The 480524-nt window shown below is 59.6% G+C and overlaps 157 protein-coding genes and 7 non-coding genes across 164 annotated transcripts; 85 read left to right on the top strand and 79 right to left on the bottom strand.

Annotated features, from left to right (window-relative positions):
- Window positions 1-3294: 3294 nt before the first annotated feature.
- Window positions 3295-4309, bottom strand: BXZ73DRAFT_46974 (uncharacterized protein; the record flags this gene model as incomplete). Its single annotated transcript, XM_048019789.1, has 3 exons — window positions 3295-3887; window positions 3937-4036; window positions 4088-4309. Coding segments are annotated over 3 exons (915 nt in total), but the record flags the coding sequence as incomplete, so codon positions are not given.
- Window positions 4310-6335: 2026 nt separating this feature from the next.
- On the top strand, window positions 6336-9918 carry BXZ73DRAFT_101513 (uncharacterized protein; the record flags this gene model as incomplete). The annotated part of the gene is made up of 10 exons (XM_048014935.1): window positions 6336-6396; window positions 6450-6743; window positions 6944-7098; window positions 7160-7363; window positions 8047-8835; window positions 8978-9069; window positions 9240-9465; window positions 9541-9605; window positions 9664-9727; window positions 9784-9918. The coding sequence occupies 10 exons, from the start codon at window positions 6336-6338 to the stop codon at window positions 9916-9918; spliced, it is 2085 nt and encodes a 694-aa protein (XP_047877951.1).
- Window positions 9919-9969: 51 nt separating this feature from the next.
- Window positions 9970-11276, bottom strand: BXZ73DRAFT_101512 (uncharacterized protein; the record flags this gene model as incomplete). The annotated part of the gene is made up of 6 exons (XM_048014934.1): window positions 9970-9984; window positions 10312-10449; window positions 10914-10993; window positions 11053-11134; window positions 11167-11207; window positions 11267-11276. The coding sequence occupies 6 exons, from the start codon at window positions 11274-11276 to the stop codon at window positions 9970-9972; spliced, it is 366 nt and encodes a 121-aa protein (XP_047877950.1).
- Window positions 11277-15663: 4387 nt separating this feature from the next.
- BXZ73DRAFT_46882 (uncharacterized protein) lies at window positions 15664-17673 on the top strand (the record flags this gene model as incomplete). The annotated part of the gene is made up of 2 exons (XM_048019771.1): window positions 15664-15854; window positions 15897-17673. Coding segments are annotated over 2 exons (1968 nt in total), but the record flags the coding sequence as incomplete, so codon positions are not given.
- A 91-nt stretch (window positions 17674-17764) lies between these two features.
- BXZ73DRAFT_46932 (uncharacterized protein) lies at window positions 17765-19422 on the bottom strand (the record flags this gene model as incomplete). Its single annotated transcript, XM_048019784.1, has 2 exons — window positions 17765-18325; window positions 19195-19422. 2 exons carry the CDS (start codon window positions 19420-19422, stop codon window positions 17765-17767), a joined length of 789 nt encoding a protein of 262 aa, XP_047877948.1.
- Window positions 19423-20342: 920 nt separating this feature from the next.
- BXZ73DRAFT_34582 (uncharacterized protein) lies at window positions 20343-20681 on the top strand (the record flags this gene model as incomplete). The annotated part of the gene is made up of 1 exon (XM_048017853.1): window positions 20343-20681. A coding segment is annotated over one exon (339 nt), but the record flags the coding sequence as incomplete, so codon positions are not given.
- A 791-nt stretch (window positions 20682-21472) lies between these two features.
- Window positions 21473-22054, top strand: BXZ73DRAFT_35407 (uncharacterized protein; the record flags this gene model as incomplete). The annotated part of the gene is made up of 1 exon (XM_048017867.1): window positions 21473-22054. A coding segment is annotated over one exon (582 nt), but the record flags the coding sequence as incomplete, so codon positions are not given.
- Window positions 22055-25949: 3895 nt separating this feature from the next.
- BXZ73DRAFT_90052 (uncharacterized protein) lies at window positions 25950-28707 on the bottom strand (the record flags this gene model as incomplete). Its single annotated transcript, XM_048025490.1, has 6 exons — window positions 25950-26034; window positions 26228-26362; window positions 26391-26553; window positions 26704-26884; window positions 26918-27506; window positions 27557-28707. 6 exons carry the CDS (start codon window positions 28705-28707, stop codon window positions 25950-25952), a joined length of 2304 nt encoding a protein of 767 aa, XP_047877945.1.
- Window positions 28708-37362: 8655 nt separating this feature from the next.
- BXZ73DRAFT_101509 (uncharacterized protein) lies at window positions 37363-38143 on the bottom strand (the record flags this gene model as incomplete). The annotated part of the gene is made up of 2 exons (XM_048014933.1): window positions 37363-37387; window positions 37851-38143. The coding sequence occupies 2 exons, from the start codon at window positions 38141-38143 to the stop codon at window positions 37363-37365; spliced, it is 318 nt and encodes a 105-aa protein (XP_047877944.1).
- A 1838-nt stretch (window positions 38144-39981) lies between these two features.
- BXZ73DRAFT_101508 (pectin lyase fold/virulence factor) lies at window positions 39982-42274 on the top strand (the record flags this gene model as incomplete). The annotated part of the gene is made up of 20 exons (XM_048014932.1): window positions 39982-39996; window positions 40044-40257; window positions 40311-40326; window positions 40384-40400; window positions 40469-40539; window positions 40587-40679; window positions 40730-40813; window positions 40863-40890; window positions 40999-41101; window positions 41151-41234; window positions 41289-41307; window positions 41357-41418; window positions 41466-41508; window positions 41562-41578; window positions 41633-41648; window positions 41705-41790; window positions 41847-41885; window positions 41944-42005; window positions 42061-42140; window positions 42197-42274. 20 exons carry the CDS (start codon window positions 39982-39984, stop codon window positions 42272-42274), a joined length of 1227 nt encoding a protein of 408 aa, XP_047877943.1.
- A 223-nt stretch (window positions 42275-42497) lies between these two features.
- Window positions 42498-42603, bottom strand: BXZ73DRAFT_t103. Its single transcript has one exon. It is a non-coding gene; the product is annotated as a tRNA-Ala (tRNA).
- A 562-nt stretch (window positions 42604-43165) lies between these two features.
- On the top strand, window positions 43166-43677 carry BXZ73DRAFT_101507 (uncharacterized protein; the record flags this gene model as incomplete). The annotated part of the gene is made up of 2 exons (XM_048014931.1): window positions 43166-43390; window positions 43450-43677. The coding sequence occupies 2 exons, from the start codon at window positions 43166-43168 to the stop codon at window positions 43675-43677; spliced, it is 453 nt and encodes a 150-aa protein (XP_047877942.1).
- Window positions 43678-43866: 189 nt separating this feature from the next.
- BXZ73DRAFT_46880 (alpha/beta-hydrolase) lies at window positions 43867-45014 on the bottom strand (the record flags this gene model as incomplete). The annotated part of the gene is made up of 5 exons (XM_048019770.1): window positions 43867-44212; window positions 44272-44524; window positions 44580-44604; window positions 44652-44674; window positions 44723-45014. 5 exons carry the CDS (start codon window positions 45012-45014, stop codon window positions 43867-43869), a joined length of 939 nt encoding a protein of 312 aa, XP_047877941.1.
- A 1876-nt stretch (window positions 45015-46890) lies between these two features.
- BXZ73DRAFT_46885 (uncharacterized protein) lies at window positions 46891-47898 on the top strand (the record flags this gene model as incomplete). The annotated part of the gene is made up of 4 exons (XM_048019773.1): window positions 46891-47381; window positions 47441-47536; window positions 47592-47658; window positions 47710-47898. 4 exons carry the CDS (start codon window positions 46891-46893, stop codon window positions 47896-47898), a joined length of 843 nt encoding a protein of 280 aa, XP_047877940.1.
- Window positions 47899-48675: 777 nt separating this feature from the next.
- BXZ73DRAFT_90049 (uncharacterized protein) lies at window positions 48676-50606 on the top strand (the record flags this gene model as incomplete). The annotated part of the gene is made up of 8 exons (XM_048025489.1): window positions 48676-48858; window positions 48968-49170; window positions 49227-49604; window positions 49656-49785; window positions 49843-49927; window positions 49981-50177; window positions 50230-50490; window positions 50511-50606. The coding sequence occupies 8 exons, from the start codon at window positions 48676-48678 to the stop codon at window positions 50604-50606; spliced, it is 1533 nt and encodes a 510-aa protein (XP_047877939.1).
- A 1132-nt stretch (window positions 50607-51738) lies between these two features.
- BXZ73DRAFT_101504 (uncharacterized protein) lies at window positions 51739-52111 on the bottom strand (the record flags this gene model as incomplete). Its single annotated transcript, XM_048014930.1, has 2 exons — window positions 51739-51804; window positions 51866-52111. The coding sequence occupies 2 exons, from the start codon at window positions 52109-52111 to the stop codon at window positions 51739-51741; spliced, it is 312 nt and encodes a 103-aa protein (XP_047877938.1).
- Window positions 52112-53219: 1108 nt separating this feature from the next.
- Window positions 53220-55344, top strand: BXZ73DRAFT_101503 (uncharacterized protein; the record flags this gene model as incomplete). The annotated part of the gene is made up of 4 exons (XM_048014929.1): window positions 53220-53299; window positions 53357-53366; window positions 53420-53606; window positions 53663-55344. 4 exons carry the CDS (start codon window positions 53220-53222, stop codon window positions 55342-55344), a joined length of 1959 nt encoding a protein of 652 aa, XP_047877937.1.
- An 803-nt stretch (window positions 55345-56147) lies between these two features.
- BXZ73DRAFT_101502 (uncharacterized protein) lies at window positions 56148-57308 on the bottom strand (the record flags this gene model as incomplete). The annotated part of the gene is made up of 1 exon (XM_048014928.1): window positions 56148-57308. One exon carries the CDS (start codon window positions 57306-57308, stop codon window positions 56148-56150), a length of 1161 nt encoding a protein of 386 aa, XP_047877936.1.
- A 591-nt stretch (window positions 57309-57899) lies between these two features.
- BXZ73DRAFT_101501 (uncharacterized protein) lies at window positions 57900-59881 on the bottom strand (the record flags this gene model as incomplete). Its single annotated transcript, XM_048014927.1, has 11 exons — window positions 57900-58053; window positions 58105-58129; window positions 58183-58276; window positions 58333-58493; window positions 58554-58915; window positions 58974-59119; window positions 59175-59257; window positions 59314-59340; window positions 59395-59503; window positions 59566-59637; window positions 59687-59881. 11 exons carry the CDS (start codon window positions 59879-59881, stop codon window positions 57900-57902), a joined length of 1428 nt encoding a protein of 475 aa, XP_047877935.1.
- A 2210-nt stretch (window positions 59882-62091) lies between these two features.
- On the top strand, window positions 62092-62772 carry BXZ73DRAFT_46905 (uncharacterized protein; the record flags this gene model as incomplete). The annotated part of the gene is made up of 1 exon (XM_048019777.1): window positions 62092-62772. One exon carries the CDS (start codon window positions 62092-62094, stop codon window positions 62770-62772), a length of 681 nt encoding a protein of 226 aa, XP_047877934.1.
- Window positions 62773-64026: 1254 nt separating this feature from the next.
- BXZ73DRAFT_90048 (mitochondrial carrier) lies at window positions 64027-65190 on the bottom strand (the record flags this gene model as incomplete). The annotated part of the gene is made up of 5 exons (XM_048025488.1): window positions 64027-64224; window positions 64279-64413; window positions 64434-64827; window positions 64880-65059; window positions 65114-65190. The coding sequence occupies 5 exons, from the start codon at window positions 65188-65190 to the stop codon at window positions 64027-64029; spliced, it is 984 nt and encodes a 327-aa protein (XP_047877933.1).
- A 2723-nt stretch (window positions 65191-67913) lies between these two features.
- Window positions 67914-71687, bottom strand: BXZ73DRAFT_101498 (uncharacterized protein; the record flags this gene model as incomplete). Its single annotated transcript, XM_048014926.1, has 10 exons — window positions 67914-68076; window positions 68126-68852; window positions 68954-69202; window positions 69255-69697; window positions 69906-70000; window positions 70051-70133; window positions 70201-70318; window positions 70394-70453; window positions 70510-70765; window positions 71644-71687. 10 exons carry the CDS (start codon window positions 71685-71687, stop codon window positions 67914-67916), a joined length of 2238 nt encoding a protein of 745 aa, XP_047877932.1.
- Window positions 71688-72495: 808 nt separating this feature from the next.
- BXZ73DRAFT_101497 (heme peroxidase) lies at window positions 72496-76954 on the top strand (the record flags this gene model as incomplete). Its single annotated transcript, XM_048014925.1, has 22 exons — window positions 72496-72522; window positions 72582-72779; window positions 72829-72891; window positions 72950-73321; window positions 73374-73658; window positions 73716-73837; window positions 73895-73991; window positions 74048-74128; window positions 74188-74611; window positions 74688-74755; window positions 74836-74926; window positions 74987-75016; window positions 75083-75198; window positions 75263-75498; window positions 75561-75765; window positions 75816-75901; window positions 75954-76080; window positions 76140-76284; window positions 76341-76472; window positions 76529-76632; window positions 76690-76803; window positions 76865-76954. The coding sequence occupies 22 exons, from the start codon at window positions 72496-72498 to the stop codon at window positions 76952-76954; spliced, it is 3213 nt and encodes a 1070-aa protein (XP_047877931.1).
- Window positions 76955-77988: 1034 nt separating this feature from the next.
- Window positions 77989-78677, top strand: BXZ73DRAFT_77617 (uncharacterized protein; the record flags this gene model as incomplete). Its single annotated transcript, XM_048022701.1, has 2 exons — window positions 77989-78574; window positions 78604-78677. The coding sequence occupies 2 exons, from the start codon at window positions 77989-77991 to the stop codon at window positions 78675-78677; spliced, it is 660 nt and encodes a 219-aa protein (XP_047877930.1).
- A 2888-nt stretch (window positions 78678-81565) lies between these two features.
- Window positions 81566-82174, bottom strand: BXZ73DRAFT_47029 (uncharacterized protein; the record flags this gene model as incomplete). Its single annotated transcript, XM_048019794.1, has 1 exon — window positions 81566-82174. One exon carries the CDS (start codon window positions 82172-82174, stop codon window positions 81566-81568), a length of 609 nt encoding a protein of 202 aa, XP_047877929.1.
- A 998-nt stretch (window positions 82175-83172) lies between these two features.
- Window positions 83173-86469, top strand: BXZ73DRAFT_90044 (uncharacterized protein; the record flags this gene model as incomplete). Its single annotated transcript, XM_048025486.1, has 14 exons — window positions 83173-83177; window positions 83532-83776; window positions 83827-83888; window positions 84003-84202; window positions 84253-84318; window positions 84370-84568; window positions 84622-84730; window positions 84857-84948; window positions 84996-85104; window positions 85156-85386; window positions 85435-85640; window positions 85696-85827; window positions 85886-86308; window positions 86344-86469. The coding sequence occupies 14 exons, from the start codon at window positions 83173-83175 to the stop codon at window positions 86467-86469; spliced, it is 2205 nt and encodes a 734-aa protein (XP_047877928.1).
- Window positions 86470-87116: 647 nt separating this feature from the next.
- Window positions 87117-90642, top strand: BXZ73DRAFT_90043 (uncharacterized protein; the record flags this gene model as incomplete). The annotated part of the gene is made up of 17 exons (XM_048025485.1): window positions 87117-87232; window positions 87316-87340; window positions 87437-87488; window positions 87538-87577; window positions 87633-87871; window positions 87920-87974; window positions 88036-88236; window positions 88288-88353; window positions 88410-88599; window positions 88653-88761; window positions 88876-88967; window positions 89017-89119; window positions 89176-89403; window positions 89455-89660; window positions 89715-89846; window positions 89898-90388; window positions 90531-90642. 17 exons carry the CDS (start codon window positions 87117-87119, stop codon window positions 90640-90642), a joined length of 2457 nt encoding a protein of 818 aa, XP_047877927.1.
- Window positions 90643-90987: 345 nt separating this feature from the next.
- Window positions 90988-92843, top strand: BXZ73DRAFT_46871 (Choline/ethanolaminephosphotransferase; the record flags this gene model as incomplete). The annotated part of the gene is made up of 10 exons (XM_048019769.1): window positions 90988-91052; window positions 91172-91253; window positions 91317-91435; window positions 91506-91553; window positions 91616-91694; window positions 91762-91879; window positions 91934-92017; window positions 92070-92214; window positions 92267-92581; window positions 92636-92843. The coding sequence occupies 10 exons, from the start codon at window positions 90988-90990 to the stop codon at window positions 92841-92843; spliced, it is 1263 nt and encodes a 420-aa protein (XP_047877926.1).
- Window positions 92844-93208: 365 nt separating this feature from the next.
- Window positions 93209-94213, top strand: BXZ73DRAFT_101492 (ankyrin; the record flags this gene model as incomplete). Its single annotated transcript, XM_048014924.1, has 6 exons — window positions 93209-93233; window positions 93302-93395; window positions 93452-93465; window positions 93675-93780; window positions 93965-94086; window positions 94161-94213. The coding sequence occupies 6 exons, from the start codon at window positions 93209-93211 to the stop codon at window positions 94211-94213; spliced, it is 414 nt and encodes a 137-aa protein (XP_047877925.1).
- A 172-nt stretch (window positions 94214-94385) lies between these two features.
- Window positions 94386-96545, bottom strand: BXZ73DRAFT_46929 (histidyl-tRNA synthetase; the record flags this gene model as incomplete). Its single annotated transcript, XM_048019783.1, has 6 exons — window positions 94386-94658; window positions 94714-95336; window positions 95395-95587; window positions 95666-95773; window positions 95833-96180; window positions 96318-96545. 6 exons carry the CDS (start codon window positions 96543-96545, stop codon window positions 94386-94388), a joined length of 1773 nt encoding a protein of 590 aa, XP_047877924.1.
- Window positions 96546-97177: 632 nt separating this feature from the next.
- BXZ73DRAFT_90040 (uncharacterized protein) lies at window positions 97178-98243 on the top strand (the record flags this gene model as incomplete). Its single annotated transcript, XM_048025484.1, has 2 exons — window positions 97178-97575; window positions 97655-98243. The coding sequence occupies 2 exons, from the start codon at window positions 97178-97180 to the stop codon at window positions 98241-98243; spliced, it is 987 nt and encodes a 328-aa protein (XP_047877923.1).
- A 376-nt stretch (window positions 98244-98619) lies between these two features.
- BXZ73DRAFT_90039 (RNA-binding domain-containing protein) lies at window positions 98620-100013 on the bottom strand (the record flags this gene model as incomplete). The annotated part of the gene is made up of 6 exons (XM_048025483.1): window positions 98620-98837; window positions 98892-98958; window positions 99026-99175; window positions 99236-99338; window positions 99398-99581; window positions 100004-100013. 6 exons carry the CDS (start codon window positions 100011-100013, stop codon window positions 98620-98622), a joined length of 732 nt encoding a protein of 243 aa, XP_047877922.1.
- A 501-nt stretch (window positions 100014-100514) lies between these two features.
- BXZ73DRAFT_101488 (COX5A-domain-containing protein) lies at window positions 100515-100974 on the top strand (the record flags this gene model as incomplete). Its single annotated transcript, XM_048014923.1, has 2 exons — window positions 100515-100884; window positions 100940-100974. 2 exons carry the CDS (start codon window positions 100515-100517, stop codon window positions 100972-100974), a joined length of 405 nt encoding a protein of 134 aa, XP_047877921.1.
- Window positions 100975-101772: 798 nt separating this feature from the next.
- BXZ73DRAFT_101487 (ARM repeat-containing protein) lies at window positions 101773-104412 on the bottom strand (the record flags this gene model as incomplete). The annotated part of the gene is made up of 13 exons (XM_048014922.1): window positions 101773-101793; window positions 101844-101853; window positions 101907-102004; window positions 102058-102124; window positions 102185-102359; window positions 102410-102533; window positions 102584-102653; window positions 102711-102757; window positions 102810-102972; window positions 103025-103105; window positions 103159-103352; window positions 103416-104018; window positions 104071-104412. 13 exons carry the CDS (start codon window positions 104410-104412, stop codon window positions 101773-101775), a joined length of 1995 nt encoding a protein of 664 aa, XP_047877920.1.
- A 1247-nt stretch (window positions 104413-105659) lies between these two features.
- On the bottom strand, window positions 105660-107934 carry BXZ73DRAFT_47059 (snf 1; the record flags this gene model as incomplete). The annotated part of the gene is made up of 7 exons (XM_048019802.1): window positions 105660-105929; window positions 105986-106522; window positions 106581-106630; window positions 106679-107080; window positions 107135-107577; window positions 107640-107781; window positions 107838-107934. 7 exons carry the CDS (start codon window positions 107932-107934, stop codon window positions 105660-105662), a joined length of 1941 nt encoding a protein of 646 aa, XP_047877919.1.
- Window positions 107935-108711: 777 nt separating this feature from the next.
- Window positions 108712-109740, bottom strand: BXZ73DRAFT_101485 (uncharacterized protein; the record flags this gene model as incomplete). The annotated part of the gene is made up of 1 exon (XM_048014921.1): window positions 108712-109740. One exon carries the CDS (start codon window positions 109738-109740, stop codon window positions 108712-108714), a length of 1029 nt encoding a protein of 342 aa, XP_047877918.1.
- Window positions 109741-111089: 1349 nt separating this feature from the next.
- On the bottom strand, window positions 111090-111913 carry BXZ73DRAFT_46978 (uncharacterized protein; the record flags this gene model as incomplete). Its single annotated transcript, XM_048019790.1, has 4 exons — window positions 111090-111374; window positions 111443-111506; window positions 111564-111715; window positions 111770-111913. The coding sequence occupies 4 exons, from the start codon at window positions 111911-111913 to the stop codon at window positions 111090-111092; spliced, it is 645 nt and encodes a 214-aa protein (XP_047877917.1).
- A 244-nt stretch (window positions 111914-112157) lies between these two features.
- BXZ73DRAFT_90034 (signal recognition particle SRP9/SRP14 subunit) lies at window positions 112158-112808 on the top strand (the record flags this gene model as incomplete). The annotated part of the gene is made up of 4 exons (XM_048025482.1): window positions 112158-112181; window positions 112228-112300; window positions 112362-112471; window positions 112524-112808. 4 exons carry the CDS (start codon window positions 112158-112160, stop codon window positions 112806-112808), a joined length of 492 nt encoding a protein of 163 aa, XP_047877916.1.
- Window positions 112809-113067: 259 nt separating this feature from the next.
- Window positions 113068-116611, top strand: BXZ73DRAFT_46960 (uncharacterized protein; the record flags this gene model as incomplete). Its single annotated transcript, XM_048019788.1, has 6 exons — window positions 113068-113641; window positions 113704-114309; window positions 114358-114628; window positions 114680-114897; window positions 114959-115476; window positions 115541-116611. The coding sequence occupies 6 exons, from the start codon at window positions 113068-113070 to the stop codon at window positions 116609-116611; spliced, it is 3258 nt and encodes a 1085-aa protein (XP_047877915.1).
- A 1090-nt stretch (window positions 116612-117701) lies between these two features.
- On the top strand, window positions 117702-118529 carry BXZ73DRAFT_46894 (uncharacterized protein; the record flags this gene model as incomplete). Its single annotated transcript, XM_048019776.1, has 1 exon — window positions 117702-118529. One exon carries the CDS (start codon window positions 117702-117704, stop codon window positions 118527-118529), a length of 828 nt encoding a protein of 275 aa, XP_047877914.1.
- Window positions 118530-119097: 568 nt separating this feature from the next.
- Window positions 119098-120995, bottom strand: BXZ73DRAFT_90031 (uroporphyrin-III C-methyltransferase; the record flags this gene model as incomplete). Its single annotated transcript, XM_048025481.1, has 4 exons — window positions 119098-119706; window positions 119771-120184; window positions 120247-120423; window positions 120474-120995. 4 exons carry the CDS (start codon window positions 120993-120995, stop codon window positions 119098-119100), a joined length of 1722 nt encoding a protein of 573 aa, XP_047877913.1.
- Window positions 120996-121269: 274 nt separating this feature from the next.
- On the top strand, window positions 121270-126936 carry BXZ73DRAFT_77604 (RecF/RecN/SMC protein; the record flags this gene model as incomplete). Its single annotated transcript, XM_048022700.1, has 19 exons — window positions 121270-121591; window positions 121737-122362; window positions 122411-122602; window positions 122649-122828; window positions 122881-123384; window positions 123447-123575; window positions 123627-123771; window positions 123894-124036; window positions 124155-124313; window positions 124372-125054; window positions 125104-125608; window positions 125665-125774; window positions 125821-125977; window positions 126019-126028; window positions 126086-126297; window positions 126347-126481; window positions 126582-126703; window positions 126758-126822; window positions 126872-126936. The coding sequence occupies 19 exons, from the start codon at window positions 121270-121272 to the stop codon at window positions 126934-126936; spliced, it is 4464 nt and encodes a 1487-aa protein (XP_047877912.1).
- Window positions 126937-127051: 115 nt separating this feature from the next.
- Window positions 127052-128701, bottom strand: BXZ73DRAFT_90029 (kinase-like protein; the record flags this gene model as incomplete). Its single annotated transcript, XM_048025480.1, has 9 exons — window positions 127052-127234; window positions 127282-127335; window positions 127391-127590; window positions 127623-127709; window positions 127752-128017; window positions 128048-128160; window positions 128207-128380; window positions 128437-128487; window positions 128693-128701. The coding sequence occupies 9 exons, from the start codon at window positions 128699-128701 to the stop codon at window positions 127052-127054; spliced, it is 1137 nt and encodes a 378-aa protein (XP_047877911.1).
- Window positions 128702-129739: 1038 nt separating this feature from the next.
- BXZ73DRAFT_44 (uncharacterized protein) lies at window positions 129740-130285 on the top strand (the record flags this gene model as incomplete). The annotated part of the gene is made up of 1 exon (XM_048019253.1): window positions 129740-130285. A coding segment is annotated over one exon (546 nt), but the record flags the coding sequence as incomplete, so codon positions are not given.
- Window positions 130286-131024: 739 nt separating this feature from the next.
- On the top strand, window positions 131025-133298 carry BXZ73DRAFT_90028 (Nramp-domain-containing protein; the record flags this gene model as incomplete). The annotated part of the gene is made up of 11 exons (XM_048025479.1): window positions 131025-131227; window positions 131281-131377; window positions 131433-131469; window positions 131530-131816; window positions 131872-132013; window positions 132044-132359; window positions 132404-132436; window positions 132500-132606; window positions 132667-132779; window positions 132892-133086; window positions 133167-133298. 11 exons carry the CDS (start codon window positions 131025-131027, stop codon window positions 133296-133298), a joined length of 1662 nt encoding a protein of 553 aa, XP_047877909.1.
- A 276-nt stretch (window positions 133299-133574) lies between these two features.
- Window positions 133575-137086, bottom strand: BXZ73DRAFT_77601 (Utp14-domain-containing protein; the record flags this gene model as incomplete). The annotated part of the gene is made up of 10 exons (XM_048022699.1): window positions 133575-133613; window positions 133681-133960; window positions 134000-134703; window positions 134751-134828; window positions 134937-135108; window positions 135209-135573; window positions 135625-135702; window positions 135754-135986; window positions 136039-136639; window positions 136706-137086. 10 exons carry the CDS (start codon window positions 137084-137086, stop codon window positions 133575-133577), a joined length of 2931 nt encoding a protein of 976 aa, XP_047877908.1.
- A 342-nt stretch (window positions 137087-137428) lies between these two features.
- On the top strand, window positions 137429-138224 carry BXZ73DRAFT_77600 (uncharacterized protein; the record flags this gene model as incomplete). The annotated part of the gene is made up of 3 exons (XM_048022698.1): window positions 137429-137488; window positions 137611-138134; window positions 138200-138224. 3 exons carry the CDS (start codon window positions 137429-137431, stop codon window positions 138222-138224), a joined length of 609 nt encoding a protein of 202 aa, XP_047877907.1.
- Window positions 138225-138877: 653 nt separating this feature from the next.
- On the bottom strand, window positions 138878-139428 carry BXZ73DRAFT_101473 (ubiquitin-carboxy extension protein fusion; the record flags this gene model as incomplete). Its single annotated transcript, XM_048014920.1, has 4 exons — window positions 138878-138896; window positions 138953-139105; window positions 139162-139272; window positions 139325-139428. 4 exons carry the CDS (start codon window positions 139426-139428, stop codon window positions 138878-138880), a joined length of 387 nt encoding a protein of 128 aa, XP_047877906.1.
- Window positions 139429-140683: 1255 nt separating this feature from the next.
- On the top strand, window positions 140684-142948 carry BXZ73DRAFT_46912 (uncharacterized protein; the record flags this gene model as incomplete). The annotated part of the gene is made up of 9 exons (XM_048019779.1): window positions 140684-140737; window positions 140789-140844; window positions 140891-141046; window positions 141105-141407; window positions 141466-141508; window positions 141552-141644; window positions 141763-141824; window positions 141885-141985; window positions 142227-142948. 9 exons carry the CDS (start codon window positions 140684-140686, stop codon window positions 142946-142948), a joined length of 1590 nt encoding a protein of 529 aa, XP_047877905.1.
- A 287-nt stretch (window positions 142949-143235) lies between these two features.
- Window positions 143236-144142, bottom strand: BXZ73DRAFT_101471 (Mu homology domain-containing protein; the record flags this gene model as incomplete). Its single annotated transcript, XM_048014919.1, has 4 exons — window positions 143236-143530; window positions 143592-143703; window positions 143753-144072; window positions 144126-144142. 4 exons carry the CDS (start codon window positions 144140-144142, stop codon window positions 143236-143238), a joined length of 744 nt encoding a protein of 247 aa, XP_047877904.1.
- Window positions 144143-145381: 1239 nt separating this feature from the next.
- On the top strand, window positions 145382-146350 carry BXZ73DRAFT_101470 (uncharacterized protein; the record flags this gene model as incomplete). The annotated part of the gene is made up of 1 exon (XM_048014918.1): window positions 145382-146350. One exon carries the CDS (start codon window positions 145382-145384, stop codon window positions 146348-146350), a length of 969 nt encoding a protein of 322 aa, XP_047877903.1.
- Window positions 146351-146832: 482 nt separating this feature from the next.
- Window positions 146833-148589, bottom strand: BXZ73DRAFT_101469 (uncharacterized protein; the record flags this gene model as incomplete). The annotated part of the gene is made up of 5 exons (XM_048014917.1): window positions 146833-147127; window positions 147189-147300; window positions 147350-147672; window positions 147725-148140; window positions 148212-148589. 5 exons carry the CDS (start codon window positions 148587-148589, stop codon window positions 146833-146835), a joined length of 1524 nt encoding a protein of 507 aa, XP_047877902.1.
- Window positions 148590-149192: 603 nt separating this feature from the next.
- BXZ73DRAFT_t102 lies at window positions 149193-149282 on the bottom strand. The gene has a single exon. It is a non-coding gene; the product is annotated as a tRNA-Asp (tRNA).
- A 113-nt stretch (window positions 149283-149395) lies between these two features.
- BXZ73DRAFT_101468 (Aldo/keto reductase) lies at window positions 149396-151623 on the bottom strand (the record flags this gene model as incomplete). Its single annotated transcript, XM_048014916.1, has 14 exons — window positions 149396-149452; window positions 149508-149701; window positions 149936-150077; window positions 150166-150238; window positions 150309-150344; window positions 150401-150455; window positions 150536-150590; window positions 150778-150830; window positions 150901-150986; window positions 151044-151151; window positions 151202-151249; window positions 151311-151348; window positions 151418-151458; window positions 151536-151623. The coding sequence occupies 14 exons, from the start codon at window positions 151621-151623 to the stop codon at window positions 149396-149398; spliced, it is 1074 nt and encodes a 357-aa protein (XP_047877901.1).
- A 599-nt stretch (window positions 151624-152222) lies between these two features.
- Window positions 152223-153239, top strand: BXZ73DRAFT_90023 (uncharacterized protein; the record flags this gene model as incomplete). The annotated part of the gene is made up of 5 exons (XM_048025478.1): window positions 152223-152238; window positions 152471-152654; window positions 152732-152840; window positions 152906-153070; window positions 153189-153239. 5 exons carry the CDS (start codon window positions 152223-152225, stop codon window positions 153237-153239), a joined length of 525 nt encoding a protein of 174 aa, XP_047877900.1.
- Window positions 153240-155128: 1889 nt separating this feature from the next.
- BXZ73DRAFT_90022 (uncharacterized protein) lies at window positions 155129-156413 on the top strand (the record flags this gene model as incomplete). Its single annotated transcript, XM_048025477.1, has 7 exons — window positions 155129-155149; window positions 155191-155292; window positions 155396-155617; window positions 155670-155853; window positions 155902-156055; window positions 156129-156294; window positions 156363-156413. The coding sequence occupies 7 exons, from the start codon at window positions 155129-155131 to the stop codon at window positions 156411-156413; spliced, it is 900 nt and encodes a 299-aa protein (XP_047877899.1).
- Window positions 156414-157938: 1525 nt separating this feature from the next.
- On the bottom strand, window positions 157939-167331 carry BXZ73DRAFT_77595 (uncharacterized protein; the record flags this gene model as incomplete). The annotated part of the gene is made up of 23 exons (XM_048022697.1): window positions 157939-158411; window positions 158484-158649; window positions 158706-158939; window positions 158976-159399; window positions 159444-159599; window positions 159682-160310; window positions 160345-160429; window positions 160521-160760; window positions 160905-161062; window positions 161145-161500; window positions 161565-161673; window positions 161716-162083; window positions 162334-162599; window positions 162654-163246; window positions 163300-163460; window positions 163552-163858; window positions 163911-164104; window positions 164126-164232; window positions 164590-165053; window positions 165087-165338; window positions 165613-166468; window positions 166680-167122; window positions 167260-167331. 23 exons carry the CDS (start codon window positions 167329-167331, stop codon window positions 157939-157941), a joined length of 7113 nt encoding a protein of 2370 aa, XP_047877898.1.
- A 920-nt stretch (window positions 167332-168251) lies between these two features.
- Window positions 168252-169442, top strand: BXZ73DRAFT_90045 (uncharacterized protein; the record flags this gene model as incomplete). The annotated part of the gene is made up of 3 exons (XM_048025487.1): window positions 168252-168533; window positions 168558-168617; window positions 168654-169442. The coding sequence occupies 3 exons, from the start codon at window positions 168252-168254 to the stop codon at window positions 169440-169442; spliced, it is 1131 nt and encodes a 376-aa protein (XP_047877897.1).
- Window positions 169443-172193: 2751 nt separating this feature from the next.
- On the bottom strand, window positions 172194-172616 carry BXZ73DRAFT_101464 (uncharacterized protein; the record flags this gene model as incomplete). Its single annotated transcript, XM_048014915.1, has 2 exons — window positions 172194-172535; window positions 172602-172616. 2 exons carry the CDS (start codon window positions 172614-172616, stop codon window positions 172194-172196), a joined length of 357 nt encoding a protein of 118 aa, XP_047877896.1.
- Window positions 172617-180674: 8058 nt separating this feature from the next.
- Window positions 180675-181895, bottom strand: BXZ73DRAFT_101463 (uncharacterized protein; the record flags this gene model as incomplete). Its single annotated transcript, XM_048014914.1, has 2 exons — window positions 180675-181809; window positions 181858-181895. The coding sequence occupies 2 exons, from the start codon at window positions 181893-181895 to the stop codon at window positions 180675-180677; spliced, it is 1173 nt and encodes a 390-aa protein (XP_047877895.1).
- A 2330-nt stretch (window positions 181896-184225) lies between these two features.
- BXZ73DRAFT_46943 (ARM repeat-containing protein) lies at window positions 184226-186858 on the bottom strand (the record flags this gene model as incomplete). Its single annotated transcript, XM_048019785.1, has 10 exons — window positions 184226-184525; window positions 184651-185213; window positions 185278-185494; window positions 185562-185716; window positions 185769-185951; window positions 186005-186117; window positions 186175-186287; window positions 186344-186431; window positions 186486-186661; window positions 186721-186858. The coding sequence occupies 10 exons, from the start codon at window positions 186856-186858 to the stop codon at window positions 184226-184228; spliced, it is 2046 nt and encodes a 681-aa protein (XP_047877894.1).
- A 443-nt stretch (window positions 186859-187301) lies between these two features.
- BXZ73DRAFT_90020 (uncharacterized protein) lies at window positions 187302-189485 on the top strand (the record flags this gene model as incomplete). The annotated part of the gene is made up of 10 exons (XM_048025476.1): window positions 187302-187382; window positions 187574-187711; window positions 187764-187816; window positions 187869-187927; window positions 187979-188415; window positions 188479-188656; window positions 188728-188847; window positions 188908-189081; window positions 189143-189377; window positions 189428-189485. 10 exons carry the CDS (start codon window positions 187302-187304, stop codon window positions 189483-189485), a joined length of 1533 nt encoding a protein of 510 aa, XP_047877893.1.
- A 199-nt stretch (window positions 189486-189684) lies between these two features.
- BXZ73DRAFT_101460 (uncharacterized protein) lies at window positions 189685-190492 on the bottom strand (the record flags this gene model as incomplete). The annotated part of the gene is made up of 3 exons (XM_048014913.1): window positions 189685-190011; window positions 190044-190386; window positions 190413-190492. The coding sequence occupies 3 exons, from the start codon at window positions 190490-190492 to the stop codon at window positions 189685-189687; spliced, it is 750 nt and encodes a 249-aa protein (XP_047877892.1).
- Window positions 190493-191039: 547 nt separating this feature from the next.
- On the bottom strand, window positions 191040-195699 carry BXZ73DRAFT_101459 (uncharacterized protein; the record flags this gene model as incomplete). Its single annotated transcript, XM_048014912.1, has 5 exons — window positions 191040-192963; window positions 193014-194382; window positions 194485-195076; window positions 195402-195532; window positions 195588-195699. The coding sequence occupies 5 exons, from the start codon at window positions 195697-195699 to the stop codon at window positions 191040-191042; spliced, it is 4128 nt and encodes a 1375-aa protein (XP_047877891.1).
- Window positions 195700-196003: 304 nt separating this feature from the next.
- BXZ73DRAFT_101458 (NAD(P)-binding protein) lies at window positions 196004-197391 on the top strand (the record flags this gene model as incomplete). Its single annotated transcript, XM_048014911.1, has 6 exons — window positions 196004-196372; window positions 196429-196492; window positions 196554-196754; window positions 196817-196958; window positions 197013-197148; window positions 197209-197391. 6 exons carry the CDS (start codon window positions 196004-196006, stop codon window positions 197389-197391), a joined length of 1095 nt encoding a protein of 364 aa, XP_047877890.1.
- Window positions 197392-198112: 721 nt separating this feature from the next.
- On the bottom strand, window positions 198113-199068 carry BXZ73DRAFT_90016 (uncharacterized protein; the record flags this gene model as incomplete). Its single annotated transcript, XM_048025475.1, has 5 exons — window positions 198113-198437; window positions 198506-198598; window positions 198651-198686; window positions 198742-198864; window positions 198926-199068. 5 exons carry the CDS (start codon window positions 199066-199068, stop codon window positions 198113-198115), a joined length of 720 nt encoding a protein of 239 aa, XP_047877889.1.
- A 2453-nt stretch (window positions 199069-201521) lies between these two features.
- BXZ73DRAFT_47076 (exonuclease V) lies at window positions 201522-204289 on the bottom strand (the record flags this gene model as incomplete). Its single annotated transcript, XM_048019808.1, has 9 exons — window positions 201522-201645; window positions 201705-202829; window positions 202875-203035; window positions 203085-203138; window positions 203193-203244; window positions 203295-203380; window positions 203430-203580; window positions 203652-203737; window positions 203789-204289. The coding sequence occupies 9 exons, from the start codon at window positions 204287-204289 to the stop codon at window positions 201522-201524; spliced, it is 2340 nt and encodes a 779-aa protein (XP_047877888.1).
- A 1260-nt stretch (window positions 204290-205549) lies between these two features.
- On the bottom strand, window positions 205550-206887 carry BXZ73DRAFT_101456 (uncharacterized protein; the record flags this gene model as incomplete). The annotated part of the gene is made up of 5 exons (XM_048014910.1): window positions 205550-205738; window positions 205771-205910; window positions 205986-206321; window positions 206408-206741; window positions 206849-206887. 5 exons carry the CDS (start codon window positions 206885-206887, stop codon window positions 205550-205552), a joined length of 1038 nt encoding a protein of 345 aa, XP_047877887.1.
- Window positions 206888-208105: 1218 nt separating this feature from the next.
- On the bottom strand, window positions 208106-212963 carry BXZ73DRAFT_90014 (P-loop containing nucleoside triphosphate hydrolase protein; the record flags this gene model as incomplete). Its single annotated transcript, XM_048025474.1, has 17 exons — window positions 208106-208232; window positions 208295-208434; window positions 208502-208912; window positions 208974-209213; window positions 209262-209294; window positions 209346-209468; window positions 209591-209806; window positions 209869-210096; window positions 210148-210304; window positions 210359-210540; window positions 210592-210863; window positions 210921-210941; window positions 210997-212101; window positions 212149-212451; window positions 212505-212663; window positions 212723-212762; window positions 212815-212963. 17 exons carry the CDS (start codon window positions 212961-212963, stop codon window positions 208106-208108), a joined length of 3906 nt encoding a protein of 1301 aa, XP_047877886.1.
- Window positions 212964-213132: 169 nt separating this feature from the next.
- On the top strand, window positions 213133-216884 carry BXZ73DRAFT_90013 (P-loop containing nucleoside triphosphate hydrolase protein; the record flags this gene model as incomplete). Its single annotated transcript, XM_048025473.1, has 11 exons — window positions 213133-213336; window positions 213374-213573; window positions 213650-213831; window positions 213909-213967; window positions 213996-214303; window positions 214412-214542; window positions 214579-214730; window positions 214783-215149; window positions 215201-216356; window positions 216408-216810; window positions 216867-216884. 11 exons carry the CDS (start codon window positions 213133-213135, stop codon window positions 216882-216884), a joined length of 3180 nt encoding a protein of 1059 aa, XP_047877885.1.
- A 642-nt stretch (window positions 216885-217526) lies between these two features.
- BXZ73DRAFT_101451 (NTF2-like protein) lies at window positions 217527-218128 on the bottom strand (the record flags this gene model as incomplete). The annotated part of the gene is made up of 3 exons (XM_048014909.1): window positions 217527-217624; window positions 217818-218041; window positions 218106-218128. 3 exons carry the CDS (start codon window positions 218126-218128, stop codon window positions 217527-217529), a joined length of 345 nt encoding a protein of 114 aa, XP_047877884.1.
- A 586-nt stretch (window positions 218129-218714) lies between these two features.
- On the bottom strand, window positions 218715-220171 carry BXZ73DRAFT_47047 (Clavaminate synthase-like protein; the record flags this gene model as incomplete). Its single annotated transcript, XM_048019797.1, has 7 exons — window positions 218715-218807; window positions 218868-219081; window positions 219145-219233; window positions 219300-219371; window positions 219425-219776; window positions 219843-219965; window positions 220026-220171. The coding sequence occupies 7 exons, from the start codon at window positions 220169-220171 to the stop codon at window positions 218715-218717; spliced, it is 1089 nt and encodes a 362-aa protein (XP_047877883.1).
- A 1065-nt stretch (window positions 220172-221236) lies between these two features.
- BXZ73DRAFT_90010 (Ap3d1 protein) lies at window positions 221237-226052 on the top strand (the record flags this gene model as incomplete). The annotated part of the gene is made up of 15 exons (XM_048025472.1): window positions 221237-221376; window positions 221889-222033; window positions 222086-222247; window positions 222298-222532; window positions 222582-222721; window positions 222774-222987; window positions 223041-223186; window positions 223241-223573; window positions 223615-223712; window positions 223775-224015; window positions 224114-224593; window positions 224772-224925; window positions 225336-225438; window positions 225491-225668; window positions 225996-226052. The coding sequence occupies 15 exons, from the start codon at window positions 221237-221239 to the stop codon at window positions 226050-226052; spliced, it is 2826 nt and encodes a 941-aa protein (XP_047877882.1).
- A 446-nt stretch (window positions 226053-226498) lies between these two features.
- BXZ73DRAFT_47050 (Pkinase-domain-containing protein) lies at window positions 226499-228545 on the bottom strand (the record flags this gene model as incomplete). Its single annotated transcript, XM_048019799.1, has 10 exons — window positions 226499-226650; window positions 226730-227163; window positions 227238-227389; window positions 227442-227546; window positions 227604-227845; window positions 227896-228004; window positions 228058-228088; window positions 228141-228317; window positions 228365-228395; window positions 228455-228545. 10 exons carry the CDS (start codon window positions 228543-228545, stop codon window positions 226499-226501), a joined length of 1524 nt encoding a protein of 507 aa, XP_047877881.1.
- Window positions 228546-228919: 374 nt separating this feature from the next.
- On the top strand, window positions 228920-232144 carry BXZ73DRAFT_46887 (uncharacterized protein; the record flags this gene model as incomplete). The annotated part of the gene is made up of 8 exons (XM_048019774.1): window positions 228920-229483; window positions 229534-230241; window positions 230294-230994; window positions 231056-231268; window positions 231409-231538; window positions 231592-231641; window positions 231712-231804; window positions 231907-232144. 8 exons carry the CDS (start codon window positions 228920-228922, stop codon window positions 232142-232144), a joined length of 2697 nt encoding a protein of 898 aa, XP_047877880.1.
- Window positions 232145-232233: 89 nt separating this feature from the next.
- Window positions 232234-234191, bottom strand: BXZ73DRAFT_101446 (CDF manganese transporter; the record flags this gene model as incomplete). Its single annotated transcript, XM_048014908.1, has 14 exons — window positions 232234-232254; window positions 232320-232472; window positions 232542-232550; window positions 232616-232777; window positions 232828-232853; window positions 232912-232950; window positions 233008-233115; window positions 233171-233292; window positions 233342-233348; window positions 233403-233579; window positions 233638-233695; window positions 233751-233828; window positions 233890-234075; window positions 234126-234191. 14 exons carry the CDS (start codon window positions 234189-234191, stop codon window positions 232234-232236), a joined length of 1212 nt encoding a protein of 403 aa, XP_047877879.1.
- Window positions 234192-236680: 2489 nt separating this feature from the next.
- On the bottom strand, window positions 236681-238654 carry BXZ73DRAFT_101445 (CDF-like metal transporter; the record flags this gene model as incomplete). The annotated part of the gene is made up of 13 exons (XM_048014907.1): window positions 236681-236704; window positions 236761-236922; window positions 236985-237146; window positions 237204-237229; window positions 237288-237326; window positions 237383-237490; window positions 237540-237658; window positions 237711-237717; window positions 237772-237948; window positions 238001-238058; window positions 238120-238197; window positions 238259-238453; window positions 238505-238654. The coding sequence occupies 13 exons, from the start codon at window positions 238652-238654 to the stop codon at window positions 236681-236683; spliced, it is 1305 nt and encodes a 434-aa protein (XP_047877878.1).
- A 479-nt stretch (window positions 238655-239133) lies between these two features.
- BXZ73DRAFT_101444 (uncharacterized protein) lies at window positions 239134-239461 on the top strand (the record flags this gene model as incomplete). Its single annotated transcript, XM_048014906.1, has 2 exons — window positions 239134-239192; window positions 239254-239461. The coding sequence occupies 2 exons, from the start codon at window positions 239134-239136 to the stop codon at window positions 239459-239461; spliced, it is 267 nt and encodes an 88-aa protein (XP_047877877.1).
- A 1541-nt stretch (window positions 239462-241002) lies between these two features.
- On the top strand, window positions 241003-241616 carry BXZ73DRAFT_101442 (uncharacterized protein; the record flags this gene model as incomplete). Its single annotated transcript, XM_048014905.1, has 3 exons — window positions 241003-241107; window positions 241170-241227; window positions 241282-241616. The coding sequence occupies 3 exons, from the start codon at window positions 241003-241005 to the stop codon at window positions 241614-241616; spliced, it is 498 nt and encodes a 165-aa protein (XP_047877876.1).
- Window positions 241617-241856: 240 nt separating this feature from the next.
- BXZ73DRAFT_101441 (NAD-P-binding protein) lies at window positions 241857-243371 on the bottom strand (the record flags this gene model as incomplete). Its single annotated transcript, XM_048014904.1, has 6 exons — window positions 241857-242032; window positions 242129-242250; window positions 242465-242862; window positions 242926-243079; window positions 243109-243179; window positions 243249-243371. The coding sequence occupies 6 exons, from the start codon at window positions 243369-243371 to the stop codon at window positions 241857-241859; spliced, it is 1044 nt and encodes a 347-aa protein (XP_047877875.1).
- Window positions 243372-243854: 483 nt separating this feature from the next.
- Window positions 243855-245162, bottom strand: BXZ73DRAFT_101440 (phosphatases II; the record flags this gene model as incomplete). Its single annotated transcript, XM_048014903.1, has 1 exon — window positions 243855-245162. The coding sequence occupies one exon, from the start codon at window positions 245160-245162 to the stop codon at window positions 243855-243857; it is 1308 nt and encodes a 435-aa protein (XP_047877874.1).
- A 201-nt stretch (window positions 245163-245363) lies between these two features.
- On the top strand, window positions 245364-245920 carry BXZ73DRAFT_101439 (galactose-binding like protein; the record flags this gene model as incomplete). The annotated part of the gene is made up of 3 exons (XM_048014902.1): window positions 245364-245410; window positions 245466-245547; window positions 245600-245920. 3 exons carry the CDS (start codon window positions 245364-245366, stop codon window positions 245918-245920), a joined length of 450 nt encoding a protein of 149 aa, XP_047877873.1.
- Window positions 245921-246107: 187 nt separating this feature from the next.
- On the bottom strand, window positions 246108-248527 carry BXZ73DRAFT_90005 (uncharacterized protein; the record flags this gene model as incomplete). Its single annotated transcript, XM_048025471.1, has 9 exons — window positions 246108-246315; window positions 246370-246849; window positions 246885-247121; window positions 247172-247228; window positions 247345-247372; window positions 247426-247502; window positions 247559-247605; window positions 247658-247989; window positions 248128-248527. The coding sequence occupies 9 exons, from the start codon at window positions 248525-248527 to the stop codon at window positions 246108-246110; spliced, it is 1866 nt and encodes a 621-aa protein (XP_047877872.1).
- Window positions 248528-250607: 2080 nt separating this feature from the next.
- On the top strand, window positions 250608-252185 carry BXZ73DRAFT_46906 (uncharacterized protein; the record flags this gene model as incomplete). The annotated part of the gene is given in 4 exon segments (XM_048019778.1): window positions 250608-251296; window positions 251457-251565; window positions 251577-251978; window positions 252033-252185. The coding sequence occupies 4 exon segments, from the start codon at window positions 250608-250610 to the stop codon at window positions 252183-252185; spliced, it is 1353 nt and encodes a 450-aa protein (XP_047877871.1).
- Window positions 252186-252437: 252 nt separating this feature from the next.
- On the bottom strand, window positions 252438-257115 carry BXZ73DRAFT_90003 (S-adenosyl-L-methionine-dependent methyltransferase; the record flags this gene model as incomplete). The annotated part of the gene is made up of 18 exons (XM_048025470.1): window positions 252438-252569; window positions 252636-252728; window positions 252795-252957; window positions 253155-253373; window positions 253431-253703; window positions 253759-253992; window positions 254052-254228; window positions 254284-254684; window positions 254740-255115; window positions 255171-255239; window positions 255281-255403; window positions 255457-255569; window positions 255617-256051; window positions 256129-256375; window positions 256426-256783; window positions 256845-256863; window positions 256894-256914; window positions 256975-257115. The coding sequence occupies 18 exons, from the start codon at window positions 257113-257115 to the stop codon at window positions 252438-252440; spliced, it is 3594 nt and encodes a 1197-aa protein (XP_047877870.1).
- A 610-nt stretch (window positions 257116-257725) lies between these two features.
- BXZ73DRAFT_46916 (uncharacterized protein) lies at window positions 257726-258175 on the top strand (the record flags this gene model as incomplete). The annotated part of the gene is made up of 1 exon (XM_048019780.1): window positions 257726-258175. The coding sequence occupies one exon, from the start codon at window positions 257726-257728 to the stop codon at window positions 258173-258175; it is 450 nt and encodes a 149-aa protein (XP_047877869.1).
- An 845-nt stretch (window positions 258176-259020) lies between these two features.
- On the bottom strand, window positions 259021-261116 carry BXZ73DRAFT_47062 (cytochrome P450; the record flags this gene model as incomplete). Its single annotated transcript, XM_048019803.1, has 11 exons — window positions 259021-259204; window positions 259270-259513; window positions 259573-259747; window positions 259808-259918; window positions 259973-260099; window positions 260149-260245; window positions 260300-260383; window positions 260464-260629; window positions 260691-260810; window positions 260869-260979; window positions 261039-261116. 11 exons carry the CDS (start codon window positions 261114-261116, stop codon window positions 259021-259023), a joined length of 1497 nt encoding a protein of 498 aa, XP_047877868.1.
- A 503-nt stretch (window positions 261117-261619) lies between these two features.
- Window positions 261620-263098, top strand: BXZ73DRAFT_101433 (uncharacterized protein; the record flags this gene model as incomplete). The annotated part of the gene is made up of 3 exons (XM_048014901.1): window positions 261620-261855; window positions 261912-262070; window positions 262771-263098. The coding sequence occupies 3 exons, from the start codon at window positions 261620-261622 to the stop codon at window positions 263096-263098; spliced, it is 723 nt and encodes a 240-aa protein (XP_047877867.1).
- A 963-nt stretch (window positions 263099-264061) lies between these two features.
- Window positions 264062-265688, bottom strand: BXZ73DRAFT_47040 (uncharacterized protein; the record flags this gene model as incomplete). The annotated part of the gene is made up of 7 exons (XM_048019796.1): window positions 264062-264105; window positions 264192-264889; window positions 264952-265121; window positions 265188-265235; window positions 265290-265367; window positions 265427-265491; window positions 265547-265688. The coding sequence occupies 7 exons, from the start codon at window positions 265686-265688 to the stop codon at window positions 264062-264064; spliced, it is 1245 nt and encodes a 414-aa protein (XP_047877866.1).
- A 3011-nt stretch (window positions 265689-268699) lies between these two features.
- Window positions 268700-268781, bottom strand: BXZ73DRAFT_t101. Its single transcript has one exon. It is a non-coding gene; the product is annotated as a tRNA-Ser (tRNA).
- A 758-nt stretch (window positions 268782-269539) lies between these two features.
- BXZ73DRAFT_89999 (uncharacterized protein) lies at window positions 269540-270668 on the top strand (the record flags this gene model as incomplete). Its single annotated transcript, XM_048025469.1, has 6 exons — window positions 269540-269812; window positions 269833-269976; window positions 270051-270138; window positions 270174-270361; window positions 270388-270526; window positions 270592-270668. 6 exons carry the CDS (start codon window positions 269540-269542, stop codon window positions 270666-270668), a joined length of 909 nt encoding a protein of 302 aa, XP_047877865.1.
- Window positions 270669-271527: 859 nt separating this feature from the next.
- On the top strand, window positions 271528-274001 carry BXZ73DRAFT_46866 (RabGAP/TBC; the record flags this gene model as incomplete). Its single annotated transcript, XM_048019768.1, has 4 exons — window positions 271528-272684; window positions 272784-273269; window positions 273322-273746; window positions 273799-274001. 4 exons carry the CDS (start codon window positions 271528-271530, stop codon window positions 273999-274001), a joined length of 2271 nt encoding a protein of 756 aa, XP_047877864.1.
- A 2626-nt stretch (window positions 274002-276627) lies between these two features.
- BXZ73DRAFT_77573 (uncharacterized protein) lies at window positions 276628-278681 on the top strand (the record flags this gene model as incomplete). The annotated part of the gene is made up of 9 exons (XM_048022696.1): window positions 276628-276750; window positions 276873-276981; window positions 277095-277131; window positions 277175-277471; window positions 277515-277684; window positions 277737-277823; window positions 277877-277960; window positions 278015-278254; window positions 278383-278681. 9 exons carry the CDS (start codon window positions 276628-276630, stop codon window positions 278679-278681), a joined length of 1446 nt encoding a protein of 481 aa, XP_047877863.1.
- A 1275-nt stretch (window positions 278682-279956) lies between these two features.
- Window positions 279957-280772, top strand: BXZ73DRAFT_101428 (uncharacterized protein; the record flags this gene model as incomplete). Its single annotated transcript, XM_048014900.1, has 5 exons — window positions 279957-280067; window positions 280206-280214; window positions 280270-280378; window positions 280437-280483; window positions 280611-280772. 5 exons carry the CDS (start codon window positions 279957-279959, stop codon window positions 280770-280772), a joined length of 438 nt encoding a protein of 145 aa, XP_047877862.1.
- A 1960-nt stretch (window positions 280773-282732) lies between these two features.
- Window positions 282733-283131, top strand: BXZ73DRAFT_101427 (uncharacterized protein; the record flags this gene model as incomplete). The annotated part of the gene is made up of 5 exons (XM_048014899.1): window positions 282733-282768; window positions 282821-282932; window positions 282996-283003; window positions 283038-283055; window positions 283111-283131. The coding sequence occupies 5 exons, from the start codon at window positions 282733-282735 to the stop codon at window positions 283129-283131; spliced, it is 195 nt and encodes a 64-aa protein (XP_047877861.1).
- Window positions 283132-284027: 896 nt separating this feature from the next.
- Window positions 284028-286425, bottom strand: BXZ73DRAFT_47052 (alpha/beta-hydrolase; the record flags this gene model as incomplete). Its single annotated transcript, XM_048019800.1, has 15 exons — window positions 284028-284092; window positions 284156-284233; window positions 284288-284404; window positions 284467-284812; window positions 284867-285025; window positions 285079-285202; window positions 285267-285361; window positions 285413-285430; window positions 285483-285596; window positions 285652-285679; window positions 285740-285788; window positions 285849-285880; window positions 285930-285949; window positions 286005-286064; window positions 286120-286425. 15 exons carry the CDS (start codon window positions 286423-286425, stop codon window positions 284028-284030), a joined length of 1611 nt encoding a protein of 536 aa, XP_047877860.1.
- Window positions 286426-287695: 1270 nt separating this feature from the next.
- On the top strand, window positions 287696-288493 carry BXZ73DRAFT_89996 (uncharacterized protein; the record flags this gene model as incomplete). Its single annotated transcript, XM_048025468.1, has 3 exons — window positions 287696-287735; window positions 287796-288055; window positions 288110-288493. 3 exons carry the CDS (start codon window positions 287696-287698, stop codon window positions 288491-288493), a joined length of 684 nt encoding a protein of 227 aa, XP_047877859.1.
- Window positions 288494-289243: 750 nt separating this feature from the next.
- BXZ73DRAFT_101424 (uncharacterized protein) lies at window positions 289244-289465 on the bottom strand (the record flags this gene model as incomplete). The annotated part of the gene is made up of 2 exons (XM_048014898.1): window positions 289244-289310; window positions 289365-289465. The coding sequence occupies 2 exons, from the start codon at window positions 289463-289465 to the stop codon at window positions 289244-289246; spliced, it is 168 nt and encodes a 55-aa protein (XP_047877858.1).
- An 840-nt stretch (window positions 289466-290305) lies between these two features.
- Window positions 290306-292285, top strand: BXZ73DRAFT_89995 (uncharacterized protein; the record flags this gene model as incomplete). The annotated part of the gene is made up of 15 exons (XM_048025467.1): window positions 290306-290435; window positions 290456-290510; window positions 290559-290670; window positions 290736-290740; window positions 290791-290815; window positions 290868-290896; window positions 290953-291062; window positions 291109-291135; window positions 291194-291301; window positions 291352-291379; window positions 291429-291489; window positions 291547-291588; window positions 291713-291861; window positions 291897-292056; window positions 292130-292285. The coding sequence occupies 15 exons, from the start codon at window positions 290306-290308 to the stop codon at window positions 292283-292285; spliced, it is 1197 nt and encodes a 398-aa protein (XP_047877857.1).
- A 259-nt stretch (window positions 292286-292544) lies between these two features.
- Window positions 292545-293950, bottom strand: BXZ73DRAFT_77568 (uncharacterized protein; the record flags this gene model as incomplete). Its single annotated transcript, XM_048022695.1, has 4 exons — window positions 292545-292738; window positions 293088-293319; window positions 293395-293497; window positions 293817-293950. 4 exons carry the CDS (start codon window positions 293948-293950, stop codon window positions 292545-292547), a joined length of 663 nt encoding a protein of 220 aa, XP_047877856.1.
- Window positions 293951-294788: 838 nt separating this feature from the next.
- BXZ73DRAFT_89994 (high nitrogen upregulated cytochrome P450 monooxygenase 2) lies at window positions 294789-296990 on the top strand (the record flags this gene model as incomplete). The annotated part of the gene is made up of 10 exons (XM_048025466.1): window positions 294789-294848; window positions 294905-295235; window positions 295312-295377; window positions 295444-295663; window positions 295726-295749; window positions 295805-295882; window positions 295939-296101; window positions 296158-296399; window positions 296452-296541; window positions 296621-296990. The coding sequence occupies 10 exons, from the start codon at window positions 294789-294791 to the stop codon at window positions 296988-296990; spliced, it is 1644 nt and encodes a 547-aa protein (XP_047877855.1).
- Window positions 296991-297357: 367 nt separating this feature from the next.
- Window positions 297358-299862, top strand: BXZ73DRAFT_89993 (RSC complex protein; the record flags this gene model as incomplete). The annotated part of the gene is made up of 10 exons (XM_048025465.1): window positions 297358-297614; window positions 297724-297846; window positions 297876-297954; window positions 298026-298176; window positions 298251-298330; window positions 298415-298465; window positions 298507-298542; window positions 298595-298661; window positions 298700-298767; window positions 299161-299862. The coding sequence occupies 10 exons, from the start codon at window positions 297358-297360 to the stop codon at window positions 299860-299862; spliced, it is 1614 nt and encodes a 537-aa protein (XP_047877854.1).
- Window positions 299863-300065: 203 nt separating this feature from the next.
- Window positions 300066-302064, bottom strand: BXZ73DRAFT_89992 (zf-DHHC-domain-containing protein; the record flags this gene model as incomplete). The annotated part of the gene is made up of 10 exons (XM_048025464.1): window positions 300066-300262; window positions 300295-300597; window positions 300855-300884; window positions 300911-300983; window positions 301038-301137; window positions 301186-301271; window positions 301326-301488; window positions 301594-301715; window positions 301788-301863; window positions 301919-302064. 10 exons carry the CDS (start codon window positions 302062-302064, stop codon window positions 300066-300068), a joined length of 1296 nt encoding a protein of 431 aa, XP_047877853.1.
- Window positions 302065-305659: 3595 nt separating this feature from the next.
- BXZ73DRAFT_46979 (uncharacterized protein) lies at window positions 305660-308171 on the top strand (the record flags this gene model as incomplete). The annotated part of the gene is made up of 5 exons (XM_048019791.1): window positions 305660-305909; window positions 306018-306298; window positions 306438-306935; window positions 307035-307320; window positions 307480-308171. The coding sequence occupies 5 exons, from the start codon at window positions 305660-305662 to the stop codon at window positions 308169-308171; spliced, it is 2007 nt and encodes a 668-aa protein (XP_047877852.1).
- A 2933-nt stretch (window positions 308172-311104) lies between these two features.
- Window positions 311105-312795, top strand: BXZ73DRAFT_101417 (uncharacterized protein; the record flags this gene model as incomplete). Its single annotated transcript, XM_048014897.1, has 14 exons — window positions 311105-311124; window positions 311174-311212; window positions 311281-311291; window positions 311347-311469; window positions 311521-311578; window positions 311639-311718; window positions 311771-311830; window positions 311885-311912; window positions 311965-312004; window positions 312055-312180; window positions 312235-312355; window positions 312411-312535; window positions 312593-312664; window positions 312748-312795. 14 exons carry the CDS (start codon window positions 311105-311107, stop codon window positions 312793-312795), a joined length of 951 nt encoding a protein of 316 aa, XP_047877851.1.
- Window positions 312796-316053: 3258 nt separating this feature from the next.
- On the top strand, window positions 316054-317089 carry BXZ73DRAFT_77562 (uncharacterized protein; the record flags this gene model as incomplete). Its single annotated transcript, XM_048022694.1, has 2 exons — window positions 316054-316579; window positions 316629-317089. The coding sequence occupies 2 exons, from the start codon at window positions 316054-316056 to the stop codon at window positions 317087-317089; spliced, it is 987 nt and encodes a 328-aa protein (XP_047877850.1).
- A 772-nt stretch (window positions 317090-317861) lies between these two features.
- On the top strand, window positions 317862-319948 carry BXZ73DRAFT_101415 (uncharacterized protein; the record flags this gene model as incomplete). The annotated part of the gene is made up of 12 exons (XM_048014896.1): window positions 317862-318083; window positions 318137-318176; window positions 318244-318311; window positions 318368-318440; window positions 318490-318560; window positions 318618-318635; window positions 318692-318739; window positions 318800-319293; window positions 319348-319383; window positions 319443-319614; window positions 319674-319757; window positions 319832-319948. 12 exons carry the CDS (start codon window positions 317862-317864, stop codon window positions 319946-319948), a joined length of 1443 nt encoding a protein of 480 aa, XP_047877849.1.
- A 376-nt stretch (window positions 319949-320324) lies between these two features.
- BXZ73DRAFT_47065 (nucleotide-diphospho-sugar transferase) lies at window positions 320325-322178 on the bottom strand (the record flags this gene model as incomplete). Its single annotated transcript, XM_048019804.1, has 2 exons — window positions 320325-321208; window positions 321584-322178. The coding sequence occupies 2 exons, from the start codon at window positions 322176-322178 to the stop codon at window positions 320325-320327; spliced, it is 1479 nt and encodes a 492-aa protein (XP_047877848.1).
- A 1959-nt stretch (window positions 322179-324137) lies between these two features.
- Window positions 324138-325866, top strand: BXZ73DRAFT_46923 (exo-beta-1,3-glucanase; the record flags this gene model as incomplete). Its single annotated transcript, XM_048019781.1, has 8 exons — window positions 324138-324302; window positions 324382-324545; window positions 324613-324780; window positions 324849-324995; window positions 325044-325118; window positions 325176-325244; window positions 325301-325382; window positions 325450-325866. 8 exons carry the CDS (start codon window positions 324138-324140, stop codon window positions 325864-325866), a joined length of 1287 nt encoding a protein of 428 aa, XP_047877847.1.
- A 799-nt stretch (window positions 325867-326665) lies between these two features.
- BXZ73DRAFT_101412 (uncharacterized protein) lies at window positions 326666-327956 on the bottom strand (the record flags this gene model as incomplete). Its single annotated transcript, XM_048014895.1, has 4 exons — window positions 326666-327090; window positions 327185-327362; window positions 327433-327608; window positions 327674-327956. The coding sequence occupies 4 exons, from the start codon at window positions 327954-327956 to the stop codon at window positions 326666-326668; spliced, it is 1062 nt and encodes a 353-aa protein (XP_047877846.1).
- Window positions 327957-329313: 1357 nt separating this feature from the next.
- On the bottom strand, window positions 329314-330755 carry BXZ73DRAFT_101411 (uncharacterized protein; the record flags this gene model as incomplete). The annotated part of the gene is made up of 3 exons (XM_048014894.1): window positions 329314-329874; window positions 330192-330382; window positions 330650-330755. The coding sequence occupies 3 exons, from the start codon at window positions 330753-330755 to the stop codon at window positions 329314-329316; spliced, it is 858 nt and encodes a 285-aa protein (XP_047877845.1).
- Window positions 330756-330924: 169 nt separating this feature from the next.
- BXZ73DRAFT_89985 (Lumazine-binding protein) lies at window positions 330925-331838 on the top strand (the record flags this gene model as incomplete). Its single annotated transcript, XM_048025463.1, has 3 exons — window positions 330925-331222; window positions 331279-331358; window positions 331431-331838. The coding sequence occupies 3 exons, from the start codon at window positions 330925-330927 to the stop codon at window positions 331836-331838; spliced, it is 786 nt and encodes a 261-aa protein (XP_047877844.1).
- Window positions 331839-332532: 694 nt separating this feature from the next.
- On the top strand, window positions 332533-334885 carry BXZ73DRAFT_101409 (uncharacterized protein; the record flags this gene model as incomplete). Its single annotated transcript, XM_048014893.1, has 7 exons — window positions 332533-332601; window positions 332649-332786; window positions 332836-333037; window positions 333097-333741; window positions 333795-333943; window positions 333995-334064; window positions 334116-334885. The coding sequence occupies 7 exons, from the start codon at window positions 332533-332535 to the stop codon at window positions 334883-334885; spliced, it is 2043 nt and encodes a 680-aa protein (XP_047877843.1).
- Window positions 334886-336083: 1198 nt separating this feature from the next.
- Window positions 336084-337076, bottom strand: BXZ73DRAFT_77557 (uncharacterized protein; the record flags this gene model as incomplete). The annotated part of the gene is made up of 1 exon (XM_048022693.1): window positions 336084-337076. The coding sequence occupies one exon, from the start codon at window positions 337074-337076 to the stop codon at window positions 336084-336086; it is 993 nt and encodes a 330-aa protein (XP_047877842.1).
- A 1576-nt stretch (window positions 337077-338652) lies between these two features.
- Window positions 338653-343257, bottom strand: BXZ73DRAFT_89984 (uncharacterized protein; the record flags this gene model as incomplete). The annotated part of the gene is made up of 13 exons (XM_048025462.1): window positions 338653-338949; window positions 339018-339196; window positions 339254-339371; window positions 339431-339538; window positions 339588-339785; window positions 339846-340089; window positions 340144-340443; window positions 340498-340582; window positions 340632-341141; window positions 341163-341280; window positions 341305-341948; window positions 342001-342258; window positions 343038-343257. The coding sequence occupies 13 exons, from the start codon at window positions 343255-343257 to the stop codon at window positions 338653-338655; spliced, it is 3279 nt and encodes a 1092-aa protein (XP_047877841.1).
- A 1399-nt stretch (window positions 343258-344656) lies between these two features.
- On the bottom strand, window positions 344657-346550 carry BXZ73DRAFT_89982 (Gcd10p-domain-containing protein; the record flags this gene model as incomplete). Its single annotated transcript, XM_048025461.1, has 11 exons — window positions 344657-344816; window positions 344870-344943; window positions 344997-345083; window positions 345134-345236; window positions 345290-345422; window positions 345475-345615; window positions 345662-345870; window positions 345928-346019; window positions 346074-346177; window positions 346228-346355; window positions 346414-346550. 11 exons carry the CDS (start codon window positions 346548-346550, stop codon window positions 344657-344659), a joined length of 1368 nt encoding a protein of 455 aa, XP_047877840.1.
- A 114-nt stretch (window positions 346551-346664) lies between these two features.
- BXZ73DRAFT_101405 (ARM repeat-containing protein) lies at window positions 346665-348794 on the top strand (the record flags this gene model as incomplete). The annotated part of the gene is made up of 1 exon (XM_048014892.1): window positions 346665-348794. The coding sequence occupies one exon, from the start codon at window positions 346665-346667 to the stop codon at window positions 348792-348794; it is 2130 nt and encodes a 709-aa protein (XP_047877839.1).
- Window positions 348795-349228: 434 nt separating this feature from the next.
- On the top strand, window positions 349229-351057 carry BXZ73DRAFT_101404 (uncharacterized protein; the record flags this gene model as incomplete). Its single annotated transcript, XM_048014891.1, has 2 exons — window positions 349229-350371; window positions 350458-351057. The coding sequence occupies 2 exons, from the start codon at window positions 349229-349231 to the stop codon at window positions 351055-351057; spliced, it is 1743 nt and encodes a 580-aa protein (XP_047877838.1).
- Window positions 351058-351497: 440 nt separating this feature from the next.
- On the bottom strand, window positions 351498-356030 carry BXZ73DRAFT_89980 (P-loop containing nucleoside triphosphate hydrolase protein; the record flags this gene model as incomplete). Its single annotated transcript, XM_048025460.1, has 14 exons — window positions 351498-352355; window positions 352409-352622; window positions 352673-352794; window positions 352843-352971; window positions 353027-353422; window positions 353477-353839; window positions 353896-354426; window positions 354478-354870; window positions 354924-355027; window positions 355079-355241; window positions 355291-355613; window positions 355679-355847; window positions 355906-355977; window positions 356028-356030. 14 exons carry the CDS (start codon window positions 356028-356030, stop codon window positions 351498-351500), a joined length of 3840 nt encoding a protein of 1279 aa, XP_047877837.1.
- Window positions 356031-356497: 467 nt separating this feature from the next.
- On the top strand, window positions 356498-356577 carry BXZ73DRAFT_t104. Its single transcript has one exon. It is a non-coding gene; the product is annotated as a tRNA-Trp (tRNA).
- Window positions 356578-356824: 247 nt separating this feature from the next.
- BXZ73DRAFT_46856 (Metalloenzyme, LuxS/M16 peptidase-like protein) lies at window positions 356825-358596 on the bottom strand (the record flags this gene model as incomplete). Its single annotated transcript, XM_048019767.1, has 4 exons — window positions 356825-357025; window positions 357101-357426; window positions 357487-358255; window positions 358309-358596. The coding sequence occupies 4 exons, from the start codon at window positions 358594-358596 to the stop codon at window positions 356825-356827; spliced, it is 1584 nt and encodes a 527-aa protein (XP_047877836.1).
- Window positions 358597-358707: 111 nt separating this feature from the next.
- On the bottom strand, window positions 358708-358786 carry BXZ73DRAFT_t100. The gene has a single exon. It is a non-coding gene; the product is annotated as a tRNA-Cys (tRNA).
- Window positions 358787-359382: 596 nt separating this feature from the next.
- Window positions 359383-363642, top strand: BXZ73DRAFT_89978 (tRNA synthetases class I-domain-containing protein; the record flags this gene model as incomplete). The annotated part of the gene is made up of 19 exons (XM_048025459.1): window positions 359383-359455; window positions 359511-359684; window positions 359742-359964; window positions 360017-360178; window positions 360228-360309; window positions 360501-360620; window positions 360672-360786; window positions 360836-360924; window positions 360978-361199; window positions 361258-361443; window positions 361496-361654; window positions 361711-361881; window positions 361938-362444; window positions 362500-362655; window positions 362705-362908; window positions 362967-363078; window positions 363131-363309; window positions 363366-363515; window positions 363574-363642. 19 exons carry the CDS (start codon window positions 359383-359385, stop codon window positions 363640-363642), a joined length of 3153 nt encoding a protein of 1050 aa, XP_047877835.1.
- A 234-nt stretch (window positions 363643-363876) lies between these two features.
- On the bottom strand, window positions 363877-365675 carry BXZ73DRAFT_89977 (Ferroporti-1; the record flags this gene model as incomplete). Its single annotated transcript, XM_048025458.1, has 5 exons — window positions 363877-364056; window positions 364119-364365; window positions 364425-364836; window positions 364894-365459; window positions 365515-365675. The coding sequence occupies 5 exons, from the start codon at window positions 365673-365675 to the stop codon at window positions 363877-363879; spliced, it is 1566 nt and encodes a 521-aa protein (XP_047877834.1).
- Window positions 365676-365880: 205 nt separating this feature from the next.
- On the bottom strand, window positions 365881-370020 carry BXZ73DRAFT_46884 (PhoX domain-containing protein; the record flags this gene model as incomplete). The annotated part of the gene is given in 9 exon segments (XM_048019772.1): window positions 365881-365919; window positions 365972-366087; window positions 366140-366353; window positions 366371-366898; window positions 366949-368544; window positions 368595-368725; window positions 368781-369007; window positions 369064-369086; window positions 369133-370020. 9 exon segments carry the CDS (start codon window positions 370018-370020, stop codon window positions 365881-365883), a joined length of 3762 nt encoding a protein of 1253 aa, XP_047877833.1.
- A 475-nt stretch (window positions 370021-370495) lies between these two features.
- BXZ73DRAFT_47067 (mitochondrial carrier) lies at window positions 370496-371956 on the top strand (the record flags this gene model as incomplete). Its single annotated transcript, XM_048019805.1, has 10 exons — window positions 370496-370573; window positions 370633-370797; window positions 370847-370858; window positions 370909-370933; window positions 371007-371117; window positions 371171-371214; window positions 371267-371527; window positions 371577-371736; window positions 371793-371829; window positions 371887-371956. The coding sequence occupies 10 exons, from the start codon at window positions 370496-370498 to the stop codon at window positions 371954-371956; spliced, it is 963 nt and encodes a 320-aa protein (XP_047877832.1).
- Window positions 371957-372092: 136 nt separating this feature from the next.
- BXZ73DRAFT_t99 lies at window positions 372093-372172 on the bottom strand. The gene has a single exon. It is a non-coding gene; the product is annotated as a tRNA-Trp (tRNA).
- Window positions 372173-372666: 494 nt separating this feature from the next.
- On the top strand, window positions 372667-373765 carry BXZ73DRAFT_46993 (alpha/beta hydrolase fold protein; the record flags this gene model as incomplete). Its single annotated transcript, XM_048019793.1, has 4 exons — window positions 372667-373022; window positions 373100-373277; window positions 373352-373644; window positions 373702-373765. The coding sequence occupies 4 exons, from the start codon at window positions 372667-372669 to the stop codon at window positions 373763-373765; spliced, it is 891 nt and encodes a 296-aa protein (XP_047877831.1).
- A 651-nt stretch (window positions 373766-374416) lies between these two features.
- Window positions 374417-375397, top strand: BXZ73DRAFT_77546 (uncharacterized protein; the record flags this gene model as incomplete). Its single annotated transcript, XM_048022692.1, has 3 exons — window positions 374417-374758; window positions 374804-375190; window positions 375272-375397. The coding sequence occupies 3 exons, from the start codon at window positions 374417-374419 to the stop codon at window positions 375395-375397; spliced, it is 855 nt and encodes a 284-aa protein (XP_047877830.1).
- Window positions 375398-376016: 619 nt separating this feature from the next.
- Window positions 376017-377258, bottom strand: BXZ73DRAFT_77545 (uncharacterized protein; the record flags this gene model as incomplete). Its single annotated transcript, XM_048022691.1, has 4 exons — window positions 376017-376108; window positions 376440-376482; window positions 376687-376797; window positions 376875-377258. 4 exons carry the CDS (start codon window positions 377256-377258, stop codon window positions 376017-376019), a joined length of 630 nt encoding a protein of 209 aa, XP_047877829.1.
- Window positions 377259-377872: 614 nt separating this feature from the next.
- On the top strand, window positions 377873-379445 carry BXZ73DRAFT_47049 (nucleotide-binding domain-containing protein; the record flags this gene model as incomplete). The annotated part of the gene is made up of 7 exons (XM_048019798.1): window positions 377873-378055; window positions 378156-378220; window positions 378274-378313; window positions 378375-378449; window positions 378523-378844; window positions 378935-379307; window positions 379361-379445. The coding sequence occupies 7 exons, from the start codon at window positions 377873-377875 to the stop codon at window positions 379443-379445; spliced, it is 1143 nt and encodes a 380-aa protein (XP_047877828.1).
- Window positions 379446-386472: 7027 nt separating this feature from the next.
- On the top strand, window positions 386473-387959 carry BXZ73DRAFT_46957 (cellobiohydrolaseI; the record flags this gene model as incomplete). The annotated part of the gene is made up of 3 exons (XM_048019787.1): window positions 386473-386764; window positions 386811-387136; window positions 387207-387959. The coding sequence occupies 3 exons, from the start codon at window positions 386473-386475 to the stop codon at window positions 387957-387959; spliced, it is 1371 nt and encodes a 456-aa protein (XP_047877827.1).
- A 231-nt stretch (window positions 387960-388190) lies between these two features.
- On the bottom strand, window positions 388191-389705 carry BXZ73DRAFT_89970 (NAD(P)-binding protein; the record flags this gene model as incomplete). The annotated part of the gene is made up of 10 exons (XM_048025457.1): window positions 388191-388313; window positions 388376-388465; window positions 388527-388582; window positions 388633-388708; window positions 388764-388960; window positions 389020-389093; window positions 389155-389190; window positions 389251-389417; window positions 389492-389526; window positions 389582-389705. The coding sequence occupies 10 exons, from the start codon at window positions 389703-389705 to the stop codon at window positions 388191-388193; spliced, it is 978 nt and encodes a 325-aa protein (XP_047877826.1).
- A 201-nt stretch (window positions 389706-389906) lies between these two features.
- On the top strand, window positions 389907-389986 carry BXZ73DRAFT_t105. Its single transcript has one exon. It is a non-coding gene; the product is annotated as a tRNA-Trp (tRNA).
- Window positions 389987-390158: 172 nt separating this feature from the next.
- On the bottom strand, window positions 390159-393458 carry BXZ73DRAFT_89969 (coatomer subunit gamma; the record flags this gene model as incomplete). Its single annotated transcript, XM_048025456.1, has 9 exons — window positions 390159-390397; window positions 390495-390906; window positions 390957-391195; window positions 391248-391382; window positions 391438-392214; window positions 392262-392395; window positions 392450-392913; window positions 392981-393139; window positions 393228-393458. 9 exons carry the CDS (start codon window positions 393456-393458, stop codon window positions 390159-390161), a joined length of 2790 nt encoding a protein of 929 aa, XP_047877825.1.
- A 1363-nt stretch (window positions 393459-394821) lies between these two features.
- Window positions 394822-395949, bottom strand: BXZ73DRAFT_46988 (casein kinase I; the record flags this gene model as incomplete). Its single annotated transcript, XM_048019792.1, has 3 exons — window positions 394822-395466; window positions 395540-395814; window positions 395865-395949. 3 exons carry the CDS (start codon window positions 395947-395949, stop codon window positions 394822-394824), a joined length of 1005 nt encoding a protein of 334 aa, XP_047877824.1.
- Window positions 395950-399055: 3106 nt separating this feature from the next.
- On the top strand, window positions 399056-402323 carry BXZ73DRAFT_47068 (chitin synthase; the record flags this gene model as incomplete). Its single annotated transcript, XM_048019806.1, has 14 exons — window positions 399056-399648; window positions 399701-399842; window positions 399892-399962; window positions 400017-400124; window positions 400178-400224; window positions 400278-400340; window positions 400389-400501; window positions 400558-400744; window positions 400800-400872; window positions 400932-401187; window positions 401245-401522; window positions 401577-401737; window positions 401792-402200; window positions 402254-402323. The coding sequence occupies 14 exons, from the start codon at window positions 399056-399058 to the stop codon at window positions 402321-402323; spliced, it is 2571 nt and encodes an 856-aa protein (XP_047877823.1).
- Window positions 402324-403605: 1282 nt separating this feature from the next.
- On the top strand, window positions 403606-406375 carry BXZ73DRAFT_47038 (pantothenate kinase; the record flags this gene model as incomplete). Its single annotated transcript, XM_048019795.1, has 6 exons — window positions 403606-403713; window positions 403842-403907; window positions 404449-405364; window positions 405423-405645; window positions 406125-406186; window positions 406278-406375. The coding sequence occupies 6 exons, from the start codon at window positions 403606-403608 to the stop codon at window positions 406373-406375; spliced, it is 1473 nt and encodes a 490-aa protein (XP_047877822.1).
- A 1734-nt stretch (window positions 406376-408109) lies between these two features.
- Window positions 408110-410175, top strand: BXZ73DRAFT_47056 (homeobox-domain-containing protein; the record flags this gene model as incomplete). The annotated part of the gene is made up of 4 exons (XM_048019801.1): window positions 408110-408243; window positions 408327-408815; window positions 408972-409497; window positions 409576-410175. 4 exons carry the CDS (start codon window positions 408110-408112, stop codon window positions 410173-410175), a joined length of 1749 nt encoding a protein of 582 aa, XP_047877821.1.
- A 2174-nt stretch (window positions 410176-412349) lies between these two features.
- Window positions 412350-413035, top strand: BXZ73DRAFT_77536 (uncharacterized protein; the record flags this gene model as incomplete). The annotated part of the gene is made up of 3 exons (XM_048022690.1): window positions 412350-412386; window positions 412441-412569; window positions 412773-413035. The coding sequence occupies 3 exons, from the start codon at window positions 412350-412352 to the stop codon at window positions 413033-413035; spliced, it is 429 nt and encodes a 142-aa protein (XP_047877820.1).
- Window positions 413036-415218: 2183 nt separating this feature from the next.
- On the top strand, window positions 415219-420608 carry BXZ73DRAFT_89965 (patatin-domain-containing protein; the record flags this gene model as incomplete). The annotated part of the gene is made up of 21 exons (XM_048025455.1): window positions 415219-415282; window positions 415338-415435; window positions 415485-415718; window positions 415774-416470; window positions 416525-417385; window positions 417439-417579; window positions 417687-417917; window positions 417969-418257; window positions 418313-418333; window positions 418389-418908; window positions 418955-418996; window positions 419071-419256; window positions 419346-419380; window positions 419404-419548; window positions 419602-419724; window positions 419778-419864; window positions 419992-420052; window positions 420113-420242; window positions 420297-420330; window positions 420356-420370; window positions 420429-420608. The coding sequence occupies 21 exons, from the start codon at window positions 415219-415221 to the stop codon at window positions 420606-420608; spliced, it is 4194 nt and encodes a 1397-aa protein (XP_047877819.1).
- Window positions 420609-421936: 1328 nt separating this feature from the next.
- On the top strand, window positions 421937-424785 carry BXZ73DRAFT_46926 (Sec1-like protein; the record flags this gene model as incomplete). Its single annotated transcript, XM_048019782.1, has 13 exons — window positions 421937-422065; window positions 422114-422194; window positions 422246-422357; window positions 422410-422618; window positions 422674-422778; window positions 422829-423015; window positions 423071-423303; window positions 423415-423505; window positions 423561-423635; window positions 423690-423856; window positions 423920-424424; window positions 424490-424591; window positions 424682-424785. 13 exons carry the CDS (start codon window positions 421937-421939, stop codon window positions 424783-424785), a joined length of 2100 nt encoding a protein of 699 aa, XP_047877818.1.
- Window positions 424786-425272: 487 nt separating this feature from the next.
- BXZ73DRAFT_101388 (uncharacterized protein) lies at window positions 425273-426563 on the top strand (the record flags this gene model as incomplete). The annotated part of the gene is made up of 6 exons (XM_048014890.1): window positions 425273-425872; window positions 425923-426075; window positions 426124-426183; window positions 426234-426396; window positions 426433-426485; window positions 426543-426563. The coding sequence occupies 6 exons, from the start codon at window positions 425273-425275 to the stop codon at window positions 426561-426563; spliced, it is 1050 nt and encodes a 349-aa protein (XP_047877817.1).
- A 335-nt stretch (window positions 426564-426898) lies between these two features.
- On the bottom strand, window positions 426899-427400 carry BXZ73DRAFT_89963 (uncharacterized protein; the record flags this gene model as incomplete). Its single annotated transcript, XM_048025454.1, has 2 exons — window positions 426899-427308; window positions 427364-427400. The coding sequence occupies 2 exons, from the start codon at window positions 427398-427400 to the stop codon at window positions 426899-426901; spliced, it is 447 nt and encodes a 148-aa protein (XP_047877816.1).
- Window positions 427401-428401: 1001 nt separating this feature from the next.
- On the top strand, window positions 428402-428756 carry BXZ73DRAFT_101386 (uncharacterized protein; the record flags this gene model as incomplete). The annotated part of the gene is made up of 3 exons (XM_048014889.1): window positions 428402-428462; window positions 428533-428644; window positions 428705-428756. The coding sequence occupies 3 exons, from the start codon at window positions 428402-428404 to the stop codon at window positions 428754-428756; spliced, it is 225 nt and encodes a 74-aa protein (XP_047877815.1).
- A 1263-nt stretch (window positions 428757-430019) lies between these two features.
- Window positions 430020-432591, top strand: BXZ73DRAFT_89962 (RNI-like protein; the record flags this gene model as incomplete). The annotated part of the gene is made up of 3 exons (XM_048025453.1): window positions 430020-430895; window positions 430952-431610; window positions 431673-432591. The coding sequence occupies 3 exons, from the start codon at window positions 430020-430022 to the stop codon at window positions 432589-432591; spliced, it is 2454 nt and encodes an 817-aa protein (XP_047877814.1).
- Window positions 432592-433285: 694 nt separating this feature from the next.
- BXZ73DRAFT_101384 (Sas10/Utp3/C1D family-domain-containing protein) lies at window positions 433286-434569 on the bottom strand (the record flags this gene model as incomplete). The annotated part of the gene is made up of 5 exons (XM_048014888.1): window positions 433286-433461; window positions 433521-434099; window positions 434168-434222; window positions 434272-434327; window positions 434383-434569. 5 exons carry the CDS (start codon window positions 434567-434569, stop codon window positions 433286-433288), a joined length of 1053 nt encoding a protein of 350 aa, XP_047877813.1.
- Window positions 434570-434596: 27 nt separating this feature from the next.
- Window positions 434597-435289, top strand: BXZ73DRAFT_101383 (splicing factor 3B subunit 10-domain-containing protein; the record flags this gene model as incomplete). Its single annotated transcript, XM_048014887.1, has 7 exons — window positions 434597-434641; window positions 434701-434757; window positions 434817-434859; window positions 434914-434937; window positions 434990-435011; window positions 435066-435189; window positions 435245-435289. 7 exons carry the CDS (start codon window positions 434597-434599, stop codon window positions 435287-435289), a joined length of 360 nt encoding a protein of 119 aa, XP_047877812.1.
- A 1206-nt stretch (window positions 435290-436495) lies between these two features.
- On the top strand, window positions 436496-438458 carry BXZ73DRAFT_89961 (S-adenosyl-L-methionine-dependent methyltransferase; the record flags this gene model as incomplete). The annotated part of the gene is made up of 4 exons (XM_048025452.1): window positions 436496-436566; window positions 436636-436908; window positions 436961-438061; window positions 438119-438458. 4 exons carry the CDS (start codon window positions 436496-436498, stop codon window positions 438456-438458), a joined length of 1785 nt encoding a protein of 594 aa, XP_047877811.1.
- A 746-nt stretch (window positions 438459-439204) lies between these two features.
- On the bottom strand, window positions 439205-440684 carry BXZ73DRAFT_46891 (magnesium transporter NIPA-domain-containing protein; the record flags this gene model as incomplete). The annotated part of the gene is made up of 7 exons (XM_048019775.1): window positions 439205-439625; window positions 439693-439984; window positions 440040-440200; window positions 440251-440326; window positions 440386-440400; window positions 440452-440545; window positions 440601-440684. The coding sequence occupies 7 exons, from the start codon at window positions 440682-440684 to the stop codon at window positions 439205-439207; spliced, it is 1143 nt and encodes a 380-aa protein (XP_047877810.1).
- Window positions 440685-442528: 1844 nt separating this feature from the next.
- On the top strand, window positions 442529-444743 carry BXZ73DRAFT_89959 (laccase; the record flags this gene model as incomplete). Its single annotated transcript, XM_048025451.1, has 11 exons — window positions 442529-442717; window positions 442770-442838; window positions 442902-443022; window positions 443123-443236; window positions 443304-443367; window positions 443436-443531; window positions 443585-443741; window positions 443804-444004; window positions 444061-444117; window positions 444175-444381; window positions 444447-444743. 11 exons carry the CDS (start codon window positions 442529-442531, stop codon window positions 444741-444743), a joined length of 1572 nt encoding a protein of 523 aa, XP_047877809.1.
- Window positions 444744-445750: 1007 nt separating this feature from the next.
- On the bottom strand, window positions 445751-447071 carry BXZ73DRAFT_77527 (uncharacterized protein; the record flags this gene model as incomplete). The annotated part of the gene is made up of 7 exons (XM_048022689.1): window positions 445751-445815; window positions 445888-445949; window positions 446216-446345; window positions 446533-446627; window positions 446766-446952; window positions 446981-447000; window positions 447034-447071. 7 exons carry the CDS (start codon window positions 447069-447071, stop codon window positions 445751-445753), a joined length of 597 nt encoding a protein of 198 aa, XP_047877808.1.
- Window positions 447072-450424: 3353 nt separating this feature from the next.
- Window positions 450425-452650, top strand: BXZ73DRAFT_89958 (laccase; the record flags this gene model as incomplete). The annotated part of the gene is made up of 13 exons (XM_048025450.1): window positions 450425-450557; window positions 450584-450612; window positions 450666-450734; window positions 450797-450917; window positions 451018-451131; window positions 451195-451264; window positions 451333-451434; window positions 451484-451640; window positions 451706-451906; window positions 451965-452021; window positions 452087-452296; window positions 452356-452494; window positions 452559-452650. 13 exons carry the CDS (start codon window positions 450425-450427, stop codon window positions 452648-452650), a joined length of 1494 nt encoding a protein of 497 aa, XP_047877807.1.
- Window positions 452651-453248: 598 nt separating this feature from the next.
- On the top strand, window positions 453249-454951 carry BXZ73DRAFT_101377 (WLM-domain-containing protein; the record flags this gene model as incomplete). The annotated part of the gene is made up of 6 exons (XM_048014886.1): window positions 453249-453423; window positions 453486-453491; window positions 453543-453640; window positions 453697-453999; window positions 454090-454872; window positions 454943-454951. The coding sequence occupies 6 exons, from the start codon at window positions 453249-453251 to the stop codon at window positions 454949-454951; spliced, it is 1374 nt and encodes a 457-aa protein (XP_047877806.1).
- A 167-nt stretch (window positions 454952-455118) lies between these two features.
- On the bottom strand, window positions 455119-456684 carry BXZ73DRAFT_89957 (uncharacterized protein; the record flags this gene model as incomplete). The annotated part of the gene is made up of 9 exons (XM_048025449.1): window positions 455119-455139; window positions 455321-455374; window positions 455458-455610; window positions 455670-455806; window positions 455865-456036; window positions 456094-456223; window positions 456356-456414; window positions 456476-456541; window positions 456607-456684. The coding sequence occupies 9 exons, from the start codon at window positions 456682-456684 to the stop codon at window positions 455119-455121; spliced, it is 870 nt and encodes a 289-aa protein (XP_047877805.1).
- Window positions 456685-456814: 130 nt separating this feature from the next.
- Window positions 456815-458266, top strand: BXZ73DRAFT_77525 (eukaryotic mitochondrial regulator protein-domain-containing protein; the record flags this gene model as incomplete). Its single annotated transcript, XM_048022688.1, has 5 exons — window positions 456815-457039; window positions 457100-457291; window positions 457494-457545; window positions 457717-457916; window positions 457988-458266. 5 exons carry the CDS (start codon window positions 456815-456817, stop codon window positions 458264-458266), a joined length of 948 nt encoding a protein of 315 aa, XP_047877804.1.
- A 1835-nt stretch (window positions 458267-460101) lies between these two features.
- On the top strand, window positions 460102-462221 carry BXZ73DRAFT_46947 (FAD/NAD-P-binding domain-containing protein; the record flags this gene model as incomplete). Its single annotated transcript, XM_048019786.1, has 10 exons — window positions 460102-460147; window positions 460202-460287; window positions 460349-460466; window positions 460539-460621; window positions 460698-460989; window positions 461113-461162; window positions 461216-461328; window positions 461382-461511; window positions 461577-461842; window positions 461954-462221. Coding segments are annotated over 10 exons (1452 nt in total), but the record flags the coding sequence as incomplete, so codon positions are not given.
- Window positions 462222-462371: 150 nt separating this feature from the next.
- On the bottom strand, window positions 462372-464877 carry BXZ73DRAFT_89956 (MFS general substrate transporter; the record flags this gene model as incomplete). Its single annotated transcript, XM_048025448.1, has 13 exons — window positions 462372-462407; window positions 462479-462514; window positions 462579-462706; window positions 462983-463378; window positions 463431-463582; window positions 463640-463743; window positions 463785-463876; window positions 463936-464015; window positions 464067-464137; window positions 464193-464270; window positions 464325-464489; window positions 464564-464641; window positions 464668-464877. The coding sequence occupies 13 exons, from the start codon at window positions 464875-464877 to the stop codon at window positions 462372-462374; spliced, it is 1626 nt and encodes a 541-aa protein (XP_047877802.1).
- Window positions 464878-465269: 392 nt separating this feature from the next.
- BXZ73DRAFT_47075 (chaperonin Cpn60/TCP-1 family) lies at window positions 465270-467223 on the bottom strand (the record flags this gene model as incomplete). The annotated part of the gene is made up of 6 exons (XM_048019807.1): window positions 465270-465350; window positions 465407-465751; window positions 465812-466607; window positions 466659-466711; window positions 466763-467149; window positions 467203-467223. 6 exons carry the CDS (start codon window positions 467221-467223, stop codon window positions 465270-465272), a joined length of 1683 nt encoding a protein of 560 aa, XP_047877801.1.
- Window positions 467224-467474: 251 nt separating this feature from the next.
- On the top strand, window positions 467475-472007 carry BXZ73DRAFT_101372 (SNF2 family N-terminal domain-containing protein; the record flags this gene model as incomplete). Its single annotated transcript, XM_048014885.1, has 23 exons — window positions 467475-467778; window positions 467830-468195; window positions 468248-468304; window positions 468355-468433; window positions 468577-468777; window positions 468830-468919; window positions 468967-469038; window positions 469089-469229; window positions 469283-469347; window positions 469408-469806; window positions 469863-469874; window positions 469930-470071; window positions 470124-470171; window positions 470221-470362; window positions 470414-470559; window positions 470612-470872; window positions 470935-471025; window positions 471077-471221; window positions 471273-471502; window positions 471561-471587; window positions 471640-471676; window positions 471737-471795; window positions 471855-472007. The coding sequence occupies 23 exons, from the start codon at window positions 467475-467477 to the stop codon at window positions 472005-472007; spliced, it is 3267 nt and encodes a 1088-aa protein (XP_047877800.1).
- Window positions 472008-472144: 137 nt separating this feature from the next.
- BXZ73DRAFT_89954 (MFS general substrate transporter) lies at window positions 472145-474342 on the bottom strand (the record flags this gene model as incomplete). Its single annotated transcript, XM_048025447.1, has 12 exons — window positions 472145-472252; window positions 472315-472382; window positions 472451-472500; window positions 472568-472625; window positions 472696-472888; window positions 472993-473089; window positions 473176-473543; window positions 473597-473681; window positions 473734-473811; window positions 473866-473914; window positions 473966-473994; window positions 474131-474342. 12 exons carry the CDS (start codon window positions 474340-474342, stop codon window positions 472145-472147), a joined length of 1395 nt encoding a protein of 464 aa, XP_047877799.1.
- A 1748-nt stretch (window positions 474343-476090) lies between these two features.
- BXZ73DRAFT_89953 (uncharacterized protein) lies at window positions 476091-476987 on the bottom strand (the record flags this gene model as incomplete). Its single annotated transcript, XM_048025446.1, has 4 exons — window positions 476091-476387; window positions 476445-476594; window positions 476674-476753; window positions 476837-476987. 4 exons carry the CDS (start codon window positions 476985-476987, stop codon window positions 476091-476093), a joined length of 678 nt encoding a protein of 225 aa, XP_047877798.1.
- A 207-nt stretch (window positions 476988-477194) lies between these two features.
- BXZ73DRAFT_101370 (uncharacterized protein) lies at window positions 477195-478349 on the top strand (the record flags this gene model as incomplete). The annotated part of the gene is made up of 3 exons (XM_048014884.1): window positions 477195-477283; window positions 477660-477949; window positions 478180-478349. 3 exons carry the CDS (start codon window positions 477195-477197, stop codon window positions 478347-478349), a joined length of 549 nt encoding a protein of 182 aa, XP_047877797.1.
- A 761-nt stretch (window positions 478350-479110) lies between these two features.
- BXZ73DRAFT_101369 (uncharacterized protein) lies at window positions 479111-480043 on the bottom strand (the record flags this gene model as incomplete). The annotated part of the gene is made up of 1 exon (XM_048014883.1): window positions 479111-480043. One exon carries the CDS (start codon window positions 480041-480043, stop codon window positions 479111-479113), a length of 933 nt encoding a protein of 310 aa, XP_047877796.1.
- Window positions 480044-480524: the final 481 nt, after the last annotated feature.

Raw genomic sequence — 480524 nt, 5'->3', positions numbered from 1 at the left:
GCATAATCTGTGGAAGTGTAGTTGACCAGAGCCTCGGAAATGTTCGAAAAAGTATTAACAATGTCATGAATACCCAAATGACCAAGAGCGAAGGAGTTCCAATAAATAGAAGAGCGTTCATAAGGAAAGGGGGTATCAGTTATGCTGAACGACTGAAGCTGCGTGCTGTCAACAAGGTGAGAAAGAAAATCTACGTGTTCATAAAAGCATGAGGGGAGGACAGCAAAGAGGGCATCAATATTGTCAGGAGATAGGATCAGACCTGCAACAGCAAGGTCCACTGCGTCCTTGTTGTCAAAGTACGCCTTGTAGGGACTAGACGGCTTGCGAGTGGGGTACTAGAAAGAGCCTTTAGAACTTCCACATATATTAGCACTGACTGCACTCACCCAGCTCTCATCCTGCGGAGGCTTTGTCATGCTGTCCAGCATAGACTTCAGCACCCCTAGGGCCTTCGGTTCGACAAACTGCATGCTAGTCAGAATTCACAGGTTCTTCTATCACCGAGGTGCTCACCCAAAAGCGCCTTGGAGGCTTTGAGTCACCAGCAGAAGTAGACGTAGACCTATGCTCTGGCTCTTCATTGGGACTTTGGCTAGTGCCGCCTGATGGCCCTGAGCTGGTATTCGCACACGATGCCTAGTAGCACTGTCAAAGACTGCAAATACATTATAGGAAAGAGAACCTGCCTCTGTATCGCCGTCCATATTGACGTCCTCTTGAAAGCTGTCATCATTCTAGAACAACCTGAGCACACAGCACGTTTATCTGGGTAAAAGCACTTACCTCCATCTCATCATCAGCCATGTCAATCACCTCCTCACTCCCATCAGTAGAGTCTCCGTAAACTCCTTCGTAGTGATCTAGGTACAGGTTGCCAGACTCTTTCTTCAGGGCGATATAGACGAGTGACCCATAGGCTGGGCCTGCATTCCGAACCGTAGCGTCCCGACGAGCTCTAACTCTGTTATAAGCACTATAGCTCCTAGGGCAAACACATAAACTTACTTTTGTACCAAATCGTACGTGACTTGAGAGTTAGAGCCATCGGCCATAGGACGAACAGTGACGCCGTTGTTACGCCCGTTTCTGAACACCTGAAGGAGGCGCCATCCAAGCTCCGTGAGGTTGAACCGGTCATCAATAAAGGCGCTCTGGATCCCAGCACGAATCTCATCCCCAGTGGCATCCACCACCAGAGAGATCTTGCGAATCAAGCCAGCATCATCCATTTCGCCCAGTCTGGATATGGTGTTAGAGCAAGAAAAGGAACCATGATTATTCACTTACTGCTGGCTTGTCGGCCTCTTGCGTGTGCCGTTGTCCACCTCTCTGGTCTCTGGAATGAGATTGATAGTGAACGTGGCCGTCTTTTTGGGCTTCTTATCTTGGCGCTTTGATGTCGGTGCTGACGTTGAGGCCGAGGGGGATGTCTGACGACGCCTCTTTTTGGGTGGAGCATCTCCCAGCTGAGTAGAAGCTTGGTAGGCCTTGAGAGGTGTGTTAAAAACATCTTTGCCAGCTAATTGGTGGGACTCACCTTCCCCGTAGGATCGAATGGAGCAGAAACTCCACTAGGAAGAAATCCATTCCGAGCTCTCTCCTCTCGGAGCTTAGCCTGCTCCTTGAACGACGGAAAACTGAATGGGATGGCAGGCTCTTCTCGACCCTTGCCTTTGGACGATGACGGTGCACTTTCAGGCCCTGGTTGGGAAGGAGCAGGGGCAGCACCAGAGGCAGGAGGTGGAGCAGGGTTATTCAAAGGAGTGTGAGAGGCAGCCTGTGTAGGACTTTAGTAGATGGCCTACACAATAATAACATATGCTCACCTGCTGACCAGACGGAACTTCCAAAGGTCTAAGATGGGCGCCTCCAGGGCACCGGCAGAAAACACACGGGTGGTGAAGATGAGAGCAAGGGAATGTGATTGGTGTTGTAGGATCAGCACCGTATGTGGGATCCTCGCTATCCTGGTAAAGCCAGCACTTCAAAGGACAACCGCCAGGGTTGACGCCACGACATTCAGCTAGAACATAGGCCGACATAGACTACGTGAACTTATCAGCACCTAGGTTAAGGCTGTGATCAACGAACTTACTGAGCGTGAGGAAAGAACCGCAGGCGTAGCGCCAACTGTGCTGGTATGTTGGTGGGGAGAAAAAAGACGATGAGAAGCCCCCAAGGCGCCTGCTGCATATAAAAACAATGCCACGGATTAAACCGGAGGCAGTCAGCCAATGCGCCAACAAGGAGAAAATATTTCCCACCCGAGAGCCTCCGCTCTGAGACAGTGGGCACAATTCATCACATGCATCCGGAAAAAGTCGGAGGGCTTCAAAAATCCACCCTACAAGATGGGCATTAGTATGAGCGCACTTCCATACATAGCAGTGGCGGCATATACCTGTATCACTTCCCATAGTAAGAAGGTGGCCAGAATATGCACTGTAGAGAGGTGCTGAGACGACCGTCTCGCAAGTGCCTAGCATGCAAAGGGAGGGACGACCGTCCCCCTCCACAGCCAAAAGCACATTGGAAAGAAGTGGCTGAGACACCGTCTCGCCAAAACCAACGACACAGAGGGAGGGACGACCGTCCCCCTCATGTGTGCTGGGTGGATGATAAAAAGTCGAAGGGAGCTCATCTTTGCCTGAGAACCCCCAGGGCCACTCATATCCCACCAAGGTGCACTTTGAGAGTATCTTTGGTTTGAAGACCCTAGTAGAAGAGGAGAGAGGAAAGGCTTGGTTGTCGTCGTGATGAGAGGAGCTGACAGCAAAGGGTTAGCCGCCCACATCACCAATAGTCACTGTCTCCCACGCTTCTACAGGGCGCTTAATGCCCACTCCAACTGCACCAATCACACAAGCGTCGCCGCGCTTCGCGCAGCACCCTTTCACGCACCAATAAAGGAGTACTCGCAAACAGAATAGCTGCATGCACACACGCTGCGGGCGCAACATGGTGAACGTGTCTAAGGGTAGGTTGGAATCTGCGCCGGGTCCACTCGTGTATGCTCGAGGTCGCGCTTGCACACCTCGCAGTCCCCACACCACGTCTCCTGAACTGCGGGTCCTCCGGAATGCCGCCGCCGCACCCCCACACGCATCCATGAGCAGTCGCAGTGGAGGCATGGCGGCGCGCATCGAGGTGACGTGCCGAACACGAGCGTGCCATGCACAACTCTGAACCTGATCACATTGCAGGTACCAAAGTGTTGGATGTTGGGGGCAAGCGCGGTGTCGCAGCACAAAGGCAGGATGTGGTTTAATAAGGCACTAGTAGCCAAGTTATCTACCTGCCCTTCCACTCTTCACGCTTGGCCTTCTCCTTCAACGCCTGCCTGCGAACTGACTCCCTCTGAGACTCTAACGTCGCAGGGGTGGGGAAGCGAGCCATCTGCCGCTTCCAATTATCGCCCGGTGCTCCATCCACCCTCGTGCGCTCCCCCTCGCCCAACATCTGGTTAACACGCCGCCCCTTCGCCTGCACCCACCTCACCAGTCCACCTGACATGTACTGAGTGACAGAGTACCTTATCTCCCCCTCTTGCACCGCGATGTTACCATGCCTGAGAGCTGCAGATGAAAGGAACACTGTACAGCCAGGGGGGAATCTGATGTAGATGCGGAGGGTGGGGAAGTAAAGGTGTCCCCCAAGGTCAGGGTTATAGTGGCCCCACGCCGTAACCGCACACGGACAGCCTGGATAGTTCAGGCTGTCCAGATGGGGAAGCGTGACTGTCTGTGGGCCCATGTTGGCCGTCATGCTGCTGTAGACTGTGCGGCCAGGAAAGTTGAATTTGACGTGAGGTCGTCGCTGGCGAAGACGTGCCATGGTGTGGCGAGCTCGAAGCCAGATCCTGGGATATGCATAACAGAGCAACGCTACATTGTCATTGTCAGACATTGTGCACTACACGTCCTAAGTACTCACTGCTTTGCCACCCTGCCACATTGCCCAATATTCTGTTCCCCAAGAGGCGTTCCTCTAGATCTTCTGCTCGCTTGGTCTTCTTTACCCATCGAGCTGGTTCCTGTCATCTAGTCAGCAATGTTGCTTCCTCAAAGGCTGTATCAGCACTCACCATTGAACCCATCCCCATAGAAACCCCAGTATCCACCGCCACATACGCTCCTCGTCTCGTGTCAGGGACGTCCTCCTCGTACTCCTCGGCCAAGAGCTGAAAGTCCCCGCCCAGCTCCCCTAGGTCCTTGTGCCAGCCATCAGCATCTGCGGGTCCTGGGCAGAGTGTTACAATGGCCCTCTCGTGCCGATCAAGTATGCGGTGTGTTCGCCTAGCCAGGAGTCAGCCCCGCTGAGCGTGTGTCAAACATCAAGAACTTACACGCCGTCCCATTTGATCTCCGTGAAGTTCTTCTTGGCGTACTCGAGGTTGCACACCTCCTCCACATCAACAGGCCTGTTCTTTGTCTCGTACGCGTACTTGTTGACGCCGTACTGGTGCATCGACACATCTGGGAGGACGGTCTCATCTGCCCCCAAGTGCCGCCGGGTGTACGCCATCTTCTCTGGGATGTCGGGGAGAAGATTCCCCTGGGAGGTGCGCTGTTCCGCCTTTTCAGCCGCTTGAAGACGCCGCTTCTTCTTGAGCTTCTCCGCACGCTTGGTGTTGCGGGTGCGTCGTGCCTCCTCGCTGAGCCTGCTTTGCCCCACATCAGGCGCAGATGGAGAGAGGTGCTTCTGCGCTCGTGATGGGCGGTGGATGGCCTGCGGCCGGTCATTGACCAGCATGTCGCGAGGCACCTTCGGGACATCACTCCGTCCCCCAACATCTGTGGAACGCGGTCAGAGCTTCATACAGCGGCTTCTTGGAGTAGGGGGTGCTGAGACAACCGTCTCGCAAGGGCTCTACATGCGCAGGGAGGGACGACCGTCCCCCTCCGCAGTAGGTGGTATGGGATAGTGGGGGCGCAGGGTGAAGGTGGTGACGACTCACCATGTGCATCCACCTGGGGATCTAGTCGAGCTCGCTTGGCTGGGGGCGGGGGCGGGGGGAGGGCGACATGGACGCCTTCATCCTCAGAGGACTCATAGGCATCGTCGTCGTCATCCAGCTCCTCCCCATCTGACGGGACAAAGATATCGTTGTGTTGATATTGTTGCTCTGCACAAGGCGGGGGTCGTCAGGGTCAGCTGGGCCGTTTCTGGGGGGCTGGGCTCACCATCCTCAGAATCGTGCGTGGACAACTCGTCGACCTCGGAGGGTACGCGTCTCCCCGACGCCATTCGGCGGAGAATGCGCCAGTTATTGAAGTCTGCGCGGTGGGCTGCACTGTCGAAGTCGTAGTCGGACACTTGGATATCCTGGGCATCGATCCCGGTGCCCTCTGGTACGCTCCCCTCCTCCTCCCATTGGGCGGTGGGGTGGTACACGCCGAATGCTGCGTATGTGCAGCCCGATCTTGTTCGGCGCTCCTGACGCCACCACAGGGGACATGTTAGCAGGCAGGCCATTTAATGGGCGTGCTCTGCGCGACGTCCCAGTGCCCCCACCGCAGCCCTGCTGCTTCCGTTTGCACCCCGCGCGCATACCTTGGTCTCAAGCATCGAGTCCGTAGGCAGTGCGGCAGGGAAGCTAGGCAGCGACCTCGCATCACGGGCCGGGTCGGGACGTTGGGGGGGCGCCGCGCAGAAAGGTAGGCGACGCACCATTTCCGGGCCCCGCGAGGCCTCTTGTTCCAGGTGAGATGCTTGAGATCAGCGCGGACGACTGAGGAGAAGGAGACGGGAGGGTGTACGCTGTGAGGTGGCGCGCACAGCGCGCGGAAGACGCGCGCTACCCCGCATCCGACCCGAGTTCGGGCGCTCCGTCTCATTCATGCAAACGCGTCTACCTCCAACCTCACAGCTGCTCCGCACCCTCCGTCTCCACCCCCTCCCTCCCCACGACGCGTTGTCCACGAGGCCGCGGCCGTGGTAGATTACTCTACTCACCATGGGTTTCGATCCCCTCCGCCCGCCTCTTATCCTCGCCGTCCTCCTCGCTACCATGGCCGCCCGTCCTCCCGGACCTCCTCTACCTCCACCTGTAACCTCCGCGTCCCATGTTGCACACCTCGATCTCCGCCCCCCTCCGCAACCGCATTGTCCACCTCCGCCCGCGCCGCATCCTTCCTCCTCGCCCACCTCCTCGCCCGGCCTGTGCTCCCGAAACCTACGGCATGCGGAGGACGTCGGCCTGGACGTCCTCCCCCCGGAGATGAGGATATCGGGGCTGCTGTGAGTTATGGCGACCTCTTTTTAGTTCGGTGAGTACGTACGCTCGCCTGCCTCCCCCCCCCTCCACTCTTTTGCATTGTGCGGGGACGTCCATGTCGCCTGCCTCCGCCTCCGCAGCCCTCCTCCTCCGCATCCTCCGCGTCCGCCTCGCTCGTCCGCCTCACCCACCTCCACATGTGTTGCTCATGCGCCGGCTGCTCTCCCAGGTCTCCCTGGCGTCGCCCACGCCGTGCGCACCGCCCTCCACGTCCGTGCCCGCGTCGGGCGCGAGCTCGCTCGTCGTGTCCCGGCACACGTCGGCTCTGCCTCAGCCTCCCCCACGCTCCTCACCTCCCTGCACGCCCTCTCGTCCGCCTCCACCTCGCCATCCTCCGCACCGCCCTCCTTTCGCGCCCACGCCGTTCTCAACCGCCCAAGCCCGACGGCGTTCCCACGTATCCCGGTAAGCACTCCTTCCGTTCCCTTCATCGCGCCCGCTCCTCCTCCCGCTCACACGCCCCGTGCGTGCTCGCGATGCAGTACCCGCCCTAAGGCGCACGCTCAATGTTGCAACCTCCGCGCATCCACTTCCCTCACCACCCTCGTCCTCGCGTGCGCCATCGACTACGGGGCCCGCGCTGCCGCTCTCCTCGTACAGGGCCTCCCCCACGGCTGGCGCTTCGTTCTCGTCGACCGCAACTCGCACATCAACCATATTTAGTCCTCCCCCGGTACGCCGTCCGCCCTGGCCATGAGCACAAGGCCTTCATCCCCTACAACAATGTCTTCATCCCTTCGCGCACCGGCTCCACCCCCGACTCCCTCGCTCCTCCCGCATACACGGACCCCGCACGCACGGTGCTGCTACGCGCATCCGTGATGTCGCTCCAGCGACGCACACCCTCAAGGCCTCACCCTTGACTGTGCGTTCCCGGAGCACGGCGTTTCCGAGGCCGACCGGACCCTCCGCATCGACTACCTCATCTACGCCCTCAGCTCGCACCTCCCCTCGCCCATCAACCTCTGGAACCCCGCCGCGGAGAATTTGGAGAAGGCGGAGGTGCTCGACGTCGCGCGCGGCACGAAGCAGGGCGGGGTCGCATTCCTCAAGCAGTCCCAACGCCGCGTCTCGCGCGCGCCGGTTGGTCGTCGGTGGGGGTGGCCTCGATATCCGTGAGTACTTTTCCTTTCACCCCGCGCACTGTCCCCGCATCTTCCCCTGCCCTCCGCTGCAGCCTTCCCGTCGGTGGACCGTCATGAACGCGCCGCCGTGTGGTTGCTCGATCGCGCGCAGTCTCTGTGTCCTGGCGCCCGCGGCTAGTGGCTTGCCCGGGCCCTGGGCGTTGGCTGCGCATTCGTGCGTACCATGGCACTTGAGACACGGTCGAGGCTGCCGCGATGGCGTTCTGTGTGCTGCAGTGGCTATCGTAGAGGCTGGCTGGAGTCCTGGGCCACTGCTATTTTGTGGGCGCGCGGATGTCATCATGGGATGGGTCATTGTCGTCGGATCTGGCTGGCCCATTCAATGTCTGCGATCTGAGACCTTTATCCCGCATTTCCTGGTGTGCTAATCGCGCCTGATCCCCTCTAGAATTTGCCTCGGACATTGCGGAGATCTATCCGGCTACGAGTGCACCTTGCTGCACTCTCGTCATCGTCTCCTGCCGAGGTTTGACGAGGCGATGCACAGCGAGAGTAAGTGTGATCGTTTCTCATGTACCACGGTTTTGCCAACGAATGAACAATCATCTCTAACCTCTCAGGACTGAACGTTTGCACCATCCTCGGTGACCACCTTGTCCCGCCTCACTCGCCGACATCAAGCACAGCAACGGCGGGCGCGTCGTCCGCACACAGAACGCACGCGAAGTACAGGCCGAGCCGGCGGTAAATGCTCTCGCCGGTATGCTTGACTCCATGCCCGAGCTCATCCCCGCGCGATTGCAGCTGCTCTGCACCGGCCAGACCCCCACCACGCCTCTCCTCCGGACGCCTTCCCAAAATGTGTCGCCGCCGATGGCCCAGACAGGGGCCTCGCACGCGTCCGGCGCACGCGTCCGGCGCACGCTCCAGCTCTCGGAGCCCGTCCACCAGTTTGAACCCCCGACCGCTGTCCCCGACCTCTCCACGACCTCCCTCGCGACGGCCCTCACTACCTCTGCCGGACCCTCGTCGATGGAGCCCTCCCCCGCTGATGTTACCTCAACCGACGCGTCCGAGCCTGCGACCGCTGACAACGCATCGGAGTCCTCGTCACAGGCGGAGGACGCGCAGCTCGAGGACGTCGAGGACGCGGGGACCCGCGTCGCGGCGGCGCACATCTTTGCGATCGGGGACGCGGGGGACGCATGCGGCGCGGTGAACGCGGGGCACAATGCGTCTTTCCAGGGCAAGGTCGCGGCGCGGAACGTCGTCCGGCTGATCATGCGTGCTGAGCGCGAGGAGAGGGCCGAGGCGGATGTTGCGTCGAGGGAAGATGTCGTGTCAGTCGGGCAGGACTGGGAGGTTGAGATGGAGGAGGCCGAAGCGAACGAGGAGAAGACGGAGGAGGAGGACCTCGCGCTGGAGAAGTACACCCCGAGCGCGCCTGCGATTAAGGTGTCCCTCGGTCTGGTGAGTATCTTCTCCTCTCCATTCGCGTTCTTCGTTCGGCACGCAACTCTTCCTCTTCCGGTTCCAACCTCTTACTACTCTTCCCGCGCCCTTCACTTGCGTGCGCCGTGCTGACTATGGGCCGTTCCTCAGACGGAGTCAGTCTACCAAGGTCTACCAGTACCGGGGCGTGATCGGCACACGCGATCAGGAACAGGCCGACCTCGACATCCACACGATGTGGGGCTACTTCGGGTATGAGGTCGAGTGTGGCGACTCGACGCGGATCGCCCGGACGAGGATGTCCCGAGCGCGGTGCCGCGACCGGTGTATACGACGAAGGAGGTCAAGGCGTGAGTTCGTAGTTGCACTTTCCGGGTCGGCAGATGTAGACGTGTTCGGTTAGGGCTTTGGTCCTTTTGTAGCTCGCCCGCGAGTCGCGACCCACGCACCGCGTGCGAGTGGCAGTCGTTCGTGAACAACCAGGCCAAGCTCCAGTCGGCATTCAAGGCTGCCTTCCTCAAGATGTCCCTTATTGGCCACAATGAGCGCGACCTGATCAACTGCTCCGAGGCCATCCAGCTGCCCCCGGCCGCCAAGTCTACTGAGCACTTGGACGCCGGCCTGACTCACGCCAACGTCCAACAGGCGGTGAGTTTCCGCCCTTCCTCTCCATGGTTCAAGCAGCTGGGAACGCGTGCTGATCTTCGCAGTGCCTTTCGACAGTGTGCGACCGTGGCCTTCCCCATGCTCCCGACTGACCCCGGTCCGGCTATTTCTGTCACCCCGGTGTAAGCCTCAGCCAACCGTCGCTCTCGCGCTGCTCAGACACTGACGTGCTATTCCAAGCCCGCTCTCCGCGCACGTCGACATGAACACGGCCATTCAGGCCGCGATCTTCGAGGAGCGCCAGGTGAACACGGCGCGATCGGGGGCGGAGTGGGCGCGCGTGCGCTCATCAAGCGGCAGATCGCGCACCACTCGCTGCGCCTTGGTGCTGAACAACATCCCGTTTACGATCCCGTTCGACGTCCGCGTGGGGATCTTCAGGAGGTTCGTGATCAACGACATGGACAGCAGGGGCCTCACGCAGTGGAGACATAATGGAGTATATTTATCGTCATTAGTTGATGTCTCTAAATGAGTCTAATGAGCTTAATCCCCCGACGGCTAGCGGTCGTTAGCAGGATTAGTGTCGAATAAAAAGGCATAATGATAGCTTTTTAGACATCAGTAGAAACCGATAAATGAACTTGTTCACGCGTTCTGCGCGCACTCGGCACATTGGGGCCCACACAGAGGGGGAGAGTGCACTAATTGACATTGGAAAAGACGTCTACTAAGCAGGAGGAACGTGACAACACAGCAGGCATCTACTATCTCTCGAGATTATGGCACAATGCCACCCCGCGAATGCGCGGGAATGACACGGCTGAAGGCGGCTCGACGGAGGGAGGAGCGACGAACGACGGAGTTACAAGGAAGTGGCAGGCGCACCTTGAGGGACGAGGTGGCCAGTGTGGAGGGAGAGGACACACGTCCAGCGCGGACGATGCCGGCGAGCGCGCCACTATCATCTTGCGAGGCCATGGACAGCCGCCGGGTGGAGCCTTCAGTGCCACCGAAGGTCATGTTCTGTAGACGTGCGTGATCGTCAGCCTGCGAGCTTCGCAGCGAGCGCGAGGGGCGAGTGTGGCCGCCTCTGGGCGGACGATGCCAGCGAGGCGGCATGGAGATGCAGTTCCCGAGGTGCACGGAGAGCCAAAGCGAGAGCCTTGCTCAATCTCCGACGACGCCAGAGCCCGACCATCGCGGCATGACCGCAGCCGATCTCGCTGTTGCCAGCTCATGCACTGCTCCCGTTGCCCCCGCGGTCTTGGTCGCCACGCGGGCCTAGGAAGACGGATGCTTCTAGAGACCTGCCTGGCGTCCATGTTGGGGCACGGACGATGACGGACGATCGGATTCCAGGAGAATCACGGCTAAACCGTGCGCTGCATAAGCTCAGAGCCTGAGCAAATACCTGAGTGACGACTAGAAGACGTGTGACGTCAGACCCCTCTGCTTTCTCGCGCGAGTGTGGGACGACCGTGACTCACGAGTGACTCATTTTCGCCCGAGTACAGCATGACATGGATGCCTTGCGCGCTCGCGAACGTCGCGAGGTCGGCCAGGAACGCTATCGGTCTGCGCAGTGAAGTGAGTGAAGACGGCGCCCCCTGTACGTCTGGACGGCACTCACTGAGAACACAGCATTGAAGAACGCGGAGCCGGCGCCGAGAAGGAACTCCGGGCTGAGCCCGTCATCAACCCGGTAGACCTGCACGTCCGCCACGCGTCAGTGCCACACACCCCGTCGATGGCCTTGGGCACGTACTTCGATTGTTCTACATCTGCAAAGCCCACAAATAAGTCAGCGCGCGCGCATACCAAGCACAGATCTATCGCTCACCCCACAGCATCGAGAAGTTGAGTGCATAGTCAACAACGTCACACCCGTAACACTGCGGCCGGCTCCACAATGGGTCCACGCGCTGTGCCCCTGCCTTCACGTTCGCCCAAACGTCCTTCGGGTGGGTCTCCAGCACAGACTTGAGGAACTTGCGCCGTGAGGTGGGGCGTTTGGATTGTGGTCGATGGGCGTGGGGAAGGGTCCGTCGGTCTGGGGGGGTATGTGAGGTTGATGTTGAGTCCGCGCAGCTAGAACTGTTCGGCGAAGAACTCTTACGCGCCGGGGTCATCCGCACGTGGGGACGGCAGTGGCGGCTTGTCGCGTGGGGAGTGGTGGGTGACGATGATTGGCGGCGGATTCTCTGTCTGGGTGGGCAGCGTCTCTGCAGGGGATTGCGTCTGCTGCTGCTTCGCGTCAGGCGCGGCGAGGTGCGCTCAGTCGGACGGCGGGGGTGTGGAGAGCGTGGACGCCGTGCTCACCCAGTGGTCGACGCGATCCGCGTCCTTCGGGTCCTTCGTGGGTGGGAAGAGCGAGTTTGGCGCGGTGTGTAAGTCCTAGTAGCCACCCCCGCCCTCGGTTGACTAGTTGACTCGTCACCGATCCCGCCGATGCGTGCCGCAAGGCTCGTGACTTTGACGAATGTCGCGTGCACAGGGCTCCAGTCGCCGATACGCCCATCATCGCTCGTGCGCGCGACCGCGTCACCCACGCTTCGGGCCTGCGATACGTTTCCTGCGCTCGGAATCATGCCTCGGGCGGCCACACAGATCTGGAGAGCCTCACTCACCCGCCATCCTCATACTCCGCTGAGGAGTGCAGAACGACGATCACGACTCGTCGGTCGGGCTCTTTTTCCTGCTTGCTCATCGACTTCGTCAGTTCGTCCGGGGCCTTGAATGCGGTGGGCGTGGCATCGTGAGTTTGAGGCCGACCGTGTAGCGCGGCCTGGCGATGCTCAGTTGATATGAAGTCGTTGGTGTACCTGCGGCGCCGCACAACGGGCAAGAGAGAGCTCTGGGGCTCGTTGTCCTCTTCAAGACGTGGATGATCCGGGGCGTGGCTGGTGAGGAGGGCGAGATGAGGGTGAAGTCAAAGGCTGCATGAGATCAGGACGGCCAAGCGGAGCCAGAGGGGAGACAAGGTGGTGGAAGGTCGACGGTGTGCTAGGCCCAAAATTCCGACCTCCCGAGTTGGGATCATCATGGGTATGCAAAACCCGCGCGGGTCACGGGTGGGGGTCGCGCGGGTGAGGGTACGGGTAGTGGTCAGAGCACCCGCGGCACACCCGCAGGTAACCGTGGCCGGCCCGCGGGACCTGCGGCCACGGCCGTGCAAGCGCCCTATGGGAGAATCTCGCGTCGCCTTCGCTCACGCTGCCCTCCGCCTCCTCCACCGTGTCCCTCATCCCGTGGATCTGCCTCGCGTCGCCCACCACCACCTCCGCGTCGTCCACAGGGCCCAGCGACGCATGTCTCCCGCTCCTCCCGTCTCGCCGGCATCCCACAGCTCGCCTCGCCCGTCGTCCGTCCCCGCGGCATCATTGCGCTCGCGCACGCAGCCGTTCTATCGGGTCGCGGTGAGCTCCCGCGACCCCAATTTCTGGTGGGTTTTCCAGGTTTCCTTACCCCTCTGCTTCTCATTCTCTCTGCTCCTCGCATTTCCCCTCCCCCGAGCTGCACAAGCAACCCCGGCTGGCACCCTCCTGCCTCCACCTGGCCCTTAACCTCCGCATCCATGTTGCACAACTCGACCTCCGCCCCCTCCGTCTCCGCGTTGCCCGCCTCCGCCCGCGTCGCGGCCTTGTCGCCCACCTCCGCCTCGGCCACTTTCGCGCGTCGCCCACCTCCTCACCGCCCACCGCCTCGCCCGCGCCCTACGGCATGCGGAGGACGCTGGAGATGAGGATATCGGGGCCGCCACGAATCATGGTCCACGTCGCCCGCATCCGCCTCCGCAGCCCTCCTCCTCCTCCGCGTCCTCCGCGTCCGCCTTGCTCGTTCGCCCTGCCCACCTCCACGTGTATCGCCCATGCGTCGGCCGCTCTCCCAGGTCTCCCTCCGCTCGCCCACGCCCGGCACACCGCCCTCCACGTCCGCGTCGGCGCGGGTCGGGCCACGGCCTCCCACTGTCCGCGTCGACGTCCGCAATCGGGCTCGCTCTCCGCACCCACCTTGACCTGCTCCTCGGACACCCTCACCGCATCCGTGCCCCACCATGTCGCTCGCCTCAGGCAGCTCTCCCTGCATGTCCCGCACGCCCCTGCGCACTCGACGTTCGCCCCCGGCTCCGCCCCGCAGACCCCCATCATGCCATGCGCAGCGGAGACCCGCACGCCTCCTCACCTTCCTCCCCCGCGCTCCTCACGTCCCTGCGTGCGCGCCCGTCGCCCCCATCTACACCGCCCTCCACCTTGTCATCCTCCGCGCCGCCCTCCTTCGCGTCTATGCCGTTCTCGACCCCCCGAGCCCGACGGTGTTCCCGCATACCCTGGCAAGTACTCCTTCCGTTCCCTTTGTTGCGCTCCCTCCTCCCACTCAAACTCCCGTGCGCGCTAGCGATGCAGACCCCGCTCTATGGCGTGCGCTCAAGCTGTGCGTGTGTGCCTCCCTCGCCACCCTCAGGCTCTCCGTCCCGGCTCCCGCCATGTACTACGCCGCCGACACGCCAAGGTCGTCTGCAAGCCTGCGACGCACCCCACGCTCCCGACGCTCGCCATCGTATGCGACTTTCTCCCCTGGATGCGCACCATCACCCCGACGCCGCACGCGCTATTGGCGGCGCCGTACGTGGCTGTCAGCGACGTCCTCTACGCGCTCTACCGCGTGCTGCGCCTCGTGTGTCCGACCCGGGAAGGCAGGGACGAAGGACAAAAAGTGCATTGTACAGTTCCCGGTGAGTCCCCTCTCTTCCCTCTTCCTGTCTCGCCTGACGAGTGTCGCCTCCCACCCACTTGAAACCATCCAGCTCCCCCCTGGCAGTCACCAATTCCTGAAGTTCACAAACCGTGCAGTGCGCATTGTGGACGAACGGTGGAATATGGCGGATAGTCAGACAGTGGGCGATAGCTACTAGTCCCATGTATTTTTACCCCTTCCATTGTGTACTGGAATTCCAACCAAATTCTGGGACAGCAGGGAACCCAAAATATCAGACTGAAGGGGGCGTAAGAGATTCGGAGACATGGTAGCTGGAGCCACAAGCGCCACAAGGGCGAGCAAGCGCGAGAACGCCCAGGGTTTCCAGTCATCCACCACCTCATCATTCCCTATACCACCACTCTCGTCCTCGTCCTCGTCCTCCACCCTCCTGCTGCACTTGACACTGCCTAAGCAACCCCCCTTACAAGTATCCACCGCAGAAGAGTTGGCCTGAAGTAGTTTCCTGAAACAGGTGAGCCCCAAAGTTTTCCTGTTTGCTTAATGCCCCAATGCCCTGCGTTGTTGCTCAAAGCACACCACTACCTGCACGACACCCTGCCCCTCGCTGTCTACGGTGCCCATGCAAGGCGCCAAGATCAGTAAGAGGTGCGTGTCGCGCAGTAGAGGATTGCTGGCCCAGCACAAGCGGTCCCCACATCCCACCCTTGCTATGCTGCCATCTGCTGCCCTGCCACGTTGCCAACATGTGTTGATGCACAGCTAGACGGGATAAGCCTTGAGGAGCAACCCAGTCCCCAGTACCACCCAAACCCATCCCTGCGGCACGTCTGAAGCCCATTAGTAGAGACTGGTGAGTGCACCTGAACCACCTCTTGTGTACGAGCCACGGGGTTTATAATAGCTCCCAGAGCCCCCTCCCCCATCCTCCCACACAACACGCTGGAGGCGGACGGTCGTCCGTCCCTCTGCTGTTACTTTGCGAGACGGTGTCTCAGCACCCATTTTCACTACAATCCGTCCACGCAGGTGGGTGCCGTTTGTGCCAGCCCACGGCAGCAACTGATCGCCCCTAGTAAATAGGAGGATTAGCTTTACTTGATACCATCCACGCCAAGCCCACTCCTTCAAGCCCTTGTGGGTAAGTTTTGCGGTAACTGCTTTCGATCAAAGCCCAGCTCATCTGCCCTCTCTTGTGCAGCAATTTCCTCCCTCTTCCCTACCACCTACCACACGCTTGAGGCGGACGGTCGTCCGGCCCTTGTTGCTGTTGTGTTCATTGCGAGACGGTGTCTCAGCATCCCCCACCCACCCTTCCCTGTCTAGCATCCCCTGCTGCCTCAAAATGCTCCGTCTGGCCCTTGCAATAGTTTCTCGTAAGACCCTCCCACCTCCTGAAGGCAACCACCCCCTCCATGTGACAGAGAGGCTACCAAGTGCGTCCATTATGCAAAATTTTGGGCGATACAAGGACTAATCCATATCACAGAGCCAAAGCCCAGTGAAATCCATGCCTTTGATGGCGTCCTTGCCACCCCTGGCTTTGGTGGTGACCTCGCATTCACTACACCCAATGCGGACCACATCCCAGTCTTTGCGGTGGCCTTAAGTGAGATCATTGCAGGTTCCGACGGCCTTTGGGGTCTCCACGAATACTCTCGCCGTCCACAGCTCTACAACGCCGAAACCAGATGGCTGGCCTTCATCCCTACGTCTGCGACGGCAGCAGTCCAGCTTGTAGGCCATCGAACCAGGCCACTCCATGGATTTCTACGTGAAGAGGCCGACTACGAGGTGTTATGGCAACACTTTGAACCCTCAGACTGGTCACTCGTATCCGCGCGGTGGGCACAAACTGGCCTTCTCAAAGACGGCCTCGTTTATAAACTCTATGCTGCCTTCACGGTGGTCTGGACAGACTTCATGGTCACCAAAATTCCGTGCGACACCCCCTACTGGGACCAACTGCGCTGCACCGTCATCCGTGCTATAGACCGCCTCCGCCTTCATCCAGGGCAGCAGCCCGTTGTCCTGGCAGTAGCGGCCCACGTCCAACGCCTCTGCCTAGAGATACTTGGGAGGGTTGTTCAGGAGATCTGGGGCTGTGGTCGGGAGGGGTTCCCAACGGAGGACTTCAGAGATCAAGTCCTTCCTGTGGTTGGAGCCTACACCAATGACGCCACAGAGGCAGGGAACCTGCACACCATTGGCATCCCTGTCTGGCTGCAGCAAGAGGTCACTAGCAAGCTTAGAGTCTGGGAGGTTGTCCTGCCGACCGCGCTCCCCTTCTTTTGGTCAACAACTCCAGGCTTTCCCCGCTTGGTGCTAGCCACACCTGACCTCTCTGGCGCTCTGAACACCAATTTGCAGTGGAAGGCGGCTATGGAGGAGCAGGCCCGCCAACAGCTCCTATCACTACGACTCACAGATATGGAAGGGGCACCCTCCTCTTGCTCGACCACGGCAGACCTTTCCACCCGCGAGAACGCTCTAGCTCTCCCTCACACCCTGCAGCAGTCAGGGCCTCGACCCTTCAATCGGAAGGCCTTCACAAAGCCCCCGGCAGCTGATAAGAGCACGTGGAAGCCACCCCCAACTCGCAAGTTCTACTGCAGTCTCACAGTCCAAATGTCCCCCAGCTGGATGGCTGTTTTAGATGCCCACCAGATGGTTGGCCAGCCGTCAGTCGCCTCCACTTGGTTCTTTCCCCCACCTACACTAGTGGACACCCTAGCTGGAGAAGGGGTCAGCCCTTCGACTGAGAAGCAGGCCCATATGCTGCTACAGTACCTCGTTGTCCGCGACTTCTGCAGGTCACGGATCTTCAACTGCGACAAGAGCATCAGTCGTCCCTTGGCCAAGGAAGAGTGGCGAGATGTGTTGCATGGGTCGTACGACACGGTGCTCAGCAAGGAGGAGCCTCAGGTGCCCTTGGAGAAGACGTCGAAGAAGCAGAGGCGGGCGATGAAGAGGGTTCACACACGGGAGGAGGCTGTTCGTACCTTTGCAATTCTTGGTGGCCAGCCCTCTTTCAAGCAGGACGCTAGGCCAGTCTTCCAAGGGCGCCGCGTAACCCTTGACATGCTGAAGACACATCGTGGCATCCGTTTTGAGATCCTATGGGAGATTTACGAGACCAATTGGCGGTGCGAGCTGCTCGCCTTGGACTCCTATCTTCTGAAGTCCTCAGAGTGGCCGACGGTTGAACAGTGGACTCGAGAGGCGGTGATATCCCGAGTATGGGGCTCTGATAGCACCTCAGGTCTCAACCTGCTGCCCTCCTCTCGTGCAGAGGGCATGTGGTCGATGTGGGAGGACACGGAACATGATGTGGATGGGCTGATCACCTTCATAACGGTGGTGTCACGGTGGCCCAAATGCCCATCAACGCTGGTAGGCCCTACCGCCTCTACTCTAAAAAGGCGCAAGACGTTCTTCGAGGTTCGAAAGGCTGCGATCAAGTTTTATGTGGAAAGCTTTGTGGATGCTTTTGGCCGCCTCCCCACTCCTCCTGTTCTCTCAGTGCGCTAGTTACAGTGAGTGTCTTCTGTTTACAAATAAACCTTGCCACTGATAGACCTATGTGAGCAGAGTAATCACAAAGTTCTGCACGTTGTCATACCTATATCGAGCCCACCCTTGCCATAAACACTGTTAGTGCCTCAATATATACCTCAATCCCCCAGTTGCTGTCGTCCCTTTCCATGTCCACATCATGGAGTACCCTCCTAGCCTCCTCTATCTCCTCGTCGGTATTGAGCATGATGCCTGCACTCTTTTGTGCATCTGGGTTTGTGGCACTAGGCTCTTGGCGAGGAGCAGTAGGATCCCCTCTGATGTCGTCGGCTGGAGGAATGGGAGCGCTGTCGTCAACGCCATACATACTGTCGATATTCTCTGCTGGGTCACCGGGGTCACCTGTCCAGTAACCGCGCTGGATGGCCTCTTCTTTGCTGAGCTCATACAGAGCATGGGGCGACATGTTGTGCTCAGTGCGGAGTTTGTGGCTATTCCAGGCTTGGCGAGAGCGATCAAGTGAGTCTTGGATGCGCTTATGGAATACGAGGAACAAGCAGACACGATGGGAGTTGTTGTTCATATCCAGGAGTTGCTGCGCTTCCAGGTGCATGAAGATTTGTCGGAAGGTCTCTAGGCTGTCCTTGCGCACATCTCGCCAGAGACGCTCGATCCGAACATTGTGCAGAGATCTAATGGTGCGTTAGCTTTGATAGGATAAGTAAGCTTGTTGCCACGTACCGTCCACGTAGGAATGCATGATGAGCTGGGCCCCAATGTGCTATCATCTTCCGCTCAACATCGTTGTTCTCAGTGCCAAAGTCTCCTCGAACACGGCTGGGCCATCCATACTTGGAGACACTGTGCATGAAAATAGAGGAGACTGTGGCTGCACGCTTGTTGGAAGCACAGACCAGATAGATGATGAGTCGGGAGTGGCCATCGATGCTGCCGTGTACATAGAAGCCCCATGGCTTCAGCTTCTCATTTCCATCCATGTGATGTAGAGCATTGGCTCCACGGACACTGTAAACCCGTCGCTTGATAAGTCCTGCCCAGCTGTAAAGGATGCTTGAGCAAGTGAAGGTAGGGGATTGGGTGAGATACTCACCGGACTAGAACTCCGAGTGGATCAACACGTCTGACACTTTCTCTGACACGTTCCATAGGAATTTTGATGCCTCTGGCCTGGAGATGGCCAAAGATGATGTTCCCACCCACAAAGGGATGTGTGATGGAGATTTCAGCCACCAGTTCATCCAAGTCTTCGTCACTAATGACTGTGTGCTGAGGACGTCGCGTGGTGATACCAGCATCGGCGAAGTGGTTGTAGAGAGTTCGACGGGAGACACCAAGGACTTTTGCTACTGATGCCCATGATGCACCAAGCCCGTGTAGCTCTTGAGCACGCTGGAGGTTGAGAATGTATCGGGGACGTCCCTGGTAACCAGTTGGCTCTTCACGTGGCACAAAAGAGCTGGGAGGAGGAGGAGGAGCAGAGACAAAGTCTTCAAGAGCCTTCAATAGCCACAAAACAAGAGCTGAAAGGCTCTCTTTCTCTTCTGATGTGGTGAGAGGATCATCTAAGGACTGGAGAATGGTGTGAACCATCTGGAGCTGCCTAATAAAGCCTAGGGCTGCCACCCGGTCTGCATTTGGAATAGAGCTAATGAGAAAACGAGCTTCTGTGATGACCCGATTGGCTTCAATAAAAAACTGGGTAACAGAGTCACCAGAGAGATGAGGGGATCGAGAGGTGGACATGATGGCAGAGCAGAGATAAGAGGGTGGCTGCTTATTGGCAGCTGTGCAGGATATGTTAAGTGGGTTATTTGGTAATAATACTGGCAGTTGGTGCTTAACTGTGGGTTATCTGTCCACCAGAACATAGCTTATTGCTATCAGGGCCGTAGCCGCTGGAGCAGAGCGCAAAAACGTGTTACACTTGACTGATTGTACATTACAGTATGCAAAAATATGCTACGTCTACAGATGGTGATGTTACAATGTGCAAAAAACCTGTTACAACATGGTGCACAAAGCTACAGTGTGCAAAAAACCTGTTACGATGTGGTGTATACAGCTGCAGTGTGCAAAAAACATATTCCAGAGTTACATATCAAAGTTACGATGTGCAAAAACTTGCTACGGCATGATGAACATGCTCCGAAGCTACGCATGTGTGCACAGAGCTACGACATTGTGTCTCCAAGCTACGACATTTGAGCTGTATTGGTCCCAAGTTACGTCCAATGTTTTTTGCACACTATATGTGCCATACGCGTCGCCCAGGAAGATGTCGACGAGATGCTGGCAGACGTCGCCGCCGGCCTGCTCGACGTGTTCGACCGCACCCCCCCTCCTCCGCCGCAGAGACCGCCGCGCTCGCCTCAGACGTGATGGGGGTCATCGAGCGCGAGTACGCCGCCCGAGCCTCCCCGCGCCGCTACTCCCCCGCGTCCAAAAGCTGGTGGACCAAGAGCCTCACAGCTGCACGCCGTGAACTCTCCCGTATCACGGCCGAAAACACACCACCTTGGCAGAAGCGCCACGCCGCCCGCCGCCTCTCTGCGCGCACCCGGCTCTCCCCGGAGTTCCTCGCGCGTCACCAGTTCAACCCCGCAGCCGCCGCAGACCGTATCGCCACCGCCCGACGTGAGTACTACTGCTTGCTCAACCGCGAGCGCAACGCGCACTTCGAAGAGCGCCTCTTCGAGGTCTCCACCTGCTCACAACGCGTGTGGGACCTCCTGAGCTGGGTCAAGCCCCGCCGCATGACCTCCTCCGCGGGGATGTGTCGCGCTGACGACTCGGTCATCACCATGGACACCGATCTCGCCGAGGAGTTCGACCGCACTTTCCACAAGGCCGCCGACCGCCCCTGCGACCTCTCCATCGTGGACGAGCTCCCGTCCGACCCCGCCCGGGACTGGCCGCCGTTCTCTGCCCTGGAGCTCACGGACGCCCTCGCCACCTGCAGCCCCAAGTCCGCACCGGGCCCTGACCACCTCACGTGGAAGATGCTCAAGGCGCTCATCCGGTCTGACGAACTCCCGCCCGGACCGCCGGGCCCCCCGGACTCTCCGAGCCCCTCCCCCTCCCCCGCCCCTCCAACCCCCCTCCCCACTCCCCCCCACCCACCCCCTCCGTAGTCGACAACGGCCGCCCCGCCACCACCGGTGCCCTACTCCTCGAAGGGTTCCGCACGCTCTTCAACGCGTGCTTCCGCTTCGGCGTCTGGCCCGAGGAGTTCCGCCGCGCAACCACCGTTGTCATCCCCAAACCGTCCAAGCCTGACTACACCAAGGTCAAGGCATACCGCCCTATCGTCCTCCTCTCCACGATCGCCAAATGGATGGAGAAGGTGATTAACGCGCGCGTACAGTTCGCGGCCCACAAGCACGGGATCCTCCACCCGTGCCAGTTCGGGTCCAACTCACAGCGCTCCACGACCGATGCGGTGGCCTACGCGGTCAACTACATACACCAAGCCTGGCAGAAGAAGATGGTGGTCACGATGGTCGGATGCGACATCGGCCAGTTCTTCCCGTCCGTCAACCCCGACCTACTCGTCGCCGTCTGCGCCCGCCGCGGCTTCGGCGCCCCCTTCACGGCGTGGCTCCGCGCGTACCTCGGCCCCCGCAGGTCGTCGTTCCGGTTCAACGACCTCACTACGGAATCATTCGACTGCCCGCGCGTCGGCGTCGGCCAGGGCAGCGCGCTCTCCCCGACCTTCTCCGCGCTCGCCCTCACCCCGGTGCTGCTCGCGCTCGACCGCGCGTGCCGCTTCCCCTCCCCACTGGGGGGCGCACGCCCGTACCACCACTTCTACGTCGACGACGGCAACCTCATGGTCGCGTCCCCGGATATCTCCACCAACCTCGAGTTGATCGGCCCGCTCTACGAAACGCTCACCACCTCCCTCGGACGCGCTGGGTACCTCCTCGAGCACGAAAAAACGGAGGGCATACACTTCATCCCCCCACACAGCGCACACCGCCCCCATGCCACACGCGCCATCCCCCTGCCCGGACTCCTCACGGCTCTCAAGCCCCCCACGGCAATCCGCCACCTCGGATTCCTGCTCGACAGCAAACTCGACTGGCGCGCCCACATCCGCCACTACGCGCACCGCGCACGCACCACCTGCGCGGCTTCCCACATGCTCGGCTCCTCGGCGCGCGGCGTCAACCCTTCGCAGCGCCGCCTTCTGTACGTCTCGTGCATCCGCCCGGTGCTCACGTATGGGTGCCAGGTGTACGCCCGCCCCAAGGGGTTCAAGGACAACTTCAAGGTCCTCGCCACAGCCCAGCATCACGCCCTCCGGTGGATCACGGGCTCCTTCTCCACGACCCCCACCGGCGCGCTCCACGCACTCGCGGGCGTCGTCCCGGTTCGCCTCTTCTGCCGCAAGATGCAGGCGTCGTACCGGCTGCGCATCGACACGCTCATGGCGTCACACCCGGTCCGCCTCCTCTTCCCGGGCCGCTACCCCCTCCTCCCACTTCCCTCCCGCTCCCCGCATACCCACCCACGCGCGCGCCTGCGCATGACATGTACCACTCGGCCGTCGGGGCCGCCTCGCTCCTCCCCCACCACCCTGACGCCCTCACGCGCCCCCTGTCGGACACCCAGTTCGACGTCCTCAACGTGGAGGCCACCCCCGGCGCCCGCATCCTCGACGAGTTTGCGGACCGCATCCACTTCAACCTGGAGCACCCAAAGAAGATCGACGCCGACGCCCAGGCCGCGTTCCTCGCGAACGTCGTCCTCCCGCGCATCGCCGCTGCGCACGCCGACCCCAACACCGCGGTCGTATTCACTGACGGATCAGCCACGCACGATGGCTCTCACACCGCCGCGGGGTACATGCTGTACTTCCCGGACGAGGCCACCCTCTGCGCGTCGCACGCTGCGCCCTCCGGCCGCGGCTTCTCCACCGACGCCGAGATCCGCGCGATCACCGCGTCCCTCGTGTTCTTCTCCCCACTTACGCTCAAGCGCGCCGATGCCACCCACCTCCACGTCTTCTCGGACTCGCTGGCCGCACTCCAGTCGCTCCTTAAACCCAAATCCGGCTCCGGCGACCTCCTCCTCGCTGCGTCCCTCATCCGCCTCTGGCTCTCCTCCTCCCCTGACGCGCACCTCCACCTGTCGTACGTCCCCTCGCATGAAGGCGTCCAGGCAACGAGGCCGTCGACAAACTCGTTGGCGACGTCGCTCCCGACCCCCACCCGCGCATGCACTTCTCCTACGCGAAGCGCGCAATCGCGGTCGAAACGTGCAACATGTGGCGTGAGCTCGCCTTCGAGCACACTCCTGGCCAGCCGCCTCGCCCCATCCCCGAGTGGTGGGGACGCAACTACATCCACCACCCGGCGCTGCACGTCTTCGACCCTGCGTCGTCGGCGTCCCTCATCCGGCGCTTCGGAGACGCGTCCATCCGGTCGTACTCCAAGCTCTGCCGCGTCCTCACTGGGCACGCGTTCACGGGCGATTACCGGGCGCGCTACCGTCCGAAGGCCGCCCAGCCTACGGACTGCACGTGCGGACACTACCCGCGCGGCTCCCCACTGCACGACCGCCAACACGTACTCTTCGAGTGCGCGTACTACTGGCGCGGGTCCTCCCAGACCCCCATGGTACCGGCGCTCCTCACGCGACCCGACGACCCCCTCCCCGCCATCCGCGCGTTCCTAGCGCTCAACCACACCGCGTTCGAGCCGTCGGACTGCCCCCCGGACACCTCGGGCTGGGACCTCACAGACCACGACGAGCGCTACGACGACATCATCGCCGGCGAGGACGCCCCTTTACCTCCCTCACCGCGCTCGACCTCGTCGCGCCCATTACCACCAAGGTCCGCCTCACCGTCTCCGACGTCCTCCAGGCCGGGATCGCAAAGCGCTACAAAACCCACGCGAGGCGCGCGCGCGCGCGAGGCCACCGCTACCGCCATAACGCGCGCCACTTCGAGGCGCTGTGGAACACCCTCGCGCCCGACGTACGTCCCCCCACGTTCGGACGCGGACGAAACGCTCCCCGACCTCCCCCCCTTCCTCCCCCACTCGCACCTACCGGTTGCGGGCCCGGCTTGACCCGGTCGCGGCACAGTCCACGCGCGTCGCCTGCCCCTTCCGTTTACATACCCTTGCCTGGCTTGACCCGGTCGTACCAACGCGCGTCGCCTGCGGGGTCCCATCTCGGTTCATCACGCCCCATGTCTCACACCTCCTCCACGTCGAGTGAGAGCTCGTCGCGCTCCGGCGCTCCGTCCTACGGAACCGACAAGCCCACTTACCCCATCCCATATGCGCTCGCGGCGATTCCGCCGTGGCACGACTCGGTCGTCTGAACGATTCGCGGCGCCTGCGGCCGCTGGACTTTCTGCAACTGCCTACGGGCGCAGGCCCGTTACATAGCACATGTACTCAAACGAATGCGGGATACGTTCTTAGCTGTGTAGTTACACGCGCATATGTGACACATAGGGATAGAATGAGAATAATAATAATAATAATAAGGGACCGATCGATGTGGTGCCGGCACTGCCGACGAGTTGGGTTCTTGCCGAGGACGCAGGCAGGCGAGCGAGCGGGCAAATAAGTTATAATTGATAGTGATTGTGCGGGAGGCGGGGATGGGGGGTTGTGGGTGACGGAGCCGCGGACGGATTCTAGTGGGAGGAGACGGCGAAGCGGGAGACGACGGTGCGGCGGGCGGGGCCGCGTACGTATACAGATATATCTATGTGCGAACGGGCGGCGCGGAGAGCGGTGGAGTCCAGTAGGCGACCGCGGATACCAGACACCGAACGACCGAAGACGTCTAAGAAGAGAGATCTAGAGAGGAACTCGGGCACGGCGAGGAATCCTGAGAGATGGGAGAGAAGCGTCCGTAGCCGGGGCGGGGAAGCGAGGCGGGGGTTGTATCCAAATGCGTAGCCGCGGTAGAGATAGAAGACGGGAGCGATGCTCCGTAGCGCGACGGAGAGACGGGCGAGAACGACAGCGGCGACGTCGAGGGGAGGGGAGGGAGGGGTCCCAAGGCCAAGCTGTTCTGCAGCCCGGTAGGCCTCGCCCGAGTCTGGCTGGCGCAGCCACCGCCCGCTGCAGCGGCCACCATTTAAACCACCTGCGCACGTTCCGCGCACGAGGCGCCCCGTGGCGGAAAATAGACGTCGCCGACGATAAGCCTCGCCGCGTGGGGTGGTGGCTGGTGGTGGAGACCGTCGTTCTGGGGTAGTGCGGGGGCGCAGCGAAAGGAACCAACTTTCATCTTGGAGCGATTGTAAGGTTTGCTCGCAGTCGACGGCGCTGCGGACGTGGGGTCGGGTCAGCGTGTGAATCCGAACACCGCGTCGCGCAGAACGGATGCGCACCTTGGCGATCCGGTTGGAGAATGCGATACAAGTTACGCCACGATCGAGTGCCTGCGAGAAACGGAGTGGACGAGATCGGGGTGACGGCGGATGCGGGGAGACGGGCGGCAGGCAAGATGGCTTGCGCATATATGATCGATGAGATTCCAACGAGACCGAGAACGAGAACGAGGCAGTGCGCGAACGGGGAGGGGATGGAGATGGGGGGGTCTCGCTGTGGTGGAGATACATGGGGATGCGAAGGGGAACGAGGACCGACGTGACAGTGCGTAAGACAAGCGAGACGAGCGAGACCAAAGCTGGGTGGGGGAGTTTTGGGCCGAAAACAAGAGGCGGATCGAGTCGAGTGCGAGGAGAGAGGGCTGTGCGTGCAGAGACAGTCCGCGACCAATAATAAACAACCAACCGGGAACCTATCAAACGAGCGACGTGGGTGGATGCGAAGATATGCAAACAGGGGGCGTGCCGAGTGTGCGGCCGCGAGCGCGATTGCCGTACAAGTACATGGCCGACAACGGGGAGGTATGATGGGGTCATGGGGAGACACCGAGCGTGGATGATGCAGGGATGGGGGCGAATGCGGGATGGTGAGACATTGCGTGTGGGGAACAAGGACGTGCAGGATCGGGGGAGAATTGAGGCGCTGGGCCACTATCGTGTATGCGCGTCCCGGCGCCGAGCCCAAAAAGTAACGGCAAATGAAGCAAAGTCGTAAGGGATCGGGGACCGCGGCCCATGGTCGGCCGCTCGTTTTGGAGACGAAGGGGAAGGACGGCATGGCAAAAGGGAGCAGACGAGACGCAAGGACGGGACGGCAGATAATGATATATAGATCGGCGCGGGGGCTATCACGCGACACAGGAGAGGGGGCAGAGAGTGAGAAAAGAGTTGCATACTAGAAAGCCTGATGTTACATGTCGACGCCGTCGAGCACCATGCGCTCGACGCGGACAGCGACATTTTCGGCGTCTAGCGACACACCAGGGTCGAGCGCACTCCCAACGCCGTTGATCGCCTATCGCGCGGCAAGGAGGGAGGCAGACCGCCAGCTCAGCAACAACTCATCCCATACGTGCTAGAAAGCGTCGCGTCAGACGGAAAAGATAAGAGCGGCGACGACGACACAACTCACCTCCGACCATACCAGCATCCTGCATGCCCCCAAAACTAAAACCCGGGAACCCATACCCGAACCCCGCCTTGGGCGTGTTTTCGCCGGACTTGAGCATCGGGACCTCGCTCGGCGTCGGCATCGGCATCGGCGTCGACGCCAACGATTGCGGAGGAGGCGAACTCTGGGCGAAGCACCACTGGCGGAGAGCGCTGCGTAGCTGGGGTCGCTCGTGTCCACGCGCGCGTTGGCGGAAGCGCCCCGGGGAGGCCCAGGCCAAGCTCGCGCACGGCGGTGTTGATCGACTCGACGGCTGCTTGCGCCTCCGTACTAGGGCTTATCGGTCGCGGGCTGCTCGTTCTCGGAACGGAGAAGCCGAGTGCCAGGGCGGGGGGGCTGCTTCCTGTCGGGGCTGCCCTCGCGCGAGTTCTTCGGCGATGAGCGGGGTGAATGCCTCGGGCTCGCCGTTCCGGAAGACGCCGGGCTTGACTCCTTCGACCGTGGTGGGCTCAGCAGCTGTGGCCGCGCGTAGCCGAACGAAGTCGAGGGCTACCATACTCGAAACCATACGACGTCCGCGCTTGTGAGAGCGCGTCTGGCGATGGTCCCGGGATAGTTACAGCGGCGACAACAGGGGCGGAGACTTCCTGGGGGGTGAAGGTGTGCGTTGCCTTACAGGTTCGGGGGCGACCTCCACCTTGGGTGTCGGTGCCTTGAACAGTGTCAGTTGGATGCTCATCGACGAAGAAGATAAAAGTTCCGCTCACCTCTTCCTTCTTCTCCTTCGGTTCCTCCTCCTTCGGCCCGTCTGCACTGATCCCAACTTCCATAGGCAAGCTCGCACTGCGCATCCGGACCGTACCGGGCGGAGTCGTCGGCGGAGTGACCATCGACGTCCCTGCCGAAGCCGGCGACACGTAGTTGCTAAAGCTCAGCTTGCGCGCCAGATACGCCGCCGTCGGCGCGCCCAACCCCTTCTCACTCATCCTCTCCCGCTCCTTCTGATCACGCTCGGCAGTCGACGGTGTGAGAACGGGGTACGGGGACGACGTGCTCCGGACAAGTTGAGGGGGTGCCGGCGCGAGCTGCCTCGTGGGAGGCGCGTACGGGGAACCCACGACCCCGGTAGTCGGCGTGGCCCGGAGCGTGCTCGGAGCACTGAACGTGCGCTGCTGCGAGTTCGCCAAGCTGGGGGACGGGAGCGGGGAGACAGCGGCGCGGCGGAAGCCGACACGGTAGTTCGCGTTGTCGTTGTTGTCCCACCATTCACCGCCGCACCCGGGGTTGTAGCGGACGACCAGGAACAGAGTCCGCTCGGAAAGCTTCGCCTCGTAGTCCTCCAGCCGGATCGTAAAGCTGCGGGATGATCAGCCGGGAGGCCCAACAAGGAGAGGATCTGCGCTCACCTGAAGCGGTCCCAAGTCGGTCCGGCCGGCTCCTTCTCCTCGTCCTTCGGCTGACCCGTAGCGAGGTTCCCGGCGACGTCGCCCATCGTGCGTGCACGAGGGAAGGGTGGCGGGAGGCCCGGCAGGCTGACGACGTGCTTGCACATCACCTCGCTCGTCGTTTGCCAGTCGTCGAGCGTGAAGCGGACGGCGACGGTCTTCTCGAAGGACACGTTCCGCGCCAGGATCGTCCCCCGAAGGGTGGGAGGGCGTGTCTTGGGAAGGGAGAGCGTCTCGAGGAAGACGTTGGCGTACGGCGAGGGGTTCGACTTCGGGATCGGGTTGGTGCGGTTGAGCGCCGGGTCGATCTCGTGGACAAGGGCTGCGGAGCTGGTGGAGGAGAGGGAGGAGGGGAGAATCGGGAAGGGGAAGGAGGACGAGTTCTCGAGTTCGGTCTCGGTCTCGGTCTCCTCGCCAGGAGGCTTCGACAGGGACGCGGGCTTGCCGGTCCTGTTGTAAACGCGGACAGTCTCCAGACCCTCGTCCTTCTCGGCGAAGTGAACGTTCTTGTTCATGCTAGGCGTCGAGGGAGCGGACTGGGCACGTATGTGCTTGATGGGCAGGTCGGAGATGTTTGGCGAGGAGGCGGAAGACTTGAGGGAGGACTTGAGGGGCTTCCCATTGGAGAGAATGATGGGGGTGGAGGGCGTGCGGGGGAGAGAGGCGGTGGACGACCTCGACGACTCCCTGGAGAGCGAAGTGGCGAAGAGGAGGGGACCGGATGACGGGGAGGTGGGGGAAGAGGTGGGGAAGGGGACAGCAGCCGGGGGCTCGAGTGGGGGGATTTCGATCCTGGGCGGGGGCTGAATGGAGGGGGAGAACTTGCCGGCGTTCATGGAGAGGCGGAGGGAGTTGAGGGGGGAGTATGGGTTGGCGTACGGGGAGAAGGGGCGTTCATCGTCGTGGACGTTGTCGTCGTCGTTGTCGTCGTTGATGCGGAAGACGGCCTTCTTGTTGAGGCGGGGGAGCTGCCCGAGGCCAGCGAAGGCACCGGGACCGCGTTCGTCAGAGAAGTTGCCGGAGGAGCGCGAGCGACGGTGGAAGGGGCGTGGCAAGGACGCGGTCGCGGTCGCGGAGGAGGAGGGGTCGGAGGAGGGACCTGCGTAGGGCATGGCGGCTGGGGGGGAGCGCGGTGGGCGAAGCGGGGGTTATAACGATCGCGCACGCGGGACGCAGTCCCAGAGAGGGGCGAGGCGCAAGGGCGGGCGAGGGAGAGCGGGAGCGGCCGTGTGCGCAGATTTCAAGTCCTCCGACCCGGCGTTTGTCACTATATCTCCTCCATATTCGGGCATGATGTCACGCGTCTCGAACCTCCTCCGCCCCTCCCTCCGCGATGTCACTCCCCGTACGTGGGTGCGGACCCGGCCAAGCTGCCCGCCGCGTCCGCCCCTCCGACGCTCCCTGCCCCGTCCTCCCCGCCGCGCGTTGGGCAGGGCCGGCGGAGGCGCTAGAGGCACAAGATTTGGGCTCGCCTCGGTCTGGGTGCACTCCCCACTCCACTTGGCCCAGGTCCGACCTCCTATCGGGCGCCCTTGGCCGTATGCGGATGAGCAGCCCGAGAGGTCGGCGGCGCGAGCGCCTCGACGCCTCCCAACTTTGGCCCAGTTCTCGTCCATTTCCCGGCTTTCGTGCGCGCCGCCACGCCCTCTGCATTTCGCGCGCACACCGCCGGCCCACACGCGTCCACGCCGACAGGCAGATCAGTCGTCCCTGATGGACTCCCTCCCGTAACTTGAGCCTCCTTCGTGCACGGCTTTCGCCCGCGAGTCCTCCGCCAGCGGCCAAGCTTCCACTTCGACCCACCGAATGTCCGGGCGCAAACGGGGACTCGCGTGAACCCTGTCTCGCGTTCTCGTCCACTCCCCACGCGTGGCGCGGGCGCGGAGGCGCAGGCGCAGGCTCGGACACGATTGGAGGACGCGCGCGCGGCGGTCGGCACACGATGGGATCTCTCCATTTGGCCGTCCCGATCGCGCTGACTAGCCGGGCGCCTGTCCCAGATTGCCTGACAGATCGCTGCTCGAGGCGCCATCGCGCGCCTGTCACGGCTTGGCTGTTTCCCCCGGCCCGTTCCCTCCAGTCGCCGTGCGCGGACGTCGGCGTCGGCGGCCCCACCGACGAGGTGGACATCGAACCCCAGGCGATCGCGCACCGCGGTGGATCCACCGCGCGAATCGACCGCCGGAGTCCACTCGTCCCACGCCCCGCCAATCTCGTCTGCATCACAGTTGCGCTCTCACCAGCCTCGCCATCCCGGCCCCACCACTCGCCAATCGTGCCCACGAACCTTGCCATTCAAATATTCAGGTCCACTACCCAGAGCCGCGCCCAAACGTTGAACGGTTGAACTGAACCTCGTCCACCTCTCGACGACCCTCGCAATCTTCATCCACTCAGGCGGTCCAAACCGCCTTGGCTAGGCCCGGACAGGACGGACACGCTCCCGCCGAGAACGCGCCAGGCTGGGGACCCCTTTCCAGCAATCGCGCCTAATCGCGCCTCGCCAGCCTCGGCGTTGGCATGCACGCTCATTGCGCTTTCGACACGTCCCCGCGCTATACCGTATCCTGCATTCTGCAACGTCCAGTCCGGTCTCGTGACGTCCCCGAGCGACAACCCCCGTTTTCCTGATCTCATTCGGCACGTTGGGGGACCGTGCAGCTGACGACGGCTGGACTCGACAGAACAGGGCCCAGCCCGCTCGGTGTGATCGCCACGCGAATCTCAAGTTCCCGAGGCCACCGCGTAAGTGCACACGTCCTCCGGGCACACATCGGCTGCGCCCCAAGCGACCCGCGGTGGGCGTCGGTGTAGCGGGGCACGCGCGCGTCGCTCGCGCTCCAACAGCAATAACGGCAGCGGAAGCATTCGAAGTGCAGGTGCACCCCATTGTGCCACCCTCGCCCATCTCCAAACGCGCACCCGCTCGCACGCAGCTCGTCGCGGCAGTCCCACGCCCCCTTCCCCCCCCTCCTTCTCCAGAGACCGCCGCGGCTTCGCGCGCGCTCCCAGATCGGTGGGGCGGAGGCACGCTTGGTGCGGGGGACCCTGGTCTGTGTAACCCCGCTCGCAGGCGTCCGCAAGTGGGGCACACGCTACCAAACCCCGTCCGCGCTCGCCGTCCGACATCGCCCGCGGCGGTCGTGCGCGTGCCCGGAACCGTCGAGGTTTCTGAGCACGAGATGGACGAGGGGACCCGTCTCCGTCCGGACGTGCGCGTGAGCTCCGCTTGCGGAGGAGGCCTGGCCTTGGGTGGCCACCAGCACCCACTGGTGACTCGCGAGCATGCACGCATCGCCCGGTAAGCATCCTGCCTCGCCTTGATACCATGCATCCAACTATGCAGATGTGGCTCAGGATCGTGCATCTGGATTATGCACCCGCACAAGCGCAGGCCGTCCAGGAGACCTCCCCGCCTTTCACGGTGATCCCAGCGAACGGACCCCCCATCATTTACGTGTAACGAACGGGCTCGACTCGCGATCTTGAGGAAACAGGGTCCCTCGCAATATGAACGTGAGCACGGCCGCCAAAGCGAGCCGCAGGGGGGTTCGTGGCCGCGGCTGTCGTCGGGGGACACGCTTCGCGCGCGCGAGCAGAACGCGAAGCACTGGTGGAAGCCGCGATGGACGACGACGTCCCTTCCCGACAACGCCACACGCACGTAAACCGCGCGCGACAAAGAACAGCAGGCCGAGCCCGCGGCTCGATGCGCTCTCACAGGGCAGACTATGACGCACTGTCGACGACGCCGGATGACGATGCTCGTAGGCCGCTGGGCTTCGTAGACAGAGCTGGACGCTTTCGCTTTCGCGAAGCGTGCACGATCGCTCTCGTTGCTTGCGGTGGGTGCATTGTCGCTAGGGCGGGGTCAAGCGGGGTCAAGAGACCCGTCCGCAGAGCGCCTCGCGAGCTTCTGAGCAGCCTGCGCGCCACGAACGGCAACCGAGGGTCCTGCACGACGGGCATCCGATGTGACCACCCCCTCCCCTTTCACCCTTCGCTCAGGCCGTTTCGTGACGTTCGTCCAAAGCGCACACGACGTGCACCGCGGGCAAATGTCCATTGTCGACTCCCGCGAGGCCGTCACCTGCCTCTCGCCGCTCGCGCGACAAAGGGCCTCGCCGCCCGACGCGCTCCCAAAGGGACCAGCGAGAGGTCACCCGCCATCAAACGCTCGCCCGCCGACCCGCGCGCGCGGGAAGATGTCGCGCGAAGCGGGCACGGCCAACCTCGATCTCGCACTCCGATCTCACGGGCGCTTGAATGGAGTGTGGCCGAGCTTCCGTTTCGGGACGTTGGGGGAACGGTGTTGGCCTGCAGACGCCCGTCGCCGTACGGAACTTCAGCGCAGCCTCGCCAGGCACGCTGGCTTTCATCTGTGCACGGCCTCCCGCGCGCGTCGTGCCGTGTCGTGCGGTGCGGTGCCGTCGCGACCGGTCGGAGCTCGAGGGGTACAGGGCGACCTCTCACACTCGCTCGCTTTGACGAACGGCCGTCCGTGGGCGTCACGCGCGGGTCACCTGCTCGCTGCTCGATCGTTCTGGTCGCCCGCGCTCGCCGCGCATGGCGTCCGCGGTCCCAGCGCGAGCGTGCGTCGGGCGGTGCACGTACTAGCACGGATGAATGGACGAATGGACGAACGGACGGGGATGGCAACAGTGCGCGCGCGAGATCGTGCCACACTGCGCTCGCGGGCGTGCACGTTCTCTTCAGGGTTCGCGCGTTCCCCCGCAGCGTTTGCGCGTGCATCAGAAGGCGCGAGGGACCCGTTCCCCGCCGCTAACGGCTCCCGTGCTTCCCCAGACTGCCCGTGCCGTTGGACGATCCGCGGCACTGTAGTGCTCGTGCCAGTTCGATCTGCGGGCTTTCGCCCGCCTCGCACCGCGCACGCTGCATGTGTATGCCCAATGCCCAAGCCGTGACTGCCGGAGGTGTCTGCCCGAAGCACGCATGCTTGTTTTCTCGGGTTCGTGCATCCCACGCGCCTCCGCTCCTTTGTCCCCCCGACTCGCACGCGGTGGCATTGTCGGCACGCGCGCGGGCTAGACCCGCCGACGGGTCGGAGACGGAAGGAGGGGGGCGCACGTCGACGGAGCGCCGGCAGCAGTGGACGTACGGCCGCCGCCCCGCACGCCGAGCAGAACCTGCCGCAGTCTGGCCTGGCCGGCCTCCGCGCGCGCGTGCCATTCGGGGGCGCGTCGTGCGATCAGGCCACCCCAAAGCCCCGAACCGCGGCACCTGACGCGGTCGTGCAAGACGCAAGGGTTCCCCAGACGCACCGCGGGCGACGAGCGGGGATATGCAGCAGCCATGGGGGCCTCTCGAGCCTGCGTCCACTATCGCCGCTCCCCTCCGTCCGCGGGCGAGCGGCAGGAACGTGTGCCGCGCGTCCAGGGCTTCGATGGCTTCTGGCCTCGGGATGGCGTCCACTCTGGCCATCAGGGATTTCCGTGGCGAGGTGATCGTAGAAGACGCCTTGTTATCGTGCAATGTTCGGTGGGGGCCAGGGAAGGGCTGCACCGCCGGCAGAAGGCCTCGCTGCCGCAGTGGATTCGACCTGAAGTCGGAAGGCGCGCGCTCTCGCTCGAGCCAGCGGTCCGCGTCCAGCGCAGTGGCGGCGGCGGGCGGCGGCGCTCGCGTCTGGTCGACGGTCTGGCTACAGCTTTTTGTTCCTCGCGCGGTCGACGCTCGCGAGCGTGCCGCCGCTCTGCTAGGCCCGAGCGCACGGCGAGGGCCCGGATCTGTCGTCGGACGTCTGAGAGCCCGCTCCGACACCCGCTTCCCCGTCTGACGCGATCCGCCTCTCACGAAGGGCGAGCGCAGGGCCAATGGCCGGGGGCCGAGGACCCACGCACGTACGTACGCGCGAGGCGATGATACGCCGTTATCGCGCGAGACGGGTCGCGGGTGGAGGCTGAGGGTGCGGACGACGGGGCCGGAGACGGAACGGAAGGCGAATGACGGAAGGCGGATAACGGAGACGGGACGGAGGACGCAACGGCTCGGAGATGAAGAGAAAAGGCACGCGCGCACGCGCGCGGGAGCACTCGCTATCGACGAGGCTCGTCGCCGTCCGAAAACGGAAATCCACATGTTGTGTGTTGCACAAGTCGCCGGACGCGCCAACAAGCACCCCCGGGCCCGGGCCTGCCACCCGACGGCACGTGGGGGAGCGCAGGCGGACGATCGTCGACGCAGAGCTCGGAGCGAGGCGGCTCGTAGCGCACCTGCCCGTTCGAGCGCAGAGGCGGGCCCACCACCGCGCGCGACGTCGATCAGCCCGGGGCCGGATACCGTCATGGACGGGTCGGGACCCCGAGGGCTTCACAACAGACAGACGATCATCGCCGGAGATCCCGCCGGCCCGGCGTCCCCATCGGCCAGCATCTGGCGGCGGGACGGATCGGCGGCGTCGTCGACAACCCAAATATTCAATCGCGCGCGCAGGATCGGGCCCACGGGACGGGTCCCGAGTCGACGCCGTTGGCTCGCGCACTCGGGAGCTCGGCGCGGTGGGCCGCGGGCCGGGCGCTGCGGGCGCCCGCGTGCCGATCGTTGCTTTTGGCTATAAAGCAGGCGGGCGCGACGTTCCCCCCTCTTCTCGTCCTCTCGCCCGTCCGCCGTACGCCGCGGTGCGCCCGTGCCTCCCCGTCCCTCGCGCCGGGGGCGCCAGGGGCCGTGTTTGTCGCGCTTTACGTCTCTTGCGGCGTGCGGCGCGTCGCGAAGCTGCTGTCGATCCTCGGGCGCTAGGAGAGGGTGCAGTGTTGGCGGGGCTAATATGTGAGTTCTCGTTGTTCGACGATCTCTTTGTTGGGCTAATGTGCGCTCGCTCCGCAGCGTCTCTCGTCTCTTGTGTACAGTTCATAGGCGCTTGAAGATAGATACCGCTGTCAGCCACACTTCCTGGCATCGCCCGAATATGAATCCATCACGCATCCCCGGTGCGGCATGCCGTTCTCTTTCCATACACGCGGTCGATACCACGGCAACCGTACGTGAAGGACCCAATCCTCGGGGACCGGCTGTTGCGAAGCTCGCCGAGATTTCTGCGTGGACGTTCGGTCTGTCTTCAGTCCTCGAGGATGTTCCCCAGACCTCGGGGCTGCGCTAAAGTGCGGGGTACGTCGATCGTTTCTTCTTTTGCAGCCCTTGCATTTTCGGAAAAGGAAGTTGACGAGGACTACGGACGAGGGAGCGCCATGGGCAGAGGACACAAGTGGAGTAGGAATTCATAGACGCATTCCATATTGCTCGTGGTTACATGCGCCGTCTCGGTACGTCCTTTGCATCCTCGCCACCGTATCACCGCGCCCATCCCAACAGTCCCGGCTACCCTCCTCGATGCATCAAAACGTAGCACGGCCCTCAACGGCGTCCGCACCGGGCACCGATGCTTCTCCCAAGCCCGAGCGCTGAGCGCCGCGAAAACTTGCCAACAAATTGGCGCCCAGGCCGCAGATCCTCCCAATATGTCGCTGTCCAACACACAATCTGCCCGGTTACCTCACCCAAAGCCTCTTCGTCTCTTTCCAAGCTCTCGTAAGCCTTCGGAGACCGGGCGCGGGCTCCACGGTTCGCTGATGCGCGAGCCACGATGCGTGCATTCCGCCGGCGGGGAACGCGCGCTCGCCCGCCTCGATGCCCGCCACGCAGGCGTCCGCTCCATTTTTCGCCCGTGCGCGACAGGTGCGACCGTGGCTGGCGGGACGCCTGGGCGGCGGCAACGGCAGGCGAAGATGCGCAAAGCCTCGCGGCGAGGTTCGGTGCGTATTCCTGTTATCACTTACGTTGCGCACGCCCGGACGGCCCTGCACAGCAGCTAGCAGATATGTGTACTCGGGACGAGAGCCGGGGTCGCGACGTCGGCATTCCGACGTCCGCGCGCGTCCGCCGCGTCTGCGTCCGCGCCCCAAACCGGGGGCGGGCCCGGAGGCGGTGGGCACCCGGGTCCTTCGCACGCACACATACGCGGACGAATGTACGTCCGTGTGCGCCGAGGCGAGCTCGCTGCCTTCCCCAGCAGCTCGACGGTTCCGCCGGCGACGAGCATCGGTTCGCCCCCGCCTCCACATGCCGGCGCGGATCGCCCAGAAGGACGCGGGCCGCCCCTCCGCGCCCGACCCCCGCCCTGGCCGTCCTCACCCGTGGCCGGCCAGCTGCTCTCGCCTTCCGACTTCCAAGCCGCCGCTTTGGACTGAGCGGCGAGGACGATTTCCCCGAGCTCGGGAGGTCCCTGCGACCGCGCCTGGGCTCTACACCGGGGTCGACACCGCCCCCCTCCCCTCCCTTCTGCTTGCTTTTTTTGTTCCAGACGAGGGTTGGTCCCCAGGATCTGTCCACCGCCGGGCGGGATCTCCGCGCCCTCGCATTCTTCCGCGAAGACTTGGGTAGCACCTACGGCTCGAGCCCAGGTCATTGTCACAACAGGCACGCTCGCTCCGCAACGGCTCGCGTTCCCGACAAAATTTACTTCAGCCGGAAGCGTCGCGATAAGGTGCGAAAGGCTGCGCGCGCCGCACGTCGCGTTCTCGCCGACCGCCGTATCTCGCGCGCGCGCGCGCGCAGCACGCTTCCCCTTCCCTTCGCCCTTCGACGCGGCGTTTGCGCGTGCGCGCCGGCGTTCGAGGCGATCGTGCAGTCCCAGGTGATTCGCTAGGCTCCTTCCCGCCGGGTCGCGTTTGCCGATGGCGGGTCCGCGACGGCGTCCTCGCCGTGCGACTGAATGGCGCGGCGCAGACAAGCAACGCTCGCCTGTGCCCCTTCGCGCGGGGAGGGGCGCGCTCGCGCCGACGGGGTCGGCAAATCTATCAGTGTCATTCGCAGGCGGCGGTGGCGGTAAAAACGGCGAAGACGAGCATTTTGCCTGTGAACGGAGCCGAGTGTCCGTCCGCTGGGTGGGGGCTCGGGCTGTTGCGGTGCCACTCTCTCTCTGCTTTGTGTTCGCGCGGCAGGCCCCCGCCGGTGCGCGATGTGCACCGTTCCTGGACGGTAGACAAGGCAGGGCCCGGCTCCCTTCTCTGTGCTCTGTTCGCGGCATCAGAGATCCATCCGCCGCGTCCCGACGACGAGCAACGCTGCGTCCACGCTCGCGCGGGCGTGGGTGCGCCGCCATCGATCGAGGCGGGCCTCCCGATTCGGCGCGCGACCGGTTCGAGATGTTGACGGCCGTCGCGCACTGCAGGGCAGCGATAGGCCTGCCGCTATCTGTATTGCGCGCCTGCGCCGCTTCGGCGTTCTCATGCGATTGCGGCGAAGGCCGTCGCGCCGTCGGTGCGGAGACTTTGGGGAGAGCGTAAGGAAGGAGGGAAGTGGGGACGTTGAGCGGCTGCGACGCGCCGCGGTCCCTGACTAGAGAACGTGCGTGGTTGCGCGAAGGGCTGGGATCTGTACGGAGGCTGAGTCTGTGGTGCGGGACGCTCCACTGCTCGATTGTGGTATGGTTATATAAGGACGAGGGGGGCGGTAGGGTGGGATAGCGTGTTGGGAGAGGATCTCGAACGGTGAGGCGGATGGTACATGGTTGGATGCATTTGCTATCGGCGAAGGGGTGGGAGCGTAGAAGGGAACGCGTGAAGGAAGCCCCCGCGGATCGTCCTGCGATAAAAGTCCCGTACAGGGTGTAGATGGCGTGGTAGTGGTACAGCCTGGAAACGGCGGTCCGTACAAGTAGCGATAACGAAGAAGAGAAGTAATGACCGTCCGATACTGACCTGACGAAGCTAAGCCGGGATTAATTCCTAGCATGTCGTGATTGAGCAGACACATCACTTGCCTTTCACATCGCTCAGACTGTGATACGATGGCGAAGTGGCAACGGCGGTGTCGTCCTGTTTTCCAGCATGACTTCCGGTCTGCGGAGGTCCCAGATAACGCGTCGATCGACGGCCTTCAAAGGAAGGGCATCGCACGCGCACGACTGGCCCGGAGATGTCTGGTCGCAGCGAGGTAACTCGGCCTGTAACGATTCGGGCAAGAATGGATTCGTAGTGTCTTCGGGGGACCGGGGACCTGGTCGGGGAGAGGGTGTGCACAGCAGATAAGGACCCGACGGCGATGAGGTACAGTCTAGGGTACCTAGGGAGAGGAGATGATGTGGGGAGTTGCGGGATATCCTTTTCCAGGGCTCGGGTGTTTGGTCGAATTGTCAACCGAGTGGGATGGTCCGTGTCCGAGGCTCCGTCTCCGCTATCGTTGTAGACCGCACTCGACCGGGAGGGCGAAACGCCGTGTATTGCAGTGCTCGCATGCGTACTCTGGACGTTTGGGGGTGTGTGAGATGAGAGATGAGGGGGTCGTCGGAAACATGTCGTGGGTGCTCAGAGCGGCTTTCCTCGCGGTTGACAAGTTGGTTGGCAGCATGAGGAACATGGCGGCGCCGCAGAGCCTGAGGAATCCCGAGAGGATGCCAGTCGAGGCAAGGAAACCAATAGCGGCGACGATCACGATGTGGTGCTCGTTTGAGAACTGGAAGAGTTCGAGCCGTGAGGAGAAGTGGGAGGTGCTGAAAGAGTGGATTGCAACTAAGATGACGAAGAAGAGTCGCATGAAATCGCGGGGAAAGTGGTGGTGGAATCGCCTCCGATGGTAGTGAAGTCGAGGGCTCCCTCAAAGAACGCCTTCGAGTGTCCATTGTCGCTATTCAGCTGCATCCCCAGCATATGTGTTGTGTTTGTGTATACGAATTGTGATTAGCATTAGATGAAGTGGATATCTGGATGCTCACAAGCAGCGTTGGTCGAGGATCACAACAAAGAAGCTTCGACCCTGATGAGCGTGACTACTCACCCATCGTCAAAACGAGTACTATTTTTCATTGACCGAGCTGAGACAGCCACTGCGGCTTGGAGTAAGTCAGCTGGGAGCCATCTTACAAAACATAATAGGCAATTGAAATTCGTACATGTCGCACAACGAACTGATCCCATGTAATCTGTATTGACGCAAGTCGGAAGCAGAACTCGGACGCAGCTTCCGTGATACCAGGAAGACCGAACTTCGTTCAGTGATTCGAATCGACTTCTGCATCGGTTCCTGCGCTGGTGGAGCAGCTTCTCAGCCACAAGGGTGTCCACAGATTATTCGCCGAGACTGAAAATGCACCAGACAGCTCGAATTTGTCGGTGACCAGGCAAATCGACGATGATTCGAGGCGGATAACAGTCCGGATCTACAAGATCGCATTCGTGCTGAAGAGGAACTGAGGTCGTGGTCAGCCACAAAGAGAATATGATAAGTCGGAGACTCTCATTGCGCAGGTTTGATGTCAGCCGGAGTTTTCAGTCTTGAGACATCTCACTCTCCGGTTCCATATTATCCCCTACGTCTCCGTTGCTTCGTCTTGGCCCGAGAATGGAGAGCTCGTCAGCGATGGTACGTCGCTAGACGGGCTCTCGAGTCTCCCTCTTGAGAGCCGTTCGCGTTCGGACGTCGCTCATCGCTGCTGGTTGGTGAGGGCAAAGAGCGCAACCCCGGCCATCAAAATTCGGAGAGTGTCTGCTTACACGTGTTGTTGAGCCACTTGATAATTGAAGACTAAACTGTATCCGAATTTTACCACCGATCAGTCGCTTCTCCACTCGAGGTGTAGCGACTGATCGTCGCTCACCAGGGTTGAGCTGCGATTGTCGAGGTAGTCGTAGCAACGGTTGTCTGTGTAATATAAACACATCGAAGCTTACCCGTCAAAAAGTCGGCATTGGGGACTAGTACTGACTGCGATAGGCCGCGATATTTACGGGTTGAGAAGCGTGTGCTCAAATGGGTAGGGTGATGCGGTGATGCCAACGGTCTTCGAAGGAGAGCTGTAGAAAGAGAATGCCTCTCTCGGAGCTGGTCCCATCAACTTGCATGAAGTGCGCGGGATTTGTTGGCAAAGACGCAGACAAGAGACGCGTGCCATGCAAGGCCAAGTTGGTGACAGGTTCGGTTAACACGGAGGAGTTGGCGAGATGGGGAAACTGGCATGAGATGTCTGTCACGCTCGCGCACACAGGGTACGATGGTGGCGGCGGCGGGACGTGGCGGGCCGCTCTGCGGCGCGAACGTTGCCGGCCGCAAAAACCTCGCTGTTCGCGCCGCGGCTGCTCGAGTCGCAGCGTCGCGTTCACCGCTCGCCTCTGCTCCCTGTTCTGCACTAACCCGGTCAGGTGCTCTCTCTGCATCAGCCGCGCTTGAACTGTCTCGATATTCCGACGACGACGGCCCAGCTCCTCCCTGGACGCAGCGCCCACGCGCCCACCTGACCGCCCCGCTCATTTATCCAAGCGGGCCCTAGCTCTCATTATGATGCACCGCGTTGACCACCTGGTCTTGCGGCGCTGGTAGAGCAGTATAAAGCGTCCGGTGAGTAACAGGTCTCTCTTATGACCCCCCGTACTTCCGTTATGGCTGGCTCCCGCGTTGGTTGATCCTCCTGTTGCTCACCACCTATGTGGTTGCCTGGCAGACGTTTACGGTGCAACACACGGACGGAGCGGATGATGTTCCTGCTCTGACTGCGGCGCTGGCGACGGGCAAATACTCGGCAAACACGACCATCCTCTTCAAGAAGGGCACGACCTACAACCTGTTCACGAGCATCAAATTCCCCTCCTTCACGAATGTCGAAGTCGCCATCGAAGGGAACCTCACGTACCCTGATGACATTGCTGCCATTCAAGGTCTGTCGATTGCCTCCAAATCTCCACACGTTCGCTCATTTGCGGGTTGGTAGCGTTGTGTCGTCGTCTGTATGTCATTGTTCTTGTGGAGGAGTCTCAATGTTGACGAGGTTGTGCGTACGCTAGGGTTTCCCCGGGTCATGGTGAGTGCCCTCCCGTTCCTATTCAGCATGTTCGCGGTGCTCAGCACTTTCCAGGGTGACTTTCTCAGGTGGAACGAACGTTACATTGCGTGGAACTACGGATCCAGAATGGGGTTGGGTCGACGGTCATGGCCAACAGGTATGTGCCCTCCTGACTGCATTTCGGTATTGCTGAGCACCTCGAAGTGGTGGGACGCGATGGAGCAAACCAACCGTCCCCATGGTTGGGCTTTCAGCAAAATCTCGCACGGCGCAATTCATAATATGAAGTTATGGAAGGTAAGCTCCCTCGGTCATTATCAGCACATATCATCAAGCAGATATGACAGCCTATCGCGTGGAACTTTGCTACGAGTGGGGCGTCGAACATCCATGTCTATAACAACATCATCCTGGCGAAGTCGGACACCGATGTGAGGCCCTCTTTGCCTTGTTTTGACCTGAACTTACATTACACGGCAGTCATTCCCATTCAACACGTACGTGCTGCGTCTGAACCAAGGCTTGCATTTTGACGCCCCATGCCATCCAAACTCATAGGGACGGTTCGTAACACATGTTCGAGTCAGCTTCATGGACTCACATATTTGATCTCCAGGATTTTCCGCCGGTGGTTCCGACCTGCTTCTCGAAGGCAATCATATCGTCAACGGAGATGACTGCCTCACCGTCGGCAGCGGAGCAAAGAATATCCATTGGAGGTGAGATATTGCAGAGTTCATGGTGAATCTCCGCTCACGTGGATGCCAGGAATAACTACTGCGAAGGAGGCCACGGGTTGTCCATCGGCTCCCTCGGAAAGGGTGGCTCTGTTGCGGATGTTCAGAACGTCCTGTAAGTGCGCACTGTTCTCTCCCAAATCGTACTCTGCTCACATACACATAATAGCATCGAGAACGTTGTGATGGTAGGGACTCGACGTTCTTGAAACCGACGATGAGCTCATGGGCCTCCAGGTCAACTCGCTATACGCGGCAAGATTCAAGAGTTGGACCGGCGGTAATGGCCTTGCCCGAAAGTACGCGACCTTCATCTTTCAACCGAGTTGATCTAACGTCGTCCCAGCATCACATGGAAGAACATCTTGTTCAAGAACGTCATGTTCCCGGTACGCGCAACCCTATATCTGCTTACATCGTTACTGACTGCCCTCCCACGTAGATCTATGTGACCCAAAAGTAGATGGATATTTTCTTTTGACGCGTCGTTTGATACTGATCATCTCGGTCCAGTTATTGGGACCAGGGAGTAGGTTAAGTCCTTTACATATACAGAACTCTGTCTAACAACTCGAATCCGATCAGCTTGGCGCCCCGCCAAACACCAGCAGCCCCAACAATACGCGAATTCAGGACTTTGTGTTCAAAGGCTTCTCCGGGACGATCAACGAGTGCGTTCCTTACATGACGACTTACCATCCCTTCCCTGATGCACCTCAATCTGTAGCACCCCGGGATACGTCGAAGGCTCCTGCATCTCGGACCCGTGCTGGCACGTCGCCTGCTGCCATGTGGTCAATCTGTCCCTGACGAATCATTTCCAGGTACGCCGTCGAAGGGGCGACAGGCAAGGAGGTCATCATCCTTGACCTCTACCCAGACACTGGTGCGTCCGTTTTCCGCAAACCCGTCGAGATGCGCTCGCTCATGTGTGTGCTTAGCCACGAACGTCTTCGCGTCCGACATCTCGGCAAAGACGCTCAGCGGCGACCCCGTCATGGCCATGTGTAACTCGACCACGGTATGCTGCTCCTTCACTCCTATGAGAGGCCGATGCTCATCGTGGGTGTTGCTCAGATCACTTCCAATGTGGGGTTCAAATGCTGGGATGGCCTGTTCGAGCCGACGCGTGGAGGACATGCATTTCTTACGTAGGGCAGCGGTCTCGATGTGCTCTGTGGAGGAGGTGGGAACATGATTGAATGCGATGTGACGATTCACGAGATTCCGAGGGCCAGCAACAGTGCTTTCTTTCACACTTGCGCTCAGCGCTCGTCCGCACCGCAACGAAAAGACCTCCACTGAGCCTGCTTTCAAAGTGATATTGATATGCTCCGTGTGGGTAGTGTGGTGTGAACGGTGCAGACAAACAAAAATATGGACGCTCAGGGGATTGAACCCTGGACCTCACGCAAACAACTGCTCAAGGACGAAATGTCCCCAACTACTGCGAAGCGTGCGCGCTACCACTGTGCCAAGGGCCCATATATGTGCCCATCATATAATATTATCAGCATCAACAAATTCAAGTGCAACTTATGGTGAGCAAACAGAAGTCTTATGCAACAGGGATGGGCAGATGTTAGATATGAAGGTAAAGAGGGGAGGCAGACAGTAGGAGAGCGCATGCTATTGCGATCTCACCTCGATACGTTCAACGACTGTAAGAATTTACGCGGATATTAGCTGAGATGCTGTTGCAATATGTCGAGAATATTGTTTCCATGGGACCAACGGTGCCGCGTGTGGTCGACTTGTTAGATCACAACGAGTAGATGCGGGGAGGCGTGGGCGATAAAGGTACGTCGACGCACGATACGCACGGGTTTGCTCGGAGACAAAGGGTTTTAGGACGCATAAGCCGCACATTGCACACGCTGCCCACATGCCCAACCCACCACGGACGCACAAAAGCTGCCTGCAAGCAGGCGGATGCCTGAAGGAACAACCAGGCTGCATCCAAATCGCCTCTCGTGTCATCCTCCTCCGTTGCTTCGTCCTCGCCCAGCGACCACACCCTGCCAGCCCCGCCCTCCAGCGCCGGCCATGGGCAAGCTCCACCTCTACCTCGCCAGCTACGACGACACGCGCACGTCTACTCCTCACCTCCGCATCCACTGGGCCCTCCTCCTCGCCCCGGCCCCACAAAGGGAGGACGCGCGGTCGCTGGCACGGCCGAGCACGCGATACCACGCCACGCGCCGCAACGGCCTGTGGGCGTTCGAACGGCGGGCGGTCGAGTGCGCGCGCACGCCCGTGATGGTCGGCCGCGTGCGCGTCGGGACGGTCGACGTGCGGGACGCGCGGGCGGCGGACCCGTGCTGTGCCAGGTGCCGGTGCGCGCGGGGGAGGAGGACGACGGGTGGGACTGCCGGTCGTGGGTGGCGGACGCGTTGAGGGCGTTGGTGCGGGAGAGGCTGGTGCGGGCGAAGAGGCCGCTGGAGACGGAGGAGCTGTTCGGCTTTGCGCGGCGGTTCTCGGAGGACGTCGTGCGGAAGGAGTGCAATGCGGGGCACGGGATACCGGTGACCGCCGATTACGCGGGGACGGAGCGGTGAGTTTGTCCCTTTGTTCGTAATGAGTAACCACTGACCAAGTGGATGGTAAGCTCGCTGAACCTGTTCAGGAGAAGAAGAAGCAGCACATACTCTGTTACAACAACATATCGGCGGTACAGCATATAGTCCGTCTACATCTGCGAGTTGTAAGCCAAAAACTCGTCGGGAGTGCGATGAGCGCCTTACATACTAGCGCTTCGCTTCCAGAGTCTGCGCCCATCCTTTGACCCTTCTCCAGCATTTGCGTACTTCTTCAGGGAACCCATTCTCAACGTTTGCCATTATGAGGAAATCGTGGCTGCAGTACTCCGGGATCCCTGGCGCCGCATAGGCCGTGACTTTGGCGTTGGCGTTCTTCAGCTGTGATTCTAGTGCCACGATGGAGGTTTTGAACTGCTCGGTCTCGCCGTAGTATATCAAGGTTGGTGGCCAGTGTCGGGGTGCCGGGTTTAGTGAAGGTGAAAAGTAAGGCGAAGATAGGTGGTCGGCAGTCATCGAGCCAAGCAGACGCGGCATTTGAGGGCGTTGTGCGTCTCTGATGGATTGACATGCACGTTATTCAATTAACACACTTCACAAACTTGGACCACTCACGCAGAGAGATCGCACCACGGGCTGTGTAGGAATAATCCCGAGGGAAAAGGTAGAGTCTGTGTCTCGCACAGGTAGCGTTGCAGAGCGAGCACCAGATGCGCTCCCGCAGAATCGCCAACGAACACAATGCGACTTGCGGGAACGTTCATGTCTTTGAGCAAATATCGGTACGCCGACACCGCCTCGAGCAATTGAGTCGGGAAGGGACGGCTTTCATCATCTTCTGATAATCCGATGAGGGAATACTCAACAGCTACAGAGAGCGGAAATAAGACTTGCGGACACAACAGACAGTATTGATCACTCACATAGGACCGATGCACATATTCCGTGCTAAGAAAATATGAGCACGCGATACGGTTCACGACCGCAAGATTCACCTGAATCAGCCCTCGGGGTATGCCTAGCGGGGCATAGGTTACAACAGTGACGCAGAAAGCAAAGCAAAGACGTACGAGAGAACCCCGACTCGGTCTCCTTCGCCTCCCCAGCATGTATCCTCCACCATGAAACTGCAGCCCCACGACTCCCGACTTCACTCGTTCTTCAACCGTCAGGTCCTGCTTGTTCTGTAGTTGCCACCATACTGCATCCACGGGTGCAAGCACCACACCGACGCTATTGGCCCAGCTCTTGAGCTCTTGACCGATTTCGTCGGCAGGTACCGCAGGAATCGACCTCTCCTGCGTATCAAAAGTCGTTGGTTTCTTTTCCTGGCCGATGAGCCGTCGTATGGCTTTCATTGGCGTACAGTCGTGAAGGAGGAGAAAGTGGGTAGTGGGGATGATTGGCCGCGTCGGGATTTGTGAACGGCCTCGAGGACTCACCATGGTACTTCTTCCGACCGCATGGGCGGTGCAAGCGGAATCACCCACTGACGATCACGTTGTGAACAAGAATAGAGCATGTTACGGCTACGAAAGGGGTACACAGAGGCAGGTGCAGAGGGAAACGAGGCGGTGACGTGTCGGGGAAGAGGTGGTGGCAAGGGAGAGGAATGTACGAATCACCGGCTCTGCTCCTCCAGCCTGGACGGGCCCGAGCAGCGCGACCGAGGCCGAGCACTAAGACATCCGGTCGTTCTCCGCCCTGCTTTGGCACAGACCTGCCATTGAGCTCTGCCGCAAGGACAGAGGGTGGGTCGGTCTGCAATTTGACGTGAGGTGCGTGCGGAATAGCCGACACGAACCGCGCGTTATATGTAAACTCTCAGAGCACGTGCCGTAGATCATCAGCGCCAAAACGGCACCAAAAATCATCCACAGCTTGATCAACATCTCAAACAGCACACAGTCTGAGCTCCAACGATTTGAAGCTGCCGTTACTTACCTTCCTACGCATCAACTCGGTCCATCGAAACCCGCGGCTTTTCAGTTAGATTGTCGTCTTACCACCGTAAGCACTGAAAGTCTGAAAGAAGAAGTAAAGCGGCGCGCAGCTTCCATGCCAACAATTGAACTACTCTGGGTAGGAAGCAAACTTTGAGGCGGTGGTTGACACGCGATTTTCCTTGCATCGGACGATGCGAAATACTACTTTATGGCTCGATGGTTCTGCTGGAAGAATTCACATAGCTCGATGAGTAGCAAATAACTACAAAGAACGTACCGCCTCCGCAGGCCACTGAATGACGTCATGACCTACCATTCCATCGTCCGAAAGGAAGGAATCCTTCTCCCAAGTATACACCCGGTAGAGCTCATGGTACGCACATAAAGGCCATGATAAACACTGGAATGCCCTCTCGCCCTTCCCCTTTTCCCACCTTTCTACCCAGCGTTCTATGCCCAGCTCAAGTCGTACGACGCTATCACCCGCATGCTGAGCACAGCGCAGTAAACTCTCCCCGCCTCCACAGTGATCCGCACAGCTCTCAATCGCTATTTGGAGTGTCCGATGCCGTATGTCTTCTATGTTCCCTTGCTGCGCGCCTCGGTCACCAAGGGGCCCCGCAGCACCTTAAACTTGGAACACCAGGCGCTGCACCCGCCCATCACGCAAACATAGCAGACTGCGCTCGAGGGCCACGAGGGATACATAACGCGCGGCGGGCGCAAAGAAAAGCGGTCAAGCTACATCCATCCCTCGTTCCTTCCTGCGCTCACTCCCCGATCCGAGCCCCAAGCCACCACCAACCTGGCCCCCTCCGCGACTCCGCGACTGAACTATGGAGTCTACCCAGGCCATTCATAAGCATTCCAACTCGAAGCGCATGTCACTCTTCGGCCGCCGCGCCCTCGGAGGGCAGGACCCCTCCCCGCCCGCCTCGCCCTCGCGCTTCACGCTGTTTCGCCGGCCCGCCGACACCCCCACCCTTCCACCCCCGCCACCACAGTCTCGGGCTCGCAAGCGGCAGACGACGACCTGTACTCGCGCCCGAAAGCCGAATACCCGCCCTCGCCGCCAGGCTCCGAGCCAACGCCGGGCTCGGACGTCGCTTCCGACTCGGACTCGACGTTCCAGTCAGGACGGCGCAGCAACGACTCCGGCTCCGAGCCCCAGCGCGACAGCCTCTCCGCTTCCGCCGACGGCCGGGCGCGCGCACTCGCGCTGCTCGAGGGCCGCCAGATGGACGACCCGCGCGCGATCTCCCCCTCTCCTGGGACGCCCACGCCCACGATGGACTGCACGCCGCCCGCCCCGAGCGAGCGCGGGAACTCACGACGGGCGTCGACGGTCCCATCGGCGTTCGCGAGCGCGGTCGCGGGCAAGATCGCGCTTGGGCCGCGGCGCAACTCCGCGCCCGCGCGGCGGCAGAGCGCGCAGCTGCAGCTGCAACGGCGGCGCGAGAGCGTGCTCGAGGGGGTTCCGGAGGACGCGGCTGCCCAACCAGAACAAGGACACGGACGGGAAGTGGACGAGCACGGGCTGCCCACGTACGCGAGCGCGGCGTTCCCCAGCGGGACGGCGTCGTACCGGTTCGCGCAGGCCGGGCCGTTCGCGATGACGCTCTCGTCGCCCTCACAGGCACGGGGGGCGGGGGAGGAGGCGGCGGCGGGGCTCGGGAGGTACTGTATCAGCGTGGGGGTGAACGTGTGGGCGCCGCGGTGTTGCGTAGTGACGGTGAGGAGGGGGCTGACGGAGGACGGGCCGCAGGTCGCGTCGATCGAGTGAGTCTTGTGTTTGGAGGAGCGCGCGCGGGGGTGCTCATCGAGACCATCGTCTGCAGGTTCGGATCTGCGTCGGTGTCGATGGGTTCGTCGTTGACGATGGGCGAGACCGGGAGGCCGTTGAAAGACGTCGTCTCGAAGAATCTGGTCAACGGGTGAGACGCGCGAGGACCACATGGTCGCTGCGTGCGAAGCTGACGAATGAACCAGAGCTCGTGTGTACCGCGTCGGGGACGGATCTACCATTGAATGGAAACAGAGCAAGCGCCAATGGAAGGTGAGCTCGGCGTTGGAGAGGAGACAGTGCGCTGCTCACGGTGGCTCCTAGGCCATGATGAAGGGAAATGAGCTGGCCATCTTCTACCTCGACGCGCCGCGGTCGATGTCGCTCCAGCCGTTGGGCCACAAGTATTTCGACCACCTCGTAGTCGGGACCCTGGTGCTGATGCGCGAGCAAGACGACGCGGTGTACTCCCGCCCAGACTACGGCGCCATGCAGATGCACGCGATGTACTGAGCGAGTTCGTCTGGAAGATACTCGGGGGGTAGCCATAGATGCGTGCTTTTTGCTTGTACAGAGAAGGTACTGCAAACGAAGTGTAAAGCACAAGTTGAGCACAAGAGCCAAGAACTAAGAAGGAACGGACCCACACAGCACCCTCAATTCCCGGCACGTTCGTTCTTCAAAATGCTGGAGTCCGGCCGGGTTTGAAGGCGAGTTCTTGTTTCATATCGACGCCTCCCAGCGTCTGTCGCCGGGCGGAGTTCCGGAATTAGCACCGGTACGTCGCTGGCGCCTCGGAATGAATCCACGATGTTGGGCGGAGGGCTCTGGTCATCACCTGGGCTTCGTCTGCATGCGCCCGTGCGCGAGGATGCGGCCCGCACGTTCTGTGACGGACGCGAACAGGACGAAGCGAGCGCCTGGAACACTGGGCGCATTCGTGTGAGCCCGCTTAATAGAGAAGCGGCTGCGGAGGCGGCTTCTGAGTACGGGGGGACGGATTCGGTAGGTGCAGTGGTTGGCGGTGCGGAGGACGGTGTCGGGCTCGTAGAATGGCAGCGCTCGCTGTGGGCGGCGTGGAGGAGACTCAAGAGCGGCCGTGACAGGTCTGGGGATACGCGGGGAGATCAGGCCGGGTGGGTCAGGTGCTTTGTCAGCAGCCAGCACGGTTCGAGCCCGCTTTCTGGCCCGCGTCTTACATATACTCTCTCCGTCTCCCCCATTCGTTGCCCTTCTTCGCATTTGGCCCTCTCCTCCCCGGCCGTCGCTTGCCCTCCCCCCGACGCCACCATGCGCCCCGCCTCCCTCTTTGCCGCCGTCCTCCCCCTCCTTGGCCTCGTCCTCGCAGAGGAAGGCTCAATCTCTGGCCCCACGACCTCCTCTGCCGCCGCCGGTTACTCTTGCGATCCCTCGAAATGCCAGCTGCCCAACTGCCACTGTGCAAGCACTGATCCTCCGGGTGGTCTCGCTGTTGTATGTCTTCACTGCTCAGGTCTTCGCCCCCACCCACTGTGCCCAAGACGTCTTTTTTTCCGCCCGTCCTGTTTGAATCTCCGAGCTGACCCGGTCTCTCGCCATGCAGGAAGACACGCCCATGTTCATCGTCTTCACCGCCGACGATGCCATCCAGAGCTACACCCTTGACTCTGTGAACCAGTTCCTGGCCCAGCGCAAAAACCCGAACGGCTGTCAGCCCAAGATGACGTACTACAACTCCATCGACTACACCAACTTCACACTCGTCACGGACTGGTACGTCGCCGGCAACGAGATTGCGGACCACACGTGAGTGTTGTCATATCCTGCCAAATCGCCTCGTGTAAACCCCGTCATATCCGCAGAATGACGCACGTCGGCACGCCCCCCGAGAACGAGGTCGCGGGTAATCTCATTGCCCTCAACCAGCTCGCCGGCATCCCGCTCTCGTCCATCATCGGTTTCCGCGCGCCCTTCCTCAACTACTCGGTTGACACCCTCAAGCTCCTCGCCAGCATGGGCTTCACCTATGACTCCTCATCTAGCGCGTCTATCCCCGTCACTGAATCAGACACTGATGCCTACTGGCCGTACACGCTGGACTATGGCATGGCCAATGACTGTCTCGCCGTCGATGGCCTCTGCAAGGGCCAACCCCAGCTCCCCGGTTTCTGGGAGCTCCCGATGTACGCCACCTTCGACAACCGTGGTATCAACGGTCCCCATCTGATGGACCCCTGGCTGTGAGCATTCACCACAGGCTGTGTGACATCGCGTTCTCATTCACCATACAGTGACGCTGCCAACGGCGAGACTGCAGTCAACGACACTGCGACGCTCGAGTACCTCAAGAACACCTTCATGGCCCACTACAACGCCAAGCGCCAACCCTTCGGTCTCTACACTCACCCCATCCACGTCTCGGTGGGTCGCTGGCTAGATATTAGTTAGTTTGCCACGCTAACCTATGACGACCATCAGCTGAGCGTCCCGGGCTCCACCGCTTCGACGAAGACGATCGCGATGATCAACCAGTTCCTTGACTGGGCACAGCAGCAGCCAAACAGTCAGTCGGATTGTGTTATACTTGTTCAAACCTTCCGTTGATCCTTTGTACAGCTTGGATTGTCTCCTCTGAGCAGCTCCTCGCGTGGGTCCGCAACCCGACCAAGCTCTCGGACCTCAACAACTTCGCGCCTCTCAAGTGCTCCACTCCCGCGATCGACGACTCGGTCAAGATCTGCAACGGTATGCCTTCGCACGAGGCTGGCCTGATCCAACTGTGCCCCTTCTCGGACTTCCCCTTCTACACTTGCGTATGTCGTCCAGCACTCGACATTCTGCGATCGTGAGCTGACTTTGATACAGTATGGCTGCCCTGCGGACCACCCCACGCCTTCGGACCCGAGCCCCGCACAATCGACGGTGTCCTCCGCTCCCCGCGTCCGCATCGCGTCCAACTGCTCGACGCCGTTCTGGGACCCGGTCAAGGGCGAGTGCCTCTGCACGTCGGACTCGTGCGCCTTCACCGACACCTCGCGCCCGATCGGCCCCAACGGCGCAAACCTCACCGGCGACAGGATCAACTCGTCTGACGGCTCCAGTGCGAGCCAGAGCTCGGACCCCTTCGTGCCGTTCAACGGCGCGAGCCGCGGCCCGCACTTCCCGCTGGCGTGCTTTCCGCGCTCCTCGTTGGGGTCGTCGGTGCCTTCGTTGGCGCCTTTGCCGCCGTCGCGCGTGTCTGAGAGAGACTTCGAGACGAACTGTGACGCCACGTCCCTCTCGTGCGCGGACCGACCGACTGCCGCCTTCACGAGAGCACGAACTCTGCCCCCTTGCCATGGACTGCCTACGCATCGACACTATATATCCCTATCTCACCGCACCACACTGCGCATTCGCACCCACTCGCATCTAACTTACCAGCTAGTTCCCCTCCCGTCTTCGGACGCACCGTACGCTTGATTTATCTACGGACTTGCACGCGCACGCACGAACCCCCTCACCCCACCAGCAGTCTGTCTTTCCCTGGCAACTAGCGTAACGGACTGTCTAATCATTTCTTTGCATGGTATCCGCCGTCTGATCACCGGCTCGTTTCGACCGGTCGTGGTCTTCGACTAGGTTTGTCCGGTCACGTAGAGGTTGCCTCTAACGGCCGCTTTTGACGATGATCAGTATCGTTATCATGGAGAAGTCTTGCTTGTTCTCGTGTTGTCCGTACATGGGACTCATGCTAAGTACCGCTGCAGATCGCTTTGGGAGCCTTGAAGGACTCCACAGACGCAGGACATGGCTCGAGAGCAAGTTCGGTTTTACGCAATGAAGCTCCGCCTCTGTATCCCTGAGGGCCTCCAGAGTTCATACCTCCTTCTGGTACTGCCACTCCGACGATCACACGAGAGGAAATGGAATCTTCCGCGCGATGGTGAAGCCCAAAGGACGAGGTGATCGCCGAGTTCAGCGGGCGAGCTTGAGGCGCGGCGCGAAGACCCGTAGTGCGAGGCCAGGGGGGCGGACACAAGGTCATCGACATCCTCTGCCGGAACCCGGGACGCGCTCCGGGAAAATACGAAGAGGTGCGTGAAAGCGGGTGTGCGGTAGGGCCAGTGAAGCGTTGACCACGGTGGCTATCGGCGACGTGAGTCGGCGCGGTCATCGCGCTCTCGAGATGTTCGGTGAACATTGCCGTGTGCGAACAGCAGAAACGACTGCCTGCAAATATGGAATGTAAACCACGGCGTCGCTGAAGGCGTCGTGGCATCGCATTCCACCAAACACGAATTGGGGATTCGATCATGTATAGTACTACATGATACGAGTTCTACAACGTGGGCGTTCTTAAAATCCACATTTTTGTCTGCTCCATGGCCCATCCTACATCTCTTGAACAACATGACGGGGGGTTCTGAAAGTATATGCCAGTGCGCCCGGCCAATGGCCCTATTCCTATCATTTCAACCGTCAGCAGAAATTTGTGCGCGGATACAACCCAGACATTCACCTTGCTCGGGAAGTTGCAGTCGGAGGTCTGGCTGCCGCGGATCCTGCAGCACGACCTGAAGTTGCTGAGGTGCTGCGAAATGGAGCTGGCGGCGCAGTCGTCGCCGAATTGGAACGATCCGTCGAGAGACGCGCAGCAAAACTGAGTGTTGACGGCGTTCTGGCCTCCATTGCTGTCGATGCACTTGCAAGCCTGGGCGGGAATGGCGGCGGCGGCCGCGAGAACGACGAGATTGAGGAGTTTCATGGTGGAGTGCGTGCGATTGGTTGGGTGAGAGTGGTGGACGGTTGGAAGAGCCACTGCGTGGTTGTGGGATGAGGTTCGACGAGCACTATGGATGGCCTTTTGTACTTTGTGTCAGGCGCTGCATGGGAGATATCGTGGTATGTACTCACCGCGTTTGCGCTGCGGGCATCGCGACCGTGTTGGTTGTATGCGTCCGCCGTTAGCACGCCCTGCGATGCTCTCTCCGGCCTGCACACGGGAAGGGTTAACATTTAGCATGCCTTCTTATCCGAATTCGTAGCCGCGTCGAGTTCGCCGCTCCACGAGCGCGACCGGTATTCGTCCGATGGTGGCGGGACCGCACGCGACGATCCACGGCCTAGAGGTGGACGGTGTGGGTCAGGCGGCGAGGCGTGTAAGTGAACGACATCAAGAGCGATCTAGGCAAGCTTGGGCGGCACGGTAGCTTGAGACTGGGGACGGACCTCGAGCGCACGAGAGCTGGCTGCTCGAGCTGAGAATTGAGCTGCCCGGCTAGTAATGCCCGCCAATGTATTTGTAGATGTGTACATTTGGGATTTGACGCCCATTCTGGCGGTCGCACTGCGCGCAAGTCGTAATGACTAATTTATAGGCCAGAAAAAGCGCCAATGAGATGTAAGTGTTAGGACATTCATTCGAAGGGCACAGGGAAATGTGGTATTGAAGAAGAACGGCCGTTTACCTCCTGATCAAGACGAGATCTCAAATTTAGTATTTAAGGAATGAGACCGCATGTAAGATCTTATTGCGCGCGCGGAGCGCCTACGGACCGCTCCGGCTACTAGATTATCTGAATCGCGCCCAAGCCAAGGGCAGCACGCGCGAGCAGCCACTCGCGCGTGCATCATCGCGGTCTTTGTATTCACCTCGTGGTACTGTAAAGTAGTTTATCTACGTATATATACGCCACAGAGGCTGGGGAAGCACCTCAGCTTCAGGTTGGTGCGTTCTCCACCACGCCCGGAAGAGTCCCACGCTCAGCGCCTTTTCACTCTGTTCTACCGCTCACTTCAGGCATGCTCATCCAACCCCGTTTTTGTTTATTTTTCTAACACGCCGCTCTACGTAATCTACCGTTAGTAGCAATATGAGCAACAAAGGAGACTTCGACCAGCTTGTCCAGCGTCATCAAACCCTTCAAGATGATACTGATCTATCGAGACTCAAGTAAGAGTTTTAACGTGATCTGCTGCAATTGTGTATTCATGACTCGACGATCTGCAGCACCAATGATGTTTGTGTCATCACAATGAGAGCACAGATGAGTAACTGACAATTGACCCGCAGCTTCTCGTTCTCGCAGACATGTGGACCAACTATGTCCGCAGAATCTACTTCGCCGTGAACTCTCGTTCGGGAATAGAGAAACTTCCCGCAGAGTTGATACTCAAAATCTATGAGCAAGCCATCCTACCGTCCAATTTCTCAATGCGCTCTCTCTTCGCCACTCTCCACCAGGACACCGAGGAGACAGGTCGGGCCGCGAGGGGCAGCACTAGGACCCTTCTCAGCATATCTCATGTCTGTCAGTTCCGACTCAGTCATGGCGCTTGCTTGCGACGACCACTCCTCACCTATGGTCATACATCCACGCTAGTGCCTGGAGATATGCACCGGAAGACTTTTTCCCGACTTGTCTTCAACGCGCCGGGACATCTCCCCTTTATATCTCCATATTTCTGGGTGATCCGTTCACGAAGGCGATTGTTGATCCCGACATTCAATCTCGCCTTGTCAGCCTTCGGATCATGCTCTCTCCCGATCCTATGGGCAGCCACGTTATCCAAGCCCCCCAGTTGTGGGATGATTTCGCCGAGATCTTCCCCCTCAAAGCACCCCGTCTTCAATCTCTCGGGGTTGCCTTCCTTGCGCACTGCGTGGTAAAACCCTGGGGCCACAGAAATCGCTCCATTCCCGCCGAGGCATCGGAAACGTTCCTCCCCACCGCTTTTCCGTCGCAATTACGGGCACTCGCTGTCTCACCGGGAATCAAGATTCCGTCCGGCCCTTTCCCAAAACTCACCCATCTCTCGCTGTCATTCCGGGACGTTCCTCCACCTTACGAGGACCACCATCTTGAGGAGCTTCGGGCGCTTCTTGCTTCATCTTTGCACCTAGAATTCATCTTCCTTCGTTACAACTCGGCGCAAAATGACTGCGTTTGCGCCAGCGATACGAACGTGGAAAGTGATCCTGTCTCTCTACCATCGTTGAGAGCTATCACGATCGTCCGCTGCGACTTCAACAGCGCTCGTCGCCTCGTCGACAGCATCGCACTTCCACCGAATGCGCACGTGCACCTCATCCTCAATCTCAACCGGAAACTCGACCCCAATTCAGAATGGCACGCACCTCAACGCCCTTTATTCTCCACCTGCACCCACCTGTCCCTCCGCCTCTTCCACGAGCGCTTTTCCATCCTTCTCGACGGCCCACCCCTCCATTCAGAGTCGATGCGCCCCGCCGGGCGCCTCCACATACGGAACCTCTCCCTCCAGAGCCGTCCCCGCGACCTGCGCGGCCTGCCCCTCGCGTCCATAACATCGCTCAGGGTCGCCCCGACGCGCGACGCCGCGACGCGCGGCTGCATGATGCTGGACACCCTGCTCCTCTTCCTCGCGCGCATGCCGGCGCTCGACGAGCTCGCCCTCTCCTTCTCGGACGGCGCGCCGCTGGAAGGGCGACACGCCTGCCCGTTCCAGACGTTCCTCTTGCCGCTCTTCGAGGCGCTCGACCCGCGCACGCCGGGGCCGGGCGTGGACGCGCTCTGTCCCGCGCTCCGCACCGTCGCCGTCGACCTCGGGGACTGTCCGACGGGGCCGGCGGACGTCGCGGCGCGGTGGGCGGCGCTGTTCGAGGCGGACTTCGTGCGGGCGCGCGCGGAACGCAGCGTGCGCCCGATCGAAGCGCTCTTCGCCGAGTGTCGCGGGCCCCGCGAGCTCGGAGGCGCGAGTGAAATACGGCAGTGGAGGTGGACGTACGAGCGTCCGGAGAGCGTCCCCTCCGTGTGCGCTGTCTCTTCTCAGCGCCCCGACCCTCTCTCCGGCGAGGAGCAGAGCCGCGAGTTGTCTGGTTGGGTTGAATTGGGCCCTTGGCCGCCTGCGCAAGAATTTGGGGCGAGTGAGTGGGTGCAGGAGGACATCGATAGGGTTGAAGCGTATCTCGACGCGCCGCAGTATGTTCAGCACTGGAAGGGCGTCAGTACCAAGTAGCTCGGGGATACAAGTTGGTTTAAAGTACTTAATCCGCATAGGCGGCGGTGGTAAGCATGCGGGTTTCGAGTGACGCTATCGACGAAAGTGTGTCGCCAAAACTGACAGCCGTGAGTGAGGCGCAGAAAGGGCTTGAGATATTCTGTTATGTGTTCCTGTTTTGTAAGCATAAATTTCGTTGATAAAATCGGTGTTTGTTTGTCTCCTGTTTAACGCCCTGGAGGGCCGAAAAATCGGTGTTGGGACCAGAATGCGGCATACGAGGGGGAAGGATGGCCATGTAGGCGGTGGCGGGGTGTGGTAAGTAATACTAATAGGGAGTGTCAGTCGCGCCGCTTACATAACTTTCCCGCGGTTTCAACGGGCTTATAGACCAGCTGAGATGAGTGGCGGTCGTCGTCCACGACCTCCACGCGGTGCTGAGCCCACAGGTCGCGAGCGCGTGAACTGCAGCAGGGAGCGCGTTTCCCGTCTAGCGTTTCTAATATCCTGTGGGGCTCAAAACCATGGTTTGGACTCAATTCACATGGACGTGCACAACGACACAGGCACCTCGTAAACCTACAAGGGTTCGAGCGCACGCACAAAGCCTCGTTACAACGGGACTACAAAGTCGTAACAGGAATCGGAGAGAGGCTGAATTTAATGCTACAAGGAAGGGATGTGACACACACCACATGGACTGTAACGTTCAGCGGGATGGAAAACACCTCAATCACTGCCCCACCGCGGAACAAGTCAGAATGCATGCGTACTCTAGGCCCACTGAAGCACTCACGTCTCTATGTCTGGAAAATACTTCTTCACGAGACGAACGTGCCCGGGTTAAGCTCTTTTATGCGCGCGTATTCGTCTGGCTCGTGCTCCTTCATGTCCACGATGATCGCCTTGAGCTCGCGCATTCTTTTCTTCTGCTCCCTCTCCCCTGGGTTCACCGCCCTGTGGTCGTAGCCCAGCCACGGCCAAACGGCCGCGTCCACCGTGTCCCCGAGTTCTCCAACCGTCTCAGCCTGATCCTCGGGCGATATCCACTCGCCCTCCGTGGAAAGACACCCGGCGATGTTCGCCCGCGCGCCCGCGAACTCGAGGAGCACCCTGTCCTCAACCTCCCGGCACGCCTCCACCTCCCCGCTGTCCAGCACGTCCTCGAACTGCGGCGGCACGGCGGTGCGGCCTGCCTTGAGGGGCGCGAGCAGCCCCCAGAGACCGTACGCGTAGTCCGCGAGCCAGCCGCGGGGCGGCGCAGGCGGATCCCCCACTGCAACGTCCGCGGAGCCGGGGGGCACGAGCCGCTGCCACAGCGCGCGCGCGAACCACGCGTGCGCGTACGTGTCCTCGCAGCACTTCAAGTGAAGCCTGCGCAGCGCGCACGCCGCCACGAGGGCGCGGGGGAGCGGGATGGAGGTGCCGCGGCAGGAGCGCAGGCGCGTCGGGTGGCGGAACGCCAGCGAACCGGTGTCGCCGGGCGCGGCGACGTAGACGGTGTCGTGCGCGTGAGACCACGAGTGCCGGTATCCCTCGCTGTGGGTAGAGCATTTGTTCCAGACCTCGAGGGGGGTGTAGGTGCTCCAGCAGCACTCGAACTTGATAGAGCCGATAGGGGGCGAGGCGGCCAGTTCGGGCGCGGGGGGTGCGTCGGCGAGGGCAGCAGCGGGGGGAAGAGCGACGTGGATGACAACGTACTCGCGGGGGTCGCCCTCGTTGGCGTCCACGAAATGGTCGAGCTGAGTGACGACGCAAGACTCGAACAGCGACTCTGCGGGAGAATGCACATCGTCTACCGAGATACTGTGGTCGATGAACCTGTTCATGAGTTCATGGAGCCGCCAACGGAGATGGAGACGAGGGGGGTGTATGTCGTTCTTGCGACCGTCGAAGAGGGCAGGCAAGGTGGGGATGGGTTCAGACTCTGGCGTAGAGAGCCAGACCCAGCCGAGCATTTGACGCAGAACATCGGACAACATTACGAAAAGGCGTCGAGTCGGGGGATGACGATGAAAAGGGGAGGGAGTGATGGGAAAGGGGGTGAGTTGTGAGCAAGGTGAGGGCTGGGAGCAAGGCGAAGCGCAAATGGAGAGAGCTCAGAGGAGAGGGCTTGCTCCCAGTCTCCTAGAGGCATTGGGCGAGAGCGGGCATCTATGACGTAGACAATATTTTGCCCGCCAAAATGCACCATCCAAATGCGGTGATGGGAGCGAGTTGCGTACATAGAGTGTGCGTTCGAAGCTGGACCTGTGTGGCCTTGAGCCGAAGTTTCAAGAAACCGTGGGAGGCCTGGGACAGCGACATTGAAGCTCCCAATGCGCAGCCAAGCGACAAGGCCACGGTGTTCGTAAGCTGTGTTCAGTTTCGGCATAACCTCAGCAGCTCGGTTACCCGCGGCTGTCGGGCATGATGTGTGAGGCACGACAGCCAGGAAAAGCCAAGTAAACGAATAACGTGATAGCATATGCATGTAGACTCGCCTAGAAATAATCGTACATGTACTCACATGGGTGTTGATCATAGCAAGCTCCAGTACATGAGAAGTAGATCGGGCGAAAAACAGCGGAGTCTCAGTCGACCCATATCGGATCATGCGCGTACTTGGCCTTCGGGAGATACTTCCCCCCCTTCAACCCCTCGGCTTCCATCCGCATCTTGACGCTACGGTGGACGTGGAACGGCGAGTGGTGCTTTGGGACAAGACGACCGCGGCCCAGATTCATCCTAACGCGGAACCGTCAGCCGTCGTACGAAAGCGCATCGAAAGGCACGTACGTCGTCGTGCGCTCCTCCTTGTACTCTGGAGCGGGACCCTGCACGCGCTGCTTCATGGGCGCGAACTCGAGGACCCACCACGACGGGCTGCGACGAGCTCGTCGAACGCCTCCATCACGGCGTCGCGGGCGTCGTACTCTTCCTCAGTTGCGACGGGCGCTGGGCCCAACGCCTCCGCCGCGAGGTGGGCTCCTTTGGCGGGCGCGACCGGGGGGGACGCGAAGCGACGCGCGGGTGGAGGTGGGCGGGGTCCATGCCGATGCGCCTGAGCAGCTCGCCGTGGAAGCGGATGCCGGTGTCCATCTTGAAGCATTCGCGGATCATCCAGCGGAGCGGGATGCGGGAAAGGCTGTGTGGCACGTCGCTCGTCACGTTCCCGCCGCCCACGTCTGATCGAGGAATCCGTGTCAGGGACGGGCTCGGGGTGGTGATCGGGGCGCTCTACATACCGCAGTGGTTTCCCGCGAACCAAACCTCGTATACATCCGTTTCTCCTACGGCCTCGGGATGATCGGGATCGGTGGCGTTGAAATCGCGCTCATGCTGCCGTTGCGACTTGCGGACAGAGGCTTGCTTGCTGCCAGCACGACGGTATGCTGACTGTGTGGCCCATGTCGTGTCTGACTTGGGCATGTCCCCTGGCTGGGTGCCGTGCTTCTTATCGCGCGGTTTTGGATGGATGTATAAGGCGGGTTTGAAGCGAGCTCGGCGCTCATCTAACGAGAGAGCTTGCCGAAAGACGCGGATCGCCTTGTTTGAACTCGTGAATGGAAGGGTGTGGGGAATCACACCGACAGAGGAGACAGTGTCCCTGCAAAGCAAGCACCATGTCAGCTACGGGTGCAAACGGGTGATCACGAGCTACTAACCATACGCCAATAAAGTCGATGTCGACATCGATGGAGAATGCCTTCTTGAAAGCCGTGGACTGCGCCCAACCTTGTTCGTCTTCACGGGAGTACATCTTGTAGGCGAACGGTACTTGCTGATGATTGCACGCTGGGAGGAGACCAACCTGGTACGCTCCCACGATCAGGCGCGCAAAGGATCGTCGTGTAATGGAGACGTACTTTGTGGAGCATCCCAGCAAGAGCGCGTGCGGTGTATGCGCCTCGTGAGAATCCAAAGAGACAGATCTTGTCCCCCTCTTGATCTGTGTTTGGATGCACATCAATTTCATACGTTAATATGCACGACGGACACACGCACAATTCTGCATCAGGAATTCGTAGCCAGCTGCGATGAAGAGGATGAGCACGACTCGACTTCTAGCAGAGATCGCCCACCCACCCATGACGTGCGCGCCCAAGTTCCAGGCTACCATCTCGTCGAGAACCTTCTGTACTGTGGCTTTCACCTGCGACACCTCGCTAGTGGTGAGGTATGTTCCGATTCCGGGCTTGGGAAAGACAGATGGATTAGAGTCAATGATGTGGATGGATGTTGCACAGAAGAGCATACCTGGTAGTAAACCATTTGCTCATGGCGGTCGTCCTTCTTGAGAAGGCTGAAGAAGGTGATGATGTTCGAGTTCTAAGCGAACGGTCAGTCGAAACATCGGCGGCGATGCAGCTGCACGCACATAAGATCCGAAACTGTCACCGGTGCCGTCAAAGCATAGGACGAGGGTGCGGGCGGGGTGATAAGGAGGGACGATGTCGCGGTCGCCGGTTTCTCCAGACGAGGAGTGCGCAGTCGATGGCGAACGGGTGGGCGCGGACGACTGGCGAGAAACTTGAGGGACTTGGATGGGCGGCGGGACGTTGTCGGCAGACATGTCGGTGCGGGGTGGTGGTGATGAAAGAGGGATGGGACGGCAGAGAGAGGGTTGAGAGCTTATAGCAGGATGGATGCAGGTGACGGGCGCTCAAGGGAAGGGGGTGAGAGCAAGGAGTGTGCCGAAGAGCAGAGAGTAGCCGGAGAAGCGGGGAAGCTCGGTCGCGCACTGGCAGAGAGCCAAGGATGTGGTGGATTGCGGGCATGCTGTCTCAGCTGGCAGCTATATGGAAGCCAGGCCACCACGTTGAGAAGCCCCGAGTCCGGGCGAACGCCGCCCGGGTGCAGACGCCGTGAACGATGAGCACAGGACACGCCAAGGGTAGGAGAACACAGACGCACGTCGAACGGCGCAGGCTACGCCCGAGAGCGGCCCTTGACGGAGGGTGTTGAGAAACGAGCGATTACCGCCATTCCGGGGGATGGAGCGCCGGAGTCGCGCCCGTCGAAGCGAAACATACTCGCCTGCCTCCGCCTCGGACACACAAGGCGCACAAGGGCGACAAATTGAGATCGTGGACGGAAACTCAGCCCGTGCCTGAGAGCGCGCATCGCTCAGTGCGACGAAGGCGGCGTGTTATGTTATGTGGCGGCAGGTTCCGGCTGTCCGAGCACATGAAGCTGCTTGTTACTCAAGTGCTTCCCGACGCTTCGGGGGATGATGATGATTGGCCAATCTGGAGGCGCCGCTCTACGTGTCGCGCGCCTCATCTGCCAGTGGGTGACAGAGAGAATGAGATCTGGAGGCGGCCACACAAGGGATTTGCAGCACTGCGCACGAGGAGCGAGTTTGAAATTTGAGCTTGGAGAGACAGAACGTGGACGCGACTCCGACCTCGCTCTCAGTTTGCCCGACCGGCCTCGGAGTTGGGCGGAACTCGAAATCTTATCCCAGATAATCTCAAGTCATCAGAACTGGCGTATAGACGCCCTCCGCTTCGCCCGACCTAGGCCGATCTTCGTTGACGTGGGTGATTTCGATGTCGGTTCGATGAATGAACGGCGACTTCCATCCCTCCCCTCTTGAGACGACTTGCCTGCGCCGCCTACCCACCGCATGCTCGAAGTACTTCCAAGAACAACCTTCTTCTGACCGGCTTGCGGTGCATCTGCCACTGTCTCCTTGTGGCATACATGACTCCGTGTTTCGAGGCACATTTCCCAGACCCTCAACTCGCGGTCGTCTGCCTCTGTCGCGCCACTGGCGCCGTCGTTGCGGCACCTCGCGCACCTGTGGACTTCCTGCGCTTTCTAGCGAACATATGGTGCGTAGAGTTCGATCTCTAGTAGGCTCTTATTTCGAGAACTGCCCTAACGCTGTGCGTCGCTGATACAGGAATCCTCAATCACCTCAACTTCGCCAGACACAGGCAGTCCCTCAACCACGGCGAAGTGCATCGCAACGGGATCTCTCAACATGGACCATGCCAATGCTATTCTTCTCCGCCGACGCCGTCCTCGTCGCACGCCAGCGCCGCAGCGCTAGTGGAGCCAGCAGGACAGATATCAACCTCATTGACCTCGATGCGTCGGGTTCGTCACGCGATTCGCAATACAAGACGCCTTCGCTCCAACGACATCCTCGATGCCGAAGTAAGGCCTGATGGAGTGGAGAATTCACCCCATTCTATATCGACTCCCAATGCTAACGTGGGGAGGGTAACAGTGACACATCCGCTTCTAGAGATGAAGTGATGTCCATCGATAACGTCCGGAGCGCTGTTCGTACGAGCATCTCAGTTCCTCGTGTGCGGAACAGCAGAGTCATGTGCGTGTATCTTGTTCTCCAAACAATATCCTCGGCACTATCATCTCACTACCTGTTTTCAGCCCCGAGACCCTGCCACTTGCCGGTCGTGAAACACATATGTATGAGTACCACTGGAGGTGTATAAAGCGACCCTCAACACCCTCCCGGTCGATCCATGGGAAGCAGGCCGCCGAGCGAAAGCTACGCATAACTTCACAACTCTGAGCTTTTATCCACCAACATTTCAGGTGCGGATGACTCCCTTCTCTTGAACATCATCCCATCTAAGTTCACTTCCAGTGTCATCGAACGTGCAGAGCGTACTCCCAGAGTCATTTCTGCGGCCTTCTACGTACTAGTACGTCTCAATCTCGATATTCTGCTCATTATGCGCACAGGATGATCCTACTGACGAGAATTGCCGCACCCATGCCATTTGTCTATTAGCTTCGTGTCATCCGATGACACTCCTGCACATACTTTTGCAATCCTTGTCCACTGTCTTTTTCATCTATGGGAGAACATCAAGCGCGCTTACCATGAACCGCACCATCGATGACCAGCTCGGCGATGACTTCACGAAATTCGTACCTCGATACTCTCCTCAGAATGCATGGATGCTAGGTCCGAACTGTACGGGTTGCTTGATTGGAACCAAGTATCCGGTCAACACTTCCAAAGTCTTCAATGGCACGTGGCACGACGTTTCGGCGGGATTGGACCCGCAGCCTAAGACGATCACGTTGGAATTCACTGGGACGGCGATCTACGTGTTCAATATGGTTGACAAGCTCGCACAACCACAGTACGAAGGGGGCCCGTTTTTGACCCAGAACAACATCTCGTTTGAACTCGACGACGCCCCCGAATACACCCTCTTTCGCGCTCCCGGCGACCTCTGCAGCGAATTTATCTGCTACAACGTGCTCACCTACTCGCAGACCGGGCTCGCCAACGTCAATCACTCGCTCCTTATCACTTGCATGGTCGGTAATTGTCAGTTCGACTATGCGCTCTACACATTTTCCGACGACCGTCCGGAGGTGTCCTTCAACTCAAGCACATCGGACAACCCGAGCGTTCCCAGCCCCCCTAGCGCCTATACTCTCTCAGGAGCCTCTTCCGTGCCGGTGCGTCCATAGCATCCACGGCTTCGGTAGGAGTCCGCAGCTCACAGCGGCGTTGTTCTTACAGCTGCTCGCACCGCCCTCATCATCGACATCCCAACCATCACCTCCTCAGAGCTCACCTCGGCCGCGAACACATCCTCTCGACCCGCGTCGTCTCCTACCCCTCCAGCGTCCGACGCCGGGACCGCCACCCCACCCTCGCCCAACCGTCCCATCGCAGCCATCGCAGGAGGCGCGACCGGGGGCGCGATCATCGTCCTCCTCTCCGCCTTCCTCGCCTGGCTCATTCGAAGGCGCCACCGACGCCTCGCCGCGACGCGGCCGGTGCCCTTCGACCGCGCGGAGGTCGAGCGCAGAGACCTCGACGGCGACTCCGCGAGCGTCGCCCGCCGCCAGCAGCCGGCGCACAAGCGCGACGCCGCCGCGCGCCGCTCGCTCAGCGCGTTCCCGTCGACCGCCGCCGCCGCCGCCGGGCGTCCCCGACCCCACTACATCGACCTCGCCGGCGGGCCGCCCTTCGGCGACGGCGCACCGGCAGCCGAGCCGACGGCGCGCCACGACGCGTGCTTCTCCTGCGTCGCGGACGCGACGGAGGTCGCGTCCCACGCGGCTCCCACTCCCTTCGTGCCGCTCAAGCCGTGACCGTGGCAGAGGAGCTCGAAGGTCCGTTCGGCGACCCCTGGCGCGCTCTACGAGCAGCTCGTGGCGCTGCAGAAGCGCGTCGGGCGCGCGCAGGCGGGATTGGAGGAGAAGGGGGAGGGGGAGGAGTCTGTCACTGGCCTGGCGTCTTAGGATCTATATCGTGCGTTCTCGATTCTTGAAGCAGAACGACATTCTTAGAGTAGCAATCAACGGCTATGCGAATAATCGGCGGATGAAGGGATTGGGACTTGGGAGTCGACCGTCCATCGGCGGCATCACGTATCTTGATTATTTTAGTGAGCCTCGCAGTGCGAAGAACGGGATTCCGTGAAGACGAGGATGGATTGGGACCAGATTATCTATATACGCATACTAGAAATATATCCATGAGAGTGTAGTGTACATTGATATGTGCGATAGTGTACGGTGAATGGGTGAGTGTGGATTATACCCGGACAAAGCGTTATCGATAGCGGTGCAAAAGAGCGCATTTAATGCGAGAGAACGTCATAAATCGACGAAGGGCTGCAAGTAGAGGGAGCAGGGGGGGATAGGAGGGGCAGCGATTTTGTGAGGAGATGTGATGAGGGGGCTGGGAAAAGGAGGCGGAGAAGCGAATAGAGACTACGCCATTCGTAGCACGGCCTCATAGATGAAAAACATAACGGCAGCGTTCGGGATGACACGCATAAGGTGGGCACTGAGCCCACCGTATAATGAGGCGACGCCCTCCTCTCGTATGACAAGCCGCAGCGTCTGGACGAGGCCGGTGTACTTCACCCTACCGTTCACCAGGGGCTGTCGTAGTCGTGTGCGGATGACCTAGCGAGGAGCAGGATGAGGGGTAGCACGCAGCAAGACGAACACCCGACGCACCTCATGCGGATATGTGATCAGGGTCGCGACACACTTCGCCGACCCTGCGCTCCCAATCATACCCAGCCACTCCTGCACCCCACCCCTGCCCTGCGTTCCAATCGTTAACCGTTTCAAGCGCTCGTAGAGAGTCCACTGGATCGCCGTCTCCGCACGCCCAGGTAGCTCGCGCTGAGGCCCTTGTAGAAGCCGCGGAAGCCCTCTTCGCGCAAGATCTTCTTCGCCATGCCCATCGACGCGCCGAACAGGCTACGACTTGCCGGAGCTGACGTGGCGGCGGTCGCGGACGCGACGGGGTGGGTGTCCAGCTGCAAGCGGGTTTTGACGACCCATACGGGACTCGTCGCGGTGCCGGTCGCGAGCCCCGCGATTGCCGCAGCGGCGAGGTGGACGTACGAGTTTTCGACGCCATTATTGAACCTATCCGCGATGATATGCTTGCCGTTGCCGTAGGTGAAGAAGCAGATGGAGCGCGCTGGCACGACGCTGACGAGGGAGGGTCCGAGGCCCTTGAACAGCGCGCGCGGGGACTCCACGTGGTAAATGTCGCTGCAAACCAAAGTGTCAGATAAATCGCGAAGAAGAGCGCGACAGGACGGACCGGACGATGTCCATTGTCTCGACAAAGTGCCAGAGGACGTTGCGACGGATGGCGACCGCGCCCGCGCCGTTGGCCTCGAGGGTGACGGAAGCGACCCTGCCGCGGAAAAGATCAGACTGGAGGCGGGTCTTAACGACATCGAATGGACTTGTGACGATCGCGCCGCACATGCCCCCCAAGCTGCGCGCGAGGCGGGTCAGACACATCTACGAGGGCCCGACGTCATACACTCACCCGCCCCCGACGAGGTAGTGGAAGGAGTTGGGGGGCAACCAGCTGCTTTTAATGACGGGGGACGCGGAAGTAGCCATCACGTAGGGGAGGGGCGGAGGAGGAGGAGGAGACTGGGGGGGCGGGAATTAATGGAGGACGAGGGCAAGCCGACTCAGAGCACGCATCGCGTCGCGTCGTTTGGCGCTGAAAGCGCTGAATTTTGGGAGAGATAAGATTAGATTAGCCGCAGCCTCGAGCCCGGCCCGGCCGGCTTATGGCAAGGCTTGCACTTTGAGTCGACTCCCTTCCCCTCTTCTACCTCTCCCCCGCTGTCATCTGTGATCAGTTTACAGTCTTCCGAGTTCGACAGGATAACGTCGCCGTAAGTTCATCACAGTTGGGACTCCCGCCGAAACAGGCTATCATCAATGAACTTAACAAGGTCTACGCGACACGCCGCGTCCTACACAACATCTGTCTGTTCTATCTTCGCCTCGCGGACTCCGGAGGTAGGGGAAGGCATGGTGTGGTACGGAGGTACAAGGTCGGTGTCCTTCTTTGGACGGAAGTGCAGCTCTCGAGAACACCGACCATTTTTTCGTCATGACATGTGTTCGACTGTGCTATCTACTGGCACTTTCTCAGATGAAAACCCGGAACCCATTTCGTCTCCAGGCAGGAACACGGCGACCGTGAGTGACGTGCATAGATGTTCGGACAGAATGAAACTCATCTTACTCGTAGTAATAATCAAGCCGGAGCAGTACGACATTAGAAAAGAGCCAAGTTTCGAATATTTCCTCAACGGCAGGAACTGCGAGAACGACACCGCTACCAACCACCACAGCGAGTCCAACTGCAATTCCGGTAGCATCTCTACCTCTCAAACGCTTACCACAGTGACGTAGGTACTGTAGAAATCCCACCCGAATTCATGACCAACTTGCTATAGACAACGATCTCCGGGAGGGAGTGTTCTGATACTCTCAAATCCGGGGCTTTTCCACCGGGACTTTGACGACTTCAACGGTAACCACTCTTCAATGATCGTTGCTTTGGCACCAACATTATTTTCCCATCCCAAGGTAAGTCTTCGACAGCCTCCTCTGCCACGCTGGGTGTAAGCAGGGCGACGACTATGCTTCCCATTGGGAGGACGATTCGGGCACCAGTCTTAGCATGTCCCTCGTCACGGTTTGCATTTTTCTCGCACTGCGACTGCGCCCTCTTCGTCGGACTCCCAAAGCCGGCGCCAGGTGGAGAGGAAATGTCTTTACGATGGTGGGGGCAAAGGCTGGCAAAGGGCGCTCAGTGCCCAACCTGCTGCCGGGCCCCGGCAGCCTACACGACGTCGACAGCGAGGAAGAGTTCCGCACACTGTCTATGGATAGTCATTCTATGGACGACGCAAGCCGACGCACTCGGCAACCCTCGGCTTCATTTTCCCACTCTCGCCTTCGGCACACTCTGTGCCCTCGCGCTTCCCAACCCTCCACCTGCGCCGTCTGATACCGACCGCGCTCTCAGCGTTCTCTCAGGAGCCTGTGGTTCTGTTCGCTCAGAAGGTGGATCGAGTCACTATCCCCGCAGAGAACTGTGACACCCCCATTCCTCGCGTCGTAACTCTTCCCGTGTCTTCATACTTCTCGGGCTTTACGCGATTGAGATGGCGTGGACGTTTATGTCATACGCTTCTGTATAGGGTCTTGTTCTCTGTACGGACGTGTATGTATTTCAGGTATATCGGTATGCGTTCGCTTCGACAATGCGGAACGTTCCTTCCCTTCTCGCAGGACCCCGAGCTCCCTCGCGCACATTACTATCCAACTACACAGCTGTGGGCAACCGCGGCGCCAACCGCTGGTACATACGTACACTCGTGCGGCAACTCCCTCCGGCGGGTGGTACCCCCGACCTCGGGGAGACACCGCCCGCCGCCGCCTCTTCGGGCCCATCCCATCGCCGCACAGGCACGCTCAAGCTCACGTCTCAAGCTCTCACGGCCTCACGCGGGGCAACGATGCAGATCGGCAGGCACCAATTGACTGCAAATCCCAGGCCGTTCAAACCAAGTTGAAACCCCGTCCGTGTCGGCGCTGGGGGCGCTGACATACATGACAAGGTGCTAACTCTCGATGCGCGCGCGCGCGAAATTGCAAATCAAGCCCTGCAGGACACAATGCCATGGGACTAACAAGCCCGCGCTGTGCCTGGGCTGCTCGGGCGCGACCACGGCGGCGTGTCAGGCCTTCGCGAATCGTGCTTGGACTTCTTGGAATGGCCGGGCGCCCGTACCACACAACGCCGTGCTTGGCAAGGCCTTTCCGTTCTGTAAGTACACCGTGACGGAGCGCGCGCGCGTTTTATTGGACGGCAGTCGATGGAACAGCTGGTGCGAAGAAGGTGCGCTTTCGTGTCGACAGCGTGGCGGCCTGGGCGGATGATGTCGAGGAGGTCGGAGCGCCAGCGCCCGAGAACATCGGCCGTGGTGTGCATGGGCGAAACGACGCGGCTTCCCCGTTCGAGCGGACCTGGGATAGGCTCCATCGGCATCCACCGAAGGTCGCGGTCAGCCGGGGTCCCAGCATGCAGTCTTGTGCGCAGAATGCGCGCTCGGGGTGGGCCCGGTGGGTGAATCATTATGATCATTACTGCTATCGGTTTACGGTCAAGAAAGAGTCGTAGTCTAGAACGAATACACAATAAGAATACATCCATCCGAAACGTGAGTCATTAAAGCGATAGCAAGAAAGCTGGAGGCGCGGACAAATGCCGCGCTCCAGTATAATGAGAACGATCAGGTGCTAATGGCGCGACCTGCTCAGTCGACGAAAACCATCTTCACGTCGCCGAAGCTGGCCTTGGGCTTGTAAGGGCCGCCCTTGAGGTTGGCGGCCTCCATGCGATGCTTGACGCTCCTATGAACGTAGGCGTACGGCCGTTCCAGGTCCAGCGGGACTGCACGTCCGCGACCCATGTTGAACCTACATGCCGCTCGTCAGCATTTATGAGTAGGAGGAGCCGAAGACTCACGTCCGGAACTTCTTCCATGTCGCGTTCTTGCGCTGCATGCGCTGCTGCAGCGGCATGATCTCCAGCACCCACCAGAACCACTTGAGCGCGAGCTGGTCGTAGAGCTGGCACATCGCGTCCCGGCGCTCCTCCTCAACTTCGTTCACAACGAGGTCGGTGTCCGCGTCGTCCATGGCTTGCCGCCGTGGAAGCCGCTCGGGGGCCACCGGTGTGTGTTGACGAGCGTGCGCTGCGTCGAGACCGAGACGTGCGCATGTGCCCCGACTCTGACTTCTCCGTGCCGTGACCGTCGCTGGGGGGGCAGGGGTTCGTTTGGCAGTGGTGCAGCGCGTGGTGCGGGGGCGTGTGCGGATGCGATGCGAGACCTGGTGCGACGTCGGGTACGGCGATGGCCCGTGGGCGTTTGCGCGCATCGCGAGCAGCACCCTCTGCTCGAGCTCCTCCACGTGTTCGCGCGGCCTCTCGGGCGGGGTCGCCGGTTCCAGTGCTATACCCGGAGCGGGAATCAATGGGGGCAGCTGGGGTGCGTGCGCAAGGCCAGGGCCGAACTCAAGTGGCATTGTCGCGGTGGGCCACAAGGCGGCAGGATCGAGGCCGATGTCCTTGAGGAGCTCGGCATGGAAGCGGATGCCGGTGTGCGTGCGGAAGCACTCGCGCACCATCCAACGCAGCGGGATGCGCGCGAGCGAGTGGCGCTCGGTGTCAGAGACGGATCCTCCGCCGACGTCTGGAATGGGGGCCCGAAGTGATCAGCACAGGGTCGTCGAGAAGCTAAGAAACGTGGAAAGAAACATGCGAGGGGAATCATGCGAGGAAGGGAAGACCTACCGGCGTGGCATCCCGCGAACCACACCTCCTTCACGTCTGTTTCCCCGGCGAGGAGCGCCGTGCGGTCGAACGTCTCTTCCTCCTCCGTCATCCGCTTCCTCGTCGGCTTGCGCGCGAACGTGCTCACGGCTCTCGCGCTCCCGACCACAACTTGCTGCCCGTCTGTGCTGCGGCCTCCGCCCCTCTCGACACGTCCGCACCGCCTCGCCGCCTTCGCAGCAGCCCCAGCAGCGTCTTCGACGATGGCCGCTACTTCCGCGACCTCCGATGTCCGACGGAGGCTCCTTCTCGATCGACACACCGCTTCTCCTTGTCGCTCTCGACCTCGGCGACGACGGAGGCGCGAACGCCGTCCGGGGACTCCGTTTCAACAGCTTCGCCTTGGCGACGACGGGCGAGCCCGCCTTCTCCTCCTTGTCCCCCTTTCCGAACCCGGTCACGATCTTCAGCGCGTCCGCGATCCGCTTGGGCGACATCGCGCGTCCCTTCTTCCCGCCCTCGCTCGTCGTCCGCGCGTGCGACTGCTTGCGGAGCGCGACGCTCCCGCGCGCGACCGGCCGCGGCATCTCGCCCGGGTGCGTGCCCAGGCGGGCCTCCCACTCCGTCGGGCGGTTCCAGTGGTTCGCCTTGAACTTCGCGCGGCGCTCGTCGAGCGAGAGCGCGTGGCGGAAGGTGCGGATCGCCGTGTTCGACGTCGTGAACGGCAGCCGGTGCGGGATGAGGCCCACGGACGAGACGGTGTCCCTGCCGACATGAGCCCGGTTAGCCCGCGAAGAACGAAACGCTCGTGGAGCGTCACGCCAAAAAAAGCCCGAGGCGCGTCCGCGCCAGGATGGTGCGGACCCCCGGCGGCAGTCTGTCCGATTCGCACCACGGCGAGACCACAGTGGGCCGGACGAAACACTCGGGCGGCGGGGCGGTGGACAACGGGCGAGCGGAAGGACGGACTCACCAAACCCCGATGAACTCGATGGAGACGTCGACGGAGAACGCCTTCTTGAACGCGGTGCTCTGCTGCCAGCCGACCTCGTCCGTGCGCGAGTACATCTGTACGCGAACGGGATTTGCTGGCGGTTGTGGGCCGGGAGGAGGCCGACCTTGTGCAGCATGCCTGCGAGGGCGCGAGCGGTGTACGCGCCGCGGGAGAAACCGAACAGGCAGATCTTGTCGCCGGCTTCGTCTGCGCGTGGACATTGGACGGAGTACGCAAGAGAAAGAGACATGAACGCACAGTTTTGCATCAGAACTCGTAGCCTCCATGACGTGCGACTCGAGGTTCCACGCAATAGCCTCGTCAAGGGTCTTGGCAACAGAGGCCCCGATGGATGTGACCATCTGTAGGTTGGTGTAGGTCCCAATGCCAGTCTGCGGCACGAGGCAGGCACAGGTTACGATCGCGATCGTACAGAGAGGGGATGAATTTATGCACCTGGTAGTAACCATTTGCTCCCGCCGATCATCTCGTTTCAGGAGGCTGAAGAACTTGACAACGTTGGAGTTCTGAGAAACCAAAAGCATGAGTACGGCCGAAGTACACGCATACAAGTGGTACTCACATCGGAATCAAACTGATCCCCTGTTCCATCGAAACAGAGCACGAGCGTTCGAGGAGCAAGGGGATGGTACGGGGGTATGATGTCGTTGTCGCCGCACTCGCTGGAAGAGGAGTGGATGCTAGAGGGAGTACCTGGACGGATATGTGGAGATGGCGTGCGCCGGGACTCCGACGACGCTCGAGGAGACGCCGGGGTGTAGTGGAGGTTGGCGGGGTAGGGCGGGTTTCGCAACGGGGAGGCATGTTGGATCGTAGGGCTGCGAAGGTGCGCAGGAGCCTTGTCGGGTCGTGAAGAGTCGTGAACGCGTGGCAGATGGGGACAAGGACGCGGGGTATCAATATAAGCAGCCTGGAGAGAAGCGCACGCATAAGGGCAAGCGTCATCACGATATGTGAGAAGCTGTGATGCGCCCGAGCCGGAGGAAGCCAAGCGATGCCGGAGCTGTGATCCGTGCTCCAAGCTTGGAGTTGACTGAGTGGACGAGAACGTGCAATGCAGAGGTACAGCGACGAAGAAAGTGGTTGGATGGTGGATAAAGAACCGGAAAAGAGCCGACGAGTGAGGACATCTTATACCGATAGAGGGAAATCCGCATGAAGGGAGCAGAAGCCAAGCCACAGGCTGAGAATACACAAGGAGGACTTGTAGCACGTGTACCGGCGTGTTCGTCCTCCGGGACCACCAACTCCGAGCATAGACGGAAGAGACGAGTCAGATGCACACCACAAGACTCCGCCGAACATCGACTTCTTCATAGGATTAGCACTGCACGTTTGCCACTGCATTCTCGGCACGTTTGAGGGGCACGAGGCTACGAAACCGCCCATCGCTTAGAATAGACATTGAGGTGGAGCAGGGGTGGCCACAGCCGAACGTCGAACAGTAGTTTGAGTGAGACGTTGCCACGAGGGCGATGACGATGGACAGGAGGGTGATCCCAGAGATGGAGCTCTGTCAACAAAGACCAGTTCTTATTTGCACAGGGCAGGGAATTGCACAGTGTTGAAACATGGGCGTGCTTGAGCCAAAGGGTTAAAGCTTAAGATGTGGTCCTATGAGAGAGGTAAGTAATAACGGTGAGGGTCCCAAGTGCCGCAAGTTCGGAGTTCGAAGCCAATCATGTGCTCCATTCACTTTGAGCTCTGCTTGTTCGAGTCGCCGTGGACAGTCGCGGGCATCTTGGCCTGTTGTTCCGTCTGATGCTCGGAGTATACGCAGTCCTTGGAGTCACTACTCATGCAAAGGAGGAGAGATCGAATCGGGTGATGGATGTCCGAATGTGGTCGGACCTGGGAGACGCGGGCGGCGGGATTGGTTCCATGCTTTGATCACATCCCTCGTGCGTCCTGGATCGCGCAGTCTCTCGCTCATGCTCTCTGACCATCCGTCAGTGTGGCAGCCCGCAGGTGGGAATGGATGCGAGCCAAACCGGTGCCAGACCCTGTGCAGCGGTGTGCTGGCATCAATTAGCGTGCGCTACGAAGCCTCGAGGACGCCGGAGCCGGTCCTCGCCCTCGGCGGCATATGAAGACGACGTGGGTGAAGGCAAAGGCGACCCCAAACACCCCGCTCTTCGCCAGGCTGTCTGCGATGCGCCTCCGACTCCGCCGACCTGCGTTCTCGGCCGGGGCCTTCCCAGCGTCCTTCACGGCCGGCTCGTATGCCACCCGCCCGCCCGGGCGCACGCCGAGGACCCGAGAAGCACGCGAGGCCGACAAGCACGCTGGCTGGGCGAGCGGGGGCGGCGATAGCGCCAGGGGTGCGCCTTGCTCAGATCTCGCCTCTGATCTGAATTAACTTTGCTGGGGCGCCGGCCAGGACGCACGCGGAGCTTGCAATCCCCGGCGCACTTCACTCCATCTCGCTCGAGATTCGGCCAGGCCACCGTCCGCTCGCCGCTATATCAGCCACTTGTCTTCCTCCGCCGCCCCACACCTCCCTCCCAGACACACCCACACTCACCTTCTCGAGCACTCTGCACACAACATGGCCCTCGACTTGCAGGACGTCGTGGTGCGCGCTTCCCGCCATCTTCACAGCCCTGCACGCGATCTTGACTGCTTTGCCCACAGACTCTTGCCGATGTCCAGTTTCTTTCCGACCGCCCTCTCCCCGTTGCCCTCGATGGCCGTTACGACGACCAAGTCCGACCTGTCACTGGTGCCACCGCTCCCCAGGATCCTCACTCCGACCTTTACCGCGTCACACACAACATCAGCGATTCGCTCAAGCAAGCCGCCCCGCTTCTCAAAGAGGCGCTCAAACCCGAGGTCGGTGCACGCGCTCGTCTGTGGTCATCTTCTGACCTTGTCCTCACAGACGTACGCCGCGTTCATTGATGGTGCTCTCAACGGGGACAGCCTCGATGACCGCAAGAATCTCGTAAGCGCTCTTCGGTCCTGTGCAGAGTCAGCGATCTGACGTGCATCAACATGTGCAGTTTTGCAATATGCTCTCAATCCTCTGCCACCTACCCCAGGGCACCGATGTTTCCAAGAAATTGAACGATGTGGTCATCACCCAGCTATACACCACAATTCCTCACCCGCCCGTCACATACGTAGGCACAGATTACCCTGCGGGAGCCGAGCAGCCCCCTGCACGTCCCGCTGCGGCCAGTGGTATAGCAGCTACCCCACGGTTGCCATACACATTCCGCAGCGCAGACGGTACCGGCAACAGTCCCGATCTGCCCAACCTCGGCAAGGCGGGTACGCCTTATGCCCGCTCTGTGCAAAACAAGTACCCCGTTCCTCCAGCCTCGCTTCCCTCTCCTGAGGATGTATTTGATTCGTTGCTCAAGGCTCGCAAGGTAGGCTGGTCATTGCAAGCGTCCCGTCTGTCGACTGAACATTGGCATATAGTTCACTCCCCACCCCGGAGGAAACTCTTCCATGACGTTTGCGTTCGCTTCCCTGGTCACGCACCAACTTTTCAGGACCCATCCTAGTGATATGACAAAGAACAACACGACGTCGTACCTTGACCTGTCCGTCCTCTACGGTATCAACCAGACCGAACAGGACAGCGTTCGCGACAAAGCGCAGGGCAAGGGACTGCTGTATCCCGATGCGTTCGCGGAGACCCGATTGGTCTTCATCCCTCCTGCTGCCACGGCGCTTCTCGTTCTCTTCAGCCGTAACCATAACGTGGGCACATCTGCCTTGTTGGACGCGCGGATTTCCCGTTGACGCACTTGCTTTTAGTACATTGCGGACATGCTCCTCCAGCTCAACGAGTGTGGACGCTGGACAAACCCGCCTCCCGAAGATGCGGGCAAGCGTGCTATCCAAGATGAAGAAATCTTCCAGACGGCGCGTCTTGTCAAGTAAGCACTAGAAAAGACGGCTGTTGCACTTCGAACGCTAATGCATCCTATCACAAGCTGCGGGAACTTCATGGCGATGATCTTCGGCGACTATGTGGCCGGATTCCTCGGTCTCGGACGGGACGGTTGTAGTTGGAGCATGAACCCGTTCGACGTGAGCTTATTTCAACTCGAGGATCGCTACGCGCACTAAGCATGACGCAATTGCAGCCAATCACCGACTCGAACGGCTTGCCTGTTGGCCGTGGAGAAGGAAACCAGTGCTCCGTCGAGTTCAACGTCTTGTATCGCGTATGTCCTTCCAAATTTGAATTGACATCCTGGGCTGACCTGTGTCTTCCGCGCCACAGTGGCATCCGACCATCGCGGAGAAAGACATCAAGTGGACGGAAGACATCTTCACCAATGCCTTCAAAGGCTCCGGCAAGCAGATCGCAGATCTCACGCTCGAGGACTTCATATCCGGTGTTTTCACCACGTTCATGACCGTCGAAACCGACCCACGTAAGCGCACGTTCGCGAACCTCACCCGCGGCCCCGACGGCCGTTTCGACGACGACGCGCTCGCAGGCGTCCTACACGATGCGACGGACAAGATGGCGGGTTCGTACGGCGCGCGCGGCTCGCCGCCCGTGCTGCGCCTCGTCGAGGTGCTCGGGATGACGCAGGCGCGCAAGTGGGGCGTCTGCACGATGAACGAGTTCCGTGAGTTCTTGAAGCTGAAACGGTTCGAGAGTTTCGAAGAGTGGAACTCGGACCCGGAGATCGCGGTGCGTGCGCCCGCTTGATTTGCGCCGCCCACGGAGGCAAGATGTGCTGATGTGGCGGCGGTCTTCGCGGGCATTTGCAGAACACTGCGCGTCAACTGTATGGCACATCGACAACCTGGAGCTCTACCCCGGGTTGCAGGCCGAGGTGGTACACCGGGCATGCGTTCTGCTCGCGCCTCAGCTGTCAGACCCCATTACTCACTGTGCCGCGACACCCGGGATTTGTAGCAAATCATGCCCCTTGGTCCTGCCCAGGGTCTTTGCGCCGGTTACACGATGACCCGCGCCATCCTGAGCGACGCCATCGCGCTTGTTCGCGGTGAGCGTGCTATTGCCGTGCTCCGGACGCGCGCGCGCTGAACGCTGCCTTTCCATTCAGGTGACCGCTTCTACACCACGGACTACACCCGTACGTCTTCTCGTGGCGACCAGGAGGATTGGTCCCGTGCGCTGACATTTGACATCTGTCTGGCAGCGTACAACCTCACTGCGTGGGGCTTCCAAGACTGCGCGCGCGACCCCAATAACGGCGCGTTCGGTGCCGCGGTCCCACGGCTGCTTTTCCGTCACCTCCCTCGGCACTACCCGGCAGTGAGACTCCCGCTTCCACGCGCTGGCTCTTGGTTAGGATCTGATCCATTGAATCTCTTTGCAGAACAGCGTTTACGGCCTCTTCCCGTTCTTCACCCCGGAAGTGACGAAGAAGAACCTGACGAAGCTTAAAGTTCTGCCATCTTACGACGTCGCGCGCCCAGTCGCGCTCCCGCCCGCAAAGATCGTGAACACCCTCACGGACATCGCGGCGACTCTACACGACCGGAAGAAGTACGCCACGTACGAGAGCGGCGTGTTCAAGACGACTGCGTGCGAGTTCTCCGTGGTCGCGAACGTGTGCGTATTTGCCCCTATTTCTACTCATACCCCGGACGCTGACGTTGTCTGCGCGCGCGCAGCCCCGAAGCCCGCCAGAAGGCGCTGACGCAGGGGCTGTTCCCGAATTCGGACGCGGTCGCGGCACACGCCAGTTGGTTCGGGAGCAAGGTGCAGGAGCTTGTCAAGGCGCACTCGTACGTGCTCGACGGCGTCCCGGGCAAGCGGCTCGACGTAATCGGGAACGTCGTCAACCTCGCGCCGGTCCACTGGGTGTCGGAGTACATCGTGCGTCGTCTCCCTTTCTGATGACGGCAGGGTCTGAATCCGTTCTGTAGCTTGGCATCTCTCTCAAGACGGCGCAGCGGCCCGACGGCCTGCTCACGCCGCAGGAGGTCACCGACGCGATTGACTTGGTCTTCAAGTTCGTCCTCGACAGAGCATGTACACTGGATGCTCGTGCTGACCTCTCCTAGTGCGGTCTATCTCAACGTCACGCCCGAGAACAGCTGGTCTACGAGCAGGCGCGCGTCCCACCTTGCTCAGGTCCTGACCCAGTTCATCGAGAAGAGCCTGGACGACGCCGCTCCGCACCTCGGCATTGTGCGCCAATCTCTTTTATCAGGCTTCGTGAATGCGGGAGGCTGACTATGTGCGCACAGGCCACGATCACGAACTTCTTCTTCCCGTCGCACGAGCCGTCGCACGACTTCCTGAAGCTCATCGCGACCTCGAAGGCGTCTCACAAGGAGATCGTCTCTGACATCCTCGGTTTCGCGGTCTCGTCTGCCAAGGGTCTTGCTAAGAGTGTGTACATCGTATTTTCATTCGCGTGCGCAGTGACTCATACACACTGTATCTAGCCGTGGCACGGATTGTCGACTTCTACCTCGACGACGCGCACTCCAAGGAGCGCGCCGAGGTCATCAAGCTTGCGAACGCAAAGGACGCCGCGAGCCGCGGGCGCCTGCGCGGTTACGTTCGGGAAGCCCAGCGTGCGTCCACCGTTCGCTCTCACCGAGGCATCTTCACTGATACCGTCCCTCAACAGGTCTCGCGCCCCAGTTCGCGGCCGTGCTTCGGGAGCAAGCTGACGCTCCGGCGAAGCAGCCGAAGCAGATGTACGTCCTCGATATGGCGACTGCCCTCGTCAACGTGAGATCATGTTTTCCACCTGCGCTGGAGTAGCTCTCTGACCAGAGCGTCGTACAGCCGAAGGACTTCCCCGAGCCTCTGACCGTCAACCCCTCACGCCCCGCGGCGTCGTACACGACCATGCAAGAGGCGAGCTACTACGCTTGCCTGGGCACCGCTGCCGGCGAGGAGGTACGTCCCCCCCCCCCCTCTTCTCCACACCGTCCCGTCGAGTGCTCACAGCGATGGACAGTTCGTGCTCGAGATGGTCAAGGCCGTCTTCCAGATCCCCAACATGCAGCGCTCCCCGGGAAGATGGGCCAGATCAACCGCATCACGATGAAAAGTTCGGGTGAAGTACGACATGTACACGGACGAGGTTGGCGTGCCCGGTACTGGCCCACGTCGCTGTCGGTCAAGGTGAGCGAGTCTCTGAGTGCGCTTCGTGTGCGACGGTCCATCTCACACTGTCGTGTGTCAGTACGGCGCGTGAGGCGGCGCGTGTTTCTGCTCAAGAGTCAAGCGGCGCGCATGTGTACTGTTGGATTATCTGTGTAGCTTTAGACCCCTGTTTGTATGTACGTGACAACAACCCTTTCACATCGGACCAGTATCATGAGAGATTTCTTATCGGAGGAATCGACGAGCGGATGATGTATCATCCCTCCCAGATGTTGGCAACTCTCAAACAGTCGACTCCTCTACAATTCAGCTGAGTAGTACTCTGTAGGCGTCGATCTGCGTCGATTCTCGATGTGGGAGGTTGGTGGCGACTCGCGGGACACTACTCGACTCGATACGCTCCCCAAAATATGGAATCCAAAGTTCTGAAGTCGCAGTCGCAGAAGTGGGAGATGCGGAGATTCTGACTTGTCGGGATTTGTCGCCTCCCGCTAGGGCCGATGCATTGGCAGACGGAGCCGGCCCGACCCGTGACACACGGTTACCCGGCTCGATCGCAACCAACCTGGATGTTCGATAGATACGACGAGGTAACCGCACCTCGCTCCGAAGCATCGCCTCTTGTATCGCACCATGAAATAGTTCCAATGTTCAAAACAGAACAACAGAATCCCCTTGACAGCAATGACTAGTGCCCTGGTCAACTGCGGTGGAAACAAGGTAGAAAGCCTGTTTGCAACACGATAAAATGAGGTGAGACCGTGATACCTACATTCATTACTCCTGCCAATCTTATGGCACACAGCAGATGCACTGCACGGCGTCGATCCTATCATGCTGCAAAGTGCGCACATCGTCTCGTCAAGGATCTGTCACCCGGCAATCTCGGCACTCAACCCTGGGCAGCCAGTACTTATACTTAAGGGTGTCGACGTTCGTCTCTTTGCGTTGTCAGGGATCCTGCTACCTTCCATGATGACACCATGGGAATTCCGTGTCTCCGCATATACTCTTCTCGCCTCCTTCTTCCTCCGTGTTTCTAGTCGACAAGTCAACGTTACTATCGACGACGAGTTCGGAGACGACATCACCGGAGCAAAACCAGTATATAGCCCCGACACGGGCTTGTGGACCCAAGGATCCACGTGCACCGGATGCGGTGTCAGATCCATCGCATATCCACAGGGAGAAGTCCAGGCAAGCCAGGCATTCCACGGGACATGGCATGACGCTACCTACTTATCGGGATACGGATCACCGTGCGCGGTCACGCTGACGTTCAACGGTACCGCGGTCGTCGTCTTCAACCTCATCGCCAACGCCGGCGTCGAGCAGACGAACACGAACACCAGCGTCGACTTCTTCCTCGACGGCGCGCTCGCAGGCTCGTACTTGCACGAACCGGACTCTGAGGGGCCTTCAGTTCTGTACAACGTTCCCGTCTTCTCCAAGTCTGGACTCCCCCACCAGCCACACACACTCGTCATGCAGGCGGACACGACGACGTTTTCACTCATACTCTTCGATCATGCCATCTACACAGTCGACGACGGCTCAGACGGTCCCGTGAATAAACCCCCCTCTATGAAGTCAATGACGACCACGTCGACCACGTCGAATGGCCCAAATGGCACCCTAACGAGCTCGACGAATATTTCAAGTAGGATCAAACTCCCGGATCACACCAGCACAGTCTCCGAGTCCGTTCTCAGCACAACCGCAGACAGGACTAGTACGTCCATCATCACATCTCCCATTCCCATGATATCGCCTTCCGTCTCGTCGTTTCAAAAAACACCTTCCACCACCTCGCCATCACCCTCACCCTCCTCCGGGCCGGTCGGGAAAGTGTCTTTTCCCAAGGCTCAGATCGCAGGCATCGTGGCCGGCGGCACCATTGGCGCTCTTCTCGTGGGGTACCTTCTGAGTGTTTTGCTGCGCTCCAGGAGGAAGACTCCGCCCCCCATCGCAACCTCCCTTTCGAACGACAGTCCATCACTAGCTGTGCGCCGACTCGAGCCCATGACGGCCGCTGGTGGCTGCGCTCACTCGGTACGATGAGTGCCACTGCCTCTGCCACCGTCGGAGTGCCTTCCGAAGCGCTCCAAACTCCTGAACCTGTCGAGGCGTCGCAAGGGCCGCGACGTGGCATATCCAAACTTGCCTTCCAAGATCGCGGGCGCGACGGAGAAGCAGAAGATATCAGGACAGCGGAGTCCCAGCGGGCCACGGCAGGCGGCGAGCATGCATCAACGGCGCGAGCACAACAGGGCAACACGATGTCGCCCTTGGTGCGGCTAGCACTGCAACCACGAAGGATGGAAGACGACGACGAGAGCTTGCCTCCGTACAGCCGGACTTAAGCGCGGCCCAGGGCATCATGATGTATGTATACTCGACGCTCTTTTGCTCGTCTGGTTTCTAATGCCGCTTTCCTCAGTCTTCTGCATTTGACGTTCCACCGCACGGACGCCATCTGAGGCGCAGTGCATTGCCATACACGGAGCGGAGAAGGAAGGCCAATGGAGCTTTATTTGAGACACTGAGATGAAAAAATCTTTGACAACCTCCCCATCACAGATAAATGCCTCTCATTCGACACCCTTCAGAATGTTGGTCAAACTCCGATGATAGTGTCTCGAAAATCTTGTAGGCCTCGCTCTGGCAGGCGTGGTACAACGAGCGGCTCCTGTATTTAGCGTGACGGTGCGGACGAGACCATACATGATGCAGATGCATAATATGAAAAAAAAAACCGGTATCGAGGGACAAGGGACGTGGCTTATAGCCGCGCGGGGATCAGTCCCGCGATCGCGCCGCTGCTGCATCCTCCTCGACCTTCTTCTCCTGCCTATGCACCACCGGTGGGTTGTACTCCTCCACCGCCGCGACGGCCACATCACCCTTCTCCTCCACCCGCCGCTCCTTCAAGTCTTGCTCCTCCGTAGCTGCGACCGGTGCAGCGTTATTCTCCTCCAGACTCTGTTCCGGCCGGTCATGCTCCTCGGCCGCTCCTACACCCTCCTTATGCCTCTGCTCCGCCGGCGGGTTGTGTTCCTCCACCGCCGCCACGGCTGCGGAGCCCTTCCCCTCCACCCTCTGCTCCGGCCGGTCATGCTCCTCCACCGCTCCAACCTCCTCCTCCTGCCTCTGTTCCGCCGGCGGGTTATGCTCCTTCACCGCTGCCGCGACTGCGGCGCCGTTCTCCCTCTGCTCCAGGAGGCCTTGATCCACCGCCGCCGCGGCAACCTTCTCATCCGGCCTCTGCTCCTCCGTCGCTCCAACCTCCTCATGACTCTGCTCCGCCGGCGGATTGTGCCCCTCCTCCGCCGTCGCAGCTACGGCGCCGTTCTCCTCCACACTCTGCTCAAGCGGGTCTTGGTCTTTCACCGCCGCGGCTACCTTCTTCTTCGGCCTCTGCTCCAGCAGATCTTGGTCCTCCTCCCCCGCCGCATTTCCCTCCGGCCTCTCCTCCTCCCCCGCCACTCCAACCACGTCGCCCTTCTTCTCCAGCCTCTCCGCCGGCGAGTCGTGTTGTCCCACAGCGGCGACCGCGGCGGCGACTTTTTCCTCTACCTCCGCGACGTGCTGCTGCATGAGCGCCATCTGCTGCACAAGACCGCTGACGTCTCCGCGTGCCGCGTCGTGCTCGAAGCCACCGAGCGCTGTCGCGAGAGCGGCGGCGGGAGCGGCGCGTGCTCCAAGTGTGTGCCCGAGTACACGCTGGGGGTGCCCACGCTCGCGAGCTCCGGGGCACCACCGGGGTTGCTGTGGTGGTGGTGGTCGTCGTCGTTGTGGTCGTTGTCAACGTCGTCGTAGTCGTCGTAGGTGCCCCGGTTATTAGCTGCTCGGGGAACGACGCCGTGGTCGAGTCCGTCATCGCCGCCGCCGCGACGGCGATGTTCGGGATCCCGAAGTAGTCAAAGATCTTGAGGTCCGTGCCCGAGCCCGTGGGCGACGCGGTCGAGTAGATCGAGCGGAAGTCGAGCCGGGACGCCGCGGGCGAGAGCGGCCCGAGCGGGGAACCGTAGTACCGCTGCGTGGGCGACGCGGGCGCGGACGCGATCGCGTACGCGTCGTGCGCGCCGACGAGCCGCCGCAGGGAGCGGTCCGCGTGGCGGTGGTGCGCACCGTACGAGGGCGCGGGGCTCGCCCGCGCGCTCACGCTGACCTTGGTCGCGCTCGCGGCGGCGCTCGAGCACGCGGTGCGCTGGGTGTGGAGGGAGAGCGCACTGCGGTGCGCCTCGGGGTTCGTCATCGCTCTGGACGGCGTGCGCGAGGGGTGGCGGGAGGGGTATGCCTCGGGGAGGATGGGGACGGCGTTGCCAGACGCGCGCTCGCGCATCTCAGCGGCGGCGGCCATGGCGCGTGCGTCGGCGGCGCGACGGCGGAGGCGGAGGCAAGTAAAAAGGAGCGCGAGGAGCGCGAGGAGGAGCGCTCCCCCTACCGCGGCGCCGACGATGGCTACGAGGGGGACGCCGTTGTGGCTCCCGCTAGAGGCGGCGTCTGCGACGAGAGGGGAGGAAGTCGACTGTCGACAGAACGGAGCGCGTCAGCGCAGGTGAGGGCTGACCCGCGGGAGAGTACTCGCATTGGGCAACGCGGACGCGTTTTGTGTGGTGTAGATGGCATAATCGAAGAAGCAGAGCGGGCCGATGTTGGTCATGACGAGAGAGTGGTTTGCGTAGGGCAGACTGGCGGTGGAGTACACGAGTGCGTTGTATGTGATGTTGGAGTTGAGGTTGGTCTGGGCATGAACGAAACTCGTGGATGCGGTAGAACGGACGCCATCGAGAGCGAATGTCAGGTTGGTGGTCGTACTAAAGTTGGGAGAGTTGGCGATGGAGTTGACGAGTACGTTGTAAACGTAGATCGCCGTCCCGGTGAAGTTGAGCGTGAGAGTGACATTCTGAGAGAGTGCCAAGTGATAGGTCCCATTGAAGAGCTGTTTGGGGTCGAGATCGAACGAAGTGGGAAGACAGTTGGTACAAATGGGACCCCCTATAGACCACTGGAAGCCAGGAGCGTATTGAGGCCGAAAGCCTGTTGATGAATCGCCAAAAGTGTCGTCGATGGTATGATTCACTGCGGTAGCAGTCGGAGGTGATGCCGCAAGGAGCAGAGCAAAGAGGATAGCACCGAAGGACAATGGCGGCAGCATGTGGGAGAGGGGAGCAGGCTAACGACCCTGTAGGACACCCGCATTTTGAACGCACTTCCGCGCTAAGGGCAAACATTTCGGAACGTCCTCTCGTCTTCGTGATAAGGCCATGGATCGGCCGTCCTGCAATCGATCCTACACTCTGCATTGCCGTGAGGCCTGGAAATGAGACATGCGAAACGTTTATCGGTTCTCCACTCTCGCATGTGGGGACCAAAATCCCTGTTGGCCGAGTATGGTCAGTCAGTCAGTTCTTTCGCGAAAGTTCGACCGAAGGGCGGTGTTACCTCGCCTTCTACCCTCTGCTGGATGCGCCAATTCACAGATTTCCCGTGCATTCTGTTGTATTCTGCAGATGGAGAGCCGCATAGGAGTCGCCCTGAGATCGAATGCAGCAACGCTACTTTTGCGAGGTAGTTTGCAAACCGGGTTGCGGCGCCGGTAAGGCTCCGGGGTAGTCTCAGGAGTCGAGCACAGCTCACACTCGAGTTTGCATTGAGTCCCATTTTGTTACTATGTAGCTACTCATTTCGATGGCGCCTTATGCGCTTGTGAACCCTGGCAAAGCTGAGATCAGACACCCAGTCACCACCGAAATTTAGGAGCCAAACCCACATACCTAGTCCATATACCCGAGCAGTCATTGCTACATAGGCCTGGGAGTGGTTTTTCTGCTTACGAATGCACGCCGAGCAGCAGGGCGGACTTCGCACATCGGAACGCCAATGTGGGGTTGCCAGGGGCCGCGTCAGCGTCGTGCGGATACGGGCGCCTCTGGTGCTCCCACGCATAGTCTGAGATCAAATATGCCACGCGTCGCACTGTCGTCTTTTAAGCAGCCTCCAGGCCGTGGCGTTTCCCGAGGACTCTCAGATGGCTCCAGTCCGTAACAACCAAGCGGCCGACAAAGACTCCTCGGCCGCCTCCTCGTCCGTCGCCGCCGCTGCCACCGACAAGCAGCGTCGCAAGCCAGGCCGCGTCCCCGTCTCCTGCGCTGAATGTCGTCGGTACGTAGCCCCTTTCCCACTGATATCCGAGCAGGGATCGCCGCTCTGACTCTCGCCTCCAGCCTCAAGCTGCGATGCGATCGCCAGGTGAGCACCCACCACCGCGGATCGCGTGTATGGGCCCAAGTGTACTAAGCACCCTGCCTGTGCCAACAGGTTCCATGCGAGTCTTGCACCAAAAGGGGCTGTGCTGCTCTTTGCCCCGATGGTCTGTCATTCTTCTCCGCCCGTATCCATCCGGCTTCCGTCCGCTGACCACCTCCGTGCATAGGCTCGCTGCCCACCACCAAAGGCCCAAAGTACGTTCAGAGCTTTCTGCACGCACGAACACTACTGAGCCCGGTTCTTAGGCTCAAAGCTGCCGCTGAGGTTGAAGAGCTGAGGGAAAAAGTCAATCAATTGGAGGCTGCCCTCGCGATCGCCCAGGCTCAGGTCTCCAACAAGCCTCATCCTCTTCTCATCGACAGGTATTCGGCTGCACAGACCACAGCAGATTCTCCAACCGGACCGGGGACGACCGCTGGTGACAGCAATTCGTCATCGTCACCCTCCGCAGCTCAGTCACAAGATGAAGAGGACGTAATCGACGCCTTCGGTTTGTCCCATCCAATTTTGACGCCGATGTCTGCTGATTTGTTTCTGCAGGTACCCTCACCCTCGGAAATCGTGGTGAGGCTCGGTTTTTCGGTCAGACTTCGCGCACGGAGGTACGTTGTCCTTCTTATCACTCTGAGTTTCCTCGGCTAATATCTGGTCTAGTACCTGATTCATGTATAACGTTTACTCTGGAAATCATGACCGTATGCTCACAGCCTGCCCAGGCTCCTGAAAGGCTGAAGCCGTTTGTGGACATCAACATCAAATTGCCTCGAGTAACACGAATCACCGTCGAAGAGGCTTGTAAAGAACTCGATGTATTCTGCACCAGTATGACTGTGGGCGAGGAGGTGCTCTCATGCATTCCACCCATGGAGGAGGCATTGCGCCTCTGCGAGATTTACTTTGAATGTTCGAAATTCCTGTGAGTGTTAATGCTCATCTCTCCCCTACTCGATAATGATCCTCGGCCAGGTGGTACCCTCTACCCAGGGAGTACGTGTACACGGAAATCGTTTCTGCGATTTATCAACAACCTAAGTGCGTTTGCGGGTGGCTGTCGCTCACGACATGCACTCATATTTTCTGTAGACCGGGAGACGACTACTGCCATGTCTCACGCAAACACGCGATGGCGCTCCTCTTTATGATCTTTGCGCTTGCCACGCTCTTTGACCTTAACATGCCTCCTTACTGCAGCGAGGCTCACGAATACCTCTTGTTCGCTCGCATCTGCTTGCGATGGGCGCCGCCGGCCTACGATACGACGTTGCCCGCCATTCAAACGCTGGTAAGTTTTTCATAACACTCTTCTGCGAATCTGGAGTTGATTCATCATTACAGCTATACATGGCACAATACCTTGAAATGAGCGATTGCGAGGCAGCGCATACAGGCTCGCATAAAGCTTGGATGGAGAACCGTCGTGCGGTTTCGATGGGTCTGAGTGTAGGTTCCACGTCTATACCACCATTCCACTCCTCCTAACGCACTTCGATTTGCTTTCCAGATTGGACTGCGTGCGTTGACACACCTGCATCTTTATCGCCGAACTGCACAGATCTCACACTTCACCCAGACGTGTCAAGTTGCAAGTGGCGCCTTGACGACAACGCAGCGGCACGCCGCGGCCGAGTGTTCTGGCAGATGTTCGCGCTTGACTCATGGCTGGTTCGTTCTACGTAGTGCTTCTATGGCGAAGTTTAACATACTCTTAGAGTTTCGGTTTCGGCCGGCCACCGAGCATCTCGCTAACCTTCGTGGACTGCGAGATCCCTCAGCCTGAAGAGGTGACCGCCGTGGACGGGTCTCGCTGGTCAACAGGATGTGCGTGCACCCCTCTCTTATGGCAGAGTCCGTTATTCATTTCAATTGCAGACCACGTTTGGACCTGGCAATTCACCAAGCTGATGGCCATTATCACGACCGAGGCGTTTGCGGCCAAATCACCTACTTACTCAAAGATCATGGAGCTTGACAAGCGTGTGCGGGACTTCCCCGACCCGCCTTGTCTCACCGAACCTGCTCAGCCTGCAACCGTCGCCGGCCAGAACGATCAAGTGACGCGGACGATGCAAGTTATGGGAGTTACGTTGATGAAGGAAATGAGTACGCTCCTTCCTTTGTGTGTTGACCTGAGAGATAAACGTCGCGCAGCCCATATGAACCTTCATCGGCCGTACCTCTCGCAGGCGCTCAAGGATGCGCCTGAAGACCCGCTGCGGCACAAGTACGGGGCGTCGGTGATGGTGATCTACCGCTCGGCATGGAGGATCATCAATGCGGTGGAGCAGGCATACAAGGTCGCGCCGGGCTTGACGGCGCGCTTGAGTCTGCACTGGTCGAACACTCTCGCGTGCGCGGTGAGTGCCGCTTCTTGTTATCTATTTTTCATTTCTCACATTCTCTGCGGCGTAGATAATTCTATCGCTCATCATCACCCGCGCGCCCACCTCGGCGCTCGCGACCTCGGCGCTCGCCGAACTCGACAAGCTTTGCGCCCTCTTCGAGGACGCCGCCAGCACGAGTCAAATCGCGCTCAACAACATTGTACGTTTCGAATCCCTTTTCCTAACCTTCTCACCCTCCTGAAACACCGGGTCTACAGCACGTCCTCCGCAAGCTGCGTTCACAATCGCACGCCGCGATCAACAACCTCTCGCCCGAGGACGCGGCGAAGGTGAACGCGGAGCTCGACCGGCTCGGGGGGAAGACACAATTGATCCAGACGATCGGTGAGCGCATCGCAACGTGCGCGCACTCGTTCCGCGGCCAGAACGCATTGTACGCAACCATGGTCCTCGATCCGGAGAAGGCCATGTTCCTCCCGTCCGTCTTCGAGGCCGGCTCGAACCCGAACGGCGTCCTCCAGACTGTCGTCGCGCAGGAGCCCCCGCCGCCCGCGGAGGACCACTTGTCGGCGCAGACCCAGGCGTTTGCTCCGGGGTCGGCGGCAGACTTCAACTTTGCGTTCATGGACGCGTCGATGGGCGCGGGGATGGGCGCTACGGGCACGGGGGCGACCGCGGGGGTGACGCCGAGCACCTCGGGGACGGGGGCCGGCAGACGGGGGACTTTGACTGGATCAATGGGTTCCTGAACAGCGCCGCGGGGGCGGCGAACGACTCTTTGCCCAATGCGGCAGAGGTGGATGCGAACTGGCAGTCGCTCGTCGACGGGCTTGGGCTGTGAACGAACTCGAGAGTTTGACGAAGGGGGCACGCGAAGGGATCAAGGACGACCAATGCGCCCGGGAGATGCTGGAGAAGGGCGAGGTGTGTCTTTCTCCGCTTTGGTTGGCTCTCATTTGGGCTGACAATCACTAGACGTGGTCGGTGTTTGTCTCTTGGCGGGGTCTCTTCAGACCGCACGTCGGTGCTCGACGCCATGTGAAGAAGTCATGGAGTGTGTACGAAACATCACCAGGTTCCCACCGTGTTTTGTTCTATGTTTTGTCTGTAACAACGGTCGTAGATTGGGTTACGTCCCATGTACCTTTACGACGGCAACCGGAGTGTGCTCTGAACCGTTATACTACGTCGCCGACGAAACCCCCGGTGATGTGAACTGTCTTTGCCCGGCGCACTTTGACTGCGAACTGCGAACTGGACCTTGTAGCACTGCTTTGGGCCGATCGAGAACTGCAGATGGGATCTTCAGCGATCATGGGCGGCTGCAGGAGCGACACGCAACACTCGCTGACCAAGCCTCTCGACTCTCGAGCCCTCTGGTCCTTCATCCGCACCTCGACCATCCGAACGCCCCCTCTACCCCGGCTCGGCCTTTCACTCCCAGACCCTCACCCACAACTCTGAGCTCGGACGCCAACCTCACGGAGTATGCCCCCCGACCGCACCGACAAAGACTCACCAGAGTCGGCGGGGAGCCCTGACGTCCCGGCCAAGCAGCGCAAGCGGCCAGGGCGAGTGCCCGTCTCGTGCGCAGAGTGCCGGAGGTACGTGCCCCCGCCCCCCCCCCCCCCTCGCTTGCTCCTCGCGCCCCGCGCCGTGGCTAACCGCGGACCGTGGCTGGAGAAAGGTTGAAGCTGCGCTGCGACCGGAAGGTGCGTTCCCTCGCGCGCGCACCGTGGGGCTTTGCGCCTTCGCGGACTGTGGGGCACCGTGGGCTTCAGTGCTGATGTGGACGGGCGGGGCTCCAGGTTCCGTGCGAAACGTGCACGAAGAGAGGGTGCGCCGCGCTATGTCCGGACGGTGAGCACCAGCGTATGCGCCCCGATTGGCGTCGTGTCTGAGGGCGGAGGCGCATGTAGGCTCCTCATCACCGGCGGCAAGGGCACTCGGTGCGTCGTCCTCGTATATCCCGGCCTTCGGATCCGTGGCTGACTCTGAGCGCAGACAAGCGGTCGCCGACGTTGAAGATCTCAAGAAGAAGATCGCGGAACTCTCGACCCGCTCATCCCAGCTAGAGAACGCCTTGCGCACGATCCACGCCGCCATCTCCGACGAACCGCACCCGCTGCTCATCGACGCGTCTGCGGTGAACACCTCGGCGGCGACCCCGCCGGACTCGTCGAATTCGAATGTCGACGGGCCTTCCCTGACGAGTGAGGAGGCGGATGTTCTCGATGCTTTCGGTACGTGGTTGGCTTCGTCAGCTTCGGGCGGGTTCTCATTGTGTACAGGTACTCTTACCCTTGGCCCACGGGGCGAGACGCGATTCTTCGGGCAAACGTCCCGGTCAGAGGTGCGTATCTCACATTCACAGACTTGCGCGTTTGCTGAGGCTTCGAGCTATCAGTATCTCATCCATGCCCAGAGCGAGTGACCGCGGGCGGGCCTTCTCTCCTCGACTCACCAAAGAGCTCATAGACGAAGCCAACAAGGAGCTCGATGTTCAGTGCCAAAGCCTGGAACTCGGTATGGAACTTCTTGGCCTCCTACCTCCGCTGTCACAAGCATGCGCTATGTGTGAGAAGTTCCTCGAGTTTGGAGCATTCTTGTAAGTTCCAACACGGTCAATTTGTATTTCATGCTGAACCCTGTTACTAAGGTGGTACCCGCTTCCTCGGCAGTACATCTTCGATGATATCGTCTCGCTTGCATATCAAACATGGAAGTGCGTGCAAAGAGGTATTTTTCTCTGCTCGACGTGGAATCTCACCCTATATGCAGGCACAAATGTAACATAGCGACCACGCACCAGTTGGCGCTTATGTGGATGATTTTTGCTCTGGGCACACTCTTCGACCTGGACCGGCCGCCATACGCTGCAGAGGCGCACGAGTATTATCTCCTTGCGCGCCTCGCCTTGAGGTTCGCACCCCCAGCACACGATACCACCTTGATTTCCATCCAAACCATGGTGCGCGTTCATCAGTTTGCTCAGTGTTGGCATGATTTGACAGAGTGACACAGATCTACATGGCGCAATATCTAGAAATGAGCGACTGCGAGCCAGCGCATACGCAGTCGCACAAGGCGTGGATGCAGATCGGCCAAGCGGTGAAGCTTGGCCACAGCGTACGTCTAAAGAACCACTAGTGATTTTGTTGTAACTCACCATCATTTACAGATCGGGCTGCGTGAGTGGAACGCTGTCCAAACGACGTTACGAAGCGGACCCTGATACGTATTGCAGACATGAACAGCGACCGATGGCGGTTAAGCGATGATATCCGCAACCAGCGTAACCATGTCTTCTGGCAGCTTTTCTTCCAGGACACTTGGCTTGTGGGTGCTTCGACCTAAACATACGCACCTATAGCTGATTCTTTCACAGAGCTTCGGGTTTGGCCGGCCCCCTACAATCAACTTGGCGTTCGTTGATTGTGAGGTCCCTCGGGACTGTGACCATGTTTGCGCAGAGGGCCCGGGAGGAGTGTGTGAGTCCGTTTCTAAATGTCAGCAACGGTAAATACTAATGGCGGCTTCGCTGTAGTCCACGTTTGGCAATGGCAATACACGAAGCTACTTTATTCGATCATGAACACTGCTTTCGGCGCGAAGGCCCCCAACTACGCCACAGTCATGGACCTCGACAGAAGAGTCCGCGACTTCCCGGTGCCCGAAGCACTGCGGGTCACATACCAGTCAATGGACATGCCTATCAAGGACGCTGAAGTCCCAACGTTGCAGAGGTTGGTAGGAACCCTGTTGAAGGAGACTAGTGAGTATATGTGTTCTCTTCCTTAGGAATGACGCTCACCGCTGCCTACAGCGCTGCTCAACCTGCACCGTGCATACTTCTCTCAAGCGGTGAACGACATGCCGCTCGACCCGCTCAAGCACCGTTATGGGCCTTCCGTGATGGCTATCTACCGCTCCGCGTGGCGTATCATTGCTATCGCCAAGTGCTCGTACAAATTGGTCCCCGGCATCGCTGGACGCATTGGTCTGGTGTGGTCGTACAGTCTGGCAGCAGCCGTAAGTGCTCTGATCATGTATGTAGAACATCAAGCATTGACCTCTCTGAAAAAGATCGTGATGTGCTTGCTTGTGATTCGTGCCCCGTCGACGAATCTGGCGAAATCTTCACTCGCCGAGCTCGACCGGCTCACGGAACTGTTCGAGGAAGCAGGGAACCGCAGTCAGATCGCGTCGAACAATGTCGTAAGTACTTCGTCCTTCCCTTTTCTTGGTGTTCGTCTCATCCTCTATCAGGACGTGGTACGAAGGATGCGCAAGCAAGCGCACGACGCCTTCAACAAGGTTAGCGCGTCTGAAGAGTCCGTGCGGATGGACAATGAACTCGACCGACTAGGCGGCAAGACCCACCTCATTTGTCCCAACCGCTCCGACGGCGACGACGACGACGAGTTCGGCGGGTGCGGAAACTCAGAGCGCTACCGAGTAGAAACCGAGCGGCTTCGGGTGATGCGGCAGGTCGCCGAGAACGCAAAAGCGGCGCGCAACGCGGCCGCGAGCACCAACGGGACCGCGGCGCCCGAGGCGCCCCTCGTCCAGCCCGACATGATTCACCCGACGATCATGCAGGACATGCGCGCGTTCGACGTGTCGACGCTCGGGGCGGACGACTTGCACGGGATCGGCTCCGCCGCGTTCGCGCTCGACTTCGGCTCGGACACGTTCGACCCCTCGACCTCCGACCTCTCGCTCTTCCCCGACTTCGACTTCGGGGCGGGCGCCAGCACGTTCCCCGCCCGCCGGGAGCGAGGGGTGGGGCGGGCGCGAGCGCGAACGCGAACGGGCAGAGCCCTTCGACGGCCACACCGAGCAGCGCGGGGCAGGCATCGAGTCCGGAGGTGTGGATGAACGAGCAGGGCGCGGCTCCAGGGGCGGCGCAGATGGGGCAGCCGGCGGTGTCGAATGGGTTCGCGCTGAACGGAAACGGGCCCCGGTGCTGGATGCGACGTGGCAGGCGTTCGTTGAGCAGCTCGGATTCTGAGTTGGGGGTGGGTCGGCTTTCGTTCGTTCGTTTCTGCGAGTCTCGAGGGGGTGGCGAAGCGAATGTGTTCTCGTGTATTCTAGAAGTCCTTGTGTGTGTACGCTATAGTCCATCTTGCTATAGATGTAATGGCTCGTTACGTGCGTATGCTCTAGACCGTCTGGCGAAGGTTCGAACGAGGCTCGTCATGATGTCGACGTTGCAGAGGCCGACGGACGCACGTGCGCGTGTGACGTAGCGCGAGCCCACCAGAGTTTACAAGACCGCGCGGTGGCCCCGCATCGATTTGCGACCTCCCCCTCCGACTCTTCCGCCCATACACGAGCAGAGGCCGCCTGGGCGAAGATGGGCTACATCCCCTCCCACGCGCTCGAGAACCTCCGCAAGTACGCCTACAAGGGCGTCGACAAGTGCGTGCACTCCACCCGCTCCCCGCGCCCCGCGGGCTCGGGGCTCGGGGCCGTGGGCAGCCGTCACTGCACTCGCTGACCAGCGCCGTCACGTCCACCTGCTCTTTCCTCTCGCCCAGGTCGCTCGTCTCGCGCTATGTCCTCAACCCGTTCTGGACCTGGTTCGTCACCCTCTGGCCGACCTCCGTCGCGCCCAACACCGTGCGTCTCGAGCCTGGGTCTCGTCCGGTCCTCAGAATGCTGATGCCGCGCGGTGTACTGCAGATCACGCTCACGGGCCTCTGCCTCGTCCTGACCAACTTCGCGACGCTCCTCTACTTCGACCCCAAGTTCCTCACCGACAAGGAAGGCGCCGAGGGTCCCCCGCAGTGGGTCTACTTCACGTACGTCGCCGTCTCCGCGCCCTGCTGGCTGGAAGCGCACGGGCTTATCGCTGCGGACGTCTGCGTGCAGGTGGGCCGCGGGCCTGTTCATGTACCAGAGCCTGGATGCGATCGACGGGTGCGTGTTCCGCGCGCGTGTTTTTGCGCACGCACGCGGGTGCTCACGCGTGCGGGTTGCAGGAAGCAGGCGCGGCGCACGGGGATGGCGGGGCCGCTGGGAGAGATGTTCGATCATGGGTGCGATGCGCTGAACACGACGGTGCGTCTGTTTCTGCTGAGGATTGTACGCGTGCGGGCTGCTGGAGCTGAGACGGCTGTGGGTCCAGCTTGAGGTCATCCTCTGTACGCGTGCGTTGAACCTGGGCAGGTCGTGGTGGACCGTGTCTTCCCAGATCGCGACGCTTGCGAACTTCTACCTGACTACATGGGAAGAGTACCACACTGGTACGTCAGTTTGTATCATCTCCATGCGAATATTCTAAAGGGAGGCATGGTCAGGCCAACTCTACCTGGGCCACTTCTCCGGGCCAGTGGAGGGTATTCTTGTCATTGTCGCAATATACGTTGTCACTGGATGCATGGGTATGTACAATCCAGCGGGGTTCTCATACTTCTCATTCATGTAGATGTCCAGGCACTGGCTTCTGGGACCAAGATTTCCTCACCTTCACGCGACTAGAGAGATACCCCGTTGTGCTCCAATACATTCCTAGAATGGGACTCAACGACGTTTGCATGGTCTTCGGATGCGTTGTAACGTCCGTCAATATTGTCAATAGGTGCGCATTCTGTCTCATCCGTGCATTTGGTTTCTATCTAAAACGACCACAGCTCCTACAACGTCTTCAAGGCGCGGATAGGTTCCAAGCTGAACCCCGTCACGCCTCTCTTGTATCTCCTCCCCTTCCCCATCTCTGTCGCGATCGAGCTCTTCTGGCTCAGCTCACCCAAGCTCACCGAGTCGCGGATCCTGTACTCCGCTCTCTTCGTGCCATTCCTGTGCTGCTGGGGCCTTCAATTCGCGCATCAAGTCTCGCGCATTATCCTCGCGCATGTGACGAAGCAGTCCTTCCCGTGGTGGGACGCGATGTGGTTGTGGAGCATCGCAGGCGCGGTGGACGCGAACTTGCCATTGCTTATCAACCGGTGCGTCCTTGCGGTGCCATTATTGTGTTTGACTTATTTATGATGTTTTCGCAGCCCGCCCATCATCCAATACAACATGCAGCGCACCGCGATCTTCGTCTACGTGACGCTCGCGGTGACGTTCTTGTCCTACGCTCGGTTCTGCTACCTCGTGATCAACGACATCACGAACTACCTCGGTATCGCGTGCTTCACGGTTCGCAAGAAGGACAAGTCGGGGGAGTGGGTTGCCGCGTCGGAGGTGAACGGGAAGAAGCAGTGAGGAGGAGACGGGAGAGGGATAGACTGACGAGTAAACACACGACTGACGACCGCTGACGAACAGACCTGGCCTCGGACGACTACACTGACGAGCGCGGACAAAAGTACGATGGGATACCACTACATAGTACTAGTACCACCTCTAGAATATACTCTATCTTTTTGGCTTCACCTCGCTCGGGCGGATGGGACCAAGTCCGTTCTCACGGGTGCTAATCGCCTCCATATCCGCGTGCAGCGATCGCGGCGGATGGCCTTGGGGCCCGTGCCCGTCTCAGCTCTTCTGCCACCTCGTCTCCTCAAGCCTTAAGGCCTTACCCTCCGCACCTCCACACTCCTCTCCCTCCTCGTCTCGCGTCCCACAACATGGCCTCTGAAGGCGCCAGCAACAGTAAGCCCGGCCGCCCTGATCGCCCATCGCGCTCGTCCGCGCCCATGCTCACCTCCCCCACCCCGCAGACGAGAGGCTGCTCGCCGCGGCCCGGTCAGACAACGAGGACATGCTCCTCGAGGTCTTCGAGGAGGGCAACTTTGACATCAACGCCCAAGACGGGTGCGTCGTCCGTGCGCTCCCCGGCAGCCTTCGCTGATCCCTCCCCGCCCGACCAGGCTCGGGAACACCGGTGCGCACCTCCCCCTCCCCCCTCCCCTCTCTCCTCATCCTCACGCTCACCATGTCCGACGCGCCCCCCAGCCCTGCACTACGCGTGAGTGCGCCCCGTGCGCGAACCCGTGCTCCTCACCCCGAGCCTCTCCCGGCAGCGCGCAGAACGGGTACCTGGACGTGCTCGAGCACCTGCTCGAGCGGGACGGGTGCGACGTCGACCCGCAGAACCGGCTCGAGAAGCGACCCCGCTGCACCTCGCGCTCCGGATAGAGGACGAGGACCTGCGGGTGGCCGTCGTCGAGAGCCTGCTCGACGCCGGCGCGGACACTCGGTGCGTTTAGCGGCCCCTCCTCCCCCATCCCCTTTTCTCCTCTTCCTTTTCCGCTCTTCCTCTGTGGTTCGCGCTTCATCTCTTTTCTCTACTCCCTTCCCGTTCCCGTTCCCGAATTGCCGTGTGCACGGAGGTTGAGAGGAAGACGAGCGCATGCGGGACGCGGGCGCTGACCGCCCGACAGGATCAAGGACAAGAACGGCGAGACGGTGCTGGACCTCGTCGACCCGTCCGACGAGGCCGTTCACAAGCTCGTCCGCAAGACGCAAGCGCAGGCGAGCATGGACCGCGGGGACGTCGCGGACGGTGCGTCTTTCCCGGCGATGTGGTCTCTTCTCGACGAGACCCGCTGACGGGCTTCCGTTCTCGTTCTCCTGCAGATGACGACGACGACGACGAGCAAGGCTCTGGGTCCGGTTCGGACGACGAGTAACTTATTGTACGCACCGCACCACGCTGCAACGTAGACGCACGCATCGGACTTGATCGCGGTCCCGGACGATACGCCGTTCGCGCCGCACGCATCGAACGAGAGCAGGGGAAAGCATCTATCAATGTCTTTGTACACGAACCTAGTATACTACTGGCACACCACCCGACCCCCGTCACGCGATGAGCTTGCCCGTGGACCACTCCTTGTACACGGGCTTGTCCTTGATCCACTGCACGAGCTCGGCGCGCGTGACGGTGACGCCCTTCTCGCTCGACTCGATCTTCGTCTTCTTGCCGTCGACGATCTCCCACCGCTGCTCCTTGACCTTGACGAGTCCGTCCCGGACCTCGTCCGCGCCGATGATGATCGCGAACGGGACCTCGTCGCGCTCGCCCGCGTCGAACTGCGCGGCGAGCTTCGGCTTCGCTTTGAACGTGAAGTCCGTCTGCCCCGTGCCCCCGTCAGCGCAGGTCTCGATCGTCCAAAAGCCGGGCACGCACCTTGATCCCGCCCTCGCGGAGCTCGCGCACGAGCGCGACGCGCTCCGCGAGCAGCCCGTCGCCGGCGGCCATCACGTACGCCATCGTCTCCTTGCTCCGCATGCCCTTCGCGCCCCACGTCGGCCAGACGAGCGCGAAGATGCGGTCCATCCCGATGCTCACCCCGACGCACGGGAGCCCCGGCGCCTTCTTGCCCTCCGCGGCCGCAGCGGCGGTGAACATGCCGACCAGGTTGTCGTACCGGCCCCCCGCGGCGATCGAGCCGACGCCGACCTGCGACTCGTCCACCTCCTCGTCCTCGTCCTCTTCCGTCTTCGCCTTCTTCTTCTTGTCCTTCTTCGCCGCAGGTGCGGGGGCAGCGTCGGGGTCGGCAGAAGACGCGGGAGCAAGGGCGTTGGCCTTGAAAGCCGGTGGAGCGGAGGCCTCGACGACGGCCTCGTAGATGATGCCGGTGTAGTAGTCGAGCCCGCGCGCGAGGGACATGTCGAACGAGAGCCGGTCGAGGACCTGGTACGCGGCCAGGTAGGTGAACAGCGTCGTCATCTCCGCGATGCCCGCCTGTGCGCTCTTGTTCGCCATCAGCGGCGCGTCCGCCTTGAGCGTGTCGAGGAGCGCCGCGCCGCCTGAGGGAGGGGGGCGTGTCAGTCGCGCAGGGGCACGAGAGGGAGCAGGCGGACGGACCTTTGTGCTTGACGTACTCGCCGATCTTGTCGGCGACGGCGGGGTCGAGGCCCTTCTCCTCCGTCATCTCGCGCTTCACTTCCGACCACGGTGACTTGTCGAGCTTGTCGACCGCGGAGGAAATGCTCCGGATCTTGTCTGTGGGCACGCCGCACACCTCGAAGATGCCGTCCAGAATTTTGCGGTGGTTCAACTAACGGAAGGCGTTGAGCTACGAGGAATGTGGACGGTACCATACATCGACCAGGGGGGACAAGGCGGAGACACGTACCTTAATCGTGAACTCGCCAACGTCCAACCGTGACAGAATGGTGCAAATCAAGCTGATGATTTCCGCGTCCGGAATCATCGAGTCGAATGGACCCGCGATGTCGAAATCCTGTGCCCGCCAGCTCAGCACTCTACACGCGAGCGCAAACGAAGGCCGAGTTGACTCACCGCCTGTGAGAACTCGCGCATACGCCCCTTGCTCACCACCGGGCTGTCTCTCCGGTAGACCTTGCCGACCTGCCAGAGCTTGGACTGGGTGGTGATTCCGCCGGACATGGCAAGCCAGCGGGCGAGGGGCACGGTGTGGTCGTAGCGCAGGGCGAGCTCCTCTCCGCCCTGGTCCTTGAGGTCGAAGATGAGCTTCTGGTCCTCACCGTACTTACCGGTGAGGACTTCCTTGCGTTCGAAGACCGGAGTGTCGAGCTGGCTTCCGCCGTAGGTGGTGAATACCTCCTTGACTATCCGCTCGATGTGCTCCTTGCAGAACATTTTCTCGGGGCCATAGTCGAGGGTGCCCTGCGACGCGAGAGTATGGTGGCACGGCGGCGCGCGTGACGAGGCGCACACGGGGGTGGATACGCGGGAAGGGAACGCAGAGAAGCCTTCGCGATGAGCTTGAGCAGGGTGCGCGCAGGGGACGGAACGTCGCGTACCTTTGGGGTCTTGAGGAGCATGCGTTCCCGCTTCTTCTCCTTGACACCACCGCTCGCGGCGCTCTTCATGATCGCGAGGTTCCGCTTGAGCTCGCCGAGCTTCTTCTTCGCGTCCTCGACCTCCGGGCTATCACCCTTGGTCTTACGGAGCTCGGTGAAGAGCGCGCTCTGCGCTGCAACCTCGGCCTCGACTGCTTCGAGAGTCTGGCCTGCCGCGCTGGCCATCATGCGTCGGTGGGAGGTGGGAGTGGGTGAGGGCGAGAGGAGCGCAAGAGGCGATCTGGGCGATCGATGGGTGCAGGAGAGGAGAGAGCGAACGGGGAGGGCGTGCCGGAGCATTCGACCTCTTCCGCCCGGGGGAGAGGATTTCTGCGTGTGACCTCCGCTGCAGGAGCTGACTCGCCCGATCATCGACTACGAAAAGGCTATCTTATCTACCCGCGATCCCCTACCTCCCAGGTACCACCATCTATTCGAACATGGACCTCCACACACAGCTGCTATTCCCTCTAATCTGACACTGAAACCTAAATCCTCATTTACACGGTTCTTCAAACGAATCCTGAAGTTGGCACTCTCCAACGAAGTACTGGGTTCGGCGTAGACCGTCTTGTATGACTGGCAAGGGTCACCGTACTGCAGGTGGATGACACCCCGTTCTCAGTTCCCAGTGCATGCCTCGTCCTTCAGATCGGCACCGCAGACACACTTCCCTTCACCCACCACCCGTGGCGGAGGAATAACAGCTCGCAGAACACTGAGGAAATCCGGATCCGTGGGAAGGTGACGTCCGTGAATCTCACCGTGTCCGCGGCATCGCAACTCGCGACGTCGAGCCTCTCGCCCATTCAACGAGTGCCATGTGCACCCCGATATCCCCACCTTCAAGTTTCTATGGGACGCTCGAAGAGCTCCACCTCTTGACCTGCTCCCTCCTCCCTGGCGAGCTCATCGTCTTCACCGACGACGCCGCGCGCTGGCAAGCCCTCCTCGACGCCTACGATGAGCCCCTCCTCGACGCTCCGGATATGCAACTACCCCCCGCCCGGTTCCACGTGAAGCTGAGCGCGTCCTCCGCCATCTGGTTCGACGTCGAGCTCCCCCGAGACTACCGCCCCGACCCCGACCCTGACCCCGAGGACGAGGACGCGCCCGGACGCCCAACGGTGCTCGTCAAGGGCGACCACCTCGGCCGCGCAGAGCAGGAGCAGTGGCAGCACGCCGTCGCCGACTCGCTAGAAGCCGTACGCAGCAGCGAGTGCGTCCCTTCCTTCTCGTCCCCACCCCGCCCGCACCAGCACGAAGTCGCGCGCTGACCCCGCACGTCCCCCCTACAGGTACCCAGCGTACGACCTCATCTCCACGCACCTCCTCCCCCGCCTGCACGCCTCCCTCGCTGCCGCCTCCGCCGCCGCGCACTCCCCCGACCCGCAACAACCACGCGCGACGCTCGCCTCCGACCCCGCGCACCCCCTCCTCCCTCCCACGCTCGCCTCCTCCCTCGGGCTCGAAGACGAAGACGGCGGCGCGGCGAGCCCGTCCTACCACGCGCTGCTCGTCTCGCACCACCTCCGCTCGCCGCACAAGCGGCGCGCGCTCGCGCAGTGGGCGCACGCCGGCGCCCTCCGCGGGTTCGCCAAGGTGGGGCACCCGGGCGTGATCTACTGCGCGGGCGCGCGCGGCGCGGTCGAGGACTTTGTCGGCCGCGTGCGCGCGATGCAGTGGCTCGCGCTCCGCTTGCGGTTCGTCGAGCCCGAGCCCGAGCTAGCACGGCCTGGCTCCGGAGGCGCTGAGGCGACACACGGTGAGTGGAAGGAGTTCGAGAAGGTGGGCGAGGTCGTGGAGGAGATGCGGAGGCTCGGGCGGGAGAAGTACGTTGTCGAAATGGGGATTGGGAGTGCGGGGAACGGGGCATCGACGAAATAGACTCGATCGTGCTTCCGTGCCTGTGGACTTACGGCTCATGCAGTAGATCTGTGGATGATACAGTGAACGTCCCTCGATCACGATGGATTAACTGGCATAGCACCATATGTTTATTTTACCGAGAAGACGACTCATACAAGGAAAACCGATAGCAACAGATCGCATCCGACAGACAAACGGTACATGAATAGCGACTGGCACAGGAGCAGGCAGCGGGATTTTCGGCCACCCCTCGCACAGGGGCGGCCACGACTGAGCACGGGGGTTGGAAGGCCGGGACTGGAACTAGGCATGGAACATATTACATGCAGCGCACGCTATATGTTGGCGTCGACTAGGGGTTGTTGTCCGCAGTAGTCGACAGAGAGGAAGCAGCTCAGTACCGGCGATCGGGGTCGCGGCGGTCGTCGTAACGGCGGTCGTGGTCGTGGCGTGGACCGCGCTCCTCGCGATACTCAGGGCGGCCGCCGTATCCGCCGCGGTCATAGTCGCGGCGGTACTCGCGCGGCTCACCACGGTAAGGCGGGCGTTCCCTGCGGTCGTCCGTGTCACGGTAACGGCCGTCGAAAGGGCGGGGGTCGTAGGGGCGCTCAACTGGCTTCTGAGTCAGCACTTGACATCGAAGGGTGATAGATGGGTGCAACTTACAGTCATTCCTCTTCGGCGGCCCGTAGTAGCGACCAGGAGTCGGCGTCCTCGCACGGCCACGGCGCGCCTACAAGTCAATGGAGCAATGGAGGTCAATGCACGGACAACAATGCACGGAAACGGAGCGAACATGCCTTTTCCACTGAAATGCTCTTGCCCATAATTTCAGTACCGTTCATCGCAGTAATGGCGGCATCCGCCTCCTCCCCACTCTCCATCGTAACAAACCCGAACCCGCGCGACTCGCGGGAGTGAGGATCATACATTACCTGGGCCTTCTTGACCTGCCGAAAGCCGAGTCAGCCCAACGCGCGCGAATCACGCCTCGTGCCACGCCAACTCACCCTTCCAACCTTGGCGAAGGCCTGCTCGAGGTCGCGCGTGTCGACCTTGTGGCTCAGGCCGGAGACGTGGAGGTTGTTCCCCGGGTTCTGGTGCTGGGGTTCCCTGGAGGACGCGATGCCGTTCAGCCCCAGCGCAAACTAGAGCTGGAACACGAGACACACCTCTCAGCCGGCCGCCCCGGGCTCCGGCTTCGACTGGAGCGGCGGGGGCCGTCGCGCTGCGGGGAGCGGCTGTTCCCGTTCCAGTTCTGGTCGTCCGCAGGGCCTGCATTCGACATGGGGGCGTCGTTGGTGGGGATGCTGATCCCCCCGTTGCTGGGCGGGGCCATGTCTTGCGATTGCCAAGCTGAGGAGAGGGAGGAGCGACGGAGGGTGAGGTGGGGGAAGAAGAGCAAGTCAGGTTGCGTGTCATTCGAGCGGGTTGGGGCTGGAGGCACGGCTGGCACGAGTACGGAAAGGCGTGGCCGCTGGGCTCGCAAACACGAGCTGGGGTGGAAGCAGGGCCCAGGAAGTGCCACGCTGCATTGCCGGAAGGCGAGGGGACGAAAGACTGGTCGGTCGCTCGTCGGGGCGAAGGCCTTCAGCCATCGGAAACTCGGCGTCGCAGGCGCAGTGGGGAAAGGTGCCGGTGAGCGCGTCGGACCACGAACGCAGGGCGTTCACCGCTGGCGCGATGCAGGGTGGGGGATGGACGGCGGAAAGTAGCGACACGCGGAATTGAAAGGGGACGGGTCGCGGTCGGCGGTGCGGTGGATGCTGAGCACGTACCGTCATCCATGGTGCTTGTGTGCGTGGCCGGGACTGATGGCGTGGCGGGTGGGTTCAGGGCGGGTGCGGGCTGCTGGCGGTGGGGTGAGAGAGAGACGGCAGTGCGCATTTGCCTTTAAAGACGCCCCCGCGAACAAACACGACCACACCTTCGGGCGTCCCGCCGCGGGTCCAGCTAAATTGCCCCAGCGCATCAGCGGCAGCCACGTTCGTCCGTAGGCGGTGTGGCGTACAGCGGCCAGCACGGCGGGGGCGGCGGCGAGCACCCAGTGCATGACAATGGGGTCCAATACACGGCCAGGAGCATGTGCAGTGCGGGCATAACGGCGGGGCAGCGGCGCGGCGCGAGTCGGACTGACCCGGCTCGAGTGATGGCGTTGGACGAGCCTCGGCTGAGCCGCGCCCGGCCGTGCCCTCCTCCTCCCACCTTTTCTTCGCGACCACATCCTCCCTGCCGCTCACGGTCCCTCCGCCGCTCTCCTCCGACACCCGCACTTCCACTCAGGACACCATGCTCCGCGCCCGTGTCGCGTCCTCTCTTCTCCGGGCTCGCCCTACGGCCGCTCGCGTCGCACCGGCGTTCACCCGCCCGTCGTCCAGCGCGCACAGCGAGGAGTCCTTCGAGTCCTTCACCGAACGCTACGTCACCTTCTTCCAGTCCGCGGAGGACCTGTTCGAGGTCCAGCGCGGCCTCAACAACTGCTTCGCCCACGACCTCGTCCCCGCCCCCGCCGTCGTCGAAGCCGCCCTCCGCGCTGCACGTCGCGTCAACGATTATGCAACCGCTGTCCGCGTCTTCGAGGGTATTAAGGCCAAGGTCGAGAACAAGCAGCAGTACCAGGCTTATCTTGATGAGCTCAAGCCTGTCCGGGAGGAGCTTGGTACGTCGAACGCTCGTTCCGCCTCTCTTCCGCTCCCTCAACCTCAGACACGTAGGTGTCCAGACTCAGGAGGAGCTTTTCACGTCGTGAGACAAGGACCGGAGCGGGTTTGCATTAGAGTCAGTCCTTCTTGTGTCTCTCATCCTTCATTATCTCTAACCTTTGCCCCTAGTACTCCGTCAAAAATTGTCATAATTACATGAGTTTGCCTCTTCGTTTTTCCCCGGGTCTGAAGGAACGATTGGGCGGGATGGTTCACTCTAGCCTGCTCTCAGTCGCACCACGGTTTTTGTGCGACACGTCATGAACCCATGCTCGCATGAGGATATCATACTCGCCGTGCACGAGCATCATCCTCTAGAGTACAAGAAGGATGTCATCTCAATGAATCCTAGGCTTCCCTCGGAGGCATTGTATGTCTCGCTCTGGGCCAAAACTCGAGGTACGCGTCGTTCGCGGCTGGATGCGATGTGTCTATTGCATAGCGAAGGAGAGTCAATTACATGGTACAAATACGCTTGACAAGAGCGGGGTTGTGCATGTATGTACATAGCGGAAAACGCGGCTGGCGGTGAAGCTCGGCGCATATGATACTGTGCAGATGATGCGAATAAGGAGCAATAAAGAAAGGCGCTTGCGTAAATGAAAGTATGCTAGGGGATGCATTGTCCAGATCGAGTGGTCGATATTGCCGTGGTACTTGCGATGCTGATGCGGTGCCGGATCTATTGCAGGGAAGTCGAATGCAGAGTGGATGCAGCGTGTTCAGGGAAGTATGGCGTCCGTACGTGGCCGCGCCGCAAGATATTGTTGTTGTCAAATACGTGTTGTGTATGTTTGAGATATGCCTTGAGATATGCCCGTGATATGTTGCAGTTGGAACAAGATCTAATATCCGTAGTATGCGCGCTGAAGGGTGCGTCAGACGAGGGGGTGGGGCTTCGGTCGAGAGCTCATACCATGCGGTCGCTGTAGAATCACGGTCAGTTGATGGCAGCGAACATTTGGAGACAAAGACGTACAAGAGCCAGATTACTTTGGAGCCAGTCTTGCAGCCTCGCAGAGTCACGATGTGTCCTCGAATAGACTCGTACAGGAGCGCACGTTGGTCTTTGTCGGCCTGAGAAGGAAAGTTGAGAAGACAGAAGACAAAGAGAAGGCATCCGAGCTGACGTTGGGTAGAACGCTTGCAATGAGCTGGCTTCCCGTCACGGAGAGCGCGAGATCGACAATCATGGCTCTACGAGCGCTGAGAAGAGGTCAGAGTGATACGGAACGGTGAGGTGAAGCGCACACGCACGTCTTAGCAGGTTCACACATTCTCTTGATGATCCTGTCAAGCGTCTCCTTCCCTCCCTCCTTAAGAGCCTTTGTGATGGACTTGATACCTTGCTCGTTCGTGGCGTATTCAAGCAAGCCGCCAAGGAGATGCTCCAAGGCAAGGTAACGATGGCGTTGAGAACCGTGCTCAAGAACTGTTAACAATCATCAATAACAGTCGAGCCATTGTCTCACAAAGACCTACTGTGTTGAATACAGTAAGAGCCCCACTGGTTTTTGGCGACCTCTCCGAACACAAGGGGCCCTTGCTTCAATAGCTCGTCGACGATGCCGTCCTTGGCAGACTCCTCGAGGTTCTCGAAAGCGTGCTACGGAAGAATCATAAGGCCAAACACCGACTGAGACGAGGTCTGCTTACCTGAACGACGAGCGAGCCAGTCTCATGGCACGCCAAGGACGCCCACTTGCCCTTGAGCGATTTATTGACGCTGCCGAGATGAGAGCTGGTCAGCGGCACTCTGTAGACGCATCGTCGAGATGCTCACAAGGCAAAAATCGGCGGCGCGGGAGGCGTCCAGCTGAGCTCCATGATCTATACGACGTTGAGCATCCACTAGGATGATGCGAGAACGAGGAAACTCTACCTTGCTCCAGACGTGAGACGCATGCTTGTTCACCAACGTCTGAGCCGGATCGCCGAGCAGAAGCTCGCGCACGATCAAGAGACGAACTTCCTCTTCGCAATCGAGGGCCTTCTGGAGGACGTGACACCCGTAGCAGTTGGTGGCAAGTTCAACAACACGGGTGCTACGAGTCCCTATGAGAACACGGCCGAGCTGAACGGCGAAACGAAACGTACCGCATGCAAGAAACAATCTTGCGGCGCTCATCGACACTTGAGGTGGCCTCGAGACATCTCTGCACGGCCCAGTTCCCGAACCTATCGAAGAGCCGTTAGTCAGTGACGGTCAAATTGGATGGATAGCGACCGACCTATGAGCCATCATCTCGAAGCCCTTCGCGCAAATAGCGTCCACGATCTTCGTGCGCTCTTCTGCATCGGCCACTTTGAGCTTCTGTTGAAGAAAGATAGAAGCCTGCTGGTCGGAGGACTTGATGATGCGAGCCACAAAGAGGTCGTATGGCGGCGACGAAGAAGGATGTAGCAGCGACAGGAAGTTGATAGGCTGTTTATCCTAACGTATCAGAATCGCTCAAAAGGTAACCTCGTAACCACATGCCTCGTGCACCTGAGAGGTCGTAGAACGCGGAGGGCTCGGCATCTGTTGAGTCGCAGAACGGAGGATATTTTCGCTCGCATTAAGTTGAATAGAACGCTCTCCGATGTCGTCCGCCTTCACCCACTCCGACGAGGTCCGGAAGCGCTGGCCGCCCCAAGACAGAGGAGGAAGCGTGGTCGGGAGGCCATTGGTGTCCAAGCGGCGGCGGTCGGCCTGAGGAAACGAGCTCGCAGCACGAGGAGAAGTCGTCGAGGCGCTCTCGGGAAACGGCTCAAAGGAAGGGAAGTAGCCGGTGTCGGGGCTGACAGCTTGAGACTGTGGCCAGAAATGAGCCTGAGAGAGGGGAGGGCCATCGCGGAATCCGGTCTCGAACATCAAGGAGTTGTTGTCGCCGGACCGAACTGGGGCGTTGAAGTCGAAGTTGGGCGGGAGCTTTTGGTCGAAAGCTTTGGCAGGAGAGAGGTCGGTTGGGGTGAGAAGAGCAGAGGTGGTAGAGATAGGAGATAGATCGGGAGACGTAGGCGAACGCGGAACGTCGCTTCGCATCTTCGGCATGGGAGGCAGAGGGCCCGGGGAGTTCAAGTTGAGAGAGCGGAGAAGCTGCTCGACGTGCTGCATGCGAAGTCAATGGGTGTATGCGCGTGCATTTGCCAATAGAACCCACCAGCTCAGAGTCGTCGAAGTTGGGCGAGAGCCTTTTGCGGCCGTCGCCTATGGCCCCGACGTCCTGGCGACCAAACAACTCGAAGCCGAGGGGTCCGAAGACATCTTCACCGGCGTGGTGTACGGGAAAAGAGGACGACCGGAAGGGCGCCGGACGAAGGCGTCCCGGAGGAGGCGGTGGTGGGGGATGGTTCCCGAAGTTGCCTCGTCTGAAGGTGTCCCAAGCGGTGTCCGACGGCTGAGGCTGGGGCGCCCAGATGGAGGCGGCAGAGGTGCGGGACGAGGGGAGCGTGTCGAAGAGAGGGACGAAAGCAGTGGATGCGGCGGCGGTATGCGAGTCCATAGCGGTCGGTGAGCGATGCGGGGGCGGTGGAGGGGGATGGGCTCGACGAGGGCGCACCTGGAGGGTATTTAGCCTCGGTGGGCGACCTTGAGAGCAGCGTGAAGGGTCGGGCGACTTGGGAGGCGCACTTCCTGTTCTGGACGGAGGAGGTCCGATCTGAGCGAGTTCTGAGCGTTCGCACGCCGGGGAGTCGAATGAAGAGCGACGGGTCGGGGGACCGAAAAGCGTCCCTCCTCGATTGTCACGTCGGCGTGATACACAGGGCAGCGAAGCCTCTCTTCGCCCGTTCCCTGCCCTCCGCCGCGCTCGTGCGCTCGCCGAATGGCACTCTCGAGGTCATTGACATGCTCGCAGGGGCAGACGAAACCTGCTTTATCACCATGCCTCGGGTCGGTCCGCGGGAGAGGGCGCCTGGGGTTCGACGAGCGCGCGCGGATGACGAGGCGAGCCGCGGCGTGAGCGACGAGGACGTTCGTCAGAAGCCGGGAGCACGCTTCTGGCGAGAAGCACGAAAACAGACGTGCCCAACGTTTGGCTTTGACAGCAAGCTCACGAGCCCGCGTGGAAGTCCGCCGTGGGGACGAGACGATGGAGCCCGGGTGGGGCGCTGGAGATCGGCCTGTGTCGTGTCGTGCGCACGGACCGGCCGAGGAGCTTGTGTGGCATGCGCGCGGCGCGGAATGTGCTCGTCGGGGCGGGGCAGAGGAGGCGGGCGGCAGCGAGACGAGGAGAGGCCTCGGGCGAGGGCCGAAATGGGCAGGCTGAGAAGAGGGATCTGGAGCCGCACGCCGAAGCTGCGTCCAAGATCGCGAACCGCATTGATCGACCGTGGCGACTTCCCGCACCGGCCATGAGGCTACTGCATCCTCCGCCCAACTGCATCCTGCTCGTCTACGCTCTCGCATCGTCTGCAAAGCCCAATTAGAAGGCCGCACCCCCGGCTATCCGATGCGCATCGATGACGACGGAATGAAATGCGCTGCACATGCCTGAACGACGAGCCGACTGCCCGGAGAAATGGCATCGCCGTCACCGACGCCGAAGAGCTTGCCAACGTTTCCTTCACGTCGGCGGCCGAACGCCCAAGGTGCAAGCTAGGGATACATTCGCTCCGCCGTCCCCGCCGCTGCCGACGACGGGCTAGGAAATTATAAGTGGTACAAGCACAACACAGCAGGATAGCTCAAAACACGGGCACGCACAAGCAAAACATACAGACAACGCGCGACATCCACACCGCCTCCCGTCTATTCACCTCCACCGCCGGCGAGCTCCAGGATCAGCCGGCACGCGACGTCCATGAAAATGAACGGTGACACGACTTCTTCGTCCCGCATGTTGAAGTCTTTGATCGACCGGCTGGACTCTGATGCCGTCTCCGAGAGGTTGTAGTCCGGGTGCGCCATCTCGAACTTCCCCGCGCCGGGTTCGATCGACGCCTTGTACGTCTTCTTGTGGTGGAAGTCGACGAGGTAATTGATCGAGTCCACCATGTACAGTTGCAGGTTCATGAGCACCTGTCCGTCAATGTCAGCGTCCAATCATCTCGCCAGACGACAGCCGCGCTACTGACCACGACGTCCTGCACACGCGCCCGCGTCTCGATGAAGTAGATGGCCGACGCTGCACGGAGGTCGACGTAGTCGTCGTACTCGCGCGCTCGCTCGATCTTCGTACCCCCTCGTCGCTCCTTCGCCAGTGCCTTCGCGCCCAGTCCACCGAGGTCGTTCTTCTCCTTCCACTCCATCCCCAGCGCCTTCAGCGTCCGGTAGATTTCGAGCATCACCTCCATCGGCGGCGATCTGCTGCGAATGCCGAAATGCCACTTGGTTCGATGCTGCTTCTTCTCCTTCACCGGGACGGCGCGCTTCGCGCTCGCGTATGACTGCAGATGATGCGGTTCGGGAAGTTGGTCGGGGAGAGAGGAGTTGAGAACGGCGAAGTTGTTGACTTCCGCTGGATCCACATCGCTTTGCTCGTTCTGCGGCGTGGAGAATTCAAAGTCTTCATCGTCGTCGTCTTCATAGTCGTTGAACTCCGAGTCGAAGGGATTCTCCTCCATATCCGTGCCGCCCGGAGTGATAGCGTTTGGCGAGAGGGGGTGACGAGGCTGCAGTGTTAAGCTCGTAAGATCGACGCTTCACCGCTTGCATGTATTGACCACTTACGTCCATGGCAGCAAGCTTAGCATCCCGTTCCTCTTGTTCGTACTCTGCCACTGTTTCTCGTGAGCCTTACAAGCACCCTTGCCACGAAAAGCACTCACAACTTCGACCGGCCCGCCGCTTGTCTCGGAGGAGCATGTAGGCTACTCGCACCGAGTTGCCTCCAGGTCCATCGTCCCTGCGCAAGCCGTCCCATACGTCCTCCTTGTCCACTCCTTCCATGCGTGCCGCCAGTTCCTCCACAACCTCGTCCTCAATCCGGCCTAGTCCCTCGATGAACTCGAATTCGAGAGCCTTTGGGGGAGCGACAAGTGACGAAAGAGTGCCGAGGACAGGCCCTTGAGTCGGCAACGGGCTGAGATAGGCGGGAAGGTCGGTGGTGAAGAAGGGATGGTGCATGATTTCCGGGATGGTTATGCGTTTGACGGGGTCGACGGCGAGCATGCCGTTGATAAGACCCTTGGCGTCGGGTGACAGGTAGGAGGGGAGGTGGTAGACACCCTCTGCGAACCATAAGAAAGAGTGCGGAGCAGAGCAAAGAGCGCGACGATACGTACGACTGATCTTCGTGAACAACGTCTGTACGTCGTCGTCCTCGAACGGTAACCGGCCACAGAGCATGACGTACAATATTACCCCAGCACTCCATACGTCAATCTCCGGCCCTGTGTAGAGCCCGCCACGGATGACTTCTGGCGCGGCATAATTCGGGCTGCCACAGCTGGTCTTCAAGAAGTCGCCGTCCTTGATCTCGTTCGACAGCCCGAAGTCCGCGATCTTCACGTTCAGGTCGTCGTCGAGGAGCACATTCTCCGGCTTCAAGTCGCGGTGGACGATTTTGAGGTGGTGGCTGTATTCAATCCCCGAGACGATCTGCTGGAAGAACCGCCGTGCTTGGTTCTCGTGCATGCGCCCGTTCGCGACGATGTAGTTGAAGAGCTCGCCCCCAGCGTACTCGAGCACGATGATGATGTCCGTCGTCGTCTGAATGACCTCGTACCTGCGGCCAGCCGCGTCAGCCTCGCAGAAACGCGCAGAAACACGCGGGAAGGCGAGACGTACAGCTTGATGATGTGCGGATGCCGCAGCGCGCGCATGTACTCGACCTCGCGGTGGACCCTCGGCTTGGTGCGGTGCTTCGCAATGGCCTGCTTGGAGATAAACTTCATCGCGACCTTCTGCCCGGTCACGGTGTGGATGGCCACTGCACGCCGTCATGTCAGGCGCGGCGCGGCGGACTCGGTGCGGGGGAGGGCTCACTCTTGACCTTCCCGAACGTCCCCTCCGCAATCTCCCCGACAACGGTGTACTCCCCAAGCTTCTGGCCCGGCAGCTTTTGCGGCGGGTCTTCGGTCATGGCGTAGGTGTCTAGAAGTGGTAGTGGGGGGAAGAGCGAATGCAGCCAGAGTGGGGAGCGGGGAAATGGAGCGTGAAGTCGAAGTCGGATCGCTCAGCGCCCGGGTGAAGCAAGCGTCCGCTAGCGCTGGGGCCCCTCGCGTGTGGCAAATCCGATCGTCCAATATGGTGTTGTGCTCTGTTTGGACGTAGTGGCGTTCCGCCTTGCTCTCCAGCCGCGATGAGCGTGGTCGTCACGGCGATATCGGTCTCCGCACCCTCTCGAACATCAAACATGCAGAAAACGTCGAAAACCTTTCCCGTGAGGCCACAGTGCTCAATCGAGAAGAAGTTGACTCTGTGCCTAAGCCTGAGCCGTCACGGACATACACGATATCCAGCGTTCTCACCAAGAAGAAAGTGCGCGACTGCCGGCGGCGAGCGCGGGTGTGTATGTCGACCGCCTGCGGGCCGCCGTCGGGTTGCGTCAGGTCTTGGGCGCGTGAGCTGCTATGGGGAGCGCGTTTCCCGTCTAGCGTTTCTAATACCCGGTGTGGCTCAAAACCATGGTATTAACTGTATTCACATGGACGTACACAAGCACACAGGCACCCCGAAAGCCTCATTAGAATGGGACTACAAAGTTGTAACAACAAAGAGGCTGAAGTCAATGCTATGAGGAAGGAATGAGACATACACCCCATGGAATGTAGCGTTCAGCAGGATGGAAAACACCTCAATCACTGGACCACCGCGGCACGAGTCAGAATGCATGCGTACTCCAGACGTACTGAAGCACTCACGTTTCTACGTCTGGGAAACACTTCTTCACGAGCGCGAACATGTCCGGGTCAAGCTCTTTCATGCGCGCGTATTTGTCTGGCTGGTGCTCCTTCATGTTCACGATGATCGCCTTGAGCTCGCGCATCCTTTTCTTCTGCTCTTTCTCCCCTGGGTTCATCACCCTGTGGTCATAATCCAACCATGGCCAAACGGCCGCATCCACCGCGTCCCCGAGTTCTTCAACCGTCTCGGCCTGATCCTCGGGCGATATCCACTCGCCCTCCTTGGAAAGACACCCGGCGATCTTCGCCCGCGCGCCCGCGAACTCGAGGAGCACCCTGTCTTCAGCCTCCTGGCACGCCTCCACCTCCCGGCCGTCCAGCACATCCACGAACTGCGGTGGCACGGCTGTGACTGGCTTGAAGGGCGCGAGCAGCTCCCAGATACCGTACGCGTAGTCTGCGAGCCAGCTGCGGGGCCGCACAGGATCCCCCACTGCAACGTCCGCGGAGCCGGGGGGCACGAGCCGCTGCCAGAGCGCGCGCGCGAACCACGCGTGCGCGTACGTGTCCTCGCAGCACTTCAAGTGAAGTCGGCGCAGCACGCCCGCCGCTACGAGGACGCGGGGGAGTGGGATAGATGCGTTGTGGTAGGAGCGCAGGAGCGTCGGGTGGCGGAACGCCAGCAAAGGGGCGTCGCCTGGCGCGGAGATGTAGACGGTGTCATGCGCGTGAGACCACGAGTGACGGTATCCTTCGCGGTGAGTGGAGCATTTGTCGTAGGCCTCGAGGGGGGTGTAGGTGCTCCAGCAGCGCTCGAACTTGATGAACCCAATAGGGGGCGAGGCGGCGAGTTCGTACGCGGGGGGTGCATCGGCGGTGGCAGCGGCGGGGGGAAGAGCGACGTGGACGACGACATACTCGCGGGGATCGCCCTTCTTGGTGTCCATGAAATGGTCGAGCTGAGTGACGACGCAAGAGAATAGCGACTCTGAGGGGGAATATACATCGTCTACCGAGATAGTGTGGTCGATGAACCTGTTCATGAGTACATGGAGCCGCCAAGAGAGACGGAGAGAGCGACGTATGTCGTTCTTGCAACCGTCGAAGAGGGCAGGCAAAGCGGGGATGGGTTCAGATTTTGGCGTAGAGAGCCCGACCAAGCTGAGCGTTTGATGCAGAACATCGAATAACATTATGAGAAGGACGAAGAGGGGAGGGAGTGATAAGCAAGGGGGTGAGTTGTGAGCAAGGGGGTGGGTTGTGAGCAAGGGGAAGCGCAAATGGAGAGAGGAGAGGACTTGCCCCGAACCTTAACTTCTAGAATCTAGAGGAGGGAGCGGGCCCCATCTATGACGTAGACGGTATTTTGCCCGCTACAGAGCGCTGTCCAAATGCAGTGATGGGGGCTTGCGAATATAGATTTATGGGTACCGCGTAAGCCGGGGATCGACGTCTCGACCGTGGCGAGGCAGTCGGGGGCCCGGGGGAGTAGTAGTGACGGTAGACGGTCTGAGGACGCGCTACAACGACGCAGCGGTTTTCGACGGCGCCTAACTTCTGGCGTCGGGGATCTGTGTCGCATATGTGCGTTGGCTCGATGCTCGACGAAGGCGGATGGAGGTGGAAGGCGTGGTCGTGTGAAGCAACGCGTAAACAACATGTTACATTTGATTACATTAGACGGGCGAGGTTAGGAGATGTATGTCACAAAACTACGAGAACAGCCAAGTAGACGCTTCAAGAACGGGGCTGACCTCAACTCTACTACAACGAAGCTAACCCAGCCTTCTGTGACCCCCACGACTTCATGACGAAGCCGCAAGGCAGAAGAACTGAGCAGCGTCAATTTTCCACGACCGTAACAGACACAACACGTAGAGATTTGTGTGAAGGGCCTTGACTTGGTACGTGGGATGCGGAAAAGTTAGGACGGACTCACTGGTGAAGCACACACTGACCAGCGCAGCGGACAAGACAGCATTCATACAGCCAATTCCAGAACAGAGCTTGCAATCAAGAAGAATAGTAAAATGACATTGAGTCATAGAAGAAGGGAGGCAAGGAAAATGGGGCGCCGGGCGAAATTTCGTTCACTGCATAGGCCAGAGGGATTCGCACGCTACTGATCGGTTCTTCCGAGTCGACGCCCGTCTGAGCTCGCTGATTGAACGTATGCTGAGTATCATAGGATGTAAGCACCTATAAAAGAGACATTCAAACAGCAATATTGTTGCCGGTTCATGGCTGTGATGATTTGTAGACGACGCACAGTACAAATTCATATTATAATATACTCGGGATATCGCAATTCCGTGAAGAGAGAGCGGGTATGGAAGGAATCTGGTGGTATGGGATACAGTGGATTCGTCACAACGTCGTAAGTGTGCAAAGACTAGTTGGAAGTAGCGACGAGAGATTGCTGGCGGACTTCTTCGTATCTAGCACCCTCGGTCTCAGCACGCTCGATGTGCTTGGCAAGAACATCTTCCCGAGCCTGGAGACGTTGTTCCATGCCCAGAATGGCGAGTCGCACTTGCTCAAGATATGCACGTGTAGCGTTTGTATCTGCTTCCGAGGTTGGGGCGGAAGGCGGGGGTGCGGCTGCTGCTTTGGCCCTTCCGATGATTGCGGAGGCGGAGGACGCTGAGACGGAGGAGGGCCCCAACTCAAGGTTGGCCTACCCGTAACAGTGCATAATGAGAAACCGCTTGATGTGGGGAAACACCGAAGAGCATATGCACTCACCTGCCAGTTGGACCCATAGGCCCTCTCGAGCTCCTTCTCGAGCAGCTTCTCTCGCGCCTTCCGACTGGAACGACGGAATGATCTCAGATCATGTTGCATGTCGATTTATGTCCAGACTCACCTTTCAATCTCACTCATGGAGCGCTCATTCTCTCTTTGCGTCCCCAACAATATGAGCTCTAGGTTTTTATACTCCTTCTCCAATGCTTGCACTTCGTCCAGAGGTGGCCGTGAAGCCAACTGAGCCTGCAGCGTCTGTACTTGGGATTGAAGCTAGTTTCGTATGAGTATGAAGTGCCGATGAGCAGGATGAGAATATGACCGTACCTTGTCGCACTCCTTCTGCTTCTCGAGCAGCTGGCGTCGGAGAACATCCTCCACCGATTCGTCCTCTCTCAACATACCGAGATCATCGGCTCCAAGTTGGGTGGAGCCCCTCCCATAGTTCCTGAGGGTCTGAGCGCGCCGCATATCGATATAAAGGATGTGATTAATTCAACAGGAGAGGATGCGAGGAGTGGTCGTGAGGAGGGCAAGCTACCGCTCCCTCGCGCCACAAGGCATCGGCATGTTCGCGGTTCGCGCGCCAACTCCAAGTCAACAAGCGCTCGCTTCTCTCGGTCCGTGTCTCCGTCACGCCCATCTCGTGACATGCTCTTCGTCACGACGACTTTTGGGCGCCTGCGAATTCTTTGGGCCTGCCCTCCCAGCTCCGATGCAGCTGGTCGATAACGAGACAGTGAGTTGCGGTACCGTGGGCTGTGCATGTCCTAACATTGCGCCAGTTCTTCAAACAGCTTTCGACGCTCTTTCAGTCGAGTTCGAAATCCGGTTCGGTATGGCTTACGCATAAACGACGTACGCCTTCTCGCAGTACTTCATCGCACGATCGGATCTGAGGGCTCATCTTGCGCTGCAGTACTAAACGAAGGTGGCGACGCCCACATGTCCTCGGAAGATGACGGCTCCCAGGAATATCCATGTCTCGTGCACGCGACGGACGGCAAGGAGACGAAGTTCTCCACTGTGGTATGTGCATCCATGCTCGCTCCCCTTTCTCCGCCTTCGACGATCGCGCCAGGTGCAAGCCGCGGACCTCGAGAAATTCCACGCCTCTTACGGCGCTGTCTTGAAGTCCTCCATGGGCAATCTCCGAAAACGGGACAAGAAGCGCGAAAAGCAGCGTGCAGAAGCCGCCGCACTCAAGAAGCGTCGCCTCCAGGAGGAGATCGTAGTGGAGGGGCCGAAGCGCGGGGCGGGGCGGAGGAAGAGACAACGCAAGATGAAGGCCGCGCAGAAGCTGGAGGAGGCCAAGAAGCGGGCGCAGGAGAGGGAGGAGGCAAAGGCACGGGCAAAAGCACCGTGACCCGTGAGCGATGCAGTCTGTATGTGTATGTGTCTTTCCAGGACGCTCGTTGTTGTACAATCAAGGACGCCCCCGCACATTCCATGCGTCTTCTGAGTCGCGCTGCTCGTTCCCGTTACGGCTTCCATTCACCCATGCACCGGGCGCGCGGCAGAGCGCGGCGATCTGTGTCGGATCATCGTCCATGCATGCCTGTGCGCTTAATACCACTGCCCTTGGCTCCTGCCTACTCCCACCCTCACCTCCCCGTCGCGCCACCATGCCTGTCGTCTCTGCGCCGCCGATTGCCCCCATAGAGCCCGACATCTTTGACGATGATGATGAGGGCTGGCAAGACATGCCGGTCGTCCGGAACGACGATGACTTCGCCCTAGGCCTGGACGAAGAGGACCAGAAGAAGTACCACTACGTCGCACCATCGAAGACGGACGCCGTGACGGGAACGGCGGTGGGGAATGCTACGGGTGCGGTCCTCGACGTGGATGTCAGCGGAAACGAGTGGCGGACGAAGGCAGATCAGAATGAGAACGAATACACTCGGATACGGATGAAGGAGGAAGACGAGTCAGACGAGGTCCACCTCCGCACACGATATCTCTTCGACGAGGACAAGGCGATGACTCCGCTCAGTCAGATGCAGCAGACGAAGGATATGCTCACTGAGGCCCAGCGCATCGCCTACGTTGGCGTGTGTCACCTCACGGCGAAGGAGATGGCGGACCAGCTGAAGAAGGTGAATCGGAAGGAGCTGAAGAAGGCGATCCAGAGCATGGAGCTATGGGCACTGAAGATCATGGGACGGTTGTACTATCATATGGAGCTCGCAACTGAAGGTGAAGCATCGCTGCTACTCCTACCCTGCTGCCATGGGCCTTACGCTAAACCAGGCCGTTAGAGCAGAAGATGATCGAGAGCCTTGGACAGCACGGTGTCGAAGCCAAGGATCTCGTCCCCGCACTCATGACCACGCATACAGTCGCCAACCCCGAGTACGACCCTGCCGAGGCTCGAAAACAGGCTGAGATCCGCGAAGAGGAGGCCGCAAAGGAGTCCGCGGACATCTCGGAGACGGACGACTCCGCCCCTTCTACCCCGCCCCCGGCATATTCCCCCGTCGCCCCCGTCCCTCCGCCCAAACCGCACCAAACCACCGCACGAGTCTTTGAGGAGACGGCTGCACTGGCCATGCCCGGCGTCAGTACCCACCTTTCGGCGGCCGACAGAGATGTCACGCTCGACATTCGGTGGACCGTACTCTGCGACCTCTTCCTCGTCCTCATCGCAGACAGTGTGTACGACGCACGGTCCCGTGGGCTACTGGAGAGTGTTGCTCTGAAGCTCGGTCTGGGCTGGGTGGATGTCGTAAAGTTTGAAGCTCGAGTCACGGAGGCACTGGAGATCCAGGAGAGCGTGGAGAAGCTCGAGCAGCAGACCTCTATCCAGGATGTCCAGAAGAACACCAAGAGGCGGCGAATGGTGATGCTCGGTCTTGCTACTCTCGGTGTGTGTGCTCGCTACATTGCGTGAGATACCGACTAACATGACGAAGGTGGAGGTCTCGTCATCGGGCTCTCCGCTGGGCTTCTCGCCCCTGTCATTGGAGCTGGCTTGGGCACTGCGCTCACGACGATTGGTATCACCGGCACCACTGGTTTCCTCGCGGGCACCGGCGGAGCAGCGGTGATCACTACTGGAGGCGTTCTGACCGGGTCAGGCATTGCTGTACGTGGGATGGCGCGGAGAACACAATACGTTCGCACTTTCGACATCCTGCCGCTGCACAATCACAAGCGAGTGAATGCCATCCTCACCGTCTCTGGGTGGGTCTTGTACTCGCTCAAACTGGCGTACTTACTGACAATTCGCCCCAGCTTCATGACCGGTACTTTGGACGACGTTCGCTTGCCGTTCAGCGTCCTCGACCCTGTGGTCGGCGACGTTTTCAGCATCCTCTGGGAGCCGGAGATGATTCGGGAGACTGGAAGCGCGCTCAAGATCTTGACGTCCGAAGTTCTCTCGCAGCTGGCGCAGACTGCACTCCAAGCAACAGTCATGACGGCGCTCATGAGTGCACTTCAGTGGCCCATTAGTCAGTCTCCATCCCAACCAAGCCCTCTGATGAAGCTCAAGCTCATTGTGATTCCTTACAGTCCTTACAAAGCTCGGGTACCTGATCGACAACCCGTGGTCCAACGCCCTTGATCGTGCAAGTGCAGCTGGCAAAGTCCTCGCAGACGTCCTCATAAACAGGCACCTTGGAGTTCGACCGATAACCCTTATCGGATTCTCGCTGGGCGCCAGGGTGATATTCTACGCGCTCCTCGCTCTCGCGAAGAAGGGCATTTTCGGTATCGTGCAGGACGTGTTCATCCTTGGAGCTACAGTCACCGCCCCACTCAGCACCTGGCTCGAGGTACGCTCGGTTGTCTCGGGGCGCTTTGTCAATGGCTATGCGCGCAATGACTGGGTCCTTAACTACCTCTTCCGCGCAACAAGCGGCGGGCTCAACACTTTGGCCGGACTGCGTCCCGTGGAGAATGTCCCTGGGCTGGAGAACGTGGACGTAACGGACAAGATTTCTGGACACATGAGCTACCGGACGTTCATGCCGCTGATCCTTGATCAGCTGGGTTTCCCGGTTTCGGCCGACTATTTTGACGAGCCTGAGGTGCGTGACCACGCAATTGCTCTCTTGTGATGACAGTCGCTCATGCCGTTCACGAAATATCTAGGAGCCTGACTTCGAGGGTGAACGTGTAGTGATCAGGGAAGGAGAGGAGCAAGAGAAGAAAGGATGGTTCGGACGCAAAAAATCGTCAAAGCCTTCCGTTTCCGTCTCTCATGTTCCGGCCGGGGACGCGAAGATCAGGAACTCCACTTCAAGCGCACGGGACGATGACGACCTCCCTCCCCGGGAAGGTGCTGCGACGCCGACGGCGGAGAAGCGATTGCCTGCGCAAACGGCGACGTCTCCCAAATCGCCGACTCGCGCCTCTGCACCCGCGGAGGACGGCGACGTGGGCCAGTCGGAACTGCCGATCCACGCTGGATTCAACTTTGAAGCGATCAAGGAGGCGCTAGGCAAGACGGACCTGGACGTCAGCTCAATTCCTACCCCACAAGCCGTCTCGGTACCTCCTCCACGCCCTCACTCCCCGCCAACCCGCTCCGAGTCCGCACCCCCACCACAAGCCGAGGAGACGGCAGAACCCGTGACCCCGAAGCTGCGCCCCTCGTTCGACGCGAGGCCACTGGCGCGCGAGGATGAGCTGCCGATAGCCAGCTCGAGCGCGCGTGCGGACCTGTCCTCGACGCTATCGCGATCGCTCTCTCTCAATAGCATGGCAGACCCGGAGGAAGCCTCGATGACGTCATTCGCGTCTGCCGGCACAAACTCACTTTCCTCGTCCTCGTCCTTCCCGTCGACGTCACGTCCTCCCGTTCTCTCGTTCGGGTCGAGCGACCGCCCGTCCTGGGACGCGCCATCGGCGGCGAGTCCCTATGGTGGCGGCTTCGGCGCGTCGTCAATGTCGAACTTTGGCGCATCGTCGACATCCGGCTTCGGTGCACTGGGGTCTGCAGACGTCTTCAACGCGAATCCGTTTGCAAACCCCCTGCCGCCTCCTCCGAGTAGTGGGCCGTCGCTCTCCTTCGGCGCGTCCGACGGGTCCATCACGCTCTCGTCCTCGACACAAACACAAGGGGGGCGCAGCGCGTGGGAGTTCGGGAACCCATACGCGGCTGGGGCGGGGAAGAAAGGCGCGCAGTCAAGCACGCTCGACCTCAACCCGTGGCAGAGTTGAACGTGAACGTGGAGCGTCCGGGGAGGCGGCTACCCGCCTCGCGGCCCGTCTTGTCTCTCTTCCCTCCACCGTCTTCCCCTCCTCCTCTCGACATTCCTTTTTTTTTCCTCTCTCTCTTCCACTCCACGGTCACATACGGTTAGCGGCTCTAGAACTAGCGCCCACTCAGACGGTGACGTCGTCACTCGGACTCGCTCGCGTCGTCTTCGGATCGATGAAGGGTTCCTGATCGCTATGTATACAGTTCTTGCGCTCGTCGGGCGCGCATGGGCAAAGACGTCACCCGGACGGATGGACTGATTTGCGATAAGATGGACCCCGTGCACGGGTGCGCGCTGCGCAGCCCGTTGCGCCCCCTCGCCCCCTGCAGGCAACCGGTCGCTGTCGATACTCGTCGGCGAGCGTCGGGGGCAGATGCAGACGCAGAGAATGCACGGGGTGGCTAAGAGCACGACGGAGACGGCCATGCTTCGAGAGCTCCACCTTGGGTGTGGCTTGCGCAGGCCTGCCCCACGGCGTCCTCGTGGCCGCCTCCAGTCCTGCATAGTCGCTGCCACTGGCCACAGCGGGTTGGCAGACCGGCAGAGGCGGCCGGGGCGATCCGAACGAGCACATAACCATTCGACCCCAGAATTGGATCTGGCGTGCATATCCAGCCCGAGCGCGATCCTCGAACAGGATAAGTATGCATGCCGGGTGGAGCGTCCGTGGGCGAGTGGGGCAGTACCAGTCCCAGCGCTGCGTTGTCGCTGCTTGTTGCTGGTGGCGCATGAAATCATGTTTCCTGCCGTCCGAGGGGGCCGTTCATGCGCATGCGCATGCATAAAACCCCCCGGCACGCCGCCTTCCGCCCGTGCAGCGACACCAGACAGCTTCCCGCCCTTCTCCTCGCCGCATACCCACCACCCTCTCCACCTCCTCCACCTCCGCACTCCCTGCGCACGCTCCTCCTGCCGATTCGCCAGGCCCGCCAGCCGGCCCAGTGTCTCACTTCGAGCCCCCAGCCCAGACATACTGCACTGAGCGCAGTGCAGCGCGCTCCCTCTCCTCTCCTCTCCTCAGCTCACCCAGCCCACCACCTCGACAGACCATGAAGTCCTCTCGACCCATTCTCAAGTGCGACCCCTCGCCATTCCGCTCGCCCGTACTCCCCTTCCACTCCGCGCGCATCACACTCGTCTCCCCGCACGTCCACTTCCCGCCCACCCCCGTCATCGCCGCGACGTACCCCGCGTACTCCCCCACGACGTACGATCGCCAGCCGATCGCCGTCTCCCCGAACGTCGTGCAGATCCCGCACCGCGGCGCGCGCCGCCTCGAGCGGCATTCACCCCCCGCGAGCCCGTCCGCGCACGCGTTCGCCGCGCCCGCGCCCGACGTCGAGCGCAGGGGGCGCACGCGCAGCCGGAGCGGCAGCGCGCACGCCTACCAGCCGCCCGCGCCCATAGGCAGCTACTTCCACCCGCGCGCGTACGAGGCGTGCGTGCCCGAGCCTCCTTCCTCTTCCGCTTCCACCTCCCCGGCCGCCGCGGGCCCCTCGAGCTCGACGCGATCCGCGCCTGGTGCGCCCGTCCCTCCCCTCGCGACCGCACCGAAGCGGCGGCCCCGCGCGCGCCCGGAGCTGCCGCCGCTGCCCGCGCTCGTGCACCGCCGGGAGGACTCGCCGTCGGACGAGTCGGACACGGTCGTCACGCCGCCGCCGCGCGGGGAGTTCGACGCGACGGCGGCGCTGTCGTCGTCCGGGCCACCGATCGCGCTGCAGCTGCCGGTGCCGCCCGGCGGCGGCCCCGCGCGCCATCGCAAGCCTGTCGTCGAGTGCGCGTCGGACCTCGAGAGGATAGCGCGGGGCCGGAGGCGGCGGGCGAGCTCGTTTTCGCCGGACATCGCGTCGGACGAGGGGTGTTTGGGCGGGTTCTAGGAGCGAGGTCGAGGACGTACGGGCGGGACGGATTTTCGACTTGGAGCGGGGAGGGCACTCGCGCGGCGGCCGATCGCTCGTCGATCCGTCACGACGCTGTGCGTGTCACCACACTCACGATGACATCCAGGCTCATGTGGCGACATGCATGGTTGCGCTGTATGAATGTTTCACTCCTTGTAATGGCTGGCAATATTTATTTTGGACGTTGAACGTCTCGATTACCTTCTTCTTGCGGGTCTGCTGCGTGGCTCAACTAGCATCATATAGGTGCACATCGCAGACGCTTCGGATGGGACATGTAAAGGGGAAGAATCCGCAGTCAAGATTGTATAAGACGCGAGGATATTTGGCTAGCGGAAGAACCCGGGCCGGCCATACTGCCGTGTTCTGTTCAGCAATATGTAGAGAGGAGAACCAAATTTGAAACCAACCATGAAGGTACGCAGTCCAGGAAAGCTGGGGTTACCTCAAATATATTATTGTCGAGAGAACGGGAATACAACAGAGGACTCTATAGCAGCTTACTGATACATAGCGATACATGAACGTCATTTGAGCGAGAACATCACCACTCTCCCCAATGCATTTCGAGGCCCTCGGCAACTCGCCAACGTTTGCCCTCTAACCAAACACTGACGCGCTCCTCATCGTGCGCCTCTGCACCTTCTTCGAGCACCGTGACGTTGCCCTCGGCCCACAACGACGGGACGGACCACCCAATGACCAACATCCCCGGCGGCCGCTGCTCCCCGATGCTCTCCAGTCCCGCAGCGATGTCGCGAAGCGTCGAGCTGACCACACGCTGGTCCGGCATCGACGCCCTCTCGATGAGCGCGACGGGGGTGTGCGCAGGGTACGGCGCGCCGTCGCGCGCTCCGTTCTCCGCCAGGAGCGCATGGAGCAGTTGGGGAAGACGCGCGACGCCCATAAGGACGACGAGCGTGCGGGAGCGCGCGTAGCCGGGGAGAGAAACGGAGCGCCCAGCGCGGCCGACGCCAGTGCAGACGACGAAGGACTCCGCGGCGCCGCGTTGGGTGACGGGGATGCCGGCGAAGATGGGGCCCGCGAGGGCGGAGCTGACGCCTGGGACGACGACGGGCTCGATGCCGTGCGCTCGGAAGTAGAGGATCTCCTCGCCGACACGGCCGTACACGGTCGGGTCGCCTTGCTTGAGCTGCAGAGGGCGAGGGTGAGTGAATGGATGGATGAGCGTTACAGAGGACGTGGCGGATGCTTACGCGGACGACTGTCAGACCGCGCCGGGCAGCTTCGACGGCGGCCTCCATCAGTTCGGTCTGTGCTCCGTCTGCGTTGCCGGGGAATTTCCTTGCTATACGGACCTCCACGCCGGATGGTATGAGGTCGAGAACGGCGGCTGGCACGAGCTTGTCCGAGAGAACGAGCTGTGCGTGTCTCGTAAGGGCGGCGTGAGTGGCGACCGTGAGGAGGGAAGGGTGACCAGGTCCCGAGCCCACGAGGAAAATCCGGCCTTGTCGCGGCGGGGTGAGGGTGAGCTGATGGACCGGCGTGACAAGCGCGTCTTCAGGCGAAATCCTGCCTGGAGCAGATAGTGAACGAAGGCCGTCTTCGCCGTCGAGAACCGCGCCCATGCCATCGTCTGTCAACCGCGCCAGGCGCGAGATAGGCCAGTACTCGCTCACTTGCGCGACCCATTTCATCCGCCTGCGCATATGTTCGGTCGCGTCTCGGCCACTGTTGTCCTCTGCTCGATGGGTTCATTTGGGGTCCCGGGCGCGCTATCTTCGCTGAGCTCCTGGTCGTCCGAGAGGTCGCGGACATCGGCGTCGGAAGATTTCGCGAGCGCTCTGAGCTTGCCCGTATTCTCTACCGCGCTTCCTATTTCCTTCGGAAGGGATGCGATAATGTCGCGCTAATGCGGCCCCCGAGGCGGCACCCATGACCGTTCGTCGTAATTCCGACCTGGAGAGGTGAGGCGCTCTTGGAGTCAGCGGCGGGGAACCGGTGGGAGGCCATGAAGGTGAAGCTGCAAAGGTCCGGCATGTCCGCGACGTTGGTGGGGATCCCGCGATGTTGACAGAGGCGCACGATGTGCTCGGCGGAGTCCCAGTCGCGGCGGAAGCCAGAGGCGGGGGAGGTGACGGTGTCGGTGATGCAGACGAGCTCCACGCGGTCAGGGAGGGTGTAGACGAAGGTGTCGATCGCCTTGCCGTCACGCGTGTGGTCGGCGGGGCCAGTGATAGAACAGGGGAGGGTATCGAGGTCAACGAGGGAAAGCTGGCCTTGCTCAGCACGCCATCGAAGCTCCTCGCAGCAACGGCCGGCCGCCTTTCGCAACAACGGTAACAAGAGCTTGAGCTTCAAGAGCGGCGAATGCCGCGAGGCCGCGAGTTGGTTTCCGCCGATTACAAGGACTATTTTCTTCACAGGACGGAAGGCGAGGAGGAGGGATGCCCCTGGCTGAGGGACAGGGAAAGCGGTCATGAGGGTGAAGGGGGCCGAGAGAATTGAATGCGGCGAGAGACGATGACGGCTCATATATAGAATATATGCGCTCAGCTTCGGCCATGGTGGCGGAGGAGTTTCTGCCCGCGGTACGCGAGGATGAGCAATTTCGAGCACAGGCGTCTACACGCCTGTCACGTGCGTGGCACACGCGACGCGTTGTGGCCGCCGCGCCGTACTGTTCAGCCTCGAACTCTTCTCCATTCTTACTCTCGACGGTCGTTCCATCCATCTTTCTCCCACAACCACGAGCATGCCTCCAAGACGCTCCTCAAGATCGCGCGCGTCAGTAGAGCCGGTGGCCGCAGCGCCGAAACGCAAGCGAAACGAGCCCGCGGTGGTCGAAAGCGACGAGGAAGACGCGAAGCCTATTGCCAGGACGCGCCGCTCGTCTTCCACCCAACCAGCAGCCAAGACTAGGACATCTACGCGCTCGAGGAAATCGCTAGAAGAGGTGCAAGAGGACGAGGAGGACGAGGAGGAGTCCCAGCCACCTGCAAGGAAGAAGTCGCGCCCATCGCTGGAAACAGAGGACGAGGAAGCCGATCCTAAGGAGGTGCCCAATACCCGCACTCGTAAGCCTGCGTCCAAGTCTTCTGCCCCGACTCCTGCATCTTCTTCAACTACCACGAGAAGGGGTAGATCTTCCGCTACCAGCATCAATGCAGAGTCTGCGGAAGCCTCTCTTCCTAGAAGGAAGACAGTTGCGCTAAGACTAAGGCGAAACGGGCAGCCCCTGGAAGGAAGTCAACCTCGACTATCGTATTGACGATAGCGAGAACGAGGCGCCGTATGAGCTCAACGAAGATGGTGAAATCCGGCAGCTTCCGCCGCCCAAACGAGCGTCGAGTACTCGTGTCAAGAAGGAGAAGGAGGTCTATGTCATTGACGACTCAGAGGACGAAGTTCCTTCGAAGTCAAAGGCGAAACCGAAGGTGAAGAGGGCGATGACTCCGGTCAAGGAGGAAGTGGCTCAGGAAGACGAAGAAGAACTGGAGGATGTGAAGCCGGAGCCAGCGAACGAAGACGGCGAGGACGACCAGGACGCGCCTGCTGCCGCTCCAACAAAAGCAGATGAGGACGAAGAAGAGGAAGAGACGGAGGCGGTATCTGCGGCTGTTCTCCCGAAACGAGAGCCTGCGACGCCGCCCCCCGTTGAAGAGGAGTTCGAAGAAGAGCATTCCTTCCTTGATCCCCCCCTCCCCACATCTCCCCAGAAGCAATCGCAGGTAGCACCCGTGCAGGAGGAACCTCAGGGTCCTACGCCACGCCTCGTCATACATAAGCTCGTCCTTGTCAACTTCAAGAGTTATGCCGGCAGGCAGGAGATCGGACCGTTCCACAAGGTATGTATCGCTTCAATGAATAAATGCGCCGCAATAACATCTTTGTAGTCGTTCTCCGCAATCGTTGGACCCAATGGATCCGGCAAGTCCAACACCATCGACGCCTTGCTCTTCGTTTTCGGATACCGTGCTTCCAAGATGCGCCAAGGCAAGCTGTCGGAACTGATCCACAACTCCGCCAACTACCCCGACCTCATGGAGTGCAGTGTCGAAGTGCACTTCAAGGAGATTCTTGATTTGGTAGGTATTGCATCTATTATTCTTACTCTCTCTGACACCACTCTAGCCTGGTCCAGACGCCTTCGAAGTGGTCCCCGATTCCCTGCTCACAGTGACTCGCACTGCGTACAAGAACAACAGCAGCCGGTATAGCATCAACGGGCGGGGAAGTAACTACGGCGAAGTACAAACTCTCCTGAAAGGCCGCGGCATTGACTTGGACCACAACCGTTTCTTGATCCTGCAGGTGCGGATTTACAGATGTTTGACTCACGGACACTTGGCTCAGCGAGCAATAGGGCGAGGTCGAGTCCATCGCCCAGATGAAACCCAAGGGCGTCAACGAGAACGACGACGGCTTGCTGGAGTACCTCGAGGATATCATTGGCACCGCTCAGTACAAGCAGCCAATAGAGGCCGGACTAGTGGAGGTGGAGCGTCTATCGGAGGAACGTCAACAGAAGTTGACCCGCTTGCGTATCGTGGACAAAGACCGGAAGTCTCTGGAGTCCAAGAAGAAAGAGGCGGAAGATTACCTCAGGATGCTCAACGACCTCACTCGGCACAAGTCTAAACTCTGGCAGTACTATGTCTGGCAATGTTGGAGAACGACAAGAACCTGCAGCGCAAGCTGGTACGTACTGCTCCCTGCTTCGTCCTGGTTCCACGAGTTAATCCTTTCATTCTCGACTCTAGAAAGAGCTCAACCAGAAGCTCTCAAAGGAGCGGGAGGACAACCAGACAAGATCGATGCGTCGGAGGAAGCAATGGCTGAACTTGAGGCTAACGAAGCATTGTACAAAGTGCGTAGTTTGAGTAGTTTGATCTCCACTGGCTAGTGCTGGATTTTGATGGTAGTCTACAGGAAGTCAAGGAAGCGGCTGACGCCTGCGAGCACGACTTCAAGCGACAAGAGAAATTACACATTTCCTTGGAAGAGAAGTGCAAGCACGGTAAGAACAAGACCAAGAAGCTGAAGAAGAGCATCGAAGAGGTAAGTTCAATCCCAAGTAATTGGATGGTTTTCATGACTTCTCTCTGGCAGGACGAACGCGCCAGGAATGAGGCTAAGCGGAATATCGAAGATAGCACTGCCAAGATCCACAAGGTCAACGGGGAGCTGAAGGAGCTCCAACAGAAGCTTGTGCAAGAAGAAGCCGCTCTCGAGAAAATTGTTGATAGCTTGAAAGGTATGCGTTGCGGGCTTTGCACAAATGCACGCAGTCGTACTGATCGATGTTACAGACAAGACTCAAGTATTCCACGATAAGATCGAGATAAACAGCAGGAACTCCAGCCTTGGAACGCGCAGATCAACTCCAAGAAGGCGAGATTGACGTGTGGACGAGCGAGCGGAATGCACTTGAGATGAAGGCTGAGACCGCAAGCGAGCCCAAGTTGAGGCGAGGCCTCGCTCGAGAGCTTCGTGGGGAGTTGCAGAAGAAGACGGCCGAGGTTCCCAGTTGAACCAGTCGAAAGCCGACAACGAGCGCCGCACCCAAGCCACAGAGCAGGAGCTCAATGCAAGTCCTCGTCTGATTCATTGGCAGATCACTCACATTTTGGTTTGTAGACGCTGCGAGGAAAGGTTCAAGACCTGCGTCAGAAGGCAGATGCTTCTCGCCGTAAAGCCTCCGAGGCAAGGGCCTCGCAGGAGCAATCGCGTAGCAACAACGTCGTTCTCGACGGTCTGACGCGCCTCAAGACGCAGGGCCGCCTCTCAGGCTTTCATGTGAAGTTCTTTCGCGAAGTCCCCGTTTGCTTCATTGCTTATCTCCGTTGTGACACAGGGACGTCTCGGTGCTCTGGGAACCATTCCCGACAAGTACGACATCGCCATCTCCACGGCCGCTGGTGGTGCTCTCAATAACTTTGTCGTCGACACCGTCGAGCAAGGACAGGAATGCATTCAATATCTCCGCCAACAATCGCTGGGGCGCGCCAACTTCACAGTGCTTGAGAAGCTCACCAATGACCGCGGGATGGAACCTATCCAGACGCCTGAGAACGTCCCTCGTCTCTTTGACCTCATCAAGCCCAAGGACAAGCGTTACGCTCCCGCGTTCTACAAGGCTGTGCATAACACGCTCGTCGCGAACGATCTCGAGCAGGCGAACCGCATCGCCTTCGGTGGTGCACGCCGCTGCCGGGTAGTCACGCTCAACGGTCAGCTCATCGAGGCCTCCGGTGCTATGTCGGGCGGTGGGGGTCGGCCTCAGCGCGGCGCCATGAGCTCCAAGTTCGCCGCAGACATCGTCTCACCTGATGTCCTCCGCCAGTACCAACAGGACTCAGATCAAGACCAGCGAGCACTCGACACTGCTGTAGGCAGGTGTGGAGAGCTTGAGCTGAAGCTCGATAGCCTACGGAAGGACCACCCGAAGCTAGAGGATGAGTTCCAGTTCCTCAACATGGGCATCGCTCAGATCAAGAAGCGGATCGAGGAGGCTGAGAAGACCTTCAAGCAGCTCCAGTGAGTCCGTCACCTGTTGATCCGTGAGCTTTTCGCTCACCCTCAACAGGGCGCAGAGCAAGCCGGAGTCGGGGGACCTCTCTCGTATCGCTGCGCTCGACAAGAAGATCGTATCTGCCACCGCCGAACAAGATAAGCTTCAGGGGAAGGTGGACGCGATCCAGAAGGAGATCCAGGCCCTCGAGAAGAAGATTCTCGAGATAGGTGGAACTGCTATGCTGGCCAAGAAATCCGCGGTTGAGGGCTGCCGCAATTACATCAAGATTGCTAACGGCGACCTCACCAAGAACGAGGTTTTGAAGTCGCAGGCAGAGAAGGATATCAAGAAGTACGAGGCGAATCTCGAGACCAACCGTGCTATGCTCGAGGGCGAGGAGGAGAGTTTGCAGGAGCTGACCCAGCAGTGCGCGGATGTCTCTGAATTGATGTCAGAGCTCACCAAAAAGCTTGAAGAGGCGAAGGTCGCTGCGGAAGACGTGGCAGACAAAGTCGCTGCACAGAAGGCCGAGGTCAAGGAGATGGAAGAGAGCATCATGGCTTTCCGCAAGCGTGAGGTCAGTATTGTCGTCCTACTAACAGGGCGACTTTGACTGACAGCGCTGCGATACAGATGGGGCTTCAACAGGACATCGCAGAGGTGACGAAGAAAGCCGATGACAACAGGGAGACGATGGACCACTGGAACCAAAAGCACGAAACACTTTCGCTTGAGGATGTCGAGTAAGTGACTCCGAAGCTGGCGTCCGCATTGCACTAACACAAGCAGTGATGAGTCCGATGACGACGACGACGACGAGGCTGATCCCAATGCTGAGGGCGGCGAAGATGCTGAGAGCGGCAAGAAAGTCAAGAAGGAACCGGACACCCGCAAGCCAGATGGAGATGAAGACCCTCATAAGCTCAAAGAATTCCCCGACGCTGTCGTCAAGACGTTTGACAAAACGCATTGCTGGCGGACATAGAGTTCCTTGATGGTGCGTGGCCCGTAGCCCGTTGATTGCACCCGAGACAGATTATTTACCATGCCACAGAACAAATCAAGAGGGCTAATCCCGATCTAAGCGTCCTGAAGGACTACCGCAAGCGCGAGAAGGAGTTTTTGGATCGCGCGAACGACCTTGAGGCCATCACGAAGCTGCGCGATGAGAGCAAAGCGGAGTACGATGCACTCACGAAGAAGAGGCTCGATGAGTTCATGGCAGGCTTCAGCGCGATTTCGCTGAAGTTGAAGGAAATGTATCAGGTGCGTCTTGCTCGATAGTCTTATTTGTTTGGCTCTAACCGGTGCACAGATGATTACATTGGGCGGCAACGCCGAGCTCGAACTTGTAGACAGCATGGACCCCTTCTCTGAGGGCATCATCTTCAGTGTGATGCCGCCGAAGAAGAGCTGGAAGAACATATCCAACCTGTCAGGTGGCGAAAAGGTACGAGATCCCATAGTCCGTCATCCGATGTGTACGCATGCTCATGTTGCTACCAGACCTGAGTTCACTAGCCTTGGTTTTCGCCCTGCACGTCTACAAGCCTACGCCTCTTTATTTCATGGACGAGATTGATGCCGCTCTCGACTTCCGCAACGTCTCCATTGTGGCCAACTATGTCAAGGATCGTACGAAGAACGCGCAATTCATCATCATTTCTCTTCGGTGCGTAGTTTTAAGAAAGCCATGCTACCGTGTTGCTCACAACGGTGCGAACAGTAATGACATGTTCGAGTTGAGTCATCGACTGATCGGCATCTACAAGACTGCCAATGCCACTAGAAGTATGTTTCTCGTCACTCTGCTCCCCTCGTACTGACCAGCGCCTTGTAGGCATCGCGATTGACAACCACGCTCTGGCAACGATTCCCTTGAACTCTCTTTCCGTAGCGAGCTGAGTGTTATGCCCTTGTAGGCTGTATCTGTCCACCTGTTGTATACCTCTGTTGTACATTACATCAATCCCTTGGTGTCTATGATCGTCGATTTCCCAGTATGGTTTCAAAAGATCGGCTAAGTGCCGTCCGCTCTCTCCCCCTCACACTCTGGCCCGCCCGCAGGATAACCGACAGGAAGGAGTGGACGATGGCCTTGGGTGCACAGCGGATGGTCTAGCGCGTCCTGGGCTCGGAGACGAGACTCGGGAGGGTATACCAATAATTTCGACACCAGGTCGAAACAATGATGAGCATCCGGCTGCATCCCGCAGGCGGTAGATTCGGGAGGAGAGCATGCAGGTCTACAGGAGGGACGTCCACGAACTTGACTTTCTGCCCATCCGGAAGGTCACCAAAGCTCTGTATGTATTGTAGACTAAGTGGGAATGTGACCACGAACGGGACCTCCACTCACTGGCCAGGATTGCTCGTTTGGTGTGCCATGGACCTTGAAGATACTCCAGGCGAGTCCGATTTGCCCTCGATCACCGTCGTACAGCTCGTCCCGTGTCCATTCAACACCTTCTTGGCCAGGCGAGAAGCCCTTAGGGATAATGAACGGCGACTTCGCTGGCATCTCTGCAGTGTCTGAATCTTCTTCCTCGGGGACTCGTACTGGTCGAAATCTTCGTGCTGTTGTTGTATACGCAAGGGCGTGAAGCAGTGCGCGGTAAGGACTCCCATCGCCCACAGGTCGATTGCTTGCGCATCGTAATCGCGGGTCCAAAGAGTAGCTCTGGGGCGCGATAAGCCCTGGACGGAGTGTCAGCCACGACCTCCTCGGTACATAGTGGCAGAAACGCCGTACCCAGTCGCGACGTCAAAGCACATGTGCCCGCGAGGCTCGGGCCAGAGGTCGTGCTCATCGACCGCCTCTGTCCAAGACACGCCGAAATCTATCATCTTCACGAGGCCTTCGTCCGTGATGAGGATATTTCGCGGTTTCATGTCGCGGTGCGCGACGCCGTGTGCATGGATGTACGCAAGGGCAGATAGCATCTGGTAGAGAAGCGACTTGAAGACGACTATAAAGTCTGTGGGACTTGGGGCCTTCTATCCTGGCGCATGGAACGGGGAGAACATCGGGGAGTTGAGGATGTCCGACAGATGGTGAGGAATGAGCGGCATCCAGAAGTGAAGCGTCCTGGCGGGCTGCTCGTAGAGGGAGCCCAACACCTCGACCACCTGTCTTCCATCAGCGAACTGAACACAAAGCCGCAAGCAAACTCACATTCACGCATGAAAGCGTCTTAAGGAGGCGTAGCTCCTTGCCAATGTCATGTGGTTGGTGGGATATCCGAGGGTCTAGAGACGCGCTCTTGATTGCAACAATGGCTTGTGAGCCTTCGCGAAGTCGACCGCGTCCAATGAGTGCTACCGCACTCTCCACATATACTTCTATATTCTGTGGTGCAGTATTGAATGGACACTTTGAAGCATGCACAGGTGGGTTATTCGTACCGAATCGAAGTACACCTCAAGAGCTGACCATCGTTGCTCCTCTTCTTCGACCTCGAAGCCGTTGAAGTCGATGTAACCCTCCATGTCTCTGCTGCGACTCGGAACGATGGCGGTTTCTCGTAGAGCAGGTTGCTGTAAGCTGCAAAAGCAGGGTGAGTCCAGGAAGAGGTGAGATCATTAGAATAAGTGACACTGACAGGCTAAGCGTGAGATGCATTTCGCACTGCATGCGAATGAGGCAGACGGCTCTTCGCACGGCCGCCATCGAAAGCGCCTGAGTTGCAGCTTCAACCACGACCTCCACCCCACACTAGCTCCGGGTCTTCCCTCCCCACTTCTCGCATCGAAACATATAGCATTCGGCAACCACCACCGGACGAACTCATGGGACGCAACTCTCGCCGACATGAAGCCGCCTCAACCGCCAATCACGATGGTTTCACGCGCGCACCCAATAGAACGCTCGCATGGGTTGTTCAGAACGTCCTGCCTACACATCCCGTTAGTATATTCCGGTCGCACTGTGTGAATAGCCTTGACGCGCTGTGTACAGAAACCGCGCCTTTTGGCTAGGAAAGAGCGCAGCAAAGCTTCAGAGGCCACCGTATGCGCCGCGCTTCATGTGAGTACAATACGTTGGACATGTATGTATGATGATGAGCCTCAAACCGTGGCCCGCAGCATCCTTCAGAGACATTCCATCCTGCCGCTACTTCCGTTTCCCGTCCGCATTTCCCCACACTTCGGAGGACCTCCAAGCACATGGTAGGCCAATCTGTTCTCACCCGTGGTGTGTCCATCTGAATCGTGTCTTCTTGGCAGTGTGTCGTGAACGGGAGGCTTGTTCTATCGGAGAAAGTCAGTGCGGCCAAGCTCCTTACCAAGTTGTTGGTCGCTCACGGCGGCTGTTACAGTGGCATCCCCCTGAGTCCCCCGAAAGCTGTTGTGAAACCGATGTTCACGTATGTCTGCACCTCAGAATGCCAAGAAAGTACCGTGAACTCATGACTCTTAGCTAGCCACGATCGTTCATGACGACTCGATGTGCAGCGACCTTTCTCAATACCACACGGCACCCTCTCAGGAGTCTGTTTACGACGAATTTTGCTCGGCGGAAGAGCTGTCACAAACAGACGACAACTCCGAACTGGTCTTCTCTCGTACGAACCAGGTATGTTTGCGCAGGTATACCATAGATCCAGTGTTCACACAACGTTAGACGTTACTCGAATCAGCGAACGATAGTGAGCCAACTGCACCTGGCCCCTCTGCGACTTCACTCCTATGTCCGTATCGTCTGGATTCCCCCGACTCTCTGGCGATGTCAACACCTTCGATTATGCTCACCCTACCCACGCCCGTCCTACCTCAATCTCCTGTGTTTCGGCCGCGTTCTCCGATCACTCTCCGCAAATACATGCAAGCAACAACATCTGACTGTGGTTCTCCTACGGCGACTCCGGCTTCTGGATTCCTGTCTCCCGTGCCTTCCGTGCCTTCCTGCGACCGGTGCTGTCTAGGACAACTTGATCAAGGGTTCACCTGCCGGTCTTGTGAGCGACAGTGGATGGCGTGCAAGATGTGGTACCAGGCCAACGACGGGGGTCGGCGGCGTTGGTTGACAGAGCCCTTCATTCGACCCGCCGAAAGCAACGCCAATGCTAGAGCAGTCATGGACATGCTGGGTGTCCCAGGCGCCGTCGGCTTAGGAATCGAGCAACCTCCGACTGGTCGAAAGGCTTCTCCGCTGAAGGTGCTTACGGCGACGGCCCCCGCGCGCGACCGACACCATGGATGCCCCGAAGACGATCACTCCCGTCTGGGCGCAGCGCGTTGGCGGCAGCTTCGGCGCTCGATGGGGAAGAAGACAAAGCGACTCTTGGGTTCCGTACTTGCGGTCTCGGTGAAAGTTCTAGGGTCTACAGGACGAAATGGCTTGCTTCTAGACGCGGCCTGTCGACCTGCAACAACCTCTGTGTCGACCGACTGTCGGACGGCCTTGAACTGTCCGCCGCTGGAAGAAGAACGCCTTCCTCGAACGAGGCTCATCGGTCAGCCAAGGCCCCGCTGATCAACTGCTGGAGCATGATTCCTAGGCGGCGACCCGCTCGGCTCTCCTGTGTCTGGACCGCCTCAACCTCGACTGGGCGCGCCGAAAGTACGGGGCCCAGTAGTGTGGATCGGAAGGACGTTGGTTGGGAGGGGGCTGGATGCGCTGGTGCGAGGTGTATCTTTCATGTACCATATTCTCAAGCGGGTATGAATAGCTCAAAGTGACATGGGCAGCAGTGCACAGAAGTGCAACGGCCATTAAATGCAAGTATGCGGTTTGAGGCTGGCTCGGAGTGACGGAGCGAGCGCTTCCGCTCGGCCGGAAGCCGCTGAGCCGGCTCGAGGAGGCGTCTGCCAGCTACGCCGGCGCGCCGGCCGAGGGGCCCTCGGGCACGGGCGCGAGCTGGGCGCGAGTACCACTTCACCGTTCCCTGCCCGCCACCTGCGTCCGCTCCGTTGGTTTTCAGCCTCGCTCTTCATCCCCCGTCAGCTCATGTCTCCTCCGCTCTCTCACCTCCCTGTTCCCTTCGCCCCCCATGGACCCCCCGTCGCCCGAGCTCCTCCGCGCGAAGGACGCCGACTCGCCTGCCGTGCAATCTAGCTCGCAGCCACAGCAGCCCTCAACTTCTCGCTCGACACAACGGTGGATCCGCAAGGCAAAGGACTGCGCGTCCCTCGTCGCCGTGCACACCAAGCACACGGGGGTGGGCATCGTATGCGCCGTTGCGTACTTCGACCCGTGCGTTTTCTTTCCTTTCGATCGTACTGCCGTTGACCTCTCCTCTCTCTCAGGGGCAACTGGGGCGTCGACCTTCAGGCTGGCTCGCAGTATGGCTACAAACTCCTCTTTGTCGTTCTCCTCTCCGGCATCTTCGCGATTTTCTTCCAGGTAAGTAGTCTTCTTCCCTTTGTCTGCATGACCCAGCCTTGACCCAACGATACAGACCCAAGCATCTCGCCTGGGCTGTGTCACCGGATTGGGTGTGTACCGCCTTTTGCGTCCATATATGCGCCGTTGAACCCATACACGATCGTTTACAGACCTCGCCTCTCACTGCCGCCTCCTTCTCTACGACAGGCCCAAACACAAGTCGCTGTACCGATGGCTCCTCCTCTACCCCCTCTACGTGCTCTCCGAGATCGCCATCATCAGCACGGACCTTGCGGAGCTTCTCGGGTCGGCCATTGCCCTCTGCATGCTCTTCCCGAGCCTCCCGCTGTGGGCCGGCGTCGTCATCACCGCTTCCGACGTCCTCCTGCTTCTTGCCTTCCGGGACCCGATCCGAGGCCAGCCGGTCCGCATCTTCGAGCTCTTCATCGCTATTTTGGTCCGCCCATCCCGTCTGTCCCGCTGCCACCAGAGGCTGACCCCGATGATTGCAGGTGTTCACAGTATTGATCTGTATGGCGTACATCATATCCAAGGCACAACCGGTGTGGGCGGATGCATTCAGAGGTTATTTGCCCTCAAAGACGCTATTCCAGCCGGCGCTCTCTATACATGTAACATCATCTTTCTGCCATGGTGATCTCCGTCTAATGGCCGACTTTCTAGCGATTGGGATCATCGGGGCTACCGTCATGCCGCACAGTCTGTTCTTGGGCTCCGCCTTGGCCACTCAAGATAGGCTGTCGGAGGCTAAGCCCGAGAAGATGCTTAAATCCCATGCGACGGAGTCGACAGTTTCGGCAGATTCCGACCTCACTACTTCGTCTACCTCAACACAAGTCACTCCGCCACACGGAGACTCTAGACCTCTCCTCGAACGCTTTTTGGCAGCGGCTAGACGGCATCTCCGCGTCCTTCCTCGCGATGCCCTCATGGACGAACCCAAGTCACATGCCGAACGAGAGAAAACCCTTACTCTTTCGTTCGCGCGCACTTGTACCATGGCATCGTCGACATGGTCGTGAGCCTGCTTGGACTCGCTGTCGTGATCAATTCATTGTACGTGTCCACACTTGGTCTCTAAAATAAGCTCCGTGCGATTTACTCACTCGTCTTACTCAGGATCCTGATTCTGTCGAGTGCCGTCTTCTTCCACGGTGACACCGGGACCCAGGATCCGGCGAGCCTGTTCGACGCGTACGACCTCCTCACGCGCATCGTTGGCAAGCGTGAGTCGCAGGCGATTTTCTGGAGCGCACTTGCTTACTCACATCGTCTCACGCCGACAGCCGCCGCCATATTGTTTGCCCTAGCTCTCCTCGCCGCCGGGCAGAGTTCGTCTATTATTGCAACGCTCGCCGGTCAAATTGTGTCGGAAGGTTTTATCCGCTGGAGGCTCTCGGTGCGTCCACTTCCATACTGTTGGCCAAACCCCCACGACTAATAGCCCCGCTTTTTTTTGTCGGCGCTCTCTCCCGCGCTCCGTGGCCCTCTTTTCTCCTCTTCCATGACAGCCCATGATGCGCCGTCTGTTCACCCGCTGCCTGGGGCTCGTTCCTGCTCTTGCCGTTGCTGCCGGGCTCGGCCGCTCCGGCATCGACACGCTCCTCGTGGCGTCCCAGGTCGTGCTGTCCATCGTCCTCCCATTCGTCGTCTTCCCTCTCATGTGGCTCACGTCATCCAAGACCGTAATGGCCATCAAGAGGCCAGTCACGCCCCCTTCGTCCCCGGTGCACGGTTAGAAACACCTCACTCGGCGTCACAACAAGGAGACAGGACCCTCGTTGAGGCCGAACAGCAGTACGAGATCGTACACTTCTCAAACGGGAAGATCAGCATCGTCGTGGGCTACGCGATATGGATTGTTATCGTGATGGCCAACATTTACGCCATCGTCGGCCTGGCGAGAGGAGAGGAATGAGCGGTTGATAGCCCCGTACCCAAGGACTCGTACTGTAGCATACTCTACGACACGCATTACCCCTACACATGGACATGGCCTGCAAAGGTTGTAGATTATTACCCCTGTATCGATTCCCGACCTCAGCACACCCTAATAGCCCGATCGAGAGGGCTTAGATTATTGTCATAGCGGATGCCAATGTGTAGCGAATGCATTGTGATGTCCATGAAATACAACAGACGTGCGAGCGATGGAAGGAACAGTTGAATATGCGAAGACACAAATCCTGCGGCTTCATTGAAGCTTTTCGAGCGGGGCGATGAGCGTGCCCATCTGCAACCACGCGTGTCAGCCTCTCGTTTCCACAGCCCGTTGCTCGCTCGGAGCCACGGCGACGCACCTTGGTGACCACGCGGGGCAGCGTTGCGCGCTGGAAGCCGACGCGCGTGTTCCACTCCGCGCCGAGCGGGACCTCCATGCTGCGTGCGAACTGCGCCGCGCTCGTGTACGGGTGCGGGAGGTCCTTGACGAGGTACCGCGCCGCCTTCTTGTCACGCCGCTCGAGATGATGACGTGCGCCTTGCCGTGGTCCGCGCGCGCGGCCGGCGCGACGCCCGGTCGGGTCTTCACCAGGTGTGGCCGCGGCGCCGCTTTCTTTGTGCCAGTGCCGCCCCAGCGCCCTGTGCAATGCGTCGGTAAGCGGGGGGCAGAAAGCGCACAGAACAGATAGACTGACCCAACCGGGGAGCGTCGTGTCGACCTCCTTGGGGGCGTCCGCGGCGACCTCGCGCCGTTTGGCGTCGGCGAAGTCCTGCACGACATTGTCGCCGGCGAAGGCGAGCGCGACGAGGTCGCGTTGCTCGAAAGCCTTGACGCCTTTCGCATCGCCCTTGGCCTTCACTTTGCCCTTACCCTTGGCTTTGAGGGCAGCGGAGCGCTCTTGGGCCTCGACCTCGCTGTTCGCGTCAGAGTCGCTCTCGTCGCCCGCAGGAGCTCTAGCAGCGGGGGCTGTACCCTTTCCCCGGCCCCTTTGGACGCTGGCCGAGGACGATGCAGGTCCGGCGAGCGACATGGTCGCGCTTGTCTCGATGTCGACCTCGGCGTCCGCCTGAGCCTTCTCCCGCTCCTCCGCCCGCTTTTGCACGCGCTTGCGGAGCTTGCTCTTGGACTTGTCTGCCACGGCGCTGCCCTTGCTCACTGCAACCTCGTGCCGCGTCTGCCCGGCTGTGGCGGCACTGCTCGCGCCGACGAGCCAGGGGTTCTCCTGTGGCTCGCCTGAAGTAGGAACAGGACGGGGGCGCGGCGAGTCGGGGGAGTCGGGGGGAGAACGGCTCGCCCGTGTTTCGAGAAGCAGGTCGGTGGATTTGAGGGTGACGCTGGAGGTGTCGGAGGCGAGAGAGCCGACAGGCCGTACACCGCCAGTCTATGCGGGTATGTTAGCTTCCGACAATGACAACGGCGGAAACTTACGAGCACGCCCGGACGATAGACCACACGTCCGCCACCGTTCAACGGTGACTGGATCGGCCTGGCCTTGTTCCGGGGATTCTAGGCATCCTCGTCTTCGTCGCCGTTGCTCCGCCGAGCTCCTTGATGAAGTCGTCCACGATGCCACGGGTCTTTCGCTCTTCTCGTGCCATGGCGTCCTTCATGAACTTCATATCGAAGATCTCTTGCCCGTCTTGCTGAGGGTGCTTCAGCGTCGTCAGTATCGAGTGCCGCAAGTTCATCGAAAGCTTTGGCCTTGATGCGAGAAAGAACCCTTCCCATCTCCTTCATCGTCGTCGTCCTCATCGTCCTCGCTCTCTCATCGCTCCCGTCCTCTCCCCTGATTTTCTTCCGCAACTTCTCGCCTCGGTCCAGCATTCATTGATGTCCCTCCTCTGGTCTTCATCGAGCTCGCCCCTCGCGTGCATCGCCTTGCCCACTTGCCCGTGTTCTTGTGCCTCAGCGTCGCGCGCTCCCTCGCCCTTTCCACCTCTCGCTGCACCCTCCTCTCCTCGTCGTCCTCATCGTCCTCGCCCCCGAGCTCGTGCAGCTTGTCCGCGAGGCGCGCCTTCTCCTTCTTGCGGATCCGGCGGTATGTCTTGCTCTTGATCTTCGCAAGCCGCTTCGCCTTGGCCTCGGCCCGGAACATGAGGTCGCGCATCTTGGTGAGCTCGGCGCGGCGCGCGGAGACCTCCTCGACGGAGAGGTGGTTCATCTTGAGCGCCTCGGTCTGCGCGATTTCGTCCTCGCGCAGCTTCGCGGACTTGAGGAGCTTGTCTACGGCGCTTTCGAGTTCGTTCGAGGGCTATGGATAAATGTCAGAACGCCGCTCGAGCGAGAGGAGACATGGCAGTACCTTGAACTTGGCGGCAAGCTCGAGGTTGGACGTCCGACTCTTCGGTTCTGCTTGTAGAGGGAAGCTGAGATGTTCGGCCTGTAGTGCACTGTGTTAGAGTAGATTCAATAACATGAGATCGAAACTCACGTCTGTGATCCGCTGCATGGTCGTTTTCCACTTGTCGACCTCCTCTTTCGTCAGCTCATAGGCAGCCTCGCGGTCCAGTCGTTCTGCGACTCGTGTGGGCAGAGGTGCGGACAAGGTCTTGATTTTGCCGGATGTCGATGTCAGGATCTTGGCCGGTTTCTTGAGCGATGCGAGGTTCGAGGATTGTCCCTCAAGAGGAGCAAGCAGGTCATCGAAGCCCAGCTTCCCGCCTCCTGCAGAGAGAGATGAGTATGATTTCGTGTAAGAACGACAATGGAGGTGTACCTGTCCCCGAAATGAACTCGTTCTCTGCGCCGGCCTCCGTGCGTTCCGGCAACAATCTGCGTTTCCTTGGGCGTGCGGTCTTGCCGCTATCTTCTAGGACCTCGTCGTCGTGGAGGGTTTTGCGCTTTTGGCCAGCGTCCAAGCCGGTAACGAAGGTTTCAAGGTCCTGTAAGGCACCTCCTTCGTCCTCAGAGCCCGATGCCGATATCGCACCGTCTGCCTCCAGGTGTTCATCGTCTTCTTCTTCCTCGTCGTCTTCATCGTCACCATCCCCGTCCTCATCTCCGTCCATCCGGTCCTTTTCCTCCTCATCCTCCTGCGCATGCTCTCCTCTATGCCTTGCACTCTTTGTCTGTTCCTCCTCTCCAAGGTCGGGTTCACCCCGTCCATCCAAGACGTCCAAGACGTCTATGAACTCATCGGGATCACCTTCTTCTTCTTCTTCGTCTTCTTCTTCTTCATCCCCCGGCCCATCTTGCATTCGCTCATCCTCGTCCGACTCGTCGTCCTCGTTCAAGTTAACATCCGCAAAGCGCACCGCGCGGCTCTTGCCTTCATCCTTTTTCTTCGCTTTAGACCGCGCTTTCAACTGCGATTTGCCCTGTTCCAAGCCGTGTGTTCAGCTCTACCCACACCCCGCTCAGACAGAACAAATTGCTTGGCACACCTTCTGCGCGAAGCTGAAGCCCGCGAACCGGTCCTCGTCGCTCTCCTCAAACGCCTCGTCGCTATCAATGTCCTCGTCCTCGTCCTCGCCGATCCCCTCGTCGCCGTCGTCCTCCCCGACGAGTCGCGGGCGCGCGCTCTTCCGCGCGGCGCCGTCGTCGCTCTCGCTCGCAGCCCCGCCGCCCATCTCTGCCTCCTCGTCCCGTGCGAGCAGCGGTTTCACGTTGGCGCGGCGCACCTTCTCCTGCTGGTACTCGTACACATCGGAGACGCCTTGCGAACGCAGGGTCTTGGACTTGAGACTCTGGCGCTTGGCGTATCCAAGCGTGGATGCCGTTTTGCGCGACCGCGGGGCTTCTTTTGGACCTCGACCCTTCACCATGGAAGAAGGCGTACTCGGAGCAGCAGCAAAGCGGCGTTTTGGAGGTGGAAAAGCGAGGCTGGGAGAGTGTACAGACAACGGCACGACTCGAAATTCAGGCCGAGGACCGCAAGCGCTGAGCGCAAATCGGCGTTTTCCGCCAATATCTGATGCTCCTATTTCGCCCTCAAGCGCTCATCCCCAGGTTTTAGCTATAGGCTGCATGTTTCAGGCGGTTTCGCCCAGATCGGTGCAGTGCGAATATAAGTTGCGCTGGTGCGCTAGTAACCAACCTGACATCCCCCTGGGACTCTGCTTCTCTCTACCGTCTCTGTCCCTGTACAAGACAGTATCATCCCCGTCATGTTCGGTCGGGGCACAGTGGCACCGAAGTTGGCACGACTTGCAGCCAGCGAGTTTCCTGTACATGCGTTGCGCCGGGCTGCCTCTTTGCAGCGCTGCGCCTCGGCTGCTACTCGTTCACTGAAGCACCAATCATCTCGCGCAATCTCCGGCATCGCAAACCACGACGACTCGTTGTTCAGCTACACCTGTGGGCGTTCCTCCACGAGGACCCAATCCAAGGCTTCCGGGACCCCGAGAACGAGACGTCGCCACCCACTTCGCCGCCGGACAGCGTGACCTCCTCTCGTGCTGCGTTTGCCGGGGCGGCAGAATACCAGCGGTACTGGATGCGGTTCTTCGGCTACTGGCACTACCTCGACCACCTGAAGCGGTGCAACAAGGGGTACGCCGCGGCGCTCATGGACCCCGGGATCGTGCTCTGCCGCGAGCTCGCGTTGTACGCTGCGGCACAGGGCTGGGACGCCGTGTCTGGCCTGCCGTGCCCGGTCGGCTTTGACCCCGACGATATGAGCAGGACGCTGCAGGCTGTCGAGAAGGAAGGCCCGAGACGTGCGGAGCGGTTAATGCAGGCGATGCTCATCTCGGATAACCTCTGGGTGGACGCTAGGGAGTTTGAGGAAGTCAAAGGGACCGTCGAAGCCAACAGAGAGTGGCTGCTGAAGGCCGCCCCAGAGGGGGAGTTATCACCTTGGGTGGCGGAATGGTGGCCTTTCGAGACGAGGACGGAAGCGCCTACGATTTGGACTAGTAGGCGAACCCCCGTACCAGTACTCAGCACATCACCCTCTACTGACTGTAGAGTCCGTTCGCCAGTTAATCAAATTGAAAACGCTTCCTGCGAGGATCGACACGCCGATATAAACCATCCGGGCACATGGTGCTCTATTGCTATGACTGCGCAGCGCAAACTTTGAGAATATGGGTTGCCTATGCGGAACGCTGTGGTCCTGCCTCTGGAGTCTGTTCATCCATGCCGGCGCCCCCGAAGATCTCCCGGACCACGCATACCAGGGGATACCACCCACGGCCCTGGAGAACTTCACCGCCCAGATGGACGCTCGTGAAGCGTCAACAAGACTTATGCGGAACTGAACATAGCTCATGCGCTGACGACCGTTTGGAGCGCTGGCGTGCTTCGATACTGGAGTACTGGACATTCACCCCTTGAGCTCTCTGCAGTTGCTGCGAGAACCAAAACAACGGATGTCTCTAGGCGAATGATACCTAGACGCTCCTGATCACTTTCTCGAGATTCGACACAACCCTCACGTAGTTGTCGTGCCTCGAATTATCATACAGCGGAGAACCAGCGTGTTACATGCGCATGGAGAATGCATATGATGTGGTGGTGCATATGGCGTGCAGTACATGCAACGAAGTCCCCGCTCTCGTGGCGTACCTGAACCAGACGGCCGACGTGTCGACCAGCAGTGGGGCGCGCAACCACTATTTCAGCTTCTTCTTCCTGTAGGTCACGAAGTCATGAGCCAGGAGATAGGAACAAGTAACGGCAAGACGTACGGGCGGAGCTGAGACGAGTGGCCGCATCCCCGCTTGCGGCAGTTGGTGGCACGAGGGGGCAGGCGGGCGTAGCACTTGCGGCAGATCTGCTTGTCGCAGTTGTATTTTGAGGCGAGGACCTTGAGCGAGGGCTCGATGATGCCGCCACGGAGACTAATATCCGTGTCTGAGGATGGGGAGAAGGCGCACGATCAGGCATGAAGGCTCACCGGAGGACCAAGTGCAAAGTGGACTCCTTCTGGATGTTGTAGTCGCTGAGGGTGCGGCCGTCCTCGAGCTGCTTGCCGGCGAAGATCAAGCGCTGCTGGTCAGGGGGGATACTGGGGAGCACGTAAGCTGCAGCGCCGGGGGTCTGACTGAGAGAGCACTCACCCCTCCTTGTCCTGGATCTTGGCCTTGACATTGTCGATAGTATCCGAAGACTCCACCTCAAGGGTGATGGTCTTTCCCGTAAGGGTCTTGACGAAGATCTGCATCTTCACGTACGGTCAACGTCGAGAATCGTGAGCTTGAGGATGTCGCGCTTACTCTGGTCGCTGAGGGTGTGAGAGGGCCTGGGAAAGAACTGTACAGCAGTCTATTCCGTGGCTGAGTTCAGGGCAGGTTCAAACACGATCACGTGTGTGCTATTAGCCGCGGGGGCCACGGGTTACAAAGGTTGCTTCTCGCCACGATCGACGTTCTTACCCACGTTTCTTCCTCCACCGTGTTGGTGAACAATGATGTAAGGTAAGTCGGATTCCGAGGTTTCTTTTCTTGAACGATGAGAGCTTTTACTCAGCTCACTTCGATGCCGACACGTCGGTCATGAGAACACAATCTTTCAGGAATTCCTCATTCTGACATTCTCATATGCATGTGCTTTGGACACAGCTGACCTCTCATTCCAGGACCCATTGATGTGTTCCGGTGGCTCAGGATGTGCTGGGCTCAGGACGCAGACTGAGGCAGGTGAGCATTTTTGTACCATTGTTGTTGTTACGGCATCGCTTTGCCGGATGAAAATATTTTGCAATTTTCACGACGTGCTCTGGCACGGTGGGTGCGATTCCTTTGGAACCATTCAAGTCTCTGAACTGTTCACCTTCCGTTGTTCTCCTGCGCCAGCACTGCAGTCACTGACCACCTGTTCAGGCAGGTGATGTGTTCGACCAAGTCTGGTTGATGGGCACGCCTGTAGGTGAGCCCTCATACGTCCTGGTCCCCTGCTGTAGTAGATGTTGTGCTGCCTAGCCATGTAATGTCCTTTTACCATGAAGGCAGATAATAGTCGTACACATCCGCTGGTCCGTGTGATCCACTTCGAGGTGTCGCTGGTATCGGTGTAGGGCTGAGATGCATGTGAAAGAACGCTCAAGAGGGCTTGGCGATGATGTAACTGATGCCCGCGGAGGTGTATGCGCGTGGACGGGCGAGGGTGTGGACGCCGCACGGGCAGCAGTCGCCATGGAGGGCACAGAGAGTCACAGAGCTGCTCTGTCGTCTTCTAAACCGGGGCCTCGGACCACGGTGGCTTCTTCTCGCCGCGTCGGGTGATGGCGCCATCTTGCTGCTCGTCTCTCGCCGCCCAGCTTGCTCAATAGAGGTCCCACCCTGTCTGCTCAATTCCGCCGCCTTCCTCGACCACCGTTAGTGCTCCCAGGAGCCCCAGCCAACGCCAGGCTGCTGTGACAAGGACTTGGCGTCAATCTCACTCACGGCTCCCAACCATTCGTCGGAATTGTTTCCTAGATGTCGGGCTTTACGTTGGTAGACCCAAAGGGTTGGGACTGCGACCTCCAGTCGGTGCGTGACATGCCGTTCGACGCCCTCTGCATTCACCGACGTCAGGATCAGGTGTACTCTGCGTACATGGGTCACTTCCAACTGCATAACGTGCCACGGCATGGTGAGTGCGAGACTCCGCAAACACAGGACGTACCAAACGCACTGATGCAGGTACGATCGCTCATGGGCGGTCTTCTTTGAGACCTTCGAAGAGTTCCTCACCTTCTCCTGGCCGACGATTACCGTGACCGACACATGGACGGGGCGAGCACACATCGTCGTGCGCGCGTCCTCCATCAGTGCGTTCCTCAAGATGCTCAAGACAAGGTGCGCCTCATCCTGACTGCGCAGCGTGGCTCTCGGACCCTAAACACCGTCCGTCCAGATTCGGCGAGACGGTGCCCATGGTGGAGAACATCCTGCGCGTCGCCGCCTTCGAGACGCAGCAGCGCCACATGCGCACGATCTCGGACTACACCACGTACCGCAAGATCTACGCCACCCTCCCCGCCGTCGTCCTCGCCGCTCAGAAGACCCGCGTCCGCAGCGGCGAGCCCCAGGCGGTGCGAGAGCTTTGGGCTGGGCGCGACAAGACGTTCCTCGCGCTCGACTTCGAGTGGTCGGAGCGGAACACGGCGTCGTGCATCGAGTGGGGCTACTCCGCCGTCCGCTGCGGTCACTTGAGCACGTAAGGCTCCTCTCTCCGTGACGTCCCCCGTCGAATTCGAACTCAACCTTGCGCACAGCGCTGGGGCGTGGCCCCCCGATCCAGAACCCAACTATAGGCAAGTTGAACGCTCGTGACGTACGCTGGCAGCCCTACTGACGTGAGGCTGCCGACAGGCGTGGGCACTACCTGATATCGGAGTATGTAGACAAGGTGTACAACAAAATCAAGCCGAGTTTCCCAAGGGCGGTGAGTGCAGTCCTGACGTCTTCTATCTCGCGCATACACAGGCTCACTTGACGTCTTTCACAGTATGCGGTAAACACCATTCTCAAGAGTATCATGAAATTTCATGGCTGACGACAGTGGTGGACAGTTCGGTGAAAGCCAGCTCCTTCCGAAAGCGAGGCTCGGGCAGGTGGTGAATGCTCTGATCAGGTATTTCGCCCTTCATTTCGTGCATCTACCAATGCATTAGCATTTACTCTCCGTCCACAGCAGTCTAATGAGCCCGGATTCGGAACTGGTGGCCAATACTCTTGTGTTGGTCACCCACGGGACCCCGGGGGAGTTCCGGAGGCTGGAAGAACTGAAAATAAGTGAGTGCGTTTGTTACTGAACGAGGTGTTGCATCGAGAGCTGGTCACCAGTGGTCTCACTTCCATCCCGTCGTGCACTGGGGGTGGGGCCTTCTCTCGGGCTTTGTTGCTCCACAATGGTTTTGAGTTTCGTCCTCGTTTGGGGAAGAAAATTGGATCACATAGCAGACGTTCGAGACCTGTGGCCTATATCTTCCATGCACATCCGAGGGAACTATACCGCTGACCACCGTCCCCACAGAGCTCCCCCACAACGTCCTCATCCTCGACACCATGGCCTTCGAGCGGCAGCTCTACGCCTCCGGACAGCGCGGCACGATGCAGGAACCCTCCGGGCGCCCGCGCGACCCCGCGACCCCGCTCACGCTCGCCGCGACGCTCCAGTCGCTCGGCTTCGACGCGACGCGCGTGCTGCACAACGCCGGCAACGCCGCCCTCACCGCCCTCCTCGCCCTCCAGCTCCTCCTCGCCCCAGACACCCCGCACCCGACCCCCCGCGCGGCGAACGCGCTCGCGGGCATGGCCCAGCACGCGCGCCGCAGCATGCACTCCGCCTCGCCCGGGATCGCGTTCGGGCCGTCGATGTCGATGCCGATGTACCCGGCGATGGGGATGGGGATGGGCATCGGCAGGGGCATCGGCGTCCCCGCGCAGCCGTTCCCGACCGGGCTCGTCCCCGACGGGTTCGTGAACGGGGTGAACGGGCATGACGGCGCCGGCAGCCGCGCGTCGTACTTCCCGAACCACCGCCCGGCGAGCGGGGACGGGCACCGGCTGAGCGCGCCGGGTCCCTTGACGATGCACGGCGGGCGTGCTCCTGGGCGCACGCGGGTCAGCTCGATGAACGATCTCAACAAGGACGACGCCGGTGCCGGGGGCGTCAGCGAGCTCGGCGAGCAGATGGGCGGGCTGCATGTCAGGGCACGGACCTCTGACTCGCGCGGGCTCCCGCAGTCGCGCTAGGCCCGGGCCTATAGTTGGAAGACGAGGAGTCATGAAGTCACGACTCGGTAACGACGCAATCACGGACTGGGTATCTTTTCTCTTCTTCCGCATTTTCTAAAGTGGCGCTTTTTCTGGCCGACAAGGACTCGACACGGACTCGTAACGCACATACCTATGGTTTGGGACTTTCGCTGCGACACTCCCAGGACTTGACGGACTTCCTCTAGAAGGGCTGTAATCCGATCGATAGTACAACCCGCATAACGAATACACAATAATGCCTCGCTTCCGATACCATAATCGCACTAGTACACGACAGCGTAATTATCGACGCTCACGGTCGCGTCTTCCGAGAACTCCAGCTCATCGTCCTCGACGCTTGTCACCGACTGAACATTGACTCCCGCGATGCTGCCCTGTGCGACGAACGACGCCTTCACCGGGAAAAAGGCCCTCGGGTCCTCGCCACCGACCGAGAATTCGAGCGACCCGGAGCGATCGTCGGTGTTGATCAGGGGAGTCGACCAGTCTAGCGAATGGCTGGACGAGTTGAGAGCCCATACGCCAGTGTGGGACGAGACGGTGGGATAGGAGCCGCCGCTGGAGAACGTCGGACAGGATGAGCATCAAGTCATCCGGAGAACCGGGAACGGGGACGCACGGCAATGGGATAGAGATGACGACGTCGGACAAGGTGATGTCCTTGTTCTCGAGCTCGTACTCGATTTTCACGTCGCACGTCCCGTCGTTGGACGGGGTGGGCCAGCAGTTGACTGGTTCATGATCAGCAGGCTGCTAAAGCTCGATAGGAACTGGACCCACTCGACAGCGGTACGTGCTCCTCATCTTTGCCAGAGTATATCCACTTGAGCACGGTCAGCGGTTGACCGATCGGGAACGACCGCGAGGGGTCCTTGAGAGCGACGAGACGGTCACCGTTGGCGGCAAACTCGCCAACGCTCGGATGGTGCTTGAAGTGCAGTTCAGCGCCGAAGGTAGGCGCAGGTGCAAGCGCAAGCTTGATGCGGCCGAACGCAGGGTCGGAGATATGCAGGTTCATGTCACCGCGCAGTTCGAGGTTGTTGAGGCCGCCTTCGCGTAAAAGCTCGAGACTGATAGACTCTTTGGTGACGATATGCACGCTGCAGGGCCACGTTCTGGTAAGTTCTTCATCGCAAACAGCGGAACGACGCACCTCGCGGGGCTCCCCATCGCTGGTTTTGTTGGGGCCGATAAGTGTTCAGAGAACAGCGCCTCTCTGCCCAACGCATCGAGCAGGGCGGACTGTCACGACTCACCACTTGTTGGAGTATGTCGTCGAGTGATGAAGAGATCAGCGAGGCGTCGGTAGGCGGGCGGCTATCGGACTGGCGGCGGTCGAACGGGAAGGGGTGGGTTGAGGCCTTGAGAGGAGAAAGGGGATCGATTGGCACAAGAGCCCAGACGTGTACATATACCGCACAACACTGAGCTGCGTCGCGCGGTGCTGTCTGCCTGGGCGGCCGCTGCGAGGATCGCGACTCACGAGCGGCTTCCCTTCCAAGGATCACGTCTCAGGAAGCAGTAGGCCAAGTCCGCTGGGCCGCGACCGCCCATGGTCGCGCGCCGGATCTCCCAACTTACAGAGCCCGAGCCCCTCGAGGCGCGCTCTGTCCCGACGGGAGGGAGGGACACACGAATCGTCGACAGGCGGCGCGACAGGATTTCGCGATGCGGCCCGCCAGGTGGGTACGACAAACCGCGCGCGATTAGGAAAGAGGTAGAATGGAGTGTTGGGCGGGATTCCGGAACGAGCCCACGGAGTGCCCAACTTGTCACGTCTTGCAGACTCGGGCGCACATCCTCCTGGAGTGCCTCTGGTATCGGCGCTGCGGGGACGAAATTGAGTTCCTGCAGCGTCATCCCGCGTACCGGGACTCCAACGCATTCCTGAGCAAGATTCAAGAACAGGAGCGCGTTCACATCCGCGGACACCCCACAGTGAGACCGACAGTAACAAGAACGAGACGAACTCACCGGGCGGCGCGATGAGGCGTCTTAGATATAAGTAACCTTTAGATGATGTGGGTACTGGCCTAGCACCCAGGTTGTACAGTCGGCTGCCGCACCTGCATTAGATGTGCGGGATAAAAAAGATTGAGCGAGGGGGAAAAGTGCTCGTCGGTTGTTGGGAACTCAGGATCCAGTGAGCGCGAAGAGCGACGATGCACGTGGGCAGACGAAAGAGCGGTTGGCGTAGACGCTCAGCGCTCTATTCCAGTCTGTCTCTCTACGGCGTAGAGGTTGGAGGCCCGGCGTGGCTACGTCACGATGCGGCCCGCTACCCCTACCCTGCATTGCCGTCCAAGGCCCCTAGGACCGAGGCGGAGGCACAAAACTCGGAGCTCGGTGAGGTTCTTGGAGTCAGCCCAGCTTGCTCCTCACCTTCATCCTTCCGTCTTGTGCCGTCTCATGAAGCTCTTCAACGCTCTATACCAGAAGATCACATGGTTCAGCCTGCTTGAGCCAGCCTTGCCCACTCTGCCAGCCTTCCTCACCGGTTGCAAAGACGATTCGCCCCCCTTTTCCAGCCTCTATTGGCGGCTCCACATAGCCATGAACAGGTTCATCGACTTCACGATCTTGGCAGACGACGTCCGGTCTCCCCACCCTCTGTTCTCCGCCGTTGTCACTCGGCTCGACCACTTCGTGGACACCGGCAAGGGCGAGCCCCGCGAGTTTATCGTAGCCCACGTCGCTCTTCCCGACGGCCAGTCGACCGCCCTGCGCCATATCGGGATCCTCAAGTTCGAGCGATGCTGGTGGGACGACGTCCCCGTCCAGTTCCACCGCCGGTACGACGATCCCATGTGCCAAACGTACCGACACACGTGGTACGTGGCGGACGACACCGTCTGCGTCTACGAGCCATCCTGGTGCCGGTGGTGGGCGGGTAGCCGCACGACGCTGCTGCGCTCCAGCCGCGCCCCCATCGCGCTCCCCCGCCTCCTCGCCGCGGCCTGCGGCCTTCGCCGGCTGCATCTGAAGTGCTTCGAGGACACGTATGCGCACGCGTGGTTTGCGCGCGCGCTCTGGGAGCGCCTCCGAGGGCCTCCCGGCGCGGACGCGGGCACCTTCAAGTCCACCACGGAGATCGCCGACGTGTTGGAGGGGGCAGAGGCAGAGGCGTGCGGGGCGAGTGAAGCCCGCGTGCTGGAGGAGTTCGAGGCTGCGCGGGCGAAGATATCACAGTGCCTGTCCGACGAAGGCGAGTGGGTCTCCCTCGAGGATCAGGAGGAGACGGTCGACGACCTCGTGGACGCGGTGGACGCAGCCGTATGGGAAGGAGTGGGCGATATGGACAGAAGGCCGGTGAAGCGGCCGGAGACGTCACGCTATCTCAAGGAGCTTGTTCAGAGGTTTCACGCAGACAACACTTGAGCACTTCACATCGTTTGAGATGCATTTGGCGTTTTTCCTCCGCCAGTGTGGTAATGATTCAGGAGGCAGAGGCTATAGACCCTACGAGATGATCATGGCACCCCTCCTTGGTTCTAGTAGCACACAAACAACTATTATTGTTGAGATTATTATTATAACTGTCGCCGAGGATGAAGTTGAGGTCCCGTTGAGGCGGACTTGGTCGGACAACACAGTGGTTGCTGAAGTACTGAAGTCTGAACGGGTTAGAAGTTCGAGTGTCTGCTCCAGCCCGGGTTTCGAGGCGACTACGTAGAAGAACGAGTCATGAAATCACTCTTCCGTAGCAACACAACCATGTACCGGGTTTCTTTTCGTTCGCGCATCCCACCCGCACTCCCTCTCAGTAGAAGGGCTTTGATCCGATTGATACAACCTGCTCCCCTCTGTGACGAATACACAATGTCTCACGGCCGATATCATAAGTGACACTCCCACTACGCCTACACTACAGTGTAATTTTCGACGCTCACAGTCGCGTCTTCCGAGAACTCCACCACCTCGCCGCCCTCGACGCTCGTCACCGACGCAACTTTAACTCCCGCAATGCTACCCTGTGCGACAAACGACACCTTGACCGGGAAGAAAGCGCTCGCATCATCACCACCGACTGAGAATTCGAGCGACCCGGAGCGATCGTCGGTGTTGATGAGGGAAATCGTCCAGTCTAGCGAATGGCTAGACGAGTTGAGACTCCATTCGCCAGTGTGGGACGAGACGGTGGGATAGGAGCCGTCGCTAAAGAACGTCGGACAGGATGAGCATCAAGTCATCCGGACAACCGGGAACGGGGACGCACGGCAATGGGATAGAGATGACGACATCATACAGGCTGACGCCCTCGTTCTCGAGCTCGTACTCGATGTTCACGTCGCACTTCCCGTCGTTGGACGGAGTTGGCCAGCAGTTGACTGGTCCGTGATCAGCAGGCTGCCAAAGCTCGATTGGAACTGTACTCACTCGACAACGGTACGTACGTCTCGTCCTTGCCGGAATATCTCCACTTGAGCACCGCCAACGGCTGACCGATCGGGAACGACCGCGAGGGGTCCTTGAGAGCGACGAGGCGGTCACGGTTGGCGACGAACTTGCCAACGTTCGGGTGTTGCTTGAATTGCAGCTCGGGGCCGAACGTCACAGGTGCAGGTGCAAGCACAAGCTTGACGCGGCCGAACGCAGGGTCGGAGATATGAAGGTTCATGTCACCGCGCAGTTCGAGGTTGTTGAGGCCGCCTTCGCGTAAAAGCTCGAGACTGATGGACTCTTTGGTGACGATATGCACGCTGCGGGCCACGTTCACGCAAGTGCATCGTCGCAAACAGCGGAACGACGCACCTCTCGGGGTCCACCAACGGCAGGCTCCCGCGATCGTTCCTCGGGACCGCAACGGGCTCCGGCGTGCCCCCCATCGCCGGCGTCGCTGGGGCCGACATGTCCTCCGACAAATGCGCCTCGCTGCCCAGCGCGTCGAGCAGGGCGGACTGCTGCGACTTCTTCGCGCCGAGCTTCATGCCGCTGCCCTTGAACGCCGGCGTGCGGAGGCTGGACGGCTTCGGCGACGCGGTGCGGGCGGGCGTCGGCGCGTTGAACTCGCGCTGGGGGACGGCGGAGTAGCCCGAGATCCCACCGCCGAGGTAGCTGCTCCCGCCCGAAGGCCCGCCCGCGGCGGCGCGCCGCTGCTGCTCGCGGCGCTGCATCTCGAGCTGCTTCGCGCGCCGCTTGAGCTCCTCCTTCGCCTCCGCCTCCTTGTTCTGTGTCCCGCCAAGTGGGCGCTGTGAGGACGGACGCGCGAGAGGGAGGGTGAGGGAGAGGTCGGACGCACCCGGGCGATGATCTCCTGGATCTTCTCCTCGTGACTCTCCATCTCGAGGACGTTGCGGACCTGCATGAGGTTGACTTGCTCCCTGTAGCCCATGCTCACGATCTCGTCAAACGCGCCAAGCAGCTCGAATGCGTTTTTGAGGATCTCGCGCTGCTCCAGACTTCGGCATAGGTCCGAGACGACACGGGCAAAGAGGTGTAGAGTCTCGATGTCCTGGAGGATGTTGGAGGCCTTATTGGTGATGAGGAGTATATACAGGTCTTCAAGTGGTTGATAGACATAGCGGACGTCGGCGGTCTCAACGGAGGTGTGTTGTGTGCCGGCGGGGATGAGTTTGGGGAAGGATGCGAGCAGAGATTCTATCCTCGCCCTTGTCATGTCGCGAAATTGGCGCGAGATAACAGCTACACGCGCTTTCAGTAACGTCCTCCGGGGATATCCATGGACTGATGCGTACCCTTTCCACCCTTTGTGCATATTGAGGCTGCAAGGACGACCTGTTGTGCCGGTTACGATCTGTCCCGTATGCTATCTAGGTACAAAGTCATACCATGCTGAGAAGAGGAGCACAAGCTTTTTTGTAGAAACAAGAGAGGTTGGGTCGTCTGGGATGGTCGTGCTGGGAGAGGGCAGTGGATGGGCGGCAGTAGTCTGCTGCAACAGCGGCAGCGTGTCGCTCATGGGCGTCTATTATCTCTGATCTGCGCGACATGACCAGCCTACGAACGACGCTTGCCTCATATCACCTTGGTGACTTCTTCTTGCTTTCTGCGGTTTGCATTAACGCTGCTGTCATTATTCTTTAGTATCATATGGGTCAACCGTTCATGCGACTCGATTCCTCTCGAACGTACTCGGAGCGTATAGCTCTTTGGACGAAACGGCGACACTCGTGAGTCTGTCTGCCTTTGTTGAATGGATGTTTGGCAAAAGACATACTTGAGAGCCCGAAAGAAGAGCAAAATGGGAGTGATTGCAAGACTCTCTGTCGGGGAGTCGAACCCCGCTTTCGCGCGCACCGGTGGCGATCACCGTGACAGGCGCGTGTACTAACCGATATACTAACAGAGAAGATGACTTCACGGGACTTGCAAGCATCTATATACAGTTTCTGTATGTGAGACAATCATGTCGTATTCATTCACACACGTCTCATTAACTGCTCTATATGCACATCAACAAGCTCAAGCAAACATAAGCGACTTTCCAGCAGTATCAAGTTTCGGTCGGCCGTATGACGACTGCCGAGGTCAGAAATCAGCCGTTACAAGCGATCTTGAAATCAGAACCACGTACCCATGGAGTAGGCTTGTTGTCTAGGATCTTCTCGATCTTGTCCATGACCTCCGGGGTCATCTTGGGGATCACGTCGAGCGCCTTGAGGTTGTCGAGCACCTGCTCGGGCTTGGACGCACCGAGGATGACCGTGTGCGTGTTCGGACTCGCGGCGAGCCACGCGAGCGCGAGGTGCGTGATGGAGCACCCGAGTTCTGGGGAGCACCGGTGTGAGCAAGCAGCCGGGACCAAACACACTCGCACCGTCGCAGGTGCAGAAAGGACTGAAGACGAATTCAGGAGAAAGGGAAGCATGGAGCGCAGCGACCACATCCGGAGCCCATCCGTACGCGGGGTGAAGAGAGCAGAAGCGGCGCAGGACGCCACGTCGATGGGACTCGGCGGAGGAGAGCCTGGGAGCGACGACGTGCGGGCGTGCGAGCGCTCACCTTTGCCGGCGAAGTCGCTCAGCTGCTTTACGGTCTCGAATTCTTTCTTGCCTTCCTCTGTCTTGAACCGTTCAAGCCGTGCGTTGAAGAATCCGGAGTGAACCGCGAAGCGGGAGTCTTCAGGCACGACCCCACCGTTGTACTGGATGCGCAGTATGGTCAGAGGCGTGTTGCACATAGCAGGGAATCCTTCACGTCCGGGAAAGCGAGGACGGAAACGGGGTGCGTACCTTGCCAGTGAGAACGCCACGGGCCAGGGGTGAATATGCCGTCGTTCCGATAGAGTGCTTCTCGTAGAGCGGCCTGCACACATGGGATGTGTGGGAGATCAGAGACACATGCGCTCATACCGCAGGAGCGCGTTGATACTCACGCGTATTCCTTCTCGGGTCTTTCGCGGTGGAACATGCTGTTCGCGCCAAAGCACCATCAGCGGCGTTAGCAGCCGTGGGTCCGGGGACGCACTTGTGCTGGCACTGTTCGGCGATGGGAGCGACGAGCCCCAGCTTCGCAGCCACGTCTAGAACACGTCGAGCGCGGCGGTCAGCCGATGGCATTGCAGCGAATGGGCGGGCGTGGAAGCCGCCACAGAGTACGCACGGTACGCTTCCTCGACTTCTTGCGCGGACCACTCGGAGGTCCCCCAGTAGAAGGCCTGCGATGAACGCGGGTCAGCACAAGGGAACCCGTCGGACGAGAACTGTGGCACGGATCCCTTCGTCATATTTGGAAGCACGGCTTCTGGCCCAGAGCCCGCACGGACACCCGACGGCGTTATAGCGAGGGGCGTCCCACCGGGCGACGGAAGTTATGTCCGCACAGATGCCAAGGAGGTGACTCACCCAGCCTTGGTCGATCACGTAGTTGAAGGCGAGGACGACCTCTTCCATCGGCACTGTAGATAGGTGCCGCCGGAAATGAGAACGGAGTCGCCGGGGAAAGGACGTAATAGCTGCCTCACGAACCGGTGTGGTCTGGGCGGTGCGCAAAGAGGACGTCTACATAGTCCATTTGCAGACGTTCGAGGCATTTCTTTGTCCCCTCAATGATGCTGTCGGATGCAACGATGATGCACGATTTCACGCGGCGGCGTGGACGTGGCACTCACTGCTTCCTGGACAAACCCGTGTCGTTGGGCCCTTTTCCACCCCAGAAGATCTTGGTCGTAACCACGATGTCAGACCGAAGTACGTCAAGTTCTTTGAAGACGCGTCCCCTACAAGAATAGTTCAGGGAATGCATCTATGATGAGTAACGGGAGCTTACATTTCGAGCTCAGCCTTGCCGGCAGCATAACCCTCTGCGGTGTCGAACCTGATTGATCGTCCGTCCGCGTCAGTACCGGCTGCCAATGAACATCGGCAGAAGCAATCACATATTGACGCCGTTCTCCAGTGCCGTCTTGATAATTTCCTACAGACAGATTTGCAACATGGGCCTGAAGTCAAATCTTTCAAGACAGGGAGGACTGGAAAGAATGACCTTCACGGGGTCTCCATTGACTGTTTCGCCGTAAGTCAACCCTGAGCAAATGCGATATCGTGTCAGTATCGCATCCTGTCGAACGAGACATGATCGTTCGCAAAGGAAGTGGACGCACAGGCTCCCAGGGAGAAGACGGGCACGCGAAGGCCGCTAGGGCCCAGCCTCCGGAAGAGCATGTTCTTCGGTTCGTAGGTGAAGGGCATGTTGGGGCAGCGAGATTGGTTTCAATCGGTGGACGTGGCCTGGACGGAGCTGGGCTGGGAAAAGGCCTATGTGGATGAGAATCGATGGTGCAAGTTATTTAAGCAGCTGAACGAAAGAGTATTCATAAGCAGAAAGCAATCCGATCGCGATATCTAGTAGCTGTGGGAAACAATACGAGACCAACTACAGTCCACTAGAATTGCATCCATGAGTCTGAACGGGACGTCATCATCGGTTTGCGTTACATCGAGGGCCGATGTGAGGTGAGCGAATCGGTCTTGGTGTGGGTGGGTGCCACTTCAAGCGCGGTTCCTGAATATGATCCAGTTCCGTGCAATGCAGTGCGATCGTACTGGATCCAATTTGTGAACTGGACGAACGTACCACGATAATTGGGAGCGGATTTGGGTACCAAGTTGCACATGGCTCACAACCTCGGAGCAACGTGTGGAATCAGCTGCACGTGCATTCGTTGTTTTGAGAGGGCCTTATATGCTACCGGCGCAGAAGAGGGCGGTTAGATGCTAGAAAGGATGAAAGACAGAAGCACTAAGGACTAGTAGAGACTAGAGTGCGGATAATAGACGCAAGCTTGATTATGGAGGCCGTCACTCGTGAGAAAGACTTTCCTGGTTAGGCATCCTCGCCTAGGCCCTCCTGGCCAGCCGCTCTCCGAGCTCCGACATCCCTGGCCACTGCGGCTCTTTGACTGCCTAGTTCTGCGAGACACCTTCTACGATGCGTGTGCAACTCTTCTCTCTGCTGGTTCTCCCATTCTTGGCCTTCGCCTCCATGGACGAGCAGATTGTATTCCCCGCCTCGCACGACTCTGGCTCGAGCGACCAGTCTTCGTCCCAGTCACCTCCGACAAGCCCTCGCTCGCCGATCTCCTCACCATCGAACCTTCGGCATCCATCTTCTACTCCTATGCCCGGGAACTCGAGCTCAGCGCCATTTTGGCGGACAAGGCTGCTCGTAACACCCTGCTCGTCCCCATAAACAAGGCGGTGATTGCGCTGCCTCACAAGCCGTAAGTCCTATGTCATTGGTTGTATACCGTCGCCAAGTTCCAACATATCCGCAATGTGGCGTGGGCTGTGCCATCAGACACGAGGACCCGAAGCCGCAGGATGACACGGTGATCCTCACCGAGGCCGAGTTTGATAATATGTCGAAGAAGAACGTCGAGCGGTGGATTTCGGCGCACATTATCCCGGTGAGTGGCTCTGGTCTTGTCGCTATGGCGCATCTTCTGATGATAGACCCTCTTACTCGGTGCAGCGTTCTCCAATTGACTTCGCCTCGTCTGATCCGACTACTTTCGCAACACTTCTTGCGGACAAGAATGTCACCTTCACCCACGTTGCCGATCGCATACACGCAGACGTCCCCGGGTGGGCGCGTGTTATCCTGGATGGCTCCGTACGGCTCATTGGCAAGAAAGAGGTGAGGCTGAACACATTATTTTGCATTTCCGCTTCTGTGCTCTCGCACGCCTCTCGGTGCGGCGCCGGGAGCTCGGGTGATGGGAGTAATGGACGATGACTTCCTCTTCTCCCGCCAGGCGTCCAACGGTGTCATGTACATGCTCGATGGAACCGTCAAGGTCGATTAGAACCCCACGACTCTATCCCGACTCCCGGCATAGCACCCGCCACCTTCACTTGACGCCATCTATCAAGAGGCGCATGCACTTCACATATTGCATACACGGACTGTATTGTACCTGTCTTTGCATCTCTTCTTGTAATATCATGCTTTATACCACGCCTCCAGACGCCACCACCGCATAGGGTCCACGCCAGCGGCTCGCCCTCAGATTTCCCTGAGCCTCCTCCGCCGACTACCCACGCCCGCCAACCCCTCCTGCATGTTCCATTTACAGTGGGACTCGGGTCCGACACTGTGGCAGCAGCTGCGCCCCAGGTGCGCGGTGCATGCTGACAGGTTCTCGACGTCGACGTAGGCACGGACGGGCCACAGCGAACCAGAAGTCTGTGAGTCGCGTTCCCGAATGGGCCCGACATCTCCGGACAGCCTTCACGCAGATTTGCCGGGGAGCCAGTGCGGCCCTTGTGTCGGCGCGAGGCTATCTGGCAGTGACATACTGACAGCTCGGTGCTGCCCGCCAATCGCCAGGTCGTCTGGCTGGCAGCCTGGTCTGACCGGTTTCGCTTTTGCATTTGCAGCGTCGCCGGTCGCTCGGCGCCAGGCACGGACTCGGGTACGTACGGGCTGGCGTTCGCTCTTTGCTTGCCGGTGCCGGGTTCCAGTCACATTGGAGTCGTCGCCGCACAAGCCGCGCGCCGCGCGCAAGAAGGCTCGTGGCCATGTGTGCCGTCGGACGGTGGGCCTTGTGGTTCAGGGCGGGGGTGCATGGCGTCCTCTGTGCCGGCACTGGTATGTGTGGGGGCGGTGGTGCGTTGCAGATGGAAGATGCTGTCACCTGTAATGATTATGTTCTGCTCCAGAGAAGCACATGTGCATCCAGTGAGCGCGCCACGCCGCGCGCGTTGTGCGCTCCGACTGTCCCGCACAGTGAATTGTTTGACGTGGCTCGCCGCTGCGGCGCTGTGGGCGGATCCCGCAATTGGTGCAAGTTGAACGCGAGTTCGTTCGCGGGTGCGCTCTCCCAGATCAGAACCCGCGCACACAGCCGCCACAGGGTCAGGTTAGGTATTCCTCAGCGCATTAGTACGTACCCTCGCCCGCCCCTGCTGGCGCCACGAGTGTTCTGCCCACAGGCATCTCACGAACCTTCCTCTTTGGACAGACCGGTGCTGGGAGCCCTCCCATACGGGATGCCGTATGCCGCGTCGATATTCGTGAGCCATGACCATGGATTGACGACTGCCTCCATGTTAGGTGGAATGAGTTACGATATGCTTCTGGGCGCGCGCGACGTTTTCCCAGTGTGGTGGAGGCTGGGGGAAATTGTCTAAAACTTGAATTGCGAATGGTTATTAGAAAAGTTAGATTCCAATCGCAAGGACAGCGGTCCGGTGCCCACTGAGGGTTACGTACGGCTCTCGTCCTGGTGCGTATGCTCGAGGATCGCAGCGAGAAGTAGGATCCTCGTTCCAGCACGTAATTGGGGACGAGGAGGCGTATGCTCGTGGTGCAGACCATGCTTCGCCGCACTCCGATCGGCCGCTCAAGCGCCCATGACGTAGGCCATCCTCGCTACTCGCCAGCGTTGTACTCAACGCCAACCAGGGTCTAAGTCTGTGCAGCTCCCCGGCTCCTTCTCCCTCGGTTCGAATCCCGGCTTCTGCAAACGATCCTCCACGCAGCTGCGCTACCCCACCCGCTCGCGTTCGAGAATCACGCATCACCTTCCGTGATGCCGGGTGAGGAGCAGCCCCGAGTTCTCGCGCGCTGCGTAGCGCGGCTCTCTCCAGTGCCACGACAGCAGTCGGTCCGCCGCTCTCATACCGCCCAAGACAGCTAGCCCAGCCACCCTTCGCCTCCATCCGCCGTCGTAGCTCCAATAAGCTTATATCGATGGCCGGCACCCTGCGGACCGTGGCTGAGCTCACCCGGACGACGTCGATCCGGCCGTCCAGGCGCTCGTCCCCCTCGTCGCCGGGCTTGACCGCGACGACCCCCGGACGGCGACCGTCGTCGAAGCCATCGAGAACCTGTTTGCGTCACTCAAGGCGCCCTCGGTGCGTCGGTGCTCTCTCCAGGCGCAGGACAATCTCTGCGCCCGGAGGCAGTTGTTTCATGTCCCGCTTCCGAACTAAGATCATTCGCGACACTGTTTTCCAGCGCGCACCGTCGCTCGCGCCGACCACCGTGCTGGACCTACAGGATCAGCGAATATACCCCTACGGGCTGAACTTCAAGGACGCCGACGCCGAAGCCCAAGCTCGAGCCCGCGGCGCAGACGACTCCAAGCTGCCGTCCTCAGATGGCTCCGAAGCGGGCTTCATGACACTCTCAAACACCAAGGCCCTCCTCTCCCTCGTGCGCAAGCACATGTCGCTAACCGTACGTCGCCCCGTCCCGCCCCGATCCACCCGCTGACCGTCGTCCGACACAGTCGCTCGCGGGCAGCCGGATGCTCATCGACGTCCTCTTCCTCCGCCTCGCGTCCGTCCTGAGCGCCGAGTCCGCCGAGGACGACGTGTCGATCGTGCCCGACTGGTCCGGCCTCGCGCATGGCCGGCGCCCTCTCGAGGGCGTCGCCGACTACCTCGTCGCGAAGCGGCCGAAGCGGTACTCCAGTGCGTCGCGCCTCTCTGCGCCCACTGCACCCGCTCACCCCGACCCAGGTCTCATCCTCTCCGAGCCGGTGGGCGCGCTGAGCAGGCCGGACCTCGAGCACGCGGGGACGTCGAACGTCTTCGAGGCCCGCGCGTTCTCCGAGCTCGCGTCCGGGCTCGCACAGGCCGTGCTTGCTGTCGCGAGCGCGTGCCGGGAGAACCAGTGGGCAGCCTTCCACTTCCATTCCGACCTTCCTTAAGCTCGTGCGGCTGACGGGATTTCGTGCTGCACGCAGGAAGGAGTGCGCGCGCGGGGCGGTGACGTGCGGCGACCACTGGATCTTCTTCGCGTACCAGGCGCCGAAGGGGAACGACTACGCAAAGTACGCGCGCACCGAGGTGCTGTCCGTCGGGCGCGGCGGCGAGGGCGTCGAGCTCGTGCTTGGGGTGCTCATCGACTGGGTGCGTACAGACGGCGCCGTCGAAATCGGCTTCGGGGCCCCGCTGACCCACCACGGTGCCGGCGGCAGGTCGAGAACGCGGAGGTGTTTGGGCCGCAGAAGTACTTCCGCATCGTCTAGCCGCGATCGCGATTTCGGCGGGTGGGAAGTCGATTGTGCTCGAGATCGCAGGGCTCGGTGGTGCGTGCTTCCCGTGCTACTAGCGTGCATCTCTTCTGATCAATGGCCCTCCGCGGGGCGCACAGCGGCGTCGGGGGTCGCTAGGGGAGAGGGCGAGAAGCAGCGGTAGCGTGGGTGTCCGCGTACGAGTGACGCCATTCGGCGCGGGTCCGAATACAGCGCAGACGATCACAGACTCGTAAGTCGCGACTGCGTGCCGAGACGGCGCACGGCCGCTGCCCGACGCCTCCTCCACCGTCTGCAGGTCGTCTCCGGTCGCGGCTGCGGCGGCGGCGGGATCCACGACCCCAGAACCGTCGCCGTGCGCAGACGCGGTTCGGAACGCTCTCCACCCGCGCTCTCACACCCGTCGCGGTCGTTGGGTGGCCGGAGGTGCTAAGCTTGATCCGCTGCGTCGAGCTACGGGCGCGCCATCTCAGCATCCTCCCAGGCCGCCACCGGGAACCCTGCTGAGGTGCTCATTCGCAATGTCGCCCGCAGCGACTTCTCGTCGGCTGATGCCTCGCAGGTTGGCCCACCGTGCGTGCAGCTGACCCGGACATGGGGCTTCGCGTCCGCAACGTCGCCCACCGGCCGACCATCACGACGTCCACTGACTCCGCTAGCCCCGAACGGGCATGTCGAGCCTTGCATCTTTCACCGCCAGCCCTGGCACGACTGAATGCGCCAAGGCGCGGCGGCGAACGTGCAGGTTGGAATGCGCGCGACGGTGAGTGGCCCGCGCAAGCCTAAGCCCTCCTCACCGTTGACACCATCAACCCCCGACAGCGATGGGCGACGGCGACCCTGCGCGGCCCCCCCAAGGATCACAGCCGCGCGCCAGTGTGCGCCCGTAGAGCGTCGCCCGATGCGCGTCCGCGCGGCGCGAGCGCACCCACAGCCAATCTTCGCCCTAGATCTCATTTCGCGCGGGGAGTCCTTCGCAGCCCCGCTTCCCATTCGCCGACCTTCCCGCGTCCGATCGGCCACGAGATCCACAGTCGACGGAGGAGGCGCAGGCGCAGGTGAGGTCGGGAGAGAAGGTCAGGTTCTCGTCACCGTCCTCGTCCGCCCACTGAGCGTCCAGTGTGCGCGGGCACGCCCCAGGGCCCCAGCTCTGCCCGGCGTGGCACCCGCCAAGGCACGCAACACCGTGTGGAATACAAATTCGACGTCGGGCGCGACGTCACCACCCTGCTTCGCCTTCTCCGGCATCCTGGCTCGCTCGGGCCCCTTGGAATGCGCGCGCACCGGGTTTGCACGGCAAGCGCCGACAGGCATGCTACGGCAGCAGGGCGATCCACACGAGAACTCGGCCGACCACAGTGCGCCGGGAGTCCACGTTCCTCCGCATGGGTCGGTGCAGAGTAGTAGGTTCGCATTGCAGGTGCGTCGGTGACGTGTTTCTTGGATCAAGCCCCCCTTTTTCTGTTAACGTTGTTTCCATCCGTCGTATGTAGGTGGATACGTCGTCACACCCAAGTTATCAGGATTCAGGATATCCGGTTCCCCTCTCAGCTATCGCATCGCAGGCGCTCCGGCCACCCGCTAGCACGAGCGCTCTCGCAGCCCATCTTCGTGGAGTCGCTACGCAGCGCTCGCCCGCCAGCCTCTCACGTTCGAGCGTCGACACTCGGCCACGGCCCGGGCTGACAGAGACTGGCCCCGAGACCTTTTCCCCTGGACAACGCGCACGAAGTTCGAACGAGCCGCGCCGGACGCCATCGCCCGGGGCGCGAACTTTGGTTGAGCTCGTTCCGCGCCACGGCATTGGGAGCAAGCCTGGGGCACCCGCTTCGCCGGGAGGCGTCCGTGTCCGTCCACGGGCGGGTCTTCTCACTGCGCCTTCCTTCCCGACCTTGGTCAGTCCTCCAGGATCCGTTTCCGCCGTCCCTCGGACCTGAGGCCTCAGGCGTACATCAGGCCTCAGGCCCCAGGGTCCACCCAGCTTCAGCACGCCTCAAGGCGGCGGGCAGGTGCCTAGTCTAGCTGTAGGCCTCCTCGTTCGCCCGCCCTCCGAAGCTCCACGACCTGGGCCCGCCTTCGCGCTTCGCTCCTCCAGACTTCCCCAGATCTCCAGCGGCCACTGCGCCGCGGATGCAGTGGGGGGCGGGACAGGCACGGGGCCGCGCGAAGCCCCGCGTCTGTTCTGTTCTGTTCCCTCGCGTCGCGCCTTCTCCCGCACCCGCCTTCCGCGCTCCAGGGCGTGGAGGGGCGGTCGGGTTTGGATTGGGAACGCGACCCGGCACGCACGCCTGCGCTATTCTCGGCGCGCCCGCCTCTCGCGCGTCGAAAATAGCCCTCGCCGTGGCGGAGTGCGTGTGCGTGGGCTGCGCGCGGGGCCCACTGTTGGCTACGGGGAAGGAGAAGGGAAGGGAAGGAAGGGCGGCCGGGCCCGTCGTGCCGCGTCACACACACACGAATCGAGACCGTGCCTCCCTGCGCCTCTGTTGGCCGCCGCCTTGCCGAGCCCCCGCTCGTCTTATGCTAGCTGCGCGTCTGAGCGCGCAGCGGCGTCGTCACAGAAGCCGTGGCCCAGAGTCTTCGCTGCGTCCTGCCAGCGGGCATCGTGTCCGGGGGAGGCCCACCGCCGCGTCCGTCCTTTCGATCTCTTCGGAGCGTATGTCGAACGCTCCAGTACAAGCCGCTCGGCGCACGAAATGTGCGGACCTCTAGCAGGCGATCTGCACGGGGGCGTACGTGGGACGCCCGTGCTAGTCCGGCACGCCTCGTGTTGCGTGTCGGTGGGGCGCGCGATCGAAGTTTGCGGCGAGATGGGTCGCGACACGAAACGGTTGGCCGAGGGGGCTCCTCAAGCCTCAGGGCCCCATACGTGCTCGGCGGGCCTGCGGATCCGACGCGGGTCGGACGAGTGGGCGAACAGTCCGCGGTCGACGTTTCTGTGTTGGTGTGTCGGGCACGAACATGAGGCTCGCCGGGCTGTGGGCTGTCTGACCGACCAGTGACAGTCCGACACTCGCAGGCACTCACTGGCAGGCGGCACTGGCACTAGCCGTGCGTCTGCGTCGTCCGGGGGTCAGCCCTCTCCGTCGCCGTTCCAGATGGAGCGAGGTCGGTCGTGTTTTGGGTCGTGTGTCCCGTCTCAACACCCTCCGGGCCACCCCAGCGCTGACTGGCCGTGAAAGTCTGGTGATCCCTTCAGATCTGTGTGCGCCACGCGCGCGGAACCCCAAGTTTCGCCCTCGCCCTCGCCCCGACACGCACGCACGGACGCACGCCGCAGTCCCTCGAACCCAGACCGCACGCATGCATGGCAAGCCCGCACGCCATCGGCCCCAGCCCGGACGCGAACGCAGGCGCGCGCTCGCAAGTCCTGATCATGATGACCGCGGAAGAGAAGCCTGCGAAGGCGGAGCACAGCTGCAGGCAGGGTCCGGGCCGCCGGCGTGCACGCTGTGGCCCTGGCCAGTCTCGCTGGCGCCCGTGCGCACCCCTCCCCGCACCCCGTTCGCTTTCGCGCCCTCGTATCTCCGCAGCTGGGGCCTCGGGGCGGCAGAAGCAGCAGGGTGCGCCGCGCGTCCCACGCCCGCGCCTGCGCCCTGCTCGCGCGCGGGGTGGGACCCTGGCCCGGGAGACGCGGTGGGGATCCAGGTCAGGGCGCTGGGCGCGCGCGCGACTGGGACCGGCCTCGTGTGTACCGACCCGCGAACGTTCGATCCTTGTGGTGAGCGCACTTCCCGAGGCGGCGAGGGGGTGGCGCAGGCGTGGACGGATCGATGTGCAGGGCCCTCGTTCCGTCTTCGACGGCCCCTGCAGGTCCGAGTTGGCGTGGCGGGGACGGAGAAGCGGCGACCGTCGACGCATCGAATCGATCTCGAGGCAGGCCCGCAGGTCGAGCTGGCCAGGAGCAGCACACGGTCACGATACTCACCCCGAGGCCCGTGTAACTGCGGGCTGCAGCGGAGTCAAATCGTAGTAGTGGACCGATTGTAACTGGGATGGCATTTAGCGATTTACTTTGTTTTAAGGAAAGTTTGACCTAGGGGGACTATCGGAGTTATAATTGGACCATAACTACAGCTTGACTCCGCTTGAACATGTAGTTACATGGCCCATGCCCCCGGTGTCACTGCACAAGTTGGATCTATGGAGTACGACTGCCGCGAGCGGAAGCAGGTCGTCTCCACCCGGCGATAGGCTGTCCCGCGCGCGCGCACGGCGTGCTCCATCCTTCCACCACTCGACCGTCGCGCAACAGGGCACCCGGGCCTGCGGGGTGGATCACCGTGGCCTCCCACGAGCATGCCCTCCTTCTCGTCCTTCTGACGCCCCCCCCCCCTCTTCTCTCTCGCTCGACAAGTCTCTCACGCCCATTGCAGAAGGACGGCCACCATGGCCCGCGCGCCGGGACGCGCTACGTATGCCGTATGTAATCGTCGAGCGAGCCACGAACAGAACAGAGCAGAACAGAACGCCGCAGAGTCAACTCACTTCAATGCGGGGCAGTCAATGCGCCTCCTGCCGCTCCGCCGGTGCGAGCCATATCCGCGCGCGACGCGTGCCCTCCCGCGATTCGGGGTGGGTCCGCTCCCGCGCGTGCGGTGCTCGGCGGCGGCGGCGGCGGCGGCGGGGCGGGGCGGCCTGCCAAACTAGCTCTGGTCATCAGCGCGGGCGCGAGACACTGTGCATTCCTTACGTCCGGTGGCGCGGCAACGCAATGCACACACATACATGATGTGGGTGTGTACCCTGGCTTGCGTGGTTACGCGACACCGCACCTGATGGTCCTCGACGCTGCGGGCGCAGCGGAGCCCATCGCACCGTCCGGTCGTCCAACGGCCGAGCATCGAAGAGTCCGCGCGCTCGCGCACGATCCACGCATCCCGACTGCCATCCGCCCAACACCCGCGCATTCGAGAACGGCGCGCGCGCACGATGCGCGCGTTCGCGACGGGAGCCACTCCGCGGGGTGGCCGCTATCGCTGCCTGATTCAGCAAAAGGGCTCTGGCCAGCACCGCGGCGCCCTGGAGTCGGTCGTTTCTGCGCTCGTGCGCAAAGGCCCTCGACCCTCCAGCTGATCCCGACGCTTCCATCGACGGCATCGCGCATCGATGACGGTCACGGGGACGCGCTTCTCTTACGTCGCGCACCGCGCCGCGCGCCGCGCGATCCGTGGGAGCGTCCGTCGATGCCCCCTCCCCCCCACGCGCCCTCGCGTTCGAACTCGTCCTTCTCCTTCGCGTGCTTCGCGCCGTGAATCTGCAGAACCGCACTACACATGCGAGAAGGGGGGGCACGTACGCCGACCGCGATCGAGAACGCCGACCCGCGTTCTGTTCGCGCACGACGGCCCTCCCACGCGAAGCCGTTCGTCCTGCACTCGTCCTTCGTCTGCCGACCCGGTGGCACGCCCGACGAGCGCGAGCGGAGGGGTGTTGCCTGGCCGCGTATGTCATCGTCATCAGTCGCCATCGGGGCGTTTCGCCGCCGCCGCGGATGCATCTGCCTGTGCGGGGGCGGGGCGCAGGCCCGTCTGGGCCCGACGTCGACCCTCGAGCCGCTTGCCTGGGCGGCGTGCGTGCGTGCGCTGGTGGCGTTGGAGTGCGCGACGTCCGTCATGGGCTTCAACGACCCCCGACGATGGCCAGCACCACGGGCCCGTACCGCGTCTGCAGGTGTGCGCACACGCACGTCACTGTCATGCTGAGCCCGCTTCTCATACTCAACTCCGAATCGTGGCCACGGCTCCGGCCCCGCCCCGCGGGCAGGAGTTTAAGTCGAGTGCAGCTGGGAACGCGGCGGGCACGGGCTCCGACGCCTTCTCCCGACGAAGCCCACGAGTCTGGACTCGTCGCCGCAGACGTCCGCACCGAAACCGGAACCCGAGAACGCGTCCTCGGGCCTCGCAATCTATCTCACCGCCAAGCCCCGCGGGACGTTCGCTCGACGTTGCAAACACCCCGGGGCACGACAGGGGCGCCTGCTCACGCCGGAGCTGCGGGCTGAAGTGCCCCCGTAGCCTCCACGCCCCACGACCTTCAGCAGGCCCGCGACATCGCGCGAGCGCGGGTGACGGGCCCCTCTCTGCCTCACGAGTGGGGGAAGGAGGAGGAGGCGGAGGAGGAGGAAGAAGAAGAAGGGGGCATAGGCGAGGCCGCAGATGGGCAAATAACCACCGGGCGATCCTGCTTTGTCACGCGCGCGCGGGCCGCCGGCGAGAGCCACTCGCACGTACGTACGTAGGCGCGAGGTGCGCAGAACGGACGGCGGAGAATGCAGGGCACCGACGACGGGCTGCACAGAATATTCGCGCGCACGTGGCCGGGGCCGGGCCGTAGCGTTGGAACGCAAATAGGCTTGTCATATCCCGTTCGAGGTTATCTCGGGGCGGAGCGGTGAATGGAAAGGGTCGGAGGGAGGTCCCCCGTTCAGGAATAGACGGACGCTGGATGGACGCAGTTTGAGTTGGCTCGGCGGTGACCGAGCGTGGCGGGCATCGCAGCCAGCGGCGAACGGTGAGGCCTTGAGGGCGTACATAGTGCGGGTCTGCGCTCGTGCGCTGTGTGTGACGGCGGCGGCGGCGGCGGCGTTTGTCCACCACGACGGAACGCATCGCGAACGGTTCGTTGGTACAGCCCACGCAGCACTGCAGGCCGTCACCGCGACCGTGCCCCATGGCCGACCCTGCACGCCGGGGGATGCCGCGCGAATTCTGCGAGCGGGCAGCCCTTCTTTCCGAGACAGCGCAAGAAAGAAAGAGCAGACACGGGGCCACGGAGGGCGAGCAGCCCCCGGGCACGGGCCCCTCGTGCGCCCGCGCCTTCCGCGCCTTCTGCATGCAAACGACGGTGCCCCAACCCGGGACGATGTTCGCCGCTCGCCCACGTCAGTTTGACTGCCCCCCCTGGGCGAAGGCCCGCGTTTCGCGCTTCTCGTCGCTTCTCCCGCCGGTTCTCCCGCAGGGAGCCTAGTCCCAGCGCGTCCTCGAGCGAGTCGACGTCCGACACGTCCGCGGTCGAATCCGCGCGCGGACGAGCCCAGACCGCCTCGCGCGCGGTTCAAAGTGACGGGCACGACGCGGTCACGCCCCGCCGTCGCGCGCACCTCCGAGTCCGAAGACTGCGGGAGCGTACGTACTATGGGTGCACGCATCCGGCCGGGCCGTGCGCTCGCTCTGCTGCCGGGGGCCGACGCCTCGTACGAACCCTGCTAGTTTGTATGGCACCAGCCCTGGTCCGTGAGCACGGACGGCCTGCGCAGAAGCGGGCTCACTCAAGCTCGAGTCCGGGCGCGGCGTGCGTGCAAGTTCTTGCGAGAGAACGAGGGTGCCGCCGGTCGCGCCTGCCCGCCGCCGCCGGTCGGGGTTTGCCTTGCCTGCAGGCTTCTCCGAGCCTCTCCTCGTACGACGCTGCGGGGGCGGCGTCGGACGAAGGGAGGCTAGAAGCTTTGGGCCGCGGCACAGCATCATCGTGCTTGCTGGGACGCGAGCGACGCACCGAGTACGTAACCCGCGCCTCGCGGCTTCTCCTCACGCTCACCGTGACCGCGGGGGAAGAGCGCGTGGGGTTGCTGGCCAGGTGCGATGAAAGTGGGCGTACTAGTCCGAGTCCGAGCGAGCTCGCACGACTCGGTGCAGTGTCGGCGCCTGTAAACGGAGCCTGAGCCCTCCATACGACTCGACGCGGCCACACTGCCAAATATCGCCACGCACCGACGGCAAAACGCTCGTGCGGTGTGGTTGAATGAGCCCGGACCTGAGACTGGCCCTTGGCACGTGCGGTTGTGCGGCTGACTGGCTGGAAGTCTGTACGTGGCGCACTGGATAGATGCCAGATGGCGCATGTCAGATAACTCTATGCAGAGAGGACCTGGGAAGAGAAGACGGCCAGGGAGCAGCGCCTGAGATCGCAACCGCGGATGAACGCTGCCACGGTGGACGGAGCGAGAGTCGCTGGACAAGAGGCGCCCGTGCGGGACTCCTCTGACGTCCTCGACGTCGGCCGTTACGGCCGCGCTTGCCGCTCACCGGCATCGAGCATGCACGTTGGTCATCATCGACCTCCGTCCGACGTCGACGTCCACAAATGTGTGTCAGCGCGCAGCGCGTGCCTGCCATGCTGACCGCGCCGGTGTTCGCGAGCTGCGCGAGGTTGCGCGAGATGCTATCTCGCGCACCCACGCGCGCGACCCCGCCTCGAGTTTTCCGGATAAGTCGCGGACAGCGATAAGTCCCGGGACGGCGACGGGACCGTCTTATCCCGTCGATAACCCGCGCGCGTCGTCGGGTCGCCGGGCGCGCTCGCCGGAACGTTCACGCTAAATTGCAACCTTCTCCGTCGAAGGGCGCGCGCACTCTGAGACTCCGTCGTGGCGTCCGGCGACCTGCGGCGAGTTGTGGACACGCCGGGTTGACGTTGATCGCCCCGGCGACTCGAGCGCGCGTGCGTCTCCTGCCAGCACGCAGTGCGCCCTCCTCCCCCCAGCGCGCGCGGGCACACAGCGACCGCGCTCGATCCCACTCGATCCCACACACCCACCGCGCACACCGTGTGGTGGACCGCGACACGCACGACGCCGCGATCGAATCCGCTTCCCTGCTTCACGAGGGAGGGCGCTCCGGCCAGCGCCGCCCCGGGACCCTTTCCCAACTGCTCTCACTCTCAGAGTCTCACTGTTCCGCGGCCGAGCGGAGAGTGCCCGCAGGGCCCGCGCGGGGGCCACCTGACGCCGTCAGCCGGCTTGCGCGCGCGATGGGGCACGATGCATGATGCATGATGCACGACGTGCGAGGCGCCTCTCAGAACGTTTGCGTCACCAGCGACGCGCGCGCGGGGTGCGTGGGAGTCGCGCGCAGAGACGCGCGGGGGCGGTGCCGGAGGGCGGGTGGACGTTCCGGGGCGCCGGGGGCGGAGGGGGGGGTGGGCCTGCGAGAGCGATATCGCGAGGCGAGGTCAGGAGGGCGGATGAGTCAACGGTCAGGGCCAGGACGGCGCCGACGCGAGCCTTGGGACGCGCTCGTCGGGCGTCGACATCAACAGATGCGCGACGCGCGGGGTGGCACAGGACAAACGGGAGAGGGACTGCAGGAACACCAGAGGTGGAGGATAATCGCGGCGCCTGGCGTGCGATAGGCCGCCCGCCTCGTGTTCGTGCCGCACGCGTGCCGGTCAGAAACAGACATCACGATTCACGACGAACGGACGGAAGCGAGCCTCCGACATAGCCGACGATGACGGCGGGGAGGCTGGGAGATTGGGACGGCGGTGGGCTGCGCGCGGCTAAGCGGGTGGCAGCAGCGGGGGAACACCGGGCGCGCGTGCCGGTGCCGGTGAGGACGTCAAGGGGCGGAGGGCGAGCGGAGATGAATGACGTGCTCGGCTCGCCGTCTGCGCGCTCGGGCCTCACTCTATCAGCGACAGCGCGGGCTGCTCTGGCAACGGGGCGCGCGGGGGGCGGGGCAGCGGAGAAATGAACAATGGCCCGGCTCTGTGCGTGGGGCTGCGGAGGCGGGAATGATGACGACTCACCACCTAAGCGAGGCCTCCAGGGCGATCGCAAGGCAGAAGGCGCGGGCGGGCGACTGTGTGGGCGGAGGGGAAAGGAACAGCGGTGCCGAACGCCGGAGGACGCAGAACTGAGAAGACGTCGAGTATCGCCCCTGCCAATTCCGCGCGGGCAAGCGCCGTGGCCGGCCTGCCGGATTGGGCGGGGCCACCTGCATGGCGTCATCCGTCCGCCTCGTGCTTGTTGTTCATGAAACACCTCCGCCGCCTTTCGGCCACGAACGATACACATCTTCATAATCAGCGTCTCAGCACACCGCCGAGCAGGTCTGCAGGCCTGCAGTACTGGCGCCGGGCCTGTGGCCGACCTTCCGAGCCCGCACCCCGCCGTTCTACGAGCGGCCGCCGGCGCCCACGCTTGTTTTCCTCCGCACCGCGTTCTCCGCACGCGTCTCTGCCCGTTTCCTTTGTCCCTTCCCCATCCTGGCTCCCGGCCGCTCTCGACGCCGCCGCGACGTGCCTCGGCGGCGGACGCCCTGGTTACGCCCCGCCTGCGGCCATCAATGAGCTTCATTGGGGCCCACGCGGGCGCGGAGTCTCCATTTCGTCCCCACCGTTGAACTCAAAAATTGTCCGGAGGCATGCCAGCGCTGAGAGACCGGAGCGGGCGCCACCAGCACGTTGGTATGCGGGTAGGGAAAACGTGGGAGGACGAGCTCGCGTGCGGTGTGCATTCGCGGGCGGTGCGTGGACACGACGCACTCCTTAGTGTTCGCGGCAGAACTCTGCCGTTCTGCCATTTCGCCGTCTGCCACCGGCAGTTGCCATCCTGCCGCCGAGGGCACCGGGCAGAATTTGGCAGTATATAGAGCGCTTATTGAATATAATGGGTCTATTTTCCCGTGACTGCGAGTCGCGACGCCTATAGCAACCCATGGGCCCGTTAATGATATGATGCTTCCTTCTACTGCTTCAGTCTCGACACACCCTTGCCTCTCATGCCAGCACCTGGTCGCCAACTCGCCTCTATCTGTCAGGATAACTTTGAGAAGCGCGAAGCTGTCCCAAACAAGTCCAACAGGAACTATTACAAATGTAAACACTGCAGAAAGAAGATTCAAAATCGCGACAACAACCTTCTTAAGCACCTTGCCGAGTTCAAGAAGTGTCCCAACACCCCAGCTGATGTCCGCCCGCTCGCAATCCTTGCATTACGCGCCAAAGGGATTGATGCCGCCGATGTTGCTCTCCCCGATACTGTTGCTGCCCCCGGTGATCCCTCCAAAGACACCACTGCCCCTGTTCAGCACCCCGCAGCGAATGACGAGTCGGATTCACCCACGCTGTCAGCACCCGTGTCTAAGCGGCGGCGAACCGAGACCAATTCACTCGAGCGGTTCTTTGACCATTCCATGACACCGGAGCAGGAGGGACGTGCAAACGTGAAGTTCTTCCAGTGTGCTCTCTTCTTACAGCATTCCCCCCATCATTTCTCACATTCACATCGCTTAACAGCGCCGTTGTCTATTCCAATCTCCCGTTTCATGTCTCGTCGAGCTGGTACTTCAAGGACTGGGTCAAAGAGATACGGCCATCATACAACCTAGCGTCGCCCTATGTGCTATCCCACGAGCTCCTTGATAAAGAGTTCGCCCAAGTTGATGTTGAGGATAGAGTCCGGTTGAAGGAGGGTACGTTCTGGACTCTGCTGTTTGACAGCTGGGAGGACGCTGTCAAGAGGGCGTTATACGGCACTGTTGCGGCTGAAGTTGGCAAGCACCCCATTATCCTCAGTCTCAACAACCTCACAGGCAAACGAGGGGATGTTCCGACTTTGCTGGCGACTGTCCAAGGTGCCGCAAACAACATGGGAGTTGGCAATATGAAGAACTTCATAGCTGTCACAACTGACAACCCAACGACGATGCGCGCCTTCCGTCGTGAGTTTAATAAGAAGTTTACTTGGCTTCTGGTGTGTTTTCGCATTTCTAGCATGTTATATTCCACGCTCATGTGTTTACATAGCTCTTTGCGTGCTTTCTGCATGGCATGAACACCATTGTGGGCGAGATTTCAACGTTCACAGTCATGAAAGAGGCCGTCAAAAAGGCTACGCAAATCGTCACATTCTTCAATGCTTCGCACTACTGGGGCGGACAACTCACTGAAGAAGCCACCAAGCAAGGAGTGACAAGGAAGCTCCAGCGTCACTGTGACACACGGTGGTACTCGCTCATTGTGCATTGCATGAGTGTTCTGAATTATTGGTGAGGGTCTATCTACTATTATAAGTTGTCATACGGGATGCTTACAGTTATAAACAGCCAGGCACTTATGAATCTATGCGTGCATGAAGACGCACAGCGCGCGGTCAACAATCTGTCCCCTATCCCCCCGACAATCCGTGCTATTGTCCTCGACTACACCAACTTCTGGCCTCGCATTGCTCAGCTTGTTCGCACCACCAAGCCTCTCGTTGATGCCATCGGGAACGTCGAGTCCCGGAACGCCGGGCTCGCAGACTGCATGCTTGAACTACTCCGCTGCGCGCAAGCGATGATGCGGCTTGACCTTGGCGACAATGATGATCCTGGCTTCTGGGACCACGCCAAGATTGTGTTCAATCGTTGATTCCACGAGATGGACACCGAGCACCATGGACTCGCTCTCTACCTTCACCCGCTGTGCCGCCATCTTGCTGTCAGCCAAGCGGCTAACGGTCGAACATACCACCAGATGGAGGTCACAGCTTTGACCATCGCTAAGAAGTGGGGCTGGTCGATAGAAAGGGCGAAGGGGCTCCAAGCCGACCTCATCAAGTACCACCGCTCGGAACAGCCATTTGAAGGCGGGGATCCAGACGCGCTGAAGTGGTGGAACAACTCACGCATTGACGGGCAGCAGCATCCTCTCAAGGCCTTCGCACTCGCCATCCATCACATTGTCCCGCACGCTGCTGAGATTGAACGAGTCTTCTCAGGTCTCGGTTGCACTCAGTCTCCCCGGCGTTGCCGCCTCAACCTCGACACATTCGAGAAGCTTGGGAAGATCCGGACAAACCTGCACTCACACCTACACTCGCACATGGTGTCCATCGGCCGGCCAGTGCATCGCAAGCACGCCCACATGCGGACACGAGAGGAGGGTGGGTCGAATGTCGTGCTCGCACAGGAACTCGAGAGGACGTTCACATGGAAACCGCCATTGGCGACGGAAGGCGGAATCACCGACCCGTTTGAAGCCCCAGAGGACATCACGGTGGACGAGCTAGATCGCGCATTCAAGGAATTCGAAGGCGAGCTTCAACGCGAGGCCAACGACCCGAACGCAGACCGGGACAAGCCTCCGAGCGATGCTGGCTCGGGTGTCCTTGAAGGTCGCTCCTATAGCTTCGAGGAGCTCGATCGCGTGAACAAGGGCGTTGCCCCGGAGGTTTTGCAGGACGACTTGAAGGTGATCGAGGATGCCGGGGACGATGCAGAATGGGACATCGCAGATCTAGTGTCGGGAAATCGAGCAGTATGAATGCAGGGATGAGTACTAGTTGATTGGTGTTAATCGAAAGGGGGTCTCCGGCATGCAGTGTCGTCGAGGATACGAGGTAGAGGGAGCGTTGAGCAGCGGCGACGCGTCCCTCACACCAGATGGGCGTCTGCATTCTGCCGTGATTCGCCGATTCCGGCAACTGCCGTTGTGCCACTTCTGCCCGGCAGAATTGGCCGAAAACAATTCTGCCCTATACTCTAGCACTCCTCCACCGCGGACGAAATTCCCGATCAACCTACAACCTTCGTGGACAGAAAATTTAACGTTTCGCACAGGTACGCATATGACAGCTGCGGGGAAAATCTGCGTGATGGACGTCGTTCATGAACAATTGGAACGTCCCGTAAGTCCTCCGTGCGCCGCGCGTGCCGAGGTGCGGACGTGCGGCCTGCTGGGCCGGTGGTGTGCGCGCCCGCGCGCGGATCAGGCAGCGTCGGACGTGCAGGGCTGAGGGCAAAACGCCTAACGTCAATCCGAACCCGCGTCCGGACGTCTTCACCGCTCGTCCAGGGCCACAACGCGCACCCACGCGCCGGATGTCTCCTCCGCCGTTTGTGCGCGCACCCGTCGTCCACCTCCAATTGTCATGGCGATAAATCTTTCATTCGCTCTCTCCACAGCCGTACTTATCGGTGTGTGAGTGGGCGCGCGGGCGCGCTCCACCCCCGGGGGTCACATGAAGGATCCTCGCGAAAATTTCTGCAGCTGTGGGGCAGAACGGTACGTACGTACGCTGCAGATCGCCCCCGCACACGTCTGTTTCTGCGCGTGCGAGAACACGCTCTCCAGTCCCCTGCCGGACGCGTGCCGAGACAGATCGCATCTGGGACTACTACGGGGAGGCGTCGATGATCTCAAGACTCAGCGCGCTTGATCCGGAGCCCTCGACGACCGAACGGGGGCCCTGAGACCGGCACGTTATGACCTCTGCAGCGGCAGGCGAGTCCTCTCAGTCGGTGGGGCGTTATCGATCGCGCCGATGGCGCGCGATAACAGGGGCGTGCGCGGTGCGCGCACGTCCGTCCGGGGCCGTGGAGAGTAAACGAGAGCGCGCGGGGGAGGGAACGCAGATGGAGGCGCGGATGGCGGGTGCGAATGCGAATTCGGGGAGCGCGGGGTCCGAGGCGCGTGGCCGTGCGCGGGTTGCGTGGGGTTTGGGTGTGGCTGAGGGTGGGGGGGTCGACTGCACGCGCGCGTTTGTGTTGGACCGATGGCACGCGCGTGAACGAGAGAGTGTCCGCTCGCTCGCGCGCAGCGAAGGCGAACCGAAGCATGTGGGGCGCCGCGGGTCTCAATGGCGGACGCGCCGCGCGCGCGGGGGCTCGTCGACATCGACACCGTCGACTGAATGCCCCTAGGCACAACCGCGCAAGTGCTGTTCGCTCGGGCCTTCGCGATCGTCTCTACCCCGCACGGGCACCCCCGTCTTCGCCTTCGCCTTCACCTTCGTCAGCGGGGAACGTCCGCGCCCGCCGACGCCATAACGTGATCATGACGCAGGCCTGTTTCCCCGCACCGCGCCCGCCTACACTCGCGAGCTTCGCGTCCGCCCCGGGCCCGGGTGCCATCGTCGCCAGGGCCGCGGGTTCCACTTTATCTTCTGCATCTGCGCGCCCGCTGGAGCGGCTGCCGGCGCGTCCGAGCAGCCTGAGTCGCGCTGCTACAGCTCACTGCCGATGCACGCGAGATAAGATCGCTCGCGCCCGCCCGCCCGCCAAGGACATACGCTCGTGCCGTGCGTGCCGTGCGGTCTCATCCATGGCTGGCCAGTGGCCAGCGGCCACTCACCAGGCGGCTGGCGTGCGTGCGTGCATGGCCGTACGGCGGCGAGCGCTCCCGCCGACGCCAAGGACGACCGACGGGCGCCGGACGGCGGGGGGGAACGTGTTGATCGCGGAGACGGAGGCAGAGCAGAGGTCCGTGAAAGCGGGATAGAGCGAGTCGTGGTAGCACGAAACTTGCGATCGCAGCACGGACGGACGCACCGCTCGCGAGGACCTGCTTGATTGACCTCTGCGGCTCGAGACGCCTGCTGCGACAAACCGAAGAGCGCTCTCGTCCGCAGAGCGCGCGCGCGGTGCGGAGCGCTCTCGAGACCTCCGGGCTGTGTTTGTGCGCGCGCTGGGACGTGTCGCAGTCGTCGGACGGGCTCGCGCAAGAGAGAGAAGATGGGGGGTAACGGGATATTCAGAGTACTGCAGTGTGCGTGCGACGATACAGAGAGCGATGATGGGGGGAATATGTACAAGCGATAGCGGCAGATCCTCCGCCCTCCGTGGGGCACCGCACGCGGCGGCCCCTCCTCCTTCTACTCTCTCTCCGCTCGACAATATTAGGGGGTGAGGCGGCTTCTCGTACAACAACTCCGTCCGTGGGGATGCTCGAATACGGGACCGAATACGAATAGGAGAGCGTGAAGCTCGGGACGTGCTGTGCGGTGGTGATACAACTTGCAGGGGAGAACGGTGAGAGCATGGGTCGATTATGAAGAGACAGCTGCGAGGAGGGGGGCGCGTCAGCATGCTGTGTGCAGACGCTGCGAGGCGGGGCGGGGGCGGCGCGAGGGGAGGGGAGGGCGATGGGGGGACGCGGGGGGGAAAAGGAGGGGGCATGACGCGTGTGTAGCCGGTGGCTGGGGGTAGACGCGCGGAGGTGGGGCGCGGAGGAACGGAGGAGGTACTCACATAGGTCAGCTGCGAGAGCACTATGGATACAGGATCGGGGCACCGTTTACTTGAAGGGGCACGTCGGGGCGTGAGCGCCGCGCCAGCCGCAGTGGCAGCACTGGGGCGAGCCCGCGTTCGCGGGGGCGGGCTCCGAGACGACCGCGCAGGAGACGGGGGTGGACGCGATCGCGACAGTGGAAGACGGCGCGGAGCGCTGGCAGGTGTGGGCCGCGGAGGAGGAAGACGACGAGGCGTGCATGATGAGGAGGGTGGAGGTGAAGGTGGGGTGGTTGGTGGTTGGGTTGGTCGCGGAGGAAGACGCGAGGGCTGAGGTGGAGGTGGCGAGGGAGGTGAGTTGAGTGGTTGAGAGAGCTCGGAAGCGGTGGAGGAGAAGTGCTCGGGAGGGCTGAGTGCGGGGAGCGGGTTGGTGAGGGGAGACGGAGGAGTGGAGGAGCTTTTATGCATGTCCGACGACCAGCATCCGCATAGTCCGGCAACAAGGAGGGGCGTCCACTTGAATGGCGTCCCAAAGCGGTAGGTCGGCCTGGTTGCGCCTGCATAATGCGGATTGGGGTTGGCAAGGGGGAAAGGGAATTCTAAATAAATAACCAATACCAGCCGATGGCAATCGACGCCGGAAAGAGGCTAGCGAGCCCAAGATCTGACCAGGACGCTAACCAGATCTGGGCGGAGGCCACACTTACTCAGGCGCCCGCCCCGTGTCCTCTCTCGTCTCCCCGCCCCGCCCGTCGCACGCCTTGTCCGCCTGCCCCTACGTTCACCCCTTCGACCCACTCCCTCTGTGCCCCGCCGGCCGCCTGCCAAGTCTTGCACATCCGCGCCGACCTCGCGCGTGCCCGTCTGGTCTGCCACGCTCCACACCAATTTCTTTGTTCAGACGGACGAAAGCCCTCTGCCCGTCCCACCGTGTCGCAAACGGCGCGGAGCACGTTTCGAAACCACACCGCCCTCCGCGATCGCATCGCGCGCTCCATTGTCTCGCGCGCGAGGCAAGACCGCACCGGCTGGCCGTGGCCCAGTAGAGAAACGCGGGGCGGAATGGCGCGTCGTGCGCTCCGTCCGTCCGCTCGATCACCGAGGGGGAGCGTGGGGGGCAAGCGGGTGGCCCGTTGGGCGAGTGACAAAGGCACAAAGGCGTCGCACCGAGCACGGCCGTGGTTCGCGCACTGCGGCAAGCGAGCCACGTCCGGGCAGTTCCCTCCGCCGCCGCCTTCGAACACCGTCACCAGCCACGCGCGTGTTCTGCGCGCGTCCCGTGCCCCTGGTGCTTTGTGCTGTCCGCGGGAGAACGCGGGCGGGGGGAGTCAGGTGGAGGAAGAGCCCGGGGGAGATGGGTGGCACGGATGGCGCTAGGGTGGCTGGAAGTCGACGTGCGCTTCTAATTTTTCGTCTCTCGCTCGCCCGTTCGCGCACGGCGTCGTGCGAGGACGATCGCCCCACGCCCGCACTCGCCCTCGGTCGATGGGATGCCCCGCTCGGGTCGCGCGCGCGGGGATTGCCCTCCGACACCGCGGTTCCCACTGCACGCTGTCCGTGGCTGCGCGCGACGCCCCCACCCGCGTCCGGCCCGCGTCGAGGTCGCTCTTTCGCCTCCGCGGAGGACCGCACTCGGCGCGCGCGAGCTGCCTGGGGCGGGCTGGGGGGTTCCTGGGCCCCCTTCGCGCGCGCGAAGCAGCGCGACTCCCCCTTTCGCATACGTGTCCACGCCGCTGCCGGCCAATTTCGCGCACGTCGCGCTCCGCGCGTCCCGTTTACCCCCGCGGTGCGCACTGGTCCCCACCGCGGCGGGGCCCAGCCCCCGCGCACGCCCCGTTGAGCCCGCTCTGGGCTCTGCGGCGGGCCTGCGGACGCGCGCGCCGCCCTGGGGAGGATTGTCGCTCTCAGAAGCATCGTCGTCGCACTTCCGAATTCGCCTGCGCGCCCCCCCCCATGCCGTCAGTGCTCGCCAGGAACGCCCTCCGAGCACGTTCTATCCTTGACCATGACAGCTTTCCCCCGGTCCTGGCGTTCCCTCCCGACTTTTGGTCGGCTCGCGCCTGGACAGCCTCCCAGGAGGGACCACATCGAGTGCGACGTCCCGGCGGTCACGTCGCCGTCTGATGAGCTCTGCGAAATAGAAAAATATGGTTGCAGTACCCCGGCGTCCCTGCGTCCCTGCATGCGCTTGCCCCCGCGCAACGGAAGGACAGACGGACACATTCCATCGCACGGCGCTATAAAACCCTGCGCAGTGCCGCTTCGCGCGCGTCCCCGCTCGATCGCGCTGACGTCGCCGGCCACGGCTGCGCGAGCACGGGGCGTCGAGGGTGCGGCGGACGATGCGTCACGCCCTCGCGCGCGCGCAGGGCAGAACGGCGTCGGAGCGCACGCGAAGCGGTGCCCCCGCCGGCTTCTCTGACGAGCCTCGGAAACACGCCTCGACGCGCGGGACGGAGGCCCGGCCCGTGACGCGCGAGCACGCCGGCTTTCGTGGCGCCCGTCGCTCTCGTAGCTAGTCCCCGGCTTGGATCTAGCCTCTCGCCCACCCAGATATCGCGCTCCGCGACGTCACTCCCCGCCGCGGTCTGCGCCCGCGGCCGCTGGAGGACGTGCGTAGCCTCCGCGATCCGGACTCCGGCTGTGGGACCTCGACTCTCGAGACACGGGAGCCGCCCGGGCTTCGCGCACTCGAACGTGGCCCGCTCTCGCCACCCTCGACATCATCGACCGCGAGCGGGGGCTGTACAGTGCTCGTCCTATGCTGCTCTGGCCACCCCGTATCCTATAATCACGCGCCGAGTGCGCTCTGCCTGTCCTCAAGCCCAAGCTAAAGTAAGGATCTATACTCAAAGTCGTATTTCTCGACGACCAGAACAACTACCCAGTACGTATCACTCGTCGTCTCCAGATCCGATCGCGCCTCCCACCCGCGTCACCCCCCATCCACCAAGCCTGCAACAGCCCTCCAGAAGGCGTGCGCTGACCGCACACGCAGACACAGCCCCGATTATCTCGCCGAACGAGCCCGCAGACAATCACGCCCGCGGATATCAAGCACCGCCGCGCCGCGCTCAGCTTCCGTCCCCGTATGTCTCGGTATGTGCACGCTTGTTCGCCCAGGGCCGCCGCAGTGCGCGCACCCTGTTCCCGAACCGCATCGCCGTATTATCTTGCGCCGGTGTCCCCATCCAGAGATGCGCCCGTGTCGCGATGTCCGCGTCCTCGCCCCTCGGCCGCGCCCGCTCGATATGGCGTTCCCGCGCCCGCTGTGGCAGACGTCGGCCGTCCTGGCCCGGACCCGCGGCACAGCGCCGACAACACACTCGAATGGGTGCGCCTGTTGAGTGCGCCAGCGTTGCCACGGGCTGCGCGGGCGAGCGACGGGGGCGTTTGGGTTTGGAAGGCTGCTGCAGGAGTCTCTTCGCGAATGGTGCCCGGCCAGTGCCTCGGGACCGCGCGAGATTTGCCTTGCCCACTAGCTGGTTTGCGGGCTTGGCGTGCGTGGGCGGGTTCCAGCTCCCATCTAGCTATGTATGTATGCGTGCGTGGCGCGTGTGCGCCATCTGTCGTTCGCGACCCTCGTCGTTTCTGCGACTCAGGCTAATCGTGTACACCCAGGGCGCATCACCCGCCTTATAACCCAAAGCCACAGGGAAGCCCCTGGCAGGGCGGGCACGCCCGGAGCCAGAAGGCGTCGCTGCTACGTAATGTTGCGCAAATGAACTTGGTGGGGCAGCGAAGCCTGTGGAAGACGGAAGACAGAAGACGGAAGACAGAAAACGGACAGGGAGCTGCTATCCCGGCGCCTGTTCGCGGTCCCTGGCGGGCGAGCTTCTCGGGATCGCGTCCCTTTCGATGCCATGGCCCGCGAAAGCTGGCGCAGCGCGCGCAACGCAATCTAACACCGAACACCGACCATGGCCGACCGAGCGACAACGACAGCGGGCGTACCGGGCTCGCGACCGTTGTGCGGCTGCGTCCGAGGCTTCGCCGCCTCGCCGCCGGGCCTGGCGTGGGGCGCGATGGGACGTCGACGAACCTCTCGGAGGCCCAACGCCGGACGCCACCCCGGACGGCGGCAACACAGCACAGAGCCCGAGTCTACTCGTCGCCCCAGGAGCCGGCGCACCAAGCCCGCCGCGCGCGCGCGGCTCTGTTCGCATTGCGCCGCCCGTGGACTGGGCTACTGTATCTCCTTCCTTCTGAATCCCTTCCTTCTCCGCCGTTTCCCCCGCCGCACCCTGAAGCCCGCCCCACGCCCCAGCTTCCTCCACCGCTGCTCGCCAGGGCCATCGAGCGGCGGGCGACAGCTGCCGCCACGCACTCCGAATGCGAGCAGCCTCAATCCAGGCCAGCCACGGGCCAGACCAGGCCGAAGCACTCCACCCGTCCCGCGCAGGTACCCTGACTGCGCGCCCGCATTGGCAGGCGGGCCACGGGCGCGGGCGCGGGGCGGGGGCGCGGTGCGGCACCGGCGCCCTCCTCCCGAAGGCGGCTAGCGCGGCGCCCACGCTCGCTCGCGTCTTCTCCGCCTCCCGTGCCCGTGGCAGATCGCCCGGTGCGCTGCGCGGCGGGGGCCTTCGCCTTCGCCTTCGTCTTCCCGCTGCGCGCGCGACGTCCCGCGCGACGACGACGATATTGCGCGCGCCCTGGGCCCGCATTTGTGGCGGATTAGGACTTGCGGGCCCGCCCGCCCCCGCACTCCCTTCGTCGCGCTGGTCCGAGTCCCAAGGGCGCGTTCGCTGGCCCTTCTGCCGCTCGTGCCGCCGCCCCCTCTGTCTTCTCTCGCCTTCCGTGCTTCGTCTTCGCGCATCTGCGGGGACTGCGAAGCGGTCTGCCGCCCCGCCGCTGTGCGTCGCGATTGGCCCGTCCTCCTTCTCAGCCGCCGCGGATTCGTCATCCGCACCCCCCACTCATCATGCGCCCTCTCCTCGTCCTCTCCTGCGTCACCGTGAGCGGTCGGTCAGCACGCCAGTCGAGCCCCGCCTAGACCCTGTCTTTTGCCCGTGTGCAGAGATCTGGACACTTGCACTTCCGAGCGCTGCGCGGTCCCTTCGCTATATACTTCCTCCAGCAGACAAGTTCGCCCCGCCCCCTCCCACACCGCATCCGACCACGTACGCATCTCGATCCCCGATCGCCCACCATTTAATCCGCGGACGAGCACGGTGCGGCCAGCGCCCTTCGCTCCGAGCGGGTCGGGGCACGGCCCTGCAAGTGCGAGCGCCGTGCCTGGGTGCACGCAGGGGCGATCGCGCACGCGCGCGATCCCATCTCGCGTGCGCGGCGGGCGCAGTGGCCTGTGGCCAGTGCGCATTTGCCTCCGCGATGCGTTGATCACGGCCAAGCGGCTCGTTCGGGGCGCGAGCGCCCCACCAAGCAAGCCGCGCTGTTTGTGCTGACTACGCCGCGAGCCGTGACCGTCCCCGAGCCCGAGCCAGCTCAAGGATCGGGCCCGAGCGGGAACCAATATGCCTCTGTGTGTACGCTGCATTTTTCCTGCCACCTGCTCTCGAGCGGTGCATTAGCACCCGTACGTCGCCGGATGCGCACAGGGTCTGCGTGCGCGCAGGGGGTGCCGTTATTCCAGGGCCCACAATAATCGATTGTGTGCGTGCGTGCGCACGGGGGGCGCGCGGCGAGGCCATCGAGCGTCGGGATGTCGCCATGGGCTCCCGCCGCGCCGGTCGGCTTCGTCCTTGGCGTCCCGCCGCGCGGGGGAGATCGCCAAGGCGGCGTCGACGTCCCGTGCAGGTGCAGCTGCAGGTGGGCAGCGGGTCGCTCGCGGTCGTGCTTCACATTAATGATACCGGTTTCGACCCACCCATCAGCACCAGCACCAGCACTTCTCGCCCGCCCATTCGACCCGACTGGGCCGCGTGCGCCTGACACAGAGCCTCGCGCGTGCGCACTGCGACGCGCACCGCGCCGTGGCGACAGATGCGCGTTTTAGTGCGGCATTCAAAGCCAGCGAGGTATATTGCGCGATGGCGGACGCAGGCCCGCGCGCCCCACCACAACTCCCGGGGCCGTCAGCGTCGGGTGTTATGCGAGATGAGAGTGAGTCAAGCCTGACTCTCTGCGCGGCGCACGAGGCGCTGCGGGCGGGCGCCAGCGCGCGGCGGGCAGGGTCCGGGGGCACGTCTGCAGAGTGTTGAGAAGGACGGGGTTGCTTCTTCTCAACGACACGGTCTGCCCTGGCGGCAGAAGCGCGATCGTCATGCATTCATCATCGCACACTGGGTCTCGTGGCCTCGTTTACGGCAGAAAAAGCTTACACTTGACTAGCCTTCTTCGCAGAGGGCCACCGTGGTTGCATTGGGGGGACGCAGGGGATCGCACACCCTTCCTCGTCCGGACACCACACGGAGCCCACAGCGACACATGCGAGGCCACCCGCGCACGAGCGGGCTGCCAGAGCTGCCACGGCGTGCCGGTGGCCGCGGCCTCCCCGGCCGCACGTGCGCATCCCGCATCCCGGACTTCCAGCGCGCGCCGTTCTTTCTGAGCGCACTTGCCGGGTGGCTCTGACGGCGCCGTGACGGACGGCGGGACCGCGTGCTGACTCGAAGCCGTGTCCATCTCGTGCGGGCCGCGTTTACGTGTGCGCCGCCGTGGTCTGTACGTACGCATTGCACTCGCCCGAATCCCCGTCGTCCGAGCCCGCCGGTCGCTCGACTACGCGTGTGGCGCGGCTTTGAACCTCGCACTGTGCACCGAGTTCAACGCCGCCGCGAGGTTCCGAAACCCGCAGGCCGCGCGCGTTCCCCCCTCCTCTCCCACTGTCACCGTCACCGACGAGCGCACCCGCCCGACGCGTGGTGGACACGGGCCCGCTGCGACGGACGCGGGTGGCATCCTTCCCAGCCCGCGCCCGCGCCCGATCGGGGCCGCGGACCCTGCACAGGTGTCGCACACACACTCTCACATACTCTGGCCCCGTCACCGCGCGCGCTCCGGCTCCGGGACACGACGGTGGTGGGCGTACCCTCTTCGTGTGCCACACTGTGGATATCCATGATCGCGATCGCGACCGTGCACGTCGGACGGAGGCCGGGGTCGCGCGCGGCCCCCCAACCTCGCGGCGGCCGCGCGCGCGGACGGCGCAGCAACTCGAACCGATCATCGAGAGTGCGCAGGAGCCTCGAGCTGGTGCGCGCCCCAGCACAGCCTCCGGAGGTATCGACGCGCTCGTGGGGGTTCGGGTGTGGGGCTTGGAGCGTGGAGTGTGAGTCGCCGTGCGGGCTGGGAGGTAAGTGTCGACCACCAGTACTGCGAGCCCGCAGGGCGTGCGTTCGGTCGGGGAACGTGCGTGGCTGTGTCCCGGAAATACGCACGGCCGAGCACGTTTTCTTTTCGGAGTGCGGGAACGTTCGCGACGTGAGGACTCCGCACGTAAGTAAGTACGGCCGATGGCTGCGCCGGCGGAGACTGGCGTGGCTAAGTATATGAGTACGCTTGGAGCGCGCGCAGCCCCAGCCGGTGCTGCGATGGTCGGGGAGGAGGAGAAGGAGGAGGAGGCGGGTGATTATAGAGGGCTGGTAGCTGCTTCTGCGCCCCGATCGGAACTTGTCGAGCCCGTTTACTCATCGCGCCCGCCGGGAAGTGCGCACTTGTGCTATCGGAACACGACGTTCGCCCACGCTCTCCGTCTTCCCAGTGCGCTGAGACTGCGGAACGAACTTCTGGTTTGGCCAGCCGCGCCCTAGAACGACGAATGTCGGGGCATCAACACGGTGCGGGGGCGACCCTGCCCGAGAACTCGGGGTAGGGGTCCAAGAGAGTTCGGGGTTGGGATACGGGGATTCTCAATGTATTGGAATCCTCGCGCACGTTCTCGCTGCTCAATGTGCATCATGCGGTCAAGTCATGTTTGGTGTACGACGTTGGGGTGCTCCCTAACTGAATCACCAGTCGAATGGAGAAGAATACTCCGAAAGAGACCCAGGGTGTGGGATCGACCTCTTCACTCGCATTAAAACACTGGCACCTCGCCGCTGGATGTTCTGACGCGAATGTGGAGACGCCGAAGAGCAACCGAGACCTGAGGCCTGAGGTGTCGGATGCAGATGCGTATATCCAATGCGCGGCTGAATTGGACAGGGACAGTGGTACAGAGGAACTTACAAGAACAATGATACAACCAGAACCAGACGCAGGCACGGGCGATCCCGAGGAGCCACGGTGCTGCGACCGAAATGAAATCCAACTGAACCCAAATAGCCAGGGCACGGCCCGCTCACGCTCCGGAGAACCACGCCAACCACCCAAGCCCCCCTCGGATTCCCCGTTGCTGTACGTTCAGGGACCAGAAGCATCGCACGTGAGCGCGTCACGACCGGGTATGATTTGGCTCTGGCGGAAGCTATTCCGAGCTTGACGATGGCCGGGGCGAGCGATCACAGCGCCGACGACAGCATGCAACACGGGCCGTGTGGCTCTTGAAGAGGGGAACGTGGTGCCGAGAACTTGGGGGCCGGGGTTGAGGCCCCGAGAACCGCGAGCCCGAAAACACTGCTCGTGGGAGCTCAGAGCCCAGGGCAGGCTACTGCGCGTCGGCGGTCCTCGTCCTCTTCGGCGCATGCGCGTACCACTCCGGGACCTCGTTCGCCTTGGGGACCGCGTGCCGGCGGAGCTCGCGCACCTCTTCCTCCTCCGCGCGCTCGCGCTCCTGCCGGGCAGCCTCCGCGGCGGCCTCGCGCTCGCGCTCGCGGGCGCGGCGGTGCTCCTCAAAGCGTTCGCGCTCCGCGGCGCGCGCGTCCGTCGCGAACCCGAAGCCCACGGGGATGGTGGGTTGGACGGCGCGCTCGGCGCGCTTCTGGGCGAGCGCGGAGGCCTGGAGCGCGTGGATGGCCTTGAAGTCTGGGATGGGCGCGTGGTTGCGGGCGGACCGGCGAAGCGGGGGGCCATCGTTGCCCGTTTGGGTTTGGCCGAGGGCTGGAGCATCGCCGGTTTTGTCGGAGTCGCTCGTGTTGGTGGCTGGGACCGGGTCGTGGTTATTTTCGGCGATGGCGGTTTCGGGCACGGGAGTGTCAGATGGGGCTGAGGATTTGCTATTTTGTGATCGCGAGGACGTGCCGGAGCGTGACAAGGAAGCGGCGGGTCCCTCTGTGCGCTTGGTGGAAGGCGCGGAAACAACGCGTCGGGCGCGTGAGGTACCCGCTGCAGCTGACGGAGGCGGGTTTCGGGCATTCCGACTGCGAGTTGATCTCGTGTTTGAAGGCTGTGACACGGGTTTGCGGAGATTTGTCTGCTTTGAGGACGACGGCTTAGGGGGCTCGACTTGTACCTTCGCCCGTTTGCGTCTATGCTCCGTAGAGTTGTCGGGTCCAGGCGACCCAGCGCGTTTGTTCGAATGGCGCAGCGAAGGAGGGGGAGGCGGAAGTGGAGGGGTAGGAATGGGCGGAGGAGCCGAGATGGAATTAGGCTCTACGATAGCGGTCACTTCGACGGACACCGGAAGTGGAGGAATGTCTGGCTTCCGCGGAGAAAGCTGCGAAAGTGTGAGTTCCGAAGGTTTGGGAGGAGGTACCGCCGGGGCCTCCTGAATCATGGGAGCTTCCATAGGCACTTTGGGCACCTCGGAAATGACAGAAGTGCTAGCCACCGTTGCAGGGTGAACAATGGCAGGAGCGCGAAATCGTGGCATGGGAGCGTTGACAGCCTCGGCTGACTCAGGTCTACAAGACCATTAGGAAACGAAAATGACGTCATTAGAGGACACTCACGGCTCGGGATTGCTCATCAACTTCTGGCCGAAAGACATTAGGGTATTGGCGAGACCACCAGCTCGGAATGGTTTGCTGGCGGTAGGCTTCGCGGCGGGCTCCCCGCGGCTCTTGGGGCCAGACGTTTTCAAGTGCGGGCTTATTGAGACGCTCTTGCAAAACGGGGTGTGGAGGGAGAGATGATTTGCGAAGGGGAGATGGTTCGCGCAGAGAGGGGCAGAGGAGATGGTTCGCGCAGAGGAGATGGTTTGCGCAGAGGAGACATATCTTCAGAGAGAGCGGCGAAGAGCTCGTCCGCAACCGAATTCTTACTTGGAGAAGCTTGCCTGGCCGGTCGTCGCGGTGATGATCTCAAAGGCTTCGCGTGAGGAGTGAGCTCTGCCAGAGTTAATGGAAGTTGCGCTTGTAGACGGCGTGGGGGTGCTGGGGTACTGAGAGATTGATCTGGACCGGACAAAAAGCCCATGCTCTGGTCGCCGAGCAGAAGGTCGCCAGAGTCATTTGCTGTAGTGGGGATTTGAAAAGAAGTATCGGACATGTTCCCAAGACCCGACATGTCCGAGAGATCAGGGAGATGGCGCAGACTAAGGTCTCCCATGCCTTGTTTCTCCTTCGATGGTTCCTTCAGCCCCGATTCCGTGCAGCCTCAAGTGAAGAACGCACCTGATAAGACCGTGGTTTGTAAAGAGATGAAGCTTGGGTCGACACTTGCAAGGCGCCACAAAATTTGGAATCGTCAAGCAAAGGCTGAGGAGATGGGATGTCGGGATGCAGTGGGAGACGGAGCGGAGGAAGCCACCGAGTTGATCCCGCACCCGCAATTGTCGCGGGCCCCAACCGTGGGAAGTCTTGACGCGTCCAAATACCACGTGATCGTTTGCGATCTACGCGAGTTTAGACGCTGATCAACGATTCATGTAAGTCGTGCGTGAACGGTCCTTTGTCTTAGCCTTCCCTCGTCTTGCAAAATCTCTCAGATAACCAGCACAAAGATGCAGCTCACCTCTCAGGAGCTGGAACAAGTGAGACTAATTTCGAAGCTTGCACCGCTGACGTGGAGCTGTGATCTCCGTGCAGTCATGTTATCAGGAGCCTCTCCTTCCATTCGGGCCCAATCACGTTTGATTTACGTGGGTTGCGATTTCGAAGCCAGAGGACATGGACTATGGGATGCCAATGTGTCATAGCCCAAGGTACTCTTTAGCGCACGATGGCCTCATGCATCCGGTCCCTTGCTCATACTGCCGTCACTTGCACACCCGCTCCGAGCCCGTCAGTACGGCGCTCCGAATACCCATCCCGCCATGTGAACACGCCGAGCGAAACAGTGGTCCCCTGACTGCACCTCCGGCGACCTCGAGGCGTTCCTGTGGCCAGCACCTCGGTGGCGGGAGGATGCAAGTGCGGCTCTCCCGGTCCGCACCGCCAGTCATCGACATCGACATCCATCGTCCATCAGTCCCTCGTGCCCGACGCTGACGAGTGACCACAATCCTCAACGCCCGCCGGACAGGGCACGCGCCAGACCCGAGGCGCATCGATATCCCATGTCCACGCGCACGCGCCCTCCACCCGTCTTCGCGCAGCCGAGCTTCGGAGGGTCTGCGCGCTGCGGGATGGTCTCGTGTCGGCCGAGTTCGACCTTCTATCGCCCCGAACGCTGCGTGCGCCAGGCGGTATCGTACCAGGGTGTTCTGCTGCCTTCAATCCCGGCTTCGCCCCGTCGCCGACGATGTTCCTGCGTGTGGGACCCACGTCATAGACGTCGTATCCGTGCCTGTGCACCCCGGCGGGGGATCAAGTGCACCCGCAGTCGAGTGCTGAAGACGGACGTCTGAAATCACCTGGGCCTTCCCCGGGCCTCTCCGTATCTTGCGCGGTTTTGATTCAGGGAGGGCACTCGGCCACACCTGCGCGGAGGATATATTGAGCAAGATGACGGTTCAGCACAGCTTGCACTAGACAGGACCCTGCGCAGCTCAGCACGAGGCAAGCGCACGCCCACACACACATGACACCCGCTGTGCATACTTATCAATTATCGTGCTCTTCCCCGATACCAACGTCTTGTCTCACACTTGCATTCACCGAGTTATTTGCTTACCCCAGGAATGCATGTACCACCTTTCAATGTGTGGCGTCGTGGTGGCGCCTCCCTCGGAGTTGGAGCCTTCAACGCCGTTCATTGCTCTGAATCGTCCCCCGAGCGGATCTCCCCGGAAAGGAAAGGTCGTCGTCGTGAAGCTCGAGTAGACTGGAGACCCGAAACTCTAGCACATCAAAGTCAAAAAGCCAGTCCCAGCGCGCCCCCTCCGCTCCGTTCGCGCTCCAAACTAGCGTCGGCGAGTGTGAGTGCCAAGCGGTTGCGTCACAGCCTGAGGCCGCGCCGGTACTGGATGAACGCGACGAGGTTGTCGCGGACCTCCTCGCCGCGGACGCGGAGTTCGCGTTCCTTCTTGCGGTCGATCCCGCGCACCGCGCGCCGGATACCCTCGGTGGACCGGACGAGCGCGTCCAGGTAGTGCCCCTGCCGGAAGTTGGTGTCGTACGGGAGTGTCTCGTCCGAGTAGATATCGATGAGCGCAGACGCGGCCTGCAGTAGCGGCTCGGTCGCAGTTGGCGGGGTCGCCGAAGGCGGTAACAGCGACAACAGGAATGACGAAATGGTCTGAAACGCGTCGACGGGTTCGAGCGCGGGGCAGAGCACAAGTATTAGCCGAGGACGTCCACGGTTCAAACGAGGAAAGAAAAGGGGTAGGACGCGGGATCCACATGACGACCGCCGGAACGTACCTTGTTTGCCTCGATGGACTGTGGGTGCTGCGCGAGACACTCGAGCGTTCCGATCGCCTTGACCCTTACCCCGATGTCGGTGGATGCGTTGCAGTACTGAATGAGGACCTGGACCTGCTCTGCCGTGGGCGCGAGCGCCCCCTTCCACACATTACCAACACCCCACAGAACACCGACGCCGGTCTCCCACACATCTCTGCGGCGCTCTTGTCCGGGGCCAGAAATGTCCGTGCCGACCGCCCCGAGCGCGCTCCAAACCGCATCGAAGACGGCACTGCCGTTTTCTGCCGCCAGACCTGACGGCCGACCGCTGAGCGACGTTGCCATAGAGAGGAAAATATTGTTCAGGCATTCAAGTGCACTGACGTGTATTGCGCCGAGCACCGAGGTTGTGGGCGGATGTGGCGACGGCGCTTCCACGGGAGGTAAGGAGAGCGGTGTGGGCTGGATCAATTTGAGCAGGGACGTGACGAGCGTCGTGAAGAACGCGGGCGGCGGAGCCGCTGGGGTGGACGTGGACTCGTCCATATCGATGTCCTGAGCGTCATCCATTCCTTCGTCGTCTGCATCGACGAGGGAAGACGTAAGTACCACGCTAATGGTTTTGAAGGACGCTGAGAGTATCACCCTGGTTTCCATCTTGTAAGCCCTCCTCGTCATTGCCGGCGCCGTTGAAGATTTCTGGGTCGGGCAGTGTGGCGCACATGCCTGTGAGAATCTCTAGAGCGAGCTGGACCGTGCGCAGTCTTGTCTCGAGTCGTTCGAGCTCCAATTCGGATGGAGTCTTGTGATCGGACTTGGGTGCGTTTTTCGGCGAAAGGTTCTCGACTTGCGGAATGGGCTCCTAACCAGACGACGCATCAGCGCTGTAACGGGCTCATCGGCTGGAAGTGAGGCTGTTGGACACAAACTTGATTCTCCAAAGCATGGTGCGCAGCTTGAGATGCTTCCTGTAGGTCTATCGAGGTCAAGACCGGCTCTAGATTCGGGATGATTACGTCCCGGTCGAGATCAACGGTAGCGGCTATCGAAGGGGGAGGGATAGGCGAGACATTCCTGAGAATGCCTAGGGAAGCGTTCAGCCATTAACTCGACGGACTTGCCATAAAGGAACCTACCACAGCAGAGTACACGGAAAGCAGACGCTCTCGGATCAGAATTGTCCTTCTCTTTGCCGTTCGATTTTGGGGCCGTGTCTTCAGACCGCACAACGCCGAGCAAACATGTGGTATACTCGGCGTTCGTGCGAACCTCGTTTATGATAGAAGGGTTTTCATCTGTCAGCACGTACAAACACTGTGCTATTACTATGGTGAGCGCATCTGATGTGGGGCGTGACTACAATACAACACACCTGCCGAAGTAGTAGTCGATATCGGCAGTTGTCCCCTCGACGCCAAGAAGGACATCAGAAAAGGTACGAGGGATATTTGGTTGATCGCATTCAAGGCCTTGTTCGAGGTCTCTCTAGGCTTCGTCAGCTCACATGGCAGATTGTAACGCTGCACAAACTCGCGCACTTACGATAGACACCACAATATTGTGATTACATTGTCAGCGAACTCGTAGACAAGCTTTTGCGCATTTTCAGGTGCATTCTTGGGCGAAGCGAGGTATTGCGACAGAGTGCTGGAGATCTGTGGGCTTCAGAACTTAGTGAAGAATCGCTAAGCGTACACCGTAGGTGCCGTACCTTGGGTATAAAAGTTTTTAGAGGAGCCAGGATGTTCTTGTTGAACATCTCGGCGCAGATGTCGAAACCACCATCGATGCATAGATTTCTGAAAACATTTCTCGTACCGTGAACTTAATGGCTACAGATCGTAACAACGTACCGCAGAGATCCCGCAGCTTCTACGACAACCTCCTCCTCACTATCCGACAGGCGAGTGATCAACGCGCCGACAATATTTTTGCTCTGCAGCAATCGCCTCGTAGATGGATCGTTGTGGATCAAATTTGAGACCGCGACACAGGCCCATTTTCTGTCTGCAGTGTCCACGCTGTCAAGCTTTGTATGATGTATTGCGTTAATGTGATGCATGCACGGTATTTGAACATGATCCTCACTTTCTGTATGATTGGGAGGATGGCTTCGCCCTTGGAAGACGAAGCGGATGCGGAGGCGAGACCTTTCGCAAGATGCGAGTCTGGAACACGCATTGGGTTATGTCTGCGCATGCTGCGCTTCTTCTGAGACTTTCCCATCCTGCTGTCGCGCGCGCTGTGTCCGCGAGATGATATGTGGAGGAGACCTTGCCTTGGGTGTTCTCCTGTGCAAGCGTTGAACTGGAGTGCGCGTAGCAGACAGCAATATGTCGGTCCCGGAATCTTCTTGCACGAGCGTATTGTGAGATGACTGCAGACCAGACGGGGTAGAGGAAGTGGAAGAGATAACGCAAAATGCGTCCGATGAGAGGCTGAGCCTCTGAGGCACGAAATTTCTGAGATCTGGGTCACGTGCGTACGTCCCAACGCCGGAGGCCCGGAACAGAAGCGCGCGTGGCGTTTGGACGTCTTGTTCTTGTTCTTGTTACTGCCTCGCTCGGATACTCCCCACTTCTATCCGTATCATACCCGTCACCGTACGCTTTGGAGCAGGTGAGTATATGCATGCTTTCAAAAGCTTGAAGACTGAACGCCACGCCAGCATGGATGACGACGACAGCTACTTGTACGGAGAATCAACAACAGAGGAGCTCGTCAAGCCGGCGGTAGAGACATCTGGTGAGGTTCTAGTCATGAGCAAGAAGGGCTACCATCCCGTACACCTTTCTTGTACCGTCTTCATGAGTCCAATGGAAATTCTCATGATTCTTCCCCAACTCGCGTGATGCCCAGTGCCACAACCGTGAGTAGCCACTACGCTGGCACTGTGTAAGCCCCCTCATAGTCGTGACGCGTCAGAATATCTGTGGAGCAGACCCGCTCCATCTCAGAAGGGCTAGTTGCAAAGCTAGAAGAGCAAGCTGCCGATGACACGCAAGAGGAGAGTGCAGAGGGAGAGCCTACTGAAAATGGGGAGGAGGACGAAGAGGAGGAAGATGAAGACAGTGAAGATGTGCGTTCATTGTGTCCTTTGTTTCTTTGCAGCTGTCTGACTTTATCTTCAGGATGTAGAAATTATCATGGACGAACCAATAAAGTCGCATTCCTTGGACCTTCGGTGAGTCCCAATCTTCTACGTTGCCACTGCTCTGAATATAACCTTCTGGCAGTGCCACAAGACCAGCGCAACCTCGCGCAGTAAGCTCTACTCAGTTCACTTCCCAAAGACGTGAGTAGGCATATATACCCGTGCGTCGGACTGTCGCTAATACTCGTTCAGCACCTCCACCTTCCCTCACAACTGAGTACACTCCCCGCGACCGGGCTGCAATTAATAAGATCACCTCAACCCCCCAGCCTTCATCTCAGACTCCTCAGCCTGGTGCAATTGCTACGCCCAGTGCTCCCGCTGCAGAGAAGACCACAGAAGGTGAAAAGGATGCAGCAAAGGATACAGGGCCTGACCCCAATACTCTGCCGGCTCCGAAGGCGGCCCCCTCACACCCTTCAATCAAATTGAACGAAGTGGGAGTAGTAGACGGACAGTCTATCTTGGAGTATGATCTGAACGCGATGTCGGAGAAGCCGTGGAGAAGACCAGGGTCCGACCTTAGCGACTGGTTCAACTACGGTTTCGATGAGATGACCTGGCAAATGTACTGCAACCAACGGCAGTCTATGGTCGAGCATGCTGGAGTGCTGAAGAACAGTATCCTTGTATGCCTTCTTTCTCTCTCTCCCTGCTTCGGCGCATTCTGACCGCTGTTACTTGATCAACAGAATTTCTCCGGTCTCCCAGAAGAGCAACTCCTCGCCTTGCCTCAGGATGTTCGTCAAGCCGTCCTGGCTGGAGCTACGACCGTCATGGCCGGCGGGGGAGGGATGATGACCATGAACGGCGGACCCATGATGAACCAGATGATGAACATGGGCCCTATGATGAACCCCATGATGGACGGTGGAATGGGCATGGGCATGGGCGATATGGTATGATGCAGGACGGCGGTGCTGGTGGCGGCGGGCCCCAAGGTGCAGGCCAGGGCAATCCCGAGGGCCAGATGGGCATGGTCGGCGAGGGCTTCGGGCCTGGCGGCGGCGCGCAGGGCATGATGGGCATGAACATGAATCCCGACTTCGCGATGCAGGTGGGTGCAACGTTCTCGGTCCTCGCACCCTCATCTCCCGCAGCGGTCGCTCATCGAGATACAGGACCGAATGCCATGGGCCAGCAGATGTACCCGGGCATGGAAGGGAACGGTACCCCTGGGCCTGTCGCGCCAGCTGCGGCTCGGAATGTGCCTCAGCAACCGTTCCGCGGACGTGGGATGCCGCAGGGTATGGGCCCGCGTGGACGCGGGGCAGGGTTCGCTGGTCGGGGACGAGGTATGTCGTCGGTGCCTTTCGTGTGGTAGAGCGGTACCTGAGTCGCGAGGAATCCATTTAGGAATGCCCGTCCGTCCGGCGTCGCCGCTGCCTCCGAACGTGCCTACTGGTCCACGTAATAAAAACAAGTATAAGGATATTGATGGAAGCGCGCCTGCCGTGGACGGCTTGGACTACGGCGGAGGTGGTGGTGGCAGCGCTCCCGTGGATCGTGAACGCAGTGAACGGAGCGAGCGAAACGGTGACAGGAAGGAGCGAGGCACTCCCGACTTAGACGAGCGTGATAGGAGCAGCAGGTGTGTACGCTCACCCTCTGCTGGAAGTTGCAACGCTCATCGCTGCGCAGGAAACGGAGGGCATCCCCAGGCGACCGTGAAGAAAGCAGGAGCTCAAAACGAAGGTGATCTGGAGAGGACGTTATCCTATCTACTCTACTCATTCGGTTTTACTGTTTATTTGTATTCGCACTTGCCCTCTACTCGTCGACTTGCAGCTCGTAGAACGACTTGTTCTGCAGTGCTGGGACCCCTCACGCGCATGCACTCTACTCCCGGAATAGTGTGGATGGATGTATGCAGGAATTAAACGCTACAAATTAACCAACTACGACGGCGGAGCCTCGCCCTCTGCTGCCTCCGGCTCCAGACTCTTTTTGAACCCCTCTAGAGTCCTCGATAGCTTCGCCCCGCTCGCCTCGTTGAGCACCATCGAGAGCTGCATCGCCGGCGCGCTCAACAGCCCCACGATCTGCGCCCGGAGCGCGTCCAACGTCGGCAGCTCCGCAATGCTCTGCACGCCCTCCGCCATGAACACCTTTCCTTCCACCACCGCGCCAAGGAGCTTGAGATCCGGGACTGGGATCGGGCGGACGCGCTTCGGGCGGCGCCCTGGCACGAATGCGGCCTCTGCGGCCTTGCGCGCGTCCTCGATCTGCGCGGGGGTCGGCGGGGCGCGAGGGGCACCGTGCGCGCGAGCACGCGGAGGACGGCCTTGAGCTGCGGCGGGTTGAGTTGCGGGAAAGAGAGCGCGGCGAGTGACGTCGAGACGGTGCTCGCGAGCCGCTCGCGCACGACGGGGTCCATGTCGGGCGAGCCGCGGAGGACGGCGCCGAAGAGGATGGGGCGCATGATGGTGAACGTCGGCTGCTCGACAGGTGGGGGTGTGGACGACTTGGACTTGGGTTTGGGGGAGAGCGAGGGCTGCGTGCTGGCGTGCTTGGTGACCGCGGCGGCGATGTCGGCGCGCAGCTGGATGAGCCGCTTCGCGGAAAAGCCAGAGTGCTCGAAGAGGATGAGGGGGTCGTGTCTGCACCCTGGAGGAGGCGGGAGTACTGGTTGTAGAGGTAGGTTTTGCGCTCTGGGTAGCGGCGAGTGTCTCCCGTGATACGCTTCCAAACGATCGGGGGTTTCATGGAGAGGGCATACTTGCGTGAAGGGACGAGCACTGGCCGAACCAGAGGTGTCCGAGAGACGGAGGCGATCATCCCGGCCAGCGGACGAGGTGAGGTCGGAGAGCAGAGCGGGCAACGCGCTCAGAGCTCAGCCACGACACGCAGCTGGTGGCCTCTGGGCGCCTACGAAAGTTCGCTGCTCAATATAGCAGGAGGTCTACCAAACGCCTGCTATGCTTTTGGTGGTGAGCACAGGCTTGCGGAAACATTTCTCCTGGTCATGTCAACATCTCTCACCAACTGTCGTTGACGTTTTTCCGAGAAGGGATCCTCAACCAGAGATAGATAATAAGCGTGGTATACACATGTCAATATACTAAACGTATGCGGCGAGGGAAGATATCCACTTCTCATACATTAACCGGAGCCACAGTCGAGGCCCGAGAGCAATCGTAGCGCGGTGTCATATCGGTCCATACATGTCGTGACGTGAGCACAATTACTATGAGGGGGTTACTAACCAAGCAAATCCATGTCCGTCACGGACACTCCGTGCATCCTCGTCCCCTCAAGCACGCCCAGACCCCCCGTTGACAACACCCGCCTTCTTCACCGGTATCACCGGCCGACGTCCACCCGCGGGGCCCGTGTCGTCCACCGCCTTCTGCCAACGGTCGATCAAACGCGACACGCCCTGGTACGGCTTCTCTGGCGACGGCGACCGCACGTTCGCATGGGGCACAGGGAGGTCCAAAGTCGACGATGATGACACCTTACGCTCCATGAGCGGAGAGGGAGGTGGCTGGTCGCGCATTGACGCGCGGGACGGCGGCTGCTCGATGAGCACTGGCGACCGGCGAGCAGGAAGGCCGTTGATCGATGGTCCAGTGATGTTCGTTCCCGTCGAGTTCGAGTTTGAGGAGAACGGTAGGTCGAGGCGACCCACAGGCGACGAGCGTGGAGGAAGCCCAGTGGGAGATGTGCGGTACTTGGAGAAGTCACGTCCCATGGCCGCGCGCCCTCCGTCGTCTGGGACGGCGAGGTTGGCCTTGGTGAGCTCGGGCGACAACGTGGGCGACAGCTTGGGGAAGCGGGTCGCCGCAGCGGAGGGCGACGCGTAGTCGAATGAAGACGCGCTGGGTGTCTTCCTGTGACCGGTCTTCACGCTCAGTCCAGCGGGCTTCGCGGGCGGGCCTGGGGCTGGCTTCGCTGTGGTACCGGTCGTGGTGTTGGTGATCGTCTCGTAGTGTTGAACCATGTCCGTGATGGAGCTTCGGCGTGTGGTGCGACGCCTTGGGTCCGAGGGAGGGGAGACGGCCTGCGCGAGCGAAGCCGCGGCCCCTGACGAAGACACAACACCAAGGTCCGCCTGAGTCGAACGAGAGGCGGTGACGGGGTTGATGAACATGGACGCTGGTCGTGAGCGCCCTGATGCGAACTCCGAAGTATTAGGAGAAATGGCTGGAGGACCCATGTCGCTGCGCTTGAAACCCGAGCCAGAACCGGACGCCTTGGCCTTGCTGGGTGATGGGGGGCCCATCATCGGCTGAGGAGATGCTGCCCTGGGCTTACTCAAAAGCTGGGGGGGCTTCATTGATGTCGACTGCACGATGACAGAACTGCGCTTGTTCGCGGGGGGAGGGAGCGTCGGACTGTTGACAGCCGGGGCGTTAGGCAACGTTGGGCTCTTCCCACCCCACAGGTCGACTAGGTCGTGTACAGAGCTCTGCCGACCCTTGGCCCGCGGAGGCCTCCGCTTGTTTGCATCGGCAGTCCCGTTCGAAAAGCTCGCGCCTTTGAGACCCGGCTTGTCACCCATGTACGTGTAGCCGTTCAAATCCTCCGGTTCTCCGTCGCTGCTGGACGAAGATCCTCGCTTCCCATGCTTCTGATGCTTCGACGACGGATTCGGGCCCCAGTTATCGTTAGGCCCAGGCGAAGGTGTGCGTGCTAGACGTGAACCAGTTCCAGAAGCAGTCGGAGTCTGCAGCCCCAATCCAACCATATCGACGTTGCCACGGGTGATGAACGCCTTGGTCGCCTGAGGGGACTTCGAGCGCTGCCTCCGCTCGCTTCCTGAAGGCTTTGCCGCGTCCGCCCTGCGTTTGTCTCGTTCGCTCTTCCCCATCGGCATGTTGTCCAAACGGTCGAGTGCCATGTCCCATTCTCGTTCAAGTGACGTCGACTGGGGCGCGGCCACTGGTGGTAGCACATTCTCTGCTTCTAGAGGCCTCGCAAGCGAGATTGGGCTACGCTCGATATAACTCGCACGCTTGCTAGGGGAGTCGCGGAGGACGGGCTGGGGATTCGATAGAGCGCCGAGGCCAGTGGTACGAATAGCAAGCGTGCTACCCATGCCTTCGTCGTTGCCTGTGAGCCAGTCTTGGGGTTCTGCTTTGGATGTGGGCGCAGAAGGTCGCGGAGGGAGCGCCGGTGTGGCAGACCCAAGGAGGTCGACGGGGTTGTCCCGCGAAGACTTCACTGTGACAGAGCTTCGGTGCTTGCGCGAGAGCGATGGATGCGATGAAAGGGGTCGCTGCACCCTGCGGGTCCGTCTTCCGTCTTCGTTGGCATCGGATCGACGCTGCGCATGAAATTGGACTGCCGTGAGGTCGTATGGCGGGCCTCGCGCATCGCGGTTCCAGTAACTTGTTGGGAGCGTACGCCATCATAACGGCCCTTGACCCCTGGTGCACTCGAGCCTGCACCGGCCCCCAGCGCTGCGAAATAGTTGCTTCGTGACGGAGGACGTTCGGTAGGTCGCGAAGACATCGACGGAGGCTTGTCCGACGGTGCAGCTGGTGATGGCGAGGCAAATGTCCTGTCGAGGTCCTCCAGCGACGGGAAACGCTCCTCCGCAGACATGTTGTCTTGTTCTTTGGCGTTCGGCTTCCACGACGGCACTGCGGGCGGTGGTATCGGTGACATATTGGTTGATTGTGGCTGGATCTGGGACTGTGGTAGCTGTGGTGACGGCGTAGGACGAGAAGCGTGGATACTGGGCGGCCTGTACGACGTGTTGGAAGTCCCTAGCCCGGTGCCGGCGGGAGTGGCGAGGTTGTACCCTGCACTCTGGGAACTCGAGCCGCCGAAGCTCGCTAGTCCTGTCCGACTCATCCTCGCCTCTCCAAGAGTCGGCGGCGGCGGCGGCTGAGAGGGCAATCCAAGGCCCTCAAAGGCGTCTTTGCCAAAGCGACTTTGGCGGAGCCGTGGCGGTTGCTGTGAGTTGGATCCTGCTCGAGGCGCCGATGGTGAAGACGAGACAGGGACAGCTTTCATTGGGTCGAATGCATCTCCAAAGTCAGCGGTAGAAGTTGGTGGTTTACTTGTGAACTTGCTTCCGAAGCCCGACGAGAAGTCGTTGTCGAATCCGCGCCCCGCACTGGGCTTGAACGCTGACTGACGAGAATCCACACTCCAAGCGTCCCCATCGGTCTTGCTGTTCGCAGATCCAGCCTGGCTGTTCGCAGATCCAGCGTCGTTGCGAGGCGTCGGTAGAGGGGACCGCGCTGGGCCCTTCCACGAGCGGTCTTCGTCGTCGCCAAACTTGGTTTCGAAGGCAACCGGTTTCTCCGGGCTTCCCGGTCGTGAAGGTGTCTTCGACGAAGGAATGCCCTGTGCTGGCCGTCCTCTCCGCATGGGGGCAATGGCTTCCAGCACCTTTTCTCGAGCTTCCACGCCCGCGTTCTTGTTAGTAGCCTGCTGCGACCTGTATGAGACAAGCTCATCCAGAGGGTTCGCGATGTTCGAGGACAGGGTCTGAAGAGGTGCGCCCAGGGAGCGAGGAGAAAGGGGCTCTTTGACGGGGATGTTGTAAGTGAAGCGTGACTTCGTCCCGCGAAGCAGATGGACGTGCTGGAGGACCTCGAACACAGACGGGCGTTGCGCGCCGTGCTCCTTGAGCATAGACCCTGTCCGACTGTTCAGTAAACCAGCTTGATGGTCAAAGAAGCATTCCTCCGGTGCAGAGAACAAAATTGCGCGGGAGAGTGCGAAAATAGGGCAACACGTACCGATTAGACTATTCATCTGAGCGGAGTAAACGGGGTATGGGGGGATTTTGTATTGGACGTTCAAGATAGCAAGGGGGCCATGCTCTTCAAAGGGGGTGGTGTAGTAGCAGAGTTTGTACAGGAGCACACCTAATGCCCAGACATCGCTCTTCTCGTCAATGGGTCTTCTGAGATGAACGTCGATCATCTCCGGCGCGCGATATTGCAGAGTTGTATGTCGATTAAGATCGGCCTCCAGCATGCGGAGCTCCTGCGTATTGGTGGGGATCTTTTGCACCGGAATGGCACTACCGAAGTCGCATAGCTTGTACGAGGTCGAAGACGCCTGAAGGATGTTCTCCACCTTGAGATCGCGGTGAAGGATTGGGGGCTTAAGTGCATGCATGGCAGCCAGGCCTTCGCAGACTTCAACGAAGATGGTGAGGATCTCCAGCTCGGTGAGGCGTTCTCGGAGCCGGCGATTCATCATGTCGATAATTCCTCCACCAGGGCAGAACTCCATGAGAATGAAAACCTCGTAGGTGCCGTTGGTCATCCGGTGCCAGGCTGCGTCGATGAGGAAGACGATGTTGGGATGCCCCTTGAGGATTCTCTAAGCATTCGGTCAGTATAGTCGCAAACAACACATGCTTCGTCCAGCCCGTAGCACCCTCTGCTAACTGCGTTCAATTGTGGCTTGAGATCCACCACATGCACATGCGGAAGATCCATAACGTGGCGCATACGTGCTCATGCATGACCTGGGTCACAAACAGACTCGCGTGTTTAACCCAGCGGTCATCTCCTTGAACATGCATGCCCATAGTGCATAAGCCGAGATGATCGGCACTATCTGCCATGAGCACTCCATCCATTCGCTTTATGCTCCAAGCTTTGTTGCATCTACGTGCTGAACTAAGAAAGAAAGTGGTACTGACCATAATGTCCACCTCCTTCTTGACTTCTGAAAGCATCGCTTCATTCGGAACGGCAATACGCTTCAGGACATGATGTGTCGTGTTGTAGACCGGCTGAGCGGTCCTGACGAGATAGACGTGAGCGAACCCGCCTGCAGACGGGCTTCGATTAGATGGCTGGACGATGTAGCAACGGATTGAACGAACCCTGGCTCAGGTAGCGCTCCACGACAACAGTGTATTTGTTGACGGTGATGCTCTGGCCGGGGACGAGGGTCCCCTTGTTGGGCTGCGGGATATCCGCGGGGTACGCCTGCATGGCAGGCGCGGCGGGAAGCGTAGCAGTGGAGGAGAGAGGAAGGTGCAGTGGATAGCTGGCCGTAGCCGACCACAACCAGCTCGCGCTCGGCACCTGCCGCCGCCGCCGGGCGCCTCTCGAGAACGCGTCGACGAACCGTAATAACGCGTACGCGCCCCTATATTAGGGTTAGTTCACGTGCTTGACATAATCCGTCTTTCCGGCCCGCCGCCGCCCGCGGGCTCCCCATGCAGCAGCGCCGATCTCAGTCCCTCGGTTTCCCCTTCCTGCTGCTATCTGCGTCTATCTCTCTTTCATCTGGACCATGGCAAGACCCAAGGATGCGCACCTCCTCCACCTCCAGCAGACCGAGCCCAACCCCTTTTCGCGTCCCGCGACCCCCGGGCATCATGCCGTGCAAATCGGATTCTGCGGCCTGGGCGCGATGGGCTATCCCATGGCACGCAACATGGCGAAGTGGCGTAAAGAACATGTCCAGGGTGGGCTCCCAGTCGTCGTGTGGAACCGTACAAAGGTCAAGGGAGATGCTCTCGCCAAGGAGCTTGGGCAAGACATCATCTCGGTAGCGGCGTCCCTCGAGGAAGTGGTCTCTGAGTGTGACATCATCTTCACAAACCTCTCCAACGACGAGGTCGTGCTGAGTGTGTACCAGACCTTCGTGAAGACACTAGAGGTGCGCTTTCTACCCTATCCGCCCTTGTGCTACATCTCATTCGTCCGCCAATGCAGGACGGGAAACAAGCAAAGGGTCGGATCTTTGTCGAGACGAGCACTATCTACCCGACCGTGGCGGGTGTGTATATCACTGTTTTTCTCACGAAAGCACTTCTCTGAAAACTCGGGCTCTGCAACAGCTAAACTCGATGTTCTCCTCAGCAGTATTCCCTCCACAACATTCGTGTCATCCCCTGTCTTCGGTCCTCCAGCGACGGCCGAAGTCGCCCAACTTCTCATCGTTATGTCTGGAGACTACCGCTCCAAGAAGGAAGTTGCTCACATTATGTACCCCTCGGTTGGTCGGAAGGTCATAGATCTCGGTGGAAACATTGAGAAAGGTGCGTAGCACAATCCGTTCTGTCTTCGCGCGTCGTACCGGAATAATTGACCGCGTGTCCAGCTTCGACTTTCAAGCTCATTGGAAACAGCATGATCCTGGGCTCTTTAGAGCTTATCGCAGAAAGTTTCGCTCTAGGCGAGAAGGCCGGCATCGGGGCACCCATGACGTACTCTCTCATGAAGGAGCTGATTCCTGCACCATTGTGCGTACATTCTGTCTCACGATGCACGCAGCCCTCCTTCCAATCCTCCCACAGGTTCACTGCATACGGTGACAAGATGTTGCACGACAAATTCGACGGGACCAAGGGCTTCGCCATTGACGGCGGAATCAAGGACTCTCAGCACATTCGACGACTGACGACCGAGCTGAACTCTCCTATGCCCTCCCTGGTGGGTGCATCAGCATCTAGCCAGTGATCCCTTGACGCTCTACTTACTTTGGTGGAACAGGACGCTGCCCACCAGCATCTGCTCACGGCTCGCGCCCTTCACCAGGCCCAAATCCAGCGCGGCGATGCGCACTTCGATGTGTTGGACTGGAGTTCCCTGATTGCTGGAGCACGAGTCGCTTCCGGCCTGGACGCGTTCGACAGTTCAAAGCACGGCAAGGTTGTACCCGAGAAAGAGGAGTGAAGTGTGTCGCGCAGCTTTCTAGATAAGACCGGTTGCTATCGGGAACGGACAGAGACAATTGTACTAGCAGAAGTGAAAAACTGTATGAGGAGATGTATCAGTTCATGACCTGTATTCTGTTTTGAAGTAACGGGGAATATTGCCCCAACACAATGTACTTAAGCACTTCCGAGAAAACCTCATGTCCCCCGAGATCGCAAATGCTAAAGACTGACCCTCAGCTCTTCCAAGATGTCTAGACAATGGCTTACTAGTATGGAGAATGATGTGATAGCAGGCTATGATTATCCGTGGCTTGGGATGTCATTAGCATACAATATTGAAATACTAGTGATCAAGGGTCCGATACTCTACATGGACTTTGATCTGGTTGTCACTAGGCTTCGGTGAGAGAGGGAGAAAAGGAGAGAAAGGCAAGACCAAAGAATACAGATATAAGTTACGCGAAACAACATCTGGATGCTCTGCGCGAGAGGATCCAGAGAGCGAACATAGGCGAATGATGTATCTCCCGTCCAGCATCCAAGTGCGGTCCCCAAGACTAGCGACAATGACGCTCCCATAGCCATGGCAGGCACGGCATCCGTCCTCGTCAAGCCCACCGTGGGAGCAGAGCGGTGAACCCGGAGATGGTGCGCGGGGGGACAACTGCAGCCAGCAGAGTGAGAGCGAATGGCGGGCGCACCATTTCCGTCGTCCGTCGTCTGCAGTTGTGTCACCGTCAGCGACCAAGCAGCTCGCGCGCGACGTCCCGCCCACGTCCGGGCTCCCACGCCTCCGTGTCCGCGCTGACACGGAAGACCTCCGTACGGACGCGCTCGGTGTCGCCCCCGAGCCCGAGCTGGGCGGCGGCGACATCGGCGCGCGCGAGGTTGGACTCGTTCGGGTGAATGAAGATCGCGTCGGGTTTGGACTTGCTTCGCGGACGGCCCCCGGGAGGGGACGGGCCGAGGCTGGGGCGGGACGGCGGGTAGACGGGGCTGGGCTCAGGACCGAACGCATCCTCGTCCGAATGGAGGAGGGGCTCCTTGTAGAAGTGCTCGGAACTTAAGAGGACATAGGGAGGTTGTGCGCGAGTGAGAAGGGGTGTGAGGAAGAGAGGAGCGAGACGTACTCATCGCGCGAGCGCGGAGGCAAAGGTGTATGGTCGAGCAGCTCGATGATGAATTGGCCAGTCGCCAACGTCGTGACAGCGATTATGATCAACCTAGACTCAGAATTAAGATGCGTTAGAGGGGTGCAGATGATATTTCGCTCACCCAAAGCTGAACGTCATGCCTATGAGCATGTACATCCTGTCCGCCCCTATCAGCACACGATGTTTGCTCGCCTTCCCCATCATGCACATACAGTCTCGCTAAAGTGACCAGCCAGTACAGCATCGCTTGCCACAGCGCTTTCGATAAGCGTGTTGGCCGGTGGCCACGCGGGAGGAAAGGATTCCACTTTTGTGAGATGGCATAGGTCAATATCCTGTTGCGCGTAAGATCTTCAGACAAGACGCTCGTCGTGGCGTATGGACTCAACGACATACCTTTCCGACACGCATACAGCGATTGTGAGCAGGGATGCAACAAAGAAAGACCACCCAGAGTCGAGCTTGAGCCCAGCAACCAAGACGTGTTCACTCAGAAGGCCCCAGTGGAGGTGGTCCTCCCATCCAGTGCCATTGCCCATCATCTTTGCGAGAAACCAGGAGTGATGTGTACAGTAGGGAGGGGGATAATTGAAGGAGAGACGGAAGGAGAGCGCGCGCCGAGGGCCAAGCGGGGTCTTGATGGTAGGGGAAAGAGCGGTGTTCGATCGCGAAGTGGGTTGGGGCCTGCCAACAAGCGCAGCGAAGCTCAGATGCCGAAAATCTCGGACTCCCAGTCTCGCCATATTCCATCCCCGATCTCGCTTCCCGGATCACCCCACCATTCGTTCATCGTTCAGCCGTTCAACCGTCCGCCACGGCCCGCCTCGAGACTCACGAAAACAGAATTATGGAAGATTCTCAAGACCTCCTCTAGCCATGACCTGTTTGGACTTGCTTCGCGGGCGGCCCCCGGGAGGGGACGGGCCGAGGCTGGGGCGCTTTGGGCTCCTTGGGACACGCCACTCCTTGGGATACCCAACCTCCGACCCACATTAGAGCTGTTTGGAAATGCACTATAGTGCACGAACCTGACGCCACTTCGGTGCCTCCACTGCTCCACGGGATATCGGCCCGCTGGCCAAACACCCGCCGGGCAGTCGCGTGGAGCAGGGACTCCAACGCTCCAACTCACGATTACTACGGTTCACTATCGTAACTTTCCAAACGGCTCTATTGAGAGTCCTCCGTGCCACTTCCACCATCCGCCCCGCCACCTCATCTCATTCCCTCTGCAGACCCTCACGTCAATATTGCCATGAGTGAGTTCATCGCACATATGACCCCCAGACCCGCACGCTGACCCCACAGCAAGTGGCCATGGACGTGTAGCATTGATCATAAGTGGTCTATGCCAATGTTCGTGGGGCTCCCATGCTGCGTGCCATTGCAGAGGGCAACCTCATCTCTGCAGTCCTCGAATGTCACAACAAGGGGATACGTCCTACTTGTCCGAACCGCCCCTCTAGGGGGTGGAAGCCCTTCTTCCTGAACTCCCACTTCACAGGAATCATACCCTCGGCTAGGTTCGCACCAAGAGCTTGGAAGAGCGAAGGGCTCATGTCTGAAAAGCGGTCGTGTGCGCATGAGCCTACTGTCCCAGTGCACAGCAATGGCTGTGCTCACCGATATCGTTTTCGCCACAGCCAGGACAAGAGTCGCGGACCTTAGCGAACGCCTTCTTGTTGGTCTGCGTGTTGACAATATGCACGAACTACCAACACAGGGAGGTTACGCTTTCACACGCGCACATTTGTGCTGAAGGGACAATACCTGCTCGCAGTGTTTGCCGTTCTTGAAGCGCGACGATGGGATGGCGACTATGTGGTCGCTGTCGACATTCGTCTCGCCACACGCTCCTAGCCCGACGTGGAAGAAGGTGCCCTGCAAAAAAGTGTCAGCGCTCTCCTGCTTACTCCCGAATAGTACAAGAAAACCTACACGTCCGACGTGCACAACGCTCCTCGGAGCGAGCGCGGCCTCAGGATCAGGAGTAGGAGTGGCCACGGCGGAACTAACCAGGGCGACGGCAAAAACGAATTAAGTACTGAAGGCAACCATGGTGACAAACAGGGGGAAGAGGGTTGAAACCGAGAGACGTTCGTAGAAACAGATTGCAGCGCAGACAAGCGAAAGCAGGGCGAGGCTTGATGTTCTACGTCCGGGTGAGCTGACTGGGAGACTGGAGAGTCACTGTAGATAGCACGCACCTTTATACCATCGCGCAAGCGGAGAGTGGTACGAACGCCGGAACGCAATGTTCGGAGGGCCTCGGTGCCGACTGCACTGCGCGATGATGCACCCGGTGCGCGCTGTGTCAAGGAGACAGCGTGTGGCCAGCGGCCGAAGTCCTGCAGGCCAGACCAACAACATTGCTTCAGGCGGCAGCGACTCGCTTTCGCTCGCGGGTATCAGCTACAGATGTGCATTGGGAGAGAAACGCCGAGGGAGAATGTTTCGCCAAGCACCCTCACCTCCGTCAGAGAAAGGCGTATCTGACAAGTCTCGCACTGAAACCGGATGCAAGCACGTACGAGAAGAGCTTCCACTATCGACTCAGTGGACTGTCGAAGGCGGGTTTGCGCACTGGAGCAACCACTGCTGCATGGTCTGATTCTGAGAACTTCCCGGTATTCGCGGACATGCAACAATTGCCCGCCCTGCAAACAAACGTCCCGTCAGTTAATTTAAGGACACAGCGAGTACTACGACACTCACCCACTCAGATAGAAGCTGGCATTTTTAGTCCAGACGTGGCAAAGAGCCCTTGGGGCCTTGTCGGTGTAAGAAGCTAAGGCGTGACTGCAGATTAGCGCCGACCGCCGAGCGACCCAGGCTCGACTGGTCAAACGCGTGAAACACCGACAGCGTGTAGGAAAACCGGAGCGAGAAGATACCGGATTATCCAAAATTCCAGAAACATCACAATACGGCAGATGTACTTTACATACTGTTGTTTCGGAAAGCATATACCCAACTGTCCAAACGGTGGTCCTCACAACCAAGGTTCCGCGGCGATAGACACGGCTGCGGCAGGTTGGCTATGATCTTGATACTGATCTAACGCCTCTTGCGCCTTCTTCTCCCTCCACTCGCAGCCATCGCGGTACTCGCACGTCCTATAGAGGCCCGATCAGCATGGACGCCAGGAAGATAGCCCAAGGAAGCAACTACTCACATGCAACGCCTCGTGAGCCCGACCTCCACGCCTTCTGGCGCACGCTCGCCATGCCACCACGCAAGCACGCGGGCCATGTACGAATCGAGGTAAGCATCGTCATATACGAACTCTTTTTTCCCAAGAATTCGGGCGTCCTCGACTGCGATTTCCGTGTCTTCATCTTGTGCGGCATGCGGAGATGATGGCGCGGTCTTCGGGGGCTCCGAACCCACCAAGGTTGAGTTGGATGGTGCTGGCTCGACTTCCTCCGGGACGGGCGCCAGCGACTCCTCCGTCGATGGGTCCTCAGACGCGGAGGCCTCCGCGTCTGCAATCGCATCCTTGAGCACCGGGACCTCTTTCGCCTGCGCGAGGAGGGACTCTTGTAGCGCCCACGCAAGCTGCGGGTCGCCACCCAAGCTCCCGTCTAGACCGGTGGCTTCGAGAGGAGGGCCGAACGGATGCGTGAGCACGCCCAGATCGCCATCTGCCACACGGCCCGACGCGAGCGAGTCCGAAAGGCTCGTGAACATCGCCTTCGCCAAGTCGCCCTCACCTCCCTCACCGGGACGTAGGTCGCTCACGCTCGCCTGGATGGCGGCCGCGAGGTCGTGGGCTTCCTGCTCAGTCAGAGGCTCGTCCCCGTTGCGCCGACGCGAGTGACGTTGACCCTTCTTGCCCCGTCGCGTGGATGGTTGGAGGCGATAGACGAGTGTTAGATTCTCGTCGACGCCGGCAATGTAGAGCGCTTCTATGGAATGTGTCCAGTGTGGTATGAGGTCGTTTAGACAGGACACGTTGACGAGCGACTGGGTTGAGTAATTGGCGAGGTCTTGGGTTGTCGCAGGTCCGATGCCGGCGTCCTCGATAAAAGTGTCTGAGAAGCGCTTGGCAGGGTCGACGCCAGCGCGTTCCCAGAGGAATTTGAAGTCGAGGGGAACAGATGAGGAGCGGTGGGGATGAGCGGTAGCGAGGAGGGAACTGAGCAGGCGGTGATAGAGCATCAGCTGGAGGCGCGAGGCAACAGTGTCCTCGTCTGGTGGTAGGTAAGGTTTGGTTCGGCTCTTGGTATCGGAAATATGCAAAGCGAAGCGAGGTGGCATTCCGTCAGGCGAATCATCGAAAACAGGTAGTTCTGAAGCGCTACTTGATGGTGTCTTGGGGAGAGTACTCGAATGGGTAGTCAACTTCGAGGGCGAGGAGAAGAAAGAAGTGATTGGCTGGTCTTGTCGAATCCTCTTCGATCGGTGAGGCGAGCTACTTGCCGGAGAAGCACCAGAGGCTGAGCGTTTGGATGGGCTGCTTCTAGTAGGTTCAAGTGTTGGCATTGGTTTGCGTACAACCTCGTCCTGGCAGCATGTTCAGCGTCAGAGGGAGATAACATGGCGGGAGACCCACAATGATGCCTGTTACAAGCTGGTCGTTTACAAAACCAAACACAGGCATCTCGCGCTGATATTCAATGGCGGTGAGCATACACGCACATACAGCGTGAGATCCACTTACGCATACGCCAACCTCGGACAAAGCTTGGAATGACGCATACATGTTGATCACGCTGCCAATCCCAGTGAGCACGCGCAAACAACCGTGCAAGAAGAGAAGTACCGCAATGCCCATCGTTCCTCGGCCGACTTGATCTGAACCTTGACCGTATCAGGTGCCAGTTCAAGCTCAAGAGCCTTATGTATCGACTGCACGCAGGGTTCAAGAACGAACAAAGGCAGAGACATGGCCACGCACCTTGCCCCGGCTGGTCGTGCGTTCGTTTGATTCCGCGACCGTAGTGATGACCTCGATCTGCTTGCCCGCGGCGGAAGTAAACGACGTCGGTCGCTGCTCCATCTTCAAGTTCCTCTTCTGGCGCAGCCCATAGTCGAACTGCACCTCGCACCTTCCAGCCCGAGCCGAGTCCCCGCCGTAAGCGTCCCCGCCTCTCCAATCCCACAGATTCAGCGCACGCACCATGATGGGGCCGTCAGATCCGTGACGGACAGCGGGCGCTTCCAGCCGCGGAACAACTGGTATGGCGTGCCCTTGGCGCGAGGCCCCTTAGCGGGAGGAGGCAACGTGGGCTTTGAGGTCGGGGCAGCCTTCACAACAGAACGGGGAGACGAGTCAGCGCGTGCACCCTGCTCCAAGGCGACTTCAAGGCGAGGACCTCCGTGCCCGTCAGCGCCCCCTCCTCCGCGTCCTGGACTTGTTCCTCCTCCCCCGGCTCGGGGGACAGTGGCTCTGGGGCGTCTTCCCACCTCGGGTGGGGGAGGAAGCGGAGCAGGCGCACGGACGGCAATAGCCGCGAGGGCGCACGCGTCGATCGCCGCAAAGTCGGCGTCGGTGAGGTCTGCAAAGAACGGATCATCGTCGTCGAAATCTTCGACGTCTGGCGGGGATGGTGGTGGTGGCCGGCTTGCGCTCGAGGCGGTCGAGGAGGCGGACGCCGGAAGGGGCTTTATGGGTGAAGGCGTATGGGGAACCTTTGACGGAGCTGCAGAGGGACGAAGGGGCGAGCGGACGGGATGGGACACGAGTTCTTCTATCTCTGCGAGGGCGGCGGGGTCGAGCGGGGGATAAAACGCGTCGTACTCGTCATCCGAGGTCATTCTGGGGGCTGAGTCAGAAACAGGGCCGAGTCATACAAACTGGGGGAGACTTGCAGCGCGGGAAGTGGACAAAGGCGTCCAGGATTGAAAGCATCGTGGGCGCATGAGCCTTGAGGCAGATCTAGCGACGCGTCAGGTCCGAGCTCGCGTCACGATCACATGACACGATTTGTAGTATCGGCGCCAAATTCGGCCGTTGTAGACCGTTGTAGTACGAACGACGGGCATTGTCATGCTCGTGAGTCGCCCGTCCCAGCCCGTCCCTGGTTGTACCGATCAAGAACCAGCGCGATGAACAAGTGTGTTGAAATTACAGATGTTCTGACCACAAGCCGCAATCACTTTCATCGCCGTCCAAGGGCCACCAGTCGCCGAATTGTTACGCCCAAATTTATTAAGTACACTCGTTCGCCATCCATGTCGACGCGTACACTGGCAGCTAATGATCATTCCATAGACTCGTACCAGCGTCCGGCTTCGTTTTAGCTGGCAGCATTTGAACAGCTCGCACCATGTACAAAGGTTTCGATTACAAGTCGAAGCGCCTCATAGCTGGATGATTGCGGGCCCGGGGACACAAGCGTAGTCAGTGGTTCGAACCAAGTAGCGTCAGCTAAGGAACCCGCCAGCGTCATTGAAGTCGCACGGAAAAAGCTGGGGACAAGTGCCTTGATCCAATGCGAGATGACGTGAGTGAACGTGTGATGACATTGCGAATACGTTTACTGATAGTGCAAATAACAATACGAAGTGCGACGAAACGTACGTGCAAGTGAATGACCACAGCCAATGCCAAGATTATGCGAGGCTCGTCTAGGTGTAGTGGTGAGTGTATAGTAAATGCGTGTCGATGCGAAGATGCAGGTGTGGCGTAGGTATGATACAGCGTGATCATCATTCATTCGTGTCAGTCATCATGTTCTCCTGCGCTCCCCGCACACGACGCTGCCGGAGAATACGGGAACCCAAACAGCCCGAGGTATCCAAGAAAAACGCTGCAGCTCCTCGCCGGCAGACTAGCTCCCCATCGGCATCCCTTCGCTCATCGTAGCCCCATGCCGGGGCGCTCTCCGCCGTGCGACAGGCACCGTGCGCACCTCCTGCACACGCACCTGTCCGAGCTCCAAGCCGAGCAAGTTCCCACCCGCTCCCGCCAACTCTTCGGCCTCCACCTCTTCCGCGACCGTTTCAGGACACCGTATGGATTCCAAAGAGGCTGCGCGTCGTGGAAGGGGTTTCACGGCCGCGGCGCCGCTGCCGCTACGTGAGCGACTCCTGCTCCGGGAGCGAGTCTCGGCAGAAGTGACCACCGGCATTGGGGCAAAATAGGGGTACCCGTATGGCTGTGTCCGTTGAGCTGCGCGAGGGGACCCCGGAGAGAGCGAAGATGCCGAAACAGAGGTCGAAGTGGAGGGCACGGAGAATGTCGATGTCGAGGACAAGCTCGATCTGGGAGAGTCAGGTACAGGCTGTTGATGCACGTTGGACGGCGTGAGAGCGAGGGAGAGCGAGTTGAGAACACGTCGTGGCCCGGATGCGCGCCGAGGAGTGGGCATGGTTGGAGAACGAAACGCCAATGGGCCGGGCTCGGACGCGGTAATGGCAGGAGACTCTGCAGAAGCTGAAGCTAAGACAAAACAAGGGAAGGCGTCAGTCCGTGACATCATACAGTAGTCACTGTGTAAAAGTCACGTACCAGGCGTCTTGGGTCGTCGGGGTTTGAGTCGGAATGGGTTGACGAACGTGCTCGTAAACGTCTCGCCAGATGAAGTGGTGACAGGCTGTTCCGACTGTGACCGGAGAGCGGCCAGTTGCACCTGCCTAGGCTGATCGAGGGATATGGTGCGGCTTCTCAGAGACTCGTCGACCTCCTCCTCGGCGGTCGGTTTTTCGAGAGCAGAAAGAGACGAAAATGTCGGGGCGGGGGAGGCATTTGGAGAGGAGCGTGCTTTGGCGGACGACTTGCGGCGGAAGTTCTTCAACACCTTCGGCAGACGTATATTCGCGACGCAGGCGCCGACGTAGGGATAGGCTGATCGAGCGACGAGCTGGCCGACGGCGCCCCGATTTCTGTAGACGACCCGTCCGCGGCGGGCGAAGAGACGTCCACGAGTGTACCACTCCCAGAGGCATCCGAGAGCAAGGCCAGGTTCGGACTGGCCTCCGTGCGGCGTGATTTGCCGAAAGACCACCGCGGCTTGGGAGACGATCGCTTGGAGGCAGAAACTTCAGACACGCTCGAGCCTTGCGCCTCGCTCGCGACGGATTTGCACGACTGGGCATCGTCCGGGTCGACTGGGAGGGGCTTGGGGTCTAGGGATGTTGCGGGCGTCTGGGACAGGCTGCGCGGTGGACTGCGTGGGCGCGTCGGCACGGTGTGCAGCTGGATGGCGGGCTTCGACTTGGGACGCAGTTGTGGCACGAGGCGGCCGGCCAAGAAGATGAGAACGCTCTGGACGAGGCGACGCGACGAGAGCGCGAGAGCGGCGATGTGGCGTGGGGTTATGGCGGCGCGATCAGGACTGAGGGTGCGGGGAGAGAACAGGGGACACGACGTACCGTTGTGAACCAGGCAAAGGCCCATGCGAGGACCGCCATGGGGATGAAGAGACGTCTAGCGATGGGTAGGCGTGGGGGATGGACAGAGGAGCATGCGTTCATGAAAGGTCGTGGAGGAATATGCGGGCCCCAGAATGTGCATGCCCAGATCCTCCAACGCGGATGACGGCCGGTGGCGGGTCGATGGAGTGGATATTTATGTGCGGACACCCGGGCAGAGACTGCGGGCCAAGGCTTCTGTGTGTATGCGCGGGCGGCGAGACCTGGCTGCGGCCTGTTGAACGGAAAGCGCGCGGAGAGCAGTGGCGGGGTGGAGGCGACGAGCTCGGCGGACGCTGGATGGGCGAGAGCGGGAAGAAGCCAGCTGGGGCGGGCGGCCAAGGGAAGGGCTTTACATGGTCCGGGAAGAAAGCACGGGAAGCTGCCGAGCTCAAAGCCTGTCCGACAACTTGCAAAAGTCGAACCACATCCTGGCCCCGAGCACGCGCGCGGCACAGCGAGGCGCCCGGCGCGGCGTGGCCCGTCCGTCCGAGAACACTCACGCCGTCCCTCGCCGTCCGCAGACTGCACATCGTCCCACGCGCTGCTATGACGCGCCCGGGCCCGCAGCCGGCCATGTCGTCCGACACCATCCGCCCGTCCGTAGTCGACGCCCTCCCCTCGACCCATCCCCTGGCGCCTCCTCGCTTGCTCGAGCTCGTGTGCCCAGACGGTGCCCGCCGAGCCCACTCCCTCCAGTGGCCAGCGACGAGGTGTATTGGGAGATTGGAGGAATTGTGGGCGGCGACCCTCGATCGGCCCCTCCGCACCTGATCTCATGCCGAGCACATGGGCCACGGCACTCGCTCGGCATAAAGCTCTTGGAATCGATGCGAGCAGTCAACTAGTCAGCGCGCCACGCACGCGATGCAGAAGGCATCTACGAGGATGCGACGACCAAGCCGAACGCCGACTTTATCACGAGCGACGAGCGAACAGATATGCGCACGTTTCCACTTGATTCACGAGGACAACATCGAGCATGCCTGTCTTTACGGAACCTAGTTTCCAGGAAGATGCCTTAAACGCGCGAAAGGATGGTACTTCGGGGACTTGACGGCTTTTCTGTGGGCGATTGGCCAATTTCCGAATCTTCTTCCTTCTCTCGACCGGGCTCGGCCCGGGGCATTCCTCCTTGGAGGTACGTACGCATACTTCGTCACTCCGGCCCCGATCTTCAAGTGGTCGAGTCGCCTTCCTCCTCTCCATCACGACGATTCACGACGAGAGCCCGTCGTTGTCCAACAGCGCCTGAATGGCCTCGAGGACCGGGTTGCTGCCCGCGCCCATATCCAAAATTGTGCCCTCCTCGATGCACTGCAGCAGCTGTGCATCCAGGAGGCGGCTGGCACGCCCCATTCATTCCGCGTCAGCTCGGAGGAGAGGTCAACCGGGCACACGACCCACCGCAAATGATTGACGAGCACGCCGATGCGCGGCCAAGCTTTGATCCTGACCGTCGTATCCTTTACCCCCACCGTCAGGCCCCCGCCGATGTGGTTGACCGTGACCGGGCCACCGAAGAGCAGGAGCGCGTAGATTGGGACCTGTGGGCCGAGCGACCGGATGATGTCATCAGCACCCGTAAGAGACTGGCGAGGCGCTCGGACGGACCTCTGTCGCGTCGCGCAAGAACACCTTGCTCGTCATCTGCTTCTGGAAGTAGGCGAGGAAGGGCGACTTCCACGACGAGGCGTTGAAGAGCACGGAGCCCGGGTGGACGAACACTCGCCCCTCGCGAAGGTCGTACATCTTGTACTCCTTCGCCGTGTTCTCGCGCTGCACCGTGCCCGCCTGCACGCGGTCGAACTTGATCGCGGACTTGGGGAGGTGCACGCGCGCGACGCGTGGCCAGACTCCGCCGAGGATGACGGCCTTCACGAGGTTCGGCTGCGCGCTGTGGGCGTTGAGCGCGGGATCGGAGGGTTTCGAGTGGGCGGGGACGAAACCGAGGTCCGCGAGCGAGGAGAGGAAGTCGTTCCGGAGCGATGTGATGTCGCGAATCGTGGTAGCTGAAATGAAGTTCTGTTGTGGGTCCGCATGAGCCTGACGTGGGTCACGGTGGTGCTTGGGCGTGGAGACGCACCTGGTCGCAGAAGGCTCGGATTGCGCTGTGAGAAGCGCCGTCATTGCGCATCTTGAGACACTCCTCGTATGCGTTCACGTCCGTCAGGAGGTCGCTGTTTGCCGTGTTGAACCGAGCGCGTGCTTGGTTCGCCTCCTCTCGCTTGTCCATGGGACTCATGAAGAGCGGCTTCGACGACAGACACGCCGCCACCGTCAACACGGGGCCAAGGCAACGGAAGACAGTGCCTAAGACGAGCATCTGTAGGGCATGAGCAGGGCTTACATGTCAAAGGCGGATACAGACTACCTTCCCAAGTCGAAGATCCATAGGGAGCATGGCCTGTGGGGCGCCGTCAGATCAGAAGTGCAGCTCACGAATTGTGATACGTACCATATGCCGTCCCAGCGCTGTTAATTCTCCATCTCCTGATATGGCCGAGAGCTCCTCAAGTACTTCTAGCGCATTATCAATCGCAGTGATTTCTGGAGGATCAACGGCACGAGCCAAAAAGGGCTGCAGAAGCTTCAGCTTGAACCATTGACGGATGATTGCCCGCATGACTTGCCTTAACGTCTTGTGGACAACCTTGAGAGTGAGCGCGATGCTTTCGAGAGGCAGCGCTTGATCTCAGGGACGGGAAAGGCGTTCATCTGCTTCTCTTTCGCGCGAGTGTACAGCTTGTAGCAGATCCCGGGCTGCGTCCGTCCGGCGCGACCGCGACGTTGCTTTGCCGCAGCTCGGGTTACCCATTGCTCGGTGAGCTTCGTCAAACCTGCATCCGCGTCGTAGTGGGTCTCCTTGACTTTTCCGCCGTCGATGACATAGATGACGTCGTCGATCGTAACGGAAGTCTATCCGGGGTCCAGAAACAGTATAAGAGTATGGATCAGTGGAACTAGGAGGACCTACGTACCTCGGCGACGTTCGTAGAGACTATGATCTTCCATTGAGGGATGCGTTCGAAAACTTTCCGTTGCTCATCGCTTGTCAAATTTGCGTGCAGAGGGAATACCTTGGATCCGGCAACACTGCGAAGCCTGTCCATGCACTGTCGAATCTCTTGGACGCCAGAGAGGAAGATCAGAATAGCGCCTCGCTTCTTGGCGTTGGCCACGATGTAGTCAACAGTGGCGACTATAAGCTACAAAAATCATTGGTGCGATATCATGTACCCTCTTACAGCGACACTTACATCGAAATCGAAGAAGTCATTCCGCATTATGATTTGGGCTGCCTTCTGTACGTCCTCGTCCACATTCGGAAGCTCGTCATCACTACCTTTCTTCTGCTTCTGCGACCTGCCGCTGGACGGACGATAGCTGAGTTTAGGCAAGAGATCCTCCAGGTAGCTGACATCAGGCAGTGAGAAGTCAATTCCAATAACGGTAAGCAATTGGACGTACATATCCTCCACAGGGTGGGTAAAGCCGGGGATGGTCAAAAGGGGGGCGTTATTGAAGTACTTCACGAAAACCTCATGATTGATAGTAGCGGACATGAGGACGACCTTCAACTCTGAGTGTGTCTTCAAGAGCTCGCGAAGCTCAAGAAGAAGGAAGTCTCCATCCACGGAACGCTCGTGCACCTATCAGGTGGATGAGTTTGTGTACACATCAGAGAAATATGGGACACCAACCTCATCGACGACAACATGCGTGACTTCCTGAAGCTTGTCCCCAGAGCCCAGGCGACGAAGTACGACACCCGTCGTGCAGAAAAGGATCTTGGTATGGGTGCTTTGTTTAGACTCCCCACGAATCGAGTAGCCGACTGAGCCATCCTCAAGACGTTCTGCAGATACACGGGCGGCTACGCCTATGGCTGACAGACGTCGAGGTTGGGTTACGATGATAGAAGCGCGCGAGCCTCGGTTAGCGGTGATAAGTTGATCGAGGACAAACTGGGGCACTGTATATGATGGATTTTAGTTTAAGCCGCATCTGAGGTATGGATTGGCATGCATACATTGCGTCGTCTTCCCACATCCTGCATGCACGCCCATCAGTGAGCTCACAGGTTGAGAGATACGGAGTAGTCGTACCTGTTTCGCCAACAACAATGACGCAACGGCTGCGCTGTAACATCGTCAGGAACTCGTTCCTCGAGGCAAAAGCAGGGAGTTTCTCTCTGCTCGCCAACATCTTGGAGTAGTCGGTGCGACGAATGAGCTCCTCGAAGGTTGCTTTGACTTGCTTGTCCGAACGCTCGTCCGGCCGTGCGCCCCTCACCCGCTTCCTAGGGGATCTTGTGGGAACCGACGCTGCTATGTCATGACCAGATTCTTGGGCCACGGTTGTCTTCTTGGGAAGGAGGTGCTGAAGCACCTCGACTATGTTCGGCGGCCCGTCGTCCTCGATTATGGCCCATTCCTCTTCCGCAATGCGCATGATGGCCATGATGACCGTCTCCGAGTCCTCGAGAAGAGCTCCTGTCCTAAAAGCATTGATGATCCTTGAGAGGATGTGCAGGCGGACGTATGCAGCCACGGTGGGGGAGGTAAAGTACATAGGCGGATGCGTCCCTGCCGTTGCGATCTGGTAGTTGTCTGGAAGGATGATGTGGAGGGCCATAGGAGCGACCGGAAGAGGAATAATGCATTCCCCGTTCGACCCCATCTGTCCACCGAACGACTCAACCTCGTCCAGGTCAACCTCTTCGAGGCCCTGCGTTTCATCGGTAACCGGGCCTTGCCAGTCAGCGCCGACGAGCCTAGAGTCAAGCGCGAAGATGAGCTCGGCCCAGTCTTGGCCCGCTTCTTGATCCGCAAGGCACTCTTTGACGACATGGGCAGGCCATCCGCATTCCTTCATCGCCTTCTCTTCAATCCAACGGCGTTTGAGGTCGTCGGCTCCTGAGTGCATCGCAGTAACAAATGGATCTGAGGAAGTGAACGAAGGAAGGAAACGCTTCGGGAGGTCGCACTCGGGCGTCTGTAAGATCAAAAACTCGATGCATGCTTGAAGAGGAGGTAGGCGACTGAGGAGGTTCGCTGTTATAGGCCCTTGCTGGGATAGCGCAGTGACCGCTTTGCGTGTTTGTGAAGAGGAAAATCCGAGCTTGGTGAGATCCTTCGTAAGCTTGACGTGATCTTCTGCAGAAAACTTCGTCGGTTCGGCGTCGTCAGCATCTGGATACATGGCCAACCCCTGAACATCGTGTCAGCAGGGTTCCGGATTAAAGCGCATACACTCACCTTTTTGAGAGCGTCTTCCACGAAGTCGCGTAAAGAGGAAGCCATCTTGGCCTCAGGTGCATTGGCAAACTCAGGGGATGTTGCGACGGGCTTCACTGAGTTCTCTTGGGGACGACTCGCTTGTTCTCTCTTCTGGGCAGCTTGGTCCTGTCTCGAGTTGACAGCCTTCCTGGCGGCGAAGGGGTCGACGTCGTACATCCACTTTTGATGTTCCGGCACGGTTTTATGCTCTGAGGCCAATTGGTTCCAATATTCACGGGGGCCAGGCGGGAGGACGCGGTTTAGTTGAATGGTGTTGCAGAACTGCGCGGAGTAGATTGCGTTAGAATCCCCGTGTAGCGAAGCGACTCACTAACGCGGTACATGGCGTACGTAGCTCCCCAGTGACGAGCCTCAAGAGCGGTGGGCATGATGAATGGTGGATGGGGCTCCAAGCGAACGAACTCGCGCTCGGAGCTCTTCTTGTTCATCCTACTCAAGGTGACAACGAATGAGTAGCCATCTGCTTGCCTCCGCTAAACGAATTTACCATCAGCTATGATTTCCCGGCCGCCCTGTATGGACATGCGTCTACCGTGTCGACGATGGGCTTCTCCCAGCCATTCTTCTGGCATCTGTGCGCTAGATCAGATCCGCTATGAACTTACGCCTAGCAACGGTGCTCACCTCTCATGGAGGAGACTTAGAGGATACTTGGATCCCGGTGGGAAAAGAGGCTTCTCTTCAGCGGTTGTAGCGGCTTGCACCGGGGCTTTAGAGGGTTTAGAGGAGTTCCCCGCATTGCCAGATTTGACGATCCCTCTCTTGGGAGGCATAGAGCTAAGAGAAGACAGATAGACGCCCATCCACGCGTTGATTCTTTGATCCAGGCCGAGCGCTGACTAAGATCAACTATTGGTTCGGTTCTATTTGAACTTACATCCTTAGTGTGACGCATCACTTGGGCGCTCTCCAGGCAGCTTGCTCTCCATCCGCTGTCACACCATGGCCGACGACGACCTCTACAACCTCGAATTCCTCTCCCTCGTCGCCAAAATCACTCAGGAGATAGACAACTACACTGGTATCACAGACAAGACCCTTGCCGAGTTCGTCATCTCTCTTCATGACCAGTCCAAGACCCTCCCAGAATTCAAGAACAAGCTGCAGGAGGTCGGCGCCAGCTTCCCAGATTCCTTCGTAGAAAATGTCGACCGCCTCATCTCACCCTCCACCGAAACACAAGAAGAAGTCTAAGGCTTCGAAGAATGCCACCGGGGACGCTCCGACACCCGACGAGATGGACAAGCGCAAACGCATGTTCCCCGGCCTCTCGATGAGGGACCAGGAGTGGGAGCCGTTGGCCCCGAAGGATGCGATCATGCAGGAGGTCGATGATATGATGTCCCAGCTAGAAGGCGCGGCGAAGCGTGCAAGACCTCGACCGTCGGGACGAGCGGTCCCCCAAACGGCAGCGCCGGTCGCGTTCGCGTTCGCCTCCCCCACCTCCGCGACGCCGCAGCCCGAGCCCGCATCGTGGTGGAAGAGGGTATGATGACCGCCGGGAAGACAGGAGGGGAAGAGGAGGAGGTCAGCAGGTGGATGAACGCCCAATTCTCTACAAGATTTACAGCGGACGTGTCAACGGGATGAAGGAGTTTGGGGCATTTGTGCAGCTCGAGGGCGTCGCTGGGAGAGTGGAAGGTGCGTTGCCTCCAGGTTGGTATCCTGATGTTTCTCTGACTCTTTGCAGGATGGTGCATGTTCTAATATCCAACAAGGCGCGCGCGCAAACTCCGCCGCTGACTTGTTGACTCGCGGCCAGTCCGTCAAAGTCAAAGTTATGAGTCTCGCGGGTCTCGTATCAGCCTTTCATGAAGGACGCCGATCAGGCCAGTGGACGCGACCTCACTCCCCATCTGCGCATCAAGTCTGAAGCGGAGCTTGCGGAAGAAGAACAACGACGGGCAGCCAATGGTGCCAATGCTATCCCTCTCAACTCGAAGGGCATGAAAGAAGATATTGTCACGAGGTCGGCGAAGCGACTTTCTTCTCCGGAGCGGTGGGAGATCAAGCAGCTCATATCGTCTGGTGCTCTCGACGCGTCAGAGTATCCGGACCTCGACGAAGATTTCTCCAACCCTCTGCTCGCGCCGAAGTGGAAGAAGAGTTGGATGTAGAGGTTCGCGAAGAAGAGCCCGCATTCTTGTCTGGGCAGACGAAGAAGACGCTTGAACTCAGTCCGTCAAGATTGTCAAGGCTCCTGATGGTTCGCTCAACCGAGCTGCACTCGCTGGCGCTTCCCTGGCGAAGGAGCGACGAGAGCTGCGGACACAGGAGGCCAACGAAGAGGCCGACTCGGAAGCTCGCGATTTCAGCGCACCTTGGTTGACCCCATGGCGAAGGACGCTGATCGTGTGTTTGCTCAGGATCTCCGTCGCGATCTGCGAGGACAGAAGGCTGGGGAGCAACCGAAGTGGAAGGATGCGACATTCAACAAGGCTACAACCTTCGGTGAGATCACTTCGCTCAGCATCCAAGACCAGCGCAAGAGTCTCCCCATCTACAAGCTTCGTGACGCCTTGCTGCAAGCCGTTCGTGAGGTGAGTCGACATCACTTAGTCTACCAACGACTTTTTGCTGACTTCAGTGTAGCATCAAATCCTCATTGTCGTCGGGGACACGGGATCAGGCAAAACTACGCAAATGACACAATACCTGGCGGAAGACGGTTTCGCGGATAAGGGTAAAATTGGTTGCACTCAACCACGACGTGTCGCTGCCATGTCCGTTGCGAAGCGTGTGGCCGAAGAAGTCGGTTGCCGGCTTGGTCAGGAAGTCGGGTATACCATCCGTTTCGAGGATTGCACCAGTCCCGAGACACGCATCAAGTACATGACGGACGGTATGCTCCAACGCGAGTGTCTCGTCGACCCAGACGTCAGCCAGTACTCGGTCGTCATGCTTGATGAGGCGCACGAGCGGACCATTGCCACCGATGTCTTGTTTGGCCTGTTGAAGAGTAAGTAACAATGTTGTGACAGCACCGTGCCCGAGTTGACTTCGCACACAGAGGCCATCAAACGCCGTCCTGACCTCAAACTTATTGTCACCTCAGCCACACTTGATGCCGAGAAGTTCTCGAAGTACTTCTACGGCTGCCCTATCTTCACTATCCCTGGACGGACCTATCCTGTGGAGGTGCTCTACACGAAAGAACCGGAGACCGACTACTTGGATGCGTCACTCATCACGGTCATGCAAATCCACCTTTCCGAGCCCCCCGGCGACGTCTTGCTCTTCCTTACTGGCCAAGAAGAGATCGACACGTCTTGTGAGATTCTCTATGAGCGGATGAAGGCCCTAGGTCCCAAGGTACCTGAGCTCATCATCCTGCCCATCTACTCCGCCCTTCCATCAGAAGTCCAATCTCGCGTCTTCGAGCCCACGCCGCCTGGAGCACGCAAGGTTGTCGTCGCCACCAACGTTGCTGAGACCAGTCTAACTATCCCTGGTATCTACTACGTCATCGACCCTGGCTTTTCCAAGCAGAACGCCTACGACCCGCGTCTCGGTATGGACTCGCTCGTCGTAATGCCCATCTCGCAGGCGCAGGCGCGTCAGAGGGCCGGGCGAGCAGGGCGTACGGGGCCTGGAAAGTGCTACCGCCTCTACACGGAGGCCGCCTTCCGGAACGAGATGTTGCCCAATTCTATCCCCGATATCCAGAGGACAAACCTGACACACACCATCCTTGTACTCAAGGCGATGGGAATCAACGACCTCCTGAGCTTCGACTTCATGGATCCCCCGCCGGCACCGACGATGATCACCGCTCTCGAGTCGCTTTATGCGCTCTCCGCTCTCGACGACGAGGGCCTCCTAACTCGTCTGGGGCGCAAGATGGCCGACTTCCCCATGGAACCGCCGCTCGCCAAGATGCTGATTGCGTCGGTCGAGCTTGGCTGCTCTGAGGAGATCCTGTCCGTCGTGGCGATGTTGTCGGTACAGAGCGTGTTCTACCGGCCGAAGGAGAAACAGGGCCAAGCCGACTCCAAAAAGGCGAAGTTCCATCAACCTGAGGGCGACCACCTCACCCTCCTGACAGTCTACAACGGATGGAAGGCTAGCAACTTCTCCAACCCGTGGTGCTATGAGAACTTCATTCAAGCGAGAAGTATGCGTCGCGCCCAAGATGTTCGGAAGCAGTTATTAGGTATCATGGACAGGTATGTCACTGTTATTGAAAGCCACCTAGTAGTTTGCTTACACCGCCCTAGATATAAGCACGACATTCTTTCCGCGGGTAAGGACTACAATCGTGTCCGCCGCGCGATCTGCTCTGGTTACTTCCGTAACGCGGCGAAGAAGGACCCACAGGAGGGCTACAAAACCCTCGTCGAGGGCACGCCCGTCTACATCCACCCTTCCTCCGCGCTCTTCAACCGGAACCCGGAGTGGTGCATCTACCACGAGCTCATCCTCACCACGCGCGAGTACTGCCACAATGTGACCGTGATCGAGCCCAAGTGGCTCGTGGAGGTCGCACCGCAGTTCTTCAAGGTCGCGGATGCAAACAAGATCTCGAAGCGCAAGCGCCAGGAGAAGATCGAGCCGCTGTTCAACAAGTACGAGAAACCGGACGAGTGGCGATTGTCGAAGGTCAAGCGGAGTGCGCGTTCGGTATGTTCACTGTTCAACCTTGCCACACGGGCGCTTGTGCTGACTTGGTTTCGCAGAGTCAAACGTTCGGTTAGTTGCTCTACGGCATTGGTTCGGGCTTATGCTGCTCGTACATATTGGAGACGTGTTGTATCGGTACATGGTTGTAATGCTAATTTCTAAATGCCTATTCATGCCGGGAGGCTATGCCCGCTGTTTTATCTGGGGTGTTGACAGTGCATATCCCGTCTGTGGCAGCAAGAGCGATAATCCAAAGTTTCGGGTCTAGCATGAACCCCGTGGTGCGAGCCGAAGACTTCCCCGCGTTAGCCTTTCAGACTTCTCGCCCACACGCCGCACCCTTTCGGAGTGTGCTTTTGCGCGAACTTCTCTACCTTATTGAACAAACGGTCGCTACAACGTGCTGGACACATGGCCCACGTGGGACGCGGCAGCGAGGCTTGACGCCAGGTAGCATGGAACCAAGGGAAAGTGAGGATGCTGAAAGTCCATGTATGGCCAAGATGTAGACGAGCGACGAGCCACGTCGGCAGAGTAATGTACAATCTGAGTTTGCGTTGACACCGCCAGATAGCCTCGCGCGAGATACGGATCTCCGCGAGCACATTCATAGTCCGGCACCCCGTGCCTACCCCGCAAGTACGACGCCCGCACGCTCCAGTGGCGGCGGCGGCGGAGAGCCCCTGGGTCGAGGCTCGAGGACCCGCCGGCTCAGCTCAGCCGACGAAGCGAAGCGCGTCCGCGGTGATGTAGTACTTCGCGACCTCGCCGCCTTCGCGGGGGGCGCGTTCGGGTCCGGGGCGAGCATGAACGTCTGCGAGAACACGCGGGGGAGGCCGTCAACCACGGAGCGGGGCGTGTTCGCTGGGTTCGCGGCGGGCCCCTTGCCGTGTGTGACGATCCCGGAACGGTGACAAGCAGCGAGGGCGGCTGGCTTCCTGTGTGTGGGGCGGATAACGCTTAGCCGAGTGGCGAGGATGTGAGAGGGGCGGGCAGGACGGGCGTACCTGGGATGGGGTGGCAGTCGAACGACTGGACCTCGTGTTTGGTGGAGGGGATGCCGGCGACAAGGTTCCGGACGCCGTCGACGCCCTCGAAGGGCTTGCCGTTCCATGTGAGCGCGGACGTCGGCCGGTAGAAATTGGGCAGGTCCTCGACACGCGTCGCGGAGTCGTACGTTGTGTAGTAGAGGCGCGTGAAGTTGTCCGCCGCGCGAGTGGCAATCTCGATGCTGTGTTGCGAAATGCCCGGTCAGTTCGTGGGAATGAAACGCAGGGCGAGAGAGGGGAACGGACTCGTTTGTCGTCAACGTGCTCATGTTTAAGCAAGCAGCCGAATGATCCTTTTTTTCGCGGGATGTGTTTCAGTTGCCGTTCAACTACCCGGAGGATGCTGTCGGACGGTATGCGAACTACCAGAAGAAACATGAGCAGGTGTGCGTCAAGTGCAAAATTTAGAGTGCACACGTTATCGAAGACGTAAGGTACCGTTTCAAGGTAGTTTTTGGACGAGATATCCTTGGACGAGTATCGAGGACTCGAGTAGATGGCGGTCAGGTTCAAGTTGAGTCGGCGCTGCAAGCTCTCGGACCCGGCGCCGCCGCGGCGTTCTGCGGCTGCACAGCCACACGCTACCAAGCGCCTGTAGGAAAATGGACTACGTTAATGACACTATGGGCGAGAGATTAATTGCGCATGGATAGGACATGTCAATATCACATTAAAATATAGTGAACAACAGAGATGAAGGTGCAACTATTGGTACAGACTACTAGTGATACTACAAATAGCAGCGTAGCGTGAGCACACTGTGTGAGACATAATGATAAGCGGATAAGTGGGCTATAAGCTTGAAGGTCTGGTCGAGGAGAATAGACGAAGACGAAGGAGACTGGATTTCCTACATCATGCTGCCGCAGAAATGACTCCCTGAACACGCCCCACGGTCGCAGGTGGCTGATGCTCGGTGCCCTTGCTCTCGGCCCAAGTTTCAGGACCCTGAGGCGTTGTAATAGGTGTCAACGGGGGCGCGTTACGTTCGCCGAGGAACACACGCACCTTGCGGTTCTTCAACCTGAGCTTCCTAATCCGGCGCGCCGTCCACTCGCCCGCTGTGGCACCGGTGGAGAATTCCTCCCGCGGATGGCGTGTTGCCGCCTGGGCGATGAGGGCGCTGTGCTCGCTGATGGGCCGCAGGACGACGTCGTTGTTTGGGCGTGTGAAGAAGGCCACCGAGTAGCGCTCAAAGCGGGCCTGTGGGCCAGGTGGGGGCCTAAGACGGACAAGGGAGTGAGTGAGCGGAGGGCGATGCGACATGACCAAGGCGGTGACGTACATGACGCGGTGGAGGTTTGAGCGCAGGATGCCTCCGCTGAAGATCGCGAGAGCGTCGCCGATATTGCAGATAGCGTGGCCGGGCAGGGGCTGCGAGTGGCCGCAGGCGCATTCAGTCAGGCGGTAGTGCGGATGGGAGCTGAGCGGACGGCTCACCTTCACGTACAGCCATTCGTTAGTCCCGGGTGGCATGACCTGCAGGCCCCCAAGTCGGTTGTGGAGGAAGGTCTGGATGGCCGGATGCTTAGTTACCGAGATGGCATCGGCTCACGGGCACTTACCAGCGTCCCAAAGTCCGTGTGCGCTCCGATACCGGCGGTGCTCTGGTTCGGGGGCGTCTTGATGACTCGCGCCTCGCTCCCGCACATTGAAGAAGTGTCGTGGAGCGCCTCGAGCGTTCCCTTTGGAAGACACAATCGACGCTCGAGGATGTCCAAAATAGTGTTGTTCACCGCCATCGATTTACGAACGAAGGGAATTATGCCGTTGGCCATGCGTGCGTTGACCGTCGAAGGGTAGGTCCGGTGACTCGGGCGGGGCCAAGATAGTACATCGTCCTGGGCAATGTTGAGGAACTCTACGGTATCCTTGGTGCCCTTCAGGTCGGTGGCAATGGTTCCTTTCGCTTTGTAGCTGCGTGTTCGGGTCAGCGTTCTGCGAGACCTTAGCCGATATGGATGAGGCAGGCGAGAGGCTCACCCGAACGAGTCGCCGTTGTCGCCCTGTTCGAACTTCATTTTCTCTGACAATGGAAGCGCGAGTGTCTCCGCTCCGATCTCGAACATGGCATCGACCTCGTCGTCGACACCGTGGTTGCTGAGGCTGGAGAAGCATCGTGCGTGAGAACGGAGACATCGGACCGCTAAAAGAAGCTACACTCACTACCAGAAGCCCAAATGGGTGGCTACGTGCCAGAGCTTGGCGATTTCATCCTTGTTGCCAGCACGCAGAAGCTCGTAGTTGAGAACAACAAGCGAGCTGGTTGGGACGTTGGAGGGGAAGGCAGGGGGGATGGTGAGGCCGGGCATTGCGCGAGGTGTGCAGCGGGGTAACGACGCAGAAAGCAGGCTCGGCTTTTATTTGTACGGGAAGGAAAGGACAGCATGACCGAGTGGACCGCGCCTGGACGGGTTAGGAACGAACGCTAGCCGGTTTGAGCTTGGTGATACTCCCCCAACCCAACCAAGGCAGCAGTACCCGGGCGGTGGCGGGAGGCGTCCAGGGACCGGCGCGGTTGGCGAGACGCTTGCCGGACGCAGAGACAAGACACAGATCTAGCGGATCTTTGAGAAGCGCTGCCGGCGCGCGGGCCTGCACGAACTGTGCAGGGACTGGCGACCATCCGGCCACCCGCAGCCCCCGCTCACCGCACAGGTGCGCGCGCAGTGCACCCCGCCTCCGGTCTTCTGGAGGATAGTCCGGTGTGGGTACGTAACGAATTGCGCGATCGGACGTCGGGGCTAGTGTGGACTCCGGGTGGGGGCGAGGAACGGCGGGTGGGATCCATGCCGAGCCGAGCCACAGGAATGCACCGTGGCGCCCATGATGAGGACCGCACCCACACTGGAGACCCTGTCAACGCTAGTGCGCGCCTGGAACCCGGTGGAGCGACAGGGCCCGGGGAAGATGTTGACCGTACAATTCCTCGGAGTATCCGCCCGCGCTTGCCCATGCCAGCGCGAGCTAGCTGAGAATGGCCAAGGAGAGCCGGGCTGGTATGTAACAAGACAGCCGGATAGAGCTAGCGTAGGGACCGTTATCAATCACTGTATGGCGGTCTGACAGACAAGACCCACATTCCGACTGTCGCGGCTGAGTAACCGGGAGGTCACTGAACTGCTGCGGCGTGGCCGGCACATGAGAGATGGGATCATACCAAGACCATTTCTAGACCGTACCTCGTCGACATGACCTCTTGAGAAAAGGGTCCATGACGCTCCCCCCACGCATATGCTATGCGCTAAAAATTGGGCCCATCGGACTTGCATAATCTGGGAACCCCACGGGGTTCGTAAGGCAATGCTTGCAGAAAGAGGTGTCTTCGTGGACGTACTGGCATCCATCCGGTGACCATGCTGAGGACGGAATAGTCCATGGACGATCGTCTGACCCCCGGGTGGCGACACTGCGGTTCATCTGCGCTCCGTCTCGAAGACGTCTTGGGAAAAGTAGCCGGAAGATCCGCACCACCGGCATTCTGCACGGACATTGCGGGCAGTCCATGGGAGTGTGGGTTCGTTTTCCAGTCGGTTGAGAAGCTGGAGAAGGCGTTCACCTTGCAAGAAGAGTCAGGTGCTGCGACATGTCACTGAGATGTTGCGTATCCGAGCCGCTTTTTCGCAGATCTGCCGGTTGAGTACCGAGGAAGTGTTTGAGAAGACGTGGACGGGAAGGGGCGCTTCGTACAAGCAAACGGCGGGCCGGGGACCGAGGCTGCGAATGTCTTGCCGTTTTCGTCCAGTGCGCCAGTCGAGTACTATTGCGGCATATGGGCGACCCACAGTGAGCAGGTCGTCATCCTCACCGGTCTCGGCGCACACCCCTTCGTTCCTATACCGCTCTCCTTGCTTATCTGGATACCGACTTCTCTGCTATTGGACTCTCCTCGGGACTCCGGTACTTGTATGCGCATTCGGCGACTGTGTGGCTTCTCAGCCTCGGGCTCTCCACAGTCAATCTCCCAATCGACTCTAAGCAGTTCACTTGGCCTCGCCGGAACGTACAATTGAAGCGGGATGTGGAAAGGACTCTGCAAGATCTCATCCGTGGGCTGCGCGCAAATAAGAAAGATGAGAGCAAGTTCATCGCTCAGGCTGTAGACGAAATCCGGCAGGAGATGAAGAGCAGAGACATGGAGATCAAGGCGGCTGCGGTGTTGAAGCTGACATACGTGAGTCTTGTGCTACTATGCGACGTTCGGCCATTCAATGTGGGACATGCAGCTACATATGCTGGGGTACGACATGAACTGGGCTTCTTTTCATGTCGTGGAGGTCATGTCTGCTCCTCGAATACATCTCAAGACGGTCGGATATCTGGCCGCCGCGCAATCCTTCCAGCAGGACACCGACGTCATCATGCTTACTACCAATCTCCTCAAGAAGGTATGTCGTTCCACCCTTCCGCTCCTCCAAGCCTTACACCGGGATCCTAGGACCTCGGCTCGCGGCCAGACGAGGCTGCTGTGGCTCTCAATGGCCTCTCGCACATTGTCACGCCAGGACTGGCCCGCGACCTTTCTCCGGAATTGATCGCAATGCTGAACCATTCACGGCCGCACATACGCAAGCGCGCCGTTCTCGCAATGTACAAAGTGTTCACCCAGTACCCCGAGGTTCTGCCACAGAGCATGAGTAGACTCAAGGACAAGCTTGATGATGATGACCCAAGTGAGTTGTGTGTGCCCTCTGAATGAAGCCGACGTAACGATGCCATCAGGTGTTGTTGCTGCGACGGTCAACGTACTGTGCGAGCTGGCCCACCAAAATCCTCAGGATTATCTGCCGTTGGCCCCTCAGTTATTCCACCTATTGACTACGACGTCGAACAATTGGATGTTGATCAAAATCATCAAACTTGTGAGGCGTGCTACCTTCCTGTGGGGGAGTGCTCCTCTAATACCGCATTCAGTTTGGGACTCTAACTCCCTACGAGCGTCGCCTCGTAAAGAAGCTCCAGCCACCTATCACCGACCTCATCTCGACAACGTCAGCGATCTCGTTGCTGTATGAATGTGTACGAACGTGTATTATCGGGGGCATGTTGGAGGGTTCTGCAGGGAATTCCTTGGCCCGAACATGCGTAAGCAAGCTTGCGGGTTTCCTACAAGATCCCGACCAAAATCGTGAGCGTAAATGGGTGCACTTGTCATGACGTTGGTTGACGACGTCTTTGTAGTAAAGTACATTGCCCTGCTCGCCATGGTCGAGATCGTACCCACATATCCTGAATTGGTCGCTGAATATCAAGACATGATCTTATCCAGCGTAAATGACGAAGACATCAGCATTCGGATGGGCGCCCTCAAACTTGTCTCTGCTATGGTCTGGCCTCTGTTCTTCGGTTGAAACATGCTATGCTTACCACATCCCCGCTAGGTCAGCAGACACAATCTGCAGGACATCTCACAACAGCTCCTCTCGCATTTGGTCAAGTCAGAGAGCTCCACCCTGCCATCGGCATCGGAGGCACTCTCTCAATTCGCCTCAAGCGCGGATCCGGCGGCTTCCCGGCCTGCGATGCTTCCATCCCAATCGCCGGTCTACCGGTTGACACTAGCTCAAAACCTCCTGTCCCTCGGCGCACAAAATATGTACGAGCACGTCACCGACTTCGAGTGGTATGTTTCGGTACTTGTCGACCTGGCGTATGTCGCGCGAGCGAACGTCGGTGCAGAGATCCGCGATCAACTGGTCGACATCACCGGCCGCGTGCGCGGGTTCGACGGTACGCGGTGCAAGTCATGGTCAAGCTTCTCAGCGACGACACTTACCTGCACAATGCCTCGGAAGTCGGCGGGTGTCCTGAAGTACTCTGGGCCGCAGCATGGATTTGTGGCGAATACTGCGGGTAGGGCTGTACTGGCTTTAAATCGAGCGAGGCGCCTGGCTGACCGAATCTGTGCATCGTAGCGAATTGGCGGAGCCCCACAAACTATTGACGCATCTTCTGCAACCACGCATATCATCACTGTCCCCTGACATCATCGCTGTCTACCTTCAGGCGTCCTTGAAGGTTTTCGGCTCCTGGGCAGCGGACATCGCGGATCGCTGGAACGACGACGACCTGCCGAGGGTCCGCAGCGCCGTCGACGACACCCTCGAGCGTCTGTCAGGTTTTGTGACCCATGCGGATATCGAGGTGCAAGAACGGGTGCGTCCGTCTTCCATCGCACTACGCGCCGTCTACCCTGGCTTGCCGTAACTCACGCGTCCTTTTCCCGTCCCCGACGTACGCTTCTCGTGCTACAGGCTGCAGAGCTCCTACAGCTCTTTACGTTTATTCGCGCCGATCTCGCCGCGTATAAGCCGCATGCGCGCGTGGACGGCGCCCTCGACCTCGGGGACGCGAGCACCGAGGGTTTCGGCGCTGCGCCCCCAGCGGGCTCCGAGCCGCGCTTCCCGAAGAGCTTGTACCTCATCAAGCCTCTGTTCGGCGCGTTCGAGCTGAACGCGGTCGCCCCTGCGGCGCAGGCTAGCGTGCCGGTGCCCGAGGGGCTCGACCTCGACGCATGGATCGTACCACCGCCCGAGGAGCCTGTGACGCCGCCCGAAGGCGTGCCGGACGAGGGCGCGGAAGGGAAGAGGGGAAAGAAGGGCAAGAAGAAGGATGGGACGGGGAAGACGAAGGGGAAGGGCAAAAGCAAAGGCAAAGCGTTGGAAGACGCTTACGACGATACGGAGCCGGTCGCCGCGGTCGAGACGGCGGAGGAGCGTGCTGAGCGTGAACGGGTGAGTGCCATCCATCCGTTTCTGCGTGGAGTGGGATCGATGGCGGTGTTCTATTCATGCCATACTTGCTATTTGCGGGGTGGTTCCTCCTCATCTCCGTCTTTCCCCCCGCCACCCTCGTCGCCCTTGCTCAGCTTGTGTTCTGTCACACCTACTGATATATCCCACGCACACACAGAGGAAAGCGGAGCGTCTGGAGCGTCTTCGGGACGATCCATACTATTTGGTCGACGACCGTGCCCCGCCGACAAGGTTGGACTCCGGACCAAGTGCACAGGACATCGACTCCATCCCCGTGGTCCGTCTGGACGACCTACCGCCACTCGCACAGGGTACGTGCCTCATGTCTGTCCTCGCCCGTTCTCCCCGCTCGTTCTCCCCTCGCGCGCCCCTGTTCCTCGCCTTCTAGTCTGCCCCTCCGGTCTCGGTCCCGCAGTCATGTAGCATCAGCCGCTAACGCCCTTGTTTTCTTCCCCTTTTCTCCCTCGCCCACACACCGCGCACCCACAATTTTCAACTCCGCCCGCACGCTACCAACGCTCGTTGGCCACCGCTCGCTCCTCCGTCAATATCCATCCGAACGGGTGTGGTTCTCGCCGCTCTCCGTCGCGCCACCGCGCCGCCCTGCCGCCGCCGCCGCCACGCCGGCGCGCCTTCCTGAAACCCTCGCCCGCGCAACGTTGAACGCCTACCCGCTCCCGCGACGCCCGGAAACACACGCGCCCATACTCGCCAGGACCAGGCACGGTGCCGGGCCCCCGGCTCGCCGCCCTGCGCGCGTCCCCAGCCCCCTCGCCGCAGAGTTTCGTCATCGACCGCGCGGGGGAGATGCCCGCCGGCGTGCCGTACTCGCCCGTGCCCTCTGCGATCGCCTCGCCGACGCCGGCGCGGGCGCAGGGGCGGGAGGCGTCGGCATGTCGCGCGCGGGACGGGCACGCCGTCGCGCTTCCCGGAGTACGACGATGCGGACGCGGACGCGGGCTCTGCGGCGCGGGCGGGCACGCCGGAACCGATCCGGGTGGTGCGCGCGAAGAAGAAGGGCGGGAAGGATAAGGAGAAGAAGAGACGGACTAAGGTGACCGCGCCGGCGGCGTAATGCATGGTATCGGGCGTTGTTGGTCGGTCGGTCGGTCGGTTGGTTGAGGACATGAACTTGAGAGAGCCACGAGATGCACACATGTCGCTGTACGTATAACTTGCGGGGATAATGAGATGATGAGAACCACATAGACCAAAGCGCGGAAGGATGAGAATACACGCTGAGATTACTTGGTGGGGATGGTATGCTGCTGAGACGCTATGGTATACATCGGGGCAATACTACGGTGCCTACAGGGAGCGGGAGAGACGACGGATGGGATGTGGTAGGCGGGCAGAAAGCAAGACACGGGAGTGGGAATAGACTTGGAGGGTTGGAGATGGTGGTGGTGGATGGAACCCGACGGCCACTAGCCGCTGAGGGTGAGATGGAGACAGGATAACACAACACGAGAGAGCGAGGACACGAGAGGATGTGCGCTGGCGGGTGATACATGCAACGATAGGATTAGCAGTGCATGACGAATAGGTATGTGTAGCAATGGGAGATGGGGTTGGGGTGATGGGATGCACGAACGATGTGAGCGGACAGACGGGATGGTGGTTGAATCGGAGCTGGGAGGCAAGGGAGTCTGAAGCGGAGATGAGCAGAAAACAAGCCAGTAGATGAGCACGGGCGGGAGAAGCGGTGGTATTGATAGGGACCGTCAGATGAAATTGGGATCGTGGTCGTCCGCGGACTGAACTAGTGGTTGTAGTGGGAGACGGAAAAGGTGCTATTAAATGCTAAAAAGACAGGCAGGTGAAGAAGCATGGGGTCCGGGACTCATAAACCCGGACGCGGGCGCTGGCATCGCGGGTTGGGTTTCATCGGTCGTCATCGACACGCTCGACTGCGTCAACAATTTCGTTGATGAGCTCCAGGGTGACCCCAGGGATGATACGCTCCGCATCGGTAAAGGCACGCTGGAGCGCGGCGAGCGCAACGCGGGCCTCCTGCGTGGAAACGCGAGGAACAGCTGACAGCCAATACGTCAGCGGCTGCGAGAGTCGAAAGATGGTGGCACGAAATACAATGCCACGGGATAGGTAGAATACTCACCGAGGCGATGGCGGGGAGGACGACCGAATCAAGCATGGTCGTGTCCGGCAAGTCATCGTCAACGTCGTTCCGACCTGCGTACGCGTTGCCATAGTCATCTTCGTCACTTGGTTCACGCCCGTTTGGAGCAAGCCCGTGTCGAATGGTCGCTTGTTGATCACGGTCGTATCCTTTCCTCGGGACAGGGGGCAGGTCGCTCTTATTCGTTGGGGTAGCTGTTGCTGAAGAGTCATCCGATGGACCACGTCTAGTAAACGATGAACCGGATCCGCTTGAGTTCGACGACTCGTCTGAGCGGGTGGTGCCGTTGTTCTCCCACGTAAGGGGTGGGCCAGACACCTTGATGGAGTTCTGCGCTGCGCGGCCAACGGTGCCGCCGCGCCGGACTGTCCCAAAGTCCCAGAGATCCTCGGGGTCGGAGGCACCATTCCTGTCATGGAAAAGTGAGAGGGGGGCTGGACGTGAATAAAGCGAACAATAGATGGAGTGCTGAGGGTAACGTACAGCTCTTCTTCATGCCGCCGCTCTTCCTCCTCGACCCTGTCGCCCCCTTCCGCCTTCCAGCGCTCGTGGCGCTCAATGAGCTCAGTCAGGTAGTTGGTCTTCTTGGCCATCCTGACAAATTTGTGCTTAAGCAGTTCCCGCGCAGTTGGACGCTAGTTTAAATCATTCAGTATGTGAACAGCAGGGTCTGGAAGATTAACGTACGTCCTTCGGATCGCGTTGCAAGCAACAGGACACGAATTCACGGAACGACTTGGAGAACGGGCCTTCTAGTGTGGGTGGGCTGTTCTTCGGAATTAAGAACAGCACCTTGCAACGCCGATGTAAGTACAGCAACCAGTTAGCAGATGTCAGATACCGGCTTACTTTCATGGGGTGCAGTTCAGCATAAGGGGGTTCGCCTTTTGCAAGCTCGATGGCGGTGATACCCAAACTCCATATGTCCGCTTTGTGGTCGTAGCCACTCTGCTTGATGACCTCTGGCGACATCCAGTACGGCGTGCCGACGAAGGTGTTCTTCTTGGCCGAGAGTGTGCCTGAGAGCTGCCCAGAGACACCGAAATCCGCCAGCTTGACCTCTCCATTCGCAGACAGCAGTATGTTTGCGGCTGGACCGGCGCGTGAGCATGCCGCCGGGGGGCGAGACGCGAGGACGCACCTTTGATATCCCTGTGCAGCTTGCCCTCGGAGTGCAGGTACTCGAGACCTCTGAGCAGCTCACGGACAATGATGGCGATGTACTCTTCGCGAAAGACGCCAGGTTTCATCTGTGATGATAATCATATGTCAGCACGGGCGGGACATAGAGTGATGTCATTACCAGGTCTGAGCAAGAGCCGCCGGAGCAGTATCTGCGGGGGCGCGTGAGCGGAGATCGTGTGCGACGGGGGGTGGGGGACGTACTCCATGACGATCCACAGATGGGATCCCTTTAGGTAAGAGCCGTGGTATTTGGTGACATGGGGAGAGTCTAGCTGAGACAGAATCTGGATCTCCTGCTGGATGTCTTCAATCTCGTCCTCCGCACTCTCCAGATCGATGATCTTAATGGCCACCGTTTTCTGGGTGCGTTTGTCGTAGCTACGGCCGCGTGAGGGAGGGTGCGGATGGTGCGGGAGAGGACATACCCTTTGTAGACCTCTCCAAACGAACCCTTGCCTACAAACCAACGAGCGGATCAGGCGGGGAACGGTGAATGTATGCGGGGATCTGCGCACCGATCCTGTCCTGCTTGACATAGAACTCCTCCGGATCCTGGCGGCTATCCTGTGGACGACGGATGAGCAGCCCGAGGAATCGGGCCAGCATCGCGGCGCGGGGGGAAAGAGAGCACTGACCATGAGGACGAAAGTGTCGTGAGAGGCTTAAGTGGGCGTGTGTGGTCGTGAGGGTGGTAGGGAGGGTGGAATGGAGAGCGGCTGTCGGGTCCGGGTCAGGGACGACAGAGAGAGCGAGAGCAGGAGCGAGAGCGCGAGAAAGCAGGGCGGCCGGAGAACAGAGCGAACAGTCCGTGGTCGCTCTCGACGCCAGCCGCGGTAGGCCGCGGTATCGACAAATCCGGCCCAGACTCGTCCCGCGCCATCCCCGGCGCCTCCCGTCTCAGCCTCTCCCGCTGACCAGTGATACCTCGCCCTCGCCCTCCACCTCCCCCGACGGCCCGATCGTTCGTAACCGTTTCATCCATGGCTCCAAAACGCCGCGCTCCCCCCATACTGCCCCCCGTGGCCAAGCGTCGCGCGACAGACGAGCGCGACGAGGACAAAGACGAGGACTCGCTTGAGTCCATCCTCGCGCAAATCAAAGCCCAGGAAGAGAGCGAAGCCCTCGCGCTCCGTCTTCAGAACGAGTGGAACGCGTCGGCATCGGCAGACGCGTCGCGTCGCGCCTCAAGCTCGCGTACCGTTGTGCGCGGTGGCTCCAGTCGCCACAACAATCGTGTCGCACCCCCAGACGCCATCGAGCTGTCCGACGATGACTTTGAAGAAATGCAGGAGCCCGAAGACGATGAGGCCATGGCTCGTCGCCTCGCGCGCGAGTGGCAGCTGGAAGACGATGCCCAGGTGCAGTTGCCCGTTACACCCCCTCCGCCCGCTAGCGCTGCCCCAGAAGGCAAAGGCAAGGGCAAAGACGACGCGTCCTGCCCTGACTTGCTACCTCCGATGGCCAAGTTAGAGGAGCACCGAGACGTATTTACCGGCGACAAGCTCTGCCCCTGCGGTGCGACGCTCCCGTCTCCCCGTGGCCAGGTACGTGCCTCGTTTCACAAGCCCGCAGCGACGCACTTACCCCAGGTCAGGTCGTGTTCTCCGCCACCACAACGCCGCCACGATCCTTGATCCGGCTCCTCCATGCCTACTGTACGTCATGCAAAACGAACCACTGCCGGGGCTGTATGGCCCCCGTCCCCTGCTCGAAAACATGTAAGGGCACCGAGGAGAACAATGGAAATCGCATTTGCCCTGTCCCCACTTGCTGCACCAACGTGCGTGCAGTCGCCTTGTTCGAAGCTCTTGGCGGGTTTGACAAGCAGTACCTTGCGGAACGCGATATGTCTGATCGGCGAGCGCGTGAGGCCGCCGCAAAAGCACAGAAGAACAAAGTCGGCACTGTGGGGCCTGGAGGGACCGGGTACGGGATGGACAACCGTGGATGGGGCGTTGAGTATCCGGCGCGGCGAGGACGCAGCGCTCGAGGACGAGGAGGCGGTCATACTCAGCCGCAGATGACCACCAGCGGTTTGGGTCTCATGTTTGACGAGATCATCGTACGTGCGTTGAACACAGTCACTGGCTTTCTGCCCAGCCCCTATGCCGACGACCCTCAAATCTACGACATGTTGCCCCACCCATCTCTCGACGCACTCATCCGTTTATCTCAGCTTCCTGTCCTCTTGGCCGATCTCCTCCGCAATGATTCAATAACGGATTGGATTGCCCGGATCGACGTCTACCACGCCATGCTTTCTTTGCTGCGCCGTCTGGCGGACTGCGAACTGACCCTCGAAGTACAACCTGCTCTTTCACCTGTCTCGCTACGCTCATGTTCGAAATTGTCAGGTGCTGGTAGGACCTCGCTGGGAGATCTGCAAACCGACCGACCTCGAAAGCTATCTTTGGCAAGAGTCCGATATCGTCTGCGCTCGCGACCCGTCCGGCGCCCCCGTCCGCGACCCGCCGCTGTACACCCATTTTGCGAAGCTGACGCGCCAATGCACGGCCTTCCTCGCTGGAGCGACAAGCATGCTCGCGGGAGACGAGGGGGACGAGGATGGAGAGACCGCGGTCATAGCGACGTCTCTCTGCGGAGACATCGTCGCCGCCCGAGACGACATCGAGCGAGCGATGAGAATCGTGGGTAAGGATCCCGCGAAAGTGCTCGCCCAACTCGACGAGCCGTCCCAGGACTCGGAGCCCTCGTCACCTGGCGGCCACGACAGAGGCAAAGGCGGGCGCGAAGCCACCACACCCGCAAACAACGGCAAAGGCAAAGGCCGCGACCCCGCGATCGACCTCACGCGCGCGTACGCACGCGAGTGCGAACGGCTCGCCTTCCGGCACTGCGCGCTGTCCGAGCCCGCGCCGTCCGGGTCCGGGCTCGCCTTCCCGAACTACAAGTACGCCGCGGAGCTCGCGGCGACCGCGAACGGGACCCGCGCCCCGCGCGACCGGCTCCACCTCGCGAAGGAGCTCGCGGTGATGGCGACGAGCCTCCCGCCCGGGGTGTGGGTCCGGGTGGACGAGGTGCGGAACGACATGATGTGCGTCTTCAACGCTCTCCGTCTCGGCCCCACGCGCTCACCGTTTGCACTGCGCGCGCAGCAAGGTCCTCATCGCAGGCCCCGACGGCACCCCGTACGCGGGCGGGCTCTTCGAGTTCGACGCGCACATCCCGCTGCAGTACCCGCACAAGCCGCCGCTGCTCCACCTGCGCACGACCGGGCGCGGCGCGGTGCGCTTCAACCCGAACCTGTACGACAACGGCAAGGTGTGCCTCTCGCTGCTCGGCACGTGGGCGGGGCGCCCCGAGGAGATGTGGGACCCCGGGCGGTCGACGCTCCTGCAGGTGCTCGTGTCGGTGCAGAGCATGATCTTGGTCGAGCTGCCGTACTTCAACGAGTGAGTACAGGGAAGAGTAGGGTGTGTGGATGTGACTGACGTATCTTTTCCCACAGACCGGGGTACGGGAAGGCGGTCGAGAGCAGCCCGGCGAGCATCACGTACAACAAGAACATCCGCCTCCAGACGACGCGCTGGGCCATCGTCGACTGGCTCCAAGACGAGCATAAGAACGGGGTCTGGGGCGTGCGTGTCCTCCCTCCCGTTCACATGTGCGCCGTTGACGGCTTCTCTCACAGGAGGTCATCGCGTCCCACTTCCTCACCCGCCACGATGCAATCCGACAATGGTAGATATCTCAGTGTCGCCCACGCCTCCACGCACCGCTGACCGAGCGATCGTCTCCCCACCCTCCGAAGCATCCGCGGCTGGGCCAAGAGCCAGCCCGCCTTCCGTAACTACAACGCAACCAGCGGCCGAGCGCTCCACGCCAGTCCCTTCATGATCTCCCAGTCTCCTGCGCTTGCCAACTTGGCCTACGAGTCCCACTTGGATCTCGATGACGGCTTGCTCTGGGATGCGCATGCGCCCATGTCGTCGCACGCTTCCGGGAGTATTTACAATGGACCGGGCAGCGCGTGGACCGCGCTCCCCATGTCCTCGTCATCCGCCGTGCCAATGTCGCCATGGGCCACGGGCATGCCCCACGTCCTTCCATCACATCCACGTCACGCAAGGGCTCAGGACGGGTCGACGCCCCAAGCGAAGGGAATGGATCTCCTCGAGGAGTTCGACAAGGGCATAGCGAGGGTGCGTGTATGGACATTCGAGGGAACAGAGACCGATTCGTAGACGTAACAAGGGTGCGTTCGCAACTCAAATGTGTACCGTTGTACCGTACTGCCCGCCAAGACCGTGGATTCAACTCCGATCGAACTTCTTCAGTGCGCTCTGCGGTGTTCCTGCGAATAATCACCGGCGTTTGGTCAGCAAGACCGGTGCATAAGCGGAAATGAAGGGCGCGCACCGGAGCGTGGTTCGTCTCGTGGTCGACGTGGACAAACGTGCGCTCCACGCCTGGGAGGGCTTCTATTTTGTCCTGTAGCCTCTCACCAATGTCGTGCGCCTTCCAGAGCGGGGTCTCGGCGTTCATGACTATATCGAGCTCGACAAAGTAGTCCTGATACGAGAGGTGACGGGACGTTAGTTCGGTGCAAGGGGGATCGATAAGAAACCCGCGAGAACGCACAGGGCCGCTCTGTGGGAAGCAGTGCCAAGTCAGTGGGTGCAAATGAGGTGATGTGGGATGGATGTGGGACTGACGTGGTACGCCCGGACGGTGTCGATCTTGTCGATCTCATCACTGAAGGTGACAGCTTTGTAGATGATGAGCTGGATGAAGTCGTGCGGCGCAGACTTCCCAGCCAGGAGCTCAAACTGGCTATGAATAGTGATTCCCCACGAGATGATGACGCCGAGCGCAATCTATGAAACATAAGCGATCAGGAAAAGGACTGAGTTATGTTGACGCGTACGATCATCGCTCCTAGAGGGTCCAGATCTGACCACGGTGAGGTTGAGTCAACGATGCGATGGCATTTCTAAGGAGGCAGACCCACACCAAACGATCTTGCTTCCACCAGCAGACATAAGAACGCCTGGAAAGTTGGAGAAGGATGAGGGATCGCTGTCGCTGCATCTGCATGCCCACGCACCGAAGCCGTTGATCCACAAATCATTCCTGTGGTCTTCCCACAAGACCTGGACTTGGCTAGAGCGCTTGCGCAGCGAAAAGCAGTACAAGAACAGAATGAACTTCACGCCTAGAAGCACGCCAAGTGAGAAGGGCGATAACCTGCGAGAAGCCGCTTGGCGTACCCCATGCTGCGGAGACCTCAATGAGCGAAGCAAGGTGGAGAGCGTTCGTGTCCTTCTCGCTTTCTCTCGCAAACATGCTGCGCGCGGATTCTATGAATACCACGATGTTGACGGTACCCATGCTGCAGGAAAGTGAGACTCGTCGAGCGGTGCAGGCAAACAAGGACCTACAGGAACCCTGCCAAGAAGTCAGCGTCCAATTCGGTACCAAAGGGCTCGCGAGGTGACTAACCATATAGGATGTTTCCGATGGTTTCCAACCGAGCACCTCCGACAGGCCACTTGTCCTTGTCCATGTTCAGCGCTTTGTGATGGAGCCAGACAAGCAGCATGTTGCTGCACATGTCGAACACGGCGTCGATGCCAGTAGACAGAAGAGACAGCGACTCAGAAACGATAGCCGCATACACTAGTTGAGGCAATGTAAGTGGCTATATGCGTGTAGATAGGCATGCATGCATGCATACTTTGCAAGAAGCATAGAAAGATGTTCGCCAGGAGACTTGCCCATATAGCGATTCGAACCTGGTGACCCGCGAGATGTGAGACACTGCGCAAGACGGTAGAGAAAGGTGCTCACTTGAGTTTGGAGAGACCCGGTGAGCTGCTTCGCATCCTCGGTGTGCTCTTCCATAGGCTTCAGGAGGGAGACGATGAGCTATGGACGCGTGCAGTGAGCACTTGAAATGAGGGCGCAGCCGAATCAGACGACAGCATACATCGTTCTGCTTCTCGTAGAAGCTATTGATGCTCTTGCTGCGCCGGGCACGCTTGATGGCATCGAGCTCATGGCGAGTCTTGTATCCGCGGCGGAGGGCATAGGGATCGTGGTGGGCGGAGGCAAGGGCGTCGTCCGGCGCCACGCACTCTTCGTCCCTGCGTGGGCCATGATCGGAGCCAGAGTGCTGTCACTGAGATCAGATCGGCCCTCAAGCGCTCAATGGTTGGCGCGTACCGAGCTGCCTGGGGTCGCCGCGGCGAGGTAGTCCAAGTCGGCGTCGTCCAACTCGACGAGGGCCATGATCTACCAACATCGCGGTCAGCGAGGGCCCGGGCCGACGTGGGAGGGAGCAAGGGGCGGGGCACCGAGGGATCGGTAGCTGTAGCAACTAACCACGGCCGATTCTCACTCCGCTATTTCGGGGGTCCGGATTAGGAAGGCGTGTGCTGCGAGTCGGCCGTCACTACTCACCGCAGCGAGGCAGTCTGGGGCGAGTGGGGGATGCGCGCGAGGTAGGATGGGATGGAGACGGCGAGGGGGACGTCTTAAGACCATCTCCCGGTTCTTCTGCTCGGCTGGAAGCTGGCGCGAGCCCTTCACTGTTCGCACAGTGAGCGGCGGGGTCCTCCCCTCACATATCGCGCACGGTCGTACTGAAGCTCGCCACGCGTCATGTGCCCGCACTCTGGACGCCCGCTCTGAAAAACAAACAAACCCGCATTCTCCTTAGCCTTCCTCCGCCGAGGGATCCAGATGCCCAGGCGAGACCTCGGCCTCTCCACTTCCCATCTACGCCGTGCGAGGCTCTCAATCGACCTGACACCCTATCCCGGCGCTCCACATTGGAGGCGCGTGAAAAGCCAACGAGCCAAGCTCCCCCTTCACGCGCGACCGCGGACGGGCCCGGCCGACCGACTCGCGTTACGCGTCACCCTAGGTGCTCGCTCGTGTCGAGCCGGTCTCGCAGCGCGGACGTGTCGAACAACGTCGCACTAGAGGCTGAACCGCCCATCCTAGCCAGCAGTGAGGTGCCCCCAGCTGGCCCTCCCAGAACGGAAGTGGGCAGGACGGGGATGGGCGGGCGGGCGAGGCTTCGACGGCAAAGTCTCGGGGACACGGAGACTCACACCGGGTTGACGACGGACGCGAGCCCGAGCAGGCTCGCGATCATGTCGACGACGCACGTTGACGAAGGTAGCGCCGCACGAATCCGGCGAGCGACTCCTTCGCCCGCTCGGCGGCCGCGAACGCCTGTCGTGGTCGCGAGCACGGATGTCTGCGATGGCCCCGCGGACGGTGACGGTAGGATGGCCGCGCAAAGCCCATGAAGAGGACGCGGGGCAGTACCTACGAGACGCAGGCACGTAAGAATATTGTAACGGGTTCCTTGTCCAGGGTTCGCGCACTTTTAGTTCAGAGAAGGATGCATGAAGAAGCGGCTACTTCATGCAAACGCCTTCAGGCCGCGAGGTCTGGACGCACCGAGGTCTACATTCAACAGTGGTGGCGAGGACGATGTGAAGGTCGGGAAGTGTGTGCGGGGCCCAAGCGCGACGGAGTCAGCCATGTACTCACGCGACTGCGCCCACGATGCCGACCCCGGTGTGCCGCACGACGCGCACGCCCATCGCACGCACAGCAGCCCGCAGTGTCGGCACGAGCAGGGCGGCGGCACGCGCAGCGGCGGTGGCAGTGGTGCACTGGTGGCCGCGTCCACGAAACCGCGCAAGATCGTGGGCTCGGCGAGTCGGAGGGCGGAGGGGATCTATCGCCGGGCGGTGCGGCAGCGCTCCTTGGCGGGCGCAGCCGCCGGGGTCGCGGCCCCCTGCATGGTCGGTGGCAGGTGCCGCGGTATGGTCGGTACTTAGCCACGGGCAGAGTGCTGGCCGCGTCCGGGTCGGCCGACGCCTGCACAAGTCGTGCCCAGCGGCCTCTTTATCGTCGGTGTTGCGGTGTCCGTCGCTTGCAGACTCGCCAGAGCGGCGGCCTTCGACCGCGTCGACATTGGATATTGAGCAGCGGGTGGTGAACGAACACGCGACGCGCCCTCGAGGATCCTTAGAATACGCGGCAGCAGCGTCGCATCTCCGCGTCGGCCGGAACTCGGCAGAGAACGCCGACGGGCGCAACGTCGACGTCGGCGGAGGAGTATAACACCGATGTTGTGACGTCCACATGCTGTAGAGCCAAATGAAGAAGCCTCGAGGACTTCGAGAGCCAATACACTCACCCGAGCGCGCTGTTCAATTTCTTGAGAGCGAATCGCCCGGAACATGTCGTATCGACCAATGGGCTTGGGAGGAGAACGCCGGCGTCTGCGCGGTGCTTGGAAAGCGGCTCAGAGAGCCACGGTATGTCAGGAAGAACTGTAGACAGCGATGCAATCAACGTCTAAATACAAAGGAAACCGAAGAGCGTGCTCACGGATGAACATTAGCATCTGGAACGTCGAGATTTTGGGTGTCAACGATGGAAGGGACGCCGGGCGTTATGCTTGTAACTTCCTCCGAGTTCTTCGAACGCCGACATGACAGACAACACGCCGCGAGCTGCCGTTGAACGCAATGAGTAGCCGAGATGATAGCATATACAAACGTAGACTCAGTCCGTGACCAAGCATTACAGGGGAAGTGTAGGCGCCTAATGCGACATATTACACGTGCGCACCACTCGCGCTTTGTTCGTCATAGCTCTGTCGTTGGAGGGCGTGATATAGGGAGGGAGATAAAAAGCGCTGCGCGTTTCATGGGTATCAGTCCCTGTAGCCGGCGCACACCCTGGTGTCGTTTCTACAGAGTCTTCGCCCGGTGCTCCTGTGCGTGGAATGAATATCAATGGCGACTCCAGAAGGTAGCGTTAAGACGCGTACGGGACTGTGTGTGGTCTCGTGGTCGACGTGCACGAAGGCCCGTCCGACGTTAGGCAGGACTTCAATCTTATCTTGGAGGTTCTGGGCGACGTCGTGCGCCTTCCACAAAGGGGTGTTTGCGTCCATTACGACGTCGACCTCGACATAGTAGTCGGGACCGCTCTGCAGGAACCGCGCATTTAGGGGTGCACTCTTGATCGAACCGAAATAGCGGTAAATCTTACGTGGTACGCGCGGACAGTATCGATTTTCTCGATCTCATCATTGAAAGTCATCGCTTTGTAGATGAGGAGCTGGAGGAAGTCGTGTGGGGCGGACTTCCCGGCGAGGAGCTCGAATTGGCGGTAGATTGTGCGTGACCACGCGACAATGACACCGAAAGCGATCTGCGAGGATTTTCGTGTGAGCATTCTTGTACTTTCTCCGGGAGAGAGTGAGCCTACGAGAATCGCTCCCATCGGGTCGAGCCCTAGGAGGGAAGAGATATAAGCGAATGATGCTAGGGATAGCCTCACACGCATACTCACACCACGCAAGCTTGCTGCCACCCGCGGACATGAGCAATCCTGTGCGTCGGCCCCACCGTGAGTGTTTGCTCGACGCGAAGCGCTGATGTGCTTACCGAACCCGTTGATGAACAAATCGTTTCGGTGGTCTTCCCACAGCATGCGGACTTGGCTGGACGCGCCACGGTACCCCAAGCAGTAGAGGAACAGTAAGAACTTGACGCCTGTGTCGTTGTCAGTCATTTTGCCGCCGGGAAATCCGGATCAACGCACCGAGAGCAGCGCCGACAGCGATGAGTGAGGGCACATGGAGTGAGTTGGTGTCGTCGCCCGAGTGATCAATCAAGGTACGAGCCGACTCGACAACGACGACCAGGTTGACGGAACCCATCCTAGAAAAATTTTCAGAATATTCCAGGGCACACGTTGGGCAGCAGCGCTTACAGGAAACCTGCGAACTGGCTGAGCGAGCGATCTTACATGGGATAAACATTGATTCACGAACCGTAGACAATGTTGCCGATGGTCTCGAGCCTGGAGCCACCGACAGGCCACTTGTTGACGTCGAGGGCACTGGCCTTTCTGTGGAGCCAAACGAGCAGGACGTTGCTACCGATGTCGAAAACGGAGTCGATGCCGGTGGCGAGGAGGGAGAGCGACAAGGAGGAGATGGCGGCATACACTGTGAGTGGAGCGAGGTGAGTGGCGTGGGGCGGGGCGAGAGGAGGACATACTCTGGAGGATGCATAGGCTAAGGTTGGCGACCAGACTGGCCCAGACAGCGATGCGGATCTAGAAGCGGGTATGTGTTAGCCGCCAAGAGGGCGGTGGACGGTGCTGGATGGGCGCTTACGGCGAGGCGAGACTGTTCCTCCTCCTCGCGAGCCTCGTTTGTATGCTCGTCCATGGTCTTGAGGAGGTCATCGATGAGCTATTTTGGGAGGCGTCAGTGCGTGTGGAGCGGGTGGTGGGGGACGATGAGGACGGCTGACGTTGTTCTGGCGCCGGTGGTACCTCTCCAAGGGCTTGCCTTTGCGCCGCCTGCGGAGGGCGGTGAGCTCGTCGGGGGACTTGTACGCGCCGCGAAACTTGAACGGATCACGGTCGTCGACGGGCGTGGTGGGCCCAGACGCTTTCTCGACGGCGTCGAGCTGCTGGAGCAGATCGGGTACCGTTGTGTCGGAATGCTGGGGCGTGCCGTGACTACGGAGGCGAGCAAGGGAGAGAGAACGACGTACGTTGAAGTCGGCGTTGGCGGGGGGCAGGGCGGGCGTCGGCTGCGGGCCCTCGGTGGACGAGCTCGCGGTGTTGGACATGGCTAGGGCCGGGGCTGGGACGGCGCGGATGAGCTCGGTGGGCGGAGGAGGGGGGGAAATGGGCAGGGACATGCGGGACCCAAGGGAGCGGTACTAGGCGCGAGTGGTTCGATCCTCTGTTCTGGACGGCGCCGCTCCCGCTCCCGCTCCCTCGGTCGCCATCTCACACAGAATCCAATCTGCGTTCCCCGCACGATCTGCCCGCGGCCACGGCTACTCACCTTCGGTCGCGTGTCGGGGCTGCTGGCTGGGTGATGGGCAGAGACAAGGAGCACACAGCGCCACCCTGTGCTGGCATCGCGCCTATCTCCCCCGGCGCCTCCACCGCTCCAGCCTCTCGGCCCGGCGTTTTTTGCCCCCTCCGCTCCAGTCCGTGCGCGTGCGACGCTGCCCGCGACGCTGCCCAGCCCGCCCTCCGCCGCCCCGGTCCCACCTCCGCCAGCTCTGCCACGCTCCACGCCCCGCACTCACGTCGCATCTTATCAGATAGCGGTCTTCACACCCTTCCCCCGCCCGATCCCCACGCTCCCAGTCGCGTCGTCCACCGCGCCATGGCGGACTCTCCAGCGAGCGCCCTCTTGCCGCTCTTCGCCCTCCTCGCCGTGCTGATGTGAGCCGCGCTATTTCTGCCCCGATCTCCGCCACGCCTTCCCAACGTTCTCCCCCGCCAGATTCGCGCTCTTGGCGTGGTGCCTCCTCTCCTCCTGCCTCGGCCGCCCGATCGTCGCCTCCCTCGCCGACCTCTGGGACTTCATCCTCCTCAGCGCACGCGCCGCTCCCGGCGGTGCCTACGTCCGCCGTCGCCAGGATCGCTCCGAATGGGAGGATGACGATCTGCAGCTGCTCGAGCTCGAGTATCGGGGGCGATCGAGGATGTGACTCGGTCGCGTGCGGCCACACGCGGTGGGTTGTGTCCGGCCTGCTGACGTAGCACGTGGCTGACCTTTTCCCGGCCTGCCAGCTTCGCTCGTGTGTATTACTCTATAGAGCTATTGTTGTCTCGGCTGACGCTGCTTTAATGCCCACAATCTGGTTCGTTTGACACCGTCCCTCGTCATACCTGCGCGGCTGTGCGGCGTTGTGCGGCCTCTCGCTCGGCGTTTGGCTACCTGCGGCGGTCGGATCGTCAGCACCTCGGCATCACTCGGCAGCGTAGCCATGTTCAGCGACATGAGCGACGAACTCGTCTGCACTCGACTCGCGAGGTGGCGGCGAACTGCTAAATGCGACCACAAGTCAGCCGTCTATGGTGTGGTCAGCCCCCGCCAGGATTGCGACAAGACGCGTGATATGCTTTGCCTTCTCGTCTTTTCTCTTCACTCTTTCCTTTTTCACCGCGACGTGCTCTTGAAGAGCTTTACTTCTCCTCCTCTCACCCGCGATGAAGGTCTCTTCCAGCTCATCTTTCCTCCTGGCCGCACTCGCCGTCTCGTCCTCCACCATGGCGCTCGCCGCGCCCAGCATCCCCGATCTCGCAGAGCGGGACGCCTTTCCCTCGTCGTCCAGCTATCGGTCGGTGGCTCTCGCCGGACGCCACGAAGACTTCGACAACGACGTCCACGCTAGAGACGACGCCGGAGGACTGGTCGCCTCCACGGGAGACTTCTTCCCAAGCACGTTACGATCCCGTCTATACCCTCCGACACCCCTCGCTGACGGACTTTGATAGTGGACGATGCGAACGACCATTCGATCTCCCGACGGGGCCAGGTCCAGCTCGGCGACATTCTTGCCCTCCTCGGCGGCGTCCCCGCCGTCGGGCCGACCTTCAGCGAGCTCCTCCAGGCGATCCTGGCTACCACCGGCGCGCTTCCAGTTCAGCCCCAAGCCGGCGTCCCCGCCGCGCTCACCTCCGCGCAACTCGCCGCCCTTGCGAAGGTCCTTGCGGATGCTGGAGGGAAGCTCGCGAGGCTCTCCGGCGCCGCCCTCGTCAACTGACATGTGTTCAGCGGGCTTCCGGAGCGTCCTTAAGGCCCCGCACTTTCTGTATTCATGGAACAGCGTTGTCTCGTTCAGTGCAGTGTCTATGGAGTGCAGTTCTTGTCGGGTCCAAGCTTGCGTTCTGATTCACGAGAGCACGCGAGGACGGTCTCAGCGGGCCTTCGCACGCCGCCATCCTCGGAACGTCCCTACGCGAAGAGGCTGGCACCCCGTCGACTTCGATCCTTCGACCCAAGCTCGTTCGATCCGGGCCCGGCTTCCACCACCGACTCCTTCGGAACCGAGGCCGCCAGCCTCAAGAGCCAGGCCCGTCAGCCGGCGACCCCGGCGACGGGGGCGTATAAGAGCCCTTCGCGGGCCCCCGATGCCCCCAGCCGCGCTCATTCTCCTTCCACCACGATCTCTTGACGAGACCGCCCTTTACGCTCTCCTACCGCTGTCCTGCCGCTTAGCGACCCACCCCCACATCACTATCCACCATGAAGGTCACCTCCAGCTCGTCCTTCGTCTTCGCCGCCGCCCTTGCCGTCTCCGCGTCCTCCTCGGCACTGGCTGCTCCCACCGCCGACGCTCCCGACTACTCCGTCATGGCACGCTCTCCGAGCACTTTCAAGATCGGTCGAGACCTGGCCCTGAGCATCCGCAGCCCGGCAAGGACAGGTCGGCGGTAGAGTACCCTTCGAAGGCTTACTCAGACCACTATGGTACGTGCGTCGCTCCTCGTCCGTGATCGCCTCTCTCAACCTCTGTCGTTGTAGACGACAAGTACTCCGACAAGTACCAGTACCATGACGAGTACGAGCACTCGCAATACCGCCGACAGCTTCCCATCCTGGACCTCGTCGGTCTTCTGGGCAGCATCCCTGCCGTCGGTGGCCCCCTCGAAGGTCTCGTCAAGACGATCTTGTCCATCCTCAACCTGCAGCAGAAGCCCGCTGGCGGCGTCCAGGCCGAGAACGCTGCTAGTGCGCCCAGCCCGGCCCAGCTCTCCGCCCTCATCACCGCCCTTGCACAAGCCCACTCGCAAGTCGTCTCTCTCAGCGGCCTCCCCGCTGAAGACAGCGCGATGGCACCTCCAACTCGAACGCGTTGAAGGAGGGTGTTACGGACCCAACTCGTTCCTGGGCTCGTGGAGAGGACTGTCGACGGACGTAATTTGTAAACCTTTAGAGTATGCGCAACGACTATGACGATGATGACGATTTATGACAAACACTCATGGGGGCTTGTCTGATCCGCGGATGATCAGAGCGTCGCAATTGGCGTGAACGTCGTTCCATCGATATGTATCGTACACCACTGTGTTTGCCGTCTGGCTTGTTCTTAGGTTCCGCTACTCGTCCGAGATCTTGTAGAGGAGCTTTCCGACGGTGCTGCCGCCCTTGGTGGTCAGATCGGTCTGCGCTTGGCGGGCGCCCTCGGTGGTGAACGGGTATTCCTTGTAGATGTTGATCTTGAGCTCGTCCTTGGGATGATGTCGAATAGCTTCTCGCCGTAGTACCGCGCCTCCTCGGGGGTGTAGATGTAATTAGCCATGCTGGGCAGCGCGGGCCGTTAGTTCGCGGGGTGGACAGACGATCGAGCGCACGGCGACTCACGTCGGACGCATGAGCTTGAGGTTCTTCTCGACGAGCTTGAGGGGCGCGATGGGCTCGACCGCGCCGGACGCGTTCCCGACGCTGATGAGTGAGCCCTTGCGGCGGAGGATCTTGAAGTTGTCCAGGAACCTGCCGAGCCAGCGTGGTCAGCCTTGACTTCCCTTGGCTGGATCCGAACACCGTGGGTGCGCGTCGCGCGACGTGGCCTCGGGTTCGCGCGGCGCACCGCTGTGGTCCCGTAGGCCAAGAAAAAAGGAGAGCGCGTCATGGCGGCTCTCACGACAGAAACCGGACGGCCCTCCACCCGATTCTCCGTGACACTGCAGGCAGAAACGACACGCACGTGTCCTTGCCCACGCCGTCGTACACGACGTCGACGCCCTCGCCGCCGGTGAGCGCGAGCGCGCGCGCGACGACGTCCTCGCGGTTGTACAGGATGACGTGGTCCGCGCCGGCCGCGCGCGCGGCGGCGGCCTTCGCCGCGCTCGAGGTCGTGCCGAGGACGAGCGCGGCCCCGGCGCGCTTCGCGAGCTGCGCCACGAGGAGGCCGAACCCGCCGGCGACGGTGTGGACGAAGACGCGGTCGCCGGCGCGGACGGGGTGCGCCTCCTCGACGAAGGCGAGCGCGGTGAGGCCCTGGAGCGTCGCAGCGGCCGCGGTCCGGAGGGAGACGGCGGCGGGGAGCGGGAAGACTTTGGGCCAGGGGACGGAGGCGTATTCGGCGTGGACGCCGAGGAAGTTCTGTGTGGGGGAGAGGCGTGAGCAATCGGTGGGTGGGACGGGACGGAGGACGCGGAGGCTCACGACGGCGACTCTGCTGCCGACTTGGAGGCCGCGCTTCTGGAACTCGGCGGACTCGGTCTGGAGGGACGCGGCGTCTGGAGGGAGGGCGACGACGGTGCCGGAGGCCTCCATGCCCAGGATCTGGGGGAAGGACTGGATGGGGTACAGGCCTTTCCTTCAGGCGAAGTCAGTGTTTGGTTGGACGCATCGCAAGCGCGAGCAGAGTCGCCGTGCCTGTAGTAAGTGTCGATGAAGTTGATACCGCAATAGGCGACCTAATGTGCACACACACGCACACGAGCAGGGATGAGCACAACGAAGTGACCATTTAGCAGGCAACATACCTTGATGATGACATTTCCTGGCGTGGGCGCGGGGAAAGGCAGCGTCTTCACCTCCAGGACATCGTTGATGTCGCCCGTTTTGTCGATCGCAATCGCCTTGATCGTCTCTGGAAAGCTGGACATCGCGGGCGATGTATCGTTCTTGGCGCACGGAGCGAAAGTACCGGTGCCTGAGAGATGGCGTGTGAGCAGCCCGAGACGGGAGGAAGCCAGCGAAGCGCGAAGGAGACGGTCGACCTGGAGCGGTGTGGCCTGGCGCTGCCAAAGAGAGGAACGCAGAGCCATCGGGAAAGCGATCACACATGGGGGTGATATATCGCCACCAACTGCGAGTTCCCACAGGGCTGCTGATTCATCCTCGACATCGCTGGCTTCAGAGCTTCGACGGCCAAGGGATGGCGTCCAGATGACCGTCGTCGTCCGTGGGCAACTGTCGGGACCCCGCGCGGATCAGAGCGCTCCAGTCCCACGCCCTGAGGATGACGTCACTTCCTACTGCACACCCACAACACTTGTCGCCAATTCGTACGTCCCTCATACAGTCGCTGTAAAACACAACACACGTACATAGCCATAAAAAGCGTGAATTTCCCACAGAGAACAAACCTACTTCGCTCCCTCCTTCCCCTTCACGTCCACCAACGCCGAAATCAGCGTCTCGTACACCATCAGGATCTGGTCGTCCCGCTGCACCATCCCCGGCCGCTGCTCCCGCAGCGCGTCGATCTCCTGCGCCACCAAGTCGCTCTGCAGCGCCCCCAGCGGCGACGGCGGCAGCTCTCCCGGGGGCCCGCCCTCGACCGGCGGCAGCAAGCCGCAGTGGCGGAGCAGCGAGCACAGCGCGATGAACGCCCCCGTCCGACCCACACCCGCGGAGCAGTTCACCATCATCGGCGGGTCCGGGTCCAGCTCATCTCCCCCGCCTCCGTCGCCCTGCCCGCCCTCCAGCTCGGCGTGCGCGGCGAGGTCGCGGTTCACGTCGTGCACGAGGCGCGCGAACGCGAGCAGCCCCTCGCGGTCCTCGCGCGCGGGCACGCCGTGGTCCGGCCACGACGCGTACAGCAGGTGCTGGAAGACGACGCGGGGCCCGACCGGCGCGCGCGACGCGGGGTCGAGCGCCTGGACCGCGACGGCGCTGTGCGCGGCGTGCGCGGCGGGGACGTCGTGCGCGCGCAGGAGCGTGACCGAGATCGGCCGGTTCGCGGCCGGGGGCGCGGATGCGCCGGGCATGCCGGGGGCGGGGTCGGGCTCGACGACCCAGGACTGGCCGGGGAGCGGGGGGAAGTAGACGTGCGCCTTGCGCTTGCCGTGCTCGATGTTCGGGGTGAGCTGCACGACGGTGCGGATGCGTGCGCGCGCGCGGAGGGTGTGGGTTGGGTCTGCGCCCGTGGAAGTGGAAGCGGAGGGAGAGGGGGACGAGGAAGAGGGAGAGGAGGAGGGGGGCGGAGAGACACCGTCGAGGAAGACGCTGAGGAAGGCGTGCGCGGTGTGCGGGAGCGGGGCCTGCGTCGCGACCCACCACTTCCCGCCCGTGCGCTCGCGGACCCAGTTCGCGTTCAGGTAGCGGCCGTCGGCGCAGTCGCTCGAGCAGGCGTGGCCCACCGCGCCGGGGCAGACGACGACGCGCGTGCGGTCGTAGGGGAGGATGTCCACGTAGCGGTTGGAGCGTGCGTTCGCCGTGTCCGCGCCCGCCGAGATCGAGTAGTGGTCGGTGCGGGCCGCCTTCGTGTTCATCGCCGACGCGATCTGCGCGATGGTGTGTCTCTTCTGCGAGCTCGCCTGATAGAGCGAGGCAGCGCGGGCGGCGGAGCGCAGCCCCTCGCGTTTGCCGAGCGTGCGGATGACGTCGGTGAGGTGCTCAGCGTTGTGGGCGTTGACAAGCCATGTCGGGATCCCTGCGTAGTCGTCGGACATGGGGGAGGTGGGAGAGAGCTGAACAGGCTGTATGTGGGTCTGGCTATTATGATGACATTGCGTCACATGACTGGACTTGTCTGTTACTCTTGTGTAACTCTGCTCCAGGACAACTGTGCTCTTCTACTTCCAAACTTGATAATCCTAGACGCTCCTTCGAACCGATACCCCGAGCCTCGCTGGAACAATTTGACGACCTCCATGGCCGCAGCACTGCACTCGCTGATTAACTCGGAGACCAAGATCAAGTGTGTGTCTTCGCCAGATCTGCGGGATGGAGTCTGACCGTAAGTCCGCTTGCAGAGTGAGCTCGACGCTTGACAAGTCAGTGGGGAAGAAGAACCTCACAGATGGCAGCCCAGAGACATGCTGGACATCCCAGCAGGTACGACCCCTTCTCTCGTTTGCGCCATCCCTGCCCTCTGAAGCCTGCCCAGGGAACACCGCAGTACATCCAGCTCTCCTTCCCTGCACCTATAGCCTTAAGGCATGCAGAACTCACCTTCCAGGGCGGATTCGTCGGGACAAAGTGCTCCGTGGAGGCTCTTCGAGCGGGCGAAGAGCGCAAGTGGGAGGTGCTGACGCGCATATATCCGGAGGATGTGAACCGCAAGCAGAGCTTCGAACTTCTACCGCTCGATGCTTCTGGAGAGGATTGGGCGGTGATCGGGCTGAAGTTTGTTTTTGAGGAGAGCTCGGATTTCTTCGGTAGAGTGACCATGTACGACTTGCAGCTTATGGGTATACAAGAGAACTAGACCGTCATAAAAGCTAGCGTTGGTGTGCAGGAAAGGTTGCAGAGACATCTCTGGTCGCGGACCCGCGTGTGGATTACGATAGCCACACCGCTGGCCAGGCAGACTCATCAGTTCGTACATCTAGCGAGTTGAGGCAAGCAGTCGCCAGTAGAACCCAAACGTATCTATCAACCTTCAACGCAGTAAACTACATGCATACATCCCTCGCGCAAATAGAAAAGAATAAGTTAGTGGGCCTCCAGCGGCCTCCAGGCGGAATCACCCTGCCCGCTAGGTCCACGTCCACCCAGCGCGCCCGCTCCGGGTTCGGGTCACCCGAATAATGTCCCGTTGTCGTCGAACCCGAACGCGCGCTCGAAGCCAAATCCGAGGCCGCCATTCTGCAGACGTTCGACCTAGATGGCGAGAAGAGTCAACAAAGCGGTCAGCTGAGACAGATGTCCACCCACCCTTCCATGCACACCGTCGCTCCCGGCACGATCTGCCCGGGGTACGCCCACAACCCACCGAGCATCGCGAGGTCCACGATGGCCCCCCGGGTGAGCCTGATGCGGTCTTCTAGCGATTCTTGGTTGAACTCCAGCTGCACGTACTCGCGTTCCGACTGTAGCGCGCGTACGGCGGAAATTGTGCTTCGTGCCAAAGAGAAAATGGCAGTGGCGGGCGAAAACGCGGATGCGAAATCCTTCGCTTCGGCTGGGGAATCTGAGGCGAACCACATGATCGGCGGTGCAGGGTACTTGTCGTCGTGACCGAGACGGAGGCCAGTAGGAACTTCGTGTTCCGCGATGTCGTGAGCGTCGACGCCGGCGGGCTCGTCGTGCTCGTGGCGCACCGAATGGGACTTGTTGCCGTAGAAGCGGTCCCAGGTGGTGCGCGCCCCGTCGATGAACTTCTCGAGAGGGATGTGGCCTTTAGGTGGATAAAAGCTGATGCCATCCGCTCGACGATCTCCCCGACGGACGTGTACGCCGATGTAAGGCGCGGGTGGGGAGTTTTATGCTGAGGGTCGTAGTCGACATTGTGGTCGCCGTGTCGTCGATCATGGTGGTCCGGCGAAGTGAGAGAAAGCGTTGAGACAATCTCGTCCCGTACAGCACGGATGAGGAAGTTATTGCGGGCGCCGGGACGAATGACCTCTTCAAATGAGGCGCGAGCGTTGTTGTAGATTGGCTTAGCCCGATTCATATGATGGCCGTAGCTATTAGAGGTATGAGATAATGTTAATGCACAAGTGGAAGGAAGACGTACGGGTCTTCATACTCCTCGTAAAACGGTTCACCGAAGTGAAACCCTGATGTTTTGGCGCTGATTATCTACGCTTGTCTTATGAGGGGTCTCTCCAACTTCCGACATGTTGCGTGCTCACCAAATGCCTGAAAAAGTGTCAGCTATTGTATGCAAGTTAGACGTTAATAGCTCACCTAGCAGTTCTAGGACATGCAACGAGTTCTGAGTAGGTGAATACTAATCAGATATGCTCAATTTCGCTCCACGTCACTCACCACTCGGTGGAGGTGGCTTGCAGCCAGGCTCCGGACCTCGTTGAAGCAGGCGAACGTTTTGGAAGTGATCCGACCACCTGAGCACCAAGTTCACGCGAGGTAGAGAAGATAGGGTAAGATGAATAGTACTCACGAGCCACGGTTCCAGTGCCTGTCTTCGATGAGAAGAGTTTTGTTGCGCTATATGTGTTGTTAGCGTTGTTAGCCAGCCATAGGTTCTGTATGTGCTCACCTCGCGAGCAAAAGAGGCGACTTGGGCCAGTAGAGCCAAGTCGGCGGCAAGACCAACAGTACCGTCGAGCATATAAGTGATGGTACTCGTGCAGAATGGCGTGTCGTCGCCTTCGGTCTTGGCCTCCGGCTTTGAATGCGCGACGTCGAGAGGGCCCGCAAAGGGTTCTTCCCAGTATGCTCCGTGAGGCATGAAGCTTCCCATCAACTTGTGGCATTCATCCCGATATTGGTCGGGAGTGAGAGGGAACTCGGTGTAGTTCTCGTAGGATATGAGACGCAGAGGTGCTTGAATAGTCTCAGGATTTGTGGAGGACGTCGATGCCGGGGGTACTTCGGAGGTGGCAGAGGCGGAGGGAAACACTGACTGAGCGTTTGAAACAACTGTAGTAGACTCTTGTCCGAGTGATTTGGAAACCGATGGCGCGGTGCCGTTCTTCGTTGAATTTCCGAGGAGGTCGGTGGCGTTACCGATATTGAGGGCGACTTCGAGTGTGCCAGGATCCCGCCACGAAATGAAAGTGGCGGCGAGAAGGAGGAGAGCGACCACGAACCCAGCAGCAATAGGCATCCTTTTTAGAAATGTGAACACAAAGGTGGTAGTGGACTGCCTGTCCTGCTCATGGGCATCGTGGTTGTCGCCGCGAGCTCTGTAGCCGGGGTAGAGGAGCCCTTGAGACTCTTGAATGAGCTGGCTGCGGTAGTCGTTGGCTTCGTCGTCGTCGCATGCCTCGCGTTCTTCCGTGGTGAACCCCTCCTCCGCACGGCCGGCGCGGGAGTGGGGAGTCCGAGGTGTCAGGCCTCCCGAACGGTCATAGAAGTCAGAGTGGGAGGTAACGACAATTTCCGGAATGGGCGTCGAAGGAGGCATCCAGAAGAAGGTATTGAAGAAGCTGGCCCGACAGATGAAAGGGGCGGTCAACGCCCGAGGAACGAATGAAAGGTGGCGATGTAGCGGACCGCAGGACTACGCGTGGTTGTTGTGGGCAGCGCTGCTGCGCTGAGCACCGCCCAGATGTTCTCGCCACCGGCCATGAGAACCACACGCAGCCTGCTTTCGTCGACCTAGCCTTCTGCCTTGACGCCACACAACCTCAACTGCTCCTGGCCCTCTGTTTTTAAGGACGCATAAAGTTTTTTTCTTATCTGCGCCAAAGTTTGAGTAATCAGGACGGGACGGTAGGTATCTATGCGAGTCTCGACATGCACCCGACGCACCGCGCGCTCGCATGCTCACGAGTCTCTGTGTCCGAGTTGGAAGCTAACTTACGACTGCTCTTTGTCTTCCGGCAGGGTCAGAATGGCAATCTGTCTCCGTATCGATGTTCGCAAGGTGATTTCTCGGATCGCGTGTTTGTCGGTTTGCCGAGGTGAGAGTACTTCCGTGTCACACCACTGCCACTTGGGAACGACTGACAATGCCATCAGGAACGATGGTTTTACTGCCAAAGCACACATTTTTTCGCCGAGATTCCAGGATAATGGCAAGATGATGATCATCTCAAACCGCAAGACAACTGGCGTAACAGAACGGAGGTGATACTGACAATGGATTTTTTCCAGAATTATCGGGCCAATCATCGGCAAGGCGAGAAAGACGTTGCACCCCTCAGCTACCAATCCGTACCGATTATCGAGGAGAGCAAGGCCAAGATGAGGGAGTTTGACGGTTACTGGCCGGACAGCCCGATGGGTCTTGCCTGCTCCAGGTCCTGACTCTTGTGGTATGCATTCTAACAGTGCAACAGAACAACCCCGCCCAATGGATTCTACAACACCCTCGGCCCATTGCATCGCGAAGACCATCTTGATCCTCAACATGACGGCCATTCATGGCACATCGTCTAATGTGCGTATATCTAATTAATATGGGAACAACGTTGCATATATCCTGACCCATTCTTCCCAGAGCACCATCCATACCCTCCATCGTCTCGCTACTGAGCCTCAGTACCTTTTCCGCTTCGTGAGGAAGTCGAAACCGTCATCACTGAAGAGGGTTGGACCAAGGCGGCTATGATCAAGATGTGGAAGCTCGATAATTTCACGAAAGAGTCGCAGAGCCAAACGGGATCAGCATGACTATGCGTTGTGCCTGCTCTTCTGCCCACGCAACTCGATGATACTGCCCCAGCAGTTTCCCTGTCGCGCATGTTACGCGGAACGACGGTGGCATCACCTTTGACGGCTTCCACTTTGCCCGGGTGCGTGAGGGCGAGGGGACGAAGCACGAGTCTGTCAACGCCTCGGTTAACTATGTGACCATCGTTCATGGAAGGCACGCGTGGTATGTTGTTCCTATCTCCTGCATTGTGATAGGTTTACTAAGTGACATGTTGTGTCTTCTGACAGCACCAGTCGCTTCTCCGCCGCAAACGAGCTAAAAGTAATGATTGTCTACATCCTCAACTGCACCGACATGGATGTTGGTGGAGACGGGCTAACGGCGCTGCATCATCCACAACGGAACTGACATCATCCCCGCGTTCGATGGGCAAATGATATTCAGGAAGCGTGAGGGTGCCCCCTTCGTCTGAGCTTTGTCACATACTATACAAGTTACCTTTCGTCGTTTTCCCCGGAGCCATGATCGGAGGTGTGCATGTTGGATCAAATGGGTACAGCTTGCGGTAAGAAGACACTGTGGTCATTGTGACGAATATAAGCAGCCGTGTACACTATATACACGGCCTACAACACGGTGTTCGATCGGCAAGTGGTTGCCTCGGGTGGCGAGAGTACGCATGGTGCATTGCTTGCATACCTGATGTATTCGCCGACGGTGTTACCGATATAAGTAGTAGCTTCTATGAAGGCCCGCGCAGGCGCCGCCGGAGGAGGCGGCTCTTGCCGGCCCGGGGATTGCCAGGCGAGCTGTAGCCCCGCGTTGGACGACGTCCACCGCCCTTTCTCTCCCCATCTTCGACATCTGCCTCAGCTCATCGTCCAGCATGTCGCGCCGGACATCAGCCCTCCACTACCCTCCGGCCATGATGTCTCCCGTTGACACCGCATATACCCTCCTCTGCCTCTCAGAGTACGCCCATACTCTCGACAGCCTTCCCATCGACCTCTCTCGCAGCTATGGAGACCTCCGCGAACTTGACGCTGTCCTCTCTTCCTCCATGACTCTCCTCACCGCCAAGATCAACGAGCTCATTCACATGATTGAGACCAAGACCGGCACCAACGACGACCGCCTCTTCCTCCTCACCGAAATTGCGGAGGAGGCCGGCCGGTTGAAGCTCGGTGGTGAGGACAAAATCCGCGTCGCCTGCCACGCCGCCGATGGCCTTCGTGCGCATCGCAACAACATGAACGCGCTCCTTGAACAAGCCTCGGACAAGGACTTCTCTGCCGCCGCCGAGGCCCTCGCGCGCAAGACCGTGTATCCCCACGTCGCCACACACAAGTTCTACCCCCCTGGCATGACCGGTGAGGGAGGCCGTCGCGCCCGACGGGCTCCAGGCGCATCCAACGGTTATGGTCAGCTCCTCTCAAATGGTGTGGACCCTAGTCCTGCGAAACGGAGGAAGGTCGCCAAGGACGACGACGTCGACGTTACGAGAACGCCCACCAAGAAGGAACGCGGCGACGCCGCACCAGCCCAACGGCCTAGGAATGGAGGGAGAGCAAAGAAGTGAGTGCTTCTACTTATCCTTCTGCATACGTCCTAGTTTCGGTCGTCTTTGGCGCTACTCCCCCCACATATTCTATCTTCGTGATGGAAGTGTCGGGGTGGATGCCCTAGTTCAATATTTTTGTGGTTGCATATTCCCCGATTTAACCGAGACTAACAGTCTACCCTCTAGAGTCGCGGACAGAGCAGCGTCCCCCACCGAGTCCATCGCGTCTGTCGCTTCTCACCTTCCACAAGCCCTTCCGCCCCACCCCCTTCTGTTTCCGCCCGTCAAGGCCAGTCTAGTCGTGCCGCGAACAACAGCGTGTCGAACAAACGCCCCCACCATGTCGAACCTTCCGTCAGCCGTGTTGCCTATCCCGCTCAGCCGCCTCCTTCGAGCCACCCATCTCTCCCAGCACCGTACCCTCCGCCTCGAGGCACGCCGATGGTCGACGCGCATGCAGTGCGCGCTATGAGCAACGTTCCGGACTGGCCCCATGGACAACTCGAAGGCCCGGGCATGCCCGTCGCGCGCGCGTTCCAGCAGCTCATAGGCACGAACGACGTGGATCCGGGTGCTGTCAGTGGTGCTGGAGAGGGCGAAGGAGAGGTGGACGACAACAAGACTTACTGCTTCTGCAATGGCGTGAGTTATGGGGAGATGATCGCGTGCGACGACAAGGAGTGCGAGCGCGAATGGGTACGTGTCCAGTTGCTCGCTGGAGAACGACGCTGACACTTCATCTGTGCATAGTTCCATCTGCCATGCGTAGATCTCCAGTTCCCTCCGGAAGGCACCAAGTGGTTCTGCAGTACTTGCCTGGAAAGACGCGCGAATCGCGGAAGGACTAACCGAGGAGGGAAGAAGCGTGCGGCTGGAGGACGTGCTGGTGCGAAGAACACTTAAGGGACCTGCGGTCTTCCGGTCGTGCTTTGTTGGTATAGCGGTACGTTTTCCTTGGGTTTCGAGCGTACAACTTGGACTCATGAACACGCCAGCGTGTGTGTTAGTGTTCTTATGATCTGTCGCGGGTCTTGTATACTCCTGTTCAGTGTACATTACGCCCTCAAATGTGCTCCCTATAATCTTGACCGATATCGACAGTTATGTGGCATAAACTAAGACATGCACCTATCGAAGACCGCCGTCGTCACGGGCTCACTCTTCGTCCGAAATTTCGATCGCCGTGGACTTCCGCGCAATCTCAGCATCTATCAGCACCTTCTTCAGCTCTCGCCCCAGGGCTTCCCCAATCTGCCACGGTACCGCATTCCCGATTTGTCTCTGCATCTGTTCAACAGCGACATGGAGGCCATCAACCGGATGAGATGAAGCGGTAAACACCTGAGGACGTACCGTCTTGACCTTGCCGTCCTCCGCGACAAAGACGAACCAGTCTGGGAAGCCCTGGGAGCGCGCAAGCTCCCGCACGGTGAGCGTACGGTGGTCCTGTACAGGCAATAGCGATCAGCATCCGTCGCGGACAAGGACGTGGTGCGCGAAGGTGTTACGCACCGCATAATGGATCACGTAGCTTTGCTTCGCAGTCGGTTCGACATTGGTCACGGTGGTGTGGAACCAGCGGTTACGGTCGAGGCGGCCGTAGAGACCCTTGCGATAACCCTCGCGTGCGATGGCGGAGAGCGGGTTGCTGCTCTGCCAGTCCAACAGCTCGACACTCAGGTCTGCGAGGGATGAGCGCGTCAGATCGACGACCCACGAGCGGACGAACACAAGGTTCGTACCTCGATAGTCTGCTTCCGGCCTCACAGGGATGCTGACGACTCTGAAGTGCGCGGCGAGAGACTACGGGTCAGCATGGCTCCTGCGCGCGACGGAGTCGCGGACGGTGACACAATAGTGCTTCGCACGCACCTCTCGACGGTCTCGGGCTTGTACGTCCGTGTGACGTGCTGGAGATCCGTGGTCGGCCGCTCCCGACACCGCGCCTGGTACGACGTCCGCGGCTCCGTGTCGTACTCCCGCCCGCGCGCGAGCGTAGGTCCGCACTCCGCCTCGTCGGGGTCGTTCTTCACCGTCCGGTGGCCTTGCCTCCGTCGCGGCCGCTTCTTGTTGAAGTGCTGTGGGTGCTCCCTGATCCGATATCTCAAATCCTGCACCCCGAACCGTCACAGGGAAGAGAAGACGCACCAATCGAACGACGGGAGGTCCCCGATCGCGTCCTCGATGCACACATACCGGTGCGCGGCGGTCCCGTTCGTCGTCAGGATTGGACGGATGGGGTCCGTGATGTCCGGGTCTGGGAGGTGAATCTCGAGGCTCTCGTTGAAGAGCGAGCTGTGTGTCGGCTGCGGCATTTGTGGGAGTGGTTGGCCCTGCTTCGCGGCGATGAGGAAGAAGCGCACGCGACTCTGAGGGGTGCCGTAGTGCCCGGCCTGTAGGAGTGCGAAGCGAACTTGATACCTGCATAGACATAGATGTGAGTCGCGCAGCAGGACGGGTGGGAGCCGTTGCTTACTTGAGCTGCACAAGGGCGTAGACAAGGAACTTGAGACCGCCCAACTTGATACCACCTTTGAGCCGGTGCTTGCCCGCTTGGTGTGCGTGAAGGCGGTAACTGAGGAAGCCTTTGACGTTCTCGAAGAAGCAGAACTTCGGCTTGAGGAAATCAACCCATGAGAGGAGGTTCAAGATGAGATGGCTCTTGCGGTCGTTGGCTTTCTGGAACATGTTTAGCGTGGAGTGTGGTTGGCTAAGATATCCTTCTGCTCAGGACACTTGGTTCAGAGGGAAGAAACTCAGAGGACGTACCATGGGAAGCCCGCAATGATGCAGTCGATCTGGGATGGAGTGGGTGGTGGGGGAAGAGGCTTCTCTTCCTTGATATCCTTGAGCCGGCCACTTGGCTGTCCCTGGTAAGTCTTGATGGAGTGCTGGAGGACCAGATTGGAGCACTGGTTGTAGACTGTTGTAGATGGAGAGTTCTTCCTATAATCTGCAGTCTCAGTATGTAGCAGTCACCACTTCAGTAATGGGGACTCACTTCAATGCTGTGGCTGCACTGGGGCTGATCTCAACTGCATGGGTAACCTTGACAGATCCCGTGGCTTCCATGGCCATGCCAAAGGCTCCAATCCCTGCAAAGGGGTCAAATGCCCTCAGACAACCCTTCGGGGTAGGTCCTGAGAAGAGCTTTTGAGACTCCCTGAATGCATCCTCCTGCTCCTCATGGCATGGTGGGCAGACTGGCACTTCTGATGCTTTGAGCTCAGTCCTGTGCTTCCAGCTGGCACCAAGGGAACGGAGGGTGTACTTCAAATAGAAGTGGAAAGGAGATCTGGCTAGCCAGGTTTCTTGACAACTAGTGTGATGGAGGACATAGCATTTGTTGAGGATATCAACTGCTGGAATAGTCACTTGCTGTCGGGTGTGAAAGAGTTCTCTCTGAGGCAGAATGTCATATATAAATGTGGAATACAGCTCAAACATACAACTGTACCTCATGCTTATAAAGGCTGTCTGGAAGATCCTTTAGGTCAACTCCCACTCTCCCTAGAAGCTGGACAGTAACCTGTGTGGCCTCAGGATCTAAAGCTGCTCTGGCAGCTATAGGGGTATGGATGTCAAGTATCCTGCCAACTGAAGCAGGGAGGTTCTGCTTGCTCTGCTGGTTAGCATCATCAGGCCTGAACAAGATGTAGTCATCCTGGTGGTAGGTTGCACCTAAATAATAGAGTGCATGGTCAGATGCAGTGGCAGCTGTCTCATGAGAGAGCTGATAAGCTGCACAGCAGACTGGACAATTGTCTCCAGCAGGTAGGGGAGCAAACTCTGGGATGTCTGAGAAGGATCCATCCACCTCAGAGTAGATGAAGCTAGAGTAACAAGGGTTCATTTCACCAAGACTCAGGCTCTGTGGGGAGGACTCACTTGCAGAAGAACTCTGCAGGATTCAAGAGCTTGTTTTGAGGGTGGTTGTAATGAACAGTCACCTTCCCGCTATGGAGGAGCTCTTGAGAGAGATTGGAGGGTCACTGCACATGTTGCATAGGAAGAGCTCCTGTGGGTTCGAGATCTCTCCCAGAATAGTCTTCGAACTGTGTTCAAAGTATTGGACGTGAAGCTCGGCATTCTGTTGGTTGATGTAGATGATCTTCGCAAACCTGCAATATATATTACTCAGCCTGGGATTACCGTACAGCTAGGTAATGCGTACCAAAAGTAGTCTGCCACAGAAGCGGTTTCCGGGATATCTTCAAGGTCGGTGGGTATCCGTGCTGCTGATCGACCCTTCCAGCGCCCCGCCTGGATGAGCACACAATCTCCCACCTGGATTGAATGAGGCTCGTGTTCAAGCGGACGAACAGGTCACTCACCTTGTACTCTTCACCATCAATAGTGACGGCACCCCAAAACGGCTGTTGACTCAGTCTATGCCTGCCTGCCCAAGATATCTTGTGTTGCTCAATGCTGACTAGGTGAGAGAGGAGTTTGACGAGAAAATGAAATCTGGCTTTCTGTCTTCTCTTGAGGTCCCCCTTGGTCGGGAGTGGGAGCTGAGCACCGACAACTTGAAGATGCTCGTGGAAGAGGCCTTGAGCAAGAGCATCAATAAGCGGAGTCACATGGGTTGGGGTTTGGTTCTGAGGCTGGAGCACGGCGAGATCGAGCGAAGCGGCAATGCCGATGGAGAGTCGAAGGATGCGCTGAGCAGCAGGTTGCGGAAGCGGAGTTGATGGTGGGAGAGGGATGTGGAAGGAGGATTGGGAACTGAGGATGTGCTTCACGAAGGCGCACTTTCGCAATTTTGTCTGTAGCGCACGATCTAAGTCATTGAGCACGGTTTCAAGGAGTGGTACCTGAGGGCATGTCAGAATCGCGGCGATACACGGCGGCAAACACCCACAGCTCCGATAAAGTCCTCCATTTGAAGATGCTCGTCGAGAGCCGGGTCCCAACTTCCGATGTACTCCTCTTCGAAGTCACCATATTGCATGATACGACCTTCAGATGCGACTGAGATAATTAGCTGGACAATCCTGTGGGGACGATAAAATTGCACAAAGGTCCGACGATAAGTTTGGGAGGGCCTCTTCAGGCAGTACCATGCAAATTGGGTTTCGATATAAAAAGGGCTGAGAAGTAGACAAGTCAGTATGATCCACACTGGAGAGCGATCACTCACTCATCCATCTTGCAGTAGTCGAGGGAGTAACCCTTGAGCGACTCCGTTCGGAGATGCTGCAACCCCTTCGTGGGGTCGTCGTCGTCGCCTCCTCCTTCTCCGTCATCTTCTTGCCCAGCATCTTCTTCGCTGATGAATACCGGGGAAACGAATCCGGCCGCCTGACAAACACCGGAGGACCGGTGTAGTTCGTCTATACCGACGTGCTTGAAATGGCTACTTGGGTTGAAGACTTCGAAATTGTCGAGGGCCCGCACGGGCTTGTTGTTGGCATCGTGGAGGTCGTCCGGGTCTTCTCCGAGGACCTCGATGGCTGCGGTTTCTGGTATATCAGTCGAAGTAGGGTGATACGAGACGTCTGACAACAAGTGCGCCACGGTAAACCTCCAGTTCAAGAAAGGTTGCAATGGCCTACCGACGACAGTGCTTCCCAGCTTTCTCCGAGGTTCTACAGGGGCAGGGTCAGACCCTTCTCTTGGCCGTTTTCGCCTCTGCCATGGACGAACAATTCACCGAGGCGCATTCGATCGCAAAAGTGCAAGCACGTACCTCCTTGGATTGACGGCCAGTATCTGAGGATGCTGCTTCATCCTGGGAGCCGACCGACAGCCGGTGCGCTGACAAGTCGCTGCCGTCGTCCGACCCAAAAGACACACCAAACGCGGACGGTCGCTGTGGGCGCCGAGGCATATGGGGGAGGACTGTAGAATCGAATGTTGAGGGACGCAAAACGACTCACACGGATGGAAACGTACCTTGGAAAGTTGGGATCGGAGCACAAATTCAAGCCTGCAACTCTGACTCGAGTCCTGAGAAGGAGGGGCTAGCCAACGAAGAGGCAGAATCGGGAGTGCCTTGACGGAAACCGAAGTGCCAGATTTTGTGGACGGTCCCGCGGCCAAGCACAGACACGTCGTCAAGCGAAAGAGGGAGCTAGATGTCGACAGAGGTGAACGAACAGGGCTCGCGACCTGAAGGGACTGCACTCGCTGCACGGCGAACGTCAACTTCGGGCTGAAACGAAGCTCGAGGAGTCCCGCCGCAGAAGAGCGTAACTAAACCGATCACTCGAAAGCGACGGTGGTGCTGGGGGACAGGGCCGCGTGAAGCGTGAGTCGGAAATGAAAGCAGGTGGATGCGCAATGGGATGAGATGATGTCGTGGAAGAGAGACGCTAGCACGCGACGCGACCCCGAAAGTGACGGACTTGCCTGCTGCGACCGCCGCTGACAGAGCGCGAGGCGCGAGGCACGAGAGCGCAAAAGACGCCTACTACGCCCAGAACAGATCTTCTACCCTCATGACCCTCTCCGATGATTTCTACGGCGTTCTCTCCATATCGCCGTCAGCGAACGCTGCCGAAATCAAAGCCGCCTACCATCGCGCTCTGCTCGCTCACCATCCGGACAAGCGTAGTCAATCAACTCCCCGGCCGAACCCCGTCGACATCGATGTACTCAAGCAAGCCTTCACCACGCTACACTCCCCGGAGCTCAGGAAGGCGTACGACGCGGCTCGCATGACGGAGAGAACGCGTCAAGTTCCTCGACCCGCCCAGATCGTGTCCCTGGAAGACTTCGCGAATGAGTCCGATGGGAGGTGGACGCATCCGTGCCGGTGTGGAGGCACGTACGTCTTCGTCGAGACGATGCTCGATGTTGGGGAGCACCTTGTGGGCTGCACGAGCTGTTCTGAGGTGGTATGGGCGGGCTATGAGCTACTGGAGGAGGGGGGTCAAGACGAAGCCTAAAACTTCGTAGGTGCGTCTCTCGTGTTCCATACGATCGTGGAAGCTGAGAGTTAGAATGTCTATCATCACAGGACCCGCCCTGTTAAGTCAGATGTGCGCGCGGCCTGATGGACGTGAAAGGTTTGCGTCGTGTCGCGCGTTGCCCTACGTGGGCCCCTGGTGAGGTCGATGTTCGCGCCCGCAACGCGGTTGAAGGCGTTGAGGTGGGTGAAGGACCATACAAACGCACACGAAGCCACCGCCCAGCATGTGCCAAGAGATGGATATGAGCCTCTCATGAGGTAGGTACGCCGCCATCGATTCTACGCATCTCCATCTCGTGGTGTTGATTTCACCGTTAGTCACAACTCCTTCGTGCCGTCAATGTAAATCGCGCCAGTGAATACCCGCTGAACGGCTGGAAGTACTGCACGGCGTCCTCCACCTTGCAGGATGTTCTACTGTGGACTCAATGTGAGGGCAACCGCTCATGTGTTGCGAATGACTCTCATATTCGGTGTTTCGTTAGCACATTTCCTTCCAAACCAGGAGCGCGATGTCCACGACGCCAGCGGGAGGTGGTGAAGCCTCTGACACGGAAGCTGCTTGAGAGACGGGAAGAGGTGACGTTTTGGCCACGGTTTACGTGCACATCGTGAATCCCATGACGAGCGAATGAAGCTAGCCTCTTCAGTTAGATGTTTTGGGACAAGATCTGCGGTAACAGCCCATCAGGTCGCATGCAGTCTCCTCCTAGCATGGTAACCACCACGAGGTATACGAGATCTCCTATCACAGGGACTAGGGACATAATAAACAGTAGCTTGTGATCCAATCCACCCAAAAAAGTACATCGTACACAACGCTCAGATGACGGGGGCGTCCTGCCGCTTCCTGAATAACACTTGCCCGCCGAACGCCGGGGTAACACCGGCTCCGTGGTAAATGTTGCTAGGACGCTTGCCGTCCCCGCCGATCTTCAGGTCATAGTTGATAATGATGTAGACAAGCATGGCCTTGAGCTCGTTCGCCGCGAAGAAGCGACCAGGGCTATCAGACGGAGAACCTTAGTAAAGAATCAAGATATCATGGAGCGACAAGACATATCAACGTACCAGGCGTGCCTGCCGTGGCCGAAGGTCACATACTCGACCGAGGTGTTCACGAACTGGTGCTTCGTACCCTCGCCCTCTCCTTCGCGCATCCGAGCGAAGCGGAAACCGTCGAACGTGTCGGCATCGGCGTAAACGTTGTCGTCATGGTGGGTGTTAAAGGCATCCGCGACAACGAGGGTGCCCTTCGGGAGGAATGTGCCGTCATTCAGGGTGATATCCTTCATAACCTTGCGCGTCAGGGAAGCTTGCGAGAACGTTTGTGCGTCAGAGTAGGTGGATATCAGATGTAGACGTAGCACGTACTCATGCTGATCCCGTTGATCCTCTGCGACTCTTTCATGAAACTGTCCAGCTTCCACATCTTGACCATGGCAGCCTTCGTCCAGCCCTCCTCGACGATGACGGCTTCGACCTCCTCGCGAAGCGGGGCAAGGTATTGGGGCTCGGCGGCAAGATGGTAGAGGATGTGAGTAATACTCTGAGACCAAAAAATCAGTTTGACTGCAGAGTTCCCGGTGTAGCCACGAGCAATACGCACGTTGGAAGACGTGTGGATGGCGGCCATGTTGAGAACCAAAACAATTTTGGCAATTTCAGCTGCTGAAAAGCCATTGTTCGTCTGTTCGAGCAACCACTGGACGAAGTCATTCTACGCCCCACAGTTAGCAGCCATACAGAAAGACCCAGAGCTGTATTAACTCACCGGCTTATCCGTCCAGTCCCCGCCAAACTCGCTCATCCGAGACTTCCTCTCTTCGATGATCGGCGCCAATTCGGCAGTCGCAGACCTCAGCGTCTTTCTCGCCTTGCTGATCATCGGCCCGTAGAGTCTAAGGAATGGTCAGCATGGCTCTTGCCCCGCTGAATAGATGCTCTTACGGCTTGAGGAACTTCGGGACACGCTTGAGTTTGTCATTGTCCTGGAAAATTTCGACGGCAAACATGATACCTTTACGAAGGAAATCTTCGTTCCGGCCTATATCGACGGGGTCAGCCAGTCGCAAATCCGTGCGGCGACATGAGCACGCACAGGTCGGCAACCCCACGAATACGCGGTTCGAGATACGAGCAATGATCTTCTGCATAGCGGGCATTACGGTGATGGCTTCCCATTCTGGATCCGTCAGAATGTGGATGGCGGAAATGAGTGGTGAGTTATTCTCCGCGACGCGGTAAGCAGTAGCAATGACGCACCATCTCCGGTGACACTGATGTAATCGTCGCTAGCTGCCTTGAGCTCCTCGATAATGACGGGCATGAGAGCGGGCAGCGACCTCGTAAGCTTGTCTCTGATGATGTCGATGTGCACATGGCGGTGCTCTTCCTCGTCATGACCGATCATGTGCTGCATCTGGAGAGTCTGTTTTCGCAGCATTAGCATTTAAGGGGGCACTATGAGCGTAATTGCATGCCTCGTCGACGCCGTCCAGGAAGGATACCTCATCATCCGGCCGTCTCCTCAATTCATCGACCATCTTTGGTCCGGAGACGACGACAAGCCAGTTGTCATAGAGAGGGACCTTGAAGGCGTGTCCATGATACTGAAAATTGGAACAGTTTAGTCTCGAGCTGTTGGCGCAATAAGTCCCGTCTGAGTACCTTCCGATAGCCCTCTTGGAGCAAGGTTTTGCCATTGCGCATGAAGTTCTGCGCGGCATAATGCGACAAGATGGGTAGGTCAGAGCCTCCCAAGGTGGGAATCGCACGGAGCTTCATTGTTGGAATTTGTCAGCATACAGTCGAATTCGAACGACAGGAGATACGCTCACCGGATGCATGTACCATCGCAAGGCGAGACCGGCGAGGACGAAGGCAGATGTATAAGCGACTACTTGCAGAGTGTCCATACGCGGACAATGAGGACGAGAAGGCGGAGGAGAGGGCAGCCGTCGAGTATATATAGGCGAAGAAGGTTGTCTGCCACGGATGCTTCTTTGACTGTACGCGTAAAGACGATGACTTCCGCCGCCGTGGAGCCGTGACAGTTGAGGCCCGACGGCGCTGCTCCGAGTAAGTATGTTGGGCTGCGGGTAGCTGCGCCGCGCATTGACCGAGATTCTTGAACCTGTGGCAGAGCCGGTGGACGCAGCCGTGAGAGCCTGCATAGTAACAGACGGAGGAATGAGCATTCTTGGGCAACACGGGCACATGTGAAGACTAGTCCGCCCGCATGGGAGTGTTCGCGGGTGGGAGACGTGATCGTGCCAACGCAGGGCTCGGAGCGAGTCCGACGCAGCAACGACTCTGGCGGCGGAGCGCGGGCCGGCGGCGGGATCGACCCGCAGGCAGACGCGAAGGTCTGCCCCCAGTGCGTCGCCCTTCGCTCTACGCTCAACGTCCTTCACCGACGATGGCTGGCCAACCAGCAGCCCGCCGCCTGCACCTGCCCTCGCGCTGCCATGGGGCGCGCCGCCCCAGCAGCCCCATCCTCCCCCGACGCTCTCTCCCCCGACCTCCACCTCCCTTAGCCCTTCCCATCCCAACCAATGCTCCCAATGCACCAGACCCTCCCGTTGCAAGACCACCACCCCCCTTCCCAAACAACCCATTGGAGCCAACGCCTTTCCGGACTGTCCAAGACCCGCTGTGCGTCGCCATGCTCCTTGCTCTCTGACAACGTCGTATCTCACCCCGGTTCCCAGACGTAAAGTCAAAGAAAAGTCCCTTTTCTGCTGCGGCGAAAAGCATCTCTCTGCCGTCTCCCACAAACGTGCTGTTCACCAGCGTTACACCAAGATCTCGTTCAAGAACCACCAAAGTCCCGACGCGACCTTCACTGTCCGGCGCAACCCGGATTCCAAGTGCTTCCACTGCCCCAAATGTAGCTTTTCCTCAAACCTGGCCACGCACGTCCGAGTATGTTTTGCGCTTTCTACGTCTGATGGCTCTGACGCTGCGCATATACTCACAGGATCATGTTTTAAATAAATGCGACTCATACGCTCATTTCCGAGGTCCCGTCGGTGAATGAAGTTTCATCCTCAACCCGTTCTGTCCGTGCCGACAAAGGTGGTCCTCCAGAAACCTGTGACGGGAGATCGACCAAAGGTGCGTTCTCTTTTTTCTCTGTATAGGACGAGCGTCGACCTGCATCCGTAGCGCATCCCTCTCCTGTAGTTGTGACCGGGCTTGCTCGCCCGCAGCAGTCTGCAGATGCCGAATCCTCGGACGTTAAGCACCCTTATGAATCGGTCCTGCAGTATCCGGACCAACCCGTTGCCGTTGCTCTCCCAAACCACTCCTTCCTCGCCCCCAAACAGCGCGGGAGGGCCACGAAACTCCTGGAGCTTATCTTTCTCATCTTCAGGACCACACTCTGAAGAAACCACGCAGTGCTACTCTTCGACCCGTGAATTGGACGCAGTGCGCCCAGCCACCTCAGATGCTTCCGCATAACCTGGCTGCTCGCGACGCCTCTTTTGCTCGTACCTTTCCGGCGCCTTCTCAGCATTCCGCCAGCTTCAAGTGTTCCCCTCCAAGTACCTCTCATGTCTGGCACAGCAACTTCGTCAAGATGGAACATAACCCTACCTTCGCTCTGCCGTCCGCCTCCACGTTCACCCCCCTCCACACCGTCCAACCTAAACGCGAACCAGAGCTCGGCTCTAGCGGGGCTCGCGCCTTCCTCGACGGACTTCGACGGCCTCTCGGACACCTCGCGCCGCACATGCATGCCCTCGGGCTCGTCACCGATGCCGACCTTGACTTGATCTGCGCCCTCCCTTCCGCTTGGGACGAGCTGGGGGAGATGCTCCGCGTGCGCGGTATGTCGGTGCTTGAGTGGCTGATGATCAAGGAGGCCTTCAAGACTCGCTTCGGACGGGGGTAACAAGGGGTCTCAGTCGTTTCTTGGAGCGTGTGGTACCAGTAGCCTGTATCCATAGTCATTCGTCGAGGCCGCACTGCGGTCCAATGTATACTTGAAGCACAGCATCATATGTTCCGTGTGATTGACTCCGAGAGGATGCTCCGTTGCTTTATGGCGCGGCCTCCGTGGAGAATTGCGCGCTACCGACACAGCGGCGCCCTCTCATCTCGTACGTGCGTTGTCAGGGAGCGAGATCGACGTCGCTGCTTGCGTGTGCATAGACCGATCTATATAGCGAGTGCAGTAGCGGAGGTCCTTGGTGCCCGCATTCTGGTAATGCCACTGTGTGCTCAGAGGTAGATACCTAGGATTCCGAAGTCGCACCTGGCCATGCGGCCCAGGATGCCACTGGATGCCAGCGCTGTTCATCGCACCGGCTGCCATAGTACCAGCTACTGTACACATCACCCCGCACCCCGCTAACTGGGGACGCGCCCACTCAGGCCCATCGCGGCACCGAGCATGTGGTCAGTGCTTTAAGTCACGCTCGCCGCTCAGCGCTCATGAACGACCTGCACAGGAACGATCAACCCCCGGGCGCGCGTGCGAGAGCGCGCAGGCACGCGCGTTCTTTTTTTGGAACCGGAACGTGACTTTCCCTATCGTTCGACCCAAATCGAGTACAATCTAAGATACATCCGAGGCCTGCGAGAACGACTGAGTGAGCGAATGAAGGGCGGCTGGGCGAGCTAGTTAGCGAAACAGCGTGGGGGCGCGCGGTGTGCGGGCGCGGCAAGGGGTATGGGCGGGGGTCCATCGAGAGTCCGCGGGGTAACGGGGCGGGTCAAACGGTAAGTGTCCGAAGGGAGAGCGGGGTCCGAGGTGGGCGGGCGTGCGTGCGCCGGCGGAGAAGCGGCAGGGGGCGGCGGCGCACGGAGTGGCAGAGGGCCGTGAGGGCGCCGTTTCGGCGCGCGGGCGCGGCGCTCACTGGGTGACGAAGGTGGTCATGCCCTGGAGGTTGTTCCGGCCTGTGGGTGGGCAGAGACGGAGGGGGGAAGGAGGGGGGAAGGCAGGTCAGTGTGGGGGAGGACACGCGAGAGGCGCGGACACGCACTGAAGTTGATGTTCGAGGCCTTGAAGGGCCCCGAGACGTCGAGCTGGTCGAGGTTCTTGCCCTGGCCCGCCTTCTGGATGGAGAGCGTCTGGACCTCGGTCGCGTTCGCGCCGAGGACGTAGAGGAAGTCGTCCCCGTTGATGCTCGCGACGTCGTCGTCGAGCGTCGCGGAGCCCTTCGTCTGCTGGTACTGCTTTACGACCGTCCCCTTCAGGTTGTTGTCCACGTTCACCTCGGTGACGATCGCGGTGCCGATGTCGGTGAGGTAGAAGTTGCCTGTCTTGCTCGAGCGCGCGGTCCAGCAGACCGCGGACTGGCCGTCGACCTTGACCGCGCTGCTCTTGTTCCCCTGGAGGTCGATGATCGTGAAGCCGACCGCGGGGTCCGCAACGAGCACCGCGTTCTGCCCGGGGATGATCGACATGCCGAAGGGCAGGCCTCCGCCGGAGGGCGGGTCGATCTTCTTGAAGTTCTCGGAGAGCGAGCCGTCGTTGGCGACGTCCCACACGGCGAGGAAGCCGGGCTTGTTGGCGGAGGAACCCTTGACAGAGGCGATCACCTGCTTCTCGTCCTCGGAGAAGAGGATGTGCGAGACGGTGTCCGCGGGGCCGCTCGGGGGCGTGGTCAGCTTGAGGTTGAGGGAGCGGACGGAGTTGGCGATTGGCTGGAGGCCCTTCTTTGAGTCGACATCGAAGCAGCTGCGGCGAGCGCGAGGTCAGATCCGCTATGCACGGGAGACACGGTAGTGGGATGCACGTACGCAACGCCGTTGACCGCACCACCGTTGAGAGTGCAGAGGCGGTCGCCGTTCTTGTTGAACGCGAGCGAGACGGGGAACTCACCGCCCGACGAGATCGGGTTGCTGATAGAGTCGATTTTCGTGGGGTCCGCTGCGTCAATCGAGAAAAGGGAGAGCGTGTTCGAGCCGGCCTGCAAAGCGAACAGCGAATGAGGATCGATGTCGCGCGGCACTGATCGGTATAAAGGTGAACCCACGTTGACTGTAGCCAGGACCTTCCCCTTCGAGGACGCCTTGACGGAGCCCTTGATGGATGTCAGCATTGTGATTATGGAATCATGTACCACACTCTAACGTACTTGCGAGAAGAGCGCATCAGGGCCGTTCGCGTTACCATGGCCGCCATTGCCGTCAGTGGTGGTCGCGCGATCAAGGTTCTACCAACAGAATCAGTGATTCCTGTCATAAGAGAATAGCTGCACAAATCGAAACATACGACGGTACCATCGGTGTTGATGCTGGCGGCCACAATCTGGTTGTTGTCACCCTCGTTGGTTATAACTGAAACACAGAAAACGCTTAGACCTGGACCGTGTCGATGAAAGGGACGACTCACAGTAAACAGCGCCAGACGTGTCAAGCCGGGTGGAGGAGCTCGCAAAGCTCATGATCTCCGTCTTCCGGCGCTGCAGCGGGACGGCCGACACCAGGCTCGACGCCGCGACAAGGGAAACGATGAAACCCGTGGAGAAGTACATATCGCTAGCAAGAAGAGCCCAAGTGAAGTCGAGGCGAACGGAGTCAAAGATTGAACCGGTTGGCCAGCGCAGCTGCCAAGGAAGGAAGGAACGAATGGGAAGGAGGAACGAACGAAAGGGGGGAAGTGGGTGTCGACGCGGACCTGCCTACAACTTTATACCCGGGGGCGTGTCGCGTGAACGGCCGTCGAGAAACGGGATCAGTCGAATGCGGCCGGGAGCAGCGCCGGGCACCAGGGAGAACGAGCATCAGGGGCGGAGGGTGGCCGAGCGGTCCCAGTGCAGCGGGACATCGACCCAGGGATGACAGAGCGCGTGGCGACGGCGGGAAGCTAGAGAGCCCATGACGGTTTCGGGTCGACAGCGCTAGCAATTGACAAAGAGGCGCCACGTCCGGCGGGCTGCCGGTGCCGATACCATATGGGAATTCGGACTCGTCAATGGCGGTGCGGGCAGAGACTAGACACAGTGGGCGGGGAGATGAGGATGGGCGGGGATACGACCTAGCACAGTCCAAACAATCATTCGTGTTTCGAATGGGCGTAGATGGGGGATAACTCATCGCATTCCATCGAGGGTTTGCAATGCCTTGCAGATGGTGTCTGGAGATGGGTGACAGTGACTCCAGCCAATCTTCAAACAAGGCCAGAGTATCCTAGAGCATGATAGATCAGAGAGACCTAGTAAGAAACATAATTACCAGCAGTGCGGCGCCCGGGTAGAACATCAGGATATTCATGCACCGGAGAAGAGGACGCGGAAGGCGTCGCGGCGGCGCCGCAGACGAGCCGGGCGCCTCCCGGGCGCATCACCGCCGTGCTGGCCTGGCAGCGCCACCGGGATCACAAGTTGGACGTTCGGCCACAGCAGCGCGCGCTCTCGTCGCCGCCTTCCGTCTTCAGGCATCCCGCACCGGCGCGCCGTGCACGGGCCCCGGCAGCCTACACCGTCGTCCAATCGGCACGGCAGCTACTTCCTCAACGATCGTCCACGTGCCTCTTGTACGTGTGCCCGTTCCTCCGGGTTTCCCGGAGCCTTGGGTCCCTGATCAAGCCAGCACGGAATGCTCGTTTTGCATCAACAAGCCCCGTCAGCATTTGATCCCTACCAGCTCTGCCCCGGGCTCACCTGGGTCGTCCTTGCAGCCTCGGGCTCTCTCCAAATCCATTGGGGGGCTCCAGCCTCCCACCGGTCATATTCTGCACTTGCTTCGTGTTTGAGGCCGGTCGTCAACGTCTACTCTCAACCAGCATGTACAGGCACCGGTTGCCCCTTGGATTCTGATCCGGCGAATTTGGAAGCCTGTTTGCACGACTCTTCTCATATCGCATGCCGAACGTCTGCCGCTTCCCCCGACCTGCCCGCCCCCAGGTCGCCCATCCGCCTCTGGAAAATCGGCCATCAAGGAATGCAAAAGCACGAAGACGGGTTCCGACTCCTGGAACCCAGGGCCTAGGGTCAGGAGCTCTCTCAGCTCTACCCGACGAAGGGGTTCTCGGAGAGTCGCTTCATCGCGGCCCGCGGCAAGCGTACCAGAGGCCGCATGCGGCTCCGAACCGAAGAGCCATCTGTTCGCCAGCGCGAGCGAGCGTTGTGGTTCTCGTACGGCGTCTAGGACAATCAAAGTGAGTGCGCCCGTCCAAGCGAGGCAAACTCACCAATGACCATGCGCCCAGCAGGCCAGCACCGTAGATCATCGCAAATGCGCCACCCCCTCTCCTCGTCCTGCCCTCAGGTGCTTCGTCGACCATCCATTCACTCATATCAGCGCTTCGGTTCGTCTCATCCTTCCACCACTCCGGCGAGAACGTAGTAAGCTCGATCCCGACCTTCCGATGAAACGTTTTAGCCATCATTCGACACACTCACCAAGCGACAGATGTGCATGACCCTCCCCGGTGCAGAGCCCCGCGAAGATCATGGTGTGGACGCCGCGTTCAAGCAGGAACACGCAGTGTTCGACTTGCGAGCGTTGTGGAACATAGCTCCGCGGGGTAATCATGAATGATCGACGCACTGAATATCGTGATAGAAGGCCAGGTAGTATTGCACAGATCCGTACCGCCGTTTTCTGCCAGGACAGTGGCAATATGCATGAACAAACCGGATTGCATTAAGCCAAAATTCTCACAAGCATGGTCTTAAGGCTGATTGGCGCCATACCGACCTTCGTCGCTGCGCATTTCGCTCATAGATGGTGGACGCATATACTTAGTAGTGGCACAATGTAGAGACCCTCAGAATGCACAACTTTGAGCTTCATGGTATCTCCGAAAGATCGCCAGCCATATGAAATGGTCGGCCCTGAACTTGATGAGGTGTTCGAAGAATAAGACGTGTGAGACACTATATGTACGAAACACGCACGATTTCCTATCCACAGTCAGCTTAGATAAGAACGTTGGCGCGATCATTCCAGGAGTACTCGTTGTTTTCCGTCGAGTTCGGTCCGTCACCCTGCAAGGCCACCAAGAAGAGGCTGATGCCGCAAGACCCGCCTCACAATATACTGCAGTGAAGAACCTGGTGCGGGAAACATCAGACTTCAAGAATCGACCAGTGACCCGCATTGAACACGTAACGGACGTCACTGTCGCAGGATCTGCTTGATGAGTACACCATGTGCAGGGAACGAGGATACCAAAGTGTACTGACCTCGAAGTCACATAGGGAGCTGAAGTCGCCTAGCGAGTGAATTGAAGTTTGAGCGGCTGAGCTCGTGTCTGCCACAACACCACTGAGTATGTGCAGAGCCACTGCGGCGAGAGCAAGGAGCGTGGAGGCTGACGGTTGGTGGCCAGGGTTGCGCAACAAACACTGAAGTGCGGTGACTGTGACGACGAGTTCGCCGAGCGCTAAGGGTGCAAATCAGAAACAGGCAGGAGTCGTCAGCACAGAATACCATCCACGCTTGTAAAGAACCAGGTGAGCATGGATAGGCTCGTTATCCAAAATCTTCCAGTTAGAACTTACGAAAAACACATCTGTCCGGATGTAAGAAGCAAAATACCCGACGCCAGCAGGATTCGAACCTGCGCCTCCAAAGGAGAACAGATTTCTAATCTGTCGCCGTAACCACTTGGCTATAGCGCCTTGAAGACTCATGATGTTTTAATACTCTATTCTAACAAATACCGGACCTTTGGAAACTGCATTCCATTCGTCTTACCACGCAATCTCTACGTCCTTCTCCCTCCATCACGTCGCTGCTGTAACCTACACCGACAGTCTGGCACCCTTCGCATCGTCCGAACGGTGCTTACTTTGCGATTAAGATGGGCAGTGGATGTCGAAGAAATACTCCAAGATATGCCGCCTGAGATGTGGCGTTGTTCGAGCATCCCTATAATTGTTGGGTTGTCGTTCCTCAGCGTGATGCAGCACGAGCCAAGCACAAAATCTCGGAATTACATGTGAGCTGACGTTAAGAGGCTATACGCCATGCTGCTCACCGGATCGCATATGACAGAGAAGAGGGTTGCAGGTATATCATCCAGCTACCCACACGTGGATTCGAGCACATGGTTCACCACCAACGTTCTTCTCCCTCTTGGCTTCCTCTTCTTCTCTCCAAGTGCAGACTTCGGACGCACACGGGTACAGGAAACGTGCCCGCGTTTGGAGCTAAACGGGTGCGCAAATCCCCCAGGTCTCACCCGTCGCATCACCCGTTCCCTCGCAGTCCCTATGAACCCCGCGCGGGGTCCACGTTCTGAAGGCGGAAGCGACCTATTTGCAAGTCGCCGTTGCAAGCATGCGGTATAAAAGAACGTTACTTGCGCATCGAGAAGGCTTGAGACCTCATTCGACCGTCGCTCCGCCCCCAGCCCCGGCACTCGTGACGTAGTCAGATGATTGGACTCACTCTTTCATCCTCTCGACCTCCTCTTCGCGGTCTCCGCCACGGCCTCCCGGTCCGTCTCTCGCGCCGCGCGGACCCGGTTCCAGCGTTTGTGTTGGCAAACGCTCCCTTGTCGCATCTCTACTCCAACGAGAGCTGGTGGCCGTCCGACGTCTCGGAACATGTCAAACACGTCGTCCCAGAGGTCAACTTCACTCGCGTTGCATCATCGGTTACTCTGGAGACACTCTCCACATTCGGCAGCGACGTGTTTCTGACGTCGGTGGATGATGTGACCACCAGCCATCGTGGATTACGAGCCAAGTTGGCATCCCGGACTCAACTGGCCATAGTGCTGCTCCTGTGACCATCGTATTGGTCGAGAAGGCGAACAACACCCTTGATGCCTTCTTCTTCTACTTCTACTCGTATGATCACGGAGGAAAGGTACCCATATACCGCATTATACTCACTTTGTGCTTCACTCTAACACACTTGAAATCTCAGGTTTGGGTATCGAGTTCGGCGATCACGTCGGTGACTGGGAGCACACTATGGTCCGTTTTGTGAACGGCGCCCCCACCGCCTTCTACCTCTCCGCCCACTCCGGTGGCTCGGCCTTCACCTTCGATGCGACGGAGAAGACGAACGGCGTCCCACGAACTACATCGGCGTCGGCACGCACGCAAACTACGCGACCCCTGGCCAACACTGCCACGACCTCCCCGGCGACCTCCTCTGCGACCAGACGGACGCCGGCCTCCTGTGGGATCCGGCCCTCAACTACCGCGCGTTCTGGTACGACCCCGCCGCGAACGCGTTCACCGCGCCGGTGGCGCCGGTTCCGGTGGCGCGGAGATCGACGCGGAGGGCGCGAGCTGGCTGAGCTTCACGGGCATGTGGGGCGACGAGCAGTACCGCGTCCTCGAGCACGGTCAGTACTGTATCGTCATCGGCGACCTCGTCAACGAGTGCCGCTTCTCGAGTGGGCCTACTGGTGAGATTCGATCTTGCTTCGTGCATGCCAAGTGTCGTTTAATCCTTTGCTCGCCGTGCCTGCAGGTCCGATCGCGAAGAACCTCAACCGAACGGCGGTGTGCCAGAAGGAAGACGGCTGCACGGTTGAGACCTCGCTGTGATCGCCGTTCGCTAGTCCGTCTCGGACGGTGGAGGAGTTTGTGAATAGTCTCACCGCGCGTGACGTTGTTGGGGGTCTTGTATCCATAGCCTGCTGACTTCCGACGGAATATACCTTGGATGGCAGTCGCCGTGACCGACTTCCGTGTAGGATGCCGATATGTCCGGCTAAAGGTGCCCTCGAGGCCGATGCGTACGTCTGCCGGTCTTGCCCTGAGATCACCGAATCTCAGGTCCGGTCGGTATGTATTCTCCCGTGCCGGCCGGCCCCATCGGCCACCTCTCAAATGTTCACGGTGTCAATGTTGTACATTCTCAATGTCCATCCTGTGTTCCTGCAAGGCGCGCGCCTTGAGTCTCAGTGGAGATTTCTTGTGCGCACAAGATGTAACATCATCACTGTTTTTGACTGATGAACGACGGCCAACACTTCAAGGGATGTCGATGGGGGCTACCAAACAGATTGATGGCCTCCAATGGGCATGCTGCTGTCGGCATGGCTCCGAAGTGACAATTGGACCGGCTGGACATGAGAAATCCGGCAAGCAGACGGGGGACGGCAGCTACAGGCTGCATTTCGCGGCGTTACCGCCGTGGGTGTTCACCGGCACCACCGATCCCCACGCCGTGTTGGAAACAAGCAGCGACGTATTGTATGAGAGGGGTGGATGGAAGAAAAAGGTGAAACAGAGCCGATGTGTTGCATGACGCTGTGGCAAGGCGTTTATATATGCACTACCCGAGAGCGGCTGAGCGGCACCGTCGGGCAGCAGAGCTCTGCAAGCGACGCCTACATGCCTGAACACCCTCTCGTCGCTCCTTAAGCTCTCTGCCTTCCTCATCATCACCGCTGTGCGTTCTATGTCATCCTACGTGCTCGTCGTCCCCCCCACCCCCATCAGCACCCCGGGTCCGCCCTCACCCCGTCCCCCACCAGACGACCGCGCCCTCGCCCTCCCTGAGCTCACCCACTCAAGTGAGAGCTCGTCATCAACGGATCGCGTACGCAGCTCCTCCGAGACCGCCACCATCGTCACTATTTATTCTATGTATGAAGAGGAGAACGCTAGCAGCTGGTCTGCCGCCGCCGCGTCCGCAGTCAGCCAGGCCTCCCAGTCTCGCCCAGTCAGCCGCGCCCTCAAGGACTCTGGCGTTCACTTTCCGAGCAGCAAGAGCCTTCCGGCTTACCACGGCTCGTTTTTACACCAGGACCCTACATCTACGGAGGACAGTGCGTTCTCCGACTCCTCCGCATATGACCGACGGAGCGCCAGCATGGGCAAGCGACTCAGTGTCGCGGAGAAGTCCCGACAGTCCATGGTCTCGTCAAACGGCTCCGTGCAACTTGCGTACGCGGAAAGTCGACCACCGTCGACCTACCGGCACTCGGCCGTGGAGAGCATGGCGAACGGGGTCGCGTCGCGGCGCAGTGCAGGTTCGGATACCCATCGCCGCCCGTCCGGTGCCCGGAGCAGAGCATCGTCCATGCACAAGGCTTCTGACTCTCAGGCAAGCACGGAGAGTAAGCAGGCCCCTTTACCGCTCTCTCTGGACTCCATCGACCACAAGCCTCTCCCCCTTCCTCCTCCACTGTCTCCCTTTGTGATCCCCCCGTCCACCGTTGGCACGCCCGTGCAATCCCCTCTCGAAGCCGCATACCCCTCGCCATCGCCCTCCCCAACACCCTCACTCGGCGTCCCACCTTCCGGACTCCTTTCGGCAGCTTCGTCACCACGAAGCTCGTCATCGGCGGCCAGTATCCCAGAAAGCAAGCACTCCGCCGTCGTGCGTTCGGTCGGTGAAGATGCGGACGCGTTCCACGTCCGGAACACGTATGCGCAGCTTGATCAAACTGGGGTCAGGGGCGATGGCTATGAAGAGGGCGTAGAGCGCACCCGGGCGCGCGTCGGTGGGAGCCGTGCCAGTGAAATTCGCGCTCAGCAAGCACTGGCGGACGGGAGCGAGAAAACCCGTGACTTAACGCCTCAGGAGCTGCAGTTATTGGAGAGCCTGGATAGGTACGTATATTTTTTCGGTACCTATGAACAATGTGGACTAATCCGTTGTCTCGTTCCTGTCTCATTGCTCGACGTACGACTGCTCGTTTGCTTACACAGGTATGGGTTCTTTACAATCCCCTCTCACGAACGCCTCTTGCTCCTCGCTGCGCCGCCGCTCCAACGTCCACTCGCGATCGCCAACACCACTGTTACGTCTGGGACGTCTAGTCCTCCTCTCCTTCAGCGACAGCCGAATAGCCCCACGCCGGCCAAGGAGACCTCGCGGACGGGCAAGTGGGGGAGAATGCTAGTTCCAGCGTCTCGCGACACTGGTGGCAACATCGACTTCTGGGGTATCAAGCCTTCCAAAGAGCGCAAAATTCGCGAGCGCGTATACAAAGGTATTCCTGACCGCTGGCGAAGCGCTGCTTGGGAGGTGCTCATGTGTCGCTTCTCGCGCACGGGCAAGGAGGAACTAAGGCAGTTGATGCGGGAGTATCGGGAAGGATTGGACAAGCCGTCATCCTATGACGTCCAGATAGACTTGGACGTACCACGTACTATCAGCGGCCATGTCATGTTCAGGACGCGGTATGGGCAAGGGTAAGTGTTCCATGGCATATTACAAGCTCGGTGTTAATCGGTGAAAAACCAGTCAACGATCATTATTCCACGTCCTTCATGTCCTGTCACTGCGCTGTGAGGCGTGTGGCTACTGTCAAGGCATGGGACCTTTAGCAGCGACTCTACTCAACTATTTCGAGCCGGAACGCGCGTATGCATCCCTCGTGCACATACACGACGCGTACAACATGCATTCGATCTTCAGTCCGGGTTTCCCAGGACTGCTGGAGGCCATCTATGTCCAGGAGCGGTTAACGGAGCAGATGATACCTCCCGTGTATGCGGCTTTCAAGAAGCACACGGTGTCCACAACGTCGTATGCGACGAAGTGGTACATCACCTTGTTCGCCAACTCGGTGCCCTTCCAAATGCAGTTGCGACTGTGGGACGCCTTCCTCCTCGAAGGGCATGACTTGTTCGTCATCGTCGCTCTCGCGATTGTGTGGGTCTATCGAGGTGAGCCCATCTGCGGCATCTTGCATCGCGCGAATCTCAACGACGTTACTAGATTATATCACCTCCGCTACCGCCAACTTCGAGACCATTCTGTCCCTCCTTTCCTCCTTCTTCGTCCCCGAAAATGAAGATAGCGTCATGTTTTGGATCGAGAAGGCTCTTCGGGATCCCAAGATTCGATCAGATATGACAGGATGGAGACAAGACTGGGCCAAGTTGGTCGAATCTGGGGAGCAGCATTCCGCACTTCTGTAGCATCTTTCATGAACGTGTTGCTCGATGGACATATGCTCTCACTCGCATCTCGCATAGACGCACGCTTTCGATCTCGTTGGATCCGCATCCGCATCATCGCCCACATTCACTGCATACTGGTTAGGTTGTATCCTCGGTGTTTCCACCAGCCACATCTACCTTTGTCGATATCATTCGTTTCTCTCATCCGGATATCCCTGGTTTCCTCTGGCTTGCATCGTCGTCGTCCTCCCAGTCCACCGCTTGTCTTGTCCGATACACATAATCCTACCTGTCGGATGCTAATCGCGATGCCACGCGCTTTACAGTATACACCGCTTACCATAGCCTACAGAACTTGACTCGAATTGTACGGATTGTGGTCGGCGGTACCCGCACGTACTGCCCATTGACCTGGAATACAAGGGCGGTGAAGAACCTCAGAAAGTAGACGTCAGGCCAGGTGGCTCTCCAGACAAGACCAGTCGTCGGGTAAAAGCCTTACTCACTTCTCGAGTCAACGTCCTGGTCCGGATGAAGGTGAGTGCGCTCGGGTTCCCTGCAGCTTGCCGAGTACAAGGTTGATGATTACGTTGAGTAGATCGTAGGTGCACAATTCGAGCAATGTCTCGGCGCGTCGTACGGCGCGATGAGTCCTCTGCGTCCACTTGAGTGCCCGCAAGAAGTCTGATGGCCTCTCGGACCTGCACACGATCCCATATCTGCACACTCCCTTGAGCCGCAATAGGCAACTCGCGGGGCGCGTGCCAGGAGCCCGTATGCCCGATATGGCAACATCCTTGTACTCGCCACGACGGCGCGCTCGAGTACAGGAAAGGAAGGTCTTATGTTCCCACCTCCTCCTCACCATACCTCGCATAAAAGACGGCGATCATCATGCGGCTGCCCTAGGCTTTGCTTTGCCACACAAACAGCCACCCACCTCTCCCCCCACCTCCACCTCCGCCGCCCCACGACCACGAGCCCCGACGCGTCGAGCCCCGCTCCGCCTCGCCTGCAGAACCACCTCTCATCCCCGCCGCCGCCCTCGCGCCCCCTCGCGCTCCCGCCCGGCCCCGCCGCGCGCACACACTGCCCATCACGACGAAACGCCTGAGCACCATCATGTCCTCCTTCTACTCCTCGCCGCCCTCCTCGCCCCTCACGGGCTTCTTCCCCATCGCGCCCGCGGCCCCGCACGCGTTCGCGTCCTTCGGGCAGCAGGACCCGCGCACGACACACGCGATGTACGCCGCGCTCGCGTCCAGCAACGGGCACAACACCTCCGAGGGCCAGCGCCAGCGCCAGCAGCAGGACCAGGCGGCGTCGCTCCGGAAGAAGCACTCCAAGTAGACGACGGCTGCGTCCACTTTGCGCTCGCCAGCTGCACTCGCGCTTGTCCGCGACAATGCGCGGGGTGTCGCGGCGGCCACCGCGTCAGGCCACGCGCGATGGGGCTCCTGGGGCGGAGTGCCTGTCGGCGTTGCTGCGCGACGTCCGCGCCCGGAGGTGGCCGAAGGAGGCAGGATGTGGACTCGGCCACCTCGACCCGGATCAGTGACAGAAGGAGTCTTCACATGCGCGTATTGTGTACTCGTATTCCGCCGCACTTCTTGTACCTCGTCACCTCGCAGAGTTCCTGGCTGTTCCCCCACGCATACGGCATATGTCCATACCACGACATCTTCATAGGTTATTATCTTGCATCACATCCGCATCTCGTCGCATCTGTAGACGAACCATCCCTGTATCCATACCATTCTTATTGTGTCGTAATGACTAGGTTTGACACCCTCTTTGTCTCGCTTGTATGCGACCCCTGAGAGACGCTTGAGCCTTTTGTCTTCAGCATATTCCGTCACTCGGTTGAGCTCCTCACAATAATCATGGGGACTTGGGAGGCTTGTCGAACTTCCACAATCCTCAGCTACTGGAAGTACTACATCCTCTCACGGCGATAAGATAAGATAAGACCTCGGCAAGGAACGTGCGCTTGGGTAGCAACATCGCTGAAGCGCTGAGCGCTGAACATCGTTCCTTGTACTACTACACGCTTCTACGTATCTGTTGGGCCGGGTTCTTTCAGAACGCGCAAGTCTAGTTATCCGGTGAGTGCTTTGCCCCTAGAAGTATCGAGCACAGCGCGCCTGATGAATGCGAGGCGAAGGAGCAGCCCCTGGCGTTGGACGTGAGCGGCCGTGCCGGTATGTCGATGATCAAAACCACGGTCAGTGATATGTCCAACCTTAAGCTTTCAGACCCACTGCGTCCGCACTTCAGCGCTTCAGCTCTCGGCTTCGAAGCTCGAGGTGTATTTCCAGGCATCAGGATAATGGTGGCCAAGTCTCACTTTCTTTACCCTCCATCTCCACCTTCACGCGAACGAGGGACCACTGCTGTTTCCGCGGTCTGACATGGCATCGAACTTCTTAGATCGACATTCCGCGTGACTTTCTCAATGTTGCAGATGGCCGCCCATGGGAGCGCTGGGGAGCGGAAGCACGACCGCCGTTGTCGACCGACTGTCCTCATCGAGCCTTGATCCAGGCTGTCAACTATAAGGCCTTCGCACCCAATATGGGCCACGTTCCCCCCTCTCCTCCTCCCTCCATCGCGGGGTCTCCTCGCGCTGCCCGCGTTGCCCGCAATGCTCGCTTTCCTCTTTGCCCTCGCTACCGTGTCCGGTGTTGCTCGGGCTTCGTTCACAATTTCTCCAGCTGGGAATACGGTGGCTCAATGCTCGAGCATAGATCTGGTCTGGACGGAACAGGTGCGAGCATATAGCAGGTCTTTGCGCCCCAAGAAATGTCACTGAGCTCCTTCCAGTCCCCCGTTGTATGTGCCGTTCCGCACTACGATCATTCACACTGCAGCTGAACGGCTTCAATCTAGCACGTATGGGTCGCTCCGAACCGCGAGATTGCCCCAGGTGACCCAGTTCTGGAGGATCTCGGTATCATCAACCAGCAGTTCTTCCTGTGGACAGTCGATCTTCCTGTTGGTATGTCCACCGTGCATGTTTGAAAGCATCGCCGCTAAGATCCACTAGGACAAGTCGTTAGTTTCACATATGTTCGAGTTGCAGATCAATTCACTGTATTCTCTTCGCGTAAGTGTCTCTTAACGTATCACTCTCTGCCATCATCCTTATGTACGTCGGCTGTAAGCACAATCGTACACTGTCGTTGCTGGAGAGAATTCAAATTGCGTTCCCGGAAACCCGTCCGATCCTTCTACCTCCAACACCACTCCTTCCTCGACGATAACTTCTACCTCTACCTCTTCTACCACCCCGACGTCCACCCCTTCCCGACCAACAACGACGTCCACCCCGGTGACATCCACATCGACTCCTCCGAAGACTGGCCTGACGACTGGAACCTCCTCAAATACAGCGACGAGTTCCATCTCTCGCAGTACCACCCTTGCAAGCTCGGACTCCCTTCTTCAAACAACTCCGCAATCAACATCTACATCATCCTCTACCCCCGGTGTCACAGGCACACCCTCGTCCGATAACGCGGAAGACCCAAGTGGACCATCAACAGGAGTCATCGCAGGCGCGGCAGCTGGAGGAGCGGCGTTTTTCGTCGCGCTCATCGTTGGGATAGCGGTGTTCGTCTGTATGCGAAAGCGGCGCCGGGAGGCCACCCACGGGATGCTCGTGGACCCCTTCGGCAATGAGCATACTACGATCTCCCCAAGTGAGATTTCTGTCAATTTTGTAGCTTGTGCAGTCTGCTCAACACCGCGCAGATCCGGCTTCCAGCGACTTTGGACACCGACCACAAATGAAGTACGCACCTGTGCCGCTAACCCCGGAGGCATCACACTATCGCGGACGTACGTGTTTTGCGCTTGTCGCCAGCGAATACTCGCTGACCGTCCGTACACAGAATCGCAGGATACCTCAGTGCCAGGCCGGAATGGAGAGTCGAGCCAATATTACCAGCATGCAGGTAACGTGGGCGTATATGGTGGTACGTGGCAGCAACTACTTTGAAACCAACTGCTCGTTAAGATTGTCATCTCAGATGCAGTAGTAGCGAGCTCCATAGCGGGAAGCAGAGCCGACCTCGTGTCAAACTCAGGGGTAGGCCCAGAACCACGACCATTGGCCAACGTCCCTCTGTCGCCACGCGGAGACAGTCTCGCCAACGCCTATCCACGACAATCCGGTCTTGCGATGATGGGTAGCCGCATGAGCGAGTCGGAGATCGTGATGTCGGATTTCAGTTACTCATTGGCGTATGGGTCGGACACTGGGTCGTCAGGTGAGTCCCCGTCTCCATCCGCCCGTCTTCTGCGTCCCTCCTCGTGACACCCCCTTTCCAACCCGTCATCTTTTCACTGCCTCGAGCCCCGTCTGCTTCCGCGGATGATGCTGAGAACACTCCAACAGCCCCCCTTCGCCCATCCGCAACTGCCACGACGTCTCCCACCTCCAGTAGTACCTCGAGGCGCAACCGCGAGGTCGACGCGGGCAGCGTGCACATGGACGCGGAAGGCGTTGCAAGCGCACGGCAGACGCTTCCACCTGCGTACGAGGACCTGCCAGAGAGTGCGCACCAGCGGGCGATGCAGAGGAACGTGCCGCCGCTTGGCCCGCTGCGGTCATGGTCTGGGTCGAACGGAGCGCGGTCGTCTGTGGGCGCGAACCCCGATGGTGACAATCTCGCGCCATTAAGGACGAAGTTTTGAGGGGTGAGACGAGGTTTGAAATTTGGACCAGGAGCCGTTATGGACTATATGATCAGACTGCAGTATATTATCTCCTCAGGTATTGATTCCAATTCGCTTTGTGCGGAGCCTGGCTGTTCGATACTTCACGCGCTGTAAGTGGGGTTCTCCGGACTGTCATGCAAGTCGCAACTAATCTCAGACCCGTGGCGAGCTGTGGCGAGTTGGCGACTCAACAATCTGTTATGCATCAAAGACATGAACGGCACTCATAAGTACTCATGATTAGATAAGATTGTACCAAATATAGGCGCCGAAAGAGGCTGACGTTACACGCGAGCGCCTCCCTTCGAGGTGTCATCATCTGCCATCCGCAACCAAAGCTGGGATGTCGTTCCTCGACCCCCCATCACCGTCAAATGTGGTCAAAACCTCTTCGGAACGGAATTCCAGTGTGCATGCCGAACATAAGCCCACATGGTGAACGTTTGAATTCCATATGCTGTGGCCTGAGGAGTGGCCCACGCGCGACGCGGTCTCGACTGCCGCACTAAGCTTTGGAGTCTACGTACGGTGAGTGATGCCACAACCATAGAATATCGCGCCCAGTGCAGATTTTGCTTTCGCTCGCAGTCTCCACGCTCCATGTTTTCCCTATGCTTCCTCAAAGGCCACAAGGGTGATCTACGCCGTACTATTCAATGTTGTACGACTCCCCAACATCTGCCCTAGGTGGCCGCGATCGTCTCAAATCACATTGTGTGATGTCAAGAAAGACCTCGAGAAGATGATGGCCGTCACACCGGAAGAGGAGGCCGTGCTTGACGCGTCTGCTGAACACGCTTCGGACTTTTCGGGAACGGGAAGATGTGCCAGTACAAGTGCTTCCAGAGCAGCACGAACTCGCTCAGTCGAGTCCCGATGACAACGCGGCTCCACTCCGAGTCGCATTGGTCCAGCATGCTTGCGTGTGTCCGTCCCTCATGCACAAACCCTCCTCAGCCTGTACGTCATTCCCCTACTCATCCTCGTCATATTCAAATGTTTGTATGTCATAACAGGAACCATGCACACTGGCACCGGAGTCATGCGACGTGCGTAACGAGGCCGTACTTGTGAGGCTGTACTGAGCTTGCGGCTTGGTATGGCGTCGACGTTTTGATATTTCCATGATGCTGATTTTCCCATGGCCGCTCTCACATACTTAGAAACCTAAGCGTGTTCAAGGACGATATCATCTCTGGCGGCGTAATCTAGCTCTGATTCCGGCTCTCAGTCATAAGGTCCTCGCGCCCAATGCAGGCCACGATCCCCTCTCTGCCTCCCTTCCTCTATCGCGGGACCTCGCTGCTCGGGTTCCTCGCAATGCTCATTTCTTTCTTCGCTCTCATTGGTGTGTCAGGTGTCGTTCGTGCTTCGTTCACAATTTCCCCGGCCGAAGATACAGTGGCTCAGTGCTCGAGCATAGATTAGAGATGGACAGAGGAGGTACGAGCACAAAGCATGTCTCTGCACTCTGAGACTTCGCTGACTTCCTTTTTTCAGACACCCGTTGTACGTGCCGTTGTGTATTACTGCTATTGGAACGGGATACCGATCAACTTCCTAGCACGCATGGGTCGTTCCCAACCGCGAGATTGAGGCAGGCGACCCGGTTTTGGAGGATCTTGGGATCATCAGCCAGCAGTCCTTCCTGTGGACAGTAGATCTGCCCATTGGTATGTTCAAGCTGCGCATTTGTGAAGGCGCTACCGCTCACATAGAAATCTCTGCTAGGAACTGTCATTAGTTTCACGTATGTTCAAACTGTATTCACCAAGACTGTATTTTCCTCTCGTGAGTGTCTAGGAGCCCGTCTCTCCGTCTCTATTTCATCTACCTCATGCGCAGGCTTCTAGCACAATCGTACCTTGTAGTTTCAGGAGACAATTCCACATGCATTCCCGGTAGCCCGTCCAGCCCTACTACCACCATCTCCACCTCTACGGCCGGTTCCACTTCTACAAATGCTTCTACCTCTACGACAACCTCCACCTCCACATCCACTCTTTCCTCTTCAACGGAACCCACCACAAGCTCACCCTCCGACACGACATTCATTTCAAACGCTGAGCATGGGCCATCAACAGGGGTCGTCGCAGGCGTGGCGGCAGGAGGGGCGTCGTTCCTGACCGCGATCTTAGCGGGAATAGTGTTCTTTGTGTATGTGCGGCGACGGCGCCGGCGCCGGGAGGCCGGCAGCAGCGTGCTCATTGACCCTTTTGCGACCTTTGGCGGTGAGTGTTCGAACTTGGTAGCACTCGCAGTCCGTGCTGAACGTCGTGCAGACGCCGCTTCTAACACATTCAGACATCGGCCACAAATGACGTACGCGCCGGAGCCGTCAACTCCAGCCAGGACATCACGGTGCTGCGGACGTGCGTGTTTCGCTCCGGTTGACGTCGAACAGACACCCGCCGACCGTCTGTGTGCAGAATCACAAAACAGCTCAGTGTCGGACCAGTATGGAGGCCCGAGCCGATATGGTCAGCATTCATCGAACGTGGGCGTGTATGGAGGTACGTAGCACTAGGCACTTTTTGGCCCGGGTATGGCTTGAATTCGTCTTCTTAGGTGCGGCCGTGGCGAGCTCTGCAGCGAGAAGCCGTCCCTGTCTTCCGCGTCTCAATATCCCCATGGCGGTCCCTGGCCCGTACGCGGATCCAACGGCGACTTACACGTGCGGCACCTCGGGGCGCACCCGCGAAGCAGATGGTGGTAGTGTGCCCATGGGCGTGGAAGAGGCGTCGAACGCGCGGACGCTTCCGCCAGCGTACGAAGACCTGCCTATCCGAGAGCGTGGCCCGCAGCCTTAACCGGATGGAGTGTGGTAGTTTGTAGACGCAAGCCTAGACGGTGATGATGGATTACCGCGCGCTGTGGAGAACGAACGTTCGAGGCGTGAGTCGATGAGGCGAGGTCGTCTAGTAACAACGTTCAGACCAGGAGCCGTTGAACATTTGTTTGCTATCTCGAGTCGTTGGTCCCGATTCGCACCTGGCGCCGGTGGTAGAATGGCTATTTATCAATATTATTCACTCGAGCTGCAGCTATGTATATTTCACTGCTTCAGATTGGCTCAGCCATTCGTTCCGTATGTTGGGATTCAAAGTCGGTGGTGCTGCCAGATAAGGTCAGATTCGCTGACATTGCAGTCGCAAGCGCCGAACTTCGCGGCCCGGCCCGCCGGCTGACAACTCACTCAAGCTTGACACTGACAGAATGAAACCCCTGCTCACTGCATCCACCACCGCCACCTTCTTGACAGGTTAACCGCGACCGTTTGTCTCGATGGGTCTCTACCCCCCTATGCAGTGCGCGTGCCATCCACGGAATACAATCAAAATGCTTCTGTCTAGTCTGAGCAAGTCTTCAACTTTGGTTGGTGCGTATGTATGAACCCATAAGCGCCGGTCAAGCTTCAAGCTTCCTCTCTCACCCGTGGAACCTCTATATCAGGACTTGGGAGGATGATCAAAGCCCTCAGTCATTATAGCATCTGTGTTTAGAGTTAAGATGCTGTGAGTCGTCGTCTTCAAATGTAGGAGCTCCGCCCACTCCGCCTTGCGCTGCACATCCGGAAACATTGCCATCACGAGGAAGAACGCCTGCGAGCAGAGTGATCATAGCATCCGTGTTCAGCGTTGGGATGCCGTGAGTCGTCGTCTTCAAATGCACATGGTTGCCATTGGACGGCCCATCAACTGCAGGCGGCCCTTATGGCATGTCGTCAGAGCGCCGTTGCGCAAAACTTGAATCTTTGATTATACGCATGCTGCGATGATTGTTTGGGGCCCACGCACGAGCCTTTTAACCATGATACCCCCGTTAGTACTAGTATGGGCAAGCCTGCAAGGTCATTCCCACTCTGCTGTCTCCGTACCAGTGATGCTCCTCCTCCTTATCGTCGTTCTAGTGTCTGGGGTGGTTCACGCCTCATTCAGCATTATTCCTGCAAATGATACCATCCCACAGTGCTCGAGCGTAGAGCTGATGTGGTCAGACAAGGTACGAGAACGTTATCTACCCAACCATGCTACCACTGAGCATTTTCACCCAGCCACCCGTTGTACGTACCCTAAGCAGCAGTCAGTTATGCGATATGCTCAGTTAGCTCCAAGCACGTCTGGGTAGTTCCAGGCCGCAACATCACCGCAGGTGGTCCGATTTTGGAGGACCTTGGAATCCTCACTGGCTCGAGCACGCTCTGGGCAGCCAACTTCCTACCGGTCGGTAGGTCCAGTCGTTTCAGTGTTTGCATGACGCCCCGCAAACTCACATATGGTCATTCGCCAGGACAGGTCGTAAGTTTCACGTATGTTCAGACAACAAACACAGGACTGGTTCTGGCGTCACGTAAGCGCGTATCGTTCCGCTCCTTATAGCTTCGCTCATGCTCCTCTGTCCTCAGCGCAATCGTACACAATCGTAGACGGAGGGAACACAACTTGTCTTCACTCTACGGGCGCCTTTAACCCGACCACAACCACGTCGGGAAGTTCGACCTCAACCGATAGCTCTAGGAATACTGCAGTTTCGATTTCTGCGCCTGGTGCTCTGAGCAAACCTTCAAAAGGAGTCATCGCAGGCGCGGTAGTAGGGGCAGTCGCAATCTTGCTCGCGGGTGGGGCGGGAACTGTTTCATTCTTGTGCATGCGGCGCCGGCGTCGAAGCCAGCGTGCAGCGGCGAAGGGTCTTCTTGTGCATCCTTTCGTCCCCGGCGACCTTACCACAGAAAGAGGTGAGTTCGCCCGTACCGTTGCCGAATTCCCCCTACCCACGCCTAAGGCAACGCAGGACCTCATGTGAACAGCCCCAATGCGACCTATAAATCAAACACTGTCCCGCTGCCCAATATCACAGCAGGAATCAACTCAATGGTATTTCAGCCGGGGTCTGACTGTGACTTAGGTGAGAGTCTCCATCCAAACGCTTAGGTTCTTCCACGCTGCACTTCGCAGTCTTTCTCCCGCAGCCACATCAATCGCGCAGTCCACACCTCCGCCGCCAACAGTGCCAACACCGCGTACTCCAGAGCGTGCACGCGAAGTCGACGCCGGAAGCATTCGCGAGGATGTGGAGGACGTGGAGGGTGGCACGCTCCCGCCCGCATACGAGGACCTTCTGGAGCGCAGCGGGCGAGGACGGCAGCGCCGCGAGCCCCGGCAGGCTGTGAAAAGCGGAGCTTATGTCAATCCAAACTGATACGGGTGCGACATGCACAGTTCGACGGAGTTGTCGCTGTGGGGTCGCGCTTGGCAGTGGGCAAAGATGATAGGCGGTTCACGTAGAGTATGGATAAAGCTGCTCCGCCGCGAGACCCGATGACTACTTTTCGAACTGCGCGAGCACCCGGGGCGAGTTCAAGAACGCGATCTTCTCCGCGAAGAAGTCTGCGTTAGGGCACCTTTGATCAGCGCGTTGTACAGACGATGGGGTGCATGGAAATCGCTCACCGTCTTTGATGACGGTAACGTTATCGCGCATAAGCTGCAACACACTGCGCGTTTCCAAATCGTACCGCGGCCACGGAGCTGCAAAACAAAAGATCAGCAGAGAGATTGGGCGATCAACGGATCGAGGCCTACCTCCTGGGTCGAGATCGGTGACGAAGTTTATGTAGAAGTGAGCGAGCTGTGCCGCAAAATCGGCCTCGACGTCGGGGAACTGTCCGAAGAGGAGGAGGAGCTCCTCGCCGTGGAACACTGTACTCAAAAATGCGCATGAGCGATTGTCGTCAGGAAGCACGAAGGAAGAAGGGGCGCACCTCCGCGGGTGGGGTCTTGTCCGGGTATGAATTCGGTGAAGAAGTACGCGAAGACGGGCTGATGTGGCGCAGCGGCTTCGGAGAAAAGACGGCGGGGTGCGAGGAACATGTTGTCCGTGTACCAGGCCGAGGCGCGGTCGAAGAGCGAGTCTCCAGTGTTGAATGGTGCCCCAAGGCTGGGGTCGTTCGCGGGGTAGAGCGCATGGATCGTGTCGAGGACGTCTTGGGTCACCGGGGCAGGGTCGATGAGGAGCGCCCTGATGTATGCGTCGAATGCGGCGTCCTCTTGGTCAGTTGGGGTGCTTAGGTTGCGCACCGCTTGGGCAAACTGCGTGCCCTCGTTCAACTATTGGAGTGAGTTGAGTGGGCGAATGATTCGCAGGCAACATGGATCGCCCACGTTTGTGCCGGCAAGGACGGGTACTCGAAGGAAGTTCTCGCTCTGCACGCGCAAACTGGGCCGCTCGGTGACGAAGCTTCCTGGTGGACCGACCGCAGGCTCCCAGAGTTGATTGTTGACAATCTCAACTGTCATGGACGAAGTGGTGTTCCACAGTTCCTATTTGTCTTCTTTAGATCGTGTCTCTTTGCACCTAACACTGACAAACTCACTTCAAATGGAACGTTCTTCAGGCAAGAAAGCGACTCTGGACCAGAAGCACATTCGACGTTGGCTAGCAAACGTGCGTACGGCATGCCCTGATCATCATAGCGGGCTGCTGGGGGAGAATTTTTGCTAGCCCAATCCGTCACGTCAGACTGAAAGTGGATGCATGCGGGAGGGTGGCAAGATTACGCACAATGGTCCAGTGGAGGAGTCGAAGATGGCAGCTCGGAAGAGTGGTCGCGAAGGAGGGAATAGGACGTGCGCCTCGGAGCTACCTGCGCCGGCCGACTGCACAAATGTCAGGAACCACATATGTCCACTAATTTCGTTTTAACACACCTGTCCCCAGATAGTCACCTTATCCACAAATTGTCAGGACAGTCTCCGCCGATCTGAAAAGAGTTTTTACCTTGGATGCGTCGCCTCCAAACACGTGTAGATTGTCTTGTAGGTATGCCAGGGCAGCGCGCTGGTCATGTAGTCCTGCATTCAAGTCTTCTGGTGCAACAAACCGGCTAGCAAGCTGACCACATGTCGGTGCTGTTACAGTGTATACCGTTTTGCGGAAGTTCACTCACAAAGCCGAATGTGTTGACACGATAGGCCCTGAATACCACCTGATTAACATGTATCATATGATTATCGAGGGGTAAAAGGAACATACACCGAGACGAAAAAATCGGCTTCCCGATTGCAACGCTTTGCTGAAGCAGGTCTGTCAGATCTTCGTCAGAGCGATGATCAGGTCAAATGAGCGAGCGAAATGATCACTGACAGGTTGGGTTGAACTCTGGATCACCGGTGTATCTGCGTACCAACTGAGTCTTTTCCCGACTTCACTTCATGAAGAACTGACCCGTGTGTCCAAGCGCCGCCCTGTGAGAACCGTGCGTTGACATCGCGAAACTAGCGATGAAGGTGAACAACTCACGTAGAACCATACCAGCACTGGAAGCTTTTCGTCGGCATTTATACCACTTGGACGCCACACCTAGAAGTTGCACCCTGGATGAACGCAAGCGCGCGGGAACCCGAGAGGAACTCACATTGAGATACAAACAATCCTCCGAGATGGGTACTCCCGACACGCTTGACGGTAGCTGCGGACAGGCATCCCCAAAGACCGTCGCGTTCCGAACGCCAGGTTCAGGATTCATAACAGGAACCGGAGCTTTGAAGCGGAGAGAACCGAGTGGAGGTTGGGCAAATGGTATACCCAACCAGCGGTCCTGCCCAGTTGAGGTCGTAGAACCGCTGAAAGTTCCGGATGTTGTGTGAGCGACTAGTGGGTTTTCTGTGCCAAGGGCTAGCAGAGCATGTGCGAGAAGGAGGAGACTGCGCTTGAACGCCATGATGAGAAACGGCTTGCGGGCGATGTAGGTCGTCGGGAGCGAGTGCAGTACGTGAATATGTAGGTAACTGGTACCGTTCACCCGTGACCCAACGCACGCCCAAATATTCCCCTCGGGGGAACAGGGGAGCGTTTAGCGCGCGACCTCGACCAGAAGCCAACTAGCCAAAGCGCATACGGGGAGGAAACCCCGTCTGTCTGCATTTCCTCCCCTTGGAAGGAATTCCCCTTCATCCCTAGTTTCTCATCAGCCTGCACCCCCTCTCGTGCGTTTCCTTCCGAAAGGCCTAATTCCGCCCCTCAAAGAGATTGACCCCTGCCCACCCCAGGCTATGCGGCGTCAGAGCGCGCGCAAAGATAAGCTCGCATGCACATACATGGTCATCGGTCTTGATGAGAAAGGCTCCGGTTCTCCTCGGAGGACCGGCATGTCTTCCTCCCCGTTTACGCCAGACCCCGTGCGCACTGTAGAGTACCTGTGCGTGCCGCCTCGAGGGCGTAAAACGGGAATAAAACAAACATGAGAAAGGCACAAGGGTTTCTTCGACATCCTCGAGGAGATAAACTCTGAGGTATCAACGCCACTTAGGCTCCGGACGAAGACGGCGCATGGATGGAAGGGAGGAAGGGCGTGCCTTCTGATCATGTGGGTGGGGTGTGCGTACGACTTGATTCTGTGGGTAACTTCTCCACCACGGGACGCCGCAAGAAGCCCCAAGACCGTCAACACCGGTGCGTCTACGTAAGAGAGATCGCACGGATTGCCATTGCCGTATGCAGCATTGTGTGGACTGGCACCCTGAGCAGTCGAATGCTGGCTGAAGAAAGAGGTGACCATGAGCATACGTGCAATTTGCACAGGAAGTATTGACGTACGTTGGTGAACTCGTAGTGCTTCGGTTGTACCGGAGCCACGAGGCCCATTGTGAGATCCTACAATGACCTGGCACTGGGGTGACGCTTGAAGCGCGAAGGCTCGACAGGTACGCAAGCAGACTGTGATAGAGGGGGAGGGAGAGAGCAGCCGTCTACGCCGGCGAACACAGAACGGCGCTGCTTTGGGGCGGCCCGGAGCCGATGACGTCGCCAACATCGGGAAATCAAGGTCGCGCAGGTAACTGCGCCGCATGCCGTCTCCTCCTTAATGGGGTCCCTCAACCCCCTTGGCTACCCAACCTTTCCTCATATACTCCGTCATCTCGGCAGCACCTCTTCATCCACACCCAATCGACCCTGAGTAGTACGCTCTCAATCGCGCGGAAGACTTCACGATGCTTTACTTTCTCCCTCCAGAGACTTGGTTGTACATCTGTGAGCATTAGTACAGTCTTTGGGCGATATTAACCCGCGTTGCTTATTTGTATATTTCAGTCTCTTTTCTTGACCTCCCCGACCTAGCGTCCTTGGCTCAAGCGTGCCCCGAACTACTCCCGCTGGTCGAGGATCCAGTTCTTCGACGCGAGAGGCTCTTGGTAGTCGCCCCGTCTCGCGTTTCTCACTCCCTTTTTGGCACAAGCTCTACTGGGCTTCCCCTTCGCTCCACGCTTCCAGAGCTCGTGCATAGAGGGATAATTCGCGGTGTAGGCGTTGAACGCCGCTGGAGAGATGGTCTCTACTTCTACACGACCCTCGTAAGTCTCCCCCTTCATTTCCCCCTCTTAAGTTATCATGGAGCCTGCTTTCAGATGGTCACCCAATACGAGAATTCGATGCGGCTGAAGTGGACCCATGCGCGTAACGTCCTCTCTCATACTCTCCGTGCTCGCTCCTCCAACCCTGGCGCGCGCACCGCGTTCTACCGGTCTCGCGTCCTTCCCCGCGACGCCGCTTCGACCACCGTCTCTCCCCCTCTTGTCTCTGCGGTCCGCCGGCTTCGATGGGCCCTCAAGCGCGATCATCTCGCGCACTTCGTCAAGGACAGGAGCGATATGGTCAAGAACGGAGGCCTGAACAAGTGGTTGGAAGGCAACGGGCGGGCCGTCATGTGGCGCGAGAATGAGCGTATCAGACTTGCTCTCTGCCCTGGAATCAAGGGGATTGTGAAGTTCTTCGAAGGGCTTGCGCTTTGAACGACCAGCACAGACTCTATCCATGCCCTCCTTCCGCGCACTCGGACATACCTTGTGGACTATTGTAAGAGCCCCCGCCGTTATGCATGTCGTTCTCTTTTACTCCGTGTACCATACTGGGCCATATGTACGAGTGTATCATGAATGCACATATAATAGCCAACCTGAGTCATTGATTGTGCTTTTGCGAGAACTCAACCCAAGCCTCGTCCACAATCCGCCTCACTTCCTGGACCCGCTCCCCATCTGTACGCCATATCCCCCATTCCCCATCGTCTCCAACTCCCATACCCATTCCTTCTCTGCGGAAGTCCATATCACCTTGGATCCAGCGACCACCGCTGAGATGGACCTCGCGGAGCCCACATGGGAGCAACTCTTCCAGGAGGGGACCAATCGTAAGGGCATTCACGCCCGAGCCGACAAGGATGGTCGCCGATGCCGCCATGCGCGAAGCGGCTCGAATGAGAGTTCGCAATCTGGGTAGCGCGGCCGGTGAAGACGCTGTTGAGGCTTGACCGCTGCCAAAGACATATCACTGATAAGAAACCGCTCTTATACTCCGTGATCGGGTCAAGAACCTAGTAAGGATGCGCGTTACTTCCGAGATGCCAGAGATGCCAAGGTGAGCTGCAGCAGAATACGAATGTGAGTCAGATGGATGCGAGTGCAAGGAACATCTCTCGTACCTGCTAGAACATCTTGGCTGCACATGTCATATGCGCGATGGAAGCAGACTGGTGACATTCGTCAGAGACGGCCCATCATCGAAGTCGGGTTGTGCGGACCTTGCATCGGATGGGCCACCTTCGCGAGTCTGGTACGGCCGAGGTTAGCTTGGTATGGAGCCCGGACAGAAGGAGCTGCTGACCTCTCGGTGCGCTCTAGATCCACTTTGCCGCTCCTTTCAAGGAGACCAAAGACGACGCCGTCGGCCCCGGCCTCTTTGAACACCTTGATGTCTTCCTCCATGACACTACACTCCGCATCGGTGTAGAGAAAGTCGCCCGTGCGGGGCCGAACCATGCACTAGTGACGTAAAGTGTCCCCCAGGCTCGTTGAAGACGGGCAGAATTGAAAGGGACGCACCATGATGGGTACGTCGGGAGCCGCAGCGCGGACCTGGCGATAGAGCCCGAGACTGGGGGTCGTGCCTCCGCCCAGCCCGATGTTTCCGCAGAGTTCAAGTCGATCAGCCCCACCACGGCGTGCACTGGTAGCAGATCGAAGCTCGAGGGTGTTATTCCAGATGTGCGGCGGCAGGGAGTGGAATCACCGACGCGATGGCCGACTCAGGAGAGTCTACACAGACCTCGATGAGGATACCGTTCCTGGGCGTCAGCGTCAGAAGTCCTGGATTGTTTGTCAAGAATCCGACATAGGTGCTCACTCCATCTGTCATTCGAACGTCTGCGGTCTGTTGGGCGGAGCGAAGTTGTGCTACGAGCGCATCATCTGGGGAGAGCTTGAAAGGTACGTGCTTCGGCGATTCCGGCCCGCTCCGTATATGTGGGGAGCCGCGGCCACGTGACCGCGACGGGGATCAATTCACGGACGGGATGCCAGAATTTGGTCAACACCTTCCGTTAGAGACGCGTCCGAGGCCAGCAGTCGGCGTCCCGGCTAGGCGGATCTTTGAAGAACATCAGATCTCGCCCCACTCGAGCCAGCCATGGACTGCATGGAGCACCCTTTCTCAGCCACCACCGCGCATAAGAACCCGGCACTCGTCGCTCGCAACGCTAGCCTCTCCTCTCCCCCTCGTCCTCCCTTCGAACTCGCTCCCCGACGTTCCGTTCTCCACGCGCTATCATGGGCGCCGCGGCCGCAAAAACGGAGAAACCCGCAGAAACGTCTCACGGAACGGCTCCTTCAAGCCAAGTCTGGTGGTCGAATGGCACATTCTTCATCTTGGTCCACATAGCGGCGCGGCCGGTATGTGGTACTACCCTCCCTCTCAAGTGCCACGAAACACGCTGGTGCTCGCTGTGGTGCTGTGGCAGGCAGCGTCGATGGGGTGAGTTCGTTGTCTTCCGCGCCCACCCCCACGCTGAAGGCGACGCAGCATTACCGTTGGTTACCATCGCCTGTACTCGCACCGCGCGTTCCGCGCGACCCTGCCTGTGCGAATGTTCGTGGCCGTTCTCGGAGCGAGCGCGTTCCAGGGGTCTATCAAGGTGCGCATAAGTATAGTACCGCTTCGCTTCCCCCAGATTTTGATACGACCTTGCGCAACTCCCAGTGGTGGTATGTCAATTCGCTCCATAGAGACCGTTCGCGGCTCAGCTTGCATTTAGGTGCTTGCGGCATAGATTGCATCATGTATGCGACTTTCGGTTCGTATATCGACCCCGCAGATACTGAAGTTTCACAGCGATTTACAGACGACCCACGTCATGACCCGTACGTCAAACGTTTTACATGTGCGCTCGTGCGCTCAGCAAACGCCATCCCGCTAGGTACGCAGCAACGCGAGGATTGCTGTGGAGTCATATGGGATGGATTTTCTTCAAATCACAGTACGAACGCATGGCGAGCATTGACCGCGATGACCTGGAAGACGACATAGGTATGTTTACTGTCTTGCATCATTCGGCGACTAACCTGCACACCAGTCGTTCGGCTCCAGCACAAATACTACGGTAGGCGCCGAATTCTCCTGGACCCTGACACGTCCTCATACTCTCCGCGTTTGACCAGTGCCGCTCGCCCTTACCATGGGTTTCTATATTCCGCCTATCACCGGGATGCTTTGGGGTGACCCAGTGGGAGCATTCATATATGGCGGGCTTGTATCCAGGCTACTCAGTGCGTCTCCAAGTCATTGCTCGTGGCTAGCGTCACTGACATGCAGACAGTATGGCACTGCACATTCCTTGTCAACTCGTGAGTACATGTAGACGAGACGCGCGGAAAGACCTAATATCGGCCTCAGTCTCGCGCACTGGGACGGGCTCCAACCGTACTCTGATGAGAACACATCGAAATCTAACTTTGTATGTTTCTGGCTCTCGTGCAAGGTTCAATATGCTTAGATTGCGTGCTCCATCTAGGTGCTGGCTCTTCTGACCTGCGGGGAGGGCAATCACAACTTCGTGCGTTTACTTCATCAGTGACATGGTTTTTACTGAAATGTTTCGGCACGCATTGCTCCCACGGACAGCATGTGAGTAACTTATGACACATCGTATATTCGATGCCAACAGTCCGTTCGTGCAGCATAGTTTTCCGCATGACTACCGTTCTGGCCCCTCCCCGTACGACTGGGACCCGTCCAAATGGGCGATCGCTCTGCTGGACTCCGTCGGCCTCGCGTCCAATCTCCGAAGGGCCAAGGTGAAGAGGTGCTCGCCGCCCGAGAGCACATGGTCAAGAAGGAAGCCGCGACGATGCGCGGCAGCAGTCCCGTTCCTGCCCATGAGGACGGCAGTTCCGAGAACCGATGGACAGGCGACATCTGGACGAAGGCGGAGCTGAACGAGTTCGTCAAGGCCAATGCGCAGCGATGCATACTCCACCTTGGCGGCTACGCTGTGGACGTCACCGACTATGTCGAGGAGCATGTGCGTGTAATCCCGTTGAGCTCACCGGCCTTGTTTTCATCGTCTCTCAGCCGGTGGCAGCCACTACCTGAAGCAGTTCGGCGCTAGGGCCACAAGTCCCGAAGTCGATACGGATGTTTTGAATGAGGACACACATGACGCGAACTGGGCTTTCTTCGGTGGTATCAACAAACACTCTCAAGCGGCGAGGAGGAGAATGCGCCGGCTTCGCATCGCCAAAGTGCAGTAGCATTACAGTATGTGATAACAATTAACACACGCGTCTGTTGTTCACCCTCTTTGTTCTGCTCACTGTCTCACTGTAGTATGTTTTCGTACTGAGTACCCCGCTTGTCTCTATGTATGTACCAGACTCTGTTTAACAACGTATTTAACCGGTGTTTCGGGCCAGACCTGGATCTTGCCCTGGATACTAATACGGACCTGCTGGCGGAGGCGTGCAAGCATGATGACGTCCGGCATGTCTAGCTTGCAGCCTTCCTTGAGGGTCAAAGCCTCTTCTCGCATGCAGAGCTCTGTGATCTCTCGAGGAAGCCAATCACGGAGGTCATGCCTCCGCGCGACGGCCAGGCGGTCAACAGGCGATCCAAGGCGGCCAACCGCGCGATAGCGAGCTGCTTCACTTCCTCAAAGACGTACTTGTCGGCGAGAAGGAGCACGGACGCCCATTCGTCGAACGTGCCTGCAGGCCCGCCGTGTCGTGCAGCTTTCTGGCAGAGGTGGAGTCGGTCGTCAGCGGACGATCCTTTGCATGTGCCACCGCAACCCGCCGCCCATGGTGCCGGTGTGTCCAACTTCACGCACACGCTCGCCCGCTGATCTGGCCGCAGAATGCAGCAGGCTGAGCGGCGGAGACGGGCCTTTGGGTCATCCCCAGCTCCCCTCCACGCATGGGAACCGGCCGACCGTCGTGGCAAGCGACGTGCGCCCCTCCCCGCGGCCGCCCCGCGCGTGCGAGATCGTCGAGGGGCCCCGCCGCGAAGGCCGAGCGCATCCGTGCCCGCGGGACCAACGGACGCTCGATCGCTCACCTCGGGTAGAACACGGACAGGAGCCGCGCGAAGTCGACGGCGCGCGTCTGGGGAGCACGATGGGCCGCGCGTCCGACGCGCCCTCGGGCGAACCGTGCGCCCCTGGCGGGCGCTGCTCGTCGTCGACGTCCGCGCCAGGCACGGGTGGGGCGGGAGAGGCGAACATGCCGGCGAAGACGGGCGAGTGCCGCTTGAGGAAGTAGCGGTGCACCCTGAAGAGCGTTTGCTCGACCTGGTGGTGGCTGCGGTCAGCGGGCGGCCGCGCGCGGGGGCCCGGCCAGGGGAGGGGTCAAAGGGGCGCACTTACGAGGAAGACGACGGCTCCCGGCTCGTCGTCGAAGTAGAGCTCGGGGTGACGCTCGGGTGCTGCAGTCGGTGCGCCGGCGGAGGGCGGGGATAGTGCCGTGCAGCTGGAAGCGGGGGTTTCCCACCAGAGGTCAGTCACCGTCGGGCTCTATAACTCGCTGCCTTCACTCGTGCTCACTCTGTGGTCTGTGTGGAAGAGGCCATGGCGAGGGAAGCACGCAATGGTACAGTATCGACGCTCGCCGCCCCGGCTGGAGGAACGGTGCTAGCAGAGTTGAGTAGTCTGTACAGCTTTGTGGACCGCACGCGCATGCCTCGTGGGCCGTGGGTGAAAACGGGCGCCAAGGACTCAATCGGCGCGGGCGACACGTCAACGCATCGAGCTTCAAGCGAGACAGCTTTGACCACTCTCCGGCGACTTACCAACTCGCCATCTTCCGTTTGGTGTCCGACAGCGCGTTCAATGCCGCCGCCAAAGGACGGACATCTATCCAGATACTTTCGCCTGGCGGCTCAAGCGGGTCATCCGTGCGAACGGCCCCCCGCTCGTTATTCATGTTATCGGATGTGGGCCAGATGCTGGGAACAGCGCACACACCGACACACCCCGGCCTGGCGTTCCCACCTACCAGGCTCAGATGCGCGCCGCTCTCCAAGGGATCTGACGAACCCTGGTCCGACCGCCCGGCCAATAAGCCGCGAAGGCCGGTCAGCTGGAGGCCCCGCCCGGCCTTCTTCCCGCCACACAGGTCCGCGCGACATGCCGCGCGCGCGCCCTTCACACCGGTCAATTCGCCATGCGTGCACGACCGGCGGGTGGCGGCACACGATTCTAGTCACCGGGGCCAGGGGCCAGGGCCGCGGCCCGTGCTCGACGCCACCGCGCCGTCGCTCCTGCTGCGGTGGCCGATTGCGCGAGGATGGTGAGCAGCGCGGGTTCCGCCCCATGCCTCGCTGCGAAAGAACTGACCCTCGGCCGCCGCTTTCGGTGCCAGGCCTGGCGCATGGTCCGCCGCCCAAGCCACGATGGCGCAGGTACGGTGGACTTTTGTGGGCGTCCGGCGCCGGGGGACGAGTGCCAGGTTTGTGGACATCTGATAGCATTGCCTGCCCGAAGCGGCTTCACTGACGCGGTTTGCGGGGCCGTGACAGGCTGTCGGGACGTTGCGGAAGATTTCTCGGGCCAGAACATCGCACTCTCAGGAGCGCGGAACGGATATCGTGGAAGGCTAGGATTCTGGTATCCGCTGCCTCCGGCGCGCTCGCGCCACCAGCGGAACCCTTGCTCAGTCTATTCCGAATGGTGGGTGGCTGAGGGGGATGCGGGGTATAAGAACACACCAGCGCGCAGGACAATCGACCAGTTTTCAGCCCTCGGTCCCCTCGCGCAACACAATGCTGCTCTCCGAACCCTCCGCACGCCATGCCCTCTTCGCCGCTTCACTCTCCGCGCTGGTGAGTGCTTCGTGTCCCATTTTGGTGCACGCCGTCGTTCTGACTAGCTTCTGTAGCTCGTGCACTACATATTTAACCGCTACGAACCCCAGCAGGCCAGAATCCATATTACCCTCCTCGTCCTCGTCCCCGCCTCGCTGTTTGCGCTTTTCCTTGGCCGTCTTCCCGTCGTCAATGCGGCGTTGGTAACCTTCACCGCCTACTGGGCCACTCTGGCCACATTAGTTGCTCTCTATCGCCTTTCCCCATGGCACCCCCTATCTCGACAACCCGGACCCCTTTTCCTCCGGCTCTCCAAGCTTTCGATGGCATGGGTCTCTCGCGGCGGCAAGCGGCACTTGTACACGCAAGAGCTTCACCGCCGCTACGGCGACGTTGTTCGCGTAGGTAAGGAGGCGTGGCCCGGCGTATATAGCGGCAATTTGCAATGTCTAATGACCTTCGGTTTACAGGGCCGAACGAGGTGTCGATCAGCAGCCCTCAGCGATTCAGACTCTCTTGGGCACAGCAGGGCTACACAAGGGTCCGCGTACGTGTCCTCCACTATTATGTGTGTGCTTGTGTGCTGCGCTGACGCCGTCGAATGCGGCTGCAGAGTGGGATGGAAGGGTGGCGACACAGAGCGTGGCCCCACTTATCGCCATCAAAGACCCTAAGGAGCACTTGCGCCGACGCAAGCCATGGAACCGAGCGCTCAGCGTCGCGAGTGTCAAGGATTTCGAACCCTTTGTGACGCACCGGGCGCAGCAGCTGCTCAAGGTACTGCCGGAGCAGCACGGACCCGTGAACCTGGCGCAATGGTTCAGCTGGTTCACGTACGTACTCCACGTCACCCGTGGGCCGCGATCGACACGTGCTCACACAGCAGTTTTCGCAGCTATGACTTGATGAGCGATATGGCGTGAGTGCGGCGCTGCGAGTCACTTGGATAACTGCTGAGTTCTATCTGACGTCAGGTTTGGCGGCGGTTCTTCCGAGATGATGTTGAACGGAGATGACGGGAGCGTTTGGCCCTTGCTCGAAGTCGGCCTGGTGTGAGTGGCTTCGATCATTTCCGACGTTCACTTCCGGCTCATCACGCGTCGAATAGGAACTCCGACACTTTTGGACACCTACCATGGCTCGCGGATTACACCCGTTCCATCCCCTTCCTTGGAGCCAAAATGAAGCAGATGCGCGCGTACTGCATCGATCGCACCCAGCAGCGTGTGATGCTCGGCAGCACCACGCGCAAGGATCTCTTCTACTACCTCGTGAGCATTGCCGCTACTCGCCCTGTTGCACTGATATGCATTGGCCGCGCCCACAGAACAACGAAGACGGCGCGGAGCCGACCCCGCCACTTCCAGAGGTCGTCGCTGACGGAACCTTGGCGATAGTGGCCGGCGCGGACACGACCTCGAGCGTGCTGTCGAGTGTCTTCTTCTGCCTGCTCTCTCACCCCGAGTCGTACAGCCGCCTGCGAGCTGAGGTCGACCGCTACTACCCTCGCGGAGAAGACCCCTTCAATCCGAGACATCACGGAGACATGCCATACCTTAATGCCGCCATGCACGTCCTCTCCGCCCTCTCTCATGCCAGACATTCTCTGACCCATACACAGTAACGAAGCCATGCGCCTCTTCCCACCGATTAGCGACGGAAGCCAGCGCGTCGTGCCAGCGGGAAGCGGAGGCCGCGTCGTCGGGAACGAGTGAGTGCCCCGTGCCGCGTTTTCCCTCCCTCGGCCGTCCGGCGGGCGGTGGCTGACGTCGCCTCGCGCGCACCACCAGCTTCCTGCCCGAGGGCACGGTCTCGACGGTGCACACGTACACCATCCAGCGCGACCCGCGCAATTTTTCCCCCCTTCCAGACGAGTTCTGGCCCGAGCGCTGGATCCACGCCGCGAGCGGGGAGCCGAGCCCCCTGGGCGGGAAGCTTATACACAACGCGGCGGCGTTCTTTCCGTTCTCGTTCGGCCCCGCTAACTGCGCCGGGAAGGGCCTCGCGCTGCTGGAGATGCGGATGGTGGTGTGCGCGGTTGTGCAGAAGCTCGAGCTGGCGTTCGTGGACGGCTTCGAGCCGTCGGCGTACGAGGACGCGCTCCGGGATTACTTCATCCTGACGAGACCACCGCTGCCTGTTGTGGTGCGAGAGCGGTGACGCTCGGAGCTCCGGAGTCAGGTGGAGTGGAAAAGAGCGGATATCGCGATTCGCGACGCGGATCCAGCATTATACCCGTGATACATAGATACCTCTCGTACGAAATTCACCAATCATCTGTATAACAAACGTGGATCAACGTTCTTGTCAAGTCGAGACTGACGACGTGCGCTTGACGGATTTCGGACCGCCAGCCACGACGCGCGCGGCACGTGACGTGTTGACTGGGCTGCGCGGCTGTAACCGCCCCGCGGGGACCAGAGCACATCGTGCAGCGGCCAGAGTAGCCGTCCAGCATTGCTGCACACTCCCAGCCACTAGTGCGTTCGCAGCGCCCACTTCCCCCCGTTGTTATCGCACGCCGGAGATGTCGAAGAGGGAGACTCGAAGCTTCGCCGCGTCTGGGGTCGATGTCGACGCCCCGCGCGCCAAACGACGGAAGGAGGCCTCCGCCACGAGCACCAGCGGAACCAGTATCACCATCAAGCCCCTCGTGAACGCGAGTCCGATTGGCGACGCGCCGGCTGGCGATGAAAGCGGGGCAAGTCCGGTGGAGGATCCGGCGGTGGTCAAGGAGAAGGGGCTCGGGGTATGGAACACGCTCAAGGACGCGGTGAACAAAGAGTGCGTGACTTCCGGCCTGCTCTGGTCGCTTGATCTTGACCCGCGACCTTCCTTGCCTCCGCCCACCATCATGGCACTATCCTCTACCACCTCCTTCTCCCGCAACCAGCGGTCAAATCGCCTCGTTCCAGTTCATGCGATTGCCCTCAAGACGACAGTACGCGGACTACTACAACATCATCAAGCACCCCATAGCTCTCGATGACATCAAGTCGAAGCTCGAAAGGCGGGAGTATGCGTCACTGGAGGACCTCAGGCAAGATTCGACACCTGTTTCCGCAATGCCAAACGCTACAACATGAGAGAGAGTCAAATCTGGAAGGACGCTAAGTTCTTGCATGTGAGTACTTGCTGTTGCGGTCTGATTGCATCCTCCCTCCTTCTCACCTCGGAGGGACCTACGGAAACTAGAAACTCTCCGCGAAGGAGCTGGATAAGCTCACCGGCAAGGAGGATCGGGACGGCGAGGGATCTGATGACGATGGCGAGAAGAAGAAAGCTCCCTCCATGTACCGTCTCCTGAAGTCCAGGCTGCAGAAGTTGGTCGACAAGAAGGAAACGAGTATGTGTGGCTCCGTATATGTGCTCAACCAGAATGATAACAACCTCCTCAGTGGCCGAGCACTCTCCACAGAGTTCATGGTTCTTCCCAGTCGCAACTCTGGCCGATGTACTACCAGATCATCAAGAAGCCGCAATGCTTGGACAATATATTCGTGAGTATTCTGCACGCCCTACTCTGCGACATGCCTCGTAGATCTTCCCGTCCCTCGCTCCTTTCTTATACTCGACAACTATAGAAACGGCTGAAGCAGAAGGAATACCCGACGCCGAAGGACTTCGCCAACGATGTCGAGCTCATCTTCTCAAACGCCTTGGAGTTCAATCAGAGCATACACCGATCTGGGAAGACGCGGTGGTACTCCGGGTGCGTGTGATGCATTCTCGCTGTTGAATAGCCTCACCTCGACGACATACAGGAACACTTCAGGAAATTGATGTCAGATCTTCCAGAGCCCTACACAATACCTACGTATGAGAACCCTGGTCAACATTCTACCAAGATCAGATTGAAGGTACCCCAGCTCCACCCCCACCCCCTCCACAACCGGTCGCGGCACCGACACCCAGCCTCCCTTCATCTAATTCCATCGTGATCCCTTCGAGAGCCCTGCCAAAGCTCCTACCAAACCGGTGTCACGTTAACTGCCCCCGCACCATCTCGAAACCCTCAGCGACAGTAGTGGAACCACTCCTGTCATCCCGGCTATCCTGCCGGCATCTACTCCTACGCCCGCGCCTCCGCAGGCCATTCCCTCCCAAGCGGCCGCGGCCGCGAAACCCCCACGCCCAGCCGCGGTTCCTGCAACGCCACTTGCGCCTCTCACGGCCTCTCAGGCAAAGAAGCCGGCGCATTCAACGACGCAGGTGGCGGCAACCCCTTCTCATGCGCCACCGACGGCGAACGGCCTCGTGCACGCTGGCCAGCACCACAACGCCGCGTTCCAGCCGCCGCTCACGCCGTCGACGATGCCCGCCGTGGTAGCCCCAGCGCCACAGAAGAAGCACCCTCTATATCGCCCGCGGCGCTCGACGGCGGCACCGCGCCTGCGGCCCAGATTCAGCAGCACGGCCCCGCCCAGTCTTTGGCGCAAGCCCGCACTTCTGCGCCACCAGCCGCGGCGCCGCCGCGCCGCCTGTCGCCGAGACGGTGTTTGCGCACCCGCTGAGGCGCGTGGTGATCACGACCCTCCCGCTCTACCGGCGGCTGGTTCTCGATCACGGAGACGGCGTTCGGACGTGGGCCATGAGGCTGGATGGGTCGGAAGCCACGGTGGTTGTTTCCGATGTCGCATTCATCGAGAAGGACAAGACCAGGGCCAGGGAGGAGGATGACGGGGACAGTAGTGCGGACGAAGCTCACCCGAGGCGTGAGGAAGAGGAAGAAGAGGAAGCTGACGAGAGGGAAAGATCTTCCAGCTCGCCCTCAAGACGGCGCACACGGTCACCGCGGAAACGAGGGAGACCGGCGCGCACGGCGAAGAAGACTCAACAGAGCCCTGGGAAGGGCAAGGCGGCAGAAACGCCTCGGGGAGAGACAGAGGTTAAGCTTAACGGTGTGTCGGTCACAGAACGTGATGCGGGAACGTGGGAGGTCCTCGTGGGCGTAGGTTCCAGTATTCTTGAAGTCGGAGAGAAGGGGGGAATGATGTGGAAGGTGTACTTGGACAGGTCTCTGGTCCAGTGAGCACATTGTGCGGACGTGCGTTTGTTCGACTTTCGTTCATGCTTTCTCGATCTGTTATCGCTTAATATTTCCCCCGTTATGTTCGTTGGTATAGCTGCTGTACAATATGATATCCTGTCTAATCTCTAGCAGATAGCCTAGTGCGCTCCGAAGTCCGATGCAAGTCCGCGTCCCCCACATGCGCCCCTCCAATCTCCACCAGGTTACGCGCTGACACTGGCAAGGTCCTGAGCGCGCCATTGCTCGACCTTTACTGTCAGCGGGACCTCGTCTTCCACCTCGGTATCGGGCTCGCTCGGCGGATCTGGCACATAAACATTGTACCGGCCGGGTTCTGTCGTGCGGTCTTCGACGTAGTGTCGCAACATTGCCTCCCGGTCGATCGGTTTGACTTCATATCCTCCGAGCCGCGCCGAACGAACTCCCGCGGACGGCCGGAGCGCGCCCACGGAATAGGCGTCCTCTCGTCCTCGTCATCTTCTCCGTCGGAGTCCGCGGCGTACGGTGCGGGGGTGTCCTGGTGGTAGTAGTCCGGATGATACGGGGGAACGGCGGAGTGCTCGCCGTTACGAGCGTTCTTCCGGCGGCGTGTCTGGGTCGGCTGCAAAAGGGGGTTGACAGAGTTATTCTCGTACGTCCAGGGAGAGTCGGGAAGTTCGAATTGGTGGTGGGGATCTTCGTCCGGGTACTCGTACGCCTCTGGGTCTTTGGGGGGCCATTCTACACCAACAGTACCTGTACGGGGCTGTCAGCGATGAGACGCTAGGGTGACACGATTGAAGCAAAGGAAGGTAAATTCGAAGCAAACGTCATAGCAGAATTGCAAAGATTGTTGAGCACGCTTACATCGTCAACCAATCGTACAGCTCAATGCTTACAAGCCAAGGTCGACGTGCCCGCGCCGACTCATGGCTCAGGAAAATAGCTACCATCCTCATCGAAAGCACCCTCCGTATCGTCCATGCTCATCTTCGCGAGCTTGACCCACTTACCATCACCATCGGCAAGCGGGTACCTCAGGCCTTCCCGGACGGTACGGTAGGCCAACACCACAACCAAGGGTTCTTGCCAAGCATTGACTCGATATTCTTGCGCATCCCAAGGTGGTATGGGTATTTGATCTGTTTGACTAATTCAGCCAAGATGCATGCCGTCCATCTGGCAAGTGCACGTACCTCGTGTATTCTCCCGCGACGGACGAGGGTCGCAACCTTGTCCTTCTCCCATCCCTCAATGGTGGTAGTATTGCTGATCAGAGAGTAGAACTGGTAAAGACTAGGGAGGGCTTAGTTGGTATATCCACAATATGAGGATGCAACGTACCTGAAGATGCCGACAGCAAGCAGTACTGGGATACATGTAGCATAGTTGAGAACAATAAAGATAATTTCCGTTCCACTTGGTTCATCCTAATGTTGCAGGTCGCATGAGTATAGCTCTTGTAGGGTAGATAGCTTGCTTACCCAGAAGGCGTTCGATGCAGAAAGAACTCGTTTGGTGAGCATTACGGCATGATATGAGCAAGCCAGATCGACGAAAAAGAGGAAGCGAATGAAGTGGCCGTAGTTGAAGTAACCGACGCAGTTGTTGACCCACGGACAATGGTGGTCTGTGAAGGAGTATGAGCTAGGCACAAGGTTCCGCACATATGGAACATACCCATCCGAAGGACACAGCTAGTTTATGGTAGTTAAGCACCACGCATATACCCCGTCTATGCAAATGGCGCACCGTTTGCACTGTCTGCAGTGATGCGCTCGGGGTGGCTTGTAGTTCTCGCAGGAACGGCAGTACCGTGGCCCTCGGGTGAGCTTCTTGACTTCGTAGCCATCTTCATCCTGAAAGTCCGGTCTCTAACAAGCGATAAGTGTGCATCAATACCGGAGTAGAGAACGCGCGGTGGGTCTAGCGATAGACAAACGCACCCATGTCGATGGTACATGACCAGGCTCCGTAATGACACACAAACGATAGTTCCACAGCAGCAGGCCCACCAAAACACTGCATCGCAGCAAATATAAGCCAGATTCAGAGGAAGAGACGGCAATGGACCCACTTAAATGGAAGCAGTAGTTGTATGAGCTCAATGGACAGCACCCGTCCGTACCATGGCCAAATGACGAAGATCTGGGAAGAGTACGCGATGAATCCAATGAGAGATGTCGTAAACACCACAAAGAGCCTGTCGGTGATGCGGCCCATGGCGGGAGAAATCCAAGGGGTCCAGGAGATGGGAGAAGGAGAAAAGGAGTACGCGTATGTCCAAGTGTCGTCCGGGTGTGTTCACCGGATTTGCATCCGCGCGGCGTGGCGGAGTGTCGGGGCGCTCGTCGCGCGCTTCTTTATCCAGCGCACCCTCCTCCTCCCTCCCACCTCGGGCAGAGCGTCCATCCTTAGCATGCTCCTCCGCCTTTCTTCTTCGCTGCCGTCCGCGGCGTCCGCTACTGTCAAACGCGCCGCGCGCAATCAGCCGGCTCTAAAATGCCTTGCTCGCTTCAACTCCACCGACGCTTTGGCTGAACCAGAGGTGACGGAGTCTACTGAGCCGGAGGCGACGAAGAAGAGGTCTGTCCCCGTCGCGGACTCTCTGGGGGACATCAATATCTGTGAGTTGACCGACATTTCCTTATGCCGTGGTGGTTCTCAGCTGGCTCTTCAGTCTCCCGTTCGAGGAAAGGAGATGGTCAAGGAGACCCTCCCAGGCGCGATGGTCAACGGCAACGCCGCCCTCGCCCGGAAGGGGCCAACGTTGAAGGCTACCGCGACAACTACCAGCGTCCGCCCCGGCCGCCACGTTCAGACCAGGACAGGCAGTTCAGGCCCCGGGAGCAGCAGCGTAAATATGACGGCCCTCGTCGTCCCCACCAGCAGCAAAACCAGTCTGCGCCCTCAGCGGAGACGATCAAACCAAGCACTGGCGCCGCTGGAGCCACAGATGCGTCGGCTACGAACGCTTCCGCTCCGGCTGCAGCTGCGGACGCTTCTACCTCCCAAGCACAGACGACCCCTGCCCCCTCTGCCGCGCCTATCGCCACGCCGAAACCAGTTGTTCATGTCCAACTCGAGGACCTCGATGCGTTCTTCAAGCAAATCTCCAAGCAGTCGTCTACCCCCGTAGACCGTCGTCCATCACAAGCGGTCAAGTCGACAGCCCTCGCGAACCCAGTTGTTCAAGCGTTCTTGGAGTCCAAGGCCGGAGAGTATTCGCGCTACGTGCCTTCCCTCTATCCGAATATGGAAGTCGGAGCGCTGGGACCCACCAAGCTTGCGGAGTTGATGTTGTCGAGGAACGGCGATGTGACATTGAATGGGAGGGTACGTGCTATGGAGGTTGTCCAAAAGTTCGACAAGGGTGGGCGAGGTGCACAGGCTTCCCCATAGTAGACTTTCAATGTCATCTATTATATCCTCTTGGGCGCAACCCACGCTCTAATCCACTGCATGCGAGAGTCTCGATCTGAACAGGACCCAATAGACATAATTCTCGTTCCCGTCTCCACTCGACTTAAGTTACGACGTCGTCCGCTCAGCGGTCCGGCGAACGGGCCGCCGATAGTCTTGAAGCCATCCGGCGGCTAAATTTCTCGCAGACGAGTGCTGTCTGAAGCCTTTGTGCATTACTTCCTCCACCATGGCTGCTGCATTCTCTTTCGCCGTGCCCTCGGCAGTACCTCAAGATCTGCAAATGATCCACGACATCATTGGCGACCTCCCTGAACCATCCATGAGCAAGCTACCTCACGAGTTGATTGCGTCGAATGAGCATGGGACAGACAGCGACACAGACAGCGAAGGGGAAGTCGAGGCGGATATTACCGCCGAACTTGGAGAAGAAACTGGGAAAAGGTGAGTCTCCGCGTCATTTGCGTTACTGTTACTCCAATGGATTCTAGGGCACCCTCTTCTGAGTCCTCGAGCGATTCAGATTCATCCTCCGACTCTGAGGCGGACTGGACGCGGACTCGGACTCAGACTCAGAACCAGTTCGCGGGCCTCGGAAACCAACGAAGAAACAAGTGGATGTCGACGACAACGACGACGAAGGAGAGCCCGTCGCCGCACCGGACGCACAAATGCGGACAAAGAACGAGATGGTCGATGTCGACGTGAAAGTTCCCGAGATCACCAAGGTCGAGCCGGAAGAGCACCTGGAGCGCGTTGGGGAAGTCTTCAGTGTCTTTGACAAGGTCGCAATTGTTAAAGGCCTGCCTTCACCAATTGCCAACCGAGGTTCTGAGAGAGCATTAGACTCCGAAACCCTGTTGGTGTTCGAAGATCGCACTGTGCTCGGATATGTGAGTGCATCCAGTTGTTTTTCTTCTGGAGGGTACTCAGGTCGTGGCATAATAGGTTTTTGAGACATTTGGACCCACTAGCGAGCCACTGTATCAGCTTCGGTTCAGTCAAGCATTCCCGCTCGACACGGCCAAGGTCCAGGTCGGACGACCTGTGTTTCATGTACCCTCGAAGAGCGTCTACGTCTTCGTACAACAGCTCAAGCATTTCAAGGGCAGTGATGCTAGTAACGTTCATGATGAGGAACCAGGCGATGATGAGCTAGAGTTCTCTGACGACGAGCAGGAGGCTGCTCAAAAAAAGGCGAAAGCCCTGAGGTCCGTCCTTTCCTCCCCCGCTAATTCGATCTCTGACCCCCAATCCACTCAGGCGAGAGGCATCGCGTTCACGGTCCCTCCCATCTTCTTCCAGACATTCTACGCCCGTCCCCTCTCGTATGCGAGACCAAGACATGGTCGATGACCCATACGGAGGGACCACTTACGATTCAGGCCTCTCCTACAACGACATGGACTTGGGAGCGGGCCCGTCGAGGCCGGCACCTATCCCATACGACGACCCTTACTCCGACGCGTATGGCATTGCGCCACCTCCACCACCGGAAGCCGTTCCTAAGCCTGAGGGGAGGGATCCCGACTGCCTCCATCACCAGACAGGCCTCTTCGAGGACGAGGACGCGGGCGAGGGACATCTAGGGATTTCGCCGGTCGGGAAGATGGCGGGAGGGGTCGTGGCCGCGGTCGCCGCCAAAACGACCGTGGGCGCGGGCGCGGACGTGGACGGGGCTCCGCCCATGGGATGTCCGCCGAAGCCTGGATGGCGGACAGCACACGTCTCATGACGAGTACGACCCTTACAACCAAGGGCCTCCCTCCCCGACTTCTCTCGCCATCGCTCGTGCCACCGGCCAGTACTCGGATGGAATGGTCGTCAACCCTCCGATGGGTGCTGGTGGCGGTTGGAACTATCCGCAGTATAATGGCCCCTCATTTGACTTTTCCTTCCCGTATCAGTACCCTCATGTTCAACCTCACATCAATCCTCGGTTTGCGGCGCAGTTTGGTGTCGCCGGGATGGGGACCGGGCTTCCTCTGTATGGCGACCAAAATTATGCATACAGTCAGGACGCCAACGGTTACGCCGTCGGTGGCAGCAATGGCCAGGGTTGGAACCAGAACTGGGGGCCGGGAAGTAGTCAAATGCCGCCTCACCATCAAGGTGGCGCATAGCTGTACATGTACCTATATCGCGTACGTACTATACGTTTTCGACCTCTGTGGTCTTCGTGCGCAGCCTAGTGTGCTGCTGGAGTGGTCTTGTGGCTACCGTGGTAAGAAGTGTGAGGCGAGAGAGGCGTCTTGACAAACCCGATTTGGTGTAAACGCCTCTCGCGAGCGATTGTATGCGCGTAACGGCTCGCTAGCACCCAGTGCACAAGCCTTCCACACAAACTGCTTCTGCCCTCTGACTACCACTACTCCCCCCTCCCATCCCCCCACACATGGTTGCCCCACGCGGCAGGGGGTCCGCGAAGTCTGCGCGCGGCCGACGCGTCCAACTCTCGGAGGGTTCCTCGTCATCCGCACCTCAACAGGAGAAACAGCCACAACTTCCCGCACAAGCATCTAGCTCCAAGCCCGATGTCCAGACGCGTCAAAAACGCGTGCTACCCTCGCGCACGAATCGCGGAGGGCCGCAAGTGGGTACATGCGAGTCGGATGTGATGATTTTGGACACCATGCGACGGAAATGTGCGTTTCTCCCAACTCGGCCCTTCTATGTCCCCTCGCTCCCCCCTCCTTCGCGCACCCTTTCGTTTTATCTGAGCGCGATCCCCTCTCTGACATGCTGGTGCACAGTGGAAAGCGAACCCCTCATCCCGGCGTCGAGCTCCTTCCTCCTGACGACCGACTCGTCTCTCGCCCCACCGCGAGCCTCCACCCCCGCGTCGTCCGCGTCCGCTTCGGGCGAACAGCAAGAGGATGGCCAGATCAATGCGCTCGCGTACGGACGCTACTTCGATCGCCCAGAGGTGCGCAAGGCGTACAAGGAGCAGCTTCATATCCAAACCCCCGACTTCGTCGAGCTGTCTCAGGACGCTCACGTAGGCGGTCGTTTTCGCCCGCGCGGGTCCGAGGAGGTGTGTTTGTTTATGCCCTCTGTGGTTCAAATGTGCGACATGCTGACCTCACATCTCTCCGCGACCTCTTCCCGCAACCCGTTCCGTTCCGTCCTTCCTTTGCGCTCCGCTGCACCATGGCACGATTCGTGCCGTTCAGGAGACGCACGACACGTCGGACGCGGCGTATGAGAAACGACATCGCAAGTACGAGATGTTCGAGAAGCGGCAGCGGCTCCGGGAGAAGGAGAAGCTGCAACATCAGCACTACAAACTCAAAGAGCGCATCGAACAGCTGCGCGCGATGGACGCCTCCGCGTTCATGGCCCTCCCCGCCTCCGACTTCTCGATGGAGCGGTCGGCGAGCCCAGGGCCGTCGACGTCGAGCCCGTCGAAGATGTCCGTCGACGGCGACCTCCTCCACGGGGGCACGACCAACTACGAGGGCGAGTGCCGGCGGAAGGAGATGCTCGAGGTCGCGATGGGCATCGAGCAGCGGTATAGGATGTTGCTCCCTCCGGACCGGCGGTGGACTTCTAAGAAGGCGAGCAAATCCAAAACTCAGGCGGAAGTGGTGCAGATCATCGAGCAAGTGGACGAGCCCATGGAAGAGGTCCAGCTGGAGCCGGAGCCGATTGAGATCCCGGACGAAGAAGAGGTTGACGAAGCCGAAGATGCGGACGAAGCCGATGGAGACGGGGAGGTCGAGCTGCAAATTGCCCTCGAGCCCCCAGAGATAGTGGAGGACGAGATGGAGGAGGTCGAAGAAGAGGAGTTGGTGGATGATGACGAGCTGGCGGACGACGACGAGAACATCAAAATAATCACGGCCGAGTCTGGGGAGTCGGAAGTGGATCCTGACGAGTTCGAGCGCAATTGGCCTAATAAACTCAAGCTACGCATCAAACCTCCCGCTCGAAAACTCTCCGCCAGTGCCAGCGTTGGAGCCCAAGAACGACCAGTCCCAATGCCCACGCAGGGAAAGGTCAAGCAAGTCACAATTTCCCCCTTCCCTGAGGAAGTCGATGGTCGGGTTGATGGTCGTTTTCTCGGCGACGATGACAACGACGAGGAAGACGAGGAAGATGATGAAGACGATGATGGCCCCAACATGTACGAGCCCTCCGAATCTCCCGACTTTCCAGAACATCTTGACATACACGAGTTAACGCCAAAGCGACAACGCCTCGACAACGATGAAGATGGGTCAATCTCTATGCAAGGGACTCCATCACTCGATACCCTGGCAAAGGGGAAATGGAAGGCTCCCAGCGTCGATGAACACGACCTCCCCACTCCCATCAGCCGTGGTCGCGGCCGCGGCCGGGGTCGAGGACGGGGCCGTGGCCGAGGACGGGGCAGCGCTAGCATCAGCGTCGGCGCCGGCATAAGCAGAGGGCGGGGCAGAGGCAGAGGCAGAGGGCGAGGACGCGGACGCGGCCGCGGCCGCGGCTCCGCCATTATCCCTTCCTCCGCGTCGGTATCCTCAGCGGGTAAGCACTCGTTACAGCGCGCCGTGTCTCTCCCACAAAAAGTTCACGCATCCTATGCAGGACTTGCGAGCCGCAAAGAGCCGGCTACAAATCCTTGCGTGCTCATGGTGGCTGCGCTGCGGCAGTCAAGCGCACCGCTCGCACGCAAGACGCAGCGGCACATCACCGCGTTTGGTGCTCAGGTCCCTCACGAGATCGAAGAGGTGCGGGACTTCGAGATCCCGTGGTGGGTGCACAACGACGACGAGGACGACGCGCGCGCAAGTGATGGAGAAGGGGAGGGATCGGAGGACGGCGACGACGACGAATGGATCTCGAGCGGTGAGCAGCGAGTTCCTTCGGCCAAGGATGAGGATGAGGACGAGGACGAGGGTACTATCGATCTTACTGAGGATACATGACACCCTCTGTGATTGTCTTCTTGGCACACCTGTTGTTTGTCGTAGCGTATGTATAGCGTATGTATTCCCTGCTGTCCAATACCACCTTACATCTAGATAATGGCACCGTCCACTATGCTCACTTTTCACGGTTTTGTGAAGTTACCAGCCATTGGAAATGAGAGAGGAGGACGTGGAAGAGCGTCGATTTGGCTTCAGCATCAAAATTCAATTCATGAGGCTGTGGATCCTTTATCACCTCATGGATGGGATTAATAGCTTCGGATTAACCGAGGAGGTAGTTTTCTAGTAGAACAAGGATGCTCACCAAGGACTCCTAGTATTTCTCCGTGTGGTTTTGGTGTGTCGCCAAACGGTCGATTCCGCAGCATGGACGCGAGCAGTCACAATCACGTGAATAGAGGGATCACACTTGACGCGTCACTCCGCGCGCGTTGCCTGGTTCCAGTCTTCCTCAGATCAATCGTCACTCCTCCGCGCGCGCCACTGTTGTGATCCCATACATCTTGCCGTGACATCCCCCGGCATCTGCCATAGTGGTCAGTTCACTGGTTCGGAAGAGGGAGGCCACGCATTGATCGCCGCATACCATTTCTTTAGGACACTGCTCAGCCGGTTGCTTGCTTGGCCAGCGTTCCACTGGATGGCGCATTGTCGTGGTTTCAGCTTAACTTCCTCCCAGTCTCGTGAATCGTGCGGTCCATTCCTCCCTGCGGCCTTCGAACTGGTGCACCGTCGGAATCGATACGAAATGTCGGTGGCGGTGACGGGCAGGAGTGGGGAGGGCCCAACCACGGCCTCTGGGGAGTAGGTTTATTTGACTGTCACAGATAGCGATAGCTTGGAGACAGTTCTGACCTCGATCGCCCGCCCGCAGGCATGCAAGTTCCCTGCGATCGTTGACGTTGAGCGTTGAGCCTTTGCGTTGATTCGCGCTGGTCACGGCGCTCGACGCGATCGACAGCCCGGTGGTGCTCGAGGACGTCCTGGAGCACGAACACTGTACGATCACTGCGCTCAGGTGTTGCCCGCTGCCGCTGCTGCAGCGGCGCCCTCCCCGCCCTTGACCTCCAGAATCACAGCAGCGTCGACGGGCACCGGTACCTGCTGCGAGCACGAGCGCGGCCGCGCAGAGGCCGCTCGGGGTGCTCTCCCACGCGCGCCCACACTGGAATCCTGGCAGGCGTCGGATCGGGGATCCATACGTGGCCCGTGCGATCGGAGCGTCCGATGTCGCGCCACGGGAGGTTCGATCATTCCTGGGGTGGTTGCGCCGCCTGCGAAGCCATCATGCCCAGGGTGGTGGGGCCGGGTGAACATCGACCAAGTTACCAGAGGTCGCCCTCGTTGTTCTATCGCAACCGATAGCTTGATGTACCTGGACCTACTGCACGATCAATAATCCTCGTATCCGACGCATTCTTACGGACACGCGCGTCCAGACGTCCAATCATTGTCCTTGGAGCGCGATTCCAGCCAGAAGGTGTCTTGCTTGAAAACATCTCGCGCGTCGATTCTCCCACCCATCGACTTACAAGCTCAATGTCGAGGTTGCAGACACCTGAAATGGTCGCTTTTTGCTGTTTATTCAACCAAAAACACTCCTGGAGCCCCTTGCACCAGTCGCGCGCGACTGACGAGGTTTGTTGTGAGACCGAGGGTGGTTTGGATCTCACTGCGTTTCCCGCCCCTTCTGCCCGCCTCTGGTTCCGCCCCGCAGTTGTTTATAGGCCGGCAGTTTCGGACTCGCGCGGGGTTAGGTTCAACTTGGTCGGCTAAAGACGAATCTGGTGAGCCGCCGGCTGTCCGCTCGCGTGCCAGCTGACAAGTAAGTACACCGCCTCTGAAGATCTGGTGGCCTGGGTGGCGCAGTTCGCTTTGCTTTGAGGGCCTGGCTCCCGGCTTGGATCGAATGCTTGTGTGGGATCGGACGCAACAGGCGTCGGCTCGTGAGAGAGGGTGACGGAGACTGCCCGTGCGAGCGGGGACACGAGAGATCGGTGACGAGATGGGTCTGGAGGGCGAAGGCAAAGATGGGGAGGGGCTTCGAGATCTTGAGTCGTTCTTGAATTATCCTCCCTCGTCAACAGTAGAGGACGATCAGATACTAAGTGGCTGGGGACGAGACCATACTGGAGATGACGGAATACCGACCGCTGCTTCCCGCGAGCGAAAGCAGGGGCGGCGATGGGCGTCTGTGTAAGCTTCTGGCGGCAGATCTCGGTGGCTCAATTGGGCGGTCGCGTCATCGTTCAAACGTTCAACGCCAGACTCGCCGCCTTGCGCGTCGACCCCCCGCGCTTGCTCCTGATCCACCGTGGTCCCCACACATCCGTCGTCATCCGCTCGTCCTCCACTGACCACAGGAGCTTAACCCCGCCTTATGACCCCCCCGATCGCGTTCTCCCACGTCTGCAGCACCCCGAAACTCCTACACGCGCGACCTACAATCTCTTCGCCTTCTCGACCTTCTTCTGTGCCTTGGCCTGCCCATCTCCGCAGTGCACGCCAACCTTCGGTGGCCTCAACCGCTGGACCAGACGCGTCGCATCTACCGTTGCTCCGCCCCCGGCGTCGGGCGTCCTCCTGCGTCCTCCCTTGGCGACGCCCTAGAATGCTCGTCTCTTCACATGGCTGCCAAATCTTCCGTCCTGCCGCCTGCGCGCGCGCGCGCTGGCGACTGGCCAACCGACTGTCGGCCATTGAGTTCCCTCTGCCACGAGCCGATCGAAATCTTGCCTGCCGACAGATCGCCTCTGGAGATAACCGTCGCTTTGCTGAACACCATACCCTTCGCCTCCCATGCGTCCCGGGCCAGTGCATAGAAATATCCCGCGTCGCCTGCTCCCCGGACTGCACACTGGCCATTCCCTCCCGCTTCCCCGTCCGGTTGTCCACCCTCCTTCTCCGATCTCCCAGACGCTCGACTCGCTATGACGCTCCTCGACGAAACGTGCGCTGCTCCCCCCTTCTTCCTCTTCCCTCTGCTCACCTTTTCATAGCATGGGCATGCTCTTCATTGGGGTCCTCATCGCCGGGATGTAAGTATTCTGAAGTCTCCCTCCACCGACGCCACTGTGGCTAATCTTTCCTCCTTCCTCGCATACAGTCTCTACGGAGGTTCGTACGTTGTCCTCTGTTTCCACCATCGGTGCCTCACACCCTGCCCTTGCAGTCTCGTGCACGCAAGTGTACTTCTACTTCTCACGCTATTCCCGCGACCCGATGTACATGAAGTTGCTCGTACTCGGGGTCTGGGTATCGGACACGATTCACCAAGCCCTCATTTCCCACTCGTGTAAGTCCCTTCACGCGATCATCTCATGAGCTGCCTCTCACACGCCCGAAGTGTACTGGTACCTGGTCACCAACTACGGCCAACCTGCGACTTTGGCCCTGCTCGCGCCGTAAGCAATCTGATCTCATTCTAAGGCCATCTTGATTGCGAACCGTTGTGCTTTGTGCAGCACCATCATCATTGAGGTCGTTATTCAAGCCGTCACTGGTCTCCTCGTGCAGTGCTTCTTCGCTGCGCGCGTGTACAGGCGTGAGTGGCTTTCCAGACGTATGGTGGCGCTCAGTACTGAACCTAGTCACAGTGAGCGGGCAGAATTGGTACTTGACTGTTCCCGTCGGCCTTCTCATCGCCGTCGAGTTCGGTACGTCGGTACGTTCCACTTTTCCCTTGTAAACGCTAACGTACCTCATTGTAGCCGTGTCTACAGCCTACACCGCCAGAGCGTAAGTTGCGGGTGCAGCATACATCTTGATCTCGTCTCACAGCGCTTGACAGTCTCAAGTTCGCGAGCTTCGCTGAGCTCACTGAGGTCAAAGTGGGTCTCTCAGCTTTCAGTAACGGACCATATTCTGACATGTGCTACAGGCGCTTTCCATCAGCATCAACGCGTTTGCTGCCGCCGGAGACGTGTGCATTGCTATCATCTTGTGCACCATCCTTCAGACTTCCAAGACCGGTTTTCAGAGGTCCACGAGGCTCATCAACAAGCTCGTACGTCCCGTAAACCCTTCTGTCTCGCGCGTCGCTCAATTCATGTGCGCCCAGATGATCTTCTCCCTTAACACTGGGCTGTTGACCAGTATCTGCGCGTGCTTGTCGCTCATCACCATTTTGGCGTTGCCGGACACGTTCGTTTACATCGTCTTCTTCTTCATCATCGGGCGCTGTAAGTCGACTCCCTTGTTCGGTCCCGGATGACATTCTCATGCACGTCGCTCCAGTGTACTCGAACTCGTTCATGGCGACGTTGAACGCTCGCAAGGGCCTCCATGATGGCTCCAGCAGCGGCGACGCATCGTTGTCCCTCCAAAACATGCACCCCACCGCCAACAGCGCGAACATCAGCGTCAGTGTCCCCGTTCGTTTCCTTTTGACTTGCGGCTTAACCCTACTTGGTCTCCAGAGGCAGAACGGCACGCACATCGCGATTCAGATTGACACTACCAAGGACTCGCAGCGCGATCACGAACTCGAGGTTCGTATCCCGACCTCATTCCTGCCATCCATGGAACACAAAGTCTAGACGAATACATGTGGCTGACTGGGGTATAATACCAGGAGTCAGAGTCGGCGTACAAGGGGAACACCAAGCGCCACATGGTCTGAGCGCTTGACTCCCCCGTCCTCCACCCATTCGCATCTCTCACTGCTCTCTACCGCCTCTCTGCCAACCACGCGCAGTACTGTACACCACTCGTGTCGCACGACGAGCGCATGGACCGGGACGAAGGCTTCACACTGGATGGCACGCTTGTTGAAAATTCCGTCGCGCGTCCGCGACATATATTTCTGCATGCTTTTGCTACCCGACCGGCGGTCGACTGGCTGGTTGGGCTTACTTGTTTTGGATTCGACACGGATTTGTTTGCCACACTGCTGTCTCCCCACGCCGTTTGCGTGTCTTTGTAGCGTATGTCTTGTTTTACTCTCGTCTCCCACCCTGCCCACACCTGGAATCTATGCACGCTCCGATCTCAGCCTCCCTGAGCGAATCCAGTCGTCCCCAAGGAGAGCGCGGCGTCACGCCTCTCTGCGCACAGATGCCGGGTCCTCCTGCACGGCGGTCAGGACCGCGCCCGGCTCCCCGTCGTCACCTGAAGTTTTTGATGGTTGAGCGCCGCGATCGATTCCGCGAAGCTCGCGGGTATGTCGGGACCCTTTGGACAGATGCCTGGACGTCAGGTCAGAAGATGAAGCTCGAGCGCGCGAGTATGTTGGAACTTGGGTTTCAATGGAGCAAGAAGCTGCACTCCGCTTCAGAGTGCATCACGCCGCCGCCGCGGAGTGGGTTCGAAGGGGCGCCCGGGCCCCGATGGGCAATATTAGGCGGCCGTCCCTGCCTACGTTTTAATTACGGGTCTAACCTTGCCTGACTGCTTCGGTCGGGGTCGGGTATTGCATACAGGCACCAGACTACTGGACGCCTATCCATAGCGCGAGGGCCGGTACATACTACTCTCGCCTTCCGAGGCCCTACTCGTGATAGATATCGATGGCACCACCGGAGTGACGGAATATCACACGATCCGTTCCGCAAGCATCGCGCGGCCCCCAGCGCGGACGACAAGTACGTGTGTATATCACAGCGATCCTCCGACTGCGCCCGAGAAGCTCGATGCCCAGCCGGGCAGCGAGAGCCATCTGGACGTTGACGGGCAGATTTTTGGCGAGTAAGTTCGCCCGGGATTCTGATGATTGAATGCGAGGAGCCGAGGCGCAAACAGTCCTCGAGATGCTCTGATGACTTTGTTGTAAGTATGGTCTTCTCAGAAATCTTCGCAAGCTTGGCTCTGACTCTTCTGATCGAAAAAAATGCAGGCGAGCCGCTCGAGGCCGCTCGACGAAAGTTGTTTTGATGGGCGCGTCACCTAAGGAGGGCACGGTCACGTGACAGGAACTCATGTCACTTCGAATTCGAAACGCGCGGCGGCCGTTGTTCCCGCCGTCAGGCTTCCGAGCTGCTTACTCACTCACCCGCCCCGCCTTCTACGTGCTTGTAAATAAGCCTTGCCGCATGCGTGTGCACACCTCGACTGATCGCTCATCCAACGATGTTCTTCAGCCCAGACAAGTAGCGACGAGAACATGGTGTCACAGTCGGTCCGCGAGAGCGAGACGTTCTCCGACCCCGGAGAAGAAGGCGTCTTCAAGAACCCTTCACAGTATATTTGTGTCTGCCATGTCATAAAATGTAAGTAATCATCGCCATGAGGCACCAGAGCGATCTCGAGCAAATCATCCACAATTCTTGACTTCACGGATTTTCCAGTCATACCCCAGCTTCCCCAACCCCACCATCTCCATCTGATTGGTATCTGCCGTGATGATGGACAACAGTACGACGGATACATGGGTAACGTATGTCGCCGCATTGCACTGTCGCCCGAGCGAATTCTGCCCCTCCGATTTCCCTGGAAGCTGACTCTCGCTGACCTCCCGCTGTTACGCCGCTCGCTGCTCTTGATATGGGCTGGCAATTATCGGTCAAGCTTACATACTGGAGGAGCTAGAGGCCTCCAACCTGAAGGCCTCCACCACGACCGGCTCGACCAACGACGAGTTGTACAAGGTCTTGAAAGCTTCATCGACCGCGGACTCTCTCGATATCCTGCTTCGCAGGCCCGCTGTCGGCTGGAAGCGTCCTCGAATATGACTCGAGGCTGCAATAGCGTTTAAAGCCGAGACACTGTCAGCCGTTGAACACAGACCGTGTTCTGCGTGTTGGCAAGTTGCAGAGGCATTCGGCATATCCAAAATTCTGCCTTAGTAAATGGGGGATTCTTCCGTCATCTGTCCACGCTGACGTCGATGATAGCTTGGAACGAGCGCTCGGAAGCGAACCATCGGACTCTTACGTCTTCAAGTTCCTCGACGCACTGGAGAACTGAGCATACAGGCAGCGTTCGGCTGACGACATCCAAGCTTGGAATATACCTCTCAACGCGTTTCACACGTTGAGACTTCTACGGTCCTACACGACGACACCTCCGCATCTCTGGTTGGGCGAGCGAAATTCGTCTCAAACTCCACAACTTGACAAATAGTCCACTTCAAGAGCGCCTTCAAATCATCTACCTCCCATTGAGCACCTACATTGATGGCCTTTTCAGCTCTTCCACGCCACCGCGCCATTTCCAGCAGGAGCATCGTACTTCTGCCGGACAGTGGTATCGCGATACATGAAGGCTGTCACTGTAGCTCCCTCGGGCTTTTGACTCGTCGATCTTGTACACATCTTCAAAGCTGCCGCAACCATCGGCCCGGCCGACACATCGCTTGCAGAGTGAGCGTCGCATGTATCCGAACGAATGGCTTTACTAACTTATGTAAACACTTTGTTTCTGGTATCATACCTCAACTCGAAGGGCTCAATTTGAATGCCACTCAGTTTGCCAACCTCGTCAGCGAGCTGCGTTCCAAAACCTCCGACATCGGTTCAACGATGACCGCTGTCCAGTCTCGTCTCGTCGGACGCTTCCCCAGCCTTCAACCTACCAACCGCCCCAGAAACCCGCCATTTCGGCCCTCAACCATTACTAGAGAAAGTGTCGTTCGGTCATGTCACGCGCAAGTTGGACTCGGCACTGGAGCTCCCGAAGGAAGCGCGCGTGAACATGTCAGAAGTGAGGAGGAGAATGTACTCGGCATTGTCGTCTGTGGGTAATGCACATGGAAGATACCCGCTCAATCCCGCTGCTAGCACTGCGCAACGAGCTATGTCGTGTCCCACGAAGGCTAGTGTAGACATGAGTCGCTGTTGGCGGTTATATGTAGGCTTGATTCAATTGAGCATGGAGACGCGCGCGAGAGCCTCTGGCGCAGCCGCTCGGCGCTTTGCTCTGAGCCGCCTCCCTTGTCCCCGCCATGCACGCCCTCCGTCGCACCGTTGCTTCTTCTTCGCGCTTTTACTCGACCGCCCCTCCGGTCAAGGCCTCTGTCAAGCTCATCGCCGAGATTCGGAAGATCCATGAAGGCACCTCCATGACCAAGGCCCGCGAGGCGCTCATTGCCAGCAATAACGACCTCGACGGCGCACTCAAATGGCTCCAAGCAGACCGCGAAGCCTCTGGCGCGGCCAAGGCAGCAAAGCTCGCCGACCGCGTCGCCGGCCAGGGCCTCATCGGCATCCAAGTCCTCTCCCCCGGCTGCCGCCCCGGCGCGAGCAACGGTGTGCGCGCCGCGCTCGTCGAGCTCAACTGCGAGACCGACTTCGTCGCCCGGAACGACCTCTTCGGCAAGCTCCTCGCCGACATCGCCCACACCGCCGCCTTCCTCGCCGAGCCGACCCGCGCGCCCGACGGGGCGAAGCTCGTGCAGCCCGTGTCCGTCGCCGCGCTCAACGACGCGCCGCTGCTCGACCACCTCGACCCGTCGCCCGCGGGCGGCGCGTGTCCGTCGAGGCCGCCGTGCGCGACCTGATCACCCGGGTGGGCGAGAAGGTGACGCTCCGCGCGCGGCGGCGCTCGCGCGCGACGCGTTCCCCGCGCCGCAGCGGCACCTCGGTCTCCGTGCGTTCCCGTTCGTGCACGGCGCGGTCGGCGGCGTGATGAACGGCACGAAGGGGGCGCTGGCGGTGCTCGCGCTGCAGTCGCCGCGGCTCCCAGAGCTGATTGGGGCGGAGGAGTTCCAGCAGCAGCTCGCTGCGCTCCAGCGGTCGCTCGGGCGCACGATCGTTGGCTTCCCGACGACGACGGTACGCGCGCCCGACGGCCAGTCGGATCCGGAGGCGTTGTACGGGCTGCCGACGGACATGTTCATGAACAAGCAAGGCGGCACTGTGGAAGAGGAGCTTCGACACTGGGCGTCGGCTCATGGACTGGCTGCGGACGGCGCGGAGGGTGGTTTGGAGGTGTTAGAGTTCGAGAAGTGGTCTCTGCTGGAGCCGTTGGAGAATGCATGAGGTACGAGGGCTCCCAACAACTAAGTGACTCTCTTCACGATTGGTGCTGGCACGACCGCGGTGGAGAGCTTTCTTTGCTGCGCATAGATTTATATTACCTCCAAGATAATATTCATCTAATTCTCGCTCTCTGTAGCCTACAATACACTGTCTATCCCAACTCCTCCCAGCTGCAGGCATCGTCCTTCTGGACTATCTTGAGAACACAGCACCTGTTGACCAGCGGAGTTTTGGTGCTTCGTTCAGTGTAAACGAAGCAATGGCCATCCTCCCATCTAAGATGTCACCACTTCGGAGCCCGCGTGTACGCCGCGCGAGAACTGACAGCGAGATTCCGACATGTCCACGGAGGTTGTATACGGATGGCTGTCGAGTAGCACCGAAATACCGAAGATCACAGGACGCGAATCCGCCCGAGTTCGCGCGGTGGCTGACGTTCGAAGTGCCGATTGGTCGCTCCGGCGACCCGCAGAAACATTGGAGGAACAGAAAGACGACCACAACCGTCGTTGCCAGCAGAGCAACGCCGTGCAGCGAGCAAAGAGGACCACAACGCGAGGCGGAAGAGACAAGGGACGTGACAAACGGACGTCGTCTGCCACAGCGCAGAGCCAGCCGACTGCCCGATCTGACTGGCGCTCTCCCGCCCTCCTTCTCGACTTTCCTCTCCGCACTCCCTCGAGCACCCTGCGCGCCCGCCTCTGCTGCCCGCCCCTCGTTCTGCTGCGCCAACCCCCGCGCGAACGCCCCCCACACACGCCCCCGCCCTGCCATGAATGGCACCCAGACCGCGCGACACGGCAGGCCCGCACCCGCGGGGCCCACCCCGCCTGCCCCCGCAGCCGCACCACCCGTGCCTCCGAACGCAGCTCCCGCCGCCCCGGCAGCCGCAGCCGCCCCCGCGCCCGCACCGCGCACCGCGAACGGGGCGGCGACGAACGGGGCGCACGCGCCCGCGCCGAAGGGGAAGAAGAAGGCCGCGGAGCCGCAGCCCGTGGACCCGTCGCAGATGTACGAGACCTGAAGAACCGGATCGCGGCGCTCGAGGAGGAGGAGGTGCTCGAGGAGGAGGAGGAGCGGCGGTTCGGTGCGTGCCCCTGCCCCGACGCCGTGTGTCGGTGTATGCGCCCCCCGCTGACGCCGCGGTCGTGCAGCGGAGGAGGCGCAGAAGTCCGTGTCGGGCATGACCGAGACCGCGATACACGCAAAGTACATCGAGCTGGTGCGTCTCCCCGGGCTCCCGATGCGGGCTGATGACGAGCAGGCGCGGCGTGCCAGTTTGCCGAGTTCAAGCGGCTCGAGCGGGACCACGCGAAGGAGAAGCAGAAGTTGACGAAGGACAAGGATGCAGGTTCGTCGGGCCCTCACGTATGCCCGTGCGCAGGCCTGATGCTCCTCAGCGAAGGGGCAGCTCACGAAGGTGAACCAGACGAAGGCGAAGATGGAGAACCTCGCTCGGGAGCTCCAGAAGGTGGGCTGCGTTCCACATTTGGGTTCTCGCTATTTTGATTTTGACCGCTCTATGCAGGAGAACAAGAAGCTGCGAGTGCGTCGGCCACTCAGCTTGTGCACCGTGTCAACCTCACCGAAACACATTCATAGGAAGATAGCAAACGTCTGACCACATGCGTCTCAGATGCCCAGGAGGAGGTACGCGTCCCCTCGTCAATTAAATATGCGCATATTATTTCCTCATGTGATGCACCCCAGATCCACCAGATGAAGACGGACATGGCGAGACGAGCAGAGCGTGCCAAGGTCCAAGAGAGCAAGTACCGCGAGATGCCCGACATCGTCGTGCGCGTCGTATGCAAGTACCGGGCCGAGCTCTACTTCAAGATCTCCCGGAAGACAAAGCTCTCGCGACTCTTCAACGCATGGACAGAGCGCATGGAGTCCAACGTCGTGTCATCCACCAGCATGAACAACGTGTCTTCGGGGCCCCCAACCAAGAAGGGAGGGAGCCCGCTTGTCAACGGCACGAGCACAAGCAGCATTGCGAACCCAAACGCCATACAGTTCATCTTCTCGCACGGGGGGCGCTCGCTCGAGCACGAGCAAACACCGGAGGAGGCTGGGATCGAGGACGGAGACGTCATTCTCGCCGCGGAGATGATGGACCTCACGGACGGGCCCGGGACGGAGGAGGTGGAAGAGCCTGTGCGACAAAAGCTCAAGAAGGAGTGGTCCGAGAATCCTGCAGAGTGCGTCCCTGGGAAGTTCGGGCCTTTCGCGCACATGACTAACAGTACTCCCAGAGCGCGGAAGACGATGCAGAGTATCTTCGACGACGTGTGAGTAGTCGTCCGCTTGGCCTATTGCATTAGGTCCTCAACGGACTCCCCCTTCACAGCGTCCGAGAACGATTGAAGGAGGTTCTCCGACAGTATGAGCTCCGAGAACGACATTTCGAGTGTGTTGTGCGTTCAAAAGAGCTCGAAGTGTTGCTCTCGCGCGCACGAGCCGCGGAACAGAAGCAGCTCGCGGACGCTGAGAAAACGCGGGTAGACAAGGCCGAGGAGGAGGTATGCCTCGCGATCTCACGGCACTCTCGAGACGTTTGACCGCTCATTCCGGCACACAGAAACAGCAGCTACGCAAGGAGCTGGATGACGCACAAGAGCAGCAGACCGTGCTCATCAACAAACTATTATCATTCTGTCAGGAAGTGCGTGCTAAAGCTTTCGACTTGCGCCGGCATACTGACCGCGCGCTTCTTGGCGCGCCCACGACATATTACAGCCGGACAGCGAACGAACGCGACAGTTCTTACAGTCCTTACACGGCGCACTGCACAAGGGCGAGCCGCTCAAGCCCGACGGAGACAAAACACATAATCGGCGGGCAGAGGGGTCGTGACCCCGGCGCAGGTGGACGCGCGCGGCGACGCGGGGGTGCCATGTATAGTCGGTGCCATGTAGTGCCATGTATACGTGCACTGCGCCTCGTGCCGCGTCCAGCGACCTTGCGCTTCTGATGGCAGCTTCCTTTCTGTGTACACTCTTCCGAGCCCATCGATCGCGCACCGCGCCCAGCTCGAGCGACGCTGGCGACCGGTGTGTGCGTGTGCGTGTGCGTGTGCGTGTGCGTGTGCGTGAAAAGCTGCGATGTCGATTAAGTCCGTTGTCCTTGCAGGGAACATGGTGCCAGAGGTGATAATACAATCCGAGTCCTGGGTGCCGTACGCGGGAGTCAAAGTCCTTCTAGTATCTTACTTCTCCCTCCGTCCTCCTACCTACACCAGCGCGTCGAGCTCCTCGACGGACTCGACCATGCCCGAGCGCGAGAACGTCTTGCCTTTGACCGCCTCGAGGCCCTCGCCCGCATACGTCACGAGCGGCGAGAGCTCGATCTCGACGCCCTCCCCGACCGTCGCGCCCGCGGCCTCGAGGAAGCGGCGGTGCTGGGCGAGCAGGTCCCGGCGGCTCGTCTGCGGGTCGTCCGCGCCGGTGCCGGGCGCGTTCTTGAGCGGGGAGAACTCCTCCGCGCGGGGGACCTCGAGCACGGCGAAGCGCTGGGTGTGCGGGAAGACGTCGAAGACGAACATCTCGAGCTTCATCCCGTTCGGCTTCGCGGGCTTGACCTGCGCGCCGGAGGAGACGTCGACGTGCGCGATCTTCTTGCGCGCGATGTGGAACGCGAGCTCGTCCTCGAAGCCGCGCACGGCGTGGAGGAAGGGCGTGGTGTAGAAGTGGTTCGCGATGTTGCCCGCGCGGAAGGCGAGCTCGCCGGCGGGCGTGCGGCGCTCGGCCTGCTCGGGGGAGATCTCGGAGTACTCGACGACGGAGAACTTGTCGCCCCGCCGGGCGACGACGCCGACGGACTCGGTGGGGAACGCCTTGGGGACGACCTTGGCGGCGCAGTCGGCCTGCTTCTCGAGGCAGTAGCCGATGAAGACCGGGTCGGCGACGCGGACGAGGCAGTTGTCGACGCAGTACGAGTGCACGAAGCGGATGCCGCGCGCGTCGAGGTCCGCAAGCACCGTCCGCGCCTTGTCCGCGGGCGAGAGCGGCTGGCGGAGGGCGGCGTAGAGCCCGCCGTTGCCGTCGGGCGCGACCGCGACTCGTGAGGGCGTCTCGAGCAGAACCTTGCCGTCCATGGCGAGGCAGGGGAGTGTACCTGTGCGGACAAGCATCAGTTTCGGCGCGCAGGCTGGGGTGTCCGACTGGGACCGGATGGGATCGCACGGAGAAACTCGGTGTATGTTGGCAATGGCGGAGCTTCGTCCTGCCGGTCGATGGTAGCGTGGTAGAGCCCAAGCACAATCTCACGCATACAGCAGGCCCGAGGGTCCGCTGTGCACGACACACACAGTGCGCATACACGAAGCTTCCGCGCAAGCCTCATGACATGCCTTCCACAAAGCGCGCCGTTTCGCAGGCGAGACCTGTGTGACTGCGCCCCGCCATGAGCGAGGCGCATTCACCGCAGGGCCAGCTAGGAGCGATATGCATGCACGACGAGCAGAGACCAGAACCAAGCAAAGACACGCACCCTGCTCAAAGAAGATCACACTCTTGGGATCCAGTCCAAAGAACTTATGCGTCCGGAAGAACGCCTCCGTCTCACTCCTCGTCGGCCCGCTCGTCATCACATACCACGGGATGACCGCCTTCTCGCCCTTCCCCGCCGCCTCCGCCGCGACCTTCTCGAGCCGCGCGATGCGTTCCGCCTGGTACTGGAACAGGCTCTTGTGCGACGGCAGGCCGATGTCGTAGCAGCCCTTCGGGGCGCTGCTGCCCAGACGGGTGCCCTGCCCCCCAGCCATGAGGAGCACGCCGACCTCCCCACGGGCGATCGCGGCGAGCCCCGCGGCGCGCCAGGCGTCCGCGCGCGCGGGGTCGCTAATGATGGACCCGGCGGCGTCCTCAGGGAGGGGCTCGATGAGCTCAGGGCCGGCGGCGGGGCCGAGGTCGCGCTCCGCGGAGACGGCCTTGGTGAAGATGCGGTTGACGCGCTCGATGTCGAGCGCCTCGAGCTGGGCGACGAGCGCGGCCTGTTCCGGGGCGGGGAGGGTGTCGTAGAAGGCGAAGAGGTGGCCCTGGCCCGCGGACTCGTACCGCTGGCGGAGGTGCTCGACGGAGGACATTGCTGGCGTGGGCGCGGGGGAGGTGCGGTGGGGGCGGTTGGGGACGATGGAGAAGATATCGGTCGTAAGTGGTGTCGTGGGCGGAGGGAACGTGTGGGGGGCAGCTATATGCGTGGCGGACGAGATGAGCGGTGTCGATGATGCAAGGTGTAGAGCCTCGGAAGACGCCGTGCGCGGTGAGCTCTGTACAGCCAGCGGCGCGGGCGCGCGACAAGGCTGTCCTCCCCCACTCCGCGCGCGTCCTCGCCGTGAAGAAGACCTGCAATGCCAGCATTCCCAGCGACCCGATAGGCACGAGGCGAGCGTGCTTTCGCCAGCACTAAAGGAGCAGCTTCTGGGCGCAGAAGGACGCGCACCGAAGACCTGCTGCTCGGAAAGTGAGCAGCTTCTTCGGCATCCGAGTGCAAACAAGTTGCGGCGCGACATGAACATAGCGATACTGTGTCTGTGGATGGGGGCCTTACAGGTGGGCGCATTGCAACTAGTCAAAATGAGACTGTAATACTCACTGCGTAGACGCGCAGCGTGTTCGAACACTCCGGTCTTGGCAAATAGGGGGCATTTGCTCGGGAGATTGACATCAAGACACCAGGGGGAAAGCATATGCGGCGACATGCCGTGAAACGTGGCCAAGGCGTGGAGGGCACCCGGTGTCTCATTTTCTGTTCATCCAAGACAAGAATCACGCTAAAGTCGTTCAATCAGGGGAGGTTAGATTCTATCCTGACGCGTCTTTTTACCGAATCATGTAGAATTAACCACAGAAGAACCTGGCATGCAACTGGCCGTACTGCACCAACGAGCCGCGCAAATCTGAACCACTTAAATATGGTATCGCACTACCCCCGGTTCTCTTCAAACGGAGAGGCAATGTGAGATGGAAAAGGTATGGGCGAGAGAGCCCGTGTGCAGCATCGTATATGCTGATGACTCCGTGCCAGCTATTCCTACCTCAGGAATGGATCGTACGTTGGACCAAGAAACGAGCCTGACTCCGCCCAGGGTTCGCCATCCGTATCTAAGCTGACGTCCACGATAATCACAGCTGCTTCTTCGGCATTATTTCTACGGACGAGCTGTTGCTCACAACACAAGATGGTCATAGCGGAGCCATGTACATCGCCATTGTTGGTTCGCGGTTTCTTGACCTTTTTTTCTCATTGCAGATGGATATGCAGTTTCTGGCGGGGGTTCTTGCCCGCGGTCAAGCCCGTGCTTCGCCAACACGATCATTAGACACAGCAAATGGCGGGCTGAGCTCAAGCATGCTGCGGCCGGAGCTGGAGCAACCACGCTTACGAGAGGTATATTGTCGCACTCTGGCGAAGGTTCTCCGCTCTGTAGGGACGGGCGGCTCACGCTCTCAGCAGACGTTTCCCTTCCTCGTCGATGGGCGCAGCCGACGGCGGGTGGACGGGGGACGAGGGTTCCGACCTCTGTGAGACAGACAAATGGGTTCAGAGCGCCATCACCCGGCGCCGGCAGAGGGTGAGTCGCGGCGGGCTGTGCCACGGCAGCGACAGACAGAACAGCAAGCGAAGACCTCGGAGTGTGAACAGTCGAGGTTTCATCTCATCGCAACCTGGTTTCGTTATGCGGGACGATCATCACACAAATTGCGACCATCGCGGGCGTTGGCAATGCTCAGGGCGGGTGCGCGAGGCCGCAAGTGCCAGGATCGGGCACGGAGGCGGGACCTCGTCGTGCGCGCTGAGTGCCGAAGAACGCAGGAACAGTGCTGGGGCAGGAACGGAAGCGAGCATCGAAGGATCGTGCACAGAACACGTGCTTCCCGTCCTCTTTGATCCAACCCAACCGCCAAGGTTCACCGCGGCTCCCTGCACCCCACTGAACGCTTATAACCCGCCCTCGCCGCCTCCTGCTCCCCCGACTTCCTCGTCCCTCCCGCCCCTCCTTACCGGCCCCCGGCTCCGCTCCTCGCGCCCACCACCCGCAGCCATGGTTTCCGCGCGCTCCACTTTCACCTCCCTTCTCACTTCCGCGTCCCTCCTCGTCGGTCTCTTTGCGCCCGCCGCCCTCGCCGACAGCGCGATCAACCCCAGCTTCCCTTACGGCAGCAGCAAAATCCGCGGGGTCAACGTCGGTGGATGGCTGGTTCTCGAGGTACGCGCCGGCCCGCCTTGCTGCGTTCCTCCCCGCCCTCCGATCCATTCGTGCGCGATTGACCGCCACCCCTCCCCAGCCGTGGATCACTCCCAGTCTGTTCGATGCGACGAACAACAAGGCCATCATCGACGAGTGGACGTTCACCCAGCTCCAGGACTACAACACCGCCAAGGCCGCGCTCACCCAGCACTGGAACACCTGGATCACGAAGGCCGACTTCGCCGCCATCGCCGCCGCTGGGTACGTCACGTGGTCGCGATATGCATTTACCCGACCCCCCGTCTCACCACCCCCCACCGCCTCGCAGGCTGAATCATGTCCGCATTCCTATCGGCTACTGGGCGTTCGACGTCGGACCTGGGGAGCCCTACATCTCCGGTCAGCTCCCGTACCTGCAGCAGGCCGTCGGCTGGGCGCGCTCCAGCGGCCTCAAGGTTATTGTTGACCTCCACGGCGCGCCTGGAAGCCAGAACGGGTGCGCTTCCATCTCTCATCTGATAGCTCATCTCCGGATTGGCGCTGAAAAATACTGAATTGGCACAGCTACGATAACTCGGGTCACCTTGTTGCGTACCCGCAGTGGCAGGCAAACAGCACGAACATCGCGCGCACGAACGCGATCGTCAAGACCCTCGCCTCTCTCTTCGTGAACGATCTGGATGTGGTCACGGCCATTGAGCCCCTGAACGAGTATGTACTGCGTTGTTCCAAGCACAACTGCTTCTGACCCCGCCGCAGGCCCGCAGGTTACTATGGCAGTGACATCCTCACCCCTCTGAAGCAGTTCTACTACGACTCGTACGGAAACATTCGGTAGGCTCCCCCGTCCAATCAGTCGTCATCTCCACCACTCAGCTCCGTGATGTCCAGCTACCCTTACGGCAGTTCCAAGCAGAGCAACTACGTTTCGCTCATCCATGACGCCTTCCAGCCGCTCAGGTGACCCACTTTCGACGTCAGCTGCCCTTCCGGAACTCACCCGTTCCGCGCGTCAGCTACTGGAAAGGCTTCCAGCTGCCGCCCAACTGGCAGGGCGTCATGTTCGACACGCACATCTACCAGATGTTCGTCCAAGACGTGAGCTTCCCGTTCCCCGTTCCCTCCTACAGGCACGCACGCTGACCCGCCGCCGCCCGCCCCGCAGCAAGTGAGCCGGACGAACGAGCAGCACATCCAGGCCGCGTGCGCGATGGGCGACGACCTCGCCTCGTTCGACCTCTGGGTCGTCGTCGGCGAGTGGACGCCGGCGCAGACGGACTGCGCCGTGTCCCTGAACGGGCGCGGCAAGGGCGCGCGCTACGACGGCACGCTCCCCGGGTCGACCGCCGTCGGCTCGTGCGCGGGGCTCACCGGGTCCGGCGCGGGCTTCTCGAGCGACTACAAGACGTTCCTCCGGCAGTACTGGGAGGCGCAGACGATCACGTACGAGCGCAACGGCGGGTGGCTGCAGTGGGCGTGGAAGGCCGAGAACGCGGACGAGTGGTCGTACCAGGCCGGGCTCAAGTACGGGTGGATCCCGCAGAACCCGACGGACCGGAAGTACCCGAACATCTGCGGCTGAGCTCGGCGCGTCCCCGCGGCGTTTTTGGGCGAGTGAGACGAGAGGAGCTCAGAGGGGAGGGTGCGCGCGATCGAATACCCGCGAACTCTTTTTGCAGCCGTGGATGGCGCGCGCCGGACGAGACACTTGAACTATATCGCATATAATTGGCTTTCCCGATGTACTGGCACATACCTACGTGCGCACTTGGCGGGGTGACGGAGCGCCAAAGGTGTTGTAGGGATTCTAGTTACACGAGGTAGTCGTAGGCTTCGGGGTGGACCGTCCTCAGCCTCCTCGGCTTGAGGCAGGTCCACTCAGATAATGAGACCGCTCGTTTTCACCCACCTTTGGCGCGTGAAGGAGTAACACGCGGTTATCTCGGGAGCGCGGCCCGACGCCGGCATGTGTGACGCAGACGCGTCATTAGCGCGACGGGTCACAGTCACGTGCGCATAGTCCCAATGGTATGTCATGACGTCATAATGTCTAACGACTCTTGTGGGGCAAGGCGAAACGTCCGGATCAGTCGGCGCGGTGTAGTAAGAGGCGTGGATGGAGCAGAGTGGGAGACGTGTCTATAGTACAGCATTGATGAGGTGTGTGTGTTGCAACGATAGAGATGCCCGGCCGGCGTGCGGCCACCGCGGCGAGCGCGACCCGACGAGAGCACCGAGGAGTATCGAACGACGACGACAGCTAGGTAAGGAGAGCGAGAGGGGGGGGAGACGCGGATGCCGTGGGTGCGCGAGGCGGAGAGAGAGGGCGGAAGGTGCGAAGCGAGGCGCGAGATGAGATCTGAGGATGGTTCGTGCGCACACTAGAGCTGGTGCTGGTGCTGGTGCTGGTCGGAGGGGGGCTGGAAGAGCGCGGCGCACTGCTCGGGCGAGGGCGCGTGGGGTGTGAACGTCATGTCTACGGGCGAGTGGCCTGAGCCGTTCCACAGCGTCGCGGGGTGGCCTCCGTGTTGGTGTTGGTGCTGATGTTGTTGTAACTGACGATGTTGCTGGCCGCCGAACCACGACGGCCAGGGCCCGCCGCCGGCGTAGAACCCGTACGGGTGCAGATGCGAGTGCGCACCGTCCTGGAAGAGGTCGCCTGCGTCGAACGCGAAGTCGTCCGAGCCGAACGTCGGGCTGCCTGAGGGTGAGCGGCCCCCCGCGCTTGCCGGGTCAGCGCCTAATAAGGGGCTGTCAACGACGTGCGACGCCGTCTCGGGGCCGGCCGCCACCACGTCCGAGGAGCCTGAAAAGCAAAGAGCAAACACGACGCCCTCGTCAACGCGCGCGTTCCCCGCGACCGACACGACGGAGGAGAACGTCGCGAAAACAGGCCTCACCGTCAACGTTCGTGGGCGCCTGCGGTGTCCCCGGCCCGCCGGGGACCGCGGCCACGATGCGGCGGGCCCTGCGCTTGCGCTCGCCGCGGACGCACGAGTGGGCGTGGCCGAGGCGGATGCAGCGCTGGCAGGGCAGCCCCTCGTCGCAGAGCTTCCGGACCTGCTGGCAGTTCGTGCACTGCGGGGCGCGACGCGTCAAGTCGTCTCGCGGGGCGGGGAGGGCGAGGGAGGAGAGGACGTCAGCGTACCGCGATCTTGACGCCCCGGCGGTTGCGCTTGCCGGTGCCGTCCGCTGCTGGGCTGGGGCCAAGCTCCGTCGTCGGTGGGGGTGTCGGCGTGCTTGCGGACGGGGTCGGGCTCGCGGAGGCGGAGCCGTGTGTGGGCTGTGGCGGTGGTGGGAGGACGGCTGTGGTGGCGTAGAGCGCTACCCGGGGGGGAGGAGGAGAGCGTGAGGAAGGAGATGTGGAGATATCGGTGGAGAAGCCGCACCTAGCTGCGAGCGGTGGACGAGGGCGGGGACCAAGACGTAACCGGGGACGATCGGGGCGTGCAGAAGCTGGGCGAGTCCGTCGAGGTAGGGCCCAAGCAGGGCCTGGACCACCGGCTGGCAGCTGGCGCAGAGGCTGTTGAGCGCGCTCTCGGGCTGCCAATCATGGGCGTGCGTGGGCGATGGAGGGGGCTGGGCCTGGTCGAGAGAAGAGAGAGCGGTCGTGCTGGTGCTCGACGGCGGGCGGGGATTGGTGGGCGGGGAGAGGAGGGCTAGACCGGCCATGACGATGGGGGTGAGGTGGGTGGGAGAGCGCAGTGGCTCTTTGCGAACGAGGGTGCTCGCACGCGGTATATACATACTCGCTTTCGCCCACCTGGTTGCGCCGCTTGCCGGCCTCGCGACCTGCTCCCGGGCACAGCCGCTGGCCACGACTGCCGTGACGTCATGGCACCCTCCCCCGTCCTCGGAGTTTGCCTGTGCGCGAGTGGGCGAGCTGTTCTGTTTGGAACTGGACATGAGCCTGATCGAGCGGAGCAGGGGAGGGCGTACCCTGCCTCGGTGGTCATGAGAGCGCCGGGCAGGAGCGACGTCATAGCTGGAATTTGTAGTAGGACGATATGTCGCCCAGCTGCACGCGTCCGCCCGAGGGAAAGACGCGCCTCGAGTGTCGCCGACCGTTCGCCCTGTCGCCGACGAGGTGCCCCGACGAGATGCTTGCTGCTGCTCTTCCACTCACGCTGTCAAAACGCAGACGTGAGCGCGACCCCACAAGTCCCCAGGCGTGGGCTCGCCAGATTGGGTGCGATAGCCAGGCGGATCATCCTGACCGAGGACGTCGAGGACCGGGTGAGCCAGCACGCGGATCTGGGGTTACAGATCGCGAGTGGCCGACCTTCCTTATCGATCGTCGGATCCCTTCCCCGCATCAGACACACCCGCAGCATGCGACCGAGTCCGGAGCGTGCCTCCCGCGCGTACCAACTGCCTGTACCTGGGCCTGATTCCCCACCCCCGGCACCGGCGTCCTCGAGAAGGGTGGTAGATGCATCAACCTCCGGGCACGCGAATGGATTCGGGTACTTGCTCAGACGGCGAGAAGTACTCGGGCCCGTACACACGACCCGACAGTATTCCGAGTCCGAGTCGTCCACCTCCTAAGGCCGCAGGCATAGGCGCGACTGTTATACTTGCAAGTCTGCCGGTCAGCGCGAACCTTCACAATCCAACGTCCAACCTTCACTCTTCGGCGGGAACCGAGCGTCGTCCGTGCCCTGCTGGCCCCGCGGCCACCCGCCAGCCCGCCGCGCTCATACGACCACCACACCGCCCGCCCCCGCTGCTAAGAAAGCAGACAACGGACCCCGCGTTCCCCGCCCCGTACCCGTGCCCGGCCGTGGGGAGACTTCATCCGCTTCGGACTTCGGAACGGAACGACGGCCCCGCATCACCAGCACCAGCAGCAGCAGCAGCAGCCCCCTCCCCCTGGACATGCGCCCCGCGCCCTTCTTCCACATCTGCGGGCTCCTCGGACTCGGGGTTGCCCTCGGACGGGGACTAGGAGGAGGTGCACCGCTGGCCGCTGCCCTCCCTCTCTACCCCGCGCGAGACGCGCTCTTCCCCGGCCGCGACCTCGGTGGCCTCAACCTCTTCGGCGGCCCCACCGAGCCCTGAGCGCCCCGCGCGAGCACGAGCCGCAGACACGAACGCCGCCGGGCTCGCTCGCCGACCCCCTGCTCTCGACGGTGCTGAGCGCGCTCGAGGGCCCCAGCACGAGCGCGAGCGCGACGCGCACCAGCTCGGGCTCCGGGTCGACCGCGCTCCCCACCGGCACCGCGTTCTCCGTCATCGGGACCCCGGGCCCAGCCCCGACGCCGACCGCACCCCCGACGCCCGCCCCGCCCGCCGCCAGCACGGCCCCCGCGTCGACGACGTCCACCACCACCGCCGCGTCCGCGTCCGCGTCCCCAGCCGCGGCGTCCGCGGCGTCCGCCGGCCCGAACGAGTGGAAGGTGATCGGCGTCGCGGTGATCTCGTTCGTCGCCGTCGCAGGCGTGCTCCTCGCCGCCGTCTTCTTCGACCACTGGACGCGCGCGGTGCGCCGCTGCGCGCGCCGCCGCCGCGGCGCCGCGCTCGAGGAGGAGATCGTGCCCGACTGGGAGAAGGCCGAGTGGGGGATCCGGTACGACGCCGGCGCGGAGCGCTACCCGTCCTTCAGCAGCCTCCCCCCGAGTGCGAGCGTGGGCAGGGTGGGCCAGGGCGCGAACGCAAACGCGAATCCGGCGCGGGGCTTGCGTCGCCGCCGCCGGCCGCGGGCGCGCTTGCCAGGCAGACGTCGAAGGCGTGGCGGGACCAGGGCGCTGCGAAGTCCACGGAGGTGGAGTGGAGTCCGGAGGGACGGCAGGGCGTGAGGACGTCATGTACTGGGAGCGTCGGGCTTGGGCTCGGGCGGAGGGAGAGCGTGCGACGTGCCCAAGGAGAGGCGTCGCCGGGTCCGGGACGGGTGCAGGCGCAGCGTACGTCTTTCATCGGGAAGTGGAGGAACGGGCGAGCGGGAGACAGGACGGGAGCGGGGACTGAGAACCCGTTCGGCGACGACTTGGAGAGCGCACCGTCGCGGTCGCCGATGCCAGACGACGCGTACGCCGGGATGGCCGCTTGACCGTGCGACGGAGGTGGGGCGTTGTGGTCGAGAAGGCACGCACATGGCACTATGCAGACGAACGTTGTATTCACGGCACATCTCTACCCCACGGCTTATGAGAGCTAGGAAGAGCTTGAGGATGATGGCTTTGCGGCCTCCTTCGGTGCAGGCATAGTCTCTTCCAGTCGGTCGGACATGAAGAGCCCCATGGCGGCAAAGGCGGTGATGGCCAGCGAGATGCGAAGCCGTGTCCTCGCGGGGAGCACTGAATGCGAATGGGGAGGAGAGCGCGTCAGGAGGCTGTCATCGCGGCCACGGTCAAGCGGCGACTCACCCGCCCAGGATTGCGCCAACGAGCGTTCCTGCACGGGTTTCGTGCGGAACTTGAGCTCCGGCTGCTTTGGTTCGGACGGCGGAGGGCTCTGGGACGGCTTTGCCATGAGTGGCGGGGAGGTGGAGTGGTGGCAAGAGACAAGCGCGGCGAGCGCACGGTCCGTCTTGGTCAGGCGCAGCGCACTCCCAGGCAGGTCAACTCTCTCTTCCATCTCATTCTCCTCCCCTACAATACCAACAGGGCGGCCGAACTCCTCAAACACAAGCGCATAAGCCATGTTTACAGGCCTAGTACGCCTCCCCGCACGACGCTCGTCTGCCCGTCTCAACCCCGGTCCCACCCCCACCGCAGATCGAGCACCTCGGCACCGTCGTCGACATCGCGCACGACGCCGGCGGGTGCGCGCTCACCGTCGGGACTCCGCCGCGATCCTCGGCGACTGCCACGTCGGGGACTCGATCGCGGTCAACGGCGCGTGCCTGACCGTCGTCGAGTTCGACGGCGCGCCCGCCGCGCGCGGCGGCTGGTTCAAGGTCTGGCTCGCGAACGAGACGCTGGACAGGACGGACCTGGGTGCGTAAACGTTCCCCGCGGGTGCGCTCTCTGCGACGACGGCGCGTGCGTGGCAGGCGAGCGCAAGGTCGGGGACCAGGTCAACCTCGAGCGCGCGATGGGCGCACACGTGCGGTTCGGGGGCCACTTCGTGCAGGTGCGTCCTCGTCCTCCTCCGCGCCCTTCCTGCCCGCTCGCTGAGACGCACCACCCGCCGGCGATCCGCAAGGCGCACGTGGACGCCACCGCGACGCTCGTCGAGAAGGCCGCGGACGGGGACTCGCTCCGGCTGCGGTTCGAGCTCCCGGCGGCGACGGCGGCGCGGCCGTCGCTGCTCCCGTACCTCGTCCCGAAGGGCTACGTCGCGCTCGACGGCGCGTCGCTCACGCTGACCGCGGTCGACGACGCCGCGCGCGCGTTCGCGGTCATGCTCATCACGCACACCCAGGCCAAGATCACGCTCGGGCGGAAGCCGCTCGGCGCGCGCGTCAACGTCGAGGTCGACATGCTCGGCAAGTTCGTCGAGAAGAGCGTGCGCGCGGCGCTCGGCGCGGGCGCGGACGGGGCCGCGGGCCCGGTGCGCGCGCTGGTGGAGAAGGTGGTGGAGGAGGTGTTGGCGAAGAAGGGGATTGCGTGAGTGCTGGGCGCGAGAGCGGGGGGTGGGATCCAACGACGGGAAACGGTTTGAGAGCTGGCCACACAGGAGAGTGCAGGCCGTACGACAGTAGGTGTGACATGTACGAGGGATCTGAATCCGAGCCACCTGGGTCATGTCGACGTATGGTGTTCGTCATCCACGTGCTGAGGGGTCGTGCAGGGGCGAGACGGCAAAGGGGTTATGTCGAGGACAGCTCTCCCGTCGTTGGCACTCCATTGTCTGCGAACCGAGAGCCAACGGCCTCCCTCCCAGGTCCGTTGTCCCTCATCTGCTAGCCAATCACGTTTCCCTCACAGGTTTTACAGGCAACAGAGCCCTCGCAGAGCCTTACACAACCCCAGGCAAAGGTGTCCCCCAGAGCCGCAACGCCAGAAGGTTATCCACGAGATGGCCGGCGCACTCTTCCGTTGCTCCCCGGCGATTGGCTCGCGACCCATGCTGTTCTCAGCAAGGACTGGCCCGAAAACATGGTCGACAACGTCACTACCTTTCTCAAAAACAATCCTGGTGACGATGGGCAAGCCATTCTCGACGACGACGGTTGGGTCGCCATCAACGCCTTCCCCGACTCCGATGACGAGCCATAACATTCTCCCACTTCGAGACGGCCGGCAGGGCGATCGCGCAGGCCGTAGGGAAGATGCACCCCGACTCACCCCCCACCCGTCCGTCCATGCATTCCTTCTCTGCCGTCGAGGGCTATCGCTCCATCCCGACAATCCCCGCATTCTTTTACGCCCTCGTATTGACAAACCCCCATCCTGTACAGACGCTCCTTCGAATGTGAAGCTTTCCGGCGACCGCCTCGAGGAAAAGCGCAGACCGAACGATGGGGCGGAGTGCCGGTATGCCTCGGACGAGATCACAGACACGGCGACGATCGGGAGTTTAGACTATACGACTCTACCACCGGAAGGGAAGACGTGGGTGGACTCGTCTCCGATAGCACCACAACCTGTTGCTCACCGTCTCACAGAACGAGCAGAGGCTGGCCCAGGCAGCGACCGAAGTCCTGTTCGGCGACCCCGGTAGACGCCATATCAACGGCATCACCATCTCGGGCAGCAACCTCCAATTCTTCAGCTTTTCGCGCTCCCATGTCCAGTGCTCGACCGGCTTCGACTTCCACAAGGTGCCTCCCGTTGTCGGAGACTGCCGTCCGCGACTGACCGACCTTCGTGCACAGGAGCCGCAGAACCTCGTCTGGTTTCTGCTTTTCGTGATGTACGGCTCTTAGAGGCCCTCGGCTATGACCTCTCGGTTCAACGCATCCCTTCCAAGTCAGACAACGGCACGGACAGGGCCAAATGCGACTTCCGTTATTGGATCGAGGGCCGCGCGTTCCTCACGGAGGGCGATCCCATCTCGCACGAAAGCGCATACAACGTCTCGTCCCGCGCGACTCGGGTCTGGAAAGTAAAGGAGGTAAAACTCACACCCGAGGGACGGGTGCCCGAGTTCTTGGAGTTCCTCGACGGCGAGAAGGTGCTGAAGGACGTCTGGCTGTACGAGGATGCCAGCTTGGAGCACGATATCCAGGGGGCGATCTTCCAGAAGCTGGACGACAGCGCCCAGCAGCATTTCCTCAAGATCCTCGTCGACGGTGTCGTCCAGCTAAGCGACGGGGAGTCGGACATTACTGCCATGTGCCCAAACGAGAAGACGGAGTGGACCCAAATCTACTATGTACCGTCCATGAAAGTCCGACAAAACGTGATCGCTAGCCAGAAACCCGCACGGCGCGAGCGCAACGCGTTCCCACGTATGCTGAAAAGCCGCCGCCGCAAGCACGTCCGAACTGTTTTCGAAGGGCGCTGTGAGAGCGTGTATGAGCTGAGGGACTTCTCTAGCTTCCTCCGATGCGTCGCCGGTTGCGCGAAGGGTGCGTTTTTCAACTGGCTTCCGAAACAGCCCTTCTGACGAAAACCACTTTAGCCCTGGACTTGATGCGCGAGGCCGGCTACGTCCATCGCGACGTCAGCGCTGGCAACTGTCTCTATGATCCGGTTGCGAAAGTTGGCAGGTTGGCAGACCTGGAGTACGCAAGGCCATACGAGGACATTCCAGCTTCTGAACCCAAAGTTGTGAGTTTCCGGACAGCGCCCACTTGGAACGTGTTGTTGATCGATTCCTAGGGTACTCCCGATTTCATGGCCGTCGAATACCAAGCCGAGTTGTGGTTATTCCGCGATCGGGATTGCTTTCGTTCGCCCCCGAAGAGGCAATATATCGCCGCTCAAGCTGACCCGAGTGCAGATCAGGCCGCTTCAACCCCTCGTGTTCTCAGCACCTCTACTGATATACTCACCAACGACAATCCTGCAGGCGGCATCACCACTGACGGCGCGCCCGGCCAATCTCAGGATGCATTCCAACCCTGGACACGTCCCGTGTTCATCGTACACTTTCTCCACGACCTCGAGTCGCTCTACTGGGTCTACGTCTGGTTCCTCCACTTCCGCATCCCTCACCAGTCGAGCATCAAACTGCAGGAAATGACCTTTAACATCAAGAATATCCACGACAACATCGACCGGAGCTCGAGGGAATACTTTTTCTACGGCATGGACGGAGCTGTCTCGCGAACGCTCCTCATCACCCAGCCCGCGGATAGTATCTTCGGGTTACTGCGCTTGTTTGGCCCGCTTTACACATCCTGCCCTCTCCTCCTCAAACCCATCGTTGCGTTCTGCGCCGATCTGCGCGGCGCGTACACGAATCTCCAGCGGGAAGACCTGGAGGAATCTCGTGACGCGACCCCGCGCCTTCCCGTCTCGACCATGGTTACTAACGAGCTCTACACGCTGTTCGGCGGCCTCATAGACAAAGCCCTCGCTTCCTTGGGCGACGAGCCTCTGCCCGTCAAGATGTTGGATGAGCTGCTTGATCCCCTCTCCCCGGCCACGATGACGAACGCGGCGGAGGCAGACGACGACGACCGGGGGACCGAGCTCGAGCAGCGGCCGCGCAAGAAGCCGAAGATACTCAACAACGGTCCTGCGACTGGGAGCAAGAGGGGAGGGTGACCGGATCGACGCTCGGCGTGTTTTCTGCGCTCGGCCTTAGGCTTGACCTGGCGCAGGACGTCGACTCCCCGTGACCAGCCTTGCCCGGCGAGCAGGAACCCTGGCTCCTGGTCTTCTTCGAGGTCACCGGGCGCGAGCAGATCGCCGGCTGCGGGTTGCATGACGGACGGTACGCGGATGATGGGCGTCACCGTGGGTGGGCGGGGACGGTCCCGGATAGACTCTGAGCGTAGTGACGTCTCTTCTATGTGGGCTCGGACATCGAACGAGGGCAAAGAGCAGACAACTGCCTGTTCTGTGATCCCCCATATGCACGATTGCATGACTGGGTACTGCGGAGGAGGGGACAGGGACGGGGAAGGAGACGGGGACGAGATGGAGACGAAATGTCCAGAAAGAGACAAAGGAGGAAGTGAGGGGGGCGACAAGGAAGGCGGGACGATATGTTCGAGGAGGAGAGAAGGGCGTGCGTGTAGATTTCGGGGGGCCGAATGTACTGATGTGCGGCGAACACGCGGGCGAGCGATGCTGCCGCGCGGCTCTTGTCGGGGCACATGTCGGGGAAAGTCTTGATTGTGCTGGTGCGTCGGCAGCGAGGTGCTGCGTGGATGCACCTCGGCGATGGGGTTGTGCGGATGTGTCGGTGGGTGGGTGCGGGTGGAGAGAGCGGGGCACAGCCGGTAGGTGCCAGCTTGGACCGAGGCGCCCCGCGCGTAGACGCGTGGCCGGCGCGTCACTGGATCGTCCGGACGCAGTGCTGCAGTATCTGCTCCAACAACGCATCGAAATTTGGCTGAGCCTCCGCTGAAAGCCATATCAGGGAAAAGGGTACGCACGAGCAAGGCAAAATCGTGTACCAGTGTCGTGGTGGTCACTCACTCGTCTCTCGCATCTCGCCAGCGTTCTCTCTTCAAGCTTCAAAATCCGGGTCACGAGCATTACACACAGTCCTTCCCCCGCTCTATTTCACCCGAGCTCCCGGAGCTGTACGCGGATTGTAGGACGGTCGGTGGGGTTTGGGCGGAGGTCGCTTCCGCGCTCGCACTGGATCCCCTCCCACTAGGCTTTCTCATTGTTGGGCTCATGAGCTCATCTTCATTTTCATTCTGGTCCACTGTGCCATCGCAACACGACCAGCTATTGCGCCCAAGACGTGCTAGACCACGGAACAGACCGACTTTGGTCATTCTACGTGGAACTAGAATTCGAACCTCCCTCGTTGATGACTCTGCGACCTCCAGTCGAGATCGCCCCGTGCCCCTGCCCACACTCCTCTGTCTAACGCCTCCCGAAGGTCCGAGGTGGTACGAAACTCGCCACGCACGGCCTTGCCGGACAAACGCACTGCCAACTCCGCCCGGCCTGCTTCGAGCTCGCGCAGAACCCTGTCCTCAACCGCCCGGCACTCCTCCACCTCCTTCTCTTTCAAAACCTCCAAAAACGCCGTGGGGGTCTTGCGGGGCACACAGCGCCTCAGCAATCCCCACTTGGAGCAACCTGAATCTTCCGAGCGGGCGTCGGGCTGGATTCCAGGGCCGTCCGCTGCGTCGGAGTCCACGAGCCGCTCCCACAAGCCGCGGGCGAACCACGCGTGCGCGTACGTGTTCTCGATGCAGTCAGGGTGGGCGCGGCGCAGCGCGCACGCCGCGGCGAGTGCGCGCGCGAGCGGGACTGCCAGGGCGCGGCTGGAGCGGAGGAGGGTGCGGCGGCGCGAGGTCCACGGGCGGTAGTTTGTATCGTAGACGCCGAGGGAGTCGTCCGCGGTGAGCCACTGGTATCGGTTGTTTGTGAATTCGAGGGGTTGGTAGAAGTCGACGGGGTGGTAGCTCCTCCAGCAGCGCTCGAACTTGAGGAAGCCGATGGTGCGCGGAGCGAGCGGTTTACTAGAGGTGGCAGGCAGGGGTAGAGCGACGTGGGCGACGATGTACTCGCGGGGAAAGTTGCCCTTGGTATCCACGAAGTGATCGAGCCGGGCGACAACGCAGGAGTACAGATCTTGGGATGATTCAACGTGGTATTCCGTAATCAGGGCCTGGATGAACTGGGTCATCACTTCGTCGAGTCGCCAGTGGATGGCCTTATGGCCCTTATCCGTCCGGGGTTGTTGGAGGAGGAGAGCGAGCAAAGTAGGGACAGGCTCAGTGGGGGACTCGAACCGGTTGGGTGCTTTGAGCAGAGTCTCGTAAAACATCGACACAGGGTTGAGGGGGGATTAGAGGGAAGAGGCGGGTGAAGGTGGTGGACTCCTAGATAGTCATCATATGCAAAGCTTTGAAGATAATGTTCGTGCCGCACGGCTCACAGCTGGTCGGCGGCGCTGGACATGGCGGCATGTGGAATGATAACATACAGGGGCCCGTACATTCTACACATAGGGTATACTTCTGTCATGGTGGTAGTATGAACATGATGCCATGCGTGAGAATGCATATTTGTATACAGGAGAAGAAGACCTCAAGCGCTCATTGCTACTGCATTTCCGCCGTAGCGCCCGTACTGGCACAGACAGCTCGTCTCGCCGCTTGCTCCATTCCCCAAGACCCACCACACGGCGGTCACCGGTCAAATTTTCAAACTTGGCCACGACGCGCGTCACGGTTTGTGCACATAGGAGCGTGCATGACGCTACCCGCCGCCCGACTACACATAAACAGCGGGTGCTCATATAGTCGCAGCCATCCCCCGCCCCCCATCCCCCAGCGAGCGTATACCCCCACCCCTGCGATTGCGCGTCCCTCTCCTCTCCGCTGCAGTCTGCGCCCCGCCGGCCTCCGAGCACACCCGCAATCCCTCATCGGCGATGACTGAACCACCCTTGCACGAGGATGCGCTCTGCCAGGCTCTCCCTTCCGTTAACGCTTGGACGGCGTGCGCGGAGGCGGAGGCTTCCTATGAAACATCCGTGGAACCACACGCCGTCATGGCACATCCAGCCAAGTTCGCAGTGATGGAGTACGTCGGCTCCATCCACTACATCAGAGCGGATGTTGATTTTTGCGGGCTCATTTACAGCGATTCCGCAAATTGCACCACGGCCAGCGGCGGTTCTGCACCCACGTCTGCGCCGCATGCAGCCACCGTGAGCCACCGCGAGACGCCTGCCCCAGGTCACCTCCCTCCCGCTAGACGGAGACAGAGCCGGGATATGTGCTCGTGGGACCGCGCCGCTGGGAAGATCCCCCCTTCCTCTGGCAGGCCCACCATGCAGTCGGAAGCGCCTATTGTTTCGATGAGAGGCTCTTACCTGCCATTGAAGACGCCGAGCTCTCTGATGATGAAAGCTACCTGATCATACGCCTTCTCAGCGTGGACTATGCGTGCTTGCTCACAGACATGTGGCGTTTCACAAGCGAGTACTATCATTGCATGGATGATCCCGATCGCCTCCGCGTTCTACTTCACCCTACTTACCATGCTAATCACCAATGCAATTGCAGGCAAACTTTTTATGCATGACCGGGTAATAACATTTATGTATCCCCTCTACACGGCATGTGTTATGATAGATGCTCCTACGCACGGAGTCTTCCACGATCCCCCTCGAATTGTCCACTGAAGGATGTTCATTTGGCGCACTCCTAGATCTGCATGTGGCCTTTCAATGACCTTGTTGCATTTGCAGACTCATATTTTGGACCAAGACAGTACCACGATACAAACAGCGTGGTCTTGTCCCCAGCCGCTGCTCGTGTAGGCGGTGGTGGGGTGCGGTACAGAGCGGTTGGGGACGAGACCAAAACAGCGCAGGAACGGAGCAGCGACCCGACTCACGTCTTCCTCCCTTTGATCGTCGTCCACGTCGTATTCTTCTTCGAAACCAGATACACCACCGCGCCCTCCTCTCCGCGCCGCATCCACGCCCGCGGCTGGTTCGGCTGCAGGTTCGTGACGAGGAAGCGCTGCCCCGCCCGCACGTCGCCCGGCGCGCCGCCGTCCGCGAACACCATCCGCATCGCGTCCCAGAGCGTGATCTGCGCGGTGCGCGTCGGCTCGCGCTTCTCCCACCGGGCGTCCCGGACGACGAGCACGCGGAAGTCGCGCACGTTGCGCTCGGGGCACACGTGCTGTGTGCGGGCGAAGGCGGGTCAGCAAAGCAGGGGAGGGCACGCCACGGGGAGGGGAGGGCACGCACCCGGAGTTCGTTCTCGATGTCGTCGTGCAGGTGCTCTCTGGCTCGCTCGAGCTGCTCGAGGGCGTGCCTCCGCAGCCAGCTCGCGTCTTCGGGGCTGAGGCGCGGGAACATTTGCGACGGCCGCTCGCAGTCCTCCATCATCTCCGTAAACAAGTCCTCAATGTGGTCCGGCATGTGATCTGTGGAAGATAGGACGTGAGCGTGACGAGCATCGAGGCCAAGCGGAGAGTGTGTACCCCCGCTAGAGAAGCGAGAGCCCGCGAGGCTCGTCAGCCGATGCGCGACCTTCTCCATCTTGTCGAGCTGCTTTTCGAGACCTTCGCGTATCTTCGAAATCTCTTTGTCTCTGTTATTCTGTGATGAATGACTTAGCTGCGTGCGCCAGGCTGGGTCCGAATGGATCGCCGACGTACCAGCCACTCGTCACGCGCTTTTGTTTCTCCCCTTTCATCGCGTGGTCCAAGCTTGGTGGTCGATCCATCATCGTTCTTCACGAACTCCAAGAAGGCAACTGGGTACACCTTTAGTTGTAGTTAGTCTCGCAAACGGCAGTGCTTGCGGAACGCTCACCTTATCCACGATGAGATCCATGACGGAAATATTCCCTCCGTCAGCTGTCAAGCTGTCCAGCGTGGCAACGAAGGGTTCCTTTACAAAGCCCATTTTCGCATGCCACGGTGCAAGATGCGTTGAGTTGCCGTACAGTTCCAAGGAGGCATGGTCGTATGTCTCCAGAATTTCGCGCGCCTCTTTCCGGTCTCCACACAGCTGGAAGGCGGACCGAAAATCAGTGATTCAGCACCTGAAGTTCGAAACACGAAGAAATACCTTGGCTCCGGATGTTGCGAGCTTGCATCCTACACGTATTCGACCGCGCTCAAGAGCGCGAGCAAGAGGCTGATCTAACTGTGCGCGCAGACAATACCAGCCGTCTGTGACCTCGATTTCTGGACGCAGTCCTCGCCGAACGATAGCTGACACGCAAAGGATCATGGGGCACGTGGAGGGCGCGTCTTCGGTGGAGATTAGACGAAGAGCTGGGCGGGATCCACCAAGCAGTTCGCGCTCGTATCTATACAATACATCAGCAAAGAGAGCAAAGAGACCATTCTGAGCGCACACATACCTGTACAATAGCTGGCGCATGACCTCCGACCAGCACCACCGCCTCGTTGAAGGGTCCTGTTCGTGCTCGGGTTCTAAACATACCATGCCCGCAAGCTTCCATAATATCAACCCATAGTGGTTTTTGACCCACTCGGGACTTGCCAAGGTGCAGCCTCGTTCTCGTAGGTGCGCGTACGCAGCTTCGTGGCCAAGCTGAGAGATCGAGGAGGATCCACTAGGCGTGCCCATGGGAGAAGCCGAGTGAAAGCAGTAGTAAACAGCGTTCGCAGGACTCATTTTCCTCAGCTCTTCAACGTCGCTGCAGATATAGTCAGTGTCACTCCTGAACAGCGAAAAAGCACCGCATGCGCACATGCCCATGATTTCCAGCTCTTCCTCCTCAAACGTCTCAGGTCGTAGACCACAATCTGCTAACGTCCTGCGGCCCTGGCGAGGAGCTTAAACGCAGTAAATACCGGATCCAATCACTACAGCGCATGCACTTACCAAGATTGAATAACGTGTACTGTTGCTTCGCCTTCGCCTTGACTGGCGAGCTGACTGACTTCGGGCGAGCGTTCACAGACGGCGTCGCTTGACTTCTCACACGTTGGCTCTGCTCCAGCTGTACTCTCCCATCTTCTCCAGGAGCCATTCCAGGTTTGAACGGCGTAAGGAACTTTTTGACTGCTCCGGAGAGACCGCCGGGCCTTCGAGGCGTCATACCAAGAACCTTGCCCTTGGGCGGTGAACCGAAACCCGTCGACGCCGGTCTTGTTGGGGTCACCGGAGCCACAGTAGGGAAAGCAGCCGGAAGTCGAGAGCTTGAGGCCATGGCATTTTCTGTATGGATTCGAACAGGTTTGAGAGCCGAAGCCGGACGGGGAGGTAAGCGGGCAGCAGAAATTGGTCTTGAGACCAAGGGAGACTTGAACGGTTTGTTCTTGGCGTTCAGCCCTCCCAGTACGGATACCGGGCCCAACGTCTTCTTCGCCAAAGGGGTCTCCGGCATCTGTGCTGGAGAGTCAGGGAGCGCACTGCCTCTGCGATTTTCCATTGAGCGCAGGACCGGTCTTGCAGGAGTCCGAGAAGCGGCAGGAGTGGGGACAGGCGCTTTGAAAGAGGTTGGGGGCTCTACCTGCACGTTCTCTGCCTCCTGCGCTCGCTGAGACCTCGATACGTCCTTCTCGTCATCCACATCCCATTGTTTCCTCTTCATCTCCGCTCGAGCCAATGCTTCGGCCGATGGCGCGGTCCATTTGCTCTTCCCCCCGGTGAGAGCCGCCGCGGAGCCGAAGCCGACCATCATCGCAGAGGCAGACTTGAATCCAACAGTGGAGGCTTGGGATGCTGAGTGGTCTTGCCATTGAGTGAGCGTCGTGGTGGTGGCGGCGGCGGAGGGAGGGAGGACGGAGGCGTCGTTGTCAAACCAGGAATCATATTCAGGACGTGGAGGGGGAGGGGATGGTAGGCGGTCTTCTTCTGCAGCGGCAAATATCGCGGAGGCAAGTCCGAAACCTTTCGACTTCATAGGTCCAGGCTCTGTGCGAACGTGTTCTGGTGGACTATGCACCATCACGGTAGTGGAGAGGGAGGTAGCAGGTGCAAACCCATTGCCAGGAGGGAGTGTTGTCTCTTTGGAGGTATGAGACAAATTGGTAGCGGGAAAGAATCCAGGAGGTTTGAAGGGAGCATGAACCGCGTTTGAGGATATGGATGCTGCGGACTTGAACCCGGCCATCGGTTGTGAACTGGGGGCAAAGAAGCGATCTTCTGCAGCACGGTCTTCGTGCGCACTCTCGAGTGGAGGAGATGAAGACCAATCTAAATGGGCATTTTATACGCATGTGTCATACCAGTGCTTATATGCACGCACCGTGGCTCCTCAGTCTATCCTTATCATCATCCCCTGCCCCATCTCCGCCCAGGTCCGCAGCTTCTAGAGTATATGTTCCTTCATCCAAAGGCTCTTCTGAGGGCAAACGGCGATGTTGTGACGCCCTATGAGGCAACGCTCGAGACAACATACGGTCCGCTTCGTCGAATGCATGGAGTTCTTCCTGGGTGATAGGGAAGTATTCATCGTACGTCGGTGAAGATAACCGTTGCCGTTTGCGGGCGGGTTCTGGTGATGCTACGATAGGAGATCTCAGTTTCCGTTACTGCTGGAAGCACACACAAGGACATACGCATTTTGCACCTATCCAAGGTGGTTCCAGAGGTGCGGGTGGGGGAAAACACGACAGAGAGCCGTAGACGCCGCGACGCGGTCAACGCGCATCCCGTGTCAGTCACGTTACCGCATGTGAACAGGCGCCTGATGATCCCGCATCCAAGCTCAAATCACGAGTTGTGAGGTCAAAACATCTATTGGCAGCTTCAGAACAGTGTGATGAAGACTAGAGTGGTACAGTATGTTGAGCGCACAAAATGTCGTGGCGGGGTCGAAACAACGATACAAGTCGTTCGGTATAAGTACTGTGACATGAAGCAAAATCCAAGAGCAGACGTGTTGGTGTCGGTCTCAAGTTCTCAACCGCTTTTCTGCCGAACCAATCGCTGTATGCGAGGGAGACCAAAGACAGTCGGGAGCCCGTATTCCGTTTGACTGTCATGACCTTTGATACGTAACGTCCTTGACCCAATTTGAGAGGGACGTCGCAATGCAGAAGAGAATAGCAACTTACAAGACTAGAGTAATCGGAATGCTGATGAGTGACATCGCTGGTTTCAGATCAGATGCATAACTTACAGGTGTTGCCGACAACCATAAGATATGTGCCCAAAGCCTGCAGGTGTATCAGAACACAGAATACACATCGGCTGGAGCGTGACGAACAGTGAACACGTGCCACCAGGAATGACCTAGGGACCCGTTAGCGACGGTCCGAGAGATTGAAAGGGAGCGCACACCTTCGAGGAAGAACGCAGCTGGCCACCCCACGGCTTGCTTCCATTTCGTGATGGTCGAGCAGAAGATGTTGTCCAAGTTCCAGATGAGGAACCCGATGGCGAAGATGCCCGCACCGGAAAGGAAAACTCGACCGATGGATTTCCGCTGGACGGCCGGAATCCCTTGAGCACTTTCACTGTGGTTGAGGAGGTAGATAGTGCGGGACGTTGTTATGAGCATCAATGCAGCAAAGACGGCTTGATGGTACACTGGATGACGGGTAACATAACTGGTTGCAGTGACGAGGAGCTGCACGCATGGAAGGTAAAATTTTACGTACTATGACCACGTGAAGAAAATGTTGAATACCACAAACACAATGGCGAGCATAGGCGCATTGGACCCCTTCAGCTGGAATCCACGAGAAGTGTCGAACAGAACAGCGACGCAGTAGCTTGCCACATAGACCATTGGGAGCTCGTCCATGAGTTGCGCTTCGAATAGGAGGGTTGCATGAAATATGAAGCTTCCAATCCCAACGAGCGCAAATCCCTAGGGTATCCGGTCTCGATTTGAGGGAGCAAAGGGCATAAGTATATGAAGGACGTACAGTGTAACCGACCAAGTAACGTGACGGGAGCCCTTCTGATATACACTGGAAGGCCCCATAGACGGCGAGCGCAACAGTCACAACGTTGGAGAACGAGTTTGCAGCCTCGGCAATATAGCGCGAGAACTGGTAGTTGGCCTGGAATGGCGGTGTATGTAGATGATTAGTCCGTGCCCCATCCCGACAGCCAACGAGCACCGGTCGGGACGGGGACCTGGCCGAAGACGCACCTCGCACCAATCAAGCGTGGACGTAACAGGGCCCCAAAACGCCTGACTGGAGAAGAAAGTGTCGGGAGTGTGGTTGAGGGCCATAGCGGCGCGCGAGGGGATGTTGGACGACGAAAGCAAGGATCGGCCGATATCGAGCACCGTCTCGGGGACATTACCCAATGGGCTGTCAGTTTACGCCTCTGTCAGCGCCCCCATTTGCTTCGGCTTTTAGGCTGTTTCGGACTGCCGTGATCAATCTCCCTGAGAACAGCAGAGAGCGCAATGCATATCATACCCGTCACGTTGGAGCGTTGAGCGGAAGATGCAAGCAAGACGGATGGAGACGAAGCAGTTCGTGTGCCGATTGACCTCCGCCCGCCAGGCCTAGGCCCTGCCTGCCTTCTTGCATGTGTTTCTTGCGGCCAACTTCGGGCTGCTCTCGGTTATCGGTTACTCACCCCCAGACTGTTCTCCAACAGCGGAAGTCTGTTTGAAGCTACAACACCGGATTCCGACACTAATGCGGTTGCTCCTTCCATGTTCTCCGTCCACACCCACCCCTCGCTACCGTTTCTCCACCATGTTGTCTCCGTCATTGAATATTTAGGCCTCGTTCATATTTTTAATCGGGCCTCGGTTTGCCCCGCCAAAGCTGACATGGGTTGTCAGTCTGCCGTTTCGCTTCGGGCGAGTGTCATTGACATCCCGAAGCACAGAATGTTCTTCTTTCGAGTTGCTGCGGTAAACCGTGTATATGCAGAAAACGCCTCGTGTAGATCGTGTCAGTGTACACATGCGAGAAAGTACAAAGTAATTCCTATGATGTCCGCATATCAACGTCTTGCTGCTCTGCCTTCACAACAGGCTCCAACGGCGGCTTCAACTGAGCAGTCTCTTGCTCGGGAATATCAACATCCGGCTTGGCCTTTTTGTGATGCCTTTGGGTCATGGCGGACAAGGCTTCCGGATCATCGTAGCTGGAGGGCCAGGGTGAGAAACGCCAGAAGGATGAGGCGACTTTTTGTCTTACATTTTGAAAACCTGCAAAATGAATCCACCCGATCCTGACCCGGTCATCATAGGGTGCGTGCGCCCCGGTAGCACCTTACAGCCATGTTATGACATCATTCAAGCGATTACACGCAGGCTCAACGTACCTGGTATCGCCGTAGCCATCCTTCAGTGACAGTGGGGCCGAGATAGCCAGGCAAGTCCCGAAGCTGGTTTTGAAGATTCGACACAATCTTCAGAGGAGGTGAGTACTTTATTGTGAATCGATACGATAAGAGTTTACCTGCACATGGGGACTCTGCACGACGATCGACGCTGAACCGCCTAAATACGGATAGAGTTTTTCTATGATGGAGTATGGGTCGTATTGGCTCGAAATGATCAATCTGAAACATACGTGAACAGGATTGTATTACGAGTAAGAGAGGAAAATGCGTACGCTTCGAACTCGCCCGCAAAGAGTTCTTCTCGAGTTGACACCAGCGCGTCTGCAGTGATCTTTCGCTTCGTCAAGCGTGTGCGCTGCCCGTCAGATTTAAACTTTCCAGACGGGGGTTCTGACGAAGCAAAGACTGGCGGGATGTGAATATCGGTTATCGTGAGTGACAGGAAACGGCAACGCACCAGGGGTGTACTCTTCGTCTGCGGTAGCCCAGTTGAGAGACGACATTATTGCTGTCATCTCTTTGCGAAAGTTCATTTGTACCATCACTGGGTATGCCGGGGGAGAGTCTACGTCGCATACAGTGATCAACCGTCCTTGTCCTGCGGGTCGTTAGTATCGTGTATGATCTCATGACGTCGAACCTACCTCCAAGACGATCAAGGACTGCACTCACTACCACTCCAGATGCGTCGTCAACCACGAGATATCTACCACCCGGTCGTATACCCGCGATGTTGAGCATCTGAGCGAGAGTATCCATCCGAATATCCCGCAGTCGGTTCTGATCTTTGTTGAACCAGTATTCGCACACATTGTACATAGTTGGCTCAATAATTGAAAACGTTTTGGAGTACCTATCCCGTTCGAATGATGAGCTCCAGCATGTGCCAGAGATGGGGAACACAACGTACTTCATTTCCTTCCGTTTCTTGTACTTCTCTTTGCTATACTCTGTCTTCAGGGAATAATTTGCATGTTGCTCTATCTGCTTCTTGATGATTTCCTGTAAAAGGGGATTGGCCTGGCTGCGGGCTCACTTTGTTGGAAAGCCTCTCACCGAAGCATGTAACCCTGATTTCTTCAACGTCTCGATTTCGTCAAGTGTCAGTGGCTGAACGAATTGACCGTCGTTAATGAGCTCGTTCGTGGCCTCCGTATCCTCTGCATGTCATGGTCAACGGGGCGCAGCCTGCGAGTAAAAGTGCTCGTACCTACTTCCTGCATTAGACGCGGCGGCAGCACTTTGAGCTTCTTGCCTACGATCTCATATGACAGGCCCAACGGTTGCCCAATGAGCTCCGCGGCCTGAAAAGAGCCGAATCTTCCCAAATGGACGGTTCTGTAGCATTGCGGCGGAGGTTAGGCGAGACGCATTTGAGGGTAGAGCCTGGACGCACGCATTGGACTCCACCTTAATGGTACGAATGTCGCCAGTGGGAATTTTGAGGAGTACCGTGTGTCCGACCTGGATGATCTCTTCCCGAGAACTTGAGGGTGGGGACTGGGCATGGGAGGGGCCTTCACCGACGTCCATGATGGGTACGAGGAGGCACGAGAGTAGTTGGGACGGGAGTGAGGTGAAAACGGATCGAGATCAACGCGCGAGAGAGGATATAGACCACGTGCTCGAATTTGACGTCCTGCCATCATGTCTTCAGCTGATGCTCCCTCTCCCTCTGCTTCCACCCCCGACGCTGTTCTCGATGCCATCCTCAAGAAGACTCGGGACAAAGCATGGCTTTCATTTGCCCCCGATGAACTATCCACTCTTCTCTCCGCGTTCTCCCCAGCACTCCCCGTAACTACCCACACCAAAGGCTACCTCGTCCTGTCCGCGTTCTGCCAGCGCCGAAGAACTGAACTTCCGAAGGACGACGAGGCGATACCGGCCATATGCCGAGCTGTGGAAATGCCAGTCGTCGCAGCCATCGCGGACACTGACGAGAGCGAGGTCCTCAAGGGTCTCACCTTCCTCTGCGCGCTTTTCGATGTCGATCACCCCTCCGCTACGTCCATCGTTCTCCGCGATGGCTTCACCGAAGTCATTGTCGATGCTTTCGACTTCTTTCCCAAGTCTAGGCGCATACACCTTGCGATTGCACACCTCCTGGGCCGCGCAGCGGGGCACAAAACTTCGCGCGCACTCGTCTCTACGGATCACAAGGCATGGCTGGAAAACAAGTCTCGGCAAACCCAAGATGCGGGGCTACGCGCTGCCGCCGCCGTTGCGATGGTCAAACTCGCTCGTGGAGCAAGTGCGGATGCCGTAGAGGCAGGCGCAGCCGCCGACCCACCTGCCATGGAGGATGCGGAGTTGGCGAGGATGATGAAGAGCTTGGTTCTGGACTCAGCAGAGTCTTCCTCTGTGGCCGATGCTGTTGAAGCACTCGCTTTCATGAGCTCCACACCATCCGTCAAGGACATGCTCTCCAAGGACTCCGCCTTCCTGTCCCGCCTCTTCTCCCTTATTCCTCGTCGGAAGGGTGCCGCCATCGAGTCCCTTGGAGATGCGACTTCATCTCCGCTCTACGGTACAGTCATCATCATCTCAAATATATCCGTCTACCGTCCCCGTCTCTCTGCGGAGGAAGCACAGATGGCCAAGCTCAAGCGCATGGCAAAGGCGGCAAAGACCTCCAGCGAGTCAAGCACCCAGCCTGATGACGACCCGTTGGACGATGACGAGCACGTGAAGACTCGTGGAGAGAGACTCGTCAAGGGTGGCGTAATGGAAGCCTTGACCTCCGCCGTACGCGTGTCCGATAGTCGAGCGGTCCACATGCTGGTTGGGAAGGCCATTCTCAGCTTGGTCGAGGACAAGTCAAATCGCGGCAAAATTTTGCAAGCTGGAGGCGCGAAGGCTCTGCAGACGATCATCCAGGAGATCGTTCCTGCCGCGAAAGCTTCGGATGCTGGCAAGACTCCTCAAATAGACAAGGAGGACTTTGAGCCCATTCAAGCCTTGGCGAAGCTGTCTATCACGGCTGCCCCTGTTCAAGTCTTCGGTCCCAACCAAGGCGCGATCCACGACATCATCCGACCTTTCTCCCTCATGGTCATCCACCCCAACTCCACCCTTCTGCAACGCTTCGAGGCCATGATGGCCTTGACGAACCTGTCTTCCCAGAGTCCTGAGGTTGCAGACCGAATAGCGCGTGCCGACGGCCTCACGAACAAAGTGGAGCTTCTGATGCTGGAAGACCACGCCCTGGTGCGCCGCGCGGCAACAGAGCTCGTCTGCAACCTCGTCGCCGGGTCGGAGGAGGTCTTCAACAAGTGGGGCGGCGAAAAGAACTCTTCGTCCAAGTCCAAGCTTCAGGTCCTTGTGGCGCTTTGCGACATTGACGACACACCGACACGTCTCGCCGCCTCTGGGGCCCTCGCGTCGCTCACCGCCTCTCCGGACGCATGCGCCTCGCTGGCGGAATTGCAGCGCGAGCGCCACAGGATCCTCCCGATCCTTGGGCAGCTCATTGATCCAAGTGTCGTCGCCCGGCCAGAAGCTGACGAGGGCGTGGACGATGACGATACGGAAGAGCTCCAGACCGATCCGGGCCTGGTCCACCGAGGGGTCGTCTGCGTGCGGAATTTCTTTGTGGGCATCCAAAACAAGGCGTTGCAGATGGAGGTGGCCTCGGACGCGAACCATGCTGGTCTAGCTCACGCGCTAGTTGCCGTTGTGAAGAGCTGTGCCCAAGACACAAGCTCTCCGCTGTTACGGCCTGCAGCGGAGACGCTGAAGTGGCTGTTGGAGCATGGAGTCGAGCTCACGGTGTAAAGAGTACTTCGTAAGAGTGGTAGTACTGTGGACCGCGAGTATCGACGTAACTGCATTGGCACGTGTAGCACATCTGTACCATACGGTGATTTAGGAAGAATCGATACGGAGAATCTGCAATTCGTTCACGTAAAGCAGGAGATGTTCGGTTGCGTCCCGACTGCCGCATAAGGGAAATCGCGAGACTGGCGGGACGAGCCGTCTGCAACCGCCCGCGCCGACCCTGACCTCAACGTTTCACCGTCCGTGCTCTGTACACTCATCTCATCCGCGACGACCGGTTACGACCCCCCTCTCCATCCCTCACTCGCACATGGATGGCCGCCTGAAACCAAAGGTCGGTGCATATATGCATCTTTCCTACTCGCCGTGTTCAACCCCCTCAGGTCACCGCGAGGGTGGACTATGACCGTTCCGCTCGTCCCCCGTCTCCCATGAAGACTCCGTCGACTTCCCTATCACCACCACCGATACGGCCAAAGGCTAAAGTCAACAGCAGCGCCACGATACAGACACGTAAAGTCGGCGGTATTGTCACCGTCTCACCCTCAGTAAGAAACAGCCCCGCACTCCCTCGTCCAACCTCACCCTTCAAGCCTCCATCGCGTGTCGGGAATGCCACCCCCGTTAATGGAGCAGCAGTAAAGGCACGACTTACTCCACGCCCAAATGGTAACACTGCGACGTCCCCGCTCTCGGAGACCCGGCAGCGCGCTCTCACTGCCGGCATACCAGGTAGTTCCAACTTCTCTCGACAACGGCGGATAAGTACGTCCTCTGCACAACTTCTCGGCTCTGCAAGTGCACGCTCGTCCCCATCTCGGCCACCGGCATCGCTACCAGACGAGAACACACCGGCATCGAACGTGGGTGGGGTCCGCGTGAAGGCCAAGATCTCCCGAGTGGCCGACCCCAGTTCGAACAAGTCGCCCCCGCTCCCCGCGTCGCCGCACCTCACGAATCGCCCGGCGCGCGTTCCATCCATCTCCAACCTTTCCCTCTCCCCCCCAATCACTCCCAGTACAAGCGCGGGCCACAGCCCGTCGTCGGCGGGCGCGTTCTCGCCAATCATTCCCGCGCCGCGATTCGGCAGCACCAGGGAGACGAAGCACCAGTCCTTCCAGCCCATAGCGCAAGCATTCCAGCGGTTTTCCCCCAACGACGACTCCGCCGTGAACTATGGCATCACTCATAACAAATTCGCGGCGAAAGTGGACCCTCTTCAGATCCCGCTCCCTCCATTATCTCCCCCCACGTCCACCTTGTCATTTTCTTCTCGCTCGTCCGCCTCGCTCTCTTCCCATGATACCCGCGACTCAGCCGCCAGCAGGAGCACCGCACCAACGCTACACTCCACCATGAACGGGAAAGGACACGCTAGGACCGGGAGCCATGCATCACAGCCGCGGTCAAGTTTAGATGGCTTGGGCATGCGCAGTGACCCAATGAGTCGCGAAGTGTCAATCAACAGTGAACAGTACTCAGACGAGAACGATGAGGACGACTCGTTCTCCGACGACCATGTTGTGGTAGATGAGGAGCGGAAGATGAAGGCGGAGGCGAAGTCCAATCGGAAGGTGCGTCCGTAGTGAGCATATAGTTATCTCGCCTTCCTCTGACGCCACCATGACATGACATCTCGCGTGGCGGTTCTTCTGCTTAGATCGCAGACTTGGAGATCACAAACCGCTCCCTGCTTGCCATCAACTCAACACTGGAAGCTGCAAAGCATCGTCAGGCGAAAGAGATCCGAGAGCTCCGACGCAAGCTGCGCGAGTCGCGTCTCATCCTTCCGCCACCCGCATATCGAGCTGTCAAGTCTTCCCTTACATACGACGATACAGCCGAGGATGAAGATGAAGACGACGACGAAGATGAAGACGAAGTCATCAATCAGGGCATCGTCGAAGGCAAGGCAGACGAGGCGTATCGCCGTGTGAAGCTCATGATCGACGGCCTACTCGACTCTGGGCGTCGTGCGCTCGAATCCAAGCCAGAAGACTTCGTGGGTACCGGCATAAGCGGCGCGAAGGTCCTCACCGAGGAAGAGGTCCGCGATTGGCGCGGCGACGACTCCATGCTCGATATCGATGCAGACACTATCAGCCTCCATAGCTCCCGGCCTCTCACGCCTTCACGGATCGCTGTCCCGAACGACGACGGTGGCCTTGGGAGTGAGGACGAGGTCGAGGTGTCCTTGTTTGAGCCTGACATTCCACCTCTCGACCCACTCCCACCCATCACTGTTACTTCGCCCCACTAAGTTCTATGCCTGGACAGTCTCTCCCCCTGAACATAGCCTTTTAGAAGTCGGAAGGCATTCACAGCCGTCTCCAGCAAACGCCCTCATTATGACCTTACGACGATCAATGTCTCTCCTCTTCTCTGCGTCCCTGGATCGGATACCCTTTTCGTTTTCCTTATTGCTCAACTCCGAACGCTCGTTCTTCGCATGCCGTCCACGCTCTCGTCTAACTATGTAGTAGTCACCGATGCATCTAATTCTCCAGCATACACATTCTGTAGGTATCAACTAAAGTTGCCGTATTCCATACATATGTACAGCACATGAATGTCATGACCCACTCTCTCCATGCGCAAACCAAGCAGTCCTTGAGAGAGGTTTACCCTTTCATTAGTTTCCAAGTTGCTGTGCGCGTCGGGCCATCTGTGTAAACGATTAGCAATCATGCCAGGTGAGATCTAGACGAGCGCAACACTTACGACGGCAGCGAGGTCCAGCTGCCCGCCTGGAGAAGCCGCTGGCCTCGCAGCGCCGCCCGCCGGCTTCGGGGGAGCAGCACCGCCAGGACGGGGAGCGGTGGGCGCAGGAGGCTTCGCGCCGACCTTAGGTGCGACAGCCGGCTTGCTCGCGACGGGTGGGGGCGGGCCGGGTTTCGGCTTCGCTGCGACGGGGGGCGGACCGGACTTGAAGGCGCTGCCTGGACGCGAGGACGCGGGCGTGCTTCCGTTCGATGAGTCCGCGCCGGTCGACGCCGTCTTCTTCCACGGGGTCGCGGAGCCATTCGCGGCGGCCATCCCGGGGAAGACTGCGACGGGCTTCGCGGAGGCGTCGGCAGCCACGGACTTGAGGCCGCCGCCGCCAACCTTGGGCGCCGCGGGGGCAGCTGGCGCGGTCGGTATTGGCCGCTTGCCGGCGGGAGGGGGCGGAGGCGGAGGCGGCGGGGCGGCGGCTTTGGGCCTGGGAGGGACGAGCTCGAGGTAGTTGTTTGGGGCCCAGCCTTCGACGCCGTCCTTCTTTACGAGCCACCAGCCGTTGTCATCCTTCTCGACGAGCTCGACGAGCTCGTCCTTCTTCAGCGACATCTCGCCCTCCTGGCCCTCGAAAGCGTATTTGGCTTTGTACATCTCGACGTCCGGTTCGGGAGGGGGTGGGGGAGGCGCAGCTGCTCTTGATGGCGGCGGAGGTGGGGCGCGCACTGCGGAGTTCGGCTTCGCTGCCGCCGGTGTCGTCGCGGCAGGAGCCTTGACTGCGGCAGCAACCGTCGTCTTGCCGGGGAGAGGCTGCGCGGCAGGCTTTGGCCGGGAGGCGACGGGTTTCTGCACATATCGTTAGCATCCCACTTCGCCAACGCACAGCAACATGTACTCACGTCTGAAGGACCACCCTTGCGCAGCAATTTCCCTGATGTGATGGGTCGGACAACACCAGCCTTGGGCTTGGGCACAGGACGCGACTGGCTTGACGCTGATTCTCCGGAGGGGACGTGGATGGTATGACTCTTATACATGTCGTTCCGAGGAACCGTCTCATCTTTCAACGACTTGATCTGCGCTTTCTTCTCCTTTTTCTTGGTGTAGTCGAGACTAAAAAGGGGAGTCGGAACGATATGAAGACAAATGGTAGTGGCACGCACGTAGGGCTAATGAGGACGTTGATGCTGCCTTGAGTCAACCGGAGCATGTGGGTAGTCAATTCCGTCTTGAAGACACAACTGAGAATCGGGTCGCCCTCCTCCGTTGGCCCGAGGTTCAGAATCTGAACGCTGTGTCAGATAATGGACCATGGAAGCTATTTCTGACATACCAGCCAGTCGTCCCTTAGGGTGGTCATGGATATGCTCTTGATAGTGACGAGGTTAATCCTGCGCTCCAATGTTGTCATAACTTGTCCACCCTGAGCATTGGTCACACATATATGCAAAGCCTTCTCAGTCTGACAATACAGCCGTCAGTACATCGTCCTGCAGAAGATGACGTTGGATATGAACCAGGACGAGGAAGCGCGGGCTCGGCTTGCTGGAGCGACCAAGCTTGGACACCAAGAGCTGTGCTCTTGAGCTGAACGTGACGTGGTCCCGCCCGATCCCGCAAGCCGCGATGAGCTCCTCGCCGAGTGCGCTTTTGCCGTTGAGATCCAGGTAGTCGCCCAGGAAACGGCGGTATCCCAGCAAACTGAACCTCCTGCGCTCCTTCCTGCTGGCGAGAATCTGGTGGCCATAATCGCGGATCTTGGCGTACTCAATCCCCTCCTTGTTGTTCTTCCAGAAGCGTTGGATGCGCTTGGCGCACTCGTGTTTGTACCGCATATAGTTGCGGAATGCGCGCTGGATACGGCCCGCCATGTTGTGCCAGTAGCGGTCGCGCATCGTCTCAAGAGCGAAGAGCTGTATTGGATCGCGTAAGTGAACCGTCGAAGAAACATTGTAGACCTATCTGACCGTTTCTGGGTTCTTGATAAAGGCTTTCGTGACACCCATTTGCCACTCCTCACGCGCAATACCCGTATCGGTCAGAATCCGTTCGCAGCCCGACTTCGCATCACCTGACCAAGTGTACTCGCCAGCGTACGACGTTGAGGGAGAAAGCAGGTAAAAGCGCTCTACCATCTTCTCGAACGTGTTACGGTACGCGAAGCCCGCGCGACGAACACGAATGTTCTCCTGAAGACCGAGGTACTTGACTTGATGCAATACAGCCTTCGTGTCGTACTCCGTCGCGCTACGGTTCTGGTTCGGCTTGATGGTACGAATGTAGGAGGGCTGCGCGCGCATGAGGTTCTCCACGAGAGCACCAGCAGAAGACTAGCGTGATAGCTTCGCGTCAGAATTGCTCTTGATTGTGAAGTGGTGGAACTGACCTTGATCCTATCCCCTGCAGTTGGCGGTCGCTTCTTGCTGTTCGGGTCAGGGCGGTCGGGGAACAGGCCCTGAAGGAACTGGTTCCCACTTGCGCCGATAAGGTCGAGCAAGTCCTTGATGAGTACGTCCTTGTTCTTGTCCGTCATACCGGCGACGTTGTACATGACGTCTCCGGCGTAGTGCTTCACGAGAAACTGTGCGCCACGTGCCTCAAAGTGCGCGTTGCTTGAGAGCGCGGCCGTACGTTGAATGAAGCTGCTGTCCGCGGCGGTCGGGTCCGCATGAGCGGTCGCGCAGGCGTCGTTCAGGGCGGCGAAGATACCGGGAGGACGGCGCTCCTCGATGAGGTCGCACACGACCTTGTTGTTGAAGTACTTGATCGGTGTCCATTTAATCTGCTCCCGTACGTACTCTTCTTGTTCGGTCTTGAGAGTCAGTTCGATGAAGATCTGCTGCAGCTTCTCGTTGACGTAATTGATGCAAAGCTGCTCGAACGAATTGTCCTCGAAGATCTCGAAACCGAAGATATCCTGTATGCCCCCATCAAGCCCTCGTCAGGATAAGCATGGACACAAACGCACCAGGATACCGATGAGCTGTGCGGTGGCTTGACGCGATTTCATCGAGACGTTGATCTTGGCGACGATCCATTCGAACAGGTTGTTGTAGATAGCTTTCGCTAATGCATCGCGACCGGAGCTAGCCTGGGCAGGATTTAGAGGCACCTCATACACAGACCCTCGCCTTCCACCGCGTTGTGTCTCCATAGTCCTGTTTGTGAGCGCCTTCTCGACGGACGCGGAGTCCACCTCCAATAAGTAGGCAACGAACTCTGATACGCTCGTATCCGAAATTCCCGCGTTACCGTCGTCCTTCTCGCTGTATTGCACATTGCCAAGCCAGAGGATGACAGCGAGCATGCGGAAGATCTCGGTTTGCTCGTAGTCACTCAAACCGATGACTTGCATCGCTTTCTGTGGTGCTCCCGTCAGAAAACGCAGCACTTCGCAGTGGGTACAGAACGCACAATGGTATCGTTGAAGTCTTGCACATCGTCTATGCCCTGCACATCCAAGCAATTGCTGAGGCTGGTATATGCGTATGCGTCCGGGGTTTGCAGACCCAACGCCTCTGGGATGCCCGCGTGAGCACCGTCCTGATAACAAACCACGCAGTTCTCACCTCGTTGTGCGTCCGATGCCGCCTTCGTAAACTGGTAGAATATATGGAAGTTACGCTCGTTATCCACCTGTCCGACCACGCGACCCTTTTCCAGCAGGTAGTTGGTGATCTGTGCGCCAATAGGTTCTCCACGGTCGTTGAACATGATCTCCAGGTATTTGCCCTGCGGAACGGTCAGAAACGCAGCCTTCAAGCCAACAGACCCTGCGCACGTGTCGACTCGAGTTGTTGTTCCGCAGCGTCTTCGCGCACCCGAAGCTTTCCAGCAGCGGATTCGTTGCGAGCACCATGTCCTTGATCTCCTGGATGCTACTATCCTCCCCACCGGAGACAGCGGCGATGTACTGCATAATGCGCTTCGCCGCCTCGGTCTTACCCGCACCTGACTCTCCCGAGATGATGACGCACTGGTTCTCGTGGTACGCGTTCATGTTGTAGTAGGCGGACTCGGCGATCGAGAAGACGTGCGGCGGGACCTCGAGCCGATTCTTGCCCTTGTACCGTTGGAGGACCTCATCAGTGTAGATGCCGAGATCTGAACGAGACAGGCAGGTTTGAGAAACGTTGTCGCGGTCGCGATCAACTCGGAGGAGAGCGCACCGCGGAAGGGGTTGACGGAGATGAGCACCGCGCCAATGTACGTGTAAATCTCGTTGTTCTTCCACCGTTTCTCGAGATTCTCGTTGATGCTCTCGTTCGTGATCGTGGTAAGAAGCGTCATGTCGGACACTCCGACCTGCTTCTTCTTGAAGCCTTCCTTCCAGTCGGCCTGGCATGGCAACAAACTTGAGAGGAGCACAGAGCGAGAACGAGAGCTGGAAACGCACCTTGGCTACCTTGCCGGCCGCACCTTTCTTAGGAGCGGCGGCCCCCTTCTTTCCCGCCTTCTTGGACGGAGCCTATAAATCACATGAGTGCTAGATAGACGTTGCATGTAGCCTGTACTGACCATGCTAGAGGGAGGATATGGGGTCGCTTGAGAAGTCGAGCAGCACGACGCTAGAGTGGCCTGATTACGGTTCCACCGAGTATATCGGACTCTGTTGAAACAGCAGATACAAGATTAGAGAACAGAGATGAAGTAGAGAGAGACGGAGAGCGAGGTGGACGGAAGCAAGCCGATCGGTACCCAGCGCGACACTGGGCCGCAGCCTCGCGCCGCGAGCGCTGAAGCGCCGAGCGCCAAGGTAATCACTCAACTCGGACGGCTCATCTGGGGTACATACTTAAGTACAACCAGCTATCGACTCCTTCGTCACCAGCCTCGTTCATCTGTATCGACAACCCGTTCGAAGAGGTCCGGACAGCCGCAGCACCAGCCATGTTCAAATGTTGGTACGCCTTCTCGCGCGTCATCTGCTTCTCGATTCGATATACCATATGAGAGCCGTTGATTTCATGACATGGTCCAGTTAGCATGAACCCTTGGCACAGTGGTAGCGCGTGAGATTCCAGCTGGGAAATCCTCAAGGTCGTCCGTTCAATCCGGGCAGGGTTCAGCCTTTTGCCCTTCTACAACGTGTTCCGTCTGACTAAATTCAGGCACATGTACAGAACTCCGTATTTATAGCGGAGCAGCTCAGCAGCAGTTCTTACTTTTTGCAGGTGAGATGGCTCAACCGCTGACCACCACGACGAGATAATTGAACGAGTGATGCATGCAACGATTAGTCGTGATACAGTAAGTTAGGACGAGTGTATGTAATATCCACCAAAGCAAGGCGTTACCATCACCACCAGCACTCCTCACCCGGCACTGACGCCATACTTCTGGAGCACGGACGCGTAGTCTCCGACGTCCTGGCGGCCCATGACGAGAACCGTAGGCTTCGCGCCAGAGTGGGGACCAAAGAGGCGGTTGGCAATGCGGACAAGGGTGGGGTGGTCGACCGCATCGATTTTATCGCACATCTCCTGCACGGGGACCTTGCGGCCGAGCATCAGGATCTGCGTACAATGTCAGCGGGGCGGCGACAGTGACACACGCGGGAGGGGGCTCAGAGGCATACGACGAGCACTCACCTGCCGACCGAGATCCTCGACCCCGACCGCGCGGCTCTCGAGTGACATCATTAAGCTCGACTTGAGCTGGTTCTTGGCGCGTGGGAGGTCTTCCGCGAATCGCGATGCAGGGTCGTAGAGGAAGAGGCTCAGCTGATGGACGAGGTGGGGGAGGAGGTTCGAGGGGTTGTTGACCTGACGGCCCATCTTCGGGTGGAAGGAGGCGAACAGGCCGAATAGCGAAGAGTTTGCGTAGATGTGATGGAAGGAGGCGCAGTGATCAACCTGCGGGAGTCGGTTGAGGATCCAGGTGTATAGACGCGAGTACATGCCCTTCCCGGGGCCGCCTGTCGACGGGGAAAGATGATAAGAGAAACAGGGAGGAAGGGAGGAAGGGCAGAACGTACCTGCTGAGAAGCTACCCCCGCCTCCTAACAACATCTGCAGAACCGCCGTAGCGTAAACATCGTCTCCGTGAATCCCCGCGCCCTCGTATGCGAGATAGAGATGGTTGAACTCCGAATTCGAGTCATAGATAAAATGATGCCCGCCCGTGTACGTTGACTTTGGTAAACTGGGCGTACTGCTCATGAACGAGGACTGCGACCGGGTGGAGAGCTTGTTGAAGATGGGTGTTGACGTTTGGGACGACATGAGAAGGTGAGAGGGCACTTTCGGCGAGATGAGTGTAGACCGTGCGGCATCGATGCTGGGCGCGGATATGGGGAAGTGCTTCTGGACGAGCTGGACGAGCTCTTCGTGGGGCATGCCTGCGCCCGCGAAAACCATGCGTCCCGGGGAGTAGCGCTCCTGCATGAACTCACGCATCATCTTGCCGTCAATGAGGTCTATCCGGTTTTCGGGGCAGAGGAGGGGGTTGCCGAGGTCTTGGTTGCCGTACGCCACTTCGTGGAGTATCTCAGGGAGAATCATCTCGGGCTTGGAGCTCACTTCGCGAAGTTCATAGCGTGCCGCTTCGCGCTGCGCGTCGAGCTCTTCCGGAAGGAATGCGGAGTTAAGAACCGTGTCGGCGATGAGGTTGAGGGCGAGCGGTGTACCCTGATTGAAGTGGGAGGACTGGTACATGATCGACTCGCGTGCAGAAGAGCAGATGATCTGGCCGCCTAATGAGTCGATGTCCTGGGTGATCTGGTCGGAGCTACGGTGATGGGTCGTCTGTATGGGTGTGAGGAGGTGCAAGAATGCGGGAGATGGGGTTCAAGGCGAACCTTGAAAGCCATACGGTCGATGAAATGGCTTACGCCCAGGTTAGAAGAGGTCTCATACCTGCAACCTGCATCGACGTAAAGACCGAGTGAAGAGAAATGGCCGGGCGTGCTCTCTGTCGCAACTCGAATGCCGTTTGGAAGGGTTGTGATCTGCACCAATGGGTCGTCCGCCTGGGTGACGGTAGTCCCCAGATGCGAGTCAGTGTGACGCGAGCGCGTCGAATGAGGGCAAGGACGGAGGGCATGCCGGCGCGAGGCTCGGAGCGAGGACGCCGCGGTGCGACGCATGGGGGGTAAGAGTGGTGGTGGTGGCAGTCAAGCCAAACGTCAGTCCTTCCATAAGGCCACAGGCGCCGGCTCATAGACTAGACGCGCATCCTCGTAATCAGAGTGAAAAAGAGGGCCCACCGTGAGTTGAACACGGGACCACACGATAGCAGTACTGCAGTCGTATGCTCTACCACTGAGCTATAAGCCCCTGAAACATCAGGCACTGACGCAATTTTCAAGGAACGTACGCTTCAGACCGTTCACTGTCCCTCTTGCACGGACATCAGCAACGCTTGCAAAGCTCTTGAAACATTCAAAACTTCCGGAGGAGTGGCCGGAAACGACAACATAGCAACTTCACGCGAAATGGCGCGATCGATCTGACGATAAACTCGGCGCACGCGGGGCAAGACGCGGTGGGTGAAGCAGGTGAGACTCCGATCGCGGAGAGGGCCATTCGAACTTCGCCACACACCGCGACGTGCTGAGCGCTGAGTCCTGAAGGCCTGAAGCGCTGAGGCCGCTTCTAACAGGCGCTCGACCCACGTCGGAGACTCGGAGTTCACCGGCACCGGCGCCATGAGCACGGCGAGAGCGTCGTCCAGATCTGATCAGTGTTGAGATAAGATAAGGCCCAGGATTGAAGCTGAAGTGCGCCAGAGTGGGAATCGGAAGGTGACTCGCTCCGTTCAGCTGGATTGATGCTGCTGGCCAAGCTGAATGCTCCGTTCGGCGCATCGATTAATCCTCTTCCGCCTTCCACATCGCCCTCCAACTAGACCCCTCCACTTCTCTCCTGCCGCCATGTCTGAGCCCGCGGCTCCCGCGGCTACCACGCCCCCAGCCGACCCTGCCGCACCCATTTCCAAGAATGCCGGTGTGTCTCTCGACTTCTGGTTCAGAAATGCCCAGACTGATCGTCCATGTTGCAGAAAAGAAAAAGGCTAAAATGAAGGAGAACGAGGCGCGCCTCGCCCTCAAAGCTGCAAAGGCCGCCAAGGCGGCAGCCACCGCGACGGCTGGTGGAGAGAAGAAGGCGAAGAGGGATAAGGAGCAGGAGCAGGAGGCCCCATTCGTGAACACCACCCCTAAAGGGGAAAAGAAAGGTGCGTCAAAGCGTTCATGACGTCCACCATTGCGCGTGCTGAGTGTGGGCCAGACAGACATGTCGCAGCCCATGCCCGCCGGCTACAACCCCATCGCCGTCGAGGCTGCGTGGTACGACTGGTGGCAGGCCCAGGGTTTCTTCCAGCCCCAGTTAACACAAAACGGCAAGGTCAAGCCTGAGGGTGTCTTCGTTATCCCCTCGCCCCCACCAAATGTGACGGGCAGCCTCCACATCGGACACGCCCTGACGGTTTCAATCCAGGACTGCTTGGTTCGATGGTCAGCCCTCCCCTTCCTTCGCTGGTCGTATACACGCTCAGACTTTCCATAGGAACCGTATGGTGGGGAAAACGACGCTCTTCGTCCCCGGGTTCGACCACGCTGGTATCTCAACCCAGTCTGTGGTTGAGAAACGATTGTACAAGACTGGCGTCACCCGACATGACCTCGGACGCGAGAAGTTCGTCGAAAAGGTCTGGGAATGGAAAGAAGAGTGAGTCCTATACTTGCTCATCCACACGCATATGTAACCTGTGGTCTAGCTACCAAGGTCGGATCACCAACCAACTCCAGAGGTTGGGCGGAAGTTATGATTGGAGTCGTGTAGCTTTCACGATGAACGACGTACGTCTTCTCCTGCATGCTCTCGCATACATGCTAGCAAGTACACCCTCGCCGGTGTGAGCAGCGACTCCGCACTCGTCTCCATACTCGCATTTTAATGGAGAACGCGTTAAAGCACACGGCATGGAAATGGAGCGACACGGAGTGATGCACCGTCGCCTTGCCCTCTCGTACTTACCTCTCCTCTGTAGAGCCTCTCAAAAGCCGTCACAGAGACCTTCTGCACCCTCCACGAAGAGGGGATTCTGTACCGCGCGAATCGGCTGGTCAATTGGTGCGTCAAGCTGAACACGACACTGTCAAATCTCGAGGTATGCGGCTTTTGACACCCGGACAAGAATCTCCCACTGATTTGATGACAGGTAGACCAGAAGCAGCTAGAGGGCCGGACCCTTCTCAACGTGCCTGGCTACGACCTGAAGGAAAAGTTTGAGTTTGGTATTATCGTCTCATTTGCATACCCCATAGAGGGCTCAGGTATGCTATCTCCAGTCGGTAATGAGTCACGATACTCACGAGCGAGCAGATGAGAAGATCATCGTTGCGACGACTCGTCCCGAGACCATGCTGGGCGATACCGCTGTAGCTGTTCACTCTCAGGATCCCCGGTACAAGGTACAATCCTGACAATGTATATTCGTGCTGGGTCGCTGATGCGTGTTGCACAGCATCTCCATGGCAAGTTTGTGAAGCACCCCTTCGTGGATCGTCGTATCCCGATCATCACCGACGACATCGTCGTCGACATGGCTTTCGGTACCGGTGCCGTCAAGATCACCCCCGCCCATGACCCCAACGATTACGAGGTCGGCGCTCGCCACAAGTTGGACTTCATCAACATCTTGAACGACGATGGTACCTTCAACGAGAATGCTGGCAAGGAGTTCAAGGTTTGCCACTCCAACGTCACTCGAAGATTCGCCGCTGAGCTCGTGTCGTGGTTCATAGGGCATGAAGCGCTTCCATGCTCGCCTGGCTGTCGTACAAGCACTCAAGCACCTCGGCCTGTACGTTGAGACCAAGGACAACCCTATGCAGATTCCCATTTGCAGCAAGTCCGGGGACGTCATTGAGCCCATTCTCAAGCCTCAATGGTGGGTGAACTGCACGCCGCTAGCAGAGGAGGCCGTTAAGGTACGTCACAAACTCTCGACGGGTCCAGATCCACGAGCCGACGAGTTCACAGCGCACAAGGGCGGGCGAGCTCAACATCGCACCCAAGTCGTCTGAGGCCGAGTGGTACCGCTGGCTCGAAGGCATTCAGGACTGGTGTATCTCGCGGCAGCTGTGGTGGGGTCACAGGTGTCCTGCCTACTTCGTCAAAGTTGAAGGCCAGGATCAGGATGTAAGTTGTTCCTTCAGGAACGTGTCATATGCTCCAGCTGACCCACGCGATTCCAGCGCAACGACGGCAAGCACTGGGTGGTTGGCCGCACTTTGGAGGAAGCGATGACCCGCGCCGAGAAGCTTGTGGGAGATGCGAAGTTCACTTTGGAGCAAGATGAAGATGTACTCGACACTTGGTTCTCGTCCGGTCTCTGGCCATGGTCGATCCAGGGCTGGCCGTCAAAAGTGGGTGTCCTGGGTCTCTCCATATGCGCTCCACTGACGTGACCATGTTCACCCAGACCAAGGATCTCGAGATGTTCTATCCTGCTTCGTTGCTCGAAACCGGCTGGGACATCCTCTTCTTCTGGGTAGCTCGCATGGTCATCCTCGGTGTTCATTTGACTGGCAAGATGCCGTTCTCGGAGGTCTACTGTCACGCGATGATCCGAGACGCGCACGGCCGCAAGATGTCCAAGTCACTCGGGAACGTCATTGATCCCCTCGATGTCATCCAAGGCCTCGACCTCGAGTCCCTTCATCAGAAGCTGTACGAGGGCAACTTGGACGAGCGCGAGATCGTGAAGGCGAAGGCCGGCCAGAAGAAAGACTTCCCGAAGGGCATCCCCCAGTGCGGCACGGACGCGCTCCGCTTCGCACTCTGCGCCTACTCCGGTGGCGGCCGCGACATCAACCTCGAGATCCTACGTGTGGAGGGCTACCGCAAGTTCTGCAACAAGATCTTCAACGCGACCAAGTTTGCAATGCTCAAGCTCGACGAGACCTTCGTGCCTTCCCCCACTGCCCAGGTAAGGAGATGCGTTTTGTGACGTGGGGTGCGTCTGATCGTCGTGGCTACATCAGCCCACTGGCAACGAGTCACTCGTTGAGAAGTGGATCCTCCACAAGCTCAACCTCGCGTCGGAAGAGATCAACAAGCAGCTGAACGACCGCAATTTCATGAACGCCACCAACGCTGTGTACAACTTCTGGCTATACGAGCTCTGTGACGTGTATATTGTAAGAACTTCGGGCATCCCCCGTACCCGTTAGCTCACTGCGTGTTTAGGAAGCGATGAAGCCCATGACGGAAGAGTCTGCGTCGGAGACGACCCGCAAGTCCGCACAGCAAACGCTCTACACGTGTCTCGACCACGGTCTCCGCCTCCTCCATCCCTTCATGCCGTACGTCACCGAGGAGCTTTGGCAGCGTCTGCCGCGCCGCCTGAACGACCCGACGCCGTCGATCATGGTATCGAAGTACCCCACTTTCGTACGTCTTCGTAGAGATCCCATCAACTTCATGTCACTGACGAATGGACCCACCACAGGACAAAGCCTTCGAGTTCTCACAGGCGGAGCGCGACTTCGATCTTGTGTTCTCCGCTGTTAAGGCTTCCCGTGCCCTCGCCGCCGCGTACAACGTCCAGCAGAATCTCCAGGGTGAGCGCACAATATTCCATCCCCAACTCGGTCGCTGATGCCATCCTTCCAGTATTCATGCGCGCCGAGAAGGAAGACGAGGCCGAGCTTTTCGCGTCGCAGATCCCGACGTTCCTCGCGCTGACGAAAAGCTGCAAGTCCGTTGACGTTGTGCGCGACATCGGCGGGGTTCCAGCCGGCTGCGGCTCGGAGCTGCTCACTCAGACGATCTTCACGCACATCCTCGTCAGGGTACGTGCCACCGTGTCCGCGTTCGCTGGCTGCGCCTGACGCATTATGTGATGTAGGGTCAGGTAGACATCGACGCCGAGGTCAACAAGTGCGAGAAGAAGCTCGCGATCGCGAAGATGAGCCTGTCGAAGATCCAGAAGATCGAGTCGCAGGCGGATTACGAGTCGACGGTGCCGGAGAACGTCCGCCTTGCGAACGAGGAGAGGGTGAGTCGCGTGTGTCGCATGAATCCGTCGCAGCTATCGATGCCGCGTGTCCTTCTAGCGCAAGACGTTCGAGGCTGACATCCAGCTCTTGGAGCACTCGATCCAGATGTTCACCGAGATGAAGTAGTATGCGTGTTGTGGCTGTGCGACGTAGTCGGGACTCCTGCTGTCTCTTTTTTTTTTTTATATTAATAAATCCGCTCTTTCACCAACTCTCCACGATTGCGCGAATGGGGATAAATTTGGGTGGTTCATCGCACAAACTGCTTGCCGTGACTGCAGTACACGCGTGTAAATACTGTCTGCAGTAGGTTCCCGCGGGGCGCCAAGCCGCAACTACTTCGCTGTTACTCGATCATATTCACGCCCACTTCTTGCGAAGGAGGGGGATCAGGTCGCCCACGCCGTGGTGCAATACGTGCCCGCGCTCCTTCTTGACGTACAACAAATACGTCGATGCGCCCGCGAACACGCTGACGAAAGACGCTAGCGCTGCATACTTGAACTGCGATGGCTTGCTCAGCACGATCGTCAGCACGTACTGTAAGGTCTGGTATCAGCGGGAACGCCAACAAGGCAAAAAGAAAAATAGAGCAAGCGCACCTTGAACATGCTCGCGACGTTCTGCAGTGCGGTCTGCAGTGCGGTCATCGAGTTTCGCCGCGGATGCGCGGCGAGGGCGAGCTGGAGCTCCTTGAGCTGGCACAGGTCGAATGCCCACAGGCCGATTCTGGAGAGCATCATTCCACCGAAGAGCAGCGCCGCGTTCCAGCCTGGCGCGCGCGAGCCGTCCGGCGGTGCCCCTACGTAAAGGACGACGAGGACGGGGACGAGGCAAAGCACCTCTGACCTGCGAAATATCTTTGATCAATGGAGTTCTTTCGCAGGGCGGTAGGGGAGAGCACTTGCCAGATGCTCCAATTCCCCGCGCGCACGAGCCCAAGCCTCCGCTCAAGCACAGGCATCACGAGCGTGCCGAGAAGTCCTGCGACGACCGTGATACCTCGCATACCGGCCAGGAACGGGTCGCTGTATGCGTGCGCCTTGAGGTAGGCGAGCATCGTGCCGTCGAAGCTGAGCACGGTCACGTACAGCCACGAGATCGCGAGCGAGGAGAGGAAGATGGGCGTCTGCGTGAACTCTTTCCAGTCGGCGAGGGCCTCGAGGAGCTGGCGGCGGATGCAGGCGAGCGAAGGAAGGGTGAAGATTGGAGACTTGTTATGGCCTGGAGTGGAGGCGAGATCGCGCTGGTGTTTTAGAGCATCTTTGGCCTCCTGGGCCTCGCGGAGAACTGGAAAATGACGGTAGGAGATGGATATCCCTGAGGTCGGACAGCGTGAATAAGAAGTTGTGCCCGAAAGCAAGATGTCGTACTTACAAATGAGTTCAAATACAAGGCATGCGCCTTCCACGCCGCTCAGGAATATCGCAGCAAAGCGATAGGAGGCGACAGACGTGAGAAGCGAGACGAAAAGGGGGGCGACTAGTTTGCAAAAGAGGTCAATGCGTCTCATGTATGTGTTGAGGGTCGTAAGATGCGCCGAACGATCACCTGCAATGCAAGTGACCCACTCCCGCTCGACAGCTACTGTAATCGTTGTCCCGGCAATGGTGTGCACGCAGCCCCCCAGAGTCACCAGTGTAAACATCCCCGAAGCAAGTGGGGTCGACCATGGGCGTGTAGAGTCCTCAACTTGCAACCGAAAAAGCAAGACAAGGCTCGCGCCGTACTGCACCGCGGCTGCGAACTTGATGACGATGATACTTGCGCGAACGACTGCTAGATTGTTCTGTTCGTCGACCATCCTTCCAGCCCAACCCGAAAGGAAGATAGCGACACCCGTCGTCACGAAGCCGTAGATGGATGCAGGCAGGAGTGTGTCGGGGAACAGAATGACAAGAAAGAGATACACAGCGAATTCTGCGGTTCTCAATCCCCAAGAACTGCAAGCTGGGATGAAAATTCGCCCTTCACGATGAGCAAGGTGCTAAAACGCACTTTGAGAGGTGCTGCACCAACAAGAACGACAGTGCGGTGAGATCCACCTTGGGACCCGGCAGGTGGGTCTGCTCTGATTGACCACCAACCTCTACGACGGTAGGGACAGGCCCTGGTGTTACCCCGTCCGGGTCGGGCGCAGTGTTTGTGACGGCAGCCATACGGCGCCGTGGTGGAGGGGGGAGAAAGAATCTGCCCAGTCGCAGCCTCAGGCTGCCAGCGGGACCGGCGTCTCCTGGATCGGCATTTTACGGCACCAACCCATTTACCAGCTTGATTGCGCACCCAACGATTTCGTTGTACGAACATCCTACACTACTAAAGTATGGGTATCGAGGATACAACAACAATCCGGCCGTAATATATCTACGCCGTCGCCGTCTCCGAGAACAGTGCGGCGAATACCTGGGGATACCGGGTCAGGAGTGTCGAACGCGAAGGAATTGGCGAAACTTACTTCGTCAACAATAGTATACACAAGATGCTGGTTCAGTCTGCGGTTCTGAAGCACCGCAAATATACGGCGGGCACCACGACGGGCATTTGAACGTCCGATCATGTTTGCCGCGAGATCTACGGGAAACGGGTATCAGCTAACGGCCCCGTATCTTCTGGGAATACGAACCTGGCATGAGTGACGACAGCTTTCGATTGGCCTCATCTCTGGTGCGGAGCTTCTCTTCAACGGTGCGAGGTACACTTGGAGGCTTCAGCTTTCCCCCCGGCCACAGTCCGTCCTTGAACGCGTTGATGAACGTCATCAGATGCGACTCGTCCAAGAAGGCCTTCACGGTCTCGCGCAGTTTCCTAGCACTGCTGTCAGTACGAACGCGCCAGCTCTTGGTTATTAGTTTACTCGCCGCTCGATTGTATCTCCAAGCACTTGCTGCAAGATGATCACGACAGCCTGTCTCCGTAGCCAGTTGTTCTTCTTGTCGAGCTCGAACACTGCCAGGAGCAGGTCGCAGATCGGCGAAGAGAACGACGACGTGCTCGTCTCGCCCTCCAATGGCTTGAGGTCCCCGGATAGGTGCGCCAACGCGTCCTCGTACGTCGTCTTCCCCGAAGCCTTGAGCGCTTGTGCGACGAGGTCTTCATCTCGGACGGCCGTGCCCGTGATGCCAACGAACTCCCCAGCTTGTGTAGTGAGGCGTTGAATGATAACGTCCAACATGGAAGGGCCAAAGAACATGTCGTCGATGCTCTCTGCCACGGATTGGTACATGGTCTTGACGAGGCCGTGGCCAGGGAATGCTGACCCTGGGCCGGGGGTCGTTGGCGTCTTGGGCGTTGGGGTTGCTTCTGCAGTCATGAAGGGAGAGTCGCGGGAGAGAAAAGCACGAAGCTCTTCGCTCTCGCATACGGCGGGGATGGTAATGAGGCTCTGTTACATCGTCGGTCTCGGCGCACGAGAAGACTCTTCGGCTCACTCACCTGCAGATACTTTTCCAGAGCGACCCGTCGGTTGTCCACGAAGCTCGCCGAGAGCGCCGTGACGAGCCGTTTCCCGGGGAAGTCGAGGTTGCGCACCAGCATGTACTTGTCCTTCAGCTTGTTGTGCATGCTGAAAAACTCGTTGTACCGCCTCGCGACCACCCATCCCGACGAGAAGCTCCCATCCGGCGCCAACTGCTGCACTTCGATGAGATACCGCACCACTTGCTTCCCCTCCTCGTCCCCCGTCGTTGAGTTGACGATAGCGACCCGCGACCGATCCGAAAGCAGCCTGTTGGCGCTTTCTTGCTGCTCGTACTGCGTCTTCTGGAACCGAAGTTCTCGCAGTTCGCGTGTGAGCTGTGACTTGGACCTGCGCAGCAAACGGAGCTCCTGCGCATCCCCAGTCAGCTCCGCCTTCTTGATAAGCGTGTCGAGCATCGCGTCCTGCGTCTGCAGCTTCGCGACTTTGCCCGCCAATCGCTCGATCTCGTGCGAGAGTTGCAGGTCGCCGGGGCCGGCCAGTTGGAATGAGCCGTGCTCGTGGTCGTCCTTGTCATCCTCGGCTTCAGCCGCCACCGTGCCGTCGTCCTCCTCGATTTCGTCCGCGAACATCAGGCGACGCTTGCGCTCGCGTGCCGTGCTGCCCGTCGTAAGCGCGGAACCTTGAATGCTGAGGCTGTCGGAGGAGCTGCTGCCGTGGGGCTGGTCGTGCTGCTTGTCGAGGGCGATGATGTCGGTAAGCGCGGCCTGGATGGCGTCCATACGCTGAGACTGCTCTTGCTGCTCCTGGTCTTCCGGATCGTCAAAGAGAGGCGCTCGGGCGATAGAGGCAGTCTGGCTGTCCAATTCGTGCACGGGAGACATGAGCACCTGTAGGCTGGACGCGGCGGGCCGCGAGAGCACTGGGGCAGTGGTAGGGGGGGAATGCGCTCGTGCGGGGCCGCCGAAGAGAGGAGCGGATTCAGAGCGTGACAGTGGGGCCTTGACAACAGGGTGCGCTCGCGCAGGTGCGTGTTCTACGTCATGGCGCGACGCCACGGGAGACCTACGTCCAGAGATGAGGGCGAAGTCGTCGGCGGGGGCGGCGCGGCCGTTCGCCTCAATGTCGGCGACAACACGAAACCAAAGCTCCGACCTCTGGAAGTCCTCGAAGTCCTGCTCCATCTCGCGCTCGACCTGCCGCTGTGCCAACATGACGCTACGGCGAACGCGTCGTTCCGAAGCCGCCGTTGAGTTCTCAGCGTCTTGACCGAAGGAGCGGATGGTCGTGATGTTCTTCTGTGCAACCGCGCGGAGCACCGGGTCAGGCAGAGGGTTTGAGAAGTAGAGCTCGTTGATGAGCGAGATATCCTCCCGTAGAGTCGCGGACTGGCTGGGGTCTAGCAAACTCTCATCTTGGTCTCCTTCATCATCGGTGTCAACGGATTCAAGGGGATTCTTGAAACTTTCGACCGTGAGCCAGAATTGAACTAAGAGCGAGCGTTGACGGCGATCCATAAACTCCATCAAGTACGAAAGCGAGCTCGGGTTTGTAAGTACATCCCTCAGGCTCAGAGAAGAGTTCGTGGGTGTTTCCTGATAGATCGTTTGTCGCTGCGATGCACGTCAACGAGCGTGCCAGAATATCGAGCGGTTGGGCTTACCGAATCGGCTTCTCCTCCGAGCACAACTATACGTTTCTCCACCTGCCGCTTCGCGGTATATAGACGGTCGAGAAACGCCACAATATCTTCTGTCTTCTCGCCATTGATCCAGTCAGAGTTGGCGTTGTTGGCTGAGTTCGTTCGTCAAAAGTAGGTCCATGGAAATATCTTTGATAGCCAACTCACCCAACAGTGTTCGTGTCCGTCGAACCTCGCCCATGATATCGTTCCTCAAACGTCGCGCATCCAGAAGAGACGAGGTCCGATTGATGCTGCGCAGGAAGGACTCAAACTGCTTCGCGTCCGTACGGATCGTGATGTTCTCAGTGGTAGGCTGCGTCGGGTCCGACAGAGGGGCTTGTGGGCGAGGGAGCTGCGCTTCCAAGACGCCTCGCACTTTGGAGATCAGACGTCTGGATGGCAGACGCGTGCATGAGTATGCGTTCACAGAGGAGTAGCTGCTTCGTACTGTTGGCGGATAGCGGCCCCTGCCTACGCTGGGTCAGAGCGCATACACTCATAGTTCGGAGAAACTCACAATTTGGTCGATCATGCGATTCCAAAAGTCAGGGTCCGACATCATCTCCATGATAGGAAACAGCACGGCGCATGCGACAATCTCCCTGACCACAAGCTTGACTGCCCGACTGTTGGCCTCCTTCTCCGGTAGGATTGCGGGCAGGGCCTTCTCGATTAGTCCACGAAGATGGGCTTCCTCCGACTGTTTGGTGAAAGTAGACGACAGATTCTCGACGGCAGAGTGGAGCTTACCGCCGCCCCGCGCAGCGTACCGGCTTGCCAACAGAAGGTCTAGCTCCTCTGACTGGGTGAGCTTACGCTCGAGGCCTGCTCCGCGCAACGCCACTTCCGACTGGCGGAACTGCTCGATGTGCGAGGTGACCTTCGGCAGAATGCGCTTCACTACCAACGCGGGGAGATCAAGGGCCATTACTCGGGTGAGTAGTCGGTCCATGGAACTGTGGAGAGTGGAGGAGACGGCGGTAGGAAAGGACGGGGAGGCCGAGATTTCCTTGTACCACACGAGAACAAAGTCGCGTACGATCATGATGAGTATGTCATTAACCGCGGCAGAGACCACTGGTGCGTCCGGGTAGAGAGGTGGGAGGGATTGCGGGGCTTTGTGAGACCATTGAGAGCGAGTAAGGACGGCCTGCCAAGCTGCCGGGGTGGAGAAAGCGAGGGGTCGTGCGGCAGAAGGGAGGGCATTGCGAGGCGCAGGTCTTGCTGAGTCAAGCGCATACCCGAGGGTGATGTTGAGAGCGAGGAATCCGAGGATGAGGATGAGCAGAAACAGAGGCGAGAGCAGGAGGAGCGTAAAAGGCGAGGACAGAATGCGATAGGTTACAGGGATGACCAGGCCACCCAATGCGAGCAGGACCGCAATGTTCTTCCCGGAGATGATCATGTCGTAAAGGTCGTGAAGGTCGTAGGGGCTGGAAGTGGTGGCCTGTGAGGGCCGATGGCCAGAGGTCGGAATAGCAAAGGGCACAGTGGGCTCCCAGTATGCCCTCCGCCGCTGTGCGGCTCGCCCGCGCCGGCCCCCCTACGGACCGCTGCTCCGACGGACTCCCCTGCTTCATCCTTTCAGGATTCCTCCCTCAGGACCGTCAGTGCAGCGTTTTCAATCCAAACATTTGCGAAAATGCGACTTCACAGTAGACAAAGAGTGCTCCCGTCGATAACGCAGTATGATCGCTGAAGGAGCGTAGATTGCACAACGGGCACGAATTCGGAGTGTACCTCGGGTCAATGGTGCCATCCAGTCAGCTTAACACGCGACGCCCGTCGCCGTCGGACATGGGCGCGCACAGGCGATTTATTCTCAACACCAACCTCCGTATCCACCCTTTCAGGCTCTCCTTCCGTCGTCCGCCCCCACCATGTCGGCCCCCGCTCCCAGTCGGCCTCTGTCAAGTGTGGAGGGTTTCCTCTGCGGCGGTCTCGCTGCTTGCGTCGCGGTACGTAACGCTTGCTCGCTTGAATGCCATGGGTCAGGAGTGACGGTCTAGCACGGTAGGTTACCGTCTCCAACCCGGCGGAAGTTGCAAAGACGCGTATGCAGCTGCAAGGAGAGCTTGCGAAGAAGGGCGCCCCGAAGGTGTACAAGAACGCGCTAGACGTCATTGCGAAGACTTTCCAGAACGAGGGCATTCGAGGTGTCCAGAGAGGACTGGGTCCTGCTGTAAGCCCTATGTTTTTCTCTCGCGAGAGTACCGTCTGACATGACACAGTACGTTTATCAAGTGTGTTTCTTTGGAACTCCCGTCCTATATTCATGTCTAATGTTCCTCAGATCCTAATGAATGGGTCGCGTCTTGGTGTGTCACACGCCAACGTCTGCCATGAATTACACCCGAGACTCACCTGAGACGGTACCTCTTTCTTCACCAGGTTTCTATGAGCCGATTCGGAGACGTGTGAACCGATTCATCGGTGCCAACCCGACCGACCAAATCCCTCTAACCTCGGTGTTCTCTGGTGCAATGAGCGGGGTGATCGGAGGTCAGTCCCTCATCACGCAAACATCGCCTCTACGTCCTCATCCTTCCTTCCAGCGTCCGTTGGTAACCCTTTCTTCCTCATCAAGGCGCGCATGCAGGTATGCTTCTTCTGTTTGCCGATGTGCCTGTCATCTAATAGCGTCCTATCAGGCGTATTCCCCGGTCCTGCCTGTGGGAGCCCAGCATTATTATAAGAACTCTTGGGACGCTCTGAAAAGCATCTGGGCCGCTGAAAGGTTCCGCGGACTAGTACGCGGGATAGATGCGGCCGCGCTCCGGACAGCCATGGGCTCATCTGTGCAGCTTCCGACATACAACTGGACGAAGAACCAGCTTATTTCCAGAGGAGTCGCGAACCCTGACAGCATCTGGACCTTCTTGGCTAGCAGCACGGTTTCAGGTCTCTGTGTCGTAAGTTGTTTATCACTATGAAGCTCTACGCCTGCTAACTTCAAACTAGCTTATAATGATGCAGCCCACCGATACGGTACTGACTCGAATGTATAATCAACCTACTGTCGCAATGCCCGATGGTCGCCACGTCGGCACTCTCTACAAGAATCCCCTAGATTGTTTGTGGAAAACGCTCAAGACAGAAGGACCGCTCGGATGGTACAAGGGTATGTACTGACGTAACCCATTGACGGAAGCTGATGCCTACGTTCTTGCGTACCAGGTTCCACTGCCCACTTGTTGAGGATAGTGCCTCATACGTGAGTGTTGTTTCCTTTTAGATGCTGCATACTGCATTCTCATTCTGGTTGTTTCAGGATCGTAACCCTCACTGCAAACGATTTGATTGTCGGGCTGTACAAGCGGGTTCGTGATGGTAGTCTATGATGTAATACCCCTAATGCACGAGCGGACGGTCGCTCTTAGACGGCCTCCAGATACCACTTCCGCGGATTGCATCAACCTCATCGAGCTCGATGTTATGAAGACTCAAGTAGTCGTGTCGGAACGAAGCAAAAAGCACTGAACCCTGCCCGGATTGAACGGACGACCTTGAGGATTTCCCAGCTGGAATCTCACGCGCTACCACTGTGCCAAGGGTTCCTCCGTCGACAGAGGAAAGTACCATATGTGTACAAATGGCTTGCTATTGGAAAGCAGGATCTTGGCAGCTGACCGTGCTGCCTCGGTTGGTTACCAACCAACCCCGAGGTCGTTGAGCCCCAATTAGTTGGTCAACTTATTCCGGGATTTGTCTGTGATCTAAAAGAGTCTCTTGACAGACAAGCAGTCGGACATGCCTCGCGGTCTTGCCCGGCGGGTCCTGAACAATTTCCTATTGTGAACATACAGCGATCGTCGTGGCTTAGTCACAATATGTCTCCTAATCATCTCCTAATCCCACTAGCTCGCTTCTGCCTCCTATACCCTTGGAGATATCAGGTTGCTCCGGAACTGTTTGACGTGAACATTGCAGATGGCCATGAATGGCGTTATACGATGACGTCCTCACCTGGTCAGTGTGACCCGAGGACGAACATATAAATCAAGCTGCAGGCTCCTCAACATTCAGTCAAGGATCCCAACCAAACTTCAACATGGCAACGTCTACAGCAGTCAAGACCGTCACCGTGGACTCCGGCGTCGAGGTCTTTTATCGCGAGGCACACCCTGCCTCCGCCAAGGACATCGGCGCTCTTCCCGTCCTGCTGCTCCTTCACGGCTTCCCCTCGTCGTCGTTCCAATACCGCAACCTCATCCCGCGGCTTGCCACCAAGTACCGCGTCATCGCCCCCGACTTCCCCGGGTACGGCTTCACGGTCGTCCCCGAGGCGCGCAAGTACGAGTACACCTTCGTGTCGCTCGCGAACACGACCGCCGCGTTCGTGGACGCGCTCGGGATCAAGAAGTTCGGCATGTACGTCTTCGACTACGGCGCCCCCACGGGCTTCAGGTGCGTCGGCCTACGTTACTACCCGCCCACAGACCCTGGAGGCTGACCGGCGATCCCGTCGCAACTCATTGTACTAGGCTCGCGCTGCAGCGCCCCGACGCGGTGACTGCGATCATCTCGCAGAACGGGAACGCCTACGAAGACGGCTTCGGAGAGCAGTTCTGGGCGCCGATCAAGGCCGTGTGGGCCGACCCGTCCGCCGCGAACTTGCAGAAGCTCGCGGGCCTGAGCTCCTTCGAGACCACCAAGTTCCAGGTCCGTTTCCGGCGCACGCTCGTCGCTCGAGCTCAGGTTGAGAACGCGAGCTGACCTTTCGCTTCTCTCCGCAGTACGTCGACGGCGCGCCGAACGCGTCGGTGATCCCTCCCGAGACGTTCAACCTCGACTACTACCTCATGACCCGGCCGGGCAACGGCGAGGTGCAGCTGAAGTACATCATCGACTACAAGACCAACGTCCCGCTGTACCCCAGGTTCCACGAGTACTTCCGCGAGCGCCGCCCGCCCATCCTCGCGATCTGGGGCAAGAACGACACGATCTTCGTTCCCCCGGGTGCCGACGCCTTCAAGCGCGATCAGCCGGACGCGGTCGTCAAGTTCGTCGACGGCGGCCACTTTGCTCTGTGAGGATTGTTTATAAAGCAGTCGTACGGGATTACTGACAACGGGCCTCGGCACAGGGAGAGTGCGCTGGACGAGATCGCCAGTGAGATCCTAGCGTTCCTCGCCAAGAATGGCATTTAGGCCTGACCCTTTTCGGATCAAACAAAATGTGTTTCCAGAGTCCGTGTACTCGATTGTCATAGGACTGCAATGTCACACCGAACGTCTGTGCCCGTCAAGACTCCTGTTCAGAGCAGAACACGGCCATCGAGGTCGATATTCCATACTCTGCACTCAACCTATCGTACAAAGTGTACATACGAGTGGGATCCTTCTAAGGGTGTGATGCATAATCCTACACTTCACAGTACACGACAGAAAGCGTCGGTAAACATAAAGCACTACGGTCGGCCCTGACGGCTTCCCGGTGCTGAAACGAAGAGCGCGGACCAGTCCACTGGTCTCTCGGGTGGCCATAAAGATACGAAGTAAATAGCGGACCTAATGTCAGCACAGCATCCAGTCAGCCCACGACCACGCGCAAACCGCATTGCGAGTCATGCGACGCACCTCTCGCGCCATGCCATTTACGCCCACAGGGTCAGCTTCGTGAGCTCGACGTTTCCGCGCGGATCATGGCGGGCGACGAAGAGCGCGCCTAGGCGTGTGGCTGTCCGGACCCCAATCGTCAGCGGCGCGAACAGACACGCAAACGCAGGCGCAGACTCACCATCCTGCACGCCCCCGGCGGGGCACGGCGTCGTCGTCAGCCCCGCGGCCCGGAGTGCGTCCATGACCTGGCCGTACGTGCCACTGAAGAGCGCGCTCGGGTGGCCCTCGCGCGCGAGCTCCGCGCCGCGCACGCTCCCGATCGACGCGACGCTCGCGCGGAGGTCCGCGTCGAGCATGCGGTGGTGCGCGTCGAGCATGCGGTGCGCGCGCGGGCTCACGCCTGCGGCGGCGGCGGGCGGCGGTGCGGCCATGCCCGCGGCGGTCACCGCGCGCGCGATGCGGTACTTGAGGCGGACGAGGCGGCCCGGGGAGAGCGGGGCGCCGCGCGCGGCGGGCCCGGCGCCGAGCGCGAGGAGGAGGCCTTCACCGGCGGCGTCGTCGTCGTTGTCGGACTCGTCGGAGGTGGGGGAGTAGAGGGACGGGGACGGCTCCGGGCGCGCGGGGTAGGGGGACATGGGGGGCTCGGTGAGCTCATCGATCTCGCTCAGCGGCTTCTTGCCCTTGATGGGCGAGACAGAGGCGAGGGTCTCTTGCGACGACGAGGGGGAGGGCCCGGCGAGCGTCCACTCGGAGTCGGAGCCGGAGTCAGAGCCAGCCTTGCTGCGGGAGGCAGAGCGGCGGCGAAGGCGGGGGATGGAGATGTGGGGGCGACGGAAGCTGAAGGGGAGCGAGAGCGAACGGAGGAGCGGGCGGCGTGCAGCAGGCGGCTTGCTGTCGTGGTCCTTATCGAGCGCGCTCGTGCTTGAGGCAGCCAGCGTAGTCTGGGAAGCCGCGGTGCGGGAGGACGCCTGCGAGATTAGAGTTTCGGAGCGCCCCCTGGGCGGGTTCGGGAGGGTGTGCGAACGTGTAGGGAAGGGCCGACCGCGGCTCTGCGTCGGCTCGTGGACGTGAGGGCGGGCGTCGTGGACGGCACAGGGGCAGTTGCACCGGGACGGGGTGGGGGACGGACTGCTGCGCGAGCTGGCGGTCGACGACATCGTCTGCGAGCGGGCGCGGGATCCGCCGGCGTTGAAGGAAACGTTGGCGAACTCGACAACGTAAGGGATCCCGTAGTCGTCGAAGCGAACCTCCTGGTTCTGACTCTGGCCATTGGGGCGGTGTGGAGAGGGAAGTCGCGAGGCTAGTGTGGGTATCGACCAATAACGAGATTGGAGGGCGAGCAGCGAAGAGAAAGGGGCAAAAGGTGGAGAAGATGCGGGGGAAGGGAGTGGTGGATGTCCGACTGGATCGTCGACTCTGGAGTGATTGCGGCCGCTGCTGTATATACCTGCGGCGAGCAGCCGCCTTGTGGATAGCACGCCACATTGACAGGCCTCGCGCATTGACAAGGGGTCGGGACAGCGGGTCGGTCTTGCGAGCGTCATCCTATCGGCGCTGATAGCGCACCTTCGACGCGGGGCGCGGAGAAGGAGAGTCGCCAGAGAGAACGGCACTCGGGTCTTGGTCCGCTGACAGATCCCGACTAGTTCGCCAATTGAAGGATAGCCTATGGGTGACCGTGGCAGGGCCTGTGGAAACGTGCCCGGCGGTGTTCATCTCGACCGTTCTTCAGGGCCCCAAAACGCGCCGCGGACCGGCGCGCAAGGGTGGACCTGTGAGACGCTTCAGAATGATAGATCGCCGGTGCGCATCCCGACACCCAGCCCGAGGGCGATTATTTTCATTCGCAGACGTTGTGCTTGTGTCCAGCGTCGATAACGCTGATGGAAGTCTGTTCGCAGAGTGGGTTGGCCGCAAGGGACACGAGGCTAGCTGCAGGATCGTGAGATGAGTGTCAGCAGACTCATCGCTTAGAGCCCACCCGACCCAGAAGCAAAACAGTGGGAAAATGGCTGCATGGCGTTTTCTGGCTCTCTTCTCCGACGTTGTGGTTTAGGTGAAGTTGCAAGTTGTGGCGGAGCGCACGGCTGGCGCACGAGAGGGCATTTAGACGCGCTGCGGCTCGCTAATTCTTGCAGTCACCCTGTGTCCTCATTCATTCCACTTCTCGACTCGACTGCTACCATCATCCCCCCACTCACCCCCCGATATACCACCTTCACACGAGCTTCTATAAATCTCGAACACGCCCCTGCGCGCATACCGAAGAATGCAGCCTCGAGGAATGCGCATATAGTCAAGTCATCCTACAAGAATACCATACATACGAGCAATAAGATACAAGTCACAATGACCTCCGGGTATGAACATACACCATCTGTCTGTAGTCTTGCGCTACTGGGCTGCTGCAGCACGCGAAGGAATGCGCACGCCCTGTGCCCCAAGGGCCGCTGATCATGGTCGAGGTAAAGTACTCATCTCAGACCGCTGCTCTACGCCTTCTTCCGCACCGAATCGCTGGGTCCGTCCTTCCTCCGGATGCTCGGCGTGCCGAAAGAGATGAGCTGGTCGATGAGCGACGGCCGCCGCTCCTTCCTCAAGGACGGTCGAGGCGTCCGTGTCTGTTGAATTTGGGGCTCGCTTTGGTCGAGTGGCGACGAGCATGGAGTTTACTTGCCTGGGGCCCTTCCTCCCGCACCGATGGGCTCCGTGGTGGGCAAATTTCAAGCTGGACGGGGTATCCTGAGCCTGGAGGGCTCTGCGGGAAGGGCAAGCTGGAGCGTCTCGTGCGCGAGTCGTAGCGCGGCCGCTGGGTGTCGCGCGCCTTGGGCGGACGCGTCGACGAGGACGACTGCTGAAGGGACGCGGCGCGCATGAGAGACGGCGGTTGGTGCTGGTAGGAGACGGCGTCGGAGGACTGGGTGGTGCGGTGCGTGCTCTCGGTCTTTGTGGACGATCGTGCTGGAGAGACAGGCGAGTGCTGGGAGTGTTGGTCGTGGGCGTAGGCCTGCGCGGCTTGGGCTTGGACCCAGAGCGCAGTGCGCTCATGTGGCGAAAGCGGGGGGCTAGGTGGTCGGGGCATGAGGCCGGGGGGCGGAATGGTCGTGCTGGGCGGTGCGCGGAGACGGTGTGCTGGAGGGCGGGGCTATATGGACGGAGGAGTCTGCGGTGGCAGCTGCGGCCACCGGGAGAAGACGAGGGGGAGTGGGGTCGCTTCGCGTGCGCTCCAACGAGGCATGTGTCTTGGCCAGCGGCGGACGAGCTACTCTCTCTGCGCGCGCGACGACAACTGCTTGCGCGCGGCGGCTCAGGGCGAGTGGCAGACGGATCGGGCAGGATGAAGGTCGGGGAGCAGCGCCCCTCCGCTGGGTGCCTGCCGTCTTCAGCTCTCTTCCATCCTCGGCCCGTGGCTGTCCTCTCTCACCACGAGGTTATCAGCCTCCTCGGATTGGCAACCTTCGTGGCGGGCCTCGGTGGTAGCAGCCCGGAGTAACCGATCCCCCGCATCGTCCAGACTAGTCCAGCCCTTTTGTACGTGTACATACACCGATGCTACTCAGAGATGAGTCAGACTGAACGTTGATCCCGCTGCTATCGTACCCTCGGTTGCCCAGAACCACCACCTTCAAGCATACGTCGCCGCTACCGCTCCCACTGCCCGCCTCCCCCGTCACCGCACTCCCACAGACAGCATCCATGACATCGGCCGCAACAGCTTCGGCCCCTTCCCAGACGATCCGAGTCGTCGTCCTCGGAGGGGGCGTCATCGGCCTCACCGTCGCCCACGTCCTTGCGCAACACGCACGGTACGCGATCACCGTCGTTGCGCGCGACATGCCGGACGACCTCGATTCGCAGGCGTTTGCGTCCCCTTGGGCGGTGAGTCGCACTCAGCTGAGCTGCCTTTGCGACTTCCCTTCCGGTCGATCGTCCGTTGTCCGACCGCTCTAACCAACCTTGCCCTCCACGACAACAATAGGGTGCGAACTGGTCCCCCATTGGCCGCCCCGATGCGCGCCTGTACAAATGGGAGAAGACGACGTTGTGAGTGCGGCGACCACTAAACGGCAGCTCGAGTGCTGACGGCAACCCTGCAGCGACAAGTTCTGGGACATGCTCCCTTCCGGGCTCGTCCTGGTGCGTTGGCACATGCGGCACACCTTACCCCAGCTGAGTGCGTCGCCCGTCTGTTATGAAGGCTTCTCCGTCCCGCGTCTTCTACGGCGCAGGCACGAAGCTTGAAAAGACGTGGTACAAGGACCTCGTGCGCGACGTAAGCGCGTGCCTCTCCTCCGCACCACCCGCGCCCCCGCACTGATCGTCACGCACGCGCCGCGCGCTCGCAGTTCCGGATCCTGGAGCCAAATGAACTCCCCACCGGGCAAGCGTGCGGGGTCGGCTTCCAGACCATCTCCGTCAACCCCGCGCAGTACCTCCCCTGGCTCAAGGCCGAGCTCACCGCGCGCGGCGTGGAGTTCGTCCGCAAGAAGGTGCACTCCTTCGGCGAGGCCGCCGCGCTCGCCGGGGACGGCGCCGTGCTCGTCAACGCCACGGGCCTCGGCGCTCGCTCCCTCGTCGGGCTCGAGGACCAAGACGTGTACCCGATCCGCGGCCAGACGCTCGTCATCGACAACCCGGCGGTGGACGAGTTCATCTGCGTCGAGCTGCGTGCGTGAGCCTCCCATATCGCGCCCCCCACCGCCCTTCCCTAGCTCCCTCCACCCTCCCCGCGTGCTCACGCGCGCGCACCCCCCGAAGCGATGGACTCCGACTCCGCGGACGCGACCTACATCATCCCGCGCCCCGCGCCCCGCACCGTCACCCCGTCCGGGCGCACGACGATCCTCGGCGGCAAGTACGAGCGCGGCGCGTGGGACACCGCGTTCGCCGCCGCCGACGCCGCGGCCATCCGCGCGCGGTGCGCGGCGCTGCTCCCCGCCGTCGCCGCGCCCGAGACGCGCGTGCTCGCGCACAACGTTGGGCTCCGCCCGGCACGCAAGGGCGGGCCGCGCGTCGAGGTCGAGCGGGTCCCGCTCCCGCGGGCGAGCGGCGCGCCGGGGATCGCGCTCGCGGGAGACCCGGGCGCGGAAGGGGAGGGGGAGGTCGTCGTCGTGCACGCGTATGGGTTTGGGTGAGTGGGGATGCGTTTTCACGGGACGGATATGACTGACATCCGGGCTGCAGACCGGCAGGTTACCAGCAGTCCTGGGGTGCCGCGATGGAGATCGAGCAGCTGGTCGAGTCTAGTGTCCCTTCACTCAAAGCTTGACGATGTCACACACCAACCAAGAAGAGCAAAAACGATTGTGTTGGGCAGTGCGTGAAAACATAGCGACGTGAGAGACTCGTGGTGTAATAAACATACGGGCGGATGGCTGGTAGTACATCGATGTAATGTAAGCTGAGAAAGCGTGCGGTCCGAGGCAAATGCAGTCCACCTCCACATTCCAATATGACATGCCCGCGCCCGGCCTCATCCTCTGCCAGGAGGGTCGAACACGGGCTGTCGCGACAGGAATCCGCTGCGCGACGCCGACGGGGCGCCCCGGACTTGATCTTGCCGAGCCACCCCTTCTTTGCAGCAGTGGCCTTGGTCGTTACCTGGACGCCCTCGCTATGCGACGATGCCCTAACAGGGTTGTTTGTTACGTCCATTGAGAGCGGCGGTGTCGTCGAAGAGCTTGCTAGTCCGGGCCCTGTTGTTGCGCGCCGCGGGGACGACATTGGTCGACGCGGCGATTCCGAACCTGCTCGATGTGCTTGTCGCACCGGCGTGAAGCCCGTCCGCATCGTCTGTAGCGCCTTCCGGAAGCGCGGAGTCGTAGGCTGCGGAGGTAACGCTCTTTCCCCAGCAGAACTCAGGGGTGCACTCTCTGCAGAGAACGTCTGCGGAGGGACCGAATTGCAGTCATCAAAGTCGTCGGGAGCACGGCGCTTTTGGCCGATGACGGAGTGCGAAGAGGATGAAGAGGGCATGGAGGGTGTCGCGGCAGATGGATCGCGGTGTCGCTCGGGGGTGCGTGCCCGGAAGACGGGCATGCGTGCCTCGGGGGTCTTTGAACGGCCGATGGAAGGACCGGAGATCATGCGTTTCCGGGACGATTCGGGAGTCTTCGGACGGAATGTGGGTATTGGGGGAGGAGGGATGGAAGCGGCGTTGGCGATGTTGACAGGAGCCGTGACAACTCTTGGACGCGATGTAGGGCGAGAGGAGGTGGATGTGCTTAGAATCATAGGTGACGGTGCGAGGGTGGAAGGCGAGAAGACCGCACACGGCAAGAGGGCGGGAACAGCTATCGGTGCGGCCACGGGTGCTGGGGTCTCTGCGGGCTTGGCTGCTGCTTCGGTTGCTGCGGTGAGTTTCGTCTGTAGAGTTTGCACCTTCCTTGACAGAGAGTCGATTTTGCTGTTAAGCTTCTTCTTCTCCTTCAACATCCTGCGAGTTGAGGTTCAGTTATACCCCCATGCAGGTGACAGCTCTCACTTACTCGATGAACCTGTCATCGTTTTCCTCGATCTCCAGACATTTAGCGCGCAGAAGCTCTTCGTACTCGTCGTTCTTCTCCTTCAGCTCTAAAATGGCGTCTTCGGCACTAGGTTGTGCACGAAGAGCTCCAAGTTCGCGACGGAGGGAGACGACGGTTTGGTCGTGTTGGATCTTTTGCATCGCGAGGTTCGCCTCCGTAGCCTGAGCGAGCTTGTCTAGAGCAGTATACTTGGAACGCAACTCGGAGAGTTCAGATTCCAGCTCAGAGATGTGTTGCTCCCTGTGTATGGCGTTAGATGGTCACAATAAATCAGCGTCAGACTGACGTACCCTTCGACCATCTGGCTTTCCAGGTGTCGCTGGAGGGTCTTCACACGCTGCACCTCCGCTTCCAGATTCGTGACTTGGTATTGTACGGAAAGCTTCTCGTCCTCGGCCTCGCGCAGGCAAGTCTCCATGTGGTCCAGCTGCGCAAGAAGCTCCGACAGCTTCTTGTCAGCTGCAGTTAAGCCCATCTCTGCGGAGTCACGCTTGGAAACAACGTCCTGGAACTCCGCCATGATGGTATCGCGCGTTTGGGCATGGGCGGTCTTCTCCTGGTCGACCTCCATTCGACTGTCATCAAGCTCTCTAGAGAGGACAGTGAGACGGTTTTGAAGATCTTCGACAGTCTCTGTGAGCTCGTCGATCGCCTGGCGTTGCTGAGCGTTCGTCTCGACCCTGGCGTCTTCAAGGGCTTTCCTCGCGTCCTCGAGGCTTGACTGCATCTCCTCGAGCTGCGTTGTATGTGAGGCGCGGAGCTGCGCCAGGTCCGCCTCCAGTTCTTCGGAGTGTCGACGAGCCGCGGAGACCTCTTCGGCTTGTTGCTGCATGCCCTGTACAGTCTGATTGTGAAGCATTTCGAGCTCATCTCTGCGGCTGGTGACTTCTTGAAGGTCGGTGGTAGTTTCGTCCAGCCGTTGACGGATGCTCCTCATCTCCTCGGCGTGCGCCTCTTTCAGCCGTTCGATCTCCGATTGGAGCTGCTCCGCGCTGTTCAGGGATTGTTCGATGTCGGTGAGTCGGGACTCTAGCTGCAGCTTGGCTTGGTTGAGCTGCACTTCGGTTGCTTCACGCGACAAGTTGGCCTCCTCGCGGAGACGAGTCATTTCAGCGAGCTCGTCTGAGACATGTTTGAGTTCGTCCTTGAGTGCTGTAACTTCCTGCTCACGATCCGCCTTGGACTTGGACATCTCCTGGCGAAGCTCCTCTTCGCTGGCCGAGCGCGTCTCGCTGCTAGCCAGCTGAGAAGCAAGCTCGTCTTCGGCGCGTTTGAGGTCTTGCTCGACGTGCTGCAAACGTTCAACGGTTTCCTGTAGGCGCGTCTCGAGCTGATCGCGAGTAGTCTGCGACTCTTGCAACTGTGACTCCAGAGATTCCTTCTCTTGCGCGAAGAGGCCGGTGTCCAGTGACTGCCGATCGGCGTGGCTCGCGTGAACGGCCTTGAGCTGGTTCTGGAGGGACCTCAACTCCTCGTCCTTCTCTTGGAGCTCGGTCTGAAGGTCCTCGAGTTGAGCTTGCATCACCAGCCGCACTTCCTCAGCTTCTTGGGATGCCTTCGTCGCCTGGGCGAGCTGCACCTCCACCGCAACGGCGGTGTTGTCACGAGACTGGACAAGCCCGTCCAGCTGCTTGGTGGCGGTCTCGAGCTGCAAGAGAAGCTGCCCCTTCTCCTCGTTCAACGCTTGAATGCGATGTTCCATCTCAGCACAACCTCGGGCGTTGTCAGCGAGCAAGAGCTTCGACTTGATGTGCGCGTCCCGCCCGGTGGCGACAGCCTGGAAAGTGGTGCGCACCATCGCCTCCAGCTCCCGCTCCCGCTCCTCTTCGACGCCCTCCATCGCATCCTCGAGCTCCTCGCAGCGCTGCCGCGCATCGTCTCGTTCCTCGCGCGTCGTCCGGCAATCCTCGACCATCGCCACCTTCTCCGTCTGGTACACCTCAATCTCTTGCGTCATCTCGGCGAGGCGTTCCTCTTGCAACCTCATGTTAGCCTCGAGCCGCTTGATGTCGTGCTGGTGCACGCCGATCTGCTCCGTGCGGCGGAGGATGCGCTGCTCGAGGTCGCGACGAGGATGCGCATGGCGCCCACGGACTGACCCGTCTTCCCGGCGGCGGAGAGGTCGGAGAGTTGCTCAACGTGGTGCGCTTGTGCGTCTTCGAGCTCCTGGCGGGCGTTGGCAAGGTCGTCCTCGAGGTGAGTCTTCTCTAACGCCAAAGCGTCGCGGGCCGCCTCGGCATCGGAGAGGGCGTCGGACAGGTTGCTGAGCTGGGACTCCGCGTCTGAAAGGGCGGCACCAGTGTCGGCATGACTGCTGCGCTCGTGAACCAGGGCTTCTTCGAGAGTGTGAATCTTGGTGCGGAGTTCGCCGCAATTGACTCGGCTGCACCGACGGATCCTGACGAGGATAGGATTTGTTGCTGAAGCTGAATCACAGCCACCTCGTGCTCCTGGAGGATACGACGAGACTCGGAGAGCTCTCCGAGAAGCCCCTCGATACGAGAAGCTTGAGGTCATCGACATCCGAAATATGTTGTGCAACAAAGACAACGCAATCGCCATGCGAGAGGATCGTTCGGTCTGCTCGTGGAACGCCTGGAATTGACCTTCAAGGGCGACGAGCTCTGTAGTGTTGAAGCCGGGTGTCACAGGAGCGGATGTAGCAGTAGCGAGTCGCTCTTCGAGGGATTCGACCGCGAACTTGTTCTCGATAGTCAAGAAGTCTAAGTCGCGCTGAAGTCCGTCACGTTCAGTACGAAGTCGCTCTATTGCGTTGAGTAGGCGCTCCATCGTTGCTGCCGTTTCTTCCATGTCTCTTTCAGGTGATCCAGAGTGGAGAGAGGAATCTTGAGAGGATGTGGACAGACGGAACTGGAGTTCACTGAAAGAAGTCAGGGTTTGCCTATGCATACAATGCATACAGGAGATGAACTGACCTTATACGAGATTCTGCCGTTTGCACTTGCTCTACAAGGCGATCGTGTTCCTGCTGTAAGCGTTTGTGATCGCGGAACGCGCCCTGTTGACCGTGTAAATGTTCTCTAAGCTTTCCTTCCGCGGCTTCCGCTCGTTCGTTCGCTTCCTCTAGCATTCGAGATGTCCTGCTGAGCTCTTCTTGAAGCATACCTAGGTCGCGTTTCCGACTTCCTGCGGACCGTGCAAGCTCGTGCTCCAGCGATGCCACTCGTCTCTCCTCGTCTTCCAACCTCTCCAGTAGCTGAGCCTCCCGTGCTGCCAGGTCGGACCCTCCTTGAGCATCCCTGGCGAGTCGTAGATCTTCTTCTCGGTCTTGTAGTGCGGCTCGGGTCTCTTCAAGCTGCTTCGCCAGCTTCTTCTCCGAAGCAACTTTCTCGTTCTGAAGACGCACGAAGTCATCGCGAACCCGAGTGAGCTGCTCTGTTGTCTGTTCCAGCGTCGCGGCTTGCTGTGCCTTTGTGGAACGTAGCTCCACCACCTCCCTCTCCAAAGACGACGTGTTGAACGCTACGTCCGACGGCTGTCGATGATGTCGTGCGGTAACCGACTGGCTCTTTCGGAGCGCAGCTTCCTCTGCTTGGGTCTTGTTCGTGAGCTCGTCCTGGAGGGCCCGGACGCGCTTCTGCAGGGATGCGTTCTCGAGCTCGAGCTTGGATCGACCGTCCACCTTGGAGTCAGCACGATGGGACAACATGTCGATGGTAGATTGCAGTTCGTTGGCGGTTTGCTGGGACTCTTTGAGACGCTCGTTCGCATAGGCCAACGCTACTTCAGCATTCGCTCGAGTGAAGCGTTCATTCATCAGATCCTCGGCCCGGCGTTGCAGGTCTTCTTCCAGTTGGGCAACACGACCTGTGTCTTGTGCTAACTGTATCCCTATTTCATGAACGATGGGTATATGCGCAGAAGAAGACTGGAACATACCCTCAGTAACGCTTGGCTCAGCTGGTCCTTCACCTCCTTCAAGTCTTGTTCCCTCTTTGAGACCTCACTTTGCGAAGTGGTGTGCAGTGCGTCTGCATACATGTTAGATCATCTCACGGAATGTGCTGGTACACGCACCTTTCGAACGAAGCGCCTCCTTCAACATTCGAACCTCATCAGAGTCATGGTCATCGCCGATGCCCAAGGTTGGCATTTGAAAACAGGCAGCAATTCCAGTGAATGGAAGATGGAAAGGGAGATGTGACTGAACTTGCGTCGCCGATGGTAGTGTGCCGGAGAAGGCAGAGGGGAGAAGAAGCGGAATAGGCGCCCGTGATATGCCCAACCCAACAACGTCAACGCGTTCTACACGTGACCGTGATGCGTGGGAACTCAGTCCAACTGGGACTCTTGAGAGTCGAAGGATGGCAGCTCTCTACAAACCAAAACGTGACCACGCTACCTCTGTCCCCTCTTGTTTTCCCTTTCGACATGGTCAGATCTGACAACACTCGAGAAGACTCCCGTATTGCGCCACTCAACACACTCGAGTCAGAAACCTAGAAATTGGCAGAGGGTCGAAGCTCTTGAAGACAGGGCCAAGCCTAGGTGCATGACCATTCATTCTGAGGTTACCGATGGAGTTTAATTGTGCCTGTACAGTTGTAATGTGTTCCCTTGGCGTTGCGTCCCGTGTTCTCCCTCAGAACTTTGTGCCGATTTTCATCCTTAGAATTGCCGCTATTTCTATCGTTCGGGTCCTTCGGAAAGAGCGAAGACCGTGCACAGTGCGTCATTTTTGGACTCATGTGTGAGGCCGGAGAATATCTTTGGCAAGACTGTGGAGCAGTCCTCAAATGCGTCCTGTGCGAAGTCCCTACTGCTGTAACCATTGGTCGTCCGGGAATATCACACTTTATCGCCCTCGAGATCTCTCCCGATCGCGATACGACGCGCGATGGTCATCAGAGGCTATTTTCTTCGCCTTCAGGGCCCAAGTTTAGTGGCTGTGAACGCCAATTTAGCCGCACCACTTTTGAGGGTGCGTTCTTCCAGCTACTACTCTACTGTTTCCTATTCCGCCTTACTGAATGGGTTTGCCCTCAAATAGGAGTCCTAAACGCGGGACGTTCTTCGTGCGTTGGGAAAAATTCCGCTTGATCTAGCCCATGCCAGGTGATGTTCTACCACACCCCGTCGATCTGCTGACTACCGAATACTCTATCAAGAATGTGGAACCTCGGGTGGTACCGATGAAACCTTCTATATCCCTCAATTGAAAGCTACTACGTCTCCTACTCTTTTGATCCACGGGCGCAACGGGGTGCTTCACGGCTTTTTCTCCACGTCAACGATCGCCCTCAGATTATGTTAAAGAACTACGGATCATGGCCTTCGGGTGCAGGGGCTACTTGGCGGCAGCCAAGGACGACTACTCGTGGACAAAAGGAACCGTTAAATGGACGCAAGGAACCCATCACTCACATGTCCCCTCTGTCTGGCGGGGAACATCGAAGAACATGCACCATGACCGTCCTCGCGCTCCGACCCGAAGCCACCTGTCGAATCGATGAACGAGCGCATTGGTGATACGGCGAGGCAAAATGGACTTCGCATCGTTCATTCGCCGCTCTTTATGTGATGACGCCCAGAACCGGTCAGTCTTCGGGGGCAACTCCGTGGCAGCATGCCCCGTTCATGGTCCCGACACTGAGTCCAGCGGCGAAATGCGTACGTGCACAATCCCTCTTGTACCGCCTATTATCCGCTGGCGGTCCTATAAATCACAACACCTCGACTGCCTCTGTCCTCAGCCTCGTCTGCTCGTTGTCCACCCATACCGGTATACGCCAATTCCGAGGCTACACCATGTTTCCCTCACTCGCTCTATTCGCGCTCTCGTTCGCCGCCATCGCGTACGGCCAACAGGTCGGCACGCTAACGACGGAAACTCACCCCAAGATGACCATTCAAAAGTGTACGGCGAAGAACAGCTGCTCGACCGAGCAGCACTCCATCGTTCTCGACTCCAACTGGCGCTGGCTCCATTCCACTAGCGGCAGCAACAACTGCTACACCGGCAACACTTGGGACACCTCCCTCTGCCCCAATCCCACCACTTGCGCTAAGAACTGTGCCCTTGATGGCGCTGATTACTCCGGTATGGATCTACCGCTCTTACATGTCCGCTGTCTTAACGTCGGCAGGCACCTACGGTATCACGACGAGCGGGAACGCGCTCACTCTGAAGTTCGTTACGCACGGCCCGTACTCAACCAACATCGGTTCTCGCGTCTACCTCATGGACACCGCCGACTCCAAGTACCAGCTCTTCAACCTGAAGAATCAAGAGTTCACATTCGACATCGACATGTCTCAGCTGCCTTGCGGTCTCAACGGCGCGCTCTACTTCGTCGGCATGGACGCGGACGGCGGAACTTCCCGCTTCTCGGGAAACAAGGCGGGTGCCAAGTACGGCACGGGCTACTGCGACACCCAGTGCCCGCACGACATCAAGTTCATCAACGGCGAGGTGCTCCTGTTTCCATCTATCTCGGAAGAGGAAGAGGACATTCCTGATACCCCCGTTGTGCTGTCTTTAGGCCAACGTCCTTAACTGGACACCGTCTGCCAACGACTCGAACGCGGGTACGGGCCACTACGGAGCATGCTGCAACGAGATGGACGTTTGGGAGGCCAACTCCATGGGCGCCGCCTATACGCCTCACGTCTGCTCCGTCTCCACCCAGACGCGCTGCGAGGGCAACGACTGCGGCGACGGCAGCAACCGGTACGGCGGCATCTGCGACAAGGACGGCTGCGACTTCAACTCCTGGCGGATGGGCGACCAGACCTTCCTCGGCCCGGGCAAGAAGATCAACACCTCCTCCAAGTTCACGGTCGTCACCCAGTTCGTGACGAACAACAACTCGACCTCGGGCACGCTCTCCGAGATCCGCCGCCTGTACGTCCAGAACGGCGTCGTGATCGCGAACTCGAAGACGGCGGTCTCCGGCCTCAGCGCCTACGACTCGATCACCGACGCGTTCTGCAACGCGCAGAAGACCGCGTTCGGGGACACGAACTCGTTCGAGAAGCTCGGCGGCCTGAAGCAGATGGGCGCCGCGTTCGATAAGGGCATGACGCTCGTCATGAGTATCTGGGACGACCACACCGCGAACATGCTCTGGCTCGACTCCAACTACCCGCTTGACAAGAGCGCATCTACGCCCGGCGTCTCCCGTGGCCCGTGCTCGACGTCGTCGGGTGTGCCCGCGAACGTGGAGTCACAGAGCCCCGGCGCGACCGTCGTCTTCTCCAACATCAAGTACGGCCCAATTGGTTCGACATACTAAGCGGTGAGTACTTGAGCCTTTCTCCGGGCTGCTTCATTGTTGAGCCAGTCTTCCAGCGTTGTGATATCTGCGATAACGGTCTAGGGTCTTCTCGGAGCTTTGAGGGCGGTCAGGTTGTGAGATGTAACAAGGCGCTATGAACGCGTAGTAGTTAAGCTCAACTTCGGTTTTTGTACTTGTGAATATGTGAATATGAAGCCTCTCGTCATATGGAACAATCCCCGCGAGCGACTAGGGTTCGGAGACTGTGACTCCTTTCACTTGTTCTTTGAGCCATGCCCACAAGCGTTCGCCGATCACCGGGTCGTAAGCTTCTACCTTGCACCTCCCGAGTCGTGCCCACGGTACCAAGTACTTCAAACGCGAGATGCGCATGAGTATGGTACTCCTCCAGATCATATATCAGTTTAGCTTACCTCTCCATTGTAATTAAGTACCTCGGGCATCGTTCCCGCCCAAAGCTGAGTCAATGCGCCGTACGGAGTTGGATACAGAATCAAAGTCGCCTGTTCTCCGCGTGATTCAGCATTCGGCCGTAGGCTTGGCTCCCTCGACTTGTAAACATACCAACACTCGCTGAACAACAGCAGGAACATGGCGCTGTAACTCGCTTTTGATATTACCTGTCTTTTTTCGTAAGCCTGCGAGGCGCAATGGAGACCTTAGATCATACCAGGGTTGACGGACACAGATATGATACCGTCCTTTGCATATCGTTTCGCGACTTCCCGTGCCACAACGACGTTGGCCTAAGCAAAGCGTATAAGTGCAACCTAACAGAAGATTAAGTGCATCACACAACACCAGTTTGCTTTGCGTGTAGAGGTCCCCGGGCATCCACATTCCCCGTCGAACCGGGCCATCTTTGAATGTGTCCCAGTTCAAACTTCCGAAGTACGCCCCTCCAGAAGATGTGGTGATTACACGAGCATGATGGTCCTTTGCGCTATCCTTTCCGGCGATGAGAGCAGGCGTCAACAGTTCAGTCAGATAGAAATGACCTAATTGATCGAGTTCAGTCCTCGCTGTAGGTTATGGCGCTGAACTCGAGGACACGCACCGATGACGTTGGTGCCAAATTGCAAATCATAACCATCTACAGTGACTAGCTCACGTGGAGGATACATCACTCCGCTGGAGGAAGGTCGTCGTCAGTCACACACGAATCCCGCCATACATCTCTGGCAAAACTTACGCGTTGTTGAACAGCATATGAAGCTCTCTCTCCTTGCTACGTTGTGCCAGTCAACATGCTCGCCATAAATAAACATAGCTCCGTTCCGTGACAAACCTCATGAACTCGTCAGCCGCATGTTTTACGGACTTCAGGCTCGCAAGATCGAGTTCGAGGAAAAGAGGCTCGTTCCCGGTCGTTGCAGCGAGATCGGCGAGCACTGATGCCGCCTTGGACTTATCGCGGCCAGCTACGTAGACTTTTGCGTTGCGTTGTAGCAGTGCCTACAAATATATGGATTTGATGAGCCTCATAAGGACTCCCTGGGAAGGCAGATGTCCATTACTCATATGCTCACCTTCACGGTCTCCTTCCCAATCCCCGCATAACCGCCTGGAGTGCCAAGAGTGAGTCCCGAGAGGGGTCAGCATCTACATGACTGGCTCACCTGTTACGATTACGACCTGTCCACCCAAGTCAGGAATGTCGTCCACGCTGAAACGAGGTGATGGTGGATACAAAAGGCTAGCAAAGCTGTAGACGTTGAACACAAGCGAAAGCAAGGCGCCCATGACCCGCTCGTGCGTTTCAAGAACAATTCGTGGCGAAAGGTCCAAGGAGGTGTGCCCAGATGGCGCGACCTAGACTGAGTCAGTGGTTGCAAGTCTCTGGTCGTCCTTCTCCAAAGTGGTTCTTGAGACTCGCACTATTCGCAATAGGTGGCGACTGTGGTTGATTCAAATCGAAGTAATGTACAATCAGGAATCCCGTATGAACCCTTGGCACAGTGGTAGCGCGTGAGATTCCAGCTGGGAAATCCTCAAGGTCGTCCGTTCAATCCGGGCAGGGTTCAGCTTTTTTGCACAATGTGGCATGTTTCACGCTTTTGACCGCCTTTTGCAACGTGAACCGAAACAGCCAACACACAACGTATAGAGCCGCCCCGAGATTGATGCAATAACATACGATGGATCTATTCACAATACAACATGCGTAAACCCTCCGATCCCGCACAGTCCCGATAATCAACCACCAATGGCGGCAATTACCAAGTCCGCCGCAGCCTGTTGCTCGGCGCGTACGCCCAGTTCGAGCGTGACGCCTTGTGCCTTCGAGTATGTCATGCGGCAGCGCACGAGAACTTTTCCTCCGCCGCCGCCCATAAGACCGGAAAGCTGTAGCGTGTGCACCGTGGGTTGCTGAGGTTCTTCCGAGCCACCAAGAGGCTGCATGTTGAGGATCTCGATGACCGAGTTGCACGCCGCTGTAGGAGAAGCGGACAGAGTCAGGGTCAGTATGAGTGGCCGGAGCCATGTGATGGTGCACGCATGCACATGAGCATGCCGCCTGCGGACACGCACCTTTGAGGGACTCCATCGCCGAGAGCGAGAATGTCTCCGTAAGCGCCACGCCGCCGCGCAAGCGGTCCCACTCGGCCGCGAAGGTGACATAGGTGGGCACGAGGTAGTCCGCCGCGGCGAGCTCGGTGTCTTCGAGCTGGTACTCATCCTCGTAGCCCTCTTCTTCAGGCTCCCCGGTGGACGGGTCGAGCTCTTTGCTGACGAACTTGAGGACGCACGAGAACGAGGCCTGCACATACTCTTCAGGTGTGTCGCGTGTGAAGGACACGTAGACTATTCCCGGCGACGTCGCAGAGGTGAGGGTGGGCATGGGGATGATGAAGTCTTCCGTAAGACCAGAGTCCGCTTGCGGCTGCATGATGACCGAGACCTGCTCGAGAACGGTGTCTGGAATCGTGTTTGACACGTTGAACTGAAGACATAATAAGCAATTTATCGATCACAGTCCGCAGGAAACCTCACCTGGAACACGATGTGCTCCTTGAATACGTGCTTGACCACAGAGACGAGGTACTCCGTTTCGCTCTCGGTGAGGGGGTTGGGCTTGATGCTGCTGTTGAGGACCGGGCCATATGATGTAAGCTCCGGAACTTCTGCAAGCTGATGCACGTAATGGGACTGCGTCTCCGCGGCCGAAGGTGGTGGGGGCGTCGACGCTTTGGAAGTTGAGGGGACACCGATGGTCTCGAGCGTGCTGGGACCTGTAGGGAGCATTGAAGATCCATGGGTCACATCGTAGCACATCACACGTACGAGCAGCATCCTTGGCAGCCTGTTCCCGGCTGATTTTGGGAATGTCCGAGGCGTCAAAGGCTTCGTCCAGCGAATCGAGGTCGCTGATGTACGAAACAAGTTTTGACTCCAAGGCAGATAACGAGTAGATAGCCTCTGCGGAAGGAAGTTGCTTAGCGTAATACGTAACAGGGCGGCAGACTTTACAAACCTTCTTTGATGTAGGGCTGGATGAGCGGGGGCTCCTCGTACACCTTCAGGTAGAGTGCGGCGCGATCGCGGACCTCGTCGTCGACATCGTCGAGACACCGGTTGAGCAGCACGTGGATGCTCTTGCCCAACTTCGCGTCGATGTTGTTGAGACCGAACTTCGCCAGGCTCGAGACCGCTGCAGCCCGGACGGTCGCGTTTTCGAGCACGACGCGGTTGTAGATGAACCGGATGTACTTCGTGGGGTTAGGGGCCTTGGGGCCCTCGACGCCGAGCAAGTGGAGGATGCGAACGGAGAGCTTCGTGAACTCGCAGTCCTCGATGAACTCGCAGAGGTGCGAGAGCGCCTGCTCCTTGCAGTCCGAGATGAACTTGATCATGTCGAACATCGCCTCGACGACGGCGCGCTTGAAGTCGTAGCCGCCCTCATCGCGGAGAACGCCCGAGAGGAAGGCAAGCATCGACTCATGCTTCGCAGGGAACTTGAGGCATAGCGAGCGGATGGCGTCGACGATGATGACCTTGAACTCGTCACTGATCTCGCTCATGAAGCCGCTGATCTGCTTCATGAGGCGGTCGACGGATGCTTCGTTGCCGGTCTTGAGGAGGGTCGTAATCGCATAGGTGGCCACGCTGCGGTTCGGGTCCGAGATGAGGTTCTCGAGGTCGATATTGCATGCCGCGACACTTGACGGGTGGGACACCGCGAGCGAGGAGAGGGTGCGGGTGGCAGCGAACTTGAGGGTCGACTTAGGTGAAGAGAGGAACAGTTGAAGGACTACAATCGCGTGAACACCTGTAGCCCACTGAGAACCAGCTACTCACCAGCGATCGGGCGCGTCAGCTGAGTAGAAGTGACGTGCTTCATCTCGCAGATAACTCGCGCGGCCTCCAGGTTAACCATGTCGCTCTTGTGCCGGAGCCAGCCCTCAAGGAGCTCGAGCATCTGCCTCTGAGTGCTGGACAACACCCATCAGCGGCAACGAGACATTTAAGCGTCCAATGCTACGCACTTCGGATCCTCCTCCATGACCTTCGCGGCATACCGGATGAGCATGCACAGCGCCATTGGGTTCTTGAGCGTTGTGCCCGCCCCGCTCTTGCCTCCACCCAGTTGCTGTATCATCTTGGTGATTGCCATCCGGTCCTGCTGGCGAATCACATAGAGCAGCCCGAGCGAATGATACTGCGTGATGTAGCTTGTAGACGGAATCGCCTGGTAGCCCTGATTCGCGTTCGACGAGCCTCCGCCCCAGGCGCCGAGGTACCCACTACCACTGGACGCGCTCCCGCCAAAGAAGGACGAGGACGACTTGGCGTTGACGGCCTCCTGGGCCTCGTTGACCCAGCGCTTGACGACGTCTTTGGCGTGCGGGAATAGGTGGTAGGCGGAGACGAGCGCGGCGGAGGAGATGGACGGATTCTTGTCGACGATGGCGGCCTTGAAGAAGCGTTCCACACCTTGGGCCATAGACGGCTGACAATGTGCAGACCACCTGTTGGTTCCCTCGCTCGTAGTCGCAGAGACCATGAAGAGTACTCACGTCGATGATCCTCGCGAGGGCACGGATGGAGTTCGGCCGGTAGATGACCTCCGAGTTGGGCTGCATATCCTTCATGATGCTCGCCGTGACCATGATAACATCCTCTGCCGTCGTCGCGAGCTCCTTGATAGCGAGGTACACCATTTGACGCAGTGCACTCTGAAAAGGCGAATTTATCCAGTTTGAGCACCAAAGTCTACAACACCTCGGCTAGAGCGAAGCGAAACCAAGAGATAGTCCGACGTACGTCCTTGTGCTGGAACAATTTCGTCGTTCCAAAGAACAGCGTTGTCGCCTCTTGTGTGTTGAACGTCTCGCCGACATAGAGAAGATACACGATGCGCGTGAGCAGCGCCCTGCACTTGCGTGGGCTTATGGGGGATTCATTGAAGACTCGGGCCTCCTGGATAACGGTGGTTTTGTTGTTGTAGTATGTGCTGAGGCCGCTTTCCTCGTCCTTCTTCGTGGCAAAAGACATGATAGAAGACGGGAGAACAAGCGAGCCTTGCGGCACGTCGTGGAAGGGGAGGAGTATGGTCTGTAGTACAGATCTCACCTTGGCGGGTGCATCACGGAACACGTGGCGCTAGCACTGGCAGCGCACGTCTCTGTTAGGCTGTACCTAAACACAAGAATCCATCGACCATGTAGAAAGTTTAAAGAAGGACAACATTGGTTTCATATGGACGCACAGAATTGGGATTGACAACGAGGATATGTGCGAACACCACTATGCAATACATCGCGCCTGGTCACGACGCCGCTACAACTCTACACCAACGACACTACACCAACACCTCCAGATCCGCTACCACCTGCCACGACTGCGGATAACTCGGCGTGCTATCCACAACATCCACAATCCACCTGGACCAGACGCGGCGCCCTCTCTCTCCGGCGAACCCTCCAGGCGACCGGACCGCAGCGCGCGGCGGGCTACCACAGAGGTGGAGGAGAGAGGAAACAGAGCGACAGATCCAGCACTATAACGAGTACGACGTATGAGAGGGCGAGGAGAGGGGTAAAAGAGACAGTAAACGAGGGGAGGTGCGCAATGCGCATGGAGGGAGTATTAGAAAGGACGAGGGCAAGCTGTGGGTGAAATATATACGTTGAATCGTGGAAGGAGGCGTGATGATGCGTGCAGGGTGGATTGTAAGTCATCAAGGGTGCTTGTTAGGGAGATATCATCACGGAAGTACGGCGCGGAGGGGAATGTATGAGGCGAGGGAGGAGGCAGCGGCTCACGGTCGTCTGCGTAGACGAGGAGAGGAGCTTGAAAAGAAACAAGCGTCCGTACGAAAGAGAGAACTGGGGGGTGGCGAGCGAGTGAGGGGTGCCGGTGAGCTCTTGAGGCGAGCACCCTCCGCTGAGTAGGCGTGTGTTGGGAGTGCGAACCAGTCGACGAGAAGAGGAGAGCGTGACCCAGGATGGTGACTTCCCTGGATCTACGGCCTTGCCCAAGAGGGGAACGTCGTGTCCTCCCTGTACCGCCGGCATGTCATGCTCCTTCGACGTGATACCACGATGTGCGTGATCACTCGCTCCATCGACATGAGCGATGCGACCGACCAAAACGTTTCCGAGATCCGAGGCTTCTTGACCAAATGGCGACCAAACCAAACCCGAGCGCCGCTAGCTTCTACCCTCCGCCCCCCATGCTCGGTCGGACCCGGACGTGCTCAAGTGACATGTCCCCACATGACATAGGGGGCGTTCACCACTGATCTTCGCGACGTCGCGGCTGGCCGATGGCTGCGGCAGCCTGCTGTTGACGAGTGTGGGAGCGCAGCCTAGACCGAGTAAGTAAAAATGGGGGCGAACCTTAGTGGCGCCGAAACTCACATCCTGTCGCTGACGCGGTGCTCCTCTTCTTCCTGTAGGACCTTGCGGCGACCCTGGGTGGCCTTCTGGCTGGTGCTGCCGCCGTCCTCCATGGCACGTTGCATGCTCCAATCGAAGACGTAGTCGTACTGGTACCCCTCGCGGACGAAGAGGTCACGGAAGAGTTTACGAAGGTACGAGTAGTCGGGCTTGTCATCGAAACGGAGAGCACGTGTGTAGTTGAGGAAAATCCCGAACTCGTTCGGAAAGCCGCGGCAAAGGAGATCAGTGGGGGTGGTCATCTTCTTCTCCATGATCCTGTCGTACTTCTGCTTCTTGGTAGCGGCCTTAAGCCCCTGCCAGGGAAGAGAGCCGCGCAGGAAATACATCAAGACGTAGGCGAGGGATTCCAGGTCGTCACGACGCGCTTGCTCGACACCCAGATGGGTATTGATGGACGTGTAGCGAGCGGTACCCGTCAAGTTCTTGTTCTCCCTGTACGGGATGTGCAAGTGGGTCTTCGGGTCACGGTACTTCTTGGCGAGACCGAAATCGATGACGTTGACTTGGTTGCCACGCTTGCCGATACCCATGAGAAAGTTGTCGGGCTTGATGTCGCGGTGGATGAAGTTGCGAGAGTGGATGTACTCAATGCGGGAGATCTGGACCGAGGGGTCAACCAGCATCAGTAAAACACCACGGGCGTAGGCCATCTTGGACCGAAAGGCCACATACCAGCTGATCGGCGAGCAAAAGAACGGTCTTCAGGGTAAATTTGCGGTGGCAGAAGTTGAAAAGGTCTTCGAGCGAAGGACCAAGAAGGTCGATGACCATGGCGTTGTAGTCGCATTCGGTCCCGAACCAACGCACGAAAGGCACACCAACACCACCGGCGAGAGTCTTGTAGACCTTGGACTCATACTCGAGCTGAGGGTGCTTGGCCTTCACAGACTCGAGCTTGATGGCGACCTCCTCACCGGAGATGATGTTGATGCCCAGATAAATGTCACCTAACACGAGACTGAGAGATCGTCATGCATCGCACAGTGAAGAGACGTACCGAACGATCCTGAACCGATCTTCTTGCCCAACCTGTACTTCCCACCAACACGAAGGTCGAGGCGGTGCGAGGACGAATCGGCCATGGAGGTTCAACTTGTATGACGGAGAAACTATAAAGGGCGGTCTGAGCAAGCGGATCAAAGAGGAAAGATAGTAGATGATGGTGGACGGGATGGGGGATGGAGGGGTGAAGAGGGAGAGGCGCAAGGGGTGGCGGTTGAAAAGCAAGGAGAGCCTGGGAACAACGAGCACTGCATGGGCGCAGCTGCCTACGGCGCAATGGTCGAGGCGTGTCGTGTGGCCCAGAAGACCCGCGATAATCTTTACGTCGAGAGGCATGGCAGGCAGGAGGGGAGGTCGCAATGCGCGACAGCCTCGAGGCGACTCAAGACGACGGCTGGGGGTGGCAGGGAGAGCGCAAGAGTAACAAAAGAAACTTACAGATGAAACTAAAGGCGGTCGGAGGGGAGGGGTAGGCGAGAGGAAGGGCTAGAGAGAGACGGGGCGTATTTATGAGAGGGACAGGAGAAGCCTGAAGGTAGTACAAGGACAGGAGAAAGAGCGGAGGGGACAACGCAGGCCAGGTGGCGGGTGAGCCTCTCGTGGGAACATTCGCCGGATGTGCCCTTGACGCCGGTCAACACGCCACCCCATCGATCACGCCGGACGCCTGCCGCCTGTTGCGGGTTTCGTCCTGCTCGCCACGACTCCGCCCTGCCCCCGACGCGTGTCGGGTGCATGCTCTCTCCCCGGGCCCTGCTGCATCTGCACCCCTCCTCATCATCGCCCACAGCGCACGAACGGCGGACGTGGTTCGCTGCATCTGCCGCCGCGTCTTCTTGCGGCGTCTTTCATCACGTCTTACGCAAGCATCTATCTCACTTGACTCCCTCCGTATGGCATTCTCAGTCTGCCTGCTGCCACGACGGTCTCGCTCGAGCCATTGCTTCTTCTCGTCGCTAGAGACCTCCAATCGCCTCCATGTACTCTCGTCTCCCCCACCACCATTGAGTGGACGCTGGCCCGGAGCGCACAACAAATGGACCGAGCTTCTGCCGGTGAAGGCGGTTACCCTTCTCAAGCCGTCGTCTCGAGGAACGCGCGGTCTTCCCTGCTGATTTGGCACGCGATTCCCATGTGTTCTCCACCGTTCGCAAGTTCTCGGTATCCGTCCACGTGGGTGGGATGGTAGGAAGGTGCGCACGAGTTCTTTCCACAGGTTTTCCTCCCACTGAATGCGATCATGTTTTTTTGCCAAATCCCTGGCTTTGCGTATACGCACTCGCATGGTGGCTTTACCGCGATGAGAATGTCATTGTTGCGTATGCGGCTCTCATGTCTCCCTTCCATCTTTTCCGATTTACGTCTTCACGTCTCCGAAAGGGCGTACATCCCACGATCCTCGGTCTGTACTTTGACGACATCACCCATTGCATATCTGTGCCACCTTCAAAAAGATAGCCGGCTTGCGTCTTGTACCAAAGATCAAGGATCACTTATTTCGTTCGCTGTGCTGCACAGCCCACGGCGTACAAGGCCGCAGTACGGTCATCTCCGTGTCTACTCCCAAATGGGCTGAGAGGTTTTGGACCGTATACATCCGGCTGTCACTATTTTGTGTAGGGCTCGTGACGAGAATGCACATTCATGGAACCGGACAGCCAGCATTACTGAAGGAAGCACATGAAGAGCATTCAACCACGTCCAGAGTCGGGCGTCAATATAAGGTCAGTGTCTGGCTCCGACCTCACGGATTTCTTGTCTGCGCGAAAGGTCGAAGAGATGGCGTATAAACTCGGGGTCCGGCGTATCGAAGCTTGATGTGAATTATCGTTGCTTTTCACGATGACTTCACATGTGAGATCTCCGCCGCTAAGCACGACCACCTCGCCGGCCACGGTGGAGTGGTCGCTCCTCGTAGGCCTCATTACCGAGGCAATCCCTGCCAACCAGTAAGCTGTGTATCCCAATAAAGTTGTCCGGCTTGTGCATTCACGAACCGCCTTTTCGGTACCCGTGCCTCTCACAGAAATTTCTACATGTCCCGTTTAGATGGGTATAAACTTTGGACAACCCGGCGGGGTGGGCAGAACATGTACAGACGTAGGTGCTCCACCGAATACATTAACTCCCCCTCGTTTCGCGTCGCACATCTTAGACTGGTCCACGCAGCCTCCTGTCCCTGAACACGCCGCCAACCTGTACTTCTTCGACAGCCCTTAGCGCTCTTTGCGGTTGAGCCCAAGCTCGAGCTTATCTCCAAGGACACGTACTGAGCAAGGCGTCCGAGGTCTGCGCTCAGGCGTCTCTAATATTTTACTACGCCAAGCTGATCACAGCTGCAGGGTCTTTGTTTCTTTGAGACAAGCATCTATTTCCCGCGCAGCAGCAGCAGCGCGCTGGCCGATGGAGTGGTTGTGTAAGTGCAATTCGCTATTCAGTTCTCCTTGGAGTCGGTTTGGATTGCTCGAGAGGCTCAGGGTGCACAAGTTCTCACTAGGGAGCGCGCTCCGTGCTGGAGCAACCGGTGGTCATAGAACCCTTCGACGTCTCCTAGCAACGTCAGTGCGTACACCTCTCCGTTCGATGCGGGGCAGTGCTTGAACGTTTTGAACTCTTCTCGATCGCAGTGACCACTCGATCGACGCGTGATCTGCGAGCGTAGCAACCTGGATAGTATTATTATAGACAGGAGATATGTAGGCGACTACATATATTGCTGTGTCAGTAGTTGAAGTACTGCGATCTTGCTGCAAAATAGTGTTGTATGTCCGACGCAAAGTCACGCAACTGATACTAAGACCTTATCACGGTACGCCGTGAACTTGGCTTGCTCTCGGCGACTGGAGGCCAACAATCACAGCCTTCGGGGACACGGAGCGGGTTGCCCATTGGCCGAGACGGGGAGCAGGATGGCGAGCGACGGCCGGCCGCAGTCGTTGCTGATGGCCTGATCACGGAGACGGCCGCAGGCGCCCAGAGGAGTTCGCGTCGGGCATTCTCACTGCATCGCCCTGCTTGCTTCCTCCCTCCACCTCCTACCCTCCAGCCACACTTGCGGGCGCAGTCGCTCTTTCGCTCGTTCCCCGGTGGTTGCGTCGCGTCGAGTTGACAGACATTCTTTCATCCCCCACAATCCTTCCCCAAACACCATCGCTCTGACCCCGGTACCTCTTGCGGCTCGCAACCATGGCTTATCACCAAAACCAACAACATGACCCGTACGCAAATGCGTATCCCGACTACCCCCCTTCCCAGCCTCAAGCGCCTCAGCACCAATACTCATACGACAGCCACGCTCAGAACTGGGAGACCAAGTCCTACCACAGCGACTACACCGGCTCTCAAACCCACCTCAACCCCTACGGCAACGAGATGATGCAGGAGGCCGTTCCTCCCATGCCCAACATGCACTACCAAGGCCCCGGCGGGAACTACCCTCCGCAGCAACGCCCGGGCTACGCCCACTCCCAACACAGCGCGGCCGGGTACTCGGTCGCGCGCGAGAAGCTCATGAAGCGTCGCTCCGTCCGCCAGATCGAGCTCCAGGATGGCAATCTCGTCCTCGACATGCCCGTGCCGTCGCACATTGCTCCGAAGGGCATGGACGCGCCGGAAGAAATGACGAAGCTCCGCTACACTGCTGCCACCTGCGATCCCGACGACTTCATGCGTCAGAAGTACTGCCTCCGGCCCTACCTCCTCGGTCGCCGCACGGAGCTATTCATCGTGATGACCATGTACAACGAAGACGAGGTCCTCTTCTGCCGCACTATGAACGCGTGAGCACTCTTCGATTTCTGAATTGGAAGGTGATGGACTCACCGAAAATAGCGTCCTCAAGAACATTGCGCACTTATGCGGCAGGACCAAATCCAAGACCTGGGGCCCGGATGGCTGGAAGAAGGTCGTTGTCTGTGTCGTGTCCGACGGTCGTAGCAAGATCAACAAGCGTACACTTCAAGTCCTCACGCTGGTGTGTATGCTGCATTTCTATGTGTTTCACGGATTCCAATACCATGTAGATGGGCTGCTACCAAGAAGGTGTTGCCAAAGACTCGATCATGGGCAAGGATGTTACGGCACACATATTTGAGTACGTGGTTTTCGCTACCGTATCGCCACGCTGATTCTCAAGAGAGACACCCAGGTATACCTCCAGCGTCGTCGTGACTGACCGCGGTGAGGTCTCCCAGGGCGCCTGCCCCGTGCAGATCGTCTTCTGTCTGAAGGAACAGAACAAGAAAAAACTCAACAGGTAAGGATCGGCGGTCCCACCGCAGCCCGCATAGTTCTGACGTGTAAAAATAGCCACCGTTGGTTTTTCAACGCCTTCGGACCTCTCATCCAGCCGAACGGTGCGTCCTTTCGTGAAGCATACCAAGGGGACGTCTCTCATACGCTCTCTTAGTCTGCGTTCTCTTGGACGTCGGCACCAAGCCCACTGGCACTTCCATCTATGAACTGTGGAAGTGTAAGTATCTCAGTTTGTGAGTTTGGAAGATCCTGATGATCCCTCTAGGCTTCGACAAGCACTCTGGCGTTGGTGGCGCTTGTGGAGAGATCTGTGTTGACACGGGCAAGTACTGCTCGCTGTTGCTGAAGAGTCCCCTCGCCGCTTCCCAGAACTTCGAGGTATGGTGATCTGCCATGTGAGAAAAACCAGACATTGATGGAATCCAATCACACAGTACAAGATGTCCAACATTCTCGACAAGCCCCTGGAGAGTGTCTTTGGTTACATCTCTGTACTTCCTGGTGCCTTCAGTGCGTACCGCTACAAAGCGCTCCAGAACGGCCCGGATGGGACAGGTCCCCTTGCTTCGTACTTCAAGGGCGAGGCCATGCACGGCGGCGGCAGCAGTGCGGGTCTCTTTGGTGAGTTGTATCTGTTGTTTGCCTCAGAATGCATTCAAAGAGCTCTTTCCTCCAGAGCGTAACATGTACCTTGCGGAGGACCGTATCCTGTGCTTTGAGATTGTCACCAAGAAGCGCGAGGCCTGGACGTAAGTCATTTTTCGACCTCTCCGTGGTTAGTCTCATGGACATGAGTACCCGTAACCAGGCTCAAGTACGTCAAGAGCGCCAAGGCTGCGACTGATGTGCCCACTACCGTCCCCGAATTCATCTCGCAGCGTCGTCGGTGGTTGAACGGATCTCTCTTTGCGTCCGTTCACGCTACTGTGTTCTGGTTCCGTATCTGGACTTCTGGTCAGGGCTTCTTCAGGAAGATCATTCTCCAGATCGAGTTCGTGTACAACGCGGTTCAACTGCTTTTCACCTGGACCTCCTTGGCAAACTTCTACCTGGCTTTCTTCTTCGTAAGCATACTCCAGGATCCGTAATCTCGCTGATCTGACGCCATACCACGGTTTTAGCTCGTTTCCTCGGCGACTTCTGGCGGGACCGACGCCTTCAACTTCCTCGCAGATGGTATCGGCAATGACATCTTCGAGGTCTTCTTGAAGCTCTACCTCGGCCTCCTCTTCATCGTCTTGGTCTGTTCGCTCGGTAACAGGCCGCAGGGTTCAAAGTGGACGTACTCGATCTGTATCCTGCTCTTCGGTTTTTGCAACATCATCACCCTATGGTGTGCTGCGTATACAGTGTACCTCGCCGTCCCACACTCTCTTGACGGCTGGAAGGACTTCCCCCAGTAAGTGGATCCTTGTGTATTCTATTAGCTTGAGCGCTTACGTTTGTTCGACAGCTTGGTCCAGACCAACGCGACGTTCCGTGACATCGTCATCTCCCTCGCTGCCACCTACGGTCTCTACTTCATCGGCTCATTCATCCACTTCGAGCCCTGGCACATGTTCACGTCGTTCCTTCAATACATGTTCTGGCTTCCCAGCTACGTCAACATTCTCAGTATGTGCCTCGCTCTTTTTTGTAGCATGGCAACGCTTGCTGACAATTTAACAGTGATGTATGCCATGTGCAACCTGCACGATGTCACCTGGGGTACGAAGGGCGACAACGGCTCGGCGAAGGACCTTGGTGGAGCTAAGAAGGTCAAAGGCGAGGGTGGCAAGGACATGCTTGAAGTTGAGCTCCCCACCGCACGTGAGGATGTGGACCAGGTCTGGGCTGCATCCCGTACTGCGCTCTCGTTCAAGCCCGCGGAGGAGAAGGAGCACCGTGACGCGGCGACGAAGCAGGCCGACCACGACCGCAACTCGCGTACAAACGTCGTTCTCGCGTGGGTCGGCACGAACATTCTCATGATCCTTGTCTTCACGTCAACCGTGTTCACGAACTGGGTCAAGGAGCACGTCCAATTCACGTCGGACGCGACGTTCAACCCCTACCTCACGTTCCTCTTCTACGCCCTGTGAGTCTCGTCTGTTTCCTACCCTGTCGCTCGGTGCTGACCTTGGCATGCAGAGCTGGATTGTCTGCCATCCGCTTCACGGGGTCCGTGCTGTACCTTCTCCTTCGTCTCATCGGTTTCTAGGTGATGTCTCGAGTTCCCGATTCCCTGCCTCCCTTACCCCGTCCTTCCTGTCTCAACAGACGGTTTGGTCCCGGGTACAAGTCCCATAACGCTACGCGCATGTCTGCTCTGACGATTCGATGGTTTCGCTGTATCTCTCCCCCATTCTCTTGTTTGTACGTATACTATTTAGTCGCCTGCGCGTGCGCGCCCATCCGGTGTAGGGGCGAGCTGTTGGACTGTGCATCGCCGGCTCGGTGCCCCAGACCTCTCTCGTACCCTACGCCCGTGCCCTACACCGGGAGTGCGCGCCTGCGTGGTGCCCCCTTTTGACGGGGGCATCTTGTGGATATACATTGATAATTGTACTGCTGGAGTATACCCCGATCGGTTGCACCTTGGCTAAACAAACACACAAAGACGCAGAGGTCGAGCTAGTTTCGAGAAATGGACTCCAGATCTCACGGACCTAGTAGCACGTTTTATACCTTTCGCCGTTCGAATCGTCAGTTACATAGCCCCATCGTCGATTCGCATACGGACATCGTGTGCCCGAGGGACGGGATTACACATCCTGTGAAGCTGCGCCGCCCTGGGTGTGTGCAAGATATGACAGAACTCTCGTGAAAGTCGGAATGTGAGACGGGCCATGTGGGCACAGTTTGCCGTGCCGCCGCCCGCGTGCGCAGGATGACCGCAGGCGGGCAGCCGCCTGTGGCTGCACAGTGGGCACGGTGCTACAAGAATGGTCATGGCAGGCCCGGCGCAGTCGCGTCGGCCCCGGGATCGCGCCATGGCCGGCGGCGGATGCAGCTGCTGTCGCCCCACGCCACGATCCTCCGACCCCAGCGCGGGCGCGAGCATGCGCCAGCCGCCTCGTACCACTCCCCTCCCCTCCGTCTCCACCCTGCGAGCGGCACGCACGCCCTTCTCGTCCCACGCCGCCCCCGGCCCTCGCGACCCGCGGCCGTTCACGCGAACGGCAATACGTCTTGGACGCTCCGAATCAGACAGGCTGAGGCGGCAGCAGCACTAGCGACTGCGAACGGCCGCCCCCACTCGCTGCGCTGAGCGTCCGCGTGCTGGGCCTAAGCGTCCGCGTCAGGACCGCGTCAGCCCGCCCAGGGCGAGATCGGCTTTAATCCTCCTCCTCGGACGGCCGAACGGCGGCCCCCTCGCCCTCGCTCTCGTTCACGCCCACCCACGCCGCGTCGGTCGCTATATACCTTGCGTCCCAGGATCCCCGCCGCACGTCGCTCTCGCACCCGCACCCCTACGCACACCCCTGCACTGTCTGGAGAACATGGCAAGGTCGATACCGACGTCCACCGCAGGCCCGTCCCTGCCCACCGCGAAGACGATCCAGGTCGACACGCGCGGCGCGATGATCCTGGACGAGGAGTCGCCCGAGGTGCGTGCGCTCGCCCCTGCTGCCCCCAGCCCGTGCTGACCTCGTCCGCTGTCCCTCCCCGCGTTCCGCACTTGTGTGTGTGCGCACGCGCCGACCTGCACCCCTGCTCGTGCGATCGGCGCGCGAAGACGCGCGACAGCCGCGGGATCTACTTTCCCAACTACATCGAGCCGGTATCCCACATTGCAGTCGACGTGAGTACGCGTTCCTGTCCTTTCGAGGGTGTCGCTGTCAGGGCTGTTCCGTCTGACGCCGGGAGTCGGGGAAGGGTCCGCATCTGTTCTCGTTGTCAGTGACTCCACGCTCGTGCGGTTCATTGGATCTGGTGTGGGGTTGCGGACGGATCGCTGCTATTCATCGAGATCGAGGACGTGCGTTCGCTTCACTACTCCGGAGAAACACAGAAGCTGTTTCGTTTGGTTCCGTGGTGTGCGGGGCCGAGGACGAGGACGAGGAGAGCAGTGTTCTTGCGGAACACACAAGGATGATCACGGCAGCATAACATGCATAGTAGACGGCTTTCCCCACGGCCGTATGGATAGAAGTAGGTGCAATGAGAGCGGATGTTCCATGCCAGATGCCGCGCGCTCCGCATCGGAGAACTGTAATGGGGGAATGCGCTGCTACCAGTGTTGTGTGGGTGCTATAATGTGCTGTAAATGCTCATGATCCGCTATGTGTTTACGTCAGTTCGTGTCATTGACTGCGGGCTGTTGCTGACTAGCTGTTTTGCAGATCGGAGGTTCTTTGGCCAAAGTCATCTACTTCACGCGATCAGCAAATCCCCCATCTTCCCCGTCGCAGCATGCAACTCTGGGCTCGACACCACATGACGCCTTCACGCCATTGTCTGTCTCGCCTCCAAAAGACAGTCCGATATCCTCTCCGCCACATACCCGGCTGAACAGCCACGACAAGGGCGCCCTTACCCCGGCCGTGCTCGAGCAACGCAACGGCAACCATGTGCTCGCCGATGAGCCAGCCGAAGTCCAAACAAATCGCGAAGGTCTTTCTCCACGATCTCTCAACGCTTCCCATCTCCACGACTCTCTGCTTAGACGAGCGTCGGTGCAGCATTTCCCGGGCGGGTCGCTCAACTTTGAGCGGTTCGAGACAGAGCACATCGAAGACTGCATTGCCTTCATCCGGGAACTCATAGAGCGCTCCGCCGCGATTAACGGCGTGCCCCTTGCGGACATGCGCCGGGGAGTGAAGGTCATCGCCACTGGCGGCGGCGCGCACCGGTTCTACGACATGCTCGCGGAGGAGCTGCAAGTGGAGGTGCACCGCGAAGACGAGATGGCGTGCCTCATCGAGGGCCTCAAGTTCATCACGCTCATCCCTGCCGAGGTCTACTACTTCTCGGACGAGCTCATCCACTCGGTCTCCCATCCACACGCGCCTCTGTATCCTCCTCTCCCACAGCCCCCACCGTTGGAGCGGCCGAGCCCCAACCCGCCGACGTACGCGGTGTCGTTCGTCCACGACCCGGTACCGCAGCTGCCGTGTCTGCTCGTGAACATAGGCTCGGGCGTGTCGATCGTTAAGGTGGACGAGGACGGCTCGTTCGAGCGCGTGAGCGGAACGAGCCTGGGGGGCGGCACACTCTGGGGTCTGCTCAGCTTGCTCACGCCGGCGACGACGTTCGACGGTACGTGCTCCGCTCCTGTCATCCCGCGCAGGTTCGCTCATCTGTTTTCGTCACGCAGAGATGCTCGCGCTGTCGGAAAAGGGTTCGAACGAAACGGTGGACATGCTCGTGGGCGACATCTACGGCGCCGACTACAGCAAACTCGGCTTGAAGTCGACGATGATCGCGAGTACGTTCGGCAAGGTGTTCAAGAAGCAGGGGGGCAAGAAGGGCACGTTCAGCGCCGAGGACATCTCAAAATCCCTCCTGTACGCAATCTCGAACAACATCGGACAGATTGCGTGCGTGTTTATTTCGGTCCTGTTTCCGTCTGCCTGCGGCCGTCGCTCTCTCTCGGGCTACTTGCCTTCTATCTTTTGGTACCCCATTTGGGTGGGGGCTTGTGATTTCCGTTTTACTTCGTGGGTGTCGTCTGTGATGTCAGCACTTACGGCAGAACCGTCGTCCCATGAGACCCGGTTATATACCGGGCCTCGTGCGACGGCGATCTGGCCGTGAGGAATCAGAGGCCTTACATGAGTTTCAGTTTCTGTCGCTTGCTCATAGAAGCACGCGCATTGACAGCTGCGGCGGTCATAACAGCTTCTCAGCTGCATGGGAAAAGAAACTTTAGCAACGAGGCATTCGGGCCCCGATCACTGCGGTTCTCCCTTCCCAATCACATTAGCGGGCTTGCTATCGCCAGCTGGTTCAAGCTTCTTCACACGGCCGCGCGATGGCTGTCATAGTGATAATTGCTGACAGAAAGATGCATATGCAGTTACATGAACGCCGAGAAGTACAACCTGGAGCGGATATACTTTGGGGGATACTTCATTCGAGGTGCGTAACGCGCTCTGCGCCACAGACCGCCCTAACCCCTTGGCGACCGTCTCATCCGCGTCGTCCACGTCGCTCACACTCCAGTTCGCAGGTCACGCGGCGACCATCAGCACGCTCTCCTACGCCATCCGATTCTGGAGTAAGGGCACGAAGCGCGCGCTCTTCCTCCGGCACGAAGGCTTCCTGTGAGTTTCATTGTTGGCGCTGCGACCGGCGTTTGCCCGTGATGTGGACCTGTTGCTGACTGATTGACTATTCCCTGCTCCATGCATGATCCAATTGCACCGGCCCGTTCGTTCTCGCGCCGTGGCTCGTGATGCACGCACGGTACCCGTGCTGCGCCGTGCCGGCTTTGGTGCGGACTGCAGCGGTGCGATCGGGGCGTGGATTAAGAACATCGGCGAGGAGGAGGTCGTGGGCGCGCAGTGAGGCTTTGAGATTGGGGGCGGGGTCGGGAGCGGGAGCGAGGGGAAGGCATATCATGACAGGGAAGAGGTTCATGTGCTTCTGGCCCGCCGGGCGTGGTGCGGATACATGGGGATTGTGACCGCATCAGAGTCCTCCGTGGATCTAATAATGTATATGTAAATATAATGCGACGTGTGATGGTGGCACTGCGGCCAGTGTCGGTGCGTGCCGTGTCAGCTAGCGGGTGGCTGCGAAGCTCGAGCAAGTGGAACGTTGCGGATATCTGGACGTGTGATGCTGAGAAGGGGGAGATTGGATGGGATGGATGGATGCCGTCACGGTCGGACAGGCGACGCCAGATACGCAGGGACATGTGGCCTGGGTATCCAGATATCCGTTTTGCTTACCCCGGCGAGGGCGCACGCGGAGGAGGACGCATGAACCTTGCAAGGTTGGATCCATGGTATAAGACAGTCGAGTGATACGGAAGCCAGGAGGTGTGCGCAGGCGCATGCTGGGATGGAGCGGCGGCATGCATTCTCGACCTCGGCTGCCATGACGTGGGCAAACCGTCATCGGCCCATCAGATCGCGAGATCTAAAGCACCTCCCGACCTGTTTCGCCCTTGGCGCCTCCGCATACCGGTATCCATGCATCCTGCTGCTTAGTCTGAGGCTGCTTACCCCCGAGACCAGGCTTCGTGCCAGGCTGCGTTGGGGCTGAAGCACTGAACAGCCGGAACTGGGCCTGCGCAGAGGGGAAACGCAGTGGGAAGAGCGCAGGCCGAACCGCAGCGTTCCACTGCCGGTGGATCATGTCAGACGAAAAACTGCCAGCTGCTATAAATAAGCGCCCATATATGGCCGACAATACCGAACCGCGTATGGAACACGGGCGATTGTCATCACGATCACGGCCGCACGTGGCCCCGAGGACAAGCATGAACTCACAGGCACAGCTCTTGTTCGAGTTCCCTCCCTAACCGGCCCATATTACCTGTCGCTGTCAGCATTACTCACCCCCCGCGCCAGACGTGCCTCTGCGCTCGCTCCGACGCTTTCTGCGTCCCCCCGTCCGCAGCCCTCGCTCTGCGACGACCTGTGTGTTTCGGCGGGTGCGACGAGCACATGCTCGGGGCGGCAGGAGGGCGGGGACGAAGCAGCGGCGATCGATGCGTCTGGCGCCCTGGACGGTGGCAGTGAGGCAAAAAGATTCAGAGCACAAGAGGCAGGGGCCGATCATGCTACAGTGCCGGCCGACGTCGGCCATTTGCATGGTGATGCATATGACGGATCGAGAGCGCATCCCATTAGCCGTGAGACAGTGCCCGCTCAAATCTTGCTCCTCCATCCGTCTATAAGCATCCCCCGTCGCCCGCGCGAACGCCCCTCCCTTCCCTTCTTGTCCCAACACCATCCACCGCCGCTGCCCACCACCTCACCCCCGCTTCGATCGGTCTCAACCTCGGCTCTGGCCTCGACGACGAGTTCCCCCTCACACACATCCACATCCACCATGGCCTCCAGCGACGCCAAGAAGCCACGGCACCGACACGCCCCTCATCAACTAGTAGCGTTGAATGAACTCTACGAGCAGACAGAGCACCCGACACTGGAGCAGCGCACAGCACTCGCTGAGCACCTTGGCATGTACGTACCCTCGCCTTCATATATGCGCAGTCTGCCTTGCCTCCTGCCCGCTGTCGCACGGTCGCTCACGACGCCGGCTGCAGGGAGACAAAGACCGTGAACTCGTGGTTCCAGAACAAGCGCGCGTCGTCAAAGAAGCGAACCAAGGCCCCGCTCACCCACTGCGAGCTTCCCCCGATATCTGCGCTCATCGCCTCAGTCTCCGCCCCGCCCGTCCACCGCGCACCTCAGCAACAACATACGCATTCACACTCGCATACATATGCGCACGGGGCAGTTGAGTATGACGAGCTTTCGGACGACGAGGAGTCCGGCTACCCGCCCCACCCGCTATCGTACCACGGACACCCGCACCCGCACCCACATGCTCTTCACCCCTCGCTAGCTGGACGTGGGCTGCAGCACCAGTTGTTCTACGCAGAGGCGCACCCGTCGCCAAGCGAGAGCGAGGTGCCGCGCAAGGGGCGGGCGCGGCCGTCGGCGGCGCAGACGGTGGAGCTCAAAAAATTGTACGCAAAGAAGGCACACCCCAGCAAGGAGGAGCGCGAAGCTCTGGGGACCAAAATCGGAATGTCAGTCTCCGTTTCTTCGCCTTGTCCGATGCCCCCCGAATTAGCAAGCTGATCGTGATTGCTCCCTTCTTTGACCCCGCCTTCTCCGCCGGCGCCTGTTTTTTCGACATGGCTTGGACTTCGGGCATGACAAATTCGCGTGACACCGGACACCAGGCGTTACCAGAGCGTCACGAACTGGTTCCAGAACCAACGCAGCATCGCGAAGAAGCGCGAAGAGACCGCCGCCTTCCGCGCCGTCCGAGCGAACACGCCCTTCGCCGTCCCGCCCTCCTCCAGCGCCGCCCACCCGTCCCTCATCGGCGCGGTGCCCCCGCCGACGTCCCACCCGTCGCTCGCCGCGCTGCTGCACGGCGGACCCCCTCGTGCGCGCCGCTCGCCCAGCGCCGCCCCCAGTCTCAGTGCCGCGGGCAGCCGTCCTCCCTCACCGCGCGCGTCGCCGTACCCACTCAGCACTGCCGATCGCGCCATGCACATGGAGCTGCAGCACCGGCGCCCGCGGCGGACGCGCCCCGAGCCGTGGCAGCTCGAGGCCCTGAAGAAGCTCTTCGGGCGGACGAAGACGCCTTCGATTGAAGACCGGCAAACACTCGCGGCGGAGATCGGGATGGATGTGGGCAAGGTCACGAACTGGTTCCGCAACCTGCGCCAGAGCGATCGCAAGCGGGCGCGGACGGGCGGCGTCGCGAGCACCAGCGTGAGCGCGGACGAGGCGGAGCGCGAGGACGCAGAGGACGAGGACGAAGCGAGCGCGCACGAGGAGGTGGGCGCGGGGCGCCGAGCTCGCATGGAGAGCGAACCGATGGACGTCGTCGAGGACGAGGAGCGTACGCAGGGAAGCGCATCGCGCGTGCCGACACCGAGCGTCTCGTCTGCCTCGGGCGTGGAGTACGTCAAGATCGAGAGCCTGGACGAAAGGCAGCATCCCGCCCTCGTTCAGCACCACCTCCACCATAATCACCATCCGCACCCGCACCCGCACCAACCGTCGCATCCTCTCGGCCGCCGGCATATCTCCCAGCCTCTTCCATTGTACACGCGCACGCCGCTGTCGCACTCGCACTCGCACTCGCAGAGCGAGCTCGCCAGCGACGAGGACATGCCTGAAGCTGTCACACCCTCGCCCTCGTCGTCACCCCCACCCTCGACTGTCGCCTCCACGTCGAGTTTGGCGCTTCCGTTGCCTCATTCTCATATCAACGAGAGGAAAGTTTCATTGCCGCGGTATCCCCTCGACTACGGCCATTACGACCACTCGAAGGTCCTCGACGCCACCAAACCGGAGCTGGTGGGGCCTGGGGTCAAGATGGAAGACGCGCTTCTACTCCTCAGCTTCTCTCACGGTACAGCTGTGCAATAGTGCAAAAGTAAACGAATATCGTGAGCGTTGCCGTATTCTCCATCTTCTCGCGCCACGGGCTCATGTCCATCTGTTCGCAGGAAAATCTGTATCCATGTAATCCATGTCGCCGTTCGTCCGACAGCTCGCAGCGCACACACGTCTCATCCCCGCGCAAGGTCCCCCGCCACCAACCCACGCCATATGCTCGTTGTCCGTTCTTGCATCCACACGCACGCCCTTTTTCCTCGCACCGTCCCGCATGCTCACCCTTTTTTGCGCTATCATTCGTTCGCACGTCGTTCCCCACCTCTATCTTGTTTCTATCTGTACTCGCACACTGTTACTCACGCCGCCCCGCCTGCCGTACGACCGCACTAGAGCGTTTCCGCGCCGACTGTATCCGCCCAGGCTATTTTCGCACCCGTATCGTACAATCGCACCCCTCGCGGCGCATGTAATGTCCCGTCCGCATGTCGCATTCGTCTCACATGTCTTGTCCCGTTTGTTTATACACCTCACCACACCCACACGCATCTGCCTGCGCACCCACGTCGTCCTTATTGCCTGCCTGTATCCGCATCCCCATATACCAATGGCATCCGCATCCGCATCCCTGCTACTGAGCCCGACCTTAGATCCGGTCGTCTTGTGTGTCACCGCGGATCCGCGTGAATAGTTGAGCAGGCGCATCCGGATCCGGATCCTTTCGTCTTCTTGTGGTCGTGGTTCGGGACGACCTCCGCGCCAACGGCGTCTCCGCCTTGTCCTCCTCGTGTCTCACTGGGCTCGGGCCATGCAGCTGTGCAGGCCTTTCACTGGATGTCCGAATGGAGTCCGGAACTGAAAAGCCTGGCCGTCGCATGCTAGCAGGCACTGCGTGCGCGCGCTCGTCGGAGTGGATGCGTCCTGCCGAAGCGTGTTTGACACATCTGGATCCCTCTGATGGTCGCCGAGGGGGAGCTTGTGTAATACTATGGAGCAGGCTAACTTGGCTATCTGCGCTGATGGTCTCTGTCCTCGTACCTGCGTGTGTCTCGGCGGCCGTGGCATGCCGCCGCTGGTCAGTCCGTGGTGTTTTGCCGGTGCGTTGCACTACACTGTCCCATACTCACAAGCACAGCCGAGGTGTCCTCGTCCAACTTTCAGCCTGAATGCTATCAGACGCACTGGCAGATCGAATATGTGCCGTACGTGGCGTCTTGCACCGTGCTTCATGTCTTACGGCCCAGCCATCGCCTCGAGTCGCCGGTCGGACGGCCGCTGTGAAAGGGTGGGACGATGCGGAGATAGAGTCGTCTTACGGACATTCGGAATCGGAAGTCGAGACGGTGCTGGCACTTCTGGAGCCTGGACTGAATGACAGATGCACGGAAGGGAAGTGGGAGCACTCTGTGGTGGCGATTGGGCTGATCCGGTCGTAGATCCGGCTTGTCCGGAATCGGCCAACGGCGGACGGGTAATCGTGCGAGCATGGATTCGAGAGCAATGTCGGAAATAGCTGTACGTGCATGGTGCCGGGATATAAAGAAGCGGCTGTGTCGTTTGTGCTCAGCTGGTACGTCTCTCTCGGTCCTCGGCGGACGGAGACGGAAGAATGCTATCCAGACATTCGGGTATGTGAAAAAGTTGGGCCGCGTGGAGAAACGCGAAGTTCGTGCGCTTGGCTGGGTGGCTTTCCAACTGCCTGTGAATATTTGGCATTCAAGATCAGCCCATCTCCAGTGCTGCTTTGCTTGGCCAGATTACTTACGTACCTCGGGAACTATCTTCTCACCCAGGCGCCAGCGTGCGTTTCAGGTTTCCGTCCTGATTGTGTATCGCACATCTTTGGGTTCCAAAGACATCGTGACAAGTCTATTGGGTCGATGCTGGACCAGAGAGTGTCGACGGCCCAGGAGGAAATATCCAACTGGAGGTCACGGCTCACATTTAGTGTTGCGATAGCTCGGCTCGGCTCGGCTGGCTGCGCCAGCCGGGTCATTTGGCTGTCAGCCGGGCTGGGAAAATCGGCTCAGAACGAGCCTCCCACGAGGGGAGAGCTTGACGCCAGCAGCCAGAATTACTGATGGCTGAGCCGCTGGAAGAGCCGATCTTGGGCGCCTCCTCCCAGAACACAAGATCGGCTCTTCCAGCATTCCAGCTCAGTCGCTAGGCACCTAGAGAAGGGGATAGATGCGGACTTTCTTGTGAGTATGTTCCTGTATAACGAGCCCACAGAATGTAGGATTGGTAAGGGAAATATATTTATTAGTACACTACTACATGCTGGCAATACCGGGGCAGGTGGAACTTGGAAGCAGAAGATGGGAGGCGGGGCGGCAGACCACAGCGGGCAGAGCAGCACGTGCTTGCCCAATAGTGCGCAACAGGGGGACGGGGAAGCTGCGCAGCGCGACGCGGTACTCCGCCCTCGTGAGTCGAATGAGCGCGCGAAGCGCGGGTAGGACATGCTCGCGCAAACGAGCGATACGTGCGCAAGAGCGGAGGAGGGCTAGACGAAGGAGAGTGAGGTGGAGGCGGAGGGTGGGGAGAGAACGCGCCGTGCCGAGCCTGCGCGAGTCGGACGCGCACGCAGAGCACGACGTGCTTGCGCAAACGAGCACGATGCGCGCCAGAGGAAAGGAGGGCGAGGTGGAGGGCGACGCAGACTCCAAAGGGCCGCAACGAGGTGGAGGTGGAGGCGGAGGGCGATGCGGAGGGCCGCGACGTGGAGGAGGGCAATGTGGAGGAGGGCGACGCGGAGGTGGAGATGGGCGACGCGGAGACGGAGGACTCAGAGGAGGTGGTGGTGGGGGACGCAGAGGCCGGGGACGCGGAGGCGGAGGACGGCGAGTGTGAGGGCTCGCGAGATGACGCAGAGGGCCGGGTATCTACATAAGGCGGAGAAGATGGTGGGTGAGGCGGGGGCGGGCGAGGCGAACACGGGCAACACGGGGGAGGGCAGCGCGGGCGGAGGAGGTGGGCGACGTGGGCAGAGTCGGAGGCGGGCAACGCGAAGGTGGGCGATACAAACGGAGGGTAGCGCGGAGGTAGTAGCCGAGACGGAAGTGGACGACGCAGAGGCGAAGGAGGGCCGATACGCGCAGCGCGCAGGCGGAGGTGGGAAATACGGAGGAGGTGGACGACGCGCGCGGAGGTGGGCGACGTGGTTGAGGGCGATGGCAGCTCGGATGGGTGAAGCGGGAGGGGAGAGCAGGTGGGCATCGGGAGTGCAGACTCACCAGAACAAGGGCCGCGGTACATCACCGCGGCCCCCATATCCTAATCTCCATGCTGAGGACGTCCTTCCGGACGTCCTCGTGCGGTGTGGATGCAGCTGGCAAGGTGGGTGAAGGCCGACATCGAGGTCGAGGTCGAGGTTGACAATATTGGCCGAGCCGTTAAATTGTTAATAGTTGTGTCCCTTATAAGTCATAGCTTGTATAAGTAACTTGTAACTTGTAGCTAGTAGGCGCCCCACCTGATCGGACTCGACGTCAGATCTGAGATCTGAGGCCCAACTCGAGTTTTGCCTGCAATTTGGGTGTTTGGTCGACCATGCCCAATCGTCCTGCTGACAATCTTAAAACATTCTGTGTATCATAGGCGCATATAAAAAGCAGTCCTGCCATTCTCCTGTTCCTCTTTTCCACTATGAAACACGAATCTTTCTTTTGCCACCAGTGTCATTTGAAGAAAGCGGCTCCTGATGGCTCCGGCGGCTTGGGCCTCGGCTTTGGTAATATAGCCGAAATCAGAGCCGTGGCTCCGGTTTTGGCTTTCTCGCAGCCGTCCGGAGCCGAACCAAGCCGAGCCAAGCCGAGCCATCGCAACACTACTCACATTGAGTATACAAATTGCCACAAAGGCGCCGAGCTCGGCGCCGTATCGCGGTCTAGGAATGACAAACAGCTGGATGTTCATGCGTTACGTTTGCTAGCGTTACGTTTACTACTTACCCCTGGGACTGGTAACGAAGTTGATCTGATCTTTGAATACGAACTGCTTTGCCGTGAACGCATTGCCGTGCCTGAAGTGAATTGCGTTTCTCTTACGCCCAGAATCAAGTCTGCACCACCTGTGAAGTCACGAGTGTGCCAGTAGCTGAGCTGATGATGTGCGGCACACACCTAAGATCTCTAATCTATTATCGGCTTCATGAGGATCATACGCATGTAGTGCATCTTCAGCGATGGTATACCTCCTGACCTGTCAGTCCACCAAAGTCCACCGAATCGCGAATGTCGAGAACTCACCTGACGATAGCAAACTCCCAATGTGAAGTCTCCTCGGTAGACCATCTAGCGATAAGGCCGAAACAGTGGGTGCGTCATATCATGGAATGGGGCGAGCGACTCACAATAAGCCGGTGGCACTCAGGCGGAAGCTTCATGCACCAACGTATCAAGGACCCCGCCGGCGCACGTTCCTGGCTTTCTGGGGTATGGCGCGCCAACGTAGCATCTGGAGGCGAGTTTCGGAGGATGCGCCGAGCACGGTCACGTCGTATTTATGTCAGCGGGACGTCTGACGGAAGCCTCCACAGCGAACGTGGGCAGTCCCCAAAAGGACGACGGGGCGCGTGAAGCGGGCGAAGCGCCAGATAAGGACACCCGATGCTCAGCTTGCTGCGCTGAATGAGTCGCCGAGATACATAGAACCGGGCCTGATTAGCCCTGAGATCGACCGGGCGCGGGAAGCCCCAGGTTTGGAGAATGTGGTCGACGACAACGAGCGAACGCGAAGCAACGAGAGCATTACTGTGCAGCCACGGCTACAACTGAGGCCTGAGTGGCTGTAGGGCGGACAGGGCGACTCGACGGGAGGACAAGATCCGGCAAACAAGAGGAAGAGGAAGGCGTCCGGCTGCCCGGACCGCGTGTATGAACGTGCGCACGTGAATCGACGGTCTAAATGGGCGCTTGTGCGACTATAGCTCTTCGAGCTGCTTCTCGCAGGCACCTCCAGCCGGCCGTTCTTAATCCATTCCCCCCACCTTCCCCCTCTTCGCGACCACGTGAAGGAATTGACCTCTACCTCTCAAGACCTTCTTGGCTCGCCCAGATGGAAGGAACAGACGGGATGGCCTCTGCAACAGAGAGGCACCCGCTCATTATGCTGTTTTCCGCGGCGTTCTGGGTTGTCAGTGCGTGTATCATGCTCTGAATTTGCTGAATGCATGCTCATCCACACCTCGAAAGTGTGGTTGCTCTCATGGGCCAAATCTCTGATCGCATTCGTCACCATTACTATCCCCAGACTCATCTACTCGATTCTGTCGTACTCCATGACATTGACCGTAAGCTGCTCGTTATATGCGCCTCTACCTTTCCTGAACCCCGGTGCAGTTGAACTTCTGGTCTTTCGCGGTATTGTTCCTGGCAGCCGCTGTCGCCCTCAATTATTGGATCCGTTTCCGGTACTTGAACCAGTACACTCAGCTCAAAGAACCGCCGCTGGTCAAATCCGATGCGCAGGAATTGCACCCCGACATGAACACCCCGGACCAGCCTCCTACATTTCATAACTACCTCGACGAGTTTTTGCAAGCTGTGCGGATCTTTGGGTTCTTGGAGAAACCGGTACGTAGTCATGTTAGTCACGAAAACCATGTCCCTCATTCGCGTCCTGCACCAGGTCTTCCATGAACTCGCCCGACATCTGCAGACGAGGCGGCTTATTGCCGGCGACACATTGTCTCTCGATCAAGACAAGAGCTTCTATTGCGTCATCGACGGCAACGTGCAGCTGTATGCTCAAACCAGACAGCCAGCCCCCCGCGAGCGCGGTGGAGCATGGGAGGAGGAAGACATGAACGGCTACCAGCTTCTCAACCAGGTTGGAGCAGGTGGAACATTGTCAAGTCTCTTCACAATCCTCAGTTTGTTTACGGAGAATGTTAAGATCAGCTGGCAAGACGGGGACCGGTCGGACGAACCTCTCGAAGTCCACATCGCCTCGCCTCCCACTCGTGAACCGCTCCGCCAGAGGTCCAACTCTGACGTCTCGCAGCTGGACCTAGCGTCCATCTCCGCCGGTCGGTCACGCACCCCTTCTGTTTCTTCTTCAGCGTCGGCTTCGACCATCACCTCCCCCCGCGAACGCTCTCGTGAACGTTCTTCTAGTCATGAACGTTTCTTCTCGAGGTCGGCCTCTGGAACCATACCCCGTACCTCTCGAGGACCGCACAGTTCGTCCACGAACACTGAAACTCCTAATCACTACGGCGTAGTAGCCCGAGCCGCAGAAGACAGCACCCTCGCCGTCATTCCCGCGGAGGCGTTCCAACGCCTCACCAAGAAGTTTCCTAAAGCCGCAGCCCATATCGTGCAAGGTACATGCTGTCGTAATGTTTTTTCAACCTCGTGTCTGATCCAACGCATTGTAGTGATCCTCACGCGTTTCTCTCGTGTCACATTCAACGCGGCGCACAACTACCTGGGACTCACGACCGAAGTACTGCGGACCGAGAAAGCCATCAATGACTTGGCATGCCATCCCCTCCCACAGTCCTTCTATACCAATGGCCTCAAGCAGCTAAGACAACGATTCGATGGTGTGTCTATTGCCACAGACTCGGACGATGGCAGCGACTACTTCAGTCATTCTACTTCCCGAACTTCCAGTAAATCTTCCCTCCTCACCAGTTTTTCCGATGATAAGCCTCCACGATCCTCTACGAGCTCTGCGGTGAAGTACTTGCCGACAACTCCCTTCAAGATCCCGGGACCACGCCATCAAGTCCAAGCCGGCGACCTTCTCACCTCGACTAGCCTGTATAGTGATCTCCCGAAGCTGACGACGCGATCCATGAGCAGCAGCGGCACCACTGCTGGCTTACCAACGCCTCGTGTAGGGCTCATGGACATCGCCAGCACTGTGGACTTCCAACGCCTCGCGACTACGGACGAATTCGACTTGCGCGAAGAGGTCATGTCGTGCATCGCCAAGTCAATCGGGCTGATCCAGCCTCCGTTGAGCAACGAGTCGGTCGAGGCGTCACCTGCCTTCCCTCCCAGCGAGGGCGGGATGTCGCGCGGAGGGCTTAGCGGGCGCGGCAGCGACGGGTTCAAGTCATCATTCGGGTCGTTGTCGTTGTTGGACATCGGCGACGACGCGTCGAGCAGCAGGACGGACAGCTCCTCGTCGATCCTCACCGATGGGTACATGAGCAACCTGGACAACGAGGTCGAGATCTTGTTCTTCCCGGCAGGCTCGATTTTGGCGAAGGCGGGCGAGAGGAATACAGGTGCGCCCATTTCCGCCGTTGATATTATGCGCACTCCGTTGACCTTGAGTCAGGCCTGTTCTATGTCATTGATGGGTTCCTCGATATGATTCTACCGGTCGAGGGCACATCCAAGAACGAGGAGAAGCCGATGAAGCAGCCCAAAAGCCAGCAGCCGTCAACCGACGGCCATGGACGCGACCCCTCCGAGACCCGTTCCGACTTCTCGTTCCCCGGCAGCTCGCGCAGCGTTAAGACCGAGGAGCACGTGCGGATGAAGAGCAAGAAGGACCGGTCGCAGAAGCCTCTGTTCACTGTCAAGCCGGGAGGGATCGCAGGTTACCTGTGTATGTCCCGTGCCTTTGTCCACCCAATAACGCTGACACTGTTATAGCATCTCTCTGCCAGACCGCTTCATACGTCAATATTGTGGCGAAGACGGACACTTACGTCGGCTTTCTCCCTTCACACGCGCTCGAGAGGCTCCTCGAACGGCGTCCGATCGTTCTGCTCACATTGGCGAAGCGTCTTATCTCGCTCCTTTCGCCTCTCGGTACGTCTTGGCTTACATGCCATCACTGTCGTCTTACATGTCTGTCAATAGTCCTCCACATCGATGGCTCTCTCGACTGGGTCCAGGTTGACGCTGGTCAGGTTCTCTGGCGTCCCGACGACGACAGCGATTCGTTCTACATCGTCATCAATGGACGTCTGCGCGCTATCACGGAGAAGGAAAATGGCGCGGTCAACATCATGGCAGAGTACGGACAAGGGGACACGGTTGGCGAACTCGACGTCATCACCAGCTCAAAGAGGACAAACACGGTGCATGCGATTCGTGACACAGAGCTCATCCGTATGCCTCAGACTCTGTTCAATGCAATCTCTGCTCGGTACGCCCATTTGTTGATAGCTCTTGTTAATTCCCTGGCTTACCTCTGTGACTAGCAATCCTCGCACAACTGCGCAGTACGTCGTCTAATCTGCTGTACTCAAGAGAGTATCCTAATGACTCATTACACAGGCTCCTCAAGATGATCGCGTCTCGCGTTCGGACCGAACTCGACTCCTCGAGCAAGAATTCCGTACTGGACGCTGCGCGTGGAAACACGAACCTCCGGAACGTCGCCATTCTCCCCGTCTCGCGCGCGATCCCCGTGGATGCGTTCGCGCGGAAACTGCATGCTGCGCTGGAGGGCGTCGGTGCGCCTACCGCGTTCCTCAACCAAGCCTCGGTCTCGGACCACCTCGGTCGGCACGCATTCACTCGCATGGGCAACCTCAAGGCCGCGGGGTGGCTCGCGGAACAGGAGCAGAAGTTCAGGATCGTGCTCTACATCGCGGACTCGTCGGTCAGCTCCTCGTGGACGCAGACGTGCATTCGCCAAGCGGACTGCGTGATGGTTGTCGGCATGGGCGACGACCCGAGCATTGGCGAGTTCGAACGGCTCCTGCTATCTCTCAAGACGACGGCGCGGAAGGAGCTCGTGCTTTTGCACCCGGACAGGTCCGTCGTTCCTGGTTCAACGCGAGAGTGGCTCAAGGTAGGTCGTTCCTCCCTGATCTAGAGATAACGCTCATGGTTTCTAGCTCCGGCCGTGGGTGCATCAACATATTCACGTGGAACTTCCGGTGCGTACTGCCAGCAAGTCCAAGGGTCCCCAAGCGGTCTGACATACATTCGCAGGGCGTCATGCCTCCCCCAGTCGTACGCCCTCGCCCCAAGTCCGGACCCCGCCGCGGTCGTCGCCCTCAAGAAGATGAAGGACAGGGTTCAAAGCGAGATCCAGCGGTACCGCGGGGCTCGGTCCGACCCGAGGCCGCAACGGCCACCGCACATGAGCGACTTCGCGCGCCTCGCCAGGCGTATATGCGGCAAATCCATCGGCGTCGTCCTTGGCGGTGGGGGGCGCGGGGCATCTCGCACTTGGTGAGCCGCTCGGGACGTGCCACTGACTGCCCTGACGATCGTTTTGCGCAGGGTGTTCTCCGTGCACTCGAGGAGTACGGCATTCCGTCGACCACATCGGCGGCACGAGCATCGGCGCGCTGATTGGCGGTTTGTATGCTCGGGAAGGAGACCTGTTGTCGAGCTCAGGGCGGGCGAAACAGTTCAGCGCGCGTATGGGCAACATCTGGCGTATGCTGTCCGACGTCACATATCCTATTGTTGCGTACACTACGGTGAGAGTCGTCGAGTCGTCCGCCTGGGCTTCTTCCGCTGATAGTCGCTCTAGGGTCATGAATTTAATCGCTCAATATACAAGGCATTCTACGATCTGCATATCGAGGACATGTGGTTGCCTTCTTCTGCAACTCGACGAACCTCAACCCCTCACAAATGGAGATCCACGAGACGGGTTATGCATGGCGCTTCATTCGTGAGTTCTACCACGCCCCTGAATCGCATTAGCTGACGATCCTTGAAGGCGCTTCCATGACCTCGTCGGCTTACTGCCTCCATTTGCGACAACGGGAAATGCTTGTAGATGGGGGTATAGTACGTCACCTCAAACTTCCGCCATCACTCCACCGAGCTCATCTCGCTACTTCCCTGCAGTGACAACCTTCCAGTGAGTTTACGGCACATATATCTCACTTCATGATGATCCTGAGCTAGACCTTAGGTGTCGACAATGCTGTCAATGGGGCCCAGCGCAGTCATCGCGTCAGATGTTGGCAGTGTCAGTCCCTTCATCGCATTCAGCCTAACCTTATCGCAGCAGCTTACTTCCATTCCTTGCTTAGATCGACGACAACTCACCACGGAACTTCGGCGACTCGTTTCGGGCATTTGGTTGTTCATCAACCGGTTCAACCCCTTCTCGTCGGCGCGCAGCGTCCCCGCAATCACCGAGCTGCAGCAACGGCTGGCCTAGTGAGTACAGCCGTGGCATGCGCATGGAAGCGTAATGCTCACCTTCGTACTTAGCGTTTCGAGCGTCAAGACGCTTGAGGAAGCGAAGGTACCAAGGGTGTTTGTACCTCCAGATGCCCGTGCAAGAGGTGAGTACGGTGGGGAGATCCCCGGTGCCGCCCGCTGACTCTCCTCCCTCTCCTACAGTATGGCACCCTCCAGTTCAGCAAGTTCGAGGAGATCCAGAAGAAGGGATATCACGCGGCTATGGATTTTCTACAGAAGTTCGACGCGGAGGGTCTCTTGCCCTCGCCATACATCAGCGACAACGGCAATTCCGCCACGAGCAGGACCCGTGGACGAAGTGCGCGCCGCAATTCCATATAATTTATCTAGTCGACATGCTTTCGGTGCGTTGTATATCATGTGTTTCTGGACTCCTAGCTGAATATGCGGCCAAAGTGATATTGTAGCTATAGTAGACACTTATCGACATGGACATTCGTATATCCATACAATGCATAGTCATTATCTGCCACTTCCTCGTGGCGCCTTTGCCCGGGAGGTCAAAGACATGGTTGGCACACGAACCCTGGTGGCGCATGGGGTCATGAGTTCTCCGCCTCGGGCCTAGCTGAGAAGAATTTCTGACACATTCGGTTTGCGTTCGCCGAAAACGAGGCAGATCGTAGCGGGATTCGCGAGGCTCATTCCGCCTACGACGGCTGAGTTCTTCGGAGAGAAGAGTTCCGTCGAGGCATGTTCTGCACTTGGCAATCCCATGGTCTTCATAAGTAAGCTCCAATTTGCCGCTCCGTACCCCTCGTCGAAATATTAGCTTGAGATGAGCGCGAAGGACGGTCAGACCCTCCCCTCCTCCCTGCAACTCTGCGAAGGCCCTCAAACGGGATGCTTACTTATTTCCTCGATCGCAAGGGGAGGTATAACTTCCAGGAACCCACTAGCCTATGGGGTTTCCTCGCGCAGGTGAATGAGTGGGGGAAAGATAGCCTTGAATGGTCTACGTTCCGCGTCGGCGGGATGGACCATCTACCGCTTTTCGCCGCTGTGCCCATCTGTGAGTCTTCCCAATACACATCAGCCTTTTGATAACATTCGATGTGGCAGATGAGGGCGAAAGGTTGGAAGTGTTCAGGGCTACCGGTCCCTCCAAAAAGGCAGCCAAAGAGCGGGCAGCTGAAAACATGGCGACCAGTGGACATTGCGTTAGTTTCTTCGTGGTATGCGCTACTCATGCTCATGCCCGTGCCCACCCGCCAGTGATGTGCCAGTCAAGCGCCCAGTCTGCGAGTTGTGTGTAGGATATATGAAGGTGCGTGCTGTTGTCGTCTAAGCTTTTGACACCACCAATGACTTGATCCAAGCCAAAATGAATGTCTATGATCTCTATATATGTACTTACCTGTTGTGCGACGACGCTGAGAACAGATTCGCGCGGAGAAGCACCGCTGATGTAGATCTCTGCCGTATGTATGCTTATTGGTGGGTATGTTTTGTATTTGCCGTGGTTGTACTAAGTGGCAGAGCGCAAGGAGGCTGAGATGGCACTTGCCCGTTTGAGAGTACACTATGACATACATTCGAGCGCCTTGGACGCGTCTCTTTCGCCGCCACCATAGCGTCCTGACCCATATCCCCGTCCCTGTACCCTCACACGTCCCCACTTACGACTTTAACGACATCTTCTCCAATAAATGGCTTCTTCCTCTGTCCCTGCTTCCGAGGCAGCCGTTTCAAAGACCGAGAGTGGTACGGAAGGTCTGCTGGACGTCTCTGCATTGAGGGAGCTGGGAAGGAAAGCGCTGGTGGACGCTCTCAACTCTGTACGTCTCGTCCTTTGACTGTTTCGCGTCGTTCCAATACCTCTCCAGGTGAATGGCGCGAAGACGTTGGTGCTAGACCCCACACTCGCTGGACCTTTGGGACTCGTAACGGAGGTCTCCCTGCTGAAGGTATGTGCTGCGCAGACCTAGTGCATACGCTGTTGAATGACTCTAGAACAGCACCATGGGGTAGACAAGATGTTCTGGCTGGAGCCGGGTCCGCTTTCGGCAACGTCGACGAATGTCGTCTACCTGTGCCGGCCGCTCATAAAGTGGATCAAGATTGTGGCAGGTTAGGTCCCCCTAGCCCGTCCTGCGCTTCGCGTTCACTCATCTATCGGAAGACCAGATCAAGAGACATGCTAGGGAGCTCCAGAAGCACACGTATACGCTGCTCCTGGTGCCCCGTACATCCACCCTTGTCACCCGGATACTTGAAGAAGAGGGTGTCCTCGGCGACATCACCGTATCCTTCTATAACCTGCAGTTCATCCCCTTGGCAGAGGACGTAATCTCACTTGAGAACGACAACGCGTTCAAGGAGATTTGGGTGGTGCGTACGTGTTATATCTCGCGTTTGTCGTGAAGAAGGTCCAATCTCTGTCTAGAACGGAGACGAAAGTGTCATCTATGATTCTGCGCAAGCTCTCCTAACCCTCGAGAAGCTGCACGGATTGTTCCCTCGAATTATCGGGAAAGGGGACCATGCCGCAGTGCGTACCTTCGATTTGTTCATGTTGGCTACCTGACGTCTGTGCTATAGCGACTTGCAAACCTTCTCGTCAAGAATACCCCTTCAGCCTCTGCGGCGGGGGAAACGAACCTGGGTGCACCTTCCGAAACGATAGACTCGCTAATCATCTTGGATCGGCGGGTCGACATGATCTCCCCTCTCCTCACGCAGCTCACGTACGAGGGTCTCGTGGACGAGTTGATCGGTATCAAGAACTGTACGAGAGCCGTCTTACGACACATGTATCCACACGCTGACCATTCCCATTACAGCACATGTTGAAGTTCCCGCGTCCCTGGTTGCACCACCGTCTCAGTCGAACCAGCCAGACGCGGGTGCTGCTTCCACGTCTACCCCGGCGGCAGCGATACTAAAGGAGAAGAAGAAGAAACACCACCTCGCCACGACCACGGACCCACTCTTTGCGGAACTGCGCGACCTGAACTTCTCGGCTGTGGGGAAAAAGTTAAACCAAGTCGCGCGCAGGCTTGATGAAGATTACAAGGTGAGCACTATATGCAGTTGAGCCATGGATGCAGCACCATACTGCGGACATTTCGGCGGCAGTACGACGGCAACTGTCGAGAGGATACACGAGAAGCTGACGCCTTCTCAGCTCAGACATCAGGCGAACACCGTGACTCAACTCAAGGAATTCGTGGGCAAGTTGGGTGGACTGCAGAGTGATCATCAGTCATTGAGGCTGCGTAAGTTCATGAGGCAGACGGATCACTAAGACAGAGCACTGAGACGACTTTGCAGACACCGGCTTGACTGAGATGATGGTGCCAATGACGAAGACGGATGAGTTCGATAAGTCGTTGGAGATTCAGCAGAGTAAGCTGGTTTCTCTCGTTTGGTGCAGGTTCTTATTCTCCTGCTTCATTGCAGACTTGCTTGCGCTCTACGATACCAACGTGCAAATCTCCGCGATCGAGGAATTGGTTGCCCAGGGTGCAGACATGCGGACAGTAGTGCGATTGCTCTGTCTTGCGAGCATCGTATTAGGAGGCATCAAAGGGAAGTCACTGGAAAATCTGAAGCGTGAAATATTGCAGGTGAATTGTCACACATTTCCGTCTGTGTTTTAGGCTTTGTCACTCATCGCACTGTTGATGCAGGCGTACGGGTACAACCACTTGCCCCTCCTTCTGTCGCTAGCGGCGCCGCCTCTTTCCATTCTACTTCCCAACCCCCTGCCCCCAAATGCTTCCCCCTCAATTGCCGACTCCAAGTATCCATATGCCAACCTGCGCAAGCAGCTTCGGCTGCTGATCGAGGACGCGGACCCGATGGAGGAGCTCGAGAACGACATCAGCTACGTGTACTCGGGCTACGCGCCCATCTCGGTCCGCCTCGTCCAGTGCGTGGCGCAGAAGGGTGGCGTACTGAGCAACCCGGCGTCGGATAAGAAGGAGAAGAAGGCCAGCAATGTCGCTGGGTCCATCGCGGACGGCGACAGCTCGCGCAGGAGCGGCGCTACTCCACTTGTGCAAGCGCATCCGATCGTAGGCTGGAAGGGCTTCGAGGACGTACTCGCGTCGATCCCGGGCGAGACGTTCGACATCTTGCAGAGAATACCTCAAGGCCAGGACGCGTCCGCGGTCCCCCCCGCGGCGAGTTTAAGTATGTTCGCTCCGCCTCCGCTCCACCTGGATATCAGAGCCGTTAATGCCTCCCGTTCTTCTCAGTGCTTCCAAGGGACCGACCGACGACGACGGTCGTCTTCTTCCTTGGGGGCTGCACGTACACGGAGATTGCGGCGCTGCGGTGGGTTGGGCGGCAGAACAAAGGTGGGTCTTGCTTTGTGGGCTCGTATCGGCACGCGAGTCAGTGCTGATATTCAGTTCCTCGTTCTTTCTCGAACCGCGTTCGGTTGGCAGGCCGCAAGTTCCTGGTAGCAACGACGGGAATCATCAGCGGGAACAGCATCGTTGACAGCATCGTAGGGACGACTGGCGTGATGGCGAAAGACGTCGGATTGTAGCTCTCGTACCAAACTTTTCAGCGTTGTTCTCCGAGTGCTCAGCCTGTGCGTGGCACGTTCGTGCATCACCGAAGCACCACCACCTTCTCCCGCCATATGCACATCACAATTGGGGGCGGCACAATAGTTGCACGTCATGGTATTTTGGCCCGCTGAGCACCATTATTTCGGTATTTTCAATCAGAGTTCACTCTTGTGCGGACAAGTGTCTGGTACCTCGCGCCCAAATGGACGATGACCGGTCTAATTGATCTGCGTCGGGCGATATCGTTCTGATAGACAAGTCTGTCTGCGCTTGTCGCTGTGAGCCTTGTTTCCGTCCACAAAGGTCCACATGAAGAATGCATCAGCCGGATGTTGAAGGTGTATTATACATGTGGGCGCATCGGCAAGCTCGGCGCACCGACAAGCCCGGCCCGGCCCGACCGGAATCGAAAAAAAGAAACGGAGGACATGCGTTTTACACTCTCCCTCAGTCCACGACGCCATGAGTGCCCGTGCGCCGTTCGTTCCCCGCCCCGCGTCGCGCGTCGATGTTGGCGGTGCCGACCTTCCCTCTCCCTCCGATCCTCCTCCAAGCGTCGAGTCCACGTTCCGCCCTAACGGTCTCCTCTACGCCTCCGATGGCCACCGCGACCTGCCCCCAAGCCCTGCTACATTCAAGCCCAAGCCTAAAAACTTTTCTGGTCTTCTTGGTCCTGTTGCTCAGCGCAACGCTGGCGAGTCTCGTTCTTCTATCAATGTTTCCGGTCGATCTGCAAAACCCTTCTCGTCCGTCCAGCACAAGCACCTTGCCTCCTCTCCTGCTCCCCGTCCCGCGTCCCCCTTCTTGCCAGGCCCTCCTCGCGGCTCATACAACGCTTCCTTGGCACACCCGCGTCCCTCTCCTGCCCAGGAGCTCAAGCTATTGGCCCCACCTCGCAAAATGGAGCGCATATACTCACCGACTCATCAGCGAACGGCCCGAAAAACGACCAGCAGCATCCTTCTGACGCCTTCAGACACCCTCCGTCTTCTATTACAGGGTACCCTTCTCGATCGGTCTCTCGTCTCGCGCACTCAAGTGTTCCTGGACAACACGAACACAGTCCTCAGGCTGGTCTGGAGCACATGCATTCCATGCGCATGCAAAGGCAGGACGAAGACGAGCTAGACGACAACTTCTCTGACCCTGTTCAAATGGACGACGAGAATTTGCAGCCGCATATGTCGGCCATGAAGCGTCAACACGACATGAATGACGATCAGCAGTACGGCACCAGCGGGAAGCGCTTCAAGGCCGCAGCTCAGGTTAGTCTATCTCATTGCGTAGGTCGCTTGCTGACTATATGCGCTCAGGACGTCTACGGTGTCGGCCCGAACGAGTACACTTCTTTCTCGAGCCAACACGAAATGGATGTACACCACACCCAGATGCCCTCGGCGGCGTCACTGTCTGTTCCACACAGACCCGCAGGATTGGCGTCGATGACGGCGAATCCAAGCAAGCCTTGTATCGGCTCCTCGGCCAAGACCTCGAGGCATGCATTGAGGAGCGGGCGGAGGAATACGAACGGGCGAGGAAGAAGTGGGCGGAGTGCTCGGATGAGGAATGGGCGAACGGTGCCAACGGTGCGTTCCACGCTGTCGTACGCGCGTGATTCACAGTTCACGGTGGTGCGGACAGAGCTGTGGCACGGTTCGGCAAGATGCTAGACTTTGTACGTCGGTCCGTGCCACAGTGCACATGTCTGAGCTAACAGACGCGCATCACGCAGGTCAAGGACCGCATGTCGTGAGTCCCTGTTTCATGCTGAAAGCGGCGAGCTGAGATGCGGGAGCCGGTTCAGAGCCAAGCTTGCTCTATACGCAAACCTACATGAGACGGTAGCAGATCACCGATCTGTTCTGTCGAGGCGAGAGGAGATGTTGACAGAGGCGAAGGAGAATTTGGTGCGGGAGGGAGGTGCCGTGATTAAAATGCAAAACATAGGGCAGCAGCAGGGGTGAGCGCGGGACTCACGAACGGGTAGGTGGCAGGTCATTGATAGATGGTACAGTAAACAAATATAGGCAGCAGAGAATCATACAACAGTCAACCGTCGTCTACGACGAGGACCCCCTCATCCTCAATCTAAGCGTCCTTCGTCTGAAGCTGTTTGACGATCTCTACAGCGCGCTTGAACTTTGCCTTCTGCTCGTCGGTGGCCTGAACGTCGGAGACACCACCACCGCAGCCCTGAGGACCGCCATTGCACCACATGAAGTCGTCGGAGCCGAAGGCGATGCTGGTGTCGAGACCGTAAATGTCCTGGCTCCCAGGTGGGAACTCCATAGGGAGGGACTGGAGAATGTCGCGGAGCTCGGTCACGAGCGCGGCGGTGCCAGCGTCCTGGGCAGAGATCGACTTGGGGGCCGCGTCCTGGAGGGAAGGCGAGCCGTCGGCTCGCACGGCGCTGGTGATGTTGAGCAGGTTCTGCGCCGGGATCCCCGTGATCGTGACGATCGCGCTGGGTGTGGGCGGGGCAAAGCCACCGGCGATGCCTGCGACGACGTCATCGTCAGTGGGAAGGTGAGTGTGCGCGGCTAGAAGACTGACCTTGTTGGAGGCGGAGAGAGAACTCGGGGATGGTCATTGTGGAGGTTGGTTGTGGTGGACGAGAGAAAGGAGTACTTGGACCGTGCCTCCGAGCCTGAGGCGCAGAGGGCGGCCGGACCGCGAGCGTCTAACCCGCGCAGCTGGAGGATGGGCGTTGTCCTTGCCTTTGTGTTCTTACTCGCATCGCGCACAAGTACTCCCTGCGCTATGGTCTTACTTGAGACGAATCTCGTCGGGGCCAACGGTGTGAGAGATGATGTGGACGAACGAACGCGGGTTGGCATTGGGGCTCAATGGCAAGGAGACATGGACCCGCTGTCGGCAATCTCGACGGGGGAGTGACGTAAGGACCCCGCAAAACCACTCGTGGCGCCCGCTCCCAGAACGGCGAACGCGCGCGCGCAGTCCGTGGGCGGGCGCGAGGCACGACCGACGAGGACGTTGGAGGCCAGCGCAGATCACCCAGAGGACACCGCGCTGGCCTTGCTCCGAATTTAAGTTAGATCAGGACGCATATCTAGGGTCGAGGGCCATTATGTACGCACTCACGAGACCTGCGCTCCCCCAGAGCGGCCACACCCCCACGGAAGGCCCCGCCCGCGGGCGCGACCCCTCCCCCACACTCCCGGCGTACCGGGTGGGTGGCTGGGGAGGGGGCGCGAGGGGATCGCTCGGCGGGCAGGGGCTGGGTGGGGGGCAGGGGGGCGGGGCGGGGTGGGCGAACAGAGCAGTTACCACCAGAAGCGGGGGACGCGGGGTGGGCGGGGTCCTAGTTCGCGCGATCGAAGGTTGGGTTTGGCGGAACAGCTGGCGAGGCCGTCTCTGCGCACGGTCCTCCTCTCGGCCGCGCTATAAAAGCCCCTCAGCCGTCGCCCCGCGCCCGCCCGCCCGCCTCTGCTCCTGCCTCCATCTCCTCCACCCCTACCCCGCTTGCTTCCCAGCCCAACCCGCGTTAGCCGAGAAGGTCCGTGCGCCGTCCCTGGGAGTCGTTGTCGCGTCGCGCTCACGCCGTTCCCGTTGTGTTGCGCCGCCAGTGCGATGGTCGTCACCACCAAGTCTGCCTCCGACTCGTCAAAGAAGACCGCGACGAAGGCGAAGAGTGCGTACCGCGTGCCCCTGTTCGCTCTCGGGCGCGTCGATGCTGACTATCGCGCGCGTCGCGTCCACAGAAAAGACGGGCGGCGCGGGCAACCGTAAGAAGTTGACCGAGTTCAACAAGTTCATGCAGACCGAGGTCGCGCGGCTCAAAGAGGAAAATCCCGACATGCCGCATAGGGAGAGGTGAAACTCCAGCGTGCTCGCTGTGCGGGACACGTGTGTTGACGAAGGGGTGTTGCGCAGGTTCAAGAAGGTCATCGACAACTGGAACAAGCAGAAAGCGGAGGCCAAGTAGGCGATCCGTCCTGCTTGCCTCGGCTCCGCCGGGCCGGGCTGCGTGCCTGTCCCCGGAGTCGGGCTGTTTGTTCCGGCGATCGGCGCAGGCGCCTGAGCCTGTCCGCCCGGCGCCCTGCCTTGTCCATCCTGCTCTGCTTTCCTCCTCGAGCCTCTCCTGCCCATGCTCTCGACTGACATTGGCTTTGTGGGCCTGTCGTGGGTTTAGTTTTTTTCCCCTCCGCAGCCGCGCGCGTTGTACCAGTAGACACTGTTCTCGCGGTGTTATGTACAGTACCCTTCATGCTTCGTGCAGTAATGTGACCAGTTCCTATCCCTTGCCTTGCATGCGTAAAGTCAGGAATATACAGGTGGCGCGTCGTGACGACGTTCGCCTTGGCGTCATGGGTCGCTGCACTTGCAGCGTGGGAACTTGGAGCGGGGGCGGGCGTCTGCGAAGAGCTGAGAAGAGCAGCTGGACGATGCTGAGGACGATAGTCTCGTCGTGCCCCGACATGGACAGGACCTCACATCGCCTCCGCTAAGACTCCTAGCTAGCCGGGCTATCCCATTCTTTCTCCCTTCGCATCTTCGCTGCCGGTCAAGCGCTGTATCTTATCACATCGGCTAAGAACTGCAGTCTCTCGCCATGAGCCGCACGCGCGACATCGATAACGAAGACCCCTTCCTCCTCCTGCACCCTTATGAACCACCGGAAGGCCACATTGGCCTCGCGGAGTGTGCACGCGAGTCCTCCCCCCTACCTCCAAGCCCGCACAGCGTGCCAGCACGCCCTCGTCTCCTACCCCCGTTCTCTCTCCTCCCCCTTGGTATCTGCATCATTCCTCCATCACCATGAATGCATCTTCATCATCGAGCCCGTCCAAGGGGAAAGGTATCTCCTCCCCGATTTTAATGCAAGGGCGTGAAGCCGCATACACTCAAGTCGCCCCCATCCTCCCTGACGCCGACCCCACATCGTCCGCGATGCTCAACTTCCCTAGCACCTCCTCCTCTGCTTGGGCGAGACCTTCTTCCCTTATCACAACACCCGAGCCGCAAGCTCTCCTTCCCTCGTAGACATGGCACAGGCACAGCAGACGAGAATCTCGGACCCTCCTCGGCGGCGGCGCGCAAAGACAAAGGCAAGGCGCGTGCCCGGCCTCCCGTCCTGCCCCCGCTCGTCTTCGACCCAACCGCGCTCGAGTATGGCGCCGCGGAGTGGCCAACCTTCGACGCATCCGTCTCACCCACGTCCCCGTCCTCGTCCGCCATCGCGGTCCCCATGGCCGTCCCGATGTCGGTGTCGCCGCAGACCGCCGGCCCGTCCTCGTACGGCTCTGGGTTCGTGTCCATCAGCACAGACTCAACGAGGAGCATACGCCGCAGCGACGCTACGCCCCCAGTCTCCCCAGCGGCGGAGGCGAGTCCGAGCGCGGAGGTTGCTCACGTCGCGCGCCGGCCGCGCTCGCTTTCTAGCCTGCGCTCCACGCGCTCTCTCTCGGCGGTCTCGGTCCGCAAGATGAAGACGAGGCTCGTGACCAACAAGGCCCCGGGTACGATCGCGCGCAAGCTGCTCTTCAAGCGACGGACGGACTCATCCTCCTCTGACGATGCGGGCGCGATTCGATCTCCTTCGGCGAGGCGCGTGGTCGACACAGAAGCCCACGGCGGCGTGGAGCTCGGGCGCGGGAGCTGCTTCATGCCGTGGGCGCGCGACCTGAAGGCGTGCACGAGCCCACCACAAGGCACGCTCGTTGACATCGACGTCGGACTCGTCACGCCGCTCACGCCCGTCTCCCCAATCTACCGCATTGGCCAACCCGCCGGAACGCTGCGCACCAAGGGCCGGTCGTACTCGTCCCCATTCCCCCTACCCACGGCGGCGACAGATACGGTCGGTGCTTCTCCGCTTGACGTCGTCCCCCTCGCGCCCGCAGATATTTCAGAACCCATCATAGTCAATATACCAGACTATTTCGACGAGTGGCTCCCACGCGAGCTGCGGCTCCGCGTGCTCGTCGCCTTCGTGGACCTGTACGACGAGGAGCATGCGGAGATGGTTGCGGGAACCAAGTGGTCCGCCGGACGCGCCGGTCAGTCACGCAATCGTTGGGTAGGGAGAGAGAAGGGCATTCGGGAGCTTCTAAAGCTCAGCAGGGTGGGTTGATACTCTCCTCTTCACTGCTCCTGCACAGATGATAATCGGGCGCACAGGTGTGCAAGGCTTGGCAGAGCCTTGTGTATGACGGGCAGCTGTGGGCGCGACTGCCCAGGCTCCTTACGAGCGTACTCACGCGCTTGTGCGACACTGCGGGCGGGTTCGTCAAGCGCATCGACTTCACAGGCCTGGCGGAGCTCACGTCAGATATGCTCATCGAGATGACGGACGCCCTGTGTTCCCACTCGACGGTTCCCAGCGGTCTCCAGCACACACACATTACGAAGATTGATCTATACGGCTGCAACGCTATCTCTTCTCGCGCTCTACACTACCTCCTCATCCGCGCCCCGGCACTCCAGTCGCTCTGCATCAAGGGCCTACCCGCGGTTAACTCTAACACATGTTCGGTACTCTCGACATACTGCCGCAAGCTTCGCATCCTCGACATGTCGCGATGCGCGAACGTTAACGGCGACGGCATACGCGCTCTGGCCGAGTCCGCGCTGGACCGCGGCGAGATGTTGCCCCTCACGGTCCTTCGACTCAACGGCCTTACCCGTGTATCCGACGGGATGATGTTCGCCCTTGGCCGCGCGGCTCCCCTGCTGGAGGTGCTCGACCTCAGCTGCGCGACGGCGCTCCACAACTCCTCCATCGAGGCCTTCGTCACGCTTTCCGCCGCAGAGGCCCTTCCACCCCCCATACAGACGCCGTCCAACTCACCGCACGAGAAGCAGGACGAGACCCAGCCGACCCGAACACGTACTGGCGAAGGGTGACCCGCCTACGGCACCTTGCGTTGTCTGGCTGCCCGCTCCTAACGGACCACGCGCTCTCGCACCTCGCACACGCAGTCCCAGCGCTTGAGCTGCTCGAGCTCGCGGGTGTCGGCCCGGACCTACGCGACGACGGGCTCATACGCCTCTTTGGAACGACGCCGCGGCTGCGCAAGGTCGACCTCGAAGACGCAACCGAGATCACGGACGCGGTTCTCGCCGCGCTCACCCCCGTGGAGGAAGACGCTTCGGTGGCTCCCCCGCCCCGCCGCAGCCCGCGCGCACCGCAGACGGGCGACGTGCTCGAACACCTGACGGTGTCGTACGCGGGGCACCTCACGAACGACGCGTTCCTCGCGCTCGTGCGCGGGTGCACGCGCCTGCGCGTGCTCGAGGCGGACAACACGCGTCTGAGCAGCGCCGCGTTGCGCGAGTTCGTCATGCTCTCGCGGGCGCGCACGGTGCGGCGCGGCGCGGAGCCGAGCTCCGTCGTCGTCGCGATCGACTGCCGCGGGGTGGGCGAGGTGGTCGTGCGCGACCTGGCTGCCGCGGGGCACACGCGCCCCCGGGACGGCTGGCGCTCCTTCGAGGCGCGGCGGCTGGCGTTCGCGGACGCGAGGGACGAGGACGCGCGGGCGGTGCTCGACGCCAGCGTGGGCGAGGACGAGTGCGACGCGACGAGGGTGGTCGTGAAGACGTTCTACTCGTGGCAGACGGTGGACGCGGTGCGCGCCGCGCGAGAGAAGAGGAGGAAGGCGCGGCGGGCCGCGAACGGCAGCGCGAGCAGCACCGGGGAAAGCAGCGCCCCGGGCGCGAGTGCCAGGGCGCGGTGGTGGAGCCCTGGTGCTAGGCGGGCGGGCGGGGCGTCGCCGGTCGCGTTGGAGGGGATGGACCGGGACGGGTGCACGATCATGTAGGTGGGTGGGAGGGAAGGGGAGTATCTGTGTCCATCGTCCATCGCTCTCCGATTTCTTGGTTCTTGAATCTTGGCCTGTATCACCACCCAGCTGACTGCTACGCAGGCGACATATCGCCCTCACGATTTCAGGTCTCCGTCTGTTATAACTCCCCCTGCTTCTCCGAGTTTGTTACCTTATACGACATCACGACTCCGATTTTTTCTTTCTTCCGCTCATCCCTCCTCTATAGGCACTGCATCAGACAGCACGGACTGCCCTGCGTTCGTGGGATTGTAGCTGTATGTATTTTTGTGCAGAATGTGTAGCCACGACGTTAGAATGTATGATGCACGAGTACGAGAATATACAATGTGACAATGTTACTTCCTTTGGTCCTGTTCATCAATGTCCACAACGTCTGCTTGATCTTGACATTAGAAGCCCCGCAGCGCTGCCCACATGTGTGTTGTCCCGAGAAACCTTTTTGAAGCAAGAACCCGCTGAAGAGCTTTCTGGCCGATGAAAGGAGTGTAAAGCCACGTAACTGTTAATCGCTGCCAACAGAGACTGAGTTTCGGTGGTAACTAACATTGAGCTACAACCACACAGATTGCTAAGTGACCGATCGAGTGCTCTACAGTGTCCTTTGAGAGGTGCGCGTGCTGAATGCAGAGGTGTATGCGTGGAGGAGTGCAGGCAAGAAGACCAGTCTCTACGACGCCTTATTTTCTTTCTTCTTCGCTTTCTTCTCTTTTCTCCTCTCTTTCTTGGCCAACGCCAGAGCGGCAGTGTCCACAGGAGCGGCACCTAGGGGCACGACAGCGGAAGCTTGACTGTTTTTCTTCTTCTTGGGTTTCGGGGAAGGGGCGGACGCGTCGTCTCCGTAGCCTGTATCGCCATGTCAGAAATCTCCGAGCATGTGGGATCAGCAAATGAGCCTGACGCACCGGCAAACACGTCGACAGGAGCCCTTCTCTTTTTGCCATTGCCCTGCCCAGGCCCGTCGTCGTCGTCGTCCTCATCGTCATCTTCGTCCACATCTATCGTCTGTACCGTAGGAACCTCGCCCATGTCCTTGCTTTTGCCCTTGCCCTTGTTCTTCTTCGGTTTGGAACTCGACCGCTCCGGCTCCTCGTCCTCGTCCACGGCCATGGCCCCACCGACATCCTCCGTCGTCCCATCGAAGACCATCAGCGGTTCGCCTTCCTCCTCCTTGTCGCCGTTCTTCAATGCCTCAGCGAGCTTCCGCTGGTAAGCCTCCCGCTGCAGCATCTTCTTCGTGACGCGGGTTGGGATCGACGAACGGGCGTCAGCCGGGGTCGCCGAAGAAGATGAAGACGCAGCGGCGTTCGTCTGGGGCGCGGACACAGACGCAGAGGCCGATGCGGGAGGGTTCCCGTCGGCGTCGAAGCGGATGACGGTGTTGGGCCGCGCGGAGGACTCGCCGGGCGGACCCTGGTCGCGGACTTGGGCGATCGCGTGCCGGATGAAGCGGTTCGCGGCGGCCTTGTCGAGCACAGATTTTCCTGGGAGCGGGAGGGTTGGAGGGTCGGGACGTGCAGGAAAATGGGGAAGCAATGGGGGATGGGCATACGTTTCTCGGGATCCTCTGCGTTCTTGATTTTGTCGAAGTACTGCTTGACGCGCTCCTGGGGCGAGTATGGGGGTTGTATCATTCGGTATGAGAGATGGACGCACCAGTTCTGCAACGACTGGGTGCGTCTTGGGGTCAACGCCCCGAGTTTTGAGGTAAACTGCCGCGGCAAATGAAATGAGGAATATGGGTGTGTTGACCAAACAGGGACGTACTGAAGATGAGGTCGTAGACAAGATATGGTATGGCTACGTTCAACTTGACTTGCTGCATGGTATCCAGTGGTAGCAGGGATTCTGGCAGAGTTTGGGCCAATAGAGGCTGCAGTTTCTCTTCAAGGTCGTCCAGACAGTCATTGAGCGAGGCCACCTTGGTCAAGAGCTTCTCTGCGCTGTCTTCCATTGGCAAAAAAACTTCGTGCTAGCAAGTATGAGCTTCTTTTCGTTCGTTCACCAGAAAAAAGCAAAGAGAAAAGTGAGGTTCGAGGAGGAGAAGCCCAAGCGGCGAAGCGCTGAACAATCGTGTCTCGCAAGCCTTCGCGAAGCCCCTCTCCTCTCAACCACGACAAGCGGTCGACCTACTTGGCTATGGTCCGTCATATCCTTGTCTCCTTCTCCTGCGAGAGTGCTAATGCAGTGCATTGTCGTAGTCCTCTGAGCTTCGATACACGGCCAACACTCAGCTTGAGCATCGTGCGTCCTTTAAGCCTCACTCTGGGTCGCTCTACTGAACCTACTTGCATACAGTCCATGCTCGTTACACTGGAACTGGTATGTATGTTCTGAGCCCTGATCCGATCATGATAGCTAACATCCCTTGCAGGTCACGCTGATCTCACCAAATAGTGAGTTCTCTCCATCCCAGAACCAACTCGACATAGCTAACGCCCTTGGTCTAGTGAGTGGCTGACCCATCAGCACCGCGACACGCTCTCTTCTATCGTCGGCCATCCTACCCTCACTTCGTATCTGGCAATCGCTGATGGTGAGGCTACCGGGAGGATCAAGTTCGAGATGACCGAGGTACGTCTGTCTTCACATTCGCCTCGTGCTCGACCACTGAACCGAGGTGATGCAGCGCATGCTGCAGCCGTGCGGCCCGCCGCCCAAGAAAGACGATTAGGCTCCGCGCAGTGATTCGGTGTAGCTGCGCAGATGCGGGGAGCAACAGGCTTCATATAGTACGTCGTGTCCACCCCCTTTGTCCCACGTAGGCACCGTCCAGACGACCAACCCCAGCAATGCGATCGCTTTTGCGCACCACCGTGTTCCCTCGCATGCGAAACTCGCCCCTTCAGCATTCCGATTTGAAGTGGTGGAAGCTGTGTGACCGAGGCGTCAAGTGGCCAGTGCACAGGTTCACATGCCACAAAACCGCTCAACGGGAAGTGGCTCCCAGGTCGGAAATTGTTCGTGTTTCTCGCTCAAGGAGTGGTCCGCGAAGCTCTCGGAGCATGCGCGCCCGGGACGGCGGATTTGGCAAGTCGAGCGTGGAACGATTGGCCACGACTTCATTGGCTTCGTCATACCTGCGGAGTGGCCAGACCAAGCAGTGTGGGCTTGCCACTCGGCGCCCCCCTCAAGTCTGTCGAGCCTGAGCCTCTGGGGGGTTCCTCGCCTTCATATTCTTCCATCTCCTCGTGCTCGCTCCACCTCCCACCGCCGTCCTACTGTCCCTCCAAGAACCTTTGTCCAGCCATCACAAAGCAATCTTAGGGTATTTCTCAGCCACATCATTCCCGCGCTCCCCGGGCTCGTCCAGTCAGACTCTCATCGTCTCTCATCCCCAACTTCGCCCACCATGGCTCGAATATACACACACGACTCACCCAGTCTGTCTGCCCTGGACGACTCATTTCAATATCCCATCTCCACCTCCCCCGTGAAGAAATCTCCAAGCGGCTTCCTTTATCCTCCGGACCTTTCAGGTTCGCTACACTTTCATCACCACGTTGCAGACTCCCCGACGCAGGATATTAGGGAGCTCGAAACGCCTAGCACCTCCGCCTCCTCTTCACTCTCGGAGCCGTCTCCCCTCGAAGACCCGCCTGTGGAATACTCGCCGTCAGAGGTGACAATCACCCCAGCGCTTCTTCGCGGTGACACTGAGAGGGTCAAGAAGAAGAGGTCCATCAGCGGCGCCCTCAAGTCTCTCCGCACCGCCTCGCTTGACTTCAAGGGCACTCTCCGGGGCGCAGCTCCGGCGCCGTCGCCCGCGCCAGTAGACAAGTCCCCAGGGGCGTCGGACGCGATGCCGCATGCGACGGGGTGGCGGTCATGGGAGGACAACATGTTTCAAGACCGGAATAGGACGGTGCGGAAGTCCAATATGCCACACCATCCGTTCGCACCCGAGGACGTGCCGTACATGCAGGCGTACAGCCATGTTTTGCTCGAGAAGTGAGTGATTCTGGATGGCGGGCGGAACGTCCCACGGTGGCGCGTCGACACTGACACCGCGTCGCGCAGTGACTATCAAACGTACCAGCTCTTGTGTCGTCTCACCGCAGTGGATTCGCCGACGTTCCACAAGTACGGGAAGAAGCCTCCCATGGATGTGCTCGATTTGGGATGCGGGGAGGGTTTTTGGGTGCTGCACGCGGCGAAGTTGTGGAAATCGTATGGCACGAAGGTGACGGGATTCGACCTCATCGACCTGCACAACAATGAGGTCGGGGAAGTCCGTCCTTCCATGGAGCCAGCGTATGTGCCCAAGAATGTCACTTGGAAGCGCGGAAACTTGTGCGTGTCTCATTTGCCACTTGGCGGAATCGAACACTGAACGGCCCACTAGCCTACACGAGAGACCGCCTTTCCCAGACGAGTCATTTGACCTCGTCCGCATGGCGAACCTTTCCCTTTGCATTCGCGAACACGAGTGGCAACATGTCTTCGAGCAGGTCTGGCGTATCCTCCGCCCCGGCGGTCGCCTCGAGCTCATCGAGGACGACCTCTTTTTCCCCGCGATCACCCCCCGCCCTACGCGCGACGCCGCTCCCGCACCCACCGGTTGGAGCACGCCGGGCCGCCGTCCCCGCACCGCGAGCACCGTCGAGACTTCGCGTCGAACCCCCATCCCTCGCTCCGCCTCCACCTCGCGCCCGGGCTCGCCTCTGCTGGGCTCGATAGATCAAGACAAGCCGCTCCCTGACCTGCCATGGCCGTTCGCGACCCCAACACGGCGCCGCACTCATCGGCGCGTGCAGTCCGACATCGACTTCGCCTTGGACGTCGCTCAAGCGACGTACCTCGAGAACGCGTTCGGCGCGATGCTGGCTAGACAACGCATTGCGCCACGGCCCGACGCTGTCATTTCTGCTGCGCTCACAAACGCGTTCGGTGACGAGTGGGTCCGTCAGACGCAGGAGCTCGAGCTCTCGGTGCCGTCGCGCGCGCTCTCCGAGCGCTGCCAGAGTGCGGGGATCCGACCGCCGACCGCACCCGCGGGGGCCGCACCGGGGGCCGTACCCCACGGGCATGGGCACCATGGGCGGCGCACAAGTGAGGACGAGCGGCCGAAGCACGAGCGACTCGCGGCGGCGCCTATCCCCATCCCGCCTCCCGCCTCGCCCTCTAGGGCACGGTGGAGCGATGAGCCCCACGCGCACACGCCCGCGACGCGGGAGATGGCGGCGAAGGCGCGAAAGGTGCTCGTGGACGGCGGAGAGATCCAAGGCCCGACGGGGCCGTACCAGCCGCCAGGGTTGGTGCTGCTGCCGGCGACGTTGCTTCCGTGCTCTCCGCTGGAGCTGGAGATGCACGCGTGCAAGCATATGAACACCTTGTTGGGGTGCAAGAATGCGTTGACGGAGTACCTGGTGGTGAAACGGGATAAGGAGGGCAAGAGGTGTGTTTCGGAGAAAATGGTTGCGGATTTTTTGTGGGAGTACGACCTGTGAGTGCCTACTGCGTCTTTCCGTGTGCTCTGAGTACTGAAGTGCGGCCTTGGTAGCTTTCGTAGGAAACGGTTCAACTGGCCTCAAGATATACCCGACCTCAAATTCCTAGACAACGTCGACGACGATCACGACAGCTTGTCGCAGAGTCTCCCTCCCTCCCCACCTCCCATCAAGACATCCACCTTCTTGAAAGCTATCTCCGGCCCCACTTTCTCCAATGGGCCTTCTCCGCCCTCCCTTCCGGCCGCAGCGACGTCTTCCGCGTTGGACTTGCGGGTTCCGTGCGGGGATGAGCAATCGACCCACGTACGCACCATTCGGGTGTACGAAGCACTGAAGCCCTCGGGGTGCCGGTGCGGCTGTCACCATAGCGGGCTGAGCAAGTGCCCGTGAATCAAGCCTGGGAGTCGCGCGGACGATGTGCGGCGCATTCCTTGACGACCCCTCCCTCCTCACGACGTGACACGACCTCACATGTCTATGCCTTCTTGCACATTATGCCGCCACCCCCGGGTGCTTTGTTCGTCTTCTTTGCCGTTTCCGCACTGATGCGCGCGCGCTGTTGTCTCCGCCGATGGTCATACATCGACGTCTAATCCAGTACTACCCCTACGATTATACGCGTATACTTGGAAATTTGTCTAACCTTCTATCTTCGTTTATCCCCAGAAGTTCCTGAAGCGCACCCCTCAGCCGCGCATCCGAGGTTCGGCATCCTACCCTCGTATGTCCGCCCGCTGTACTCTTAGCTCTTTAGACGCACACAGGTTTCGATCAAACCGTATGCATCATATATTACAGTCGCTATTCTCGCCCTCCTCAGCTTCGAAGCCGTGTATGATAATAGAGAACTACGAATAAGTTAATGCCTATAGTCACCAGCGCAAGCACTGTACGCAACGTAGAAGTATTACCGCCCCACGCCCCCACGCCTCTGTTTTCGGACAGCAGACGAAGGGAAGGGTTTGCCGACGGGCGGGTGTACAACGGTCCGAGGAATGATAATCTACAGTATGGACCCGGCGGCGGACACTCGTGTCCTCTTCAAAGTTAGGTCCGCGCCTAGCCTCGCCTCGCCCCACCTCACCTCACACTCGCGCGCGGTCCGCGACTCCTCGGAGGTGCACAAGCTACCGGGGTCAAGTCCGACGCGCGTCGCCGTCTGGGCTCCGGCTGCCGCGCTGCAGGCGCGTGCGCTCGTCCGCGAGGTCCTCGTAGTCGTCGTCCTCCTCGCCCGCGATCTGGACGTCGCCGGCGCCGGCGCCGCTGCCGCCTGCGCCGGGCTCGGGCTCGTAGATGGTCTCGAGCCCGATCTCGTCCTCGCGGGCGCGGGCGTAGCCGCCGCGGCGCTCGCGGCTGCGGCTCCGGTCGCGGGCGCGGTCCGTGGGGCCGGCGCGGGCGCGGGCGAGCTCGAGGAGGTGGACACCGAGGAAGGTGGTGACGAGCCCGGCGAGGAGCGAGATCGAGTTCGCGGGGTCGTCGGTGTTGATGCCCTGGAAGAGGATGATGGAGGCGATGATCGTCGCGGTGGAGAAGCCGACGTAGTACATCGGGTTCACGCTACGCAGCAGGCGAGCGCCGAGAGATTTAGAACATGAGCTTGGGGCGAGGTGGAGGGGCAACTTACACGTTGGTGTGGAAGGCGTCGAGCGCCTTGTTGAAGTAGTTTGTCTGGACGACGATGCAGGTGACGACGAGGACGCCGAAAACGTAGGTCGCGGGGCGGGTGAACTGGTTGTTGCCCTCGAAGGTGAGCTTGACGGCGACGCCAAGGCCCTTGATTGCCATGACGCTGACGGAGCCGACGAGGGAGCAGATAGAGATATAGACGGACGGGTTTGAGCGGCCGTACTTGGGGACGACGGCATATATCATGACGAGGGCGAAGACGAGCACGAACAGGCTGTACGTGAGGAAGCCTGGGGACGTGTGGGGTTGAAGGCGGGCAATGTGCAAAAGGCTATGAGTACGCACCTGGCTGGAGAGCGTAGTGGAGAATCTCATCTACAGTTCCTACATCCTTGTCTGGCGGTGCGTGGAGGACGATGATGAGGGACCCAAGCAGGCAGAGTGCACATCCTACGCGGCCGAGATGTCCTAATCGTTCCTTGAGGACGAGGGAGGCAAGCACGGCTCTTGGGCGGTTGTGAGGATCGCGCCTGACAGAAGTGGGAGAAGAACATACCCGATAATTACACTGAGCGCACCAAGGGGAGTGATCAATATTGGGGGTGCGAAGGTGTACGCAACAAAGTTAAGGACTGGACAGGACGACATGAGACGCGCAAGGTAAGTTGCCGCGGACGGAATGCTCACGTACTCTCCCCAAGGACCACTGCGCTCAGCGGTCAGCGGCGTACAAGGGCGACAGCGGACGTGGACGCACTTATGACCATGCCTGTCCACCATAGCGGGTTCTTGAAATACGCGTGCTGATCGGTGGCCGACCCGTTCACCGCGTTCCCGGCCTGGATGAGCCCCTGCACGTCCAAGAGGTCAGACGGACTCGCGTTTGGCGCAGAGACTAGGACGAACGAGCTTAGTGAGAATGGAGCTGCCGCCGATGCCCACGGAGCCAGCGATGGATATAATGATGCCAATGTACTTGTCGTCGATCATGTTGGAAGTGAACCGTTCAAGGAGCGTGTGTCATGGGAATCGTGGGCGGGCGCGGGCGTCGAGCAGTCCGGCGGGCGGGGGAGCGAGTGGACGTGGAGCGGAGGACAGCACCGAGCACGGCGGGCGCGGCTCGGAGTGTGCCAGCGAGCGCCCCGGACACTGCGCAGTCCGGGGCGTGGGCCGCGCGTAGCCTCGCGACTTGCTTGCCTTCGAACCTCACCGATGTCTGCAACGCGTACAATGTCGCGCCCGCCGCGCACCTTGTCCTCGACGTCGGGGGGTTTCGCACTCACCAAGGCCATCGACGTGCCAGCCGTGCAGCACGAGGGTACTCCGCGAGGGTTGCTCTCGAGTGCATGGATGCTTGGATGCGGTCGACTCCGCATCTGTCGTTCCCATGTCTGTCTTCGGGTTTCTCTCTCCATTCACTGCTGCGCTAATCCTCGTCTGTCAGCAGCGCGTCATGGTGTTCCTCCTGAAACTACTCTCCGACTGCATTCCCATGCACCCAGGTGGAAGGCCCGACGTCGCATCTAATTCTATGTCACTTTCGCCGCTCGCGCGACACCTTGCCGCCCAAACCGCGCCGCGGCACAGGCATGCGCACCTCTCAATGGCCTATGACCGGTGGAACCTATGTGATCTCATTTCCTGGGCTATCCAACAAACCCCACTCATCTTCCGCACTGCTCACAACGCACCTTTGCCGACACGCACAGGACGCCACCGTGCGCAGGAAAGACATCGGGGTTCGTCTCCATATCTCATAAGCAATGCTCCAAGAGCGGTAGAACAGCGCCCTCAGCCCCGCCAAAAAGCCTCTACATAGCCGCATACGCCCAGGCACCCACACACCCGGGCGCTTCTGCCCTCGCATCTGGCGACGCCACAAGGTCACCATGCTCCGAGTCGGCGGCGCCTGTACATGGCCGTGGTGAGAACTCCCCAACTTACTTGCGCGCTCAAAGCGCGCTTTTGGCGACCCTGCAGGTCCCCAACCAGGCCTAGTTGGACTTTTCCGTGATGGGAGGCGACAAGAATCCATAGCTACTAATGCAATCCTCGAGCTTTGGAATCGGGGGAAATGCGGGTGCTGCGATTTGCACCGCTTGAAAGCCGAGACAGATTACTCGTCAGGTGAGGTCACTCGTATCCTCTTGAACAGGTTATATCCAGAAATATATTCATTCTTGGCAGAAATATCGCTGCTCGGTGAACTTCTGCGCTTGCTCCACCCTCCACGAGGCTACATGTTAACCGCTCGGCGACCAGCTGGTAGGGCGATGTCGCTTGCCCGGCAGACTGTGGCGTATGTAGAGCGCGAGGGCTCAAGCGCTCATGCTTTACCAGAACGAGGTGCACCGCGCACTGGGGCCAGTCGACCACACCGATCATCGCACAACGAGGTACAGGAATGGCCTTCTCCGCCGTTCTTCACACGCCTTGCTACAGCAGAAGAGGTCGCTGACGTTGACCGGAGTCTACCTGTTAAGCTCGAGGCTCGGTCTCTCCAGCCCAGTAGCCGTCTCCGGCGGCGCACGGCGCGCACTGCGGGTCCGAGTAGTGCACGCGCGCGCCACTTTGCGCGCCCCCGTCGTGGCTATTCTGCGGAGCTACCGTTGTAGTGGCGCTACCCAAGGTCAAAGCCCGCCACTGCGTCTAGTAGAGGCGAGGGAGACTTCGCTCTACGGTCGACGCGCGTTCATCTGGGTACTGGCGTTCCGACATGAATACTTAAGGCCCAGGGCGAGGCATTTCTGCCTCATCGACTCGAGCCTCACCCGCTCATCTCGACTTCCATTCCATCCTCCCCCTTCAACGACACACCTCGCCTGCACAAGACCATGGCGAAGCTGTCGCTGTTCACCCCCTTCGTCACGCTTGCTTTGCTAGGCGGCGCACTCGCCTCCACCACCGTTGGTCCTGTAGGGCAGCTCACCCTGACCAACAAAGTCATCGCACCCGATGGCTTTCCCCGTGCGGCCGTCGTCGTGAACGGTCAGAGTCCTGGCCCACTCATTGTTGGACACAAGGCATGCATCTGCAACCCAATCGTCAGCAACGATCCGGCTAATGTCTCTTTAGGGTGACGACTTCAGGCTGAACGTCGTCGACAAGTTGAACAACCACACCATGAACATGACGACTAGCATCGTGCGTCTCTCTACGTCAGCTGGTTTCCTCAGCCTGGTCGTTGACATGACGTCTGTCTCACAGCACTGGCACGGCTTGTTCCAAGCGCACACCAACTGGGCGGACGGCCCTGCGTTCGTGACGCAGTGTCCGATCGCGTCCGGGCACTCTTTTCTCTACGACTTTTCAGTCCCGGATCAAGCAGGTGCGTCTGTCAAACACGGCGTCCCGCTCGGTGTCAATCCGGGCGTCGTCTGCTGCGCCTGTGCTTGTTTCGTGTCCTCATCATCGCCGCTGCATTCCAGGGACGTACTGGTACCACAGCCACCTTGCGCTACAGTACTGCGACGGGCTGCGCGGACCGCTCGTCATTTACGACAAGCACGACCCGCTGAAGTACCTGTATGATGTCGACGACGGTGAGCCTCTCGCTCATGTAAGGCCCTTGGTCCGCTCTTGGCTCACTGGCGCTCTTCATTTCTATAGAGAGCACCGTCATCACGCTCTCGGAGTGGTATCACGTCGCGGCTACGCTGCGGGGTGGGCCGCCGTACGTCTAGTCTCTCGAGCCGGGGCTTGCAAGGGCCGTGTCTGATCTTCACGACGAATTTCTTTTAGTGGCCGCGCTGACTCAACGCTTATCAACGGACTTGGGTATTCCCCTACGACTAACACCGGCGAGCTGGCGGTCATCAACGTCACGAAAGGCAAACGGTTCGTGTCACTGACAAAACATTCGTTTATTGTGAACTCACGCTTTGGTATAGCTACCGCTTCCGTCTCGTCTCCATCTCGTGCGAACAAGAGTACACCTGGAGCATCGACAAGCACAACATGACCATCATCGAGGTCGATGGGGTTAACTCTCAACCCCACACCGTTGACTCGCTCGAAATCTTTGTGGCTCAGCGTTACTCGTTCGTGGTACAGATTGACTTCCTTCTGCATATATGCCCAGGGATCGTTGACATTGGGGTGCCTCGCAGCTCACAGCGGACCAGCCCGTTGACAACTACCTCATCCGCGCGGTGTCAACCCTTGGCCCCTCTGGCTTCGTAAACGGCACCAACTCCGCCATCCTGCGTTACCGCGGTGCTCCCATTAAACAGCCCCCGGCGACTCCGGCCCCACCGAGCGTGGCGCCTCTTGTTGAGACCGATCTTCACCCGTTCACGCCCACGCCTGTGGTACGCCCCGTTCAATGTACCCAATTTTGACCCACTGTCTGACTCGACTTCCGTAGCCTGGCAAGCCTGAACGCGGCGGCGTCGACGTGGCGATCAACCTCGTCTTCAACTTTGTATGTCACCTGAGCTCTGTTCTTTTACCTGGGGCTGACCGCTCTCGTTGCACACAGGTCAAGGGGGCCTTCTTCTTGAACGACCACACCTTCAGCCCACCGAGCGTGCCCGTGCTGCTGCAGATCCTCTCCGGGGCGCAGACCGCGCAGCAGCTGATGCCCGAGGGCAGCGTCATCCCCCTGCCCGCGAACAAGACGATCGAGGTCTCCTTCCCGGCGAACAACTCCGCCGTCGGCGGGCCGCACCCCTTCCATCTGCACGGCGTTCGTCTGTCCCCTCCGCTCTTCCCCGTTTTCCCCTCATTCCGATCCTGATTCCTTCCTCGCAGCACACGTTCGCGGTCGTGCGCAGCGCGGGCAGCAGCGTGTACAACTACGACAACCCGATCTTCCGCGACACGGTGGACACGGGCTCGCAGGCGAACGGCGACAACGTCACGATCCGCTTCGTGACCGACAACCCCGGGCCGTGGTTCCTCCACTGCCACATCGACCCGCACCTGAACGCCGGCTTCGCGGTCGCGTTCGCGGAGGACATCCCGGACATCGCGTCGGCGAACCCGGTGCCGGCGCAGTGGAAGAACCTGTGCCCGGTGTACGACGCACTGCCCGAGTCGAAGCACTGAGGCCTGAGGTGTGGTGGGCTGGGGAGGAACGAGAGCGATTCGAACTTGGACTTGCGAGGGGCTCTTGTGTACTTGTGAGGATCGTGCCCGACAGAAGTGGGAGAACATACCCGATACTTACAAGTAATGAGCGCAGTAATCAATATTGGGGGTGCGAAGGTGTACGCAACAAAGTAAAGGACTGGACAGGACATGAGACGCGCAACGCCTGCTGCGGACGAAATGCTAACGTACTCTCCCCCGGGTTAGGGAAATTGGGGGTAGCCATGTGCGTCTACTAGTACAGAGCCTACGACATAGACGCGGTCGACTGCTCACCATCGCAGAGCCTTCCGCTACCGCTCAGCTATGCAGCGCTACGGAGCTGCTACCCGCATCTATGCGCTGCGAACAACACGGGGGGTTGTGCATCGAGCCTGCAGAGGCGAACGGGCTACAACGACACGGAGGAGACACTCTAGATCTCGCGTCGTCAGTTTGGGTTGAGCGAGTCACGCCAGGCGTAGTGCATACGTGCGTGCAGTGTGCGGAAGACCAGCGCGAGAATAATAAGCCAACAAGAATTCAAGCAAGTAGAGAGGCAAATTGTTTGTTACCTGCGACCGGCCCTAAACTCAGGCGCTTCTCCTCCTCCTCCGCTTCCTCCTCCTGGGGTCTACTGGCTTTAGTTATCCGGGGAATACATCAGGGCATCAAAATTGTCTTGGAAGCACTTGGCATGCCTTTGAACATTGTAACGTTATCGCCTTCGCGTGACTCCCTCCCATCACACATTCCACGTGAGTCCGTCTGAACCAAGCGGCCGGGCCCCTTCCTTCGCTCGTGCGTCTCACGTCGCGCAGGACTTTCGCCGTCACCTTCACGGTCTGTTCGACGCTCACGCTCCGCCGGGGTCCCTGAGCTCTTCCTGGTGCGTGAATCTTCACATAGTTCTATTGCCCCATGCTGCAGGCGGGCTCATCGACGCAGCAGTTTCACACTTGGATTCACCTCCGTAGACAATGTATTCAGAACCCCCGCAGCCACATCTCTGAAATTGTCCAGCGGTCCGCCCTGTCATCCTCCAGCCTCGCTCGGAAATACCGGCCAGTCGCGCGCAAATGTAGCGCGCTAGAACCCAGGATCATCCCCAGTGAGAACTTACAGGTTTCAGAGGGTTTCAGGCGGTTTCGTTTGGGCGAAACCGCCTGGAACCCTGAGAAACCGCTTGAAACCGCCATATCGGTAAAAGAAACCGTATGAAACTGTGCACAAAGTTTCATACGGTTTCGTACGGTTTCGTGGGGGTTTCGGACGGTTTGGGGCGGTTTGGGGGTCGGTTTCGAGCGGTTTTGTGCGGTTTGGAACAATATCACATTGAATTACTATATACGGTACACTCCAAACATATGGTTACTCTGCGCCCACGTCGTCCGCCTGTGTCCACCCCGCACGCCCACGTCCGCCCGACAATGTGCACCACCCTTCCGTACCTTTCGTAGCTGCTCTTCTTGCAGCGCGCCGTCCTCTCGGCGGGTAATTGTAGGCTGGCGCGAGACGTTGCATTTGTCCGTCTCATGTGTTTCCAGTAGCGCAGGTCGTCGACGCTGTCGACGAGAAGTCCTGTGCAAGGATATCAGCGTGATGTTTGAGAAGGATTTGTAGAACATAAATCCCAGCATGCAGGTGAGCGAAATGCGCGTGTTCGGGAAAGACATAAGGAACACGCGGATGCACTGCTCGGCTGTATGTGTGGGGTCCCAGTCAGCTCGCGTGTCGCACGGATGAGGAAGAGAGGGAGGATACACACCCGGCTCACTCATGCCGCACTCGTCCAGGAGCCACCACTCCCTTCCCATCGCGGAGAAGCATTGCAGTGTTCTTCTCGATCCGTTTTCCGGTGATCTAGAGGGAATGTCAGCGAGCGACACGGCACAGCGCAGAGAGATCGGAATACTTGCGAATGTCCAAGGTCCGCGTCCGGCTCGATGAAGCGGTGTGTCCCGCCTGCGATGGCCGCGTCAGTCAGCAAGGCGGGCGCACAGAGTAGTGGGCGCGGACGGACTGATCACCCACGAGCCATTGTCGAGCACGACATCGTTGTGCTCGAACTGGTACGTGTGCTGAGTCTTGAAGCGGTCGATGGGCGTAGTTGTCGACATTGCAGGGACCAACGGCGACCGACAACAGGCCGTCCAGCGGTGACGCATACAAGCAGATGGGGGAAATACTGAATATATGCGGTGAAAGACACTCACATAGGTGAGCAGCGTGAGGGCTGCAGCGCAGGCAGAGTGCAAACAATGCTCACAAGACGGCACACCAGGAAGAGGGTGTGGGGTAAAGCATGGTAGAAGCCGGTAGTGGTGGACGGAGGAGTCAAGATGCGAATTGCTCCCCTATCCATCGCACGACGCAAGGAGACGCATCGAGTCACGTGGTCTACCCACGGGGCCACAGAGAGAGACATTTAAAGCGGTGGAGAAGAAATTGTGAACCGGCAATTGCTGTCATTCCAACCCACACATGTGAATGGAGTGCCGCAATTTCTGCTGTGTTGAAATTATCGTCGAAGTTGCACATTTGAAGCTGCAGCATGCAACTGTTCGACACATCATTGTCGAAAGTGTCTATTAATAGCGTGTCTTCCACGGGCGTTTATGCAATCGAAACCGTCCGAAACCCTCTGAATCCGTCTAAAACCCTCTAAAACCCTCTGAAACCTGTACGTTCTCACTGGGGATCATCTTCGCGCTGCGTTCCCGCAACCCAATTTGCTGTTCTCCAGTTGTCGCCACGCGGCCCGTGTCGGAACAGAGGGGCGCATGTGTAACGGCGTGCTGATGGATGGAAACCCAATGATTAGTCGACGAGAAACTAGGTGCGCACCCAAACTTCCTTGTCAGTCGACCATTCAAAGACGCTCGCTTTGAGGATTTCTTCTGTGGCAGAATCTACGAGCCAGGCGAGTTCGATCGCGGTCCACTCTCGTGCCACGCTGATATCCGTAAGAACGTCGAATATAATCGTGACGCCTTGCTGGCAGCATCTGTAGAGCGGCGATATTTGGAACGTTCAGCACCGGGGACGCTGTGAAGGTACTCTTCACTTACGTGTGAGAGATCGGAAGACAGCGGCTTCCCAAGTACCTCGAGATTCTTCCCCTCCAAGGCAAATATGTCCGTGATACTGTTCGCTTCACGCGAGACGTCTGCCGGCAGAGTGCGGATATTGGTGTCAAGGACGCAGGACGCGCCCCGGCACGCAGCAGACGTCCATGATGTCGGTTCGTACGAAGTCCTTCTGGCTATCAAACCTTTACAGACGTCCTCCGTGTGTACGTCAGTCCAACATCGCGATGGGTACCCGGCAGGGTGTGCAATGTCTTGGTTGGAACAAGACGGCGAGGCTCACGCCGTGTGGTAGAGCTTCTCGTTTGCAGCGCTCAAGAACTTGAAAGGTGAGAGGTGAGTGGTCATATTGTCATAATTACCCGGAGCACGGAGTGTTCACACGCGGTGCTTCCAACGACCTCACAACACAATAGCTCCCTCAGCGTTCGAGCACTGGGACGTCGTGTGAGCCCGTGCTTCATCCTTTGCGGAGGTACGTCCTGCCCCCGTTCCTTCGCCTTCCCCGTCCTCACGCTTTGTTTGACCCGCTCTTCTCCTTGTTCGTCCACGCCGCCCGAGCCTTCACGTTCCTGCACCCGCGCCCATATGTAACGAGTACCTCAAATGTACCTATCTTACCGGGTACTGTTTTGTAAACGCTCATATATGCACTAGTGAGAATGAGTCACGGAGCTGCTGCCGATGCCCACGGATCCAGAGATCATTGGATGTGATGTGTACTTGTCGTCGATCTGGTTGGAAGTAAACCGTTCAAGGAGCGTGTGTGATGGGGAGTCGGGCGCGGGCGTCGAGGAGTCCGACGGGCGGGGGAAGCGAGCGGAGGTAAGTCCCTGGAGCGGCTGCGGAAGACTGAGTGCGGCGGACGCGGGGGGCCGCCAGCAAGCGCCCCAGACGCTGCATGCGTAGTCGGGCCGGGGCCGCGTGTGTACCCGCCGCCGGTCGCCTCTCTTCTTCGGACCACACCGATGTCTGCAGCGCATACATCTCGCGCCCGCCGCCCGCCCCGTCCTCGACGTCCGGCCTTTTCAGACTCACCGGCGTGTCAGCGGCACAGCACGATGCTAGCGTGTAATCCGCGAAGGTTGCTTCTAGGGTGCACGGACGCCAGTTGGATGCGGTCTACCTTGCATCTGTCGTTCCCATGAGAGACGCCGTAAGTCCTCCTTCTGCCTCTCTCCATCCCTGCTGCGCTAACCCCCTCTATCAGAAGCGCGTCATGCTGACCCCCTGAATGCATTCCCAATGCCCATGCACCCAGACTGTTGAAGGCCCGCCGTCGCATCTGTAATTCCATGAGACCTCCGACCAGTGCGCGACACCTTGCCACCCAGACCGCGCCGCGGCGTTTGCGCACGCACTCGGGGCGCTGTCAATGGCCTTCGACCGGTGTCACCTGTGTGTGTTCGTTGCCTAAAGCTATCCGGCGAATCCCGCTCATCTTCCGCACTGCTCACAGCGCACCTTTGCCGACACGCACATGACGCTACCGTGCGCAGGAACGCCATGGAGATTCGTCTCAGTATCTCCTAAACGATGCTTTAAGAGCTGTAGAACGGCACCTTTAGCCTCGCTAAAACACCTCCACATCCACACCCGTAGGCGCATATGCCCATGGCCAGGTAGCCAGGTGGGTAGTCATGCATAGGCGCTTCTTCGCTCGCATTCGGAAATGTCACCATGTCTCCGTGCCTGTGGATCAGAAGCGCGGAAAGCGGGGGTCGGCCCCGTGGTGGGAACTCCCCACTTACTTGCGCGCTTTGCGCGCTTTTGGCGACCCTGCAGGTCCCCAACCAGGCCTAGCTGGACTTTCCCGTGATCAGAGGCGACAAGAATCCATGGCTACTAACGCAGATACCGCCATAGTCCTCTTTGAAGTCGGGAGAAATGCGGGCGCTGCGATTTACACCGCTTGAAAGCCGAGACAGATCACCAACTAGGTGAAGTCGTCCACATCCTCTCAAAAGGTTATATCCAGAAATGTATTCATTCTTGGCAGGAATATCTCTGCTCTCTGCGCATGCCCCACATCCACAAGGCTACATGTCAGCCACCCTGCAACCGGCTGGTAAAGCGATGTCACTCCCTGAGCAGATTGTGGCGTGTGTAGAGCACAAGGGGCTCGTGCTTTTCCAGAACGGGGAGCACTGCGCAATGGGACCAGAAAACCGCACCGATCATCGCACAACGAGGCACCGGAGTGCCTTCTCCGCCGTTCTTCACGCGCCTTGCTACACGAGAAGGGGTCGTTGACCGAAGCCTCCCGATAAGCTGGAGTCTCGGTCTCTCTCGCCCAATAGCCGTGCTCTCCGACGGCGCGTGGCGCGCACTGGGGTCCGAATAGTGTATGCTTGTGCATGATCATTACGGTCATTGTGCGGAGATCCCGTTACGTTACAGCGGAGCCACCCAAGGTCAAAGCGCCGAGTAGAGGCAAGGGAGATTCTTCCCTCCATGAATATTAAAGGCCCAGGACGAGGCACTTCTGCCTCATCGACTCGAGCCTCACCAGCTCATTTCGACTTCCATTCCATCCTCCCCTTCAACGGCACACCTCGCCTGCACAAGACCATGGCGAAGCTGTCGCTGTTCACCCCCTTCGTCACGCTTGCTTTGCTAGGCGGCGCACTCGCCTCCACCACCGTTGGTCCTGTAGGGCAGCTCACCCTGACCAACAAAGTCATCGCACCCGATGGCTTTCCCCGTGCGGCCGTCGTCGTGAACGGCCAGAGCCCTGGCCCCTCATCGCTGGATACAAGGTATGCCTCTGCACCCAGCCGTCAGAAACGACATCGCTGATGTCTTCCTCTAGGGGGACAACTTTAGGCTCAACGTCGTCGACAAGTTGACCAACCACACCATGAACATGACGACTAGTATCGTGCGTCTCCCCGCACCCGCTGGTTCCCCAGCCTGGTCGTTGACATGACGTCTGTCTCACAGCACTGGCACGGCCTGTTCCAAGCGCACACCAACTGGGCAGACGGCCCCGCGTTCGTGACGCAGTGTCCGATCGCGTCTGGGAACTCTTTCCTCTACGACTTTTCAGTCCCGGATCAAGCAGGTGCGTCTGTCACACACGGCGTCCCGCTCGGTGTCAATCCGGGCGTCGTCTGCTGCGCCTGTGCTCGTTTCGTATCCTCATTATCGCCGCTGCATTCCAGGGACGTACTGGTACCACAGCCACCTTGCGCTACAGTACTGCGACGGGCTGCGCGGACCGCTCGTCATCTATGACAAGCACGACCCGCTGAGGCACATGTACGATGTCGACGACGGTGAGCCTCCCGCACAAGGCCCTTGGTCCGCTCCCGGCTCATTGGCTCGCTTCGTTTCCAAAGAGAGCACCGTTATCACCCTCTCGGAGTGGTACCACATTGCGTCTGTGCCGCGGGACGCCATGCTGCCGCCGTACGTCTACTGAGCTGAGGCTGTCAAGGGTCGTGCCTGATCTTCACGACGAATCATTTGTCTTTTAGGGGCCCCGCCCCTGACGCAACGCTTATCAACGGACTTGGGTACTCCCCTACGACAACACAGGCGAGCTGGCGGTCATCAACGTCACGAAGGGGAAACGGTTCGTGTCACTAACAAAACATTCGTTGATTGTGAACTCACGCATTTTTATAGCTACCGTTTCCGTCTCGTCTCTCTCTCGTGCGAGCCATTGTACACCTGGAGCATCGACAAGCATAACATGACCATCATTGAGGTCGAGGGAGTCAGCTCCCAGCCCCACACCGTCGACTCGCTCCAAATCTTCACGGCTCAGCGTTACTCGTTCGTGGTACGGATAAAAAAGAATTCCCTTCATATAAGCCTGGGTATCATTGACATTGGAGCGTCTCACAGCTCACAGCGGACCAGCCCGTTGACAACTACCTCATCCGCGCGGTTTCAAACCAAGGCCCTTATGGTTTCGCGAACGGCACCAACTCCGCCATCCTGCGTTACCGCGGCGCCCCCATCAAACAGCCTCCAGCGACTCCGGCCCCACCTAGTGTGGCACCTCTTGTCGAGACCGATCTCCACCCGTTCAAGCGTATGCCTGTGGTAAGCTCATTGAATGCCATACCCGATCTTGACCCACCGTCTGACTGGACCTCCGTAGCCTGGCAAGCCTGTACGCGGCGGCGTCGACAAGGCGATCAACCTCGTCTTCGACTACGTACGCCACCTCTGCCCCATGTTTCTGTTCCTTTACGTGGAGCTGACCGCCCTCGATGCACTTAGGATGGTACCAACTACTTCCTGAACGGCCACACTTTCAGCTCGCCGAGCGTGCCCGTGTTGCTGCAGATTCTCTCTGGCGCGTACACCGCGCAAGAGCTGATGCCGGCGGGCAGCGTCATCCCCCTGCCCGCGAACAAGACGATCGAGGTGTCATTCCCGGCGAACAACTCCGCCGCCGGCGGGCCGCACCCTTCCACCTGCACGGCGTACGTTCTCCCTCCTACTTCCCGTCTTCCCCTCACTGTCAGATCCTGATCCCTTCCTCGCAGCACACGTTCGCTGTCGTGCGCAGCGCGGGCAGCAGCGTGTACAACTACCACGACCCGATCTTCCGCGACACGGTCGACACGGGCTCGCAGGCGAACGGCGACAACGTCACGATCCGCTTCGTGACCGACAACCCAGGCCGTGGCTCCTCCACTGCCACATCGACCCGCACCTGAACGACGGCTTCGCGGTCGCGTTCGCGGAGGACATCCCGGACATCGCTCGGCGAACCCGGTGCCGGTCGAGTGGAAGAACTTGTGCCCGGTGTACGACGCACTGCCCGAGTGGGAGTACTGAGGTGGGGTGAGGCTGGGAAGGAGATGAGAACGAGTCAAACTTGGCCTTGGGCCTGGACTTGGGTTCATCTCGGGCTCGAACGGAGTTTTGATCATGGACTTTGGCTGGATATGTAGTTGCAGTGTACAGATGCTAGTGATATCAGCGAGCAACGTATGTATATGTAAACCTATACAACGTACTGCATGAAGAATGCGCATTGTGTTGTTTGGAGATCCGAGTAAGAACCAAGATCCGGCTCTTGCCAAGCCTCAGACGTCCACCAACGTGCACTCTGGCAGCAACGCCGTCGGACCTTCAGGCGGGGATGAGTTCGCACAGCCGTTTACCATGCGGCAGACTGCGCGGCGGAAACGACATGCGGTGGGTTCGAAGAGCCGGACAGGCGCGACGCGACGCGGCCCGGTGCGTTCTGGACGATTCGGACGCGTTAGTCAGCAGGGTGACGCGTCTGTGGCTGGACGACTCGCCCTTGCCCGGGGCCGGGCGGGCTGCGTGGGCCGTGCATTTCTACCCTTCGCTCCCATTCATTTCCTGCATTCTCCATCCACTACTCCAAAGCACACAAACGCTCGTCCATACACACACCCGCCAGCCCATGCCTGAAGTGTTCGTCAAGTCCTTCACCCACCTGAAAGACCGCCCAAAGGCAGATGAAGCCCTCAAGATCCTCCAGAGGGTCGCATCCCTCGTGAAGCCCATCATGCGCAAGCGCGGTGGATCCTTCCCGTTCTTGCAGAGTTCTTCCCGAGCGACCCCAGTCTTCTCGGTGAGTGCGCACGGTTCCCACATGCGAAGCCTCGCGCCTGACCACCGTGTGCGACGACTTTTCCAGGGATGAGTGAGTGCTCCACATCTGTGTGTCGGGACAAACGAGCTCACTTCATGTTAGACGTGAATGCGGGACAGAAGGTCCTTTGCGTCTCCGGCCTCCGCACGCGCCAGATACGTTTTACGAGGAGGAGCATCATCGGCACAATGTTGCACGAGGTGCGTGCGACCTGGCCCTCGCTGCGCCTTCTGCTGACACGGCTGCGTTCGACCAGCTACACATAACGTGCACGGGCCGCACGACGAGAGTTCTACAAGTACCTCGCCAGTCTCGAGGACGAGTTCGAGTCCCTCCAGCGCTCCGGCTACGCAGGCGAAGGCTTCCACTCGAGGGCAAGCGCCTCGGCACCTCGGTCTCTCACAACCTCCCGCCCCACATAGCGCGCCAGAAGGCCGCTGCCGCCGCGGAGAAGCGCAGGCAGGTCAGTGCCGTCCTCGGCGGGGGCGGCCGTCTGGGCTTGGGGGCTGGTGCCGTAGGAAGCAGGACGCCCAAATCCCCGCGCGAGCTCGCTGCCGAGGTGCGTCATCGTTCCATCTTCCACGTGTTTGCTTTTTCCGATGGAGGGGCTGATTGCGCGTCCGCGTGGGCACCCCATACGCACATCCAGGCGGCTGAGCGGCGCGCAAGAGACGAGAAGGCGTGCGCGTCTGGCGAGGTGGCGCTCGTCGAGGCGGCGAAGGCGGCCAAAGAGAGCGTGCAGGACGACGTTATCGACCTTACCGCCGACTCGGACTCGGAAGGGGAGGTAATAATCATTGACGAGGACGAACACGTCGTGATGTCTCCACTCCCCCTCACATCTCCGGCCTCCGACGGCGCGCCCCCCGCCGCCTCAAAAGGCGGGTCGCACAGGTCGTCGTCCTCAAGCTCGCTCAGTGCGCTCTCATCGGGGTCTGCATCCTCGTCTTCTTCCCAATCGCTCTCAGACTTCACCACCGCACTCCGCCCTGGGAACATGCTGTCCCCCACCTCTGCCAGCTCCTTTAGCCCCTCCTCGTCGGGCACCTCCACCCCCGCGACGCGCCCCGCGCGCCCGACGGTCCGCCGCGTCCCGCACGGCGCCGGCTCCTCCACCCCGACCCTCCCCAAGCCGCGCTCCGTCTCCCGCCCGCCCACCATGCTAGCCAAACGGCCCACGACGCCCCCGCCCACGCGCGCGGGCTCCGTGCGCGGCGGCGTCGGGGTGCCCTCTCCGCTCTCGATCGTGCCCCAGGAGGAGAGCGCGTGGGCGTGCGCGCGCTGCACGCTCGTCAACGACGCGCTCGCGCTGCAGTGCACCGCGTGCCTCGGCGCGCGGCCGAGCCTCGCGGGCGCGGTGGAGGAGGCGGCGGCGGGGCGGGCGAGCAAGCGGCATCGCGCGCCGGAGGCGGTGAGGAAGGAGGGGGTGGACGTGCGTGACGTGCGGGGAGCGGGACATGCCGAGCGATTTTTGGTCGTGCAGGTACTGCGGCACCGTGAAGGCGTCGTGAGGTGCCTTAGAGAAGCTCGTGAGGCGTGTTTGCGTTCGTCAACGTGCTGTGCTAGATTCTCTCGCCGGGCTGTATGATATGTGAGGACCTGCATTGTAGCATATCATGATCACTACTCGATTATTTACGTTTCCGTCTTGGTTTGTCCTAGTTAGACAGTACATATATTATGCTCGTTTGTACATGCGCTCATCGTGGATGTCTATCTTGTCCGGGTTGACCCTCTCAAATGTGGTGATGTCACGAACGCCAGTGTTCGTCATCATGAGATGATACTTGATCATACAAGGGCAGGCAACGATTGTCCGTGATACAGCAAGTATGAGTAGTTTGTAACTAGACTTTCCGTGTGATCCGAAAGATTTTGACGACTTGCTCAGACGCATCTTGGCCCAACTCCGCAGCCCCTGTGAAATATTGTCCCTGCTGGGTACCTCGTCCACTTCTTCCACGCACAAAGCCGACCCTGGAGAGTTTCTGGTGAGAACGGATCCCTGGGAGCACACGACAGGCCGCCACTCACTAGCTTGACGGAGGAAGTCGGACATCGTGTCTTCGTTCCGCAGGGTGAGCGCGATGAGCGCGATCCTATCCCTGCCTGGGGACAGTGTCGCGTCGAGGACGGCCACGAGCGGAGGGATGATGCTCGGCTCGTACACCTGAGAACCGCAGGCGTCAGCAGAGCAGAGGCAAGCGCAGGGCCGGCGGCGGGCGAGACCAGATCGGCGCCGAGGACAATGTCCGGCGTTGCGCGGACATTCGCGAGGTCGTCGATCGGACCGGACCGGTCGGGGTCCTGGGCGTCGGACCAATCCAGTCGGAGCACGGTCATGTCTGGATGGCGGTGTGACGCGTCTGGGCTGGACGTGAGCGGCGACGGAAGGGGAGGTCGATGCTGCTGCTGAAGGCTCACTGCACGGCAGTCGGACGTTCACTTCGCATCGTTGCAGCACGGGCTCGTGGACGTCGGTGAGCCACAAGGAGATGGGGCTGTCCCCTGATGCCGCGAGTTGGATGGAGGCGACGATGGCTCCGAGGAATCCCGCCCCGCATCCGAGCTCCATGACCCTTTTGCCTGCAACAAGCTCTGCGATTCCTTCAAGTCTGATCAATTTTTTATCCACATAGCGCTGTCTGCGTACCGGGCTTGGACAACATATATTGGGCAAGACCAGGCCAGCCGACCACGTCCTGAGGCCGGTGGTTCCGGCCTCGATGGTGGTGCGGGACTCAACAAGCGTGACACTCGCGTATTCGGGGAAGACATGCTGGCTGGAAGCATCGGTAGAGGCCACAAATACGTCAGGTAAGAGACGGCGGCCTCGCAAGCCCGATGTTCGTGTTCCTGAAGGGCGTCAGGAGAAGTGGCGATAGAGGAGTATGCGATGTCTCAACCGCACATACGGCGTCGGCACTTGCATCAACTCGATTTGGTGAGTGTAGAGGCGCTCGTCGAGTTCGTCCTTCATAGGTGAAATAAGTTTTTGTGCAAGGGAGTGGGGGAGCAGCATGCCTCGTCGATACAAGGCGCTCCAGCCAGTCGATCGCCCATTTCCAGAAGGAGCGCTGATACTGCCTCGAGGGCGGATACTGCTCAAAGTGTGCGTTCAGCAGGATATGGAAGAGCAAAAATCATGCGCGTCTGGAAACGAAACACAGGGCCTGTGAATCGCCTTGGTGGGTTTGAGAGTGGCATATGCACGCAGGATCTCGAACAACGGATCCTGCGGCATGGTGGGGAGGAAAATATGAGCGCCTATCGGTCTCGCGTGTGACGCGACGCGGTCCCGCCAGCCTGCCCTGAACCTGCACGTGCCCTAGGTCAATCAGAGGCACAAATTTGCCAGCGAGGACGCGGCGACCATGCTCTCTCACCTCGCTCGCGCTTCCCGCCGCCCGGCGCGGTTCTCATCCCTCTCTGTCCCGGCTGTTTCTAATGCGCCCCGCCGCACCTATGCTGACATCGTGGCCCCCGACAAGGATGAAGAGAACGCGGGCAGGACGGTCATGACGTTCGAGCAGTGGAGGGAGAACGTGGCGGAGAGGTACAAGTACCCAACGAAGCCGAAGAACTGGATGGGGAACGTGGTATGTCGTGTTTGCATGCTGTATGCGCTAGGGGCGCACTGACGCGGGAGTTTCGCACAGCCGTTCCCGCAGAACGAGACGTTCAAGCCCCCACCACCAGTGTCCGACGCGGTCCGGCAGGCGATATGGCAGGAGTATATGGCCAAGCCCACAGACTCAACCATTCGGATGATGGCGCATCACCATGGGCTCGCGCTGTCGCGAATCGACGCGATCCTCAGGTTGAAGGGTCTGGAAAACCAGTGGAAAGAGGTCAGTGTCTGGTCCTATGTCGTTGGCGATCTTGCATTTGCGGATCGCATGAGGATGAGTTAAATCGATTAGTCTTTAAGATGCCTATCGGGCAGATGGTTAGACAATCTTTACATGCATGGCTTTCTGACTCTTCGCCTCATTCTCTACTTTCTTCGAGATGCTAACGTTATTGCTCTCTAGGTAACGTTGTATTCTGCAGTGCTGCGTGGCTGGTCTGACCGAATGCTCTATCGCGTATGGGTCCGCAGGAGGTCAGTCAGTTTCCTGTTCTCTCTCTCCCACCCCGATGGGACTTCATCATTCGCGTTATGGAAGACCGCCGCTGTGTTTTAGATCGCGCGGATTTGGTTACGCCATATTCAACCCCATCTGACCCATATCCGTTACGCGTTCAACGACATTCACTGACGTGTTCATCATAGAACAAGCCGATCCAGACGGGCTTCTGAAGAACATGGAGTACATTCTTGGTGTTTCGAGCAAGATCTCGTCACGACCTAGAGATGCTGGGATTTCATTCGGCGATGACGCTGTGGAATCTGATCTTGTATCTGAGGTCGCCAGCAAGGTTGCTCGGGATAGATACCAGCGTCTATTCTGGGAGGCGACTGTGGATGGCGAGGTACGTCGTGCTCTTCTCAAGCTGCTACAACGATGTGTGTTGATCGCTGTTTAGGAACCCATCGTTCCAAGGGCGGTGGAACAGTCGTAGCTGATAGAATAGCAGCACGGGAAGCCAAGGAAGAGGTGCTGAAGTCCAAGGAGGTTCTTGAGCCGGCACTTGTCATCGAGCGGGAAGGCCGGACTTCGATCAAGTTTGTTGACGTTGGTCTGAAGTTCATGGACCTCAAAGACCGGGTGAAGCGGGTGAAGGCCGCACATCGACGGAAACAGATGAAGCAGAAGCGGCGGGATAAGGCTGCAGCGGCCGCGCCCGCAGCTAGCCCGGAGGTCGCCTCTGCCCCCGCATGACGATGATTGCTTTGCCTGTTCTGAGTAGTTTACCGCCATGGATCTAATAGTCGCTATGGATATGTTTCTGACTGGACGTTTGACCTGTAATACCAACCCAGCTCACATTGTCGTCCGAGGCGAGTGGGCATCGTCTTGAGGTGTTTTGACGGATGGTGGCCACTGAGAGCCCCATTGGGATTTAGACCCCCGCAGCCCCCACCCCGTTTCGACGTCGAGAACAACGACGGACTCGACGGCCCTGCGACGTCGCCGCGAGAGAAACTCATCATACGGTCGGTCCACGTTCGACGACGCACGTCGACTCGCGATGGTGCGGGAAGCACGCGCTTAACTCCCGTTCATGGATGATGATTATACCGTGTCTTCGTACGCTCATTTCACCCTTCTTCGCGTCTTCTTCTTACCACTCTCCTGCTGCACGCCGTACTCGCGCCTCGGTGGCCCAACACGTGGCAACACGTCCTCTGCGCTTGCACAAGTCTCCGGAAGCTCGTCCCGGATGATATCCTCCACAGACGGCTCGGGAATGCATGGCACGAGATCCGAGATTGTGGCCCGGCTTGCCGCACCTCCAGAGTCTTGCTCTCCCAGGCCAAGACTTGCCTTGCCTTTCCGTTCTCCATCTCCCCGCCCTCATCGAACTGCTCATGCCCGACGACCTCGCAACCTGCACGACGGCTTCCCCGCCCTCCGCAGCCTGAACGCCGTCCCCATCCACTGGCTCGTCCGCCACCTCTTCCTGCGGACGCCGACCCAAGCCCGTACCCTCGCGCTCTGCGGGCGGGACGAACACAACAAAGACCCTGCGCTTTCTCAGGCTCACAGGCAGCTCCCACCCCGAGAAGATGGACGCGTGGGCATCTGATATGCTCGCATATGGTCCATCACGGGGCAATGTTGAGCTGGTGCAGGCAATGAAAGATTCTGGCAAGTGTGAAAACCACTGCGAACGGACTGTATGCGCTGACTCTTCCAGCTTCTCGTTCGCTGTGATCATCCGGCTTGGAAACCCGCCCCGGATCCGGTGTTCCATCGCACGCCCTGGCCGACCACATACGTCGGTATGTTCTGGCAGTTGTGGGAGTGGCATGACCGGGGGGCTCTCCCATCTGCCAGAATTCCCGAAGACGACTCGCGAGGAATACCGTATCGCCCCAATGCACCATTGTCCCTCCCACCCCTGCGGGCTTCCATCTCGGAACCGTCCTCTGCGCGCTGTCGACCAATGCTCAGCAGGCCTGCGCGGTCGGTCGCGCGCGTGTACACGGTTTGCGCGCTCTACCCTCCATGGCACGGGTCTCCCCTTCGCGCCCCCGCCGGCCACTCGCGGATCGCGAGGCCCGTCGCCAGCGCGGGCTTCGCTCGCGTCTGCGCGGTCGTTCTGGCGCCCCCGACCCGGGGACCTCCACCCATTCAGCTGCCGCTGCGGCGGATGGCCCGGCGCGCGCGAGGCGACGTGGATATGTATACCGCGCTGGGCGCCCGGGGGCCTGCTCCGCCTTTCCACCCGCTTCCACTCCCTCGTCACCTCGCAACTGCCACTCCTACTCTCCTCGTCTCCTCCGTGCAGGCCGCCGTCTTGCAGATTCCCATCTCGATCCCCCCATATCTGTCTCCCATCCTCGACCCAACTCTAGCTGCGCTCACGACCTCGCCCACACTAGTTTCCACATACATCCTCCGGCTAACCTGCGCATGTCACCCTCGATCGAGTACGCAGCACACACCCCCGAGTGACAGCGCAGGTGCTGATTTTATTCTCCTAATCCCTACAGTTCGCTGTTACACCCGACCTCGACTCCGGCTCCGACTCCGACCACGACTCGGAGCCACCGCTGCAGACGACGCACCCTATCACATTTCTAATCATCGGCGCTGGTGAGCCTCCGCCCCCCTTTCTCCCTCGCCCGTTGCTGAACGACGCCCGTCCAGGCATCGCCGGGCTCTCCGCCGCGATTGCGCTGAGGCGCGTGGGACACGACGTCGTCGTCCTTGAAGCCCTGGAACGGGAGAAGACGGTGCGCGCTGAGTCGTACGGCGATCTCGATCGACCCGGGCACTAAACCGCGGATCGTCTAGCGCGGGTACGGCGGCATCAGGCTGCCCCCCAATCTCACCAAGGTGCTCTTCCACTGGGGCCTGCGGAAGCAGCTGGAGGAGAGGGCGCTGGTGTCGCGGCTGATGCACTACTGCCGGTGTGCGTATTCCGCTTTCTCCGAGCTGCGAGTTACGTGGAGACGGGGCGTTGACGTCACACGTGTCTCTGCAGACGAGACCGCGGGGTTCCTAGGTAACCAAGTGTGGGACACACAAACCCTGAAAGACACGCGGGGGACCTATATGGTAGCCACGGTGCGTGCTTGTCGGTCGACCCCAAAGCCCTCTCTTACATCCAGCGCCTTTCTTCGCGCGACTCTGCGTTCGGCAGCACGACGATCTCCACAACATTCTCTACGACGCCGCGGTCGCGCACGGCGCGCAGATACAACACGGCGTGCGCGTCGCGGACGTCGACGCCGCACAGTCCGAGGTCGTTCTCGAGGACGGTGAGCGCATACACGGAGACGTGATCGTCGGGGCAGACGGCGAGCGCGGGAGGTGCCGCGGCGTGCTCCTCGGGGAGCCTGCGTCGGGGCGCCCGACGGGGACGGTGCTCTATCAGTATGTCTTCCTTTCCTTCTCGCACATCACAGGGAAGGGCGGCTTAGGGTGGGATCGATGTGTGCAGGGCAATCATCAAAGTGGCTGACTTGAACGGGCAGGTGGACCATCTGATCGAACAAGTGAGCTGGGCAGGAGATTTGTGGGTGCACAATCGCTGATCTTTATAAATCTGTAGAAAGCTGTGTGTCATGTCATTGGGGATCGCAAGACGCTCGTATGCTTCCCTGTGGTGAGTGAGCGTTGCAGGAGTGTGTGGGTGCAATCGAGCTGACTTGGACATAGCATGGCAACGAAGAGTATGCGCTTGAATTCTTCGGTTATGATGATGTCGAGGGACAGTGGGACGATGAGCCTAGCGTCACCATCTCAGAAGTGACGCAATCGATCAACCCTCTGTCAGTAAGGTATTGTTTTTACGAAACAACACGGCTGACGGGCTCGCACGTAGGTTCAAGCCTCTCTTCGTGAATTGCCCTCCAGCGGTGCGCATATCGGTCCGCGAACACGAAGAGCTCGAAGACTGGGTGTCCGAGGACGGCCCGCTCGTGCTCATCGGCGAAGCCGCCCACCCGTTCCCCGTACGTCCCCCCTCCTCTCCACCCTCGCCCCCGCACCCCCGCTCACCCCTAGGTACCGGCCGCAGCCCGGCTCGGTGCAGTGCGCGGCGATGGCGGTCGAGGACGGCGCGGTGCTCGGCCGGCTCTTCGCGCGGCTCACGCACCCGCGGCAGATCGCGCCGCTGCTCTACGCGTTCGCGGAGGTGCGCACGCCGCGCGTCGCGCTCGTGCGCGCGCGCGACGCGCACGACCTCGCGTTCATGACGCTCCCCGACGGGCCCGTGCAGCGCGCGCGCGACCGACGCATGCGCGCGCTCACCGCGCAGGGCAAGAACGTGCTCGAGGACCTCGAGTCCGGCGACGAGGGCGACGGCGACGACGCGGGGCACAGCACGGGCTCGAGCGAGGACGGCGAGGACGGCCGCCACGGGGTCGGCTGGGGCCGCCGGCAGCGCGGCGCGAGCGGGGCGCGGCTGTGGGAGGCGCTCTGCACGATCTTCGGGTACGACTGCGAGGACGAGGCGGAGGACTGGTGGCAGCGGTGGGGCGTCCTACGGGAGGCCGCGCACGGGGACGGGGACGGGGACGGGGACGGGGGCGGGGCGGAGAGCGAGGAGAGTCGGCGGTCGCGCGTGGACTTCTCGCGCATGTCGGTCTCGGTCTCGACGGACGAGACAACGACGACGACAACGACGACGACTGTAGAGGATGACGCCCAGGACGCGCGGTGAGTGGTTCGGCTCTGGTGAACATCCGATCGGATGGAGATGATTGGAGGAAGGAGTACTGTGGGTCTGGATGTATAATGCTACATGTAATTACGGCTCAACTCGTCCCGTGCCCGCGGTCGTGCCCGCCCCCCAAGGACCTCTCTGCCCCGATCAGTACACGAAGCGGAAGTTGATCCTCGAGTTCCCCTGGAGAAGGCAGCAATCAGCTTCGCATGCTCGTTTCTCTCAGAGCCAGGCCCGATCCATCTCTGACGTACCACGTCCTTGGTCGTGTCGAGATATTCTTGCTGCTCCTGTTACACGCCGTGATTAATGCCGGAAGATGGCAGTGATAATCAGGAAGGAGCAAAGACGGACCTTCGCCGTCCAGGAGTTCCAAACCTTGTCTCTCCGCTTGTTGATCGTGCGGTAGAACAGCCAGACGAGGAAGTGGATGAGGATGTTCACGCAACAGACGACGATCAGTGCGCGGTTCCCGCGTTTGTCTGTAATACCGCCGCGAAACTGTTAGCGTCGGGCCAGGACGGACGGACGGGCGAACGGGCGGGCGGCCGCAAAGGCCGAAAGTGCCGAAGCTCAGGGATGGTGTACGTACAGAGCGGCTGAAAAGGGGGTGGGCGTACGTGAGCACGGACCGTCGCGGGAACGCGTGTGGAAGAGAACGCACCGCGTCGTCAGCTTGATATATGTTCGCCTGCAAGCGAGGAGGAAGAGATCGGCATCTTCGTCAGCGTCGGGCTCGGCTCAGGCTTACTCCGTACGCACCCCGATGATGAGGCCCGCTTGGACGAACATGTTGTACATTGAGGCGGAGAGCGTCCGGGTGCCGACCGAGGACGAGTTCGTGGACGCCCAGGCGACCTGGATCGGGTGGATGTACGGGAAGCCGGTGATGAGGGTGACGACGGCGTAGTACGCCCACTGGGACGTCTGCTCGTCGAACGTGTAGAGCGCGATGAGTAACGGGAGCGCCCAGAATTGGAGGAAGACGGTCGCGATCGTGCGCGAGTTGATGATCTCGGAGAGGTACGAGGTGGCGAGGAGCATGATCATGCCTATCACCTTTGAGGGGATGGAGAGTAGGTTTGATTGGGTCGTCGTGAAGCCGAGGTTGCGCAGGGAGAGCGTGAGGTAGAGCTGCGGTGGGGTTACGGGGACTACAGGCGGTCAGGCGGGTGCAGATCGGCAGTATGAAGGAGTGGGACGTACTAAAGTGAATGAGACCCAGGATGTAGACGGGCCAGATGCGCCAGTCCAGAAGCACTTGCCAGAACTTCTTTGGTGACAGGCCTTCTCGGTTGTGCATATCGGATTTCGAGGGGTCGTCTCGGATGACGCGGTTGACCATGATGACTTCTTCCCTGGAGAACCGAATTTGTTTCAGCGGCTGAGGAGATAGCATAGAGACATAGGCTTACCGCTCACTGAACCATCCCTTGGGTCTGTACCACGCCTTGGTTTGCGTTGGCCCCGGAGGCATCATGAAGAAGGAAATTATGCCGACTAGCAGCGTCAATCCGCCCTCAATGAGGAAGAGGTATCGCCAGCCGGCTTACCGCCAACGCCGCGAAGGCGCAAAAGCCCTGTGGCAATAAAAGCGCCACAGATTTCTGCGATGTAGTTTGAGACCCAGAACCACGCCAGACGGACGGGGACTATGTCACGGGCGTCAATACTATGTCACAGATCGGCTGAGGCAACACAACACGCTCACGCTCATTCTTGGTATAAAAGTACGACAGGTATAGGACTGTGTCGGGAATGAAGCCGCCTTGCATGAAGCCGAGAAGGAAGCTGCGAATGGATTCAATGACCAAATCGCCAGTGCAGACATCAAATACATACCGTGTAGCCAGGAAGCTTTTGCGGCCAGTAAGCCAGAATTGACCGAGGGAGACAAAGCTCCATAGGATCATCTGAGGACAGCTATTCAGCTCTCCGTTAGCCCGGGCGTACAAACATGCCATCTACCTGGGTCGGTATCCACACGTCCGGACCAACGCGCTTCGAGATGATCTGAGAGGGCATCTCGGCAATCAAAAATGAGAGCTTTTCGAATACGACTGTCAGTCGATGACATCTTCGGAGGCACAGAGCACGCACCCGGAAGAGCGTATTTCCGAGGTTAAAGTCGTCCGTGGTAAGCCCAAGGTCTTTCAGGAAGTTGTCGGTGTTCGCCTGAGAGATGTTCGACCGGTCGAGGTCGAGGCTGAAGAACATGACGCAGGCCCACGCCGCGATCAGACAGTCAATCTTGCGAACCAGGCGCTGTACGAAAGAAGTCAGTAGGGGATAATGATCCGCACCCGAGCGCTGAATGGCGTCAACGGAGCCCCACTCACGTATTCTTCTCGCCAGGTCCATCGCGCAAGCGGGTCGAAACGGTGCGTGTTCTCCCAAGTGGGTGGGGGACGGTATACCTCGAGCGTGCAGGATCGTCAAATACAGATGGTTGTGTTGCGATGCTGTCGAGCTCGTGCTTCGATTTGCGCCAGAACGAAGACTTCGGTCCATCCGCGACAGGTGTGCCAAGAGCGGGCACTTCGGCTGCGCTCTCGGTCGCGCTGTATGCGCCCTTGCCTTTGATGGAGTCGTTGTCGGACGAGCCGGAGCTTTCGGTGAGCGCCTCGGAAGGCTTCGCGAGGACTGTCGACATGGCTGCGAGGCTGGGAAGGACTGCGAGGCTAGGCGGCGTTCATTACTACTCTTATAGCGCTGCGCGAGAGAGCTCGCGGACGGCAAAAGGAGTAAGGCGGGGCCTGGATGCTATCAGCAAGGTAGCATGTCACGACATAGGGCGAGTGTATTTGCGATCGTGAGCAAAGGTGAGGATGGCCCATCTGGCCCCGGGATGGCGACATCTCCTCCCCGCAGAAGCCGTCCCAGTCACGCAGCGCCGTGTCCCACCAGTAGCATGTGACCGTGATGCGGGCGCTCACCTATCATTGGCCACTGAGTGAGCTTGCGGCGGGCGGGCGGGCGGTGGGGTCACGGAAAAAGGATGATATCGATACGTCTACACATTCGCAATTGCTGCTTGCTATTCCCTCACCGCCTTGGCATCCCACGACCTCTTCCGCGAAGTGCTCGCTGGGCCGTACCGGGGGGTGCGCGCGGTCCCGCGTTTTGCTAAAAGGTAAAACGGTTAGCTTGCGTGTAACATAGATGAACCCGAGAAAGCTTACCGCTTCACTTTGCGGCGCACGCACGGTCTCGTCGACGCTGAGAATGAGGCAAGCGGCCTCAGTTGCGCTCTGGATTGCGTTGACCTTGACGAGACTCGGCTCCCAGACGAACGCGTCGAGGTTGTTTCGGATGCCGTCCGCGCCGTCGACGTCAACGCCGAACCACTTTTCGCCATTCGCGTGTTTCATCCGCAGCTTATTCAGGATGTCTGTAGAGTCCAGCCCCGCGTTGTCGCTGATTTGCCGGGGGATCACTTCCAACGCTTTGGCGAACGCTATCATCACCAGCTGCAGCTTTCCAGGAATAGAGAGTGCGTGCTTCCGGATGCGTGACGAGAGATCGAGCTTGTGATTGCAGCATGTATGAGCGTTATATAATGTGCATATATTCAGAGCTATACTGACCTCAATAGCGCCCCCTCCCGCAACGATTTCGCCGTTCTTCACGGCCCGCTTGACCACCATGATGGCGTCGTGCAAACTCCGCTCCACCTCCTCGATGAACTGTTCCGCGCCTCCTCGGAGAATCAGCGTGCACGTTTTCGCCTTCGGGCACTCCGTGAACAGGTTGTAGCGCTCGCCGCCGATCTGCTTCTCCTCGAAGGACCCACAAGTGCCAAGGTGCTCGCGTCTGATGTCCGAGCATGTCGACTGGATGGAGCCACCGACCGCCTGGACCGTCCTCTGCAAGTCGTCCGCAGGCACGCGACCAGCGCAGAAGATATCGCGGTCCGCGAACCATTGCGTCGCGAGATCACCAATGGGGAGCTTGCTCAGAACGACCTTCGCGCCTGTCTTCTCAATCGCCTCGAGCTTACGGTAGATGATCTCCCATTCGGCATCGACGATCGCCTGGTAGTCCGCAACGTGCTCGACGCGCACCTCGGCATTGTCCTTCTCTGCCTTCAGCTCGAGCTCCACGTTTAGCGAAAGGATGAGAGGGTCACGGAAAGATTTTGGTTGCTGCTCTGCGCCGGCGTACGTGAAGGTCTTCTTGAAGGAGACACCTTGGATAAGGAGTGAGTCCTGCATGCCGCCACCAGGGATCTTCTTCACGCCGATGAGGTTCTCGTTGAGGTCTTCGGGGTCCAGACACAGTACCGCCTCGACAACCATGTTGGAAAAGAAGGGCTTTTCCGAGTGGATGAGTTTAGAAGACATGGACGTGGACGCGCACTTGATGAGCAGAGAGCGGAACTCCCTGTAAGATTTCAGCAAGCACGTTCACGGTGACATCAGGAGTACAACACACTCGGGATTTGACTTGTCAACGGTGATCTGAACAGACTTGATGTGCTCCACGGCCTACTCGCGTACTGAGCCTAGCACGGAGAAAATACGAGCGCACATACGCACCAGGTCTGATGCTTGCCTGAGACCCTTCATGATTATATGGGGACTGACACCTTCCTCGATGTAGCCGCGGACCTCCTTCAGAAGCTGCGCCGCTAAGAGCACGACGCTCGTGGTACCGTCACCGACCTCCGCATCCTGCGCACGGGCGATGTCCACGAGTGTACGGGCCGCCGGGTGCACGATGTCCAGGAGCTTGAGGATAGTCGCGCCATCGTTCGTGATCTGCGCTTCGCCCCGCTCGTTGACAATCAACTTATCCATGCCACGAGGACCGAGGGTGGTAGCCAACGTCTCTGAGATCGCAAGGCACGCCGAGATGTTGGACAAGAGCTGGGGTTTTCCTTGCGATGTGTCTGTCCCCTCCTTGAGGAGGACGACGGTAGGTTGCTGCGCGCGAGCGTAAGTAATACAATAATGATGTGGGGAAAATCGCGGCGTACCATGGGTAGGCCCCGCTGCATTTTGTTCAGGAAGAGGGAAAGGGGAAAGGAAGAGGACGATGAGGACGTCGCCTCGCGCGTCCGATTGAATTGTCAAAGCGCCGAGATATCGTGGGAGGAACTTGCCTATCACGGGTGCTTGCACATGTCGACGCGTCGGCGGGACCGCGTCGGTGGCTGCCAGAATTCCGTTTAATTGACGCGTCGACTCGACGCGTCGCTCGCGCTTCACACACCTCGCTTACCCACCCTTTGCTTCCTGCTCCTCCGCTATGGCCGCTGTTGAACAGCAGCCCATGTTTTTTGCTGGCTCTGACGACGAAGATACGCCGGATATCAAGATGGACACGGACGCGCCCCCAGCACCGGACATCTCAGAACCTGGCCCCAGCGTGGCGCCACACCGAACCCAGAGGCCGCTCTTCTTTGGGGACAGCGATGATGAAGAGGAGATTAAGATCAAGTACGAGGTGAAGGAGTCCGTACCCATGGCAGACGTTGAAGACGACATGGAACTGCAGTTGGATTTAGAAATCCCGGATGTCGTTGAACTCCCTCGCACGTCCAGCGCATCTAGTATGTCCACTACATCCGATGGTGCTCGAATATCTCCCCTGCCTTGTGCAGTGAGCCCTTCTGCTCAGGCCGCGAAGACGGAAGAACCCCCTCTAAAACGTCGCAGACTCTCGCCCCTTCAACAAGCGCCAGATATCTCGATTCAAGACTCTTGGTACCTTGGCTCTTTTCTCGTCGACAGCGCCTGGAGCACGGTCAAAGGCACTGGATACATCAAGACTGGCGAGGAGATTCACATTGAACGCGACGAGATCGACAAGCCTCCACCCCCTCCGGTCAAGAAGCCGGTGAAAGAGAAGTCCAGTGGCGGCAAGAAGCAGTTGACCATCGCGAGTATGCTCAAGCCTGCACCTGTCAAACCTTCAGGGAAAAAAAAGCAGGACACTGTCGTTCGCATTACCAACAGCAGAGGATTTGGTGCGCCGTATATATATGCGTCTTTGATTGATTTGACTAATGCGGCGCTTAGAATTCGGACGTCTTCCGCAAGACGTCGCGTCCTGGGTCTCGCGGCTTCTTGATCTAGGTCCGTATGCTTCCCGTAGAGCTCGCGCGATAGTCGTTTATCGCATACAGATATCGTCGAGTTCCGGAAATGCACCATGGTCGATTGTCCCGCCAAACTCACGACCGGCGCGAACTTGATTCTGTCCTTGTCTGTGTTTATCAAAGCTTCCGCATTTCGAACACCGTCTATTTCGTCTAACGAAAAAGAGAAAGACAGGTCGAAGATCATGTTCAACGAAGGGCGTGAGACCGAAGAAGAGCTGATTTTGAGAGAACGCAAGCGGTCTCTAGGCAGCTGTTCAAGCGCATCAATTTAAAGCCCGTGAAGAAGGCGGGGGTGTCATCAAAGGCTGGAGGGAAGTTGACCCAGCAGGACTTGCAAGTGCTGACTCAAGGACCTCGCCCGCCTGCGACAAAGTCGTCTGGGAATGGTGACGACGATGACGGCGAGGGCGATATGACAGAGGACCAGATCAACATGATCTACCAGAAGTTCGTGCTCTATCTCGTCTTACACCGTGCGAGACTGACAGCCACGTTACAGGGCACAGCAGAACGACAGGGATATGGGTGAGATGGAACCCGCCGAATCTTTCACGATGAAATTACGAGGATACCAGAAACAGGCTCTCTTGTGAGCAGACCGTGACTCGTCACATCCGTTTACTGATAGGTCCACAGGTGGATGCACTCCATCGAGACGGGTGCCGCATCCGCTCGAGAGGCAAAATCTTTGCACCCACTGTGGAAACAGTGAGTGAACAGTTCGATAACGCTGTGGCAGACGGACTCATACATTATAGGTATCTCTTCCCCATGGACCCACACAATGAGGTACTGGACCTCACGGCTGATGAAGAGTTCTTCTACTTCAACGAATACTCAGGCGAACTCAGTCTTGAGTTCCCGAAAGCAGAGCGGAAATGCAAAGGCGGCATCCTTGCGTGAGTTATCCGCATATTCACACTGGTACCCGACTGACACTATTGTTTGTTAGTGATGGTATGATTTTTGTCACTGTTTGGTTCTTCGGCACTGACCGCACTCGTGTCTGGGGCTTGCGTGTCTAGAAAGTCAGTTGCTTGCGTTTGCTAGTATCTAACTACTGATAATCACCTGCAGTGGGTATGGGTAAGACAATCATGCTGTCATCGCTGATACAAACGGCTCGCGAACCGGAACCCCTGAATGATGATGATGCCAACGGATCCTCCAAGACGAAACAGCTCCGACTGAACAACACATTCCGTGTAGCCGCGAAGCCCCAACCTCAGCGGCGCAAGGGTCCCTCTGACACGCTCATTGTCGCTCCGACATCACTGCTAGCGCAGTGGGCAGAAGAACTTGAGCGCTCGAGTGAGCCGGGCACTTTGAACATCCTTGTGTGGCATGGCCAAAATCGACTGGACCTCGACTCAGCCATGGACGACGACGATGCCATCAACGTCATCATCACTTCGTACGGTACCTTGGTGTCTGAGCACGCTAAACATGAAAAGCATTCGTCTTCGGTATATGAGAGTACGCCCATCTTTCTGACAATCATATCACACACGACTGACGCTGCATTCTCTCAGTCGAATGGTTGCGTAAGTCCTTATTAATAGTTTCTCATCGTCAACACAGCCTGATCATCTGTATCAGGTGTTATACTCGACGAAGCCCACCACTGCAAGTCTCGGACGAGCAAAACGGCGAAGGCAGTTTACGCTCTTCGTGCACGCAGGCGATGGGCTGTGACTGGAACTCCCATTGTCAACCGCTTGGAGGATCTCTACTCGCTTTTGTAAGCCCGCCGTGTCTTTAGAAGGACACCACACTCATCTTTGCGATCACAGGAAATTCTTGGATTTTACGCCATGGTCGAACTACACATTCTTCCGATCGTAGGTATCTCGGTGGGCTTTGCGCAACATGGGCTCACAGCACCTCCAGTTTCATCACGTTACCTTTCTTGGCTCGCGACCGGAAGGCCGTTGAGGTCGTGCAAATCATCCTCGAGAGCGTCCTTCTGCGCCGCGAGAAGGATATGCTTGACTCCGATGGCAAGAAGATCGTAGAGCTTCCCGCGAAAGAGGTCTGTCCGAGGTACACATCTCATGTAACGCCACCTTAACCAGCCCCATAGATCAAGGTCGAGCGACTGGACTTCTCTCCGCTGGAACGCAAGATCTACGACTCGCTGTACTCGGATGCGAAGAAGGACTTCGAGAACCTGAATGAGAAGGGCCTTGTCAGCCGCAATTACACTCACATTCTCGCAATGTTGATGCGGTAGGTAGTGATCATTTGAAACCTCGAGGATACAACTGATCGAGATGTGCAGGCTGCGACGCGCAGTACTCCACCCCAACCTCGTATTGTCATCAAGCGAACGTGGGTCCTCGAAGGCACCAGCAGGCAGCGGTACTATCGACGTGGAAGAGCTCATCGAGAAGTTCGGGCAGGGAGAAAACTCCGTGGGAGATAGCAAAGTCTATGCCGAAGGCGTTCTCGCAAACCTTGGGCAAGAGGGCGACGCGGAATGTCCCATCTGCTTCGACGTTATGGAGACGCCGGTCATCTTGCCTGAGTGTATGCACCAGTCGTGAGTTGCACTCTAATAGTCTCTATGTGGTTTGTGGTTGTCGACACGATAGTCCGTCACAGCTGCAAAGACTGTATCGTGGCCTTTATCGAAAAATGCCGGGAGAAGGGCGAAGACGGCAAGTGCCCGACATGTTCCCGTGGTCCAGTGAAGGTAATGCGACAAAAACGTTGAGAAGTTGGTTTGCGCTCACCCCGCTTACAGGAACGTGACCTGCTGGAGGTAGTCCGGGCGCGAACGAACGGCGGCGAGAAGGATTCAGAGACACCAACATCATCGACCCAAGTGACGTTGCGTCGCAACGACTTCCGCTCGTCCACGAAGCTCGAAGCATTGGTCCAGCACCTCCGTACGCGCCTGCACGTCAACGCCATTTCCCTCATTCGCTGACGCCCTACAGGCCGCCTACGCGACCAAGATCCGTGCTTCCGAGCGGTCGTATTCTCTCAGTTCACCAGTTTCCTCGACCTCATCCAGGTAGTACTGGAACGCGAGGGTCTGCCTTGGCACCGCTTCGATGGCTCGATGGACATCAAAAAGCGTAATGAGGCGGTCAGCAGCTTCAAGGCGGCGTCCCGTGAGCCGAAGGTGCTTATCATCAGTTTGAAAGCAGGCGGAGTGGGATTGAACGTGAGTTTATCATCGTTCATATTTTACGAACCAAGTGCTGATATGTTTGGGAACGCAGCTGACGAATGCGAACCACGTGTTCATGGTGAGGACGCTTTGACATCTTGATCTACCAACGACTTATGCTGTGCTGTTAGATGGACTGCTGGTGGAACGCCGCTACGGAGAATCAAGGTAAGCCGTCCCATTGCCATTTAAACAACGGCGGCCGTATTGAACGTGTTTGCGCGTCAGCGATCGACCGTGTCCACAGGATCGGGCAGAACCAGACTGTCTACGTGACTCATTTCATCGTGAGATTTACGTCCTCTATGAGTGCGCCGTGCGATCACTTACGTTGAACGTCGGATAGGTGAGCGGTACGATCGAAGGCCGCATCCTGCAGATCCAGAAGCGCAAGACCGCGATCGTCAAGGAGGCATTCAAGGGCAAGCGCGACAGCGACCCCGAGAGCATCGAGAACCTCAAGATCATGTTCGGCGACGACCACCCCAGCCAGTATTGATGTGCTGACGCTCGACCACTTCCCGGAAACGGTTCATCGTGTATGCCCGATCTATGATACATATACAGAGACGACAGAGAGACCCAGATACCTAATTCTATATCACCGCAGAGTCCGGACCGGATTTACGCCCGTGTTCAGGCCTTGTCGTCTACGGACGTGTTTTCGCTGCGCGTGTCAGCCTCCCTTCTGTGCATCAGCACCGTGGCGGCGACGAGACAGCCTACACCGAACATGCCAACGACCTGGAGCGGGCGCGTCAGGATGCGCCGCGACGGCTGTGAGAGCTGAGGTTCAGAACACGCACCCCGCTGAAGACCGCCGGACGCCACCAGACGTATTCCCCGGTGAGGAGCGCGCCCTCGATGGGGGTGCCTGCGCACCGATCAGCACAAGCCGGGCTACGCTACGCACCGTATGTGCGCAGGGACCACAGCACGCACCGATGAGGCTGCCGAAGCCGCTCATGCACCACGCGATCCCGAGTCGGAGCCTGCGGGAGCGAAAACGGTCACCAGTCAGCTTCACCTCCGCGGCGGCGGTCCGAATGGGACGCTGACCCGGTCTCGGACATGCTGCCCGCCATCGAGACCAAGAAGGGGCCGAGGAGGGCGATGTCTGGGTTCCGCGCACGCGACGTCAGCGGGCCGCGCTCCTCGTGCGGAAGGGCGGACGAAGGAAGACGCACACGCGCCGGCGAAGAAGCCGTAGATGGACGCGATCGCGACGACGCTCGCGACGGTGTGGAGGCCGATCATGCCGAAGACGAGCACGGCGCAGGCGACGGCGGAAGCGGTGACGACGCGGCCCACCCCGGCGTAGTGGGCGAGCGCGCCGCTGAGGAGGCGCCCCGCGAAGCTGCACCCGTTGAGGATCACGAGCTGCGGGCGCCGGCGGGCGGGGGATCGCGAAGGTGGATCAGCGGACTGGGTTTGCGGGGACGGCAGCGGACGGGGCCGGAGCGGGGCCGGGAGCAGAAGCTCACCGCGTAGAAGGAGAATTGGGGGCTGAGTCCGTGCTGGATGGCGTCGAGCTGGATGTAGAAGAGCGGGAAGTAGAAGTCGACGATGAAGACGGAGATCCTGCCGACCCGGGGAGAGGAGGGGGAAGGTCGCGATGGTTAGTCTTATGTACGTCGTCGCAGGTGAAAGCGCAAGGGGACACCCACCCAATCACGGTGAGCACGTACGGCGGGTCGCGCGCGAACGCCCGCGCGGACGTCCACATCGCCCGCCACCCGCTCCCGCCGCCCTCCTCCGCGACGGGCACGCAGCGGAGGCGCGTGAGCGCACAGCCGACGAGGAGCAGCCCGGTGTTGAGCGCCGCGTTCGCGCGGGTTGCGGTCGCGAACCCGAGTCGGTCGAGCGTGTTGTTGAGCATGATCGGGTTTACGACCGGCGCGAGCGAGGCGCCGCCGGCGACGAGGGTCATGGCGAGCGCGCGCCGACGGTGGAAGTACTGAGAGACGACGGCCATGCTCGGGATGTACACCATCCCGGCGCCGATGCCTACACCGAGACCTTGGACGAGGAAGATCTGTGGATGCAATGTGAGACGGGGCGGCGAATGTGAATCGGTCGTTCGCATGCCTGGTAGAAGGCACCGGGCTGGGCGAGGGAAAGCATAAAGGTAGAGAATGAGAGAACGACACATCCGCCGTAGAGAAGGTGGTAGCTAAGCAAATGGTTCAGCCACTACTTTGTTCTATACGCGCGTTCCCACTTACAAGTATCCGCGGTCGTAGAGATGACCGACAGGGATGCCGAGCAGCACGAGCAGGAAGGCTGAGATGCTGCCAATCCACCTGAGAATGGCGCATGCGTTGTCAGCATCTCAGCAGTCAATCGAGGGCACTCACGAGATGGTCGAGGACGATGTGTTGCTCAAGTAAACTCGGTTATAATAGTCTAAATGAAAGTCAGCGGTGGTCAGAGTTGAGACCAAGCCGCATACAGTACCTTGGTAAACCCCAAAGGAGTTCGTGTAACTAGAAGTTGGATTAGTGTAACCTTGGGTGACTTGCTGACAACGGGTCGTTACCCAACTGAGCCCATCTGCAAGAGGAAGCTGGGGGCACAAAGTGAGCATTTGCCAATTGGCGGGGAGAAAAGAAGTCGACCTACGCGCCGAGAACGTTTCTCCATGCTACCCGCCCCCCTTCTGGGTATGCATCCAGTTCAGCAGCGACGACGGTCTCGTCCTTCGGGGTTACTGGCTTAGCGTTGACGAGAGCGGGTGGAGGCAGGATGGAGGCTGTCGAGACGGATTTTGATTCCTGACACGAATTTTGTGACAAGGTCGCACTTGCATGGCCAGAGTCCTGGAGAGGTTGCATTCCAAGTGAGCGCTGGAAACGGAGACGCAAGGCAGGAGAGGGAGGGAAAAATCCGACGCACATGCGTTGCAGACGCAGGGTATTTGAGTCGCGAGCAGACCTTGGACGCAGGCCCGGTATCGATCAGTGTCCCGGATTAGAGGACGATAGAATGAGAAAAGAGACGAAGCACCTGGCGATGGCCGGGTTCTTACGTCTGGGTCGTAACTCTGGCGCCATGGCCGGACTATGCCCCCTCGCTAGAACGGCCCTCGAGGACATCTAGCACCGGTACGCGCGCGGTGTGCAGCTGTGGCCCATCACCAGACGTTCCATAAAGACGTAAGGCCGAGCATAAATAGTGCGTAAGCGAGCGGGACGGGAAGCTGGCGGGAGACACGGTGGCCCGAGGAGGTAGACGGCCACTCGGTGATTGGCTCGATCGGCCCGCAAATCCCTGTGGCTGTGCCACACGTGAACACCTCGGGTCCATTCTGTTACCGTTGATGCTCTTCGCTTGTGCAAGTGGAGAAAAATGATACACCCAGTGGATGAACAGGTACATGTTGTTCGCCAAGTGCGTTGTTATTATATAAGTACGTTGACCCCCACAGCTTATGGCGAGATGGCCGAGCGGTCTAAGGCGCCAGAATCGGGCGATGGGATTTGAACCCCCGCAAACCTGGTCGTTTGAATCCCGCTCTCGTCAAAATGGCTCGAATCCTCTTTTTGCTCCACCAGCACCAGGATGAGGTTTGTTGCGTCCATTGCGTCCATACATTTGCGGGATACTATCACGACCCCAGTGATGAGAAAGGCCCCAGTGTTGAGAAATCTGGTCTGACGGTCCTGTCCCTCGTCCGATAATGTTGAAAATTCACACGTTGGTAGCAATATGCGTTAAATTTCGTTTGCAAAAAGAACGACGTCGTTCCGTGCAGAAACAAGCCCGATCTTTGGCAAACATATCTCAAATGAGAAAGGTTGAGGATTTGATACCCGTCGGCTACGACCCCATGACCAGCGCTTAGGTGGAAGCTGCGCGAGGGGCATTGGACGAAGCATGGCTGCGTTGCTTCGAATTCTCTGGCACAATATCTGCGGGAGGGGTGAAAACGCACTTTGGGTCAGTTCAAGCGTGACTTCAGCCACAGAACGTGAGTGAGTTTCAGTCTCCGACGTTGCCGTCGGGGAGGATGCTGTCATCACTGGACGTATCCGACAGCTTAGCCGAGCGGAGTTGATGTCGTGCGTGACCCGCGCCGTGACCCCTCGGCGAAATTCATAATAGGGCGCGGCGGTCGCCACGGGCGCAATACTACCGTTTCTCTGAAATGTTGCAATCGCTTTTTACAACACTGTCAGCATGAAAAAATCGAAGACTATGCAGAGTAATGGGAGATCCAGGTTGCCTCGCGGCGTCACACTCATCACTGGGCGTGCATAATGAAGGCAAAACATCAAGTTATAAGCAATGTAATTTCCAATGTAGCACCTGCGCAGCACCTTGGGCATCACCGATATACAAATAATCGACGGGAACACTGTATCATACATTGGGCTTCAAGCACGAGAGCCAACGTCCATGCACACAAACCACGACACGAACGGTCTACGATATACACGGGGGATTGATGCAGGCAACGAAAGCTATCAGAAAACAATACAGACAGGTGTCCATGCTGAACGGCCGCCCACGAGACAGAGAGAGAGAAACAAAAGCGCAGCGATGAGAGGGAGCAGAGGAGGGGAGGCGGACGCAGGAGGAGCTATACTACTGCCTCACCGATGGAGAAATGGACCTGATCGCCCTCGGCGAGAGTGAGGCGGACAGGAAGCCGGGGGTCGATGCGGACGGGGGCACTCGAGCCGACAAAGAAGTCACCGCGGGTGAAGTTGCGGGTGATGGCGGCGGTTTCTTCCTCGGTGAGAGGGCGTGGTCGCTTCGTCGGCCGGAAGGTGGAGGTGGAGGCGCTGGGGTTTGCGTTGGTGCTGGGCGCCGTGCTGGTGTTGGCGGGGGCGGCGAAGGTGTTGCTGTAGTCGTAGTACGGCGGGTGCTGGAGCCCCTGCTGCATCTGCGGGGGTAGGGCATCGTCGGGAACGGCGGCACCTGGGCTGCGCACGGGGACGGCGGGGGGTAGGATAAGCCCGGGGAACAGGGGCCGCAGAAAGGGAGAGCAGAACGTACGGGGTTGCGCCTGGTTCTGTTGGTGGGGATCTGTGTCGGGATCTGGGTAGGTGCATGAGGCCCCGAGGCCGCGCTTGAGGCAGCTCTGGCGGGGCGGGCGGCGGTGAGGCGGGGCGGACGGGGGTCGGGCGGCGGCGGGGAGGGCGCTCGGGGGAGGGACATACCTGGCAGGGGAGGGCCTCGCTGCACCTGGTTTTGCCGGCGTGGCAAGCGGTGCAGGCCCTGCGTACGGACGGCGCCTTGGCTGCGGAGGGGCGGAGGGGCGGAGGGCGGAGGGGCGGAGGAGGTCAGCACGGACGGCGGCGGCGGGGGAGGCGGCATACGCACGCTTGCGGCCGTCGGCCTGGCCGGCCAAGGCGGCCTGTTGCTGTTGGAGGTCGCCGGCCAGCTGGTGATTGTGCTGCTGGAGCTGCTGGGTGTCGATCGACGGAGGGCCCGCGTCCTGGGCCGGCGTGGACGCCTCTGAGAGGGCCGACATGGGGGTGATGGGCGGGGCTTCGGAGGTCCTGCCATTTATCCCGCCTTTGCTGGCCCCCGCGCCCCCACGTGCCGTCCCTGCCGACCGGGCTCTCCGCCCTTTCCCCGCCGTCCCTCCGCCGCCTCGCCGCCCGCACGCCCACCCGGCCCCGGCTCTCCGTCCCCCGGGCCCGGTCTCCGCCGGCTATCCGGCTTTCCTCCGCCCACCATGACCGCCCGCCCCCGCTCCCCCCGCGACCCGCAGGGCCTCCCGCACCCTGCGTTCGCCGACTTCCAGCTCTTCGACCCGCCCTGCACGTCGCCCCGCCCCCGCCCCCACTCCCGCCCTCAAACGAGCTCTTTTCCGTCTCCGAAACCTCGGACATCTTCGGCTTCCTCGACAACTTCGACTGGGATCTCAATGTCGACACCCTCCAGCAGTCTTTCGCCGTACCCGCAGATATATACCAGAATCCACTCCAGGAGACCGCTCCGCCGGGACTCGACAAGCTAGCGCCATCGTCCAACCTGTTCTCCTCCCAGGGCGATCAGCATCTGCAGCCTTCACCTCCACAACCTCCTCAACCACAGCACCAGCCCCAGCAGTCCCCCACAGCCCTGCGATCCGCACCGCCCGCCCAGCCTCCCCTATTTGCACCCCACCAGAAGCGAAGCCGCGCATCCGCTCCCCCAGCCGCTCCCCGTCCACCTCCTCCTCACGCGCGACCCCGTCCGCGGCCGCGGCCGCGGCGTCCCGCGCCGCCAAGCCGCTGCTCTCCACGCCCCAGAAGCGGCTGAACCACATCATGTCCGAGCAGAAGCGCCGCAACGCGATCCGCGAGGGCTACATGCAGCTCACGACGCTCCTCGCCCCCGCGGGCGCGCCCCCCGGCTCGGGCATGCCCACCCGCGGCCGGCCCAAGGGCAGCGGCAGCCGCGGGCGCGGGACGAAGGGCAAGAGCGGCATCCTCTTCGCGCGCGCGAGTACATCTATTGGCTCGAGGAGGGCCGCGACGCGCTCCAGGAGGAGGTCGCGCGGCTCGAGGCCGCCGCGGGCATCCGCTAGCGTGTGCGCGCGGGCGGCGCGAGGTGCGGGCCCCGCGCGGGAGGTCGGCGGCGCGCGAGTGTGGGGGGAGGGAAGCGACTCCGGTGAGTGTCTTGCGCCGTGTGCTCGTGCGGCGTGTTCCCTGACTCATGTCTTTTGCGCTCTGCAGGGTTGTACTTTTATTTTGGGGAGGACCACTGCCGCTTCTTGGTGACATGCCGATGCCGGGCGCAAACCCTGCGGCGATGCAGGTGTGTGAAGCTTTCCGTATTGCCGGAGGAGACACTTATACAGTCGCTGACCTCTGGCATCTCTGTCTACCCGTGGCTTCTCCACTAAGCACCGCCCGAGCAGTTACGGCAATCCGGGTTTCGGATGGTGGTCCTGGATCACGGACTCCGGACGGTGACCTTAATAAATGTATGTGTTGTACACTAATCCTCTGTATTTTTGGCACTGCGAGAACGCGGTCATCGTGCAGCCCGTCGCGTTCATGATACAGCCGGCCTTCGACCGATCCATACGTCTGCCTTTTCGAAGTTCGCCGTACGGTCCCAGCGACTCGCTGTTGGCATTTGGTCAAACAGGTATTCGGTCACGCCATCACCCATGCGCATTCGACGTGAATATGGACTACAACGGTACAAATAGGAGCAATCATCGGCGACATGCAAACCCACAGCAGCGGCAGACCAACGAGGTCAATAAATCTCATGAGAGCCGCAATAGTGCTCAGTTCATGATCTGGCCCGCAATTCCACGATGCCCTCTTCCTCGCGAGTACACGGCTACCCCTCAGTCGATATTGTATCACCCGCGAAAAGGGAAGCGACTCGAGCTTGACCATGAAGTCCACGCCTTCATCCATGCGAAAACGTTCTCTGCAATCGGGAGGCGCGTACGACGGGCGCTCGAAGGGCTCAACAGACTCGAGTCGAGTGACCCGACGAGGACGACAGCTCCGATGTGCTTGTATACGTCAAGCTAACGTACCCAGCTCGAAAAACCTATCTTCATTTCGGTCCACTGTACCATCGCGACGCGGTCAGCCATCGCACCCAAGACGTGCAAGACGATGGAACATACCCACTTTGATCATTCTAAGTGGCAGGCTTCAAACCACGCTTGACCATCGCAGCCTCAAGTCGCCTCCAAGCCTCGTCGACCTCCCGCTTCCGCTCCCGGTCACGGCGCCGAGTGCTTCGCGGCCCCCGGTCCAGATCGCTCCGCGCCCCCGCCCACACGCCTCTTTCCGCCGCCTCCCGAATGTCCCAGATGGCCTCCATCTGGGCCAAAGGGCGCTTGTCCCACGCGGCGCTGTCGGCCAACCACACTTCCGCCTCCGCCCGGCTTGCTTCGAGCTCGCGCAGGACCCTGTCCTCGACCGCCCGGCACTCCTCCACCTCCTTCTCCGTCAACACCTCCAAAAAGGCCGCGGGAGTCTTGCCACGGAGCACACAACGCCCCAGGAGCCCCCGCTTGGAGCAGCCTGAATCCTCCGAACAGGCGTCCTGGCCCGCACTGCCGTCCGCCGCGTCCGAGTCCACGAGCCGCTCCCACAAGCCGCGGGCGAACCACGCGTGCGCGTACGCGTCTCCGATGCAGTCAGGGTGAATGCGGCGCAGCGCGCACGCCGCGACGAGCGCGCGCGCGAGCGGGACTGCCAGGCCGCGGCTGGAGCGGAGGAGCGTCGGGCGGCGCGACGCCCACGGGCAGAAGTCGGGCTCGTACACGCCGAGGGTGTCGTCCGCGGGGTGCCACTCGCGTCGGGTGGCCGGGATCTCGATGGGCTCGTATACGCTGATGGGGTCCCAGCTCCGCCAGCAGCGCTCGAACTTGAGGAAGCCGATGGTGCGCGTAGTGGGTGGTTTACCGGAGGTGGCAGGCAGGGGTAGGGCGATGTGGGCGACGATGTACTCGCGGGGCAAGTTGCGCTTGGTGTCCAGGAAGTGATCGAGCCGGGTGACGACGCACGAACACAGAGCGTGGGATGAATGGACGTGGTACTCCGTGATCAGGGTTTCGATGAACATGGTCATCACTTGGTCGAGTCGCCATTGGATGGCCCATGGTCTCTGTTTGCAGCTGGGCCAGAGTTGATGGAGGAGGACGTTAAGCAAAGTAGGGACAGGGTCAGGAGGGGGGCCGAAGACCACCCTCTCGAGTACTTTGAGAAAAAACTCGGAAAACATCGACGGGGAGCCGGGGGACTAGAGCTGAGGAGGCGGGTGACGGGGTCTCTTGCAAGTAGTGGTTAAGAGTCTGCATGTTTATATACGCGTTCGGGATGACGTTCGTGGCACGAGCCGGCTTACATAACGACCCCTCACGACATTAATGCTCACTGTGCAGTGCTGGCAGCGGGAGTAATGAAGTGAATACCTCCCGCGGCACCCGCAGGCGGCGACGCCGAACGCATCAGTGGCAATCTCACTCCGAAAGTGTTTGGGCAGACTTGTTTGGGCAGACTTCTGATGAACTCTGAGTAAGGCAAGGACCGACTGTAAGCACACG

The sequence above is a fragment of the Epithele typhae genome (genome assembly GCF_022376455.1).
Source record: "Epithele typhae strain CBS 203.58 chromosome Unknown BXZ73scaffold_24, whole genome shotgun sequence".
Classification (NCBI taxonomy): Eukaryota; Fungi; Basidiomycota; class Agaricomycetes; order Polyporales; family Epitheliaceae; genus Epithele; species Epithele typhae.
Note: the sequence above shows the minus strand (reverse complement) of the source record. Positions and strands in the feature narration are given on the sequence as shown.